At 38.7% G+C, this 576,716-nt stretch overlaps 1 protein-coding gene and 1 pseudogene across 6 annotated transcripts; both read right to left on the bottom strand.

Moving 5' to 3' along the window:
• Positions 1-145,907: 145,907 nt before the first annotated feature.
• Positions 145,908-453,220, bottom strand: Kif16b (kinesin family member 16B). 6 transcript variants are annotated; one of them, XM_026397642.2, is made up of 27 exons: positions 452,949-453,215; positions 419,396-419,465; positions 416,630-416,743; positions 410,762-410,878; positions 408,833-408,930; positions 408,002-408,111; positions 404,605-404,747; positions 402,992-403,160; positions 402,678-402,809; positions 401,399-401,574; positions 395,125-395,190; positions 392,201-392,260; positions 309,179-309,298; positions 308,313-308,364; positions 306,489-306,626; positions 290,249-290,331; positions 288,475-288,563; positions 259,147-259,179; positions 258,756-258,809; positions 255,524-256,864; positions 251,536-251,688; positions 249,339-249,435; positions 248,639-248,689; positions 230,776-230,898; positions 211,206-211,295; positions 191,181-191,264; positions 145,908-147,161 (listed from the first exon to the last, which is right to left on the bottom strand). In XM_026397642.2, the coding sequence occupies exons 1-27, from the start codon at positions 452,993-452,995 to the stop codon at positions 147,003-147,005; spliced, it is 3,969 nt and encodes a 1,322-aa protein (XP_026253427.2). In that variant the 5' UTR covers positions 452,996-453,215; the 3' UTR covers positions 145,908-147,002. The 6 variants fall into 6 exon arrangements, with proteins under 6 accessions (XP_026253427.2, XP_026253428.2, XP_026253430.2 ...); XM_026397643.2 differs by lacking the exon at positions 259,147-259,179; XM_026397645.2 differs by lacking the exons at positions 251,536-251,688; positions 259,147-259,179.
• LOC113189055 (U6 spliceosomal RNA) lies at positions 424,378-424,476 on the bottom strand (annotated as a pseudogene).
• Positions 453,221-576,716: the final 123,496 nt, after the last annotated feature.

The raw sequence follows: 576,716 nt of genomic DNA, 5'->3' as shown, positions 1-576,716 counted from the left end.
GAATTCACCGGAAACACTTCCCACGGTGACATTTATCCACAACATACTGGAGCCAGTTAAAGCATTTGGGGTTGTTTCTTGTAGCCAGAATTTGTTTTTGAGAAGTCTTGAATCTGATATGTCCAGGTCAGTTCTTCTCCCCTGGGACATTTTCAAGGAGGTAAAACAGGTCCCCACCCAACATTGAACAAATAAAATACAGTTACAGAGCCCCTGCCCCCACCAAAGAACAAAAAACGGTAGAAAAAGAAGACGCATTGCTACTAACATTTGTTTGGAAAATCTTCAGGGAGAAGAGACTTAGAGAAAGTATTTTTAAATAAGTCCAGAAAGGGAGTGATAAGAAATGGAAATCAGGAAGCTTGTCTGAGACCAAACTCTTGTCTTTGAGGATGGGTTTTGTGTTCCTGTGGACAGCACCTCCTGCAGTCCACGCAGTGGGCAACCTGTTTCTGGCCAGCTTTGCTGCTTTCTGATTAATCCCCTAAGAAAGGAATATGTCTCCTTGAAACAACTTCACCATTGTTTCCCTTTTTAAGGTTTTATCAAAGCCAACAAAACAAAGCTACTTCTGGTTCATTACATTAAAAGTTATCCGAACAAAAAGGTAAAAAAAAAAAAAAAAAAACCACAGTTCATGGGCTTACATTTATAAGTCTCCCTAAAATGACCCACTTTCTCCAGTGTGCTTTTATCAGTCACTGCTGCCAGCTGGAACTGTTGCCCTACCCAGAAGACAGGCCTCATCTTCTCAGATTCCCTGGGACACAGCCTGAAATTCCAGCGAGAGTGCATACAGTTCTATCCCCATCTCTTCTTAGAAATGCCTTCTAAGTTGGTCTGTGCCTCAGACATGTCTCACCTCTGAATATCAACTGATTTCCCCACAATTTATGAAAATCTTGATTTTTTTCCCTTGTCTGAAAAATCACCACATCTTACATAGTTCTTTGCCTCCTGGGATTTTTATCTCTGGCCATTCCCAGTCAGTTTTCCAGCTATGCTATAAAAATCCCTAGGGTGGGAACCAGATCTTAATTTAGCTGTATAGGTTGATTATTCCTATGACTCTTGCAAAAAGTTGGGTTCCTCAGAAATGCTCAACAAATGTTCCTGTAGTTACAAGATGAAAATATTGAGCGTCAGAGAGTTCAAAAAGTTTGCCCTAAGACAGAAAGTTAATAAAGGTCTGAGCCAGCTTTCAAATCTGTGTTCTTCAACTCAAAATTCTAAGGGTTTTCTTTCATATATAAAGCACCAGATTTATTTTTAGAATTCTCAAAACTCAATGAATTAATACCGAATTGGTTCAGGCAATTTAGCTAAGAAACAATAGTAATATTTGTCTTTTCTTGAACACCTGCTATGTACTGGCACTGTGCAAAATCCCTACAGCTGTTGCCTCCAACTCTCTCAAGAACCATAAATTTCACCTGCTCCAGGCATGAATGGCTTGGCTCCCAGTTCAAAGGATGTTGTTTCCAGGAGTTATAAATTCCTTCTGGGCTCAGTGAGGGACCATTTTATTATACCCATTTTAGAGACTGTCTAAAATGGATTGAAACTCAAAGATAACAATCAGTTCAGGGATAGACACAAGATTAGAAGCAGATAATACATGCTTCTAGAATGAATGATGAGAGGATGTTTTAAAGAGTACCATTGATAATGCTGGCTTACTGCAATTGTCAGTGGGTTGCAGTTGAAGGGGAACAAGACCTCTGGCTTCAAATCTCAACTAGTTGCATAAGCTTGAGCATGTTACTTAACACCCCTGAGCAGCAGGTCTCCCTCTTCTGTAAGTAGAGAAAGATTATGAACAATGTTAAGATTCTATGAATCTTTAAGTGCCTGATTCATAGAACCTGTTCCGTGATTGGTGGCAGTTGTTAAATGGACCCCAGTGTAACAAGGGTTAGACTTAGTGATTGTAAGCTTTACAATGGGGCAAATGCAATATGCATTCTGCAGAAAACTTACTTTAAATTTAGAAATTTAATCTTTTCTTGGGATAGCAATATGTATATATGTATATAGCAATATGTATATAGCAATATGTAGTATTCATGGCAGGGCATGTGGTACAGTATTCATGGCCGTGGCAGGGGCTGCAGCTCCTAGTCAGCCAGGAGATTATTATTGGTAACAATTGATCTTCTGCAACATGCTGTGTGGTGAAACTGGGATGTTCAGTAGACTAGATGTAGTCAATGCACTTTTTATCAAAAAAAAAATATATATATATATATTTAGTTATAGATGAACACAATACTTTTATTTATTTGTTTATTTTTATGTGATGCTGATGATTAAACCCAGGCCACACAAGTGCTATGTAAGTGCTCTATCACTGAGCCACAACCCCAGCCCTAGCTAATGCACTTTTAATAAGACATAGCCCCATCAGCAGCCAGTGCATCTGAAATACTGTTTGTAGACTCCATAAACCTGGGCAAGAGAGATTGTTTGACTGGGCTTAGCATGATCAAAAACCTCCCTCTCTCCTGTCACAATTGTGCTGGTCTCAATGCTCATTAATGGTTCAGGGCAGATGAGCACTCTTGTTGCCAGGTGAGGGATTCTGACTAGTTTCTGTCCACAACCCCTGAGTATCACCACAAGTGCACCAATCCCAGCTCATGTTCCAGCTGCCCTTGCCCTTTTAGTTTCCCAAGGTCACCTGCAAGTACACAAATTCATTCTCATGTAACTAATCTTAAAATATTTTGTTCACTCTGGGAGGTGAAAAAGGACAGAGCCCAACTTTCCAGCCTTCAAATGAGAAAGCAAATATAACTCATTTACTGCTTCTAAACAGCTTCTGTGTAATAACCAAGCCACCTCTAATTAAGTCTAAAATGGTGATCTCCTATGAGCGGTGCCTTATTGATCATATTCCTCTCAGTACTAATCAATCATTCCTGCTGGGATCTCTGCTGCAGGCTGGAGCTGATGAGCCAGGCCTCATAATGCTTCATTGGATGTGTATAAATGCTCAGACTGTAAACAGGGAGGGAGGTTTACTAAGCACAGACGAAGGTTTCTATCAGACATCTTTGATGGACTCCTCTGTGTCCCCAGTGACACCCACGTTGGCAGCCTGGCAAAAATCCTGGTCTGTAGATATAAGGACTCTTTGGGTTCCTGGATTCAAAGGGAAGAAGACTAAAACTAGTTCTTACTCTAATTTCACTGAAGCTGTCAGACTCTGGAGAGTTGGTATCTGACTTATTTGTAGCTGCATAATAAACCTCCCAAAACTTAGTGGCTGAACACAACCACCATTTATTTAGCCAGTAATTCTGGAGGTTGGCACTTTCGGCTGGGCTAAGTTGACTGATTCTTCTGCTTATCTCTACTGGGCTCACTCATGCACATCAAGTCAGCTGTGAAGCCAACTGGCAGTTGGTTGATTTAGGATGATCTCATCTCTTCTCCATGAGTCTGTAATCTTACAGCAGGCTTGCCCTGACTTGTTCAGAAGGCTGCTCAATATGTCTACAGAAACCACAAGACAGACCAAGTGCTAAAGCACTCACCATGATTTGCACTACGAAAAGCAGTAAGGAGATCCCTCAAAAGACTAGGAATGGAACCACCATATTACCCAATTATCCCACTCTTTGGTTTGTAACCAAAAGAACTAAAATCAGCATGCTACAGTGATACATGCATACCAATGTTTATAGCAGCACAATTCACAATAGCCAAGTTATAGAACCAGGCTAGGTGTCCCTCAATAGAAAATTAAAGAAAATGTAGTATATATACAAAATGGAGTTTTATTCAGCCATATAGAATAAATTTATGTCATTTGCTGGTAAATAGATGGAACTAGATAACATAATTATGAGTGAAATAAGCCAGACTCCAAAAGTAAAGGGTCAAACGTTTTATCTTATATGTAGAAGCTAGAGAGAAATAAGGAATATAAAAAAGGGCTGAGGATCTCATCAAAATAAAAGGAAGAACAGTTGAGTACAGGAAGGAGAATTTGGGGTAAGAAGACTGAGGGGATGGAGAGGAACAGCAGAATGAAATTAACCAAACTATCGCATATGCATATATGTACATCTGAATTTCACTTTTATGTAAAACTATACTGCACCAATTAAAAAATAAATAAAAATCATGGTTTGCATCATATTTCCTCTGATCCTGTTGGTCCAAACAAGTCACATGGGGGCTGTGGTTGTAACCCAGTGGTAGAGACCTTGCCTAGCATGTGTGAGGCACTGGGTTCTATCCTTAGCACCACATAAAAATAAATACATAATAAAACAAAGGTATAAACAATACAATAAAAAAGTCAGTGTGAAACTCAGCACCATTGTGCAAGGGAACTACCCAAGGGTGTGGATACAAGGAGGATAGGACAAATAAGGGCTAATCATTTTAACAACCTACTGTAATTATGACCATGATATTCTAGCACAGTCTAAATCTACCCACACTCTTATCATTTTAGGGAACTTTTTAAAGACATGGTCTTCTAGATCCTACTTATCTTTCATTCAAAAATACTATTTGTTGATTGTTTACCATATGCCAAATGTCACTGGAAGCATTTTATTTGTGTTGAATGATCCAAACAATAATCCAAGGTTGCTTCTGTCCCATCAATGTCAGAGCTGGGATTTGAATCAACTTCATCTGAGGCCAAATTTCAGACTCTTGACTATCTATTATAAATCCACTGCTTCCCATAAACTAATAATTAGTTTTTTTATGATTAGACAGGTCCCTTTTCAATTATGAGGCATCAGATAATTCATTAAAACGGTTGGTAATTACTATGCAATAATTGCCCCTGGCATATGTGTCTCCTTCCAAGAGAAGTTTCTTCCCCAAGGGCCAGGGAAGCCCAACAGTGAAGACAATAAAAGGGGCCCACTCTGCCCTTTGGCATCTGCTGGGAGCCATGGAGGCCAGGGCAGCTTTGAGAAACTCTGCTGGCATTCGGTACTGCTAAGGGTCTGCCTGAGGGTGAGGCAGGCACTCTGAAAACAGAAGAGAAGAGAGTCATTTTTTCACTCTTCAAGATACTAAAACCAGAGTCCTAAAGTTTCTCTGCCTCACCATGCCTAGGGGAATGAACTGAATGCTATGGGTTGAATGTGTGCTACAAATTTCATGTGTTGGTGGGCTGGGGCTGTAGCTCAGTGGCAGAGCATTTGCCTTGAATGTGTGAGGCACTGGGTTTGATCCTCAGCACCACATAAAAATAAACAAAATAAAGGCATTCTGTTCATCTACAAATTTCATGTGTTGGAAATTTAATCCTCAAAGTTAGACATCAATGTTATTTGAGAGGTGGGACCTTTGGGAGAGTTGAATCATGACTAATCCATTCTTGGATCAATGGTTATCAGGGGAATGGCTTTATTATAAAAGTGAGTTCTCTCTGGCTCACTTGCTCAGTTTTTCCATCTGATACCATCCACCATAGTATGATGCAGTAAGAAATCCAAGTAGGTGATGGTGCCATGCTCTTGGTCTTCTCAGTGAGCCAAAATAAACTGTGAAGCCTAAATTATTTATTCTGACTCTCAAAAGAAAAATTTTGAGGGATCCCTTTTCCATACCATGATCTGAACTGTAGTTACATACATGCCCATGTATGCAAAACTTCATCAAGCTATATAATTCAAATTACAATACTAAATACTAAGAAAAGAAGAGTGAAGGGAGGCAAAGAATCTCCCTAGAATGGAAATAGATAGCTTGTGAGTGAGAACACTTCCTTGTGCAAAAAGGAAGAGAAAATAGTACTCTCATTTTTTCCAATGGGCTCACCCAAAAAGGCATTTCAATCTTTTTGGGGTCATAGACACTCTTATGGTATAACCTGAATTCGAATTCTCGAACCTACTTCCTCAATGTGTAACTCAAACTAGTTACTGTGCCCAGCCCTCAATTTCCTATATGTAAAATTTAAGTAATAAGGATACCTCAGTGGTTTATTATGAGAATAAAATGCCACAAATGTATGTAAAGTACTTAGAAAAGTACTTTAAAAAAAGTCTTAGCAACTGTTAATTAGAAACTAATATAATGATGGGCTGGGGATGTGGCTCAAGTGGTAGCGCGCTTGCCTGGCATGCGTGCGGCCGGGGTTCGATCCTCAGCACCACATACAGACAAAGATGTTGTGTCTGCCAAAAACTAAATAATAAATATTAAAAATTCTCCCTCTCTCCCTCCTCTCTCTCTCTCTCTCTCTCTCTCTCTCTCTCTCTCTCTCTCTCTCTCTCTCTCCCTTTCTCTCTCTCTCTTTAAAAAAAAACTCTTTAAAAAAAAAAAAGAAACCAATATAATGAAAGGTGTGGGTGCTCTTGCCAGGAACATAAACATTCGCATTCACAGATTTTGAAAAGATCCATAAGAGAGTCGAGCTATTCCTTAAGCCCACTGTGGACCACAGTTCTTGCTGTGAAGGCATCACAAAGGCATGGCACACTTTGGGTAGGCTGTAAAGCCCCAAGAATGCTCAAGGCTAGAACACAGCATCCCTCTTGCCTCATAGACAATAATCAATAGCCTGGAGGGGTCTTCTGCCAGCCAGGTAGAAAAGTACATCTAACTGTATAGCCCCCTATGCTAACTTGTCAGATGATGGGACCCAGGGAAATTTTTAGGCTGAACAGCACCTGCTGTGGGATGAAACCAGTCCTCTGCCTGGAGATTTGTCCTTGTGTGGCAGCTGCCCCAAGTGTGGAGATGTAAGTGGTAGAGCCCACAGCAGTAATGCTGAAACTAGAGCTGCTAGGATAAATGTGCCTCAAATTCATTAATCTCTACTGTCTTTGGGGAGTGTTTGTCATGCTGGAGCACAGATGGTCTCCCTGGAGGTACAATGTTTGTGATAACCAGAAATAGTCATGCACCAAACTGCTGGGGAGACACCAGCTCAGTCTACACCACACAGGTGTAGTGATGTATTCCTTGGTGTGGGTGTTCAGACTTATTCCACACCTGTCTTGGGGAAGGTATGATCAGATGTCTGCTGGTGCCCGTACTGCCAGGAGATGCATGTTTTATGTTCCCTAACACTGGGGACATCATGAGGGAGATGGGGCCTGACTCACAGGAATCTGACTAAGGGCCCGACCTCAGATGCTGTGGAGGGGCTGGAATCAGGGCACCTGCTGTCCAACTGCAGGAGGAACTGGAGGGACTCTTGTAATTTGCCTGTGAATGACAAAATGGTCTCTTGTCTTCTTACTGTTTCTTTAGCAGGCAACCAAACTAGATTCTCTACTGTTTCCTGAAAACTTCGCATCAAGGAGTAGATATCAGACAATACTTATCATCTTAGAATCATTTATTTTTCTGAATAGGGATCATCATTCTTATTCTATCTGGTTTTCAGAATTTTTATGAGTCATTAACTGCTCATGTATCTGCTTCTAAGCTCCTCAAATTGTTGACAGAGTTTATTTCCTGGCGGCTATAAAACAAAATTGTCAGCCAAAGGCTACCCTTGGCTCCTAGAGACCTCCTGACATGCTCTGCCATGTGGTCAGCTCCACAGCCCTGCCATGCTATACAACATGGAAACCTGCCTCATCAAAACTAGAAAAGGAGAAAAAGAGCAAATCTAGCTTGCCAATTATACATTAATAAAGCTAAATAAAATATAACAAAAATTTAAATCCAAAAAAAAACTGAGTTTGATCCCCTAGTACTGAAGAAAGAAAGAAAGAAAGAAAGAAAGAAAACAAAAAAGTCTACAAGTAAGATAGACTTTTATGTAACGTAACATCACAGGGGAGATATCTAATCACTCTGCCATGTCTTATTGGTTAGAAGCAAGTCACAAACAATGACAAAGTTTTTGTAAACCATTGACTGGCACAGGACCTATCCATTTTAAAGAAGAAAGGATTAAACACAAGCATAAATACCAGGAGGCATGAATCATGGAGCCACTTTAAAGTCTGTTCATAACAGAGGACAAAGAAAAGGCTCAACTTGGGGAGCTATAGAGGGGGGGGGGAGAGAGAGAGAAATAGAGATAGATAGATCATGCAATATCCCTGGGACTTTGTAAAGGTCTAACACATTACTGGGAACCTAGATGGTCACATGCATGCATGGTGATGTGTATATTTCCAGAAAAGACATGGAATAGCCTGAAGCCTTCAAAAATTTGATTAAAAATATTAATGTACACATCCAAGAAGCTTAATGAACTCTAAATGGAATAAAATCAAAGAAATCCATAACCTAGATGCAGCATTGTCAAACTGTCAATTATCAAATCCAAGTAGAGAATCTTGGAAACAAGAGATAAGTTATTCATCACGACAAAATATCCCCAATAAGACTAAAAGGTGATTTCTTTCCAGAAACTATGGAAGCCATGAAGCAGTGGGATGTTGTATTAAAAATGCTCTAAGATGGTTGACCAAAAATTTAACATAACAAATCTCTTTCAAATATGAAGGGAAATTAAGACAGTCATAGACAAAACCCTAGGGAATCTATTACTAGGAGACCATCTTACAAGAAATATTAACATAAATTCTTAAGATTGAAATGAAAGAATACGAGATGGTTAACTCAACCAGTCATATGGAGAAATAAAAAAACAGCCAGTACAGTTCACTATTGAAGTAAACATAAAAGACATTGCACATTCAATGTTTTGTGTATAAAACTTTTTCTCTGTCTGATTTTAAAAACAACTGCATGAAAAATAATTGTTACCTGTACTAATGGCAATACAGTTTATAGAGGTGTAATCTGTACCAAAAGAATAGGAAAAACATGAGAGGAGAGATGATGTACATAAAAACAAAGATTTGGTAAACTGTTAAAATTATCTGATACTAATTCAATTTGAGTTATTACAAATTAAAGAAAATATCAAAGAGATTGACAAATTTCTAGAGCCATATAATTTGCCCAAATTGAATCAGGATGATATCCACAATTTAAACAGATCAATTTAAAGTGATGAAATAGCAGATGCCATCAAAAGTCTATCAACCAAGAAAAGTCCAGGACCAGAGGGATACATAGCCGAGTTCTATAAGACCTTTAAAGAGGAATTAATACCAATACTCTTCAATTTATTTCAGGAAATAGAAAAAGAAGCAATACTTCCAAACTCATTCTATGAGGCCAATAACACTCTGATTCCAAAACCAGGCAAAGACACATCAAAAAAGAAAATGTCAGACCAATATCTCTAATGAACATAGATGTAAAAATTCTCAATAAAATTCTGGCAAATCAAATACAAAACATATAAAAAAGATTATGCACCATGATCAAGTGGGATTTATCCCACAGATGCAAGTTTGGTTCAACATATGGAAATCAATAAATGTAATTCATCACATCAATAGACTTAAACATAAGAATTATATGATCATCTCAATAGATGCAGAAAAAGCATTTGACAAAATACAGCACCCCTTTGTGCTCAAAACACTAGAAAAACTAGGGATAACAGGAACATATCTCAATATCATAAAGGCTATCTATGCTAAGTCACAGGCCAACATCATTTTAAATGGAGAAAAATTGAAAGCATTCCCTCTAAAATCTGGAACAAGACAAGGATGCCCTCTCTCACCACTTCTATTTAACATAGTTCTTGAAACACTAGCCACAGCAATTAGACAGATGAAAGAAATTAAAGGGATACACACAGGAAAAGAATAACTCACCCCCATCCCATTTTAGACCTGCTGGTGCTGTCCCACAACCTCCACCAAAGTCCATGTAAGGAACTGCATCCTTAAGGAGTGAAGAAAAGCCATCTTCTGGAAAAAAATAAAATGGAAATTGTAATTAAAAAAAAAAGAACTCAAATTGGCACTATTTGATATGATTCTACACCTAGAAGACCCTAAAAGTTCCATCAGAAAACTTCTAGAACTAGTAAATTAATTCAGCAAAGTAGCAGGATACAAAAATCAACATCCATAAATTAAAGGCATTTCTGTTTTCAGTGACAAAACCTCAGAAAGGGAAACTAGGAAAACTATCCCATTTTTAATAGCCTCAAAAAAAGTAAAATACTTGGGAATCAACAAAACTCAACTCAAAATGGATCAAGAACTTAGGAATAAAACCAGAGACCCTATGTCTAGTAGAAGAAAAAGTAGACCCTAATCTCCATCATGTGGGATTAAGTCCCAACTTCCTTCATAACAACAGACACTAGTATGGCAATATGTAAATCAGTGGATGTGTAACCGATGTGATTCTGCAATCTGTATATGGGGTAAAAATGGGAGTTCATAACCCACTTGAATCAAAGTGTGAAATATGATATGTCAAGAATTATGTAATGTTTTGAACAACCAACCATAAAAATTTAAATTAAAAAAATTCCTGTGGCACAAGAATTAAAATCAAGAATCAATAAATGGGATGGACTCAAACTAAAAAGTTTCTTCTCAGCAAAAGAAACAATCTGTGAGGTGAATAGAGAACCTACATCTTGGGTGCAAATCTTTACCCCTCGCACAACAGATAGAGCACTCATCTTTAGGGTATATAAAGAACTCAAAAAGCTAATCACCAAAAACACAAATAACCCAATCAATAAATGGGCCAAGGACCTAAAGAGACACTTCTTAGAAGATGATATACAATCAATCAAAAAATACATGAAAAAATATTCATCATTTCTCACAATTAGAGATATGCAAATGAAAACCACTCTAAGATTTCATCTCACTCCAGTCAGAATAGCAGCTATTATGAAGACAAACAGCAATAAGTGTCGGCGAGGAAAGCAGTATGGAGATTTCCTGGAAAATTGAGAATGGAACCAACATTTGACCCAGTTGTCCCTCTCCTTGGTATACCCAAAGGACTGGAAAAAAGCATGCTACAGGGACACAGCCACATCAATGTTTATAGCAACACAATTCACAATAGCTAAACTGTGGAGCCAATCTGAATGCTCTTCAATAGATAAATGGATAAAAAAAAATGTGGCACACATATACAAAGGAATATTACTCAGCAATAAAAGAGAATAAAATCATGGCATTTGCAGGTAAATGGATAGAGTTAGAGAAGATAATGCTAAGTGAAATTAGCCAATCCCCAAAAACAAAATGCTGAATATTTTCTCTGATATAAGGAGGCTGATTCATAGAGGGATAGGCAGAGGGAGCATGGGAGGAACAGACAAACTCTAGATAGAGGGATTGGAGGGGAAGGAAGGGGGCATGGGGTTAGAAATGATGGTGGAATGTGATGAACATTATTATCCAAAGTACAGGTATGAAGACACAAATTGGTGTGAATATACTTTGTATACAACCAGAGATATGAAAAATTGTGCTCTATATGTGTAATAAGAATTGTAATGCATTCCATTGTCATATATAAATAATAAAATAAAATAAAACCTCTGAACCATAATAAAAATAAAAATAAATTTTAAAAAGAATTATAATCCATTCCGCTGTCACATATAAATTAAACAAAAATAATTAAAAAAAAATAAAAAAGAAAGAAAGAAATCACAAGAGAAAATAGAAAATGCTTTAAGATGAATGAAAATTAGATGACAACATATTAAAACTTAGGGGATGCTTCTAAAGCTGTGCCTATAGGGAAATTTATATCTTTGAATGTCTATATTGAAAAAGAATATCTAAAATCAATAACCTAAACTTCAACCTTAAGAATTAGCAAAAGAAAAGTAAACTAAACTCAATAAAGCTGAACGAAAGAAATAATAAAGATTAGAGCAGAGACCGTGCATGGTGGCACATGCCTGTAATCCCAGAAGTTTGGGAGGCTGAGGCAGGAGGATCACGAATTCAAAGCCAGACCCAGCAACGGCCAGGCACTACGTAACTCAGGGAGACCCTGTCTCTAAATACAATACAAAAAAAAGGGCTTGGGATATGGCTTAGTGTTCAAGTGCCCTGAGTTCTATCCCCAGTACCAAGAAAAAAAAATTAGAGCAGAAATAAATGAAATGGAATATATAAAATGTTATAGGATATCAATAAAATAAAAGCTAATTATTTGAGAAGATGGAAAAAACTGACAAACTTTTAGTCAAACTATCTAAAAGAACAATTCATATTACCAGAATCAAGAATTAAAGGAAGATGCATTAATACCCACATATCAAAAGTTTAAAAAAAAAAAGGATCGCATAACAATACATTAGAAAACCTAGATGAAATAAACAGATTCCTGGGAAGATACAAACTACTAGAACTGACACAAGAATACATAGAAAATTTGACTAGACCCATAAAAATAAAGAGATTGAACTCCACCCAAAGATAAAGATATGATTTCTATTCAACACTTAAAGAATAATTGACATCAATTTTCTAAAACATCTTCCAAAAATAGGAGACAATACCTCCTAACACATTTTGTAAAGCCTATTCTGATACCAAACCAGACAAAGATGTCATGATAAATGTAAACTGTAGACTCATATACCTGTGAAAATAGATGCAAAAATCCTCAATAAAATCCTAGCAAACAGAATCTGGCAACATTTAAAAATACCATTTATCCCATGAATGCAAGGCTCTATGTCACATGATCAATTCACCAAATTGTATTTCTAACTAGTAGCAATGAACAATCCAAAAACAATTCAATTGATGAAAGCAAAACTAATAATAATAAAATATTTATGAGTAAATTTGCTAAAGGAAGTTCAAGACTTGTACACTGATAATTTAAAGAACATCATTGACATAAAACAAAGAAGACTTAAGTGTTCATGGGTTAGAAGACTTACTATTGCTAAGATGGCAGCTCTCTAAATTGATCTGTGAATTCAATGAAATTTCTGGATACTTACAAAACTTAACAAACTGTCTCCAAAATTATTTGGAAATGCAAAAGACTCACAAAAATAAAAACAATATTGATAAAGAACAAAGTTGGAGTACTTATATTTTCCAATTTCAAAACTTATCATAAAAGTACAGTAATCAAGACTGTACTGTACTAATAAAAAAGTAAAATTGAGATTTGAGGGAAAAAAACTCTTAAATTTATAGTCAGTTGATTTTTGACAAGAATGCTAGGAAAATTTGAAATACTTATATATATCCACATGGAACAGAATAAAATTGGATGACTCATGAGCACCTAATAATGCTCAACATTATTAATCAATAGAGAAATTCAAATAAAAACCACAATATGATATCACTTGTACGCACTATGATAGTTATAATGAAAAAGTCAGCAAATTTAAAATGTTGCCAAGTTTGTGGAGAAATTGGAACCCTCATATGCTTCTGGTGAGCTTGCAAAAAGTTCTGGAAGTTTCTCAAAAGGTTAAAGATGAATTACCACATGACCCAATTCCATTCTTAGGAATGTACTCAAGAAAATTGAGAGCATATGTTCAAACAAAAATTCATATACAAATGTTTACAAAATTATTCATAATCAGATAAGAAGTGGGAACAACCTAAATGTTCATCAGCTGATGAACATTTTGAACATTGTTCTGATATCAAAATGTCACATATTGTATGATTTCACTTTTATGAAATGTCCAAGATTGGAAAGTCAGTCTTTTCCAAGGCTGACTTTCCAATAACAAAGGAGAAATGGGAAGGAGAAAATGGAAGTGACTACTGATAGGTATAGGGTTTCCTTTTGGGATATGAAAATTGTATTAGTCACCTTTTATTGCTGTAAAAATATCTGAGAAAATCAACTTTAAAAAGAGGAAAGTTTCATTTTGGCTCAAAGTCTTGGAGGTCTCAGTCCATGATTGGTTGGTTATTATTTTTGAGAACACATGGCAGAGGAAGCTCATGACTAGACAGAGTTGCCTCATAATGGTGGGGATATGAAAGAGGAATACAGGAAGAATCACGATCCTAATACCCCCCTCAGAAATATTCCCCCAATGACCTAACTTCCTTTCATTAGGCCCCACCTACTAAAGGTTCCACCACTTCCTGATACCATAATGGGCTGGTGAACAAACCTTCAAAACATGAGCCTTTGGGGAATATTCAAGATTCAAAGTATAACAAAAATGTTCTAAAATTAGATAGTATTACCCAATTTGGGGATTAGGCTGATATCATTCTATTGAATAATTCAAAAGGTTAAACTTTATGATATGTGGAAAAAAATGTGGTGAACTAATAAATGGAAAAGGACCTTAAAATATATATGATAATATTAATACACATGCTTATTATTATCATCACAATCTTTTTCTTTCTTAAGTGCCAATTAAATTAAGCACAGTGGTGCATGCCTATAATCCCAGTGACCGGGGGTGGTTGAGGCAGGAGGATCTCAAGTTCACAACCAGCCTCAGCAAATTAGCAAAGCCCTAAGTAACCCTGTCTCAAAATAAAAAATCAAAAGTGGCTGGGTATATGGCTCATTGGCTAAGCACCCCTTGGTTCACTCCTTGGTACAAAAAAAAAAAAAAAAAAAAAAAAAAAAAACTACCCAGGAAACACATACATTTTAAATTGGAGTACTAAATATCATCACTGTTTGGTAGCTCTGGTATAATTAGACAAATATGTTTACCCTATAATCCAGCAATTTTGCTCCTAAATATTTACTACCAAAGAATGGAAGAAATATCTCCACTCTAAGACTTATACAAGAATATTCATATAATCTTAGGAAAAATAGTTCCAAACTGAAAATAATCCAAATGTACAAACAGAGAATTGATAAGGAAGTTGGTCGCTTATTTATGCAGTAGAATATTATTCAGCAACAAACAATTTGCTCACAACAATAAAATTTCATCATAGGAAGTTGGACCTTCATAGTACATACCATACGGGACAGGCCATACTAATTCATGGTTCTAGAAGCCAGAAAGGGGTGATTTCTGGGGGAAAAGAGAAGTAAAAGGAAAGAGGCATGGAGAGTGACTTTCTGGAGTGTAAAAATGTTCTGCCTCTTATTGGAGCCAGTGGGAACGTGATTATATAGGCAAATTCAAATTCATCAACTAAACACTTCTGATCTAACACATTTTATGTAATTTGTGTCTCAAAACTAAAGTGTTATATGATTATAATATATTTTTTTTAAATCTCAGATAATTCTGATATGCCACCACATTTAGGAAATACTGGCTTCACCTAAGAACTGTTTCTCCTTATGATACAGGAAGAGTGTATGTAGGAACTCCTATTTACCAACATTTTTTGAACTTCAAGGCTACAGTGATGGGTTGTCAATAGAATCAGTCTCAACAGCCTAAGGAAGCACTCTCTTAATGAATTAAGTGGTATATTTAATTTGTTTTATAATCACAAATCAGATATCTTCTAAGCCTTTAACTTCAATCAACTGTTTCCTCAGGCCAAAGCCTACTAAATTTTGTGCCTATGTGATTTCTCTAAAATTCCTAATGCAGACAGAGAATATAGTTAAAGACATGATTGATATTGTAGGGAAAACGCTATCATAGTCTCTGTTACAACTATTGTAGGTGCACTTAGAATAGAAGGTGAGGTTTATGTTTTTAAGTTAGCAGAAGAGAATTCCATGCTAATCGGAAGGCCCTTTAATCACTGCAAGAGATGGCTCCCAACAGAGGCTCACAGACAACTTCCCACAGCTACTCCTTGGAAGTAGAAGAGATTGAAAAGCACTACTGATAAAACATACCTCAGAAGTCTGTACACCAAGACAATGTAAAATCAGCTCTGGAACTCAAAGAGATAGCCTTAGTCTAGACCATTGATAAACTTAAGGGAAGAAGATACAACAATCTAGTGAAATGTGAAACATTGACACTGACCCCAAAAGCCATTAGCCAAACACTTTCTTTTTTGGTTTTCCTCCAAGTTAAGAAAGAAACGGAGGGCTGAGGTTGTGGCTCAGTGGTAGATTGCTCACTTAGTATGTGTAAGGCACTGGGTTGGATCCTCAGCACCACATAAAAAAAAAATAAAAATAAAGGTATTGTGTCCATTTTAAAGAAAGAAATGGAAACTGTTCCAGAATGAGTCTTTGGAATTGCAACTACTGAGTGATAGAGATGGATTAAATTTGGAAGGGTGTTAGTCAACTCATTTTTTAATAAAAGTATTAATAACTTCAATTGAGTGTATACTATGGGCAGCAAGCCCTCAACTCTTGCCAGGCAGGCAATGAAAATGGGGTTCCCTTCAGTGGAATGAGCTGGCTGCCAAATAAAAGCTAAGAAAAAATAGAATGATGAAAAAAAAAACACAAGACACAGAAAATATTTTCAGAAAGTAGGGGCGGGATGGGTTGTTAGCCGATCATAGGGATCAAGCTTCTATACTAAAAAGCAAAATGGAGCCTGGGGAACATCAAAGGCCTTCCGTAGAATATTCTTCACCATAAAAGGTTATAGGTGGGCTGTCCAGTTCCCAACGGGTTACGCCCATCTCCAGAGCTACCAAGAGGGATCTTAGTAGAGAGGAGATAAAGGTCATGTGTCTTGGGCAATCTATTGCATGGGAAAGCCACAGATAGTTCCCAAGGTTAAACCTAAAATCTCCCTGGCTACCATACCAAGAGAAGATGTCCAGTAATTCATGAGGGGCTTTCTGCACTCAACAAATGCTAGCTAATATCAGAAGGTGTCTGATGCCACATAATTGGTACTTAGAGCATGTTTCTTTCTTGCACTTTTCTTTCACCCCTTTAATCTTCTATGGTTAAAATGGTCACAGTGTCTTCACAGCTCTTTCCATTAAATGGTAGAATCTATTTCCCGATGACTTGACTCTGGGCTGGCCTTTCAACTTGCTTTGATGACATGTGACTTCTGAGTTTAGACCTCAAGAGGTCTTCGAATGTCTGCTCCTGTCCTTTTGGAATGCTGCTGACATTAAAAAATAATAATAATAAAGTGTCTCTATTGGAGACTTGTGCTCACCAAGTCAGCACTTATATTTCAGACACACGAGGAAAAGAGGAAAATCAGCTTAGCCTTTCTATCACCCGTTGAGCCTCCAGACAACTGTCACAAGAATGACCACAGATAATTCTAGCAGAACTGCTTGAATGAGCATAGTCCAGATGGCTGACCCACAGAAGAATGTTAGTTTAGGCCACTGAATTTGGGGGTGGTTTGTTTTGCAGCAATAGGTAACTGATACACTCTCCTTTCTTATTCAGCACCCAAGTTCCCAGATGATTTGAATTTATTAGAAAGGAGTTGAGAGCTCAAAGTCAGAGGACAATTGGAGAAGCCAGAATTTTCAAATGTTGAGAGGCTCAAATGCTTCCTAGAAATTCCAGTAGGGCTTATTCACTGTAACAATGCATGCATGTTTTTTCTTTCTTATTTTAATAACTGAGTTAGATCCACAGATCAATATCTTCCATCAATAGCTCTGCAACCGCCCATTATTCCAACTAAAAAACAAAATGCAGAAATGAATGGAAAATAGTCCATTGAATTGCACCATATTCACACATGTATATAACAGCAGCTTAAAGAGCAAAATGTTTTTCTTAACACCAAATCTTAACACCACAGAAAATGTGCACTGTGCAATTTTTTATGTTAACCAGTCAAAAACTCAAGCCCAGTTAAGCCAAAATTACTTAGCTGCCTGATCAATAATAATAAAAATCTTATTCATCAAGGATATACTATGTATCAAGTACCATCTAAACATTTTATGTGATTAGTCCTCCCAACTAACTATAAGATGGGAATGCTAGTTTGCCTGTTTTATAGATTAGGAAACTAAGATGGACTTCATTTCACTTATTTCCCAAGCTCTCAGAACTAATCACTGGCTTAAGTTAAATAGAAACAATCACATTTTTTTTTAACTAGAGCTCTCAATCACCTCTAAATGCTTTGGCCTAAAAGTTCAGGATTGAGGATTTTAGGTTATTGGACAATAAAAATAAACTTCAGACTATACCCTTCATAGAAAGAATCAGAAATATACTCAAGGACCCCTCTGCTTCCTGAACCCACCATGAGCTGAGCAGCTTTCCTCCACTGGCTCCTTCCTCAGTGATGTGCATCCTCACCTTGGGCCCAGAGCAATGGAGTTGGGACCTCTGAAATCATGTGCAGGAAGAAGGCCTCCTGATCAACAGGATTAAAATCAGAAAGAAAGATGGCAGGAAAGATAGTTGGCCTTGCCCAGGGCATGGGCAGAGCACTGTTCACACCACCATGAATGACAACTGCAGGTCTCTGAGAGTTCCTAGGGGAAAGTTTATTGTAGAAAGCTCACAGCTTGATTAGCAGATGCCAATTTGATCAGGCAGGCCTGGTATGTGTTTTGATTTGCAGATTCAGTATATTGGGTAATGGGTACATGGATATGGAATAAATGGCTAAATTGGTGCATGAATATGAAACACAAAACTTCCTCTTTGTAATAAAGGTTATATGTCAAAAGAAAGAAAGAAAAAGAAAGAAACCCAAGAACAACCCTTATACACCTATTAAATGTCCAAGCCCAAAGACAATCCCTTTGCTTCATTATACAAATAAGTTATTGGTGTCTTTACCTCTAGTACTCCTGATCTAATTTGAGAGACCTCACAAACTCAGTCTGCAAGCTCACAGGACCCATCCCAAAGATGAGACCAAGTCTACTGGTAGGTACACTAAAGACTGGCTATTTGATGATTTTCTTTGGGTCCTGGCTACTTAAGGACATGAGCTACTTAAGGACATGCTCATCTTCCAGAGCAGTGGTTTTTAATCTTGGTTGACTCACTCTTTACAATCCTTAATTAACCTATTCAACTGACTTATTCTTTATAATTCTTAATTAACCTATTCAACTTTCCACTCCCTGTAATGTCCCAGGTCACAGTCTATGGAAGGGTTGTCCATTAATTGAGAATCTATCTTTGGTGTAATAAGTTCTGCTCTAGCAGGTAAAGAAAAAAAGGTGGTAGAAATCATGGTAATGTTTTTAGACACAGTATGTTCTGGAAGAAGTGAACATTTCCTTCGGAGCAATTATGGGAATTATCCAGTAGTATTCTGTATGATATTGGATAAAACCCATCTCCCTCCATCTTAACCTCTGTATCTATCTATCTATCATCTACATTATATATCTAGTTTGGAAGAACTAGAAAGTCTATATTCTGGTAGAGAAAATGGAAGTCACCACTTTCACTAAGAATTGATTGTCATTCTGTAGATAAGATCCAGAAAATACTATCTGTACCTTCCTCTATTGAGAATCTATTGGCATATATCCTCAAGTTTCAGAAACATTTTGCTCCATAATAAATACAAGTTCTGCACTTAGCCATCCGTAGGCCCATAAATATATCCCATTATGTACAAGCACCAATACAACTTGTACATCCACATACCCAACACATCTGTATTCATTGTGGTAAACACTCAAGTTCTAATTAAAGTGCACCAAATCTTTAGTCAAGACCCATTGCCCTATAGTCATTTCCATGTTCAAGAATCTCCATATGGTAGCCAACATATCTAATGGTGGAGATTTAGGATGCTGCATAGCATTTATGACCACTTGTGAATTCATAAACCAGAGTGTTTTCTCCATCTGTCATCCTATCACACAGTGGCCAAAACAAATAGACATTCTGTAAATATTTATTGAATTAAATGAATCCACATGCAACTGACCTCTTTACAAGTCAAAATCATGCTTCAGATATGAATATTCTGAATAGTGCAATGGCCCTAGATACTTTATGCCAAAACAAATAGACATTCTGTAAATATTTATTGAATTAAATGAATCCACATGCAACTGACCTCTTTACAAGTCAAAATCATGCTTCAGATATGAATATTCTGAATAGTGCAATGGCCCTAGATACTTTATGCCTTCAGGTTCTTATCTACAGTTCCCAGACTCAGTCCCCCACAGATTACTGGATTACTTCAGACTCTGAGCCCCTAATTCATTCTGTAATATCAACAAAGCTTCTTTCTGTGCTTCAGATATGTATGTTTTCATAGAGAAACTTTCTGAGTATAACACCCACCACAAAACATTCATGTCATCCTCTAGTGTCACCCACGTACCCACATGCTCCTACTCCCTCAACACAGGTCAATTGCTTTGTATAGAGTTTACCACTCTATGAACTTTTATCATCTTCATTTAGAAAAGGAATTCAGATGTTAAAGATATTTTCCAAAATGATCCATTAATCTGTGTCAGGATCACCTGTGTTAGGATCAGATCTAGAAACATGGTTTTTTGACTCCCAATCCAGTTATCTTTTTGGCAATATTATAATCACTTTTGATGAATACTTATGAAGTGTTAAAAATTAAAATGTGTGTGTGTGTGTGTGTGTGTGTAGGGGGACGACACATATGGTGGATTCATTTGCTATCTCTCTTTGTATCCTGGAACAACATCATTAACTATGAGTTCTCTTAATATATGGCAACATATAGACTATCTCATAGCAGCAGTTTCTCTTACATAAAGCAAAAAAAAAATGCTTAATCAGTGTTTGACTTAAGTATAGGAAAATAAACAAGGATAACACATAAATAATTCATTTGAGCAAGGAATTTCACTATGGAGACTCTTCCTTCTTATTTCCCTGGCAAATAAAAAGAGATAATATTTATTGACTGTCCTAATATTTGCCAACCAAATTATAAGTGTTTTAGACACATGTATTCATTTTACTTTCAAAATAACCAATGGGGTGGGTGTTTTCATTATCTCTGTTCTACATGTAAGAAACCCAAGGTATGGCATAGACTGTGTACTCAACTGCATAAAAGTAATCCCTCAAATTAGTGATATAATTTGGATTCAAATTTGGCCTAAGTCCAGAGTGGTGTCCTAGGCTGATAATGCTTCATCATGCTATTGAAAATCTAATGTTGAGGAAGATGAATTTTAAGAGATAAGATACATTGTTTCCCCTGGATGTATGGTGCTTTAAAGCTGGTGCTTTAGTCAAATATGATATTTCCAAAGTTTTCTAGCCCTCTAACATGAATCGTGGTGGCTTCCATCTGACAGAGCAGATTGCAATCTCTTCCAGAAATACAGTCTGTAACAGGTTTCTAAGAGAACAAGATAGGAGCTACAGATGCCCCCCATCTTCTTCCTGCTGCCCACTTGGAATAAATTCAATAGGTTCCATCGTATTCCATGAGCTTTTATAGCCTGCACTGTGACTGGGTGTTCATTCTCTCTCAGGAGCAGCTCCAGACACGATTACACAAAACCTACCCATTACTCATTTCCTGCCATTTTCAAGCTTCACTACTGAATCCAAAATTTATTTCTGCTTATTATTTATTAAATATGCTTCTTGGTGACAAAACCAAGGAGAAAAAAAGGATGACATCTTTCTAAAAAGCAAACCTATGGGGAAAGTTAGTGATTAATTTGAGAAATGATTTTTTTTTCAAAATCAACTTAGTAGATCTTTTTCAAACTATTGCTTAGGAATGGTGTGGTAGATTGAAAAACAATGGCCACGATTTTGCAATCCATCAAGGGGATGGAGTTCAATTTTTCCACTCTTTTAATCTGGGTTGTTCATGTGACACAAAAAATCTTAAAATTAAAGACTGCTCCATGTATGTATGATTTTTGCCAAAATGAACCCAACTACTATGCTTAACTATAATGCTAAAAAAAAAAGTGCATTGCATTGAGGTTTGTCTTTGCTGGTTGTACTATAAACTTCAAGAATAGCAAGGGTAAACAAGCCCTTGCTAGCCTGAAGACAATGAGGAGCCACATGGAGGAAAATATCGCTATCCCAGCCAATAGCCACCCCACCGTCAGACATGTGAGTAAGACCATCCTAGATACATCAGCTGTCAGGGATCAACCAGCTGGCCACAGGTGCACAGTGGAACTCAGCAGAGACCAGACCAGATGGCCTAGTCCAAAAGAAATCTCAACTAACCCACAGAATTATGGACCAAGTATAATGTTTGATATTTTTAGTCACTAAAGTTTGGTATGGTTTGTTCCATAGCAAATATGACAAGACATTGTAAGCTAGTTTAAAAAAAAAAAAGCATGACACTTCTAGATTCTGGTTCCACATATAAGAAGCTTGGAAGCCACGATTCCATCCTCATAAAAAGTAAAAAACTGAACAGATTGCCAAATCGACTTCTCTTCTTGAGGTAAGAACACAAAGCTAGTATTCACTAGGAAGTCACAGCTCATGAAGCAGAGACTCAAGGGCAGAAACCACCTCCACAATGCTTGCCAGGGACAGGAAAGTCTGAACTGTAATTGATACACTGCTAGAGGCTCAGCATGAACAAGTCTGAGAGGTGAAAACTCTAGGGGATCTAATCATAAGCAGTCCCCCACATTTTTGTGAGATTTACCTCCAGGAGTTTCACCAGATTCTTATAGTAAGCATCAGAGAAAAATTTCTGCGTGCTTCTAACAAGGCCAGAGGAAAAGGAAAGATTTTGAAATACACCAGAACACTCAGTTATTCTTAACTAAGTCTACTCTAGACATTCCATCAGACCTAAGGGGTGCACGCAGGATGGCGGGTGGGATAAAACCTGAAAAACAAGTTATACCCCAGAGTCATCTGCTCACTAAAAGACCAAGACCTAATTACAGGACTATGGAATATTTCCCCTCCTTCCCCTTTTTACCAACAGTAAAGGCTTATTTACAACAGTTACTTTCACCCAGTATATGATGTCCAGCTATTGAGAAAAAAAAAACTCAGGGTATATTTAAAAGCATAAAACACAGTGTGAAGAGACAAAGCCAGAATCAGACAGAGCAAGGGCGTTGGAACCATCAGGCTGGGAATTCAAAACAGCGATGATTAATATGCTAAGGAGCCTAAAGTAGAAAGTATGCAAGAACAGATGGGCAATGTAAGCAGAGAGATGGAAATCCTAAGGAGAATGAAAAAGAAATATTAGAGATCAAAAATGTTATCCCAGAAATAAGGAATGTCTTCTGTGGGCTTGTTAATAGACTGGATGTGACTAAAGACAATCTCTGAGCTTGAAGACATATCAATAAAAACCTGCAAAACTGAAAAGCAAAGAGAGCAAAGATTGAAGAAAATAGAACAAGATATCCAAGGACAACTACAAAAGGTACATAAAATGAGAATTTTAGAAGGAGAAGAAAGGGAGAAAGAAAGAGAAGGAATATTTGAAGCAGTAATAACTAAAAATTTCCCCAAATTAATGTCAGACACAAAACCACAAATCCAAAAACCTAAGACAACACAAGATATAAGCAAAACAACAACAACAACAACAAACAAACAAAAAAACGATACACCCAAGTTTTAGAGAATCAAAGATACAGGAGCATTTCTGAAAGAAGTGAGAAGATGGGGCTGGGATGGTAGAGCTCTCACCTAGCACATGCAAGGCACTGGGTTCCATCCTCAGCACCACATAAAAATAAATAAATAAAATAAAGGTATATTTTAAAAAGAGAAGAAAACACATTACCTATAGGAGAATAAAAACAGGAGCTATATATTAAACTTATCCTCAGAAATAGTAAAATGATCAGTGGTTGACAGGACTTGAAGTGAAGATGAACAGGTGAATCTCAGAGTACTGTTAGCTCAGTAAAAATACTCTGTATGATATAATATTGTCAGAAACATGTCATTATTCATTTTTCCAAACCCATAGAATATACTATACCAAGAATGAACTATAACATAAGCCATGGGTTTTGGGTGGTAGTGGTGTGTCAACACATAGGTTCATTGACATTCCCAGAGTGGTGACTCTGTTAGAGGATAGTGATAATGGTGGGGAGGCAATCAAGGAGTGTGGACCCATACCAGGGTTATATGGGAAATCTCTACTCTTAAAATTTGTTGTAAACCTATAACTGTTCTTTTTATTTTTTTAAAAAAAGAGGTTTTTATGAAAAAAAGTGAATAGTTCAAATCACTTCAATTTAAAAGACAAAAAAATGAGAAATTAGTGAATTAATTATGTTTCTCTATACCCAGATTTAGTAAATATGCAGATATGTTTTCCAAGGTGATATGATGAAATAATGGGAAATTTCACAAAGCAAGGTTTTCTATAAAAGAACAAGTGGTCTTTTCCTGGAATAAACAGAGTAAAAAAGACCCTACACCCATCCTGTAGATTATCAAAAACATCACCTATGACATTATAGACAACACTACACCTCTGCATTATTCGATCCTTGGACCTTGCCCAGATGAAGAATAGAACTTTTCTGATTAATCACTGAAACATTACTCTGTTTAGTTTTTTTTATCCAAGGATCCCAACTTTACTCACACAATCATTCCACAAATATGTGTCAAAACATTGTGTGTTTAAGCACCATATTTGATGCTAGAGCAATGCCAATCATTGTTCCTACCCTAATAAAACATACGTTCTTTTAATAAAAATGGGCATTTAATAAGTCACAAGTGCCATGCAGGATGATCATGAAAATCCAAATTTAGGGAAGCTGGTTTCATTGGAGAGGATGTGGAAACCTTTGCTTTTTAAAAAATGCTTGATTTGATATCTCAAGGATCTATGGCATTCAGCACAGAATTTGCAAAGGAAATGCTTCTCTGGGCAGAAAGATTAAGGGATGCAAATATTCTACATTGAGAGTGAGTGAACACAAGAGAAGTTTAGAGAGTAGTATCAACCTTCTAACTAACTAAGAAGGGCCCCGGGCTTTAGAAGGACCTATGGGGGCTTTGGGCCAGCAGTGTCTTTCTCCATGAGGAAATAGCTTCTGAATCCAAGAAATGATGCCTACCCAGAGTCCATGCTTTCCTCTTTCTAGGCTGTTCTTCAAGTATAGGATACACAGAATTCCTTCTTCAAAGGATTCCCCACCCTGTTTCCAAGGCCTAAGAGACCTCATTCCCAGGTCAATCATCTGATGTGTCGACCATGCTGATGGAGACAGTACCTGCAGGTCTGAACAATGGAGGGCTGTGGGCAGATGGTTAGATGGGTGAGTGGAATACCTAGTCATGCTAAAGGATCCTTTGGGAAAGAACTCCCTGAGGAGTTTTGGGATTCTAAAAAACAGACTTGACTTTCCAGGTCATTCAGAAAGTGTATTTGCCAAAAAAGAGAAGAAGCTAGATTGACTTATTATTTTTAAATATTTAGGCATCAGTATGTGGACCACTATCTCTACCTTTGCCCAGGGATGCATAAATGTTAGGCAAGTTTACTAAATCGTTACACAGTGGCCAAAGAACACAAAGTTTTTGCAGTCAGGACTTCTCAAACTTTAATGAATGTATGAATTACCTAGAGATCTTACAAAATTGCAGGCACTGATTTTTTACTTCTAACAAGCTCCCAGGAGCTGCCCATGTCCTGGTAGAGGGACCACACTTTAATTAGCAAGGTTTTAGGATGTTTTAAGAAATTCTATTTTATTTTATTTTTCAAAGAACCATTAGAAGTTCTTGAGGGATTTCAAAGGACAGGTTTTCAATTGGAAAAAGAAGACAATAGCTGGAATATGAAATATAGATTTAAAGAAAGAGAAAGGTGACCACATTGGGCAAGAAAGGAGATAAACAGACTTACAGCCATTGGAATGATCTGCAAGATATTCTGAATTGAAGAAGGAAGTGGGAAAACTCCAGGCAGGACAAAGTTCAAAGAAGCGAATGGGTAAATAAATGAATAAATGAATTGCCTGTTATTCTCTCAGCAAAGTTTCAGATTAGCAAAAGTCAGCATCGTTCTACTTGTGTATGATTGCAGAGAATTTATAGGGTTTTTTTTTTCCTGTCCCCTTATAGATTGTTCAAAGCCATTTTTAAACCAAATTACCTTTAACCTTCCTCTTTGCCCTTCCCAGAGAGTTAAATAATGCAAGTGATAGCAGTTACAATTATATCCATCTCAATTCATCTGCATTCCTTCTGCATTTAGTTAGGTCATCTGAGGAGTTTCTTCCTTTAATTAAGTGGTTCTGACTGTCACACACTCCTCTCAGAATGATTTCTCCAGTATCTAAGTGATTAAACAGAACTCTTTTCACTGAACTCTTTGAAGCAGCAATAGAAGGCTGAAAGTCCAACCATCCTGCAGGGAAATGCTCTCTCCCCGGGGGCGCCCTCTCCAGAGCCTTGCTTGCATCCAGGTTGGGCTCTTGGGAATGTTCCCTGACTTCAGAGGGACTTTCACTTTCTTTGAGACATAGGGACAGGATTCAAGGTCCTGCTGGTTTAATCACTCAGCTCTACCAGCTGCAAAATCATGCTGTCTCAGGGGAGCTGGTGCCTCCAGGGAAGGCTGGTTCTCCAGCAGCACATGACATGCCTGGGAGATGATGCTGCAATAGGTTTTCTCCTCTGCAAATCCCACCCACGCTGCCCCCCTTTCTAGTTTTCTGCTGAGACTCACAAAAGGCAGAAGAGGCAATACTTGGAGAAGTTTCCAGCCTAAATTCAGCAGAAGTGTCTTAGCTTTCTCATAAATGTCCAAGGAATTTTTTTTTTTTTAATTCAAGGTGCAACACTCTCAGCCTGCTATATCATTTATTCCCAATCCTCAAACTGTGTAATGGTCCCAAAGATGGCTGGCTTGATTTGCATACATTTTGAGAGCATCTTCATCTTTTCATCTTCATTTATTGTCCTCTCCCATCCTCCTTTCTGCTTTAGGACTCTGTGTTAAATAGTTATATATGTTCATTTCCTGGCTATATCCCATTTCATTGTTCCCTCTCATAAAGCGTAATCCTTTATGAAATCTGCTTCTTTCCTCAACCCTCAGGTCTATCCACTGCCTTCTTCCTCCATAGTCACTGTGTGAAACTGCCTGTCCCAAGCTTAATTTATGGGAGTCTGTTTCTCCCTCATTCATAAAATGTTCATAAAAAGGCATTTTTGTTTTTTTGTTTTTTTGTGCTTCATCTTTAGCATTTGCTTTGCCCGGTCATGGCTACTTTTTTAGACAGTTCCTAGTGCCTGACACTCAAAGGCTTCTAACTTAGTGGGAGTCTATAAGGGCAGAGCATCAAGAATGACAAGGGTCTGACCATGCAGAAGGAGTGCTAGAGGGCTTGTGATTGACTTCTTGGGGAGAAGAGTTCCGTTTAATCACTTGGATACTGGAGAAATCAATCTTGGCCACTTCTTGGGTCCATCCAATCGTGCCGTGTGGGAAGTTTTGCTTACATCTTTCAAACTTTCACCAGAAATTGGAAACCCGAATTTAAAGTAAAATTTTCAGATTTTTATCTTTTGGTTCAATGAAATTAAAAAAAAAATGTATAGCTCAAGCAGCCCAGCTGTAGGCCAATGGTTCAGGCCCTTTGGTTTGTAGTTCTTTTGTGAAGCATCCCACAAACACATTTTCACTCCCAGGTCCTTGGAAACACTGTATTTGTTCACCTGTCACTTCTCACAAGGGCTCTGAATAGTGAAATAAGTAACAATTAAAAGAGTTCAAAATGTTAGAAAGTATCCCCCAACATGTCTTCCATCAGATTAGAATCTGAATAAAGCAGGGCAGCCTTGAGTTCTGTCTCTACTTGCCAAGGCATCTAACAACAAGAAACAACAACCAAAAAATCTGCCTTTAGAAGACTAAAGAATAATATTTACTTTTAGGCTACATTATGCACAAAAGCATTCCCTCAAAGGCATGGGATTCTTCTTAAAACTCATTTTCAGATTTCTCTTTCTGCCCAGAGTCTCTCCCTCAGCATCTGCCAATCACTACCCCACCTTTCTTGCTGTTTCTACATAATCCCAAACATTCAATGCCCTCTTTTGGTACCCCTGGGCTCAGCACATGCATCCACTATCTGGGGGAAAGCAAATCAGCCTTCCTGCCCAGAACTATGGTCAGAAAAATCATCTACCAAGAAATAAGGGTATGATTAGTTAGGTATTCCAATACTTCCCCACACAATAGTATGATTTCTAAAGAATCTGTCACCATCTTGCAAGATCCTACCATCCTTCAAAAGTAGAACTTACAGTCACTCATAGCTCCCCGGGGAATCTTTCTGAACTTGAGCTCATTCTTCAAGCTAGTTTGCTTAATGATTAGTCATCTAATGATTATGTCATCTAATACTTAATCACTCTCTGAATGCTTTCCATCATCTTTTTTTTCTTGTTTGAATCTCTTTGACTTTTTAATAATTTTTCAACAAATTTGCCTGTAGGCACTTTCAAATTATTTTTATATTTTAAGTTGCACTATTCTGTATGTGTGTCCTTGTGGGTGGGGTACCTTTTGACATTTTATGTGCATTTCAATAGTTTAAGGATATTTAGCCAACTTGTCTAAGGGATTTATTTTTGTATTATTAGATTCATTATCAAAAGAGTCTAGATTCTAGCAGATCTCTACATGAAGGGATACACTCTGGAATTTTCTGCATTGCTGAGGCGTAGTCAGTGTCTTGCTGTGTATACCAACTCCCTAAGCCAGCTATGCTCACTAATGCTCTCAGTCTGGCCCCTGCAGCCACAATTATCTCCAAGTTTCTCTTTCTATGGAGGAAACCGGTTGTCTTTTCTAGGCCTTGTAATCTGCATCATCCAAACTCTTCCTGTGATATTTTCATCTATGGTAGGAAATTCTGGGTAAGTATCTTCCAAAGGTCCATGTGTCAAAGACTTGCTTCCCAGGGTACATACTGGGAAGTGGTGGGAGCTTTAGAAGGTGGGACCTAGAAGAACATCCCAATAAGACATCTTTAGAGGGATACTCTTGAAGGGGAATGTGAGACTACAGTCTCTTCCTCTTCCTTTCTGCTTCCTGGCTGTTGTTTGCTCTACCATCTTCTCCTGCCATGAGACGTTGCAAAGCTCTGCCTCCATCACATTTTTGAACTGTAATCTCTAACATTATGATCCAAAATAAACTTTTTTCTTTATAAGCTAATTATCTCAAGTATTTCATTATAGTAACATGAAGCTGACTAACAGTATACATCACAGATTTCAGTAACTGAGGTGGAAATGAAATCTGTGATGTATACTGTTAGTAGTTGGTTGTCTCTGGGAAAGTACTTAGTAGCTGGTTGCCTCTGGGAAAGTACCTAACCTCCTTGAACATCTAGCCTAGAAGTTGCTTTACTTTTAATGCAAAGAGTCTTATTACCCTCATAAGCTCCTGTTACAATAAAAAAAAAATCTATGTAACATGCATGTGCTTAGAGGCATTCAATAAAGAAGGAGGAGGAGAAAGAGGAAAAAGGGGTATCATTATTATTCAACAGAAGACAGCTTCTGAACCACAGACTAGGCAGAAGGACATTTTCTAAGATTTAGGGAAAGCTGCTTATAGCACTGGGCCTTTGACCTTATGCAGGAAATGGAAAACAGCAACAATACCCTTCTTTGACTTCTCTGAAAATTGCCGCCAAAACTATTTTAAAAAATCTGTGAAATGTTACATCTAGCTGAATTAAAACTGTGGGGAAGAAAAATCAACCTTTAATCCTATCATAGTAGCAGGATTCTTTGCTCCTCAGTCCATATCCTCGGAAGTATTTTTGGCAATGGTCTTGCCAGGAAATCCTTTGAATTACTTAGTCCAACTTGTGAGTTCTTTTTCTTTCCTGGTTTCTTCAGTCAACTCCACCACTAACTATCATATTTCCATCTGCACCTGCTTTAGGCCACCCCTTTTATTAGAAGATAATATAATTCAAGAAAGTGTGCAAGGTCAGAAACCTATGAGTCTCCTGCCCTGATGGGATGGAAATTGAAAACAAAAATAGAGACCACTGATGACGAATATTTGAATCTTACGCTGTTTTCAGAGATAATGTACAGCATATGTCTGATAATACAGAGGAAAAATTTGTTAGGGACAGAAGAGATACGTTCATTCTGAGATCTACCAACACCATCTGGTCCCCCAGAAAGGCTTAGAGACAGAACAGCCACAGAGTAAAGCTCCTTCTCCCCACCCACCTTGAAAGCTGAGTCTTTCTCATTTTCCTCTTGAAGGAAGAAGCTCGCCAGGCACAGTGTTGTATGCCTGTAATCCCAGCGGCTCGGGAGGCTGAGGCAAGAGGATCGAGAGTTCAAAGCTAGCCTCAGCAAAAAAAAAAAAAAAAAAAGAGGCGCCAAGCAACTCAGTGAGACCCTATGTCTAAATAAAATTCAAAATAGAGCTGGGGGTGTGACTCAGTGGTCGAGTGCCCCTGAGTTCAATCCCTGGTACCAAAAAAAAAAAAAAAAAAAAAAAAAGAAGAAGAAGAAGAAGAAGGCAATATGTCAATCAATGGAAGGGTAACTGATGTGATACAGCAATTTGTATACGGGGTAAAAGCGGGAGTTCATAATCCACTTGAATCAAACCATGTAATATGATGTATTAAGAACTATGTAATGTTATGAACGACCAATAAAAAAACAAATAAATAAATAAATAAATAAATCTTCCTCAAAAAAAAAAAAAAAAAAAAAGAAGAAGAAGAAGGAAGCTCATTGTCATTCAAATTTATCCCCTTTTCCACTCTGGAGTTTAACTTCTTTCAGAACAAAATTGTCACCTGTGATTGGATATGACCAACAACTGCTAAGTTTATCACAATACCCAGTCCAATTTCCATAAAATCACACTGGTTTCCTAAGCCAGGAGCACCCAAAAGGACTTCTGTAGAGATGGTGCTGCAAGCAAAACTCCTACTCCACTAGAAATGGGTCAGCCCCTTAAGTAGAGAACAGGCAGCTGATGCTTCTCAGTATATGGCTCATGGCAGCAGGTGAGAGGAAACCATCCTGGACAGGGACTAAGGACACATGATCCAGGCTGGACCCTGCCACTAACTAGCTATGTGACCCAGGCTTGATTCTGCCACTAACTAGCCATAAGACCCAGCACAAATTACTCCCTGTTCAATTTCCTCTTTCCCAATGCCAAGGTCTGTGCATGGCAATTCCAAGGTCCCTTCCAGCTTCACAGTTCTCCTCAGTTTTCCCCTAAGCTGCAGCGGGTCAGCAAGATCTACTTCCTAGAACATGTGCACAGAAGCAATGCATTGACCCAAAACCTCTCCTTGATCTTCTGAATCTAAGGGAGATTTTTCCACCTTTCCAAATTGCTCCTTACTCCCATTTTTTCTTTCTTTCTTTTGAGTACAATTTTTCATATTTTTGTATATACAGTATGTTCACACCAATTCATGTCTTAATGCCACAGTCTGGCTGGGCACAAATCACGAGCCACTCGAGCAGGAACAAACTTTATTTTTGAACTCCATTAGCACACTCCCCAGGAACTCTCCCAAACGCCACCCACGAGGCTCCTCCAGGAACACACCACACTCCAACCGGAACTCCCACCACCCGAACTTCACCAACCAACTAGAACTCTTCAGGCATCCCCTCGAGAGCTCAACCGGAACTCAACGGGAACTCCGAGAGAACTCAAAAATCATCATCTTAATGGCTTGCTGGCGTCACCTCTCAACCACTACTTCTGGCAAAAATGCCATGCGTCATCCCGACTCGGCTGTGGCCCTCAACATCTTTATACATGTACTTTGTTTTTTTTCTTTGCATTAAAATTCTTATTACACATATATACCACAATTTTTCATATCTCTGTGTATAAAGTATGTTATCACCCAATTTGTGTCTTCATACATGTACTTTGGATGATGATGTCCATCACATTCCACCATCCTTGCTAATTCCCTGCCCCTCCCTTTCCCTCCCACCCCTCTTCCCTATCTAGAATTCATATATTCCTCCCATGTTCCCCCTCCCTACCCCACTATGAGTCAGCCTCCTTATATCAGAGAAAACATTTGGTATTTGTATTTTTGGGACTGGTTAACTTCGTTTAGCATTATCTTCTCGAACACCATCCATTTACGTGCAAGTGCCATGATTTTATTCTCTTTTATTGCTGATTAAAATTCCATTGTGTATATACGCCACCTTTTTTTATCATTTCATTCACAGAAGGGCATCCAGGTTGGCTCCACAGTTTAGCTATTGTGAATTGTGCTGCTATAAACATTGGTATGGCTGTCCCTGTAGTATGCTGTTTTTAAGTCATTTGGGTATAGACCAAGGAGAGGGATAGCTGGGTCAAATGGTGGTTCCATTCCCAGATTTCCAAGGAATCTCCATACTGCTTTTCATATTGGCTGCACCAATTTGCAGTCCTACCAGCAAGGTATGAGTGTGCCTTTTTCCCCACATCCTCTCCAACACTTATTGTTGTTTGTCTTCATAATAGCTGCCATTCTGATTGGAGTGAGATGATATCTTAGAGTAGTTTTGATTTGCATTTCTCTGATTGCTAGAGATGATGAGCATTTTTTTTTCATCTATTTGTTGATTGATTGTATATCCTCTTCTGAGAATTATTTGTTCAGGTCCTTGGCCCATTTGTTGATTGGGTTATTTGTTTTTTTTGGTGCTTAGCTTTTTGAGTTCATTATATACCCTAGAGATTAGTGCTGTATCTGATGTGTGAGGGGTAAAAATTTGCTCCCAGGATGTAGGCTTTCTGTTTGCCTCAACAGATTGTTTCTTTTGTTGAGGAAAAAAAACTTTTTAGTTTGATTCCATCTCATTTATTGATTCTTGGTTTTAATTCTTGTGCAATAGGAGTCTTATTAAGGAAGTTGGAGCCTAATCCCACATGATGAAGATTAGGACCTACTTTTTCTTCTATTAGACACAAGTCTCTGATTTAATTCCTAGGTCCTTGATCCATTTGAGTTAAGTTTTGTGCATGGTGAGAGACAGGGGTTTAATTTCGTTTTGTTGCATATGGATTTCCAGTTTTCCCAGCACCATTTGTTGAAGAGGCTATGTTTTTCTCCAGTGCATGTTTTTGGCACCTTTATCTAATATAACATAATTGTAATTTTGTGGGTTAGTCTCTGTATCCTCTATTCTGTATCATTGGTCTACTAGTCTGTTTTGATGCCAATACCATACTGTTTTTGTTACTATTGCTCTGTAGTATAATTTAAGGTCTGGTAGAGTGATGTCATCTGCTTCATTCTTCCTGCTAAGGATTACTTTAGCTATTCTGGGTCTTTTATTTTTTCAGATGAATTTCATGATGGCTTTTTCTATTTCTATGAGGAATGCCATTGGGATTCTGATCAGAATTGCATTAAATCTGTATAGTGCTTTTGGTCATTTTGATAATACTAATTCTGCCTATCCAAGAGCAAGGTAGATTTTTCCATCTTCTAAGGTCTTCTTTGATTTCTCTCTTTAGGGTTCTGTAGTTTTCATTATATAGATCTTTCACCTCTTTTGTTAAGTTGATTCCCAAGTATCTTTTTTTTTTTTGAGGTTATTGTGAATGAGGTAATTTTCCTCATTTTCTTCTCAGAGGCTTTGTTACTGATAAACAAAAATGCCTTTGATTTATGGGTGCTGATTTTATATTCTGCCACTTTACTGAATTCATTGACTAGTTCTAGAAGTTGTCTGGTGGAGTTTTTTTGGTATTCTACGTATAGAATCATATCGTCTGCAAATAGTGATAATTTAAGTTCTTCTTTTCCTATACATATCCCTTTGATTTCTTTCATCTGTCTAATTGCTCTGGGCAGTGTTTCAAGAACTATGTTGAATAGAAGTGGTGAGAGAGGGCATCCCTGACTTGTTCCAGATTTTAGAGGGAATGCCTTCAATTTTCCTCTGTTTAGAATGATGTTGGCCTGAGGCTTAGCGTAGATAGCCTTTATGATGTTGAGATATGTTCCTGTTATCCCTAGTTTTTCTATTGTTTTGAACATACAGGGGTGCTGTATTTTGTCAAATGCATTTTCTTCATCTATTGAGATGATCATATGATTCTTATCTGTAAGTCTATTGATGTGATGAATTACATTTATTGATTTCCGAATGTTAAAGTACCCTTGCATCCCTGGGATGAATCCCACTTGATCATGGAGCACAATCTTTTTGATATGTTTTTGTATTCAATTTGCCAGAATTTTATTGAGAATTTTTGCATCTATGTTCATTAGAGATATTGGTCTGAAGTTTTCTTTCTTTGATGTGTCTTTGCCTGGTTTTGAGATCAGGGTGATATTGGCCTCATAGAGTGAGTTTGAAATTACTGCCTTTTTCTATTTCCTGAAATAAATTGAAGAGTATTGGTATTAGTTCTTCTTTAAAGGTCTTGTAGAACTCAGCTGTGTATCCATCTGGTTCTGGGCTTTTCTTGGTTGGTAAGCTTTTAATGGCTTCATCTATTTCCTCACTTGATCTTGCTCTGTTTAAATTGGGTATATCTTCCTGACTCAATCTGGGCAAATCGTATGACTTAAGAAATTTGTTGATGCCTTTAATGTCTTCTACTTTATTGGAGTATAAGATTTCAAAATAATTTCTAATTATCCTCTGTATTTCTGTAGTGTCTGTTATTATATTGCCTTTCTCATCATGTATGCTGGTAATATGAGTTCTCTCTCTCCTTCCCTTCGTTAGCATGGCTAAGGGTCTGTCAATTTTATTTTTTTTTTCAAAGAACTTTCTTTTGAAGAAAGTTTTGTCAATTTTTTCAATTGTTTCTTTTGTTTCAATTTCATTTATTTCAGTTCTAATTTTAATTATTTCTTGCCTTCTACTGCTTTTTGCTGCTGATTTGTTCTTCTTTTTCTAGGGCTTTGAGATGTAGTGTGAGGTCATTTATTTGTTGACCTTTTCTTCTTTTAAGGAATGAACTCCATGCAATGAATTTTTCTCTTACTACTTTCATAGTGTCCCAGAGATTTCAATGTGTTGTGTCTATGTTCTCATTTACCTCTAAGAATTTTTTAATCTCCTCCTTGATGTCTTCTGTGACCCATTGTTCATTCAGTAGCATATGGTTTAGTCTCCAGGGGATGGGGAAATTTTTATTTTTTATTTTTTCATTGATTTCCAATTTCATTTCATTATAATCTAAAAAAAAATGCATAGTAGTATCTATTGGGAGTTGCCCCGGCTCCAAAGACTAACCTCCCCATCTCCCGAGAAGAGCGGTCCAATGGTAAGTCCTGCTGACTCACATAATCCTTACCTACCAATTAGAACCCACCCCATGCCAGCTGCCAAAACCGTCAAATTGTTAAACTGTTGCAACCTTCAGACCACCCCTGGCTCTATAAATATACAGAGCTGCCTCAATAAATGGGCATTTTTCTCCGATGGCAAGCCTTGATCGTTCTTTCAGTATCTCTACATTTTTGTATTTGCTAAGAGTTGCTTTGTGGCATAGTATATAGTCTATTTTAGTGAAGGATCCATGTGCTGCTGAGAAGAAAGTGTATCTGCTTGATGTTGGTTGATATATTCTATAAATGTCAATTAAGTCTAAGTTATTTATTGTGTTATTGAGTTCTATACTTTCTTTATTGAACTTTTGTTTGGAAGATCTGTCCAGTGGTGAGAGAGGTGTATTAAAGTCACCCAAGATTATTATGTTGTGGTCAATTTGATTCTTGAACTTGAGAAGAGTTTCATGAACATGTCTGCACAAATGTTTGGGGCATATATATTTATGATTGTTATGTCTTGTTGGTGTTTGGTTCCCTTGAGCAGTATGTAATGTCCATCTTTATCCCTTTTGATTAATTTTGGCTTGAAGTCTACTTTATTTGATATGAGGATGGAAACCCCTGCTTACTTCCACAGTCCATGTGAGTGGTATGATTTTTTCCCAACTTTCACCTTTAGTCTATGTATGTCTTTTCCTATCAGATGGAGTCTCCTGGAGGCAGCATATTGGGTCTTTTTTTTTTTTCATCCAATCTGCTAGTCTATGTCTTCTGATTGGTGAGTTTAAGCCATTAACATTTAGGGTTACTATTGAGACATGGTTTGTATTTCCAGCCATATTTTTTTTTAATTTTTATTATTTAACTTGACTTGGTTTTCCTCTTTGAGTTTTTCCTTTAGTGTACTACCTCCCTCTGCTGATTTTCATTGTTGTTTTTCAATTCTTCTTCATGAAATATTTTGTCAAGGATTTTTTTAGGGCTGGTTTTCTAGCTATAAATTCTTTTAACTTTTGTTTATTGTGGAATGTTTTAATTTTATCTTTAAATCTAAAGCTTAATTTTGCTGGATACAAGATTCTTGGTTGGCACCCATTATCTTTCAGAGTTTGATATATGTTGTTCCAGGATCTTCTAGCTTTCAGGATCTGTGGTTAAAAATCTCCCATTATCCTAATTGGTTTCCCCCTATATGTAATCTTATTCCTTTTTCTTGTGGCTTTTAAAATTCTCTCCTTATTCTGTATGTTGGGCATTTTCATTATTATGTGCCTTGGTGTGGATCTATTGTGATTTTGTACATTCAGAGTCCAGTAGGCTTCTTGAATTTGGATTTCCAATTCATTCTTCATGTTTGGAAAGTTTTCTGATATTATTTCATTAAATAGATTGTTCATTCCTTTGGTTTGGACCTCTATGCCTTCCTCTATCCCAATAACTCTCAAATTTGGTCTTTTTAATGCTATCCCATATTTCTTGGATGTTCTGCTCATGGTTTCTTATCATTTTCGCTGTGTGATCTATGTTCTTTTCAAGATGATATATTTTATCTTCATTGTCTGATGTCCTATCTTCTAAGTGGTCTACTCTGTTGGTGATGCTTTTATTTGAATTTTTAATTTGGTTTATTATTTTTTTCATTTCAAGGATTACTGTTTTGTTTTCTTTTAGAACCTCTATCTCCCTATTGAGGTGATCTTTTGCTTCTTGGATTTGTTAATGTAGCTCATTGTCAAACTGATCTTTCCCTGACTGTATTTGTTCTCTTATGTCTTCTTTGAGATCCCAAAACATTTTAACTATGTATTGTATATCCTGAAATCGTTCTTTGTCATTTTTTTCCTGCTGTAGCTGTCAATGCTTCTAATGATGTGTTGTCTTGATTGGTTTGTGGTACTTTCTTCCCTTGTCTTTTCATGTTGCTCATGTGTCTTCCTTTCCACATCTGTGGATCTGGTGTGTTATTGTTTTTACCCTATAGATTTGTAGTGCTCTTGTAGGGTTCCAAGATCTCTCCTTAGTGGGGAAGGCCAATGTTAACAGATCCCAATATCAAAAATATATCATCTATGAACAAATTGTTGTTATTAAGACATTTACAATTTAGTCTCAATGTCCAGAAATGTTTGATTCAATTATTATTTAAAATATAATAAGTAGTTTCATAAAAAGGTTTACAGTTTCTGGTGGTGGACAATGAACTGGGGGTCAGGCATAGGACAACAGGTAAGGGGGAAAGATGTGAGGGTATAGAGTTAATATATCTTAGGAAACGTTAAAGAGAAATCTAATGAAGAGAGTTAGTAGTAGGGGAATAGACAGGAAGTAATTTAGGGTAGATAAATACATGGGAAGACAGTAGAGTACATAATACAAACACACATATGTATTTAGAAAAATACAGGATGTAAAAATAGTAAAATTTGGAGGGTGAAAGAAGAAGAAAGAAAAAAAGGAAAGAAAAAAGAGAGAGAAGAAAAAAGATTAAAAAAAAGGGCTTATGCAACTCCTCTATATTATATTATTTAGGTGACTCAGTCCTCAAAGTCCTATTTCATGCAAGGTTCTTGGTTTCATGTATGCTGGGAATGTGAGGGCCAGAGGATAGAAGGGTAAAAGAGAAAGAAAAAGAAGAAAAAAAAATACTCTTAGAGATCCATTTCTTTCCTGCTTCTCTTCTTATGCAGTGGGTGGGGTTGTCTGTTTTAAGCTGGTGTCTCCACCCTCAGGATGGTGTACTTAATCAGGGTGAGAAGACTGGACCTGGTGTAGAGCGTCAGGAAGCGGGGAGTGCCACCCACCAGTCCCAGCAGGGAAATTGCTCCTCACGGGTCTCTTTTTGTGACCACTTGTCTGACTTGAGCCCCCAGTATTGCCTGGAGATTTCCCAGATCCTGGTCTCTCTGTTATGCTCCAGACTTTAGTCCCCTCCCCTCTCTTACTTATTAGATCTCAACTGTGGGACCTCTCACCCCCAGGCTCACAGGAGATGGGTGGCACCCTGGTCCCACTGAACTCCTGTCCAACTGAGAGCTGTTTTTGTGTTGGGTGGTCACTGTGCTGAATTATCGCTGCTCGGTGGGATGGGGCAGGTGGGATTGGAAACCAGGTACCTGCTCAAATGGAGATCTCATCTGACAGCCAGGCCCACCAAAAAATGGTGAGAAAGGTTTTCCAACATGGAATCCGTCTGCTTCCAGTACCGGGGTGTCTAGTTTAGTGGGGGAAGTTGGGCAATGGCCTTGTGCTATGGTTATGTAGCAGCTGAGTGACCTGCGTAGGAGTAGACCGCAGTCTGGAGTTCTGCAGAGGTGCTGATAGGTGATTCTGCTAAGCCACTTGGGCGCCCCTGGGTGAGCTAGATCTGAGGGCTTTGGGTCTGGAGACTGGAGACTTACTCAAATGCAGAGGCTCTGATTTCTGTGTGGGTGGTGACAGCACTGGTGATTTCTGTGAAAATCCGCTGTCTAGGGGTCTTCTCACACTCTCTGAGATGTTATATTCTGTCCAGGTGAGACCTTGTGGAGAAGCTGCCTGACTGCTTTCTTGGTTTCGTGCCACTGAGCATTCAGAAACAGGACCTCCTCTATTATGCCATCTTGGATCTCCTCTTTCACTTTTTCTCATTAAAAAACATCATACGCTTTTTGTAAAAATATTCATACCTACCAATAAGTCAAAGAAAAGAAATGTTACTCATCATTCCAGATTTTCTCAAACTGTAACATATCTGTAGAGATTCTTCATACTATCTGAAACATTTTTCAACTTTATTATACATCAACACATTGTTATCTTTTTATATCATTTGAAAATGTAAGTTTATTGGCTCCAATTGCTGATATATGATTGTGCTATGAGTCAACTTACCAGTTGAGATGATTTTTCTTTTGCTGATGTTTGTACTGCTCTATCCTCTCTTCTTTGAGGGATATATCTGGTTGGTCTATAGTGCACAAATACATAAGTGAGGCATCTTCCCTTACCCTTTCTCAGCAGTTTTTTAAATGACTGCAAAATCTTTGAAACTTCTCCAGTTGAGGGGAAGAATGTAATTCCTTCCCAATCTAGGTTGGATTTATGACTCACTTCTAAATAGAACAATAAGGCAAAAGCACTATTATGTGACTAATAAGGCTAGATCAGAAGAGGCCAGGTAGCTCTCCCTGATTGTCTTAGAAGACTTGCTCTTAGACTGCTTGCTCTCAATATAGACTTTCTTGAAAATCAGATGCCATTCCATACCATGCAGTGAAGCCCAAATCACATGGAGGGTCATGCGTAGGTGCTTGGATTGACAGCCTACCCTTCAGGCCAAGCATCAGGCGTGCGATCCTCCAACCCAGCTGTCACCAAGATATTTAAGTCTCCTCCAGCCCATGGAATCTTCCCAGCTTAGTCCATGAAACAAAGAGTCCTTCACTTTGACATGTTTGAATTCCTGGCTCACAGAATCTGTGAACATGTAAAATTGTTGATTTACACCACCAAATTTAGGATTATGTGGGCAAACTAGTATTGGGGCAGCAATAGTAAGTGGAATATCCTAGACTAAAATAGACTTGATTAGTCAGCATGATGGGCAGCACATTCTAAAGACAGAGTTAGGGAAAAAAAGGGGCGAAATGAACATAACCTATACAGAAAATAAAAATACTGCAATTCAGGGGGTAGCAACCCTCAGAGAATTATTTGTTTTCTGTGTAAAACTATCCATAGCAACATCTTTTATGTTTGAAATAGTAAATCATATTAGTGTTTTTTGAAACAGCAATTCTTGATGCTTAAAATATGACCAAGTTTTTTTTTTTTTTTTAGAAAAGAGGGTCTTACAAAGAAAGAAAATTACAATGAACTAATAAATAAAACTGATTCCAGCATCTTTCTTCAGAGGTGGGATGAGACTTGCTTTAAAAGAGGCAATATTGCCAAGTGGTTCAGGACTAGAGTTTCGAGATCAGATTTATCCGGATTTTAAATATTTCCCTATGATCGCTTCATCAGTTTCAGAAACCTGCCTTCCCTCATCTCAAAACCAGGAAGAAGTTTCACACACACAGTTGCTATGAGGACTAATGACATAATGGATGTGAAGTTCTCAGCATAGTGCCTAGTACAGGGCAGAGCTTGGTCAGCTGCAGTTATTACTGTCTTCCTGTTCCTGTTAATGCTGTTATTAAAGTTCTTCTAGTCTAGTTAGGAATGGAGGATTATTACATATAGGTTGAAAAACCAAAAACAATAAAGACTATGTCATTCCATCTATTACCCAAAGGGCAATTTTATGACACCAGCCCTTGCAGTACAGGAGAGAGTTTATAGAGGAAGGTGTTCATGGATCTACCCTTTTGAGGGTGAGCTGTGCTAGTGCATTGTGTACTCTTAGACTTGAGAAGTTCCCAAGGGATGGCAATGATGGGGGGTGGGAATGGATGGAGCTTGGTGCTGTGCCACAGTCTGGCTGGGCAAACTAATGAGGGGGGTGACAAGGAACTTGTGAAGGTTGATACAGCAGGAGCCGCTTTATTGTCGGACAGCAGAGGTATTTATACTTAACTCACTATACACAGCTTGTTTCAATTAACATCATCCAGATACATCAATCAGTCATCAAGGAATCCTAACCCTAACCCTAACATCTTAATTACACACAGATTAACTCAATTAACATAAACTAGATACAGCAGTCAGTCATTAAGGAATCTCCACACTTAATGGCTTGCTGGCATTACTTCACAAACCACTCCCTCTGGCAAAATTCCAGGCGCCATCTTGACTTGTTTATGGACCCTAACAGTGCTGTGGTTGGGATTCCCATGCTGGGTGGAGCTGAGGTGGGAAAGAGAAAAGAAAGACAAACCATCTGCTGGCACAGAGGACCTGAGCGACCTCCCTCCCCAATGCCTCATGCCAATGTAGAACCCTGAGGCATCTAAGAATTCTAAATGTGAAGCTGCTGTCTTGATGAGGTAGGAGAATAGAACATAATTCACTTAAGAGTTTATTATTCTAATTTATCACTTTGAAATATTTTTACAGAGTATGGGAGCCTTCATTTTTATTCCTGCTGTGGGCCCCACAAATACTAGAAGCAAACCTGATTGTGAAGTTTTCATTATTTACTATAATATCTGGTATTTAAATTCTTATTTGTCTTTAGGGAAAGAGCAAGGAAATTGGCCCAACTTAAAAAATCAGGTGTACAATGAACTCCATGTAACACAAGAGGAGAAATAAATTGTTTGGCATAAAAGTCTCCGATTCAGTTTTACAGAAGGCAATCTTACGGAGATAAAGTTATATCACCTCTGCTGCGGAGACCACCCCGAATTCCAATTAGTATAACTCGTTACTCTTTCTCTTTGCACCCACAGAGCACTTAATTGAAACTTATTTTTTTTTTTCAGAATATATCATGTGTCTGTATTGTCTTCTGAAATACTTTATTTTTTGCAAACACAGATTCTTCAAAGAACAACAGGAGACCTCTCCCCAGGAAAAAAACAGCATGGGCACAACCGGAAATGGGAATATGATTTCAGGGCATCTATGGACTTGAGATTAAGGGCCTGGGCTTGACTGGGCTAGTGAGGGGAGCAGTACTGATTCTACCCTGCACCACCTGAGACTCCATGAGTACCCCAATCAGACCACATGAAAATAAGCATCTATTGTGACATAAGCCATCATGTCTAAACTTGGTGGCTTACAAGAAGGGTAGTCAGGCAAGATACAGTGGCAATGGCTCTGCCCTGCATGCTGCTCACTGCAGAGGGCTGGACCAAGGAAGATGAGCCAGGATGGCTTCACTCACCTGCTCGGGGCTGGTTGGGCTTTTCCTTCTTGCTTTCCCTGTAGTTTCGTAGTCCTTCCCAGCCTCTCTCCACATGAACTCTCCAGCAGGATAAATGACCTCTGCATGGTAGTCTAAGGCTTCCACAGACAGCTTCTGCAGATGTCTTGCTTGCTGATATCCCCTTGGTCTATGCCAGTCACGTGACCCAACCTGGGCCTTTGCAGGAGAGCACTGCACAAAGATTTAAAAATGTCAGTGGGGTACACGGCTTATGGGGACTTCCAAATAGCAGTACACAATATCGCCTTCCTGAGTAAAAGGGGGACAACACAGATAATCACAATCTGTTAAAGATAATCCAAAATGGAGTTGAACTCTACTTTGTTCTTCCTATCATTTAGGCCTCAGAACAAAAATCTTTTTCTCAGGGCAGTTTCTCTAACTAGATAACATCTCCCCTGTTAGACACTGTCCAAGAATTCCATGATTTTGTTCCTCGATGCTTATCACAGCTTGTAAGTGTGAAGTACTGTGATTTTCTATCACTCGGGCTACATCGTCCACTCTTTGAGAACAGGGACTCCAAATGTTCCTCTCACCATGAATCCCAGCTCCTGGCCCAGGAACAGATACATGATAGGCCCAATCAATATTTGAAGGGAGGGACCCTGAGAGAGGAGAAAAGAAAGGAGGAAGAAGGGAAGAGAAAGGATATTCTACATGATCAAAGTTTCAGGAATTCAAGGTATGATTTGAAAACAGTAATATCCACTGACTATTTATTAGTTGTCAGACTTGACAATAAGCTGAATATTGCATTTAATCTCCAACAGCCATGTGAAAGAGTTTATGTTCATTCCACTTTATGGGTGAGGAGGCTGAAGTTTACAGGACTGAGTGATTTTCCTGAAGCTGAAGAACCAGCAAGTGGCAGAGGTGGCATTTGACCCAGAAAAGTCTTATCTCAAAGCTCACACTCTTAGTCGCTCTTAACCACTATCTCACTTCTGAGTACAATTAGTGTTTAGAGGCAGAAGGAGAGTGTGTAAGAATGTAAACTAACTTGAGCATTCTCTCAAGGATTTTCTGAGAAGAGATGTACACAAACTCAAAAGAAAATGAAATGTTTGTTACTTTGTAAAAAAAAAAAGGAAGAAAAAGAAAAAAGAAATTTCAAAAGAATAGTGGAGATCAAGCAGAAAAAATGGAGTAAACAAAATGAAAGCAGAAGGAAGATAATGAGGCAGAAAGGACTGACAGAGAGGGCTTCTTGGGTGGGTGGACCTGCATTTCATTAGGAAGGGGCTGCTTACACCTCCCAGCAGGTGGAAAGAAGGATTAGTTGACCAAAGTATTCAGATTGGCTTTGCAAAAGGCGGCTCCCAAGATGAGTCATAATTTCAAAGCACTATGGATAAAAAAATGTGCAAAAAAGAGAATTTTATAGCAAGGACAAATGTTTATTAATCACAAAACCTGCATATGGGACTTTTAGTTTTCTGTTGCAAAGATAAAATATAATTCTATAGAAAAATTTAAAAGACATGGCTCACACCCACCAGAATAACTAAAATGAAAAAGATATATAATACCAAGTATTAGAATGTAGAACAATGGAACTGTTCTGTTCTCTGTAATACTTCCAGCAATACTCTTTTTGTAGGAATGTAGCCCACTTTGGCAATGAAGCTGAACATATAGGAATATTCTATGATTTAACAAGGTCACTAGTGAGCATATACCCAACAGAAATGCATCCATGTATTCAAGATATGCAACAGAATACTCACAGCGGCACAATTCATAACAAGCTCCAACTGGAAATCATCCAACTGCCCATCAACACAGTAGAGCAGCTAAATAAATCATGGTATATTCACACTCTGGAAAAAATATACAATAATAAGGATGAACAGGGTATAGTTACATACAAGACTATAAGTTGAAGCTCCCAGACATAAACACTTAAAAAAAAAAAAGAAAGAAAGGAGGCAAACTATGCCATTGGAAGTCAAGATGGTGGTTACCCTTGTAGGGAGAGGAAGGAGGAAGACTTCTAAAGTAAATGTGCATTTTTTTTGAATATAGATAATACACTACAATAAAAATTCTCAAAGAAAGTCTGGTATGTTCATAAACAAAATAGACATCTTGAAGAACTCAAAACTCAATAAAAACACAAAGAGTTCAGAAGAGAAGTAACATAAGGCAGGGGAAAAGTCAACAGACTTTATGTAGGAATCTCATAATCATAATCTGTTTAGGGAACACAGAGGGATCATTCTTAGGCTGGAGATCTCAGGAGAGTTCACATTTCTTCTCATAGCATTCAATTTTAAGAAACAGAAAGGTACAAGACTATCATCTTTCTTTGCCCAGATCCTAGCATTGTGCCTTATACATAGCGGGTTTGGAGTAAATGCATGGTGAATGAGTGAAGAATAAAAAGAATTGTATGTTTTCTCCTTTTAAAGTTGTGTATCCAGATGGATTATTCTAGCAATAGATAATGACATCTGGAGAACACGAGTTTATTTGGGAGATACCTCGACCAAGTACTTGTAGGAGTAGGGAAGTGAGACAAGGAAGGGAAGGTACCAACACAGGATGAGTTAATGAGCTGATTCCCCGTATGGTCAACTGGGGCCAATCCCACTGGGGAGCTCATACATGGGATGTCTGTGGGACACAAACTTTTGAAGTAGTTGAGGTATTGATATTGCCGCTTGCGTTTATCCTTAGCTGCAGAAAGACTAACTCTCTGGCATGTACCAAAAGAGTGACAAATGCTTCCAGAAGAATATCAGGACATCAGAAGTTGTAAGAAGAAGAGGGAAAGGTACCCAAAGTATCTGCTACAGGTGACTGTAAAAATTCCTCATTGGAAACATAATTTTGTTTTCCTCCAATGATCAGTATGGGCCAGGAGTGAGGATTATAGAGATAAAAGTAGGGTAAAAATCTCAGTAGGAAACAATACTATGACTCACTTCCTTGGCTGCTTTTTGATGTTTAAATCCCTTCCTCACACTATTTACTCAACAAACACCCTGAAGTATCCCACCTGAGAAGACCTAAGAAAAACAGCAGTTGAATATCAAGTGTCCCATGTCCCTTTTTCCATCTTTCTGGAGTCCCATAATCCTAAATACTTTTCTATGAAAAGGCACATGGCCTGTTTGGTTCATGTTCACACATGACTTACATCATGAGCTGCCAGAGTTTTCAACAATAAGGTATTGTGCAAGTTGGCTCCCTATCTCCAGTTTCCATTCCAGCATCAATTAGAGATTGGAAAGAACACAAGTTTCATTTGGAAAACTCACCCTCCAGAAAAAGTCATTCCGATGCCAACTTTTAAGATCAGTGTTGAGAAGATAGGAGCCTCAGCTATTTTGGAAGCAAAGATGTTCCTGCCCAGCCCTCACCCGACCCCCTCAGTCTCATTAGAATTCTACCCAACCATGGTTGTTATTTCTAATTCCATAATGACAGTAGCGCATTGAAGTAAAATTTTAACAGTTCTTCAGTTAATCATTAAAATTAGCCTATCAGGGTGAAGAGATCTTCCACTGTTTCAGTGCTGTGTAATTTCAGATAATAAGTGAGATGATGAAAAAGGATTTTTAATGCATTATAACTCCACAGAGGCCATTGAAACTGCGTGCCTAGATATTTTGAAATGCCAGTAAGGGCCAAAAACAAAACAAAGCAAAATAAAATCCAGCTCCAAGGAGAGCCCATGTTGATAACGGTTTCCAGAGACAGTATCAGGCCTGGATATGTGGTAGGGAAGGGCTATTCAGAGTTGCTCTTTTAAAACTGCTTCTTATGAAAAAGAAAATCCTTTAACTCCTTTTTGGTTTATGACATGGTGAAATTTATAGCCATTAAAACAAAAAAACCAAGTCTTATTTTTGAAAGATTTATGACTGTGTATATTAAGAAAAAAAGAAAATAACAGTATTAGTAAGATCTATCTGGAGATATTGTTAACTCCTAAGGGGACCTGACTATATTGCCAAAGTACCCATAAGAAGTATTGTTCTTAACTGCAGTGGTGGAGCCCATCAGAGGTGGGTGCATGATAAATTCACAATGAACTGTTCTTTAAAGTAAATATTTTAAGGTGTTTTCTTGGGATCTACAATTTAAACTTTTGTCTGGAAATACTTTGAAATTTACAAAATTTGCAAAATGAGCTGCACCTTTTGAAAAATTGAAGCTGTCTGGTGTAACTGAGAAACTGTGGGTGATAGCTGCAAAACCCATAAGCCACCTTTGTAAAGGCCTTGTCAAGAGCTGCTTTCTGGTCCCAGAGTTGGAGTACCTTGCTCTCTGATGGGAAGGAGGTGGTCCTGAAGGTGTGGTATGCCCTGACATCCTGTTTCCATCTGTCTTCATGCCCTGCTTGTGGGTAACGGAAAACCAGGGCATGTAAACTGTGAGCAGCATCACCTTTATTTCATTTATTCTTTTATATTTAGCCTTTAAATTAGTTGCCCAGCATTCCCCAGTGTCTATAAACCCCAATTATATAGAAGTTTATAAACATTAAATTGGTTCCATAAATAAGATCTGAAAAATATGTGAGATGATACGTGTAAGGTGAGTTCAATATAAGTGGCCTTTCTCAGGTTCCTTCAGCTTTATTGCAATTGGATTCAAGGCTATTCTGATAAGGATTTTAGTTATTGTGTTTTGTTAACCCTAGTTTCTCCCAGACTTCTGAATGTCCTTCTCTTTTAAACAGAACAAAGCTACTTGGTGATGAACTAAAACCCCTTTGGTCTTAGACATTTTTTCACCTTTGGTCCTGACTGCCATGTTGGTTTTCAAGTGACTTTTTGTGGCTGGACATTGATAAAGGCAGGTAGTTGGGGAAAGGACATGAATGATAATATGGTATCAATTCTAGCAATGCCAGTGAAACATGGACCAAAAAATAGATCCAGGATCAAGTCAGGGATTTTTTTGTTGGTCATCTGTGGCAGATTGTGGTTCCAAAGAGAAACTCATCTCTAAGTTCTACCCATAGCTCTCTTATGATGCACTGAATATTCTTCACAATGAGATGTGGGGCCTATATCCCCTTCCCTTGAGTTGGGGTTTATGACGATGGCAGAATGATGTGATGTGACTTCTGTGGGTATAAAAGGCCAGTCAGTATCCGCACAGGACATAGACTTGGAGTCAGCCACCCTGTGAGAAAGTTCAAAATAGGCCACATAAAGACACCACCAGAGGCCCTGAAACTGTACAGAGGGAAAGAGAATTGACAGTGACCCAGTGCTTCAGGGTCTGCAGTTACTGCTTCTGGTACATTCCAACTGCAACAACATGAGAAGGCTGAACCAGAACCATCCAGTCAGATCCTGCCTGAATCCTGGACCCTCAGAAACTATGAAAGATGATAAAATAATTGTCATTGTTTTAATCCATTAATTTGGAATGACTTATTACACATCAGTGCATAAGCATAACACCATTCACATCTTAAAAAACTTGAAAATCCAAATCAAGGAAGAAATAGTTAATTAGATGAAACTCCTACTTATATTATTTTAATGATAGTATAATACATTTTTATATGAATGTGGTTCATCAACCATGAGATTTTGGTTCTTCTGAGCTATTTTATTTGTTTGCAAAGGCTTGGGTTATAAGACCAATTAAAAAAATATATACCTAACGTATGTAATCCAGGTAGACCCAACAAACTCTGGAGTTTGGTCTTGGTGTATAGGGAGGAAATTACAGTTTTCCAGACAGTATTTTTATTGGTTTTTTGAAAAATAAATAACAGTGGAATGCATTACAATTCTTATTACACATATACAGCACAATTTTTCATATCTCTGGTTATATATAAAGTATGTTGACACCAATTCGTGTCTTCATACATACATGTACTTTTGATAATGATGTCTATCACAAGACATTCTTGAACAAGGCAATATGCTATATAGTTCCTTTCAGGCAGAAATTGTCTCAGGTTTTACTAGTCTGACCTTATAATAGAGACTTCATTTAATTAGTCAGATGTACTGGACTCAGTTTGATCTGTATTGTACAAGGTGAAAGAACACAGCTGATTTGTACTGAATTTTGATTTAACATGGAAAGAAATCTTACTGATATTGCTGGTAAAAACACAGTCCTTGAATACAGAGGAGATAACTTCTTGGAAGCCAACTCCTTTTGCATAATATCACATTTTTCAGAGACTTCTTGGCATAAAATGTACCCTACTCAAATAAGCTGTCATGCACATTGAGAAGTGCATGTATCCATTAGCTTTAGCTGTGTAACAAACCATCCAAAAATTTGGTAGCACAAAACAACTATTTAACTTAGTATGCACTGCGGGCCAGTTAAGCCGTCCTTTTGGTCTGGGTTGGCTCATCTCTGCTGGGAGTTCTTATGTGCCTGTGGTCAGCTGGCAGGTTACCTTGTGACTGGATGATTTAGTATGGACTTTTTCACTTGCCTAGCAGTACCTAGGCTGTCAGCCAAATTAACAAGGTGACTTCCAAATTTTGTACTTTGTTTCTTCTTCTTTCATCCTCTAGCAAGCTAACTTGGGTGAGATAATACAAAAGTCTTAATACAGGTGTGAGCAGGACAGCAAACCCCACTTTTCAAGTCTAGTTAAAATTCCATTGGTCCAAAAAAATAATTATATGACTAAGCTCAGATTTGAAGTGTGGAATGGTGATTCAACTTCTGGGTGAGACATAGTCACATTGCGAAGGGATGTACATTCAAAGAGAACAAGAGTCTGGAGCCATTTTATTCAACTGCTATAGGGAGTTGTTCACAGTCATACTGTAAACTTGTAACCAAAAATCTGCCAACAACAGCTTTCATTCATTCACCAGAAGCAGTCAAAAAAACACAAGGAAAAAAAAAAAAAAAACACCTGCTACCCATTCGAGCTCTCTAAAAACTGTTATCTCCCCACACACACAAAAAAAGGAGCCAGAATATTTAGTTCTGGACAGTTAGTTGTAAGACATGGAGCATAATATTTTTTTAAACACATAATGATACTTATTCAATATAACAACTGTGAAATGATTATAAAAGAAGAAGTTAGGGAAAGGCCCATCAGAAATAAGATTGGGGATAAGGTTTCAGCTCTGCAGCTCTCACTGGGCCCTGGGAAAAGCAATGCAGAAAGAAGGGGTAGTTAACTTTCTCCCTCCTAATGAACATTATGAGGACAAATTGTCTGTTCACATGTACCCTTTCGGTGGCCTGGTTAATTTGTTAAGCCCAACTGGACACATAAAGAGATTCTCTTTATCTTCATTAAACCAGATGAGATGAATGGCAACCACGGCATCGTTTCTCTGGCCCAATGGGTTTTGTCAAAGGGTCTGGGAAGCTCTTAAAACCAGATGCCTGTGAACTTGACTGGGTCAGGATTTGTTCATATTTTATAACAAACATTGGCTGCTCCCTCTTCCATTCATAGACTCAGGCAAGCCAAAACTTGTTTCTAAGAACACACAGCAGAGAAAGACACAGGTACTCAGGTACACATGAGCATGCATGTGTGTGCACACACACCCACACACATTTATAAACCAGCACGACAACTTTCATCTCACAAATAAAGGAAAGGATTGGGTGTGGGTGGAGGGTAATGTGGAGGTAAAACGGAAATGAGGAGGACAGAGGAGACTGTGTGGTCTCTTATGCAAATCCATAAGGAGCCATAGTGGTTAAAAGAAAAAGTGGCTAAAAAAAATCCTGATTCTATCATTTTCAAGCTGGGTGATCCTAATCAGGTAATTTATCCTTGCTCAGTATTCTCATCTGTTGAAACAAAATAATAACAAGACTCGTAAGGTTATTGTGAAGGTCAAGTTAATATTTTTGAGTGCTCAGGGTAGTATCTGTCTTACACTAAGCACCACATAATTGTTCTTGAAGGATGGCTGCTAGGGCTGGCATGAAACTGCCAAGGAGTAGCTTTGTGACACTGTGTTTTGGAGCCTGAGTGAAGAAATGTGGCTGAAAATTGGCAGTGGGCCCTCTTCCTGCTCCAACACTGAGTCTTTACCAGCTTTGGAGAGGCCAAGTACTGGAATATGTGAAATAATTCTTCTTCACCAGGGACCTTGAAATGAGAGTAGGGGAAGGGCAAAGGAAGGCATGGAATACTTTCAGGCAGCATCCTCGGCAGAAAAAGAGACACAGTGATGATCATCGATTCTGCAATGACAACAAACAGAGACTTTTTTTTTTGTACATGTGATAGGTCTTTTGTGGACCCCTAGATATAATATACTGGGGGTGACTCCATGATCAGACTCTGGAATCATCAAGAGGTTTCTTCATTCATGTGTCTGGCAAGGTGCTAACTTTCATCTGGGATCTTCTTTTGACTGTGAACTCATGGTGACAGTCAGCTGAGCACCCTATACAGCCCCTCCAGTGCCTGGGATTCCTCACAGCATGGTAGCCTCAGGGTATTTAAAATTCCTCCATGACAAGTCAGTACTCCAAAAGCAAGTAGCCCAACTAGCTGCTTAGAGGGTGTATTGCTATTATGACCTTAATCTCAGGAAGGTCATATGATAGCTTTACTCCTAATATTCAATTGGTTACTAATGAGACAAGCTTGCAAAATTCCAGAGAGAAAGAACATAGGTTGCCTATCTTGATTGGTGAAGTTTCAAAGTTACATTGTAGATAAACATGTGGGAGAAATAATTATAGCCAAAATGCAATCAGCCAAACCTGCTGTCAAGCCAGAATATATTTTATTTGTGTAAACAAATAATTTTTCACTTAAAGTTATTTGAACATTTTATGAGTCTTCTCAAGCTGCCAGAACACAATATCACAGACTGGATGGCTTACATAACAGAAATTTATGTCTTAATTCTGAAGTCTCCAAGTCCAAGATCAAGTTTCTACCAGGGCTAGGTTTCTGGTAAGGGATCTCTTCCTGGTTTGCAGACGTCCACGTCTCACTATGTCCTCACATGGCCTTTCCTGGGTGTATATGGTTGTGACGGGGAGAAAGAGACAAAACTCTCTAATGTTTCTCTTCTTATAAGGACACTAATCCTATCAGATCAGGGCCTCACCCTTAAGACCTCATTTAACCTTAATTAACTTCCTCAAAGATTCATCTCCAAATACAGTCCCATGGGAGGTTAAGCTTTCAACATATGAATTTTGAGGGGACACAAACCTTCAGTCCATGGTTACCCCAAAATCATGTCCTTCTTGTATACAAAATGCATTCATTCCACCCACCCTAACAATCCTCAAAGTCTGATACTAACATCGATTCTGAAGTCCAAAGGGTAGTGTAAGTATCATCTAAATCAGGTATGAGTAGAACTCAAGATACAATTCATCATGAGACAAAATTCCTCTCCAGCTGTGAAGAGGAAACAAGTAAAATGCTTCCAGAACACAGTTACAGATAGGCAAAGGATAGAAATCCTATTCCCAAATGGGTTATGAGTACCTACAAGTCTAAAACCTAGCAAGGTAAATTCAATGGATCTTAACACCTCAAAATAATACCCTTTGGTTTGATTCCCAGGCTTCTAGATCCACTGGCATCAGATGGTTTTCTCAAATTCTGCACTCAGGGAGTGGATGTCATTCCCCTGGGCTCTGCCAATGGAGAGTCCTGTCCCCCAGGGCTCTAGGAATCTCCTCCCAAGACTCCAGCTGGTGACAGCCTGTCCTGTTGAAAAACCAGTGTTAATCCAACACTTTGAAATCAGAGAGGCACTCTCATCATTTCTGTATTACTTTCAGGATCCCTCTTCCCTTTTCTTGAAGAATAGCCCACATTAGCAAGAAAATAGCTATACTGTCCTGTCCTGTAGACTCTCAATCCACCAGCCTTTCTTCATTTCATCCCATCTCCCTTCCTTTCAATTCAAACTGGCCCTGTTTCTGATCACATAGCCCCATTATCTCTTTATCATAGTCAAGCCATCCCCTTGATGTTTTATTCTGAACACACTTTCTTATTTTTAGCAATATGAATAGGCTGAGACTTTTCCATGTCTTTAAATTCTGCTTTCTTCTTGCCAACACTCACTCTCTTCACTATTACTAATGTTTCCTCTAAAAAGATGCAGGCATTTTTTTTTTTCGTTTCTTTTCTTTCTGAGCCATGGCCAGAGTTGCCTTAAACATGAATATTTCTACCAACAATCCTTTAGGACAATGTAGACTTTTCTACCCTATATCTCAAAACTCCTCCAGCCTCTACACATCACCCAATTACAAAGGTGCTTCCACATTTTGGGTATTTCTTACAGTAATATCTTTCTTCATGGTACCAAAATCTTTACTAGTCTTCTCAGGCTGCTGCAACAAAATGTCAGACTGGGTGGATTAAATAAGACTTTCTCATGGTTTTTCAGGCTGGAAATCCCAGGATCAAGGTGCCAGCAGAGTCAATGTCAATGAAAGGCTCTCTCCCTGGCTTGTAGGCAGCTGCACTCTTGCTGTGTGCTCACATAACCTCCTCTCTCTTCTCTCTCTCTCTCTCTTTCTCTCTTTCTCTCTGTGCATGTGTGTGTGTGAAGAATTCTCTGCTGTCTCTTCTTATAAAGGCATTAATTCTATCAGATTCAGGTCCTACCTTTATGACCTTATTTAACCTTAATTACTCTCTCAAAAACAACATCATCAAAAATAAGCATACCGGGGGCTTGGGGTTCCACATATTAATTTTGAGTGGATACTAACATTCAGTCCATAACAAACTTTATCTAGATAGAAAATCTTTCATTTTTCTCTATGGCAATATTATAAAGGACAATCTCAATGTTATACTACCATTATGTGCCTTGGCCTTAAAATAGGAACAGAATTGATCATGTTCTTTGAAGCATAACAATTCTATGTGATGAAAGGGGACAAGAAGGGATGCATTAGTAAAATTCCATGGTTTGCAAGGGGAAAAGAGACTCAATTGGCTCTTATGCCTAGGAAAGATGTTGAGTGGCTTATAGTACTGAAAGGAAAACATGCAAAACTCAGGATCTCAGGGTCTCCAGGACAACCATTATAGAGTCTCAGTCCTGCCAGTGTCTGTTTTCCCTGCCATCTCTCTTCTCTGTTTATCTCTCTCATTCTTGTAGGTTGGACTTGTTATCTATTTTAGACATAGGGCCTTCCATAGGAGAATGGGAAGATAACCCACAATTAGCCCACATGGTAAGATGTAGCTTCTTTCTTCCAATGTGAACATATCAGCTCCAAGGAAGGTCTCTGATTGGCTCTGTTAGGGTCACATGACTTACCTCTCGGACTTACTCTTGCTGGAGATGATGCTTCACACTTAGCCAGGACATCACATACTCATTCTTTGGCAAAGGGGTCAGAATCTGTTGTGTCTCCTGAGGACATTTCTAAACAGTAAACATAAGTGTGTATTCACATGCTTGGACATGAAAATAAACAATAGCCTAAAGGCCTTGAAAAGTCAAAATATTTCTAAAAAATTGCACATACTCTCATCCATTTTGTTTTCCACAGGAATCTTGTTGGGAGACATAGCTGACTATCAAAGCTGTAAGAGCAGAATAGTATTCCTGCTGCAGTGCTGGTAAACACAGCGATCACGTAGGGATGGCTAGAATTCACAGCCAAATAAAGCAGGTGGTTCACAAGCCCTTAAATCCAGGACCTCAAATATTGTAGGGTCCCTTGTCCTTGGGAAAGTCGATTTTGGATGTAACTGCACACTTGTTTTCTAGGGGTACGTGTTACCCTGGCTCCAACTAACTTGTTGCTGGGCTGCTGTAGAAGAACTCCCAGCATCATTCATTGGCAATGAGAGGATGTGGTACTGGGAAATTATGTCAGGGCTAAAATATGCATTTTGGAAGTCTAATGGAATATAAAAATAATTTTCAAAATAGACTTCCAAAATGTTTTCATCATGGTAGATTATTTCCTCACCTGAACAAATCCATTCCGCCTATCCGTCATGATCTTTGCAGTGTGACTTTCCTATCTTCCTACCAAAAAGTGAGTTCTATTTCCCCTTTTCTTGATCCTGGGCTGGCCGTATGATTGGCACTGACCCCCCAAAAAGGCAGAAGAGAGACAGTAGGACTTCTGGGTCTAGACAGGGAGACCATGGAGAGAGGGAAACCCTGTAGAAGGAGAGAGGTCACATGGAGATGAACTGAGGGAGCCTAGCCAAGAGCAGCCCCAAAGCACCAGGTATGTACATGGGACCGTCTTACTTCTTCTAGGTCCAGTTGAGATTTGAAGCCAACACCTCATGGAGTAGAGATGAGCCATCTCCCCATTTCCAGCAGTCCTGCTCAAATCTCTGATCATCAGAAGCATCAGCAATCAAATAGTTATTATTTAAGGTCACTGAGTTCTAGAGTCAACAGGTCAACAGAAAACTCTTCCATCTTTTTATTCCACTTGGAGATCTGAATCCCACAAGTTGAGAGGGCCTGCCAAGATTTGAGGTGTTACAAGGATCATAACATGGTTTGTGTCATTGTCATGGTATACAGAGCATTTCCATCAGCAGATGAAAGCCAAATCTAAATGAATTGCTTGTCTGTAGGACCAGCCCATGCCATTCAAATCCTTCTAGTCTCTGAGGGGTCAATGAGCACCCCTAGCTTCCTGAGAGCTGCTGTGTGCTGTTTTGGCAGTGTGGAGTCTTTTCAACCCTTAGTGATTTTTCTTGCAGTTTGATAAGTGGCTGTTGACAGAAAGATTTTTAAATATAAGATTTGATTTCCAACTAGGTATACCTTTGCAACAAAGTTTCTATTGGATATCCATGGGAGTATTAGGCGGTTTGATTCTGAATCCTAATCATTCCCCATATTAACATCCACATTTTAAAAGTCATCAGTTCCACCCATTGGTCTCCAAGGACCTAGGAGAACTTTTCAGTGGCTTACGCATGTCTTCTCATTATCAGGTGAAAAATAAATCATTTGCCTAGATGCATTTTATGGTTGCCCAATACGCCAGCATAATAAAAGTTTGAATTAGGTAATGTTCCTTTTTATTATCAGAAATGAATTACCTCATGGGGCCAGCAGGTACACAAATGTAGTGTGCCCTTCTCCTAAGTAGAATGCTTTTTAAAATCAGCTTCTGATAAATTCAGAAGGCAAAAACAAAATAACTATATTCCAATAACTATATTCCTTAGTGTTAATGTTATAGGTTTCACTGGGTTCATTGTTGCTCTTCATCTAGTAATAAAAAAAATCATAATTACCATAGCAATCGTGACAAACCATCAGGATAATATTTAATATGAAACATAAATTCTAAATCCTCAATGTTAACTGTGAGCCAAGAAAGGAAATTTTCTGTAGAGTGTGGTGAAATACTAATCATATTCGAGAAAATGTCCATATTTGCTCCCACCAGTCCCCAGAATGATGCTAAAACAGAACATTATGCTAACAAATGTATGTAATAACACCAGCATCCATGTTCACCATAAAAAAAAGAATATCATGGTTTGAGATCTGAGCGGTAGCATATTCCTGTGACTTTGAAAGCTCATGTTTCATTCTCAAATTTTGAACAGAATTTATCACATAATGAATAAATGCTTGCTGTCTACAAAAGATGAGCTCTTGATTATCTCACCATTCAGAGTCCGTGGAATAGGACCAGGAAAATTGGTCCAGTCTTTGTGTTCTTTGTGTTCCTAAAGAGTGAACTGAATCTGCCATTGCTCTTGAACAATACCTAGTATATAATAGGCACTCAGTAAATGCTTGCAATTGAATCAACACTTCTTGCTAACATGGAGCTAATAAAGTATGTGTCTCAATCCTTTTGCTGCTGCTGTAACAAAATACCAAAGACTGAGTAATTTACAAAGAATAGCTAAAGTGTGTGTCTTAGTCCATTTTCTGCCAGTTTAATAAAATACTTGAGACTGGGTAATTTGGACAAGAATAGAAGTTATTGGACTCACACTTATGGAACCTGGGAAGTCCAAGATCATGGTGTTGACATCTGTTCAGTATCTGGTGAAGACCTTCTTGCTATATCATAACATGGCCCAGGGTATCATAGGGCAAGACAAAAGAAACATGCTAGTTTTTGTCTCTCTTCCTATAGAGCCACTGATGCCATCTTAGGAAGCCCCAACCTTATAATCTCATCCAACTTAATTACCTCCCCCAAAGACCTGCCTCCAAATACCATCAACATATGAATTAGGAGATTAAGTTCCCAACACATGAACTTTAGCAGGACCCATTCAAACCCTAGCAGTATGGGAAGTTTTCCTAGAACAGAATCCATAAATTGAATCTGAAATGCTGGGCAGTTTAATCCAATTAAAGAAACAGCAGAAGGACATCCAAACAGAAACAACAGGAAGGAGTCATGGATAATGGAAACAGAAAGCTGTGTCTCTGAAGTTCTTGGGACATTACCTCTGCAGCCGGTGGAGGGCAGAAATGAAGCCATTCAGGAAGGCACCAATCCATTCATGGAGGACTGTGGAGCTTGGGCTTCTCTCTTTGCATTTCCCTCAAAGGAAAATATTGAGGGATTTTCAAACTTGTGTGTGTGTGTGTGTGTGGTGCTGGGGACTGAACCCAGGGACTTGTGCATGCTAAGCAAGCACTCTACCAGCTGAACTATATCCCCAGCCCAATATTGAGGGATTTTAAGAAGGGTCTTGGGTGTATATCTAATTTAGAAAGATAATCCTGACTTTGGTATGGAAATGGACACAAAAGAGGTACAGTCAGAGCAAAGGAGATCACTTCGGGGACCCAGTTGTGGCCATTCGGATGCCTTTTTCTGGCCTGTGCAGGTATACAACACAGGCTGGCCCTGGCACTATTTCAGTCTCAAGGCCACATGAGACTCTCAAGGTCATAGTAGCTTGGCTCCCCAGTTTTTGAGGCATATCAAGTGCTGGGTGCTGTGTTTTATGGGAGCATGTTATTTGGAAGCACGGTGGTCTCCTCCCCTCCCCCATTCCCTTCCCATTCCTCCTGACCATGGGCAGAGCCAGAAGGATGGTTAGTGTGGGTGAAGACAATAAAGTGTCATGATCTCTCTACTGGTTTCAACATTTCTGAGGACAATCCTCCTTCGGGGCTCAGAGTCCTTCTGGTCTTGAGCCAGAATTGGGAGGACAAATCTTAAATGACTGCAGTTGCCAACAAATTGCATTCCACCAACTGGAAATTAAAAAAGACTACTTTATTCCCTGATGATAACCATTAGAAAAGGATCCAAAACCACAGGCATTCAGGTTCACAGACTTTCCCAGACCAAAGCACACCATGAACCCACTTGCGTGCCAGGCATTATTTTCAAGGTGCTTTCAAGAACACTGCGGGTTTTAGAAAAGAAAAGCTCCAACCCTGTACTATTTGGTAAACATCAGAAACCGCTTACCTAATGTGGACCCCTTCTCTGTGGGTCTGTGAAAATAATAAAATGTTTCAGAAGAAATATCCAAGAAATCAAAATTACTCAGAGTAGTTGAGAACAATGTCAGCAAGGACTCACAGACCCTCCGAGTCCAGTTTGCTTGTTCTTTATGGCAAAGGAGCCTAATTGGTTTTCCAGCTCTATCAAAAGCTCAGACAAGGAAACACACTTGCGTGGTAGCAAGAGGGATTAATTTGGACAGAGAAAAAAAAAATTTGCTGATAGGAAAGGTTATTAGGAACTGCACTGGATTATGAAGAGAAAAAAATTGCAAATTCATTCTCAGTGAAAGTCTATTGAGCACCCACTATGTGATAAGCACTGCTCTGTGCTAAGAGGATTAATTGATGAACAAAACAAAAGATCCCTGACCAAGTACAACTTACATTCCAGCATGGGGGCCTCAGGGAAACCAAATCAATGAGGCTTTCGTGCATCTGATCTTAGAGTGAGTGGGTACAAAATGTGGGTATTGTGCAGTCGGGGTACAGGGTAGTGGGAGTACACTGCATTGTGGGTACAGTGCACTGTGGGTACAGTCCAGTGTGGGTACAGTGCATTAAGGCTGACAGGGGGGCTGCAAACTTAGACAAGGGCCGAATATGAAGAAGCTTGTATCCCATGTTTCAGAATCTCTCTGCATCTTGGAGAGAAAAGCAGTCATGGTGGGAAGTGGAGAGGAGGGTTGACCAGATGAGGTGTGTGCTAAAGGAATTCTACTGGCTGCTTGGACAATGACCGGACACAGCAAGGGGCCACATTTGGAATGAGACAAGTGTGAAATGATGAGACCCTCAGCGGAGATCTATAAGAACGGGATTTGTGGCCATTTGGATGGAATCTGTGAGCAGTGAAGTTTCAAAGAGCAATCAGGCTTTGAATGGAGGTGACTGGAGCTCATGCACAGTGATGAAGAGGCACATGAGGAGAGAGGGTGTCAATTCAAGTCCAGTGTCCATTCTGAGTGCCTTCTGAGATATTTGGGAAGCTGTGTCCCACACGTGGGTCTGTCTCCAAGAGAAATGATTTAGAGAGACTCACTTTCAAGATTTTCAGTATGTGCTGTGTGTGACCCTGGGTCAGACTGCATAAGGTTCAGGAGAGCCCTGAATGGGGCTAATGAGATGACACAGCACCAGAAAACACCAGAACCCGCCTTCTCCTAGTGGAATGTGGAAAAGCCAATGAGATTCCAGATTGCTCAATGCCTGCTGTCTAGCTGAGCTAACTTTGTCCTGGGGCAGAACCTCATTTACCACTCAGAATCTCTTAGAAATGCAGTCTTCAGACCTCTCACCTCCAGAATGACTCAAAACTCCTGGGTTCTGATTTTTCTAATGACTGATTCACCAAGGACCTCAGAGAGCTTGAAGAGAGGGCTGAATTCAGCAGGGGCATCCTATCCACAACCCAGATAATCCACCCTGAAAATGATTGGATTGAGCCTTCTTGGCACCCAAGCTTTCAAAGCAGAAGCCTGGCTTTAGGGGCACAGTGGATAACAGAAGCACAATAAAGACTGTACATTCTCCAACCCCCAATCCCCAGTGTTCAGGGTGATGTGATTTATAGCCAGGGCTTCCTGCTCCGTGGTCAGCAGAAGCAGCCACCACACGAAAGTGAGTTCTTCAAGTGACCCTGACCTTCTGGCCACTGCTGGACACCACAGTTGTTTGTACTGCAGAAGGACAGCAGAGCAATGTCAGTCTCCACTGGTGTCTCCAAGGATTGTTAAGAAGCCTTCCTGTGCCCCCTCCCCACCCCACCCCCCAGATGGCTCGACAACCTGTGGTTTTCATCCCCTGTTTCCCGCTGTCACAGTGAGAGACGGTCCCAGGCACGTCGGGAATTCTATCCACAATCATAAACCCACTCGTATTTTTCATGGGTTTCCCATAGGAACCTACAGCATTTTATTTTCCTTTCAGACATATCCACCTAACAGAAGGTAGCCCAAAGCCTCCCAACCCATGAGACTATGACAAACGACTTCACAGTAACCAAGACATGCTGCCATTTGAAAAACCGTGTAAGTCAAATGATAACAGATACCAAAAGACAATATTAAAAATACAGATGAAGCGCATTGGAGGCCATTTTATCCCCCTTCGATGTGATGCTCAGAGTCACAAGTGCAGATAAAATAGTTTAGGGGTCAGCAAACTTTCTACACAGGGGCAGAGGGTACTTTTACTTTTTGGCTTTGTGGGCCAGAAAGTCTCCATCAAAGCTATTCTACCCTGCCACTATAGGACAAAAACGACCATAGGCAATGTCTTAATATATGGGTGTGGCTGTGTTCCTATAAAACTTTATTTACAAAAGTAGGTAGTAGGTCACAAGTGGCTGGCAAGCAATAATTGGCCAAGCAGTGGTTTGTTGAGTACAAAGAGACAGAATGGAATAAAAACGGAAACAAAGCTTTCAGTGACAATAAAATTTAAAGATGAGCAGGGTAGGAATGAAAGCTAGATTACAATGGGTTAATGGGTCATGACTATATGTATATACACACATAAAATATGTGTGTGCGTACACACATGTATAGATATGTAACTGCTGTACCTGTGCATACACATATTTATTTTTAAATATGTATATATACCATGTCATAAATGTGTGTATTTCTATTTATAAATATATACACTTGCTTATAGTTGGATACACTAAATAAGTTCCTTGTTGAAAAAACAATTCTAAATGGAATAATGCATCTCTGACCTGATCTGGGAGTAAGGAATCCTCAGAAGAACATGAAAGTGAAAGGAGAAGGCCTTTGAGTTTGCATCAACCATGAAAAGCACTGAGACCTCCCTTTGTCAGCTGCATGGGGCCCAGAGGAAGGGAGATGAAGCCCCAGCTCAAGCAAAGTGCAGGAGAAAATAGAAGCCCCCCCTCTCCCACTGTGATAATTACATGCCAATCATCTTAGGTATCCCACCACTGAAAGGACTTGAACCTCAGTTTATCCTCACAGAAGAGCTTTATCACAAAGAATTCAGCACAGCAAGGGCAGAAGGACGTGCACTGACAGGGGACAGGAGGATGCTGTTTTTCTGCCCTAGGCTGGGCCTCACAGGAGAGCTTTGTCTCTGGGTTTCTAACAAGTACTATTGTGTGTGTGTGTGTCTGTGAGTGTGTGTACGTATACATATGTGCACATAGACACACATTCTCATAGACACACATTCTACCTACATGACCAGCCTTAAACATTGAAAGCCAACTCCCTCCCCAGCCTCCACCAGAACTAAGAATAAATCCTAAATCCAAATACTATTAGTTTAGCATTATTTAAAATGCTGACAGCTGCTACCTTCTGCTCTAAAACGACTCACTGGTCTGTGATTATAGAACACCGTTTATCTTTGGTGAACAGATTCCAAAGCCTTGGACAAGGGTCAGTCACTCAGGAGATGAGCATGTGTCAGGACATCCCAGGGGAAGTGATCTCCAGCTGCTCATCGCCTCCAGCAGAAACTCTCCAGGGTCAGAAATACCTGTAGTTCAAGAAACCTCAAGAGGTAATTTGACTTAAGTGGTCTCAAGTTGGTAGTGCTCAAGATCCCAGGATAGAACTGATATAAATCTTTTATGGAAAAATTCAACTTCAACCGTGGCCTCAAAGAACTCTCATAGATCACAGATCAAGCTCCAGAAAAAAAAAAAAAAATGGGCAGTTCACAGACATGTTGCCATTGGCAGGAGCAGCAGAGAGCAGAACAGAACCCTGAAGCCTTCAGATGTTCCACAGTGTAAAATAACCATTGTTCACGTTTAAAGAAATGAGAGAAATGTGAACATATGAAAAGGAATCAGGTGCTCTATGGAATGGTTTGAAAAGGAACCAAAGAAAACTTCTCAAAATGAGGAGTACAAGTTGAACATCTCTAATCAGAAAATCTAAAATTCAAAATACTTCAAACTCTGAAACATTTTGAGTAATGACACGAAGCCACAAATAGAAAATTCCACACCTGACCTCATGTGATAGCCACAGTTAAAACACAGACCTACTAAAAATATTGCATAAAATTACCTTCAGGCTATGTGTATAAGGGGTATATGAGATACAAATGAATTTTATGTTTCGATTTGGGTTCCCTACCCAAGATATTTCATAATTTGTATTAAAATATTCCAAAATCCAGGAAAACCCCAAACCACATCTGGTCTCAAGCATTTCAGAAAAGGGACACTGTATAATTGAAAAAAACAAATTAAATGAATTTTTAAAAAGGAATGACATACTTGAAAAAAAAAGAGAATAAGTGAAGAAAATAGGGATTTTTCCATTATTTAGTCAAAAGGTACAAAGGGATGGACCAGATGAAAGGAAGAGGGGTAAGGAGCCAACAGGAGACAGCCTAGATTCGGTCATTAGGTCAGCATGACCCAGTTGGCTACATAGTCTTTTTTAATTTTTGGTTTTAATGAGAAATATGACTTTTTCTGTGAAACCTCTGGATATTTAAATGATGGAAACTAATTCAATTAAAACAGAACAGGTATGCAAGCTTACCATTCGATTTATGACCTCAGCTTTACAGTACTGTTGACAATAAGGAAGAAGTCAAATCCTAGGAGGGGTGAGAGTCAGCCATGGTAAGAGGTCATTTCAGGCCAGGCAGGATGGAGTCCAGAGCATGGACGGGGATGAGTCACAGGCATTGCCAGGAGTTACTTTTCCTCTGAGACCAAAGGAGAGAAGTACACAAAAGGTTGAGTAGATTGGCATATCCCATCCAGCTTGGGAACTTTACTAAGATCCTGATATTCTGTGGACAAACTGCCGTTGGCCACTAGCTCTGGACATTCAAGTCAGGAGTTTCTGTAAAACCAACCCGAACCTCATGGCACAGCACTGAAGATACGCTTTGGAGGGAAGGCTAGATGTGACAAAGCTCAGATAGAAAGAATTGTTGGTGAAAACCTTGGAAATTTGCTTTGTCTTGCTGTGTGGCAAGTTGGCAGAAATTAAATGAATGGAATCTATCCTTAAATATTCACTAAAGGATTCATGGGTAGCAGGACAATGTAGCAAATAAATGGCTTTAGCTTTTCTGATGCTGTTTAATGAAAGAAAACTATCTATAGTTTAAGAATCCAGGAACAAGAAGTTACAAGGAAGGTTACAAAGAAAAAAAAAGGGAAGAAGAAGATATTTTGAAAGTCACTAAAAAGTGTTGAATGGATAAAGAAAATGTGGAATATTACTCAGCCATAAAAAGGAATGGTTTTATGACATTTGCCAGAAAAATAGATGGATCTGAAGATTTTAATGCTAAGCAAAATAAGCTAATCCCCCCAATCCAAAGGTCAAATGTTCTCTCTGATATGTGGATACTAATACACGACAAGGTGTGGTGGGGGATGGGGGTAAAAAATCAATAGAATAGACAAAGGGGAATGAAGGGAAGGGAGAAGAAATAGGATAGGAAAGAAAGTGGAATTAATCTGACATAAATTTCCTATGCACATATATGAATACACCATAGTGAATCTCCATATCATACAAGAGTGGGATCCTAATTAGAATAAGTTATACTCCATGTTTGTATAAATAAGTCAAATTATAGTCTGTTGTTATGTGTAACTAAAAAGAACAAAAAAAAACCAGATAAATAAAAGAAAGATACTAAAATGTGGACAAGTTGATTCTGGGTCTCATGTAAAAAAGGAAAAAAAAAAAGTGACATTGTTCACTGGGTCCTTATGAACTTCCAGACAAGATGGTCTAACAGAACAAACCTAATGGTCTGGATTCAAATCCGCCTCTGCTACTTGGGCAAGAGCCTCTTTTTGCAGACCCAGTCTTTTTGCTGCCTCCTGGAAGGTGGCCAGCCATGAGAGTTCAACAAGGGTGATTGCTCCTTCCAGCCAAGACCTCCCTATTTCTGGGTGTTTAATTTTGGTGCCCATCTCTGCAGCTGCTGACCTCTCTTTCCTGCTATTTCAAAGAACCAACACTCGGTATATAAAGGCTGTGTGCTGTGCCGTCTTAGGATGGGAGTGCATATTTGATCAAGTTCTATGTAAATTCCACCCACCAACAGAGTGAATATTTTCCTTTGCTTTGAAAATACACTTCACCTCTGTCTGTATTTGTGTTTCTACAAGCGGCAAAGCCTTCGTTTATTGTTTTCAATCACCACTTTCTATTCAACCTTTCCCATCCTAAATTCCTTCTTGAAAAAGTAATGTTGCTCCCAACAGATATAGGCCTTTATCAAAAGGAAAAAAAATTTAAATAACTTTTTTTTAATTCCTCGTGTCTGTATGCGAGATGCTTTCAAGAGCATTGCAAGCCAAAGTCTAATCTTTGTCATTTATCTTGAATATTGCGTTGGCTTTGGTTTTGAATCATATTTGACCTGCAAAATCATTAGGAAGCCTTCTCTAACAGCCAAGTATATGGAAGTAGTATTTTTTAACACATTTTAAAAGTGTGTAATATAGGAATCATTTCACTATAATCTCTGTATCATATTGAATTTAAAAATATATAGATTGCCTTCTTTCTACTTCACAAGCTTTGTTTCCTGATTGCCTGGAGGGAAACTTGTTGAGATTTTCTGCGCATAGGAATCATGTAAGGATCATGTTTAAAAATGCAGGTTGGCATAAAGATTCTACTTTTTTTTTTTTTTTTTTTTTTTTTTGGTACCAGGGATTAAACTCAGGGGCAGTTGGCCACATCCCTAGCCCTATTTTGTATTTTATTTAGAGACAGGGTCTCACTGAGTTGCTTAGAGCCTCACTGTTGCTGAGACTGGCTTTGAACTAGCCATGCTCTGTCTCAGCCTCCAGAGCTGTTGGGATTACTGGGGTGCCCCACTGCATCCAGCTAAGATTCTGCATTTCTAACAAACTCCAAGGTGAGGCTGGTGCTGCTGGTCCAAGGACCATATTCTGAGGAACAAAGAGACCAGAGAAGTGGTTCTTATTCTTGGTTCCTCTGATGACTCCCAAAGGGAACTGCAAAAACCCAGTTGTCTAGGTCCACTTCAGAGATTCCAGTGTAACTGAGCTGGAGAGTGACCTGGCTACCAGAAGTATATATGCAGCTGGTACCAAAGTGTAGCTTAGGTAGCAAGGCAGTGGTCTAAGATACACAAACCTGGATTATGAGATCCTGCAGAGAGGGGTCTATGGCTCTGACATCTCTTCCACCTGGAAGGCTTTACATAGAGACAATGATGGAATAAGCTTTGTTAGCAACATGTTTAAAATAAATATGAGTCTGGGAGGTCAGTTTACCAGTCTCCCTTTGGGACCAGCACATTTGAGTCGGTGGCTCCCACAGACACAACTGAGAGAGTCCCATGTGTGTTTTTGATGTCTTATATCTCTGATCTAATTTAAATATCATACCCAAACACTCTGGGAAGAAGATACAGTCTTCTGCATTTTCCAGATAGGAGATCCAAGGCCAAAGTAGATTAAATTTGGGGGTAAGGCTCTGTTTCTGGGAGGGAAGCAGATTCTATCTCTATCATATGAAACAACATAAACACACTAAGTTCTTTGCAAAATCTTAACAATTTATGTTCCTGAAGACTTTGTAGGCAGTATGTGATTCTCAGAGAGCCCTAGAGTATTGTTCCCACCTGTGAAGACAGATACTGTTAGCTATCAAGGTTCTAACATATGTTGAAAGGAAAATAAATACAATTTTTAAAAAATGAAGTATGTTCTCCAGTTCCATCATGCTAAGGGAAATAAGTCAGACTCAGAAAATCAAGAGTCAAATGTTTTTCTCTCAAGTGTGGGATCTAGAGAGAAAAATTTAAAAAGAGAGATATCTCATGCAAATAGAAGGGAGAACAATAGAGAAGCAAAAGGAGATACAGAGGAAGGCAAGAAGGAACAGAATACTAAGGAACAAAATCGGCCAAATTATGTATGGTACATCCTTGATCGAATATACCACAATGAATTCCACTTTTATGCATAATTATAATACACAATTAAAATAATAACAATAATGATAGACAGATTGGAGTCCAGTAGAGTAGGAAAGGGGATCAGAGGAGAGAAGAGCTGGGAAGGAGAGGAGAAGTACTGCAGAATGAGATTGGTCAAACTGTGCCATATGCATGTACAAATAAGTCACAATGAATCACACTTTTATGGACAATTATAGTCTACCAATAAAAACCATTAACAAAAATAAAAGAAATGCATTATGGGCAACAGATTTGACTAAGGACACAGTAGAGAAAGAGCTGTTAGATACAGTGCTTTCCTTGGGCAAAATAAGGCTTCTATTCCCCAGGCTTAGAATTGGTGACAGTGATACTCCTTTGCTGATTCACTTTTAGAAACCTATTTTAGATCTACAGTTACATTTTCCCACATAACAATGTATTGGCAACTCGGGAACTTTTATTATACTGTTGAACTTCTATATGTGAATTATCATTCCCTCCACTTATTTCTATCTGCTGTCTATGACCTCTAGAAAATAATTCATGAGTACTGAATAATGAGATGACCTTGAAAACATCAAATGAACATCCCAGTGTCCAGATCATGCTGGGTAAGAAAGGATTGAGGATTTACTGGTATAGCAAGCTTCCACTGCACACATCCTTATTCCACCACATTGATACATATGTTGATGAAACAAATCACTGTAAAAGGATCATTACCATGGGAAGTCCAGATCCAGAGCTCCTTGTAGGCCAATTTTAACCAGTCGTCACCAGCATGTGAGTGCAGATTGGATTCACAATGTTGGGGTGACTGTCAGCTTGTACTCAAACTTCAGCAAATGCATTCCATGAATTTGGGAGACTCATAGGAAGGTTTTGATACATATTCAGATGTCCCAAAGGGCACTGTCATTGCTCTGCCAAATCCCACTCTTCTCTCACACTGAGCCACTAAGTACTACTGGTTTGCAATGTTGCACCAGGATACCTGCATAAAAGTAGGATCCCATGATGATGTCCAAGAATTTCCTATTGCTGGGTGCATATTTGGCTCCCTGGAGTTTCCATGAATGTCTAGGACAGAAGCTGGGACCAGGCCAGCTACTTGTGCCCCAGTGCGATCCAGTATTTCACTCTCTTTGTCTAGAACCCAGGTACCACGGGGGTGCTGAATACAAACCAAATTTGAGTTCCAGTCAACACGTCTGTTCACAATGTCTACTACCCCACTTCCACATTATCTAAGATTCCTCTTAGACTCCTTGTTTATAATGAGTTTTCTTCCAAGAGATTCCAAACCAATAAATGTCAGCTGGGCTATCCCACCAGTCTATCAGTCACGCCCAAACCTTATGGACATGCTCAATGGATGCAACTGAGACCAAGGCCAAGATCAGTAAAAGCAGAAAAGTGTTCTGCCAGAGATCCAAAACGATAAATGGAAGAAGGACCATTAAGGCCTCTTTTATTTTTTCAAGCCAGTGAGCACAAAATTTCTAGAACAAAAGGAATCTACCATCTTATTATAGATGTTTTTGGGATCACAATTAACTTGCCAAGTGGGGAAACCCAAATCAAATTATTATTCAAAAAAACAAACTGAAAATGAAGGCATTCCCAGATGCTTTTGACAAGGGGCAAATGGGCTACTAAATCAAACATTTCATAAATAAATTAGCAAAACGCATTATGTAACACTAACATTAATGACACACACCAGATTGCCAAGGTTCTTAATCAAATCTTTTCAATCTAAGCCATTATATTGTGAAAGGGTCGCTTCTTACAGACAGCTCATAACACTAAGCAAGTCTCTCCAGTGACGTCCCTGCCATCACCAAATGTTTTCCTTCTGATCTGTCTCCAGGCCTGACATTTTTGCAAATTAAACTGGATTACATTATCCATGATGGCTTAAATTCAATTATCCAAATAACTAACCAGCCAATTCCATGACTAAATTGTACACCTGCTGCCTGAACTTTTTGGGTTTGACAATGTGCTGGTTTCATTTCTATTTAAAAAAAAAATGTAGAAGTAGATCTGGATTTCTCTTGGAAGAGAACCTAGGAATTTGTCTTTCCTTTTAAGAATTATTTTAGGGAGACAAGGTCAGATCCTCATTATAAGAGATTCAAACAAGTTGGAAGTGGTCAGAGGCAAGAGCCGAGTGCCCTTCCCTTTCCCATCCCTATTCTCCCAACGTCCTTCCAGTTGGCTTTCTTGGATGTTTACTTAGGTTTCCAATATTACATAACCTCAAACAAAGCCACAAAAACATCTTTCCCTTTGTGAACTTCTCTAAGGAAGACACATTCTATTTTTAAAAATGCGGTTACATTGCCTTTCCCTATAAGACCTCATAGGCTTATATTCCAACAGGGTGCAAAGGTGCCATTCCCCTTCACACTCATCAAAACTTCATATCATACTTCATGTTATTCATCCTTTTGCTTTTGTCATACGACAGATCAAACCTTTGTTATATCTGATTTCCAGGGTTACCTGAGAGCATATATCTTTTCAGATTTATTAGACCCTCTCCACATAGATTTTAAACTTGTTGTAGGAAGTTAAAACTATTTTTTTAGGATATAAACAAAAAAAATCATAAAATTAACAACTGCCAGCTTATGTGTTAGTAGAAAATTGAATAATGAATGAAGATGGTATCATTGATTTCACTACAAATAATGAACAAAGAATGCAAGACCTATGAGAAATATGGTTTCAAGTTTATATTTGAATAAAAGAATAAGAATAGAGAAGTAGGCCTTAGATTGGGAGGAAGCTCTGAAAGACAGAGAGTAAAGATGTGGAGAGAATGGAATGGTTGGGGCCTTTTGATTACCATATTAATTTTCTGTTGCTGCTATAACAGATTATCTCAAATTTAGTGGCTTACAGCAATGCAAAATTATTGTCTGATTGTTTGTAGGTCTAACCAGGCTAAAGTCAAGTTGTCAGTAGTCTGAATTTCTATCTGTAGTCTCTAGAGGAAGCATTTTATTTTCCTGCTCAATTATACTGTTGGGAGAGTTTAGTTCCCTGTGATAATAGGACTGAGTTTTCCCATTTTCTTTCTGGCTGTAAATGAAGGGCTATTTCCAGCTCCTAGAAGCGGATGCATTCCTTGGTTCGTGGCCACCTTCCTACATCTCCAAAGTCAGCAGTGACCAGTTGAGTTCATCTCACATCACGTCTCTCAGATCCACTCTTTTGCCTCCCTCCTCCTCCTCCTGTAAGCACACATATGATTGGATTTTGCTGATCTGCATAGTCCATGCTGTTCTTTCTGTTTTAAGATCAGCTGATTAACAACCATCCTTCCATTTGCAATCTTAATTTTCTTTTCCTATATAACATAACAGATTCACAGATTTTGGAGGTTTGGGATATATTGTGGGGAGCGGGGAGGCAGATTATTCTGCCTACTGTAATTGGCTTAATGAAATGTTCCTGGAAGCCTCCAAACAATGATATAACACCATGAGATTTGTTGGCTTTTGTCCCTGACTGCTGAGTTAAAAGAAAAAAAAAAAACTTACCTCAAAGCTATGGGGTACTTTGGAAGTCCCTCTGATTCAACAAGTTGCCATATGTAAACGACAGTCTCCTTTTCTGTTTCTCAAGACCCTCTTCTCTAACCTCCAGGTAGTGGAGATCATCCATTTTTTTCACTGTGGTCTTCCAGTGTTCCAAAACCATTCCCTGCTTCAGGAGAAAGTAGAGAACATAGTACTCCCTCAGTCTGTGACATACTTCATCACCTGGGGCCCCAGCAGCCCTCTTCTACTGCTAGGTCTCCCCATATCTGCTTCTTATGAGTCTTAGGAGTCTAGGGAGGAGCTAGGTATATAAGGGTGCTCCTCTCTTCTCTCCTTTGGTGAATGAGGAAACTTGGAAAGATTGACACTGGACAGACCATAGCTCATCACACATGTACAGATGGGTCTGATTCAAATACATGCAAATATATACACTATACACACATGTGTATATGTGTATGAATGTATGAGTGTGTATATATGTATGCATATACATATATAAGAAACAGATACACACATGATGACTCGAATAATCTGATTTTCTTCTAAAGTGTTCAAAACCATATTTTTTCCATTATTTATTCTGAATTGGTCTGCATGGGGTACATATGAAATAATAAAGTCTACACTGCAACATTTAGGTTCAAGAACAAAAGTATCTTTCTCAGGTTCATCAGGACAACTGCAGCCATCTATGCTGGTATGCAATAGTCCCAGTCATATATGTACCATCATGATGTCTTGTCCAAAGATCTTCTACTCTAAAGAGACAGCCTACACCACAGCAAGACACACCTCGGCTGAGATGCTACCCTAGTTACCTTTCTAAAGAGGAGCAAGGAAAAACCCTTAGAAGTAACAAAGTACCCAGGGCTGTGGCTAACTTTGGGCTTCCCAATAAGCATCATCATCCTCCATATGGCATATGTTTCAACATGGGAGGACTGTTGGGACTTTCATTCTGGAGATGAGTCTCAAGGTTAAGGCATCTTGACCAGAAGCCTAACTTGACAGCTGTTCTGCCACATGCGCTGTGATAGAAAGCTAAATGAGAGATGTCTTTAATCCAGTTCAACAAGGAAATGAAGTGAACTCAGACTTTGGGGAAATTGAAGAACCACATAGTCCCTGATGGAGCTTCCAGGTTTACCTACTACAGGTTTACCTACTACTTTGTTTCTGGTTTACCCAGAAACAAAGGAACACTCAACAAGAGGCCATCACTTGTTGAAGGTTGTGCAGCTGGTTCTCATCAAAGCTAGATCATGGGACTCCCAGTGACTCCCTCATCCTCCATAACATGCTGCTGTTTGTCACCCATGGGTTCCTATATTCATTAGAGATGTCACAAAGGAAATGTTAATTTGTTAAATTCTAGCAATCATTCATTAAGTATATGTGTATCAAAACATCACATAGTACATCTTAAATGTGTATGATTTTAAGAAGAAAAAAAATAAGATGGCACATGGAGTACACTCTTTTAGAACCTCTTCTTCCCAAAACTCCATGGGAAGCAACAACAGGGAAATAAGATTATAAAATAATATACTCTTGAAAACAGATGGATTGGTGTTAATTAAACTTAGAAATCTGAATCCTTAGCCAAATATAATCTAAAATATGTCACAGAACTCCCCAAAGGTTTAAGAATTGTTTACACCAAGTACCTTTGGAATGGTGAGGTATTAGTGAAGCAAAGCAAAGAAAAAATAGGTTTAGTATCAGGGTGATACTAGCTTCATAGAAGGAGTTTGGAAGGGTTCCCTTCTTTTCTGTTTCATGGAATAAATAATTTGAGGAATATTGGTGTAAGTTCTTCTTTGAAGATCTGGTAGAACTAGGCTGAGAATCCATCTGGTCCTGGGTTTTTGTTATTGTTGTTGTTGGTAGACTACTGATGGCATCTTCAATTTCATCCCTTGAAAGCAATCTGTTTAAGTTTTCTATGTCCTCTTGATTTAATTTGGGTAGGTCATATGTCTCTAGAAATTTTTCGATGTCTTCAAGATTTTCTGTTTTATTAGAGTATAGATTTTGAAACTAGCTTCTGATTATCGTCTGTATTTCAGTGGTATCTGTGGTGATATTTCCTTATTCATTACAAATTTTAGTAATTTGACTTTTCTCTCTTTTTCTTTATTAGCTTGATTAAGGGTTTATCAATTTTGTTTATATTTTCAAAGAACCAAATTTTTGTTTCATTGATTTTTTTATTTGTTTCAATTTCATTAATTTGGGCTCTGATTTTAATTATTTCCTGTCTTCTACTGCTTTTGGTGTTGATTTGTTCTTCTTTTTCTAGGGCTTTGAGATGTAAAGTTAGATTACTTATTTGGTGATTTCTTATTCTTTTAGTGAATGAAAATCAAGTTAAGAGGCAGTTAGAACACAGATCTTACTTATCTGTACAGCAAAGCCAGTGGCCCTCCCTCACTGCAATTGGAGAATGGCAATTGGGAAGCAAGAGCTAAGGTTTGCAGAAGTTGCATAATAGATGTGATTGCAGAACTGGAAGAGAGTGTGATGAGACCAAGTGTCCAGTGACCATCATTAGTAGTATCAATAATTATTTACCTAAATATTTGTCAGGTGCCAATTCCCAAATTAAGCATAAGATGTAAACCATGAAGATCTACACCAAAGATGACACCAGAAAATTGCATAGATCATCCCCTTTTCTCCTGATGATACTGAATTAATCAAAAAGCAATTACCCTGGTGGGCCTGAGTTAATCAAAGGAATTTTATAAGAAGGTGGAGCATCAGAGAGACACTCCTGCAGGGCTGAGAGAAACCAAGCATCCAAGCTATGAACTATATATGGGGGCACGGGGCAAGGAACTGTAAAGGTCTCTAGGTTCTGAGAGTGGTCCTCAGTTGGTATCTATCAAGGAGGGAACCTGGGAGCTGGGTGGTGGATTGGGGTAGAGCACCTGGACTCAATACCCAGCAGAAGAAGGACAAGGAGAAGGCTTGTCACAAGGAAAGGCATTCTGCCACAAACCAGTGAACCTGGAAACAGACTCTGAGAATTGGTCCCAGTCAACACCTTGACTTCACCCCAATCAACCAGTCTGAGTTGGCTGATTTCTTTACTCAACTCAGATTTTCAAATCATGAGAACTGAGAAAAATGGATTGTTATTGTTTTAAGTCACTAAGTGTATGCTGATCTGTCATAAGGCAGTGGGAAACCAATACTTATGAGAACTAGCAGTAGAAAAAAATAGCCAAAAAAAGAATCAGGCAGATGGAGGGCACAGGGCAAGCCCATCGCTGCTTTAGCAAGAGAGCATTTTTCATCTTATATTCTCCACATTTATCCCCCAGTTCTAATTAGAGAGAACACTGCTACATGTTTGATCTTCCTCACTCAAATGGAAATAGGCTTTGAACATGACTTCTCTCAATGTGGGATGGGAAGATACAGACCAGACTCTCATCCCATGGACTCCTAGGTAGGGTTTGGTTCTATCAAAAGTGATCTTACTGAAGGCAGAATGGTCTGTACAATATGATCCTAAAATAAGAGGGGACAGAAATATGACTCTGAATCAATATCCCAAGACAGGAAACTAAAGACAGAGAATCGTGGAACCCTGACTACAGACTGGGCAAAAGCGAGGAACTAGAATTAGAGTCTGAAAGCAAAGGAGGCCTTGTGCTGTTACTAAGAAGTGCCATGGCATAATGGACACCTTGGTCACCACATGATTGGTGACTAGGTGAGGGGTATACCAGATTGCTTAAGTATAGAGTCACTGTGGGACTTTGCCAAGCTCTGGCACACAGGTTTGGGAAACACCCAAGGCAGGTCTTTATTAGTTCCATGGAAAGCTTTCTACAGGTCAACTTGGAATCTGCAGGTGGGGAAGTATGCCGAGACTTCACACACCACGGCTGGTATCAGTTGGGGGTAGGAAATGCCTCTCTGTCCCCAGAAGCCAATTAGTATAGGTGGGCCTGATTAAGAACATCCAAATGGAGGTCTCTGTGGATCTCCAAAGAGGTCTCCAAAGGAATCATCACAAAGACAATTCATAATCTTGGAAGTATCTCTTGTGATAAGTAAATCCATCCTTTAAAAACAATGAAATAGAAGATGGAAGGAACTTTACTGAGAACCTATCATAACCAAAGAGGACATATGACTATGGAAGGATCCAATATCTATCTTAAACTGTAAGACAAAAGTGACAAAAATAAGACTAAGGTAGAGATCCAACTCCATGCTTTGCAGTGCTACAATCTCAAGAAACTCACTTCACATCTCTGAACTCAACTCTCCTCATCTGTAAAAATGAATATAATGAAGACACCCATGATATCTCTATGAAAATTTGATAAAACCATCATGGAATTGACCATATTACCTAAAGTGATGTACAGATCCAATGCAATCCCCATCAAAATGCTGATGACATTCTTCACAGAACTAGAAAAAAAACAGTCTTAAATTTCATATGGAAGAATAGAAGACCCAGAACAGCTTAAGTAATTCACCGTACCCAATTTTAAGTTATACTGTAGAGATATAATAACAAAAACAGCATGATACTGGCATAAAAATAGGCACAAACTCCAAAAATGGAATAGAAGACTCAGAGACAAACTCCCGCAGATACAGTCATAGATTCTTGACAAAGATGTCAGAAAACGTACATTGGAAAAAAGATGGACTTTTTATCAAATGGTGCTAGAAAAAATTGCATATTCATATATAGAAGAACAAAGCTAGACCCTATCTCTCACCCTGCACAAAAGTCAATAAAAAAAATGGATCAAAGACCTAGTAAATAGACTAGGAACACTGCAGCTGCAAAAATAAACAAATTAAAAAAAAAAAAACACAAGAAAAGGAAAAAAAACACATGGTCAACACTCCAACATATAGGGGCAGGGAATGACTTCCTCAATAGGACTCCTAATGCTCAATAAATACCAAGACTTAAAAAATGGGAGAATGTCATAAAATTAAAAAGTTTCTGTACCACAAAAGAAACAATTAAGAGCATGAAGAAATAACATACCTACCAAAAGGGGGAACATATTTTCCGGTTACTCTTTTAACAGAGGATCCAGGTATACAATGAAATGAAAAAACTGAATGCCAAAAAACCAGCCCCACAAATAACTCAATCAATAAATGGGAAATGATCTAAATAGATACTTGATGCAAATTACCAACAAATATAAGAAAATAAGTTCAACACCTTTAGCAATTAGGGAAATGCAAATCAAAACTTCACAGAGATCTCATCCAGTTAGAACAGCAATCAAGAATCAAATAATAATAAATGCTACAGAGGATGGGGGGGGGAAAGAGTTTCACACTATTGGTGGGATTGTAAGTTAATAAACCGCCATGGAAATCAGTATGGAGACTCCTCAAAAGACTAGGAATGGAACCACCATGTGACCCACTATACCACTCTTCTGTATTTATTTAAAAAAATTAAAATCAGCATACTACAGTGATACATGCATATTAATGTTTAAAGCTGTACAATTCATGGTAGCCTAGTTTAGAACCAATGGATGAATGGATAAAAATATGTGGTATATGTACACAGTGGAGTTTTATTCTGTCATAAAGAACAAAATTATGTCATTTGCAGGAAAATGGATGGAGAACATTATGCCAAGCAAAATAAGCCAGACTCAGAAAGTCAAGGATATGTGTTTTCTCTCATATGTGAAAGCAAGAAAAAAAAAAAAACCCTGGGATTGAGGGATGCTTGCATGGGGCAAGCTCATGAAAATAGGTGACTTGTAGAGAAGAAGAAAGGCACAGGGAACAGAGTAGGGGAGATGTGGGAGAATGAAATTGATTCACTTATGTGCATGTACAAATAGGTCACAATGAATCCCATTATTAGGTATAATTATGAGGCACCAACAACTTTCTTAAAAAGACAATCATGGAGAAATCAGGGCATTGTTATGATAGAGAATGTTTCTATATATTTTCTTGTGGTCTTAGAACCAGCTATTCTTTCCTTTCTATTTTTTTGGACCCATTCCCTAGAATCACCTTGGAAGAAGTTAACAATACTGATTTCTTTTTCTTTCTTTCTTTTTTTTAAATTTTTTTTTTAATCTGCCATCCTAAATCCTCCTCCTCTCCTGGCCCAGAATAAAACATGGCTAGTTTTCCCAGTATCCCACAATAGCCTCTGGGCCTTGTTAAGAAAACTCAATCTACAGAGTAGCCCAGTCTACAGAGTAGATGCAGGAAACATCAAAGCCCAAAGCCCCAACTCTGAAGACAGTGAAAGACAGGCTGTTTTGAAAGGATCGGTTTGCTAGATTGCAGGATGCTTCAAGCATGCTAAACAGGAACCGAACAGCAACAATGAGAGCAAGACTCAGGGCAACAAAAGTGCAACCACTAAACCTTCATGATTTCGGAGCTCAGGACACACAAGTTTATCACTATGGCACTTTTTATGTCCATGGATTTATAATGAACATAGCTGTTTGGAAATCAGTACTATTCATGGCCATCGCTTAGCACATAGTGCTGGCATTTTCAAAGCTGTTATCAAAACTATTTTACCATAAAAACTAAAAGAACCTTTAATAAGTAAAGGAACCTAATCTAAATGCCCCAGTACCACTGCCATTTTCAATAGGCTAAAAATGGCTCTTAGCTGTCAGCTAATGTGCTCTTATTATGGCACCATGGTGAGGTCACTTAGGCTATTTCTTTTTTTTTTTTTTTTTTTTTTTTTCGGGACAGAACTCAATACAGAAATTCCAGTGATTTATTTAGCTCAAGTGTATTAAAATCTTAACTGGCTTCTATACCTTATCTGCCAGTCCAGAGTAATTTTTGCAATATTTCATCTTGGATCCCAGTTTGCTCTCCCTCCCTTTCTCTCTCTCTCTCTCTCTCTCTCTCTCTCTCTCTCTCTCTCTCTCACACACACACACACACACACACACACACACACACATATACACTATTGGAAATAAAAGGAACTCCCTAGGAACCAACTTAGGTATTATTAATATTACTGTTACATAAAATGGTATTATGGATAACAATCACATTACATAATTGTAATACTTTCTATCGTATTTATATTTTATAGAAAATCACCTGTTTTCTATCTTCTGGTAATCACTCTCACCACCTACTGGCACTTTAAGGACCCACTCCTCAGCTTGGAGTCTCCCAGACAACAGCCCTGAGATGAGGATTTGCACAAGAATGATTTATGGGAAAAACACTGAAAAGGATGGGAAAGAGACCTTGATGGGAAGGCAAGCGATTAAAAGGCCTTTCAAGTAAAAGGTGTTTCAATGAACAGGTGACTGAACTGGGCAGCAGGGGCTCAATCCCTCTGGGGAACTCTGGGAGACTGCATAGAATACGCCTTCAAAGGGTGACAGAGCTGAGGTATTTATCTGCCAACTTCTTTTGTCATCGGTTCATGGCTGCTCCATGTAAAGTCCTGTGTACTCTGGCGTGCTCCCCACAAAGACTATCACCAGCAAACGCTCTCAGGTACTGGCAACATTCACAGGGATCGTGGCAGGCAATATGGGCAGGCACCGACAACATGTGTCATGCTATATATGTAAACCTCATCAGCTCCAGAGGCTCCCAAGTGGCCCTTCTACCATTTATCTCCTTCCTAACAGTCCGACCATTCAGCACCTGGAAGATCTCACTGGTTGGCTTCTCTGTAACTTGCCCTTGGGCACCGTCCTTAACAGGGCCAATGCTGGCAAACAGAAGAGGATCCAAGACAGAGAGACTGACAATGAGAGGCGGGGGGTGGGGGGGATTTGAGATTATTTGCACATATATAAGGACAAGCCTTAGAGATGGGACCCGTGTTTAAAAAAGAAATTCATTTCTGTTTCTCTAACAGGGTCCCTTTCATGGAAGGGTCCACTCATGTATTGAGTGTAAACCTTGCAGCTCAACCATTGGAGGCTTATTTTTAAAACTGACTTTTCTTTTCTTTATTCTTCTTCCTCCCCCTCCTAACTGCAGGGAAAACAAGATTAGCATTTTCCCTGTCCTAAAGCTGAGGGGTCTGTTCTTCTATTTACTGTCCACCTGAACATTCCCAGAAAGGAGAAAACAGCTCTCTGAAGGGTAGCGTTCAACATTAATTACATCTACTGATAATATCTAATAGCCCCAGTACTCCCTTTTTAAAAACCCTCTGTTCGCCCTAGCAGTTAGAATGGCAACCTCCATGACATGAGTCTGTTGCTTTTCTCCTTTTGCTAGCAAAGTCATAAAACTGTTTTCTTTTTGTGAAAGCCTTGTCCTTGTTATTGGCATTGGGGACAAAGACCAAGCTTTCCGTATTATTTCCTTATACATGTAGCCTGAAGTTAATTGTATACAATAGTCTTTATAATTTTGTTTTATGATGAGCAACTCTCCACTTGCGGCACCTTGTTGGTATTCTAAAAGTTGGAGGCTTTAGAGCCCTTTGTATTTTGATTTTCAAATTGAGGATGTTCAGCTTTTGCATTCAGTAGTTAATACTGTGGACACTCATGTTCCAGAGCTTGAAACTGGAGCCCAGATCTCCTATTTTCCACCCCAAAGTTATTTCAACAGTGGGTCATGATATTTTCCATGAGCCAAATCTATTAGCCAGATTCTGAAAGGAGTCCCCCCCAAAGGCAGCTCCAAAATGTTTCAAGTTAATTCTAGACCATGTACAACCACCACTCCAAGCCCAGCAGGAGAGGCTGGGTGCTCAGAGAGCCAAACCATGCAGCACAAAATAGGTGGTTGTTTTTGAGAGGAACCTGTCAACATTCTGGGAGGGATCTGCAAGGGCTACGTTCCAGCTTGGCACCCAGAAAGCAATGGCAGAGACACACAGCTTCATTATAATTCCACAGACCACCAGCCAGGGAAGGAGAGCCATGTGGAATTGATTGAACACAAGCAAGGCCCAGAAGATTTTAATTTAAAAACAATTCGATTATAAAAAGAAAAAAAAGAGAGATTTGGAGGGGAAATAATGGTGGAGTGTGCATGGGAACAAAAATGCTTGCATATGTATGACTAAGGAGAGAGACAATGTGAGAGAGAAAAGCATAGAAAGAAATGGAAGGACAGAGAACCAAGTGGAAGAGAGAATGAGAGGACAAATAAAAGGGGTGGGGAAGAAGGAGTGAGATAAATTTTCAGTTGAGATTTTTAGTTCTAAACAATAGAAAATAAGTGGGGTTCATTCAGATGGAAAATGACCTATTGTCAGAATGATTCAGATTATTATCAAAAATATTGTTATTATCAAAAATAACAATAAACAAACCTTAGTAGAATACAGGAATGAGGCACTTAGCCCCCCAGGTCTAGGCAGCAGGAACAAGTGGGCCATCTCTTCAGATGTCCGCACTCGGGACCCACCATTTTCTCTGAGTACCCCACCAAAGATTAAATTCTTAGGAGAAAGATGCTCACCTATTTTGATTCTGTGACCTACCTCTGGTTGAGGGTTTAGGAGAAAGGATATTGACATTCTTACTTAGATGCCACAGAAGGAGGGTAGGGATATTAAGTCAAGAGATTCCAGGCAGGAAAAATGCATTGCTGTTCACCATCCAAAGGGACCCCCAAAGAGAAGGTGGTAGAGGAATTCAAAGGGAGCTAAGAGAGGATCAGTTACAAACCTGGGGAAAACTTAGGAACAGGAAGAGCAACAGATGAATGAAGAGGAAAAAAATGGGTAGAAGGTATGAAAATTACATATGGAAGAGAAGCCACATAAAAGAAGGAAGAAAACCAGCTACTTAGAGGAAGTGAGGAGTCAGATAGGAGGAAGGCAAGGGGAGAAAAGTTGCATAGGATGGAGACTGTACAGCAGGGAATCACTTGGGGCTCACCCATAAACCCATCACTTCCCATACCTGAGAAGTAGATGGTAAGCAGAAGGTGTCCCAGGCCACCATGAGAGATTTGACGTACTCCAGTTGACAAGGACACCCACTAAGTGACTTGGTTTCTGTGATTGATCTGGTTCCTCCTCTGCATAACAAACCACCCAAAACGTAGAAGCTTGAAACAATTTATTAGCACTTCTTATGGTTCTTTGGTTTGACTGGATTCAGCTGAGCCCAGGTTTGATGGGGACTGCATTCATCTGAAGGCTCAACTGGGCTGATATGTTCAAGATGACTCATTAAACACGCTGGCAGATGATGCTGCAGGTCAGGTGGAAACGTCAACTGAAATATAACCATGTGACCTTGGGGTCTCACAGCACGGCAGTTGGGTTCTGAAAGGTAGCAATCCAAGAATGAGCATCTCAGGGGCAGCAGAAGGATACTATCAGACAAGTTAAGGTAAGCTTGGAATAACCATATGTTATTGGTCCAAGTAATCATGGACCTTACCAGGTTCAAAGAAGTGAAAAATAGATTCTTCCTTTTGCTGAGACTTTGGAAAAGTTACACTGCATAAGAGTAGAGTAGGTCAGATGATTCTATAGAAAACATAATCTGCCACAGATATCCAGCCTCTTGACTATGAAAAATGATTTGTCTCTGAATTGTTTTAAGCCTCTCTAAAAAGTTTGCTGCCAATTAAATATGAATTGTGAACTTTCCATCCCATGTGACCTCCCAGAATGTCATCATTTCACCTGCAATTTGGTCAGAGAAAATGCTATCTTTTGCTAGACTCTGTGACATCCTTGTTGAAAGTAGGGTCCAGTTGAGAGCACACCCAATCTGTAGAGAGCTCACATAAGACAGATGTTTGCAGTATCACCCTCTTTTCATTATTCATTCATTCATCCCATCAATATTCTAGTTCCAGGCACCATGGAAAGTGTTCAGGATGCACACATAAAAGGCATAGTCTCTTGTGCTCGAGGGTCGGGCACCATGAGAGAGATTCATTCATATCTTATAGGAGACCTAGGGAATTGAGTTTAAATTCAACAAATAGGCTTAAAATTGCATATTTTCAAAATCACTCTTAAAAAATCCCTTAGGAAGTCATCATTTTGTATACTGTCTTGCAAAAAAACCCAACACAGATGTTTTTCATTCATTGTGGGAAACTGATTGTTGTTTTATTTTTCTAAGCACCAAATAAAATAGCTTCTTTGCATGTATGAGGCACTTTTCTCCTTCCCTTTCTCACTGCTCTCACCCTCTGGACTGAAATGACCTGCTAGTTGGTCCCCCTGCTTCCAGCCTTGCCAGCCTACAGCCAGAGCAATTCTGATTAAGCTGAAGTCAGGTCACTAGATCACTTCGCTCCTCTGTTCAAAATCATCCAACACTCATTTGAGTTGAAATAATATCCAAATGCTTTTCCATGGCCTTACATGATGTGACTTCCATCTATCTCTGCAGCGTAATTTCTCACCATGTTCCCTTTCACTCCTGATACTCCACAGACTGCTTCCTCCTCCGTGCCAAACTCATTAAGGCTTAAGATTTTAAGTTCTCTGCTACTTCTGCCTGGCTCTTCTTTTTTTTCCCCCAATTAGTCCCATTAATCCTTTCACTTCATTTGATTCACTGTTTAAAAAGAATTTGGCAGGAAAACTCTTGCCTGAACACAGTATATAAAAGAGCATCCTCTCTCATTTTCTGTCCTCCTTATCTTACTTTATGCTTCTTCATAACATTTTTTTTCTAACTGAAATTGAGCATCTGACTCCTTCACTGGAATGTAGCCTCTATGAACGCTGGGTTTTCGTCGGCTCTGTATTTTGGTGTAATCCCAACTCCTAGTATAGTTATTGGCACATCTTATTCAATGAATGTGTGTTGAATTAATGATAGGATGGATGGATGGATGGATGGATGGATGGGTGGATGGATGGATGGATGAAATGGGTAGATAGATGGGATGAATGGATAAAAAATGAACATGTACAGGAAACTATAGTGTGCCACTCAGATCACTTTCTCAGGAATGAGGCACCCAGTTCTCTAGCTATCAGAAGTATTAACTTCTAGCTGTCCCTCTGCAGTAATTGCTGTTTACATAGGAGAGCTACCTTGTGCAAGGTTAGAGCCTCTTGCCCGTAGCAGCTTCCTTCTGTTGACTGGTTGACTTGGAGGTGTACAGGTGCATAGGCCTGGCCCCCACCTCCCCGACTCAATCTGGTATAATCTTCAAACCTCAGTGGCCTCATAGCAGAGTTTAATTTCTTGTTATCAAATTCTGCTCTCTTATCTTCTGTAGATGTAGTTCCCAAGATCATTCCCCAGTAAATCTCCTAACTAAAAATTTTTATCCCAGGGTCTATTTTCAGAAGACCTGATCTAAGATGATGCAGTATATTGTATTCACATGAACTTTAGGGTTTTTTATACCATAAGAAGCATATAGGAGCTGAGAAAAACTAAGATGTTTGCAGATTAGCATTTTCCATGTCACTCTCATCCTAACATACCTTCTCACAAGCAGAAATTTTGGCCACATCACATGCTGTTCTTGGCCACATCACATGAACTCTTGCTCCTCTTTCCCCTCAAATCTCCCCATGTCTCCCTTGATTTCTCTCTCCACACAGTTTGTAGAGTACAGCTTGATTATATTAAATGCAGATGACAATATAGTCCAACTGTGCCCACTTTGACCAGGAAAGGTATCTAACCAAAGGTAAATGGACAAGCTTATTGTAGAGTCAAAAAAAAAAAAAGAGACTTCTCCCCAAAAGGAACATGTTAGACTCTGATTACTTGAACTTGGAAACTGCTAGTGGCAGAAAGGTCAGAGGGAACTGAAAAGATGCTCCAAGAGAAGCCAAGAGGCATTGAGTGAGACCAAGACATGAAAAAGCTGAAGCATTAGAAAGCAGAAATACATGACAAGGAAAAAAGTTCCAAAATAGAGCGATAATATAAAGTAGAGGATAAGAAGAACTCAACTTTTAGAAGAGGAAGAACAAAGAAATGAAGAAGAAGAAGAGGAGGAGGAGGAGGAGGAGGAGAAGGAACAGCAGTAAAAAGAGTATAAATATTTAATTACATGATAGATAAGTTGCAGGAATCTAAAGTAGAGCATGTTTACTATAGCTAGTAATGCACATTTGTTCACTTGAAATTTATAAGAGAGCAGATTTTAAGTGTTCATACACAAACAAAAGGTAACTATGAGTGGCAATGGGTGTGTTAATTTGACTGATAATCAGTATGCACATATATGCATATATTCAATCATTACATTGAGAAAAATCAAAGAATTTCATGTAATATTATTTGTAGTAAACAATTACAAGAACTTATCAAGTGGTCCATCAGTAGGGAACCAGTTTTGGTTACATCCATATTACAGGGTGCTAGGAAGTCAATAATAAATCTGCTTTATATGTTCTAAAATGAGCTATTTTAAAATAAAATAAATTACTAAATAATATTTAAAATAAAATTTTAGTTCCTGTTAAAAAATAAAGAAGCAGCAGCAAAAATAGGGGACTCAAATTAACAGGGTGTTAGAGAGAATGTACAATGCTAGGGAATTGGTTGCATAAATCATTTAAAAATAAGTCTAGTCAAAGTGGCTAAACCACTTTGATTCAAAAACAGGTCTATTCTATTCTCATATCCGTAATCAGTCTGATACTTACACCTGTTTTGTCATGGCTGAGGTCTGCTCTGCAATCCTATGTCCTTACCAGCCATCAGAACAAGACAGGGAGTCAAGTGGAGGGCCCAAGCTGAAGTTAGTGTCACAGTTTTGCTCTTGGTTCCAAGTTGAAAGTCCCTGACTGATCCCTGGAGTACTCCCATAGTCCAGCTCTCAAGAGAGTTTGCTCCCTGCCAAACTCCTGGTCTGAGAGAAGGACTGCTGATCAGGCAGATCCCGAGGAAATCAAATGATTGAAAAGAAGAGTCATCTTGTCATCTGCTCTGCTGGGCCATATGGATAAACAGAAACCACCTTGCAGCAACTTTCCTCTTTCCCATAGACCATCCAAACATCCATTTACCTAATCGTGCTTCCTTTATGCACACACACATATATATTTACTACTGTGCCATCTGTGTTAGCACAGTTATGGTCCTGCCAGCATTTCCATAAAAATGACAGTAAATCTTTCTTTTCTGAGGTTCATAAATAGACTACAAAAACTGGGTTTGAGCTGAAACATATTCCCAACCATTTCTAGCCAAGACACTAATAGGTTTTGTTAACAAATTAAACAAATATCAACTTACTTGGCAAGCTAAAACTACAAAAGTTTATGAATTCCAAAGGCAAATATGCATTCATAAAGCATAAAAATAAACTAAATCCCAGCATAACTAAGACTATAGACTTACCCTTAATTTTAATAAGTCTGTAAGCCATTTATTTGATTAATTTAAAATGTTAAAAAAAATCAGGCTAGTACTGTATAATCTGCACATTTTTACTAATTGCATTTGCTAGAGATGTTTTTATAATAAGCTATAGAAATGGACAATGGCTACCTTAGGCCATATGGAAACTCATCAGAAGGATTTGTAGAATCTCACAGTATTGTTGGGAAGGGAGAAGAGGATGCTCAAAAACATGGATGGGAAGCAGGATTGGGGTTGTGGCTCAGTGGTAGAACGCTTGCCTAGCACATGAGAGGCCCTGGGTTTGATCCTCAGCACCACATCAAAATAAATAAATAGAATAAAGGTATTGTGTCCAACTACAACTAAAAAAATAAATTAAAAAATGTATGAGAAGCAGATCCAAAGAGTCTTTGTAACATAAGAGCTACCTTGTCTGGGGTGAAGGCATTCTAACCCTTTCACCCTCTGCATGATTGCAGTCTGAATTCAAAATCCCAGAAAAGGATGTGGCCCCACAGTCAAGACTTAGTCACACAGCTGAACCTTGTTTGTACAATGCTCCTGGAGTTGCCACAGTAGTAAGCATCTCTAGCTGCACAGTTTATCACTGCCAAGAAAGAGAGAAACAGAGAGAGAAAGGAGGGAGAAGGAATAGAGACAAACAGAAAGACAAAGACAGAATGGGTAGCATGAGAAAGAGAGAAAGGAGAGAGAGAGAGAGAGAGAGAGAGAGAGAGAAAGAGAAAACCACATGAACATTCAATACTGGATAATCAGTTGAATAAGCTACCCTACAAATACACAATGAAATATTACACAATCATTAGAAGCTATTATTGGGCAAATATTTAATAGCTGGTGTTGAGTAACAAAGCAGGTTACCAACAATGTGACCAATGTAAGCATATTTTAATAGTAAATAAGTAAATAAATTAATTAATAAGTAAGCATGGATGCCTAGGGAAAAAATCCATGATGGGATTTCAAGTTATTTTTAGCTTCTTGTTTTAGCTAATCTTTGTGATTTAAGTTTTTAAAAATAGATGTATCTTACTTTTGATAAGATGATTTTAAAATGAGTATACTTTACAGGTTTTAAAACCCTACTCGGAACCATTGCACAAAATGTAACAAAGTTGTAGAAGTTGGAGGTACAGAGTAGAACAAAGACTGGAACTCAGAGACTCAGTCTGAAAGTCCTGGCTGTCTTCTTTAATACCTTGGGTGTTCTTATTACCTAAGAAGGGTGGAGTCATCTGGATGTTACTTTTGACAAAGGGGGTAAACACTGGGCACGCAACACTCCTCTTATAAATCAGGCCAGCTTCCTTGCTTGCTATAGCTGTGAGAGCTGCCTTTGAAGGAAGTTGAGCTTAGGCTTTTCCTCCTCTTTTGCAGGAGAGGGTAATTAAAGTGCTATTGGATATTCTGAGTATTGTATTGGAATTGCTGAATGTTATCTTTCACATGCCATTTTGAAGTCATCTCTGTGTCTGAAAGGTCACTACCGCTGGCTAAATAGCATTGATTTCCAGGCATTTATAGATGTACATGACAGCTTCTGAAAGGGGCTTTCATGGATTGAAGAACTGAGGCATTGGTAAATATCTCCTCTGAACAATGTGGGCAGAAATCATTATGAAATAAAATAAGCCTGGAGGCGCGTTTCACTAGCAGATCTGAAATGGAGACACGCTTTCCTGAGATGAAGGCTGTGGCTGCAATATCCTCAAAGCCCACCCACTCGGGCCACAGCTTAGAGGCTGACATGTGGATGACCCGACACCAAGATTGCCATGAGAAATAAGCTCCTGCTTGCAGCTCCTCCCTCCATGTATCCAAGGGACTGGCTAAATAATAGACAAGTAAATTAGACTTAAGGATCTGCAGGGGTGGGACAGAGGCTCAGGGTAGATAGATGCTGCTTTTTGCTGTGAATTCAGAAAGCAGTCAGATTTAATTTCAATGCTTTTAACTTGAGACACTTCAGTTACAGCCTAACATCATTTCAGAAAATCAGGTAAGCCACAAGCCCTAGCATCCAAGACTGCGGTAGAAAGCCCACAGTGGTCTGTCTCATGGTGCCCCATGTATCTTTTTTCAGTGATCAACCCTCTTACACCACAGTCGTGCGTTTGTTGAAAGCTTTGGCTAAGGATGACCTAAAGGATATTGCCCCCATGGAAAAGGCCACACTGAAGAACCAAGCAAGTCAGTCTGCTAATTCTCCAAACTAAATGCCAAAATGCATCAGATGAAATCTGTACTCTAGTGGATGTGACTCCTGCCGACCAACGGTATGGATTTCTCTTGTTTTGCTTTATTCCTAAGTGTTTGGGTTAGGGCAAATTGCAGAATTTTCCCTTGTGCAATGTCAAGTCTTTGATAGGGACAAAAGGAACCTTGGCTTTAGTGTCAGACCTGGATTCCAACACCAGCTTCTCATTTCCAGCCACATCCCCTCAAAAATGTCACTCAAACTAGTGTTTTCTCAAAGTATTTTCCCCCTTGAGGTTCTCTGAGAACCTTTAGGAGCTATGTGGAGTCAAAACTATTTTCATAATCATGCTGATATTATCTTTTTCACTCTCATTTTCTCCTGAGTATAAAGTGAGGATACAGGACAAATGATGCTGCTATCATTCTGATGACTCACAGGATGTGTGTTGATGAATTCTTGTATTTTAAAATTTTTCTGCTTTAGGAAAGAAGAGACCAGAATTTTGAGTGAAATAAAACTCAGAGAGAAAAGTGTCATATGTTTTTTTTTCTCATATGCAGAAGCTAGAAGGAAAAATCAAAACAAACAAACAAGAAAGGGATTCCACGAAATTGGAAAGGAGAGTAGCAGGGAGGAGGAAAGGGAGCATGGGGAGCAAGGAGGAGATAGAGAGGTATTGAGGAGTGACATTCATCATGATTTTATATGTGCAAATACACCATTCTGTATAATTAATACATACCAATAAAATATAGTTGAGGATAAATTCTGCTCTTCTATATATAGCATAGTAGGGTTACTATAGTAAAAAAATTAACCATACTCTTTAAAAAATAATGAAAAACGTTTTGAACAAAAAATAAACAAGATATTCTGCCTTAATTTTTAACATGATAAATATTGGTAGAAGTAATCCACAAAAAACAAAAGCTCTTTTGGATCCTTAATAAGTTTTAAGAGTGTTTTTGAGAACCACTGATCTAAGTTCTGTGCCTCTGTTTCCCGAGGTCATTAAGAGCCTATTGTGAGTATTAAATTAGAGAAAGTACATGGCATTGGGAGCAGTATACCAAAATCCATCCTTCCCTACTCAGATACGGTCTTTGTACCAAGTTGATCTGAGCACTCAACCTGACCCTTAAGGGAATGAGTACAATGTCCACTTAGAAACACCCACTGTCCCCTTGATAATACCTGGCCTTTTGCAGTCTCGGATTTAGTGCTCTGGGGACTTTCTTCATTACAATTTCCTGCCTCAACCTCCTACCCCTGGCTTCTCTGAGAGCCATTTCTGTAAGTAGTGAGGGCACTATACTTTATTATTCAAGTGCTAACTATCTAACAGTCACCAGTAGATCACATTCCTATGGGAAGGAGGCAGGGTCTTTTCTGAAATGAGTAGTCATTTCTGGCATCAACCATTCCAAGATGTGGAGAGGTCTTAGACAGCAACCAGGTCTTGCAGAGGAATGCCTCCGTGTCTCTCTGCATCTCACACCCATGGGCCAGGAGAGTTAGCAGTAGGCATATCTTTGATGGCTCCTAGAAGTGGGACAAAGATGGATCCTGGCACTTGGAGAGAAACGAGGAGTCTGGCAGAAAGGACCTTCAGTTGGCAGTTTTGTGCACTCCTATTAATCCCCAATCCCTCTATATTAAGTTTTCAGGGACTCATGGGTTCTTAAGAAAAATACAACCTGCTACTTGCCCCATCCTGTCATATTTGCAATCCTGACATATCAATTTCCTCTACAAGAGGTCCATTTTGTCATTCTGCGCCAGGAAAAAAATTGAACAAGTCTGGAACCAGAACCCCCCCACACACCCTCAGACATTACTCATTTCCAAATACACCATTCTGTATAATTAATATATAGCAATAAAAAATAGTTAAGAATAAATTCTGGTCTTCTGTGTATAGCATAGTAGGGTTACTATGGAGGCAGTGGAGTCAGAGAGAAACTTTGGTTTCCATAGGTATTTCTTAAGTAAGAATAGCAGGATATGTGATTGAGTCCGGAGGTTGGGAGAGGGAACTGCTGGAGAGAACCAGGGATTCTGCCTTGGAATACTCCTCTATCGAGAGGCCATTCATTGAGACAAGAGTAATGGAAAGGGAGATAGATAGGAAGGGAGGAGGGGGTGCTGTTAGAAATTCAGGTCTGCAGCTCAGGATAGAGGTCAGTGTCAAGGTCACAAGATGGCAGCTGGATTGCACAGGGACTGGGATATTCTGGGAGAGATTTCTGAACCAAGGACAGCAGAGCTTACAGCTGGAACAATGAAGCCAGCAGAAAAGCAGCATCTGTTTGGTAATATTTTCCAGAGTCTCTGTTGTTGATCCTTATTGTCAATTCTTTTCCTGAATGCATATCTGATGCTCTGACTTGATTTCCTTTTTTGGCCTTCAAAGATACCTCCCCACCAAAGCTTAAGTCTCTCCTTCTGCTCTCTGAGCCATCCTTCCAGCGTTGCCCTCCCTGAGTCCACCAGGGAACATTTAACACATCCAAGGCAAATACCCAATGGCTGTTCTTGCCCCTTTGTTCAGCACACATCCTCATTTTTTTTTTTTTTTTTTTTGCTAACTCCCAAGCCCAGCCCAGGAATCCTTTATTCTTCCTTTACTACATAGCTTTATTAGAAACTGAGGGAGCAGTGAGACCACACAGGGAGAGCATACAAACCAGAGGAGACAAGGATCCCAGAAGAATGAGGACAATAAAGAAGCCATTAGCGAATGTGAAAAACCCTTCTTCTAGCATGTGCATTTCCAAGTCCTGTTTTCAAGAGAATTATCTTAAACCGCTAAAGTAGAAAACTGTGTCGTTTTGGTAAATTTACATCAGAGCAGTTCTTTCACCCTCAAAATGAATCAATTCAATGCAGCAAATGTTATTACATTCAAAAGTCAAACATAACAACAGAAACAACAATAACAATAATATCTGCAGCCTGCAAAGAGGTTTGTTTCTGTCTAACAATTATTTGTGCAGATAATCTCATATTCTAAGAATATAGTCCCTTGTAATTCACTATTGACTAAAATGTGTTGCTTAGCCAGTATTTTCTAGGGAGATGAGAAATGATAATAATTGAGGTTGATAGTTTGTTTAGTTCAGATCACTTGCTAGTTTTTGCTAAATGATGAGTCAATCAAGATATATTATAGCAAAGTTTCTTTTTTTACGTGGTATTGAAGAGTCAGAGTTCTGATTTATTTGTCAACTCTGACCTAAGTGAAAATTTGTAAATTCCCTATAATGCTCCTTATCAAGAATCTGCTTGCAATGGATGGAGTAAGTTATACTAGTCAGAATTGGCTAGATGATGCTTCAGTGACAAATAATCCTCAGACTTCAGTGGTTTGAACACAAAGATAGATATACAATGCACATGTGTTGCTTGTTGATGGAGGGGTTTGCTCCACATGTTTTCAGAGACACAAACTAGTACCAATAGCAGGAGTTACATATGTGACATTCTATTCACATTGTAGTAACCCACGATTTACACAACTTGGATTAAATTCAATAGGGAATTGAAAATAGAAAAGTATTTATGAGTGAGTGTAACATTGAACAAAATAGACATATTCTAAGCTTATCAGCAAAATATTCTACATGAAGACAAAAGCAAAGACAGTAATAAAATAAAATGACTCCAGAACACACCTTGAAATTTTGAATTATAGGTTAGAAATACGATATTAGGTGGGGGGAGACCACATAGTAATTCACATCTTTATCAATGAGATTCAATGTGACTTGAATGTGACTTGCCCACAATCACCTAAGCAGTAGTCTTCTCAGTTCTCATCTTGTAATCTTTGAAGTAAAAGCCTACGATAGCTGAATTTTAAAACAATTATAAAGGCATACTCTACATGAAATTATTTTACATGAAAAACCACCAATTACTTCTCCATTGTCTTTGTAAGGGGCTAGTTGCCACTTTTTCCAATGGGAACAAAATCAAATCACCACTCAGAGACTCCATGTGCTCCACTGTAAACCTGAACAATCTAAATAGATAAGCAGCTCCCTGTGGCATTCTCTGTGAGCTTGTCCTTCAAGCAGAGCCTCAGGGTAAAGCCTGAACTTATGCTTGGATAAGATATTTGAAGTCAAGTAGAAAGGTTGGCAAATATTAAAGAGACTTAAGAGAGCCCTATTCACCCTGGAGTTTGCAATAACCATGTGTTCTTAATACTCCAAAGAGGAAATGGGAAGAGATGAGAAATTAATTGCAGACCAAAATATCTTGACCATAAACTCTGCATAATTAATTTCCCTTCTGAGGCTGCTTAATAATCAAAAATAGAAATGTCAAGCTGGTGTACATGTCTTTGTCACAAGACTGATAACTCATGGAATCAAAGATATCTCTAAGAATCAAAAAGAAGCAACAACAATATAATAATATAAATCATGAGAAGAAATAACAGCTCTGTTATGAGATCTGAATAGTCATGGTCGCTCTTTTAATAATGCTTTGATTAAAAAATCAAACTTTTCTGAGTACAGTTATAAACAGCCAATGAGGGATCACCCATTGTCTTCAATGAGGATAAATGTGAATAATCTAGTTGAGAAACAGCCCTATAAGCTCTCAGGGAGTCAAAGGCAAATTAGCAAACTATGACATCTTAGAATGACATCTTAATCCCTCAGCACACTCAAATTTATGATCTCCCCTCTTTCCTTAACTTAGAATGTCATGATTTGCTAATTGGGAAATCATGCTCCAAATGCAATTCTGCTCCAAAATGGTCCCACTGAAGGGCTTTCTTCTAGACCATCTGTTTGATGGGCACTTTGACATAGGCCCTCTGATGGAGCAGCTCATAGTAACTCAACCTCTGAAAGTTAGCAGGCTTTCCTTTGAATGAAGCTGCAATGTGTCCCTTTAAAAATTCTTCTATCATTTGTTCTTAACTTTGTCCCCTAAGAAAAAGCCTTCCTCTTCTTTCACTATTCTTTTAAGTATTTTAAAGTAGTTTTTACATTTACACTCAAATTTTTATAATATGTAAAGTGAGATCCCTAAGAACCTTATGCATGTTTCAAGTGTAGTACTTGGGTAGCCAGACCATGGCTCTGTGGTTTGCTGTCTACAGAGAGTTTGTCCTGGGAGATCGCACATGCTGTCAGATGTTAGAAGTTGACGCTCTACCTGGCAGAGTATGTTTCCTGGAAAAATACATTTGAGAAAGAGAAGGAGCAAATTTGGGGAAGCTGAGACGTTAAGGGTGCAGTTACTGTAGAAGAACTTTAATCTTCTGGATGTTATGAGTAGAAATTTGCCTGCTATAATAAAGATCAATGAGCTTACCACCATGTGGTTTGTTTTGTTAGTTTTTTTTTGGGGGGGTGGGGTGGGGTGGGAGTTGTGTTTGAGGAGATAAGAACACTGACCACAACAGGGAACTACAAATATTATTTCTTGTTTAGATTTTATTTAATAATCATTAAATCAGAAGTCTAAGTAGACCTGAAATGAAGTATGAAAGTATGAAACCCAAGCAACTTTAGCAAACAAGCACCCAAAGATTATAGGATAAAAGAAAAGATTGCTTTCCTCACCTGAAGAGGAGATTAGAGATTAAAACAAAACACAAAATCAAATGTATAAGAGTTACCTGAACTGGCAATTGATCTTCCTGCTGTCTTGCCAAACCTAGACATAAAGCGTTCCATAGATTCTATATTAATCGTACCAAAGACCATATGCTTGCCATCCAACAAATCAATCTGCACAGGATAGATGAAAAACCAGACATCATTTGTGTTGGTCCAATAACTCATATAATTCAGCAAGAATCAGTAAATTTCTTCCATGAATGGACTTGCCACCAGAACCATTATGACAAATGAAGTCTCCACCCTAGCCCATAAATACAGAATAAATCTGTGAAACCATGAAACTTAGAATCAAATCCTTTCACTGAGGTACAAAAAGCAGTGACATTTTCTGCTATCTTTTGGAATTTGGACTGGAAACAGCTTGAAGGAGATATATTGTGGGTAGTGTGGGGTCTCTATCAATGTTAATGTGTTGAATTATGCAAGGGGGTGAACCAAGTCAGAGAGCAAAAGTAAGTGGACAGGAAAGACTAGGTGCTCTGATTGATGGCCCTTGCTTATTTAAAGGAGCAAATCTGAGAGTGCATACATGGAAAACTCCACCAGTATGTTAGTGCATTTCAGGCACATCCCTCACAGGAGTGAAGAATGAATATTATAAATGTACTTTAAAATATACTAGAGTAGAATTGGAAGTTGAAAGTATAGAATATCTTACCCTAGGCATGTTTTACAGAATGCCTTTACTAAATAGCAGCTGCTAATCTAAATTTTGTCCAATCTGCAAGCAAATAAATTAAGGTATGAAAATATTAACCACTCTACATAATCCCTCAGCACACTCAAAATTGTGATCTCCCTTCTTTCCTTAAACATCTTCTAAACATGACTAGGGCCCATGGAAACCATGTTATCCAATCCTCATATCATTCTGACCCCAAGTGTCTGGGGACACTTGTTTTTTGGCTTTTCTCATGGAACATACACAAGGAAATTCAGAATGAAACTCTCCACACACCTATATAACGTTTGATTCTGACTGAATCCCTCCCTGGAACATTCACTTCCACAAACAGGTGGTCTCTCAGCCTGAATATTGTCTTCATCGGGTTATTCTCCCTTTCTTGTCAGGGTGCTATGCGCCTCTAGTAAGCTGAGCCATAAAATTCATTTTTACTGAGATTGAATCCCATTGAACACCCTTTCTAATGAGTCTGAACCATACTTTCATGTTTACTTGCATATCTAGTAATTTGTTATTGTATTCCTAATATCGTGAATATTTTGTTGTTAACAACACTGGATTCTGTCCTGTTTCTCCAAAGAATTTTGTATTTATTGTAATTTTCATGTGTTTGCTTTATTTTAGTAGGCACTTAACTTGTCCATTTTCAAACTCTAGACTCTCTTCTTTCTGAAGTGAGTGTCAGTTCAAACCTCAGATTAGTTCTTTCAATTAATGAAGATGGGATACCTGGATTCTCTCCCAGGCATCCAAGCTTGTGTGGTCAGCAAGAAAATTGGAATGAGTGTATATAAAGAATTTGGGTCTTCCTCCTTCTAGTTCTCATCTTGTCAGGACTCTTTTTTCTCTTTGAAGTGCCTAGAGTAGTCATGAACTTTGTCTTCTAGTTCTTCAAATTAGTAAAACTATAGGTTTTCATCATTTTTAGCCCACTCACACAGTGCTTCATGTGTGGAACCTCTACTCAGGCTAAAGGTGGTATATATGGAACATTCACTCAATGCTGGCCTCCAAATCCTTTCTTTCAAGTGTAGAGCCCAATCCAGTTTTTGCCTACTTTTCTGTGCCTTTAGTATGTGTGTATATATTTATAATTCATGTTATATTACTCATGTTTTTATTCTTCATTTACATTTAGCTTCAAGGCAACCCCAGATTTGAATCTCCACAAGTTAGGCTAGTTGTGTGACTTTGAGACAGTTTTCTAAATTATAAAATGAATGATTCCTATCCTCTAAAATTATTATGAGTAATAAAATTGAATATACCAGTCATTCAATAAAAGTTAGTTTTCTCCCTACTCATCCATAAATGAGCACATATTGACTGCCAAATATTAACTATTGAATCTATCAGGATCTGAGCACATATTGAGCACAACTGATCATATATTGACTATTGAATCTATCAGAATCACATGAGGGGATTTTTGTTTGTTTTACTTATTAATGAAGCATTGCAAGATTTACAGAAGAAATTCCAAAGTCAGTCAGGAATGGAACATGTATGTTTGTGGTATTTTTATGATTTTTCCCCTGGAATATTTCTTAAGACCACTCAATTATTTTGTTAATCAAACTGACAATGATGCACTTTTCTTAGTTCTGCTGAACATATTCAAGAATTTCCTGAACAACATTTATACTTTATGAGTAAGTAATTTGCTGTAGAAGTTCTTATGTCTACTTAAGGATGAAAAATTAGAATAGTATCATAAAACTATCTATAATAGTAATAAACCTATAGGACTGAAATGCAACATCTAGAAATATTGTCAGAAATAATTTGGAGTTTGGAGAATACACACAAAGCTTGTTAACAGGAGACCAAACTAATGTACAATTGATTATAGGAACCAAATTATAAATAGATCTATAATTTCTTACTTTCTTTTGCTTGGAAGACTTTTCATATTATATTCATAACCCCTAATGAATTGCAGTCATGAGCTGTGTACAATACAATGGAGTAATTTCAGAGTTGCTTGGTAGCTGCTGGTCATGAGGGAAATATATAAGGAAGTGCCTGTACCAATAGGAATATTTACAGGAACGGGTTTCTCTCTTAGTCTAGTTCCTTTGAAAGTTCCTTTAGTACTATAGAGAATGCCACCAATAAGTGAATTGGCAGTGCCTTTCAAAGTAAATTAGTGTTCCCTGTGCATTTAATTAAAGTGGACTTCATTTTATCATCCTCAAGGGGAAAATAAAATAACAAAAAAAAATCCTTATGTGTAGACATTGACTCAAATATGTCTCCCACTTGGGTCCTTAGAGTGATCCAGTTGGCTTCAGAGTTCAGAATTTCTGGAATAGCATATAAATTCAGTGTGTTTTTTTTTTCCTCTCTATGGAATGGACATGTCAGCTCTGAGTGGGAATTCATATCCCTGATATGATATGGAACTCACACTTCCTTATAAAGTCCAGCTTGCAAAGCCATCTTGTTAAATTGTAAAAAATATTCATGTGCACCTCAAGCTGATAAACTTGAAAAGGGAGAAGTCCAAACAGGATGTTATCCTAGCTCATCGATGGGCTCAAGTCATTAAACACATCCTCATCAGAAAATACCATCATGAGACTTGTTAGTTCCATAAACATCAAGAGAAATTATTTCATACATGGGCTGAATTACTGCTCTGGTCTGCAGCTGGGCTGACATGGTATACCGCTGATCTCACAATAGCAAGTATTTCAGTCCTGAGGCATTTTATGACCTGACCATGTACTTCCTGCCTGATTCTTTTCACAAGGAGCATAACAAATGACCACAGAACTCCATATACCTCAGTGGATTGCAACTATGACTACCCATTACCCCACCTAGGAAACAATTTTAAAACTGCATGCTTGGGCCTCACTCTCAGAAATTCTAATTTAGTCTGGCGTGGAGCCCAGGTATAACATTATTTAAAAGCACCCAAGGTAATTCTGCCATCAAGGTAGAGAGTCAAGGCAGAGAATCACTGTTCTCTCAAATTCTTCTTTCTCTGTCTGGGGTTGGCAAAAATGAGCCTTTGTATGTTCCAAGAAGGTCTTTTTTTTTTTCCTTGCCTTTTTGGGTTAATTCCTATAAAGACTATTTTTATTTAAATGTAAGAGCATATCCATCACTTTCATATGATCCCATACCTTGACTTTCAGAATGGCAGTGGACAGTGTGTGGACACAGAAATCCAAGGGGCAGAATACTTTAGAGGGGTGTCCAGGCTTACCTCACACCTTCTGCTCAAATCTTTGAGCTGTGCAGATGAGTCAAGATAAATGACAGGGAAAGGGGAAGGTAATGGTGCAGAATAACAGGCATGGGAGGAGGAAATACAGTTATTAAGAATGATCAAGGGAAATATCTCTGGTTATAGAGTTAAACACAGGCTACGGACATTGGGTACCATATCCACTATAGGGACCAAGTGAATAATGGGCCATCTTTAATTTGTTGTTCTTTATTTGTTACAGAGTCATCAATGTCCAGAGGATTTTCTTTCTCCCCTCCCCTCAAGATACCATGCCACTAAGTCTGAATTTCTCTTCATCATTTGCTTATTTATATTCCATACCTATACATAATCTTTACCCCAAAGATTTGGATTGGGTTTCACAGAAGCTCCCTCAGTGATAGTCAAAAATCATGTAATGGGGCTGGGGTTGTAGCTCAGTGGTAGAGTGCTTGCTTAGCACATGTGAGGCACTGGATTTGCACAGCACATAAAAACAAATAAATAAAATAAAGGTATTGTGCCTATCTACAACTACATATATATATATTATATATATAATATATTATATATATAATATATATATATATATATATATATTAATCAGGTAATGCCTTATCCCTGTTGACACTTAAGAAAGCACAACAGCAACACAAATGAGATTCACCTCAAACCCCTCCTAATACTGAGCATCAAATTTACTTCTGACTCTAAGTATATCAGAAATACAGGTTACAGCCAAGTGTTGTTTCTTCAAAGAGGTCTAAAACTGTCCACAGCCTCACAAAATGTCTGTTCTCTCCTTCATGATGATTGTTCTAGTTCAAGTTTCCCATATGAGGTTAAAGAACCACATATTGCACAACACCTGGAACATGAAGCCATTTCAGCCATGGAGCAACCCCTGTTTATACCTCTCCCTTTCTATATCTTACCTGTGAGGGCACCTGACACAGCATAAAGATAATGCAAGTGCAACTCAATGTGAATCCCTGCTTCCTGGCAATAATGTGCCCTACACATAGTAGGTTGGGCTAAATCATTTTTATTTGGAAATCCACAACAAACTTTTGAAGGAGGCAGTTCAGAAATAGTTATCTTTACGTTGCAAATGAAGGAAGTAATACTTATGGAAATTAAATGGCATTTCCAAGTTTCACAGCTGGTAAATATCTAAATCAGAGCTTATGCCCAGATATCAATGAACTCAGAAAGATTTTCTTTCCCTGCATCTGGGGCATGTGAATACTATGGCCATGACTTCTTGTCTCTTTTTACGGTGCCAAGGTCAGGAATTTTACTCAATAATCTCTTCATTGTTTGTGTAACCTTTGCCTCTAATAATCCCCAGCTCAATTCTTGTTATTTGAGATGCAGACACTGAAAATGTTTTGGAACCTTGTAGTCAATGAGGTTGCAAGATGAGAAATGAAGACTGGACGCTTAAAACAAAGGTTCCTGCCACTGCACAGCTGTGTGCCTGGAACCAGTCCCTTACCCTGCCAAGCCTGTTTCCTCAACTATGAAGGAAAGGGACAGAATAGTTTGTCATTATGTCCCCTTTGAGTTCTAAAAGTCTCTAATGACTCCCCTATTGCTATTTTATTCCTAAAATATTAACCTATTTGAGAGAGTATTTCTTAAAACATGGAACTTATATTTTCTATCTTCATAAAGAGACAGTTTCAATTTACTAACTGGAAGCTCCCCTGATGAATGCAAAGTCACCATCTTCAACCACTTTCTGAATTAATCCAGAGTAGAGAGATAAACCTCATCTTAACTCAGAAAAATGACTAACTCGGTGTTGAATCCCTTCTGTATCTTTCAGATGCATCTTCTTTAACCCAGAAACTGCATGGAACCAGAAGACACATTTAATACAACTTTCAATTCAGGATAAGACACGGTCATTGGGGTTCCCATTAACAAAAGAAAACCTGTTTAAAGTCTACAGAGGAGAGCAAGGAACTGTCAAAGTATCATAAAAGAAAGAAGAAAACAGAGGAACAAGAATGAGGTACAGGGCAAGGGGAAGGAAAAGCAAAGGAATAAAAAGGAAAAGGGAAAAGAAAGAGAAATTAAGTTCGTGAAGTGCCTAACCCATGCTGAACAAGTTATCCATGTGGTTGCATTAGGTTCTCACAACATCCCTGTGTAACAGGTTTCGTGTACATTGGGCAGTTGAAGAAAATAAAGCTTGTGGTGAGCTGTGTGGGAAATGGAGGGGTAGACAGATATTTTTTTGGGGGGAGTGGGTACCAGGGGTTGAACTGGGGGTAACTTGACCACTGACCTACATCCCCAGCCCTGTTTTGTATTTTATATAGAGACAGGGTCTCACTGAGTGCTTAGCGCTTTGCTTTTGCTGAAGCTGGCTTTGAACTTGAGATCCTCCTGTCTCAGCCTCCCAATCTGCTGGGATCACAGGTGTGTGCCACTGTGCCTGGCTACACAGATATTTGTTTAATTGATTAAAAAAAAATAAATGACATCAGAAGGCATTATAATTCTTGTTACCCATATAGAGCACAATTTTTCATATCTCTGGTTGTATATAAAGTATGTTCACACCAATTCTTGTCTTCATACATGTACTTTGGATAATGATGTCCATCACATTCCACCATCATTGCTAACCCCCTACCCCCTCCCTTTCCCTCCCACTCCTCTGCCCTATCTAGAGTTTGTCTATCCCTCCCAGGCTCCCCTTCCCTACCCCACTATGAGTCAGTCACCTTATATTATATAACTTCTCGTAGCATTATCTTCTCCAATGCCACCCATTTACCTGCAAATGCCATGATTTTATTCTCTTTTATGGCTGCACAGAGATTTTTTTCAGGCACTGCTTCCAGGAAGAAGGGGCAAGTTGGAGATACAGCAACACAAGAAATTCAGCCCTGGCTTCTTGGTATTCTTCTTTATGCTTTCCCAGGAATGGTCAGATAACAGCAACAGTCAGATAACCCATGTCAATCAAGGAGGGGAGGGGAAGCTGAGGCCACAGTAAAGGGACGACATTGTGGTGAACTAAAGAGGGCTTCCTGCCCTGATGAGAAAAACTTCCCACACTGTGACCAGCTAAATGAGAGATGTCTGCTGGCCAAAGCCAGCCACAGACTGCCAGTTTTTGACCTCTGGTAAATGAAGGCTGGTATAGAGAGGAACTGCACTTCAAATGTGTGCTTTGGCCACGTCGTGCTGCATTTTTCATCGGCAGAGGCCAGGATCAATGTTGTCAAGGTTTATTTTATTTCTGTCCCTGTTCCTAGCCACCCAGTGGAGTCAGCATTTCCAGATCCTGCAAGTACTCCATCATGAACTTGCCCAGGCACTCGTAAGTGACGGGGATGATGGAAACACAACTATTATTTTTTTCAGGACCTTTAGGAGCTGGATTGAGCATAGATAGTTAGGATAAGATATCCAGAAGCCTTTGAGGGATCCTTGTTCTACCCACTTGATTTTATCAGCTTTTTTTGCCACTGTGACCAAACAACCTGACAAGAACAGTTTTAGAGGAGGAAAAGTTTATTTGGTGCTTACAGTTTCAGAGGTCCCAGTCCATAGACAGTCAACTCCCTTGCTCTGGGCCCAAGGTGAGGCTGAGCACCATGGCGGAAGGGTATGGAGGAGGAAAGCAGCTCAGAACATGGCAACAAGGAAGCAGAAAGAGAGTTCTGCTCACCAGAGACAAAACATAAACCCCAAAGGCACAACTCTCGGGACCTGTCTCCTCCTGCCACATCCTACCAGTTAATCCAGGTCCACAGGTTAATCCACTGATCAGGTTAAGGCTCTCATAACCCAATCATTTCACCTCTCAATGTTTTTGCATTGTCTCACACATGAGGTTTAGAGAGACACCTCATATCTAAACCATAATACCATTTATGGTGATCCCTAATGATTCAGGGGTTGGTTCTCCCAGAAATGCTTTTGCTTAAAATTATGATAATCTCTAATAGCTAGATGACACCACCCTTTTGGGTTTGGTCCTCAGCACCTCATAAATAAATAAAGATCTTGTGTCCATCTACAACTTAAAAAAAAAAAGTAATAGCCATGCTTACATTCTACTCTAGCCAAATCCCACAGAAGATTTCAAAATAAGCAGAAAAGAAAATACATAAGCTTAACCTGTTTTATTTCTTTGATATGAAGTGGAAACCATTGGGATAGTTTAAGATGTGTATGGTGGATTGAAATAGAATGTTTCGGAAGATGGCGGCGAAGGGACTGCATCACCCCAGGGCGCCGCGTCGCTAAGTGGGAGAAAGACAATGCAAAACGGCTGAAGGATATCTTTGGGAAGTTCCAGTGAAATTGAGGTGCTCCAGAATCTAGTGGACAGATTTCCATCGTGCGAAGTTTGGCTCTGAGAGCTCCATTTCCCCGCACGGAGGGTCGCATAGCCTGACAGGCGATCGCCCGGAGGCTGGAGTCTGTGGCGCGTGCCGGGGAGCGGCAGGGTGCCGGAGCGGGGGAACAGCGATACGGATCCAGGGGGGCTCCCGCCAGTGGTACATCGGAGCCCATAGTGCTGAGTTCCAGCTTTGAAACAGAGGAGAGAAGCGGCCCAGTTTGGTTCCAGACACCGGTCGGACCACAGTGGAGAACAGCAGCCGCCATTTCGGAGAGATGATGTAATCATCCCCGTGTTCTACTGATCTCAGCCCATTCAACTACGAACAGGTGATATCAGGCTGGTATTTGCCTGCGTCTAGCAGACAGATTTCTTGCTCAGGCTCGGGGCGGGGGTTCTTGTGGAGAATACTCCTAGAGGCTCGTGCCTGGCAAGGTGTGCGCCGGGCACTGAGCAGCTGGATTCTGGTCCCCGGGGCTAACCTGGCCCAGGTCTGAGGAAACTGCGGAGACTGCCGGCGGAGGCCAGCTCCAAGTGGAGCGTGCGGTGAGCTTGGGGCGACTGGGTTCTAACTCCTGGAACAGTTTTGGCCTGGGGCTGGGGAACCCGTGGGGAACCAGCTCCCAGCGGAGAGTGTATCAGATCGGAGAGGCGGGGTTCCGGCTACCTAAGCTGCTTTGGCCCAAGGCTAGGGAAACGGCGGTGACTGCTTCTCAATCAGGGTCCGGCGGGGTGTTGTAGGGGCAGATTGGAGCTTCCTCCTGCGCCCAGAGCAGGCCAAGTGACCCGCCGGCGTGGTACCATGACACCCCAAACGCAGCTGGGGCTGAAGAGAGCAGCCGCCCACGCCTAGAATAGGACCAGCGATTCCGCGGCGCAGTAGCCAAGTAACCTCATTTGGAGTAGGGGCTGTGCGGAGCTGCCATCAGAGCAAGCAGGGCAGGCAGACCTGCCGCCAACTGGCAAGACAGGCCAGGTAGCTTGCCACCGTGGCGGACACGTAAAACCGAGGCAGTCGCGTCACACTGGTTGGAGTGGGGGTGGAGCAGGGTCGCCGCCCGGGTCCGGAGGGGGCTCAGCGACCCATTGGAGAGGTAGTCAGGTACCCCCATTGGGAGTGGGGGCTGTGCAGAACTGCGACCCACCGGCCTAGAGGTCTGCCAGCGCGGTAGACTCGTCACACCAATTGGAGTGGGGGCCCAGCTGAGCCGCCACCCACATCCAGATCAGGACCAACGATCCCAGGGCGCGGTAGTTACATTACCACAATTGGAGTGGGGGCAGAGCAAAGCCACCACCAGTGCCCGCAGCGGGGGCAGACCTGCGACCGATCAGCGGGGTAGACAGACCACCATAATTAGAGGAGGAGCACAGCCAATACCCTCCCAGCAAGGGAGACTTCCCAACTATACAAGGGCAACATAAATAAATAGGGGGTAAATTTCAAAAACACAACAGTGGCACCAAGCAGAAAGAAACGCCAGCAGTATGAAAAGACAAGGAAAGAAAGGACCACAAGTAATGCAGGTCAACTCAACTTTAGAAGAGGTAATAGCTGCAACAGATGGAATGTCAGATAAAGACATCAGGATTTATATGCTTCAGATGATCTGGAGTCTCAAGGAAGACATGAGACAGCAAAATCAGACAATGAAAGATCACATTGACAAACAAATCCAGGAAGTAAAAGATCAATTTCACAGGGAGATAGAGGTAATAAAAAACAAACAAATAGAAATTCTAGAAATGCAGGAAACTATAAACCAACTTAAAAACTCAATTGAGAATACTACCAGCAGAGTAGATCACTTAGAAGAGAGAACATCAGACAATGAAGACAAAGTATTTCAACTGGAAAAGAACATAGACAGCTCAGCAAGTCTGCTAAGAAACCATGAGCAGAATATCCAAGAATTATGGGATAATATCAAAAGACCAAATTTAAGAGTCATTGGGATACAGGAAGGCACAGAGCTCCAAACCAAAGGAATAGAAAGTCTATTCAGTGAAATAATACGAGAAAACTTCCCAGACTTGAAGAATGAGACAGAATCCCAAATCCTAGAAGCCTACAGGACGCCGAATGTGCAAAATCATAAGAGATCCACACCTAGACACATTATAATGAAAATGTCCAACATACAGAATAAGGAGAGAATTTTAAAAGCTGCAAGAGAAAGAAAGCAGATTACATTTAGGGGTAAACCAATCAGGATAACAGCTGATCTCTCAACACAGACTCTGAAAGCTAGAAGATCCTGGAATAACATATTTCAAACACTGAAAGAAAATGGGCTCCAACCAAGAATCGTGTATCCGGCGAAATTAAGCTTCAGATTAGAAGATGAAATTAAAACCTTCCACAATAAACAAAAGTTAAAAGAATTCGCAGCTAGAAAACCATCTCTTCAAAAAATCCTTGGCAAAACATTACAGGAAGAGGAAATGGAAAATAACATTGAAAACCAACAATGGGAGATAGGACAGTAAAGGGGGGAAAGTAGTCAAAGAGGATAACAAATCAGGGTTAGTAACATCAATAAACAAATATGGATAGAAGAACAAACCATATCTCAATAATAACCCTAAATGTTAATGGCTTAAACTCACCAATTAAGAGACACAGGCTAGTAGAATGGATCACAAAACAAGACCCAACAATATGCTGTCTACAGGAGACGCATCTGATAGGAAAAGATATTCATAGACTGAAGGTGAAAGGCTGGGAAAAATCATACCACTCATATGGACTGCGGAAACAAGCAGGAGTGTCCATACTTATATCTAATAAAATAGATTTCAAGCCAAAGTTAATCAAAAGGGACAAAGAAGGACACTTCATACTGCTCAAGGGAACCATACACCAACAAGACATAACAATCATAAATATATATGCCCCAAATAATGGTGCAGCTTTGTTCATCAAGCAAACTCTTCTCAAGTTCAAGAGTCTAATAGACCACCATACAATAATCATGGGAGACTTCAACACACCTCTCTCACCACTGGACAGATCTTCCAAACAAAAGTTAAATAAGGAAACTATAGATCTCAATAACACAATTAACAATCTAGACTTAATTGACATATATAGACTATACCACCCAACATCAAGTAGTTACACTTTTTTCTCAGCAGCACATGGAACCTTCTCAAAAATAGACCATATATTATGTCACAGGGCAACTCTTAGACAATATAAAGGGGTAGAGATAATACCATGCATCTTATCTGATCATAATGGAATGAAACTGAAAATCAATGATAAAAGAAGGAAGGAAAAACCAAGCATCACTTGGAGAATGAACAATAGGTTGCTGAGTGATCAATGGGTTTTAGAAGACATCAAGGAGGAAATTAAAAACTTCCTAGAGTTAAATGAAAACACAGACACAACATATCGGAATCTATGGGACACATTGAAAGCAGTTCTAAGAGGAAAATTCATTGCTTGGAGTTCATTCCTCAAAAAAAGAAAAAACCAACAAATAAATGATCTCATACTTCATCTCAAAATCCTAGAAAAAGAAGAGCAAAACAACAGCAAAAGAAGTAGAAGGCAAGAAATAATTAAAATCAGAGCTGAAATTAATGAAATTGAAACAAAAGAAACAATTGAAAAAATTGACAAAACTAAAAGCTGGTTCTTTGAAAAAATAAATAAAATTGACAGACCCTTAGCCATGCTAACGAAGAGAAGAAGAGAGAGAACCCAAATTACTAGCATACGGGATGAAAAAGGCAATATCACAACAGACACTTCAAATACAGAAGATAATCAGAAATTACTTTGAATCCTTATACTCCAATAAAATAGAAGATAGTGAAGGCATAGATAAATTCCTTGAGTCCTATGATCTGCCCAGATTGAGCCAGGAGGATATAGACAACCTAAACAGACCAATAACAATAGAGGAAATAGAAGAAACCATCAAAAGACTACCAACTAAGAAAAGCCCAGGACCGGATGGGTATACAGCAGAGTTTTACAAAACCTTTAAAGAGGAACTAACACCAATACTTTTCAAGCTATTTCAGGAAATAGAAAAAGAGGGAGAACTTCCAAATTCATTCTACGAGGCCAACATCACCCTGATTCCGAAACCAGACAAAGACACTTCAAAGAAAGAAAACTACAGACCAATATCTCTAATGAACCTTGACGCAAAAATCCTCAATAAAATTCTGGCGAATCAGATTCAAATACATATCAAAAAAATTATACACCATGATCAAGTAGGATTCATCCCTGGGATGCAAGGCTGGTTCAATATACGGAAATCAATAAATGTTATTCACCACATCAATAGACTTAAAAATAAAAACCGGCACCTGCAAGCCACGGGCGGGCGGGTCAGGCCCAGCAACCAGCCAAGGGACTGCAGCTACACGCGCCGGCGGGGAACGCGGACCGGACCCACTAGGACAGGTCCGGCGGCGGACGGCTGAGGGCTAGGCCCGTCCCCTCCCCCAGTGTCTGCAGGTAGGAGGGACTGAGAACAGCAGCAGAGCCAGCCCAAAGCCTGCTGAGGGGCGGAACCGGCCCCTCCCCCAGTGCCTGCAAGCGAGGCGCACCTGCAAGCCACGGGCTGGCGGGTCAGGCCCAGCAACCAGCCAAGGGACTGCAGCTACACGCGCCGGCGGGGAACGCGGACCGGACCCACTAGGACAGGTCCGGCGGCGGACGGCTGAGGGCTAGGCCCGTCCCCTCCCCCAGTGTCTGCAGGTAGGAGGGACTGAGAACAGCAGCAGAGCCAGCCCAAAGCCTGCTGAGGGGCGGAACCGGCCCCTCCCCCAGTGCCTGCAAGCGAGGCGCACCTGCAAGCCACGGGCGGGCGGGTCAGGCCCAGCAACCAGCCAAGGGACTGCAGCTACACGCGCCGGCGGGGAACGCGGACCGGACCCACTAGGACAGGTCCGGCGGCGGACGGCTGAGGGCTAGGCCCGTCCCCTCCCCCAGTGTCTGCAGGTAGGAGGGACTGAGAACAGCAGCAGAGCCGGCCCAAAGCCTGCTGAGGGGCGGAACCGGCCCCTCCCCCAGTGCCTGCAAGCGAGGCGCACCTGCAAGCCACGGGCGGGCGGGTCAGGCCCAGCAACCAGCCAAGGGACTGCAGCTACACGTGCCGGCGGAGAACGCGGACCGGACCCACTAGGACAGGTCCGGCGGCGGACGGCTGAGGGCTAGGCCCGTCCCCTCCCCCAGTGTCTGCAGGTAGGCGGGACTGTGAACAGGAGCAGAGCGGGCCCAAAGCCTGCTGAGGGGCGGAACCGGCCTCTCCCCCAGTGCCTGCAAGCGAGGCGAACCTGCAACCCATCGGGAGGTTAGGCCCAGCAACTTATGGAGTGACACAGGTGCCCCTGGCGCCTGCTGGGTAGGTAGACCTTTGACCGACCAGCAAAGCAGACCTAGGGCCTGCCAGCATGGTAGACGGATCACACTAATTGGAGGAGGATCACAGCCACTACCTGCCCTGCAAGGGTGATTTTTCAACTATACAAGAGCAATATAAATAAATAGAGGGGGAAAATATCAAAGACACAACAATTTCACCAAGCAGGAAGAAACGCCAGCAGTATGAAACGACAAGGAAAGAAAGGACCACAGGCAATGCAGGTCAACTCAACTTTAGAAGAGGTAATAGCTGCAACAGATGGAATGTCAGATAGAGAGCTCAGGACATACATGCTTCAGATGATCTGGAGTCTCAAGGAAGACATGAGACAGCAAAATCAGACAATGAAAGATCACATTGACAAACAAATCCAGGAAGTTAAAGATCAATTTCACAGGGAGATAGAGGTAATAAAAAACAAACAAATAGAAATACTAGGAATGCAGGAAACAATAAACCAACTTAAAAACTCAATTGAGAATACTACCAGCAGAGTGGATCACTTAGAAGATAGAACATCAGATAATGAAGACAGAGTATTTCAACTTGAAAAGAACATAGATAGCTCAGCAAGTCTACTAAGAAACCATGAGCAGAACATTCAAGAGCTATGGGATAATATCAAAAGACCTAACTTAAGAGTCATTGGGATACAGGAAGGCACAGAGCTCCAAACCAAAGGATTAAGCAATCTATTCAGTGAAATAATACAAGAAAACTTCCCAGACTTGAAGAATGAGACAGAATCCCAAATCCTAGAAGCCTACAGGACGCCGAATGTGCAAAATCATAAGAGATCCACACCAAGACACATTATAATGAAGATGTCCAACATACAGAACAAGGAGAGAATTTTAAAAGCTACAAGGGAAAGGAAGCAGATTACATTTAGGGGTAAACCAATCAGAATAACAGCTGATCTCTCAACACAGACTCTAAAAGCTAGAAGATCCTGGAATAACATATTTCAAACGCTTAAAGAAAATGGATTCCAACCAAGAATCTTGTATCCGGCGAAATTAAGCTTCAGGTTAGAAGATGAAATTAAAACCTTCCACGATAAACAAAAGTTAAAAGAATTCGCAGCTAGAAAACCATCTCTTCAAAAAATCCTTGGCAAAACATTACAGGAAGAGGAAATGGAAAATAACATTGATAACCAACAATGGGAGATAGGACAGTAAAGGGGGGAAAGTAGTCAAAGAGGATAACAAATCAGGTTTAGTAACATCAACAAACAAATATGGATAGAAGAACAAACCATATCTCAATAATAACCCTAAATGTTAATGGCTTAAACTCACCAATTAAGAGACACAGGCTAGTAGAATGGATCACAAAACAAGACCCAACAATATGCTGTCTACAGGAGACGCATTTGATAGGAAAAGATGTACATAGACTGAAGGTGAAAGGTTGGGAAAAATCATATCACTCATATGGACCACGGAAACAAGCAGGAGTGTCCATACTCATATCTAATAAAATAGATTTCAAGCCAAAGCTAATCAAAAGGGATAAAGAAGGACACTTCATACTGCTCAAGGGAACCATACACCAACAAGACATAACAATCATAAATATATATGCCCCAAATAATGGAGCAGCCATGTTCATCAAGCAAACTCTTCTCAAGTTCAAGAGTCTAATAGACCACCATACAGTAATCATGGGAGACTTCAACACACCTCTCTCACCACTGGACAGATCTTCCAAACAAAAGTTAAATAAGGAAACTATAGAACTCAATAACACAATTAACAACCTAGACTTAATTGACATATATAGACTATACCACCCAACATCAAGTAGCTACACTTTTTTCTCAGCAGCACATGGAACCTTCTCAAAAATAGACCATATACTATGTCACAGGGCAACTCTTAGACAATACAAAGAGGTAGAGATAATACCATGCATCTTGTCTGATCATAATGGAATGAAACTGAAAATCAATGATAAAAGAAGAAAGGAAAAATCAAACATCACCTGGAGAATGAACAATAGGTTGCTGAGTGATCAATGGGTTTTAGAAGACATCAAGGAGGAAATTAAAAAATTCCTAGAGTTAAATGAAAACACAGACACAACATATCGGAATCTATGGGACACATTGAAAGCAGTTCTAAGAGGAAAATTCATTGCTTGGAGTTCATTCCTCAAAAAAAGAAAAAACCAACAAATAAATGATCTCATACTTCATCTCAAAATCCTAGAAAAAGAAGAGCAAAACAACAGCAAAAGAAGTAGAAGGCAAGAAATAATTAAAATCAGAGCTGAAATTAATGAAATTGAAACAAAAGAAACAATTGAAAAAATTGACAAAACTAAAAGCTGGTTCTTTGAAAAAATAAATAAAATTGACAGACCCTTAGCCATGCTAACGAAGAGAAGAAGAGAGAGAACCCAAATTACTAGCATACGGGATGAAAAAGGCAATATCACAACAGACACTTCAGAAATACAGAAGATAATCAGAAACTACTTTGAATCCTTATACTCCAATAAAATAGAAGATAGTGAAGGCATAGATAAATTCCTTGAGTCTTATGATCTGCCTAGATTGAGCCAGGAGGATATAGACAACCTAAACAGACCAATAACAATAGAGGAAATAGAAGAAACCATCAAAAGACTACCAACTAAGAAAAGCCCAGGACCGGATGGATATACAGCAGAGTTTTACAAAACCTTTAAAGAGGAACTAACACCAATACTTTTCAAGCTATTTCAGGAAATAGAAAAGGAGGGAGAACTTCCAAATTCGTTCTACGAGGCCAACATCACCCTGATTCCGAAACCAGACAAAGACACTTCAAAGAAAGAAAACTACAGACCAATATCTCTAATGAACCTTGATGCAAAAATCCTCAATAAAATTCTGGCGAATCGGATTCAAATACATATCAAAAAAATTATACACCATGATCAAGTAGGATTCATCCCTGGTATGCAAGGTTGGTTCAATATACGGAAAACAATAAATGTTATCCACCACATCAATAGACTTAAAAATAAGAACCATATGATCATATCGATAGATGCAGAAAAAGCTTTCGACAAAGTACAGCATCCCTTTATGTTCAAAACTCTAGAAAAATTAGGGATAACTGGATCATACCTCAACATTGTAAAAGCAATCTATGATAAGCCACAGGCCAGCATCATTCTGAATGGAGAAAAATTGAAGGCATTCCCTCTAAGATCTGGTACAAGACAGGGATGCCCTCTCTCACCACTTCTGTTCAACATAGTCCTCGAAATACTGGCCAGAGCAATTAGGCAGACGAAAGAAATTAAAGGCATAAAAATAGGAAAAGAAGAACTTAAATTATCACTATTTGCAGATGATATGATTCTATACCTAGCAGACCCAAAAGGGTCTACAAAGAAGCTATTAGAGCTAATAAATGAATTCAGCAAAGTGGCAGGATATAAGATCAACACGCATAAATCAAAGGCATTCCTGTATATCAGCGACAGAGCCTCTGAAACGGAAATGAGGACAACTACTCCATTCACAATATCCCCCCAAAAAATAAAATACTTGGGAATCAACCTAACAAAAGAGGTGAAAGATTTATACAATGAAAATTACAGAACCCTAAAGAAAGACATAGAAGAAGACCTTAGAAGATGGAAAAATATACCCTGCTCATGGATAGGCAGAACTAACATCATCAAAATGGCGATATTACCAAAAGTCCTATATAAGTTCAATGCAATGCCAATCAAAATCCCAACAGCATATCTTGTAGAAATCGATAAAAGAATCATGAAATTCATATGGAACAATAAGAGACCCAGAATAGCAAAAACAATACTAAGCAGGAAGTGTGAATCAGGCGGTATAGCGATACCAGACTTCAAACTATACTACAGAGCAATAGTAACAAAAACAGCATGGTACTGGTACCAAAACAGGCGGGTGGACCAATGGTACAGAATAGAGGACACAGTAACCAAACCACAAAACTACAACTATCTTATTTTTGATAAAGGGGCTAAAAGCATGCAATGGAGGAAGGATAGCATCTTCAACAAATGGTGCTGGGAAAACTGGAAATCCATTTGTACCAAAATGAATCTGAATCCCTATCTCTCGCCGTGCACAAAAGTTAACTCAAAATGGATCAAGGAGCTTGATATTAAATCAGAGACATGGCATCTGATAGAAGAAAAAGTTGGTTATGATCTACACGCGGTGGGATCGGGCTCCAAATTCCTCAATGGGACACCCATAGCGCTAGAGTTAACAAATAGAATCAACAAATGGGACTTACTCAAACTAAAAAGTTTTTTCTCAGCAAAAGAAACAATAAGAGAGATAAACAGGGAGCCTACATCCTGGGAACAAATCTTTACTCCACACACTTCAGATAGAGCCCTAATAACCAGAATATACAAAGAACTCAAAAAATTAGACAATAAGATTACAAATAACCCAATCAATAAATGGGCCAAGGACCTGAACAGACACTTCTCAGAGGAGGACATACAATCAATCAACAAGTACATGAAAAAATGCTCACCATCGCTAGTAGTCAGAGAAATGCAAATCAAAACTACCCTAAGATACCATCTCACTCCAGTAAGACTGGCAGCCATTAGGAAGTCAAACAACAATAAGTGCTGGAGAGGATGCGGGGAAAAGGGTACTCTTGTTCATTGCTGGTGGGACTGCAAATTGGTGCAGCCAATTTGGAAAGCAGTATGGAGATTTCTTGGAAAGCTGGGAATGGAACCACCATTTGACCCAGCTATTCCCCTTCTCGGTCTATTCCCTAAAGCCCTAACAAGAGCATGCTACAGGGACACTGCTACATCGATGTTCATAGCAGCTCAATTCACGATAGCAAGACTGTGGAACCAGCCTAGATGCCCTTCAATAGATGAATGGATAAAAAAAATGTGGCATTTATATACTATGGAGTATTACTCTGCATTAAAAAATGACAAAATCATAGAATTTGGAGGGAAATGGATGGCATTAGAGCAGATTATGCTAAGTGAAGCTAGTCAATCTTTAAAAAACAAATTCCAAATGACTCCTTTGATATAAGGAGAGTGAACAAGGACAGGGTAGGGACGAAGAGCTTGAGAAGAAGATTTACATTAAACAGGGATGAGAGGTGGGAGGGAAAGGGAGTGAGAAGGGAAAGTGCATGGAAATGGAAGGCGATCCTCAGGGTTATAAAAAATGTCTTATAAGAGGAAAGGAGGGGTAAGACAAGATAATACAAATGGAAGAAATGATTTACAGTAGAAGGGGTAGAGAGAGAAAAGGGGAGGGGAGGGGAGGCGAGGGGAGGGGAGGGGGGTTAGTAGAGAATAGGACAGACAGCAGAATACATCAGACACTAGAAAGGCAATATGTCAATCAATGGAAGGGAAACTGATGTGATACAGCAATTTGTATACGGGGTAAAAGCGGGAGTTCATAATCCATGTGAATCAACCATGTAATATGATGTATTAAGAACTATGTAATGTTATGAACGACCAATAAAAAAAAAAAATAAAAAAAAAAAAAAATAAAATAAAATAAAATAAAAACCATATGATCATCTCCATAGATGCAGAAAAAGCATTCGACAAAGTACAGCATCCCTTTATGTTCAAAACTCTAGAAAAATTAGGGATAACAGGATCATACCTCAACATTGTAAAAGCAATCTATGATAAGCCACAGGCCAGCATCATTCTGAATGGAGAAAAATTGAAGGCATTCCCTCTAAGATCTGGTACAAGACAGGGATGCCCTCTCTCACCACTTCTGTTCAACATAGTCCTCGAAACACTGGCCAGAGCAATTAGACAGACGAAAGAAATTAAAGGCATAAAAATAGGAAAAGAAGAACTTAAATTATCACTATTTGCAGATGATATGATTCTATACCTAGCAGACCCAAAAGGGTCTACAAAGAAGCTATTAGAGCTAATAAATGAATTCAGCAAAGTGGCCGGATATAAGATCAACACGCATAAATCAAAGGCATTCCTGTATATCAGCGACAAATCCTCTGAAACGGAAATGAGGACAACTACTCCATTCACAATATCCCCCCCAAAAATAAAATACTTGGGAATCAACCTAACAAAAGAGGTGAAAGATTTATACAATGAAAATTACAGAACACTAAAGAAAGATATAGAAGAAGACCTTAGAAGATGGAAAAATATACCCTGCTCATGGATAGGCAGAACCAACATCATCAAAATGGCGATATTACCAAAAGTTCTCTATAAGTTCAATGCAATGCCAATCAAAATCCCAACAGCATTTCTTGTAGAAATAGATAAAAGAATCATGAAATTCATATGGAATAATAAAAGACCCAGAATAGCAAAAACTATGCTAAGCAGGAAGTGTGAATCAGGCGGTATAGCGATACCAGACTTCAAACTATACTACAGAGCAATAGTTACAAAAACAGCATGGTACTGGTACCAAAACAGGCGGGTGGACCAATGGTACAGAATAGAGGACACAGTAACCAATCCACAAAACTACAACTATCTTATATTTGATAAAGGGGCTAAAAGCATGCAATGGAGGAAGGATAGCATCTTCAACAAATGGTGCTGGGAAAACTGGAAATTCATTTGCATCAAAAAGAAGCTGAATCCCTATCTCTCGCCATGCACAAAAGTTAACTCAAAATGGATCAAGGAGCTTGATATTAAATCAGAGACACGGCATCTGATAGAAAAAAAAGTTGGTTATGATCTACATACTGTGGGATCGGGCCCCAAATTCCTCAATAGGACACCCATAGCGCAAGAGTTAACAACTAGAATCAACAAATGGGACTTACTCAAACTAAAAAGTTTCTTCTCAGCAAAAGAAACAATAAGAGAGATAAACAGGGAGCCTACATCCTGGGAACAAATCTTTACTCCACACACTTCAGATAGAGCCCTAATAACCAGAATATACAAAGAACTCAAAAACTTAGACAATAAGATTACAAATAACCCAATCAATAAATGGGCCAAGGACCTGAACAGACACTTCTCAGAGGAGGACATGCAATCAATCAATAAGTACATGAAAAAATGCTCACCATCTCTAGCAGTCAGAGAAATGCAAATCAAAACTACCCTAAGATACCATCTCACTCCAGTAAGATTAGCAGCCATTAGGAAGTCAAACAACAATAAGTGCTGGAGAGGATGCGGGGAAAAGGGCACTCTTGTTCATTGCTGGTGGGACTGCAAACTGGTGCAGCCAATTTGGAAAGCAGTATGGAGATTTCTTGGAAAGCTGGGAATGGAACCACCATTTGACCCAGCTATTCCCCTTCTCGGTCTATTCCCTAAAGACCTAATAAGAGCATGCTACAGGGACACTGCTACATCAATGTTCATAGCAGCACAATTCACGATAGCAAGATTGTGGAATCAGCCTAGATGCCCTTCAATAGATGAATGGATAAAAAAAATGTGGCATTTATACACAATGGAGTATTACTCTGCATTAAAAAATGACAAAATCATAGAATTTGGAGGGAAATGGATGGCATTAGAGCAGATTATGCTAAGTGAAGCTAGCCAATCTTTAAAAAACAAATACCAAATGACCCCTTTGATATAAGGGGAGTAAACAAGGACAGGGTAGGGACGAAGAGCTTGAGAAGAAGATGTACATTAAACAGGGATGAGAGGTGGGAGGGAAAGGGAGGGAGAAGGGAAATCGCATGGAAATGGAAGGTGATCCTCAGGATTATACATAAGGACATATAAGAGGAAAGGAGGGTTAAGACAAGATAATACAACTCGAAGAAATGATTTACAGTAGAAGGGGTAGAGAGAGAAAAGGGGAGGGGAGGGGAGGGGAGGGGAGGGGGGATAGTAGAGAATAGGACAGACAGCAGAATACATCAGACACTAGAAAGGCAATTTGTCAATCAATGGAAGGGTAACTGATGTGATTCAGCAATCTGTATACGGGGTATAATTGGGAGTTCATAACCCACTTGAATCAAATTGTGAAATATGATGTATTAAGAACTATGTAATGTTTTGAACGACCAACAATAAAAAAAAAAAAGATGTGTATGGTGTGTGTACGCAGAGAAGGAGACTTCTAAAGAATACAAGCCAACCATCTAATAAAAGCCCACCTCTTTGCTGAAAAAAAAAAATTCTAGGCACCCAAGAATCCTGGAGGCCCTTTCTCCAAATTTAAACAGAGTAGTAACTATCAATCCACCTAGAGATATCGTTTATGAATCATTAACTCGTGATACATACATGAGTGCATTTATGTATTCTTATAATCATCAGCAATTCAGGGTTGAGGAAAGAGACCTTTGAGTGTCCTTTGGAGTGATGCCAGTTTTCTTTATCCCAACTGCACAGCTAATGCTCAGAGCATTAATTTTAAGACCTGGACGACAAGACCAATTGGGCAAATACAGAAAATGAATTTGAGTTACCCTCACACCAACAAGAGCCCCACCTCACCAAGAAATTCCTGCTTAAACATTAACTATTAGTCTATAAATCTAAAGATGACATAACCTCACTGGAATATAAAAACTCAAAGTCATGTCTCCATGTTTTGTGCTGTCGGTGTTGAACAAGATGTGGAAGGCACCATTGTATGAGAAAATGGAGTTTTCATACTACTGGTCTTGGCTTCACCTCCTCCTGATTACAGGCATAAAATAAGAACTATTTTGTGAGTGGGCAGAGTTTGCTAGACTTCAAGAATATATTGATATGTCAGCTATATTTCATATGATCTCCTGACCAACTATTTCCTCTTTCCTAATATAAGAAAAACCCACTTGTAATTAGGCTGGTAATTGAGACATAAGTTTTTGCTAAAATGTCAATGTGATCCTCGAATACCCACTATGTACCAAAACTTACATCAGGTCCTACACATGTATCCACAGTTTCTCAGGCACCTGCGGTCAGTGCTTGAGCCATATCACAGCTCCCCAAATCCATCTTCCCCTAGGACTAATTAGTTACTTCACAGACAGATAGCCATAATAAGGACCACAACCGTGGTTGCTGGACCTCTAGCTACCAAAGGAAACAGACACAAAGCAATGACCCCTCCCTGTGATATTTCCCCCATGGCCAGCACCATGGAATGGAAGATACTTTGAGCACAGAAGAAACCGCATATCACCTACAAGATGGGTGCTCTTCAGGGTAATTTCTTTTTTTTTTTTTTTTTAATTTTTTTTTTTTTAAGGAGAGAGAGAGAGAGAGAGAGAGAGAGAGAGAGAGAGAGAGAGAATTTTTAATATTTATTTTTTAGTTCTTGGCGGACACAACATCTTTGTTGGTATGTGGTGCTGAGGATCGAACCCGGGCCGCACGCATGCCAGGCGAGCGCGCTACCGCTTGAGCCACATCCCCAGCCCTCTTCAGGGTAATTTCAATGAGGCAGATCCATTAACCGTTGGATATAAAGTAGAGCAGAACCTGAGTGGAATGCTCAGGTTTCGTTCTTCTCAATAGTCAAGTCAATTCCATTCTTCTCAATAGTTATTGCTAAAGTGTCTGTGACTCGGCCAATGCTTGGTCCTGTGGACAAGAAACTCCTAAAAGGGAACAAAAATATGATACTAAACATGAGTTTTTTCCTCTACATTTTTTCCTACACAAACTATCCCTCCTTGGAAATGGGCTCTGTGGAGGACAAAAGGAAGATGGATTTCTGGAGCCAGAGAGGACTGGTTGTGAATCCCATCTCAGTCACTTAATCTGAGTGACCTTGGATAAGTAGGTGACTTCATCTCACTGTGTTCTTCAGTTGTCTGATTTACAAATCAGGGTTGATGTCTTAAGGCAGGTTTCCTAAGAGCAGATTCCACAATGAAGATTTGTATTATTAAGGAAAGTGCTCCCAGGGAAAACTGGAAATTGAGTGGGAAAAGTAGGAAGGAAAGGTGGAGAAAACAAAGCCAGTGTGGGACCTCAAGCAAAAGTTCAGAAAAGGGTAGCTTCAGCCTAATGCTGCAAAGGAACTCTGGACTAGAAATTATGCTTGAGTTGGCACTAATCAAAGGAATGGGAGCTTTTAAATCTCTGTATCTAGTTAGTCCTTGGCTAAGGGCCTTGGGAAAAGAGAGAGGATGTAAATTCTGAGGTCCTTCCGGCTCTTCAAAGCAAACACTACTAACCCAAGTGAAATCCAAGAGTCATCCACAGGTGCTTCTAGTTGGAAGCAAGAGCACACCCAAACCTGCAGGTGCATGAAATGGGTGAAAAGGAATTCCTAATGATCTGTGTGGACACCAACACGTTTCACCAAAACTAGCAATACCTCTCTTGCTGCACCATTATTAACATCTATGCACGGACATAGTGCCTGACACATAACAGGCATTTGATTTAAAAAATATGCGTTAGTGCTATTCTTGTTGTTACACAAAGTTGCTCTTAAAATTTCCCAAAAGATAGTCTAGCTACACTCTCAGCTGGAGGGCTTGAGGGCTCTTCTTGGTGACACATGCTGTATTTTGCCCACCACGTTAGCATTCAAAGGCCGATTTCACATCATGAGCTTTCTCTAGTTGGAACCACGTTTGTTTCCCAGTCTCAGAACCACTGTCCTTTTTGGACCCTTTCCGAGGGTCAACAAGTCCCCATTTTCTGCAGAGTGGGACATTCTTTAGAGAGGTGGATAGCAGTCAACTCAGACTTGAGAGCTGACCACTCTCCCAGAAATGCCACTGGGCTTCCAGCTGGACTTTCCAGGCTTAAATCCTCCTCTCTCATTAAACAAACTCTTGGCCTTTTCAAGTTTTGCCTATTCATCTCCCTCCCCTAAGGGCAAGGGATTCCTTGGAATGACCCACAGTCCACAAAAGGGCTTTTTTCCCCTTTGTATCTGAGATCTCACCCCAAGAGAATTTGTGCAGCATCTTCCTCTGTAGGGAGCCTAGGACACCCACAGAAACAATGTAGCCTGGGCTTTATTTAATTAATCTTCCTTAACAATCAGCCTTTTCCATGTGCTTGCCAGGGGAGCTCATCTATGAAGGGGCCTCCCCTCTGTGACTAATCCTCTATGTTAAAAGATTGTGCTTTGCTCCAAATCTACCTTTTATATACATCCATTCACAAGAGCTGCATTTTCTCACAATGCCTGACGAGCCCCCTTGGCCACACTACTCTGGAGCTTCATTTTGTGGACTGCCATCATCCCTGAAATTAATCTAAAAGAGGCCTCTTTTACAAGAGTGGCAGCAAATATCCGATTCAATTTACTTTCACCCAAGATTTCCCAGGAGTCATGCCGAATGAGATAATCAATGATGATTATAGGGCCTGGCCTGCCTCACTGAGCCAGTGTGTTAAAAGGAGGGGGAATTTCTGCTTCGGTGCTCACCCAAGTCAGGTGCTAATTCAGGCAGATCCATTATTTTTTCTCAGCGGCTCTAAACCATATGTGCTGCAATAATCATGCTGGGTAGGTAGAGATGATCAGTCCTCCTACCTAAGAAAAGAGAATTCATTTTTGTTTCTCCTCCCATCCCAGAACAACAACAACAAAAATGTACACAGCATCTGGCGCAAAAATGAGTAGGCTGTTCAAACCAAGGATATCGAAGAGATTTAATTTAGATGAGCTAAACTTTCCTTGTCTCAGCTGGACAGTCTAGTCAATGCCTCTGCTATTAATTCAATCAAAAGAAAGTATTAAATTACTTGTTGCTGCCATCTTAATCCTGAGATGACTGTTTTCTTCTTGACGGATCATTCTGAAAGAATACAAAGTCCAGGGAAGGAAAGCAGAGGCACATGACTGAGGAGCTAAAGATGTCCTTTAGACTCCCCACACGTCTTCCTGTCCTCACCTCTCTTTCTGGCTTCTGCTAGTCTTGTAACAACTGTTTTTGGAGGTAGGGATGTTCTTGGGTTATACACATTTTTTTTTTAACAAAAGCTGTCACTAAAAATGGAAAACACTAGGTATATTAGTTACCTATTGCTATGCAACAAATTACCCCAAAACTTAGCAACTGGAAAGGACAAGTGTGTATGATCTCATCATTTCTGCAAGTTAGGAATCCAGGAGCATCTCAGATGTGTGAGTCTGGCTGAATCACACCTCTCATGGGGTTGTCAGGGTAGCAGAATGCATTGTTGGAGGAAGACCAGCCTCTGAGCTCACACACTCACTCACAAGGCTGGAGGTAGGCCTTAGCTCCCAAGCTCACTGTTGTCAACTTTCCCACAAGGGCTGACTTACAACCCAGCAGCTGAATTCTCTTAGAGAGTAGAGAGAATTCGCAAAAGAGAGTAGGAAAGAGCACTCAAGATGGAAGCCACAGCTTTTTTAAGACCTAATATCCAAAGTGACACCACATCATTTCTGCTGTATTCTATTGGTTAGAAACAAATCAAAAAATCCCACCTACACTCAAGGGAAGATCACACAGGCATGAATACCAGGAGGCCAGGTTATTATAGAGACAATCTTAGAGATGACTGTAACAGATGAGAGACCTGCTCTGCTGGAGAGATCATCTGAGCATGAAAACAGAGTAGTGTTGTTCTGTTTGATGCAGATTTGAGGCAACTCCAGTGGAGATTTCATTTTAAGGATGCAAAGAGTGTTGTCTATAACTTCAGGGAAGAAGGAAGGAGTATTTTCATGTATACAAAATTGATCTGGATTCTTAACACCAGAATCAGAGCTATAAGCAGGTTTCTCCTTCCGAAAAATTTCACCAAGGGAAATTAGCTAAGGATGTACATGTTGGACTAGGTGCTGGCTAGATACAATGCATACATCACTATCAAACCCAGGAACTATAGGTAGGGATCCAAAAAGGCCAGTACGTAGAGGAGAAGAGAGATACAACCTAGGATATCGAGAAATGAGTGGCGATCAAGGATTTGAACAGGGAATTGATAAATGCTGAAGAAACTGGGATGAAAGACCATGGGGAGGAAGTTTCAGCCACCCTAACTGATCCCAGCCCCAACTCCATCTCCCAGCTGAATCAGGGCTCCCATTTGAGACCAAAAGAAGAATCACACTGCAGGCCACAGAAATATAGTAAATCTTTGTCAAGGTCAAGATGAGTGTTACCCAAAGGTCTATTTTTTAAAACATGGTCTCCATGGAGGAAACATTGGGAGATAGTTGAGCCTTTGAAAAGTACGACCTTGTGGCTAGTCCTTAGGTCATTTGGTATGAGGCCTGGGAGGGGGTTATAAGACCCTGGTCTCTTCCTCTTCCTGTCTCTCCCTGCTTCCTGACTGATAAAGTAAGTAGTCTGCTCTGCCATGCACCCTGCCAAGAAATGCGGCCTCTCCAGAGGCCAACAGAAATGGGGCCACTCAATTATAAGCTGGAGTCTCCAATTTGTGAGCCAAAATCAATCTTTTATCTTTATACATTAATTGCCTCAGGTAATTCATTATAATGATGGAAATTTGACTAAGTCAATCATTTTTAAACCATTAAGTTTTGGAATGGTTTGTTTATTCTACTATATTTAATTGACATATAATTGGTACCTGGAAGTGAGTGCTGGGCTGATGTTAAAAACAAAAAACCCTAAAATGTGTGACATAGGCTTGTGACGGGGCATGGGCAGAAGTTAAGAGAGCCCAGAAGAAGCTATTAGTAGATCCTGGAAATATTTTGAAGAAACTGCAGTTAGATTCTGGAAAAGGGTGGATTTAAGTGATGATTGAGGGACAATTGGCAATTACTTTTGCCTAAAGTAAATTGAAAGAGATAAAATGTATGATGACCTTGTGGATCTGGTTGAGGAGATGAGGCAGAATTCTGAAGATGGTGATTGGTTTTTTTCGTATCTGAGTATGATAAGGTATGAGAAGAAGGTATGAGAAGAACTAAAGAAGGAACTCGTAATAGGCAGAATTTAAAGAAAATACAGAAAGCCTAGTACGTGCTAAATTGACAAATAACATTTGTATTTGTCAAATGTTTTTTTCAACATTTCTAATCTTTTTCTTATAGGCAAAAGTGTCTCAGAAGAAAAAAAGTGACTCTAAAATCATAATTGAATCAAGAGTATGTACTTGATCCTACAAAAAATTGAGTGGCATTTAATAGAACTTCTCAACTGCACAAAAGGGCAAAAGAATTTTAAGAGCCTCAACCTATAACACTTCAAACTCCATCCAAGTAGAGAGAACTAGTTGAAATATAATTGTGGATGTGACTTTTTAAAAAAATAATTATGATGTGGTACATAGAAAACCTAAACATTTTTAAAGGAATTGTAGCAACTTAAAGAAAACAAACAAAAACAGGACTTTGGCTCCCACACCTACAAGTAGGAAGGAGGCTAAAAAAAAAAAAAAAAAAAACATAGACTATCTCTTATGGAACAAAAATAAATAAATTCAATGGGTAAATCCAAGAGCTTAGAAGGTGACTTTAAAAGCCAAGCAAAAGGACTGATTAGGGAATAGAGCCAATCAAGAAATATTCCATGCCTCAGGAGTAGAGAGCTCTGATAACATATTCTGTCTAGATTTTGGGATTTCTATGCACCAGTGACTGCTAGGTGCCTCTATTTTCCCCCCTTTGGCTGTTACTTCCTCTGGTCCTGTCCCCTGAATTTTAGAAGCTTTGCATTCACGTGTTTCTGAATCAAGAGTAGCTGTGCATCTGGGAGGCTTCATCTGCATCCAAACCAGTTGCAGATCACAAGCTCCAGGATTCTGAGCCTGATGCTATAACTGGGTAAGACATTTGAAGGCCAGGAAGGATTAATTTTGCATTTAATGAGTATTAACAACTGTGGACAGAGGGGAACTGTGGTAAGTTACGTATGGCCACAGAATCTTGGCAGCAACTCTCACCAGGAGGTGGAGTCTAGCCTGGCCTTTGAGTCTAGACTGGGCTGGTAACTTATTTTGCCGAGTGGAACATCAAGAAGCCAAACTATATGAGTCCCCATGTCTAGTCTTCCAGGTGCCTTGCAGCTTCCCCCATTATCTTCTTTGAGTGTATACTGACCTTGGTATAATAAAGTGGATCCATGAGGAGAACAGAATATACACAAAGAAACATCAGGTTGTCCTAGCTAAAAAGTACAACTGCCAAACAGATGGGGAAGGCCATCAGGAACCTTCCGGCCTCACTGACTCTCCAGTTGGATACAGTCCCATGGGTGAGCTCAGACAAAACTGGCAGATGATCAGCTCAGACAACTCAATGAATTATGAGAAGTGATAAACTGCTGTTGTTATAAGCTACTAAGTGAAGAGGTGATTTGTTACACAGTAGAGTTAACTGGTATACCCTCATTATCACCAGAACAGTCAGACAGACAGACAGACTCAGGGAGGCAATCCTGTGGTCCCAAGAGGCCCCCAAGTCAGAAAACAACACCTGCCCAGTGCCTGTTGTTCTCTCTCTCTCTCTCTCTCTCTCTCTCTCTCTCTCACTCTCTCTCTGTCACATAAGAACTTAAAAAGCAGCTGGTATTTTTTTATTCCAGAGGCATCTGGACGCTGTGAAAATGGCTGAATTAACCACAGACAATTCTTTGATTTAAAGTGGCTATTCTAATAAATCATGAGCCCCAATTCCTCAAATCAGGACTTCCTAAGAACTAGGGGAAATTGAAATCATGCAGGACCAGTGGATGATGCTTGGTACAGGGCTATAGTCTTGTAAGTTCACCCACTCAGATTGCCCTCACGGGAAACTGCTTTCACTTCATCAGCAGGTGAGCAGACTGGATGAACCTGGTGACTCACGTGTTCTGGGATGCCATCAGGCTATCCTTCTGTCTGCCAAGAGGGGTGTGCTGTCTGGACAATATGGTTATCACAAATAAATCCTTCTCTATATTTCCCTGGGATCAAGACTACCCCATGAATCAGTATGCAGCGTGAAAATCCACTGAGATGTGAGGGACAGCTCTGTCACCCTGCTCGGCTGCCTGGTAAAATTCCACTAGCTTGTCAAGATCCAGCCCCAGCACTGCCAACTCTGGGAGAACATCACTTGCTTTAATTCCACTCCCCCGTGTGGTGGAATAATAACTCCACAGACTGCATCCTTAACAGTGTTGTGAATCATGGCTATACTGCCTGGGGGCTGTCTGTGCCTCCATCCCACCGACTTGGGGTCACTTCAGGAGAACAAATTCTGTTGTAATCTTGGTGCACCTAGTGTGCACCTGACACATGGAAAACAGTGGGTGAAGAGCTGCTGAATGCATCCATTCAGCAAATATTTATCAAATTCCTACTTTGTGCCAAGTACTTGTTCTGATATCACAGCAGGGAACAAAATACACCAATTTCTGTCTTCAGGGATCTTAATTTCCACTCGGAGGAGATAAACAATAAACAGAAAGTAATAAGTAAAATATACAGTTTATGAGATCACAAATGCTATGGAGAAAAATAAAACAGGAGAGGAAAAATGAGGAGGAGCTGTTTTAATAGAAGCTTAAATTTGAGTGAAGATTTAAAGACAGAAGGATTTAGCAAAGTGAGACTGAGAGAAGAGTGCTCCAGCACAGGAAACAGGCAGTGCAGAGTCCTGGGGTCAGGATGTGTCTGGTTTATTTGGGGCAAGAGCAAGAACTTCAGAGTCGCTATAGCCATATGAGCTAGGGTGCTCCTGTTAGAAGATGGGGTGAAACTGGTAATGGGCGTGGGTGCTGTTTGTGCAGGGATATGCAGAACAAAGGCAGGATTTACTCTGAGACAGAAGTCACTATAAGAATTTTGAGCAGAGGAGTGACATGGAGTTTTAAAGGATAAATTTCACTATTAAATTCAGTAAAAAAAAAAAAAGGATGATAGAGAGGTACAAGTGGAAGGAATTAGAAGGCAATCAGAATAACCTACATGAGAGATGATGGTGGTATGGACCAGGGATGGCAGGGAAGGTGGTGGAGAGTAGTCAGGTCTGTGGAGAGGTCAAGAGGCCATGTTTGGATGTGTGGAGTTGGATGTTTCTGTCAGCTGGAATGTGGAGGAGACAGTGGGATATTTGATTCTGGAATCCTTTGAGGAAATGTGAGCCAGAGACATAAATTTGAAGGAACTAATAAACTTGAGCACCTTATTTTATTCTTGATTTTTATCTCCTCAACAGTAAATTGAGGTGGAGGGAGAAGAGATTAGGTGAGATATTAGAACAAACGATTATCTACAGTTCTTTCCTGTGCGAACACCAGTCATTTATCTAAAAGACAACTCAATGTCCCACGTGCTCCTGTCTTTGGCATTCTGCCTTTGCTGGCCTCTCCACTTCTGATTCCATTTTTCAGGCTTGTGCAAGATGTCACTCTTTCAAACAGAGAGCCCAGATGTAGCAGGAGAGCAGCTGGTGGTGATGGATGCACTGAACGGCTCTTAGGTACCCCAGGCTTCTGGCTAAAGAGACAGCTCAGTAGGCAAAGGGAGGTACAATTGTTCCATCACCAGAAGGCAGATGAGAGACAGCAGTGGTGCAAAGGGCAGGCCCCTTGTAGAGGAAGCTGGTGCTGCCCAGTGGGCAGAAGCACAAAGGACTTTATTCTTTCCCATACCAAGCAGGAGGCTCTTTGCAGGATTGCCTTAAAAATATGTGTCCTGCTTAACCCAGAACAGTCTATTGAGGTCTTTTGTTCCAGTGTATTAACAGCCTCTCCGTATACTCTCAAAATCACCCTAGTTTGAAAGATTTATTTCCTGGTAACCATTTTATAAGCTTACCTCTTAACATTTTTTTTTTTTACCCCCTGAAGAGTCCTCGCATAGTCTTTCCCAGATGACCCAGAACTTTCTGACTATTGAACATTTATGAATTAATTCGCTTTCCATGAGCCAAGGAAACATAGCAAAACCTCTAAATTCTCTTCTCATTGCTGCCCCCAATTCCCAACTCACTGGAGAGCAAGGGATGGGATTCAGGCAATGATGTGCATATATGACTCTCCAAGAATCAGTGGGGTCATTGTAACTCTCTAGACTATGGTCTCACCTTTCCTGAGCCCAGCTCTCTTAAGAACCTTGTAGCTGACAGAATAATTGTTTCAGGTCACCTACACAGTGAGGACATAGATCCACACTCTTAGTACTATATCCATTCATATCATTATCATTGTTCCGTATGCAACAGACCCTTAGAAACTTCCTCTGTGCACAACATTTATGGGGGATGCAGGAAAGATTCACACAGAACCCTGCTCTTTGGTCTAGTCCAAAACAAACATTTGCAGATATCACCATGACTTGATATAAAAAGTTAGACCAAAAAAAAAAAAAAAAGATCTAGTTGGTCACAAGGCAATCTAATAATATAAAACCCTTCTGTGCTTTAAGCCAACATTGTGTGTATTGATTATTCACTCCACAAACATTTTTCGAGTGTTATTTATTGAGTACTAGCCACTTGACCCACTTCATCTCATTTAATCTTCAAGGCCATACTCTGAGGTCAATATTGCTATTTCAGCTTGGTAGATGAGAAGCCTCAGGCTCAGAGAAGTTAGATGACTCACTGAAGGTCGCATGGATGCAGAACAAGGGTTGGAATCAAGGTCTATTTCATGTTCTTTCCAGATGCCATCTATGTGTGTGGCACTGCGGAAGCCTTCTGAAGGCCTCAACTCTGCTAAATGGGAGAATCGTCTCCTCAGAACACATTGCTGGGATCTTGTAGAAGGACGCACATCCACTTCATCTCTGGCTGAAAGTCAAACTGGCACTAGGGCGAGAGGAGTGAGGCATGAACCTCGGGCACAAGATCCAAGAGGGCACCAGAAAATTTAATAAGCAAGAAAAATCATATTTTAATGCCTTGTTTTAAAAAATCATCAAATAATAAGTTTGCGTTCTTTGACCAATATAACTCCATTTCTCCATCCCCCAATAAACTTGTAGATACAAAATGGAAAACTTCTAGAGAGCTAATGAATAGCTCAGTGCTCGTAATTAATAATAAAGTGTACTTGAAATTTGTTAAGAGTATGGATCTTCCGTATTCTCATCACATGCATACACACACACATACAAAAGGTAATTCTGAGGTGATGGATGCGTTAATTAGCTTGATTGTAATAATCATTTCACAATATAGATTCATACATACAAATTTTTATTTTTGAATTATACCTTTATATAAAAAAGAAATAAAGTTGGCAAATGACAGCCCTTAGGCCAGCTGCCTGGGCTTGTAAATTAAGGCTTTATGACATTTCCCATGTCAATGCAGGTCACATCCACTAGTCCCAGGTAACTGGTTTCACTTTCAGAAAAGACAGCTATCTTTGCCTTTTAAGCCTGGAGGACAGAATGCTTGTCTGTAAATAAAGGCCACATGCAAATTAAGTTTCTGGACAATCACAAAGGGTGACACCAGGAGGCAGATTGCTCTTCAACTTCTCCTCAGAGCCAGAACAACCCTAATGTAATTTTTGAATGTGAATAGGAAACCAGCAGCCAGTGGTGGGGAGAGCTTGGGGAAAGGGACCAAGAGGTGAAGGACAGCACAAGGTGACTAGTCCTGATTCCCTGGAGAGATCTAGGCCTGCTACTTCTCCACCCATAAGTGTGATGTGAGCTGTGGCTGTTTTTATCGTGCATACCGTCCAGCCGCCTGGGCTCCACCGTACACAGGCAGTGGGACTCCCGTGCTGATGTTGAGCAATTATTAATGGAGAAAGAGAGTGCCGGGGCCCCCAACAGCCATTTTTAACTGTGGACATTATTGCTCAATTTTGAGCTGCACCCGGGGACTCATAAGAGGAAGACATAATGCTTGTTTGTGGAACTTTTATAGCTAATTGACATTTTTTCAGTGCTCCCCCGACAGCTGTAGTTACTCCTGATTGGAAGGGCCATGAAAAGCATCAAGTTGGGCACTGTCTCCAGATGGGGCCATATTTCTGATATACCACCGGAAAAAAAAAAGAAAAAAAAAAGAATAAATAAAAAGCCGTCAAAATAAACACACTCAGAAGTGATAAAGAGGACGTGCCGAAGTGATTGGCAAAAGCAGCTTTCTGTGTTCAAAAATAACGGATGCTGTTTTCATACTCATTGAGGATGTTTTATTACCTGTAGCTATCAGAATTCCTCCTTTTTGGGTAACATTTTCCTCCTTCTACACCTGTTCTTTGCTCTACAGAGAAAGGGGAAACATGGAAGGAAGCACATTTCTCCTTTTCTAGTCAATGTGCCTCTTCTCATTCGGAGGCTCCTCAGACCTCTGTTGTTGGTGCTAGCAGCAGAAACCAATACTTCTCTTTTCCTGGCTGCTCAAAGTCAAGTTCATCAGACAAACATGAGTTGAATCTTACTGAGAAATCAAATGAATGCTAGAAATTTCACTTTCATCTCTGGAAATATTCACATACAGCTTATCCAGGATTAGTAACTAGGATTGCCCAAGATACACCAACAGAAGAGGGGAATCCTTGGTATTAATGCTAGTTTGGGTTTGTAGAGACTGAGTATATATATATAGATCAATTTACTGTCATTGGCTCCATCCTAATTTTCTTGACTTCAAAAAGCTGCCTGTGCATTGAGTTCATTGAAGTACATTATTTTCAGGATAGTACAATATTCCAGATGGTTGGCCATCTATACCGATCAATTATTCTGGTTGTATGGACGAATATATCACATCTCGCCTATATCCAGGTTTTCTAACCCATATGTTTCTTGATTGAAAACATATCCCATGACAAGTCTAAAAAATCATAAAATGGCTACATTTGGATGGCCATATTTCATACCCAATGTCTACATATCAAAAAACTTATGCATTTAGCTCACAGAAAAGTCTGTCAGGAATTTGCTCAATTCCAGACCTATTTTCACTGCTTTATAGAAAATTTGAATGAATTTTGAGATTAGAGATCCAAGCCAAGAGGAAGAAGGGCTTCTATAAGCAAGCATAGTGATGTCAGAGAGATGGCAGAGAACCATAGCCTAGTAGCAATGAAAAATATTTTTTATTCAAAATAATTAGATGAGAGTGCTCAGTGAGCCCTGTACACAAAGGAACTCAATACAAATGCCAGAGCCCACAAGTCCTGTGGACATCAATATAAAATGCCACTCGGTCAAAGGAATGTCCCTGAGATATCCAGGAAGAAATTGTGATTTCTGGAGCTGTTTAAAAAGCATAAAATGACACCTTTTAGAAAATTTTATAAATCAAACTATTTGTTCTTATTATAATTAGTGGAGAGTAATTAAAGGACAAATCCTCTGTAGGAGGCAGGTCTTTTGGGGTCTCAGATAAGAATCCCCATTCAAATTACTTAAGCAAACAAGGGAATGCATTAACTCCCCAAGTGAAACTTCGGATTTGATCTGGGTTCAGATCCGTGGTCCAATGATGTCATCAAGGCTGTCCACTTTTTGCCCTGCTTTCCTCTGAAATTTTCTTTCATTCAGTCAGTTTAGCAACTCAAGGACAAAAGAAAGCTTATTTGTCTCCACGGTTTCAGTGTAAGTCCTGGGGAAGAGTTCTTATTGGCCTAAATTAGATCATGTGCCATCCCTAACCAATCACAATGCCCCGATTGTACATTCCTAAATAATGAACCCACCTGGGAAAGAAAGGAAGATGGGTCTCAATTCCTGTCTCATTCTTAAAGAAACAGGACAGTAAACACAGAAGACACATTAAAGAAACAGAAGACACCATGTGCCTGGAATGCCCCTTTCGGTTCCTAGGAACCTATTCAAGTCAAGGAATACAGAGAGCAGGCTCAGGCCAGAATGTCTCCATGCCACTGTTTCTGTAGCCTAACTTATAAAACCCCTCTCTCTCTTTCGGGACTGTTGTGGAACTGAGGGTACTGTATAAAGGATACGTGCCACTCATCCAGATGGCTGCCTCTGGACAAAATGCCATGAGGAATAGGAGGCATTCCCTTCTGGGGTAATGTTATGAGGCACAAGAGGTGCTACTTGGTGAAACACCATGGGGATGGGGGTGTCCTGTCCAGCTACCACCACTGCACTCTCCAGTAAAGTCTCCTGTCCAGCCTGTCACCACTGGATCTTCTCCAAATGTTTCCCTATAAACTTTATGTCTACCCTCCATCTTTGGGGGTGTCTTCCTTGGTCTCCCAGCAACCCATCCCACTGCCCGGGGTGTGGACATCACAGCTCCATTGCCACATGGGCTGAGCAGAGGTGGTGTGGACACTCAGAGGCAAGTCTGGAAGCTGATAGAAGAAGAAGGATAGAATGCCATACTGGTAAAAATGATTGATATTTAGCAGATATGAAAGTACGAATTTCTAGAAATGACTCAGTGTGTGAGACTTTAGAGACACAGACTCTGACATGGAGAATTAAGTGCAGGTGGATTCTTGCAGAAAGCTCTTGGCACAGCCTTGGGGATGAAGGAAAGCTGGACTGCGCAGAGGGAGGACTTGGGCTTTGTCCAGATGCAACAGCTTCAGCCCATCCCAGAAAGATCCCCTGAAACTGGCACAGCCCCTCCAAGTTACCCCGAGCTGAAGCAGAGGGCCAGACTTTTGCACCTTCTGCATTGACCCGTTAAAACCAGGGCAGCCTGAATGCACCAAGGTCAGGAAAGGGAGTAGGTAGCAACTGTGGACCAGATGAGCCGTGCAGTACTCTGGAGCCCTTTGTGTTGAATTTATGGAGAAAAGAAATAACTATCACTTACTGAGCACATATTATGTGCTAGTTCCATTCTGGGTTCTTCTATTGCACATGGGAGTCTATGAGTATAAAAGGGTGAGAATGAAGAGTCTCTGTAATTAATATTCCATAATTAAGAAAAGTATGAGAAACTTAAATGGTGGTTTGGGGATTTTGCCTTAAGAAATTCTCTCCAAATTTGGGTTACAGAACCCATATTAATAGCAAAGGGAAGAGAGACATGAGACTTCTATTAAACCAGTTCAAGGACAAGAAAAAGAGCTGTCCTTTCAATGTGAGCCCCAGGGGCAAGTAAAAATGTGTTTCTGAAAGTGTGTCGAGGGAAAATCAATTCCCAAGAAGAGGGAGGAAATTAAGGAAAAGTCTTTTAAACAGTGTAATCACAGAATTAGCCTAATTTGTGAAAGTTTCTTTTAAAAATGAGAATCACAAAAAAGAATCCAGAAAATTGGATATAAAGAAAGGGAAGGAAAAAATAAAAAAAAATAAAATAAAAAATAAGGTGTGAGGGTTCTATACAAAGACCAGTGAGATGAATACGGCAGGAGAAACCAGTTTTATGTACAAATGGTTTCTAAAGTCCTCTTGTTTCCCTTGCTTATCTTTTCTTAGAAGGGTTATTAGCCTGAAGTTCATAACTGAGCTGAAGTCTCTGGATGCCTGAAAACTGAATATAAATTGTGTATGTGGCCTCACCACATGTACATTTTTCTGGGGAGAGAATCTGTTGATTACAGCAGATCATTAAAAGTGACCATAATTCCACAAGTGTTTCAAAATCAATATTCCAACCCCCAAAAAGTGACTGTAGTGGGTGAGTAGTTTTAACAGAAAAAGAAAAAAGGATTTAGTAATATTTTATTTTCTTTCTGAGTAGATTTCTCATTTTCATGATTCCAATATTAAAAATATATAAAGAACGTTCTGTGAAAATTTTCCCTCTGGCCCCGCCCCCTGTCCTCCACATAGTGAATACACACACACACACACACACACACACACACACACACACACACACACATCATTTATGGGTATATATGTATACTCACATGTATACATATATATGTTATATATACATACTTATATATGTATGTGTATTTTTAACCAAAGAGTAGTGTGCTATGTCTATAATATCAACTTTGATTTATTTTTTCACTTAATATATGCTGTACTAGGTATTCAAGGGTGAGTAGTAGAATATGTTATCACAAAACATGCCAGTTTGACATAAGCATTTTTTTTGTGTTAAAAGCACTTGGAAGAGGCTGGGATTGTGGTTCAGTGGTAGGGCGCCTGCCTAGCATGTGCGAGGCACTGGGTTTAATTCTCAGCACCACATACAAATAAATAAAATTAAAGGTCCATTGGCAACTAAAAAATATTTTTTAAAAAAGCACTTTGGAAGTAGAAGATATAGGAAGGGCATTTGTATCTTCCTTTCCTTTCTGGAACCCTGAGATGAAATTGCTTTGCCAGGATAAAAGAAATATTCTTGGATGGGAAATGATACCTGAGAGAATTCTATATGAATGCACCTTGTTAAAACAATGCCAGTCTTGCTGTAGTTCCCCACATGGTTGAGTTACTGTTCCACAATTGCCTCTCTTCGTTGTATGTGATATAAAATCATTTCAGTGTTGCCACCTCATTGGGTGTTCATTTCCTTATGAGGCTCCCATGTCACATAAACCTTATGTAAATCTGTATGCTTTTCTCCTGTTGATCTGTCTTATATCAATTTAAGTCTCATCCGGCTGAAAACCCTAAGAGAGAAGAGTTACCATTTTGCCTTCTTTACAACATAAAGGTCTTCCTCGTTATTTCTTAGTATTTCTATTCATGGATGTGCCATAATTTATTTAACCAGTAACTCAATGATAAACAACTTGCTTATATAAAAATATTTTACTTATATTGACTTCATTGCATAAACTTTATTGTGCATAAGTTTATACATGTGAAAATATCTATAAGAAAAATTATTTAGCTGGGCATGATGATATATGCCTATAATCCCAGTTACTACAGGGACTGTGGCAGGAAGATCCAAGTTCAAGGCCAGACTTAGTAATTTACTGAGATCCTGTCTCAAGAAATAAAAAAGGCTGGGATGTAGCTCAGTGGTAAAGTGACCCTGGGTTCTATCCTTTTGTTTTTACAAAACAAAACAAAAAAACAAATAACAACAACAACAACAAAATCCCGGGGGTAAGTGTTTAAGTAGCAATCAGGTTAAATTAGATGCATTTCTAAATATTTCAATCTCATGACCTACATTTGTAGACCCAGATTCATAGCATTGGTAAGGACTCCAATAATGGTACGCACAGTCCCTGAAGGAACAGTGTGCATCCACACAGTGGCTGTCAACGGAGGGCGCCTGTCTTGTCAGGAGATCTCCTTCTGAATTTTTAATTAGTTAATTTCAAATAGTGTGTTTTACCCAGAGGAAGTCATTAAAGCTGTATGAAGCAAAAGAAAACAAGTCCAGGCTATGGCTAGTTATGGCAGGACTGACATATGTGGTCATTATGTCCAAGTTCCCGCAGGAGGATGAACAAACAGAGACATTCTCCTGGCTTCTGCCTTAGCTCACTGCTATCTGCCTTTGCAGCACACAAAGCTCAGGAGCCACTAAGCAGGGATGCTACCTAGGTGGACCTGGTGAGCAAAGGCCAGGCCAACAGAAAGGGGGAGAGGGCAGAATACATTTCGAGGAAGCATATACTATGCATATTTCCTCACGCATGTTATATTTAACCTCCAAAGCAGATCTGAGAGCCCCTCATAAGCAAGGAACCAAATCTACATGGTATGAACAGCTCTACAAAATACAGAATCAAAACAGGTACCTAGGGCTGGGGATATAGCTCAGCTGGTAGAGTGCATACTTTGTGTGCCCAAGGCCCTGGGTTCCATCCCCAGCAAATAACAACAACAAAAAAACCCATGGGTTCCTAATCCTTTCTGAACACCCCCTTGAGTAGATGACTTCAGAATGAAGGTCACATGACACAGCCATCTAGATTATGTGACAGTTCATCAGAATCTAAGGTGAAAACTCCATTGTCACGTATCAGGAATATTTTTCCAGCAAAACACAGAAATATTTTCACTGAGAGGTATATGAATATTATCTAAAAACTCTGTCACTTCTTGTCCAGAGTATTTTTGATGCAAAACAGAAATTTTTTTTCCAAAAGAGGTATGAATGTTACCAAAAGACTATGCCACTCTAGTCAGGTTTTAACAACTACAGAAATTGCATCAAACTTGAGCGAAAAAGAGTTCTGATTTCAGAGACTTTTAGGGTTGGAATCATGAATTAGAAATCATGGACCTTATTTTTTTCCCTTTCTATGTCATTTCCCATCATCCTTTCTTCTTTGATTCCTTCCTCATTCTCTTCCTTCCCTCAGTCCTTTAGTTCATCCACGTCTTATTTACATGAGTATGTTCTGTGAGATAATAATAGGTCTTCTTTTTATTAACAATCACTTCTTCTCCCATCTCAAAGAAGTCAACAAACAAAAAGATTCCATGATCATATCATTTGTGAAAAATTTGGAAAAAAAATTTCTTGACTGCAACAACTATATACAAAATTTCAATGTCATAAAATGCCTTGCAAATTTCTGAAAAAGGAGATGTGATATGTATTAGACTGTGGGCACCCATAGTGGGCTTTTGAAGACAGTGCCCCTCTTTCTTAAACCATCCATGACGCAAGTTCCCCATGATCCTTCCTTATCCCTTCTCCATATCTAGAACCTCAGGGTTAATCTCATATATTAACTTGGGAAAAATTAGCTGAACCCTCTAAGGATCTCTGCTATAATGTTGAAAACTGATCCTTAAATTTATCTAAAAAGATGTCATATTTTAGGAATCTTTTCCTGCTAATATGATCAAATTCTTAATCATTTATAATAAAGTAGAAGTTCTTTATTAAAGGAAAAATGAATTCTTTATCCACATCTATTTTACATTTTATGCATCACAAATGACTAATCATTTTAAAAACTGGCATGTGGCATTTCCTTAAGCGATTTATCACCACATTTAAGGAAGACATGAAGCTCTAATAACACATGCTAGTTGGAAAATACAGATTCATTCTGTGTTTTGTAAGTCATATATTTAAATCAACAATACTGAAGCTTGTCATCAATTGTGGGTCCATATTTTTGGAACTATGTGAGACATATAGATGTGTAGATACACACATATATAAAGCCTATGGAAACTTTTTATGAACATAACTAAAGAAAATCATCAGAAAGTATAGAAAACAGAATGTGTTTTTGGTTTGGCTTTTACATATAGTAATGGCTATAAAAATAACACATTGAACACACCACAGAAATTCCAAAAATAGAATTTTACCATGATCTAAATAGTAGCTCAGTGTTCCAAGATGGCAAAATCAGGAACTGTCAGATATCCTACAGTCCTGATTTGAAGAGGCACCCTTCACCTCTGCTGCATACTATTGGTCAAAGCAAGCCTCTAGGTGAACCCAGATATATGATGAAAGAATGGCAAATCATACTCTCAGAGTGCAGATAGGACAAGAGGAATTGTTCTGGCTATGTATGGAAAATATCTATGGGTATGAAACATTTAAAGGCATTTAGATGGTAAAGTCCCCCAGAGAGACTACACCAGTGACATTCCCACAGAGTGAGTCAGAGTATCTGTTCTTCAATGTGCTCTCTAGTTGGTTACCAGAAATCTCTTTAAGACTTTAAAGATATATGGTGTCCCAAATGAGAGACCAATGGTGTCTTAATTTTAATTATTTAATTTCTAGTAAAGTAAGCATGAGTGGCATATCCATTGGCCACTTAAAATTTAATTGGTACTAATTGTATGTTTGTATCCTTTGTCATTGTAAAACTTAAGGAATTTTAAAAAGCTATTTAAAAATGGACTGGTACTCTTTTGTTAATTTCAGAGAGCTGTTTACATATAAGTTAATTCTTTATCATATGTTGCAATTTGTTTCCAGTTTGTGTCTTATGTTGTTTCTGATGTAAAACATCATCTGCATTCTTGCATACCAACATCCTTGTCACTTTTAGGCCCATCTAGTCTAGATTCTTCTGTGTACGCTACCCCTCAGGTATGCTTAGGGTGAGTTGCTTGACTGACCAGCACCCTGGGGAGTATCTAAAAATGTCAGTTTATGAAGCTCACTTAAGGGAATGTGGGGTGACTCGGCTTACCATGGGCTCCATTTCTGAAGTCAAAACTTCCCAATAATCATGTTAGATACATTTACCATTCGGATTGGATCAGATTGAATCTATGAAAAGGAAGTACAATTTAGGGTGTCTCAGCAGTTATCACAACAAAAGGGATTGTTCATCATCCTGTAAGGAGTCAAGGTAAGCCTGTGGCTGAGTCCCTGGAGTGGCCCATTGCTATTTTCATCCAAGCTTACAGAGCTGAACCTGGAGACCATCAGCTTTCTGTTTCCAGATTCAGTGTCTAGCCCAGCACCTCAGAAGAACAGTGTTCACTGTCCCATAGAGAAGGCAGGTCTCGCAGCATTTTTCTAGACCTGAAGCAAATTGATCAGTGGCTTAAGGGACCTGGGAGGTCTGAAGGGCAATTCTGTCTTCTGTGATGTGTTTTACATGGTGAGGTGACAGTCTCCAGTTAGCCAATCAAATGCGAACCTAACCTAGGTGCTGTTATGAAGGCTTTTGTTGTCGTTGTTTGTTGTTGTTTTTAATGTAATTAAGAACTTCTAATCATCACTTGACTCCAAGTCAGGGAAATTGGCTTGGAGAATTTTTGTGGGCCTGACTGATGCCATTGGAAAACCTTAAAAGGAGGACCAAGGTTTGAGAGAGACGGGGATGGAGAGAGAGAGAGAGAGAGAGAGAGAGAGAGAGAGAGAGAGAGAGAGAGAGAGATTGATTCAGTTGGCAGCTTTGATACCTACCCATGCTCTTCTCTTCCTTGATGCTCTCTGATGGATTTCAGATTTGCTTAGCCACACCACGGCTGGGGTCATCTCCCCACTGCTTCTGAAGTGGAAGAACATTAACCCTGAAGACTTAGCTTTACCATACAGCTTCTAACTCTGTCCTCTTTGGGACATGACTTTCAGCTCCTGAAATCACGCCAGTGGCCAGGATTTCTTAGCACATCACTTGGGGATTCCATGGATCTTGATTTAAATTGTGTCCCTGGATGGAACAGCAGAGAGAATACCAAGGAGAAAGGGAAGGGGCTAGCCAGAAGCCTCCTGGGGAAGTGGAGAAGGACTGATGGACTCACTTGTCTATCGGAGGGAGGGTCATATGAGATGCAGCTGGAAGAGTCAGTAGTTAAACTTGGGAACTGGGAAGAGCTTGCACCCAGCATCCCGGGGCGTATTTTCCCTTGCCCTGCATCTGTTTTGTCGTTTGAGAACCTAGACCATTTCTCATTCCACACAAACCTCTGGCTGAGAATCCCCTCCTGAGTCTGAGCCTCTGCCAAACCACACCCTCGTCTCCCTCCAAAATCTGATTTCATGCTCCAGTGTGCCGTGACGGTCCCTGGGCTGGGCCCATCTGGCTGCAGTTTGCAGTTTCCAGACTTCCTAGAAGCCCAACTGTCTCCCTTCCGTGTCCTACAGACATGCACACGCATCCGGTGCATCTGGAATGTCTGTGAGCCTCTAGTTGTAAATCTGTCTTTCTCTATTTGCTAGAATAGGAAATAGCAAATGCATTTAGGAGACTGGAAGCTGCTCCCTCCCCTTGGGGGTGGCATGTCCAGTCTGATCCTACTGCCTCAAGAAGGGTCAGCTGCTCAAATCTTCACTTTTCCTTTCCTCTCAAACACTGCCAGGGAGTTAGGCCAGATCGCTTTTACTTCAACTTTGCTGTGGAATCATATTTGATACCCATTCCATAAAATCTTCAGACCCTTGCAGATGCCCAGCTGAGATGCCTGTCACTTGCTGTACCCTAAATTTTCCCACTTCTTCCTCTTTGTACACTCTAGTCTGCCTCGAAGCAGCAGCCTGGGGGATTCTCTCAAAATATTAAATCAATCACCACTACCCCTCACCACCCCCCAAAACCACTCACCAACTCCATTAAATAACCAGTGAGCATACCCAGCACTGCGCTTGGGGAGCAGAGAGGAACAAGAAGAATATGACCCTGTCCTCCTAGATTTCACACCTGGGAGGGGGTGAGCCAAGAAAACAAAGTAGAACAGAGGGTTTTTAAATGTCATGGTATTTCTTTCTGAGTTCTAGAGGAAGTCCAGCCTCTAACCCCAGGCTTTTCTGACTTGGCCCTGGAAATCCCAGCTTTTCCCCTTCCCTCCATGCAGCCCCGCCACCTGGTCCCCTGGTGTCCCTCACACAGGGAGGCCATTCTGATGGCTTCAACCTCTGGAGCTCAGAACACCTGGCAAGACCCTCTCTGTCACTTTCCTGTTGCATCATTAAGACCTCTTCCTAGGATCTTGTAGGAGTTGGAAGAAATCCTTCCCAAACCCTTCTTTTTCTAAGACTCACTCTGATGTAATCCAAGTCAATAATCTTTTACCATGAGATGGTGGAAACACTTTAGACACTCATAGAGATGGGCAGGGAAAGGAACAGGAAGAGAGGGGAGAGAGGGAGGATGGGAGCCTGATGGGAGAGGGAAGAGAGCTCCGGGAGTTGGCACGCTGGATGAACTCACTGCTGTAGTTGATGTGGGCAATGGAGGCAGCCTGGTGTCCCCAGATGTGGAGGGGGATCCCCCAACTGGGGCCAAGCTCTCTCTTGCCCACCTTTCCCACGACTGGCTTGGCTGAAAAGGACCTTGGAAATAGTTTATGCATTTGAGAAGCTTAAGCTTAAATGCCTTCATGGTTAATTTATTTTTGCCTTTGCTTTTCTCCTAGGATGTCATGCTGGGATGTAGGAGGAGGGTTTCAGGAAGAAGCATTCCCCAAATTTCAAAAGATACTTTCTCCGGTTCACAATTGTCCAATATTAGGGTGCAAAGATGGCGCTTAGGGCTGTTCTTTTGTGTGCCCTCTCTGTCTTTCCTGCTTTCAGAGAAGGAAAGACTTAAACTTAACTAGTAGAGGGTGAATTAGAGACCTGTCAACAGGGTGGTGGAAGAAGATGAACCTAACAATGACACAAATTTTCTGAATCATCTGCATATCGCCATTCCCTCTTCCCTGAGTGGGTGATGGCCAGTTACATAAATCAAAATATGTTTTGCTCTATTCAGACTTCTTTGTCTGAAAAACCTCATTTTAGATGAGTTTCCTTGAATTTAGAGGTATGGTTTTGGCTTGTCTCCACTGAGAAAACTTTGACAGTGTTTCTCAGATGACTGACAGACTATTACAACACCTGGCTCCTGGCACATTCACTAGGAACAGGATGAAGCTTTTTTTGTGATCAGATGTATGTATTCTCAACTGCTGGTTACCCCACCCCCCAACTGATGGGCAGTCATTGATACCAGGAAAGGGAATGAAAACAAATGCAGTTCTTTGAGTTTCTTGAATGCATCCATTTCAAGAGGAAGACAGACAATCACTAGCCCAGCTATTGTGGCTGAACAGAGGGGTGAGATGAAATGAAATGTTCATTTCACTTTAGCACGGATGGTCCTTGGATGGTTCAATTTATGATCTTTCAACTTTATAATTGTACAAAACCAATATTCATTCAGTAGAAACCATATTCTGAATTTTGATCTTTCCCCAGGCAAGCAATAGGTAGCTCAGCTGTCAACCAGCCACGTGACCATGAGGAGAAACAAGGGATTCTCTACAGTGGACTGGGTGGCCAAGCCAGGATGTTTGGTAGGTTGGGTGTATTAAATGCACTTTTAACTTATATTTTCAATTTACAATGGGTTTACTGGAATATAACCCCATTGAAAGACGGGGTGCCTTTATTTTAGATGTTTAAGCCAGAGGGTGTTTCTATGTCATCAGAATAATTTCTTGGGATACTGGAGTCTTTGGTCAGTTCTCTTTTAGAACTCCTCCATTACTGGCTCCCTCACTTCTTTGGGTCTACTACCTCCTCACACCGCTGAGCACAGAAACTCAAATAAGAAGACAGCTCTTGTATTCCATGATTAAGCAGAACTGTTCTGCACATTAGAAAAGTAGAAAGACCTGTCAGAAACTAGGAAAAGCAAGACCAAGAGTACATCTCCCATGTCTTCTCATGGGACATCAATTACCTTCAGGAAATAGCTATTCTCAAGTTCTCAGGCTGAGAACAATCAGGAAAGCAGCCACTGCAGTCGCTGAAGGTCAGTGTCATGGCTTAGTGCCAGGCTTGTCATGGCTGATCCTGCATCTCATGGGAATAACCACTGGGAAGTAATTTCTCAGGTGAGTAGCACTTCAAATCACCTGAGCAGAAGAGATGAACCTGCTTACCTTGAATTCTGTGGGAAACAGAAACAATGTCAATGAAGATTAGGAAGGGTACTATTGCCAACCTCAAAAAGAGTACAAGAAACTATTGCCTTAAATAAACAGCACGTAGTCTCTGGGACCACAAAGCCAGGACTTTAAATTTTACTCACCTGACGAATGCTCTAGAAATTGTCCTCAGGGACAATCTAGAGTGTAGCTATGCCAGCCAAGGCCATGGAATTAGAGTGAATCTTCCCAAATCCATTTTCTTAGTCACCAAAGCAATTTTCTTGGTCATTGAGGGAGGAAAAGAGAGACATAGAGGGGGTAAAAAAAAAAAAACCCAACTATTATTTTGACTCAGGAATGGGTGTCTAGGAATGCCTGGATTTCTTGTCTTTTTAAAGCAATCTTTGAACACTTTTTACCTTCTCGGGAAACTTATCCTGTGGCAAAGACTGGGTGGAGCAGGAGATATCCATGGCATTTCCCAGGTGATTGGCATCACACTGCTCAGGTACACACATGGTCATGGATACTTCTTCCAGAAAAGGATACATTCTCTTGAGCCACTGTTGTGGTGTGAACTGATGAATACCATCAATAAGAGTGTAAGTTATAGGTTATAGACTAGTAAAAAATATAGGTCATAGATATAAGATTTTGATAAGTGAGATAAGACAATTATAAAGCAGGAACTGTCATAAACAGGTCTAAGACTCCATTTTGCTGTCTTCTGTAAAAAAGAAAAAAAAACTGTTACAAGATCTGTTTCTGAGAAACTGAAATGAAAGCTGTTTTCTTTTAAAAATTGTCTTTCTGTACTTTGTACCCCACAAATTGTACCCTACTCAGGATGCATCGGTGGTCATGGTGAGCTACATCCTGGGTTTGAATGCCCTTGTGGGCCTACGTGACTTTGAAGTAGATTCACCCTGGCCCAAATTCAAGATATGACTGTCTAGCACCTGCTTGAACCCAGACTGTGGTCAACTGAACTGCAAAACTAATGCTTTTTTTTTTTCTTCTGTTCATTGCTTGCTTGTTGACTGGAAAATTCCAGTCCTGCCTAGAGCCCACAGGTACCACTTATTAATGTTTTAATCTTATGATTGGCTAGCTTACATGACAATAAGCAAGTCACTGAGTTGTGCTTTTTGTGCTTATATTCTCTTTGGATGGATCAGGAAGCTGCTGTCCTCCCGCAGAGCTTGAGTCTCTGTGGTGGGTGACAGTCCCTGGCCAGATAAATAAAGCTCTTTTTTGATTTGAAATTCAGACTTAGAGTGCTGAAGACTGTTGGAGGATGAAACACGATGGTGGGCCACTGGTGGCAGGATGATTGTGGTTTTCTGGAAAACTAACAGGGCACCTACCATCCCTGAGACTGTCAGTGAGGAGTCCTGCCTAGCTCGCTGAGGTCGTAGTCCAAGAGTAAGAGGATGGTGCATGGAGATAGTGCAGATTTAGATGCAGAGAACAGAGGTCCTGTGGATTAACTCTCAGGCCATGGTGTTCATGACTCAGCAGGTGACATAGACAGGAACTTCAGAATGTCCAGTGATGGGTTGTGGTGGGAGTTAGGGGGAAACCATAGCTTTTGGATTCAGATCAATATTGAAGTTGACCAATAGTTGATGAGTGTTAGGTCCAGGTTTCTCTGAAGCAAAAGCTCAGTGTGCCAATCAGTAAGCCCTTCCCTCCTGGCTTCAAGCCCAGCCTTCTCTGTTCTGCTCTGGGATGCTGGGACTGAAACCTGCAAACCTTAATTCTGCTTTGCCAGCTGCTCCCTGTTAGGCTCTGCCAAGACAGGGCATTAGAGGGACACCTCAGGGCTGGAGGAAGGAAAAGAGAATTGATCCTATTTGTTCTCTGTTCCTGTCAGCATCAATCCCAGGAACACTTCTGTTTGCGTCCTTTTCCTGATGAGATGACTTCCTGTTCTCGTCAGTATCACCTCATCCTCACTCTTCCTCCCCACATTGGCAGCAGCCCTTGCTAGAAGCAGCAGCTGGATCTAGTCTGTAGTTTTTCCAGTATTGACCGATAAACTTCATTGTGCCCTGGTGCTCAGAGAGGCAGCAGCCCCTTCCCAGGGCAGCCCCCCAGGACCCTCTTTCAGCTGAGACACCGATGCCAGCAGCCAGTACCCCCCTTCTCCTTGGGGTCTAGTTTTAGCACTTTAGGGGCTTTTAGTCTTAGTAATTCCAACCTTCTTCCCACATGTTCCCCCATCTCTAAGGGAGACAGCTGCTTCCTTTAGTTACTACCTCTGTGACACTTTTGAGTTTCCTTTTATTTTTTCTTTTTTGGCTAATTGTAATTATTTCAAATTCTTTTTGTGAAATCACTGGTGTGATTCCTGTCTCCTGTTTCTCCAGGACTGACGTAGTCATTATTTTCCTCTAATCCAGGTCATGGGGGGGGGGGCCTGGATTTAACACTGGACACTGAAACTTAGGTCCCAATTAGCTGTCACTTGAGTGAGTCACAACTTCCTTCAAGCTGTTTTACCTTTAACAGATCATTTTACATCAGCGATGGAGATGGTAACCCCATGCAGAGTGTAGCATGCAGATGTGCTAGGTGCAGCCTGGTGCCTGTGTGGGTGTTTCATAACACAATCTGAATTTCCTTCAGTGGCACGTGTGTTTGCCATTCACATTTGTACTCTGTCTAGCCCCTGAGTGGATCCTGGATGCAGGTGTTTCCAAGGCTCTTTCTAGTTCTGACACCCTTTAGTTTCCGGCCAGATACAGGGCTGTCCTGCTCATGACTTTTGGTTTTTCTGGGAGCTTGGAGGCTGTCCTATTAGATAGTACAAGTGACATCATCTCTGCCTAGTCACAGAAACAGAAAACAAATACCAGAAATGCTGCTGTCCTGAGCCATTCAGACTCCCTAATGTTGTGTTCTTTGGGATCAGCTTGGGGTCTAGCCCATTCCACATCTGCAATGGTGGCTGCCTTTCTGGAAGGTTTGCAGAAATAGATAAAGATTTTCCCTCAGCACTGAAGACTGTTGGAGGATGAAACACGATGGTGGGCCACTGGTGGCAGGATGACTGTGGTTTTCTGGAAAAGTATCAGGGCACCTGCCATCCCTGAGACTGTCAGTGAGGAGTCCTGCCTAGCTCGGTGAGGTCATAGTCCATGAGTAAGAGGATGGTGCATGGAGATAGTGAGGCACTTTACCTGATTGTGAAAACTAGCATCACATGCAGCTGGAAAGATCTAAAGGGCCCACCTCCTCCTGCCTCTGGCTTTTCACTTGAATAGATTTGTACCTGGGCAAGAGTTACTTAGAGAGACTGCTCTTGAGGAGTCCCCATCTCCATTAAAATCAACTCTTGCTTTAGCATACAAATATCCTTCCTGATTCCAAAAAGGAGTTTGAGCCAGAAGAACACATGTGGTCATCTTCAGCATCAAGGGTAAGGTGCCTGGGTTTGGCTGTTTGGGAGACACTGGGACCACTATGTACAACGTGTCTTCCTCTATCCTGCTGCTCCTTGCCACCTGATATTTGTCCTGGCTCCTGGGTCTTCTTATTTTCGTGGGAGACTGTCATTGGTACAGCCGTAGCCAGTGGTGGTCTATCCTCTATTGGTGATGCTGTCGTTGGAGGGGACCAACAATGACGTCTCTGTTTGCATCAAATATCAAAGGTAGTTCACTCAGTGGCCCAGTGAATTTATGCATAAAGCCCAGTAGTCCTTTTGACTGACAGCATTGAATTCACACAAATTGGACCATACTGAAAGCTTCTGAAGACCTTAGGTAAGGTATCAACCTACAAGTCCCTGTGGTCAATAGAATCTGATAAAATTCACTGAACCATATTCTCAGGGTGGCTAAGAGGCTTTGGTATTTATTATAGCAAAGGGACTTCCCTGTCAACCCCCCAAAATAGATTGAACAACCCATTTCTGATGGATATATATATATATATATATATATATATATATATAGTAATTTATAGGATAGCCTACTTAATTACAAATAAACAATCTTTTAGTTGAGGCCCAGAAAGTGCAGAGACAGTTTAATTCCTGGACACCCCTGATTAAGCAGGACATAATGTTCCTTGGCAATTGCTGCTTTCACAGCAGAGATCTGTGACAGCTAGGCCTGTGTGGGGCTCCCTGCTCCTCTGTTCACAAAGCAAGGATTAGGTAGGAGCCCCCAAACATGACACACTTTATTTGGGCTTGCTGACTACTGGAGTACATAAGTTGGGCACCCCACAGTGGACATCTGAGGGTCCAGGAGACCATGCTTGTCTCAGGTAAGAGTTTCTGAATTCTTAGAAGCCTAGACACACAAAAGGTCCAAGCACAGGAGAGTCAGTCTCCAGATGGCACAAGGCAGCATCGGTCTCTTATTTGGTTAACATTTAAAGGATGAGTAGTGTATGCTTAGCACTTAGCCCTGTGCCAGGACAGAGAAGATGCTCATGTGTATGGGTTGAATGGACGAGGCTTATGGGGCACCAGTGATGAGCCTTCTGCTAACAACAAGAACAAAGGAGAACACAGCTGGCTTTCTATGCATTCTGCCTGTCACACTCTCTTGGTGAGGTCCTTGATACCAAGCATGTGACCAGGGGAGCTGCAACAATGGCCAGTTGGATCTGACCCTTCACTACTTCTATAGTGGGAAGGAGGCTGGGGAGGTGGCCATGACATGAATTTGTATAGGTGACTTCAAGTAGGATAAGTACCATCCATACTTTATGAACTTGCTGAGGTCAACTTCAAATAACTTCTTCAACTTGTTGTGCTTGTCCCTCTCTCCAGCTCTGAAGGGTCTGGTGGGTGTGGAAGGTTTGGGAGGAGAATGGCAAACTGTGCCACTAACTACAAGATGGGGACCAGGTGGGAGGTGTGCAGTAGTGCCTGCCTAGCTGGCACGAGTGTTTTCTGGCCAGAGCCATATGCATGCATAATAGGTCCAACAGATAGCAAGCTCTTAAAATAAGTGCTGCGGGAACACTCCATGCCCCAACCCCTGAAGGGAGTGATGTGCTCTTTGATCAGGATTTCTTCACATGTGGTTGTACTGGAGACCTGTAGGCATGGAAAACGCTTTAAAGACCTAACTATAACTTTCCCCATTCATTTGTAAAGGATAAATAGCTAGAATTTTAATTACTTTGCAACTGAAAGTTTATAGCCATTGTGGATCAATTTTTCTTACAATACATGCCAAAAAAAAAAAAAAAAGAAAGAGAAACAAAAAGATAAGCCAGGCATGGTGGCACGTGTGTGTGTGTTTGTGTGTGTGTGTGTGTGTGTGTGTGTGTGTGTGTGTGTGTAATCCTAGGAGGCTGAGGCAGGATGATCACAAGTTCAAGACCAGCCTCAGCAACTTAGTGAGACCCTGTGTCTCAAAATTAAAACCAACCAACCAACCAAACAAACAAACAAAAAAAGGGTGCTGGAGGGTGTGGCTCAGCGGTTAAGCATCCTGGGTTCAATCCCCAGTACCCAAAATAAAAAAAGAAAATTGATTTACGATGGAGGCACGCCACCCTCCCCTTTGCCATGGCTTCTGGCTTTTATTTTTAGAGGAGCTAATGAGAGTTTAGACATCAACTCAAGTGCAAATCAAACAACAACAACAAACAACTCTTAATCACCACAAACTGGTGCTATTGTTCACTGTGATTCTTTCTTCTGAAGATAGTCCAGGCAGCTTTGAGGGAGCAGCTGCAGCCTGCCCTCCTGCCCTCCTCCTTTCCTTCCTCTCTTCCTGCAGAAAGAAGAGTAAGGAATGATGGAGTCTCAGGAATCACAACCCCGCAGGCTGTTCTTCAGCGAGACACTCTCAGGCACAGCTCTAAGTGCTACTGGAAAAACACAAACACTTCTGCAAACATTCACAGTGCATAAGGATTTGTGACACTTTGAGAAAAATAACTCTGCTTTCAAGAAGTTGAGGTTGTTTGACTATGTGTTTCACGTATTGTTTTTTCTTTTAGGTTTAAATTCTGGAGAAACACGTCTCTCTTTCCAGAGACTTGCCTTAAATGTTACCAGTTTTGTAAACTGACCCTGTGGGATTTTTACATTTCCCTTTATTCAGTTTTCCACTTTGTACCTCGTGTACTTCCCACCTGCAATGCACAACTTCTTGCAAACACATCTACTTCTGTCTCTGAAAGGGAGATTCTGCCCTTTCAGCAATAGGAATGGTATAAAACCAAGAAGTTGAATCCCAAATTTCCACAAAAGTCAGAGAGACCTTTGGATAAATATCTTATTATTCCATTTTCAAATAAAGGGTACCAAATTAGTATAGTCCAAGAAAGTACATTTTGTCAAGCATGTACTATAATCCTATAATCCCAGCGACTCAGGAGGATGAGGCAGGAGGATCACAAGTTTGAGGCCAGCCTCAGCAACTAACTGAAGTCCCAAGCAACTTTGCAAGACAGACCCTGCCTCAAAATAAAAAATAATAAAAAAAAAAAGGGCTGGGGACGTGGCCCAGTGGTTAAGCAATCGCCCCTGGGTTCAATCTCTGGTACCAAAAAACTAAACCAAACCAAAACAAACCCCAAAACAGAAGTACATTTTGTATTTAGTCCTTTTGTAAAAGACACAGAATAGAGAGCCTGCTAGAGAGACATGGGATAGCCTTAGGAGACAGTACCAGAGCCCAGTGGCAGAGTTCCATAGTGGTTAAGTTCACAAAAGTGCTATCTGAAGGCTGCAAGGATGAACTTACATCCTTGAACCCTCCCAGTTCCGTCAACTGCTTTTCTGTCCTTCCTACCATTTTTAGAGTTTAACAGGATAATGAACCACCAAATAAATAATCATTCTGAAGGTAACAACCTGGTCATTAGCAACATCAACATTCTAACTCCCAGGTATTGTTCTAAGGAACCATTTGAAATACGATGCTTTGTAAATTTATAATACTGGGTAGGTGTTTTTCAACTTGGAAATCCCTGTTTGCAAAATTCAAAACTATACTACAAAATCCCTTTCCATCTAAGAAATTGCTATCTGAAAAAGCAGTTTCAATAGAAAAAAGAAAAAGTCAATAACAAGGCTCTCTTATTATACACGGAAAGAGTCTGTCGTTAAAAAGGTGGGATATACACACCTTAATTTGTCAAGAATGAGCCTCCCTAGATTAATGGTCTTTGTTTCCCTACAACATAAGTCACTGCCATGACATCTGAAATAAAATTGAAGCGGTTATTTTGTCATAGTTATTGTACCTGAATTTCCTTACTCTCCTTTCATTTAAATTGGGGCAGGGGGACCTTTACGATAAAGTCTCATCTGAGCCACTCCTTCAAATATGTGTTGATATGGGAGAGGTCTCCTGGGGCATACGTGTTCAACTATCAACCAATGACCCCTTTAGGCAACTTTTGTAAAAATTACTGTACCTGAGAACCTAATACTACTGTTTGGAGCGGAGATAACTGAGTATATCTTTGCTCATGTTATGCTTAAGTTGCTACCCACAATCTCTTTAAGAGGATGAGGTTTGCATTTTGGCAGGCTTGGAAGAATAGGAGTATGACCCACATCACAATGGAACAATGTTCTCCATCTCTCACAGGTGGGTAGAGGAAATAGGGTCATGTGACTTGGGACTGTGAGAGATGTGTCCAGAAAAAAGAGAGAATCTTCTTTTAAAAGTTGAACCCAGGACACCAGTCAATGTGCTCCAATTCCAAAAATGGGAAATGTAGCTCCCGACAGCTCCCCAGAGGGGGCCTGTATCTTTGAGTTCATGTGATATTGTAATCTGTGGAAGCTTTTGGTTGCTTCTGCCCAGATTCAGATGAATATGCTGTCTAGAGCTCTGAGTGGAAGCCAAAATTGAGCAGAACTAGCTTGAATTTGCATAAAAATGTAAATGTGTATTAAAATGTAAATTTGAAGTGACCTTGGGACCAGCTACCCTGTTCATTATCTTCAAAGTATCTCCACACTGTGCACCAGAGAATCTCCTAGATGCTAGTCATTGGTGAGCCAACATGACTTGGTTATTCCCTATTACCTGCCAAAATTGATCACAGGGTTAAATTTGAATATAATTCAGAAATAGCAAGGTCCGAGTGGGAACTGGACTGAAGGTTACTATATTACTTGTGATTTTAAATAAGATTGGTGCAAGACTTAGGAGGGAATGATAACGCTGATTAAAAAAAGAATTCTGTTCAAGCGCCTTCGATTCATCCAACTGACTACAAGAGCCTAAGTTGATAGCTTGTCAATCTGAATTGCCTAAAGGGGTCAGGTTGGTATTACTGATATTTGAGGCACTCTGAAAGTACAGTAATGCAATACACAATTGCTAATTTTCATTTACTCCTTTAAATTAGTCCAAATAAAGAAAGTTTCAATTTTGTCATCCTAACTCACCCATCTTATCTTTATTTCAGAAGGAATTTATTTGTTTAGATGTGACTTTTCACTTGCTTTTCAACTTTCCCTCATGTTTTATTCAGACTCATTGCCTCTAAGATTGGAAGTATGCATCTCACATTTATACACTAGGAACTATAATTGGCCCTACTGAAATTGTTTATTCCTCTGCTGCAACCATGGGCCAAAATGGTATCTAGAGGTCATTCAATGCATAGGCTGGCATCGATTTCAGATGCAGAGACCAAGGTCCAGAGAAGTAAAAGGACACATTTATGGTTTCACTGGCTTTATCCAGAGATAGCCAGCACTAGAACTCCAGACACAATTGTGATTTACTTCAGGTGAGGACTGGAACATAGGATCTTATGATTACTGCATTTCTTACAAATGCATGTCTATTTTTTCTTTCCAAATGTCCTGGGTGATTTCAACAAAATACTTGCCACAAGCCCAGCCACCAAAACAGGCCCAAAAGGGCAAAAGATAGATTATCTGGTCAGTCGAAGAAAACCATTGACTCAGCAACTGATGGGCAGATTTAGTGCTTGGCTCCTTTTAAATAACTGACTTACGGTTAATTATTATCTCCCTAGCTTTTATCTTTAATCTTTAGTTTTAAATTCTTGGTAGTAATTGCTCCTAAACCTATGTGTATAATGCAGACAGAAGCAAGTCCTTCTGAGCAATTAAAAAAAAAAGTCCTCATTTTTTTTCACACTAAACTATGATTTTTAATTAGTGCAATAATAGTTCCTCCTGATGGGGATAATTGCATCTTTAAGCATATTTGAGGTTGGAGAGCTCTGTTGTGCAGGCATATTCTAAAAGACTGAATGTAAATATGTTTTGTTCACCATTCATTTGTGACTTCAATCACTATTATAACTGCATCTTTTGCAATAAAAATGCTAAATTATACATTATATATCTTTCCAAGCACATTAGACCAATTTTTAAACAGCCCAGTAAGAATGAGCATGTCACAAACTTAAAACCAAAGTGTAGATATTATCACTTCATTTAATATTGAGAGCAATTCAATTTAAATTCTGGAAAAGCAAATACCTTTAATAAAGTTGGTGTGAATGATTATATAGTTTGATATAACTATTGTACAGGAGTGTGTACACATATAAATCTATAGATAGAATTATGTACATTTCAATATATACCACATATATATTTTAATTTTGCCACTCATATTTTTCTCTTTAGTAAAACAAAGCGATTTTACTGTACAAGGATGTGCAATGCTACATTAAGTCCTGAGTAATTTAAGGGGTTAGTAATAAAGTACTCTAAATTCTAGTCTTCAGCTAAAGATCCAGTAGATACTGTAACAAAAATGTGAACAAAATAATATTTAAAAATATGCATCCAGTTTTGCACTTATTTTGTGCTTAGCAGAAAAAGCTTGAGAATGCACAGCAGCCATTGAGATTTGGGATAATGTCCTCAAACATTCAAGGTTAAACAGTGTCCTGTTTGTAGGGATTTATAGAAATTTTAAGTGATGTCACCTACATCCAATTTGTCAAGCATGGAAGATTCTAGTCATGATTGGACCAAAAATTCCCTTTACAGAATATGAAATTCTATGTAAACATCAGTGTTCAGGTATTGTATAAAATTTCTGATCCAAATGAGGAAAAAGAAAAGGAAAAAAAATACAGTAAAATAATTTAAAATGCTTTTCTTGGGATATAGTCAGTCACACGGAAATGATATAAAAAAATCAGAGTATATTTTGGTGATGGATGAAACCAGAGGAAAGTCATTTAGGAGTGGTCTGGCAAGCCACCCACTCTGGGAGGTCCCAGGTTGGCTTGGCTCAGGGAGCTCAAGTTAAAGAAGCCACATTCATCCTGCCACGGGGGATGGATGCTGCTGCGCAATAAGGAGGAAGCACTATGGGAAAAGGCCACATTCAACTGCAGTGGAACAGTAACAGCTGCCTGTCAGGGTCACCATCAGCAGGCAAAGCGTCCCATTCCCAAACTGAGGCACTAGGTATGATGACGTGAGGCGTTCAGGTTGGCTGCTGCACGTCTGCCTTGGGCGGAGGGAGGCAGCCGGGATCCAGCCTTGCATCAGAGCGGGCTTCAACAAGAAGGCACTGCGTTGGTGGTTCCTTTGTCATCCTGGCTCTACCCCGTCCCATGGCTGCTGTAGTCAAAGACTCCTTTCTTGAAGAATGGTGAGAACTCACAAATGGTGTGTTTTGAAAGGGTCAGTCCCACTTTGTTGATGTGTAGGGGTGATGTTGCAGATTGGAGCATCACGCTGAAAAAGTCCCTGAGGTATTTCTGAGGAAGAGACAAGAGTTAAGAACATGGTCAAGATATCTCTGGGTAGAGTCAAGGAGAGGAGAAGCAATGTCTAGAAACAACTTCATGTCTACCTGGATGCATATGTTTATTTCATAAATCAGACCTAGTGGTGGGGTAGGGGGACTCCGAGGAACACCAGCATCCAAGGAAGATCCTCGAAGCCCTCAGCATCAGACCAAGAGAAAACAGATTGTGATATCCATAAACACAATAAAACGTTTCTTTGGTTCAAGGCTCTATCTGATTCATAGCAATGCCACCAGGTCTATCTGCAGACAACACTCAGAGGAATGCAACAGTGCCTGGCCCTGGGGATCTGCTGTGCAGCAACAGTGTCATTAGTTAGTATCCTATTTCTAACCCCCTCACCCCAGTTACTCATGAAATAGACAATTAAAAGGAAAAAAAAAAAAAAAAGAAAGGGCTGCCCATCTGTGCAGTTGAATGTCTGGCTTATTGGCGTTTTTAAATTGCACAATCTGTATCTGCTTTGAAGCCTTCTTATAATGTAAAGGGGAAAAAACAGAACAGGAGGATCAGCTCTAAGCACTGATATTTACAAATCATTTTGTAAATCCAATAATCGTCAAGAAAAGGAAATTCTTTTTTTTTATTTTTTTATTATTGGTCTTTCAAAATATTACATAGTTCTTAATACATCATATTACACGGTTTGGTTCAAGTGGGTTATGAACTCCCAATTTTACCCCGTATACAGATTGCTGAATCACATCAGTTACCCTTCCATTGATTGACATATTGCCTTTCTAGTGTCTGATGTATTCTGCTGTCTGTCCTATTTTCTATTATCCCCCATCCCCTCCCCTCCCCTCCCCTTTTCTCTCTCTACCCCTTCTACTGTAAATCATTTCTTCCATTTGTATTATCTTGTCTTACCCCTCCTTTCCACTTACATGTCATTTTGTATAACCCTGGGGATCGCCTTCCATTTCCATGCAATTCCCCTTCTCACTCCCTTTCCCTCCCACCTCTCATCCCTGTTTAATGTAAATCTTCTTCTCAAGCTCTTCGTCCCTACCCTGTCCTTGTTGACTCCCCTTATATCAAAGGAGTCATTTGGTATTTGTTTTTTAAAGATTGACTAGCTTCACTTAGCATAATCTGCTCTAATGCCATCCATTTCCCTCCAAATTCTATGATTTTGTCATTTTTTAATGCAGAGTAATACTCCATAGTGTATAAATGCCACATTTTTTTTATCCATTTATCTATTGAAGGGCATCTAGGCTGATTCCACAGTCTTGCTATCGTGAATTGAGCTGCTATGAACATCGATGTAGCAGTGTCCCTGTAGCATGCTCTTATTAGGTCTTTAGGGAATAGACCGAGAAGGGGAATAGCTGGGTCAAATGGTGGTTCCATTCCCAGCTTTCCAAGAAATCTCCATACTGCTTTCCAAATTGGCTGCACCAGTTTGCAGTCCCACCAGCAATGAACAAGAGTGCCCTTTTCCCCGCATCCTCTCCAGCACTTATTGTTGTTTGACTTCCTAATGGCTGCCAATCTTACCGGAGTGAGATGGTATCTTAGGGTGGTTTTGATTTGCATTTCTCTGACTGCTAGAGATGGTGAGCATTTTTTCATGTATTTATTGATTGATTGTATGTCCTCCTCGGAGAAGTGTCTGTTCAGGTCCTTGGCCCATTTATTGATTGGGTTATTTGTTATCTTATTGTCTAATTTTTTGAGTTCTTTGTATATTCTGGTTATTAGGGCTCTATCTGAAGTGTGTGGAGTAAAGATTTGTTCCCAGGATGTAGGCTCCCTGTTTATCTCTCTTATTGTATCTTTTGCTGAGAAAAAACTTTTTAGTTTGAGTAAGTCCCATTTGTTGATTCTAGTTGTTAACTCTTGCGCTATGGGTGTCCTATTGAGGAATTTGGAGCCCGATCCCACAGCATGTAGATCATAACCAACTTTTTCTTCTATCAGATACCGTGTCTCTGATTTAATATCAAGCTCCTTGATCCATTTTGGGTTAACTTTTGTGCATGGCGAGAGATAGGGATTCAGATTCATTTTGATGCAAATGGATTTCCAGTTTTCCCAGCACCACTTGTTGAAGATGCTATCCTTCCTCCATTGCATGCTTTTAGCCCCTTTATCAAATATAAGATAGTTGTAGTTTTGTGGATTGGTTACTGTGTCCTCTATTCTGTACCATGGGTCCACCCGCCTGTTTTGGTATCAGTACCATGCTGTTTTGGTCACTATTGCTCTGTAATATAGTTTGAAGTCTGGTATCGCTATACCGCCTGATTCACACTTTCTGCTTAGCATAGTTTTTGCTATTCTGGGTCTTTTATTATTCCATATGAATTTCATGATTCTTTTATCAATTTCTACAAGATATGCTGTTGGGATTTTGATTGGCATTGCATTGAACTTATAGAGAACTTTTGGTAATATCGCCATTTTGATGATGTTAGTTCTGCCTATCCATGAGCAGGGTATATTTTTCCATCTTCTCAGGTCTTCTTCTATATCTTTCTTTAGGGTTCTGTAATTTTCATTGTATAAATCTTTCACCTCTTTTGTTAGGTTGATTCCCAAGTATTTTATTTTGTTGGGGGATATTGTGAATGGAGTAGTTGTCCTCATTTCCTTTTCAGAGGATTTGTCGCTGATATACAGGAATGCCTTTGATTTATGCGTGTTGATCTTATATCCTGCCACTTTGCTGAATTCATTTATTAGCTCTAATAGCTTCTTTGTAGACCCTTTTGGGTCTGCTAGGTATAGAATCATATCATCTGCAAATAGTGATAATTTAAGTTCTTCTTTTCCTATTTTTATGCCTTTAATTTCTTTCGTTTGTCTAATTGCTCTGGTCAGTGTTTCGAGGACTATGTTGAACAGAAGTGGTGAGAGAGGGCATCCCTGTCTTGTACCAGATCTTAGAGGGAATGCCTTCAATTTTTCTCCATTCAGAATGATGCTGGCCTGTGGCTTATCATAGATTGCTTTTACAATGTTGAGGTATGATCCAGTTATCCCTAATTTTTCTAGAGTTTTGAACATAAAGGGATGCTGTACTTTGTCGAATGCTTTTTCTGCATCAATCGAGATGATCATATGGTTCTTATTTTTAAGTCTATTGATGTGGTGAATAACATTTATTTATTTCCGTATATTGAATCAGCCTTGCATCCCAGGGATGAATCCTACTTGATCATGGTGTATAATTTTTTTGATATGTATTTGAATCTGATTCACCAGAATTTTATTGAGGATTTTTGCGTCAAGGTTCATTAGAGATATTGGTCTGTAGTTTTCTTTCTTTGAAGTGTCTTTGTCTGGTTTCGGAATCAGGGTGATGTTGGCCTCGTAGAATGAATTTGGAAGTTCTCCCTCTTTTTCTATTTCCTGAAATAGCTTGAAAAGTATTGGTGTTAGTTCCTCTTTAAAGGTTTTGTAAAACTCTGCTGTATACCCATCCGGTCCTGGGCTTTTCTTAGTTGGTAATCTTTTGATGGTTTCTTCTATTTCCTCTATTGTTATTGGTCTGTTTAGATTGTCTATATCCTCCTGCCTCAATCTGGGCAGATTATATGACTTAAGAAAATTATCTATGCCTTCACTATCTTCTATTTTATTGGAGTATAATGATTCAAAGTAATTTCTGATTATCTTCTGTATTTCTGAAGTGTCTGTTGTGATATTGCCTTTTTCATCCCGTATGCTAGTAATTTGGGTTCTCTCTCTTCTTCTCTTCGTTAGCATGGCTAAGGGTCTGTCAATTTTATTTATTTTTTCAAAGAACCAACTTTTAGTTTTGTCAATTTTTTCAATTGTTTCTTTTGTTTCAATTTCATTAATTTCAGCTCTGATTTTAATTATTTCTTGCCTTCTACTTCTTTTGCTGTTGTTTTGCTCTTCTTTTTCTAGGATTTTGAGATGAAGTATGAGATCATTTATTTGTTGGTTTTTTCTTTTTTTGAGGAATGAACTCCAAGCAATGAATTTTCCTCTTAGAACTGCTTTCAATGTGTCCCATAGATTCCGATATGTTGTGTCTGTGTTTTCATTTAACTCTAGGAAGTTTTTAATTTCCTCCTTGATGTCTTCTAAAACCCATTGATCATTCAGCAACCTATTGTTCATTCTCCAAGTGATGCTTGATTTTTCCTTCCTTCCTTTATCATTGATTTTCAGTTTCATTCCATTATGATCAGATAAGATGCATGGTATTATCTCTACCCCTTTATATTGTCTAAGAGTTGCCCTGTGACATAATATATGGTCTATTTTTGAGAAGGTTCCATGAGCTGCTGAGAAAAAAGTGTAACTACTTGATGTTGGGTGGTATAGTCTATATATGTCAATTAGGTCTAGGTTGTTAATTGTGTTATTGAGTTCTATAGTTTCCTTATTTAACTTTTGTTTGGAAGATCTGTCCAGAGGTGAGAGAGGTGTGTTGAAGTCTCCCATGATTATTGTATGGTGGTCTATTAGACTCTTGAACTTGAGAAGAGTTTGCTTGATGAACAAAGCTGCACCATTATTTGGGGCATATATATTTATGATTGTTATGTCTTGTTGGTGTATGGTTCCCTTGAGCAGTATGAAGTGTCCTTCTTTATCCCTTTTGATTAACTTTGTCTTGAAATCTATTTTATTAGATATGAGTGGAAATTCTTACTAAGGTGAACAGCTCAAGACCTCTTGCTCTTGCCCTCCCCTACTGCAGGTGATTGTCACATTATCTGCCTTTCTTGGCACCAAGGAAGCAAAGCAAAGCATTGAAGAGTAGGCTCTAAAATGTTTAGGGTAAAATCAGACATGGGTGCTGAAGGGATATATTAAAGAGAAGTGGATACATGAGACTAGTTGATGTATTTATATCTGGCAAATCTCATCTATAACAGAAAATGGGTGGAGAGAAGAGTTTAGACCTAAACCTTGTTTAGAAAACAAACTTAGAAATTAACCATAATTCTGGACTATAATGAAAATTTTGTTGTCTAAGAAACACGACCTAATCCTTGAGCAGTCATTTCCAACTAGGGGCAATTCTGCCTCACAGGGGACATCAGACAATGTTGGGAGACATTTCTGATGGTCATACTTGTGTGTTGCATGATACATCTAGTGGGTGAAGGTCAGGAATGCTGCTAACAACCTAAAACCCACAGGACAGTCCCTAGAACAAATAATTTTCTGGCCCCAAATGTCAACAGTACCTCAGCTGAGAAAACTTGCCCTAGAGAAAGTAGAATTCAGCTGTATCTATGGATTGCCCACCTGGAATCAAAGAATTTCTGAAGGAAATCACTCAGCTCAAGGAAAGTTTATTAGCTCTTTCTTAGAAATAATACAAGAATTACAAGTAACATTTGTTTAACTTAGGTTTCTACAGATCTTCTAATGTCTAATTTTTTATATTTTATAGAAGTAAAACTGATATACAATATACTGCATTTTTTTTTTTTTTTTGCGATGCTAGGGGTGGAACCCAAGGCTCATGCATGCTAGGTAAATGCTCCTACCGAGCGATGTCCCCAGACTTGAAACTGCATATTCTTTAAATATGTAATTTGATGAGTATTGTTACAAGTAAAAAAATAATACCACAAACCAAGAAAATGAACATTTGCATCACCCCCAGAAGTTTCCCAAGTCACTTTATTTTATGTGGTCATCATACACTGCCTAGAATTACACATCCTTCTTATAACAGCTATTTTCTAGAGAGGAGGCTGTAGCTAGGAGACATGAGAAAGGCTAGTAATCAAGAAGAGACCTGGAAGTAAGTGCTCTTCACTCAGACCTGGTTTACTGGCTCATTATTCCTAACATACTAGTCTCAAAGTACCCTTTCTAGAAGGATCCTGAAACTGACATAAGGTAGAGGTGAGAAGTGCCAAAACCAACTGCTGAAGAATGAACATCTATCTTAATCTTGGTAGCTATTAGCACCAGAGAGACAAAAGGAAATTTGACTTCAACTTTCCTAGGAGAGGGACCCTGAGAATATCCACTTGTAGGGAACTCTGACTTCTATCAGACATGGTTAACAGCAAATACTGTAGACTATACTTGAGCAACCAAAGCTTGTTGAAATCTATGTGGATACTTGATTGTTTTTGGCAAACCAAGAGTGAAATGCTACAGAATAGGATGAGGAGTTCTTCCCTTGTGCAAGGAGCTGTGACTCTTCCACAATTTAATGAGGAATGGAGAGAGACTTCTTCTTGCATAGGCATTGTCTCTGTAGCTCTTGGGTGGCTCCTGCTTCAGATACCCCAGGCTTTGCATTAACATGCAAACTAATGTTTACCACAAACTTGCCTTGGAGATGAACTCTGTCAGACAAGGAGGCAATTTAAATCTGGGAACAGATGTTGTATCAACATTTGTCATAATTAGTTCACAAAGTAGAGTCCCTTTAAAGGGCCAATAACGCCTGAAGGGTATAATGAGAAGTAAAAGTTAAAAATATAAATAAAAGTAAAAGAGAAGTATGGGAGACACCTTACCAAACACAGTCTGGCCATTAAAAGAGTACTATAAATCAACTGCAGGTAATGCCTTTCTCTTTAAATAAACTCATTAGCATGGCTTGATGAAAACTCCAGCTAGAAAGATCTGATTTGACCACTTCCAAACATTACAAAAGAGTTTTTCTCTGCAAAACAAATCTCTTGCTAGCATGAGTTTCAGGCAGCTTGGTTTCCTTTATGTGAGCTGCTTCCCAGGTGCAGAGAAAGCATTTGTCTAAAAAATAATCTCTGCAGTGACTCCATTTTGCTCCCAGGTCTGGAGGACCAGGCATGACCTTTGCTAGCTGTGTCCAGAGACAGCCACATGCTGGAGTGAGCTGAGCACATTCTGGTGAACCACTGAACCAAGGGACAGAAGATGGTGCTAAAATTTCAGAAGGTTCTTGAGGTCACAGACAGTGTCTCATTCTTTGCAGTCTCTGATCATCCATGGCACACTGCCAAGCTTAGGAAAAATGCTGAGAAGAAACCTTGATGATTGATTTCGATGAGTTAATTTTTTTTTAAGTTGAAATACATAGATGGAAAACAGCTCACATCATGAGGGTAAAGGCCTAATGATTTTTCACAAAATGAACATACCTATGTGATCGGCATCTAGGTATAAGTAAAATTATTTCTCCAGCCCCAAGGCAGCCCTCCTCATACTCTTCTTCCATTTATAGTCCTCTCTCCAGGATAACCACTATCCCAATTTCTAGCAGCACAGGCTAGTTCTGCCAGTTTTTGAACATTACATTAATAGAATATACAAGATATACTTTTCCCCCCGGCATGAATTTATTTTTTAATTGGTACAATATTGTTATACATGAAAGTGGGATTCATTGTATATAGTCACACATGCACATAGCATAGTTTGGTCACTTTCATTCTGCAGATCTATCTTCCCCTTTCCCATTCCCTTCTCCTCTTTCCCTCCTCCCTCTCCCTTGATCCCTTTACTTCACTGTTCTCCCTTCTATTTTCATGAGATCCCCCTTTTAAAAAAATTCTTTATTTCTCTCTAGCTTCTGCATATGAGAGAAAACATTTGACACATACAGTATATGATGAATGCCACATTTGTGAGACTAATCCACACAACTTGTGTGTAGTTGGGTTGTTCAGAAACCTTGCTTGGAGAGTATTCCATATGTGGACGTACCAACTGCTCAACTTTAATACAGGGACATACAACAGTGACAGTTTGGTCTTTCTGTCTGACCTCTGCTTCAATAATGAAACCCACTTTCACCTATTACTGGTGTCTGGTGAGTCACATTTATCACTATCCTAATATCCTCATTTCTCATTAGGGTTTGAGGCTCAATTTAAGATCAGTCAGTGTTCTAAATCCTGGCTATTGTATATATTTAAATATAGTATAATTATATAAAAAATACTAACTCAAATTTAATTAGTGATTTTTGTTGATTTTTGTTTTCCACAGCTATAGCTAAAGGAAGAAACGAAAAGTTCTCCTGTCAATTCTACCCCTTTTTTGTGGATCCTAAGAATTCTAGTTCTCCCTAGCAAGTGAGAATTATGTCTAGGAACTGAGCTGCATCCTCAGGGTAGCATACTTTATAAAAGAGAACTGCAAAAATTGAAGGACATTAGGAGTTCAACTGACTTACTAGGAGTCAAATGACTTATCAGGGTCAGAAATGGCAAGGTAGGAAAAGGATTTGTAAAATCCATTCCCCAATTGCTACATCTCACTTTTGTTTTTCAGTTGTAGTTGAACACATACCTTTATTTTATTTATTTATTTTTATGTGGTGCTGAGGATCCAACCCAGTGCCTCACACACGCTAGGCGAGTGCTCTATGGCTGAGCCACTACCCCAGTCCTGTATCTCACTTTTGTTGGGTTGGCATCCTTCCCTTCCCCCTCCCCTTTTCATGGTGGCTGTGGGCGGGGACTTTCCACCTGGCTGAGGACACCCGAAATGGCCACTCAGAAGCTCACATGGGCAACAGACCCCAAACACTGTGGTTTAGCTGGCTGAAGCAATCACCCTGTCAACTCACATCAGCCCTGACCGACCTGCGCCAGACATGATGTCCCTAAACTCAGCTCTGCCAACCTGCTGTCAGCAGTTGCCATTTAGATGGCCTAGGCCTTCCTGCCTCCAGATTCCCTCATTAGAATTGCTCTTGCCTTTCCTGCCTGCGACTTCCCCGGCCTTCACTCTTTTGCAGACAGGTGAACCTTACCTGGGAGCTCCCCCCAATAAACCTTCTTTGGGTTCCTTATTCTTTTTTTTTTAAGTATTTATTTATTTTTTTAGGTGTAGATGGACACAACACAATGCCTTTATTTTTATGTGGTGCTGAGGATTGAACCTGGGTCCCGCCAGTGCTAGGTGAGCGCTCTACCGCTGAGCCACAATCCCAGCCCCTGGGTGCCTTATTCTTTTTGCTTTGTTCCTGATCTCATGTGCCCTTTCTTCTTTACAGCTTTCACAGAACATTTTTTCCATTATAAAAAGAAATAAAAGCAGGCATAATTAAATCTCTGTAGCCTGTTAGGGATCACAGAAGGCCTGCAACTTCAGACTACCCTGGTGGTGGGTGATGGCATCACAGCCCATTCTCTGTTAAATGCCCAGTCTTGAGGCCACTCAGAACAGCAATGGAAACCTTGTACAAGGGCAGAATAAGCAAGGGTCTGGTGAGGACCTGAGAATGAGTGATCAAAGGAAAGGGAAGAGGTCCAGAGTAAGGAAGCCACAGAGACAGGAGGGGCATCTGGGGGACAAAAGAGGAAGAGGTGGGATGGAGGAGAGAACAAAAGAGGTGGGAGAGTAAAGGAGGAGAGCATGACAAATGGCCACGATTTATTTGTTTACAAGTTGGAAAAAAAAAGACTTAAGAACAAAAGAAATATATCAGACACATTTATCCAGGTTATTTACTTTTCGCTATTTGGACCAACATTAAAGTATAAAGAAGGCATTTTCTTATCAGTGCTTTAAGAAAATCAAATGCTCAGTATCCTAAAGGTCCTGAGTTTTATAAGCTGAAGAGCCAGGACTCAAGGCCAAATCTCCCAACTCCAGAGCCTGATCTGATCCACCAAGCTGCTGAGTCCCTCCTCTGTTCAACAGCACTATCTCTCATGGAGCAAGTCTGCCTACTTGGGGCATCTCAGCTATATGGGTCATATACCTGCCTTTCCCAGGCTGATGGTGCTCCCATGGTGACAAGTGGGTACTGGGCTCTGTGGAGTTAACATTCCACAGAGACTTGGGGAAAGAGGTGAGACCCTATACTCTTCTACACAGGGTCATCACCATTCTGTTAATGTACTGATATGTTAGTGCCCTGGTGAGCACTGGCCATTTCCTGACTGTCCTGTATCCACTTTTCCTTCCAAAAAAGCATCCAGGTCTCCTTCTGAATCAGGGTAAATGGCTGGTGAATTTTTTCAAGTTGTTATTCTGGGATAGCAAACAGCTAATGAAGCTACCACTTAGAGTCTGCTAAAACCAAGAGACCTTAGGGACAAGGTACTTCCGAATGCATAGCATTGTCATGGAGCATTTTCTTTCTTTTCTCTCTCTCTCTCTCTCTCTCTCTCTCTGTGTGTGTGTGTGTGTGTGTGTGTGTGTGTGTGTGTGTGTGTGTTGAGGGGGTACTGGGAATTAAACCCAGGACACTCTGCCACTAAGCTGCATCCCTTAAACCAGCTCTTTTTTCATTTAGAGAAAGGGTCTTACTAAGTTGCTGAGACTGGTCTCAAACCTAAAATTCCCCTACCTCAGCAACCTAAGTCACACTGGGAGGCTGTGCTTATATGTACCATAGTGCCTGGCCTTGGAGTATTTTCAAGAATGAAAGAAATTCAGAGACCTCAGTGGAAATCTTGAGAGCTTTAAGACAGCCAGTGATCTCTGTCCATTCCCGAGCCTTAGAGTTAATGAACACATTTTCTTACAATGGCTATAGTCCTTTATTTACAATAAAGCTCACTGCTGATGCTCCTCAAAGGATGGGCAGGTGGCAGACACATCGTGAATCAGAAGAAGCTATCCATGTACAATTAAGCTCCTCCAAGATTGGTCTGTTGTTGCATCAGGTCTATTGCCTCATATGAAGGCACCTGCCCATGGTACTCTTCCCTAGAAAGAGGCTGATCCTGGGAGGTCTTTTGGAATAACATTTAAGATTGGGGCAGCATTCCCAGTCAAGCCTTAGGAGGGAAGGCTCCTTCCCCAAACCCTCCGGAGGCTGATGTGGGAAAACAAATTTGAGACCAGCCTCAGCAACTTAGTAAGACCCTTTCTCTAAATTAAAAAAAAAAAATAGAAAAAAGGGCCAATCCAAAATTCTACCGCCATTTGAAAATATAACTAAACATTACTAATCTTTTGAACCCAAACATAGGTTAATATAGTCCACTGGCTGTGTTAATGAGTTTGAAAGGCAAAACACAATCCCTCTAGCAATACAGGGTAATCCAGCAATAATTTTTTATTTTCATTTTTTCCTGGATGCATTATATTGATTAGGTCTTCCAAGCGAAAGTTCTAGAATGTGCTGCTACATGCTATTTTATTTTAGAAATTCTTGATGAAGTTCATTATATTAACATGATCATGTGTGACCTACAAATTTTAGTCTGAGCTCTGGCTGAAAAGAAATACACTGGGAATTATTGGAAAATTGGGCAAAATCTGGACTTTACACAGTCTGCTAGGATTTCCTTTTTAACTCTAGATCTTCTGGATGGAATCTAAGTCTGGTCACAGGTACCAACCACAGGTTCTATGTCCACCCTGGCAAAACCTCTGATATCAGCAGGGTATTTCATGGTGGGCTCCTTCTTACAGTTATTCCCTTTTAGGTATATATAAAATTGGAAAGAATAGAAGGAGTTTTAGTCACCCTTTTCACTGCTATGACCAAAAGCCCTGACAAGAACAATTTCAGAGGAAGAAAATTTATTTGGGGCTCAGGTTTCAGAGGTCTCAATTAATAGTCAGGCAGAAAGGGAGAGGGAGAGATGCTCATCAGGGACAAAATATAAACCCCAAAGGCACACCTCAGTGACCTCCCTTCTGCCTACAATACCACGTAGTTAATTCATTCAAGTGGAGTAACGCACTGATTAGGTTAAGAATCATTCTACCTCTAAGATTTCTTGCATTGTCTCATACATGAGCTTTTGGGGCACATCACAACCAAATCATAAAAGAAGGCTTGACACTAGGGGAAGAGGGGAGAGGAATGGAGTCCAATACAGCAAAAAAAGGGAGCAAGGAAGCAAGAGCTGCATGTGTAGGGATCTTCATTTGTAGGGATGTGTAGGGTAGCACAGGATTGAAGCAGAACACAGAGAGCCTTGAATCTGGATGGCTAGTAGGTACTTTGTAAGAAGTGTTTTTTTCTTTTCTTAGTTCATATGCACAGTGACCCTAAGATAGCCAGGGAGGAGGAGGGCCTGAATGAGTAGCTTTTATTTACAGATGAGGAAACTGAGATGCCAAGAGGCAGTGACTTAGCAAAGGTCAATAGTCATTAGAGACTGACAAAGTAATGGGTTCTTCAAATCTGGGAGAAAGTGAATTTTTCAAGATTTAAGCCCTTACGCCTGAAATGTAATGGGGTTTTTCCTCAGGACTGTCAATACCACACTCAGGTAGGCTCCTAGAATTTTCCTTGAATTTCAATCAGCTGCTATGTATGTATGCACACGTATGAAAATAAGAATTAGGGCCTTCAGAAGCATTTTAAAGACCTCAGCCTCCTTATCTATTGGCTCCCTCCCCTTGATTTTAATTAGCAGTAGGATAAAGTCATGATCATTTCATGTTATTAAAGTTTCTGTTTTAATAAGCCTCGTTTCTATAACTGTGGCCAACTGCTTATTTCATGTGCAATATATCACCCCGGCTGTGTCATTCTAATGATTTCCCCAGCCATCTCACTATTGTGGAACTTTCTACTTTTTATAAGATTTTAACATAAATCCATAATTTAATTTAAAGTTGTGGAAATTATTAAAATTGAAATTTTCTTTAAAAATGTAATGGGGCATTATCTGCCTTTGCGTTGTGACATATTAACAGGGAAGAGAGTTCGGTGGCATTCCTCATTCCCAGAAATCATTAACCACTGTGGCAGCTTAAAGACAAGCATCAGTCTTATAAAACTTAGAGGTTTCATTTACCTTGCAGCCTTTGGAAAATCCATCGACTGATGAGTTCTGAAGATTCAGCAGGACTGAATGTAGATACCTTGGGATGTTTCTAGAACTGAGAGGGATCTGGTCATCACTGGCCATATGTCATGGATCGAACCCATGTGGTCAGTATGATTCACTCAGCAGTCAAGTCTTCCCAGTTCTAAACTCCCATAAATCCGGGACTGAAATCCTCTTACTAACTTTTTAAAAATCATAAAATTTGGCTGCATTGCATCAAATATGTCAGGCTATTTCTCAACATGTCCCCAAATGATCTCCACACACCAATGAAAGTAAGACAGTTTGATGAAGGCAATCCAAGTATCCAGCACAGTTACTGCACACCTAGTTGTTCTCCATGAAGCAGTGTGCCAGGTGCAAGGGCTTGAATACACACACACACACACAACTTGTCCTCACAGGCACATGTGCTGGCCCTTACAATTCATTGTTCAGGATCATTCCTTGTTCGTTCCTGTGCGTGCTTTGCTCCCATCTTCTAATCCAATGTATTTTTTAGTGATTGGCTCAAGGTTGCTTTTTATTGACTTCTTTCCCTTGACTTCATTCATGCATCCAACAAACTCTTTTTGAAAGTTTTTCACATGCCTGAACTGGGCTAGGTGCTGGGATTCAAGTGAGTAAGACTCAGTTTTGTCCTGAGTAAAAGTTTTGCCCTCAGTTAAAGTCCTGTTAGAGGGATAGGCAGGTAAAGCAATAATTAAAATATGGCCAGAAGAAAACAGGAAGGAGAAGCTTTTGGAGCACTTAAGAATGGAACCCGCCTAGTCCTAGGAACTGGTATAAAACTTGAAGGGTAAGGATTCAGCAGGTGAATAAACTGGAGAAGATACAGAAGACAGTTCCAGGCAGGGAGGAGAACAACTACGAAGCCTAGAGGTGGGGAATCAGAGCTCTAGAGTACTGACAACAACCTAGCATGAATGGACTGGCCAACTGGCATGGCCTGTTCAGCTTGGGGGACGCACTCTGGACCTGGGACTGTTCCCTGGGTTAGCATTCCACCAGTCCTTATGCTGGGGTCCCATGTACTATGCGCTGGAATCTCTCTTCTCTTTGATCCATGGAGCTCTGCTGGCTGCCATGTAAAGTGATGTTGATGATGCCAGAGAACTCCTAAGAGCCTCAAAATACCTGCTAATTCCCAACTTCTTCCTTCTCTACCATCTGTCTGAAGGTACCCTGCGCCACTGTACAACTTCATATGACACTCCCTGGGTTTCTTGCAGCATGATACTTGCACACTTTTTTCCACCTTTACTGGTTTACATCACCTTTTCCATGAAACTCAGGATAGTCTATGTATGTATTTGTAGGCTAAAACACAAACTAAAGCTATTTTTTAATTCCTTATATGACAAAAGAGAAACTTCCTGCTTTGCTCCACCCTGATTTCCTGGGATAGGCCTCCCTGAGGTGGTAGGCACTCTTTACCTAGTGCAGGGCAGGTGACTTTCACAGCAGGTTTTATTCTCTGCCCAGTAACATCTAATTCCTGAGTGCCTCTCTTCTCCCAGAGAGCCTGGCTATCTCAACTTTGACAGCTGTCTGGAGGAGAGGCATCTTCTTAGACTGAGACTAAACACTGTTCAGTGACTAGCAGTTACCAAGAACAGAGTGCCCAGTGTGTAGAGGGTACCAGCACAGGCCCTAGGGAGCAGTGAGGCATGACTTCCAGCCAGGGTAGCAGGTACTAGGAGAACAGGCCCACTTGGTCTCTATACACAGTTAAAGGATGCTCCAGCAGTATTCACAGATAGTATGAAAACAGGCGGCAGGGTAGATAGGACCTGTGACCTTCTATTAGTTTTCTCTAGCTGCATAAAAATAATCACAAACAGTGGCTTGAAATATATTCATAGTTCTGCCAGTCAAAAGTTCTGGCACAATGTGGCTGGGCTCTCTGCTGAAGCTTTCATCCAGTGATATTGAGGTGTTTTGCCATGTCAGAGTTACTGACATAGGTTGAGCTCTTGTCTGGAGGCTCTGGGGAAGAATTGCTTCCAAACTCATTCAGGTTGCTGGCCAAATACAGCTCTTTGAGATTGTAGAACTGAGGTTCCCATTTGAGGCCCCATTGCTGTCAGTTAGGGACTGCTCCAGCTCCAAGACCACCCATGTTCCAGGACTGTGTCTACTTTCTGAAACTAGAAATCATATTCCCCTCATGCTTCAAATCTCTGCTGTCTTCTGCTACAGGCCAGAGAAGACTCTGCTTTTAAAGGGCTTTGGAATGATCTCCCTTTTGTCATGTCACAGAGTAATCACAGGAGTGTATCTCATCAGACTCACAGGTTCTGTGAGTCTCAGTCAAGTAGGGAGAACTACACAAGGGTGAGGGTCATTGTGAATCTCCCCAGCATAGGCATGCAGTTTCCCCACCCTTGGTCTACGTTGTAACTGGAATATAAGACACATGGCAGAAAGGTCACAGCAGAGCAGGTAGTACCTGGAAGAGAAACTACTCAAGAGAGCCCATTCACATTTGTTGGATGGGTCCGCAGCATGTGTACCCTCTCATCTCCCACATTTGTGTCACACACCTGTGGTACAGTGTGTTCAGTGTGAAGTATTCAATAGAAGCATTGTCTGGTGGTGAAAAGATGGATGTGTCTGCATCATCTAATCCTTTGCCATAGGTTACTGTAATGAACAGCACAGCTCCATACTATAGTTGTAAAGTACAAATGCCTTCTAATGCTTGAGTTCTGAGCACAGAGCATACACTAATATTTGTTTTTAAAATTGACTTAAAATTTATTTTTCTTTTTCTGGTTGAAAAGTTTCACATACACATATACACACAAGTACAAAGAAAAAAGTTTAATGTGTGTGTGTACGCATGTGTGTACATTCACTATAGTGAAAAGTCTCCCTTTCTTTTTCTTTTTTTGAGAGAGAGGGAGAGAGAGGGAGGGAGGGGGAGAGGGAGGGAGGGAGGGAGGGGGAGAGGGAGGGAGGGAGGGAGGGGGAGAGGGAGGGAGGGAGGGAGGGAGGGAGGGAGGGAGAGAGAGAGAGAGAGAGAGAGAGGGAGGGAGGAGAGAGAGAGAGGAGAGAGGAGAGAGAGGAGAGAGAGGAGAGAGAGGAGAGAGAGGAGAGGAGAGGAGAGGAGAGGAGAGGAGAGGAGAGGAGAGAGAGAGAGAGAGAGAGAGAGAGAGAGAGAGAGAGAGAGAGAGAGAGAGAGAATTTTTTAATATTTATTTTTTAGTTTTTTTGGTGGACACAACATCTTTTTTATTTTTATGTGGTGCTGAGGATGGAACCCAGTGTCCCGCGCATGCCAGGTGAGCGCGATACTGCTTGAGCCACATCCCCAGCCCCAAAGTCTCCCTTTCAACTAACCTCTACCTTCTAAAATCTCCTCTAGGATCCCCCAAATTTTACCATTATTTACTCTTTTTTTTAATGGGTGTTTTCCAGAGCATTTTATATCTATATAAGCAAATATAAATATAGCTGCCTCCACTTCAACTTACACAAATAGGGATATAAAAGAGATGCTCTTCTGAACTTTATCTTATTCATTTAACAGTTTATACAAAAGAAAATTCTCCACAAGTTCATAAAAAAGTTATTTATTCTGAAAGTGATTTTCTAGCTCATTATTAATGGACAGGTAGGCTATTCCAATCCCTGTGGCAGTTCTATAAGATCGTAAACCATAAAAGGGAGAGGATTTTTCACTACTTTATCCAAAGGATGCATACTAAACATTCAACATGGTGTGTGGCACATAGTAGGTACTCAGTAAGTTTACCAAATGAAAGACTGAAGGATGGAGAATATTAAAAATAACATTTTGATAAATAAGATTTTATCTTGGCAAGTAGGTCACTAAACCTACAGGGTAAATTCTTAAAGTGAATTTTTCGGTTGAAGGGTATATGTGTTTTTAAGATTTTGATTAATATCGCCTAATTATTCTCCATAGTCCCTGTATCTATTTATAATCTCTCCAGCAATGTTGGAGAGGAGGTAGTCAACATTTCTGTTTGACCATACTTAAGAGTTTGAAAAAAAATCTTTGGAAGATCATCCAATCCTTTTTCCTGTCCTCATAAAATCAGCAATATTGTAGCTGAGGAATCTTAGCTAGATCCTTTGATTCTTTAACAAAGGAAGGAACTGCAGAAGGTAGGTTGGATTAGAAATCTATATATCCTTAAATATCCAGACATATTTCTGAAACATTTATCCATGTCTCTGTGAAGGATCATGTCCAGTTGAGTTTCCAAATGCCAAGAATTCCCGGATACACTTCAAAATAATCTTAGTCTGAAAGTGGAATCCATTTTTGGGCAATATAAACTTTCAAATATGGGGAACAAGGTCAAGGAGAGGTAAAGGTGGCCCTAAAGGAAGTTGGTTGGGGAAGTGGTATGTCTAAGGGTTTGTTACGCTAGTGACCCCAATTACCCATGCTTCCTGGGACTCACAACCTTGTGTGTGGCTCTCTCCCTTGAATTTAGGTGAAGCCTATAGCCTACTTTAGATAGCAGAATGCACCAGAGGTAATGCTTTGAGTGAAGAAGCCAACCTGGGTTGGATGCTCCAATACTCTGGCTGAGTACCATCCTTATTTGAAGCAGGATTGGAATGTAGGCACATAAGTGGTCTGACTGGGTAAGAGCTGGAGTGGATCAAATATCCAGCTGATTTGAGAACCACTCAGAATCATAGGCAATAAAATGGCGGTCATTTTGAGTCACTAATTTGTGAGGTATTTTATAACACAAGGGTAGATAACCAAAATATATAGGGTTGGGAGTAAGGCAGGAAGATGAGGGAATAAATGAAATCAGTCAAGGTGGAATGAAAAGAAGTTTCTTTGGTTTTTATTTATAATTTATGACTAGACATAAATTAATGTCCTATTCTACTTCATGCCAATATCTTCCAATCCTTTCAGTATTTCTAATGAATAATTCTGTTTTAGCAGATACTTCTTTTCTACCAGCTACTTTTACTATCCTAGGTTTTAAAGTAAATACTTGAAATAAGTAGTCCTCATTTGAAATACAGCATTTATTTCTTGATGTCATGGAGAAGTCTGAGAGCTCCCAGTTAAAATTCATCAGGGTGAAAATGTTAGTCTGTGATTACAGAATCAGAACTATTCATTACAGCTATTCGGAGAACCTTCTTTATGAGTTTGATGACATAAGCATATTGTATTGAATTATTATGGTACTGCATCAATTGGATTCATAAATTTAATATACTCAGTCTGGTTCACACATTCTAATAAAACCCAGCAAGCTTTAAACATTTTATAAGGGATGTGTGTTTAAAGTCCATGTGATATTCAATTTTTACAGGTTGACATTCTTGCTTGGAGTATTAAATAGCTTTGATGATCATGATGACCCAGTGGGTGGCAGAAAACCCACTAACAGACCAGCCACATTAGAGAGACAAAACCTGCTTGAACATAGAAGCTGACTTATCTCCTCTCCAGAGCAAATTCAAAGCCATCCCATTTTCCCAGCTCATAGAGGGGAAGAGTGGGATTCCATTTATTTGTACCTGTGAGCCAGGAGTGAGGACATGTGACAGCTGTATGGGAAGAGGCTGCGGGCTTTCTGGGATATTCCCATGAATGCCACTTTACTTCACTTGATTGAAAGAGAGAAAAAAAAAGGTGGGGGAGGATGCATGGGAGGAGTCCAGTTCCCAGTGCTCATTGTAAGTCTTTAATTTGTTGCTGTGTTTGGTTCTAGGTGAAGGAAAGGTTAACAGGCTCAACTTAGGTGTATAATAACTCAACAAGGGCGGTACTGAGGAGAGGGCCAAAAAGAGAGCCCTGGGGCCTCACCCTGGCCTGTCTGGACTCTGGTTTCACAGTGTGAGCAAGCTCCTTGGACACTCAGCCCTGTGCAGCCACCGCTAGGCAGGGAATGTTATAGCACACCTGTCTGGCGTCAGCCCTAACTCCTCTGCATCTCAGTTTTCTCATCTGATTATAGTATCTTCTTCTCAAGATTAGAAAATTAAATGAACTGCTCTTTGTGAAGTGCTTGGCATAGGGTCCAACTCACAGTACTTAGGTAATAAGTATCTACATTATTATCTGTAATCTATGTTGCATTGTCCTTGGGGAGCTAAGAGGCAGATGTTCATCTTCTCCTCTTTCAGACGTTTAAAACACATGGAATTAAAATGTGAAATATATGACTTAAATGTTTTCCCCTCCAAAGAATAGAAGAAGACAGTAAGAAATTGGATTTTTTCCCCTCCAAATCTCCTTATATTGGATAGCGGCAGACCCTTTATTTCAAGAGTTGCTTTAGAGCAACCAAGAGTTAACATTTGTTTTCAAAATGGGAAACTACATTTAAAAATAAATTGAAAATCTAAATCATACCAGGTAAATAAATTATCCCCCCAAAGTTGGTTTTAGGACAAATTTTAGATATAGATATTCTGAAAAACTATATATTTGGGGAACTATAAAATGCAAAACCTACTATTGTTTTTTATTTCCAAGCTCATGGCTCCTTCTAGCCATTCTTCAGAATTTCTGACATTCTAAGATCTAGTGACTGCTCCAAATGACCAATTTGACTGAAACAGACTTTCAAGTGAGAATCTTGTCCTGTGGTACCTCTTGGCTACAATGTACTTAAACTTAAAATAATCAGGCACTAAAAGACTTGTCACTGAATCATTTGCTGGCATCTCAATCTCCCTTTTGGTGGAGCCACAGACAGACATGGATGCAGCTAACTTATCAGGAATACTGGATGACTTGATCCCGCCTCTCCCTGAGCTGTGACTGTGGTTGAACAGAACAAGCCTTCCCTTTAATATCTGACCTAAGGTAGTCTGTATATTGATGGCAAATTCCATTTGGTTAAAATTCAGCTGGCCTTGGCTATCTGAATAACACTGAGTTCCTGAATTCAGGGCAAGGGGGCAAGTTTGGAGACTGGGGTGGGTTGGGGGGAAGACCTGTTGCCCTCTTTTTTGTTCTTTGGACCAGGGGTGCCTGTTGATCCCTGTGGAATTATTTGCCTTGAAGATTACCCTCCTGCTTTGGGGTTATTCTTCAGTGTTAGGCACTGCTCTATGTCCCTGGGGAAGCCATGGACAAGCCCCAGGTGTGCACAGGACTAAGGCACTCAGTGGTGGGCCCATGACCCCACCCAACAGAGAGGATTAGTCAGGGGTCAGGATTATCTGCACCAATGATCCCCTTCAATGGGGACAATGACTGAGGCCTGGCCATGTCAGGGAAGACAGCAGCAGGGAGAAAGGCAGTTCAACTTCTCAAAGGCAACATGTCTAACTCTAAGAAGGATGAGATGAGGTGTGAATTTCACACAGGAAAATGCAAATAAAAACTCCTTTTCTAAACAGATATTATGTAGAGAATCATAGAGAATTATGAAGCTAAATTCAAAAATACAAATTGCTAATGCATGTATATCCAGTATGGTATGATGCTCTTAAAAGACACCATTCATTAAATGACTATGTACACAATGGCTGTGAGGTCATGCTAACAAGGCTCGATAATGAGTGGCCCCTCCTCAGGACCTTACCTTGTAGAGTACTTCACGTTCATAATATCTTCTTTTTCCTGACCAAGGGAAGGTTACTGAATTACTCCAAGAAAGAAGTATACTGAGTCATGATTTATGCTTTCAAATCAAACTTTGGAAACTCTTTAAAACTGTTCTGGCCATGTCTTAAAATTTGAGAAGGTGATTAAACATGTGTTTACTCAAACATACATGTTTGGCCCTGTTAAACACTGAAGCGAAACCCAAATCTGTGTAAGCATCCATTTTTCAGTCATCAAAACCTTGAAGACCGGTATCTGTTTTCATCTGCAATGTGGTGAAAGTAGTGCCAGAAAAGTTGGAAAGAAGCAATGGGTGAAAGTGGATAGAAAGAAGAGTCCAAATCAAAGGTAAATAAATCTAACCAGTTGGAGAATCTTGGAAAAGGCTATTGGGCTTTTAATCTAAAACATAATGGAATAACTGGGGCTATGTTGACACCCACAGTTTTTGCCACATGAAAATTGCCCTTCAAAGCAAGAAATGTCAGTGTGCGTTAACTAAACTATTTCTTGAATGTGGCTTAGATTATTTCAAATAAAAAACTCTGAATAAGTACAATTTTGTGAACTGGAAAATAAACACTATAAATAGAAAAGGAAAGGTGAACATACACTAAGATGCGTAAGCACTTCAGATTCTGGAGCTTTTAAGAGCAGAAGCAGCCCTCCTGTTGCCACAGCATTTAATCAAAGAGCTCTGAATTTCAAGCCCTTCAATCCACTGGGGCTGTGTTTCCAGCTGGCTAAAAATCCATTGAGAAAAACGCAATGGTTTCATTTTCTACCATTTTCAACTCTGATTACCAAGTGCTTTTTTGACTCCAACATCAGTTTCTTAATTTTACTTATAAATAATATGAAACAGGTGATCTCAATTACAAAATAGATTAGGTAAAGCTTTAATTTTTTTAAAAAAATGGTTGCCTAGAATGAAAATTATATATGTAAATGTATTTCAGGGAATTGCTGGGTACAGAAATAAATCTATTTAAAATTGGGTGGGAACTTCACACAGGCAAACAATAAAGCAAAAAGTTGCGTGGAATTGGAACAAAGTGATGTCCTTATCCATTTGTTTCCCCCTAAATATTATCTCAAAGGGCTGCAACATATGCTGAGATAAATTAACATTATGAAACTTAAGTGACACACACAGAAAAAAAGTGATTGTTAGAGGAAAAATAGCTAACTAAATTCTAAAATAAAAACACAATTTACAAAAGCAACAAAGGATAGTATGAGGTTCACCAGCAAAGGCCACGGCAAGCACCTTTTATCTACGGAAAATACAATTTATTTGGGAAACAAATCTAAATAAATGGAACTTAGGGGAACTGAAGCATCTGAAAGAAGCTTAATGCAAATTGGATCGGGCTTCATAAAAGAAAAAGGATGATTCCCAAATGCTGATATAAATAGTGAGCAGAGAATTTAGTGGAGCTGGGACAGAGACTGTGGCTCTTAAAATACATGAATTTTTGCAAGGAGAATTCTGAATGTGTCTGTTGGGCTGTTGCAACAAAGAAAATATATTAAGAGGACTGCACTGACAGTAATATAAATAAATAAATAAATAAATAAATAAAACTGACTATTTCAGAAAGCAAGAAGTTTGGCTTTTGAGTTTATAATAGCACTAGAGGATGCAAAAGTAATAACTAGAAGCTTAAAACACACAAGAAAAAATAAGGAGGACCAGATTTTAAACTGTTGAGAGAGAGAGAGAGAGAGAGAGAGAGAGAGAGAGAGAGAGAGAGAGAAAGAAGAGAGGAGAGGAGAGGAGAGGAGAGGAGAGGAGAGGAGATATAGGGAAAGGGCAAGAGATGGAAAATAGAATAGACAGAAAATAGGAAGCCCAGACTAGGAGGTTCAATACTGAAAATATGGAATTCCAGAAACAAACCACAGAAACAACCTTGAGAGGAAATCATCAGCAAAGTCTCCCACAAATGAAGGCTATAATGAAGGATTATAAGGGAGACTGAGCATCATGGGATATAAGAGCCCATGGAGGTCCCACAGAATTGATGGGGTGCTTACAAAGTAGATTTCTGAAAGTTTAGAACATTGAGGACAGAAATAAGCTCCTACATAGAAGCCTTCAAAGCTTCTGGTTAGAGAGAGAAAAAGAATATGGCATACAGAAAGGATCAAAAATCAAAATGGCTCTGAATTGCTTAACAGCAGTAACTGTGTTAGAAAATGACTGGAGCAATTCCTTTGAAATTCAGAAAGAAAATGGTTCCAACTAACATTTTACATTTAGCCAGTGAGTAGATAAATAAAGACATTTTCAGACACCTTGCTAGAAATTTCCCTCTTACACATCCTTTCTCAGAAAGCCACTAGAGATGAGTTCATGGAAATGAGGGAGAAAACCAAGAAAGAGGAAGGAATGGGGTAGAAGGCTGAGCAGGGAATGGCGAGAGACTCAGTGGGGGCTACAAGTGCACACCACAACTGTCCATGGTCAAGGGAAAATAACACACAAGGCCTGTCAGCCTATGGATGGGACTTGGGTTATTGGTGGGTAGGAGGACCTCCGCTTTGGTCATAAAGAGGCATCCCTTGCTTTCAGTGCCTGCTAACCACACTGGCAAGCCAGGACAAGACAGGGAACAAGGCCTCTCACTCTTGGCTTCAGTTGCTGTTTTTTCCCCAGTGCTATCACATTTTGTCTTCAGTATCCAATTATATGATGAGGACTTTTTGATTCACAGCAAGCTTACTTGTTTTCCAAAGAATAAACAATCATTTTAAGGGATTTAAAATGCAAGTTTTATTGCAATTTTAGGTGGTAAGAACTTGGGTGAATGTGGCCGATACACTAAGCCTAAGCAAATCCATCATCAAAATGACTTCAAAGCCTCTGGAGAATATAAAGAGAAGCCCATAAGCTCCAAGATTGCCCACTCTCTTAGCTATTACCTGCCAGGCCAGTCTATGGCAGCTCCAGGAGGCGACAGGCATAAGATGGCTGCCAGCTCTGAGGTTTTGGGGGGACAAGGCTACACTACCTTCATTTTCAGAACTTATTTTATGTTTTTACAACACAAATGGACTCATATTTTACCTCATTGCAGTAATTGTATAATTATATGCAATATTTAATTATATCTATAGTTGACATCTATACACACCTATAGACAGGTATAATCTATATTCATATACCTTTATAACTATGATTATACCTATGTTTATATCTATGTAATATAATTTCTAGATAATTACATTTTTATATCTATATAATTATATTTTGTTACAATATGCTTGATCTTTTTTATATTTATTTTTTAGTTGTACCTTTATTTTATTCATTCATTTTTATGTGGTGCTGAGGATTGAACCCAGGGCCTCGTATGTTCTAGGTGAGCACTGTACCACTGAGCCCCAGCCCCAGCCCAATATGCTTGATCTTATATCACAATAAATAATACATCATTATACATCTTCCCTCCCAGTGAATATTTATCAGATACTGACTATATTTAAACAACTCAATTAGGGGGCTCTAAATGACATTTTGGTCATTTGATGGTGCCAGGAAAGGACTAAGAACCTCACTGGTGGGTGGGCCATCCATTTATCTACACATAGGATGGTATGTGTACCGAGAAAAAAAGAAATAGGTTCTGGCAGAATTGAGCAACTATGGCTGAATCAACAGAATGTCACTGGAAATGAATGGAGTAAGCATGATACTATCATATATATGATTCAAAAAGGGTCTCAGATTCTGAAAAAAATTTAACATACCTCAGGCATTGCTGGAAGGTGGCCAATGTTTTTTCCATCATCAGTGATTGCACCTCACATCCAGCTATTCTTTCCCCTACTTTTCAGCTGTTTTTCCATCTGACACTTCTCCTGGGGCCCAGGAGCTAATTAAGCGCTTCAGTTTAAAAGACCTTCCCTTCTCACCCCTGTCGTGCCACAGCAGGAATGTGGGATGTAAGGCACAGCAGAGTGAGAAAATATTAAAAGGGTATTTAATTAAGCAGAGTAAGCACTAAGGTCAACAGCAACTGGAAGCTAACATCCATCTTTGAGCAAGGAGGCGAGCCACCTTCAGGTGTGGGCCACAGGGAAGCAAGGTAGCCCAGGATGCTCCTTTTGTCTACCCGACTTGTGATATCTACTGCTTCAGAGGCAATGAAACATTTAATAAAAGAAAACAAATAGCAATGTCTCCCTCTATTTAGGAGGAGAGTAGGAATAACCTCCCTGCTGTTTAACACTACAATGCTCAGGCTTCATTTCATTTTGCTTTTAAAATTAAGCAGGGAAATGAAAAATATTCTACACTGAACTCATAAAGAGATCATACACAGCTCTTAGTCTGCCATCTTGAGCTCCTCTGTGTTACTTTCATCTAATGCTACTTCCATAAATAGGAAAGAGTTGGAGAATCCCTATCATGTTTTTGCCAAGCCCCAAACACCTTGTAAATGAGCGAGGGAGCTGGGGAGATGACAGATGTTACCGATTTAACACTAGGGCTGCACACGAGGTGGGATTGTAATTGGGATTGATATTAGAATATCAAAAACCCAACAAATGGAAAGATTACCACTGCAGTTCTATCTGGGGTGAAAAGAAATAGATTCTATGATGGTTAATTTTATGTGCCAACTTGATGGAGTGCCTGTGTATTTGGTCAAACACTATTCTGGGCATGTTCATAAGGATGTTTCTGAATCTGAATAACATTTGAAATCAGACTGCCTTCCTCAATTATCTTCCAGTTAATTGGGTCTCATCTACTCAGGCTGAGGTCTGAATAGGACAAAATGGCTCACTATCCCTGCAGTAAAGGGAGCACTTCCTGTCTGACTGCCTTGAATTGGGACACCAGTCTTTTCCTGACCTCAGAATGGAACTGAAATACTGGGTCTCCTTGGGTCTTGAGCCTCTCGGCTTTTAACATATACTATACTCTCCTGGTGCTCAGACCTTTAGACTGGGACTGGTAGTGTATCATCTGCTCTGGATCTCCAACTTCTGACTGCAGATATGGGGATTTCTCAGTCTCCATAACTATGTCTATGTATCCATTCATTTTTTTGTTTTGTTTTGTTATTTTTCCAGAACTCCGACTAAGAGAGTTTCCAAACCACAATTAGTGAAGTGGTAAAAAGCACTATTTCAATACTATGGGATTAATGGAGAAATATAAAATTCATAAATGCATTTAATACTAGATTTCACTGTTTTGCTAAGATTCATGTGCAGGGTCTTGGGCATCCACTCCAATTTCATGACTGTTCCCTAGGTCTCATTCAACTGAGTGACAAACCATCTCTTTTAGACTTTTCTTGTCTAAGCTGCCTCTACATCCTTGCTCAGGCCAAAATCATGTCTTACCTGGAAGACAAGTAATAGTACAGACATTGCTCTTCCTGCTTCCAGTCTCCCCTGCTCCCACCATCCTCCCCACAGGAAGACCTCACCCTCTAATCCTTGCTTTTAACTTTCCTTTGGCTCTTCAGTGGCCTCTGGAACAGGCCAAAGTCAGGGAGATGGCTTGTGAGATCTGGGTCTTCCTTTCACGTCTACCCTCACCCACCAACCTCATCTTCTCAGAGTAGATTCAGATTCTTTGATCTCACCCTAGTCATGAGGAATCAGAATATACTAGAATAAAGCCCAAGATTCTGTATTTTACAAAAGTTGCTCAAGATAATTTCAAATATTGGTCAGTTTTGGAAACCATGCTTTGGGAATCATACCCACTAATCTTATGAAAAAAGTCTGTGACTATTGCTACAGTTATGACAATGTCTTAAAGTTACTTATTGAGTTGTCTCTGCTCTGAGAGGACTGTGAGTTCTCTGAAGACATGGTCCATATGATTGATTTCAGGCAGGACAGGCTCAGTGCAGGCATGGAAGAAGTTCTGAGCATGAACAGTGACAGTAATAGTCGCTAGCATGTTTTAATAAAGACAGCAAAGACCCCAGCAGAGAGAGACCACTATCATCAGGTGCTTCCTGTGAAATGCAATGGGAAGTACAGCACCATCTGTAAAATGCTCCTGCCAAGAAGTCAGACTGGAACCTGATCAAGCCTCTGGTTTAAAGAAATGCAGGATTAGAGGAACACAGGGATGGGCTGAGCAAAACCCCAAACATGAGGAGTTTAACAGATGAATAACAAAGTGTCAACAATATATAAATGGTGAGAAAAACAGGGAGGGGACTCCTGAGAGATAAATCAACTAATGCCATGTGGATATAGTTTAGGTCTTAGTTCAGACATGTCTATTTTTAAAAAATGAGAAAATTGGTGTGGCCTACCACTGACTTGTTTACACTGAGAGATTAATTTGGTATGTGTGTGTGCATGTACATGAGGTAATATTGTGCTTCTATTGTTTTTTTTTTAAAGAGTCCCCAAGAATAGAGAAACAACATATTAAAATTTGTGGGACCATATGAAGGCAGTTCTTCTTTTTCTTCTTCTTTTTTTTGTACCAGGGATTGAACCCAGGAGCACTTAACTACTGAGTCACATCACCAGCCCTTTTTATTGTTTGTATGAGACAGGGTAGACAGGGTATCACTAAATTGCTTAAGACCTTTCTAAGTTGCTGAGGCTGGCTTTAAACTTGCAATCCTTCTGCCTTAGCCTCCCAAGCCGCTGGGATTACAGGCATGCTCCACATTGCCTGGCAAGAAGGCGGTTGTAAGAGGAAAGTTTATAACATTGATTTCCTTCATTAAAAAATTAAAATATCCCAAATAAATCATCTAATGTTACACCCCAAGGCCTTAGAGGAAGAAGAACAAATTAATTCTAAACTCAGTAGATGACTGGAAATAATTAAGAATAGGGCCAAAATTAATAAAATTGATAATTAAAAAAATATAAAGGATCAATACAACAAAGAGTTGGTTCTTCAAAAAGATAAATATAAGATTGATACATTCTTAGCTAATTAACCAAAAGAAAGAGAGAAAAGACCCAAATATATTAGAGATGAAAAAGGAGCTATCACGACAGACACTTCTGAAATGCAGTAGATCATTAGAAACTACTTTGAAAATTTATACTCCAATAAACTGGAAAATTTAGAAAACACTGAAAAATTTCTAGAATATATGTCTTACCTGAAAGATAAGTAATAGCCCAGACACTGCTCTTCCAGCCTCCAGTCTCCTCTGCTCCCACATTCTCTCCACAGGAAGACCTCACCCTTCCACTCCTTGCTTTTAACATTCCTTTGGTTCTTCACTGGCCTCTGGATCAGGTCCAAAGTCTAGGCCAAACTTAATTAGAAAGATATAGAAAACCTAAACAGACCAATCTCAAGTAATGAAACTGCAATAACAATTAAGTCTTCCAACAAAGAAAAGCCCAAGGCCAGATGAATTCTCAGCAGAGTTCTACCAGACCTTTGAAGAAGAACTAACACAGTCTTTCTCAAATTATTGGGTGAAATTGAAAGGAAAGGAACACTCCCAAATGCATTCTACAAAGCCAGAATAACCTTGATGCCAAAACCAAACAAAGGCACATCAAGTAAAAAAAATAATAGAAAAATGTCCCTGTTGAACAGAGATGCAAAAATCCTTAATAAAATCTTAGCAAACTGGATAAACAGTTGTAAAAGTTCAAAAATACATCAAGAAGATAATAAATCATGATCAAGTGGGTTTCACCCCAGAGATGCAAAGTCAGTTCAACATATATAAATTAATAAATGTAATTCACCAAGTAAATAGAATTAAGGATGAGAGAATCATATGATCATCTCAACAGATAAAGAAAGGCCTTTGATAAAATCCAGCACACATTCGTGTTAAAACTAGGGGCAAAAGGAACTTATCTAAACATTATAAAAGCTATGTATGACAAACCAAAAGCCAACATCCTTGGAAAAATGGAGAAAACCTAAAAGCATTTCCTCTAAAATCAGGAACAAGAACAGGATGTCCATTCTCACCACTCTTATTCAATATATTCTTAAAATTCTAGCTAGAGAAATCAGGCAAGAGAAAGAAATTAAAAGGATATAAATAGGAAAAGAAGCAGTCAAATTATCCCTGTTTTCCTCCACCAGAAGATTTCTAGAGCTGATAAATGAATTCAGAAAAGTAGCAGGAAACAAGGTCAACATTCATAAATCAAAAGATTTCCTATATTCGGGTAATAAATCTGCTGAGAAAGAAATTAGGAAAACTATTCCATTCACAATAACCTAAAAAAATGCATCCTAAAATACTTGTAGATGAAATGATTACAATGCCTGCTATTTGTGTTAAAATAACTCTGTGTGTGTGTGTGTGTGTGTGTGTGTGTGTGTGTGTCTGTCTGTTGGTCTGCCTGCCTGCCTGCCTGTCAAGAGATATAAATGAAAAAAAGATTTGACACATTCTGATTAAAGTTACAGGCTGGGTGAAGGGGAAGGATACAATGGGGTTTATTACATTGCACTTTCTGGTTTTGCATAATTTTTATATGTTGCCATAAAAAGTAAAGAAAAAATGTGTAGGCTACTTGTTTCTGTAACAGGGTACCTGAAAGTCCCTTTAGTCCAATGAAGCTTGGAAGGTTGGAAAGGTTGTATAATATAGTAGAGATCTATTGGGCAGCAGGAATACATTCTTTGATTCTAAGAACTGTTTTAGCAACCAATATTACCACATTTAACATTCTCAGGTAAAGGCAATGTCTGTTTCAAGCCAGAAAGAGTTGCTAAGAATTGCCAAAGAAAGTCACTCTTGTACTAAAAGAACTGAAGCAATGTCCTTAAATGAAGATGGTTCTCTTATTTATGGGAAAATTCAAGTATATTTGGATGTTAAAATTAATATGCTCCTGAGTCTACATACTGACAAATTATTTTAACTTTTATGTCTGATAAGAGTAAGGGAAATCTAGTTTTAGTGCTGTAAAAATTTAAAAAGTAGAGGCAGGAGCAAAATACACTGAGATTTCTTAAATGACCCTTGAAGAAAACATTTCTGCCAATTATACTGACGGTGCAAATAAGTGTAATAATAGGTCCCTTAGAATATCCTAAATGATATTACAAGACAGAAGAACATGAAGGTCCTCTGAAAACATCAAAGTGGAAAAAGTCCTTTTAGTAATAAATGAAAATGACAAGGGAAAAGAACTTTTAAACTATTTATCCAGTTATATCAGCATTCTACCTGGCTTTCACCTCATTCATGGTTATGCGTGATTATAATACATTTCTTTGGAGCTGGGGTTGTAGCTCAGTGGTAGAGCACTTGCCTAGCAAGTGTGAGGCACTGGGTTCGATCCTCAGCACCACATAAAAATAAAGAAATAAAGGTACTGTTGTCCATCTACAACTAAAAAAAAAAGTGTGTGTGTGTTTTTTTTAAATAATACATTTCCTTTTCAACTTCTGAGTTCAAATGTTTTAATTTGAAAAGGCAGTCCACTGGTTGGGCACTTCATTAACTTCTAGACTCTGAAAAGTATTAATTCACATAGATGTTGAACTTGAGTCTGGGTAGAATGAGTGAATACAAACGTTGCTTGGTAAAAGACAGATACACTGTGACTCTCAAATTTCAGAGTAATGAGGGAGTCACTCTAATGAAATATAAACTATTACGCATTAGCAGTGGAAAAACATGTATGAAGTATAACTTGTTTATAAGATGACTGCTTTCCTTCCAACAACAGCTTAACATGATACTTTCAAGAAAAATGACTAATAGGCTTAAGTCCTTCCACCCGTCCACTCACCTCTCCATCATCATTCCCTTCTTTTTTTTAGCAAAGTAATAAGACAATTAAAAAACTAGATGAAGGATAGAAGTGAAGAGGGAATGAAGGGATAAAAGGAAGAATGGAAAGAGATTAGAAATGCATGATGATTTGTACATATAGGCTTATTTTAGGTCCACAGAAAAACTGAACAGAAGGGATGTAGATTTTCTATATACCTACATGCCTTTGACCCATAAATACATTCTAAATCCCACACCATTGGGTACATTGGTTGTATTTGTTCGAATCAATGAGCCTACATTGATATATCATTAACACCCCCAAATCCTCTGTTCTCTGCCATTCATTCTTTCCCATCCCTGGAAACCCACTAATCCTTAGTCTCCACAGTTTGCCTTTTCAGAATGCCATATAGTTAAAATCATATAATATGTGAGCTTTTCAGACTGGCTTATTTCACTTATATACATTTAAGTTTCCTCTATGCTTCATAGCTTCATAGCTCATTTCTTTTTAGTGTAGAATGATATTTAGTTGTCTAGCATGAAATATCATTTTAATTTAAAAAATTTTTAATTAAAAAAATTTTTTCCACCTACATAAGGACATTTTGTTTACTTCCACAATTTGGCAATTACAAATAAATCAGTCATAAACATTCATATGCAGGTTTTTGAGTGAATATAAGTTTTTGATGTCTTTGGGTAAATACCAAGGATTGAGACCACTGGATTATATGGTAAGAGTATGTTTAGTTTTGTTAGAATTTGCCAATTTCTTTCAAAGTACCTTTCTATGTTGCCTTTCAACCAGCACTGAATCAAAGTCCTTGTTGTGTCACACCCTCATCAGTTTTTGTTGTCATGATTGTTCTGGCTTTTGGCCATTCTAATAGGTATATAGTGGTAACTTATGCAATCTGTGATTCCTAGCGATATATAATAAGCATCTTTTTGTTTGCCATCTGTATATGTTCTTTGATAAGGTGCTGGTTCAGATCTTTTGCCTATTTTTAAATCAGGTTGTGTTCTTCTTTTTGAGTTTAGAAAGATCTTTTATATTTTTGGGTAACAGTCCTTAATCAGATATGCCTTTTACAAATGTTTGTCTAGTTTGTGGTCTGTGTTCTCATTTTCCAGAACGTATCTGTCATAGAGTAGGGGTTTTTAATTTTAATGAGGCCTATCAATTATTTCTGTATAGTCCAGGCCTTCCGTGCTTCATCTAAAATGTCACAGCTATACACTTATTCTCTTATGTTATCTTTTAGGAGTTCTAGAGTTTTTCATTTTATGTTTAAGTCCATGATACATTTTAAGTTAATTTTTGTGAAAGATATAAGGGCTGCACCTAGATTCATTGTTTTGTATGTGCATGCACATGCTCTTACCAGTGCATGTGTGATTCCAACATCATTGGTTGAAAAGAGTAGTTTACTGCCTTTGTTCTTCTATCAAACATCAGCGGATTATGTAAGTCTATTTTGGGGCTCTCTATTCTGCTGCACTGATCTCTCTGTCTACTCTCTCACCAATCAAGATAAACAGTGTCTTGATTAATATAGCTTTAGAATAAATCCTGAAGTTGGACAGTATCAGTTTTCTGACTTAATTCTTTTCCTTCAATATTGTGTTGGCTAGATTAGGTATTTTGCTTCTCTATATTAACTTTAAAATCAGTTTAATAATATCCACAAGATAACTTGATGAGAGTCTGGAACAGAGTTGAATCTGTAGTTGATTTATGAACATATTAACAATGTTGAGTCTTCTCATCCATGAATATAGAATATCACTCCATAGATTTATTTTTTGATTACTTTCATCAGAGTTCTTTAAAAATAGTTTTTTAGTTGTCAACAGACTTTTATTTTTATTTATTTATATGTGGCACTGAGAACTGAACCCAGTGCCTCATACATGCAAGGCAAGTGTTCTACCCTGAGCCACAACCCCAGCCCTCATCAGAGTTTTATAGTTTTCCTCATATAGAGCATGTATATATTTTGTTAGCTTTGGAGGTAATGTGTTATTAATTTCAAATTCCACTTGTTTACTGCAGATATATAGAAAAGTTACTGGCTTCTGTATATTGAACTTATATCCCACAACCTTGTTATGATTATATCACTTTTAGGAGTTTGTTTTTTAATCAATTCTTTCAGACTTTTTACATAAACAATCTATTACCTGTGAGCAAACACAATTTTAAGATTTCCTTTCAATTGGTATATGTTTTATTCTTTTTCATGCTTTATTGCATTAGCTAGGACTTAAAGTATAATTTTTTAAGTTATTATATGACAACTACAATGCAGTTTAAAAAATAGTCATTGTTTCTAATATTTGTTATTATGTATCAGACACCTACCAATTATTTTACTTGAGTTTTTCATTAACAACTATATGAGGTGGGTACTCTTATTTTTCACATTTTATCATGAGGAAAGTCATTCATTAAGTAACTTGTCCAAGACACTCAGTCAGTAAATAACAGAGCAAGGATCAACAACCAGGATTGAAAGATTGTGTTGCCTTTAACCTTTATCTTGTATCAATTATACTTTATCTTGTGTATGCCTTTAACCTTTATCTTATATCAATTGAGGATATATTATATGCTATGTTTTCTATTAGTACTTTTTCATACTATTCTTTCTTGATTACCTTGACAACTCTGAAAGGTAATTGTTTTTATCCTTGTTTAGCATTGGGAACAAGAAAGTTCAGGGTGGTCAGTAACCTGCCCAATTATATACTGTAGTGTGAGAGAATTAGCATTCAAACCTAAGTTTAAGTATATGCTCTCATTTTAAATATTTTGTTAGAACGAATATATGTCATGTGCTATTTTTAATACAGGTTTAAGTGGCCATTCAAAACACAGTAACTGAGGACCTGTTAAGGACCAGATACTGTTCTAGACAATGAGGAAGTAAAGGTAAACAAGGCAGTTGGAATTTGTCCTTACCAAATTATCTTCTAGTAAAATGTGCCCTCACATAAAAACATAAATACTTTAAAAAAGAAGGACAATCAATCAATAAACATGTGCTAAGTGCTGTAGTAAAGAAACTGGGGAATCTGGTGGGGACTTCGGGGATAAGGACTGCTTCTACTTGATGGTTAGAAAAGGCTTTTTCTTAGGAGAAGATATCTGAGCTGAGGGAGATAGTTCAAGCTCCTAGATGTTCTGGCTGACTTAAATTACAACCAGTAAAGAAACAAAGCTCCTGATTGCCAGCTTAGAGTTTTAGAGTGGGAGCCCAAAGATGAAGAGCAACTTTCCATTTATACATAAGTATATCTTATGTCCCTGAGCTATTAGTCATTATGCCAGTACAGAAAGCCATTTTACAATGGAGAAGGAGAAAAATAGCAGGATAAAACTATTTGATGACAGTGTGGTGAGTCTTCCCTTTCCTCCTGTTGGCCTACATCTGGGTTTGGAAGTTGTTATTCTCCTTGGAAATATTTATTTTAATTTTGCTACCCTCTAAACCAGTGACTACTCATGGAAAATGAAATGGGATTTTTCCCTTCAGTTGGAGACTCCTACTAATGGATGAGATCATAAAATCACAACTCAATGTGATAAGATTTTCATTGTATAAAATGATTTCTTGACATTTAGTAGCCCCAGGATTATACAATTTACAGCTTTTCTGATTCTGTGAAGAACCTTTTTTTTTTTTTTATGAAATAGCCCCAAATTCCAGCTCAATCTCTTCTAACACTTCAGCAGCACTTAAAACTCTTTGAAAATGCTTTGCTACTGATGATTGTAGTAATAGACTAATAACAGAAAATAGTCCCTGCTAATGTGAATAAGCAGATAATCAGAAGAAAAGCCCAAAACAAAAGAGAAAGAAAGTGGTTCTTTCTATGGAGTGTTTCTTTAATCGTGGACTATGTTTGATAATAGTTCTATTATTATACATTTTGCAAGATGAGTAGAGAATAGATGGAAAGAATGTTAAATTAAGCATGGAATTGCTAAGTATCTTTTTGATAGCTAAATGAATGAGGAAACTAAGAAAACCTGAGGAATTCTGCCTCCCAAAATTTACTTTGAAACTGAAAGGCTCATTGTATAAAAACATCTAAGCCAAACAATTCTATTGTTGGAAATTCAAGGTTTGAGGGTAAAATGAAACTAAAGCAGAATGAGAAAGTGTTGTTAAGAGAAACTAGACTGTGTTGCAAGTACCATTATCCAAAAAGTGAACCTTGACTGTGGAGTGTAGTGGGGATAGATCAATACTGACAGCCATTTCTAATACCTATATTTAGCAAATAAAGCATTTGAACTACTGAGACTTCCATGGACCATAAAAACATCTGAAGAATACTAATAATCCCATTCCACAGACATGCCTGAATACAGTCAAAAACACAAATATTGTACAGATCATGAATATAATCAAATATATCTTCTTCCACGCTAATAAGGATAAGTACCACTTTTTGTCATATTTAAAACTTTACCCTGTTCCTGCTTCCCAAGTAAGAATTATTAATATACTAATCACAGAATGACCCCAGCATTCAATCCAGAGCAAAGGCCTACTTTCTTGCACAATGTACCAAATCACCTAGGACACACTCAAATCCTCCTGCAACTTTTTAACAGTTTTTTTTACTGAGATGCACCTATGGTTCCTATGGTCCCCCTAGAAATCTTCAAAGATTCCATGACTCTTTATGAACAAAAGTCCTAGGAAGCATTTGAATATGATAGATAGAGCAATTACAGGATGGATTCTGCAAAAACAGGCTCCAAAAATTGTTGGTCAGATACTATTTGTGGGAGTAGCTAATACAAGTTCATCAATAAGAGATCAAATTTATGTTCCTCCACTTATTTTATTTTCCTTTGTTGCAGGAAGTCAATAAATCTAACATTATTTTAAAAATAAGTATATTCCTGAGGTCTTTGACTGAAAAGCATTGACATTTATCTATTTTCCTCACATGCAGAAGCCCAGGGGATATACTAGGTCATCTGGGGACTCCACAGAAGGTAGCCTTGCAGTCAATAACCCTGTAGATATGCAAAGAAAACTAGCTATACACCACTGTTGAACCTGGAAATTGTTGAAGCCATGCAAATCTGGAGGAATTGTGTCCTTTTCATATGATGCTATGCCTCTCATTTTTTTTTTTCCACATTGTACAATAGCTTCACCATGATCAAATCCTTCAAAGGAGCAGAACCAGGACTGAAGACTAGGATCTGCTCCCAGGCTCACACTCTTAGCTATCACATTACTTCTGGCCTATCTAACAGTGCTTCAGCAAATGAGGTGAAAATGGAAAAGAGAAAAGAGGTGGCTTTGGGCTGTTGTCTGCTCTTGTACTTTGAAAATAAACTTCCTAGACATTTTTCAGGTTTTTACTTCCAAAGGTAAATGGATTATTCTGGAAAGCTTTATGGTTTTAGAGGATTTCATATGTTTTCCTTAATTACAGTTATTCCCTAAAATGACAGACTATTAGGATGATTAGTAGAATGTTTTCAAGTAGATAATGTTCTCTGAAATTAGTAACCCAAAATGCACCTCTCATCAATGAACAAAAATAAAACAAAACAAAACAACAACAAAAAAAAAACCCTCATTAATTTGGAGGCTAATTTGGGCAGACTGAATGGAATGGCAGTGAAGCTTAATTAACATTGTGGAGATAATCTTAAAAGGTGGTGTTTTTGCAAAACAGATGATTTTTTTTTTTTAAACAGAAAGATCCAACCCATTTAACACTTACAGGAGATTAGTCAAGAGAAGGGGCTTGTTCTAGAACACACTTGATTGTGAGCTAAGGTTTTGCCACATACTAGCTATGGGACCTTTATCTTCTCTAAGACACAACTTCCTTACTTGTAAAGTGGACAGAACTCTACCTCATCATTTGCTTGTGAAAGGTAAATGGCCTGATATTATAAGTATTTTCACTCGTGCTTTGCCCTTAGTAAATACCAAGTAAGTATGAGAAAGCAGGTATTATATACATGTATATAAAATTGTTGATATTTCACCATTTCTGAATTTTAGCAATTGCAGTTTCTTAACATTCAGCTTAACAGTTATTGTTATCTACCTTCAAATACAGATCAAAATAACCTATCAGGCAGAGACTGAGTGTGTTAGGTCCCTGTTACCTACACTGCTTTGTCTGCTGACATGTGCCCTGGATGATAGCCATGGACAGAAGGAATGTGCAGAGCCTGGGAGGCACAGCACATGTGGTGTGAGCATAATCCTCCAATGTCTGAAGACAGGGTCTGCCCTCAAAGTGCACAGTCACTCTGAATTGGCCAAGAAGGCAATCTGAGGTCCATGCAAGCTAGAAATCTTCAAAGATTCCATGACTCTTTAGGAACAAAAGTCCTAGGAAGCATTTGAATATGATAGATAGAGAAATTACAGGATGGATTCTGCAAAAACAGGCTTCAAAAATTGTTGGTCAGATACTATTTGTGGGAGTAGCTAATACAAGTTCATCAATAAGAGACCAAACTTATGTTCCTCCACTTACCATTAACACATTCCCACCCCTACTTTTTTTTTTTTATTGTTGGTCATTCAAAACATTACATAGTTCTTAATACATCATATTTCACAATTTGATTCAAGTGGGTTATGAACTCCCAATTATACCCCGTATAAAGATTGCTGAATCACATCAGTTACCCTTCCATTGATTGACAAATTGCCTTTCTAGTGTCTGATGTATTCTGCTGTCTGTCCTATTCTCTACTATCCCCCCTCCCCTCCCCTCCCCTCCCCTCCCCTCCCCTCCCCTTTTCTCTCTCTACCCCTTCTACTGTAAATCATTTCTTCAAGTTGTATTATCTTGTCTTACCCCTCCTTTCCTCTTATATGTCTTTATGTATAATCCTGAGGATCGCCTTCCATTTCCATGCGATTTCCCTTCTCCCTCCCTTTCCCTCCCACCTCTCATCCCTGTTTAATGTACATCTTCTTCTCAAGCTCTTCGTCCCTACCCTGTCCTTGTTTACTCCCCTTATATCAAAGGGGTCATTTGGTATTTGTTTTTTAAAGATTGGCTAGCTTCACTTAGCATAATCTGCTCTAATGCCATCCATTTCCCTCCAAATTCTATGATTTTGTCATTTTTTAATGCAGAGTAATATTCCATTGTGTATAAATGCCACATTTTTTTTTATCCATTCATCTATTGAAGGGCATCTAGGCTGATTCCACAATCTTGCTATCGTGAATTGTGCTGCTATGAACATTGATGTAGCAGTGTCCCTGTAGCATGCTCTTATTAGGTCTTTAGGGAATAGACCGAGAAGGGGAATAGCTGGGTCAAATGGTGGTTCCATTCCCAGCTTTCCAAGAAATCTCCATACTGCTTTCCAAATTGGCTGCACCATTTTACAGTCCCACCAGCAATGAACAAGAGTGCCCTTTTCCCCGCATCCTCTCCAGCACTTATTGTTGTTTGACTTCCTAATGGCTGCCAATCTTACTGGAGTGAGATGGTATCTTAGGGTAGTTTTGATTTGCATTTCTCTGACTGCTAGAGATGGTGAGCATTTTTTCATGTACTTATTGATTGATTGCATGTCCTCCTCTGAGAAGTGTCTGTTCAGGTCCTTGGCCCATTTATTGATTGGGTTATTTGTAATCTTATTGTCTAATTTTTTGAGTTCTTTGTATATTCTGGTTATTAGGGCTCTATCTGAAGTGTGTGGAGTAAAGATTTGTTCCCAGGATGTAGGCTCCCTGTTTATCTCTCTTATTGTTTCTTTTGCTGAGAAGAAACTTTTTAGTTTGAGTAAGTCCCATTTGTTGATTCTAGTTGTTAACTCTTGCGCTATGGGTGTCCTATTGAGGAATTTGGGGCCCGATCCCACAGTATGTAGATCATAACCAACTTTTTTTTCTATCAGATGCCGTGTCTCTGATTTAATATCAAGCTCCTTGATCCATTTTGAGTTAACTTTTGTGCATGGCGAGAGATAGGGATTCAGCTTCTTTTTGATGCAAATGGATTTCCAGTTTTCCCAGCACCATTTGTTGAAGATGCTATCCTTCCTCCATTGCATGCTTTTAGCCCCTTTATCAAATATAAGATAGTTGTAGTTTTGTGGATTGGTTACTGTGTCCTCTATTCTGTACCATTGGTCCACCCGCCTGTTTTGGTACCAGTACCATGCTGTTTTTGTAACTATTGCTCTGTAGTGTAGTTTGAAGTCTGGTATCGCTATACCGCCTGATTCACACTTCCTGCTTAGCATTGTTTTTGCTATTCTGGGTCTTTTATTATTCCATATGAATTTCATGATTCTTTTATCTATTTCTACAAGAAATGCTGTTGGGATTTTGATTGGCATTGCATTGAACTTATAGAGAACTTTTGGTAATATCGCCATTTTGATGATGTTGGTTCTGCCTATCCATGAGCAGGGTATATTTTTCCATCTTCTAAGGTCTTCTTCTATATCTTTCTTTAGTGTTCTGTAATTTTCATTGTATAAATCTTTCACCTCTTTTGTTAGGTTGATTCCCAAGTATTTTATTTTTGGGGGGGATATTGTGAATGGAGTAGTTTTCCTCATTTCCTTTTCAGAGGATTTGTCGCTGATATACAGGAATGCCTTTGATTTATGCGTGTTGATCTTATATCCGGCCACTTTGCTGAATTCATTTATTAGCTCTAATAGCTTCTTTGTAGACCCTTTTGGGTCTGCTAGGTATAGAATCATATCATCTGCAAATAGTGATAATTTAAGTTCTTCTTTTCCTATTTTTATGCCTTTAATTTCTTTCGTCTGTCTAATTGCTCTGGCCAGTGTTTCGAGGACTATGTTGAACAGAAGTGGTGAGAGAGGGCATCCCTGTCTTGTACCAGATCTTAGAGGGAATGCCTTCAATTTTTCTCCATTCAGAATGATGCTGGCCTGTGGCTTATCATAGATTGCTTTTACAATGTTGAGGTATGATCCTGTTATCCCTAATTTTTCTAGAGTTTTGAACATAAAGGGATGCTGTACTTTGTCGAGTGCTTTTTCTACATCTATCGAGATGATCATATGGTTTTTATTTTTAAGTCTGTTGATGTGGTGAATAACATTTATTGATTTCCGTATATTGAACCAGCCTTGCATCCCAGGGATGAATCCTACTTGATCATGGTGTATAATTTTTTTGATATGTATTTGAATCCAATTCGCCAGAATTTTATTGAGGATTTTTGCGTCAAGGTTCATTAGAGAAATTGGTCTGTAGTTTTCTTTCTTTGAAGTGTCTTTGTCTGGTTTCGGAATCAGGGTGATGTTGGCCTCGTAGAATGAATTTGGAAGTTCTCCCTCTTTTTCTATTTCCTGAAATAGCTTGAAAAGTATTGGTGTTAGTTCCTCTTTAAAGGTTTTGTAAAACTCTGCTGTATACCCATCCGGTCCTGGGCTTTTCTTAGTTGGTAGTCTTTTAATGGTTTCTTCTATTTCCTCTATTGTTATTGGTCTGTTTAGGTTGTCAATATCCTCCTGACTCAATCTGGGCAGATCATAAGACTTAAGGAATTTATCTATGCCTTCACTATCTTCTATTTTATTGGAGTATAAGGATTCAAAATAATTTCTGATTATCTTCTGTATTTCTGAAGTGTCTGTTGTGATATTGCCTTTTTTTATCCCGTATGCTAGTAATTTGGGTTCTCTCTCTTCTTCTCTTTGTTAGCATGGCTAAGGGTCTGTCAATTTTATTTATTTTTTCAAAGAACCAGCTTTTAGTTTTGTCAATTTTTTCAATTGTTTCTTTTGTTTCAATTTCATTAATTTCAGCTCTGATTTTAATTATTTCTTGCCTTCTACTTCTTTTGCTGTTGTTTTGCTCTTCTTTTTCTAGGATTTTGAGATGAAGTATGAGATCATTTATTTGTTGGTTTTTTCTTTTTTTGAGGAATGAACTCCAAGCAATGAATTTTCCTCTTAGAACTGCTTTCAATGTGTCCCATAGATTCCGATATGTTGTGTCTGTGTTTTCATTTAACTCTAGGAAGTTTTTAATTTCCTCCTTAATGTCTTCTAAAACCCATTGATCACTCAGCAACCTATTGTTCATTCTCCAAGTGATGCTTGATTTTTCCTTCCTTCTTTTATCATTGGTTTTCAGTTTCATTCCATTATGATCAGATAAGATGCATGGTATTATCTCTACCCCTTTATATTGTCTAAGAGTTGCCCTGTGACATAATATATGGTCTATTTTTGAGAAGGTTCCATGTGCTGCTGAGAAAAAAGTGTAACTACTTGATGTTGGGTGGTATAGTCTATATATGTCAATTAAGTCTAGATTGTTAATTGTGTTATTGAGATCTATAGTTTCCTTATTTAACTTTTGTTTGGAAGATCTGTCCAGTGGTGAGCCACCCCTACTTTTGATGGTGCAATATGTTAAATGTCTCACTTCTGGGCCTCTGCACCATCACCACTACCACTAGACACACAACTAATATTCCTCTCTACAATGCAAGAAAATTAGTTTCTAAAGCGTTTTATGATATAGATTTTTGGTCCTGACCATCATTTTAGAAAATAATTATTTTAACATATTTAACATTTATCATTTGATTTATTTTTTTAATTTTTTTTAGAGAGAGGAGAGAGAGGAGAGAGAGAGAGAGAGAGAGAGAGAGAGAGAGAGAGAGAGAGAGAGAGAGAATTTTCAATATTTATTTTTTAGTTTTTGGCGGACACAATATCTTTGTTTGTATGTGGTGCTGAGGATCAAACCCGGGCCGCACGCATGCCAGGCGAGCGCGCTACCGCTTGAGCCGTATCCCCAGCCCAAACATTTATCATTTGAAAAGGGTCAATATAATAGTGTCTTTACACTTAATGTGGCCACATTTCATACCTTTTTTCTGATAAACTCAAAAACATAAGGTCCAAATCTTGGAATTATTTTAATAACAAGGAAGATCAAAACACAATTAAATACTTGCTTAAAACACCACTTTACACAGATCCATAAGGGTGACAAGGCTTATAAAGTTTTACTTCTGGACTTTAATAATATTTCAGATAATTTCTTTTAAGTAAACATCACGTATATTAGCTCGTGCAGATGTGTCCTACTCAGATTCACCTTTCTACATGAGTTTATATTATACCTCCAGATAAAATACCATATAGGAATTTAAGCATGGTTTTAGAGGGAAAAAATGTTTCTGTTATATTTGTATTCTTTAAAAATATCTCGCCTTGTCTCCAGCATATATTAAGAATTATCTAAATGTGTGGTAAGTTATATAAGAAGTTCAGGGAAAACAGCTATGTTAGTTTTCACATAAAAATACCCTAAGTCAAGCAGTGACTTCTGATACTAGAAGATCAAAAGAAAAGTCACAATAGTTATAGGAAATTAATGCAAGAATCTCAGATTAATTTTCCATTAAAGTGAAGAATTATGCTTGCTTCTTGAAAAGAAGATAATGTTCTAAGATTAGCATTCAATATTAGGTGAAATGCACTTCTCTTTAGGTGTGGAATTCTTTCTATACAGGATAACACAAGTAAGTAACAGTCACAGGTGACCAAAGGGGGTGTTAGTACTTATGCAGTACTATTTTTTGGATAAGTGCCTATATATATTTTTTAAATTTTTTAGTTGTAATTGAACACAATACCTTTATTTTATTTTATTTATTTATTTTATGTGGTGCTGAGGATTGAACCCAGTGCCCTGCACATGCTAGGCAAGAGCTCTACCACTGAGCCCCAGCCTCAGCCCCTAGTGCCTATATTTTAAAGACTTCCTGTCCAGTTTGGACTATGGGGAGGTAGTAGAACCTTTAAGATGTGGAGTCTAATAAGAGGAAGTTGGTCATTGGAGGAGTGCTCTTGAAGGGACTACTGAAACCAGGGCCCTTTCCCACTTCTCTCTTTGCCATGAGGTAAACACCTTTCTTTACCATGTGTTCCCTCCATCATGCACCACTTTACAACAGGGCCAAATGACAATGGACTGAAGCCTCTAAAACTGTGAGCCAAAATGAACCTTTCCTCTTTTTATATCTATTATCTCAAGTATTCTCTTATAGTATGGGAAGCTGATTAACACAAAGACATTAACATAATGTTAAGCAACATTTGATGACTTAATGATGTTAAGTGATGACATAGGAGATGCCAAAGGCACAATTGTGGGCTCTATCCAAAAGTACCAAGAATCAAAGACTACCCTGAACTTTGCTCTGATTCTGGCAGTTGGAATGGAAAACCAAGGGTCACCAAGTGCTACACTTGTAAATGTGCTGCCTACAAAACAATCTATTGTGGCACAACTTGGCACCATGTGAGTTTAATCAGAGCACTGAGAAGCTACACCTGACAATAATCTACTTTCTCTTAATGTATAAAAATAAGCTATTACTTTCCATGTTCCCTTAATGATAGGGCTATGTGAGAGAGGCAGGTCATAGTTAGGTAAAGAAAACTCACTTGAAGTCTTCTTAGTTGGTCAGCCAAGTCTAGAAATTAGAATGCCCCATCTGTCACCCAACTGCAACTGCATGAGGGAACCCAAGCACCCAAGTGAGAAACTGCCTTGGTACAATCAGCTCCTGAGAAAATAATAAATTCTGTTTAAAGCTACTGAAAAAAAATAAAAACTAGTTCTAGAGTTATTTTTAAAATCTGTTTGTGATACAATGAAACCTTTGACAAAACTCAATCAGGCAGGTTATCAAAATAATTTTTTTCTAGAGGTCAAACTCTTCACTTGGGCTTAAGAGTCATGACATTAGATGATGCTTTTTAGAAGTGTGTAAACCTTCCAAAACTCAGTTCTGAAGTTTTGAGGTCTCTTCAAATGTATAACTCCACAGTCTTACTCAAATGCCTATAAGCAAGGCCATACTTGTACTTCCTTAGATCAGTTCTGTATTGTGGGTCTCAAAATCCTGGAATGTCCCCTAAGGACAGACGATTATCAGTCTTCAACTTTTCCAAGTTCCTTATTTTCCCCTCACTGGAACCTCCAGCTTCTAGATATTTTCCTAATCCTTTGGTACATTGGCAGTAGTGGAAACCATGGTCAGCCATTTTTACCCAGGTGTCATTAGAAGAATCAACCTAATTTTTATGTAGCACTTCACAATTCAGAAAGGGCTCTTGCAAACCCTTCCTTGTTGATTTCATTTATAACACTGTAGGTCTTAGATTCCTCTTAAAGTAGTAGTGAAGGGAACTTTGAGAGGCCCCCTGAAAGCATGCAGACACAAAATTTTTGTAAGATATTTGTACTTTTGTCTCCTATCTGCTTAAATAGCACAATGGCCAGGGAGTAACCAATAATTGAGGACTATCTGAGACCATATCTCAGTGAAAACAGTTGGTCGATGCCTTGGCACAAAGACTCAGATTCCAGCCAAATAAGCAATTATGTCCCCCCCAAAAACAAATTAAACGAAGCAATCAACAATGTGTATTGTCAGTAAGGCAGTCAGAAAAACAACAGTTGTGTTAAATTGAGTTCTTATATGCAGTTGGCTTGAAAGATTAAGTTATAATAAGTCCAAAGAAGCCTAACTATAACTAAATTAGGAATGCATTTTTTTGCTTCCAACTGTCTTGAGAAAGTAACAATGATGCAATACTATAAATCTTCAGTTAATTAATTCCAAATTTTCTGCAGCAAGCTTTGCACCTCATCCTATATTACATACCATCTGTCTATGGTGAATATTTAGTTCTCACTAACATCCTGCTTTCCTACTCTCAGTATAAATGTATCTTTTAAAAATCAGAAAAAATTTTCTGCTAGACCAGAGAGGGATAAGGACTTGTATTTCAAATAAACTGATAATAGTGGCTTTATAATCGATTGCTGCCATCTCCTGTGTTAACAAAGCAGCACCTTCATAAGCGTGAACATAAACAAAACTGTTTAACAGGAATAATTCTTACCAATCAGAAGGCAAATTTTCTACACACAGAGAGGAAAAAAATGCTTAATTCTCTTACCTCTAAATGACTTCGTCTCTCAGCAATCACACGTTCATCTTTGTTTCCAAATAGTTTCTTTGGGGGGAATTCAAGGGCAGCAAGCTGAAATACATATTTTACAAGAGCTGTGTTAATATTAAACCTAGGATCTTTGGGCTATCATTAAGTTATTATTTGGAATCTCTATCATGGGGAAACGAGAAAGAGGCTGAAAGGTTAAAGATGGTGGGTCTTGCATCAGTTTGCCACCAACCATGTGACTTTAGACAGACATTGCAACCTTGGGTCAGATTTCCCAATGGTCAAACGAGTGGTGGAACCTGATTTTTAATACTGTCTCATATCATGTATCAGACTCTGTGCCATATGGTGTTCTGCAATTTTTGTTTTTTAGAATACAAGTTTGTTCTTTCGCTCCTCTTCTTTACTTTTGTGTTGAGATGAGAATTTGAAAACTCAACCTACACACTACCAGAACATTTTGTAAAATAGCTCTGAGATGACTGCTAAGGTTCTCTAAACATTCTTTACTGTATTTTTTCAGTTGCTATTGCAAATGAAGACTGCCCATGTGAAAAGAGGGCTTCTTGTGGAAGCTTTCACCTTATTTTCCCAAAAGTGAAGGTTCGGAATTAGTTTTAACCTGGTATTGAAATTTCAGTCATTTTTCTTATGCTTTTATTCTGGAAGGTATAAAAATCATAAGAAGAAGATAAGTTTTATTATAAGCTCCCAGGCTAGAAAGGACTCTATAATCTGGTCAGAAACTGCCCTACCTGCTTTGGCAGAATGAATGTTAAACAGAAAAAACTGCTCTGTTGATGGAATTCACCATTTCCTTCCCTTCTCACCTTGTTGAATCCAGACAAATTGAAGCCAATGAAGCATTATTAAGAAAAAAATGAACATTTCTCTCACAGTGTAGGGCACAACATGACACCAAATTCCTATTTTATACTATGCAAATATATAAGTTGATTTATATTTATATGGCCACAGCAGGAGTAAAAAATTAAGGATTAGCACCTGCATATGTAAGATTTAAAAAACATAGTACATTAAAATATACTAGACATACAGAAAAGTACATATATAATAAGAGGACAAATTGATGAATTTTCAAGATCTCGATACACTATGTAGCTAGCAGCCAAGTGAAGAAATGAAACACTGCCCTCTCCCCAGGAACCACAGGTACTCCTTCCAGTCACTCCTTCCCACCTCTGCAAAGTCAATGCTAGACTGACTGACTTCCAACAGCATAGTTTGATTCTTCGTATTTTTGAATTTCATGTAAATGGCATCATGTAATATGAAGTCCTTGGTGTCTACCTCCTTTTGCTCAAGATTCTGTTTGTGAGATTCATCTGTCATGTTATGTGTGGTGATAAATGCTCATTCTCATTGCTGTACAGTGAACCTTCTAAAACTTATTTGCTCATTCTATTGTTATTGAGATCTTTGTTCATTTCCAGGTTTTGTCTCTTATGTACTGTGCTGCTGGTAACAGTTTCCCAGAGGTCTCCTGATGGAATGAATCTATCTATATCTATATCTATATCTATATCTATCTATCTATCTATCTATCTATCTATCTATCTATCTATCTCCCATCTACTTCTGTTGGTTATACTCTTAGGAGTAGAAATGATACTGGGCCATATAGTACACATGTGTTCATCCATATTTGTAAATTTTGAATGGTTTGTTCCAAATTGTTTTGTTTCGTTAATTAACTGACAATTCCTTTCAGAAGTGACTGAGAGATTCAGTTGCTCCAGGTCCTCACCAGGGCTTTTTAACTACTGTCTTTTCCATCTTAGCATTTCTGGTGGGTATGGAGCAATTTCAATTATGGTTCACATTTGCATTTCTTTGATAACTACTGATGCTGAACATCTTTTCATATACTCATTGACCATCTTGTTAGTCACTTTGGGAAAGTGTCCATTCAAATCTTTTGCCCATTTTAAAATTAGGTGTCTGCCTTTTCTTTAGTAATTCTCTGTGTCACATTCTTTTTTGCTTTTTAAAATTTTTATTTGTTCTTTTTAAGATATACATGAGAGTAGAGTGTATTTTGACATATTATATATACATGGAGTTAACTTAGTCTAATTAGGATCCCATTCTTGTGGTTGTATATGATGTGGAGTTTCACTGTGGTGTATTCATATACGAATATAGTAAAAACAGGGAATGAATTGGATATAACTTTTCACACTCTTAGAGGTGCCCTTGATAACTTTTTCAAAGTCAGTTGTCAGTTGGGCTAATGTTTGCTCCTTTCATACTCCAGTGCTTTTTATTTTTGTCTTGTTTTGGTACTATGGATTGAACACAGGGCTGCTTTACCACTGAGTTACATTCCTAGCCCTTTTTATATTTTATTTTGGGACAGGGTTTTTCTAAGTTTCCTGAGCTGGTCTTGAACTTGTCATGTTCTTGCACTGCTGGAATTACAGGAGTGTGCCACTGTGCTTGGCCTCCAGTGCTTTTTCTACCAAAACAGAGGAACATTGGAATAGGTGATGCTAACACTAAGGGATGGAATTCCTCTCCTCCTTTTCTCACCAATGTTCTGATTTTGTTGGAACTCTTGATCACTGCCTAGCAGCCACCTATTCATATTGCTGGTTTAGAACACTTAAAGAAGAGTTGCTTTCTTTAATCTTTATCCTAGATCTCCAAAGCCTTCACACCAGCTTCTATACATTGCAGATATCCTTTATCTCATTGTCATTAAAGACAATGAAAAAAGAGTCAGCCCTGATCTATTCTTCATCTTGACTTTGCAACCCACAGGTAATTTTAAAATCAGTTTCAGATAAAATGCAAATTCACTGGCACTGAGATAAGACAGACTCAGTTTGAATCTCAGCTTGACCAACTAGCTAATTAACTGTATTTCTCTGAACCTGAGTACTCTGTTAAAACACACACACACACACACACACACACACACACACACACACACACACCAAATCTGACGGGTTTCTGTGAAGATTTAGTACAGAGTGGTGAACAGACCTTACCCATATTATTAGTTGTCAGAGATGGGTAACAACTAAGAAAGCATTATGCCTGTGTGCCCTTACTCCCTCTCTCCATCCACTGGGCTGGTAAGGTAGCTTTGAGGAGCAGAGGGTTTTCTAGAAACTGGCCTTATTGGCACAAACACTTTTCCTCATGTTGTTGTTCAGAGATTACAGGTACATCAGGGCTCAACTTCTGAGCTTCATCCAGACTCAATTTCATCTTATACAAATGTGCTCCCCCCTAACGCTGGGATGCTGAAAGCTTGGCAAGCATACTTTTGCAGTTGATTGTTTTGTAATCTTTTATGTGGCTGATGAGGTGAATTATTTTGTGAGTAGAAATGGATGGTCACATTCATGGACTCAATCAGAGATGGTGCATTGAGAATTTCAGGCATATGAACCAGGTAAAGAGCAACCATTCGAATTTCCTTGAGTGTACTCCCTGGATGGAGGTTAATATTTTGTCTATAAATAACAAACATATGAAACAACCATGTATACAACAAACATGTATATGAAGGTATCTACAGTGTATAGAAACTGCTGATGTGAAGACTTTGGAGATCTAAGATAAAGATTAAAGAAAACTTTTCTTCAAGTGTACTACACCAGAAATGGCTTAGTGCACTTAAACATACCAAGTGACTAGCAGATGGGTAGCATGTACAGCATGGATATGAATGTACGGCTGCTAGGCAGTGATCAACAGTTTCAACAAGAGCTGCCAATGGAGAACACTGTACCCCAACAAGGGAGCAGGAGAACCACAGGGGCTGGCAATAGCAGTGAGCAATGGCAGGAAGAGAGAAGGATCTAGAGATGAGCTCACTGGAGGCCCATCCTAGGACATACAAACCAAGTTAGCTCCAATCATGTTACTCCTCTCTAACTTAAATATAAAAATAATGATACCTCTCCTTATATGTAGTTAAAGGGAGGAAGGAAAAAAATAGAAGCAGAAGTTCTACGTGATTTAGGATAGAAATGCAAGCTGCTGGACCCACATCCTATTAGTGGGGTTGGGACAAGAACAAACTGAAGCAAAGTCAAATCCATGATGCAAAATATATAGAAAAGAAATGTCTCCATTAAAATAACTATGTTTATGACAGAAATAGCTTTCTAGTTGCAGCACGAGAGAATATATTCCCTCTGACAGTGTGGAAACTACCTACATTTCTCCCTTTCTGAGAACTTACCAGTGATGTTTAGGTCTTCCTATCTATTAATTTAGGTTGGGTGAGATAAAATTTCCAGTTCTCTTAGTTAAAAAGTATTGGGTATAAAGCATTTCATCTAAGTATGCCTTGATTAATATTTTGACACTTTAAAGTGACTACTGGGGGTCACTTAAATTTCCATCAACTGTATTTTCTGCTAAGCAAAAGTATTCTCATTTGTTGGGTTGCTGAATAACTATATCTAAATAAATTTATTTCAAAAGAATACTATTCCCTCCCATATCTATAATTTTACTTCCCATAGTTTCAGTTATCCTCAGTCTGAAAATATTAAATGGAAAATACCAGAAATAATTAATAATTTTTTAAGTTTCATACTACTCTGAGTAGTATGATAAAATCTCACTTCTTCCTGCCCAAGCTATGAATCATCCCTTTGATAAGTGTATCCACACTGTATATGCTACCCATCTGCTAGTCACTTTGCAACTATCTTGACTGTTACTAAATCAATTGTTCCAGTATTGCTTGTATTCATGTAACCCTTATTTTACTTAATAAAAGCCTAAAAGCACTAGAGTAGTGATGCTGGCAATTCAGATATACTAAAAAAAAAAAAAAACTATAAAGTTCTTTCTTTAAATAAAAAATTAAAAATTCTTAACAAGAAAAAAAAAGTGTATAGTGAGATTGTAAGATTAACACTTTAAAAGTATGTGAGAGAGATGGAGGGAGAGGGAGAGAGAATAGGTGAGAAAGTAAGAGCGAGAACACACATAAACACAATAATTTAACTTTTATTACAGTATATCACTCTAATTGTTCTATTTTATTATGTTATTATTATTAATCTCTCACTGTGCTTAAAAGTTAAACCTCATCAGGGCTGGGGATGTGGCTCAAGCGGTAGCGCGTTTGCCTGGCATGCGCGGGGTGCTGAGTTCGGTCCTCAGCACCACATAAAAATAAAGAGGTTGTGTCTACCGAAAACTAAAAATAAATAAATATTAAAAAATTATCTCTCTCTCTCTCTCTCTTAAAAAAAAAGTTAAACTTCATCATAAGTATGTATATATAGGTGTCAGTACTATTTGTGGTTTCAAGCAACCATGGGGATCTGGAAACATGTCCCCCAAGTGTTACAGGGGACAATTAATACTTGCTGACACAGAACATTTATAGTCATATTCCTGATCCCGTCCTCCAGCAGAAAAAAGAGACAGTCATCTTTACTTGGATTGGCTTTCTTGTTGCAAATAAATAAGCAACTAAAAAAAAAATGGGGAAAGACAGAGGGCCCTGGTGCCGACCTGCAGTCTAACTAGAGTGGGAAGAAGGAGAACAGAAGCAGGAACTGATGTTTCATTCTGAAAATGACAATAACACAGTAAAAATCCTGTGAGAAGCCCAGGGAAGAAAAGAGGCCTAGACTCTGGCCTTCTACAAGTGCAAAGGTATTGCTTCATTTGTTTTAAAATGGAACAGCAAAAGCAACCCTCTGTGGATTTCATTTATGAATTTTGAATTAATTAAACTACTTAAAATGTTTTAAAAATAAACAATTTATCCAGATAAAAAAGCAATTGGCCAGGACAAATAATTATGCCTGGAAGACCAAACAAAAAAATTTCCATTTGTTGAACATTCTGCTGTCTGAAATTCAACATTTCCAACAAATTAAGACTATATGAGAGAAGTTTATACAGGGAGTCATCCTGAATTATCCTTGATGCCTCCACTCATGTCCCACAAACATTGTCATCTTTTGTTTACTTGTTTTGGTTTCTCACATTAAATATTCTAAACAAAATCAGCAATATTATCTGTACCTTTTCATTTCTTCTCAAGTACTTTGTATTTACACATTTTCACTTTTATTGCCTCATTTTTCTAATCTAGCAGAAATTATAGATTTGATTTTCATGAGAAGTACTGTTAGGAACAATCTGTAGGTGGAGAGACTTCTCTTTGATTTCCCTTGTAACCTGTGAAAAAGGAAATACAGTGTCCTATATATCAAAATATTAAAGTCCCTGAAGTTCTATAGTCTTCTCAGGCATTCCAACTACACTGGGATCACTCTGTCTTTGACTTCACATGATCATTCTGGGAATCTACCTATGTTGTCTCCTTCTTCCAAAACCATAAGCCTCATCTAATCATGAGAAAACATCAGACAAATCTCAAATGGGGACATTCTGTAAAATACTGATCAGTTACCATCAACAGTGTCAAAACCATTTAAAAAAAAAGTATGAGAAACTGTCACAATCAGGAGTGTCATGAGAAGAGATAAGTAAATGTAATGTAATATTGTGGATGGGATCCTAGAACAGAAAAAGAACATTCAGTGAAAACTAAGGAAATATGAATTAAGTGAAGACTATGGCTAATAATTATGTACCAGAATTGGTTCATCAGTTATTTTAAAGGTACTCTACTAATGGTAAAATATGTTAATAATATATATTAATTACATGTTAATAATTAATAATTAATAAAACTCTGCACTATTCTCATCTTTTCACTGTAGTCTAAAACTATTCTAAAGTGGGATTTCTGGTTTCTGAACATATATGTAAGGAACTTGGAAGTCATCACTCCTATTCTTACAGCATGAAAAAAGCTGAACCAAACTGAAAATCAACAACTCTTCTCACATCCAGGAAAGAAGTGAAGTCACAGGGCAAGCTACTGACTCAAACTGGACAGACAGATGGTGGATACAGAGAATTACAACTTATCTGGCACAGAAACCCATAGCTGGAGTCAATATTGGTAGAAACACTTTGAATTGTAATTCAGGAATTGCTGGAGGCTCAGGATAGACTTGTATGAATACTAAAAATGGCTGAGGGGGTGGATAATTTTAGGGGGCAGGTCTCCACACTTTTGTGAGTTTTAACTCCAGTAACTACCATCAGGTTCTCACTGTGCAGATGGGAGAAAAATCCATATAGCATATGGCAGGAGGCAGAAAATGCCGTTTGTCAATATTACCAAGAGTTCTGTACCAGAACCTAACCATCTTGGGTTTTACCAGAGTGCAGCTGATAGTGTGTGTGTGGGGGGGATGGCCAATAAGATTTACCAGATTGTGGTGGGGCGAGAGGCCCAACTCAAGCTCACCAAAGACTTAGACTTAACACAGTAATTTAGAGTACTCCTCCCACTACACATATATTACTGTCACAACAATAGGGATGCCGTGTGACAGAGGATCCAAACTGAAAGAACTGCAAGTCTCAGACTTTATGTAAGGAGCCTCCAAGAAAGCCCAAGACCACAGAGGAGACAAAAGCAAAACACCAGAGGAAAGTTCAGCACCTGAAACCACAGCTACAAATAGTAAGCACAGCCTATACCCATCAGACAAACAAAACCTCACACTAAAGGCCAATCTACAATTCCTTTTCCCAATACATCATGCCAAGTTTTCAACACAAAATATTACATGCCTACACTTAAAGGCAAAAAAGCATGTTTTGCTTAAAGATAAAACACAGTCTAAAGTTATTTTAAAATAAAAAAAAAAACTAACTGAAAAAATATTGGTACTTTTGTACTCTGTCCCCCTCATCATCTATCCCCAACAAAAAGTGAGTCAGCAAAACTCAAGAAAGAAATGGAGAGACAAAAACATTAGTGAAATGAAAGCCCTAGCAGAAGGAACAAAATCAATTAGCAAAATAAAAACACAGGATAGCATAAATATACAACTGAGAAAATAATAATACAAAATGAAATGTTCTAAGAAACAAAAAATGTGACCCCAGAAATTTACAACTAACTAAACTGTCTTTCAAGTATACATGCCAGGAGAGACATTCTCAAACAGACAGGAACTCTTAATATACATCAAATGACCAAAATTATCCAATCAAGAAACTTCACAGTATGAAGATCTCAGGAATGAGGAAACCATCGTACAGTAAATACTGCTTCTATTTAAACTCACACTAAGAGGTAATTATGTATAATTTATTCAAAAAAGGATGAGAATTCTATATATTTTTGACAATATAAAAATAATGACTTTAAAAAATGGGAGGTAGGAGTAAATAAAGCTAATCTTATCTCTGTCAAAATAGTCATGATTATGAAATATTAAATACATCATCTGAAAACCAGTGGCTTTATAATTTTTAAAATGTTTTTATAATTTTTTTTTCTTAAAGTCATACACATTTTAGAGGACATATCTTGTAGTGGAGAAACTTTAATTTGAAGTTCAGCAAATTCTATGGTTTTACTTCATTTTCTTTCACTCTGTTAAATTCAAGTAAAATTAAATTTAATGTCTATACTTAAAAATAGCATATCTAAAATGAACACAATGTTTTAAGGTCATTTTATTCTTTTCCCCTATTCTTCTATCATTTTAGATCCTTTTTATCAATTTATGTATCCAACCTTTTATCTGTGCCTATTCATTTTCTAGATGAATACTTAAAATAATGTTCATTAAATGGTAACATTAATTATATTTAGAGAATGACTTTGGGTAATCTGCTGCTTTCTTCTTGTATTTCCTTGTATTATGTGAAATTTTTATAAATGAGCATGCATCACTTTTATAGAAACAGTAAAAAGTGATTATTCTTTTCCCAAATTTAATGGAACAGTTAAATTAACACCATATGTCTTTTTCTTTTAATAACCTGCGATTTGGGGCAATCGGATTTCAAGTCTCAACAAATAGCTGGTTGAACCATGTTGGGCAATGTGTAAAACCTCTCTAGTTTCTAGTTTCATCATCTGTCAAAGGGAAGAAACTGAACTGAGATGTTTTAAAAGTCTCCTTTCAGCTCTGAAATTCTGCAACTTGGATTCTGATGATTAAAATCTCTCAATGCTATGTTACAAGTAGCACTTTAGCTACTGTGGAGATATTTTACCTATTATCTTGGTTGTGCTGTATGGCTTTTGAGGAGTGTATCTTACTTCCTGCAAAATCTCCATATACTCATTTGAAGCAATGTTCAGATGTGTGCAGGGAAAATGGAGTTTAATATAATAACAAAACAGGTTACTTTTCAAGAAGTTATAGAACAGAAAAAGGACAGGCACAAAGGGGATGCAGTATTCATGAGAAAAACCTCCAAAATGGCCTCTTTTCCTGCTGTAGTCATTATCCTTAGAGCAGGAGTGGGAAATGATGCAAAGACGCTTGAGTTCTTATGGGAAAACTGTATACTAGCGTTAAAAGTGATGACTGAAGTCAAATAAATGGGATATTTGTGGGAGATATCATAAACCTAGAGAGTACTAGAAGAAATTTTAACAACAGCCCTATGGCCTACTTTGCATAATTATGAAATTTGATTATGCAGAATAAAACACAGGAAACAAACAAATGAGGATTAAAATAGCACTTTTTTTTTGCTCTAATAGAAACATAATGACAAACTTGCTCTGCAATTCAGTAAATAAAACATATTCTAGAGACAAAAGGGCTGAAATAACAGCCATTGGAAAAATGAAGTCAGTAATTTTGAAAGTAATTAATGAAAGCAAACTTTCATTTCTTATGAAATTTGTATTTCTCTTCTTCAATACATGTAGAACCTAAAAACTCAAGTGATTCACTTCTAAGTTTTATGTTGAAAAATAGATATGAAGAACTAGCAAGAGAGTAAGATAATCAATTAGTTACTTTAAACTAATGCAACCATTTTATATATTATTTGTGAATCCCAGGTTTAGAAAAATGGAAGCACTGAGAATCCATTTATCTAACAAGTTCAGTAGCTACACGTGCATTTATGCTTTTCAGAAATACTTTCACCATATCCTCTGTAATATTTCTTAATGATCCCGGAAACAGTGATATTTTCATCTACAAGTTGTTTCTTCTCTGATTCCCAGTGAACTGACATAGTCATCAAGTCTCCTGACTTCAATGTTTATTACATTAAAAGAAGTTTGCTGCCATTAAGAAGGCAAATTAAATATAATTGGAAAGTTTGCTTTCATTAAAAGCTTTTCTCTCTTAGCCAAGTTCACTTTTTAGTTTAGCTAGACCCTATATTAAGTCCAGGTGGTCTTGAAGGCAACAGACTGCACAGGTTTCAATAAATGGCAATGTCATTACTTTGGATACAAATAACAGCAGTCATAAATATAGAAAAGAAATTAAAATGAGGAACAAAAGCCTTGCTTATCTTCTAAGATTTTTAACAATTAAGTAGCTAAAACTGGATTATAAATCACTGGAAAAAGAAAGATTGAGAACTAATAAAGTTGTGGAGTCTTTACTAATAAAAGAAAAATATCTGACTTCTGTTAACACTTGATAAAAGTGTAGTTTATTGCCATTCCTGATTTACTAGTCATTTTCTTTACTCCAGTGATACATGGCTACTTAACTACTACTCAAGTTTTACAGAGGGGAGAAAAAATTTTAACATGGCACTCTAATTGGTCACATCAGCTATAACCTGTCTTTTGCAAGTAAATATACCTTCTTATAACTGGCAGTTTTTGAAACATCTGCACACTGCAAGTTTGTGGCTTTAAATTTCAGCCACTCCAGCTTCTGAGAAATGAAAATAATGAAAACTCATCAAAAGGCTGCCATAATTCTCACAGCTGACTAGATGGAAGCATTTTTGACTACTCAAAATTAATAGCAGCTCCCAAGGCCTTAAAAGAACAGCTGTCACTGAGAAATATACTCACAAACAATAAGCAATTCTCTTCTAAGTTTGATTTGTTAGTGGCATGAAGCAGCAATTGTTTGGGACAACCTAGATGGGTCATTAAGAAGCAATGAGTTACCTTTTTACCATCAGAGGTCTAAAGCCCACATGGCATAATACTTATGAGCCACCTGCTCTGTGCCTCTCCTAGGACTTGTCACATACTACATTGTTCTGAAGTATGTGTTGTATGAAGGAGCAATGTAGAAATTTTTGTTGGTGGTACAGGGAAATCAACAATTAAAATTAGAACACATCATTAATGCAAGCTGCTGTCCTCTTCTCAAAGAAGTACTAAAATCAAGTACCCTGGAATCATCCTAGGTATAAAATCATACTTGGAAATGTAGTTAGGATTGCATCAATTTCCAGTTATATTTGTATAAAGATTGTATCTTTTCCACATGAAGTTCTCATTCTTCCCAAAGCCAGTGTCAATTTCATTCAGGCATGAGCCAGTGAAAATAGATCTGAGAACATTCATGTATGCGGCAACAATTTTTGAAAGAACATCCAGATCTGTGAATATTAAATATTGCAATTTTAAGAATATGAAGTTGAACCAACTCAAAGGCTTATATTTTCCATCTCTTAGTATGATGCTAATTGTCTCTTTCAGGAACTGAGGCATGCCAGGAACTTGTCATTGTAATGACATTGAATAGAAGAAACAAAATTTCTAGTAGTCTAGTTAGCATCCATGGGGACTTGCTATGTAACTGATTTTTATAGGGAATGAATTTTCTCATTTTTTATTTCATCTAGAGCATTCTGTAAATTTCCCCTTGTAGAACGAATACTGTCATGAAGAGGAACACTGTCAGACAAGGAACAAGGAATCAGGAGACAGGAATCTTGCCCACTCTTAGGTCTTGAACAAAACTCTCTCTAGGTGTTTGGTCCCTCTTGTCTAACATGAAAACCTGGACTACACATTAAGTCATTATGGTCCCTTGGCAGGTGGACATTTTATACTGTGGGTTCTAAGCCTGTTGCTGTACAAGTTTCCTTACTTGCTGCAAAGAAGAATGTGATAAAAGTCTACATCTGTGGTAACTGAAGAGACATTTCTTCTTCATTGTTCAGGTCTGAATGAGTCTGTTATTAATGTTGACAATATTCAAGATTATCTGTCTCTAGATATCACTTCTTTAATTTAATGATCTATAATAATGAAAAATCAACTAAAGTTCACAAGGTGAATGCAAAAGAAAGGACAGGAAATATCTAATCAGTGGTCCACTGAGCATCCTTTGGGTGATGCTTTTCCCCAAATACATGGTCCTGAGACCCACCTCAGGTTTATTAAAGCAGAATTTCCTAGTTGAGGGCTTGAGTTGACATATTTTGGAAAGGCTTCCAAGGTAATTCGATGTTCTTTGCTCCTCCACCTATCCTTGAAAGTAGTGATTTAAATGCTGTTTATCTACTGGGTGGAGAAAATAGTATAATACAAACCACAAAGTGAAAAACCTGGGTCCCTGATAACATACCAGGTCAGAATGCTGTGGCCTTCTATTTTTGGCTATATAGCTATTTGCTATTAAAAAATTCAAAGAAGCTGAGGGCTTGGTGTGAATAAATTTATCTAAGGCTTAACGGATGCTCCCTGTGGCTACGGTTGGTAGCGTTATAATTTGGGTGGTGAGCAGATTTGTAATTTTTATATTAAATTTGGAATGCTGGTTATAAAACAGTCTAAAATGCATTTCAATGAAAGATGGAAAATAGCTATCAAAGACAAATATGAAGCCAGTAGCCAGCTTTTTTTTTCTTGACTGCATTGGGGAAATCATTTGGAGAACATAGAAGGTGATAAATGGTTTCATCAGCACAAACTGAAAGTCCACATACAAATTAAATAACCTCTTGCCTAATTATTTCCTTCCCTCCCACTGGTATTTACTGGGCACCCAGAGAATGCTAGCTGCGAGACAGAACAATTGCTGTAACACAGTAATCTTCCATTTTCACTCGAAGGCTCTCAAAATATTTCTCTCACTCAGATTTGTAAGGAGAAGAAGGAAGCCCCTTTAGGGATGTATCTGATTGAGGCTGATTGTGTCTGACACTTGGGTACTCTAGTGACTCTGATTTTTTTCACAAATTGTGATGACTTAGTTATGATATAGGCAAGCAGCATGGACTATTCAAAGAAACATATACTCTCACCAGGCACGGACATTATACTCTCACCTTAGCACTTGTTTTGACCACATTTTGGTAGATAAAATGCCCCATTTTCATTGTTCATTCTTTGACCTCTAAGCGGACCAACACAAAATTGCTTCCAAATCACTTCTAGCTAAGAACATTATAAAAAAAGTCTTCAATGATTAATTCTAAATAACCCCTTTCATTCTGAGAAGATTCTCCTGAGAAATTAGGCACTGGTCTTTGTGTATTCCTGCAACTATAACAAAATACCTTAGATGGGGTAATTTGTATACAAAAGAACTTTATTGCTCCCAGTTCTTGAGGGTGAAAAGTCCAAGATCAAGGGTAAAGCAGATTGGGTACCTGGCACCTTCCATGTCCTCACATGATGGTAGAGGCACCTTGTGTTAGGGCACTAATCCCTTTGATTAGGGCTTCACCCTCAGAATAATCACCCCCTAAAGACCTCATTTTAATACCAACAAATTCAGAATTAGATTTCAGATATGAATTTTTGAGACACATAAACATTCAGTTCATAGTAATTTCCATGAGGCTGTAACACTCAGAAAGGAGAACTCCTTGTTAAATGTACTAAAATAAAGTCCTTTCAAAAATTAGCATTGCTGAACTTCTGAGAATCAGTAGCTCTTTCAATGACTCTTTGACTTTCCTGTCCCAAGTCATACTACTTTCTTAAAAACATTCAGAGCCTATACGACCGTAAAGGGACACTAGGTCTTTACTATTTATTTTAATGGTTAAAAAAGGGATGTGGTTTTCAAAGCTTTCCTTTTTCTTTTCAACTTCTAGATGGACTAGGTTTCTGTCTGGAGGACTCCCAGACACTGTGATCTGGATTCACCAGTAAACCTCATGGACACTAGACATAAATAGTAACTCTACCTCCTCCTCAGAGAAACAAAAAGGGAACACTTAACAGGGTTTTGTTTCTGAGAACCATAACTTGATTGATATTTAAAAGGCTTATGCTCACTTTAATAAAGTAAAAAAATACATAGTTTCCATATAGAAAGAAGAACACTATAGAAATGGTCAGCATGATAAAATTTCAAAGACATGCTAATCTAGCAGATGCTGCACAATACTTGATAGTTGATTTCAATAATTTATTTTATCTGAGACTCTTACAATCTTTTACAAACTGGCTGTGGCATTATCATTTTACAGATGCGGAATTTGGAAACACAGGATTTAATTCGATTAAGATTCCACATGAGGTCAATGAAAGGCAGCAGAGAATGAAAACCAGAAGGAGCTATTGTCTTGCATAATACATGTCAGTATATCAAGAAAACAAATTAATTTGAAACAAAAGGGGAAGCCTATTTGAAATCTGAAAGAAACTGCTAAGGTCAAAATAAATGAATAAGTAAAAATAAATCAACAATTTTAACCAGCCAGAATAATGTTGCATTCCCAGTGGGAAGAACTTGGCCCACTCATACAAGCACACCTGAAAACAGAAAACGAGCATGCACTTGCAAACGAGCTAAGACCATGAGCAGCTAATTTGGTCTTCTGTATAGAGGGCAAAGAACTTAGTTTTCTTTTTTCCTTCATAACATTTTGTTACTATACAATAAAAAGCATATGACAGTTTTCTGCTTTTTCCCTGCCCTCCATGCCTCACTTGTAGGTTGATAGAAGCCTAGAAGCCTGAGGTCTTGCCTTCCAAATCATTCATTCACTTTGCTTGTAATAACCCTAAGTTCCTTCTATTTTCTTCAGAGACATATATTATGTGATCGACATCTCCTCACAGTTTTAACTGGCCTGCCACCCAAGTGTACATAAAGTGTCCCTGAGGGGTCTTCAGTTGACTAACACATTTTATGGAAAAAATTTTAGCAAACATGAATCACAGGAATGTGAGAAAACAGGGAAATCAGAAGACTCAGTTGAATGGTGGCTAAGAAATTCTTAAAACCTTCTCCCAAGGGTGATGACCTTTAGGGCTCTCAGCCTACCCAACTCCTGTGTATTCATTCCTGAGCTTGGATTTTCATAAATTAAGTCTTTCAGGACATTTGAGCAATCGGTTTTTTTCCTCCCCCACAGAGAAATTTTCAAATCAGAAGACATGTAAGCATGTTCAAGAATGTTCAGAGAAGTTGTCCTAACAGCAAAAATCGGAAACTACCCAAATGTCTAGCAAGAGGATTCTGGAAACTTGATAAGGTGAAAATGCCAATTTTGTTACTAGGCAATACTGTTCATGGAAAAGATTATCTCCCCACCACCTCTGCTTCTGGACAGGGAGAATGAGAGCTAGATGGTGGGAAGCCTAGCTGAAGGTGAGATGACTGATAATTCCATGTGCTTCTTGTAGAGGCTGCAAATTCTGCCAGTGGAGTTGTCACACTCCACTGGTAATAGTGCTGGTTCTCTGTGGCATGGGGAAACTAGAGAGGTTCTTGCACCTGCCCAGGTGGGTCTCATCTCCATGCACCTAAGCTATTACTAGGGAGAGATGGGATGAAGGCTCCTGGACAACTCTGTAGAATGCTGCAGAATGCTGGGAGACCCTCACCAAGCCTCTGCCCTATTGGCAAGCAGTGGTCCCTGTTCTGTATCCTTTCCAGGCACCTTCATGCAAAGTATGGCTTATAGAAAGCGTGTGCTTCTGAATTTATAGTTGGATCCAGGAAGACCTTCTGGGAAGTGCTGCAAATGGTATCTCTGAGGGCTAGATTAAGGCTCACTTTCACAGTCCCTAGATATATCTTTGAATAATGTCAATCTTTTATCATGAACATGTAGTCTATTTAGAAAAAAAAAAAGATTAGAGAAAGAAAAAGAAAAAGAATCTCCATAAAAGGAACTGTCACATCAAACTATTTTAGAGTATATCCTCCAGGAGAGAACATGGCTAAACTCCAGAAGAAAATGTGAAAGAACAGGATATAATTTTAGATAAAGTTGCAAAAGATTATAAGCTGTGACAAAAACTAAAGTTTTAAGGTGACAAAAGATTCTCTACCTTGGTGTGCATATTACAAATTCTTTGTATTTTGAATTTCACTGTGCTCTTCAGTATTTTTCCAACTTGATCTAAAACTTGAACCTTGTATGACTAGGAAAATTTAATACATATCATTTTTAAAAAACACATTATCATCAAACATTTTGTTTCTCTTGGTATGAAGAGAGTAAGATTAGTTCTCTACTTGCACAGAAATAATGAGCATGATCTGGTGAAGGAGCTAGGTAAAGAAATGATGTTCCCACCTGGCTATCAAAAAGTTGTCTGTGGGAGGAAATTTTCAGGATCCTTCTGTATCAACCCTTTGGCTTTCCTGAAGAGGTTATGTCTTTAACAAGTCAAGTGATTTCTAGGATGTTTTCAGGCCAAGTAGGCTATTTGAAAGTAGCTGATTACTTCAAGATTAACATTACATAATGACAGCAATAATACTTGACAAATTCCCAATAAGCACATTATTGATTTCAAATCCCAACATACACTTAGCAAGCAAGATAATATGAATCTGAGCTGCACAAAAGAAACTCCAAATTTACAGAACAATATATGGATGATATTCAATTTTGTATTTCAACTTCCTTTTGAAAATGTTGAATCACAATGTTCTTCTCCTTTGAAATGTTTCATCTAGATCTAGAATAACATGCTACTGTGTTTTAATAGATCATGTGCATTTTAAAACCAAATTTTAATATCATTGTTGGTTTAGAAATGGGAAATGGAGTCAAACTGGTTTCAAAACTGGCTTCTACTCATGGTTATGTGCCATGAAGCATATTATTCACATCTCTCACTCTCAGCTGGTAAATACCCCTACATTCACAGTACTATCAAGAGCACCATGAGATGCTAAGCACAATACTAGGCACAGGATAAGCACTCAGGAAAGGGTGAGGAAATGGGTCGCAGTTGTGGCAACTGAAAGGCAAGACACCATCAGCAGTTTCTCAAGGGCTTAAACCAGCATGCCTTCTTTCAACACACAGTGTATTTTAGGAGCTTACTACATAGTTTCAAATCACTGATCATCTATCTCTTCTCTCTGAAATAATATGCACATGTGTGTCTCACAGTTCTTTTATATAACTAACTTTTTAAGTCCTTCTAATAAAGTTAATTAAGTTACAAACTTGAATTCCACATGAAAATGCAATTTTCATTCTTGGTTACCCTTTCAATTCTCAGTATGTCTTCAGGAAAAGGGACTTCTGTTAGCAGAAGTTATGAGTATAATGGTTTTAACACTGAAACTTGGCTAAAAATTGAGACAAAAATAAAAGAATTTTTCTCACTTATTGGTGATCTAAACCATGACTTCTGAGAGATCGTTCATAATATTCTCTTTAATCTATAGGCATACATCATTCATTTTCCTTCGTACTTCCAAATGAGTGTTTAAAATCAAATTCAATATCTAAAACAGACTTGTAGATGTAAGCTCTCAACTATCCCAACAATCTGTGTCTATACGGCCAATAAAATGGTCTTTTAAAAGTAAAAATTGGATAACTTTCTTACTTGAACACTTTGCAGTGGATTGATAGGTCTCTACCTAGCCCTCTGTCTCATTCCTACTACCACTCTTGCCACTTTTCACAGGCGTTTTAGTCCTAAACACACAAAACTTGCCCTTGCCACCATGAGCCTTTGTATTTGCTGCTATTTCTACTTAAAATGCGTCTGCCTCTAGATTTCATGCTTGCTTCATCTCAACATTCAGGTTTCAGCTCAAACCTCACTTATTCAGAAAGGCCTGCATGGCCTGTTGCCTCAAAATTGCCCACTGTCCAGCTCTTATACCACATAATTAGACCCTGTTTCATTTTCTATAAGGCACTTAATATTATTTGAAATTGCCTTATTTGTTTATTCTCTTTACTTCATGAGAGGGCAGAATGTGGCTGTCTTGTTCACATCTGTATACAAAGTTTATAGTTGCTCTTGTTGTGAGTAATAAATGAAGCCATTTTAATTTTCTTCATTTGATGGTCACTTCATTTTTTAAAGTATGTTTGTAATACACATTTTCCCCCTTGAGAAAATTTTACATGTAATAATCTCTTCATTAATTTTTTCTGGTATCAAGAAATCTCTTTGATTTTCAGATTCACATCATTCTTAATCCCATGTAAGTTTTCTTCTATTATATCTTCAAAGATTGCTTGTGTTATATTTATTTAGTTTTCTTTAAAAACACTAATTAGAGAAGTATACTGATGCTTTTCAAACTCTTTTGAATATTTCAATTCATACTGAAACTAGAATGCCATCTTGTCAAAGAGCCCAAACTGAAAAGAAATTATACTAAAGTGCTCAACAACTTCTGCTCCATCACCCTGACATTTGTCATGGAAGGCAAGCAACTTACTTAAATTGGCAACTACAATATGGAATGTTTAATTGTCAAGTATTAGTGATTATGTTTCCTTATTTTGAGGCTCTTTCCATATGATTTTAAGATATATAAAAGAAGAGATTTTTATTTTTATCCACTACTATTTTACTGAAATCTAGAAAAGTGTGTTTATATGGGATAGGTTAAACTAATATTAGATATGGTATGAATATAATCATGGGATGAGTGGGAGTGTATGTGTGTGTGTATGTGTAAAATATACACATCCTTTTTTTTCTTTTTCTACCTATTACTCTGGGAATTCAGTGATGTTAATACAATGTGCAAAAACTATACATTATTAAAGAACTGATGTAGTAACTCATAGCCAGCTAGTTAATAAGCTGCAAAGTTCACTTTCAGAAAAAAGCTGCTCTTTACATTTAATATGTATATAATATTTCTACTTTTTATTGTTAATATTAGTTTGAGACGTGGAGGGTAAATTATAGAAATGAACTCATAATTTGAATTTTATGTGTTTACTGCTGGAACTGAAGCCTCTTGGGAACACTAAACTGTAATTCCTACCTGAAACTTCTTCAATTTTATCAGAATACTAACTAGTGTGAAAGCTGAATAACAGAATTTAAAACACAACTCAATTTTACCTGAACTTAAGGTTCTTCTACACATCAAGGAACCTTTATTTATAGGTATTTCTCTTTGTATTCTAAGTCAGATAAAAAAGGGCAGAAGCCATAATGTTAAGGAAATATTATTTAATATGAACCAAATTAGGGACAAAAGTTTGACTAATTTATTTTTAGGATGTCATAAACTATAAAAATAGTGCTGAAAATCAATAGTGAAAACAGGCTAATTAGACAGTGATTATTCATTGATTTGCAGACAGTTAAGCCCAAATTTTCAAAGAGATATACATATACAGACTTCCTATAGTTGAAGTAAAATCATTTTCATCCTTATCATTAGGAAAACACAAATCCATTCTAGGAATGCTTTTCTTTGCTTGAAATTATTTCAAAAGCTAATATTTCTCTAGAAAGAAAAAGATTACTTATGTATCAATACACCCTGGCATCTGGTCTCATACATAAAATACTTTCTTGTTTCTAGATAAATTCATATTGCTTGCTATCTGTCCCCCTTCTCCATATTTGAAGGCAAAATAATGCTCATGTCTCAGTTTCTCACTGAGTGGACATCTAAGCATGGATGTAGTTTTCTTTAAGAGACAAAATGGAAAAATCTATACTAATTTATTACTATTTCATTTTAATAGGTTTTATAGTTGAGAAGTTACAAATTGATTAAAAAATTTATTTAAAATTATCATAAAATTTATGAAAAAGATGAAGTTAATTTATTACCATTTTCTAAATCTTGTACTCATAAAACCTTTAAACAATGTAGAATATAAATAAAAAAACAAAAACTAAAAAGATATATTTGATAGATGAGTAATTAAAATAAAACTTGGTGATACAAGCTAATACTGAGAGAGAGAGAGAGAGATGGGGGACATTGCTAATGCAATCAGCTCATTTACTTTATGAAATGAATGTTCTTAATTGGAGATAATAATTTCATAACTTACCTCTGCATACTTTAATTTCAATGTTTTATGCATTTCTCGAAAACGACTGTAACGCCTGAATACAGTCCATGTCTCATCTAGGACAGTAATCTATTAACCAGGCAAACAAAAATGAATCAGCATTAATTAGAAGAAAAAGTAAAAATTTAAAAACATAATTTAAAAATTAAATTAAAAGTGATTAGCATGTAAAATTTATCTAGAATTAAAAACATTAATCTAGTTGCATAAATAGAACTTATAAATAATAATTGCACTCTATTAAATGTGCATCTTTGGATCCCAAATATGGGTACAAGCAGCACGTGGCAGATGCCCCAGAGGGGCCAATGGTCACTTATTAATCAGTTACAAAAACTGTCCTTTAATTTTCCACTTGGGTTGGAGAGAGAAAATCCCACAGGATGACATTTTTGGTACAGTAGTGTGCCCATACAAAATTTGTCACCAGAGTCTACTACAGTATACAGGAGGAGAAAAAAGCTAGAGAAGGAGACTCAGAGAAAAGAGGAGGGAGAAGAGGCAGGAGGAGGAAAAGGAGAGAAGACAAAGTGGTAGACAGGAGTGGGAAGAGGACAAATAGAAAGAATATTATTACTGCATCTCTGTGATTATTCATTTAAATGTACAATATATTTTGCCTTCTTTAGAGGAAAAATTATCAATCCAGCCCTTAGCTACCTGACTAGGGTGAAATCTCTGTAGCAAATCAACTCATCATAGTAAGAGAGAGGCTGGCAGACGACATTGTCCTTTATAAAAAGACCTAAAGCATAGGCTAATGAATCTTGAATTCCTAACTCCATTTCCCACCATTCTGAGTTCCTGACCTATGTACCCAACCTGGAAGACACTCTTCTTCGGATGTTTCCAAGTTGCCATATTTGACATATTCTCCTATCTCAATTCTGGTGTTGTCCATCTCAACACATTTCACTACCATTTACCACTCCATGCCAGCCAAATGGGGATGCTGAAGCCAACCCAGAATACCATTCTCTTAACTTAGCCAATTTAAACAAGTGCTAGGTAGTGCTCCTTTTACTTCCTAAGAATTTCTTGGAGCTCTACCCTTCTATCCTTTGCCATCACTAGCATCTTATTCTAGGCTATTGGATCTCATGTAAATTTTGCAAGAGTCCCTCCCGATGTCTACATCTACATTTGCCCCTTCCAATCCCTTCTCTGAACAACTATCAGGGGATCTTTTTTTCCACTTCCTTCCTTAAGAACACTTAATAGCTTCACTCTACTCCTAGAAAAGACCTAATTTTTTTTAAACCTGTTCTGACTACCTATAGCACACTCACTTTAGGGGTCTCTCTCCTCAGGTGTTTACACTCCTGCTACACTCCCTGAATGCACACTGTCTCCCACCTCAGGGCATTTTAATTGGTTGTGTCCCTGTATGGGAAATCTTAACATGCGTATCAGAGAAGTGCCCTTCTTAAAGACAATAGTTCAGCTGAATTCTCCTGCATGTAAATCCCAGGGGCATCATAGGAAAAGAAAAGCAATAAGAGGAGAATACACAGGCAGGTAGTTTTATGAGAAGGATCAAGTTTTGAGTCCCAGTCCTTCTTTGGTTCACTCTTCCCAAAGTCTTAAATGAGATGATTTGGGGGTCATATGAGAATGTACATTTTTTTATATTCATCATTCTGATTCTGTATTCATTTGCTTTAAAATAATGTTTTGATTGTGGCAGGTTTTTATGAGTTCCTTGAAAAAGTTATTTTCATAAGGAAAAAAAAAAAAGGTGAACATATTCCCGTAAATTAGTAAGTAAACACATGAGTACAGGTGCTCTGCAGCTGTGGTAAGTTTTCAAGGACTGGTAGGTCTTGGGAAACATGGCTCTTGGCAGCAAAGCTGGTTGCCCTTCCTCTTCAGTTCCCTCCTCAATAGACCCACAGAGTCATGGCCAGCACAACAACTGGGATGGGAACTTTCTCAGGACCAGAGCACAGCAATGCACAGTTTTAGCTGGACACAAACTAGGGATCCAAAAGAGACCTGGAGGTTGCAGGGGCCTTCTACCTTCCCATGTTGCTGGTGTTCTCCCTGCAGCCAGGAAAACCCTAAGAAAACCCTCAATTGTACCCTGGGAGGATAAAGATTCAGGATAGCTCCCAGGTAAGACCAAGCTGTATTGTGACGGGATTGCAAACAAAGTTACCGGGAGAAATGTAGGATTCTTACATGACCCAGACTCTGATGTCCCCTGCTCCCTAGCCTTCTTCTGAAATCTTTCCATTGTATTACTTGGACTCATGGTTAATCATCCGCAAAATACCTTAGATACTCAGCCTCTGCTGTGAATACCCCCTTCAATTTCGCTTTAACTGAAAGCTGGCTCTTCCCCAAGGAACCACTTACCCACTAGCCCTCTCAAATAGAAGCAATCAAAAGAATATTTCCACAAGCACCCTTGACCAGGTCTGCTCATTTATCACCATCTGTTCTGTACTTCATTTTTCTCCTGTTACCAGGCAGAAGATGTACTAATGCTCCTAGTTAAGGTCGACCCTGTGGAACACTGGACTCCAACCCTTTTGCCCTCTGAAAAGCATAGCAATTAAAATAACTTAACCATTTTCTTTTCTCTTCATTACACAAACATGTTTCCTCTCTATTCCATTATTCCCATAAACATCTAAACAAGTTATTATTTCTATCATTTAAACTTTCTATCTTGATCTTCCTCTTCCTTCCTGTCATCAATACATTTTGTCCTTTCCATTAAAACAAAACTCCTTTAGAAATATTTATTCATGTCACCATCTCCTTTTTTTTTTCATTATCACTTGGGTCCACTGCAATCTACTCACCATTCCACCCAAATTATTCTTACCAAGGTCATCAGTGATCTCCATATTGTAATGTCCCCTGGTTAATTCTTGGTCTTGATCTTACTTGACCTATGGGGAGGGCTTAACATAGCTAATACCTCTCTTCTAAAATCTTTTTCACTTGGCTTCCAGGTTGCTACACTCTCTTCTTATCCTATTTTTCTTTGCTGGGATTTCTCATCTCCCTGACCTCTAAACATCAAAGAGTCATAGAGTTTAATCCTGGAACATGTTTTATTTTCTACGTGCACTTCCTCCTTTGGTGATCTCATTCATCTCATAACCTTAAATTTACAGGCTATGACTCCCTGGATACTCATATCTCTCCCCTGAACCCAGACTCATATATCCTACTGCCTACTTAGATGTCTTATATGTGCTTCAAACTTAACATGGTACACTTATCAAAATCAATCTTACTGAAATCCAATTCCCTTCCTTGTATCAGTAAATGAAAATACCATTCTTCTGCTTATTCAACCCCCAAACATAGCATTGTCCTAAATGTTCCTCTTTCTCACACCTCATACTGTCAGCAAATCCTTTCTGCCAATATGAGACTCTGGCTCTTTCTTACCACCATTACCATCTTTAAGCACCATCATCTTTGGCTCAATTCTTTTTAGCAGCCTCCCTGTTGATTCCCTTGCTCATGCTGTTGTCTCCCTTCCCACTGTTTCCTCATTCTTTTCTCAATACAGTCAATAAAGTAACCAAAGTGATCTCATTAAAAATTCAATATGATGAAGCCATTTCTTTGTTTGAATGAGACACCTTCTCAGGGTTCCATATCACTCAGGCACAAGTTCAAGTCACTGACCTAAAAGGATCTTTTCCTGACCTCATCTCCATCTTCCTACTCTCTCTGAAATCCTTGCTTATTCTAGAATACATCAAACATACAGCAAATATGACCTCAGAGACTTTGTGTGTGCTTTGCTCTTTCTGGAATGTTCTTTCCCAAGTTTTCATATGACTAGTTCCCTTAGTTCCTTCAAGTCTTTGCTCAAAAGTCACTTTCTTAGTGATGCTTTTCTGAGCTATCCTATCTCAAATTGCAACCCCCTTTTCCCATTTCACACCACTTTATTCTCTTCTCTAATTTCTTCTTGTATTTAGCACTTCTGATTACCAAACATGGTCTAGGTTTACTAAAATATCTTGATTTTTGGTTCTCCTCCCCACTAGAATGTAAGTTTCAGGACAGGTAGCTTTTTATCTGTTGGTCACTGCTCCTTAGAAGAGTATGTGACACATAACTGGCATTCTGAATGAATAGTCGAAAGATGGAGCCCCATGATGGACTTTTCTTAAATATACTTCCATTCTTAGTGACTTGAAATAGAAATGTTCCCCACCACACACTTTTAGCAGAAAAGGCCTTAAAATGACGTTGAACAAAATTAGGGCAAGGTAAACTGCACACCTGTCCTGTGGGGCTTTAACCTCTTTGCTGCTATCACTGCTCATTAACATTGAACGATTTTTTAAAAATCTCTTGATTACTGAAATGGCATTTCAAACCTACCTCACAATATTGGGAATCATTCTTCTTTCCTATGGTAGTCGTAGGATAGTTCCTTTACAAAGGACACCAATTTCTGTAACAAACCACGCATGCCAAATACTAGGAAGGACGGGATGCAGCTAAGTGACTGAATAACATTGAGGCTTTATAAGAAGATAAGACAGCAAGAAGAAGATAAAAACTACCCTTCCTAAGTAAGGGTGCCCCCACAAAGCATCCAATACACCCCTTTCTGCTTTCTTGATAGTAGCCTCCAGTGCTTACAATAGTAGATGAGATGCTTCCATTGTCTGTTGTAGAGCTGGGAGGAGAAAGAAAAAGATGGCCCAAGGGTGAGAGGGCTAAGCCCATATGAAGCTTTGTAATGTATGTATTCCTTTGAACTGGGCTTAATGAAGTCAGGAAAGGTGCAGAGTGGTCTGTTGTACATATGAGCTCAAGGAATCCTGCCTTTATTGAATTGGAAAGGAAACTCTCTGGAACCATCAATATGATGAATGTAGTAAGTTCTCAAAAATATTGAACGATAAAGATCATTACAGGTGTATTATGGTTAATGACAGATTTTGCCTTGTATCTTACTTAGTTTAATAACTTCACATACACATCTCAATGTCTTCTGTCCTCAATATTTCAGTTCACTGTCTGAAACAGTGGTTCTCCAAGAGGGATACCAACAAGCAGCATCTGCTTCAATCAGGAACTTCTTAGAAATGCATATTCAGAAGTCTTACTCACATTTACTGAATCAGAGGTTTTGAGCAGGAGCTAAACAATTTGCATTTTAAAAATTTCCTATCAGGGGTTCTGATGAAGGTTAAAATCTGAGCATCCTTGCTGAAATTCACTGCAAATGTGGCTGCTCCAAAATTAGATAGCCATGTTCCAACAACCTCTCAAGTCCAAACCCTTAGCAAGGCATTTGGAGCCTTTTCTAGGCTGACCCCAGCTCCCAGTGCATTAAAAATCTCACACTCCAGACACCTTGTCAACACAGAATACAGCATATCTGTAGGTCTTTTGAATATCTCCCCAAGGCATACATCCCTTTCTGCAAGGGGAGGGTGGCTGTCCAGCCTTCAGGGCAGGGTTCACCCCCCAATTCCTGTCTCAGCAGTATCCCAGCTCCTCCTCCTTCCTTTCTGGAAGAATCAATTATTCCCTGCTCTGTGGTTCCTTAGCACTTAATTCACTTGATGATAAGAACACACATCATGAATATTGTTATGGTCTAGATATGAGGTGTTCCCTGAAAGCTGATGTGTGAGGCAATGCAAGAAAATTTAGAGGGGAAATGACTGGGTTATGAGAACCTAAATCACTGATTCCCTAATATGGATTAAATGAACAGGAACAGTAGGCAGGTAAGGTGTGGTTGGTAGAAATCGGTCACTACGGGCATGCATCTGGGGGGTTTATATTTTGTCCCTGGTGAATAGAACTCTCTGCTTCTTGTTTCCACCCCCCTGTACTCTGCCTCACCTCAGGCCTAGAGCAATGAACTTGGCCTAGAGCAATGAACTTTCACCTGTCTATGGATTAAAACCTCTGACCCATGAGTGCCAAATAAACTTTTCCTCCTCTAAAATTGTTCTTATTGGGTCTTTTGGTCAAGTAGCAAAAAAAGCTGACTAAAACAGACATTAATTATATAATTAATATTGCACTAAATAATTTACATATCAAAGTTAATTATATGTCTTTCTACCTTACAAGATTTTAAGACTCCTAAGGGAATAAATCCTCTGTCTTTGGTAGTAATTGGCAAGGTGTTGGGGTGTGTGAATTCTCATTGTAGAGATAAACCTATACTGAGAACCTACTATGGAACTTAAGATTATTTTGCTTTTGAAATCAGATAAGAATTCAGGATTGGTTCAGATCATTCAAAGTGAAGAATGCGGGGGCTGCCGAAGTCTCAGTTGCAGATGCTCTGTTCTGGTAATCTCTTAAAAGTACATTGTTGTGTTTTTGTTTTTGTTTTTTTTTCTTTTTTCTAAGAATATGGTGTATTCTCAATAGATTTGTAACACAAATTTACAGTGAAGCATAAAGAGATTTCCAAAGTCTTCACCTGAGAATTTCACTTGAGATTTTCACTTGGATTCAGGTTAAATACAGTATGAGAAAGTCTCAAGCTTCCTACTTTATATACTGAAGTCTTCCCTTGTCTATCAGCATATAAACAAGATGAGAACAATGATGATAAATGAAGATCATTAGCAATCATCTCAGAAATGGAAAGTAAGGGAAATACAATTTCTCTGTAGGAAAATGGTCAAAATCCCATCTCTATCACTGAAAGTTTGGAAGAAATTGTCTAATACTGATCTAATAGGTTTAAAAAGTTTCTTCAAACTTTTGCAAAATAAACTTTTATGCAATGATACAACTATAAACATATTTGAGGAAACATGAAATATATTCCAAATGTATGTATCTGTATAGTAACAATCATCAATGCATAAGATTGAACTAAAAGCTCCTCAGACATGGAAAATGAAAACTAATACTCTCCAAACTCTCCCCAAAGTAGGGGAGGTAAGACGATTTATGGGGTGTGGATAGGCTGAAACTTCTATTTACATTTATCTCAGTCTTTTTCTTTATTTCTATTTCTGAAAATGTATTACAATAAATAATAGGTACAATTAGTGAATGTTTGCTTTCTAAGCACATAAAAATATATTGGCTGTGCCTTATCAGTAAAGTTATGGCTGCAAAAAGTTAAGTTCATGAAGTCCCCATTATTTTCAAGATGTCAGAATCCAATTTATTAATTCTACTAACTCTTTTATGCAGCAACATAACTTTAAATGTGTTTGGAGAAACAAAATATATTCAGAATGTATGGATCTCTATGATAACATGCATTAGTGCATTAGGTTTATTAAAATCTCTTCAGACAACTGTTGGAAATGGAACTAAGTCTGGTGTGATAAATGAAGCCAACATCCCATTAAGCACAGCAATATCCCATAGAGATGACAGCCTGCCATAGATTACTCCCAGTTTTGATCTATCTCCAAGATCACCAAATCTGTCATCAAGGACCAACTGCACCAATGCTGTCTGATTTCCAGTGTGTACACATATCCTATGGATCCGGAGTCTGCTGGTGTCTCTAGTGAAGTCTCCCAGGTTTCTTCTTTCCTTTTAGTTTGGACACTCATGGGACTTAGGATGGACTCTGGACCATTCTTCCTGCCCTTGGAGTGAGAGCACCTCAAAATTCCTTCTGAAGGAGCCCATCAGAAAAATCTCCCAAGTCAGGCAGCCTATGGAGTACCCTGGCCTCCATTGGGAGGCCCAGCACTGCAGACAACCCCTAAGGCAGGCAAGATGCAGTTTCATGAAATGTAAGCTATTTGACTCAGCACAGTTATACCTTGAAAATTCTTTCAGATTCTCTGTGTGATGAGCATTTAAAAAATGTTCTAGATTCTCAGTCATCACAATGATCTTGTTTTACTGGAACAATTAAGGTCCCCAAGACCAACTCCCTGAGAATCCTTTTAGGACCTTCCCAAATGCTGCTGTTATGACATTCACTCTCCTTTCTTCAAAACCTTTCTATCTCCACTTAACTTCCTTATTTATTTCAACCTGAGAGTCCCTAAGGTTATCCTCAAACTCTATTACTTCCTGATGTCAACATATCACTTATACTTTTCTGCCCTTAGTGTTCTCATGACCCTAGAAGTTTCTCTCATCTCCACTCAATGAAATCTAGCAATTCATCTTAAAGAAACAAAAATGTCTATCTTTTTAGTTTGTTCTTAGTTATACATAACCGTATAATGTTTTTTGACATATTATACATATAAAGAGTACAACTCCCCATTCTTTTGGTTGTACATGATGTGGAATTACATTTGTCATGTATTCATATATACATATAAGAAAGTAATGTCTGATTCATTCTACTATCTTTTCCTATTCCCAGTTACCCTCTATAAGCCTACTTGTTCTATGCTGTTTGATTTTTCTGCATGTGATTCTCTTCCCTGAATCAGCTATTCCTTGAATGAAGTAATTATTGATTTACTCTGTTCCTCAGTATATTAATATATCTAATATGGTCTTTTAAAAAATTACAAGCATCACATAAATATGTGCTAAATAATAAATGAATAATAGAGACAAGGGAGCTCAAGGTCTCTTTTCAGTAAACAAACATTTTAAAACTACATTTTCTAATTCCTTTTCTCTCTTGAACTATGTGCAGCAGAATGACCTGCATTTTTGTCCTTTTCTGACTTAATCTATAACTGTTTAAAGTTTTTAGCAAGTAGGCATTGGGGGAGATAAGGAAGAGGGCAAAGAATTGTGGAGCAAAGCATTTATCAAATTCCTTTTGTAGAGAACATTGTGTTGATTTAGAAGAAACACTGTGATAAATGATTTGGGGATAAGAATGGGTGCAGATGAGTATGAGGCTCATAAATGACACAACAAGAAACAAAAGGTAGTCTCTAAATTGACTTTAAGAGCATGGATTTTATTAACCTAGACTTTCCTGTTCCAGAGAACCATGGTCCTTTAGGTACACCGCTTGGAAATGAGAGCCAGGCCAAAGGGGCTGGAGCTGAATTCTCCCGCTTAGTAAGGCACAGTTGGGGCTCCCAGAAATATCTAGGAAGGATAAATTAAAAAGCTGGTACTATGGGAGGACACAACTGTCTAATGGGATATTTTAAGTTATTTGCTCAGACATGTGCAATGTATATCCCCTCTCACTCCTCAAGGGAAACTTCAGGAATGTTCACTTATTTTTCTTTCTGGTGAATCAAGAGGAGGGCTGTGCTTTGTTAGCTAGGTAGACACAAAGGAAAAGAGACTGTGACATCAGCCATCCAAGGGTTCTGAAGACAAGGGAATAACTGCCATCTGGATCATTCCACCAGCTGTATAACTAATTGCTGAACTGAGAAGGCATCCTCTCTCTACTGCAGTGGGTCCTACCAGCTAGGAGCATAACCAGTTGCAGAAATTCTGTCTCAGGCAACTCAGGGAAGAGGCTGGTCCCAAAGATGGTGTACTGTACAAGCAAAGATGAAGCTAATTGCAACCCTAATTGTTTCCCCTTTCTGTTGGTAACAGGAGTGGGAAAACAATGGAGCTTGTAGAATAATAAAGCTCTATACAAATAGAAGCCCTATATAAATAAAAGATTCTTCAGTCATATTGTCCACGAAAATCTAGATTTTCTTTCTGTGCAGACACTTGACAGACATGTATAGAACATGTTTCAGAGCATTGGGCTAGTGAACCTGGTCTGAATCTGTGTGCTATGAAGAAATGAGCTCAATGGCTGAGTACTAAATTAACACCCATATTCTGGACAGCTATGAAGTGGTCCTAAATCAAATAATACTGTGTTACTTTGGCTAAATTACCTTCTATCTGGCCTTTTGAACCCAGCCTTCTGCAATAACCAGAAATAATGACTTCTTCATGCTAGAATTTCAAAGAATTTCAGCATCTTCAAAATAGGAGATAATACTGCTTATTTTTGTACACTTACTTTACAGGGTAGACTGAAGATAAATTTGCCAGAATGTATAAAGGCCCTGAAACTCTGAGAAGATGAAGGCCTTTCAAATTTATGATCATTACTGATAAAGTACTTCTCCCTCTAACACCTCTGTGAAGCAGGTGAGGAGTAGGGGGAATTATTCTACTTTAAAATTGTGAGAAATGGCAAGAATAACAGCCTAAGCGTTTTTCCTTTAAATTATGTAAATACTGAGAAAAAAAGCAATGGATGTAAACTCTCCATCAGTCATCACTGGAGAATGAAATAATGAAAAGCTCTGAATCAACACAAACTTGGATCTTGGCTTTATCCCAGTCACTTATTAGCTATGTTATTTGGCTAAATTACTAGATTCCTTCAGGTCTCAACTTTTTCATATTTAAAATGGACTCATGAACTTAACCTGCATATGAATCAAAAAAGTATGAAGCAACTAGGAAAGTGCTAGATGCTTGGAAATGGTAACTCCTGGCTCTGAGATCATGTTCCTAAATAAAGATATCAGATTATGCACCATTGAAAGATGAGGGTTCTCATATACATCAACTGCAAAAGGAGGAGTTTCACAAACGATTTTGTGATTTATTTTAAAACATTTTATTCTAGGAAGAGATGTAAAACTTCAAAAATTCTGAAGTCAAGGGAGACAGAATAAACATACTCATATAGAAAACCAAGTGAAATGGAAAATTCAAAGTACAGCCATAAGCTAATGACTACTTTCTGTCTGTGCTTGTGACTCAATCTCATTTCTTCTTAGTCATTTCTCTTAGAGGCAGCATTTACTTTGTGAAGATAAACATGAATGTCTAAGTAAAAGCAATATAAAAAATTAGTTAGTTTGGGTGAAAACCAGGGAAGGGAAAAACCACATTCTTCCTCATTTTTCAGTAAAAGACAAAGTACTTAAAGAAATGAGAAGGGTGCTTAATAAACAAAATCTTTTAGATTTTAGAATAAAATGTGATCCCTCAAGTTCTAATGTAAGTTCTTTCGTTTGATTTTTATGTTTAAAAACAGCATGCAGACTAAATATTTGAATCTGGATGGGCCACAGCATCTGCAGCACACCATTTGTCTCAGCTATGCTAATACACATGCAGGGAGGTAATCTATCAGGTTACTAATAAGCACAGATTCAGATGCCAGCACACTACTCTTTCTGAACATTTATATTCTATCAAGTTGGGAATAAATCTTTCTCAAAGATATATGTGTGTACAATTTATCTAATAGACTGGAATGGCTCTTATTTCTGTTCTGCCAAATAAAGAGAAATTTCTCTCACTGTAAATGTGATTACTGCAACTCCCAAACTGCAAATTTCCTGGCCATTTCTTCTTCATGATTCCTGGCAGGTCAATCCACCATCAAATGCTGCAGGTCTGTCAAAGTCTTAACAATAGCCCCTTTTGACAAAGTAACTGTGACTTGGTCAAAATTCAAGATAAAAAGTTAAAACAGGGGGTTGAGGCTGTAGTTGCAGTGGTAGAGTGCTTTCTTAGCATGTGTGAGGCACTGGATTTAATTAAAATAAAGGCATACTGTCCATCTGCAACTACAAAAAAAAAAAAAAGTTAACACACACAAAAATAACAGCCAATCTTGCAAAGAGACAAGGATTTGAAAATGGCTACTACATCTAGTGCAACACTAAAACATGTCCTCAAATTCTAAAAACAATGCAGAAAGTATTTCTATTTGGAAAGTACATTTAAAAAAAGAAGGGGGCATTTGGGACCTGGATCTACTTAATAGCTGTGTGACCTTAGGCAAGTCACTCATAATTTCCTAATTATGAAATATAAATAATACTCCCATTTTGGTGCATTTTTCCATATTTGTGGCAATGTCTAGTAAAATGCCTGACGCATAGAATGTGCTTGACAGATGTTAGTTCCTTTCCTTCAGGAGGGGATCCAAACAACTGCACACAGAAATCAGCCAAGAACAAACTCAGCGAGGCTCAGTAAGTAAAAGGTAACATGAAACACAGTGTGCTATTATATTATTTGAGAATATCCAATTGTGCTGTGGAGGATGGATGAAACTCTTATGAAGGGCCAAATATGGTCACTAAATAAGCATAATGGGGCCAAATATGGTCACTAAATAAGCAAAATTTATAGGACATATCAGAATAGATAAGAAGTGAGCAGGAAGCTTGTGAGACACAACGAAATTCATAAAGTCCACTAAATTAAAGGCTGCTGGTTGTTAACCTACAAGACATATATGGAAGATAGATGAATTTACCAAAAAATGTGATATGATGGAACAGACAAAAATGCTACTCTGAGACAGAAAGGGAGGAAAGTTCTAGGTCATGATATGTCCCCTCTGGATTGACAGTTGTGTCACTCCTGAATTGACCACCCTTAGTGATAACTATTCTGCCTTATTAATGTTCTACTGGAGAAGTGCAGATAAAAACCAGGGCTGTCCACGGCATGCCACTGGCCAGATGTATCTATACCTTGTCCCCCATGGAGAGAGCACTAAATCTGGGGAACCTGTCTCTGCCATGGCTTCTTGCTCAAAAGTCTGGTCCTTGTAAGCAGATATCCCTGGGAAAGGCTGAGGTAGCAAAGAGAGACAGGATAGGTGAACACCGTGTGACCAGGGGTAAGGTAGAATGCTCTGTCAGCCAATCCCTTTTTCCTTGTTCTAAGGGTGTTTAAACTGACTTAATAAACCATGAACAGAGATGGCATTTGGTCTGCGAGCCTTTCTGCATTGTGTGGGTGAACTTTTTCACATCCACAGGGGCTACCAGCTCAAGGTAACTTATTCCATGACGGGGGTCCTGAGGTCTATGGAGAAATAGGGAGCACAAACTGCAACTTCAAGAGAGCTTCTGTCCTTATAAGAATGTCAGCCTTGGTTTCCATGTTTTCCGACTTTTGACAGAAACTTGGCAGATCTGGATTTTTATGTCAAGTCTCTCATGTTTAAATGCTGACATCTCATGCAAAATTTCAAAAATCTCTCTAGGCCAAATAAAAAATATCTTCTGCCATATTTGTTCCTGCTACCTTAAGTCAATACAGTTCTTCAACTGTGTCATACCCTGGCCCTGTGGTCCTTGTCATGTGATCCTCAATTGCAAAAGTAAAATTCTAATTTGAACTGGCACCCTTCAGATTTGCAATTTACCCCAACTCACTTTCAATCGTTTCGGTTCAGGGAGGGCTCAGCAGATGTGAGACCTCTCTTAGCTAAGCATCTCCCAGCTATAGGGCTGGACAGACTGATTGGAAGGGAGGGCTCACAAATCTAAAGTCACATGACTGAAAGAAAAATGACTGCCACTGACAGGGATTCTCTGTAATTGTCTACAGATGGTCTACACATTTGGCTGGAATACTTCCCGGAGGTCATATTTCCTCACTGTCATTCATTATCCATGTCATCGCTGCTTCTCCCCACTTCTCAGGCCACCAATCAGAGCAAAATGAGGGGGGCAAGAGGAGTCTGCTCCTATGGTGACTTTAGAATCAGATGATTAGGATTAGAGAAGGTTTTGGGTTGGATATTGTGTGTTTGAGGTAAATTGTGTGTGTGTGGACCTGTAACCCTTCTGGCCTGAAAGTGGACCAAAGTGACACCGGTAAAAGAGCTTACCTCAGGCTGAGAAAAGGCAGGGGCCCACACTTTCCTGATCAACACGAGGAGTGTGAACACATTGTTCTAGATGAGATTAGAACATGGGCCTATATATGCAAGGAGACAGAGAATGTCCAGGTGCCTAGGATAATATGCAAAGAGTGGACAGTGAGCCTAGAGGTGCACCTCTCTGTGAACAAGAGCCAAAACAAAACTAAATTAACCTATGGATGCCGAAGACTGCCCAGAGCGAGGGTGTTTGTGTGCCAGTGAGCTGGAAGGTAAAGCTGAGAAGGTAGAAGGGGAGGCAGGAGAAAGAAAGTTGGGAGGGACCAGCGTCCTTGGACCCGACACAATCCAGAAGCTCCATGCACCCATATTCTTACTACATGACAAAGAGCCAGCCGCCACGCCATGAGCAGAGCAATGGGCAATCAGTGACTGATGGAATCCACAGATACACATGGAGCCCAGGAGCTTGCAGGGGGGCTGTTCACAAAGGGTACTCAGTCACTTAATCACCCCTGAAGCTCTGAGCAGGCCAAGCCTAGTAAGAACAACAGGCTCACATGAGTCACATTGCTGAGCAATCTGTCCTGGGTGACCATTACCAGTCAAGCGCTGTGCAGGCTGGGATTCAGTGCTATGCAATACTGACAAAGGCAGGTTATGCTTCCAGGAGAAGACTGGTGATAAACACAACAATGACAGGAAAAAACAGGACTGTGAGCTGTGACAGGGCTGCTAAGGGAGCACACTGGGTGATGGATGGAGAATGGGGGACATTACTGCATATGTCACCACTCCAGAAAGGGGATGGGAAGACACTATTTTGTAAAGATCACCTTTTTTATAGAAATAGAAACTCTCAAGAAACAAAATATAAAAATCACACCAGCATTGGCTTATTTCTTTATACTACCATGTTGATATGTAAATTAAAATGCAAGGAATTTAAAACAATGTCATATTTCTACAACAAATGAGTATGACAACCTCTGTTGACCTTAACTACAGATTTCCCTGGCTGGTGTTTTGTATCATGTTGAAATGTAATTTAAAAATTAAATTTTATCCACTCTAGTCCTAGCTAACTGAAAATGGCAAGAATAATGCATTGTAACTGATTTCATGTATCAATCACCAAAAAGTTTAGAAGAGGGAGTTTTAAGATGACAGCTGTCATCAATGAGAGGTATTACTGTGGCAGCTGCAGTTTAGGAAAAACACATATTTTACAGATATATGCTACTGACCAGCAGGTGACATTCAGCAATATTCAGTGCCAAAATGTCCTCAGCTCAGAGAAGCCAGACAGGCCCTTCTTCAGCTTCCTGCCTCATCTCTGACACCTGTTGGCAGGAGGTGCATTTCTTTATGTATATGGGGACAGAGTCCCAGAAGGATGTGCTATTAGGATTTACTGGAAGAGTTAACTCCAAGGAAATAGGAACTGACATGATCTGGGGGGTTCCTAGGCATAGCTCCTCCAGGGTTCAGTAAAATAAAGGGAAGGACAACTTTCTGCATCAGCAGGAAAGAACATTACAAAAAAAACACCAACAAAAGAAAGAATTGCAACAAATTGGGATATTTCCATACAGTGGGATGCTCTCCAGATAGAAAAAGAAAAATGATCACTGTACTAATTGAATGGATGAACCTCTAAAACATCACGTCCAGTGAAAGCAGCTAGATGTAGAAGACTACTGCTGTGAAAGGCCACATTCTGGCAGGCTGGATCAGGTAGAGTGAACCTGTAGCTGCAAAGAGTACATCAGTGCTTGCCTGAAGGCTGCATAAGGGTGTTAACTGCAAAGGGGCACGAGAAACTCTAGAGTGCCTGAAATATCCTAAACTTAGATGGCGCAGGTTCCACGGTATGCACATTTCACTGAACATAAATGATGCTTCAATGGAGTAGTTTTACAAAGTTAAATGAGACTGAACAATAGTAACCTATGTACTTATCTATCTAAAAGTTAATAAAAGAAAGCTGTTGTTAGTCCACCGAAATAAAGCAAATAAAAAAGACAGTCTTTTTGAATTAAACATGGTTTAATGAAAAGTTTCGTTATTCTCATCTTAAAGATCAGTGACCAGAACCCCCTCAGAACCCATCAGGGATGAGAAGATGAGTATTTGTGAATGCCTGTTGTCTTACTGCCCTCCCCTGTGCCTGACCTGGAACATCTCCCTAATAAGCTCATGACTACTTCATTCCACAATGAACAAAGCAATGAAAAGTACCAAATTAGAAATTAAAATGAAAATGGCCAACGAAGAAAAAGACTGGTAAATACTGGGGCTAAGGGATGTAGCTTAGTGATGAAGCGCTTGCCTAGCATGTGCAAGGTCCTGGCTTAGATCCTCAGCACCACAAAATAGTCCAATCTAGGAAAGGGTGAATAGAAAAGGATAGGAAGCAGAAGGGATGCAGTGGGCTCAGGGAAAGCTGACAGAAAGAGAACACCAGCAGCCACTCCTCTGCATGCTTCAAGCATTTCACATACATAAACTCACATTCCTCACACCAACCCAGCTGGGAGGGTTTTATTATCCCCATTTTACAGATGAGGCATAGTGAGTCCTCTCTGTTTTATACCTATCTTCTTCCCAGATTCTCTAGGGCCTGCCAATTCAGTGAGTGAAGGCTCATACTGGGTGGGCCCTTGTATGTTCACACAGGGGTTTCTAAGTGAACTGGCAGTGACCACCAGCAAGCCATGCAGTGATCAAGGGTCTCACATCAGCAAGGCAACAGACCCCTGTCCCACTGGTCACAGAAGGCACAGTGGTTCACAGTGGGCACTCAGAACCCCAGACAGCCTTGAAGCTCATTAGGGAAGGGTGATGACATACATAAAACTGACTTTTAAAAAAGAAGCAACAAAGATTGTTCTAAAGTATAAAGTACAATAATATAAAATATCTATGAACATTAATATCAGATTTTCCTTACAAAAGCCTAAAACTGTTGAGTCTATTTTCAAATAATACTTTTTACCTTTCAAATAATACTTTTTCTAAATGCCATTAACTCAACAAGAAAGAATTACTAGTATCCAAAATATCACCCATAATGAGACTGTCTATTCTAGAAAACATGTTCTATACATGGTATATCTAAATAATGGATGGAAAAAGTTTGCAAACATTTTTTAAATAAAAAACAATTAAAATGATTTTAACATAAGATATTAACAGTAAAAATTTATGAAAAAAATACTCATACAGTTGTTTCTTCAAAACTGTTTATAGTATTTCATAGTGCTTCCTATATGGAGGTACAAAACTGCATGTCCACAGAACCACTAGAATCTCAACGAAGGATGTCTAAAGTTTCAGTAACAGGTACAAGATAGCTGCAGTTCTATTTCAATAATGACAATGGATGAATTGATTACCTGTGGGTTTTCTTTTATGCTTTCTTTAATTTTAAGTTCAGAATGCTAAGGGAGAATAAGATACTCCCCCCACCAAAAAAAAAAAAAAAAAAAAACTTCAGACATAATTGCACATCAAAAGTCACTGAGGGGATAGCAAGTGTTAAATCTTACACATTCTCTAAACTTTTTTGTTTCTATTAAATTTTAATAACAAATATTTATACAGCACTTAGTAGGTAGGCACTATTTCAAGTACTTTCATATGTAAGATTACATACTCCCCACTCACCCCAGCCTAGTGGGTTTTACTGTTCCCATTTAACAGATGAAGCAAAGCTAGGTTAAATGACTTGTTGAGATTACCTGGAGGATACAAGGCAGGATACTGGCACACCCAACCATTCTAACAGCTGCACTTTTCCTGAAGCAAGTCTGCACTTGCTCTGGGGAGGGATAGTATATTCACATGTTTGTTTCTAATAACTAAACCCTGATACCTCAGTGACAGGCTGTCCCCATGAGAGTGAAGGCTCTGCTCAAGTGCATGTGTAGACATTAGGAGACCAGCCCCACTGGGAGAACTAGAAATTCTCCAGGCTAATGCTAACAGTCCAGCCTTCATGCCAATGATTATAATACCTAGGATGTGTACAAAAGGAAGTAGAAGGATAGCATACTTTCAGAACTGGCTTTGGTAAGTTCAAGAAAGCAGAACTCTTTGGATTTGGATCTTATGTATTTTAAAGTATAAGCCTAGACTCTGAAAGGCCCCATATGGTTTTCTGTATTTGGTTTCTCTAACTTGCTTTGACAATAGCATCATCACAATTTTGGTCAGATTTGCACAACACCTGTGATAGTATTTACTCCTAATATTTATTTAAATCAACTCAGTTATTTTAAACATATATTAGTATTCAAGTTATATACATGAGGTCAATCTAATAGTTATATTTTATCCACTAGAACAACATAAATATGCGTGTCAAATAAAATTCTTACATGTTTTCATAGGTATTAGTTCTATGTTTTGGACAATTCTATAATTCTGGGATGGTGAAAGCCAGTCTTTATCCCCAATCCAAAAATTTGGAAATAATACAAACACCCTCAAAAACTGTCTATTAAAATTTAAATATATAAAACTGTCATTATATATGAAATATATATTCATACATATACATATATACATCATCACATATAAGTACAAATGGAACTCCACATAGATATACACATATAGAAAGGTTGAGAACAAATGTAAAGGAACTGTGTAGAAATGAGGCATTTATTAGGTTAGGGACAATAAAAAGTAATGGACCAAGAACATGGCATAATATTTATGGTTTCTCAAATAAAAACCCACAACATTAGATCAATAAAGCTAAAAAAATTACATAGGCATCATGCCTTCTCAACAAAAATCTTGAATATATAAATTACTGTCCAGTTGCATTTTTTTAAAAAGGAAAACTCAGTTTGTGGAAATACATATCTAAAAACCCGATTAATAAGAAGTTATACTGTTTCTTCAGATGCCTACCTAAAAGGAGGGATCCCCCAGAGTCCAGGGGCTCCTGAAGTCCATCAGGAAATGGGGGAGTGAGAAGGGGCTGACTCAGGATCCCTCCTCCCTCCCTGTCAGAAGCTCCAGGATTATCAGCTTTACAATCCTTCCTTAGGATATTCTCTAAAGAAAGGTAAGATATGATTGGAGACCACTAGTGCTGTCTGGTTTCCTCATTTTATCCATGGGAAAACTGAGTCTCAGTGGGGTAAAAAGACTGAGGGTCACTCGGCAAACAGTGGCAGACTCAGGCTCTATAGAACTTGGTGACCAGATTCTGAGTCTGCTGTTTACCTGAACAAAACTACCTCCAAGGACATCCTTATGTATCCATATATCAGTGACCCTAGGGGACTTCATTATATTGATACCTTTGTTTATCCTTGAAAATGAAGAAGTGTGATTTATCTTTAATTCACTGAGGAGGGGATGGTGGCCAGCAACAATTAATGAAGTGTTATGAGTCAATGGAAATAAATTAGAAATAAGATGAAGTCATTATTTTGGAAAGCATGATGTAAGGAAACAGGCACATCTCTTCTTTAAAAATATAAATCAAAGCACACCTGAGATAGATTGGGAACACCTCTTAATTAAAATCAGGAAACAACAATAAAAATAGGAGCAGTAATAATGACAATAGCTATAATTTGTGGTTTATTATGTACCAGTCACCAGACCCAACATTTTACATGTACTGATAGCCCTATAATATAAATATTATTATTCCTATAATAAGCCCATGGATAGTGTGAATGTTCTGGTTTGCCCAGACCTGTGGAGTATAGTACTTTCAGGGCTGATACCAGGGAAGTCCTGGGTACCCTGGAATGGGCGATCGTCCTACTTATGAGACAGGTAGGAGGCAGAAACTCCCTTGTCTATGTGATGCCCCACTGACATGACCTTCTATAGGAAACCTTACCTCCTTATGCCACAATCTATAGAGTTTCTCAGACTGGTTTAAAGGGTGTGACTAATATCTTACAAAACAAGATATTTACATGAGCTTCATTTTACATAAAAGACAGAGAAAGCATTGTACAGCTTCCGACCTCCATTCCTCCAGAAGAGTAGAGAAGGGACTCTTACCTTGACCTCAAACTCGAAGTGCTCATCCTTTCCTTGCCCACAGAGGACATAGCGTGGAATACTAATCTTAATTGGGTCCTTGAGGTCATCTGGATTTGCTCCCAAAGAGCGGGAAACCATTCGCTATCAAAGAAACATCAGATAGAGAGAACAAAGAGAAACCAACATCACTCTGCTGCAAATACCCTGCTGGGGCAGGAGGGAGAAAATGTGTTTCAAGTAGAGAAAAGAGCATCAAACCAGTAGTTTATTTAGAAAAGGGATGGTTTCCTTTGAAAGAGAAATGCAAAGCCTCTCTTGTAACAAAAGACCATTTTTTTAGGTATACCATTCCAAGAAGTTAGGGCAAAAGCACTTCAAAATGTTGTTTGTCTTTGAAGTTACTTCCAATTTATAAGAACAAGTGAAAACAGGAACAGATTATATATCCCGACTTAAAAAAAAAAATCAGTATACACCAGATTCTTTTCTAAAAAGTTTTGATTATCTGACAAACTTTTTTTCTTCATTACCAAACTGCTGTATTTAAAGCCTCAAAAGCTGGAGATTTTATTCAAATTTATTTTATCTTTAACTTCTTGCCATTTTTATAAGGTACTGCAGTGTGGAAAGCTTTTAAAACACAATGAAAATAAATCCCAAGTATTTTCTTTAGGCTTCATTTGATAAATAACTGACTTGGCTTTGACAAAATGTTATTTTTTTTAAAATGTTAAATTGGTCTTTTTAAAACTGTTTTTTAACCTAAATTTTATTATATTTTAAATTGCTATACTATAGTTATACATAAAGGTAAAATCCATTGTGATATGTTCATACATAGACAGGGCATCATTTGATTAATTTCATTCTGCTGTGCCTTCTCTTTCTCATCCCTCCTCCCCCTTCCCTTCTTTCTTCTTCCTCTACTACACTGTTCTTCCTTCTATTTTTATGATATATCCCCTTTTTTGTTAATTCCTTACTTATCTCTAGTTTCCACATATAAGAAAAAATATTCAAATCTTGACTTCTGAATCTTGGCTTATCTCATTCAGCATGATGTTCTTTAGTTCCAATCATTTACCAGTAAGTGACAGAATACATCAGACACTAGAAAGGCAATCTGTCAATCAATGGAAGGGTAACTGATGTGATACAGCAATCTGTATACGGGGTAAAATTGGGAGTTCATAACCCACTTGAATCAAATTGTGAAATATGATGTATTAAGAACTATGTAATGTTTTGAACGACCAACAATAAAAAAAAATAAAATAAAAAAAGCTAAAAAAAAATAAAGTATACAATTTAAAAAAGAAAAAAAAATGAATGAGAAAAACTCCATTGTGCACATATACCACATTTTCTTTATCCAATTATCTATTTAAGAAAACTTAGTTTGATTTCATAAATTACTTACTATAGATTGTGCTGATACAAACATTCATATTCAGGCATCATAATAATCTGCTGATTTTAATTCTTTTGAATAAACACAAAGGAGAGCAATAGCTGGATCATATAGTGAGTCAATTCCTAATCTTTTGAAGAATCTCCATACAGCTTTCCAAAGTAGATGTAGTAATTTGCAATCCCACCAACAACATATAAGTGAACCTTTTACCCCACATCCTCACCAGAATTAATTATTTATACTTCTGATGACAGCCATTCTACCTGAAATGAGATGGAACCTCTGTATTTTCGATTTGCATTTCCCTGATTGCTAAGGATTTTGAACATTTATCATATATTTGTTGGCCATTTGCATTTCTTCTTCTGAGAAATATCTTTTTAGTTCATTTGCCCATTTTTTGATTGTTTTTAATGTTGATTTCTATTTACATATATATTTTGGATGTTAATCTTTTTTTGGGAAAGTAGCTGGCAAAGATTTTTCTTCCATCCGAGAGGCTCTTTCAGAAATTTTAAAAATTTGAAGCCATCTCACTTATTGATTCTTGATTTCATAAGCATTAGAATTCTTATTAAGGAAGTTGGTCCCTGTGCCACTATGTTGATTGTTGACCCTATGTTTTCTTATACAGATGCTGTGTTTCTGGTATAACTCATAGGTATTTGATCCACTTTGATTTTTGAGCAGGGTGAGAGACAGAGATCTAGTTTCATTTTTCCACATATGGATATCCAGTTTTCTCCACACCAATTGTTAAAAATGCTATTTTTTCTCCAATGTATGTTTTTGGCACCTTTCCCAAGGATCAGATGACTATACTTATGTGCAATTGTCTGTGTGTCTTTTATTCTATTGCACTGTTCTTTGTGTCTGTTTTGATGTCAACACCATGATATTTTTATAACTATAGTTCTATGCTATAATTTGAGGATCAGGTATTGTGATGTTCCAGTCTAACTCTTAGTGCTCAGAATTGCTTAAGCTGTTCTGGGTCTTTTATTCTTCCATATGAATTTTAGAATTATTTTTCCAGTTTCATGAAGAATGTTACTGCTATTTTTATGAAGATTGCATTGAATCTGTAAACTGCTTTTGGTAATACAGCCATTTTCACAACATTAATTCTGCCTATTCCAGAAATGGTAGGTATTTCCATCTTCTAATGTCTTCTTCAATTTCTTTCTTCAGCATTCTATAATATTCATTGTAGAGATCTTTTACCTCCTTGGTTAGATTTATTCCCAAGTATGTGTATGTATATATATATATATGTATGTATGTATATATTCATTCATTCACTCACTCACTCATTCATTGAGGCTATTGTGAATGGAACTCTAGTGAAAGCAGCCTATTAAAACGCCTCATAGTCAACAGTGGGAGAAAGATTAAATATAGGAAACATAAAAAAGCAAATAAATAAAATGCCCCCCCAAAATGTGTAACTCCTCAACAACTGAATCCTTAAATATCAAAGGGGAAGAAATGTTAAAGAATTCAAAATATTGATGGTTAAAATGATCAAGGGAGTACAAGAAAATATAAGAAGTGAACTAACAGAAAATACAGGAAGTAGAAGATCATTCCAAGAAGAAATAGATATTATGAAAAAGAACTAGATATCCTGGAAATAAAAGAATCAATCAATAAAAATAAACTTCAATGGAAAGTGTCACATTAGACCACGGAAAAGACAGATTTTTTTTAGACCTTAACGTCAAGGTATGCAATCTTAAAAATCAAGTAAGCAATAAAAATAAGAAATCATGACCAGAATACTCAGGAAATATGGGACAACATGAAGAGACTGAATCTCAGGATCACTGGCATCGAGGAAGGAAGTGAGAAATAAACTAAGAGCATGCATAATTTTTCAGTGAAATAATATCAGAAAAATTTTTAAACCTTGTGAATGAGATGGACATCCAAACTCATGATATATTAAGAATCTCAAATGACAAGATCAAAAAATCTTCTCCAAAATACGTTATAAATAAAATATCTAATAAAAAAAAAACAAGGATAGAATTTTAAGAGCTGCAAGAGAAAAAATGGCAGGTCACATTCACAGGCAAAGCAATATGAATCATTCATTGCTAACCTCTTAGCCCAGGATTTAAGAGGCAGGGAGATTTGGAATATATATACCAAGCTCTGAAAGATTGCCAACCAATATTGCTTTATTCAGCAAAGATATCCTTCAGAATTGAAGATGAAATAGAAAACTCCCTTGACAAATTGTTTTGTTTAACAAGTACATGTTTAACCATCTACTTTTTTATGTATATAATTTTTTCTTTTAATTTATTTATTGGTTGATATTAGTATAACATTAGGATTCATTTTGACATAATCATAAATACATGGAATATAATTTGCTCCAATTCAGTCCTCAGTACTTACCCTTATCCTCCCCTTCCTCTCTCCTACTGTTCCTTTCCTCTGCTCAACTGACATTCTGCAATTTACTTAATTTTTTATAAAAATTAGTGTCTTGTGGATATGCATAATGGTAAGACTCACTATAGTATATTCATATAAGTACATAGGAAAGTTAGGTCAGATTCATTGTGTAGTTTTTTCCCTTATCCCATCACTCCTACCTTTCCCTCAATCCCATTTTTCAATTCCTGTGGTCTTTGATTAACCATCTACTTTTTATTTTTAATTACATATTGGTCATTTAACTAACTACCATTCGATTTTATAAATCATGCTTTGATGACCATCTTTGTAAATGCTTTAATTAGTGCATTATAATTACACATAGTGGTGGGACTGGTTGTAAACATATTCATATATGCAATAATTTCTGTAAGACATTCCCCAGTTCTTCCTTCCTCCCCTTCTCAGTTCTCCTTCCTCTACTTTTCTTCTATACACACAAACACACACACACGTGTGTATGTATTCTATTGGTATATTATGATTTTGGTAAATTTTATTTCCCTATTTTTCCCCTTTGTCTCCCTTCCCCTTTGTCTATTTTAGTGATCTCCATTCTACTTTGATGATAAATATTTATGGTCTGGGTGGTGAGAAGTCATAAGGGTCTGAGGAAGAAACATTATAAAAACATAAATCTTCAAAATGAGTTCTCTTGAATGTGAACAGGAAGAAATCTCTGAACAACCCTCATTTCTTGCACTAACCTGGGGCTTTATAAAATATAAGAAAATATGTTTTTGAAGCAGTATCAGTAATAAAATAATCAAAATCATATAGTTGACTGTTATGGAACAATTACTGTACCCATAAACTAAAGTTTATATGTATCAGCTTATTTAATCCTCATGATCTTCCTGTGAGGTACTAATGGCTATTACCCTTATTTATTAAATGAGAAGCCCAAGACTGCATGGTGAGGTCACCTGATGAAGGTAAGTGCCAAGATTTGAACTTGTTTCAACCAGAGCCCATTTTTTGTCACAAAACTGACTTCTGCAATATGAAATTTAAAAATAGAAATAACAAACAATTCAGACACAGAGAATTTAAGAACTGCACAATCTCTGTATGATTATGCAGTAAAAAGAAAACAGTGGATAATCAGCCCTCTTTCTCCCAGGAAGAAAAAAGCCCTGAGTCCCCAGACAAGTGTTAACATGGAAGGCCCCCACCTAGCTACAGTTGTGAAAGCTCAGACCTCTATCTGCATAAGATGGACAATTTGGTTCAGAGTGTTGATTTCAATCAAACTAATGGTGTAAACATTTTGGCATTATGTGAAGTGACCAAAGTCTTTTAGAGCATCTTAATATTTTTCCCAGTGGCTAGTCACCCATAAGAACCACTACTGATCAAAATGGTGGTTGAAGACCAAAGTATAAATTATTAAAGGATTTCTCCATATGAGCATTGTTAAAGTCCTTTCCATTCAACTTCAATGTATTTCCAAATTACTTTAAGCATAGGTTTTTCTTGAAACATGGCACATGTTTATGTATTTAAAGGTAAAAAAGGGAGAGAAATAATTTAGTGGTTTTATTTATAGGAACACATTTAATGTTAAGAAATGTCTTTGACCTACAAATGCCATGGTTTAGCCAGGAAGTTTTTGCTCTGCTTCTTAATCCCTGGATCCCTTCTATGTCTTGCTTAATAATATATTTTTAAAGTAGGAGAATGTCCTTAGAATGCAATCCTAGTTCTGAGATTTGGACTGGGAAGAAGAGTCACTGACCCCTCTGTACTTCAGTTCCTTATCTACGTTAAGAAGCATGATATTTATCAAAATCCAAGGGCATGACACAGATCCAACCATGAACAAGATAGGTGTCCTGCTCTGTGGGACTTAAAGTTGAAGGCAGATTCTGACAAGTTAACTGACAATAATATCAAGATTATAAAGCTTTGGTGGGGAAAATAGGAGAGTGATAAAATATGTACATTGTTATCTAAATATTGTAAATTTTACTAATTAACAGTTGCAGACAAAACTTCAGAGGCATAGTCTGTAAGCTGCAATGAAAACTTAATCTTTACTTTCCAAATTCCTATGTTCACCTCTAGAATAAGCAATTAAACATTACCATCTTCTACTTAAGAAGCATGAATCGAGCAGGGCACCATATCACAGGCCTTTAATCCCAGTGGCTCAGAAGGCTGAGACAGGAGCTTGCAAGTTCAAAGTCAGCCTCAGCAACTCAGTGAGGCCCTAAGCAACCTAATGAGACCCTGTCTGTAAATAAAATATAAAATATAAAAAGATCTGGGGATGTGGCTCAGGTGTTGAGTGCCCCTGGGTTCAATCTCTGGTACAAAGGAAAAAAAAGGCACCAACTATACATCACATGGAAAATGTGTATTCACATTGAATATAAAATGACTTTTGCAAAACATTTGCAATTTCTAAGACCTTCAGTTTCCCTCAACTCCATTAAGTTGTAAATGAAGATTTAATGTTTCCATTCTAGATAGATTCTACTCTAAACATAGAATTTGCTACCTCAACTTTTTTTATAAGTGAATTTCCAAAATGGAAAAATAAAAAAATAAATCTTCAGCTAAAGCTGCAACTGATGGTCTGGTTACTACATGGGTATTTTATGAATGGAAAAGTTCTCTGAAAATGCATGCTATGAAATCAATCCCTAATGAAAAGACAGTAGCCTAAGGCTCTGGCTCATACGTTGTCTATAACCCCACCACCACCAAAAACACAAAAACAAAAAAACCTGCCTTGGACAATTTCACTAGGCATATTAATTGAACAAGAGTCAGTTAATGGGAATGACCGGATCTACTAACTTCAATCCAGGACAGACCTTTACACACCAGCACCAGCATGCATACCTCAATGAATGGTTCTAGCTAGACTGGTCACTAGAACCCATCAGGATTAGATGGGGAAGTGTAGCATATTCCTTGCTGAGGAAATATTCCTGTTCTCATTACTCAGCATGCTGAAGACCAGAAAAATTGCCAGAGCCTCTGCTATCATCCTTGACTACAGGTTAGCTCAATTTCACTGATTTCCTATGAACTAAATATTAACAAGTATACAGAAACCAACTCCATCAAAAATGAACAGCTGAAATATAAGGCAGAGATCTGAAGATATTTGAGCAAAATTATAATATGGAGAAAAATTTAAAAGTATGAGTTTCCATCAAATCATTGCTGCAGTGTAACTTTAAAAATTATTTTATGAAGCCAATTTCAGGAGAAATGTAGAATTCTTAGAAAACAGTGTAAAAGGTTCTTGATGTCCTACTAAACTATGTTTATAATGGACAGGAAGGAAAAGGAACATAAATGTCTCTGAAATTTATTCTTGATTTGAAAGTGGCTATATTTTTAATATCTTTAGTTTTACACTAGACATGTAAATATGAGCTGTACCACATTACACCCCATTGTTTATGGGAGCTTTTAAATATCTGTGACATTCTTTATTTTAGAATCAGTCAATTTTCCTACATGCAGCAAAGAAGATTCTTTGACTCTGAGGGGGAAGCTGGTAACGTCGAATACTAGGAGAAGGTGAAGAAACAAGAAAGGCTGTCCGTGTGGGAAGCACTCTGCGAAGCAGATCTGGCATTGATAAATTTGTAAGATGTTACAAGCAATTTTAAGTGCACTATGAAATGGTTATATTTAGAAATAGGAGGGGTACCCAACATAAGAAATACCTTTTAAAATTAAATACGAAGAAATGTTTTTATAAGAACTTTTAAGCAATAAAGTCCTGTGTCAACAAATGTACTGTTGTTTTTTTTTTATTTTTTATTTTTATTTTTTAGTTTTTGGCAGACATAACATCTTTGTTTGTATGTGGTGCTGAGGATCGAACCCGGGCCATACGCATGCCAGGCGAGCGCGCTAAGCTGGAGCCACATCCCCAGGCCCTGTTGTTGTTTTTGGTTGTGTTGTTTCATTGTGGATCAAACACTGTAGTCAGATCCTTAACTCCAAGAAATAAGCAAAACATGGGGTACATTGTAATTATTCAGATTAGAATTTTCCTTTCCCATTCAGGATGTCTCCTTCAAAAGCGATCAATTGAGGAAATGAACAGGAAGTGGATTTAATATCTACTTAGATCACGGTCAGCTCGGCAGAGAGCATGGAACATTTCAGTCCTACAGGGAGTCATCAACAGTTCCCCCTAAACACTCTAATTATGTACCAGATGGTTAAATTCAGTTCATCCTTTGACCATGAAAAGGTCAGACTCAAGAACTGCCATCTAATCACCTTGAGCCTATATTCAAGCTTTACTTCTAAAATACAGACAAACCAATTTTTTTAAATTTTCTTTTTAAAAATCATATTTAACAAAATAACTGATTCGCAGCATAATGTTATTCCCACCGTAGCACATGTGTCTAATTACCCCCTTTTTTCAACCACACATGACACAGTGATAGTTTGTTAGAACTCATGCATCAAGTACTTATTATACTCCAACAGTTGGAAATGGGGATTTGGATGGTAAGGGCAGTGACAGTAGGATCTCAAATGTGAGCCATGTTATGAGAAAGAGAATAAAGATAACCTATATGAGTGAGTACAAATTATGAGTGTGTCCTATAGCCAAGATATGTTCATATTAATTTCCCAAAGAAGCCTATCTGTGCTATAAAGGGTGTTGTCTTAATAGTATGCTATCTCTGAAGGCTTAGTACATACATGTCTTGGATTTGGCCAAGACATGTGCCCCACATGCTAGCTCCAGGTACATCTTCTTCATCCTTGTCAGGGACAGCAATTAACAGACTGGCATGAACAATGCTAATACCTTACTCACATCAGAAAACATAAATATAAGTTTTCAAATACAGGATTAATTCTTTAATTTTGATATACTCTTATGGATAAATTACCCAGAAAATGTTAATCTGTGTTAGACAGAAATGGTTATGGAACACCTTGAGCTTAGCTGATATGCAATCCATGATTCTTACTAGAATTGGTTATTTCTTCTATACAGATATGAGTTGACTAATATTGTTTCAAGGTATGAAAATACTGGGTAATCTGAGGAATGTTTCAACTTTAAACTATGAAAAATTGCACTATTTTGTGATGTCTAAATCACACAAGACTAGTTCCATTAATAAGGTCATCATCTCGGGATAACTCATAAATGAACAGTTATTAAAAAGGTTAGTAAATATCTGGTCTAGTACATCTGACCAATAACATGGCAAAAATTGTTAGATGGCTTTCATCATCAAATGTCTTAAGTTTGAAATCCTGAGGAGGGAAAATCAGATGTCCCCTTTCTAGATCTATTTTATGTCTTTAATCATGAAAAGTGCCACTCATCTTCACTAGTTTTAGTTCCAAACTGCATTAAATTCTAAGGTCCAGGAGAAAATAAAAAGTGGGAGGGGTGGGGGCACTTTCCTTTATCAGTTTTCTGCAGAGGATATTATTTAAATTTCCATCTAAAGGAGCAACATTGAGCACGTGAGGTTATCCTGTATCATATTCACATTATGCTTGTGTCCATACTTTTCTTTTATAGGAGCTAAAAATACAGAAACAAAGGTATATGAGGCCCATACACGGAAACAATGGAATTGAAAAGAAACTTGTAAAGCAATCCTTAAAAACAAGAATAACAATAATAACAAAACTCAAGCACAAAAAAATCTTTAATGTCTACATATTATAAGGGGAAAAAACAGATAAGAATCAACATAGCTAACACTGCTAACATAAACAAAAAAATAAAATACAAAACACAAAAAGTTTGCCCTCGAGAATAACAGTGACTAAGAGGTGATTTTGGCATTGTGGAAAAAATATATGCTCTGGAATAAGAAGGTGTCATGGTTTAGATATTAGGGTCACCTAAAAGCTCATGTGTGACAATGCAATAATATTAAGAGATGAAATGATTCCAGGAAGTTGAGTTTAGGAATAAAAAGGTACAATATATAGGCAAAACTCTGCACTTAGTAAATTACAATATACATAATAGTTGGAATTATTTTCATAGTAGTAATGCTTACATCTTCAACAACAGATTTTAACCAAATAAGGGCAGTGGATTAATTTACAATAGAATCTCTTTCCTTTTCATCACCTGGATTGTTCAGTTCCATTTCTTAAAAAGGAAGTTTTAACAAATTGCAAAGGTGCATCCTTAACACAACTTTAGACAGCAATGGTTTGGAAACTATTGTGCAAAGAACAGTGGGGACTAAGGGCATTAAAGAGAAGGAAGAAAAAATTAGCAGAAGCAGAGAGAGGATTATCCTAAGGGTTGTGATGTAATATAACATATAGAATAGACTGGCTTTATTTGTTACAGAAGGTGCTTTGGCTAGACAAGACTGTGAGGATGTATAGCAGTATAAGGAGATTACAGAAAGAACAGCCTAGCAATAAGAGCAGTCTGCCATGAATAAACTCAATCAGTGGTAGGAAGTGATCAGCCCATTCATGGAGATATTCAAGCATAGACTGAATTAGAAAACAGTTGAACCAGGTAACTTTAAAGGTCCTAGAACATATGTTCTTCCCAATTTCTGAATGTTTCCAATAGGAAGAAATCGGATAAGTTTTAAGTTTTTTGAGCCTTAACTTCAAAAAAGCTTTGGGAACTTTGACATAAAGCATCGATGGCAGACTAAATTTCTGGTCGTAATTCGTTTCTTCTCATAGTGGTAACATCCATAGTCTTGCCAGAGCTTCTTAATGGATAGACTATACTTCCTTGTTTTTTGACTTTGGGTTCTGTTAGTAATTCATGTTGGCCAACAGGAAGTTAGTAGACAATGATGCCAGCCAGCAGAGGATTTCACGGCTACCCTTTTATACTTCTTTCATATTATGATGGCTACTGTTCCCTCAGCACAAATCCCCAAATGAGACAAATGGGGAAGAACACCCTCACTGAGCTGAAGATGACTTTTATCCTACAGCAGAGCCACTTTCATCTATTTGCAAACCAGCAGTGGAAAAAAAAAAAAAAACTTTTTGGTATGGAACTTAGTGTTGGATTGCTGTTTGTTACTTGGCAATAGTTGACTGATAAAACATTTGTTACAAAAGAAGTTTTGAGGAACAAGGTGTCTAAGTTACATACTGGAGACTGTTCAACTTCATTAACAAAATGACCTCATCAAAAAATGGCCCATTCAATAAGACTGCCCAGCTATCAAAAAAGCATGAATAAACTTAATTAAAATCTTTTTATCATACAAAGATTTAAATTGTCTGGGAAAAAGAACGTAATTAAAATTGCTGTAATTATTACTGCTGGAATACTTAAGTGTTCTCTTCCAACAGGAAGCATGCACATTTTTAAAGAAACGAGATTGGGGAGATAAACTGTTTTGAAATGTTTTTTCAACAGAGTCTAAATACATTCACCCTGCCTGTGAGACAGGCACCTGTGAGCAAAATGGGTTTTAATCAAATTTAGATGAAATAACCATTTTAAAAGTACTCAAAGAGATATTTGTCTAGAACGTATCAACAAGTCCCACAATGCAAATGTTTATGCCTATATTACAATAATGCAAGTGCCACACAACCAAGTATATATGAACCTATTACTTCCTGATTCAGAAACTCCTAACAACTGAGATGCTATATTATCAAATACCTAGAGTTATACCTGCTCTACTACAGAGAGTGTCTTGGGTACAGAACTCCTGAACAATGAGCCAGAAGGAGGTTGTTATGGCTGACGTCATGGTAGATAATGGTAAAAACAACTCCACTATTTTCTACAGGCATTATAACAATCTTAATACCTACTTCACAGATAGTAAATCAAACTCATTCCCAAGGACCATATTTTATCTCAAGGTACAGAGTATGCCTAGCTGAGAGATGTAACACATAAAATTTGAATGCTGTAGGTTGCTTCTATTATGTAGTGAGATTCCCACTGTAGTCTACTTTGATCATAAAGCAGACTGGAAAAGCCATAATGATTAACACAAACTTATGCAATGCTCATATTTGCTCTATGTTCCAGCTATGAGAAATAATAAAGACCTTTATTTTTAACATGGTAGAATTATGGTTTTGTACCTATGAGGACAAGCAAGTCTGGTTTGTTTAATATTTAACACTCTTTGTAAAAATAATGTATTACTCTATATTGCTACCTTTTTTCAATTTTTAGCCCTATGCTGGCATTTTAAATTCTACTCTCTAGTCTTAATGATCATTAATTCTGGTTTTCTTATCAGGGATGTATAAGAAAATATGGAATGGGACACTTTAAGACAAAGTAATGGAAAATAAATTAGTTGAGAAAAGTGAAAGAATACATGAAAATAAATTAGTAGAAATAGTTTTGATATTAATAGGCATCCTGGTGATTTTAAGAATTTTTTCCAAGACCAAAAAAGATTTACCTTGTTTAGTCAGGTTTTATGTTGCTGTGAACAAAATACCTGACAAAAACAACCTAGAGTCAGAAAAAGTTTATGTGGAGCTCAGTTTCTGGGGTCTCAGTCCACAGACTGCAGACTCCATTGCTCTGGGTCCAAGATGAGGCAGAACATCATGGCAGAAGGACCCGGTGAAAGGAAGTTGCTCAGCTCATGGTAAAGCCAGGAAGCAGAAGGGGGAGGATAGAAGAGGTCACAGGGAAATTGTCACCTTCTAGGGCATACCTCAGGGACCCACTTATATTCCACCAGCTTACAATTACCATCCAGCCAGTCCATTCAAGCAAGAAAGGAATGGTTAGGTTATAGCTTTCATAATCTAATCACTTCACCTCTGAATATTTCTGCATTAACAGAAGGTTTGGGGGGACACCTCATAGCCAAACCATAACACCTCTATGTAGAGTTAAAAGCCTTCAGGTATGAGGCAATAAGGTATGCATGTATGAAAGAGAGGTGCTTTGGAAATGACAATAATCCACCTAAAAACAGGAGAATTCAATTGACTCAAAATCAAAAAGCCTCCATTGGTCTAGAGCAAACAAAGCTATAGCACCAGTCTGTGGATCATAGCATATTCTCCAACCAAGTGCCTGTGTTCTCCTCTTCACTTCCCTAGAGACTAGAGGAGAAAAAATAGGTGAAAATGTAGAATCAGCTCAATAACTTGTCATTAGCTCTGATGATGGAAGGAGGGAAGCTATGCACTTCCTGGTCTCAGAATATGGTAAGTTTCAGAGTGGGTTAAATTTTGGGACTGTCCCTGTCATCAATTAGTAACAGGAATGAAGAAGGGGTACATTTCTGGTGCACATTTCCCAAAGATTTGACCAGAATATAAAATGTTCCTTGCGTGCCAGGGCTAAAATGAGCAGGTGAGTAAAATCACTGATTCACTCAACTGTGCACCACACTGCAGAGTAGCTATCATGGCTGAGCATGATCCCAGCTGAGAATGGAAGTAGACTGGATGGATCAAAAGAGGCAGAGCTCCTCCCTTCTGAGATTCTGGAATTTAGCAGGGGCATGAGAACAATGGCCAAGCAACTAGGCCCAGATGAAATAAAAAATAAATATAGGAGGTGTTATCCCTGGTTGCTCACAGTACTACTGAATCCTATAGACAGAAAGGGTGGGTAAGAAGAGAGAGAGATCTTGTAGGGGAGAGCTAGGAGCCTCTGAGAGAGGATGCTGACCACTGACCTGCTTAGTGGAAAGAAGATCCTCCTCAGGCAGGTAAGAATGTGAACTTGCTTCAGACCGGCAGAACACCTCTTTCAAATACAAATGATGGGTTTGGTGTGAGGCAAGAGGGAGAAAAGCCAGGGAAAAGTGCTGAATGCACTTTGGAGGCAACCATATGTTTATTTGACAAGACAGTAGAAAGAAGCCATTAGAAAAAGCTAGACTTTAAGATGACAAGTCTTTCTAGGACAGAAATACAGAAATTCAGAGAAAGAACTAGAATGTGATGGAAGTTGGGGTTGGAGACTAGGAGAAGAGTACTAAAAACTACAGACAAGTCAGGAGCTGAAATCACATTGGTTGAAAGAGAATAGTCAAGAAGGACGAAAGGAGGCAAGAAAAGGCAATTAGTTGGGGAAGACAACAGTGTAGGACAGGCACTGCTGGCTCCACTCCATGTACCGCAGTGATGAGAGGACATGTGAAATCTGGGTCCTTACAGGAAGCGTGGTGTAGCACTAATGTGTTCTGCCACATCACTGTCCTAATCACAGCTGGAATGGAGGATGCCAATGAAGGTCACTGCCAGACTGGGCACTTTTTCAGGCAGTGCAAATTAGCCTGCTAGAAGTTAGCAGGCCTAGACAGATTCCAGTGCACCAGACTATAAATCAACACGAAGCCAAACAATCAGAAATGCTTTAATCATCTGACAAATAATGAGGTGGATGCAAATTTGCAAGCCTGAGTTTCAAGAAAATGAAGCAGGTGGTCATAAAGATATTTTATCAGTCCTCTGCAATCAGGTATTTTCATTTTATAGCAGATATTTCAAATATTTACATTTAACTTCGGAGGTCTGCTTTTTCCCAATTCCAATTTGATTAGCTACACCAAGATATTTGTATTCCCTTGATTGTTTTCCCTTTTATTAAATGTTTCTTTTATTAAAGATCTCAGAAAATGTACTGCATCTTTAAAAGTCTCCTTCCTAGAGTCTTGTCAAATGTGAGATTAGCCAAAGAGCTTCATCTTGAGAATTGAAAGTCAGTTTCCAGACTTCAGGTGCCCCATGCTGACTATCCTGGAGATGCAATGGGTTCATAAACAACTGGACACCTGGGCCTTCTTGAAAGGGTGCAGAAGGGCTATTTCCTGAAACTGATGAATGCCTAAGTTTCTGCAAGAAGACAAGTTCTACTGTTAATAAATTTTTCTTCTCTGGAACAACAACACACCTGAATTCACTTAAAGCACAGCATCTGATCACATCAAATTGTGTACGTGGAGGAAGTGTGTTCAGAGATGGTGTATGTGGATAAAACACACGATCTTCCCTCATAAGCACAATGTGGGTATTCAGAAGGACAAGTGACTGACACTGGTCATTGCTAGGCTCGCCCTCAACCCTGACCGTTGTGTAGAGCAGTAATTGAACCTCTGCCAGAGAAAGGATATTGACTCCCACATTTCCATGAAGAAAGTAAACCATGTCAACCAAGGTAGTCTGGAATTTGGATGACAAATGGACTCCATTTGCTAAAACTAAATCAGGGATTTCTGCTTTCCAATCCAGAGAAAGCTGAACTAGATCTTGTTGGAGTAGAGGATGATTCGCAAAGGCAGCAGCTTCAGACTTTGACATCAGGACACACAGGAGGTCACGGCATAACTGTTGAGAGAGGTTTTTGTTGTAACTAAACACAGTGAGCAGAAGGGCCTCCGTGGATCCCAGAAATCGAATGCTCTGCCCACCAAAGCCAATCTGAATTTCTTGTAGTCCAGAAAGAGGCAGAACATGAAAGATGTCCATTGAGCCTTTGTGCTTATCTGACAGAACCAAAGAGTATAAAGTTGACTGAAGGAGGAGCAAACATGCTGGCTGGGGGTCAGGTTCTATGCAGTTAGCCACAGCAAGCCAGTAAACGCCTTTGATGTCCTTCACATCACCTATAGGTTCTGGCAGAGAACACGTCACAACCTCAAGAAAGTCTTTTAAAGAGTATTCTTGAAATGTCAGCATTTGGAGTGGGAATTGCACAAGGGTCTGCTTAAATGCAGAGCTCTTTCTAGCATCTTCAAAGTCAAGGCAGAAAACTGAACTTGACGAGGAACCTGGTAAAGCTGCAGATGTGAAGGTGGAGGCCCTGTAAGGCTCTGGGCTCTTTTCTGGCCTCAGACTCCGTGCCTCTTTGTTGCTGCTGCTGCTGCCAACCTGAGCTTCAGGAAAACAATGAGATCCGGATGGTACCACACGTGACTTCAAAAGCATGTCCAGGGGCAAGTGCTTCAGAAATGGCAAGCTTCTGATGAATGTTGTCACATGGGAGGTGAGCCCACTTGGGTCACACAGAGTCCCCACATGCTTGGCTTGGTGAATCATCTTTGTGCCAGTCTGTAGCAGGTGACTGCTAGTATCTTTATAAAGAGCTGAGAACTTGTTGTAAAAATATCCCAACCTGTTGTTTCCTTCTGTCCTAATATTTATCAGCGATGACGGAGAGCTATTCTTTTCAGCAGATAACTCTTTCTCATCTTGCTGTTCACAGCAAAACCCAGGGGCCGTTGTGCTCTGAGAAGCACTCCCAGATGTGCTCTCTTCATGAGAAACACTTTCAGAGAGGACAAAGCAGAGCACCCTGCTTTGCCTGGCCTGCTTGCTTCTGCTATTTATAGATACTTGTTGGGACTTCTGTTGCAGCAATGTCCAGCTGGACTCAATTTCCAAGTTGTATTCATCTTTGTGAGTCATCAGCTCACTGAAATTATCTGACTTACTCTGAAAATCTTCTCCATCATTGGTTACGTTTTCCTTAAGGAAAAAGATTTCAGGTAGATGAAAACATTTTGGTTCAAGATGGCCAGAGTACTCAGGACAACAATATTTGTAACCACTGTCCTGCAGTTCCTTGGGTACTAAGGACTGATCCCTTCTTTCTTGTGATGTTGAGGAGGAAGCTCTAGAGCCTAAGATGCTCTGTTGCATGGGATGACTCCAGTGACTGCTCTGATCCTCCTCCCTCCTCTCTTCTCTAATGAAGCTAGAAGTACCAGTGGCATCTTTGGGCAGAAGTGGGACAAGATATTGGGTGGGCCAAAACCGATTTTTCTGTTCAAGATGTCAAAAAAAAAAGTTGAAATGGGGATGTGGCACCATTTCTGTGATTCTTTTGCACATGATGATTCCTGTAGTCATTAGTTTCATTGAGTGTATTAATTCAGAGTTTAAGTAGAAAGCCTAAGCTAGCTGTATTGATTGGTACGATTTAAGAATAGATGATCTGATTTATACATAGCTCATTAATTTCCATATAAATTGCCAAGTATTTTGATACAAGCACATTGTATAGGATTGATTCACAGTATCCATTTGTTGGTCTAACATTTCATTTTCTCTAAAGCAAATCCTAAGACCTTTATTCAGTGTTTAAAAGGTCATTTATAGTTATGAAAATAAATGCAAGACCATATGTCCAAAATATAAAAATATTAGGGCATACTTAATTAGAATTAGAGGGCAAGGCCAAAAGAAATTCACAAGTATTCCAACTCAGGTCTGATTTCTCTTTTTGGTTCATTTCATGAGAATCTTGTGTCCTCTCTGGCTAAGTCAGCATCACCATGGAAGGCTTACAGCACACTTGCTCTGTGTCAGGCACGACAGAAACAAAGAAATAAAAGGCTGCACCTGGGGTAACCTGCTAAGGGAATGGGTATTCAGAGGAGGATAATATCACTCCTCAATGCTGGCAGGAGAGGGTGGCCAGGGCCACATTAACCCTCTTGCTCCCCATTCAGTAATGCATGTAAATCTTTGGCAGAGAGATTTCTACCACCTAGCAGGGTTTTTTGTTGTTGTTGTTGTTGTTGTTGCTGTTGTTGTTGTTTGTTTTTATGGGAAAATGTGAAGGACATTCCCTTTCCGGAAAGAAAATACAAGTAAAATCTTACAAATTGTATGCCCCCCAAAATTGTTAGTTTGATAATCAACCAGAGAAATAAGCTAATTAACCAAGAGTATTTCCTTTATGCTGTTGCCAACTCACAGTCTACAAAATGAACAGGGTTTTTAAAACGTTAAAAAGTACTCAGTTTCATTTCCAAACCCCATATCTGATCCCGATTATATAATTCTGTCTTTTAAATGCAGACCAAGGAAAAGGATACTGTTACAAATGAAAAACTGGGCAAAGCTCCACCAAACCAGCGTGCTGTTCAAGAAAGTCAAAGCAGTTTTCAACCTGCAGGATTCCGTTTAATTCTAAGTCCATATAATAGCTTGCCTTCCCTATTAGCCATTAATCTCACTGGGACTTCAAAATTCTAATTATGCAACTAAACATTAAGAAAATTTAATCACACAAGCATGCCATAATTTAAGGCGACCCTATCAATCTGAAAAATCATTACCTACCTCATATTTTAGCTTACGTTGAATGGTGCCATTGTGAAGTTTCTCATTATCCTGAAAATAAATAAAAAGCCCTCTATATTAAATTATAGCATGTTCATAGAGGAGAAAAAAACTGATTTGATTAGACATATTTATGGGAATAAAATTCTATAGAAACATACTTGTCATTCAACAATGATAACCCTTTTACAGAATTTACATTCCCAAGATAAACATGACTATTGATCGATCTGTCTGAAAAAGAACTGAACCTAAACAGTTCAATGATCTTAAAGTTCTAATATTGAAAGCAAGATTTCCTTAGGATATTTCTTAATTTGCAGGTTAGAAATGAATTGTCTTTATTTTGATAAAAATCATCTGTTGCAAATACTTTTTCTTCTCAAGGGGAAAATATATTTGTTCTTGAATAGTTTACAAAGTAAATTAAATATTTATTGAAATAGGTTGCATTTGAGAGAAAACAGAAAAATGTTACATCTAGGATGTTTATAAATCAAAGAATTAGAAAACTTTATATTCACTTAATAAGGGTTTTCTCAGAATCACAAAATTGCCAACTAAAATACTTGAATTAAAAAGATTTGTAAACTGTTAAGCCCCATCCAAGCAGTATTAGTACTTTTATTTTTGAATATTCAACATCTGAATTTTCACTTTGAGAAATGAATGACCATGTAACTTAGTTCCTTCAGCTTACCTTCATCATATCTGCAGATGTGTTGCTGGCATGACCAATAGCACGATGCAAATCCTGAAGACGTCTTTGGACCTCTTCTTCAATGTAAGCATTGATCCTGAAAGCCATGGAGTCAAGACAAATATAAATGCTTCTAACCACACAAGGTTGCTATATCTTTCTTTCCAATAGGGAGCTTTTCAATAGGGAGCTTTCCCATTCTAACTGCCAAACAAAAAAATCAATTTGAGACCTCACACAGTTTTCTTCTTTCCAGGAAATCTAGAGCCATATGTTCACTGTTTATTTTTTTTCCCCCAAATGAGAAAGAACTGGACAAATAACAGAGCATTGAGTCTGGAAAGGAGACTAAGTGACCCCATCCAAGTCTTCTGATTTCCTTAGCGGAAACCTGCTGCAGAATGGGGGAAAAAAAAAAATCACAGTCCCTGACTTTAGGGACTCTGTTGTCTCAGATCTGTTCCTAAGGCAGAACAGTGGGTTTCCTCACCCAGAACAGACTGACACAAATGATAATTATTTCTCAAGCACAAGGACACTTATAAGGATTACAAAAAACAAACAAAACAAAAAACAAAAAAAAAGAGGTCACAAGATCTATACTTGTTTATTATTCAGCATCTATGTGTAAGATAGCAATGCTTGACATTCTTGCATTATTTCTGGTCAGTCTTATCTCTCCAGATGGGTTATCTAGAGCTGCCAGTAAGGTACCTTAAAGGTTTCACCTCCCCAAAACCCCCAAACAGGGCCAAGTCAGAGAAGAAGCCACAAACAGTTGACCTTTGAAGAAGTTGTCAAGTCCTATCTGGTGTCCCATAGAATGTAAGTGAAGTTGTATTATTACTTAATACAACCATTAGCCTTAACCATCCTAGTGGATGCCAGCTCGATCTTTGGTCTGCATTGAAGTCATTGAAGCACCAGAGAGAGTAGGAAATTTCAGCCACACCAAAGGTCTTTCCAGTTGCTCCGTTATAGGCTCATCTCCTCCAATGCTACAGACTTTGATTAGAAGGAATTTTTTAAAAAAAATTAGCTGGTTTCGGCTGGACCTAGTGGTGTACACCTATAATCCCAGTGTCTTGGGAGGCTAAGGCAGGAGGTCACATGTTCAAGGTTAACCTCAGAGACTTTGTGAGACTTTGTTTCAAAATTAAAAAAAAAAAATTAAATGATTCCCATATTTACATCTTGGCACATATGCCAAATAAATTTACCTGATTTATGTTTCTAAATATATGCAAAATCCTGTCAATATTTCTGTACTACCGCTCAACCGAGAAATAATTTTCTGAAATGCTGGACAAGAAGATTAATATTTTAGATAGAATGGCCTAAATAAAGTACAATATTACCTTTCAGTATTGAAAACAAAATCATGTGCAACTGAACATGAGCCAAGGGTATTCACAAATTATCTCCCCTGATCATCAATAAAATTTGAAACTAGTCCCAAGAGGCAAATGGGGGACAGACCTAGACAAAAGGAGCTACAGAGACTCATGTCATTCTGACTACATTTTGATATCAAAATACTTATTTCCTAATCCAGGCCTCAGAACTGCCCAGTTTGAAGTGTCCCCATGATACAGATGGGGAGGAGGAAAATTATCGCTACTTTCTTTAAGGCAAAGAATGATTAAGTTGATTTATCTGAGAGCTCCATGCCACAGAGCAATTCACAATGCCACCTACATTGAAAATCATTTTATTACAGTAACATCAGATATATATTTATTATATTCATGGTCATTCTGAATATACTAGTACAGTTTTTATAATAAACTCCATCTAAGTATAATCAATACTTATATAAAGTAACAGCCAGCACAAGGTTCTTCTCAGTGTAATTCAATTAATTCTGTTTTTGTGCTTTTCATCATGGCCTTGCATCACTCTGGTTCTGGATGATCTGGTTTTCCTGCACCTTTCAATTCCACCTTCTCACACAAACCATCTGCATCAAGATACCTTGGATTTGGCTGACTTGGTTCTCAGGTGCCGATTTAAGTTCAAATGACACTCCATCCCTGTCCCCATCATCAGGCATCAGCTGACAAGACAGAGAACTTCTCAGGCATGGGTATTACTGTAGCCTTTGATAGATCCCTCTACATGCAAACTGGCCAATGCTGGTATGTTCACCACTAAATTAAATAAAATCAAATCATTGCATCAGTTTAATATTGAGTACCTGGCATCCATTAGGGGAGCCAGGTGAGATTTTTCAGTACTGGGTAGCAAGTTGAAAGAAGCAGCCTTCCTCTCCAGGGTCCCATGGTCACCTCTTTGAACACTGTCTCCCTCACAAATCTTCTGCTTCAGTTGCTGGATTTCATGTTCTAACCTACAAAGATGGGAATCACATGAATTTGTTCATTAACAGAATTTCTGGAACACATTCCCTTTGTAAAGCATTGTTTTAAAAACCCCAGGGTATTCAGACAAAAACTCTACATACAAAGAGCTTTACTTTCTAGTAAAGGTGCTACACACTTATAAGACAAGGTATGAGGTAAAAATAAGTCATAAGAAAGATCGAAGACAAATGCTGCCACAGGGATTCAAAAGTTGAAGAATCTGACCAATAAGGGTAAAGATAACTTGTACTACCTTCCAAGCTCATCCTTGGAAATAGCTGTAAAGAATTCTGATTCCCTAATTCCTGCTTCAATAAGAGTTGGTTGTGGAGTACATAAGAAATTCTGTTGAATACTTCTCTTGACAAAGAAATTTATGCTTCAAAGAGCTTTCAGAAACCACCAATCTAGAAGGAAATTCATGGTCAGGCAGTTCTAAGTTGTCTTAAAAAGACAGGGATAATATGGGCATCTGGAGTGATGGTGGAAGATGTTCCAGGTGCATATAAAGCAACACAAATGAAGGAGCTATGCCATGAAAACCAACCACTTTTGTGAGGACAGAAGAAGAGGGGAGATAAAGAAGAGAAGACAAATCTAGGAAAGCAGATTGAGTTCCATGACAAACTAAAATAACTATGAATCTTGGTTATTTTAATAACAACCAGAAAATTATCTCCAGTGAAAAGTGATACTTCTAATATGAGGTCAACTATGTTTACAGCCATCCTCCCACTGATCTGGCCATGCTTGAATCCAGGGCCATCAGGCTAGACTAGGGCCAAGCTGGCCAATAAATCTGGCCCCAGGGAGCATAAGACCCAGTCACTATATGAAGGTGGGCAAGTTATTTCAATCTAGATCTCAATTTCTTTATGAACCAAATAGGAGTCAATTGATCTTTCATTTCATTCAGCTCCAAAAATAAAATGCTGACACACCAAAGTGCTGCCAGCCCTCTGAATCTAAATTTCAGTAGATAAGAGGGCAAGAAAGCTAAGAGATGACTGGGAAATAGATCCATTACCATTTTGCGTGACACAAGTCCTATGTGACACAAGTCCTCAGTGGCTACATAAGCAAAGCAGGTTCAATTTCCCCATCTGTTAACTGGAAATGAAGGTACTCTCTTCCACGAAAGAGTAAACGACAATGCACATATGGCATTAAAACACAGTCTGCGTTAACACAGGATTATTCTTTCTGGCTGGCATCATGAGTTATATTTATCATTATGAAAGGACTCTGATAAAAATATGTGATTGAATATGGGTACTGACAGTTTTCTTCTGTTGTCCCTGCTATGGTGGCAAGAGGGTTTTTCTAGTGGGGCTGCATGATACATGTTATTAGGGCTGTCAGAATTAGCAGGTGGTAGAAAAGAAGACAGTGAAATAAATTAAACCTTGTTCATAAAGTACTGAGAAGCCAATGGGAAAGCCAAGCTCAGTGTTCCGTTGTCCAATCTGATCCCACATGAATTTAATATTTCACACTTGTGGAATTTCACAAGAGGCCAAGTCAAGCTGCACAGATAATCCTGACTTAGTCATGAGAACCCACAGAGAAAATAAACACAATGGAAACACCCACAGCAAACTCCAGGGACAGTACAGACAAAGCACAGAATCCAGAATTCACTGGCCCGAATTAGATCTTAGCAAAGTCTATTTCACCAAAACTCATGATGCTCAGGGCCTCCTTTGTGTGGCTTCTGAAGGAATGTTGATGCTAGGAAATCCTTCCATAAAAATCACAATCTTACGTTCACTCTTATAGAGAAGTAACACTAAATCGCTGGTTGACAAAGTCAGTAACATCAAGCTAAAAGCTCACGATGCATTCTTATTGCAAACTGAAGGACACAAATTGAGAGCGTGCCCTCCACTACTTCAAATTTCCTGAGGCAGGAGCTTTGTCCAGCAATTTCATTTACATAGCACACCTGTAATCATTTTCTTAAACCTCTGACCTATTTCTCTGAAATAATAAGCTTTTTTATTGTTATTTTGTTGCTGTTTTGCCTGAAGGGATTACCAGAGAGCTATTATAAATATGATCCACAGTATAAGCCAATCATTTGGATGGAAGTTGTTTTGACCTTTTCAGGCTACAGTAACATTTTTGAGTAGATCTAACTTTGTCATCAGCATGTGACCCCATGCCTTTGTCAAATGAAAGCTGAAGTCTTAAGGTAGTAGACTGCTTCAGTTGGAGCCCCTCTCAGAAGGTGGCCATGGGTGGGAGAGGGCAGGTCCAGGCCCTCTAACCTGGGCTTTGGTTAAGGTCTCAACTGCTCAAAGGGTTTGGAGCTAAAAGAAAATACACAGACCTCTGATCTCAACCAACCCCTTGTATAGGTCAGGACACTGAGGCCCAAAGATGAAGGACATTGCCCAATGTCATCAATGTCACCCAGGCAGGAAAGGGCTGGGCCAGGGTATGATGTCTCCTTATAAGCCTCCAAACCAGGTGCCACTGGCCCCTCTGAGAATCTTAGCATCATCTGTACAGAATTCGTGTGTCTATTAATTTTAAGAACCTATTGTCTGATAAGCATAGAGACAGGAAACAGGCACAGAAAAATAAATATTATTTAAAAAATTTCTAGTTTCCTAATTCTATCTTTTACAACACCAAAAACAGTAGTATATCACCAAGAATGCTTGAATATTACACTGTGTTCAAAATCAGCTGGAGAGTTTTGTTTGGTATGGTTGTTTTTTAATATAGAGTCCTTGATTCTCTTCTCAAATATTTGAATCATGAGTAGTAGCAGTATTGGAATTTAGTTCTTCTCAGGTTGTGGGAATCAGTACATTAGATGTAATGCAGGAATTTTAGGAATGACGCTTTATTGTAACAAGTGCTAGCTCTAGAAGACGTGATGACATTACTGAGGAAGGGCAGGTGTGGGAGCAGGGAAGGACATGAGGGAGGAAAGCAAAGAAGAGGGAGAGGAGGAAAAGAGAAGGAACAAGGGGAGGAAGGGGAAGAAAAGTGGGAAGGAAGGAGGAATGCAGGGAGGAAAGAAAGAGGGTAGAAGAAGGGACAGAGGAGGCAAAAGAAGGGAATGAAAGGGAGAGAAGACAGAAGGGGAGGAAGGAAGGAAAAACAGAGAAAGAGAGGGAGGGGCAGGGAGGGAGAAGTAAAAGGGGAATCAAGGCAGAAGTTTTCTTTGAGCAGTTGAGACCTTAACCAAAGCCCAGGAGCAATGAGCAAGGACTTTAATTATGATTTTTTTAACTTTAGGTCTATTGTTCCAAAACCAGGATCCTACAGAAATGAAAGAATGTTTAAGGATACTTTTCTCAGGTTTGATAAAAATAAGTATTTGCCCATGTATCAGAGAATATGTTTAATAATGCTAAGTGAAGTTAGCCAATCCTAAAAAAACAAATGCCGAATGTTTTCTCTGATATGAGGTAACTGACTCATAGTGGGGTAGGGACAGGGAGCATGGGGAGGAATAGAGGAACTCTAGACAGGGCAGAGGGGTGGGAGGAAAAGGGAGGGGGCATGGGGTTAGCAATGATGGTGGAATGTGATGGACATCATTATCCAAAGTACATGTATAAAGACCAAATTGGTGTGAATATACTTTGTATACAACCAGAGATATGAAAAATTGTGCTCTATATGTGTAATAACAATTATAATACATTCCACCTGTCATTTATTTTTTAAAAAATCAATAAAAATTTTTTTAAAAAAGAAATTATTATATAAAAAAATCATTAAAAAAAAGACAGAAACTCCATGAGGAATAGAAAATGAGCATGATTTGGTTCCTATTGTAATCCATGTTCTCCCTACTCTCACCTCTCCTGGTCCTTCTCCAGGACCTCCTGCTGAGCTTCCAGGACATTGGTGCTACTGTTGAGACTAGCAAGCTTCTGCCTCTGCTCTTCTGTCTCCAGGCCCAGGGTAGAGCGCCTCTGCAGAGCAGAGTGCCTTCTCTCCAGTCTGGCCACTGCACGCTCCAGTGCCTCTCTCTGCTGCTTCTCCCGTGATTCTAGAATCTCCTTTTCCTTCTTCCTCACTTTTTCTTCCTGTCGTGCCACATTGGCAGTGAATTCAAAGGTGGCCTGGAGCTGCTGCAGCTGGCTTGCACTGGCTCGGTATTGCGCGAGCTGCTCTTCTTTTTCTTCCATTTCTTTTTCTACTTGATAAAGAGTGTTGTCTAAGCCCAGAGGACCTCTGTCAAGGATTTCAAGCGCTCTCTGCTTTTCTTCCATCAGAGCTGGCAGATGAGTTTGCAGGAGGTATTGTAGCTGGCGTTCTTTACATTGCAGCCTGTACTCTACTGGCTTTATTTTCTCTAAATCTCCAGCCACATGTGAGACACTTGTGACACTAGCATCATTTTTTGCTAACCACTTAGATTGCTCCTCATTTTCACATTTTAAGCGCTGGAGGGTTTCCTGCTCTGCTAGGACTTCTTTTCTCAGGAGGTCTTTCTGCTGGACCAGGTCTTTCTCCAAGTTAGCTAGTTTGACAAGCTGCCTTTTCTTGAACTCCAAGAAATGTAGGTGAGCTTTTTCCAGATGCTCACCATCTTCCTCCTCCCCTCCTGCCCTGGCCTCCCTGGCCCGCAGGAGGGCTTCCCTGATGTCTTCCAGGTCCCTCTTCTCCTCCTCTGCCCGTTGGACCTCACTGCATCGCAACAATGGAACCATCTCTTGTTTCTCTCGCAGCTGCTCCTCCAAGTGGGTAACAAGCAACACCTGCTCCTTCTCCTGCTCCTCCAGTCTCCTTTTCTCCAGTTCCAGCTTGGCGCGCTGTTCATCTTTTTCCCGCTGGAGACGGTCCAGCTCTTGGAATATCTGAATCTTCTCGGCCTGCTCACTGTTGTTGAGTTCTTGGAGCCTCCGGAGCTCCTCTTTGACACGCAGAAAGCTTTCTTCCTCTTGTCTCTTCTTCTGCAGCTCAATTTCCTGCTGCTCTCTCAGCCGTTCCTCCTCAAACTTTTCCTTCTCTGCTAGCAAATCCTTGAGCTTGTTCTCAATGTGGAAGCTGCGGCGTTTGAGACTCTCCTCCTGCTTGCGGATTTGGCGCTGCACGATTTCTGTCTCTTTGCGCTGGGTCTCCACCTCCTGCTGCATCCTCTCCAGCTCCGCCTTGTCTGACTTCTGCTTTTCCTCCATTTCTTCTATGAGTTTCCTACAATGCAGACATTAACCGATCATTATTTGATCACTATGTTAAATGTTGTTCTAACTTTTCCCTAACTGGAATGTTCTAAAAATGCATACGCAACACAAAGCCAAATTCTTCATTAAAATAAAAGAGGAGAAAGTGTCCTTCTTTCAAATTTTCAACAGCATGTCATCTGTCCAACATATCTGCCTAGTCTCCTGAAGTAGCCTCTGATATAATTTCTTTGTAGAGCTTAGAATCATAATGTGTTATGCATGATATAATTTTAAAAGCCCCCTGAGCTCAAAGAGAAAGAACCATGTCCAATTTAAATTTAAATGTGAATAATTTTATTCAGCCCAATGACTAAAACTTAAGACATTCAGTAACAAGATGACATTAAAATACTCATGCTGTCTTTAACTCTTGGAATTCGAATATCAAAGTAGAGATAATAATTCATTTTTTCAGCTCAAATAACTACTTGCTACATAGTACTTAATCACTAGTTTAGGTAAACAGTAATCATCAAATGGCCCCAAATATTTGCTTATTAATGCATAACACTGAAAATAACTGGAGTCTCCATTAGAATGCTGAAATTTTAGGGGTTACATGTGTGTTTTCTCTTAGAATACAAAATCCTCACTGGGTGCTAAATCAGATTTTAGGCATTGGCTTTGGCCTCCAAAGCAATGATACAGAATAAGATTGTGTATACATGGGCCTGATTCTTGTCTCACCAAACATCTTCCCTCTATGTTTCTGGAAACTAAACTGATTCATTTGTAACATTTACAATCCAGATTCTAGAAAATAAATGTCTAGTTTGAAGATTCCCTATGGCCTTAGCTTCTACTCCAATATTTATCCACTTCTTCGGTTGTTAAATAGGATGGTTAAAAAATAGAGAGAAAATAAAGTTTTATCAACAAAGACTATTTCAGAGCATATAAACAACTTACCAAATCAATCAAATAGCCAAAAACACACATCCCTGGCCACATCCCACCAAAGAAAAGTGAGCAAAACAGGCAAATTATAGATGGGAAAATACATACAGACAAACAATATAAGGAAAAGTGTGCATAAAATGGAGAAGTAATAAGAAATTTTTGATCTTGCATTCATTCTCTTTGATTCTTTTGGCTTTTTAAAAACTCAAGGAAGACTATTGAGAGAAGACATGTTTTTGAGTTAAGCTGAAACAAATATATATTTTGTGCACTAACCTGGTATATCAAATCTGCTTTCTGACTCTACTCCCCCTTTCTTACAAGTATTTGAAGATAAACTGCTTAAAAAACTAGAGCAGGGAGGAAGAGCAGGAGGAAAAGATTAACATTAAACAGAGACATGAGGTGGGAGGGAAAGGGAGAGAAAAGGGAAATTGCATGGAAATGGAAGGAGACCCTCATTGTTATACAAAATTACATATAAGAGGTTGTGAGGGGAATCGGAAAATAAACAAGGAGAGAAATGAATTACAGTAGATGGGGTAGAGAGAGAAGACGGGAGGGGAGGGAAGGGGGGATAGTTGAGGATAGGAAAGGTAGCAGAATACAACAGTCACTAATGTGGCATTATGTAAAAATGTGGATGTGTAACCGATGTGATTCTGCAATCTGTATTTGGGGTAAAAATGGGAGTTCATGACCCACTTGAATCAAATGTATGAAATATGATATGTCAAGAGCTTTGTAATGTTTTGAACAACCAATAAAAAAAAGAATGGAATAAAATCATAAGTTAAAAAAAACTAAACATGAAGTAAACTCAAACAGTTTAAAAGAAACCACCTACAGCCATTATACATGTAAAGGACAAACAGCAAGAGAGAGGGCAGAAGCAGACACATAGAAAGTCAGTGCAGGCAGCAAACACAGGAGTAGAACTCAAACCCAACATGCCTTACCTTTTACTTTCTAATTTTTCAAGTTCTTCACGCTGTTGTCGCTCAAATTCAAGTCTAATAACATCAAATAAAAATAAAGTCACTTTTCTGAAAGTGCTTTTCTCTCTCTTTATACATTTACATAATACAAAGCATCAGTTTTCCAAGTATTATTTTTAATTACCATGGATTAGCAAGTTTAAAACACATTCTTTGGTCTATGACTATGATTAGAAATTAGACGTACTTTTGGGTGCTTGAACACAGACTAAAGAGAACAGATTTGACTTAAAGAAAAACAAATGAAGCACCTCTGAATTTTGAAAAGAAAGAATTAAATGTAACTTGTAAATGATAAGCATGTCTACCCAACTAAGTCACTGATGAGTATGTAAAAATGGAGAATCTCTACCTTAGACAGATGGGTCCTTTTATGGGGAAAAGACTGCCAGGGAAGTAGAGAGAGAGAAAGCACAGATATCAATTAAGAAAATTTAGCAGGAGGAAACATCAGGAGAAAAGCAGTAAGTCACTTATAAAGACAAAAGCCATGCACAAATTGAAATGCCTTCTTATAAATATTCCACTTTCCAACAATTTTAAAAAGTGAAACACTCCAAAAAGTTCCCTGTTCTGTTTTGTTCACTTCTCATGCTAATAATAGTACTCATAATAACTGAGTAACAATAATCATTGTTAACAGCAGTTGTATTTTTATTGTTTCATAGATTGTTACAGTACATATAGGTTCATCAAGATCCTCCTATAATTAATGGTTACATGACAGAGGATTTACTGGAGATTAGGAGCTTGTGACAAAAATTCACAGTGTGGTAGAAAAACAAAATTGTGTTCCTTGGATGACGTGTAAATCCAGATTGGCAATAGAGTTACTTTTATAATGATCAAACATTTCAAATAGATCTCTTTCCAATTTAATTTGGGCTGTTTTTGAATGTAAGATATGTGGTTGCTTTTGTAAGCAGGAGTTATCTATGATGTAGCAGGTGTTGTGCTGGTTTATATATTGAGTCCCTTTGTCTTCCCAGGAAACATTAAGGGAGGAGAATATCGCCATTTTACAGAAGAAGAATCCAAAGCTCATATATGTTAAAGAACATGTCCAAAGTTGTAGTGGTAATATGTGGGGAGCCAAGATTTGAACCCATAACACCATGCTTCCAAAACACCCTCTATTGACTCATTTTAAGAGAAGTGTTTTATTTTATGGTATAAAATAAATACACTAGCTAGGCACAGTGGCACAAGCCTATAATCCCGGCAACTCAGGAGACAGAAGCAAGAGAATCTCAAGTTTGAAGCCTCAGCAATTTAGTGAGACATTAAGTAACTTAGTGAGACCCTGTCTGAAAATAAAAAATAAGAAGGGGTAGGTATATAGATCAGGTGTCTGTAAACTGCCCTTGAGTTCAATCTCTAGTACCAAAAACAAATAAAAGAATGAAAAAAATATTAAAACCTTCTTTGAAACTTGGTAGAGTTACATTTATCCTACTGTCACATGATGATAATCTGCAGCTTACTATAAATATTGCCATACAAAAGAAGTCAGTCACATAAATATGAAACATTTTCCATCCATGGAGCCCAGTCTAAATTTCATTATGTTACATAGGTACAAGGCTTCATTAAAATTAAAATATGATCATTCTCTTTTATTGAACAACAAACAGAACCTTGGTCAACATTTTCAGTTTAGTATGTATAGACATAGTTACCAAGCAAAAATGTCTTAATGAACAAAATACTTTTAAAACCCAGAGAATTACCCTAATACAATTACCTTTATTCTCAATTTTTATTTTCTGTGAATAATAGCCCATCAGTACACACTGCTTTGACAATGTCACATGTAGGTGGCACTAAGCAAATGTTACCTTGAGAGACGAAAGTGTGGATGAAAACCTCCCATCTGAGGATTATTTCCAAGATGCAGGTACTATGATTGACACTCAGCATGCACCGCCCTCATTTTGTTTTCTCAACCTTGGAAGGTTGATGCATTTATCACCCTTATTTTACAAAGCAGGAAACTGAGGCTTAGCGGATATGATGAGTAGAGTCCAAGTTTGCTAGTAAATCAGTGCTGCAAACCACTACCACTCTTGCTAAGAAGCAGCATGGCCTCAAGGACTCAAGGAGGTCATAAAAATCTGAGTTATAATAGCTAACGTGACATTTTAACTGAGCCCCTACTTGGAAATTTTAGGCAATGTGGAAAGCCAGAGCGTACAGCAGTCTGTAAAAGAGATACAGCCTCTGGCCTGGTCTGTGACAGTCTGTGTGTCATACGCAGAGACAAAACTGATCCCAGAATTTAGTGGGACCTAGAGTCAAGGCAAGCTCCCTACTTCTAGGTATTACCTGTGCCATTCTTTCTCTTTCATGATCTGGGAACTCAAGAAATTCTCAATAAAACCAGATCTTGGTTTGCTGAGGGAGAAGTGGAAAGAAATGGAGCTGAACAAAACAACAGAAGCCAATCAGGAAAGGACACTGAAAGTTATATTAAAGATTTTGAACTTAACCCTAAGGATGGCAGCAGAAAAATATCTTGGAAAAGGGTTGTTGAAGAACACATACACTGGTTGTTTTGTAGAGAACACATGGAAGGGGAGCAATATGTGAATTCATGAGACAAATGAAGAAACCTGTAGTAACTTAATAAATTAGGAGACTTCTAGGAAGGCAGGATCCACTATTTATAATAAGGGATATCCAACTGGAATAAAGAAATGAACATATCTTTTGATATGCAGGAGGTTAAGCTGACAAAATTCAGTAACTGGTTGAATTTTGGTAGGGGTGGTGACAAGAAAAAAAGAGTAAAAGATGAGCCTCAGGTTAGTGGCCTGGATTCAGAAAGTGTAGAAAGGAGGAACATAACCACCTGAGCTAAAGGGTCAGCAAGTCTGAATACAAATTCCAGTGGTTGTGAGACCACACATGAGTTACTTAATCTTGGATGTTTCATTTTCTTAGAAGTTAAATGAAAGAACAGACCCTACCTAAGAGGGTTGTGGCCAGGATCAAGTGAGAGGACACATGGAAAATATCTGTTGGCACCTGTGCATGTTAGGTGTTCTGTGTCACCATCATGCTACAGTCTACTCTCGATGTTACAGTGAACTAAGGTAGGAAGGAGAACTGGGGAAGGAGGCAGTGTGTGTTGGGGGAGGAGGGAACTGTAGTATGAGCAGTAGTTATGCTAGTACTTAGGGTAGATGAACCCAGGACAGTTGTTAATGCCCATTGAAGCTACCAACCAATTCCCTCCACAGTTAGCACTGCTCTGAGTATTTAAGACTTAATTCCCACAATGACCCTACTCTGTCTTCTGGAAGATAAGCACAGTTTCACATATGTTCAATCCAACAATTCCTAAGGGTCATCCAAATTGAGATGTCCAGTAGGCAATGGAAGACCAACAAAGACAGCTCCTCAGGCCCTTATTAAGGATGGGGATAAAGATTTTGAATTTGCCAGAGTGGGCTAGCAACAGAAGCCACAAGAGGGAGTGAGGTTACCCAGAACACACAGCAGAATGAGAATAAAGAGGCTTAGTGCAATGTCAGAAAGACCACTTATACACACACACACACACACACACACACACACACACACACACTGTAGTGATGGGCAGAGAAGGCTGGGTCCTCTAATGAGGCTAGAGGTAAGCAGTCAGACACACCCAGACATCAGGAAAGAGGAGGTCCATGAGAACACACAGAAGAGGGTACTTCCAAAAAGAAAAGGAATCAGTGGTATTAAATGATTCAGGAATGTCAAGTACAAAAGAACCCAAGGAGCACCCCTTGAACTTAGCAACATGGAGGTCACTGGTAATCTTGAAGCAACCTTTGTCAGGTTTAGGGCAGACTGAAGTGGGCTGAGAAATGAGGTGGAAGAATATGGAGGCTGTGAGTATATATGCGGTAGAGAGTTTTCTCAGTGATTTTGCTTGTAAAAAGGATGTAGTAATTTTAGGAAGATGGATGTTCATTTTAACAGATGAAAGAAACTTGTGTCTGTTTGATCCTGGAATAAACAAGCCATAAGCGGGGTGGGGAGGAGGGAGAGGAAGAGACAGAGAATGGGTGGAAAAAACTGGGAGGAAGCAGAAAATATCTGATGGTTAAAGGTTTCCAAAATAAGAATAATAATGACTATGGGCAAGGGATTTGGAATTAGTTTGGTTCAGATAAAATCTTGGCTCATATGTGACTGTGGGAAAATCTCTCAACCTTTCTAAACTTGTTTTCTCACCTACAGATGGACTAAGAGGGAGGATCCAAGGAGGAAACACATAAACACTAAGATGTTAAAAAATATTAACTATTAATTCCATAGGATTCAGAGTACAGATAAGAAAGTTACCATGAGAAGGAAAAGGGGGTGTTCTGCCACTGGGACAGGAAGGGAGGGATACAAGATAAATGTAAAGCAGAAATGGGATTTGAGGGTGTTGTTCTCTTAGGAAGTCTGTACTCTCTGTGCAGTTAGAAACAAGGTCCTAAAAGTGAAGAGACATAGTGGTGGAGTTAGAGGTGTAAAGGTCAAGGACACTATTTATAATAGGTGATAGGGCAGTAGGTAAGGGAACTGATATCAAAAACTGAAGGAAAACAGGGCTGGCTGGGCATCAGTCAAGCTTTGAGATATGGGGGAGAAAGTTCAATGGTCCCAGAAGTGGGACACAGGAAAGTATAGAACAGAAGAACCATCTGAGCTATTGGGAAGAGGGTGGCCCAATTGTTGGCAGAAGAACTTGATTCGATATTAATCAGGAAATATTAAATGAGGTCAAGACTTAAAGGAAAGAGTAGGAAATCAAAGACATATCCAGAATAAGTACTATCTAAGAAAAATGTTGCAGGATGGGTAATCCATACACAATCATCCAAGATAACAGCAGGACATAGAAAAAGACAGTGAAAGACTTTGAAGGAAGTATCTGGAAGGGGAGCAGATGACAGGTGTAAGGAGAGGCAAAGAGTGGGACAGGCAGATGCCACACAGATGAGAAGTGCTCCACAGGGCAGAGGAAGCAGCTGGGAGCACCTGGGAGGAGGACCTTAGAGTCTCTGGTTGATGAAGTCACTGGCTTTCCTTAAAGAACACTTTCATTTCAGAACACTTGCCTGGGAATAGAAAGGGTGATAGAGTCTTGGATTCAAGGCAACTGCCAACCTCAGATGCTTGAGCCTGCAGCTTATGGCCCCTCATGAAGGGTAAAATCTATTGAAATGCAACATCCAGAGTTCAGAAATCAGATAGAAATTCCCATTTTAATTCTTAATGAAGAAGTATGACTTCATTTCTGAGACCTGTTTCTGAATAGGGAAGAATTTGGTTGTTTTCAACTGAAAGCAGTATGCCTTTGGTAAACAATGAGTAACATTTCCTGAAAAAGAGAATAACAATTAAAAGATACTTAGTCTTAACTTAAAACAAGTTCACAAACAGTATGAGGAGAAAGTCATAATTATAAAGTTAGGGGTTGTATTTTAAATATGAGGGGATATGAGCTGTGGCAGATATAAGTATTACATATTTACTAATTATACTTTAAAATAACCCATTAAATTATTTCAAACAGCACACCACAGTAGATTGTAAAATGTAAAAGTGTCAGTATCGAAAAAGTATATAAATTATAATTGTATTCAAATGTGACTTCTTTAAAAATAAGTATAATTCACTATCTTTTCTGGAATTAACATGGCCCCAAATGCTAATTTCCCAAATGGTATAATTAAAAGGAAAACAACAAAAAGATAAAACTTTTGTAGCTGTTTGAAGCATTTTAAAATGACAGAAGTGTACATATTGTGTTAGGTCCAACAAAAAAGCTCAGCATACAACCTATTTTTATCAGAAATACTCTCTTCTTTTCATTAAAAGACATCTAGCATTTTTAGGTATAACTGCACATCTTGCAATTTACATTCCTGTTATCATTGGCAATAGAAAAAACAAGGGGGGCGGGTAGGAATGTCTCAGCTCACACCATTACACTGAAAGTGAGATTGTGATTAGGAAGGAAGGAAGGAAGGAAGGAAGGAAGGAAGGAAGGAAGGAAGGAAGGAAGGAAGGAAGGAAGGAAGGAAAGAGAAATGTAAATGAACTAAAACCATAAATATTTGCAACCTTGTGGTGTCCTGATGGTGGTTAATTTGGTGCCTCTGATACCATTTCACTTTCTAAAAATAGAAAGGTGACTCCCCAAGTCCAGCCAGCACTTCATTGAGGATGGATAGGGTAAGTAATGGAGCTGAGCCCCAGCACATCAGGCCTGGAATGGAGATCTCAGCTGGCAACAGAGAAGAGCTGAAGCAGTCATAGTGGTAAAGTCCCCTGCATGAACGTTTTACTCTATTTTCTCAGCAGATATTTATCAGGTAAGGAAAAATTCTTGGTCAGTGGATAGACTTGGATTTTCATTAGGGACTTTTAGGTTACAGCCAATGCAGGATAGATTTCATGGGTATACAACATGTGCAGTTTGTGACTGAGCTATATGGGTCCACTACACTTGATTCTCTGCTGCTGCCATCTTGTAATTCTTAGTAATGGTGGAGCCAGAGGCTCCATGTTTTCATTATGTAGCTGTTTCTGACCACACACATGCTTTCTCTGAAAGAACTATGGGCCTCCAGCCTGGAATGCTTGGTGGGACTCCTCAGTTAAGATTCTGATAAGGAATTAGAAAAAGTCTAGAATGCAATGGAAGATGGTTTATCTTTCCCTGATCCTTCACTGGGTCTAGGTTCTTAACACAGTGGATTCTACAATAGTTTAGGCCAAGATCACTGACCTTCTCAACACCCTATAACCCCTCAGAAACTTTCATTCAGTCTCAAATCATCTTACAATTGGGAAAATCCTAAGGAGACTGAGACATCTTAAAGATTAAAGAAAAAAGTTTGGATTTCGGTGCTGGTGTTTGTGCTGGTGCTATCCAGTCTGACGTTGAGAAGCTGACATTCTATAAATGATCCAAAAGCTAAATAACAAGGCAGATACTCATCAGGGTAAGCTTAGGGAAACTGATCAAAGAAAGCACCTGGCCATTCATTCAGTTGTTGATTCTTTATGGAAAGGCCTTACAGTCCTTCTTCTGGGTATCAGCTCTCATGTTAACTTTCACTAGCAAGCTAAGAATAGCTGCTTTGCAAAGATGACTACAATTTCTATACCACTCACTCTAAATCACCCTTTCAAACCACAGCCAGGTTATTTTCCATGTCACATGTCAGGATATACAACAAGAAACTGCTGATAACTACAAATCAGAGAATGAGTATCAAGATGTAGGGGGAGAGGAAGAGTTTTCAAAATGCAACTTAATATAGAAGTTTGTGAAATTAAATCCTTCTTAGCTAAAAATTGATAGTTTATAACATAAAAATCAAAGGTACTCTGGGAATAGTTTTCTAATGACCTTTCAATTTCCTACTCTAGAAAGTACTAACACTTGCCAAAGAGCTAGTCTTAAGTGTTTTATATTTCAAATGAAAAGTACCCAAAGAAACAATGATTGCTTTAAAAAAAAACAGTAAAATTTGATACCATAAGCGTTTTCATTGAGTCTGTTTTCAATCTATTTCTTATAATAGTGGTATCTCGCTCTAATAAAACAATCAGAACGGACATTCAGAGATATTTCCAATAAAGTCCTAATATCACAGGCACTTTGAACTGGATGGGAACTCGAGATCACACACTCAGCTCAGTACACATCCCTATCTTCTACCCGCTCCCTTCTATTTTCCAGGCCAGGAGACTGAGCCCCACGTAATATCAGAGAGAAGTCTAAGGTAACTTTCTTGTTAGAAGAACTAAGAATAGAAAAGCTCATCTCCACCTCCACTTTAACATCTATCCTAGAATTCTTTCTCACCTCCTCTACCAAATCATTGTATTTTCTATCCCAGAAAGAGCCTTCCATATATTAAAAATAATTCATCTTTCTTAAATATATGATTTCACTGGATGGACCAGATGAATGTGCCATAGACAATATTCCTGACATTTCATCCAGCCATGTATTTTGTGTGTCCAACAAACCTTTATCAAACTCCTACTAGATACAAAGCAGGACTCTGGGGAGAACACAAAATGGAAAAAGTGCCTTTGGACACTCTTATGAGAGTAACTGTAAGTGAAAGAAAACATGACATACATGAATCACAAAAGGTGATGTTCCTAAAAGGCATAACTTTCAATGGAGGATGGGTTACAGCTTTAGGATGAGAGGAGGCCTCATAGAGGAGGTGTTAGCTGATGTGGGCCTTAAAAAATGGACAGAATTATAATGGGCACTGTACACTGAATTGAGAGCAAAAGTATAGAAGAAAAATAAAGGAAGACAAATGAGAGATACAACGAAGGAATCAGTATAAAACCTCATTTGTCTACTTCTGAGATTAAACAAAGGAAGTAATGAGTAATGCAACTGGGAATTTGGACTCTAAGCAGAATGTTCAAGCTAAGTTCAAGCTAAGTCTCAGGGGCAAGCTTCCCTTCTACTGCCCTGTGCAGACCTCTGTCACGGCTCTGGGAAGGACACTCAGGAACTGCTGTATCACTCACCCATTAATTCACTTGTTCAATATGCCATTCCAGGCACTGTTCTAGGAACTGTGAATTCAACAAAAGAAACTAATTCTTTGCACTCATAAACCTTTTATTTGGTTGAGGGACAGTTAAGTAACAAATAATGAATATATTATGTCATAGGTGCTATGAAAATATAAAGCTAGAAAAGAGGGTATGGGGAAAAGAGAACATGCAGGAGAGAGATGCACAAAGAAGGGTCATTAGGATGCATCTGTAGCCACCATGAGAGGGGAATCAGGCAAAAACCAGAAGAAGATACATGAGGCTCACTCGGATCCCAGTAGCACAAATACAGTGAAAGCAGTGAAAAATAGCAGAGGGGGGATATAGGAAAACAACTGAGGTCAAGATGGAACTAGAGCCTTACAGGTCACTGAAGGTGGGAGCTGTCTTCACCTCCACCAGGGCTCCTTGAGGACAGAGCCCCTTCCATACCTTGGGTGACTATGTGTGCTGAGGGCCATCTGCAAGGCACAGAGTAGGTGTTCTACCAATGTCTGCCACAGATAGAGCTCTAAAGTCAGTGGTATGAACTTCAGAGCCAGAAACCCAATCACAAGGAGTCACAGAAGACCTGAGAGGAGGAGATGGTACCAGCCAAGGCAGGCCTCCTTTTGCCTTGAGAAATAACGAATTGTAACACTCCTAATCCCCTCATGATGAAAACAATTCACTGCAGCAAATTTAGAAAAAACAGGTAATTAAAACAGTCCTATACCAGGATTGTTCCATCTTGGTATCAGCCTTAAGCCTTGACAGTCATATATATCCATACACAGCCGAAAGCCTACAATAAAATTTACTTAGTCATCATTTCCTCCTAAAATATGCCTGGGACAAATTCCCATATCATTAACTATTACTGTATGACATAGTTTAATATCATAAAATTCTATAATATAGATATACCAAGATTTATGGACAGAGTCTCATGGAGATGGACACAGCCAACCACTCTGATAAAAGTTTGGTTAGTTTAAGAAAGAAAAAGCAGTGCACATTCATAGGCAGCTGAAAAAAAGAGAGGAAAGAAGTCTGAAAATGTAAAAAGACTTCATATATGCCACAGTTCTTCTGTGGTGACAATACATCACAGAAGCTTTATAAGTCTGCTTTACATATTTGTACGCCTTTGACACTGCACCAAGAAAGACAACATGCCAACACACCTAACCAGACACTGCTAGAAAGGTGGGTCTCTGTCTCTCCCACAGGGCTGACAGCAGACTGGAAGTATTCTCTGCTCTGTGTGTGTATTCCCATTCCCAGATCCCCGTGGCCATGCCTTTAACCTCAGCCCTAAGGTCTTCAACTCAATGGCTCATGCCTTTCTTCCCTTATTGTCTCCTGACATTTCTGCCTTCAGTCCTCCCCCATGCTTTGATTTAAGCAACAACTGCCATCAAATAAAGAATTCTGGGTGTGGATTTAACTGACAAAATATGAAAGTAGGAGATTTATATAAGAGGATTAATAGCAATATTATCAACAACTTAGATGGCAAAAAAAGCTGAAATAGTTTTGATGTGTTCCTAATAATAAAGCAAAATTTAAATAAATTATGACATAAAGACAGAATGAAGAATCATTGCCAGTGGCCTGGGACAAAGTTTATGATAATGTTAACAGAAAAAAAAGCAGAAGACAGGCTTGTATTCCTAACATGACCTCAAAACTTTTTAAATACTCTATATGATGTGCGATGTATAATTAAATAGACATACTTTAAAATATAAGCAAATAGGGGCTGGGGCTGGGCTTCAGTGGTAGCGCACGTGCCTGGTATTTGTGAAGTACTGGGTTCGATTCTCAGCACCACGTATTAAAAAAATAAAGATCTATCAGCAACTAAAAATTATTTTAAAATATATAAGCAAATATTACCAATGCAAACCAATGATTATTTCTTGGTGGAAGAATTATAAACATTTGTGATTACTTATTCATTTCTGAGTGTTTTACTTTTTTGGTAATAGCATTTCCTTTTATAATGAGAAAAAAATCACTTGCATTTTTAAAATCTACTCTGATTGTAGTAAGCACTTCACATCTATTTTGCTTCTAATAAACTATAGCACATTTCTATTTATTTCAAACAATGATGACAATTAACCTTCATAGGTCATAAGATATAAGGGGTTGCTGACAGTGACCAAACATTTGAGGTCACTGAGTCGGGAAATTGTTATTCAAGGTTGGAATTATGGTCTCTGATAGAAGGATGGGGATGGACATGCCTCACTGGGGAACAATTGACACATTCACATGTTCAGGAAAGAATTACTCCTCAAACACCTACTTGGAAGAGAAAAAGCAAACCTTTTCACCTATCATTACATGCATAGATCAGGAACAGACACATAGTTGTACCAACAGACACAATTACCAACTGTTTTAATGGTAACAAGGAAAGATGAAGAATGGTATGAGTGAACAGTCAAGATGAATTTTGGATTGGGGTTGGTAAATCCTTTTTGAGGAAGTGACATTTAAACTCAGACCTTAGAAACTAATGTAGGAGTATGCCATGTGAAAGGCTCATGGATAACTGAACAAGTGTTCCGAGAGAAGGAAAAGGCATATGCAAAGACCTTGGAACAGGAATGAATGTGTACAATGGAACCCTTGACAGAATCAGCAACAGGCTCTAATCAAATGAGTTAACAAGGAACAGAGAGTTGGTGACATGTAATCAAGTTAATCTGTTACTTCAAAGAATAACCATGGTGTCATATAGGACTAATAGGGAATTCACTGTCTTCCATCCTTGCCCACAGCAACCATCCATTTGCTCAGGTGACCTTCAAAACTGACTTTGGACAGTTCGAATATAAAATGAATGAAGCACAAATGCAGCCCACTCCTCAGAAAAGGCAATTATAAGTAACCAAATAAAGATAAAAGTGTTCTTTGAATTGAACAGCTCATCTTTTTGCCTACTTTGGAAATAGAAAGCACATGGTGCTCATCATTTAAAGTGGCTCACAGTGGAGTAATACTCAGGACAAGGAAGAAAAACAACAACAACAAAAAACAGCCAAGTCAGTAATTAACACTAATTTCAGTTAATGGAGGAAGAAACCCACTTCTTTCAGTTGCTTTCACCACAAGTTCCCTGAGACTGTATCTTAACAAGCCATTTAAGACAATCTATAGCAATTGTAAAGTTAGTAAATGGTCCATAAAATATGAGACAACTGAGACCAAAAACTGGAGAAGAAACCAGCATTTCAGCAACCTAAACTAGAAAAAAAATTGTAAGGCCCAATAAAATAAACCAACAGAGACAAACATAGTAAATATATATCAGCTAAAACTCAGGCTAACCACCAATTATCAGCTAACATAAATATTGCCAACAACATGTATAAAACTTCCATGCTTAAGGCCCGTGAGGAAAAAGAAAAAAGATAAAACAATTTACAAAGTAGTAGAAAGCAAGAGAGAAGTGTGGGTAGCAGCGTATACTGAGCTTACAAGAGAATGTTATCTTTCCTCTCAAAACATGCAGGAGGGACCATTTGAAAGCAAAAAGTTTGTTAAGAATATTTCCAGCTATGATCAAATTCTGTTTCTGAAATTTCTCTCATATTGCTGTGAAGGGGAAAAAGAAATGCCTCTTAGTTCACATTAGATTTCTATTAAGTTCCAGGTAGGATGCTGGGCACTCAGCAAACAACAAACTAGATTCTTTTGTCTGTTTTCTAGAAACTTACAGTCATCTACAATGAAGCCAAAGCTCAAAACAATGAAGGGTGCAACCCTGTTATTGATGTCTTCTTATTTTCTCCCTAATGTGATGTATTTGTCCTCTCAGATTAATGAAAGGATGGAGAACAGGAAGAAGAAAAGGAAAATGGGGAAGGAGGTGATAAGGAAGAAACAAGGATAGAGTGAGAGATGGGAGGGAAAATTAAACTTTTTTTTTTTTTTAATGAGTATGGCCAGCTGGTGAGAAACTATTAGTACCATCTTGGTGCCTTGGGCTTTTTGAATCTGAATCCTAGAATAATTGGTTCAGAATCAAGTTCCTTCTAGCTTTACATTCTAGGACTCTGCTTCAGTTCTTGAACAGGAAGCAGCAGGAATGTTGGTTCCAAGCTTATACAGCATTCTGCAACATCAGGTAACTCAGCACAGAAGAATCATGCCCAGGGAATGTTTCTGAAGAGAACCACTGCTGCAGGAACCCTCAATTCTATTTCTTGGGAATGAGCTTAGAACTTTGCAACATTTTGTGGGTTGAGGGGGGCATCACATATAGCATCAATGGGGATGTGTTCAAGTACCATGTACAATAATATGCATCAAGAACATTAAAAACACATACATTTCTGACCTAGAAAGTCCACTTCCATTCTTCTTTACAAATCTCTTCATCCCAATAGCCCATGATAGCAGAAAACTAGAAGACAAAATGCCTACCAAAAGCAGCAAAGTTCAGTAAGATATGAAATAGCCACACAATGGAACATCCTAAGGATGTTGAATTGTTATAGACAGTTATGATAAAATGATATAGAAGAAAAAGAAGGCCTTAATCTTCATCATGTGGGGCTAGGCCCCAACTTCCTTAATAAGACAACTATAGCACAAGAATTAAAACCAAGAATCAACAAATGGGATGGATTCAAACTAAAAAGCTTTTTTCTCAGCAAAAGAAATAATCTGTGAGATGAACAGGGAGCCTACATCCTGGGAACAAATTTTTACCCCTCACACATCAGATAGAGCTCTAATCTCTAGGGTACATAAGGAGCTCAACAAGCACCAAAAAACTAAATAATCCCATCAATAAATGGGCCAAGGACCTGAACAGACACTTCTCAGAAGAAGATATACAATCAATCAACAAATATACGAAAAAAAATGCTTATCATCTCTAGCAATCAGAGAAATGCAAATCAAAACTACTCTAAGATACCATCTCACCCCAGTAAGAATGGCAGCCATTATGAAGACAAACAACAAGTGTTGGCGACCATGTGGGGAAAAAGGTACACTATATACATTGCTGGTGGGACTGCAAATCAGTGCAGCCAATTTGGAAAGCAGTATGGCGATTCCTTGAAAATCTGGGAATGGAACCACCATTTGACCCAGTGTTGAGAGCCACAGCCAAAGGGGCCCCAGCAAACTTCCAGCTGCCAGCAAACTTCCAGCTGCCGGCTGATGATTGGCTCACAGCAGGCCCAGCAACATCTAGCTGATTGGCTCCTCTGCAGTGATGTTCATTGGGCTGTTTCCCCGCCCTTCAGACTGCCAGCTGATGATTGGCTCACAGCGGCCCCAGCAACATCTAGCTGATTGGCTCCTCTGCAGTGATGTTCATTGGGATGTTTCCCTGCCCTTTCAGACCACGGAGCTGCTCATTGGGGGACTTCTTTGGCTCTGCCCACACGACCCAGCCAATCGGCCTCAAGAGCAGGAGGATATTGGGAGGTGGTGAGGCTTGTGTGGGGTGAGAGGCTTGTGGGAAGCCGGTGGTGGCAGTTGGGCTCTGAGGGTTTTTTCCTGAGGAGCTGTTTTGTTTGGCGTTTGTAGTTCTAAAAAAAAAAGTTAGTTTCTTTTGACAAGTGGCTCCTGAATTGTGCCCAGCCAGACTGCAGCATTTGGTGGCTCGCGCGGGGAGCGACTGAGGGTAAGTAAACTGCTCACCCCTGAGGGCAGAGCGAGAGGATGGATAGCCATTCTAAGTTTCCTCTTTTGTTTTTCTTCATTTTTGTTTTAAGTTGCCTGTCCCTGGAGATGAGTGAGACGGAATAAAAAACGCTCATTTCGTCTGAGGAACAGATAGGGAGAAAGGACGGATGCACATGTCAGGAGGATAGAAAAATTATAATGAATTTTTGTTGTTCCATTTTTATTTCATTCTGTCTCGGTTTTGTTTGGCGTCATCTTGTTGGGTTATATTATAGTAGAAATACGGGATCAGAAATTAGTAAAAAACAAACCGAAAGACTGTTAAGTAAATTGTTAGAGGAAGGAGGCATCTCAGTAAAATCAAGAATAGTCAGGGCATACGTTGATACAATACAAAAATTTAGCCCATGGCTTTTTAAGGAGGAGTTGTTAAATATATCACAGTGGGACCATCATGGTGAAGATTTAAAAAGAATAGAAAAGAACAACCCAGGGACTCTGCCAGTTGGCACATTGACATTGCGGGCATTGGTATCTGGTTTGCTTAGTCCAAAGCCTTCAGTTCAGACAAAGGTAGAGGAAGGAGAAGACATAAAGATTCAAGTAAAAGAGAAGGTCTCTCAAGTTAGTCAGACAGAGGAAAAGATTCAAGTAAAAGAGAAGGTCTTTCGAACTAGTCAGAGGAAGAAAGTGTAAAGCAGAAAAAGCCATCAGGGGAAAAGTTACAACAGGAGACTGCTAATAACACCTTTCTATCAGAGAGCGTAAGTGTCCAATCAACAGCACCACCTCCATATGCTAGGAGGCTCCCAACCCCCGCAGTTGATAGTTGGGATCCTGAGACAGGATCTCAAGTATTAACGTGCCCTATATTTGAGGTAGGAGGGCAGCAAATTTACCAGGGTTTAAATTTCAAAACAGTGAAGGAGCTAAAAGAGGCTGTAACAACCTATGGTCCTCAAGCACCCTTCACTGTAAGCTTGGTAGAATCCATTAACAACTTGAACATGACGTCAGCAGATTGGGCTAATATGTGTAAATCTGTGCTAAATGGAGGTCAATAACTGTTATGGAAGGTTGCCAATGAGGAATTTTGCAAGGAGACGGCTAGGTGAAATGCAGCAGCTGGTTATCCTCAGAGAAATCTAGATATGTTGTTAGGAAAGGGACCTTATGAGGATCAGCAGCAACAAATTGCATATGATCCTGGCGTATACTCACAAATTGCTGTAGAGGCGATTAGGGCATGGAAGACTTTACAAGGACATGGAGGTTTACAAGGTCAATTATCTAAGGTAATACAAGGAGCTAATGAACCTTACACTGAATTTGTAGATAGGCTTATTCAAACAGCTACCAGAATTTTGGGGAATACAGAACAAGCAATGCCATTAATAAAACAACTGGCTTATGACCAAGCGAATCGTTGGTGCAGAGATATCATTAGACCATGGAAACAGGAAGATTTAAACACATATATTAAATTATGTAGAGACATTAATGAACAAGAGCAAGTCATGGCAGCTGCAGTAAAACAGGCTTTAGATGCCAGAGACATTAATGAACAAGGGCAAATCGTGGCAGCTGCAGTAAAACAGGCTTTATATGTCAGGCCAAGAACATGCTACAATTGTCAACAAACAGGACATTTAAAAAGGAATTGCTCCATAGGAGGAGGGTTTAACAAAACTAGGTATCAAAAGAGTAGAATACTGGGTATTTGCCCACGATGCCGTAGAGGGAGACATTGGGCTAATGAATGCCGTTCTCAAACCACCATAGAGGGTACTCCATTACATTGGGCTAATGAATGCAGTTCTCAAACCACCATAGAGGGTACTCCATTATCAAAAAACGAACAAGGACAATGTGTTTATGCACAATATTGAGGACAAAGGCATCGGGCTCCATTGCCAAAAAATGGACAGGGGGCCCCAAACCACAAATATACGGAGCACTGGAGGAACCCAGCAACCCCATCAGGGTAGTGCCCAGGACACATTGTCCATCAGGTCCCTCATCAGACAAACCAGAGGGAGTGCAGGGTTGGACATCTGTGCCTCCTCCAGATCAGTACTAACTCCAGAGACGGGAGTTCAAATCATTCCCACAGGGATAAAAGGAACTCTTCCCAAAGGAACAGTAGGCTTATTATTGGGACGAAGCTCTTCTACTCTAAAAGGACTTATGATAAGTCCTGGGGTAATTGATCCCGATTATGAAGGTGAAATAAAAATTATAGCCAGTTCTCCAAAGGGTATATCAGTAATTTCACCAGGAGATAGAATAACACAGTTACTAATAATATCAAGCCTACATGATAAATTTTCCAGTCGTGCTGTAGAAAGAGGTTCCAAGGGATTAGGCTCCACAGGTGTAGATTGGGCTATGCTTTCTTTAAATTTAGATTCTCGCCCCATGCTAAAACTTAAATATTCAAGGACATGAATTTAATGGGCTACTGGATACAGGTGCAGACCTTAGCATCATGTCTCGTCAAGAATGGCCAAAACATTGGCCATTACAACAAGCCATTCAAACGCTTCGAGACCTAGGAGTGGCGACTAATCCCCATAGAAGTGCAATGGTATTAGATTGGAAAGATCCTGAAGGATGTGAAGGAACTATACAGCCATATGTATTGGATCATCTTCCTGTAAATTTATGGGGACGAGATGTCCTAGATCAATTAGGTTTGACATTAACAAATAACATCAACCAAAATGCACCCACTATTATGACTAGACAAGGTTTTAGGAAAGGAAAAAGATTAGAAAAACAAGAACAAGGTATAGCAGCACCAATACAAATAGATCAAGGAACAGACAGACATGGGTTGGATTTTCAGAAAGGGCCACTGAGACAATAAAAATTACTTGGAAATCAGAAAGACCAGTATGGGTTCCTCAGTGGCCCCTGACTAAAGAAAAGATACAAGCAGCCCATGACCTGGCCAAACAACAATTAGCGGAAGGACATATACAACATTCTGTATCTCCCCATAATACTCCCATTTTTGTCATCAAAAAGAAATCTGGTAAATGGAGATTATTGCAAGATTTAAGAGCCATTAATAATGAGATGGTTATTATGGGACCTGCTCAATTGGGGATTCCTCAATTGTCTGCTTTGCCAAAAACTTGGTATGTTTTAGTTATAGATATTAAAGATTGTTTTTTTTTCAATTCCAATTCATCCTAAGGATAGTCAACGTTTTGCATTTACTATCCCTGCACTGAATCATGAAGGTCCTGATCAGAGATATGAATGGAAAGTACTCCCTCAAGGGATGGCTAACAGCCCAACTATGTGTCAAATTTATGTTAACAAAGTAATCCAGTCACTTAGAAATCAAAATCCTGAACTACAAATATTTCACTATATGGATGATGTATTATTAGCACACAAAGCTAAAAACACATTGCTAGAATGTTATGCCACACTTACAAACTTATTAAAAAATTATAATCTAGAGATAGCAATAGATAAAGTACAATTAAATTTTCCAATTAATTATTTAGGAGTTCTATTATCCTCAACCATGGTCTGTCCACCAAAAATTCAAATACGAGTAGATCAACTCAAATCACTTAACGACTTTCAAAAGTTATTAGGAGACATAAATTGGATAAGGCCTTATCTAGGTATACCAACAGGAGAATTGGGACCTTTATTTGATATCCTAAAAGGTCCATCAGATCCAAATTCACCCCGAATGTTAACGCCTGAAGCAAGAAAGGCATTAAAAATCATTGAAACATATATAGAAAATATGCATTTGGATAGAATTATTTTATTATTTATTGTACTACCAACAAAAAATATTCCTACAGGAGTATTTTGGCAAGAAGGTCCATTATTATAGATACATTTATCTTATTCTCCTAACACTATTCTTACTAGGTATCCTGAAGCTGTAGGACAATTAATACTCAAAGGAATAAAAGCAGCATAGGGAGTGTTTGGAATTTCTCCCAATAAAATTATTACTCAAATGGTGGTTTGACCCTTCCTCTTCTCAGACTATACCCAAAGGATCTAAAAACAGCATACTACAGGGACACAGCCACATCAATGTTTATAGCAGCACAATTCACAATAGCTAAACTATGGAGCCAACCTAGATGTCTTTCAGTGGATGAATGGATAAAAAAAAATGTGGCATTTATACACAATGGAATATTACTTATCACTAAAAAAGAATAAGATCATGGCATCTGCAGGGAAATGAATGGCATTAGAGCAAATTATGCTAAGTAAAGTTAGCCAATCCCCAAAAAAACAAATGCCAAATGTTTTCTCTGATATAAGGGGGGTGACTCAAAGTGGGGTAGGGAGGGAGAGCATGGGAGAAAAATTACCTCTAGATAGGAAATAGGGGTAGGAGGGAAAGGGAGGGAGAAGGGAAATAGCTAGGATGGTGGAAGGAGAGGGTCATCATTATACAAAATACATGTATGAAGATGTGAATTTGGTGTCAACATACTTTATATACAAACAGAGATATGATAAATGGTGGTATAAAGGTGTATTAAGAATTATATGCAAAAAAATAAGAGAGCTCATAATTTGGTGTGAACATACTTTATATACAGAGTTACGGATAATGATGAATGTAATGCACTCCACTATTGTCATGTATGTAAGAAATAAAAAAAATAGTTATGAAAGAAAAATAAATATTAAAGGCCCCAAATTCTTAGAAGTCCAGTATAAACACATCTTGGTAAAAAGGGTAAAATGCAAATATTCATATTTACATAGCATATAAACATATCAGCATCTATCTAAATATCTATAAATATCTATAAATAAATAGTGGAATAGCCAGGGGTATAGGTTAGAAAATACAGCACTATCTTAACTCTGCAGTAATTTCTTTTTGCTTTCTTGTGATTTCTAATTTGCTCATGATGGACACATTAAAGTTAATAATCCCTCATCCACCCTCTTCCCCTGACCACTGGTGACTACAGACCATCTTCAAAACTGAGGTCCTTCCATGGTTGCCAACGTCAGTGTTGGTCCTGATGCCATCCAAACCTGACCTCAGGCAGTGACACTCTTTGGACAAAGCTCCCTAGGCAGCTTACCAAATATAGGTCTGACCCTGACTTCTGATATATTTTTTTTCATCTAACAAGGCTTGAGACCTAGGTGTTTCTTCTCTTCAGAATTTAATTATTCAAATTTATCCATTTAAATGGGCTCACTACTGGTTATTGCTTAGAGGAGGCTAATGTGCCAGTAAAATATCTTTTATTTTCAAGACTGAAATGAACTTGGAATGTATCTAATTTTGCTTCAAGCACTTTCAAGAAGCTGTGAAAGCTTCCACACCCTGCCAAATTAGCTGCCTGTTTGCAGTCTCAGAGCAAGGCAGAGGAGGCCCGAGCAGTCAGCTTAGTTTCTTCTTAAAGATGCTGTGCCAGCTGAGAAAGAATGTTTCCCCTGCAGGGAAATTATTTGCTGGCAAAGACCCTGGCTTGGCACTTCTCCAAAGTGGAGCTAACTCCCAAAGGAAGCCACCAGGCTGCTTTGCCCCATCCAAAGATTCTCTGGCACTAAGTACCACGCATGTGTGTGTACAAATAGGTTTTCAGGCAGCTTGAGATACAGGCCAGCAGTAAGTTCTAAAACTATGTTAGAAACGATATGCCCAACTTTATATGCCCAGCTGGAAGGAAAAAATATTCTTGGGTAGCAAGGACTTCACTTCAAATCTTACTGTTTCAGAGTATATATTTTTTAAGACATGGGTAACTTGGAAAATTAATAGGTTTCTTGTTGAACAAAGAAAAAATGTTGCTTTGAAGAAAAGTTGAATTTTACTGGATATAATAATTTGCAAACCAGCTATAATTCTTTTGGAGAGCTTTGCTCTGGAAAGAATCCAATTTTTTTTTATTTCATTGTAAAAAAATAAATACTTGGGCCTACAAAACAGCAAAGAAACCAAGAGATATGTTGATCTGTAATCATCAAGATAACCACCAAACATATAGGAAGTACTCATAAAGATGGGTGAGTACATGACCAATCTGAAGTATGAGGCACTTGGAGACTAATAAGCAGACACATCCTTTGGACTGAGGGGTCATCTGCTGGCCAAAACCTACAGAAGAAGGAATATGTAAGTGCCCACTAAATGAGAATCTCTCTTTGTGCACAATTCAAAGATGTAATAAGGTGCTGTCCCCACCTTCAAGAAACCTACAACAATTAAATGCACAAGTATGCATTAAATGAATTTGGAAAGAGTTATAATAAAGCATTGTTCTTGTTTAGATATGAGGTGTCCCCCCAAAGCTCCAAAGTAATGAAGGAATATTTTGACATGAAATTACTATATTGTGAGAGAGGTAACCTTATCAGTCTCCCTCAGTGTGAATGGACTTACTGGGTGGGTAACTCTAGGGAGACAGAATGTGGTTGAAATAGGTGGAAAAATGGGGTATGCCCTGGAAGGGTACATCTTCCATGTGGCCCATTTCTCTTTCTCTGCTTCCTGGCTGCCATGAGCTGAGAAGCTTTCTTCCATTGTTCTTTCAGCCATATACTACACCATATATATTACTCTTGGGCCCAGAGTAATATAACCAATTGCTCATGGACTGAACCTCTAAAACCATAAGCCCAGAATAAACGTTTCTACTTCCAACTTGTTGTCATCAGGTATTTTGGTCATAGTGATGAAAATTTGACTAACACAGGTATGTACAGATGCCCACTAAAGAATAAAGAGGAAGCATTTAGCTCAAACTGAGTATGCAGCACAGAAAGCTTTCTGAGGATGCAATTCCTATATTCAACTTAAATGATGAAAACTAGCCAAAGAAAGAGGATGTAAGGGTTTTGTAGATGGGTTTATAGACACAGAATCCTGGAGAGAGATGCAAAAGGTCTTTTACTCATTTAAACCAAAGGAGCAAGTTCAAGGTAGAAAGTGACAGAAGACCATGTTGGAGAACAAAATGAAAGATGATGACACTGGGACTTTTCACCCTGTAGAGACTAAGGGGCTAGGCCAGATGCTGGGAAGAGAAAGGAGTCAGAATGAAGGGCTAAGGAGGCATAGTGAGTTCCACCTTTAGGTTCAAGTTGGAAGAAAATTCCAGAGGCAGTCCATGAGCCTTCCAGAGAAGCCAGAAATCACTGAGAGATCAAAGACAGATAGAACCCTGGAATATGTGCCACTACTCCTCAGGAATGGTCCATATGGATCATTTAACAACAACAACAAATTATCCTACATGTTCTTCCACAGCAATGAGCAGTAAAATTATCAAGTGTGAAAAGGCCCCATAGATCTGCTCAGGATGGAAGTAAGGACAGCAAAAGGAAAAGAATTAGAAAGATAGTCCCCTTGTGGAGTCAATTTGGCAAAAAAAGAAAAAAAAAAAGAATTCCCAAGGAATAGAGTGGGTAATGACTGCTCTCAAATGATAGAAAAGAAGGCTGGTGCTCAGAAACCTGGGGAAAGAAGAGACCTGTGAAAACTCAAGGAGACCTAGCATCTTTAGAAAAAAGTAGGCAGGAGGGCTTAACACCAAGGACGAGGAGAGGGAAGTGGAGGGGGATGTATGTCCGAATGTTGGGGTTTAGAGGGATAAGGGAGAGCTAACATTCAATAAGCATCAACTTTTTTCTATGTAATAATTAAGTAAAGACCAGAAGCTAATTTGAGTGAAGGAGGGAATCTTAAAAGCAGCCCTGAACCAAGACTGTTATAACAAAATGTGCCCCATCAATTCCTTGAATTCCTGTTTGTTAAAACTGGTTGTAGAGCTGGGTGTGGTAATGCGCACCTGTAATTCCAGCAGCTCAGGAAGCTGAGGCAGGAGTTTAAAGGCAGCCTCAGCAAAAGTGAGACACTAAGCAACTCAGTGAGACCCTGTCTCTAAATAAAATACAAAATAGAAGAGACTCCAAACCCTGCATTTATCACCAGGGCATGTCATTGGTGATTTAAGAAAGTGAAATGTGGAGGACTGTGTGAAGACCTGGTGCCCTCTGAGATGAACCAGCATAGTGAGAAGCAGAGCTTAATGGAACAGGTTGAACTGAACAGCTTCTTCTACTTCAAAGACCCCCAGAGTAATTAAAGTTTGGCATGTGCAAAGACATTGTCATTGCTGTCCTGATTTCTGACAGAATTTATTTACATGGGTCTTTCCTCCATACTGAATTATGCTGGAAGGTGACTAAGTCTATCTTCTTCAGTCAAGCCCCAGCACAAGGTTGGACAAATGACAGGTCCTTCAACACCAGCAGCATGACTCAGGTAAAAGTGGTAGAGCAATGACCATCTATGGTACTCAAACTGCATTCATCCTGCAAGCCAAGGAAGAATGTTTCTGAGAGGCCACACAGAGACCTTTTCCCACAGAGTGCCTGATTGCTAACAGAATATTCGAATGCATTGGCACTTACAGGAGGAAGTTCAAGGGCCCAGTTCTTCAAGGTTGTTCTCATTACCTTTTTTTAGAAATACCTTTATTTATTTATTTTTTATGTGGTGCTGAGGATCGAACCCTGGGCCTTGCACGTTCTAGGCAAGTGCTCTACCACCACTAAGCCACAACCCTAACCTATTCTCATTATCTTTCATGTCTCCTCATAACCTGTTCCTACTTTTTCATATTTGTTTTTCAGCTAAATAGCATGTACCATTCAATCAATTATTTAAGGCCAAAACTGGAAGTCAATGATCTTTTGTTTCATTATGTGCCATACTCAACAAATCATCCAGGACCCATGACTGCTTGCCCTACAGCCTACCCTTATCCTAGGTTCTGTTCTTTGCTGCCTCAGTTCAAGCCTTCACTTCCAGCATCCTTGATGGTGCTCCTCCAGTGGCCTTATCACTCACCCATCAGAAAAACTCTTTCCATGCAAAGTTGCTCGTGCTACCCCTTGTCTATAAACACATCCTGGAACCCTCCCATTGACTGGGTTTTAAATATACAAATGGACTGGCTGAAATAATCCAAAAATCCACCCATATTAGATTTACATTCATAAGATATTTACTCTACTTAGTGGAGGAACTGGATTTTGAGATAGTCTTTCTAAATTTCTAAACACTATTTCAAAATTGGACATTCTTCAGAAAATAAAAGGAAAAAAAAGATTGAAGAAAAACCACAATAAGATACCAACACAGATCTATTAGGGTGGCTTTTTATAAAAAAAAAAAAAAACAGAAAATTATAATAGTTGGTAAAGATGTGGAAAAACTGGAACCCTTAGGCACTGTTAGTGAAAATGTAAAATGGTGCAGCTGCTATAGAAAATTGTATGATAGTTTCCTGAAAAATTAAAAAGAGAAATATCATATGATCCAACAATTCCACTTTTGAGCATAAGTTCAAAAGAACTGAAAACAAAGACTCAAGTAGATATTTATACATGCATGTTCACATCAGTATTACAATAGCCCAAAGCAGGATATCAAAAGATGTCTATCAAAAGATGAAGGGATAAACAAAATGTGCATACATATAATAGAATATTATTTGGCCATAAAAGAGAAGGAAATTGTGACATGTCGATGTGGATCGGACAAATACCACATAGTTCCACTCTTATGAAGTACCTAACATTGTCAAAGTCATGAAGACAAAAGGTAGAACAATGGCTATCAGCAGCTGCATTAGGAGGGAATGAAAGTTTTAATTTAACTGGCACAGAGTTCCATTTGCAAGATAATAACTGTCCTAGTCACTGGTTGCACAGTAATATCAATGTACATAACACTGAAGTACTATACACTTAAAAATGGTTACAAGGGTAAACTTGATATTAAATGCATTCTACCACAACTAAAAATAACGTGAAGAAATTAGTTACCAAATGCACCTGAGTAGACAGAAAATGATTCTGTTGTGTTTTGGACAATGTATTTTAATCATTATCACAGATTCTGAGCATGCTTCAAAAATAATCTAACCAGAACTTATAAAAATAGTTCACATACACAATATCATGTACATGCCCGAGGAGCCTTAGCTGCACTTTCCCTTCTACTTCTAATTCATACTGCCCAAATGCAAAGGCACGTTTTCCCTAAAGTAGCTCTGTTCACTTATCAAAGCAAACTACAAATATCAGTGCTTAGCCTTCAGAGTTTCCCTCAGCTAATGCATCACCCCATGGATTCTTCTTAACTTCTCCTAACCTCAACAAGTCTTTCCCAGCATTCATCTGAAATATTCATGCAATTTTCCTCACCCAGAATATCTTCTCTCCAGTCTACCTCTCCTGTATGGGTCCAGCATAGGACTCACTTCACTTGTGAATCTTGGAGACAATTCTCCAGCAGAACTGAGGAAACTGATTTTGGGTCCACAAGGGGTGAGTATCCAGGGTTAAGTGTCTTCTTTTCGTTTTCCAAGAAAGACATTATTATAGACTTGGAACATCTTTATGTCCTCAACCATGGAGAAAAAGGCACCAGACCACAGGATTTAGAGCCCCTTTTACTTAAGGCTCTCTATAACTCTGCCAACCCCCTCCATGGTGCACCCTACTCTTGACAAGGTTTTCCAGTAATTTACCACAGGCTAGGTATTGCTATACCATTGAGAATGAGCTGAACAAGACTGAAATTAGAGAAGATGTTGTAATAGAAAACATTACCTGGCTTCCACAAACATTGAGGACAAATAGGTTCTTGGGACTTAGGCTTATCACACAGATTCCATGATGGAATTATGGAGGTAATGTTGATATCAATAAGGATTCCTACTGGAAACCAGATAGCCTCTGGCTTTCTATGAAACCCACTTCATCATGGCATGGCTACCCAAAGTGAACATGGAACTGGGAGGAGAACCCTTTCCTAGGCACTTCCACTTAGATCATTTCCTTCCCACCAGACTTCCAAGAGAACAGGCCTCTAACTCAATTGTTGGGCCCTGAATCATATGCTATCTTGCTTTCATTTTGAATGGCTTCACATGCATACGTCCATCTTCCCAGGCACAGGGAATACTTTAAACTGTCAGCATAAAATAGAACCTCAATAAACACATGCTGATTTCTTGAAGCATCTAAGTTCTACATTCCCATCTTGAGAAAGGAGCCCACTCTTGTTTCCAAGCAGCTTATTAGCTGAATTTAAACAACTATTTAGCTAGAGCCCAAATGCTATCCATATTTCTTTCAATGTTCTTCTAGTTTACTGCATGGTGCTTAAGTTTAGGTTGAGGATATTTATGCCAGTAACATCAGAAAAAGGCATAAACAGCATGACTATCGCTTTAATTCTGCTTTGTTTTGCAAGGTTGCTGGAGCTGACAACTTCACAACAAGGTGTCTGCTTCCCATAAATCAGAGTAGGCAATTTTTCTCCAATTATATTTTAATTCATGGATAATCATTCTCCACAGCAGGTGGCAAGTAGAAGGGGGCTGGAAGCCAGGGAGAAAGAAGGTATGATAAAGTATTAAATAATTTTTATTTGAATTTGTACCAGCAAGTATTGTAGGAATAGCAGAGATAAAATGCATCTGGTAACAGAACCCAGGTGAACAGAATGCATTAAGTGAATATTGGATGCATCCAGAATCATCTCCTCAGCCAAATGTAGTTCAGTCTAAAACAGATCGTTTCTCACTTAGATTCTCTGATTGCCTAATTCTTCATTTCATCATAAAGCCCTCCTTCCACCTTTTGCTTGGGGATTCTGAACATGAACTTGAGATTGTTCTAAGAACTGCACTGTCATCTAGGACTTGATCTACACCACAAAAAAAATGCTTTCCTTTACCTAATGTGTCTTGTTCCAGTATTTGGAACACCCATGTACAGAGAAATTAATTAAACAAACCTTAAAAGGACCCATATGTCTTACTAAAATTGTACTCCTAATCTGTTTGCCAAATTTTTATTAACCACATTATGTGACAGACACTTTAAAGTACAGAAATGAGTAAGACACAAGATCTCGCACTCAAAAAGCTTCCGACTAATAGGAAAATCACTTACACAAGCAGAATTCTTATCCAATTGCCAGCTCCAGCCCATCCTCCCTGCCTGCTCCATCTCAGGACAGCATGCACCACCTGCCCTGGTGGTTTATACCTATACCTGGATATCACCTTTGATTTTGTGATCTCATGTTGCTCTATCCTGATGGCTAAACTCTGATCCAAGGCACCATTATCTTTCATTTGGCTTAAGGAAACAGCTTTCCATTTGATCTCCCACTTGTATACTACATTCTCTAAGAGATATACACTCTAATTTTTATAGTAAATACACCTTCAGGCTACTCCCTTGATTAAATCTCTCCAGGGACAGTGCCCTTAGAAAACTGACTCCTTCCAATAGCCTAATGGCCCTTCATTAGCTGGCGCTTGACTACCCCGCAACCTCACCTTGTACCTCTCTTCTTGCTTATTAAATCCCACTTACTCAGACCCTCTTTCCCCTTCTTACTTCAAAGTCACTGTACTCGCCTTCTTCTCTGCCTTGAACATTCTCCATTTCCTTCTTACTTTTATAATTATCATCTCACTTTACTCAGGTCTTAGATCAAATGTCCTGGAAGGAGTGAGAACCTTTGAGCATATGGCTTAGCTCTGTGAGAAATGTCCATTCCTCAGGAAGCCTTCCCTGACCACTCCACAAACACTGCTCCAGGACATTCCATTTCATTTTACTTTCAGTATTTTTTTTTCAATTATCTGTTGTTTCTATTCTCTGACTAGCATGGAAACTGGTCTTGCCAGTACCACTGTCTTAGAATCACACTTGGTTCCCAGGAGGCACTCTGAAAAGGGTTTGCTGACATATGAATGGACATTACAAAGAAGAATGAAATGAGAAATAAACAAGGAAAGAAATGAATTACAGTAGATGGGGTAGAGAGAGAAGATGGGAGGGGAGGGGAGGGAGGATAGTAGAGGATAGGAAAGGTAGCAGAATACAACAGTTACTAATAGGGCATTATGTAAAAATGTGGATGTGTAACCGATGTGATTCTGCAATCTGTAATTGGGGTAAAAATGGGAGTTCATAACCCACTTGAATCTAATGTATGAAATATGATATGTCAAGAGCTTTGTAATGTTTTGAACATCCAATAAAAAAAAGAAGAATAAAATGAGGACAACAGAAACGCAGCAAGGTAGCATAATAAGGGGCATTTATTTCGGCTGGGAGGAGAAAAGTTGGGAAAGACTTCCAGAGGAGAAATCATTTGTATGGTGCCTTGGAGGATGAGTAGGTAGCAAAAAAAAAAAAAAAAAAAAAAAAGCATCTCAGGCTCTGAAACATATGGAGGGAGGTACTGAGAGAGTTACACAGATGATGAACCACCTCAATGGCAAGGTGTCAAAACTTTATTATTCAGTCAAGAAAAGACCTGAGGATGAAACTGGTACACTCCAAAATGCCTTTTATAAATACTAAGAAAAACTGCTTGAATATAAAAACAAATAACAAAAAATGCCATTACTTTTAAGAAGACTATATATTCTTCTGCATTATGGGGAGGGAAAAGGACTTCAATCCCATGTGTAAATGAAAAAGGAGGAGCTCAAGACACAGTGAGCCTGTGTCTCAGATGAAAGGCTGAGTACAGAATACTTATTGGTTTTCAAAGCATAAATAGCCACATTTCCAGATGGTTTCAAGTTAAAAGTTGTCACTGCTGCTTAGGATAAGAAAGGTGGGATGTGGACTTCAGGATTAACTGGATCTTGGGCTCAGTAATCACACTTCATATCACAGAACAATCTGATTAGAAAAACAGTATTTAAGAGAAGGGAACATACTATTTAAACTGAAAATAACCTAAAGACCTGTATACTTTATTAAATAACATACACAAATGAATGATTCAATCCTAGTCACTGTTTTATCAACAGGAAGTTGCTAAAACCATTGTAAGGGAATTAAGAACCTATGACAAAATATGATTTCTGTGCCCTACCCCCTTTATTTTGGTGATGCTAGGTCTTGAACCCAAGATCTTGTGTATGCTTGGCAAGATCTCTACCACTGAACTCCATCCCCAGTTCATAAAATATACTTTGTGAAGTATTGACTATTCAATTGGGCTGAGAGTTCTCACATCTCAGGGGTCTCATTAATAGGATTTATCTCAGAAAAGAATTGTTTAATAAGCCAAACTTTCCTCATAACACATGGCACAAGATAGAGAGGATGAATGATAAAGACAAAGGCAGATACAAGGGAGTGAACTGCTTGTGCTTCTACAAGTCTGCAGACACACTGTTGGACCAGTTGGCTTTTTTTTATTTCTCCTTTAGCAAGGCGTAGGATCTGGGCATCAGCCTATAAAAGGAGAAACCCAGAACTATGATCAAAGGTCTCTCCTGTGCTGCTGACAAAATTCCTTGTAGGTATTTGCTTTCCACAAACCAGAGTGCGGACCCAATCTGAAGAAATGAGGACCTTTGAGCATATGGCTTAGCTCTGTGAGAAATGCTGAGTCAGAGGGTAAGAGGCCAGGGAATTGGGCCCCAACCATAGTAAGTGGTAATGTGCTGCTGGAGTTAGAGACACCTGGATGCATACACCATAGCTCTAAATGAAAGTATGAGTGAACAAATGTATGCAAATTTCCCCAAATGTCACAGGAAAATAGCTGGCAAAAGAGAATGGATACAAGGTGCTTAATACAGTGGCTGGATGTAGTAAACACTAAACAATCAACAGTTCTAAAAGATGTTGTTCTTGTCAGTTGTATATACTTATTAATTCTATTATTTTATGTGAAGTTCTCTGGGGAAGAAAGGTAAAATCATGGAGCCTCACAAAACTGGAAAAACCCTAAAAGTCCCTTCATCCAGTTTCCTGTTTTCAGGTATTTTTGTCATTACTGACTGTCACTTTCCTGATAAAGTCACCAGGAACTTGAGCAAATAGGCTGACCACTCAAGTCACCATTAACGCCCTTTAAAATAGTCTTGTTTGTGTTCTCCATGATCCCCTAGTGTTTGAAAGTATTTCCTGGGCACTATATTAGATGCCCTAAGAGTTAAGGCTGCCTCTGTTATTACAAATAACTTACAAAACAAGATGAAAGTGTATAAGCCAAAGGGATCATGTGCTGAGTAATCAAAGTGCCAACTGTAAAATATTAGACAGTTATGAAAATGATAATAAAGCTCATAACAACCCTTGCTAATGCATATTGTGTTGTTAAGCAAAAAGTTAGAAAACATAATTCTATTTATGTTGTAATTATAGCTAAGTAAAAGTATGTATGTATATATGTATATATATATATATATATATATATATATATATATATATATATATATAGCAAGGGCTAGGAAGCAACTTGAAAAATGACTACAGCTAATGTGCTAAGGAGGTGCTGTTGCAGAAGTTTAAGTTTCATCTCGTGACTATAATGGAGCTGGCAAGGTGAACACCACAGCAGAGACAATCACAGGGAAGGAAGCTGTCCACTTACCCAGGGTTATACAGCATGACTGCGGACAGGTTCTCACAGGACTTTGAGAGGTCGGTCATGGACAAGCTGAAGGAGGACAGAAGGCCACTCTAAGAGCAGACACAGGGCAGAGTGGTTACCTTAGCAAGGAAGAGATGGCCAGTGCTGTGGACTCACTGCTTCCAACTTGTAAGAGACAATGAGATGCACATGCTCCTGTTGGCATGCACAACAACTGGTCTATCTGAGGACAGCAGATCCGGAACCTTCAGGCCCAAGTTTAACCTCAAACTAAATCCTGAGTGAGAAGTACACAGGAGCCTGACATTCCAGTATAGGGGACATTCACCAGGAATTGCACAACCCAGATGGTCTCCTTTGAAAATTTTTAAAGTTAAAGTGGAGGAAAGAGGTCACAACCTCTTTGCCATCCTTCTCCCAGGCAGGCAGCATCACCCATTATTAGTGGCACTCACAATTACAGAATGATAAAGACCAGGGAGGCAGAGGTAAGGAAAAACCAAAAAGGTTTCTTTCCTCTGTTTCTCTAAGTTTATACCAAAAGAATCCTCAAGAGTGACTCTAGACTGAAACAGAAAAGAGGACTCAGGAGTGGGGCTATGGCTTAGTGGTGGAGCACTTGCCTAGCATGTATGAGGCACTGGGTTTGATTCTCAGCACCACATATAAATAAAATAAGTAAATAAATAAAGATCCATCAATAACTAAAAAGAAATTTAAAAAAAAAAAAAAGAAAGAAAGAAAAGAGGTTTCAGTGGCCAGACCAGAAACCTGGGGAAGGCTGGGGTCTATAGCTCTGTCCTCCATTCCCATCTTTGGTGAGTGCAAGTCCAGGCAGTCCTTCTAGAAGAAGGCTGAGATGAGAGGCTATGTAACTTGATGGTTGAGGCAAAGGCCTCAGACTTCTTAAAAGAGGTTTAACATCAAGCAAACATATGGTCACAAATTTTAAAAAAATGTTTACTCATGATATGAGCAGAAATCTCAAAGAAAAGTGCTTTCAAAAGAAATCATGAGGTGGCCTCAGAGCAAGTTAGAGAAAGTAAATCTCAGACCAGTTTTTCCGCTCAGTTCTCTGTAACATGGGCACAATAACATTTGCTGTGTAGATAAAGTAAAAGAATATACCCAGGATGTAAGCATAGTTCCTGGCTTAGAAATGTTGGCTGGGGTCTTTACTGTTTTCATCATTCGAAGGACCAGCCATGACATCCCTAGCAGATTTCCTTCCCTCCCATCTCTTCTCTTCTTTCTTAGGTCCTCAGCTCACACCCCCAACCCCATTCAGCAATTAAAGCACCCTCTGGATGGCCCTATCTAAGTAAGTCAAAGTCCCTCCCCATTGTCCTAAACTCCTTCCTGCTCTACTTCACACCTCAGTTAAAAACCTAATTTACTGTGGCTGATTTGGGATTTGATGAAAGGGATTCCAATATTGGGTTAATTTCTAAGACAGATGTGATAAGTGGAAGTCATTCTTCATTAATACAAAATGATACCCAGTTCCTTCGGGGGAGGGGGGGAATGGGGGAGGCTGAAGAGAAAGAGCTGTAAAGAGCAGGTTCTCTTTGTCAGCCTGGATTCCACTTGCTTGGTCTCCTGCTCCAACACCCCATTATCTGCCTGGAAGCCAACAGTCTAGAGTCTGTCCAGGCTATAGAACTTTTTCTCAAGAGGTTCTGTATTTCAGAAAATTAAACTGTTGGAACTACAGTGAACACCTACACTCCCATGCCAGGTCAGAGGCTCCCTCCTAGAGACTTTACACCCTCACCTTTCTCTTCTCCCGGAGCTTGGCAGCTTCCTTCGGATGGTTAAAGCGAAACATATTGGTCCTTCCCAAGAGTATCACAGCACCTGAAAACACACAAAAACACTGATGCATTTATAGTAAGCAATGTGGTCAGCTGCAAGAAATGTAATTTTCAATGTACTATAAAATAATCAGGGAAAGTATTAGTCACCAAAGTCCACTGACACAAGTAAGTTTATTTATATGTGTGTGTGTGTGTGTGTGTGTGTGTGTGTGTGGTATTGGAGATTTAACCCAGGGGCACTCCACCACTGAGCTATATATACCCCTAACCCTTCTTTACTTTTAAGACAATGTGTTGCTAAATTATTGAGGCTCACCTCCAATTTGGATCCTTCCACCTCAACTTCCCAAGTCTCTGAGATTATAGGTGTGTGCCACCTTGCCAGGCGCACATGTTAATTTTAAACCAGGAAAAACTTTATTTTTACAGGTGGATATCTAAATACTTATAATAACCAAGGCAAAAGTGACAAATGTAAGCATTACAACCTATGATAAGATTTTAAATTTAATATATAGACAATTCCACTTTTGATAGTTTGAAGCAGAACAAAAAAACAGTTCTTAAAAGAGGTTTAACATCAAGCAAACATATGGTCACAAATTTTAAAAAAATGTTTACTCATGATATGAGCAGAAATCTCGAAGAAAAGTGCTTTCAAAAGAAATCATAGGCAGAGTACAGGCAACTATTACTAACATCTCCCTCAGAATTTGGTTTGTATGGTCTATTTTCAAGGGAACACACTATTTTCCATCAAAACCCCAGTAAAATTTAGGTGGCCACATTAGACACTCAAGAAAAATTCCTTTTGACAACTAGAGTCCTCCTTATTTAGAAAACAACTGCTCAGCAAGCAAAAAAATTTAAGGAAAATGCACAAGGATAAAAAGTTATAGGTGAGCATGCGGGTGGATTTCAACTTGATCACGAAAAAACCCTTTCTTTTCTTTTTTGTGGGGAGGAGGGGAGTACTAGGGATTAATATCAAGGGCACTCAACTACTGAGCTACATCCCCAGCCCTATTTTTGTATTTTATTTATAGACAGGGTCTCACTGAGTTGCGTAGTGGCTCACTGTTGCTGAGGCTGGCTTTGAACTTTTGATCCTATTGCCTCAGCCTCCCAAGCTGCTGGGATTACAGGTATGTGTCACTGAGTGAGAGACAAGCAAAAACCCTTTCTAAAGTAAGGACTGTTCAATGTAGCAAAGGAGTCATACAGGGTAGTGAGCTCCATGTCACTGGAGGTGTTTAAGAGAAGTGATCCTGCAGAAGACATTTACAATCCTATTTGGTCCCATCCATGCCTGCATGTCCATAACACCTCAGAACATACCCCATGTTCAAACTAGTCTTGGGGGGGCGGGACTTATTTGTGAAGACCAGATACATATAATAAAGAAAGTCAACCATGAAGGATGATGAGTGTGAGTGTGTGGTTATGTGTGTAACATCAAAGTGACATGTGCAGACTAGAGTAGCTGGTAACAGACCTCAGTACCAAGAACCTAAGCTGAATCTCACTAGATAACCAGAGGCCAAGAGGAGGTGTTCCCTGTGAGGTAATAGCAGAGACAGGCTGAACCTTAGACTGGAAGATGGCCTGCTATGCTGGGGACAGCAGAGAAAGCCAAATCCACCCAAAGCACAGGATGTTTGAAATGACAGCAAGAATCGACATTGGATAGAAGAAGCAGAACAGACTATGTATACCACAGGTGCCAAGACAAGAGTTTTCACCAGAAGTCAAGAACTGATTGATAGCAATAAAACTCAGTCTATAGATGAGCTTTGTGTATCCCCTATAAGATTTCAAAGTCAAACTATTAATTGTCCAAGTTAAAAACTTGGGATTTCACATAAAACTGTGTGTTTCTTTTAGCACTCCTAGGCAAATTAGAAGACACAGTGGAGCTTGGCTGTCACTGCACAGAAAACTCTGTGGGCTGCTGGTGGCTGTCTCCTTTGGACAAAACACATAACCAGTCTCTTGCTTGGGTCGTGTCTTTATCGGGACCCTGCAGGTGATATCATACCCCCAGATATATATTCTGGAGCTTCAGCCAGTGTTGTCTCTCTACCTATTTAATGTACTGTCATACTCTGTATGTCTCAAAGAAGTTTCAAATCCAGTATAGTTAAAACCCAGCTGGTTCAGACCATAATCACCTAAGCTAACTGAAAGACTGGTTGTAGTTGTGGTCATTATTTAACAGAAATGGAGTCAGTATGAAAAGGAGAAGGTAGTTTTAGGAGATCCAGAAGGGCAGCAGTGGGTAGCATCCGTTCTACAATATACTTACCTCTTCATGCAAAATCACATTTGTATGTTTTCTAATAATGGAAAGGGATCATTAATATTATTAAGAAAGGTGTTTCCCATGCCTTTCACAACTAAGACTAGGTGCTATGGGCGGCAAATAAGTCAAAAGTGAAGCAATGATGTCTCAGGTATATGTATCTTTAATGTTCTTCAGATACATTAGAGATTAATAATGTAATCATATTCCAGGTGTTAATTACATCTAATCCAATTCCTTTTTTTTCCCTGTTAATCAAATGCCCAGCCATGCAAGTTGAAAATTGCTAAAATATGTTAATGGAAAAATAAAATAGCATTTCAGAGGCATATTTCAAATCGCTTTAAATCATTGAAAATAACCTTGCCACCCATGTTATTTGCATGAAATACACATAAAAAACCCTTTAAGGAGTTATAAAAGAAAGCAAAACTACCCATGACAATTCATTATTTCCATCTAAATAATGTGTGTCAATTGTATGGCATGCAAAAGGGGCTCCATTATGAATGGCTTCCTTCTCTTTCCTCCACTGTACATTTTTACTCAACAAACACTTGAATTTTAAAATGTGCTTCATTTTTACATGATGCTGGATTCATTTAATCAGTAAATACCTGATGAATGCTTATTGTATGCTAGTCATGGTGCTAAATATTACAAATACAGAGGTAAACAAATCAGAAAATGCCTTGCCCTTGTGGAGCTTAAGTAAAAAATAGGAGAGAGGGATAAATAATCAGATAATTGCATAAATGAATGCAAAACAGCAGCTGAAGAAAAGAAAATATGCTCAGGGATCCAGCAGCAAAAGAGGAGGGGGTTTACTTTAAGGGAGGCTGGGGAAGGATTCCCTGAAAGAAGCAGTGCTCTGAGGATGAGTTGAGGAGAGGGGCATGTGCAAAGGTCCTATGACGGTAAAAAGAAATGATAATGATGAGTGATTAGAAGATAGTCAGATGGCTGTGGCAGAGGGAATAAGGGACATCACTGTGTAAGATAAGGCTTGAGAGAGAAAAAGGGAGACAGTGGAGCACCTCAAACCTTTCAGGATATATAAAGTCTCTTTTGCCCTATGTAGTTGCAATAGAAAGACACTGTAATGGCACATGATTATGTTCGAGTTTTGGAAAATTCTTGCAATTGACTGAAGAATGACCAAAGTGCATGAGAGTAATGTGAACCGAAAAGCTAGGTGACTCTCAGGTTAAAGTGGATGGTACCTCAGGACTGGGTGACAGCAAAGAAGACAAGTAAACAAATCTGAAAGATATTTAGGAGACAAAATCATCAGGATTCAATGATGGGCTAGATACAGAGAGGAGAAGGGAGGTGAGGAAGCCGGATCCTGGGTTTTGGACCACATTGCTGGCTGGATGGGGCACCATCTACTGAGACCAGGAATATTGAAAAAGGACCAAGACTTGATTGGGAAAAGAGTCATGAGTTTGGCTTGAGACATAATGAATTTGAGCTGCCTTTAGCAAATGAAAATATGGATCTGAGGCCCTAAAAGAAAGGCCTATCCTATCTACCTACCTACCCACCTGTTAATTATTTACCAAACACCCGTACATGTATGTATGTGCACATTTTTATAAGCATATATACACATATACAAAGATATTAGATATATTAGTGTAAAAGCCTAGTGTGTGTGTGCGTGTGCGCGCGCGCGCGCGCGCATGTGTGTGTATGTATTTGAGAATTCTTTCTAAGAAACAAAGTCACAGATATGAGAACGTTATTCAAGGAGAAAAGAGGGAGGTAGAAGAAAAGAGGACCTAAGATCACACTTGAAGGATGTGGATTTAATGGCCAAGTAGAGAAGGATGAATGTGCAAAAGAAAAGGGAAGAGCCATCAGATAGAGAGAAGGAAACTCTCAGGAGCCAAAGGAAGAAGTGGCTAATGGTTCAGAGTGCTTCTGAAAGGTGGTGTGGTGGCCTTAGTTGGTAGTAGCAAAAAGCCAGAACAAAGGGACTGAGGGGTGAGAGGTAAGGGGTGCAGATCTACCAAGTGCACACAACTCACTGAGAAGTCATAGACAGAAAGATGGAGTTGGTAGTAGTCAGGATTCCCATGGAAAAATGTACCCTGTTCATGGATAGGCAGAACTAACATCATCAAAATGGCGATATTACCCAAAGTTCTCTACAGATTTAATGCGATGCCAATCAAAATCCCAACGGCATTTCTTGTAGAAATAGATAAAGCAATCATGAAATTCATATGGAAAAACAAAAGACCCAGAATAGCAAAAGTAATTCTAAGCAGGAAGTGTGAATCTGGAGGTATAGCAATACCAGAGTTCAAACTGTACTACAAAGCAATAGTAACAAAAACAGCATGGTACTGGTACCAAAACAGGCGGGTGGACCAATGGTACAGAATAGAGGACACAGAGACTAATCTACAAAGTTACAACTATCTTATATTTGATAAAGGGGCTAAAAACATGCAATGGAGGAAGGATAGCATCTTCAACAAATGGTGCTGGGAAAATTGGAAATCCATATGCAACAAAATGAAATTGAATCCCTTTCTCTCGCCAGCCACAAAAGTTAACTCAAAATGGATCAAGGAGCTAGATATCAAATCAGAGACACTGCGTCTGATAGAAGAAAAAGTTGGCTACGATCTACATATTGTGGGGTCGGGCTTCAAATTCCTTAATAGGACTCCCATAGCCCAAGAGTTAACAACAAGAATAAACAAATGGGACTTACTTAAACTAAAAAGTTTTTTCTCAGCAAGAGAAACAATAAAAGAGGTAAATAGAGAGCCTACATCCTGGGAACAAATTTTTACCCCTCACACATCAGATAGAGCCCTAATATCCAGAATATACAAAGAACTCAAAAAATTAAACAATAAGATAACAAATAACCCAATCAACAAATGGGCCAAGGACCTGAACAGACACTGCTCAGAGGAGGACATACAATCAATCAACAAGTACATGAAAAACTGCTCACCATCTTTAGCAATCAGAGAAATGCAAATCAAAACCACCCTAAGATACCATCTCACTCCAGTAAGATTGGCAGCCATTATGAAGTCAAACAACAATAAGTGTTGGCGAGGTTGTGGGGAAAAGGGTACACTTGTACACTGCTGGTGGGACTGCAAAATGGTGAGGCCAATTTGGAAAGCAGTATGGAGATTTCTTGGAAAGCTGGGAATGGATCCACCATTTGACCCAGCTATCGCCCTTCTCGGACTATTCCCTGAGGACCTTAAAAGAGCGCACTATAGGGATACGGCCACATCAATGATTATAGCGGCACAATTCACAATAGCTAGACTGTGGAACCAACCTAGATGCCCTTCAATAGATAAATGGATAAAAAATATGTGGCATCTATATACAATGGAGTATTATGCAGCACTAAGAAATGACAAAATCATAGAATTTGCAGGGAAATGGATGGCATTAGAGCAGATTATGCTAAGTGAAGCTAGCCAAGCCCTAAAAAACAAATGCCAAATGTCTTCTTTGATATAAAGAGAGCAACTAAGAACAGAACAGGAAGGAAGAGCATGAGGAAAAGACTAACAGTAAACAAAGACGAATGGGGGGAGAGAAAGGGAGAGAGAAGGGAAAGCATATGGAAATGGTAGGAGACCTTCAATGATACACAAAATTATAAGAGGTTATAAGGGGCAAGGGGGAGGGGGGAAAAAGGGAGAGAATTGAACAACAGCAGAGGAGGCAGAGAGGGAAGATGAGAGGGGAGGGGAGGAGGGATAGTAGGGGATAGGAAAGGTAGCAGAATACATCAGTCACTAATATGCCATTATGTAAAAATGTGAGTATGTAACAGATGTGATTCTGCAATCTGTATTTGGGGTAGAAATGGGAGTTCAAAACCCAATTGAGTCAAATGTATGAAAGATGATTTATCATGAGCTCTGTAATGTTTTGAACAATCAATAAAAAAAAAGAAAATTCCTGAGTATACTTAAAAAACAATAAGTGAGCTGAAAGAAGCAGATGAATAAACGAATGAATGAATGAAAGGACAAATTAATGAGAATGACTAGTGGTATACAATTGCTGCATGAGACCCAGAACATGTGTCTGGCCAAGGACAAGTCACTCCTTAACTTCTCTAGAATTCATCAATCTGAATAACTCCTAAGGTTCCTTCTAGGTCTTAAATTCTTTTTAACTATGAACTGCTTCTTGCTCTGAGATTAATGTGATTAATCATAGCAGATGGACTTTTTGTGATACACTTAATTTGTAATTTTGAAAGCGTATCTAAACCACTTTGAAATATATGATGGCTTCTTTGAGATTACTTCAGAGCTTGTTAAATACCTGAAGACAGACAAATTCCAGATGGTCTTAAAAGTGAATGAAGAGAAAACGACACTGTAAAAGGAAAATGACATTTCTAAAAAAAGAAAGAAAAGCTGAATTTATATTTCTGTGAATAAGAATCACTTAATGCTGGTTTCACATGAGATTTTCTTATTTTAATATTTTAAGCAAGCAAAAAAAGTATGTAAATATTTCCTGAGATTTCTAAGGAGTGTAGAGTAATAACTAATGTCACCATTAATTACTCTCCTCCTTAAATTTTAGATGAGATTTTCTAATTCTGTTACTGCACAAATACATACCCTTTTTTCTACTAAATTTTGTCACAGAATATTTTGAATGATGTATGAAACACGTCATTCTGGGTTATAACTGATATACACCTGAAACACTTGGAATCCCTAAAGGCATGTAATGGAGGCCACTGCAGCAAGAAAAATGGGTGGCATTTTGTAATTCTGCTTCAGGGCACCTCATTCTGTATTTTAATTACTTAAGAAAACATTCTCGGCACACACACAGAGACAAGAGATGACACATCTAAAGTATGCTTGGTGAAAGAGAAGTTTTCATTTTATATGTGACAGTTGGAGAAGCCAGACTTTCTAGAGGAACATGGACTTTTCTAAAATGTCGCTGAAGGACAGGTCAGGGTAAGGGAGGATGGGTTAAGTTGTTAGTCAACTGCCTGATTCTAGTAAAAAGAAATTGCTTTTTGTGTAATGACTTTCTTCCAAGTGTCTTTAAAAATTTTTATATTGAAATACATTATGATGATGGCATCACTTGGGAATCCTGATAGTGTAATTTCTAATAACATATTACAATACATAGAACAAATTATAGAATATACTCTGTGATTTCCAGATACTTACAGCACTAACTTTGTTATTTAAGATACCTGAATTATAGTACTCTTTTTCCCTATTTCAAAAATCTGAAACTAGATGGGGAAGATTAAGATCTGATATGGTGCTTGCAATGGGTAAGAAAACTGCATGTAAATACCCAGTGATTCAAACAGGACACACAGTGTGGAATTGGGAGGTGTGGGAATGGATGACGGGCATTCTGCATCAGTCTGATACTGCAGCAGGCATCACTATGGAACCATGCCATCAGATCATGAGTTGGCATCTGTGAAGGGTGTAAATGCACAATAACACCTTACCCAAAAGCCACATAAGCCTTCCCTTGTCACCTTCCCTTCAATATTTACAATTCAAATATGGATCTACAATTGCTTGCATTGGATAAATCACTTTGACTCCTGTTTATTCTTGGTAAAGTGAAAATTGCCACAAACTTATATTCTGAGACTCTGGAGGAGAAAGAAAATTGATTTTCAATCTTTGCCACTTATGTTTCTAGCCAAATAATCAATCCATCAAGAATTACATGATGAACTGTGCACAAGCTGAGTGTAGAGCTTTATGAAACTTCAAGATGCTCCAATCCTGTTCTCAGAGAAAATTTTCGATGTGTGCATGGGTGAACAGGGCTTGAATTTTTTTTTTCTTCTTAAAAACTCATGGGACATGTCTCCTGTCCTTATCCTGTGGAAAGTGTATGAAATAATTAAGAGGGCAATTCAAAACAGTGATGATAACAAGGGAAAGATTCCACAGACCTGATGGAAAGCATTACAATAACTGGTTACATTATTAATGACTTTTTTTCCATTGGCCCCTAGTAGTCTACATTTTTGTTACAAACAACCCTTTTAACTCACTTTAGGAACAATCTCAACTACTCATTTCTAGCCTTCCACACACTCCAAGCTTTCAACAGCTGTTCCTTCCAAAATAGTTTTTACAAGATGGCCTCCATTGACTGTCATCCCTAAGCTCTGACAGTTTCTTACCTTTCACTATTGCTCATCTACAAGCTACCCACTGGGCTACACAAATGCTATACTGTTCTTCACCTCTTGGCCTATGTTACTCCTTTACTGAAAGGGGAGCACTGACTCCCTTTGGTCTTCCACAGAAAATTCAATACACTTGCGTGTGAGGCCCCATCCTTGGATTCCCACTGCTTCTACTCCTCACGTTGCCCCTTTCCAGTCTCTAGACATTTCTTCACTACCCTCTTTAGTTGCAGTATATCTGTCAATTTTTCACCATATGCCATTATGATAAATGCATTCTTTCACTTTAGAATTTAGCTTGGTGCAAAGTTCTCCCTTTTCACAAGTCTAAAGCCACCAGGAAGAGTTTTGGTTCTGTGTAAAATGGAACAAGCACATTGCCCTGTCTCTCCCACTGAATGCATTATATCCTGAATATAATGTGTGCAGCAATTATTTGAGGGCCCTGGAAAGTAAATAGTAGCAGGAAGATTGAAGAACAAAAGAATGTGAAGCACCATTGAACTGGTAGTGAATTTTTTTTTTAATCCTCCAGTGTTTCTTGGCTTGATTTAAGGGAAAAAAACTCAGAAGTGGTTATTAGTGCAAAATGAAAATTCCATTAGAAGCCCTTTAGCTCGGATTAGAAGAGCAGGCAGAGGGTTGGTCCCTTGGGAGAAAGACCCAGGGAACTGGAAAGTTATTTGGGAAATAGTTAAAAGGGAACTGTTCAAGGAAAGTGATTTTAGAGTTATTCATGAACTGCACTTACCACCAGTAGTACACACATAGATCTGATCCTTGACAGTACAATGAAACTTTGAGAAATGAACTAAGAGACCACTGTTTAGGTCCCACCCTATACTCGTTGCTATTGGAACTACACTGCAAAGACTTAGAAAATTAAATCAATGTTGAACCCAATGCCACAACCCGCACAGGCTGACTACAACTCCTGGCCTGGATCAACCAGGTTAAGACCCAGAATCTCTGAACTTAATATTCATAAAAACCATTATTATTACTCAGTGAAGGACGATTCAGGAAAATCTCAACTAGTATGGCAAAATACAATCAATGAAAAGTAATGATAAGATGACAAAGATGTTGGGATTATTTGATAAAGACTTCAGATTAGCTATTATAAAAGTGTTCCAACAAATGCTCTAACACTCTTGAAACAAATGGAAAGATAAAAAGTTTAATTAAAAAAAATGATTAAAAGAAGTCAAATATTTCAACCAAAAAATACAACCAAAAAAAAAAAAAACCTCATTGAATAGGCTCAAAGCAGAAAAGAAGTGACAGAGAAAAAGTCCATAACTTGAAGACAGATTAACTGAAAGCCTAATCTGAAAATCAAAACGCAAAAAAAAAATACCAAAAAATAAAAATATGTAAACAGAGCCTCATGGATCTGTGGGACAATGCAAAAATATCTAAATTTAATGTTACGGGAGACCCAGAATGAGAGGAAAAAAGTTTATTTAACCAGGCTGAATACTTTCTAAATCTGGAAAATGACATACAAATTTAAGAATTCCAGAAGTTCAGCAAACTTCAAACAGGTAAATGCTAAGCAATCCATGCTAAGACATATTATAAAGCCACCTTAGAGAATTGAGGCTGAAAGTGTAATTTAAAAAAGGAGCAGAAAGATCAAAGAAAAAAAAAAGAAAATGTATGAAATGAGAAGAAAGGGGTAAAAGAGATTGACAAATGGCTGTCTCATGTGCTGAAGTCTGGGGCACTAGGAAACTGGTCTCAGTATGATTAGCTCTGGTCAGTTGTTATCACACTCAAGCAAACACCAGTATCACATACAGACTTAAAAAAACAGTTCATGTGGGCCTCATACTTAGGTTTTCTAATTTTAGGATGGGGCTTGGAAATATGCATTTCTAACAAACTCCCAGGTAATGTTGATGTTGTTGATCTGGAGTCACACTTTCAGAATCACTAGCTTTGGGCTCAATCTTTAATAGCTAGGGCTTTGACATTCAAAAATGTCTGTTGACTCAGCCCCTAGGTCTCTAATTTGGTGAAGATATATCTGATGAGTGGTCAGGGACAAGCACAGTTGTGTCCACTGGGGAGTAGACACTAATATCCGCTGGCTTTTAAAACATGTACAAGGTCTCTTTTACTAACTAGATACCTTGACTGAACCTGTATTTCCTTTTCTAGTTCCCCTAAAATTCTTTTTAAATTTGTCACTGAACAACTCACAGCAGCCCTCCAGCAGATGAAAATTTTATCAAAGGCTCCTCAGCTCCACTCCACAGACAATCACCTGTTCCCTCTTTCAGAGTACTTGAATAGATGCAAATATATTTTGGCACTCAAGCATAACACATTCAAATGCACCTAAGTGTGAATTTCCCAGATGCAGTTTCTGTAGCACTTCTAAAAGGAGAGATGAATGTTCAATGGATCTGACAAACCAGCAAGAAAACCAAAGGAATCACTGATATGAATGGGAAAATTAATTTCATTTAACAACTATCAGCTTTAAAATTACATTATCATAGAAGAAAAAAACAATTAAGAGGAAATAGTTCCTAAAATTGTAGGACAAATGCTGAAATATCTTTTGAATTGCAAAGCAGTTGATTGTAGTGTGTGTGTGTGGAGAGAGAGAGAGAGAGAGAGAGAGAGAGAGAGAGACACACACACAACACGAACAACCTATCAAGAAGAGCTCCAGGTCTATGGACAAGATACCAAGATATATCATGGTTAAATTCAAACACCTTCTTCTTTGCATGGAATTATTCTATGGAATAATAGTATGGTTTCATGGGAGTGAGGTGAACTAAGCTTTTGAGAATCAAATCAATCAGAGAGCATAGTAAGATGAAATGTTATATATCCTATGCACCCAAAAGAGACAAGGAGAAAACCCATATGCAAGGTTTTGTTTTGTTTTTTGTTTATTTGGTTTTGGTACTAGGCAACTGAAGTCAGAGATGCTTTACCACTGAGCCACATCCCCAGCTCTTTTTTATTTTGAGACAGGGTCTCACTAAATTGCGGAGAGCTTTGCTAAATTGCTGCAGCTGAATTGCTAAATTGTGATCCTCCTGCCTCAGCCTCTGGAATTGCTGGGATTACAGTCATGTACCACTGTACCCAGCCCGGTTTTGGATAATGGGGACTCTGTTATGATTTGGATGTGAGATGTCCCCCAAAAGCTCACATATGAGACAATGCAAGAAGTTTCAGAGGACAAATGATTGGGTTGTAAGACTTTTAACCCAATCAGTGAATTAATCACCTGATAGAGATTAACTGAGTGGTAACTGAAGTGGTAGTGTATGGCTGAAAGAGGTGGAAATTGGGGGTGTGACTCTAGGGTATATATTTGTGTCTGGCAAGTGGAGACCTCTCTTTCTGCTTCCTGATAACCATGTGAGCTATCTCCCTCTGCCAAACTCTTCCACCCCATGATGTTCTTCCTCACTCCCAGCCTCGAGGAATGGAGTCAGTCTTCTATGGACTAAGACCTCTGAAACCATGAGCCCTCAAATTTTTTCTCCTCTACAGTTGTTCTTGTCAGGTCTTTTAATCAAAGCAGTGAAAAAGCTGACTAAAACAGACACCACCCCAAATCACACTCATAGCACTAACAAATGCTCTTTTTTATTGACAATGGTACCAAATGAAAAAAAATTACTGTAATTTAATGTGGGGGAAATAGTTTATGCCATTTTAAAGAAGGCAGTTAACTGACTCAGGTAAAAACTTGCCCTAATAGTGACAGTGTGCTAAATTTAGATAAACTATTAGTTGGCATTCATGTGTGGTAAGTGATTTAGATAAAAAATTGGTAATTACTACTTGTGTTCTTTAATAGGACACCCTAAGTAATACATTTCCAAATGAAAACAACTTACTAATGAAAAGATGCATCTCAATACAAAATCATCACAAAACTGGAAACTCATAGTGAAAAAGTAGGATGCTATTGGTAATGCCATATGAACCAAGAATCTAATCAATTGTGAAGCTCCCATGGTTATAACTGATTGTGCCTTGGGTTAACATTCATCTGAATTTTTGTTTCTAATATTTTTCTTCTACAAAAAAGGAAATATTCCTTGAATCTGTTTCAAAATTTTTTTCTCTCATTATGCTTTTCATGAATCCAATCAATGGGCCAGAAATCAGTGAGGTCCATTCTGAGCACCAAGAGACAATGGGTCAGGAAGGGTCCCAAGCCAATAAGCACTCCAGTAAACCAGAAACTGGGGTTAGGGCAACAAATGTGGGAGACCAGGATTATTTGGACTTCAAGAATCTAGGGCTGTAGTTATATATAACCCATGCCTGGCTTGGATGGCAAGAGATGAAATAGCATATACATATTAAGTTCCACAGGGATAAAGCACATAGTGATAATGAAAATCTGCTGTGACTTTTTGGTGCAGTGTTCTGCTCCAAAATAGCAGCTACACAGCTATTCAAAGATTCATCTTCAAGAGGCTGGGCTGTCATCTGTTAATCCAGAAGACCTGACTTTGCAGAAATCACCTAAATGAGAGCGGGAAAGCTCAGAAACACTATACAGAATTTACTTTAAAAAAATTGCTTCATGGGTAAGAGCCAAGATAGTTTTCTGAGTTTAAAATTACTACTGTGATTAATCCTACTCCCTATTTGTTATGTTTTAATGATTTCAAACCCTGCCTGATCAAACCCCCTCCTTCCTCACCAATGGTTAAACACTATTCTGAAGTAGGTGTATATCATTTACACTCACATCTTTTTATTTCTGCCAAATATTTTCATAACCATGAGCAATAAAGCATATCATTTTGTCATAAAAATACGTTCTAACAAAGGTTAGATAGAGAAGTCTAATCTTAATTTCTGAAAGCTATAGATGTTTTACCTGGATAGGATCTTTCACAGTTAAAGCTTGTGTAAGTTAAAAAAAAAAAAAAAAAAAAAAAAAAAAGTTACCATTTGCTCCTTTCAAGCATTGTCTTGAATCACAAAGTCATCTTGCATTACACTGCCCTAGGACTTGTTAATGGCATTTATACTCAGTGCAGAGCATTTTAACACCTTCAAACAAAGCATTTTTATGTCAATTTCCTTAACAGTAACACTGAGGAAGCTGCTCAGCAGCACATCAGAATGCTAGAGTAACTCAAGCCCATCAGATCTGAAAATCATTGCATCACGGTAATAAAACACTTAAGAGCATGCCCCAGGGAAAGACAAATCCGACAATTAAATGTTCAATGCCAATTGGTACTACCACTTTCTTAGCACAAGTCATATTTGCAATGTTAAGATCAAAAAATTATTTCACTAACCAGAATAAGCATATTCTTAAATAGTTTTTCCAATTAGTTACAAGTTTAAAGCAAATAAATAAATAAAAATACCACATGGGAGATAAATTATTACTCTTCCAAGGTACGATTTACAAGAGAATTAGAAAAATAATCATATCTATGTAAGCAATTTCTTCAAATTAAATAAACTAGTAATCCTTTTTTATGGGCATGGGGAAAGTAGAGGATAACCCCCAAATTAAATGGCAAATTCTAGGCAGTGTCCATATTAAACAATCTCTAAAAGGAACCAGGGTTCCTTGGAGAACTGGTAGATTCCAGAAAAGTACAAGATGAGCCTGGAATATCTTTGTCAGAAAGTAAGCAAGTGCTCACAGATACATAAGGAAAAGATAAAAGAACCCAGGAGCCAGCTTGAAGAAGTTCTCACTGGCCAACCCTGGACAATTTGAACAATGAAATAAATAATGGTAAAATAGACCAAAGCCTACTAAATAAAATAGCAAGCTCTGTGAATAAATAAGTGTCAAAGAGAAAGCTTTTTTTAAATGATACTAGGGATTGAACCCAGAGGCCCTTTTACACTGAGCTACATCCCAACCCTACTCCCACTTTATTTTAAAACAGGGTCTCACTAAGTTATTCAGGGGCTTACAAAATTAAAGATGCTGGCCTGGAACTTGTGCTTTTCCTGCCTCAGCTTCCTGACTTGCTGCCACATTGTCCAGCTGAGAAAACTTACTTTTATAATAAAAAGCTAATAGATACAAAACAGAAGAAATGATAAAATAAGACAGCCATGTTTGGGGAACCAACAGAATAATAATTAATTCAGAAAAAAAGTTGAATTGTAAAACCAGTGAATGAAACTATTATGCAGGACAGAACATTTACAATATCAAAGTACCTTCCCAATATACTTATTAATAAAAAGTGGGGAAAGAATTTCACAGTGTAGAAAGCTGGCCAGCTCCATCTTAACCAAGGGACCAAAGTGAGCATCCCCAGCAATGGACAAATGGAAATCATGTAATGGGACAGGAGAAAAACACATAATTTTTCTCATTGTCCTATAAAAATGCATAAAAATAGCATAATCATGAGACAACATCAGATAAATCCTACATTTATGTAGGGGGTCACTGTACAACCTATCTGACCTGCCCTTTTCAAAATTTCCAAAGCCATAAAAGTCCAAGAAAGACCAAGGAACTACTCTGGACTGAAAGAGACTAGAGAGCTATGGAAACAAAATGCAAAACACAATGCTGGGAAGGATGCTGGACCAATAAATGACAAATGGCAAAATGTGAATGGGGTATGATAATCAGACAGTGTTGGTATCAGTGTTAATTTCCTAAATTGGATGGTTATATTTTCATTACACAGGCAAATGTCAATGTTTAAAAAAAAAAAAAAAAATATATATATATATATATATATATATATATATATATATATATATACACACACACAGACACACACACACATATGTATATACATATACACACACACACACACACACACACACACTTGCTTAAGTATTCAAAGGTGCTAGGGTGTTGCTATAGTTTGGATCTTGAATGTTTCCCAAAGGTCCACGTGTTGAAGGCTTAGTCTCCAGCGTGGTACAAATGGGAGGTGGTGAACCTTTAAGAGGTGGGAGGTCTTCAGATAATCTACGGATATACCCTTGAAGGGAACTTAGGCTCTTCTCTCTTCCTCTCATGCTTCCAGGCTATAAAAGGTGAGTGGTTTTGCTCTGCCACATGCTCCTACCATGATGTACTCCCTCACTATAGGCCCAAAGACATAAGGCCAATTGGTCATGGACTGGAACCTCTACAACTCTGAGCAAAAATAAAGCTTTCTCTTTATAAGTTGCTTATCTCAGGTATTTGTTATAGTGATGAAAAGCTGACTGACACAGTCACCATTTACTTTCAATTAATTCTGTAATTAAAATGTTCTATACCATTCTTATACCTTTTCTATAATATTGAAATTATTTCAAAAGAAAAAAAAGGTATATGTATGCTATAATTATAGCTATTTAAAAATAGAACATAAATAATGAAAATAAAATTATCAAAAGAAACCACAGTGGTAAAGTACTAAATTGAATGGGTACTATTTAACTTTTGAAATTTGTTTATTGTCATATTTCCATAACAGTAATAACTTTTAAGACAATTACACATATGTTCATGTTTAATTCAACAAGACAACAGATATTATAAAGAAGCCCTCCAGCAAAACAGAAGAAAATAGCATAATGCAGCCAACAGTCTTCACCCTATGCATACCTAAGTAGTAATTAATTTTAGTATGCACATGCTCCTCCACTGCCTAATTAACTTCCTTTCTTGAACAATATGTACAAAGAACTCTGAAAACCAAAAAACAGATACCTTGATTTAGATGTGTGGCCTCCGTAATTTGAACACCATTCACGGAGCACTGAGACCCACTCAGGGGTATGAGAGTCACGGTCCCCCCAACATTTTCAAAGACACAGTGCTCACTCTCTAAGTCAAGGCCATGAAGAACTAAGTTGGAAAAACAAAGGATAAAGGTTAACTTTTTAAAAATTTTGCTTTTGATATATATGACAATGATTTCCAACCATTAACTTATTTTTTATTTTAAATAATCTTCCTTTTCCAAGAAAGTTTTGTAAAGTAGACATTTATGTTTAGTGGGGGAAAAAAAACAACTAAAATTTAGGAGTCCAGGGTATTAACTAATAGAAATGGAGACATACTCTAATTGTTACCTTGAAAGGTCTGCCCTCATCTGTATAAGGAAACAAGTTCCTAGATGTTAACTTTCTTTTTCTTTCTTGAGGAGAAAATAGTAGAATAACCTGTTTTAACTGAATTGAACTGTTCTGTTGGATAATAAATTAATTTCTTTTATCAGCCACCTAAAGAAGGGCAGAAGGGCTCTGTGGGTCTAGGACTACTTATGAATTCCATAATTACAGATAATGCATTCCAGGAACAGAAACCACAGGTGAACTGGGCATGGCATGGATCTCTGGAAGCTCAAGAAGATACCAGAAGCCATACTGAGATGCCTATCACCAAAACTGTGCAAATCTTAGACCACACAGAGCATGCAGTTGCTAAGGTTTATGTAATTATGTATCACTATCCTGTGTTCTTCTTGTCTGAGGAATGGCCATCCGCAATATGAATGCCTGTCAAAAATAAACATACATGCTTTTAGGGAAAGTTCCTGGCAAGGTTTTAGGAGTACAGACCATGCACTTTCTACTCTCTCCACAGAATATACTACTCAACTTCTCTGGTCACAGAAAATGTATTCTTATCACTTATCATCATTAATAATTACCCTAAATGTCAAACACATAGTTCAACCAAGAGGCCTGAGTCAAGGTCTACTCAAAAACACTTAATCTTGGGGACCTGTGGAATTGGTTTTTAGCTATTCCAGGCTCAAAGTAAGTAGTAAATACACATAGGAATATGCTAGGCCTGCCCTAATAGTTTATGCTTTTCAAGAAATCAGGTCCATCTCATTTATTAATTCTTGATTTTATTTCCTGCACTTTAGGAGTCTTGTTAAGGAAATCAGGGCCTAATCCAACGTGATGAAGATGGGCCTACTTTTTCCTCAGTTAGACGCAGGGTCTCTGGTCTAATTCCTAAGTTCCTGATCCACTTTGAGTTGAGTTTTGTGCATGGAGAGAGACAGGGGTTTAGTTTCATTTTGCTGCATATGAATTTCCAGTTCTCCCTGTCTCTCACAATGCACAAAACTCTAATTCAAAGTGGATCAGGAACTTAGGAATTTGTTGAAGAGACTATCTTTTCTCCAATGCATGTTTTTGGTGCCTTTGCCTAGTATGAGATAACTGTATTTATGTGTCTATATCCTTCCTTGAAAAGGACTTAGATCTTTTATCTGTGTCTGTTAGTATATTTTCATTAACTGCTATCCCCCTGGGATAAGTATAAATGGATTTAAATAAATTTAAAAGAGTAGAAAATATATGTAGGATGACAGAAAGGTTTCATAGCTCCATTTATTTACTAAATTAATTGTTCTATGTTATTCATCTGAGTTGTGATCAAAATTACAGATACATATTATGACCAATATTGTATTTGTTCTTTTTTATAATTACTACAACATCAGTCACTCAAAAGAAGGTTCTTAATTAAATATGATTTTTAAAAAATCATTGAGAAGAGATAATAAAGTATTACCAATATCCTGCTCTGTTGAAGCATCTTCTCTACCAACGTATGTCTGACCTTCCTGGGAAGAAAAGTCAAAGAACACTTATTAGTGAAAATAAGAGAAGGGTTTGTCCACTTTCCATTTAAGCCCAGGCAACCTGATGAACAATGCTGGGGTAGGCCTCAGTGCAATCATGGCTCAGTCTCTGCAACAATACTGCAGTGGGGGATCCAGAAAATGATAACTTAGCAATGGTTAGGCTTTCATCTTGGCATGTATCAATAATTTGCTAGCATCAGCAATTTCATCAATGTTCCTGATCTAGGGAGCTTCTCCTCCAGAGTCCAGGGGGTTTCTTTGCATCTAAAGATATGGTACATGAGAAGGCCACAAAACTCCAGTACAGTACCATTCTCCTAAAGAGGGCATTAAATTCAAGATCACAGAGACAGCCATTGATTCTGACATGGAACTCTGCCATTCAGACATGATTAACCTCCTTGGAACCAAGTCCAACAATGGGCCACACAATTTTATAATTACAACTAGGAACCAGAAAACTGTATATAAAACAAACTCCAATTATAGGAGCTTGTAACTTTTCTTCCTCTTTCTACCTTTTTGTTCCTCACTTCCCTGTTCCTGACTCTCTAAAGCAGAAGCCAAAATGAATGACTCATCATTTAACTTCAGAACTACATAAACATGGGAACTTCAAGTACCAGAGAATCCCAGTGAACTGCTGAAATTCCCCAAAGGGCTCAAGAACTTGTTGTATATTCTTTAATTTAATAGCTGTATTCATGGCCATAAAGCATTATAATAAACCTTGTTAGCATCTAAAGGGAAAACTGGAAGCAAAATGAGAATGTTCCACTTAAGCAGTTTCTACCTTCAAGTGATATAAGATGATTCCAGTACTCAGAAGGTCATCATCAATGCCAATCAAATGAGGCAGTTCAGAATCCAAAACAACTCCAATCCCCTCCTTCCTAAGAGCTAGAGTTTGTTCCTGAAATCGGGAGAAAAGGAAAAGGTTACTTTGGTGAAAGAGAACATCATATTTCATATTCCTTACATTGTTAATTGATGTCTTATTTCTTATTAAAAAACTGCAAGAAAAATGGACTTTAAACTTCATGTTGAAATCCTGGCAGGTGGTAAGCAAAGTGAACCTGAAATATATAAATAAAAAGCTCAATTTAAAATTAATTAGGCTTATAACGTGATATATAACTTTTCAAGGGCAATCTCACAGCCCATTTTCCTGAGGAAAGATTTCAGGATCACCCTGAAAGATTACTACAAAGTAATCTTTCTTCCTTCTTCAGAACCTTTGCATCACTTAAATTCTGGAAGTTTCCTTAACTGCATGTTTCTCTCTCTAGTTACTATGGTGAACTATGTGTATTCTTGAAAGCAACCCTTGCCTGTGCATTAGGTATCCCTGTACCACAGGTGACCTCAGTCTCCTGAATCAGCAACTTCTCCCACCTACTGGATCATTCTCGCACACATACAAATCTGCTATAGCTCTCCCACCAACAACCACTATCCTGATCACCTCCCTTGGCCCTACCTCTCCCTCTAACTACCACCAATTTCTCCATGCCCTATGAGAGAAAATCACCGGTCAAATTTCCTTACACATGTGGCTCTCCAAGTTCTTCCCACTCTCTCTTTTGAACCCAGGAGGTGGTTTTAGACCTCTACCTACACTGACGCCCTTTATCTCATCCTGACTCTTGACTCTAGCTGCCATCCACATACTGGACTCTCAAAACTGCCAAGGAAGATCTCTCCCTTAGATTCTATACTTATGTATGTGTATCTCCTATTCAATACATCTGTGGGGATTTCAAACAGGCAGCTCAAACTTAACACATTAAGAAATACAACACAAACCTGTAGACTACCACATCTCAGTAAATGCCGACCTTGAACCAAAAACCAGGGCTTTACTTTGCTTTCTTTCTTTCTCTAAACCCTATGTCTACAGTATTGATTCCTACTTGCAAAATATGCTTCATATCTAGTAATACCAAACCACCCGCACCACTTCACCCTGGCCCAAATCATCATATTTCATCTGCATTACTGCAACAACCCAGGCCATCACTTATACCCCTTGTAATATATGCATAACCCAGGAGCCAAAGAGATAACAAAGCAGGTTACTCTTTTGCTCAGATCCCTTAAATCACCTCCAGTTTCACTGAGATACAAGCCCAAGTTTTCATAATGTTTTACAAGCTCAAATGCTCTCATCACTCCCTAACCTGCATTTGTCTTCCATCACTGCCCTTCCCCACCTTGCTCACTCCTATCTAGGAGCCATGATACTTTGCTGCTCCTCAAATTTGCCAGCCTGCCCCATCTTAAGGCTTGAATCACACTTTTACTTCTGCTCTTTTGACTACAGTTTCTTTTGTCATTGCTATCCCTCTCTTCCCTGAGAGCAGGGTCTCTTAATCTCCACAAAATTGACATTTATAATTTTTTTTATTCTCGTGTACTAGTGGATATTTAGCAGAATCAATCCCTGGCCACTATCCACTAAATGCTAGTAACAAACCACCCTCCCCCAAAGTGGTGACAACCAAAAACCAGACATTGCCAAATGTCCCCCTGGGGAACAAAATCGGCCCCAGTTGAAAAGTGCTTCCTTAGATACATACATAATTTGACCCATCACTACCTTCAGGTCTCTGCTCAAAGACACCTTACCTATTTCCCCATACAAAACAGCAAGTACCCACCTTCCACATGCTGATTTGTATCTCTTCTTAGCAATTATTACACATGTAGAAACTCCTCAACTAATATTTGCCAAATGAATGAGTTGATAGATCCATGGAATTCAGAGAATTTACTAGTGTGACTCAGGGAAAGGGCCACATCTTAATATCAAACCCAACTGGCCCAAAATAAAAGATTTCCAAAATCAGGTTTTTAGGGAAGTCCAAGTTGGGAAGAAGACACATTCCAGAGACCAAAGGTAAAATTTCAGTCTTGATGTTGAACTCTGATGAATTCAGACTGAGTCATACCTAAGAGCATAACAGTGTGCTCAGTGACTATGGAACAAAAAGGAGCATGTTCCAAGCTATCAACCAGGGCTTCTGGTCATGCACATTTCTGGTGAACCTCTCCCCGGCCACCCACCATAGGACAACAATGACCAAGGCTCATCTCTATATCTCAGAACTGCACAAAACATAATTGCTATTCCTTACATTCCTGGCATAAAATAACATATTTTGGTGTCATTTAAATATTCAAACAACATGCAATCTGCCATTCCTTCGGTAAAAGAGTCAGAATTTCTCAAGCCAGTATCAAAGCAAAACTCAAATCTTGCAGACAAGGGAGCTCCTATGAGATTCTAGGAGTGGGCAGTGAAGAGAGAAAGGGTCCTCAGGCCTTTCTCTCTACAGATATTTAAGTCTCAAATGCACACCCACAGACCTGGAGTCAATAGAATGAAGGCAATGAAATGAAGTGGCAAAAAAAAAAAAAAAAAGATGGTTTAAAAAAAATACACACATAAAAAGCACCACTTGAAAGAAAGCAATTTAATTTAACAACCATTAAATAGATACAGAGAAAATGACCACTGCATAACTTAGATTCAAGAAAAGGAAATGAAGCGTATCATTGTTCTTCAATTACTTCTCTTATCAGCCAGCTCTCATTCCATGGCTCAGAAGCTCAGGATCAGAGGTCAGAGACTTCAGTAACCTTGATTTACTATCCTGAGGCCTCTGCAAATCTTGGCTAAAATGAGCACTCTACATAAAACAACCCCTACTCCTACCTCTCAGACATCAGTAGAATTCATGCTTTTCTTCCTGCCCATGAAATTCAAGCAAAAGTGGGAAGTACGTGATTTCTTTTTCAAAGATATATATTATAGTAGAGAATTTAATCACACAGCTCCATTTCATGAAACAATGCCCCTATTGGAAGGTCTGGTCTCTCTGAACTTCTAGAATAGTGCACGCAAGCTAAGTAGCCCCATGGCAATGAATTCTTTCAGGCTTCTAAGTCCATATAAAAAGGAGAGTGATTATTCTCATAAGTCCAGAGGCATATGTATTTTCCTTCTGAAAAAAAAAGTGGACAATAAACCATCCCTTTCCCCCCCCATAAAAAAAGGCAATATTTTAAACTATAACAGTTCCTACTCAAACTAGACAAAATGCCTTGGACTACATCCAAGTTTAGTTTAATGTTCTAAAAAAAAAAAAACAGTGCAGCCTGCAGCAGGGCCCGGAGAGCCAGGCCAACTGATTCGCGTGGCCTGCCCTGCGGCTACAGAAGGCGTGGCGCCTCAGTGAAGCCATTAATTGGCAAGCAGGGAGGTTAGGGAAGGCCATTAGGTGGAATCCCACCAGCCAAGCCCACACGGACCCTTGGGCCGAGCACGGGTTCTCAGAAGGGGAAGGAAGCGGTACAGTCCCATCCCCCACAGCGGACACCCCGCCGAGGCAGTCAGCGGCTAGCATCCGGGAAAGCTGAAGGATACACCGCCACTCTCCTTCAGAGTGCGACATCAAAACAGGTCGGTGTCATTCAGCTCACCCCCCAGACAGCGGGAATTCGCATAAAATCTCTCCTAGGCTTGCCGGGAGAGGGAGTATCAAGCTGAGCCTCCATACAGGCCAGGGGGAAACCAGAGACACCTGACCTCCAACCCCTCCTCCCAGTAGCAGCCAAAAGGAAACCTGGCTAGCCAGCGCTGGGGGAGGGGCAAGCAGAAAAAATCAAAGTGATAGAGTGCCAGGGATCCCAGCAGCCTGCAGCAGGGCCCGGAGAGCCAGGCCAACTGATTCGCGTGGCCTGCCCTGCGGCTACAGAAGGCGTGGCGCCTCAGTGAAGCCATTAATTGGCAAGCAGGGAGGTTAGGGAAGGCCATTAGGTGGAATCCCACCAGCCAAGCCCACACGGACCCTTGGGCCGAGCACGGGTTCTCAGAAGGGGAAGGAAGCGGTACAGTCCCATCCCCCACAGCGGACACCCCGCCGAGGCAGTCAGCGGCCAGCATCCGGGAAAGCTGAAGGATACACCGCCACTCTCCTTCAGAGTGCGACATCAAAACAGGTCGGTGTCATTCAGCTCACCCCCCAGACAGCGGGAATTCGCATAAAATCTCTCCTAGGCTTGCCGGGAGAGGGAGTATCAAGCTGAGCCTCCATACAGGCCAGGGGGAAACCAGAGACACCTGACCTCCAACCCCTCCTCCCAGTAGCAGCCAAAAGGAAACCTGGCTAGCCAGCGCTGGGGGAGGGGCAAGCAGAAAAAATCAAAGTGATAGAGTGCCAGGGATCCCAGCAGCCTGCAGCAGGGCCCGGAGAGCCAGGCCAACTGATTCGCGTGGCCTGCCCTGCGGCTACAGAAGGCGTGGCGCCTCAGTGAAGCCATTAATTGGCAAGCAGGGAGGTTAGGGAAGGCCATTAGGTGGAATCCCACCAGCCAAGCCCACACGGACCCTTGGGCCGAGCACGGGTTCTCAGAAGGGGAAGGAAGCGGTACAGTCCCATCCCCCACAGCGGACACCCCGCCGAGGCAGTCAGCGGCCAGCATCCGGGAAAGCTGAAGGATACACCGCCACTCTCCTTCAGAGTGCGACATCAAAACAGGTCGGTGTCATTCAGCTCACCCCCCAGACAGCGGGAATTCGCATAAAATCTCTCCTAGGCTTGCCGGGAGAGGGAGTATCAAGCTGAACCTCCATACAGTCTAGGGGGAAACCAGAGACACCTGACCTCCAACCCCTCCTCCCAGTAGCAGCCAAAAGGAAACCTGGCTAGCCAGCGCTGGGGGAGGGGCAAGCAGAAAAAATCAAAGTGATAGAGTGCCAGGGATCCCAGCAGCCTGCAGCAGGGCCCGGAGAGCCAGGCCAACTGATTCGCGTGGCCTGCCCTGCGGCTACAGAAGGCGTGGCGCCTCAGTGAAGCCATTAATTGGCAAGCAGGGAGGTTAGGGAAGGCCATTAGGTGGAATCCCACCAGCCAAGCCCACACGGACCCTTGGGCCGAGCACGGGTTCTCAGAAGGGGAAGGAAGCGGTACAGTCCCATCCCCCACAGCGGACACCCCGCCGAGGCAGTCAGCGGCCAGCATCCGGGAAAGCTGAAGGATACACCACCACTCTCCTTCAGAGTGCGACATCAAAACAGGTCGGTGTCATTCAGCTCACACCCCAGACAGCGGGAATTCGCATAAAATCTCTCCTAGGCTTGCCGGGAGAGGGAGTATCAAGCTGAACCTCCATACAGGCTAGGGGGAAACCAGAGACACCTGACCTCCAACCCCTCCTCCCAGTAGCAGCCAAAAGGAAACCTGGCTAGCCAGCGCTGGGGGAGGGGCAAGCAGAAAAAATCAAAGTGATAGAGTGCCAGGGATCCCAGCAGCCTGCAGCAGGGCCCGGAGAGCCAGGCCAACTGATTCGCGTGGCCTGCCCTGCGGCTACAGAAGGCGTGGCGCCTCAGTGAAGCCATTAATTGGCAAGCAGGGAGGTTAGGGAAGGCCATTAGGTGGAATCCCACCAGCCAAGCCCACACGGACCCTTGGGCCGAGCACGGGTTCTCAGAAGGGGAAGGAAGCGGTACAGTCCCATCCCCCACAGCGGACACCCCGCCGAGGCAGTCAGCGGCCAGCATCCGGGAAAGCTGAAGGATACACCGCCACTCTCCTTCAGAGTGCGACATCAAAACAGGTCGGTGTCATTCAGCTCACCCCCCAGACAGCGGGAATTCGCATAAAATCTCTCCTAGGCTTGCCGGGAGAGGGAGTATCAAGCTGAACCTCCATACAGTCTAGGGGGAAACCAGAGACACCTGACCTCCAACCCCTCCTCCCAGTAGCAGCCAAAAGGAAACCTGGCTAGCCAGCGCTGGGGGAGGGGCAAGCAGAAAAAATCAAAGTGATAGAGTGCCAGGGATCCCAGCAGCCTGCAGCAGGGCCCGGAGAGCCAGGCCAACTGATTCGCGTGGCCTGCCCTGCGGCTACAGAAGGCGTGGCGCCTCAGTGAAGCCATTAATTGGCAAGCAGGGAGGTTAGGGAAGGCCATTAGGTGGAATCCCACCAACCAAGCCCACACGGACCCTTGGGCCGAGCACGGGTTCTCAGAAGGGGAAGGAAGCGGTACAGTCCCATCCCCCACAGCGGACACCCCACCGAGGCAGTCAGCGGCCAGCATCCGGGAAAGCTGAAGGATACACCGCCACTCTCCTTCAGAGTGCGACATCAAAACAGGTCGGTGTCATTCAGCTCACCCCCCAGACAGCGGGAATTCGCATAAAATCTCTCCTAGGCTTGCCGGGAGAGGGAGTATCAAGCTGAGCCTCCATACAGGCCAGGGGGAAACCAGAGACACCTGACCTCCAACCCCTCCTCCCAGTAGCAGCCAAAAGGAAACCTGGCTAGCCAGCGCTGGGGGAGGGGCAAGCAGAAAAAATCAAAGTGATAGAGTGCCAGGGATCCCAGCAGCCTGTAGCAGGGCCCCGGAGATCCAGGCCAACTGATTCGCGTGGCCTGCCCTGCGGCTACAGAAGGCGTGGCGCCTCAGTGAAGCCATTAATTGGCAAGCAGGGAGGTTAGGGAAGGCCATTAGGTGGAATCCCACCAGCCAAGCCCACACGGACCCTTGGGCCGAGCACGGGTTCTCAGAAGGGGAAGGAAGCGGTACAGTCCCATCCCCCACAGCGGACACCCCACCGAGGCAGTCAGCGGCCAGCATCCGGGAAAGCTGAAGGATACACCGCCACTCTCCTTCAGAGTGCAACATCAAAACAGCGGACACTCCATCCAGGCAGTCAGTGGACACCATCCGGGAAAGCTGAAGAATACACCACCACTCTCCAACAGCTTGCAACATCAAAACAGCCAGCAGCAGGACCCCGGAGATCCAGGCCAACTGATTCGCGCGGCCTGCCCCGCAGCTACAGAAGGCGTGGCGCCTCAGAGAAGCCATTAATTAGCAAGCAGGGAGGTTAGGGACTGCCATTAGGTGGAATCCCGCCAGCCAAGCCCACCGCCCACGCCCGGAACAGGCCCAGCGATCTGCCAGCATTGTAGTCACGACACCCCAATTGGAATAGGGACAGAGCAGAGCCGCCTTCCACTCCCGGAACAGGCCCAGAGAGCCGCCAGCGTGGTAGACACGTCACCCCAATTGGAGTAGGGGCACAGCCGCCGCCTGCACCTGCAAGGGAGACTTTTCAAGTATACAAGAGCAACATAAATAAATAGGGGGTAAATTTCAAAACACAACAGTTGCACCAAGCAGAAAGAAACGCGAGCAGTATGAAAAGACAAGGAAAGAAAGGTCCACAAGCAATGCAGGTCAACTCAACTTTAGAAGAGGTAATAGCTGCAACAGATGGAATATCAGATAAAGAGTTCAGGATATATATGCTTCAGATGATCTGGAGTCTCAAGGAAGACATGAGACAGCAAAATCAGACAATGAAAGATCACATTGACAAACAAATCCAGGAAGTAAAAGATCAATTTCACAGGGAGATAGAGGTAATAAAAAACAAACAAATTGAAATTCTAGAAATGCAGGAAACAATAAACCAACTTAAAAACTCAATTGAGAATACTACCAGCAGAGTAGATCACTTAGAAGAGAGAACATCAGACAATGAAGACAAAGTATTTCAACTGGAAAAGAACATAGACAGCTCAGCAAGTCTGCTAAGAAACCATGAGCAGAACATCCAAGAATTATGGGACAATATCAAAAGACCAAATTTAAGAGTCATTGGGATACAGGAAGGCACAGAGCTCCATTCCAAAGGAATAAACAGTCTATTCAGTGAAATAATACGAGAAAACTTCCCAGAATTGAAGATTGAGACAGAATCCCAAATCCTAGAAGCCTACAGGACGCCGAATGTGCAAAATCATAAGAGATCCACACCTAGACACATTATAATGAAGATGTCCAACATACAGAATAAGGAGAGAATTTTAAAAGCTGCAAGAGAAAGAAAGCAGATTACATTTAGGGGTAAACCAATCAGGATAACAGCTGATCTCTCAACACAGACTCTGAAAGCTAGAAGATCCTGGAATAACATATTTCAAACACTGAAAGACAATGGGCTCCAACCAAGAATCGTGTATCCGGCGAAATTAAGCTTCAGGTTAGAAGATGAAATTAAAACCTTCCACAATAAACAAAAGTTAAAAGAATTCGCAGCTAGAAAACCATCTCTTCAAAAAATCCTTGGCAAAACATTACAGGAAGAGGAAATGGAAAACAACATTGAAAACCAACAATGGGAGGTAGGACAGTAAAGGGGGGAAAGTAGTCAAAGAGGATAACAAATCAGGTTTAGTAACATCAATAAACAAATATGGATAGAAGAACAAACCATATCTCAATAATAACCCTAAATGTTAATGGCTTAAACTCACCAATTAAGAGACATAGGCTAGTAGAATGGATCAAAAAACAAGACCCAACAATATGCTGTCTACAGGAGACGCATTTGATAGGAAAAGATATACATAGACTGAAGGTGAAAGGTTGGGAAAAATCATATCACTCATATGGACCGCGGAAACAAGCAGGAGTGTCCATACTCATATCTAATAAAATAGATTTCAAGCCAAAGCTAATCAAAAGGGATATAGAAGGACACTTCATACTGCTCAAGGGAACCATACACCAACAAGACATAACAATCATAAATATATATGCCCCAAATAATGGTGCAGCTGTATTCATCAAGCAAACTCTTCTCAAGTTCAAGAGTCTAATAGACCAACATACAATAATCATGGGAGACTTCAACACACCTCTCTCACCACTGGACAGATCTTCCAAACAAAAGTTAAATAAGGAAACTATAGAACTCAATAACACAATTAACAACCTAGACTTAATTGACATATACAGACTATACCACCCAACATCAAGTAGCTACACTTTTTTCTCAGCAGCACATGGAACCTTCTCAAAAATAGACCATATACTATGTCACAGGGCAACTCTTAGACAATACAAAGGGGTAGAGATAATACCATGCATCTTATCTGATCATAATGGAATGAAACTGAAAATCAATGATAAAAGAAGAAAGGAAAAAGCAAGCATCACCTGGAGAATGAACAATAGGTTGCTGAGTGATCAATGGGTTTTAGAAGACATCAAGGAGGAAATTAAAAAATTCCTAGAGTTAAATGAAAACACAGACACAACATATCGGAATCTATGGGACACATTGAAAGCAGTTCTAAGAGGAAAATTCATTGCTTGGAGTTCATTCCTCAAAAAAAGAAAAAACCAACAAATAAATGATCTCATACTTCATCTCAAAATCCTAGAAAAAGAAGAGCAAAACAACAGCAAAAGAAGTAGAAGGCAAGAAATAATTAAAATCAGAGCTGAAATTAATGAAATTGAAACAAAAGAAACAATTGAAAAAATTGACAAAACTAAAAGCTGGTTCTTTGAAAAAATAAATAAAATTGACAGACCCTTAGCCATGCTAACGAAGAGAAGAAGAGAGAGAACCCAAATTACTAGCATACGGGATGAAAAAGACAATATCACAACAGACACTTCAGAAATACAGAAGATAATCAGAAATTACTTTGAATCCTTATACTCCAATAAAATAGAAGATAGTGAAGGCATAGATAAATTCCTTGAGTCCTATGATCTGCCCAGAGTGAGCCAGGAGGATATAGACAACCTAAACAGACCAATAACAATAGAGGAAATAGAAGAAACCATCAAAAGACTACCAACTAAGAAAAGCCCAGGACCGGATGGGTATACAGCAGAGTTTTACAAAACCTTTAAAGAGGAACTAACACCAATACTTTTCAAGCTATTTCAGGAAATAGAAAAAGAGGGAGAACTTCCAAATTCATTCTACGAGGCCAACATCACCCTGATTCCGAAACCAGACAAAGACACATCAAGGAAGGAAAACTACAGACCAATATCTCTAATGAACCTTGACGCAAAAATCCTCAATAAAATTCTGGCGAATCGGATTCAAATACATATCAAAAAAATTATACATCATGATCAAGTAGGATTCATCCCTGGGATGCAAGGCTGGTTTAATATACGGAAATCAATAAATGTTATTCACCACATCAATAGACTTAAAAATAAGAACCATATGATCATCTCAATAGATGCAGAAAAAGCATTTGACAAAGTACAGCATCCCTTTATGTTCAAAACGCTAGAAAAATTAGGGATAACAGGATCATACCTCAACATTGTAAAAGCAATATATGATAAGCCACAGGCCAGCATCATTCTGAATGGAGAAAAATTGAAGGCATTCCCTCTAAGATCTGGTACAAGACAGGGATGCCCTCTCTCACCACTTCTGTTCAACATAGTCCTCGAAACACTGGCCAGAGCAATTAGACAGTCAAAAGAAATTAAAGGCATAAAAATAGGAAAAGAAGAACTTAAATTATCACTATTTGCAGATGATATGATTCTATACCTAGCAGACCCAAAAGGGTCTACAAAGAAGCTATTAGAGCTAATAAATGAATTCAGCAAAGTGGCAGGATATAAGATCAACACGCATAAATCAAAGGCGTTCCTGTATATGAGCGACAAATCCTCTGAAACGGAAATGAGGACAACTACTCCATTCACAATATCCCCCCAAAAAATAAAATACTTGGGAATCAACCTAACAAAAGAGGTGAAAGATTTATACAATGAAAATTACAGAACCCTAAAGAAAGACATAGAAGAAGACCTTAGAAGATGGAAAAACATACCCTGCTCATGGATAGGCAGAACTAACATCATCAAAATGGCGATATTACCAAAAGTTCTCTATAAGTTCAATGCAATGCCAATCAAAATCCCAACAGCATATCTTGTAGAAATAGATAAAAGAATCATGAAATTCATATGGAATAATAAAAGACCCAGAATAGCAAAAACAATACTAAGCAGGAAGTGTGAATCAGGCGGTATAGCGATACCAGACTTCAAACTATACTACAGAGCAATAGTAACAAAAACAGCATGGTACTGGTACCAAAACAGGCGGGTGGACCAATGGTACAGAATAGAGGACACAGCAACCAATCCACAAAACTACAACTATCTTATTTTTGATAAAGGGGCTAAAAGCATGCAATGGAGGAAGGATAGCATCTTCAACAAATGGTGCTGGGAAAACTGGAAATCCATTTGCACCAAAATGAATCTGAATCCCTATCTCTCGCCGTGCACAAAAGTTAACTCAAAATGGATCAAGGAGCTTGATATTAAATCAGAGACACGGCATCTGATAGAAGAAAAAGTTGGTTATGATCTACACGCTGTGGGATCGGGCTCCAAATTCCTCAATAGGACACCCATAGCGCTAGAGTTAACAAATAGAATCAACAAATGGGACTTACTCAAACTAAAAAGTTTTTTCTCAGCAAAAGAAACAATAAGAGAGATAAATAGGGAGCCTACATCCTGGGAACAAATCTTTACTCCACACACTTCAGATAGAGCCCTAATAACCAGAATATACAAAGAACTCAAAAAATTAGACAATAAGATAACAAATAACCCAATCAATAAATGGGCCAAGGACCTGAACAGACACTTCTCAGAGGAGGACATACAATCAATCAACAAGTACATGAAAAAATGCTCACCATCGCTAGCAGTCAGAGAAATGCAAATCAAAACTACCCTAAGATACCATCTCACTCCAGTAAGACTGGCAGCCATTAGGAAGTCAAACAACAATAAGTGCTGGAGAGGATGCGGGGAAAAGGGCACTCTTGTTCATTGCTGGTGGGACTGCAAATTGGTGCAGCCAATTTGGAAAGCAGTATGGAGATTTCTCGGAAAGCTGGGAATGGAACCACCATTTGACCCAGCTATTCCCCTTCTCGGTCTATTCCCTAAAGCCCTAACAAGAGCATGCTACAGGGACACTGCTACATCGATGTTCATAGCAGCTCAATTCACGATAGCAAGACGGTGGAACCAGCCTAGATGCCCTTCAATAGATGAATGGATAAAAAAAATGTGGCATTTATACACTATGGAGTATTACTCTGCATTAAAAAATGACAAAATTATAGAATTTGGAGGGAAATGGATGGCATTAGAGCAGATTATGCTAAGTGAAGCTAGTCAATCTTTAAAAAACAAATACCAAATGACTCCTTTGATATAAGGGGTGTAAACAAGGACAGGGTAGGGACGAAGAGCTTGAGAAGAATATTTACAGTAAACAGGGATGAGAGGTGGGAGGGAAAGGGAGTGAGAAGGGAAATTGCATGGAAATGGAAGGCGATCCTCAGGGTTATACAAAATGTCATATAAGAGGTAAGGAGGGGTAAGTCAAGAGAATACAAATGGAAGACATGATTTACAGTAGAAGGGGTAGAGAGAGAAAAGGGGAGGGGAGGGGAGGGGAGGGGAGGGGGGATAGTAGACAATAGGACAGACAGCAGAATACATCAGACACTAGAAAGGCAATATGTCAATCAATGGAAGGGTAACTGATGTGATACAGCAATTTGTATACGGGGTAAAAGCGGGAGTTCATAATCCACTTGAATCAAACCGTGTAATATGATGTATTAAGAACTATGTAATGTTATGAACGACCAATAAAAAAAAAAAAAAAAAAAAAAAAAAAAATAAAATGCAACCATGAAAATAAAAAAAAAAAAAAAAAAAAAAAAAAAAAAAAAAAAAAACCACTGAAAAACACTATTTTTCTTCCTTGATGTAAGTTTCATAGACTTTGAAAAGCACTGCAAATCCATAACTCTGGAGCCATTAGGTCAAAAGCATTATTTTTTCTGACCAATCCCCAATGTGATACACACACAAAAACACATAAAGCACATACTCACACACTCTTCCAGACATATAATAGGTAAAACATGAATTAAGAGAAAATTTTTCAAGATTGAGAATGGGGGCAGATGAATTTATGATTAATGCTGCCCTAAAGCTCTATGACATTCAAGCTGCATTCAACTACAAGATATTATAAAAGTGTCACCTCATAAAACTGAGAATGAAGGTTTAAATCATTGCTCAAGTGAAAAAGTAATTTCAGACAAAAATATCTATCACGTATAAAATATTTATTGAGTGGCATCTACTGTTGTACATAATTTATGAAACACCTCTTGGATAAGACGGAATACTTAGCATAGTAGAGCTGGCCACCGTCCCCAACTCCTGGCATGCTGGGTACCAAAGAAAGAAACAAAGAAAGAAAATACGTGGAATTGCACATATCTTGCAATGAGACAAAGCTTTCAGTAACCAAAATTAATTGAATAAAAAAAGACACTATAGACTGATTAGAAGTGTCAAAACATAAATATTATGTTCATTACATTAGTAAATAATATACTCATCCTGGAGCACGGTGGCACACACCTGTAATCCCAGCAACTTAGGAGGCTAAGGCAGGAGGATTACAAGTTCAAGGCCAGCCTCAGTAATGTAGCAAAACCCTCAGCAACTTAGTGAGACCCTGTCTCAAAAAATAAAAAGGACTGGGGATGTAGCTCAGTGGTTAAATGCCTCTGGGTTAGATTCCCAATATACCTCGCCCCACCCCCCCAAAAAAAACACCTTTCCTTCTACCTCCAGACACTTATTCAGTTAAAATACCCCTGAATTTAAAACACTTGTCCAATTCACAATAGCTAGACTGTGGAACCAACCCAGATGCCCTTCAATAGATGAATGGACTAAAAAAACGTGGCATTTATACACAATGGAATATAACAAAATCATGACATTTGCAAGGAAATGGATAGCATTAGAGCAAATTATGCTAAGTGAAGCTAGCCAATCCCTAAAAAAACAAATGCAGAATGTCTTCTTTGACATAAGGGGGGCAACTCAAAACAGAGCAGGGAGGAAGAGCATGAGAAGATTACCATTAAATAGGGATGAGAGGTGCATGGGAATGGGAGAGAGAAGGGGAATTGCAGGGAAGATGGTAGGAGACCCTCATTATTATGCAAAATTACATATAAGATGGTGTGAGGGGGAAGAAAAAAAAGAGAGAGAAATGTGTCACGGTAGATTGGGTAGAAAGAAGACAGGGGAGGGGAGGGGAGGGGAGGGGAGGGGGGGGCGTTGGTAGGGTAGCAGAATACAATAGACACTAGTATGGCCCTATGTATAAACGTAGCTGTATAACCAATGTGCTCCTGCAATCTGTACATGTGGAAAAATAAGATTACATACCCCATTTGAATCAAATATATGATATGTCAAGATCATTGTAATGTTTTGAGCAATAAAAAAAATTTTAAAAAATAAAATAAAACACTTGTCCAGTGCTGGGGCCGACACAAAATCACCTATGCTGCATTCTGGGGGCTGTGGTGAGTTGCAAACAGGGCTGCCTAGATTCTGGGGGTAATCTGACTCACTAGGAGAATCCTTTGTAACCACCATAACTAAGCGTTTTAGTCATCTTTTGTGCCACTGTGACCAATATGCTTAATAAGAACAGCATAGTGGAGAAAAAGTTTATTTTGCCTCACTGTTTCCAGTCCATGCTTGGTCAATTCCATTGCTCTGGGCCCAGAGTGAGGCAGAACATCATGGTGGAAGGGTATGGTAGAGGAAAGCAGCCCAGGCCATGGCAACCAGGAAGTAGAGAAATTTCTGCTTACCAAGAAAAAAAAAAATATAAACCCCCAGTGACCTACTTTCTCCAGCCACACCCTAGCAGCTTATAATTACTGCCGAATTAATCCATCAATGCATTAATTCACCAATTAGTTTACACCTTTCATGATCTAATCATTTCACCTCTAATAGTCTTGTGCTGTCTCACACATGAGCTTTTAGGGGACACCTCATATTTAAACAATAACACTGACTATTATTGCATTGAGCAGGATTCTACCTGCTCAATTATTCTTTTAATCAGAACTATATCATTAGTATCTAGCACTGTTGCCTTACAAAACTCAATGACTTTCTTGAATAAATGAGTAAGTGAAAACTAACTGGGTTGGGCATGTAGCTTAGTGGAAGAATGTATGTTTAGCATGCATAAGGTCTGGGGTTCTATTCCCCAAACCAAAAAAAAAAAAAAAAAAAAAAAACTCATCAAGATAAAAACCTATCTTATATATTTATTTTTTCCTTTTGGGAAGCCCACCTTAGAGCTAAATTTGAGTTGAAAAAACTAGGGAAACATTGGCAATGAGTCTGCTCTGCTTTAATTAAGAAAACTCTAAAAGTGGAAATTATATTTCCTCACACTGAGTATGTTTGGTGAATACAGCTGCTGCAGGCATACAGTAATCATTGAATAGGTACTATTTACTTGGTACTATTATGAGTGATTTTTAAGTGTAAATTTTTTTTTTAGTACAAACACCCAGAAATTCAATGTTGGAATCTTTCTGTGGAAATTTATGCTATGGCAAATTATATATTGCACTAACTAGCAATGACTCACATCTATAAAGTGCATTTAACTTCTGCAACCCTGAGCAAAAATCACTTAGCAAAAGTGGGGGAGGAGTCACAAGTGGGTTAAATCAGCACCCAGCATGATGACCAGAGGGAGAGAAAATATCAAGCAGACAGGAAGACTTCTATAAAAAATACAATTATCCTGTAGCAGAGCTACTTTTAAATTAAGTAAAAATTGCATGTGATTTTATTGAAATTTAACAGATGGCAAAGAAACTCAAATATTTGTCATATTTCAATGAAATGTTTCTTTTTCACAAGCTATTCACTGTGTATACAAATTGTTCACTCGAGTTTTGATTTTAAGCACCATTACCCAAGTTTGCACCTGTTTGGGAGTATTTGCCTCCTTTGACACCTGAATGACATCACAGCTGTGTCAACATGGAGCCACATGTTGGGTCATATTTCCTTTCCCTTGAGATGTTGAAGACATGGCTCTGTGGATTCACAAATTGAATACTACTTAAGGAAATATTAAGCTAGTCTGACTTTTAGTCTATGACAGATAATTTGGTTTTCTGCCTGGGTGTTTAAAGAATTTTTCCTTTATCCTTGAAATTCAACAGCTTGGTTCAGATAGATCTGTGTTGAACATTTTGTACTCTACATTTTCCTGGAAAACAACATTTTCTCCTTATCTGCAGATTGAGTTCTTTTATTTACTCTTTCATTTCACAAAGTTGTCTTATTTTATTTTCCATATTCTGTTTCATTTGTTGACTGTCTACTTTAGTAACACCAATTACTCTTCTATTATGCTTTGTCCTTTATATCTTTTAGCTTCTGATTGCTCTAATATCTTGATCATTTCATTTGTGTTCACTGACATTATACAGCATTTACTCTCTTAATAACTTGATTTTCAGTGGCATCTACTCTTTTCCTTCCATGTTCCTTATTTATTAGTCCTGTAATGATGTTGTTTCGGACCTCAAAATCTTTCTTTAGTCTGCAATCTGCCTTTTTTCATCTCATTCTGCTTTTTATTATCATCTTGCTTTGTTTATTGAATTCATGTTTCTCATTAACTTGTTCCATGGAATAAAACAATTGTAAGGAACTACTATCCTTTAAGATCTGTTTTCATGGAGATTAGAATCTTCTGTCTTTTACATGCTGTATTTCCTTTCTCTCTCCCTCCCTCTCTCTCTTTCTTTTTCTCAGTCTATCCATTCACCCATGGCTACAGTTAGGTTTATTATGGTACTGCTTCTTTTCTTTACCTTGCAGATGCTTAGATGTATCTTTCCAGAAAATCCCATATGCTCTAACACAGGAACCTTGTCCAGTCGCAAAGGATCTTTCACAGTTAGAAGGCTGAGTAAGTCTGAGTTCCACCCACTTTTCTCTAGCCAGATGCAACAACAGAGAGCTAGGGGATTTCAACTAAGGAACTGTAAAGCCTTTATTTCAGTATCTGGGCTCTGCCCTCTTTTACCAAAAGTTGTTAAATACCCTGACCAGGTACCCTCCTCCTACTTGGGAAGAGAGAGGGAAGCAAGTCCACAAGCTTCCCTCTGTTTCACCAGGCCTTGCTTCAAGAGAGCATCAATTCTGCCTTTCACTTTGTCCCAGATCCACCATCAGTCACTGATATTCCTTCTCAATATGAATAGGAAAATCAAATTGTTCCTCCCAAGATTAAGGACGCTAAGGAAGGTTTTAGAATCCCCCCAGACTCAGCTTATGAGGTGCAGGCTTAGAAGCATCACATCTAAATCTCCCCTTTCCCTCAGTGGCCAGCACATGACCTTCCTCATCTGCTTCCTCTTAATGATTTCATAGTCACTGCTGCAGGCCTATATGTTCGTTTTGCTACTTATTACTATTTACTCCTTTCCTTGAATATCTATGATGTTGCCTCCAATGCCTCTTTAGCACTGAAGTCAAGAATAGTATCTTCAACAAGCTACAAAAAAGGAGGGAAATGGGGGAGCTTGAGATGTGGGATATTTCTTAAGCAAAAACCTAGAGGCTGGAAACATGAGCATAAACACAAAGAACCACTGGACATCCAGTTGAACTGATAAACCTGGAAACATGGTATGGAAAGCCAGGCAGATGGGTTACTACTTGATTCAAAGACTGGAAAACTACTGAGACTTCTGAAAATGGAAGTTGGCTGAGTCGTCAGAAGATGAATCTGACAAAGATGTGTAGGATGAATAGGAATAAAGGGAGAGGGGAAATGGTATTAGAAAGGAAACAGAGCTTAAGAGGCACTGCAAGTAGATGGACTGTGTGACAAACAGTTTAGAATGACTGACCTTAAGAAAAGGCATTTTCAACTGTTTTATTCCTCTTAATGAGAAATATGGAAATTGGAAAGTTGCAAGAAAATCTGATATACATGCAAAAGAGATTTATTGCTAGGGGAAAAAAAAACCCTGACATTTCCTTGCAATACTTTCCATGTAGCTCAGTAAGTAGACAGTGTGTTTTTAAAGAAAAAAACACACTAATTTGACTGGAAATTGTTGTCTAGTAACTTACTTTTAAAAAATAATATACAAATGCTTTTCTTGTCACAAGAAAAAAAATTAGCCTGAAATCTTAAAAGCATATTACAAGCTGGCATTTTCCCAAACACTATTGTTTCTTATGTATTATTTTTTACATAGAAAGACTTTTATCTCCTAAGAGAAATGAAATAGTTGCCAAAATTACTGAGACTGAGAAGTCAATGAAGCAATCAACTGCCTCGACTATGAAAGTGCTTTCTACATGAAATCTGAGCAAGCCATAATGAAAAGAGATAGAGTGCCCTTCATAATCCTGCAGGAAGTAACTTTTTAATTTTTGATATGTCCCCAAAGAGAATGATGGAGTGAATACAAATAGCATTTGCAGGCATGTTCTATGTCCCTGTAAAGCTGATAGAGAAGAATCCTTCACTTGAGAATCCCCCCAGACTTAGCTTATAAGGTTCAGGCTTAGAAGCATTGCATCCAAATCTTCAAATGAAGATTCTTCAAGTAAAGGCTTTGTTAATTATACCATTTGAATCATAATCATGTTTTAAAATAAAGAAGAAGAAATATAACAGTTTATGAAAGTTAAGAACAAATGCACCAGGGATTAGCCTGTATTAAAACTAGGCTCTTGGAAGGAAAAGGCCCAGGTGGGAAGGCAGATAGCAATCCATGTGCTGAAAAAGAGAACAAGAATCAAGTGGGTCAACCTGGAGTCACCCTTTACCTCTCTCTCAGTCTCAAATCACACAACCAGACCATCAGTGAGTCAGACTGGCTCCATTTGCATGATGTGGCCTGAATTACCCACAACTTCCTGTCTCTACTGATGGTCTCAGCTAGCTCCCTCTTCTACCTGGAATCTCTACTGATCTTTCTGCTTCTTCTCTTGTTATCCTACAATCTATTCACTATATGGCAGCCAGAGGCATCTTTTCAAAACCTCAAGAGACCAGGGGTAAAACCCTATAGTGGTTTCCCAATGCATTTAGAATTAAGATGGCCTCCACATCTCACTTAATTTTTCCCCACCCACCCCTCCGACCTCATCCTCCCTCCACATGCCTTACAATACTCCAGACACAGAGGCTCCTCATTCATATTGTGAAGCCCCCCTCCAAGTGTAGTTCTGTTTACCTGGGCGATTCCCCTTGACCCCAGCTGCCCGTGGCTTGTCCTTCTTGTTAATCTGCCCTTTTCACACACACTGCCTCTTCTCTTAGGGATCAGAGACACCAGTGAGAGAGACAAATGAGATCCTTACTCAGATGATGTTTACCTCCTTTGCAGGCACACTCTATATTCTACATGGCTCACTATTTTCAGAGCACTCAAGGCTATCAAAATTATCTCATACAATGATTTACTGTCTGTCTGCCCCTCCAGAAAGCAAACAGTGGGTCTAGATCAACATTTCAACCCAGGGAAGACCGATTAGGATGTGGTCAGTGAGGAACAAACCACAGAACAGTCTCTGTTTCAGTAAGTGGCCAAGACTGTCTCTATCAGTCCTGTTTTTATTCTCCTTGCCAGGCAAAAGCAGCTCTTAAACCCCAAAACAATAATTAAAATAGCCAAAGTTAGAATCTAATAAGGGAAACTTGCTTAAATGTTAACATTTGATTCTCAATGACCAGCATCCCAATTTAATATGTCTAGAAAAATGTGTAGCTAGCATTGCTAAGTTGATATAGGATCAGCACCAACTGTATCATAGAAATTGAACTAGGAATGCAAAAGGCTTGCTTTTTCTATAGCTTTGAAACAACTCATAATTATCATGCCTATGGTAAAAAGAAGCACATTTGACAGAAGGTAACTAAGATTCACAAGGGCAAAACTGGGAAGAGAATGATCTGGCTCCCACCTACCCTATGGTACTAACAAATCAAAATTCCTGGTGTACTGGAAGTCAGCCCCCAACCAGTAAATATAATTAATATTGTCCTTTTAATGAACAGAAACTCTTGGGGCAGTTAAATTTCCACTAGAGTTCTCACTGCAAAAACATCATTCTTTATTTAAACACTACACGCTAACTGTTGGCATGCAGTTCAGAGAAGATGCTGTGTAGATCTTTTTGATGAAACAGTCCTCTTTGCTGAGCAAATCATCCAGATGTCGGTATTTAAATTATGCAAAATACATAATACCAATTAAAGAAATTATGTGTGAAAATATGCAGGAGCAAATTTCCTCACATTAATATTTAACTAGACATTTTTAGTAGAGCAAGATCTTATGATCACAAGTACTTTAGTATATTTGACCTAAATGGAAGCTGAAAATATCTAGAAGGATTCATCAGACAGTTCTACAAGGGCATTTCCTATGTAGTAGAAATTTTACCATATAGACAGTAAATGAAAGATTCTTTTAAGTGGAATGTTGTATCCCAGAAGGCATCAGTATAACAATGGCCTTTAACTCTGGTCTAAAAGCTGACCTGCTCTTATTTCTCACCTACCAAAATATGCAAGCTCATCTCTATTTCCCAGCCTTTGCTCCAGGGAAAAAAGTAGCTCTCCTGTTCCCAATCTGACCTTTCCTTCCCCTCCCTCAGGAAACAGTTGGACTCTGTTCTGATCCACTGAGGCCCTTTCCTCTGCAATGACCACAGCTTCTGGCCTAATTACTTGGATCTTAGTTATACATAAACCAGTGACTTTATGTTCATACCTCACTAGTTTCTTCTGCTAGACCAGTGGATTATCCAAGGAGCTTTCAAAAAGTACTATGCCAAAGCCCATCCCTGATCCTTTAAATGAGTACGTCAAGGAAAGGGACTGGGGAAAAGTTGTTTTTTGTTTTTGTTTTGCTTTAAACTCCCAGGTATTCTGCATCCAGGATTGAGCCATAAGTCTGTATTCTCCAAACAACCAACATGTCTATTCTGCTGTGTGCATTTTGTGATTCCTCAAAAGGACAAATAATGGGACATAACTCCCTCATTCCTCAGTTGGCCTCTTCTATGATTCACTTGACCAATGGCTAAAGAGCATCTGCTAATTGTCAGCTACTAAATTAGGGATATATTGGTGTGTGAAACACACACACTCCTACAGGTTATCTATACCTACAACTTTAGATCTGGATCTATATCTACTTATATGTAAAGATACACCCATATTATATCAACATATCTATAGGTATATCTAGGCATCAATGTAGTAATCTTTAAATAGACTTATCTATGTTTACTGAGTTAGCTTTACATTGCTGTGACCAAAAATACCTGACAAGACCAACTTAGAAAAGGAAAGGTTTATTCTGGCTCATGATTTCAGAGGTTCATTCCATGGACAACTCTATTACTCTGGGCCCAGGGTGAGGCAGAACATCATGGCAGAAGGTTGTGGTAGAGGAGGTAGGTCACTGGGCAGAGGAAGCGTCCTAGAAGTGTTCATATTCCTTGCAGCCCCTACACACACACACACACACACACACACACACACACACACATCTCTCTCTCTCCTCTTCTTCTCCTCTCCTCTCCTCTCCTCTCCTCTCCTCTCCTCTCCTCTCCCCCTTCCACTCTCTACTTCATGGCCAACATGACACAAACAGCTTTCCTCCACTGCTGCCCTTGCTGCCCTTCTACCATGGCATTCTGTATCACTTCAGGTCAAAAGCAGTAGTGCACCAACCATGGACTGAACTTCTGAAACTGTGAGCCAAAATAAACTTTTTCTCCTTTAAGTTGGTCATGTCAGGTGTTTTGGTCACACTGATGAAAACCTAACACACACAGAAATTGGCCCTGAGAAGTGAGGGCGTGACCATGAATAAACTGTCATTCAGAAATCCCTAGATCTGGACGGCAGGGGGAGTTTGGAAAAGTTCGGAGATACAGGTTAGAGAAGCCTTAGAATGTTGTAAAGAGAACTTAATGGGCAATTCTGGTGGGAGCACAGAAAAGCAGAAGGCTAATGGGAGTGCAGGCAGTAAAGACTGTGCTCATGAAGTTTCAGAGGGAAACAGGGACTCTATTGGAAACTGGACTGGACGGCATTCATGTTATATTGTGGTTAAAAAAAAAAAAAAAAAAACTTGCCTGCATTATGCCCATGGCCTGAGACTATATGAGGACAAATTTAAAGGTGATAAATTAATCTGGTAGAGGAAATTTCAAGGTAGCACAGCATTCAGGCACGGTGTGGATATTATGAGAATAAGGAGCAAACAGGAGAGAGAAAAATTTGAAAAGCTTGCAATTTGACCAGAAAAGTGCATGCATGCAAAACTGGGGCCGAGAAAGGTATGGTTGTTGAAGAAATTACTACCACTAAAGAGAAGTTAAGTACTTTGTACAGAGGCTATAGGAAAAATAACTTGAGAGCATCTCAGGAATCAGCAAGACCACACCCTCTGCAGGATCAAAGGAATAAAAGTGAAAACTCACTTAAGAGACCACGGAGGCACCCTGCCGCAGTCCAGCTGTAGTAAAATAACCTGGGGGTGACGAGCAACTTGTGAACATTGATACAGCAGGAGTGGGAGCCGTTTATTGTAGGACAGGAGGGGTATATATACATTACACACAGCTTATCTTAATTAACATAAACTAGATACAGCAGTCAACACAATAAGTGGTTTGTGTTACTTCACAAACCACTCCCTCTGGCAAAATGCCAGGTGCCATCCTGACTTGTTTACAGACTCTAACAGCACTCTGCTTACACAGGTTACCCAGAAAGTTGATTCCTCAAGATTCAAATCACCATGCTCAACCACCCAGGCAATCAGAGGCTGCTGCAGCCATGGTCCAAGGGAGCCCAGGAATGCATGAACAGGGTATATATTATATATATACATACATATGTATATATATGTGTGTATATATATATATATATATATATATACAGAAATTTTCAGAGGTAGAATGATTAGACTATGAGAGCTATAATTTAATTGGTCCATCTTAGTTTGAATAGACTAACTGGGTGGTAACTGCAGGCAGGTGGGGCATGGTTAGAGGAGGTGGGTCATTGGGCCATGCCCTGGAAGGGTTCATCTTCCCTGCAGTCCCCTCTCTCTACTTCCCAGCCACCATGAGGTAAGCAGATTTCCTTCACAATCCCACCTTCTGAAGTGAGGTTCTGCCTCACCTTGGGCCCAGACAATGGAGTCAGCTAACCATGGATTGAACCTCTGAAACTATGAGACCAAAATAAATATTTCCTACTACTCTAAATTGTTCTCCTTCAGCATTTTGGTCATAGAAAACATAGCATATCTATCAATGTTATAGACTGCAGATATTATCATTAACATCCATCTCTTGTTATCTTTCATTAGCATAAATAATCAGAATTACCAAAAAACAAACATAAACCCTGAAATCTACAGCCAGTATTTTGGTTCATCCAAAAAGCTAAGGTCCAGGTATATGACCATTTCAAATACTATTTAATTCAACAAAATCCTAAGTCATGCGGAATTTGGATAGACTCCATAGCTATGGCAAAATTCAGCTCCACTGGGCGAACCTAGACACTAGCAGACTGCCAATGTCTAGTTATAGATTGCATGTCCTTGCCCCTGAATTTCACTTAATAATTCAGTGAAGCACACCAGGAAATAAAATGGAGTGCCATAGGAACACTGGGAGGTGTCTGTTTCCAAACTGTCGTAAGAAAAGCTATTGCTTTCTTCCTTTGGGCAATATAATAAATTAGCTTGATGTCCACTCTTCAGGGGACTCAGTACCATTAGATCCACCCTACAAAGGCAGAAGCCAAAGTCAGATGGCAATTCCAGTGTCCAGGATCCCAATTACCCCACAGATTAATATTTGGAAAGGTCTATAACCAGTAAGAAAAAGGGGGCTCAGTCTAATTGCCCAGAAATGTTACAGATGAAAAGCACACTGTTGGATTTCAGAGTAGTACTGTAGAGCAGGTAAACTACCAAGGCCCATCGAGTTTTAGACATAAGGCAACTGAGACTTTAAAGGAATAACATCATCTTCTGAAACCATGAGCTACTCAGGTGGTTGCTAAACTCAGAACAGTTCTTCTAAGTCCACGCTGCCACACTTCTTCATGCTGTCCCTATAGCCCACACATAAAAGCTCATACATTCTCATGTGCTACACCTATACTTATAACCATCCACATCTGAAAATCTGAGTTATTGTCTTTTTTGCTGGGGGTGGGAAGGCAGTGCTAGGAATGAACACAGGGTCTTGTACACAGTAGTCAAGCAGTCTGCACTGAGCTACAAATATAGCTATGAATTCTTTATGTCTTCTATGTATACCACAAATAAAAGGGAATGTTAAAAGGTAAAGAAACACCACTTAAATATCAATAAGCTCTGAGGTATCACTATAATTTCCATGTTTAAAGCAAAGTTTTAAATCATGACACACAAAAATGTTAAACTTGTTTCAGATGATTAAATATAGGAAATCATGTCTCTGTTTGACTTAATATAGTTAGGATAGAATGTGGCATATATGAAAAGGCACATGTCATGTTCTTCAAAAATGATTTTTGATAACAAATAACAATACAACTTAAAAGCATCCATCAAATTGCATAAAAAAGATCTCAATTTCTGTTAAAAGTCTATGCATGCATGCATATAAATGATTCACATACATATATGCATGTTATTAGTCTGTTTGGACTACTATAACAAAATACCAGAAATGGGGTGTTTTAAACAACAGACATTTAGTTTTCATAGTTCTAGAGGCTGGGAAGTCTAAGATCAAGGTGCTGACACGGTGGGTTTCAATCGGTGGCCTCACTCTGGGCATACAGGAGGCCATCATTTACCGGGTACTCATATGGCCTTTCTATGATGTTTGTGCAGAGAGGGATCTCTCTCTTCCTCTTCTAAGATTACCTGTTCTCCTGATTTGGGCCCCCTCCTTAGGACCTCACTTAACCTCAATTACCTCTGAAAGGCCCTATCTCCAAATGCAGTCACATTGGATGTTAAAGCTTCAGCATATGAATTTTGGAGGGAAACAATTCAATGCAGAACATGTGTGAGTGTATTTACATGTTACATGTTAATATACAGATAAGTATTTAATTTTTATAATGCATTTACATATAGGATATATTAGAAATACTATAAATAAATATGAGAAAGAAGAGAGGAGATGAGACAGACTGAGCTTGAGCAGATATTCCAGAAAATACTTCAAAACAGAATCAGAGGTTATCTCTGGCTAAGGTTTCCTTTTATAGTTTTTTCACATTCCAAATTTCTTACGACAAACATACTTGTAACCAAAATAATACAGTGCAATAGAGATTTGAAAAATAAAGGAGCATATTTCCATATAAAATTCTTTAAACTTATTTTACTTAATGTATTTTCATTCGTTTTACTTAAAATATGTTTTACTTAACCTTAAGTCTAATTTCAAGGCTGAATTTTTTTTAACTATCTACACATGACAATACATATTGTATGTTATACAAAATGTGGAAGCTAGAACTCTAAAATGATGAAATTAAAAAAAAGGCAAACATGCATTAGCCAAAATTAATGACCAGATCGCTAAAGCACTCAATTAAGAAAATCTTCAGGTATCTGGAAGCAAAGGAATTTTCGGCCGCCTTTTATTAACAGAAATCACACTTAAAAGACCCATTTATGTTTTCAGGAAAAATCTACCAGACATCAGAAACACACTTGTGAAAATAAAATTTTAAATTCTATACATGAAGTCCTAACATTGCCTTGGCATGATGCTATGACATCACTACATCAGGGTGCCTAGCTCTACTAATTATGCAGGAAACAAACAAATAATAAAGCAAAGATCCTCCAGTTTTTTTGCAATCTGCTATTTAATCATTTTTACATATAATGGAAGGCAGGGGAGAAAACAATATTAGGAGACCTCCTTGAACAGGAAAAAGGGGAGTGGAAGAATGGAGGTTAATTCCTCAATTTGGTGATTTCATTTGTTTCTGGGCCACTTAAGCCAGGATCCTTAACTGAAGCAAATTTAGGAAAAAAGGTGGAAGGGATGAAAAAGGAAGAAAATGGAAAGAGACTGACTTCCAGTTTCTCACAGTTTGCTTCTAAAAGGGGTATGTCCCATGGTGAGGCATCCTGGTAAGGAAAGACCATCCCCTGATGAATGGACTCCTTGCTTCTCATTAGTTAATCTGCTTCTTAAGAGAAAGCCAGAGCATAACCCCACTTATACTTCTAACCAAATATCCAACCCAATCATTAAAAATTAATTAGTATAATGAATCAAATTGTTTGAAAAGCTGCTTACACGATGAATAGGGATGGTATGTCAGGAACTCATATCTGTAGAAAAGAGAGTTTCTGCCCCAGCTATACAGTAAGCAAAGGTGATGAAGGAAAGACCAGTACCGTGCAGAAGCCCAAGTTGGGCACTTGATTGATGACTAAGTACACTGTCCTCTATGAACCCACTCAGTTAATACTTTTGAAAACTGTCTGCCGCTCAAGTCCTATGCCTTTGAGAGTTCATGTCACTTATATCACAGCACAACCCTTTAATATGAATATCAACCCCCAACAATCCCAAATGACCCAGAAAATAAATGCATATTTTGGTTGTGAAAATATTCTTGTGGTCAATCATATTTTACAAAAGTATTCCCGTAAGTGATACTTTATACTTAAAAACATGATTAATAAACCCTTGGCAAAATAAATTGTGCAGTAAATCAAAAGGGCACATTCACTCTGATTATGCAGGAAAGGATGTTTCAAAGTCCAAATACAATTTTGAATGCTGACTACACAAGGCCCTAGAAGTTTATTAAAATAAGAAACATAATCCATTTTCAAAAGAGAAATTACATTTGAAAGCTTTTTAAAAGTACAGCCTATGTGGCTAAAGTTATAGAACTTGTCAAGGAGACATGAAATTCAAATAAAACATAAATTGTGTTTGCTGATCTGATCCATTAATAGTCAAGTTTACAGATAAAAGATGCACATGCAACATTTTTCAATCACACACTTCATTCCTTTTGGCTAACAAATGCAGTTTAAGTCACTTACCTAACCATCTAACTTCCCACAACCACAACCAGCCAAGAGTCAAAAGGAAGCAAGCTCTTTCCTAAGCCATCAAACACCCAAGAGGTAATGGGGACACAGCTCAGTGGTACAGCACCTGCTTAGCATGCAGGGGAAACTGAGTTCAATGTCCCTGGCACCAGAAAAAAAAATCTGAAAAACCTATTTACATATTGTAAACAAAATACAATCTCGCACTTTGGAAAGTTGTTTAGCAGTGTCATCCATAGTTAAATAATATCTATACCACGTGACCCAGCAATTCCACTCCTAGGACACATGGCAGATGTGGGCTAACCACAGCCACAAGCCAACTCAGGTTGGCTGAATATGTTCATACACATTTTAATATGGGAGTTAAAAAAGAAAAAAAAGAATGCTACTTCATGATTATGTAAACTTAGAAAATTCTAATTTCAATATACATAAGTAAAGTTTTATCGGAATATGTGTTTCATCTTCCTTCATTTATGTATTGTCTGTGGCTTTTAGGAGAGGGGCTTTTTTTGTTTCTTTTACTACCACTGCAGAGCAGCTGCGACATAGGTGGTCTGGACCAAGAAAAAGAAACCAGGGGCTGAGGTTGTGGCTCAACGGCAGAGCACTTGCCTAGCACATGTGAAGCCCTGGGTTTGATCCTCAGCACCACATAAAAATAAATAAATAAGATAAAGGTATTGTGTCCAACTACACCTAAAAAATAAATATTAAAAAAGGAGGAGGAACCATTTACTGTCTACCTCTTTGTAGAAGCAGTTAGCCAACCTCCACACTATACACAGATGTGTTCACTGACAGATAAGCTCAAAAGCAGTGCTATTTAAAACAAAAACAAATCCCTGCTGTAAACTACTTAGATGTCCATTAAGAGTTTACAATGGGTAAATTGCTGTGTATTTACCTAGTGGAATAATATATGATCTGCTCTTTGTATGCATGTGTTCTACATCTGCAAATTCAACTAAATTCAGGTCAAAAATATTCAAGAAAAAAAATCCAGAAACTTCCAAAATGCAAAAATAGAATTTGTAGCAAGCAGAGTACTGCACTGAGTCCACACAAATGAAGTGACATGTAGGTGAACCCTGCTGTAGGCTCCCACAACTTCTTTGATCCTCAGTCTCTCTTCAGTGCTACTTTAAGCATTGTTCATCTTGTATCTCAAGTACTATGTATATATAGTCAAGCCTATGATGGTTGTATCTGTACTGAGCATGAACAGATTTTTTTACCTTGCCATTATTCGCTAAACAATATAGAATATCAACGATTTATACAGCATGTGTAAGTATTATACATAACCTGGAGCTGATTTAAAGTACACAAGAGATATGTGCCTTCTTGGCACAACACCTGGCACAGGTACCATTTAATCCATGTTCACGGCTGCTTCTCTGAATATTCAAGAGAGACTTAGGAACAAAATGCAGGGCAATAATAGGAAATTTGGCACTGAAGAAAGTACTAATTATGACTTCAAAATATCCCTGTATATGGGCATAAAATTTACCAAAGTTTCCTAATAATGATAGCCTGGGTCAATATGGAATAGTCGAGGTACCCTGACACTACAGTAAATCTCACTCATCACTCTTGGAAGTTTGTAGTTTTGGGTTTTAAATACTTATCTAGACCAAGAGGGATCCTTCTCCAGAGGTGTCCACCAAAGGCCAGAGCATTTTCCATGCTTGCCAAAGTATCATCTTTATTCCTGATAATTATTTCACTATTCATATTAACATGAAGAAGAAACCCAGCCACGACAAGTACAAAGGTACTTGTTCTGCTACAATGTGTTTCAAATCATGAATATGTGTGTTGTCTATTTTCTGAAACATTTCTACTCCAAATGGGTAGTATGTGTTTCTTTGTTCTAAGGGAAAAAAATTCTAATAACAACAAAAAAGAATCTTATGGCAAATGCTTGATTCACAATAGCATCGGATAATGAGGGCTCTGCAGAGCCAGAAGGCAATTCCTTTTACTGATGTTACACTACCACTGATTATCCATTCTGCGTACTGTTAGGTAAAAAACCAAAGCACATATAAATAGAAAACTGTATTAGTTTTGTTGGGACATAGAAAATGATCACACAAATAGTGGCTTAAAACAATACAAACTTATTATCTTACAGTTTCCATGGGTCAGGAGTCTAGAAATAAGTTACCTATGTTCTCTACTCAGCGTTTTATGGTACTATATCAAGGTGTGAGCCAGGACTGCAATCTCATCTGAGGCTTAGGGTTCTATTTAAAGTTCGTTCAAGTCATTGGCAGAATTCAGTTCCTTATGGTTGTAGGACTGAAGCTCCCCCACATTTTTCTTTTTTGTCAGCTATCTGCTAGGAAACACTCTTAGCTCCTTAGCCTGTAGGTGACAGACAATGGCCCTCACAAATGGGAGTTTATTTCTTCAGAGTCAGCAAGAGATTTTCTAGCTTCTATGGCAGAGTCTCATATAACATAGCCCAATAGGGTGACACCCAATCATCATGAAGGGGAGGGATGCTATAGGGATGTGAAAAGAAGAGGACAGGAATCTGAAGATCATCTTAGATCTCTGCCTGACATAAAAATGAATAAAGTTTCATTTACTTCTTGAAGATACTGGTTTTTGTTGTTGTTCTTATTTTTGTTTTAGGCCCAAAGGATTGAACCCAGGTGCACTTATCCATTGAGCCACATATTCAGTCCATTTTATTTTAAGACAGGGTCTCACTAAATTGCTTAGGGCTTCACTAAGTTACTGAGGCTGGCTTTGAATCTGTGATCCTCCTGCCTCAGCCTCCTGAGCTGCTAGGATTACAAGTATCACCAACTGTGTTGGGCTTTGAAAGTATTTTCAACTTTAAAACTATTATTTTTTTTCCTGTGATACTTAAAATCTGAAGTTTCATAGTATTAATGTTAGCAAAAACTAAAGAAACATTTTTCTACAAAGTTTTCTTTCTAAAAACAAAAATGTACAATGTACACGCACACACACACAAACACATACACATCAGTTGCAGTGAAGCTAACATATGAAGAAATATTATTCAGTTGCAGGAAAAGATTAAGCCCTCATTTGTATCATGTCTATTCTAAAAACACCCCTTTCCCTCTAAAAACAGTCCTTCCCTCTTTCCTTCCATTTTTCATTTAGGAATATACTCTGAAAAGTGTAGAGGCAGTGTAATCTATTCATCAAAAAGCTTGTCCTTACCACTCCCTCAACTTTTCCTTGTGTACTAGATTAATAAAGACATTAGCCTGGCCAGGAAAGAGCAAGAGATATGCTCTTTTCATTCATTTTATGCATAAATTTATGTAAAAGTAGACAATTATGCAGAAGATACAACAACAACCCATAATATTCATCAATCAAAGAAAGGATGACTTCCTTGGTTTTGCTTTATAATGTGCTTAGCAAAAATGAAGAAGAAAAAAATGTTTACCAAAATCAGATGAATTCCATGATAGCTAAGTGAGGTCACAATCATACCTATGTCCCTCTGCAACCATTGGTCTAGCACACACAGTAGCCATTTCATCAATATTTGTTTGACTGATGAATACTGTGGGCTCTTATAAAACTGACAAATAACATGAGTAGGACCAGAGGCACAGGCTCAGTCTAAACATCTCTTTATGAAAAATAGCTCTTCTGTTCTAATTTTGGTACTTTTGTGGTTGTTTTGAGCAAGGACAATATAGCAATGTCCAACCTTAATGAGGACCAATATTTAATACAGACACAAAGATTGAATAAATGTCCTTGTGCCATGTTCTGTTTTGGACAGTGGTTCTCTTCCCAGAACAGTTCTGCATTTGGAAACTACTGGGTGTCAGGACATTTCAGTCTTTGTGGATAGGGATCACATATTGGGCAGGTCAGGAAAAGCAGGGTCTCACATTCTATTGTGTGGACTGAATCCAGGGCTCTGCTCATGGCGTGTGACCTTAGATGAGTTCTTAATCTTGCTCTATCACAGTTTTTATAAATTAAGGACAACAGTACTTATCTCAGGACACTTTCAAGCTCAGTGCCCTTCAGAACAGTGCCAGGAACCAAGAAAGAGCTTGGTGATGGTTGTATATCTATATCTTCATCACTGTAACACACAATATTTCTTGTCAGGGCCAAACTGCCTTGGAAAAATCAACTTATTTCTCTTGAATTGGAGCCATCCTCTTGGAGAAGCCTTGTCTAGCCATAGACACAAGCCCAAAGATTTAATGCTGATGACTTTTTAAAACTATGAACAGGTTGTATAACTTAAAATAATCTTTTGAATTGGGGATACATTCAGATACAACAAAATTCAAAATAAAAGGGAGTTTACAACAACAGTACTTTCTCCTATTCACATGCTCCAGGCCCCTCCTTCTTTGAAGCTCTCGTGGCTCATTTCAAAGATATAGGCACAAATGCAAAAATATTTATACGTTTTTGTATTTTTATATTACGTACACAAATATTAGTACTTCTGGGTAACATTCTATGCCTTGCTTGTCTCTATTTTAAAATATTTCTGGAGCTCATTCCATATCAGGATATACAATTATGCCTCAGGTTATACAGTTAACACAAATTTCCATTTTGGGATTACGCCCTAATTTCTTTTAAACTAACCCTATCCATGGGCATTTAAGTCACTCAGAATCTTTCAATCCCTAATTCTTGCCAAATATGCTGAGGTAAATTACACTGCATATATGCTGACCCTTTCAGCAAGGGTTGAGGGAAAGAACAGCCATTCCTCACTGAGTATCACTTACACATCAGGGACAATGCAAAACCTCCTGGGGGCTTAGACTCTAAACAACTAAGTTCTATATTAACTAAAGTTTACACATTCCTGTCTCCAGGAAGAGAGTTATTCATCATAGGTGTATTTATTATAGATTTTTTGAAGAAAAGGGACATAACAATACAGATGCTCCTTGAATTATAGTGGGGTTATATCCCAATAAATGCATCATATGTTGAAAATACCCTAAATCACTTTTTAGTTTGAGTAAGTCCCATTTGTTGATTCTAGTTATTAACTCTTGTGCTATGGGTGTCCTATTGAGGAATTTGGAGCCCGACACCACAGGATGTAGATCATAACCAACTTTTTCTTCTATCAGCTGCCGTGTCTCTGATTTGATATCAAGCTCCTTGATCCATTTTGAGTTAATTTTTGTGCATGGCGAGAAAAAGGGATTCAGTTTCATTTTGATGCATATGGATTTCCAGTTTTCCCAGCACCATTTGTTGAAGATGCTATCCTTCCTCCATTGCATGCTTTTAGCCCCTTTATCAAATATAAGATAGTTGTAGTTTTGTGGATTGGTTTCTGTGTCTTCTATTCTGTACCATTGGTCCACCCGCCTGTTTTGGTACCAGTACCATGCTGTTTTTGTTACTATTGCTCTGTAGTATAGTTTGAGGTCTGGTATCGCTATACCGCCTGATTCACACTTCCTGCTTAGCATTGTTTTTGCTATTCTGGGTCTTTTATTTTTCCATATGAATTTCATGATTGCTTTATCTATTTCTACAAGAAATGCCGTTGGGATTTTGATTGGCATTGCATTAAACCTATAGAGAACTTTTGGTAATATTGCCATTTTGATGATGTTAGTTCTGCCTATCCATGAACAGGGTATATTTTTCCATCTTCTAAGATCTTCTTCTATTTCTCTCTTTAGGGTTCTGTAGTTTTCATTGTATAAGTCTTTCACCTCTTTTGTTAGGTTGATTCCCAAGTATTTTATTTTTTTTTTTTTGAGGATATTGTGAATGGAGTGGTTGTCCTCATTTCCATTTCAGAGGATTTGTAGCTGATATACAGGAATGCCTTTGATTTATGCATATTGATTTTATATCCTGCCACTTTGCTGAATTCATTTATTAGCTCTAATAGTTCCTTTGTAGACCATTTTGGGTCTGCTAGGTATAGAATCATGTCATCTGCAAATAGTGATAATTTAAGTTCTTCTTTTCCTATTTTTATGCCTTTAATTTTTTTCGTCTAATTGCTCTGGCCAGTGTTTCGAGAACTATGTTGAACAGAAGTGGTGAGAGAGGGCATCCCTGTCTTGTTCCAGATTTTAGAGGGAATGCCTTCAATTTTTCTCCATTCAGAATGATACTAGCCTGAGGCTTAGCATAGATTGCTTTTACAATGTTGAGGTATGTTCCTGTTATCCCTAGTTTTTCTAGAGTTTTGAACATAAAGGGATGCTGTACTTTGTCGAATGCTTTTTCTGCATCTATCGAGATGATCATTTTCTCAGCAAAAGAAACAATAAGAGGTAAATAGGGAGCCTACATCCTGGGAACAAATCTTTACTCCTCACACTTCAGATAGAGCCCTAATATCCAGAGTATACAAAGAACTCAAAAAATTAGACAATAAGATAACAAATAACCCAATCAACAAATGGGCCAAGGACCTGAACAGACACTGCTCAGAGGAGGACATACAATCAATCAACAAGTACATGAAAAAATGCTCTCCATCGCTAGCAGTCAGAGAAATGCAAATCAAAACCACCCTAAGATACCATCTCACTCCAGTAAGATTGGCAGCCATTATGAAGTCAAACAACAACAAACGCTGGCGAGGATGTGGGGAAAAGGGTACACTTGTTCATTGTTGGTGGGACTGCAAATTGGTGCAGCCAATTTGGAAAGCAGTATGGAGATTTCTTGGAAAGCTGGGAATGGAACCACCATTTGACCCAGCTATTCCCCTTCTCGGTCTATTCCCTAAAGACCTAAAAAGAGCATGCTACAGGGACACTGCTACATCGATGTTCATAGCAGCACAATTCACAATAGCAAGACTGTGGAACCAACCTAGATGCCCTTCAATAGACGAATGGATAAAAAAAAATGTGGCATTTATACACAATGGAGTATTACTCTGCATTAAAAAATGACAAAATCATAGAATTTGGAGGGAAATGGATGGCATTAGAGCAGATTATGCTAAGTGAAGCTAGCCAATCCCTAAAAAACAAATGCCAAATGTCTTCTTTGATATAAGGAGAGTAACTAAGAACAGAGTAGGGACGAAGAGCATGAGAAGAAGATTAACATTAAACAGGGATGAGAGGTGGGAGGGAAAGGGAGAGAGAAGGGAAATTGCATGGAAATGGAAGGAGACTCTCAGGGTTATACAAAATTACATACAAGAGGAAGTGAGGGGAAAGGGAAAAATAATACAAGGGGGAGAAATGAATTACAGTAGAGGGGGGTAAAGAGAGAAGAGGGGAGGGGAGGGGAGGGGAGGGGAGGGGAGGGGAGGGGAGGGGAGGGGGGATAGTAGAGGATAGGAAAGGCAGCAGAATACAACAGACTCTAGCATGGCAATATGTAAATCAATGGAAGTGTAACTGATGTGATTCTGCAATCTGTATACGGGGTAAAAATGGGAGTTCATAACCCACTTGAATCAAAGTGTGAAATATGATATGTCAAGAACTATGTAATGTTTTGAACAACCAACAATAAAAAATAAAAGAAAAGAAAAAAGAAAAAAAAGAAAATACCCTAAATCAAAAATACACTGAATGCACTCAACCTACAGAACATTCTAGTGTAATAGTATAATAACCTGTAGAATGTTGGTTGTTTTTCTAGCTGACTAAGAGCTGCAGCTCATGACTGATGCCCAGCACCCAAGAGAGTACTGTACAGAAGAGTACTAGCCTGGAAAAGGTCAAAATTCGAAATTCAAGTACAGGTTCTACTGAATGTGCAATGCTTTTGCACCATTGCACAGTCAAAAAAAATCATAAATAGAATCACCAGATGTCAGAGACTATCTGTATATGAGCACATACATTTATTCATTCTTATGTATACTCCCCCGCAAAAAAAATCTATAATAAATGTACATGAGATAGTTAATAGTCCATAAACCAGAACCCTGGAAAGAGAGGAGGTTTTGGCCTCAGTAATAATTACATGTATGAGCATATGTATTTATTTATTCACTCACACTTATATTTATGTAGATACATACATACACATTTTTTAAAACTCTGAAGTCATTCCAATAAAGGACTCTGTAAGAACTAATTTAATCACACTTTCAAGTAAGTGATTTGAATAACAAACAAAAGTCACAAGTGGCTTAGAATTCTAAGTGCTCTCAAATGTCCTGAGCCTTGGAGACTCTTTTCTGAAAATGTGAATTTAAATGTTCCCTTCATGTTTTTTGTCCAAGTCTGTACTTTTAGAAGGAGGACATGGGTCAGGTCCTGTTTCACACAATCCCACAACAATGTAACTCAGAGTACAGTCTGTAAGCCATTTGTTACCATTCCATAATTGGTATGAATTAAACAGAAATGTTCAGAAATTTTAAGAGTAATAAGGCAGGGTAATTTTAAGAGCATTGAATCTACTTTCATATATCTCCTCTTTCTCTTTTTTTTTAGTAATTCATTTCATTTTTATTGTATTCTATAGAAAGTCAGCATGAAAAGGATTAAAATTTGAAAAATAAAACGAAACTTGCATTTCACCATGGATAATGAAGGCAAGCTCCTCTTCCTGTAGGATTTTGTCAGAATGGACAGCCCGTGAAGCTTGCTGTTGCTGCCTTGATTTCTCCAGCACCCCATAAAGAGGTTGAGCGATAAGGCAGTGAAAAGAAGGTTGTCATCTTTAATAAGAACAAAATTTAACTTTATGCATCAATTAAACCACTAGAAAAACGATCAGGAAAGCTAAAAATCCATGTCTTGGTTAAAAGGTAAATTCTGAAGTTTGGAAGAAACCATAAAGGAAATTCCATTGTGTTTTCAATAATAGCAATGTCGTATATAAAATGATTTCAACTGCGACAGCCCTGTGGTCATTATCAACCCACCAGATCAGAGTTAGTTTTTACTTTAATTAATCTAATGAACCGGTTGTCTGGCTTCAGCAGACATTTTTTAAATGTCACTGCATACCTCGGGGCCGCAACTGAACTGGTGGCGTGCTCTCCTGCACCATCTTGATTCCATTAACTCTTGCCCACGGTGACATTTTATGTCTACATCCTCATATGCCCTGATAATGTAGCCAATTTGTGTTTTATTAACCCAATTAAAATACAGAAATGTTAGGTAACGGAAATCTACAAAATCAGAACAATTTCTTAAAATAGACTATACATTTTTTTTTAAAGAGGAGAATATAGCTGCCAGACTTTGGTTACCTAAACAATCCATGGATGCCAAATACTAGACAAGGAAAATGCTAATCTAATTATAAGAGAACAAACTATCTAAATCCTAAATATTGTATTAATTTGGGCTTAAGCATCTGTAAGAACACTAGGTAGAACTTCTAAAAGCTGTGCAGACTGAACAATAAGGGCCCCTACATAAAACCTGCAGGCAAAACTTGAGAAAAATATTAGGACTCAAAATAAAGTAAAATAAAATAAATCAAACTCTATACTGGATCCGATCCATCCATAGTTCATTACCTCTTCTAAACAAGAACCGTAACTTTTCTAAATTAGTCTTCCTCCTACAGAGCACAGGGCAGGTACTTGAACATGAAACAAATACTTCCTTTAAAATTAAGTGAGCATTTTTTAAATCCTTCAAATCTTAGGCCAGACTTTAAAACAGGAAAAGAGGAAAAAGCTTAATATATCTCTTTAGGAGCTTATCTGATTTACCATAGATATGAGACACTTAGAACATCTTTTCATTTTAAGTTCCTTTTCTTCTAAAAAAATTTTTTATTATGATCTAAAAATTCTACTTTTAAATTAGATAGTCAAAGAATGTTGCAGATAAGGAACAAATCACAGTGACTCATTATTCTGATATGGAAAAAAAACATTCTGGTGTTTTCTTTTTTTTTTCATTCCAGTGTTTTCAATTGACTTCTTTCCTTCCTCCAAATCCACTGATCCTGGGGAGAGGGGTGAAGGGGTTCTAGTAGGTGACCTTTGATTTCATTAGAAAATGAAAAAGTGTGATAGATAGGAAAGGTCTAGTAAAAAATATCCAGCCCAAATTAAAAACTCTAATAAAATGTTCTGGTTTTTAATGGCAACCGCAAAATCAATAGCAGCTGTTCTACCTTTATTTCTGATTGAAATGCTAACTAAAAAAAAAAAAATGCAAACCAATAATTATCTGGGACTTAGAAATCTAGGATTACTGGGCAAGATCCTAAGAGATACTTCTATCAATAAAACCATGGACAAGTAGTTGTTCGAGAAATACAGCAAGGTCAGAAATAAGGTAAACTTGTGACCATGCCTCTCCACATCCCCATTGCCAATTATTGGTAGGAAGAAACTCCTTTCTGAAGTAGATGAGACAATCTCACCACCATAACTCAACCATCCCCAAAGATACCTCCCTTTTTCCATTAATTTTCACTCAGTCATCAACACAGGAGGGTAGAGGAACAGGACATGATGCACTGTGTTGGCACATGGAGGAGATAACAGAAAGGGACAGAAAGAGAACAAAAGCTAACCATGTAGTGTCCTATAAGGAAGGAGTTTCTCATACTGCATTTATACCAAGTTTTAAAAAACGTAGATGCTTCCATGTATTATGAATAAATCTTCCTTTAAATAAACCCACAAACATATACTCTCTTCAAAAAGACAAACCACACTGGACAAATGACTGGAAGATAAAAGAATTTGACAAAGGGCAGTCCACATAGACTAGTCCTTAAGCTTTTATATGGTCTGGTAAAGATTTCTCATAGCAGAAAAGTAGATAGTGCCAGGAACTAAAGAAAATACCCAAACCTGGACAATCTGCTCCTTATCTAGTTGAAAGCAAACATCAAACCAAAGCAATACAGTAATGACATCAATAAACACCCAGCAGCGTCAGTAACAACAAACAACACTAGCAAACAACATAGACAAGCAACAGCAGTCTACAGCAAGAGCCAACAGGGACTCTCCTGGCAAAAAGATTTTGCTAAACAAAATATGAGAAACAGTACACTTGAAATGTCAGAAATGAACATTTGATACACCAGAAATAAAATGTTTGACTCCATTCTCTTTATAATAAGAAAGAGAAGCTAATCCAAGAAAATAGGAGCTTACGAAAAAAGAGAAAAAAAAGAGGGGGGAGAAAGATGAAACATCTGAATTGTGACTATATACTCAGAATTTACATTCTAGATTAGAGGAAAAGACAAAATCTACACTCGAAATAATCAAACAGGTAAAATCTAAAACAAGTGTGAGATGCAGCCATAGAATGCAAAGTGTCAAGAATAATTAGATTAAAAGAGTGTAGAAATGACATACAAAGGAAGGAAAATGGATGAGCAAGGAGAGAGAATAAATGAAAGAGAAGTTGCAATCAGAGAGTCAATGGGAACAAGCTGAAGACGCCAGGATCTAACAAAGAAAAGGCTCTCTGAATAGGAAGGCAATAAAAGACAAAGAATCCTGCTGAAAATTCTGAATTTCAAAAATAAACTTAAAAATCCAAGTTATCAGAACAAAAAGGAAAAAAAAAAAAATATATATATATATATGAATGATACATAAGGAAAAATTTTTCTTGGCAGTCTCAAACTCCTGAATATAATGAGTGACTTTCAGTGTTTTGAGGGTTAAAAGACCAAGAATAATTCTATACTCAAACGATTTTTCATTTGGAAAAATAATAAAAGCACCAAAAAGTTCTGCAAACTTATTCTGAAAAATATTATTGAGATGATAAGTAGAAAATAATCTAAACAAAGACTGCAAGAAAAAAGGGTGGGGCATAAGGGGTTATGATCTAATCCAAGTGGGAGTGAGCTTTGCAACCAGTTCAATGAAGAGTGTTCTCATAATTCACAAAAGTCAAACTGTGGAACCAAGTCTAGGTATCTGTCAATGGTTGAATGGATACAGAAAATTTGGTATATATACACAATGGAGTTTTATCCAGCCATAAAAAAATGAAATTATGTCATTTGCAGGAAAATGGATGAAACTTGACAACATTATGTTAAGTGAAAAAGACAAACTCAGAAGGTCAAGGGTCATACGGTTTTTCTCACATGTAGAAAGGTAAAAAGAGATGAAAAATGGGGGCATGGGGTCTTATGAAAAAAGGGTGATCAATAGACAGAACAGGGACTTGGGGAGGGAGGATGACAGGGAAAGGGGAAATACTGTGGAATGACATTGGTCAAATTATATTGTTATTTCATGTGCATATACAAATATGTAACAACAAATTCCACCATTATGTACAACAACAATGCACCAGTAAAAATATGGGTGGGGGGATGAAGAATACTCTCAAATGTTGTAGGAAAAAAGACTTTATAGAACTGAATACATAGGTCAAAACAGTTAACAGAACTAAGTTGATGTGATTTGCTTCAATACACATTTATTGAATATTTCTATAACCAAGATACCATGAGACATGCAGTAAACCAGAAACATATTTTTAGTGAGAGTTACTAAGAAATTGAACAGCAGAAATACTAGAAGAAAATTTGAAAAATTAAGGGAGAAAAGAAAAGAAAGATAGTATCTATCTTTGAGAAAGAAAGCTATACAAATTTATATTCTATGGGCAGGCTCAGCCAAGACGCAGGAAGGACAAACGTATTTTTTTTTCTCTTTCTTTTTTTCTTTTTTTTTTTAACTTTAAAAGTAATCCAGTCTACTTCAGTATTACCCCATGGTAAAATTTACAAGAGTCTGAGTTTTAACCTCTTGCTATTTTCCAGATCTTTGCTAATTTAGATCCCAACTCTCTCCCACAACCAAAAAAAAAAAAAAAAAAAAAATACCAAGCTAGAAGAGACATATATATGTACACACCTCAGTACTGGTCTTTACTTGAGATTGAATTCATCACAATAGAAATAAACTTTACCAACTCTACCATTAAACATTTACACGGAGTCCAAAGACCTACGAGGTGCCCTTCCAGCTTAAATATCAAAATGTCAGATTACAGATTCAGGGTTGGTAAAGTTCTGCTGGAAAAGACTTTCAAGCATGAGGCAGACAAAGGAGGATGGGAAAGTCAAAGATCTGACAACTCTAACCACTTTCCCAAACAGGCACACGTGAGCATACTCAAGGCATACAAATACACTCATCTCCTTGCCTGCCCAATAGGCCTGTGCCTGGGGTCAAGTTCTTTCATGCACCACTGTAACACTCTTCTCCCTGTCTGGTTGTATTGTAATTACATGCTATTTCCCTTCCTGATCTGTGAGTTCTCTGAGAACAGGGACAGCTTCTCTATCAGGTTTGAAAGGCACATGGTATAAGGTATATGCTCAACAAACAATGTTGAACTGAACTGAGCTCTAAACATGAGCACATGACATTTAGAAACATTTTCCTATTTAAAATACATACTTTGATGACAGGAATTCAAGACTAAAGAGACTTGAAAGTGCCACTTTTTGAAGAGAAAGGAATAGTAAAATGATGGGAGCAGGTTCTATCTTACCAGAGATAAGTACGATTTGTTTTAAGTGACAGGTAACCTGAGGATGTGAATAAAAGCAGTGCTGCATAGATGACAGCATTACCTTCTGCCCTTCTTTCACATTTTCAGGCAGGTTTGGATCAAACTATCTCAACGTTGCTTCCATATTATATAGAAAATAAGCTTGTCAGCACCTATTCTGCAAGCTGCCTTCCAAATTCACAGAGAATATATATCTAAAAAATACAAATGAGAAAGATTAAAATAGAGCAAGTCATTTAGCATTGCATGTGGCTAATGTCTTTAGGGAAAACATTTCTATAATTGTAACTTCCTTATTTGGCCTTCTGATGGGAGACATTTATAGCACCAAATGTAAGATGCTGCTTGACTTGGGAGACATAAAAACACATTTCATAGAATAATGAGGGACAAGGAGAAAAAATAAAGCTCCTCTAGCTACTTGGAAAGTTTATGAAGCATACAAACTACACTTCTCTTAATATTTAAATTTTCACTAATGGTGATCCCTGATAAATCATAAATGGCCCAAAAGAGCTCTCCTAAGTAATTTCAAGATTTTTTTTTCCTTTGGATCAGTAGGCCATTTACATTAAACTGAAATAATTACTACCATGTTAAAAAATAAATAAATCACTATTTCCCAAAATATTTTAGTAAATTACTTTTAAGCTCTATCTTATGAACTTAGCAAATAGAAGTGAGGAAAGAAGTAATTATTAAATAAATAATGTAATCATGCTCACCATATCCAGTTGTACTGGACTCATTGTACATTAAACATACACAATATCTGCAGAAAGGGACCAATTTTTTTCATTCATACCTTGGTTTCATCTATATTACTATTCATTATTTTTAAACTAAGCTCATGTTTCTCTCTTTCAAAAGGAACTTGGGGCTCTGTCCAGTTTCTGGAAGAATGGAACTTCCCAGACATGAATCTTCCTACTTCTAAAAACCACAAATAGGAACAAGAATAAACAGAACCTCTTTGGATGTTCTGGATGTTTATTTCAAATAATATGAGTTCAGGGCACAGGTAGCAATGACTATGCATGGGGAGGGTACAACAGGGAAGAATGGGGGAAGGAGGGGAGTGAGGGGCATCATTACTAGGGGACAGAAAAGAGCAATGACTATTCACCATTAGGAGGAGTGGGCCAGGCTCAGTAGGAGCTTCTCTGGGCAATCTAAAAAGGAAAAGTACAAAAGGAGGAGCACTGAGAGAGGCAGAGAGGAGAAGCCTAGAAGATGGTAGGAAAGCAGAACATTGTGCAAAGAAACTGTCCATGCCAGAAACAAGAGAAGAAGGTACATGCAGCCCGCTGAGGAACCAGGAAGGCTGCCCTGAGTTCTCCACCCTCACAGGACTCTCCTGCTAGTGATAATTGACAACACCAACAATTTAATGACCAAAAAGGCAGGTAAACTGCCAAGTCCACTATAAGAGAAAATAATAATAATTACTATTTCTCAGCAGAAAATTAATCATAAAAAAAAGAGCTACCAAGCTAAAAAGTTGCAATAAAATATTACAAAAATTCAAAGACTTGGTTAGATAACAGAAGGAAGGGAGAAGAAAATGCACAGAATTCAGGAAGAATAAAAAGATATTAAAAACAAGAGTAAAGGGATCACAGCTCACCTGAGGATGGCCTTCTCACTTCCATGCAGCCTGTGGCACTGGGTACTCCAAGGCCAAGCTAGACTTGACTATGTGGCACCCAAGCTGACCTACTACCCAGCTAACCCTTCCTCTACCCCTGCAGAGCTCCTAACTCTGTGGGCTATACAGGGAGAAGGGCCTGGGCAAGCAGAGAAGCTAGCTAAGCTAGCTAGCTGCAGTCAGGGCATGATAAATCTCCCCTGTCCTTTCCAGAATTTTATAAGAAGAAACTTCTGGACTCCTTTTGGACTCCACCTACGTTTTGGCCCTAGAAAAGTTGGGGGTTCCTGGCTGGAGGAAGGAATACTGGGTCTTGAAAATTGAGGGAAAGAATTGGTCCCTGACAATTTCCTATCCCAACACTCAAAGTGTTTTCTTTTCAGGTAAGACAGGAGAGAAGATGACTGTGCTTACTCTTTTTGGAGTACTAGGGATGGAACTCAGGGCCTCATGCACACTAGGGTAGCTTCTCTACCATTGAGCTATACCCCAAGCCCTGTGCTTGCTTTTACAGATTTTTTTTTTAAACTAAAAAAAAAAAAAAAAAAAAAAAAAAAAATTGGAGGTTTTGTCATGTTGTCCAGGCTGGCCTCAGTTTCACTGTTCTTTTTTGACACCCTGCACAGCATACTCTGATCATGGTTCAAGGGCATACGGGTTCAAGAGACATAGTGGTGCCTTGCTCCCCTCCTCACAAGTGGGCTGCCTGAGGGCTTTCTGTATATGATCATGAATATAAACATAGAAATCTACAAATTTGAAATAAATAAATCTATTATCTCATAATGCTAACACATAAAATTCAAAAGGACTTCTTTTGGCTTGGTAATGACACTCAAAAAAAAGTCCCAAATGGACTAAATTGATTTCTTTCTTTTTGTTCCCAACACCCTCCCTTCATCCCATTTATTTCTAAGTTTTTGTTCCTTAAAGTCTGATTGTTCAAATTCCTAGCTCTCTCCTGCCCTAGCCTCAGTCCTTTAAGACTACAGACTGCAAGACCCAGGTGCTGTACCTGCTACCCCTAAGGGCTGGCTTGGGAGCCTGATGCCAGATGCTTAGGGTTTTTAATTTTACTTTTTGCCTCCAGGGGAATGCTGTTAGGGCCTTACCAGAGCTGGGGAGCACATCCCTTAGACTCAGATGGATTTTCCATTTCCTTCTGATAGCCTTTCCTGTGAATGGTGTGGGACATAGAGACAGGGAAGGGACAGTTAGAGAGTGAGACAAAAGGGGGCAGACCTTATCTCAAGCTCTTGATCTTGGGCTTCATTTGTAATAAAAGTGGAAACCCAGCACAAAAAAATAGGGGAGGGGGAAGAGGGTAAAATACAAGGAAAACAGACCCTAGAGAGCATAGTGAAGGATAGAAAGAAACAAGAAGAACTTTGAAAATAAAACAGGACAAAAGTGATGAACATAACAACAAGTCAAAGGAAAAAGAACTAAATATAACCTACATGAAAATAAGAAAATTAAAACAATGGGGAAGATCAAATATTTGGGGCCTAATACAATCAAACTTCTCTGAAATAAAGCAATACTTCCACCAGGGGCCAGCAAACTAAAACCCACTGGCCAAATCCAGCTCCATCCATTTACATATGTATCACCTAGGGCTATTTTCATAGAGCAAAAACAGAAGTGAGAAGATCTGACAGAAATCACAAAAGCCCACAGGCACAAAACATTTCTACTCTGAGTTTACTGATCCTTGCTCTAAACTGTAAATTGGAAGGTACAACAAATCCTGGAAACACAAAACACAGACTAGGGAAAGTGGTGGACATTGAAGATGAAAGGACCCTTTGTTCAGTTGGGCAAAAATACCAAGCCACTTACACAAGAAAGCAAATGAGTTTGGTAAGCAAGAGTGACATCAACATTCCATCCCAGAAAGTGATGGAGCAGTACCTATAAAGAAAGGAAGAAAGAACCAGAAGTATGCATGCTTTAAGCAGTATCTTACCCTGAGCCCTTCCTTAGCAGGGTGCAAGCTCTATCTAACCAAGAACCCCAGAGAGGAGGTCTGACGGAGACCTTTAAGTATATTTCACTGCAGAATCAAGACTCCAATCAAGGAGTTGAAGGAGTTGAACAATCCCCCCCCAAAAAAACTAGAGAGAGATGGCCCAATACCATGTGAATGAAGTACATGGCTGCAACAGCACAGTCATGCTCACAGGGAACAGCTCAGAAAAGTTGGAATGGAACCACCATTTGACTCAGCTATACCACTCCTTAATCTATACCCAAAGGACTTAAAATCAGCATACTATAGTGACATAGCCACACCAATGTTTACAGCAGCTCAATTCACAATAGCTAAACTGTGGAACCAACTAATGCCCATTAAGATGAATGGATAAAGAAACTGTGGTATATATACATGCTGAGAGCCACAGCTGAGTCTGTATGGCCCCTGGCATTTTGCCAAAGGTATTGGTTGACAGGCAAGGCATTACCATTTACATTTGAGTTCTCGTGCTACTTTGGAGTTCTCATGGGGATTCCCGGGGATTTCCCGAGAGTTCCCATTGGTTGGGGACGTGCAGGAGGAGGGATTTCAGGAGGAGATATTTCCGGTTGCTGGTTCCTGGAGGAGCCGAGTGGTGGTCGGCAGATTTCCCAAGAGCATGTGTGAAGTGTGCTGGTAGAGTTTAAAAATAAAGTTTGTTCCTGCTTCAGGGGCTCGTGATTTGTGCCCAGCCAGACTGCGGCATATACACAATGGATTATTACTCAGAATTAAAAGAGAATAAAATTATGGCATTTGCAGATAAATGGATTGAGTTGGAGAATATTATACTAAGCAAAGTAAGCCAATCCCCAAAAACTAAAGGCAGAATGTTTTCTCGGATTAATGGATGCTGCCTCTATGATGGAGTCAGGGGAAGAAGGGAGACTTTGGATTGGACAAAGGGAAGGGTGGGGAGGTATTATGAGGATAGCAAAGATGTACATGTATGACTGCATGAATAGTGCATCTCTACACCATGTACAATCAGAGAATTGAAATGTTGCACTCCATATGTATATGATAAATTGAAATGCATTCTTCGGTCATGTACATTTTAATTAGAACAAATAAAAATTTTTTTAAAAAGAAGCATCACATGATTAAAATGGCAGTTGAAGAGGAGGAGAGGAATCTGGAAGAAATTATAAGTTAATTTCATTGCTGTTCAATTTACAAAGCCAGTAGATACAGAATAAGCTAAAAGAACTGAGAAGTTTTTGTGAATCTACTGTCATAAAATTTACTAACACAAAAATATAGACCTCTGTAAACACAGGGAATACAAAAACCATTACTAAACAAACTATATTAAGAAAAAATCAAAATATGCAAACATACAAGTACATATATAAGCAATGCATAAGGTAACATCATAGAACTAAACCAATCATATTAGTCAATATATACAAAAAGTCTTAACTCAATAATTTTCATATTAATAAAGGGAAATCCTTTTCCACGTAAAGAGCCATATAACACAAAATTAATCAGAAAGAATCAAAATAGGTTAGGGTCAATGGTATTCAAGAAAAATAGAAACCAAAAGAGTACATGAGTCTGTATTTTAACAGTAAATACAGTAGAATTAAATAATGTAGACAAGTGACAGAGATGAGTGAACAAACAAAAGGGAAAGCCTAAAATTTCAGAAATAGGGCTGGGGATGTGACGTGGCTCAGTGAGGCCCTGGGTTCAATTCCTGGAACACACACAAAAAGTTCAAAAACATAGCTAACTACATGTGAGAACTGAACAAACGGATGGTATCTCAAAACAGTAAATAAAAATTAATTTGCAGGCAGGAAACATAGGTTCATTTATAGATAGAAAATTTTTAAAAATCCCAACACATAGACAAGATAGTATTTGAGGGGATAGATAAGTCAATTACCCTAATTTCATCACTATCCATTGTATACATATATCAAATTATCATACCACATCCCCTAAATAAATACAAATATTATACCAATTAAAAATAAAATTTAAAAAAGAAAAAGAAAACAATTTATAAATAGATGTGGCATAACAATGGATAGCCATTTTGAAAAAGATAAAATAGACTCCATATTTTATATAGGATTAACTTTAAGTGGAATAAAGATTTGAATCTAAAATATAAATAATGCCATAAAAAGTGTATGCCTTCATAACCACAAAGTAGAGAGTGTGTAACTATGATTCAAACTCCCAAAGCCATCAAAGAAAATATTAAATAACTTTTAAATGTACTGGTAGCTGGGCATGGCGGTACACATCTGTAATCCCAGCTACTCAGAAAGCTGAAGCAGGAGGATTGCAAGTGCAAGACCAGTCTCAGTAATTTAGTAAACCCTGCCTCAAAGTAAAATTAAATAGAGCTGAGGATGTAGCTCAGTGGTAGAACACTCCTGGGTTCAATCACTAGTACTAAAAAAAATAAAGAAATCCAAAAACTATTGTGTGACTATATTACATTTTAATATACATAAACACAAATCTATAAATATAAACTTCTACATCACTATGTATACAGACACATCCCCCAAAGACAAAAATGAAAACACAAAAATTGAGGGGAAAAAACTGCAATATATACTATAGACAAAGGGGTCAATATATGAAGGGCTCTAAATATTTGGGGAAAGGGGAGCAACCAAAAAGCAAATGAAATCGTAAAATTTATGGAAACAAATCATTCACAGAAAAGGAAATATAATTAATTTGTCCTTAAATAAAAATTATTCTAATTTCACTTATTATCAGAGAAACTTAAGTCAAAAATACCATGATCCATTTCTAATCTATCAGACCAACCAAATTTTACAGTTTGACCACACTATTGAGAGACTGAAAAAAGCAAAATCATATAACTCCCGTGGAAAGAAATTTGGTGGCATCTTTCTAAATTAAGATTTATTTATCCTTGACTCAGCAGTCTCACTTTTGGAATTCTATCCTGTGAATTTTCAGGGCAAATGTGAAAGAACTTTCACACAGAAGTTTTTCAGTTACTCCTCAAGATTCTGAGTGTCAGAAAAAAAGACTTAGACTTAAAAAAAATCAAACTAAATGCAAACACTATATTTAATGGCTTAAAAGCAATGAGCAACCCACTGTACAGAAGTAAGTCTCTAGGTCCTTCCTCACTAACAGGAACCAGAACTCCCTAAAGAAATATCTGATTCCAACTCTCAGAAGAGATTCAACACATGCCTTGGACACCTTATTCTGACAGAAAGCAAGAAAGTTTTCAAAGATTTATAAGGTTGTATACTGACATAGATTGAAAATAGCCATGAGACATTTGTGAGAGTTGTATGTCAAAGAACAACGATGTCTATAATTGACTGAAAAACAGTGAATCTAAGGAAATTTCATGATTCTGCCATAATAATCAAGAAGGAAAAAGCCAAAGGGGAGTGAAAAAAACGTATCCATCATCATTTGAAATGGCTGCAAAACCAACTCCTTACTTTTAAAACTATAAAGGGGAAAAATTAGCTATTTACCCTGTCTCTTAAGGGGATCAAAATACACCCTGGTGATAAGGTGAAGCTCAACTTTAAAAAATAATGCAGATCAATACAAGAATAAGGTATGATATAATCAGAAAATCATCATTCTGAAATTTCTAATAATATAATGATTCAGGAAGGAATTAATTATTGTCAAAAAAAATAAATAGCACATGGGCTCTAAAGTGACAACACATACTCTTTACTACTTATACTCTGTTACCCAACAAGACGTATCACATAATAAAGACAAACATAGAAAAATAAAATAAAAAGTAGCAAAAACGAAACAAAAGGACAATGGGTTAAATTAAGAAGTAAGGACAGACTACAAACTGGCTCCCAGAAGTTCCATATATGCATCTGCTTAGGGTGGGGAAACCTTTGACTCTAAGTGTACCCACCAATGTAAACAAGGAACTTGCCTGACTACCTGATTCCCAGTCTATAAGTTCAAAAGGAACCCTTTCTTCACCACAGTAGCCACAAATATTTTATGTATTTCACAAATACCCAGAGAATCGCCCCAGTCGGTTCTCCCAGTACAGTGACTTTCCTTGACAGTCCTTGACAACTCCTCCAATTATACAGGACAACCTGCTTTCTAGCACACATCATACAATGTCCTTCAATAAAGGTTAACAGTATTTTTCCAAAAGTTAGATCAAGAAAAGTATTTCTATGCAGAGATAATATGATCCAGTCCAGACATATAATTCTGATGATCTGGCTTAATCTAGAGAAAAGACTTCTGAGTATATAGAATCCAACTCACCACATTTCACTCACATAAACACTTGGCAGAATCACAGTTCCTATGGGGCCCCAATTTGGAATACATAACTCTTCAATACTTAAATTCTAAAATTCAACATGACATTAATGTCTTTAGAGTATATTGCTTTTCTGTCTTTGAAACAAAATGCAAACATAAAAGGTCTTCAGTGATCCTGCTACAACAGTCCCACTTCTTATTTCTTTTAAGGCTCATGAGTATGTGCATGTGCACATGTGTGCACAAACTTTTTGTTCTAAAACATTGGGTGCTCTCTAACCAACATGGAATGGATGGAATATAAGACATCCCCCCCAGCCCCAAAGAGGAAGTAAACAGGCACTAAAAAAGATCACTAGCATCATAATGGCTAAAATATAAGTAATTTTGCCTAATCCACATTAGTAGTAAATAGCGCATACGACTGGACCTAAATGATCTGACTTTGGAGACCATAATACAACGGTACTCCTGGTTAATTCTCAATAGCACACACTCCACACTCCACACAACACATTTTTTTCCCCACATCTGGCTTGAGGAAGAATGTTAAGATGTAATCTGAATCCACTTGCCATGTTTAGTGAGCTATGAATTCTGCACAGCAGTCAATGCTCATGCAGGACAGCAAGACCTGCCTCCCCACACAGCTTTAGATTACAGGGGAGAGGACTGTACTTCCAAAGCCTCAACATAAGAACAAATCTATGATCCCTGAAGAGCCCATTACACATCAAAACAAGGCACAGAAATACAAGTCATAATAACCTTTTCCTCCTCCTTTTCTCTGACTACTATTATTTACAGGCTAGCCCTAGCAAGAGAAATAAGGAGTACCAGGTTAGAATCCCAGCAATCTTTCAACTCTTGCTGAGGACAATGATAAACAACACTTTGAGTACATGTTCTGAGAGACCTTGGTAAAAGTCCACTTTAGAGATGCACTATGTTTCCTTTTGTGTGGGAATTAAAAAAAAAAAATAAGGAAAATGTGCTGGTAGCCCATGATTTCTACATAAAATGAGTGGCTCATTGACAAATCAGACAGTATATATATTCCAAAAATGATAGATAAAATATAATGTTGTACATTATATATTTCTATGATCAACATCCCTGCCCAAAAAACATACTAGGTATTGTTTAGCTAATAATGAAAGTTCAGTGGTTAACTATGCTTGAATGACATTATAAACTCATGACATAATGTCATTTCTGTTCCAGGAGATGTTACACAGTGTGTGTTGTTGGAGAAGGGAGTAGTATGGATAATTCCTGCCTTATAAAGCATTCACCTGCCTCACCCATGCGTGGTTTGTAATCCCATCATCAATAGCAAAACAGGTCATATGTGAATGCTGTCTAGCCCTTCTCTTAGGTACAGAATGAAGCTGACTATGAAATAATACCTTGAAAGGTCTCTGCCTCATGGAATCTTAAAGATTTGAGGCTCAATGTGTTTACAAAGAATCACAGTAAGGCCTCCCCAGGATAAGGAGTTCACCCTTGACATCAACAAGGACTTGAAACAGGACATCACAATAATCAAGGACAGCTTTGCCACCTAGCTATGCCGGCACACTGGTACAAGATCACAGAAGAAAAGAAAGAAGCAAAATCCTTTTATTCTTGTGGGATGAAAAAGAAAAACTAACCTGCACTACCCAAGTAAAGCACAACCAAGAAAAAACTTCAGAATCAGTATTTTAGGAGATAGGAGAAATGGGATAGTTTTCTTTTGGCTTCATGAGGCCCTTCTACTTTAATCAATCAAGAAATCCATTAAAGATTCTGCCACAACTCAGATCAAAATGGTGTAGTTTTGCTGTGATCCACTTTACTGCCAAAATGCAGCTGCTGCGAGAGCAATCCACGAAGGCACTGATGGCTGCTGAAGATGAATATCAATTAAAGAAAATGACAGATGCAGCATAAACAACTGCCCAAATGAGCAAGTTCTGGCAAAGAAACAAAGATGCCAGAAAAATTAATACAGTCACTCTATATACAGAGAAAATGTTAAATTAGGAAGAGTTTTGCCAACTCACTTTCTATCAAACACTGGCTTTTGTCACCTAGGCAAATGCTTACCCAAAAACGGGCATGAAAATAAAGGCAATCATTAAGAAATCAAATCTCATTTTAAAAGTCAAACAGGAAGCTGCTGCTAAAATCCTGTCCTGACAACATTTCTGGTATCAATTTTTGATTAATGGTCTGATGTATATGGATAGAAGATGTATTTTTTCCAGAAAGCTCTTTCTTTATGAATAAACGTGTCTTAATATTCCAAAAATGGTATGCAACTTTTAAAAACATGATATTTAACAAAAATGTCAAGTTTGAGCCAAGATTAAATTCAGAAACCAGCATACATTATATCAAATTTTTGAAAAGCAAAGGAAAGAGTAAGGAAATCCACATAAAAATATGCACATGTGCATAAACACACACACACACACACACACACACACACACACACACACACATACACACACACTTCCTATCTCTCTACTAGCCATTGTGCCAGAAAGCCAAAGAGATTAATGAGATGATTTCTGGAAAGTACTTAAACTGTTCAGAAGAAAGGTGCTATATAAATGGAAGGTATTAGTGTTCTTATTCTAAAAGGCATTTTCATTCACTACAGGATGAAACATAATATAACTAATATCCAGTCTGCTTACTTTTAACAATGAAAATTAATAAAATCAGAAGTCTTTTTAGAACTTACATTGAGCAAACACGAATTCCCATTCACCAACTCTAATGTTTATATTATTATCATTTTTTAAACAAGTGCCTGGAGTCATAATTTCTTGCCAAACTAATTCAATATAAATTTAACTACAGGTATACTGATATTTCTGATTTTTGAGAAGTATGCCCTCACCATTAAGACAATCATCCACAAACATTTATTGACTAATACAGAGAAACATGAAATGTTGCCCCAACCTCAATAAGCTTGCAATTGGAGGGAGATGACACATGGATAAAATATAAAAACTATGCATTAATTGTAGCTTAGTGATTGAGCACTTGCCTCAAATGTATGAGGCACTGGGTTCAATCCTCAGCACCACATAAAATAAATAAGTAAAACAAAGATATTGTATCCACCTACAACTAAAAAAATATAATAAAAATAAAATATCATATTCAACCAACACTGTAGCTGGGGGAGTCAATGGGTGTTCTCTAAAAAATTTTCCCAAAAGCCTAAGCCCAAGCTTTTTCTACAACATAATTACAGGAGCTGGGACTGGGGCTCAGTGGTAGCACGCTCACCTAACAATGGGTTTCAATCCTCAATACCACATTAAAATAAAAATAAAGGTATTGTGTCTACCTACAACTAAAAAATATATTTTAAAATGTACATTCAAGGGAAGTGTTCCTAAAAGTAGTAGCACACCTTCTTGGGCTCTTAAGTCGAGCACAGTGTCATCAATCCCTGAATCCAAAAGTAATCAATGCAACCTCCAAAGGCCCAAGTGTAGCAAAAGTTACTGCCTATCTTTGGTGGGACCTCTTAAGGCAGCCTTCATCCTAAACCAAAGAGTCAACAAATGTTTGAATTTTTTAAATTATTCTCCCTCTTTTAAAATTAGCACATTGTCACTTATCCCCAATATCTTGGGCCTGTTCCTCACAGCTCCTAGCCTACTTATGATTTGATTTTTGCTAATCTCCCATAGGCTCAGAAACAAAAAATCCTATCTTAAGACTTATGCACTAGAGGGTCTCTTCCACAAGTTCCTAAAACATGCCAGTACCTTTCAATCTTTCTTTGGCTTTTGACTTGTGCTCAAAGGGCTGGCTCTGTTTTAATGCTCCATTATTTTCTAGGTCAAAGTTTTCAAAGGCATATGTGTCTTATACTACTGGCAAATATCTACTTTAAAAGAATAATGGAGAATTAAGTTGGGGAAGATAAGTAATATTGGGGAAAAAAGAGTATCTGTCCAAATGACATACATTTTCCACATGTTTAAATTTATAGTATTTGCTATGAATCCAGACAAAATAAGACTGAAGTGACCCGTAGCTGCATACAACCTAGTAATGTACTTTTAAGATAACAAGGAAATGCCACAAGAAGCACAAATAAAAATTAAATGCAGCCTGGCTTCAAAGCAATAAAATCAGGTTGATCTAAGATTTCTCCTCAGCACTAGATGGGGAGGAGAGTGATGGGGTGAGGGGGGAACAGAATGAGAACAGAATGGAACATGTCTAAGCTTTAACAAAAACATCCTAAGCCCTAAAGACATTTAAACTGTCAAAGACAAAACTCAAGGTCATCTTGGAATGATAACTCTATCCCTCCAAGATACATTAAATGAAGAAGAGAAACAGTAGCCACAGTCCAATGAACTCATGGTAAGCAACATAAATCAGAAAAAAAGAATGGAGTTCATTAATCCAAATACAGTCTAGATACAAATGGAAACAATTAAAAAGTAGACTTAAAAAAAAGATAGAGTATATTGTAATCATAAATCAATAACCCAGAAATAAATTCCCAAATGTATCTAAAACTTACAGAAATTTAAAATATATATTTACTTTTAATCATAAACTGCTATAAAATCTAAAAAATATAAATATTTCTATCAAAATGTATAGGATGCTGCTGAATTCATACTCAAAGCAAAATGCATAACCTTAAGTCACTTTTCATTTTTATAGCAAAGACCTAAAATAAAAATTTGGGTTTATTTTAAACCTATTTGAGATAAAAATATGAATATGCAAAATAGGTAATAAAATATATTTTAATACTAATAATATATCTTTTCTTTGAGTAGTAGCTTTCCAATCTTCTCCTCCTTCAATCCAGTTAGAATAAAGAACCCAGACTCCTCATGAAACCCAATAGCTCTACTTTTCCTTGGAAAAAGAAATTAATTAATAGGAAAAAAATAAAATCACAACTCTACTTAAAATAAGCCCCCTTTACATATCACTCCACATGAAAAGAGTAAACACACATAGCTACATTGAGCATAGTAAAGCCAAACTAAAGATGGTTTATAATTTCCACATCAAAAAGGCAAGAATATCAATGACTGAAAACCACAATTAACTCAAGACCACATTGAGGTAACAGAGAAAGACATAAGAGTCCTTCCTAAAAGTGAGTTTTCTTATTGGAATACTGAATAATAGTCAATATTTTCCAGGATGGGACTTAATTAGGGTAAGCATGTCACTGGGAGTGTGCTGTTGGAAGAGTTTATCTTTTCTCTGTCTTCTTCCCCTCTCTCTCTTTCTGTTTTCCAGCTGCTGTGAGCTGAGCAGATTTCCTCTGTGAGGCCCTTCCCCCATGATATTCTGCCTTATCTCAGAACTGGAACTAAAAGAAAATATTAATTATGGGTAGTCTGAAGGGAATTAATTTCCTGATATTCAACTTCCACATGTACACTTTTGTAAAATGTATCTGAGAAGGCATCTGCAAGGCTTCAACCCTTACCTCAACCGGTTTCTTATTTCACGCTTCTTTGTTTCCATTTTACAAGAGAAATGGAAGAGGAGAACATATCTGCTACCCATAAATATTTCATGGTACACTCGTGATGCCAAACAAAGTGAAAATCTGAATATATGGTAAACTAAGCCTCCCTAATTAAGGCATATGACAGGACTTGTCTTTCCCTTCTTCTAAGCATTTCCATTGAAAACTAATGTGGTAGTAAAATCCGGAATTTTGATCTCTGTGGGGAAGCTCTGAATTTAAATGTATCAGATTCCCTTGAGAACAATGCACACAGAGACAACCACAAGACATAAAGTTATTATCAACCACAAGAAGATAAAGTTTACTTCAAGTTGGCAAAGTCAGAGGAAGGCACTGTACCTAGCTTTCAAGTATTTTAGCATTAGAAAACAGAAATGGCAGAGATGCCAGAAAAATAATTCTTAGCAAATTTGTTTGAATTGAAAAGTGAAGTCAGATGTTCTCAAACAAAACACCTGATTTTCCTAGCTGAAATGACAGTAATTAATTCTACAATTCCACACATACATGCAAACACACACACACACACACACACACACACACACGCACTCACTCACTCCCCTCTTCTCTCCCTCCCTCCCTCGCCTCCAAAAAGAAAAGAAAATCAAAAAGAAAAAAAAAATCCATAAAATTCATGGTATAAAAATGCATTCCCAACCTTTCCAGAATACATGCTTTAAAGTGAAAAAGCAACAGGTATGATCAATAGTCTTCTGATAAGTCCAGGTAAAGCCTTTTTGGTCAACTTCCCAGAAAGTTTAAAGTATTTAATGATTAGGTAACGAAGCCTGTTTTGGGGGTGAGGATTGGGGAGTAGGGTCAGATGGTTTTCAATTCTTGGCTTTCAACAAAACTGAAGGACAAAATCTCAAGTTGCCAATACACAGAGTGAATAATTTTTGATGGAAGATTACTATGTGGCTTTTAGTTCATGACATAAAGACATTTCAAAAGAACTGAGGGATATTACTAAAGCAGCTCTTTATATCCCAACAACTCAATTACTTGAAAAGGTCTACAAAGGGTAATTCTGGGCCCCTCTTTCAATGTCCCTGGAAACAGGCATACATAGTTTCATGATCTAACTGAAGGAAAAGCCCCCATACATTTTGTCAAATGATACTCTTATAACAGCATATTTAAGGTTCAATAATTAGTTATCAAAATGTATAAAACATATGCTGCTTTGATATAGTGTGTGCCACTAATAATTATAATGATAATGCACTATGGAAGGAAGTTTTTAAATAATTAGAGCCTCATGGTTATAAGAAATATTTTAAATACATTTAAATTTATTTGCATGTTTTTATTGCAAGGGATTATAATAAAGATCAAAGAAAAACTTACAAGCATAAAATTATATTAAACTAGGATAAAAAATTGTGAGGCAAATTGGATATACAAGTTCGAAGAGAAAAGAGAATGATGTAAAATTTCCAACAGTTGGCTGGGCACAGGAATGTAATGCCTACAATCCCAGAGACTAAGGAGGCTGAGGCAAGGGTATTATAAGTTCAAGACCAGCCTCAGCAACTTAGTAAGACCCTATCTAAAACTAAAAAGGGATATGGCTCAGTTGTTAAGCACCTGTGAGCTCAATCTCAGTACTGATAAATAAGTAAATAAATAAAATTCCAACAATTTAAAGAGACAGTATTGATGTATTTTTGTACTATAATGGTAAACACCAAACCTCTATGAATTTGGATTCTAATATACAAAAAAAGAGTGACATTTTATTTTAAATGACATAATATTTAAAAATATTAACATGTAAAACCCACCAAAAATCCCATCTTTGTGCAAACATTAAATGTGTAAAGAATATATTCTGACACCAACTTATACATGTTCAAGGAGTTGCACAGCTTTGCAAAACTCCTTCAGCCAATATTCAAGAAGTTTGAAGGCCTTGCCCTCTAATTCCTACCATAAATGCATCTTAAGACAGGCATGCAGTTCAAGTTCTAGATTCAATTGTTTTTCTGGGGTACCCTGGCACCAACTGTGAAGTTCTTCTCCAGATGAACTGAGTGCCAAATGCCCTTGTTTATTCTTTCATACTTGTGTCCCAATTGTCTAAAAGTGTTGGTTTTCAAAATGAAATAAAATGCCATTTGCCAAGGGTCAGAGATTAATTCCTTGCTCTCTGAGAACCTATTCAAGCTGAATATTTATCAGACACAGGAGATCAGATAGGCTGAACTTTGGACTACATGAAGAGAGGCCAGAAGTTGAGTTCTAACTACCATGAATTCTGGGAATGACCTTTGCTTAAATCATTGAACTGTCAGATGCTTCATGCAGGTTCCCATCTATTGAAAAATAAATGTGAAAGAGATAAGAACTCTTGCCCTATTGCAAAAGAGGCCTCAAGAGGATTAATACATGCCTGGAAAAGCATTTCCAGCTCCTAAAAGAAAGAAATGCTTAACATTGGGGCAATAAAGAATTTTTAGTCGTCATTTATTCTAATGTATTCTCTGCCTCTAGATAAAAGCTGAACAAACCAATTCCACACAGGGCTAGGGGCTACAATGGTATTTAATTATAATGAATGGGAAGTCAAGAGGTTCTTTAAAATAAAAAACGGCTCTTTGCTAATGCAGTTTAGATCCACAGTCTCTCAAATCCTGGGAGGTGGTCGGATGATCTCAGTCCATCATGCAGGCCCTGCCCTTCAACAGTGAAACATTTTGCACCCCTCTGAAATATTGTGTGCAGACAGTGCAATGGTCCCCTGCACTACTCATTAACTCATCTTAACATGTTGTTTTAAAGCATGCAGCAGTAGTTATTTATATTCTTATCGTAAGTACACAGTATATGCAAAATCTCTACATGAATTAGTTTCAATAAGTCAACAACTAAAGAGGACAGAAAAAAAATCACTTCTAGAATCTCCAGCAAGATTCTAAGACATACATTTATGTACACTCACAACACTCAATCACATCACATATTAAATTCTACATAGCAAGGCTGAAGAAGGCAGTTCTACTTCTCTCACTTAAAAATTAATAAATAAATAAAAATTTCTAACTGGAATTCCTAATGGAAAAAAAAAAAGTCATTCTTTCTTTACTTCTCTTTTCCTCTTGAACTTAATGAATTTATTTAACAAGAGCTCAATGAGGACCAAGTGCTTGCCTTTCTTGCTCTTCATGCCCAGTTTCTCAGGCCTGCCTGGCACATAGTAGGCACAATAATTTTCTGCTAAACAAAAGGACCTAAGAGGATATTTCACCACCATATCTTTCAGAAGTGCAAGGCAGGAAAAGCAGTTATTTCACAATTTTTTTAAAAAATTAAATTTTAAGTGAGGTTTATTTAGCTTATTTATGTGTAAATAAATATTATAATGGATTTAAAATTACTCAGCACAGATGAGTATTTGAATGAGAATCCATGCCTGGGGGACTGGGGTTGTGGCTCAAAGGTAGAGCACTCTCCTATCAAGGTGGGAGGTGCCGAGTTCATCCTTAGCAACACATAAAAATAAATAAATAAAGGTATTGTGTCCATCTCAAAGAAAAAAGAAAAGAACTATTGCAAGGTTAAAGAGAGAGCGGGACAGAGGGAGGGAGAAAGAAAAGAAAAAATAACTTGAGACTTGAATTCCAGTTTCCAGTCCAGAGTACAAGACAATTAACAATTGTCACTCCATTCTAATAAGTAAAAAGCTGAACACAATGAGGGATCAACAACTCTGCTTGGATCTGTCAGAGAAGTGAGGTTATAGGGCATACTGCTGCCCCAAAATTAGAGAGACAGGTGCACACAAAGAAACACAGCTTCCTGGAACAGAAGCCCACTAGCAAAAATCACTGGGGAACCCAGTACAAAGGTAGGAAAACCTAAATGGTATCTGCTGCAGGAAGTTTGGTGTGGACAAGTCTCTTAAAATCCTCTGGAGGTGATGGAAAACTGTACGTACTTTTTTGAGTTTTATCTTCAATAGTCATACCAGATTCTTAAAGTAAAGATGGAAAAAAAATTTCCTCACACTTCCTACAAGAGAGAGAAAACTGAAATATTTTCAAATATTTTCACCAAGCATTCTGTTTTTGCTAACAACGCATGCCCATGGAGAATCTCTTTTACCAGGGGTTTTCTCAGATCCTGTCCTACCTGAGTTAGGATAACAACTCAACACCATCTGCCTCCAGCATTTTGTTCCACCCAAAGGGGAAGGAGGAACTGAGAAGCATTTTTAAGGTTCATGGACCAGAGCACAAGCTCACCACAAGACTGAGACCTAATCACAGGACGATTCCCTCCCACACCCTACCATCACACTACAAAAGGCCTCTTACCCACTGCAATAGATGGTTGCCTCTTGGTTTCCATACCAATAACAGTAACAACAATAATAATGTAAGTGCATTAAAAGGCAAAAAACACAGTTTGAAGAGAGAAAACAATCATCAGAGTCATGAATATATATATGATGGGAATGTTGGAATTATCAGAGTAGGAAATTTTTTTAATTGATTAATATGATAACAGTATTCATGCAAAAGGTAGACAACAGGCAAGAAAAAATGTATCATGCAAGTAAAAAGATAAATTCTGAGAAAGAATCAAAGAGAAATGTAACACTGTCACCGAAATGAAGATTGCCTTAGATATCTCATTAGTAGACTGGACACAGCTGAGAAAAGAATCTCTGTGCTTAAAATCAATAAAAATTCCCCAAACTGAAAAACAAAGATAACAAAGACTGGTGGTGAGGGAGGAAAAGAAAAGAATATCCAAGAATGGGAAAGACAATTGCAAAAGGTGTTAACATATGTATAATGAAAATAGAAGGAGAAAAAAGAGAGAAAGAAACAGAGGCAGTATTCAAAACAATAATGACTGACAATTTCTTCCAGATTAATGTCAAACACCAAACTACAAGAACAGGAAGCTAAGAGCAGGCTGAATGTCAAGAAACTACACCTGGACGAATAATATGCAAACTTCAGAAAATCAATGATACAGAAAAACTCTCAAAAGAAGTCAAAGGGGAAAATACCCTACCTGTAGAGGAAGAAAGAATTACATCAGACTACTCAGAAAGCATGCAAGAAAGGAGAGTGGAGTGAAATGTACAGGGTTGAGAGAAAAATCCCACCAACCCAGAATTCAATTCCCTGGAAATTATCCTCCAACACGGAAGGAAAACAAAGACTTTCTCAGACAAACAAAACTTCAGGGATTTGTAGCCAGTAGACCTGCCTTAAAATAAATGTCAAACGTTCTCCAGAAAAAAAAAAAAAAAAAGAGAATTACATGGATGAGAAACTTGGATCTACATAAAGAAAGGAAAATTACTGAAAAGGAATAAATGAAGATAAAACATTTTTATCTTCCTCATTCTTATTTGAGGTAATAGAAACTAGTTTGTTCAAATTAACGGCAATAATATGTGTTCAATCATACTTGTGCACACAGGCCTATGTGTGTGTATATATGTGTGTGTGTGTGTGTGTGTGTGTGTACAGGTAAAATAAGTGACAGCAATGATATCAAGGACAGAAGGGAGGAATTAGGAATATTTTGCTTTAAAGTACTCACGCTACCCATGAAACAGTATAGGGTTATTTGAAAAGAGACTTAGATTAGCTATGAATGCATACTGTGAACTCTCAGGCAACTAAAAAAGAGGTATAATGGATACACTAAGGAAAAAAATGAAATCATATAAAATGCTCAGCTAAAACTACAAAAGTCAGGAAAAGATGGAAGATATAAACAGGAAGAAATATGGCAACAAATAGAAAACAGCAACAAATACGATAGATATTAATCCATCTATATCAATAATCACTTTAAACATCAGTGATTTAAACATGCCAATGAAAAGACAGATCATCAGAATGGGTCCAAAAAAAGAAAAAGATCCAACTAACTGTGTATATAAGAAAAGGACTTCAAATATAAAGATAAATTTAGATAGAAAGCAGAAGAATGGGGAGGGAGAAGTATATACCACAGTAACACAAATTAAAAGAAAGTGGGAGCAGCAACTTTAATTTCAGAAAAAATAGACTTCAGAGCAAGAGACAAAGAGGAACATACACCAAAAGGCAAACGGTCATCTCTGTTTATGGCATAACAACATAAAGTCAAAATATGTGAGGCAAAACTTGATAGAACTGAAGAACTAACAGACGAACCCATGTCACGGGTTGAATGTGGTTTATCCCCCACAGGCCATGTGCTGGAAGGCTGGTCCACAGTGTGGTGGTGTTCAGATGTGGAACCCTCTCAGAAGAGGGCTCTAATGGAAGGTGATTAGGTCACTAGTGGTATAGCCCTTGAAAAGGATTAATGTAGTTCTCAGAGAATCCCAGTTAGTTCTCAGTAAGCAAGATGTTATAAAAAGAGCAAGGCTGACCACTGAATGTCTCCTGCTTCCTGTCTCACCAGGTGACTGTTCTCTGTCTCTGGCACACACTCCTACAATAATACCATCACAATGTTGTGACATGGTCAGAAGATTCTCAACAGAGGCCAAACAAATGTGGCTACTTGATCTTGAACATTCAGCCTCTAAGGCCATAAGCCTAAGTATAAGACTCTTTTTCTAAAAAAACCCCCTTTCATTTTTCCTAAATAAGCCCAGTGTCTGTTATAGCAAGAGCAAAACAGAATAAGACAGCTCACTATTAGAGTTGGAAACTTCCAACACGTTTCTATGAGAAATGGACATACCCAACAAGCAGAAAATCTGTAAGGACAAAGTTGAAATCAACAGCAAAATCAATCAACAGAATATAATTGAGTCTAGTTATACACTGCTTCATCCAGTAACAACAGATTACACATTCTCCTCAAGGTCACTTGAAACATTCACCATAATAGGTTATAGTCTGCATCATAAAAGACGCTTTAACAAGTTTTAAAAAAAGAAATCATATAATCTCTTCTCTCAGACCTCAATAAAATTAAACTAGAAATCAACAACAGAAAAATAGCCAGAACATCTCCAAATCATACTAGATTAAAAAACATATTTCTAAGAAACATAGATTAGAAAAGAAATCTCAATTTTTAAACATTTTGAAATAAATGAAAATGAAAATGCAATTTATCAAAATCTATGGAATGCAACAAAAGCAGTACCTAGAGGAAAATTTATATCATCCTAGACATATATTAGGGGGAAAAAAAAGAAAAATCATAAGTTAATCACTTAAGTTTCCACCTTAGGAAACTAGAAAAAATGCATTAACTGCCAAACAAAATATAAATTTAAAAAAAAATTAAAACTACAGTAGAAATCAATATAATTGAAAACAGGAACTCAAATGAGAAAAATCAACAAAACCAAAAGTTGGTTCTTCAACAATATCAATATAAAATCAATAAATGTCTAGCCAGGTTACCTAAAGGGAAGGAGGTTATCTAGAGAGAGGAAGGGAAGGAGGGAGGGAAACGAGAGAGAAAGAGGGAGAGATAAAAAGAAACAGAGAGAAGACACCAATTGCTAATACAAAAATCAATCACACAACTATGCACAAGTAAATCAGGGGCCCATTTGACCCAGCTACTGAGGTCAGATAACCCTCAGTAACTATTCCCATTCAGACTTCACTGTGAGACAGCTGAGTATGGCTGGCTTATCTATTATACTTATAAACTTTCTATATTAATTCTTATTTTCATTCACTAAATTTTGCTAATTATATCTTATGAAAATCTGTGATGATACAAACTCTGGAGGTAATGACATTATTTACTTAGTTTCTTGGTTACATATAGTTCAACATAATTGGGATCATTCAACAAATATCAAAATTCAAACTTCTATGCTTTGTTTAACATTACCATGAACCCAAGTGTAAAAAAAAAATGTATCAGCACAGCTTCTATCAACTACTGACATTTGATCTTCTAGGGCAGGGATGTGCAAACTAATGGTCAGAAGGTCAAATTTAGCACTCTGCCTTACTTTTTTTTAAATAAACTTTTACTGACACAGCCATGCTCATTTGTTTATGTCCCCTCCTTTCTGTGGTCTCCCTACACATGGTCTGAAGTAATTGAAACAGATCCTGTCATATTTATTATTTAATCCTTAGCAGAAAAGATTTGCCAATCCCCCTTGCAGGCACTGTACTGAGCAACTGATACAGATTACCTTTTTACACAGTGCGGTAGAAATAATTATAACCCATTTAGGGGGAGGACACTGAGGTTATGCAGATCAAATGACAAGCAGTCAAGCTGAGCTTTGACACCAAATTCACTGGTTCCAGGGTGAACACCACACTGTGCTAGGTATGAGCTGGGGGAAAACATGATTTTAATTTTACATAACTTCACTAGTACAAAGATAAAGGGCTTAAGCTCATCCTAGAAACACAGATACCCACACTCTCTGAGGAAAAGTTTCCTGAATTCCATGATTATCAGTGACATCAGTGTACTAACAACATCCCCACAAGGGCATCATGCTGTTTGTCCCTATCCCCCTGCAGATCAGGTCCTACCCTTGCGAGTGGCTGCGACCAGTCAGCCAACTTTTCACTCTGCTCCTGCCCTGCCTACCTAGTCTATGTGCATTATCATGCCAATCCCCTCCCTAAATACTGGCTCTTTAACTCAGAGCATATTATTCATTCTCTGAGTTAAACAGACTTTGGTGGGACAACCTTAGAGTCTAACCACAATGCATATGAATACTCTAGAGTATAAAAACAAGAGCCAAGTTCGAGAAACTGAACAGTCATTTTTAGAATGTCACTATATTTTAAGACAACAGGTTTCTTTAGAAGAAAATTTCTCCATTTTAATAATTGCCAAAGACCAAAAGACCAAAAAGCACTTTTGTTCTAAGGAATCAATTCAAGATACAAGTTTTCTTAAGTTCTGAACACCACAACTGAAAAACACATTTGGCTTAGGACCAACTAGAAATCCTCAGAACATAATCAAGTCTGAGACAAGTGAACCCCTCCATCCATCCATCTTAAAACCACAAAGCACAAGAGTGTATTAAAAGTTCTCTCGACTTTCTATAACAAGTCTGTTAATTTGATTTAACCCAATGTTTCCCAGACTTATTTAAAAGAGAATATCTCCTCCCTTCCCCCCCCCCTCTGTGTATGTGTGTGTACCACATTTATATAGGAATAGCTCATCAATAAAAATTTCCTGAGTGACAAGCCCTGAACTAAGAACTGGAACTAGAGAAGATACATATTAAACACATAATAGAAAATTATAAAATAAATAGCATTATCCTGCAAAGAAAAATACAAGGCCAAAGAGAAAACATTCTGGAAAATGCTGCTATGGTAGATGGACACTGAACTAGGAATCAGAGCATTATATTCTGATCTCAGCTTGGACATTAACTCTATGTAATCCTAAAGAGCCTTCAGCAAAAGATACACTTAGATTTCCCAATATGACATGACAAGGTTGGATAAGATCAGCTCTAAGATTCCATCCATTTTGAATATTCTGTCATTAATTCAATGTGAAATGAGAAATGAATAAGAAATTTCAATATACTACTTAGACACTTCAAAAGAAATACTGATGGCTCAGATAATGAAACTAAACGGGAAAAATGTCTTCAGAATATATGTCCAGAATTTAAATTAGCTCAGTATTTTTCTGAAGCAATAATGAAGCAATAAGAACTTTAATGGGAAATTTAGGTCTGCCATGATCTGATCCATTTTCTTTCCCTAGCCTTGGCACTTTTATCCCTGAACTCCCATGCTACAAGCTCACTCAATTTCCCCCAAAGCCCCTATTCTCCAAGGTAATGGGTTCTTCTGAGCTCAGGCCACTAGGAAGCCTTTCTTATCCAACCCAGGATTCCCAACATCAACTTAGTTCTAAGACTACCCTCAAAGCCGACCCTTCTCTGAACCCTTCCTGATATCCTCATCCATCTTCTGAAGACATGATCTATTGACCAAACCCTTCTTTGTATCTCCACCAATCATACATTGACTTCTAGCTGACCTTCTCACTTACTGGCTGTGTAACATGTTTCTTACCTACTCTAACCTCCATTTCCTACAAAAGAACAATGAATGTCCACATCACAGGATTATTATGAGATTCCAATGAACTATTACATGGAAAATGCTTAGAACAATCACTGGCCACAGCAAGGGCTTATGGTCAGAACAGTCTCCTGCTTTTATTTCTTTCCTTATGAACAGAAACTTGGTTTTGTTAGAGATATAAACATACCCAGGTGAAAAAAACATCATGTGGCATACTTCTGCAAAGAACAGAGACCCAGGGCTGGGGTTGTATCTCAGTGGTACAGCACCTGCCTCACATATATGAGGCACTGGATTCCATCCTCAGCACCACATAAAAATAAATAAAGATTGTATCCATCTACAACTTAAAAAAAGAAAGAAAGAAAGAATAGAGACCCAAGTTGTTGAGAAGAGCTTATCAGAGGAGTATGGTCAACTAATATATGCCGCATTGCCCTTCCTCATTCCTTCTGACATATCTCAGATGTGACGATGTGGTTGCAAAGACTTTCAAAACCAAAGGGAAAGTCCAAGAGAATTACACAGACGTTAGCTCTGACAGATATGAACAACTAACCCCATGCCAACAGCAGCCAATCTCTGTATTCTCATTCAGTGTCAGGGAGCCTCTTCACTAGGTGGCATAACCTACAGCCACGTGTACTCCCTGATCCAGTTAACTCCTATTAACTTAGCACCAATGACAACATACTTCATTATCTATTTACAAGTTTGGTTTCTCCACCAGTTGGAAAGTGTCATATTCATGTTCACACAACACCTCTCACAGGCAAGTGCTTGATAAAAGTTAACTGAACAACTGAAGTGACATCAATGGTCATCGTAGTTTGTTTCCAGTCCTTTTATAAGAGACAAACATTACTTTGTTGTTTCAAGATTTTTCTTTTTCCCTCTCAGATTAAAGTGAGTATTCTTTACAGTAATGAGATATTTATAAAGTGCCACAGACAGCCTAAAACTAAAGTTATTTCTCTAACAAGCCCTCACAGAAGAGCAGCTGTCAATGCTTCCACAGGCAACTCTTATTTCTAACAACCCAATGAAGTGGCACTAGTATCCCCCTTCACAGATGAGGAAACTGAAGCTCAGAGAGGTTAAAGGAGTCACTCAAGGTCATACAGCCAGCATCTGGTAGAGCTAGGACTGGATTGCATACACTTGGGTTCCAGAGTCCATGCCTTAACTGTTATTCTCTGCTACCTCTCAGTCACTATGGCAGCCCCTTCTTCCTAATTCCATATAAACAAGGAAAAATCTGGAGGAAATCTGAACTGAAAATCTGTAAAGATTCTTGACTCCAACGATCAGCTGAAACCAAGGAAGAGAATTCTATATTCACTATCCCAAAAGCCGTGGTTACTTTGCTAGACTGGACATTGTTAAATGAATGCATAATGAATGATCACAGAAAGAGAAGGAATTGTCCATTTTAATTATTTTAAAAATATTCTGAAGATGAGGGGAGGTAGAGATAAAAGAAGATATGTCATACAAAAAAAAGTCTTTTAAGTGGCAGATATAAGTAAATAACAAAGGAAGCTTTCTAATCGAAGCTAATCAAAATGGCCACCCAAGACTCAGACTGGGAAAACCTCTTAGCTCTAAGTATTAGCCAGGTATTCTTCTCTCAAAGCAACCTTAGAAAACTACTTAAAAGGATGAGAAAAGAACCTCCAGGAATGTGAAGATGAATTTACATCTTCTGCAGCAATTCTCAAGATACATAGCTACACAGGACAACATTCCATCTGAATAATTATCTATACTTAATTCTTCACAATTTATCTCTTACACATATACAGCATAAGGAAAACACTAGGAACCAGTCCCAGATCCACTTAGCAATATCCGTCATGCTCTTTCAAACAACTTCACTACCAAGGACCCTGAAATTAAATATAGGCTGGGCTTGTTTCCCCTAACTACAGTGACATCTAGTGCTGAGAAACAAAAACACACCCTGTAACATAACATTTATCCCATTACCAGCACAGGGAATGCATAGTGTAAAATAGGAATATGCATTACTCTTCAAATAAATGACCTTTTCCATAATTTGGATTGCCCATTGTCTGTCAACTGTCTTCTAATCCAAAATTTAAATACTGCATAATATTAACCCATTGAGAAAATATACTTGTTTGGTTGAGGTGAAGAAGTCATTTTGTTCTTCAATGTTTTTATTTATTTTAAATGCAACTGCAGCTTTACTTATTAACAGCAGACAGAGATGTTAGGAGACTCTGCAGACATTAAAAAACTTCCTATTAAATTTAACAAAAAGCATTCTGGATTGATGTAATAATTTTATAAATACAAGCCATTTATTCAAAACCAACTTTCAAATTTTCTCAAGGAGAATAATTTAAATGCAAATGAAGCCCATTATAGAATGGCTTCTGATTTAGATATATCTTATCTTCAAATTCTTCATATTAAACTATATTCTAAAAGATGCAGGCTAGCCATATCCTCCTCATCAAAGTGATGTGCCGTTTTGGTTTGAAGAATATAAGTGTTTAGATACCATTCTTAAATAATTAAAGAGTGCTGGATTGGGAGTGAGAAAATGGGACCCAGCCCTATTTCTACCTCTAAAACTTCAAGATCACATTACTTATGTTCTTGTGGCTTCAATTTCTCATTTAAAAAAAAAAAAGTTTGGGGAATATGGGAAATGGGAGAAGAGATTAGTCAAGATTCTTTCTTGTGCCCCCTAATCTAACATTCTAAATTTTATGAAAAAGATGCTTTAAGTATTGCCTGTCATTTATTTAAATCATACACAGTATCACAGCACTTTCAGGATGATATTGCAAAATAGATAAAACTCAGGCAACAAACCAGGTCTGAACTCAGTGTGGAATATGCAAAGATGTCTTGAAGACATTTAGAAGCTGACTCCTGACCTGGATCCAAAACATATTAAGTTGTATCCACTCTGAACTGTACTTTCTGAACTAGTAAGAACTGTCTAAAGCCTTTTAATAAAGATATTGAGATATCATACTATGTAAGCGAGCTCTAGTGCTGAATCATGATATTCATCAACATTCTAGGTAAGTGAAGTTTTGCTGACAGAATAAATCTTTGTTTAGGTTATAGGAAATGTGTGTCAAAAAAGATTTTCTAAAATGAGGAAAGAGCTCTAAGTAATTTAAAATACACATGGAGTTTTTCTACTATAATTATGGATATTACTCTTATTTTGCAGAAACAACTTCAAATATGTCCAAAAAGACACAACTAAGGCTTAGAGGCTACATCAAAAATGAGAGAAGAGGGAAGAGCAAAATCAGCAGAATGCTCAAAGAAAAAAAGGAAGGAAGTGAAAAGATGAACCCAAAGACCCACCACATTGGGGATGACTCCATCCAAATCACTGAACTGGTACCCCAGAAGGTCCCACTGAGCATTTGTGAGAAGCTGGTGACTGTGTGAGTGACAGCTCTTCAAAATGACTGAGGTGACACCTTTATATGTAACCAGCATGAAATAAGCAGAGAAAGCCAGAGGGGTGCTCAGTGACCCAGCAACTGAGGACATTAAGCACTGGGAAAACTGAAAGGAAGTCTTTGGGAAATAATGTAAGTTTTATTCACACCATCAAGAAATTCAAAACAGAACCACAATGAGATACCCCTAGACATTCACCAAAATGGCTAAAAGAAAAAAGATAAAGAGCCACAAATGTTGGTGAGGATGAGGAACAACTGGGCCTCATGGGAGGTGTGACAGTGACTGATATAACTACTCTAGAAAACTATTTTCAATATAAAAAAAAAAGCTGAACATACACCCACTCCAAGATCCAGAATCTAAGCATATACATAATAGAAATGTGCATACATTTGCCAAAAGACATGTATCAGAAGGCTCAGAGCAACACTAACTTCTCAATTAAAAAAAAAAGTAAAAAAAAAAAAAAAAACAGGGAACAGCCAAAATACAAAGAGGAAAATGAATAAATGAATAAACAAACTGTGATAGACCCACAGCATATAATACTAGACAACTATGCAAAGATATGGGTGGATCTCAGACATAATGTTGAACAAATGAAGCCGGTCCACAAAAATATACATTCTGTATGGTCCGTGTGTATAAAGGTCAAAAGCAGGATAAACAAAGCTAGAAGTCAGGCTACACAACTCCTTTGGAGGGAAGAGGATAACACAAGGTTACATGGCAGGGGCTCTGAGGGACTAATAATGTTTGCTGGTTGCTGGATATATGGATGTGTTTAGTTCATGAAAATCCACCAACAATACACGTGTAATTTGACAATGAAACACACACACACACACACACACACACACATATATATATGTATAGGTATGTGTGTGTGTGTGTGTATGTATGTATGTATGTATATATATATATATATAAAATACATAACACATAAATGCCCAGACTAAACAAAGGCTCCAAGCAGACATTTGAAAAGAAAAGTGGGCCTAAAATGAAAGCCCAGTGGCAAAGGACAAAAAAAGGAGCCTTCAATGAAGACCACTCAAGACAGAGAAAAGAGGCAGAGTCCCTATAACAAAGATAAGAGCCTACAAGATAAATCTATACACTACCCTGGGAAACCCAAAGTCTTTCAGAGATAGAAGGAATCCTCAGAGCTCACCTAGACCAGGCCACCCCATTTACAATAGAATAAACTAAGACCAAGAAAGAGAGGACTTAACTTGGGCAAAGTCATACAATTAATCAGTGATAGATCCAGGTGTAAAAGCAGACCAGCTCAGTTAATAAGACTTAAATAATTATAAAAAAGAGTCATGATATCTCAAATAAATGAATTGTGCTACCATTCAGAATGTATGAGAACTCAAGAAAAGGCAAGCTTTTGTCCATTTCATTCAAATGAGAAAGGCTCTGAAACAACAACACAATGCAGGTGATATCCACAGGGTGGAGAAGGGGACTGCAGAAGATGGGGGGGAGGGAAGCAATTGTACAGACATTTGGGAATATAGCACATGGCAGATGACACAAAGCAAAACTGTCACTGTTTTACTGTTCTCTACAGGCAGCACTCAATATAGGCAGCACTCAATAACACTTTGCAGAACTGGGCCATTTTTCCTTGTCCAAGAACACATTTCATATCTTTCTTTTATACAAACCATCATTGCAGAAAAGGGCTCTAGAACAATTAACTGCAAGTAAGTTTCATATGAAGTAGAAAATCACCTATAAAAGTAGACAAGAATACACAACTGGCTGGATACATTTCAGGGGGGAAAAAAGTTCCAAAGATGTCCAGAGATGACATTAATATAAGAACAAATGTTAATAACATTAGAAAAATGAAATGACATCCAGGGACATAACCATAATACTTTGCTTAAGAAATAGGCTAGAAACAAGCCAAGACAAAAGAAGACTAAGCCCAACCATACTGGAAAGCCATGATTAAATAAAGAGCATTACAAAACACAAAGGGAGATCTGAGCCACTATTTCATGGAAAGTAAATCTTGTCTTGACATTTACGGAGAAAACAGCAGATGGGGCTTCCACAGTGGCCATCTTCTATGTTGGTTTTTAAATACTGATAAACAACCAAATTCACTACAAATAAACGATCACTTTTAAGACCACTTTTTTGCCATCCACCTTTATAAGATAAAAAAGCAAAAATGACCAAACAAAAGTCAGTGCATTTGAAAATAAAAACAAAACAAAAAAAATGGAAGAGAGTAATTAAAGAGAAGTCAGTCTCAAACAATAAGAGCCAGAGAGAAAAGATGTGGTCACAATCTGACAATCTGAGACCTCAAAATAGGTTCCAATGCCGACCTCACCTCATCCGTCCTTTACTGTGTACCTCCTGGGCCTCAGTTCCTTGTCTGTAAAGTTGAAAAACTAAGACTACCATCTTCACAATGCTGTTGCATGGAATAACAAAGGAAATCCATACACTAATAAAAACTGTGCTGTGTACATACAGTGCCCAAATACACGAAATGAAGTTAATGCTGTGAGAAAACGGAGTTTGCATTTTAATTTATTGGATTAAAATTGAAAATTATGCTACTGAAAAACTTTTAAATACATTTGCAACAAACTTAGTATAGGAATTATTTTTCAGATATAAATTTTATAAAATCAAAATATATATCAAATGTATCTGATGCAACTTTAACATCTAAATTGAAAAGAGCTGTAAATGCAAAATTCAGGCCAGTTAACAAAGACTTTTTAGGGGAAAAAAATGTAAAATACTTCATGACTAATTTCTTTACTAAGTATATATCAAACTGGTAATTTTTTCATATATTAGGGTAAATAAATACATTATTAAAATTAGTCTGCTATTTCTTTTACCTTTTTAATATGGCTTCTACCAAATTTGAAATTGTGTATATTGCTTGTATTATACTTCTATTAGACATTGCTGGCTTGGAACAATGACCAACATGTAATAAGAGTGCAGTGATTTATTATCAGCTATTACTCCTATTAATATTATTATTACTAATTGCTGAATGCAAGGCAATTTGGAGAGCTAAAACAGAACACATCTCTACCTTCTGCAACTCAGAGTCTAGTGGTAAAAGGACATATAACAGTTTTACAGGGCCTAATGTAAATATCTAGCTGTGTAATAAGAAGACTTATAAAGAAAAAAAAATCCATGAAAGTATAGTAAACCTCTGAAAACCTCTGAAACTACCATTCTAAAAATCTGAAAAAAAAAATCAGAATTTATGTTAATCACATCACCCAGTTGGGTAAGATCTAGATTAAAATGACACATACACGTATATACATATACGAATGAGACACCAACTTAGAATGAAGGTGAAGTCTGTAGCTTGTGGATGGGTGGTTTGCTCTTGGCTGGGCCAAGACCTGATCTACTAGGGTATCTTGCCTTGTTCCCATGTAAACACGTGCAAAAACTCATGAGCTGCACACATCATATTTGCACATTTTGTGTATTTTAAACCTCAATAAAAAAGTAAACTCAGCTGGGCATGGTGGCATATGCTTCTATCCCAGCAAGACAGGAGGCTGAGGCAGAAGGATTGTTAGTTCAAAGACAGCATCAGCAATTAAGTGAGGCCCTAAGCAACTTAGCAAGACCCTATCTCAAAATTAAATATAAAAAGGCATAGGGATGTGGCTAAGTGGTTAAGTACACCTAGATTCAATCCCTGGTATTAAAAAAAAAAAAGGTTTTTTTTAAGTTCCTATAAACAAATCACTATATTTTTAAAAAGTGAATTGATTCAGCTGAAATTTCATTTCCAATGGCATCACTGGATGGCTCCAAATGATTGCATCAGTATACGACTTAGGGGAGTGGGACAGTGCAAGAAGTTATGTAGGCATTTTAATTTTTTAATTTTTTTTTGAGAGAGAGAGAGAAAGAGAGACAGAGAGAGAGAATTTTTAATATTTATTTTTTAGTTTTCGGCAGACACAACATCTTTGTTTGTATGTGGTGCTGAGGATCGAACCCGGGCCACACGCATGCAGGCGACGTGCTACCCCTTGACCCACATCCCCAGCCCAATATAGGCATTTTATTCTAAGAGCCTGGGCCTATGCAATAAATACAAGACAGGTGCTTTAAAGATGATCTTCCACATACTTTAGAGCTTATTCCCCCAACTCTTGTGAGACGCAGGGCAGTTGTTTAAAAAGAGAGTTTCCATGAATCAGCAGTGAAAGTGAAACAACTGTTTTTGTTTGTTTGTTTTTTAAAGAGCCCTAAGTGATTCCAAGTGGAAACTACTTCTGCAAGAAAAATCAACTTCTTATTACATGGCAAATAACCAATTTATCAGTTGTTTGGGATGAGAATCTGGACTTAGCAACTTAAAGAAGCACAATAGCAAATGCTGTAGCTGGATGTCAGTCTGCTGGTAATACCAGTATAATTTTTACTTTAATGACAGGAGCAAGGAAGGCTTAAATATAATTCATTAATATAGACAGACTTTAGAAGAAAACAACCATCTTCAGTGATATGTGTGTTGTTCAGTTTCTTTCAAGGAGATATCAAAGCCACTTGAAACTAACTCCCACCATCTATATGACATAGACAACTTGCTCAGGAAGGTTGCTTTTAGCTGGCAAAGCTGACACTATAAAGTACTAGAGAAAATGATAGAGATTTATAGCTAACTCCCTTTTGCAAGTATCAAGAATATTCTGGTAATAAATATCCACAAGCAACCTAGGTCCATATTTCTTTTCTCAGCAGATGGCTACTTGCTAATTATACTGTCTTACAGATACATACTTCTTAAAACCATCACTTTTGCAAAGAGACTTAGAGCTCTGTTGCTTGGAGTTAAGGGAAAATGCTGCCATCCTTAAATAATGCAAAGGCAAAATCAACCAGGATGCTTAGGAAAAGTAATCTCTTAAAACCTGCTGTTGTGATATGAATGCAGGGCAGTGCCAACTTGCTGCTCATAGTAACTGTTGCTAGGTAGGCTGGAATAGGAAACATCAACCTAAAGGGGTCACCTGGAAAGTAAGCCAAATTCAAAACTATATATGAAAGGCTGTCGAAAAGAACACACCCATATTCAGAGCTCATTTTAAATCACATAATTAATCCAAAGGATAAAAAAGAAATGTGTTTAAATACATGGAATTCTTTGTGTGACATCTTTCAATTATAACACCAGAAGAGGCAGGTTTCTCAAGGAATGTTCATACCACAGCACAGATATTAAATTGACCCTTTCAAACAATTTTCCAGCTGAACATAGGATTCCTATGTCAAAAAGGTAGCATTCAAATATATTTTAATTTGCATCTCTTGTTTGCCTTGAATGTATTTTACACTATAGTTCATTACCAGATTTAGTATCTACTGTGGAAAATATGACAGTTTCAAGAAGATCCACACACACTCTGTCCAACCCAGTACACACCAGCTATAGTGAATGGGTCATGTACCAAAACAAGGTTTCATATACATATTTTTTCTGCCCAACTGGGAAGACAGATATCAAAAATGGATGATATTACTACTATACTCCCAATGCTAAGTACTAACATTTTTCTCAATATTTTGCATGTACTCCTTTCTTATCTTATGTAATAGGTACAATTACAGTCTGCACCTTCCAGTAAGAGTCTGAGAAACTAAAAGGTCGATGTGACCAAGGTTAAAAAATTATAAATGATGAATCCAGAATAATACACAAGCAAAAATCACTAGCATAGGAAGGCTGAGAACCTTCTTACTCCCAAGCTCACTGATACTCCACTACCACCCACTCTTCTCCAAACTCATACTCTTAGAAATAATCCAAGGTGAGTTAAATGTGCACCTGGGTGACATGAACAATAAACCTATCTGTACCATGAAATGGCTGCTTTTTAAGCTTCTTTGCCAGCAAAACCAAGTTCCTATAATTTAGCACCCAGTGAGTACAGGTGTACAAAAAGCACACTTCCATGACCAGGTAATCTTTTCCTCCCTGACTGTGACAATAAATATGCAGTAAGAGCCCTTCAGCACACATGCCTCACTGTGAAAGATCAAAAGAAAAATCCCTTATGTATTCAGAATAATTTATTGCAGAGTACCAACATTTAACAGGGTGCATTTGACTTATTTCTGAGCCTTTTGCTCCAGAAACGTTATTCAAAAGGAAGAACCAGCATACACTTGGAATACCTTTATTTATGAGCAATTCCTGCAAGGTGAGAACTGCTATGGAAAATATGGTAGGCCTGCCATTATTAACAACATCAGAACTGGTTCTATAAGTAGCTCAGCATGGCCTCTGACCCTACCAAGTGCTATAGTGCTGACAGCCATCTCCCCTGTTAATTATCAAGTCCCAGTTGCAGAAAACAATGAACTTTGTTTATTACATTGCCTTTCATCTTAAAAAACAGTTGCAAGAACAGAACTTTAGAAAAGGGAGAACATACATTTTGGTAGAAATTAACAGCCAGAGTTGAACTTTAATGAGAGGTTGACAAATTAACAGCTGCATACTATAGAAAGTGCAGTAACATTCTTTTTTTTCTTGCCTTAAGATCAAGAAAGAGCCAATGAGATAGTATGTGTGAAGGCACTAAAAAAAAGATAAAGCGCCTTGCACAGGAGAGCAGGGGGGTATTGTCAATGACTTTTGTTGAGAGAGATACAAGGTCATCCACACTAGTCTGCAGATTAAAGTCATGTGTATTACATCCCCTCCACAAATCCTCCCTCCTTTTAATACTCTCATCTATAGATGACAGGAGCACACACTCAACACACATAGTTGAAAACCTCTGGTATGGATGAAACGGTCAAGAGATAAGGAGAATAGAGGGGGTAAAAAGATACTTATGGGAGATTTCTTTTGCAAAAATGGCAAGAATCCCCTCCCACCTTACTCTGGTTTTAGTCATAGGACTAACTTTAGGCAATGAGATATTAGCAAATGAGATGGAGTAAGAACTTAAAAAGTATTTAGACATAGACTTATCCTCTCTTGCAGTTCTTAGGACCCTGAGACCACCAGGTCAAACCTGTGGATGAGAAACATAAGGCCAAATCATCCCCAGTCGACAATGAGCCAACCAACAGCCATGTGAGTGAAGCCATCTGGAACCATCCAACTCCAGGGAAAGAAGGAGGGCATCAGAAAGCTGCTGAGCAAGCCTAGACCACAATGTCATAAAAAATAACAACAACCTGTTTAAAGCCATTAGGTTTTAGGGCCATTTGTTAGGCAGCAAGTCTTCAAACTTGTCCTTAAACTTCTCAGAAATAGGAGGACACTACTGACTTCAACAATTATTCACTGAACACTTTTTATTTAAGAAGTATACAAGACATATACAAGTATACAAGACAGTAGAATTTATGAGACATAAAAATATAAGCAAAACATAGGTCCTGATCCCAAGGAGTTTACAATCTAATGGAGAAAATAACAAGCATGGGACAGCTATAACACAACATGAAGGGGCCTTCCCGCCACTCTTCAGGAATGCCTGTCTTTCACATTACATATATGAACCCATTCCCCAAAAACTTCTCTAGTACTATACAGGGACTTTATAACCAACCAACCACCAGTGTTCATATTTTCTGAGTGAGCACTGAATAAAACAAAACTTGTGTCTTCATGGAGTTTATATGCTAGTGGCTATAAATCTATAAAATGTTTAGTATGGTAAAGGGACTTTTCAGAGTGGTTTGTGTGTGTGTGTGTGTGTATGCATGTGTGCATGCACAGGTATACACATTTGTACCTAACATTTGTTTAGCCTAAATTATCTTTTTACGTAAACCAAAATTAAAAAAAAAAAAACTGGAACTGAAAATAAGACTTACTGATTTGATAAACTCTGAGGTCTCAAACTCCAAAGAATATGGTAGCTGAACTACATTGTTTTATTTAATAAATTATTTTAGGCCTGTTCTATTAAAAATTAGAAGATGAGAGAAGAAACAAGACAACAGAAGACTATGAGAGTTTAAAAAAAAAAAAAACAATAGTGGGGAAATGTCTTTTAGCATTAGAATGTAATCTCCACAAGGACAGGGACTTTTTACTTTGCTCATCAGGTATACTCAGTAACTAGAACAATGTATAATAAGTAAGATGTTCCTGATAAACATGTGCCCAAGGAAGGAGAGGGGAGTAAGGAAAGAAAGAAGGGATGGAGAAAAGTTTACAGAAATTCAGCAATAGGAAGTTAATGAGTTCCTAAAGGCACAACTTACACATGGCCTGCACTAATAAGCAGGTGCTGAACTAGAATGAATGAAAACCAAAGGAGAAAGAACACTGACTAACATAATTCCCACTGCAACCAATCTCTGTGTGACTGAAAGCTTGCAAAGTTAAAGCACTGTCTTCATGTAGACGAATGAACTTCATGTAGACGAATGAACCACACAATCCTGTGAGGCCTAACAATGCTTTCGCCAATGACAGACTGTACACGTGAAAGTGGCCGCATTATCCTGCAGTGATGTTCCATCATAGTTTGTGCTATGATGCTAGCACAATGTTGAAAGGACTTAGCCACGTGGTTCTCAGAACGTGTACCTGTCATTATGTCACACATAGTTATACTTTGCATTTTTGAAATGGCAAAAACCATATATAAGCAATACATATGACTGCCTGAGGTCAAAATTTTCAATCAACAAATGCACAAACAGTTATTGATGACAAAACTTATAACCCATGGCAGAAAGAGCTGCCTCATCCTAGATCCAAAATGTGGGGGAAACCGATAATCATTAACAAATTATTACCAGAGACCTATCCCCAGATTCAATTCTTAAACCAAAGAGAGCTCAAGATTAACAATATTTAAAAGGGAGATATCACACACACACACACACACACACACACACACACACACACACATACACACACAAATGTTGTCTTCCCCAGGCTTTGTTTGTAGATTTTCCAGAACCAGAAGATTCAAAGCCTGGGGCAGCAGGGATCCTGAGGACCACAGGAAACTTGTTCTACAAACCTAACCCATCATGAGCCTGCTGAGCAACAGCCCCAGTTATTAGTGCTGCTTCCAAATCCATTACATTCCCCAATACACGTCCTCTCCACAAAATGGAAAACTGCAGACAGCCAGGGAAAAAAATCTTTTATAGGTTGCCATAATCTTCCACAGACAAAAAGTTCAGCTGATTGATTCTCTCATAAAACAGAAATAAGTTGGTTGATAGCATGCCTCTCCATGAAATTTAAACTCAGAAAATCTTAAGCCAGGAAAGGATTCCAATTTCATTTTATTATAGTTCTTGTTAGTTAAAACATTCTGAAAGAGTAAAAGGTTCTTTTCCATCAATGTGTTATCCATCCCTGCCGTAGACTTGTAGTACTCTGCCTTTCTATTTCTCCAGAGAAGGAATACCAAGATGCCAGAGTAATTTAAATCTAAATCATTTGCATTAGGATCCCATCATGATGTGATTTCACAGATGCTCTGTCCTCCAAATTCAGTTCAACACACACTAGTTGTTTACTGTGTGTAAGATATGTAATAATTGCATATAATTAAAATCTGAAGGAAACAGCTTCAATTCAACTTACACTCATCCAAGTAGCTCACTTTCCAAGGAAATCTTCTCCCTGGATGTCTATGGCTTATGGTGTCTGTGTGTCATCCCTCCCTGATACAGTCAAAAGCCCTGTGCAGGGCAATAAAAACACACAAAAAGACCAGACAGATGCTGGAGCAATCCAAGGCTATGTTTTCAGCAAGAAAAGAGACCCTGTTTATTAAAGTGAGAAGAACAACCAAAGCTGGAGGGATTCAAAATGAGAGCACTCATGGGGCCACAAGCACTACAATGCAGTTCTGCTCTGGACAGACACTCATAGGGACCATTTTCCCTTCAGCCACACCATCTGTCAGGTGGCTGCCAGCTTTATGCTACAGTCCTAACCGTCTGTGATTTATTTTGAAGCACAGAGCTCAAGGAGTTCTTTGGAAGTCAGATAACACACCTTGGGCATTTTTCTTTAACCATCTATAAAACACTGGAACAGAGAAAATGAAATGTGTACAAAGCAGATAAACCAGAAAGAGGAATAAATGTGGCAGTAGAATAAGAGATAGTGGGAATAGAGAAAGAATTTTGGAATTCTTCCTTTTAAGGATCATTTAAAAAATTCATCAGCAATAAAACATCAAGATTTGTAAAAAAGTCAAGCTGAAAGGTATGTGGGAGGGGTGCTGAGCAGTCTCTTCATACGTCAATTCCTACAGTAAGCAATCAGAACAACATCATGACTATGCCAAACGAGAACCAAGGCAAAGGCCCTGGAAGCCAAGGCTTATAGAAGTTGGATTTATCACAACATTAACTTCCATGTCCCAAGAGAGTCACCACAGTGGAAGACAAATTCAACCATGAGGGAAGTCACTCTGGGACAGCATGCTAAGAAGACCAGAAAGACTGACACAAAAAGAGAAGAAGAGCATGTGAACACACCAGAGGGCTAGCAGCACAGTCAAGAGAGCAGATGTGGAGCACCACAGGCATCAGACAAGGTCTCACGAAATTGAAACCATTCCGTATTTAAACCTAAGGGACTTCAAAACAGGGAACTAGATGCTCAGCTATAGAAAGAGCTGGAAAGCATTCTGGGACAAAGAGGCCACACACACACACACACACACACACACACACAACAGAGAGTGAGTACCACCACCAGATAAGGGTCAAAGAAAGAAAATGTTTCTGGAGATCAGGTCTAAGTCATCAGGCAGAACTGTAAGCGCCACAATCACTCCTTGCTGGCAGGAACTAGGGCCATGGAGAAGAGAGGCACCTGACACTGAAGATTGTGTATGAGGCCAGAGGGGAGGGATCTGGTTGTTTTCTCCAATCTCCCAAAGGGAGATTCATAGGACCCTAAGAAAGGGCAGCCCATAAGAGTCAGCCCCCACAGCACAGGGCAGAGCAAAAGAAGGGGAAGAATGGCTCTACCTTTCCCAGGGACATCTGAGTTAGCACTCAAACCTGAAGTTACAGACACATCACCTGGAGATCTTTCTGAAATGCAGATTCTGCCCCAGGAAGTTTAGAGTGGGGACCCAGAGTTTGCATTTCTAAACAGCTCCAAGGTAATATTTAAGGCTGCTGATCCAGAAGCCACACTTTGAACAGACAAGGATCTAACTGATGTATGTGAAGAACAGTGCTATTATCAAAAGGAATTTAACATTATGGTTAAATTGAGAGAATTATGTCTCTCAAGAATAAAAATATGCAGTCATATATGAAATTTTCAAATATAAATGAGAACAATGGGATAGTGTATACAGAAGCATCACTAGGGCAGAAATGTTCCCCATACAATAACTTCATGGTGTGTTGCCCACAAGGTCACCAGATCTGTAGAGTTCAAGGTTGTTGTTAGGGCTGAATTGTTTCAGCCCAAAATACATGGTGAAGCTCTAAATCCTAGTACCTCAAAATGTAACTGTATTTAAAGACTGGACCTATAATAAGTTAAAATTAATTGACTAAGATGATTAAGTTGAAATGAGGCCATTAGGGTGAGTCCTAATCCAGAGTGACTGTTGCCATTATAAGAGGTGATTAGGATACACAGAAGGAGACTGGGATGCAGACACACAGAGCAGGTCACGTGAGGACATGAGGAGGTAGCTATCTGCAGGCCAAGGAGAAGCCGCCTCAGGAGAAACCAACCATGCCAATGTCTTGATCTTGGACTTCTAGCCGCCAGATCAGTGAGCAAATGAATTTCTGATGTTTAAGCCATATAGTCTATGGTATTTTGTTATGGCAGTCTGAGCAGATTAATACAATTTACTTTTTGTTTACTGCTACTGTTTAATAAAACTGTAAATTTCCAATGTGTGCCTGCTAAGTTTGAAGCAGAGCCATAGAAGCTGGCTCAGAGAATGATGAAGAGATGCAGTCCAGGGCCAGCTCCTGCTCTTCTTTTCTGTTATGGATGTGTTGGCAGCAAGCGGGAGAAACCAATACTGCCTAACTCAAATGATGATGAGCACTATGCCAGATATAAAAGCAGATGCCATAAAAGTACAGAAGAAAGCAAAATTTATCCTGAGAAGCAAGGGAGAGGAGAGAAGGGGTGATCAATGGGCCTCGAGGTAGATTCTGACAGAAGCACAAAAAGGCAAAAGCATCCCTATTGACAAAGCAACACCAGCAAAAGCTAAGGGACTCCAAGAAATCCAATTCCCGACTGCACTCAGCAACCAGCATGTCACCCAGCAGGTTGAGATGAAGGGAGAACCATGACAGGACTATTCAGATGAAACTGAACAGGAGACACCTGCCTTTAACATCCAACAAGGGAACACGAACTTCAGAAAATGAAGATTAATGAAAATGAGGAAGGTGAATTACAGGGATAGAAAGGGAGGAGATGTTGAGCACAGTAAGAGAACTCTCCCTCATTACCTATTGGCCTAAGACCTGCCTCTTTAAGTAAAATACATGTTCTGCTGTCAACTACTTTCAAAATAATGCTGAAGATTTTATCATCTCTTACCCTGCTAACTTGGATATAACAAAGAGGTTGCCATCCACCATGATTTACAAGCTGGGAACCAAGGTATATGACATTTATAGATGAATGATACAGCTCAGTGAATCAGAAAGGAAATAGCCTAAGATCCAAGTTCTGAGTTCTGTAGATCAAAGCTCAGGTTCCAGCTTCTATCATCATGTTGCTCTTCTAAAACAGTCAGCACCTTTTGTCAGAGCACACATGCACCTAGAGGTCTGTCACTGTCCCTCCACCCTCATGCAACAAGACTTTGGATTTTACTTATCTAGATCAAGAGAAATCACAGATTGGATGTAGAAAGAAGGGAACAAAAATACTCCTGACTTGAGCACCTAAGAGCTAAGGATACAGTGATGTCCAGGCAAATTTAAGGGACTTTAAAGAGGAATTCAGATTTAAGGGTGTCTTCACCCAACACACTGAGTTTAGACTCCTCCCCCTACATGGGGGGAGGGAAGATCCCTATGTTTCTAAAGCTACTGCAAATGATACATGTTAAATCTCAAGACTCATAACTGAAACAGGCAATGTAAATATACAGTAAAGATCATTGCCACTGATTTGAGATGAATTTCATGCAGTACTATGTATTATGATGAAACACAGCAGAAATACAGGAGAGGATTACACAAGCCAAACAGATATATACCCATGGAATTGCAATCAATTCCAAAGAAAGTTTTCAATGAAAGCATTCAAATTCTCCTCTTCTTCACTCCATCCTGCATGTACAGTCTTTCAATAAGAAATGAAGACAACCCTTAAACTACCAAAGATGAGCAGAAACGACTATAGATTTAAAGCACAAATACCAGCAGAGAAATCTAAAACAAGCTTGCAAGGTTGAGAGAAGGAAAAATCAGGAAATAGCATTTGCCTTCCTCCTAACCTTTCACACATAACATGTATCATATTTTTCCTTCTCATCTGAAAAATATTTTAAAAAATAAATATAATTAGATTTAGGAAAAATTGGATTGGAATTAAAGGAAGATTTAGCTTCTGGCCCAGAATCACCTTATGAGGAAAAAAAAAAAAAAAAAGCCTAAGAAAAAGTTCAGAGGTTTCACCATTGTAACTTTCAAAATAAAATTTTGCAGGGCCATTATAAAACCCAGTATATTACTACAGTAAATGGGAATGTAGTTCAGTGGTAGAGCACTTGCCTAGCTTTGCAAGGCCCTGGGTTTGAGTTCTAGCAACACACACACACACACACAGAAAAAAGAAAGAAAACCCTATAGTGTCAAAGGAGACACTGAAGCAGCAGCAGCAGATCAAGCTTATATCTTTCAATTTCTTGCTACAGTGCTTCTGGTGTTACTGGGCACTGCATACAACAGTGACTTTTCAAATAGCTGACTAGTGATAATTTCTTTCTTCCTTAAATGGAGATATTATTCCTCCCTCCTTGGCAAATTTTCTGGGAAAACATACATTATACCATGAAAGTTCAAAGAACTGGGGCTTCAGGAGCTACAACACAATCTCTTAAGAGTAGATGTAACTTATCAAAAAAATATTGTACCTCTTTAAAAGTGTTTATTCCATACATAGCTATTCTGAAATGTGAATGAAGTCTTTGTTTGGTTTCACGCACTAAAATCTCTCAACAAACCTGGGCTGGGGTGTAAATCAGTAAATCAGAGGACTTTCCTAACACAGGCAAGGCCCAAAAGCCCAGGGTTGATACCCAGGGCCATGTACATATATACATAAATACATACATATAATCTAAAAAAGGAAATGTTGCAGAAGTACAGTATACATCTTCTGTACAAAATAGTACAACATTCTTATCATAATAAGGAGAAAGAAGGAAATTTGAATGTGAAAATTCTTACTTGGTACAGTGCTTCCTGAAACTGATAAGAAAATTACCAGGATCATCACAACCTGCTACCATTTGGAATTTGGGCACAACCTCTGACCTCATGAAAAACACTCTTATTATCCCCGATTCCCAAGATCTTTATGAAGTATAATGCTGGCTCTGCTCTTTGAGACAATTGTTAGATACAGACAGAACTTAATTTCTAATCCAGACTGTCAAAAGTCTGCCTCCATGAACCAGTGATTGGATGCGCCATTTTGATGTGATGGGGATCCAAGTTAGGGTTCTGCCCAGACAGTCAGTTAAGCCTCATCTATCTAGACTTGCCAACATTAGATGAAGGTTTAACTCTTGAGATAGTCCTACTTCAACAGACCTCAAAACAAAGAAACAAATGAACAAAAAACTCAGATTCAACAGCCTCTGAACTGCCTTCCCTTGTGCTAAAGTCAGACAGATGCCATCAATGCACAAAATTTTAACCTGAACTTCAAACCTGGTGTTACTGGCCCTCAATACGTGTCAGAGATTTTATACCCAAGTCAGCAAAAATACAAAAACATAAAGAAACCAGTATTTTGAAGCACCAACCATGAAAAGTGGAGGCCTCTAAGAATTTTCACAGTAAGTCCTGCTAGAAATGCATATCATCACACAGTCTAGTCCTTGAGACACATGAAAAACATTTTGATAAGACATTACTAGTTTAGAAATTTCTGAAATTTAGTCATAATACACGCAAACATATTCTACAATACTGTTAAGGAAAGTATATTTTTAATTTAATATATTGACTTTGGCAAAAGCAGAAAAAAAAATGTGAATGCCCCTAAAGAATAAAAAGAGTCAAGTAAAAGTAAATATCTTAAATATCAACATAATCTGTGCATGTTAAAACATACAGCTTTAATGTCTAATAAACTACTTACTTTCCCAATTCTTCAAAATCAAACAGTCAAACATAGTCACTAATTGGCTCCACTGACTTTACTCTAAGCAAAGCACACAACTGCCATGTATGAAAAGGGGGGTAAAAAAAAAGGTTTACATACTTAAGCCAACACAGTAAGACTAAAACATCTTTTTATAGTCCTTACTTTCAAAATATTTTGGGTTTCATTCCACTTATTGGTCCATTCCTTGGTCAATTCTTGAACCTAAAAAGAAAGTGGTTATTTTTAATAATTAATAAGATTTTCTTATAGAAAGCTTCCAAATTCTTAGAACTTATGCAAATATAAAGTATTATTTTTTAAATGAGCTAGCAATTTCTACAAAAGCTATATCACCAAATATAAGTCAAACAAGCTGATCTCATCCTACAACCTACATTTTGGCAAAGGAAAAAACTGACAGAAATTGTTAATCAAGTTGCCTAGAATTTTACAACAGTCTTTCCTGGCACATTAACTAAAGCTGTTTCTGTGGATTATTAACCAAAATCACAAGTTCAAGGATGACAATGTCCCATTAAATGGGTTAAGTTTTCCTGACTATACTTTGGGTCCTAAGAAATAGTGATTTACTTTTCTTTCTAATTAGATGTAGTGATTAAATCACCTTGGATGTTGCATTTTCTTTTAGGAGATAATGTGCTTTTGTAGCTAATTAATGGGGTTTAAAAATCTCATTCTATCTTATAAAAAAAAAGGTGGTACTTTAATTGGCTCTATTAGTGAAAGAAAAGATCTTTTGATAAAAAGCAGCTTCTTTCCACTCTGCTATAACTTTGGGAAGAAAACATTCCCATTGTTGATCATGGAGAAATTGTTTTTCAAAATTAGTGGACATTTCCTACTAGTTCCAGAAAAAATTTCAGATGATCCTAATGATTAATTCATTAGGAAGGAAAAAGTGATACCTGAATTGAGTGGTGGAGGAAAAAAAAAAATGAATAAAAAATGTGTTCTGTGAATAGGAATAGACCTAGGATAAAAGAGAGCCTTTGGAAAGGGGAGTCATCCTCTTGGGACCTCTTCCTTTCTGTGCCAATGTCACTCCTGCCTCCCCTACTTCCTCCCAGAGGCAGACACCTCACTACATAAACCTCCTGGTCTTCCCACCAGTGAGCCACCCCACTTAACCAGGACACATGGACCCATAAAATACATCTGCCTTCACTCTCACTGCTAAAACGAGTGAGGGTGTAAGCAGCCATGAAGTACTACTTGGAAAGGGTATTCCTGTCAGCAAACTTAAGGAAAGAAAATGTGGTGCTGACAAGAACTGGAGGATCAGGAGTGATGGTTTATCCAAGAAGAAAACCAAACCTCACCCACATACACTCAATCATTCAGAGGCCATTCATTTTACTCCTTAATTTACTTCAAGTAAGACTGTGGGTGTTACATTTTTTAAAATAATGTTTCTTCTTTTACTAGTTATTGGTGACAAACTCTACCATCTTCTTGGTGAAAAACAAAAGAAACAGAAGTAGAAGAATCTTTCTAGTTTCACTTTTTGCTCATCCCTAAAGCTACGAAAAGGCAATGTTGATTTGTCTGATCCTTCACTGATACCAACCTCAGATTCACAACAGTAATAAAAACCATGAAGGTTTTGGGGTATTTTGTTTTGAAAAAAAACTTTCAGAGAGGAATATTCTTGGTATCCTCTTCCTACAAAAAAGGAATAGCCTAATATGTTGAGTTTACTAATTTATACTAACCAGAGTTTCTCACTGGCAATTAACCTGAGAACACAAAGCATTCAAAACAAATGATTCTGCATTTCACCAACAGATATATTCTCACTGCAGAAAAGCAAACCAAGCAATCCTTTCCAAATTCAATCAAGTAATTCTAGCCTTAAAAAAAAAAGTTTTAAAACATGGCTTGGAATTATCTTTTCATTATATTTAAATCAAATAGTCATTTAAAACATTAATAAAAAATGCAAATGTGTGATATCACCACTAACAATGTGATCAGGTGATGAGATTTATAGCCAAGCAGATGGCAAACAATTAAAAAAGGTCAGCAAAAAACTTGACAAAGGCTTCAAAAATGTTACGAACAACATAGGCAGTCATTTCTGTCACAGCATGTGTAATGCATTCAAATTAAAATGTTTATTGCTTTCTATTAGCTTACCAGGTATTCTAGAAAACTATAATTGAGAGACAATTTAAGACTCTATCCAGACATTTCATAGCATTCAAAATTAGAACCTGAAGCACTAAAATACACATTTTCATGAGAAAAAATAGGGATTAAAAAATAATGTTTTTACTACTGCTATTATCAGCTTATTAACCAACATAATTACCCAGGGAAGTGTCAACAAGTTTCTAAGTACAACCCAATTTATATCTTCCATATTGTGTATTCTTGAGTTTTTACCAACAGAATCCAATTATTTTTCTCAGTCTGTTTTAATCATTCAGCACTAGGAAGAAAATCCATTCCAAAGATTGTTCTTAATGTCTGTTTCTCTTTTCCCAGAGGGTATTATTTAAAAAAAAAAAAAAAGCATAGAACAAGGTCAGCCATGAAACTGGTTTCCAAAAAGCACCAGCCCATAAGTGTTGGCTGCAGCCTGCCTCGCCCCTGAGAGCCACTCTCTCTTCTGGTCACTCACTGCAACACCCTCCCTGCTTCAACTCTCAGCCAGCTTAACTAAACATGTGCTGGACATCCAGTGGAAACAAAGTAAAGAAATGACCAAAAGCAAAGCAGTGCCCATTGTGAAGCTGAGAAGACCACTGCTGTTTCATCTATTTCATGAATGTTGAGCTCCGCCTCCCTCCACCAGGGACTCCTGCCTGTTCAGATGGCCTGAGTGGTCTTACTGCTTTGTCAGGAGGGCCAGCATGTGCATTTAATCTCAGCTGACCATCATGTGCCACAGAAATCCTATTTACTAAATCATAGAGAAAAGTATGCAATACATAAAAAGGCAACTATTGTGCATCTTTAAAAATGATCACAGGATTGGGGTTGGGGAAATACAGTGTAATGAAGAAGGAAAGTAAGTACTAGAAAGCATGGACTTAAAAAATATAGCGTAAGTTATCACTTACTCTTGCTTCATTCTGCTGAAGTTTTTCCTCCATACTTAAAGCTGTAGGGGAGTCTAAGAGGGCAATCTAAAATTTAAACCACAAAAGACATCAGCAGTTAATAAACATCAGTAACATGCTAGAAGAATTATTCCAAGAATATAGTAAATGATCAAAAACTTCCTCAAAAAACATGAGATATTAGTAAAAAGTAATGCCATACCTCCTCCTCCTCAAAAAAAAAGTGTCATTTACCACCAAAACTCTAATCCAGGGGATACATATCTCATAATAACCAAAGTCATGGCACCCTGGAAAATGTGTATTTGCAATACAAAGCAAAAGTGCAACAGAAACATTTTACCAAAATAAAACACAATCCAAATTCCTAGATTTTAAGGATTTGTCTGTTTGACATGCAAAATACAAAATTCAAAAAGAAAGATGCCAAAGTTTTGTTCAACCACAAGCTCCTGAGGTCCATGCATGTTGAAATATGCAATAAAAACTCATTTATTTTCACTGCTAAATAGTATTCAATGTATGCCATGGCTACACTACAGTCTCTAGCCATTTCCTTATCTGTGTTGCAGAAGTGTGAAGATTGACAATGAGAATGATAAACACCAAAATCAGGTAAGAACTGGGGAGGGACAGACAGACATGAGAGAAAAACAGAAGCAGGCTAGGGCTTCATCTGAGCTCCTAACATGTCAGCTGTGACCTGAGTATTAGGAACACAGAGCTCCCTATCCTATATATCTTCCTCACTTCTTAAGATGTGACAGGAAGAAAACAGAAAGGGAGTTTCCTGCCCCACCCATCCACAATCACTTTTCTCAATTTAGTATAAACACCTACTGTTTATTCTGATTATATGAAAGCCTGTATTTGTTGTGTTTGTTTATTACAGGGATTGAACCTAGGGGCACTTTACCACTGAGCCATATCCCCAGCCTGCTTTTATTTTTATTTTGAGACACTGTCTGGCTAAGTTGCTTAGGGTCTTGCTAAGTTGCTGAGGCTGGCTTTGAACTTTCGATCCTCCTACCTCAGCATCCTGAGTCGCTAGGATTACAGATATGTGCCACTGTACCCAGCATTTTTTAACAATTTCAATTCCATTTTATAGTTTTCTATTGTATGGACATTCTATAACTTAAGTAAGTACCCTCTTATTAATATAAATTCAGTTTTTTCTAATCTTTTGCTTTATCAGCAATGCTCTACAATAACTACCTTATACAAACCACCTAAGGTATACGTGGTTGTATCACCACAAGAAATTCCTAGAAAAGGGAATCTGTGAGTCATCTATATGTATGATTTTTTTTTTTTGGGGGGGGGGGAGGGATACTAGGGATTGAACTCAGGGGTGCTTTACCACTGAGCCCTTTTTATTTTTTGAGACATGGTATCACTAAATTACTGAGGCTGGCCTTGAACTTGGGGTTCTCTTGCTTCAGCCTCCTCAGTCACTGGAATTATAGACATGTGCCAATAGGCCTGGCTATATGAATCTTCAATTGGGAAGCTGTCCTCTTCAGAGTCTCCAGCATGGTTTTCATGACTATTTACTTTTCAATTTCTATTCAAACAAACAAAAACACCCACAAGGGGCTGGGGATGTGGCTCCAGCGGTAGCGCACTTGCCTGGCATGCGCTGGGCGCTGGGTTCGATCCTCACCACCACATAAAAATAAAATAAAAAGATGTTGTGTCCCCGAAAACTAAAAAATAAATATTAAAAATTCTCTCTCTTTAAAAAAAAAAAAAAAAACACCCAAAAGGAGGCCTCAGTGTAACAAGACTACTGTGGGCCACACTTGGCATCTGTGTACTCAACAGAAAGCAGAACTGGCCAGCCGGGGAGCCGAGGTGTTGATCTTGGTGAGCTAGATCCTTAAATCCTTAAGCGCTACAGAGCTATCCAGCAGCAGTTATCTTTGACCCTCTGAACTACTTGCTTACATGTGAAGGGTGGTCATTTCATATGGACATGTGTGGGGCCCACAGTGGTTTAAAAATCACGCACCACAGGACCCAGCATTCCTTGTGACAAAGTCTGAGGTACATCCTCCAGGGTCCTGGCAAGGGACACACCCAGTTACAGGAGTCACTGCCCCCAGGGAAATCTAAAGCTATGATTTCTCAGCTGGCATTTATATGTTATTCTAATCCTGAAAAAATTCCCTAACATGGGGTCTTTATAATTAGAGATATTCCCATATTATAAAGCTAGGATCCCACTTTAATCAGATTGAAGAGAATGAGGCCAGAAAGTTAACCTATTAGTCAAATTTGTCCTCCAAATTTGAATGAAACAGAAGCTTTATTATCATGTTACTACAAAGTGTCAGTTGCACCTAGCAGGTTGTCTTACACACAGAAGGTACTTCATTAAATACTTTTCATTTAAGAAATGAATTGAAATTATTACCAAGCCTGTTTTGTTTATATAGGGTTGACAATTTTTTTAAAAATTAGCCCTTTATAAAATGGCAAATTTTGCAGAATCCACCATTGGACTTTTTTATCTATAACTAAAGCTGAAACATTACTAATTCATTATCAGCTTAGTAAATAATCACTAACTGAGCGATATGCCTCAAAGGCTATTATGACCAAAAGCTCTTTTTAGAAAATATGTATTTCCAACTTTTTTTACAAATTTTGAAGCATGTATAAAGGAAGACCTACTTAAGTTCTTTCAAAAGAAAAACTAACAAAGATAAACCACTGTCAATTCTTCTATGCAAGGTGTCTATGTTCAGGATTAAATAATATTTAGATTAAATTCATGTGTTATTAAACAGAGTGATGCTATCTCAAAAATACAGCAATATTGCCTCCCTCAACAGCATAATTAAGCACCTCTTGCCTCCCACTCTTGCCAATACACTATACAATCAACTGCACTATTGTATTTTGAACATATGTTTTGTAGGTTTCAGGAAACCATTGGAAACTTTTTTTTTTCCTGTTAACTGTGCTCACATTCTTTCTTAAATTTTCTGTTAGGTTGTGGTTGTTTTTATTCTTTTCTAGATGTTCATTTCATAATAAGGAAATCAGTCTTATGTTGAATGAGCTGCAACATTTTTTCCTGGTTTGCATCACATGGATTAGAGGAAATCTTCATGCTATTATGTATATAAGCATCTTCTTTTGTCTACCTGAGCTCTCACAGCATGAGAAGAGTTCAAACTTTCTGTGGCAAATATGTTATTTCCAATAGTTTCATTGTTTTTTTCCTTTATGAAAGTTGACGTCATATATCATTTTATTTGAGAACTTGTCATGACAAAGTGATCTTTTTTTAAGCTCATATATTCTCTTTCTCATTGCTTTCTTTCTCCTTGAATTAACTGGTAGGCCCTTGCCTGTATTCTATTCTATTCTATTCTATTCAGCCACTGGGGATCCCAGGGGTGTTTTATCACTAAGCCACATCCCAATCCCTTTTTACTTTTTATTTGAGACAGGGTCTCACTAAATTTTTTAGGGCCTCACTAAGTTGCTGAGGCTGGCTTTAAACTTGTGATCCTCCTACCTCAGCCTCCTAAGTCACTGGGATTACAGGCATGTGCTACCACACCCAGCCCTTTGCCTGTTCTTATATCAACAGATAACTGAGTTCTGCTTTGTAACCCTATCTCAGATGTATCAATCTTAAAAGTTCTACATAATGATACTTCTATTATTTAAAATTTATCATTGGCTCCAGCTACAAAAATGAGCAATTTGTTGTTCTTCCATCTTCTCTTTCCCACCAACTTTTTGCTGTTTAACTTTTGTTGTTTATTTCATTGTTATACTGTTTAATTTACTTGTCTCCCAATATATACAAGAGAGATGAGGGAGTCAAGAGACACTCTGTCTCTGCCAAATTCAAAGCAGAAATATGTGAAAATATGTCTCAATGTAATAAAAGAGAACAAAAACTTCATAAAAAAAAAGGATATCCCAATATCCACTTTCATTACTAATCATCTGAGAAGTGCAAAGGTAAAATCATTCTGTGACACTGGTATATATCTATCAGAATGGTTGCAATGAAAAATGACAATAACAAATGTTGGCAAGATCTATAGCAATTAAAACTGCCATTTTCATACATTTATGGTGGAGAATAAATTAGCATAAACATTTTTAAAAACTGTTTGGCAGTTTCTACGTAACAACTAAAACTGAACATATGTACACCTTCTAGTGTAGTAGGTGAAGCAAATACAATACATCCAGAACATATTATTTTATAAAATTATACTTTTAAAACTGATACATGACATTTGCAATAGTGAATACACAAAATTATTAAAAGCAGAAACTAATTTTTATTTAGCTGCGCTTAAATAAATAACCATAGAACAGAATTTTGATTTCAGTAATATTCTGAAATATTGAACCATAGTAGTAGCACTTGAAATAGAATACTGTACAAATAGAACAATGTCCTCAGAAAGATTCATAGATATTTTTAATGAGTATTTAAGTACACCTGCTTATGTTTTTAAATAATATAATTTAATTATTTTAGGGTAAGCCTGGATTGTCTCACAATAATTTATAGCTTCAGAGTATAATAAATAACTTTTAATTGGACTCCCATTCCCAATGTAATTTATATCAAAGAATTCATCTTCAATGTGATGTAAAATAGACCATTCCATCCATTCCATACTCAGCCTCAAAACAACAGTAACAAAAATACTCCCTCAAGTACATCAGTAGTTGGTGGGTGGGGTAGGGCATGAAATGTAAGGCACCACTTCAGCATGTCAAAACCTCTCAAGACATTCCTTAGAAAATGTGTGAATGTTTTAAAAAATTAAACTTTTTCTGTTTGTGTAAAAAGGATGATCTCTCCTTTTTTCCTTCATTGTCTTAAATGTTTAAGTACAAGAAGTTACACCTAGAATTTTTCAAATACTTCCTTGACATACAGTACTTTGATCCTATCAAATAATCTTTAAATGCTTACTTGAGAGGAATAATGCTTTTAAAACATTGAAAAGGGATCCCAGTAACAAAGTATATGTGGCTCAGGTTGTAAGTTTTTACATCACACGCAGCTGTACCATTGATTCTGACAACTTCCTTTCACACACGAAGCTCACATCACAAAGTAAAATGTGTGTGGAGATATTTGTAAGCACAATGAATGATTCCTATCTGGTTAATCAGGTGGGATAGGGCTGTCAGGTGTGTTTCAGGACACAGGAAGCTCGGTGAGCTTTTCCATCCTGGCAGTATTTTCATGAATCAAGCTATGTATGGGATGTCAAGAGCTTCAAGTGCTATATGTTCCTACATGGAAAACACTGCTCTGGAAACCACTTTGCAGTTAAAGAAAAATATTTCTTTTAATGATGTACTGAAGACACACATTCAGGGGTTAAGAAAATGGGATGAAATGTATCTTTATTTCTAACTCCAGTATAACTTGTTCTTGATTTTCTTTCAAGGGTGGCCTTTCTTCCCAGCAGTATCTAAGCCCACGTGAACTTAACTCACTATTCATCACAGAATGTAACTCTGGGGTTTTTTTTGGTTTTTTTTTTTTTTTTTTTTTTTTTTTTGGTGGTTCAGGGGATTGAAGCCAGGGCCTTGTGCATGCAAGGCAAGCACTCTAACAACTGAGCTATGTCCCCAGCCCACAGAATGTAACTCTGTATGTGTGTGCTTTGCAGACTCTAAGAAAGTTTGCTATAAAAATAAAAAAGGGATAAGGCTTCTTCACTAGAAACCCAAAAGATCCTGAAGTGAGCCCATTTCAATAATCAATAAAGACCCCAGGGACAGCAATACAGCCAGGTGACAGGTATAATGTCACACGTGTCAGTGAATCACTATATCCACCTCTGTGACGGGTGATAAGAAACAGAGATTCCAAAAAGGTGTTCAAACAAGTCTTTCATTCTGCTAAAATACATTTTAAAGTCATAAAATGCATGGGTAGAATTTTAAATATTACTCTAAGCATCTCAATTTCTTTCCACTAATGGAGATTATGCCGCTAATCCTATTGCATGCTAAATTTCCATCCATAATTGATAACTATTAGATAGTTAATCATTTCAGGTTTAGTGCATAAAATCTCACATATGAAGCACATAATGAATGCAAAGGCCAATAGGAGGTTGATGTAAAGGAGAGACTGGCTAACTCATTCGAAGCTTTACTTAGCACTTATTTACTCAAATCAATACTATGAGATAATTGTCTCATTAAGATCTAGAAATAGATGCCATTACTCAAAGAAAATTATCCATAAATCTCAGAAAAACCCAACCTGATTCCCTTGAGCAAGCAGTGTTTTCAGTCTGGCTATTTCAGCTCGCAGCTCACGGATGAGTTTGACGTTGGCATCCTCATTAATGGTAGGCTTGTTGATGATGTTTTTGGCTCTATTTGCATATCGAAGAGTACTTAGGGTTTCTCCATAATTGACATCAGCCGGTGAAATAGCTGTGAAGAATGAATTCAAAAAATAATTTATCTAGCACTCCATGTTTCATTTAACACAAAGTTGGTTTGTAATTTAAAAGTCAGATTAACCCCAGGTCATTGGATAGACTAAATATTCATTGCCATAGTAATGAATATTAAAAATTATCTAAGATTTTATAGGAAAGGGTGTTCACCACACCAAATTAAATGTCATTTTGCTCTTCTCAAGTCTAGAATCAGCCATCTAACCAACTTTAAAATAGGATGAGACATCCCAGCATAGTTAAGGCAGTGGAAAATATAAAAAGAGGATTTCAACACTCTTTGAACTTCTCAAAATTAAGCAGGAATTAAAACACTTTAAATATTTCTGGCCAAGCCAACCATGTGGAAAAATCTACTAGAGCATGATAATTTTTTAAATGATTCAATAGACTAGTTAATTCTTTCTTTCTGGAAACTTTGGTTAATCCCAACCCACCCCCACCAAACCTTAAAGTCAGGATGACTGTGAAATTCATGTAGTTATACACCCAGGTAAGATCCCTTGCCTCTGCAGTTAATGCTTGGCAATTGGTAGGGTAAGGGACATATGAAGGGAAAAGGAAGGAGAGAAAGAGGAAGGGGGAGAAGAAAATGACTATTCCCTCTTTCTCTTTTTTTCTTTATTCTGCTTCTTTCAGTTAATCAGCCAAAATAAGTTTCTTTATTGTTATCATTATTTGTTATATGTATTAGAATTTTTCTCTCAATTTCCAATTTCAAATGTTGCATCTACTGCTTTAAATAGAAACACAAGGTTGGGTTATTTTTTCCATTGTAAAAAAATGATTTTATTCTGTAAGTTAGTGAAGTTAAAAGTTTCTGCCTTGTATTATAAGCAAAGAAAAACTAAGAGTTTCTGCATGATATCCCAACTTCTATAACATAGCCAGGCTATATAACAGTTAATACTGTAAGATTACATATTAGATACAGTAGGTAAATTTCAAGATTGATAAACCATTACTTTTTTAAGATATAAAAGATATTACACCCTAATGAGACATTTCCAACGTAAATATTTACAGTTCATTCACAGAAAATACTGAATGTTTAGAAAAACAACTGAAAACTCTTACTGGCAATCATGATGGTTTTAGAGTTTCCTCCAAGGCTATCTTTCAACAACCAAGTCAAAACAGAATCCCTGTAAGGCACAAAAACTTGCTTCTTCTTTACAAGAGAGTTTGCTGCATCCTGAGATAAATCAGCTATAGGGAGGAAGGAAAGAAGGACAAAGAAAGGATAATTACTAAAATATTTTTTCCTCTAATTTTGCTTCAAAAACCCTTGAGGATGTTGCCTCTGTTTGCAAGAAAAACATAAAGCATAGCTGCTTTGTGCTAATACAGCACCACAAGGAAAAAGAGGCAAATGGTGAGCATAAACTTACCTAAGGCAGAAATGACGTTTCCCAGAGTCACGAGAGATTTGTTAATATTTCCCCCTTCTTTGAGCCTGACCCCAGTGGCACCGGTGGCATCTGCACGCTCGCTTCCAGCAAGATCAACTAAGTGGATCTTACTCACGGTTTCACATGGCATTTCAGAATCAAATTTTGCCTGGAGTCAAATATGAAAGTAAAATTGGAGAGATACAAAGGGGCCTGATGTTTGTGATACAAATTCTAATTATTTCCACTTCTCACTGCAACCTCTCAGGGTAAATCTTTTTTCATTTTGTTGTCTTATTGGGATTACAAAAACTTCCAAAATCCAATTCCATATACAAGAAGTCTACCATATGTGATTCTTTAGCTTGCTGGAACCATCTCATTGCTCAAATCATTGTCATTCTCAACAGAGCCCCACTGAATCAGAGTGTGGCAGAATATGAAAGTAGGCCCATTCTCCTCTATAATCTGCAGCATGTCAAGCACAAAAGCTCTCCAAAATAAGACAAATGTACACAATTATGTAAAAAATAATTTGATCATTATCTGATAAAACATTTTCACAATTTTTAATGTGAAATGTTAATACTATATCCCTTGTTTAATTTTACCAAAATTTAATCTTTCCAAAGACTTTTAATTTATGCTTTACATTTTGAACCAAAAGGCAAAACTAAACTTTTGATAAAAATGTAAACCCCTTAAAAACTACAGACAACCATAACCCTAACTAATCAGAAATCAGGAGAAAAACTAGTAAACTATTATAAATCAAAGCAAGGGTCTAAGGAAAGATAAAGGTGAGCAGAAAGGAAAGAGAGTTATTCTGACTAACCTTAGAGAATCTTTTCATTTGCTACTCTCTGATCTCCTTCATTAATAAAATGCTGCCTTTGTTTCTGACATGTTGGTGAAGACATCACCAAATTCCTAACATATTCTTAAGCCCTAAGAGAACACTGCATTTTTTGATTCAAGTGTTCTGCTGGGCTCAGTTTTAAACTATATACATTTGATCCTTTCCCCATGTTCAAGGAGCTCTACATCACTTGATCATAATGACTCTTATATTAGTACTTACAAATGTTCGCTGTCCTTTAATATCATTCTAATAATCATAATCAACACTGTAGGGTGAGCACCATGGAGTGATAATGCACTGCACTCACTCACCTTGGCCTCCAGCTGGTCTGGCTCTGGCTCATAATTCATTATCTCCCACACAGCTCAAAACAACAACAAAAACTTTTCCTTAATTCAGGAAAGAGCAAGGTGTTCTTTTTTTGTTTTGTTTTTGGGAATGCTCGTGTGTGTGTGTGTGTGTGTGTGTGTGTGTGTGTGTGTGTGTGTTTCTTTTTTCTTTTTAAGTCTAGAACATGATGGAAGCCTACAAATATTTCTTAAGGGTACACAACAGGACATTGAAAATTACTGTGATTGTAACCACAGAGAAACTCGGTGCACAGCACATGTTCAACTTTAATTAACCAGAAAATGACAGCCACCTTTGCTAGCTGCTGTTCCTGGTTCAACAATGATCAGTCCTCAGCTGGTGCTAATCAGCAAGTAAAGTCCTCAGGGATGGAGCCAGCAGGCCCCACAGCTGCCCTTACCTGAGTGAACTTGATGGTGAAGATGGCATGAGACCTGCTACTGACATCATTCATCCCAGTTGCTGCTGTGGTACGATTGATATTTCCTGCATCCATAAGTTCTTCCACATCACCATAATTCTGTACTAAATGTTTGGATAAATCTGGGGGAAAAAAAGAGGGAGGTAAAGAAATCCCATTATATAGTAACTGAAAAAATTTCCTTCTATGAAATAATGCATGTCAACAAATCTGCTGAGCTATCCGAAGACCTTACCAGTTTCTACAGTTTGGTGGCATATAATGCACTCAGGAGCTGGACAAGTTGGTTAGTCTCACTGGGCCTCAATTACCCCATCTTATATTGTGTACCTATTACATAGGGTATTTAGGATGTTGGCTACTGACATAAATCTCTTAGCATTAGTAATAGCACAAAGAACAAAAATGTAAAAGCACTGTATTCACATAAAATCTGGGCATTTTAAAGCATTTAAAATATATATGTGTACATATATATTTTTGAAGGGAGGGGGAACATTCATATACTTCCAACTCCTCTGTTGTAGCTCCTTCCTTTTCTGTCAGGCAAACAAATATTATCAGTACTTCCATACCCTTCTAGAAACAGCTCATATGTGTATAGGCAATTGTGTGTGTGTGTGTAGGCAAGTGTGTGTATGTGTGTATGTGTGTGTGCGTGTGTGTGTGTGTAAATAAACCCACTTTCCCACTTCATACAAATGGGAGCATACTTGGCTTGGGGTGTAGCTCATTGGTGGCCCTGGCACTTGGCATGCAAGAGGCCTGTGTTTAATTCAGAGAAAGCCACACAAAAAAAGAAAGAAAATTGTATACCATAATATTATTTTTCACCCTGCTTGTCTTAATGTAATGAAAATATATTAAAGAATATTCTGAGGCTGGAGTTATAGCTAAGTAATAGTGTGCTTGCCTAGCATGTAAGAGGCTCTGGATTCAATCCCCAGCACCTCAGAAACAATGCATATCAAACATTATTTTGCAACCTGCATTTTTTTTAATGCAATGATACATAAAGAATAGTCTGAGGCTGGGGGTGCATCTCAGTGATGGAGTGCCTGTCTAGCGTGTGCATGACCCTACCATTGAAAAAAAACAAAAGCAATATTCTGTATCAGTTAAGGAGATTTCTCATTCATTTTTAAGGATTCAGAGCTTTCACTGAAGTATGTACTGTAACCAATTTAACCAATCTCCTATTGAGACTATAGAGGTTGTTTACATATTGTGTTCAATTACAAGTAATGTGACTACAAATAATCTCATACATAGGTCTTTTCAAATGTGTGGGAATGTTTCCACAAAATAAATTCTTAGAGATGGAATTGCTACAACAAAGGGCATTTGAAATTTTGATACATTTTGCAAAATTGTCCTTCACAAAGGGCAATTTACACATAACAGTGGCAATGTATAAAAAGGCTGTCTTCCAATACCCTCCCAATGCTCTTATCAGACTCATTTACAGCTGCCAAAGATGGGTGACAAATATCATCCCAAAGTATTTTTATTTTACTTTCTTCTATCATGAGTGAGGGTGAGCATTCTTTCTTGCTATTTAAAAAGCACCAGTATTTCCATTTCTATGAACAATCTGTTTATATTCTTTTACTTGATTGTCCTTATTGACCTTTAAGCGCTTTTCATATATTAGGAAAATTAATGCTTTATCTGAAATCTGAATTAAAAATATTTCCCCATTTTGTAATTTAGCTTTTTCCTGTGTTTACAGTGTCTCTGATTGTTTTTTACTTTTTACCATTTCAAATTTGACAAATTTGTTTTATGGTTTCTGGATTTTTCAAATTTTTAAATGCCTTCCCTTTCCAAGTTTCTGAAAAAAAATTAATTGATGGTGTCTTGTAGTTATTATATTATTTTTACATATAAATCTTTGATCCATTTACCATTTATCCTGCTGTAAAATCTGAAGTATGACACTAGTTTACTTTTTCTCCTCCCAGAAAACTTAATAATCCATACTCCTCCAATGTTTGTATATTTGTTAAAAACTAAATTCCCAGAGCTGGAGATGTAGCTGAGTGGTGAAGTGTTTTGCCTGGCATGCATAAGGTCCTGTGTTCAATGTCCAACATGTGTGCACACCTTCACACTCAAAAAAAAAAAAAAAAACTAAATCCCCATAGGTATCTACATCAGGATACAGGATACCCTTTTTGATCACCAAATCTTCATATACCAGTTTTATATGTTTTAACATTTAATAATGCAATTAAAAGAAAACATAAGGACATAAAACATAAAAACATAAGTTAAAAACTATCAACCATAATAGCTATCTACCATGCTATCATAAACCTCATGGTTGCATATATTACTGTGGGAATGGAAGGCAAAAGTGCAAATAAAAATTTAATATAATTCAGATGGGGTCCTTATGGTATACCTGATATCTTTGTCACTTCCCCTGGGGATTAAACCCAGGGACACTTAACCACTGAGCCACATCTCCAGCCCTATATTATATTTCATTTAGAGATAGGATCTTAATGAGTTGCTTAGCACCTTGCTTTTGCTGAGGCTGGCTTTGAACTTGCAATCCTCCTCCCTCAGCCTCCCAAGCCACTGGAATTACAGGAGTGTGCCACTGTGTCTGGCCACCTGATATCTTGAGGTTAAAATAAAAAAGGTAACCCAAAATAGGTATATCTTTAAACCCAAAAACAGATCCCAGTCTGGCCTCCAATGCAGCACACATGAAAAATTAAATCTAAACAAAAAAGCTTGTCTCCCTCTATGTGCAATGCCTGTAGACCAGCCAAGACTCAGCTTTCTTATGCTGAGTGAGATTAGCTTCTTTACAAGGATGGCCTAAAAGCCAGCCAATTTTTTTTTTTTTAAAAAAGAAGCCAAGGCCAGTTTCTTCCCCGTCATTCTGCAGTATTTCCCACAAGTGACTGTGCCATACTAGTGTATCTCAACACAGATGCTGAGTGCCACACACAGGAATCCTGTTAAAGCTCTTCTTAACAAACAGTAGGTCTCACAATATCTTTCTTGCCATAAAACATCACTAGAATCAGTAAAGGTACACTGCTAAAATGCCACACTATGGAAAGATACAGGATATAGGCTTGTTTATCTAGCCTAAGAACACTGGAAAACAAATTCTGAGAGATTGTTTTAAGCCAAAGGAAATCTATTGGCAAGCCTCAGGAAATCAGTAAACATCTTGTGAAGTATGAATTCATTAGATGAACATTGTGTAATGACAGCTCATATCATTTTTACTATAATAAAATTCCAAAAGTAAACAAATTCTTAATTTTCACTATTACGCTAATTTTTTTCTTCAAAAGCTTTATTTTTACACAAATCCTCAGGAAGGACAGGGATGCAAAATATTCATTCTTACCCTCAACATAAGGTCCTTCTTTTGGATGCTCACGAACTCTTAAATTGAAGGTTTTAGATGACTTCCGTCTAAGTAGATCTCTTACACGTTCATTATAAATTTCTAAGTAGCTAAAATTTTTAAACAAAATGGAATTCAAAAATGATTTCAGGCACTGACAACAATAACAAGACTCATAATAACAGCAACTTCAACTTATGAAAGGTAATTGTATCATATACAATGCTAAGCACTTTATTTGACTATTTCATTTAATCCCTAAAATAGCTCAGTAATAGGAACTTCTATTATCCCCATTTTATAGGTTAAACAAAGGAGATCTAGAGTGATTTAAATAACTTTTCCAAAGCCCCAATACCACCAAAGAGGGCCAAACAGCCATGAGAAATACAAGTGACATATCTGCCCTCAAAACCACTGAAGAGACAAGCTCCTAAACAGGTTTAATTTCAAAGAGGAAAAGCACCAGGGCCACCAGGTTTATTTATAGGTTAGATTTAGAGTGATTTGGCCAACATGAAGAATAACACAAACCTTACTCAGCCAAAAGAATGAGGAAAGTAATTGGGTATATTCGTAAAAGTCAAAGGCTAACTCCATTTGAGATAAACATCAAATGCTATAGTTTTCAACTGAGCTATGTTATTTCTGATCCAAACTGTACCCAAGAAAGTCATTGAAAAGCTAGTGTTTTCAGCTTTATTCACAACCACTGTAAGTACAGGAGAGGAAAAAGCATACTCTTTCCCTAAGAAAGGCTAGTACTTCAGCACAAACCAAGCAGCCCTGGCTCCAACCAAGCTCTCACTTGCTCACGCCATCAAACCCTACCTGACTTCAGTCCGAAAAGATGCTTCATCCCATCTGGTGGTTTCATTTATCCGGCTGAAGAGCCCTTCACAGATCCGAGGTATTAAGCCCAAATCACCCTGCAATGAGAAGGAAAAATGTCACAGCTGTCATTTGAAATAAAAATAACTGACAACTGAATTTGCATTTTGCTGGAATGGAACTGGACTCCAAGGGCCTGCATGCCAACCCCAGCCGGCCACCCAAGGACCCTAGACACGATTTACCCTCGGCAGGACTGCTTATTCTCTGAAATGAGAGCATTGGAACCTTCTATTTCTACATTCTGATACTTGGAAAATATGTGATTATTAGAAGTGAACCAGTTAAATCATAGCTTGCAAAGATATGGAAACTTATTCTCTATAAAACAAGACTATGTCCAACTGCAAAATAAATGTTAAAAATATCTAAATGATACAGAAAGAGAAATATACATCAGGAAGAAAAGAAACACTAAGAAAGCTTTAGTAAGTCCTCAAGATTATTACTAGCTGTCTTAAAACATAGATAAGAGAACCATATTAAAACATGTAATTTATGTCTCATTTTGATGCAATGGCCTCCCTAGAAAAGATTTAATACATCATATCACTTTGCAATATGGGTATCATATTCAATAATCATGTTTTGGTCAGCATTAATCTGGTAAGCATCACAATGGTACAAGACAAGGCAAAATGTTCTCATGGAGTCCCAAACAACACCACTCCTCGTGATTAGCGTGGTACTTTTTTTTTTAAATAAACTATCATACCCTAAATATAGAAAGAACACCCAAGAAGTACTTACCTGTAAGGTCAGAGAAAAATACCTATCATTTATGAGCACTAGCTTCTAGGAATCAACAAAATTCATACACGGGTTTTTTCTCCCCAAAGGCATAGTAGGGAAGCAGGAAAAAAGAAGTGATAAGAAAAAGTAAATGCAAAATTCTTCAAATATTGTTTGCAGCTCTCATTTGTTCTGCTTTACTTGTCAGCATTTAGGATGCATAGCACGACATGTACATCATTCTACTTTAAAAGAGAAGCCTGAGTTTAAGATGTCACTCTACGTGCACTGAAGTAAGTTCATCTGGGAAGCCCTGCTCTCCTCCAACACACTACTTCCATGAACCACCAAACCTTTAGCACTGAGGACACCACCACTCCTGCTGGCAGGAAGCCCTCAAGTTCTGCCAGAATCTCTACATCTAGAACACGTAACAGGTTTGGCAGTCACTGAATAGTGCTTTTGCTGTGACATAAGAAAACACATGCAAACACTGTCTAAATTTGGAGAAAATATAGAACAAGATAAAATTCCAACAATCCTGTCAACTTTTCATTCCTTCATAGTTTGGAGCAAGTGTAACATTAATATCTGTTAATTTACATAGATAAACTAACGAACTATATAAACTATGTTGATTCCCATATAAAGTACACTACCCTTATAAACTATATGTAGACTATGTAACTCTAACTTTTTTAATGTATTTACTGGATTTATGAAATACCTTTCCATCAAAAAGTTAGATTTATTTTTTACGTTTTTTACTTGAGGGAAAATGTTCTGAATAATTTTAAAAAGAACAGACTTCAGTATTTTTATTCAAACTTTTGTGTTGGCAGAAAAGGAGAATAAATTACTTGTGGGCCCAGCATATTTTCTTGATAAGATTATAAGGCCTTTAAAAACAGAAAATGAACTGGGACTTGCATCCATTATTCATACTTATATACTTAAAACTATTTCTAATTTAAAATCTCTCAAAGGAAATTTAGTCCAACTTATTACTGACTTTTATCTTATTACACAAGAATAATCAGAACATGAAAAGCATCTTAGTACAGATCAAGTAGATAAAAAGATAATTCTATCAGTTCAGAGGAAGATAAGAAATTCCTTCCCATGCAAACAACGTACAGAATTTCCCATCATAGTGTATGACTTTCCAGATCCAGTTTGTCCATATGCAAAGACACAAGCATTATAACCTTCAAATGCAGATTTCACCACATCTGTGCCAAGGGTTTTGAAAACCTGCAAGACAAAAAAAAAAAAAAAAAAAAAAAAAAAACAGACACACACAAAACACAAAAGATACAATTACCATGGATTTTAATAAAAACCCCTGCAGTGCTGACAATGTTCTTGAATGCTACTTTCATCTCTTAAGGATTATACCATACAAATAAATCACTGCAGGACTGTTAACAACAGAATATGTATGTACCCTAATTTTTAATCAAAAGTAAACTTTTAAGCAAGCAAAAAGCAACCCCATCCTCTTTCCTACTTAATCAAAGTAAACAAGCCAAAGTGATAATCATGTCTAGAAGCAAAAAAGATTTTAAAAGCATGATGATTTACCATTCATAAATATATGTTTATAAAGCTATTCATTCTATCAGAACTTCTAGAAATGAATATTCAAAACCTGAAGGTCACAGTAGCAATAAATTATTGCCTGAACCATGCTAAATCCAAGTCCTCATTTTTAAGGGTCCAGGTTCACAGAGATAAATCTCTGGAGGTTTTCCTGAAACTGAGTGATAGACTGGTATAAATGAGGCCAGGATGGCTGGATTCCCTCATGACAAAGTCCAGATGCTTTCTCCTGTTGGATATCTGCCCAGGACGGAGAGGGTGGTAGACAACCTGTGTGGGGATGGGGGTCATACCTACAATGGTCTGAGTCCGTGTCCATGCACCACATAATTGCAATTTGGAGAGTAAAAGAAGATGAAGTACAAATAATTCAGGAAGACAACTAATGTAAATTAGACAAACCAAGAAGTGAAGGATTCTAGTTATATCCAGCTGGGAAGGGGTGAACCAAAGCTTTAGTGTTACTTCCTGTCTTCTAAGCCCAATACACTAAGGGCACATCTAATTTTTCCCTGCTTCAAACATAGGAACATCAACAACTAAAAGATGTCAGTTATCTTCACAGCACCATAAAATGATGAAGAATTCCTAGGTGGAATCTCCACAGTCCAAAGTGGGAACCTTACCCACTTTCTGAGTTAATTTCCTGCAGAAATGACCAGGCCTGTGAGTGATGTCGATTAGCCAAAAAACAAGAGACCCAATTAGATTAACCACAAAGTCATCTCCAACTACTACCAAAGGGCTGAGAGCAATATATCCTAACTATGCTACACCTGAGAATCACCTAGGACACTTCAAAGAGTTCCACAGGCCAGGCTGGTGACCCAGCTTAATGAAATGCAATCTAAGGGCTGTAAACCCAGGAATCAGTGTCTTATAATGCTCCCCAGGTGATTTCAAAATAAGCAAAACAGGTAAACCTGGCCATCTTCATCTCAAATCCACATTAGTAGTAGTAGTAGTAGTAGGACCAGGAATTGAACTCAGGGATGCTTAACTACTGAGCTACATCCCCAGCCCTTTATATTTTTTATTTTGAGACAGGGCCTTGCTAAGTTACTTAGGGCCTCATTAAGTTACTGAAGCTGGCTTTGCACTTGTGATCCTTCTGCCTTAACCTCCTGAGCCACCATGCCTGGTTCATATCAAAATTTTTAAAAATCCTATTAATAACACCTTCCATCCCTGGACAAAATGAAAATATAGCCAACTGAACTTCGGCTTTCTCTAGACATCTTCCTCCCAGCATCTTGTTTGGACTTTGTTTCCTCGTTCTCAAGGAGGTGAAAGATTTACAAACTACCACTTCAATTGAGTCATTTCCACAGATGGCCAAGGTCATTCCTTCTGAGTTAATTTCTACTCATTTCAGCTTTACAACCTGATATTTTCTGACCTTATTCTCAAATTCTGATGCTGTACTCAATTTCCAATTATAACAGTGGCTCACTGGGCACTTTCTATACAATTTCATGTGTTCATGTATTAATCCTCATGAAATTACTACAGGGTGAGTGGCATTACCAGACCTCAAATGAGGAAGGTGAAAGGGAGGGTTAGGGAAGTGAGCACCTGCCAGTGGGTGGCCAAGCTGGGACCTCACCCAGGTCTTTCAGACTCCAAAGGTTTTATGGTTATATGTCCTCTTCCCAAACCCTCTAAATTGACAATGAAGTCCTAGACCCCTCTGGAAGCACTCCTCCTCAAACTTCTGTTAAGAAGCAAGACCCATAATCCTAGGGAGACTAAAGGCTCCAAACCATCAGTCTGAGATTCATTTTCATCACTACACTTGAGTAAAAACTCTAAAATATTTCTCCAATTTCTTCCTTCTAAACAAAAAAGAAAAATGAGGCAAGATCATTTCACTGGATAGGGACACCTTACAAAAAGTTCTCAGAGGATAGAAGATGGATCTTCTCTTACAGTTTGGTCTGGGGCTAAAACAATGTCATACTTATATCAAATCCAAATGTTACCACAATGAAGTTCTTCCCTAGGATTAAAATTCATACCCACCATTTTGTTATTACTTTTATTAGAAAGCTAACCCAAATGGTTATCTGAGGTATATGTGCATGAGTGCTTGAGTTTGAGACTAGTGGACATGATACCAAAAGGGGTCTAGAAATTGCAGTTCTGGAGGTGTAGAGATCAGGCCAGACTCATTCTCGGTTTCAGGTAACCCACCCACAGCCAGCTGAGACCTGAGAAGCAGCAAGCACTACCTGCATCTCGAGAGGTCTTACAAGGAAACACCATCAGGCTCCCACCAAAGAAAAATCTAAAAATCTGCTACAGATGGGAAGGGAAGGTCAGCTTTAATAGACTGAGCATTCCACTGGCAGCAAAACTCTGCCAAAGTCCCTCACCTGGCCCAGGTTACCTCAAATCCACCTAGCTGCATATGGAAGCACAGACTAGACTTCACAGCTGATTTCCAGTGTAATCCAAGGCATCACAGGGCCTTGCTGGAGGAGAATTGCCCACAAGAGGGCGCTGCTAAAACAAAGACTCTCCCATCCTGCCTGCCCACCGGGAGATCTTTTAAGTTTCAGGTTTCTCCAGGGTTGAATTAAGGAAGGGTTGTATGAGATCAAAGGCTCATTTTGGAGTTTTGAAGAACCATTAAGAAAATTAAACTTTATTTAATATTTTACTAATGTTTTTAATTTACATGACTATAAATTTTAATTGCTCTTTTTTTCTGATTCTAAAATAATGGTCATCTTACCTGGTATTTGTTTAATGTCAATGGTCATCTTACCCAGCATTCATTTAACATCAAGGGAAACTTGACTTGAGCTCTGGTAATAGGCATGATATATTTTCACAATACAGTTTTACATTCAACTGATTAAAGAGAGAGAAAGTAAGCATCATGTTAATTTGAGTCCTTCCCTGATTATAGCAGGGACAGCTCACCTAGATAGTCTAAAACGTCAGCACGAAAACTTTAGTCAATATTTAAAACTGAAGCCCTTTTTAGTAACAACAGGTGTTAAAATTAGGAATGAAGGGCATTCTCCTTAACAGAGTATTTTTTTGGATTTTTTTATTTTTATTATAATTTTTTATTTATTTTAATTAGTTACACATGACAGTACAATGATCTTGACATATCATAAATTTGAATCAGATGGGATATAATTTCTCATTTTTTTGAGTGTACAGGTTGTAGAATCACATTGGTCATGCAGTCACATGTATACACACAGCAATAATAATGTCTATTTTATTCTGCTGTCCTTCCTTCCCATCCTTTCCCCTCCCCTCCCCTCCCATCACTTCTCTCTACCCAATCTAATGTGATACGCTTTTTTCCCCCTCACACCTTCAAACATGTATTCTGTATAACGATGAAGGTCTCCTTCCATCTTCCATGCAATTCCCCTTCTCCCTCCCTTTCCCTCCCACCTCTCTTCCCTATCTAGAGGCAATCTTCTTCTCATGCTCTTCCTCCCTACCCCATTTTGAGTCACCCCCCTGATATCAGAGAAGACATTTGGCATTTGTTTTGGGGGGATTGGCTAAATTCACTTAGCATAATCTGCTCTAATGCCATCCATTTCCCTGCAAATGCCATGATCTTGTTATTTTTTAGTTATGAGTAATATTCCATTGTGTATAAATGCCACATTTTTTTTATCCATTCATCCATTGAAGGGCATCTAGGTTGGCTCCACAGTCTAGCTATTGTGAATTTTGCTGCTAAAAACATTGATGTGGCTGTGTCCCTTAACAGAGTATTTTAAAGATAAATCTCACCAGGCAAGGTAGCACACACCCATAATCCCAGTAGCTCAGGAGGCTAAGGCAGAGGTTCAAAGTTACAGTAGTTCAGGAGGCTAAGTCTAAATTCAAAGACAGCCTCAGCAAAGTGCTAAGCAACTCAGTGAGACCCTGTCTCTAAATAAAATACAAAATAGGGCTGGGGATATGACTCAGTGGTCGAGTGCCCCCTAAATTTAATCCCTAGTATCCAAAAAAAAAAGGATAGATATCTTCCTGAATCTATTACAGCTTATTGACATGAGGTTCTACTACACAATGTTTTAACAAATGTACCTCAAAGCTCTTTTAGTTTTGTAATTGAATGGAACAATCTCAGGTTACTCACCTAAATACCCGGAAGTATTTGGGAAGACATGCTGCACGTATACCTAAAGCACTGAAGTTACCTTTACCTGTTGAAAGAGTTTCATAATCTTGAACTCTTTCTAAACTCCAGGCATTTATTTTTAGCCTCCAGAAGAGCTAATCTTTTACCTGCTTCCCTAATCTTAACTCTTATAAAGCCCAGGAAATGTCATCTGTTCCGTAAATTAACCACCATCTGTAAACCAGTTCACTGGGTCAGCAAATATTTACTTACTGTGCCAGGTCCTGCTGTCACACAATGCTCTATTTTTCTATCCCCAGGCTTTCCCCCAGCACAGCCCTCTGTCCACAGGACTTCAAATTCAGAATAAATGGGGAAAATCTAGCAGCTCAATAAACAAGTTTAAAAAAGAGGACCTTTGAGGCTCTTCACTCATCCTGTTTTGAAGAGATTCTAGAGATCACCACACTAAACTGGTTTTTCCATTAACAAATTCCCTTTTACCGGCCCCTTTATTCCCATTCCTATAATAAAGCCTAAGTCTAGATTCCAATATCTATAACATTCTCTCTCTCACCAGACTATCTACCAACACTGACTAAACCCAGTGTTAACCAGTCACCTTGACACTAAGGTCATCTCCTCTCACTCACCCACTCTCATTTATTTGGCCAACATACCGTCCTATCCACTTGTCCTCTAGAACATGCCACTCAATTCCTTCCATACCCTAAGAGTTTCCAGTGGCTTCTCCACACCCTGTACAGGAGCCCCAGGTTCTCAACTCTGCTACTATTCAAAGTCAATTAAGTCTATGAACTTGAGCAAGTTACTCAAGACTCTAAGACAAAGAAAAATGGAGTTAAAATTTACCTCATTTGATTCTAATGATGATTAAACAAGACAGCACACATAACACCAGAGTGTCTGACACCAATGCAAACTTGAGCAACATCAGTTCATCTTTTCTCTCCCAGACCTCTTTCACGCAGGCATCTCCTCTCTCTCTAATGGTTCCTATTCTCATCACTCTTGTCCCTTTCTGTTTTGCCCTGATGTTTGATTTCACACCTTGTAGATAGTCATTCCTGTCCTCCAACTTCAATCCTTACCTTGCCTCAGAAAACCAAATCTCCACAAATCACTTATAAACCAACTACATTTTTCAAATGTTAAGGTGCATGCAAATCACTGAGAACCTTACTAAAAAAAAAAGTAAAGATTTTTTTAGGCAAGGCATGTTTTTCTTTATATAAAATTTTTTTAAAAAATAAATATCTTGAAATATAACATCATACCATTTCTTGTGAAATGTAATCTGGACTCTTCGTATCAGCAGAATAAAAAGAAAAGTCATAGGTGAAGGTCTTGATCCGTTCTCTTCCTGAGTCCCCAGTCCCTCCTTCTGGTATCTAGAAAAGAAGATAATAATAATGATAAACAACAATAATAATTAAAAGAATAATAACAATGAAACGATAAAGAGTACTGTCATTTAACAAGTGACCCAAATTAGGAAGAAAAAAAATCTGTTCCTAAAATGATCACTATATTTTCATATTTATACCCTAAGAAGCATTTAATTACTTCTGGTCTCCCTAAAAAAAATTGAATAAATTAAAACTTAAATACAACCTCAATTCCCCACCCCATGATCTGAGTTCTCTGTGATATCTGCAGCTATTATTCTTGTGTTTTTATGATTAACCTACATGAATGAACCCAATGCTCCAGTCAGACTCTGTTTTTACATCTTCAATGATTTTTACTATTCCCTCCACCAGAGTTCACCCCAAAGCTGGGCTTTGCACAACCCCAGGGAATGCTAGTCATACAGACTATGATGGGACTGGTACCCCTAGAGTTGTGCAATTTGGTGGCTCCTTGAAAACTCCAGGTCTGATGTCTCCTCTTCCATGAAGCTTTCTTAATGTGCTCTATACAGAAATAATTTCTCTCACCTCTGAAAAGCAAACCTCTCATAAGACATATCATGTTGTGCGTTTAAAACAGATGTATGCATATCTCTTGTCTACCATGTTATATACTTAAATTGAACCCTGTTGTGAGCCATCCATGGGCTGTGTGAGCTATGCACATTTGAACGTATGAGGGGACTGATCTGGTGTTACACAGCCTCTTGGGCTGTGTGGTGCATGTATGCCTTTTCTCTTGCTCTGCTGTGATCCTACACAGCACCTGAGATGGATGTGACTTGCCAAGATGTCAGTCAATCTGCTGACCACAAGACATCACCAAGCAAGACTCCACCCTTCAAAACCCAATCCCTTGCATTATTTGGGTGGAATTTTCTATTGAATGTCTTTCTCCTAAATAAATAGAGGGGTTCCGGTTGTGCTCTCTCTCTTGCCTCTTGCCTCCCTTGCTCCCATTGCTTCCAGCATGGGAGCTGACACCTGAGGTCGTAGAGCCATCCCTGACCTCCCAAAAAGATATTTCTGTGTTTGAGTAATTTTTAGTTGCCAGGCCAGCCAGCTGGTGACAGAACCCAAAAGTCATATTTTAAAATCTCCAGGGGAGGGAGAAGGGTGGGAAGGAAGAGGGGGGATCATGAACTGAAATCAATTTCCATGCATGTAATAAGTTTGTCGGGATGAACCCACTGCTATGTATAACCATAAAGCTCTAATAAAATAAAAAAACAAATAAATAAATAACAAAAATCTTCATATGTCCCAAAAGTCTCACATACTTTATTGGACATACTCTAAATAACTTCACTAAGCACCATACTTTTCAAAATGATTCACATATTACGAAGAAACAAGTGCTAAAACACTAACAATTAAAGTAATAACATAATAAAACATTAAAAATCCAGGCATCCATTCTGGTTATTCAAACACTGGAGGAAGAAATGTTTGTAAAACACAAAAAGCAACAGGATACATAAAGAAAGGAGGCGCACCCGAGGCCAGGGTCTTTTACCAAAGCACTGAGAACACAAACACGAAGCAAAGCACAGGTCCCTAACAGCAGGGAGTAGATGAGTGATGATGGGTACAGAACCAATAATAAAAAAATAATAATAATAAAATTTTTTAAAAAAAGCTGAGAGAGGGAGGGAGGGCTTAGTATATGCTAGAAAGGGCCAGGACACAAGAGAACTGTGCTAAGTGAGGGAAAAAAAAAAACATTCCAGCAGAGAATGCCTAGGGCAAAGGGACCCAGAGTCCCAAGGAAGCCTATCAGTTATCCAGTGCACTGCCTGACTGAGGACAGGAGAATCCCCAGCTTCCATCACTGGAGATCAAGTTGCACGACTCTAAAAATGGATCTAATAGTGTTCAATTCCTTGGACCACAAATTAATAGAAATGCATTCCTTAGACATGACCTGGAGACTTATCTGTACTTGGCCACAGAGCAGCAGAACTCAGAAAACCAAATCTGTCTGTTAATGACAAATATCAAAGGTGAAACCCATAAAGCACATTATTTCCTTATTATTAAGTCCACACCCTTGCTTTCACTCTAAGTAAAGTGCTCTCTGGATCCTCAACAAATGGTAAAAGAAACAAACAGTATATTTTAAGGACAAAAGAAAGAATTCATCATTGGAGAAACTTGCTTTTTTTCTGTATGTTTTTTTCTAGAAAGTAATGCAAGTATTGTTTTTTAATCTTTCATCTCCCAAGTTTTGAATAATAGCATCAGTTCTTCTTCAAGGATTACAAAACATGATATTCTTCATTAAAAATGTTAACAAATCTAAGGGTTAAACTTCCTCAGTACTGCACAGTCTACAGCTTTACTACAAGTTCTCAGGATGAAAAGACCTGGCCTTGCTCCATACCCCGAAGCTTGAGGATCAGAGCATTTGATCTCTTCCAGATCAAATGAAACAGGGCATGGGGGAGGAAACGGCCATCCACTCTTCTGCTTCAGGGCCAAGCCCCAGCCTACAGCATGCTGACGTGGCCACCTGACCTGAGAAAGGAGAGTGCAGAAATGACAGACATGTTGTACTGACCCACAAGCGAGCCCCACTGCAGTGTAAACATGAGCCTTCTAGAACTGGAGCAGGGCAAAGTCACTACTTGCCTTCAAGTTTGTGATTGTTGTTTTGCTTTTCTCCATTTGAATAATGAACTTGGCCTCCAAGTCCTTTTCCCTGCAACACAAATAATAACAATATTGGTCAAGAAAAGAAAAGTTCATTTTTAAAAATTGTTTCATTAACTTTGTCCAGGCAGGGATTTGTTTTTAAATAGCATCTGAAAAGCAATCCTTCATAGCATTACTATCAAATCCTTATTAATACTATAAGACATGAAGACACACACAAGAGTGCTACTATGTCTAATGATGTGTTATCAAAAATCTATAAGAACTTCTGTGAAGATTTTAATGACACAGAGAGAGAGAAAGAGAGAGAGAGAGAGAGAGAGAGAGAGAGAGAGAGAGAGAGAATGAATATGAAATGACAGAAACCATGAAGCACCAAGCCTCATGAAAAAAAAAAAAAAAAAAAAAAGCCCTACCAACCCAGGTACAAAGAAAAAGATACTTTATCCCTCCGCCCAGGATAAAAACTAAGATATAAACTACAGCAGTCACAACCAGGTACTGGGTACAGCCCCCTCCTCTCACCATCTTTTCACATTCTTTAAAATTTCATTTCCTAGAAAACAGCAGAACAAGAAGTGAAGTAATTGCTACAATTACAATTCTCCAGAATCAATGACCATACATCTATACAGTGGAGTATTATGCCACTCAAAAGGAATGAGGAAGATGTCAACATGCTGATATCGTGCAGTGGCCAAGATACACGGTTATGAGGAGAACGAAAGGTGGAGAAAAGCACACAGATGGTCCTTGGTTTACGATGGCTTTACTTCCCATTGTTGGACCATACAACAGCATGAAAGCAATACACTTTCAATGGAAACCATAATTTGCGATTTTAATTGTGGCCCTTTCCTGGGCTAGCAATATGTGGCCCAAACCTCTGGCAATGCTGAGTAGCAGCAGCAAGCTGCAGCTCCCAGGCAGCCACTCAATCATTATGAGAGTAAAAACCACATAAAAATAAAAAAGATGACTTAAGTATTTTTCAAAAGGCTATCTATGGAGAAAGAAGAAACTGGAGTATAATGATGAGAACACACATCATCTTCTTTTTGTGGTCTTCGCTTCTCCCCCAAGGCCCCTAAGTATCAGGGTGACTTCCAGGTCCACGTAACACTCCATCAAACAGCCTTACCCTTCCTGCCCTACTCAACATTCAAGTACCTAGTCCTGTCCAAACTAACACCTACAGACCTTGAACACATCTCCCCATTCTGCAGCCACTGTCCCAGTCAAGTCACCACCACCACTTTCTAGTCTTATCCCCTCCCACCTACACTCTATTCTCTGCTGCCAGAGGGAGCCTTCCAAAATACACATCTCACCATGAAGCATCTGCTTTAAAACCCATCAAGGACTTCTCAGAAACTACAGGATAAGACCAACTCTTATGATCATACCCTGACTCAAATTGTCATTTTAACACTATATCCTGCCTCACCCCCTTTCTCTGGCCAACTCCCAGCCATTCCTCTGGGCTGGGTTAAGACTTCACATACTCTGAACAGCCTTCACCAAGCACTCTGCTTTATCCTTAGTTAGATGGCCCTTCTGCTCATCTCACCCCTGGACTGTGAACTTAAAAGCGAGGACTCTCAGCCTGTTGAGTTCACACCCTACACCCTTTGGCACAGTGCCTGCAACTCTGACATGGTCATAAATTGATTTCTGCTTGTGCTGGATTAACTGAATTATTAAATGAATGGCTCTTACCCCAGCCTACTCAGCAATGCTCATCCTCTACTACAGGGATCTCCCTACTGGCTCCCTCCCACTCTTGGTTCTTGCCATTCCACACACTACGATATCTTCCTATCCACATCCTCAAGCAAGGCTTGCCTCAGGCTCAACGAGGCTCGCCTCCTCCTAATAAACCTTCAGAAATATCCCTCCTACCCCTACCTACCTAGCTCATCCCACTTATGAGGGTTTCATCTTTAATTATATCATCTCTCCAATTCATCCAGAAAACAAGAACCCAGCTTCCTTCACATCCACACCTGATTCCACCGAGCACAAGGACAATGCTCACAACCAGTCCTGAGAGCAATGACTTTTAATCCTTCAGCAGAGAACTGTAGAATACCGGGCTCTGAGAGTTCCATGGCCTCAGGTCAATTTCCTCTGACATTTAAGAAACATGAGAAATAAATCTTGACATTTTTCTTATATTGAGGAAAATAAATAATCCTAAAATATTATTTGAACATTGACTTAATAATAGAGCAAAATGAACTATGTCTCTCCCTGGCCACTTTGGTGAATTGGGTTTCTCAACCGAAAAGTCAATTATGGTCCCTTCATATAAATAAGTAATTTATTTGAAAGGCCTGGAAACTAGATCATAAGATGTTACAAATGAGCCTGCTGGAGTAAGGATACTGAGTTATAGATCAATATTGGAGGGTTTCAGGGAGGAAAGGACAGGAAAAGATTTAAAATATCCAATCAGGAAAAGAGATAAATTATGTCAGCTCTCAGATATGTGAGTAGGGAAATGTTTATTAGGAAAAAAAACACTATGTTAATCTAAATATTTCAAAAATGTTTTTTAATTATTCAGCAATTCAAATTGATCCCACCCATTCAGCTAATGGTTTTTGGTCACTCCATGAAGCACAGCTAAACTGGCAACGCTGGGCTCTCCAAAGTGAGCCATTAGTTTATTTCTCCCAAGTCCTGAAACAAACCAGCATTCTTCTATTCACCTTAAAAGTTAATATACTATGAACCAATATTTAACTGCCTCCAGTTTGGTGGCAAGACACTCAATAGCAATAATAAAATAAAAAACTATATTTTTAAATCAAGAGCTCCACTGGTAACAATATGGAAAGCAGCCCAAGCAATATTATAAGTGGGAGAAAGATGAAGTGGAAAAACAGCATGTCAATGGTGATTAAGTTTTCAGCTCAATAAAAGTATAAACAAAGCCAAAAGAATATGCACATCTATGCCTCTGAACATTTCTGAAACGATAAATGGAAAGTCATTTGCAGTTGTAACCTCTGGAGAGAGAGAGTGCAAAAGCAGGACCTCGGGGGATAAGAAAATAAACATTTCAGTGTTAGAAATACTTTAGCATAATTTGATAGTGCTTTTATAATTAAAATGAGTCATTTAACAATAAAACACCAGCAGCTCCTCAAGCTCTAGGACAAGTCCATGGGACACTCCTCACCTGACAGCCCACCCAGAGCCCTACAGAGGACAAGGCCCCTCTGGCCTTGCACTTCCATCCTACCCCACCCCCAGGTCCTTGGTCATTCTCTGGCATTGCCTAGTTTTGCCCCTGCCCTTCTCTACCACTCTACATTCCCACCAGGCAAAATGATACCCAAGATTCAAAACCATCCCCAAGTTCCTTTCTCAGAGAACACTTCTGATCCCTTAGGCTCAAAAAATGACTCAGTTTCTCAGCTCTACTCTATGACACTTCTTTTTATTTTTTTAAGAGTTCCAGATGAAACACAGAATGCCCAATTAAACTGAATTTCAAATAATCACCAAACAATTTCTTTGTATAAGTCTGTCCTAAATATTGCATATTACATACTCACACTTCATTTTTGCCTACTAACTCAGACATCATCACCACCTCTCAAAGCCTGTGCACTCATCAGGACCTTCGCAGTTGGATGCACATATATTCACCTCCTACCCAAGCCCAAACTGCATGTGAGTGACACTTCAATACCATGTAGTAGTGGAGGTTTCAGAAAAATGTGTCACCTTTATCTCAAAGTCTGGCATCAAACTTTCAGGGAGAATCACTATATTCCCTGAAGCCCTTTCTTCCTAATGCTACACCTTGTCCTTTCTGGCTGATCCTCAGCACTTGAAACAAGATTATCAAGAGAAGTTAGTACACAACCAGGGACCATTGACTACTCTTAGTTGCTCTCCATGAAATCATAAAAGCCTTCAGCTTAACTTCTGAGAAAAACCCAGGGGAAAGTATACTGAAAAAATAAATCCTGAAGTGGGTTTTTCAAGCAATCACCCTGACTTCATTTCAGTTTCTCAGAACAGGCCTCGCCTCACCACACCACACCGTGGTCAGTTAGGTCAGGAGCACCAGAACCAACATCCTAATACCAACCTTGGGTGGCAGCTGGTAAGAAGTTGGAACTGCCTCCACTCCATTGCCTATGGGGTGTCACCATGGAAGAGTCCAGGCCAACAGTGCTACCATAGCTCACAGACACTATGAATGGCCTGCTGAATGAAATCCTCAGCTGACCCCTGCCACAGCAGAAGGGAGCTAATAAGGTGAGACTTTTATCACCTTACCAGGCCTGGGGAGGGTGTTATAAACCTAAAAGATTAGGCAAAGAGCCAACTGGTACCAGTTATAGGTTGGGATCTGAAGAAAAGCCTCAATCTGAGGAAGTCTGGCATGCAAAGTATTCATTAGGGTGTGCCCTTGGGAAAACCCCTGGGAAAAGGTGGAGACAGAAAAAGGCAGGGCAGAGGAAGAAGCAGAACTGAGACATAGACCCAACAACAGCCTCAGCCAACTTCATGGACAGTTCTGGAGGGGAATGGCCCTTCAGAATGGCCCCAAGTGGGAACAATATGGCTGTTCTTTATACCCCTGCAATGAACAGTCAGGGACTAGGCACTGCCTGGAAAAGGGCACACCACAGACCAGACCATCCTTGAGGGGCTGACAGCTGAAAGCTGTGCTAACATCACTGCAGAGGCTGGACAATAAGACCTCAAAAAGGAGAATCTGAACAGCAAACAGTACCTACCACACGGATTCCTCTTAGAAATACCATATAAGCTTGGATTCTACTCAAACTTGGGCGTCATCTGCCCTAATTGGAATGCAAATTTCTAGGGACAATTAGTTTATAATTAAACAAAAAACATCCTCTACAGGCAGCTAGCCATCTTTACCTATTATCATACTGGGACTAGACATTTTATTTCATCATCAGTATTATTAAAATATGAAACATTCACGAATTTGCATGTAGTCCTTGCACAGTGATCATGCTGATCTCTGTTTCATTTCATTTAGTACATGGGCTTCCAAAACCAGCACTGTTTATTTTTTTTTTAATTGACAAATAAAAATAATATATGCTTCAAAAAAAAAGAAGAAAAAGAAAAGAAACACTATAGATGAATATGTGATATAGCATCAACAACTCCCCAGCAAAAACTACCAAGCTGGGGCTACTGAGCAAGGAGGCAAATGGTTTTTTCTTCTTCTTCTTTTGGTTGAAGAAAGAATAGCCTAAGAATCAGAATTGTCTCAATATAAAATGCAACTGCCTTGAGATGTGCAGAATCATCACTGAAGAGATTTAGTCAGAGGCTAGACAATTCCTTATCTGGAACACTGTATAGACAGATTTATATATTCATTCATTTACAAATATTTACTGAGTGCCTTCACAAGCCAGATAATACTCTTGGTATAGGGATAAAGAGGCAAACCATACAAAGGCTCAGTTCTCATGTACTCTGCATTTCGGTGAGACATTGGGGAAAATAATAATAATAAAAGCAATAATACAATGTCATTTTAGATAATAATAAGGGCTACAAGGATATAAGAATGGGTGCCTTGGAATAGGACTGACAGGTAAAGGGAGGCAAGCAGCCAGAAAAGAAGTCTGAAAGGGGGTGATATGTGAACAAAGACTTGAATAGACAGAAGCCAGGGGAAGGGCATTCCAGGTAAAGACAATGGCAAGGAGCCAGCCAGAGACTTTGGGGAAAGGATAAGGAGACCATAGTAAGTATAGAAGAAAGGCAAAAATGGAAAAGCCTTAAGGCAGAAGCCAATCATGTCAGATCTTCCAGACTTTGGCTAAAATGGCTAAGATTTTGAAATTGAAATGTGATGAGGCCACTGCACAGAAAGGCTTTGCATATAGGAAAACAGCAAAAATCACATTTACATTTTTTTAAATACCACTCTAACAGCTCTGTATAGACTCTAAAGGGATGAGTATAGAGCAAGGAGATCACAGCTACACATACAAGCGATGCTGGCCCAAAACTAGAGAACACAGATGTACTCAAGACAACTGGGCCACTTCTGTGATGCCCTAGACCTGATGACCAATAGCCAGAATCATCTGGAGAGCTTCAACCCAGACCTAACAAATAGAACTCTCTAACATAGGGATTCAGGAGTACGTTTAACCATCTAAAAAGATTCTAATGATTCAGTAGGTTTGGGAACCACTGCAGTGATTAATCTGCAGTGCTTCCCTGAAGAATTGGGATTTTATAAAGCTTAACTGCCTCTCAGCTCCTTCTGAGATGGTATTTCAGTAGACAGTGGTCTCAACCACTCTTCTGAATAAAGCTCAATGCCCCTAACCCCAATTTCAGAACAAAATTTCACAACAGCGCTATGTCTTTTGGGTTCTCACTTTTGACTTCCAGCTGGGGCTTCTCTTCCTAGAGCAGGAAAGTTCTTTTAAAGAAGGTACACAACTATAACCTCTCTAAAGACCAAGAGAGAAGTCAATTTGTTACATGTAACAGATGCCTTTCTCAGGTCATGAGAACTTAATTCTGACATGGAACCCTGGTCCTAGTTGAAAAGAACTGATAGACAGTTAAAGAACTTCATATGTTACACCTAAAATTAAAAAGAATTAAATTTTGCTGCTCAAGGTTAAAGATGATATTTTAACAGGGAACTCTGGATACTCTACAGGGAAGAAAACTGGGGGTCAAGATGGTAAAGGGTTTGAGAGTCAAGATGAAGTTCAGGGAAATGGAGCATGTGAAAAGAAATGGACTCAGAAGAGAGTAAGAGACTCAGCCTATGACCTCAACTTACAGAGAGTCACTGAAGCCCAGGAAAGTTGCATGACTTACTCACAGTTGTTCCTATGGAGTAAGAGTTGCAAAAGGTCACAAGAATTAAGCAACTTCAAAGCCATAAAGAACTACTGAGGATAAAGCTAGTGCCCCTCACCTGACTCAACTACATCATCCTGAAGGTAGGAGTTACAGCTCCCACAGGAACATAGTGGGCCAGTCAGTAATTAAAGGCATCACAGGAAGATTACTCCAACAGGCCAAGTCATCAAATGTATTAGGCCCTGGATGGGGAAACATGAAGCCCATGTAGCCTCATCTTCTACCACAAAGCCAGCAGCATCCAAGGTCCCCACATTCCTCACTATTCCTTCTTGTTAGCCTCATGAAGACCTGCCTCTGGCCTTGCTCACTCTGGTCCTCCTGCCTGGAATGTACCTTTATCCTCCAATTGACTTATACTTCAAAGCCTATAAATGTGTCTTCTTCTCCAGAAAGACATCCCAGATCCCTCCCTGCCACTATCTTTTGTGTGACAGTCCACAACACCCCACAGCAATTACTTTAGACCTGCTGACTATGGGGAAGCTATATGGTTGTCTTCCATTCTTTATTTACCAGGTATAGGAGTTTAGGAGCTTCCTAGATAAAGCCTAGTATTTTACACATCTCACGATACCAAGCACTATTCTGATGTAAAGGAAGCACTGGGATGAATGTATTTTGGTCGTTTTCTCTTATTCAGCCATATGCACTAGACACGGTCCAAAATATTAATATCTGACTCTTGAAAGACAGACCACATTCATGTAACTTTTGTTACCACATACTGTTATAACTATTCTACTTTATTATTGGTTACTGTTGTTAATCCTTACTGTTTCAAATTTATAAGTTCAACTTTATGATGGGTATGTATGCATACAAAAAAAATAGCATATATAGGGTATGGTACCATTCTTGATTTCAAACATCCACTGGCTTCTGGGAATATATGTCCCATGAATACAGGGGAGATGGCTATATCTGGTAAATAAAGAATGAATGAAATACTCATACTGAAAACAGGAGACTTTTCTTGAACTCAGGCACTTAAGCTAATGCTTTCAAAGTTTAGTGTCCTTTTAAATTTTTTAAATAAAGACACATTCTCCCCATAAGCATCAGATAACTTGGCAGATGTTAATTCCATAAGAAACAAAGCTCTTGTCTCTTCCTGCAGATTCACAGCTTTGACCTTGACTCCAGGACCAAGTCATAGGGGATTCTGTCTCCTCTGGGCTCACAAGAAAAACAAGGAAGCGCATATGCCCATACTACTCTGATATGCTTCCCCCAAACATACAAGCATCAACTCATTTCAAAAAGTGGAAGCTCAAAAGAGATAGTACAGATTTCAATACTTGAAGTACAAGAACACTGATTTCCAGTGTTCAGATATTAAATCAACTATTCAATGCCCCGAGACATCCTAGTGTAGTGCTGCAGTGCCATGAAACACAAAGAAATGTGTCTTCTCAGTCTTCATCCACACCATCACTACAACCTTCCTCCAGATTTATCTCTATTTTAGAAAAATGTTCTTAGTGACAGCTTTTGGGGAAAAAATACAATAACTGGCCTGTAAAAAGGAGACTGATTCCTTTTACAACATCACCTCCTAAATATACCAGTTAGGGGAGAGGCCCTGGTATAAATTCAAACTGAACTGAGGGACTTTTTCTTCAAAAGACTTTACTGCCAGTCACGGGGGAAGAGATGAGATCTTGGTTTCCTGTAACTTTTCCCTCCAGCACAGCACCTAACATCTATGTTGCCAAGCACAGAGGTTTAACAATGGAGGAAGAGGGAAGGGCAATAGGTTTAGGGTTGAAACCTTAACTCTTAGCAGCTTTGGGACTTTGAGTACAATATATAACTTAGCTGGCCTTGGTTTTCTCATCTGTATAATGTTCTTAAATAACACCTATTACACACAGCTTTCTCAAAAAGTACTCATTGCACAGCAGTGCTGTGGTTAATAAACTAGCCAATGGGGCTGGGGATATGGCTCAAGCGGTAGCGTGCTTGCCTGGCATGAGTGTGGCCCGGGTTCGATCCTCAGCACCACATACAAACAAAGATGTTGTGTCCGCCGATAACTAAAAAATAAATATTAAAAATTCTCTCTCTCTCTCTCTCTCTCTCTCTCTCTCTCTTTCTCTCTCTCTCTAAAAAATAAAAAATTAAAAAAATAAACTAGCCAATGTACACTTTTGCTAAAAGATGTGATAGAAGAAAGCAGGCAACAGGAAGCCAGGCACAGAGCAGATATTCAACCAATGCATTCATTTCCATCACGAAATCAAGACCCAACCATTTATCCAACCAATGTCGATTGTGTCACTACTGTGTGCCAGTACTGTCTGAAGCAGTGGGGGTATACCAGTGGACAAAACCAACCAAAAGCCCTGTCCTCAGGGAGCTCACAGGCCAACAGAGACATTCATTTTAACATGACCTTTCAAAAATAGGTAGAAATGGGAGGGAAGCCAGAGAAAACACTTGTCAAAGTTTTTAGCCAAAGCCCTCATTAATGAAGAACCATTATATAGCTGATCTTATGAAGATCTTTCCAAGTTTTGTTTATGAAATGTCGTCTTCATCCACATAATCCTGAGGGCACAGTTCAAAAAAAAGATTATCAGAAACAAAAAGATTCTTTATTTTTAAATACTTGTGAATTATGTCTGGTTGTTCTAAGTACATGCTGACTGTCCAATCTAAGGACACATGATGCATACTACATCCTTCCGTCACTTTCCCAGGGCTCACTCACATATTAAATTAGAGAGAGCCACTGCAGCCAGAGGCAGGAATAGGTTGATAGACAAACACATATGTCTCTTCTTTATGAGACTCTGTGAGAATACAGAGGCATATAGTCATGGCCAGTGCCCTTTGATGGTCCATGATTACTCCATATGGATGAAACAAAAGGCTGGATGAACCTATGAACTAGCTTTTGGGCATGGGAGGTCAGACCAAGGAGAGACCTGGCTTCTATTGGCTTCCAAGTGAACAAAGTTGGACCAAAAAGGAAGTCCAAACACATTTTTTATATTAAGAAGGGTAGGTCATCAGACCTTTCCTTTATAGGATATTCTTTGAACACTGAAATGAACCCACTGCCTTCCTCAGTGCCTGATGGAGCACTGCTTAACAAAGACCAGCTCCTTGCCCTCTCCAGCTCAGCTTACAATCCTTTCAGATTATACCAGTCAGACAGGGAATAGCAGTTCTCGCCAGAGATTTCAGAGGAGATTGCTCAACATAATAGCAAAGAAAAAAAAAAAAAGCTGGAGAAGCCACACTCCGCTCATACTCATGTTCATCTAGCCCTCACCTGAGAAACATCAGGACATTACTAAAGGAGAGCCTATTGCTGCTAACCATTACCCAGGGCTACCTGATATCATAGAGCAATGCAGATCCAGTTGCTTGCGCAGTAAACCAAACCTCAGCAAGGACTCCAACCCAAGAATTCTCCAACTCTGCTACACACAGGAACTTCTTGGGTGCTCTAAAAGCCCTGATGCCCAGGCTGCACCTCAAACCAACTAAGTCTGACTCTGAGATGGGAAGCAGGCATCTTCTGGGAAGGCTGCATTCCAGTGTCCTGTCCTGTGTTTCCCTCCTTGTCCTTTAAGTGTTTCAGAAAGACCAAACTGTAGATCACTCTACAATCAGATGTCACTACCAAAGCCCATAGGAGAAAATTCACTGTGATATAGGCTTGCACAAAATCAAAGGAGAGAGAGAAAGAAGGACCGAGCCTGCAAAGAACAAGCTTCACAGAAAGTGCAGGGCAAGCTTCAGAACCCCAAGACCCAGTTCCAGTTTCCAAATCTCTAATTGACCAGCACTTTGACAACCTAATCAGCCTGTCTACCTACCCCTAAATTGACAGCAAGTCTTGCCTAATTCTACCACTAACCTGACCATCATGGGCAATGAATGACCAATCTTCCACATAGCAAACAGTTGCCCAGCATAACCAGCTGGTAACCAGCATGGTTCATGAAACCATCTTCCCGAGCTGTATCTTGGAGAAGGCCCAGATTCTTGGCTGTTAACTGCTCCCTAGAAATACCAATGTCTGGATCTTTGTGGCAACCAGGACAAGATCAGTTTTTCTACACATCCCATGAAAGGCTGCTTGTCTCTCAACAGAGGAAAAACAAAGACCACACAGAGAAACCTCACCAAAATACTGAAAATGCTAATATTGTAGGAGTGCATAAGGGATAATGACAAAAAGTAAATAAAAAGTTTAAATGAGAGGCATTTTAAAATATTCATTCTAAACCAGAAGTTTCAAAATGGCACCCCAGGACTAGGACCAATGCTTTAAAATGTCTGTAATTAGTTGACAATATTTTAAAAGTCAGGTTTTACACAGAACCTGGATTTCTGATCTCTCTCAAAACACTGGTAACAAGCATGGCTAGGATATGGCCCTCCTGTGTCCATGTTCCAAAGGAGATTGGGGGGAGGGGGAAGGAGTTGTACAGTGTCTTCCCAAAAGGAGTGCTCAGATCCCCAAGGCAACCTAGCCCACTCTGTTCTCCCAGTCCGGTACTCCAGACATGAGAGTGGGGGCCTCTACAGGAAACCCAGAGACAAGAGAAGGGACTATGCCTCTAATGGTAAGACACTTTCTTAAATGACTAACTGGCAGCATCTCTAAAGGATCTGACTGTGGTTCCTTGAGACCATCACCATGCACTAGCTGGTGGATTTTATTCTTTTCTCCCATCCATGGTGCCTGTAAGGGACAGAGAGCAATGACAACACAGGCTGATGTGATAAAAAACAATCAAGCTGCTTTTTACAAGATAAAATACGATATAACCCAGTTGGAGCCAATAAGTTCAGATTTTCTAATTTCTTATTTAGGGTTTATTAAAGAAGCCACCAGGGAAGGGGTGTTCTCTTTCTCTCTCATTTCCTTCTGCCTTTTCAGTGTGAGCTGTATCTCCCTAACTTTCACTCCATCTGACTCTGTGACAGTATTTTCACCTTCTGATGCCATCTAGGTGTTTAATGTCTGAAGAAGGAAGCTGCCAATCCCCTGGGGCTATAAATCTGAAACAATATTATCAGGTTCTGAACACTCAACAATTCACCCCAGATTCCTGGCAATTGAATATACTACCACAACTTACAGGTAGAAATAAAAGAAATAACCTGTCATCAAGCCAGAATGGCCTGAGGTAAGAAAGCCCTTTGATATCACCAGTGTTTTTTCCAATAAAACAGAGACCAACAGTACAACAGGTCTGGCCTCATTTCTGTGGCTCAGCTGACCAAATAGTCCTTGCCCAACAGAGCAAGACCCTAGGACACCATATCAGGGCAAAGGAAGTCAGTCTCAAGTTGCACCTGGCCAAACAGCTACACCTGGCCAAACAGCTACACCTCTACTAAGTGGACCTCATTTCAAAGGCAGGCAGGGGCTGGAGCTAACATAATGTGTGGCGCTCATCGACTGAGGCCAAGAGGCCTCATCTTGAGATAACAGGATGACATCAGATGCACAGCCCCACTTCTGTTGACTCAAGTCCTCAATTCTCAAGTATCACCTTCCAGTCTTTTATGATTAATCATGCCTTTTCATTCAGCCTCCTTTCTCCTGCAAACCGACACTTCCTCTGAGCTCCCCTCATGTTTCAGCATTCCACTTCCTTTGCATTTTCTAAGCTTGACAACCCCAGTTGAGCCCTTCTAATAGGAAGCTCTCCAACACAAAGAGGTCCTTAGCTTCCTTCAGTTACACAGAAAAAGGACTTAAGAACAAGCAGAGAAAATCACATCATGCTGAAGACATACAGAGGAATCAAATGGCTGGTATCAGCCTCGCAAGTGCAATATTAATGTGCAACCAAAATGAACTTCTTTCAAGTCCTCGAATAAGGCCTCTGGACCTCCCCCAAACTGTCCCTCTACCACTCATGCTTTTTGGCTCAACCCCACTTTTGCTCTCAGCTGATATGTCTCCCTCCATGATCCTTCCCTGATGCTGCAAGTCTCAGACCCCAATTCCATGTTTCCACAAGACCTAGACAACAAAAGCTAGGCCTTCCTGGCTCATAGTCCACTGTACCCCTGACAGCAGCACAGCAGTTTTTAAAGGTTTTGGAGGGCTCTCCAACATCAAAACTATTTTCATACTGATACCTGGACACTCTTTTCCTTTTTCACTCTTATCTTGCTAATGGCAAAGAAATATGTGCCTACGTTTTCCTGTGATTTATTTTAATTTTTAATATGATAAACACAAATTTACCACAAAGCCAAAGTTCTTCAGGGTCCATAATTTTTGAGAGTTTAAGGGATCTCAAAATCAAAACTTTGAGATCTGCTATACTTACACATACCCAGCAATGTATTTAAATACTTTGTGAATGATAAATCAATCCATCAATCAATCAGTCAATGGTAGATGGAACTTCTTTCTAGCAATTTTTATGAAAGTCACTTCTTATGAAAAAGAGAAAGAAAGAAAAGATTCCCAGGAATCAGTCCATTCTCTCTTGGCCAAGAAGGGAAAGACACAAAGTTGGGGAACAACATGTGAGAAAGAGCCAGGACCACCACTGTCCAGATTTCACACTGTCTGCAGCTTGTCTTGGTGTAATGAATTCTATACTCTGGATTGCTTAGAAATTGGCCAAGACCATTTTACCCAGCCAGCACCTCCAGACACTTTGGAGTTGTCATCCATTCCTCTACCTCAACTTCCTTCTTGGCAGTCACTATTAATTCGACCCCTTAATTCTCTCTGGAACCCTTCAGGATGTAGCTTAGAGGTCCCTTCCTGCAGGCAGACTTCCTGGCTCCTTCTCCCCAGTCTGGATCAGGTCCCTCTGGTATAGGTTCTTAACAGAAGTGTTTGTGGTTGTTGTTATTGTTGTTGCTTTTCTATGATGTCAATCTCCCTAACTAGATTGGAAGCTCCAGAAGAACTAGAAAGTGACTGGTCTTGCTAACCATGATATCTGAGCACCCACCACAAACAGGTGAGCTATGATAAAGGAGTTAATAAATGATATGTACATGTTGGGGTGTTTAGTTTGGTAGATAGATGACTGATGGGATTTGAGTGGTTAGGCAGTTGACTGGCTGGGTGAATGGTTGAGTAAATGGGTGGGTGGGGGCAAGAAATGGATATATAGATGACTGAATGAATGAGTTGGGCAAATGGTAAGGAGTGGATGGGTGAGTAGATTCATTCTGATGACAGTGTTCTAGTTCAGAACTGTCTTTGCTCAGTTTTATATCATAGGCCTCACACATGCCTCTGGAAGCTGGTGGTCTCACTCCCAGGTTTTACATTATACAAATCTCATTGTGCTACACCTATTTGCAAAGTGGCTCCTGCTACCTAAAGAATCAGCTTACAGTTAAATAATTTTTAGAAGAATGAACAGGAACAATAATAAGGTCCAAAGTGCACAACTGGTAAAATACTCTGGAACTTTGCAGCTCTCCACTTTCCTCTTACCACCCACCTTGAAGTTCTAGCATTTAAGAATACCTTGCATTTCTCTAACCACAGGCCAGTTTAGAGCCTCTGAATGTGTCCTTAGTCATAGGCATACTCTAGGATGTTTCTCTTGCCCTCAGAAGGAGCCACTAAACAACTCCCCACCCCCACACTGCCATGCCTTGAAAGCAACATTACTTCCTAGAGAACTTGTGAGGCTTTCTTTGTTTCTGTTGTTTCAACAAGATCATGAGCTACTTAAGAAACAGAAATCATGCTCTTATTCATCCCTGGCCAAAGAAAAGACTCAGTGAATATTCAATGGCTGCAAGATGACAAAGTCACCAAGAGAACACTGTTCTTCATCATGCTAGGCCTATTTGGACCTCAAAGCTCAACTTCCCCCATAACATGATGTATGCAGGCTTAGGCTAATACTGATCTTCCTTTTTCCAAAAACTCACTGTTCCATATCATCTACACAGCAGAACTGAGTACTTGGTGAGAAGTGGACTCTGTCCATTCTTTATTGTATTATGTAAGATTCTAGTCCACATAACCATAGTACTCATGAAAATCCTAAGAGACAAGACAAAATTATAATAGTTAACAGTGACTGTGACTACTCTGTTCAAGCACTTCACAGTCATTAATTCCTTAAGCCCTCACTATAACCCTATAAATAAGGTATTAGTATCCTCTTTGCACAGATGAAGCAAGATGAGATCAGAAGATCAATAACACATATAAAATTATGTAAGTGGTTGGTACCAATGACAGAACAAAACTTTAGAACCACCTGATGACCTTTCCTTTTCCATTCAGGCCTATATCACATCCTTCCCTGTGCATGAGCATGGTGAAAAAGTTTGAGATCACAGGGCAGTGAGATTCCCAAAGAAACTTTACTGATTTAATCAGGCTGCAGTCCAAAGGCCAAAAGTAGTAGTTTCCCACAGGCAAAAAGCATTTAATGTCTGCTAAATGGATGAATAAATAAACAAATAGATAAGAAACAGCAAATCAATAACTACAAACATGCTTCAAAGGCTAAGAAAATGTATCAGGTTTATCCAGTACTGATTAATGATAGCTGTTCCTCAAAAATCAAAGTAGACTACAAGGAAATAGGGGAAAGATGGCACAAGGAAAACAACCACAAAATTTTGACTCTTCAAAATCAAAAGAGAAAGGAATTCCAGCCAAGATCAAATCAAAGAAAATCAAATCAATATCACGAGCACTTGATGTGTCAGGAAAAGAAAAATAAATCCTTCCCACTGATTCATCAATTCATTTATCAGTCATCAGAAAATCTGAAAACTATTTGTTAGTAGAAGTTCAGTATAAGTTACACTGGAATTACACTGGTGGAAAGCCAGCCTTTAGAGTGTTCCTACTTCTCTCCTTTACCATCCTCCTCCTCCTCCTAACACAGGGCACTGACCTCATCAGACACTGATAACATCAGCCCACATCTCCCCAGCTCACCTTCAGTGGTTGTCCACTGCCAACAGAATAAAAGCTGTTGTTCTCAGTGCCAAATGGAATTTACAGGTCACTTAGGTTGAAGCTCTTTCCTGACACCCTAGTTTGGTGATCAGCCCAGCAAAAACTAAGCTCTGCCAAGTGGCGTCACATCTTGCCTCCCCAACAAGACGCATCCCCCGCTGCTCCTCTACTCAACCCTTCTGGTCACTGGCTCTCTGGTCTAAGCTTCCTGAGGGCAGAAATCCATTCCATAATCTGTGCCTAATACGACACTCTGCACTTTGTTTGGTCAATAAATGCTTGCTTAGAGAATTGTCGTATGAATGATCATGATCATACACATTCACGCCTCTTGCTCAAATCATCCTGTGTCCACTCTTTTGAGTTTTTTTGTTTTGTTTTGTTTGTTTGTTTTTGTTTTGTTTTTTGATATTGCACTCAGGGGCACTCAACCACTAAGCCACATCTCCAGCCCTTTTATATTTTAATTAAGAGACAGGGTCTCACTGAGTTGCTTAGCACCTCACTTTTTTTGAGGATGGCTTTGAACTTGCAATCCTCCTGCCTCAGCCTCCAAAGCTACTGGAATTACAGGCATGTGCCACCACATCCGGCTCTGTGTCCATTCTCACCCCCTTAAGAGTCCATTACCCACCAGCAGCCAAAGTGACCTTTTGACAACATAAGTTAGATGAGTGCACCCATGTTTATACCCCTCCAATGGCCCTAACATTACTTATAATAAAATCTAAGACCTTTCCATGGGTTATTAGGACCTACATGACCCACCACATGCCCCTCCTCATTGCACTCAGGACTTATGAGCCTCCTAGTATCCACTGAATATTCATGTATACTGCTACCACAGGGTCTTTGCAATTGCTGTCACTTCTGCCTAGAACATTCTTCCCACATACTCCCACAAACTCACCACCTTACCTCTTTCATCAGTATCACCTACACAAGGTCCTTCCCTGACCACTGTTACCTATGGTTATCCACCTTTTTAATGTGCTTTATTTTCCTTAGAGAACTCTGACCACCTGCCACTATATTATAATCCTTTGTTTACTCACTAGGCCTATGCTGTCCAGCATGGCAGTTATTAGCCACATGTAGCTCTGAACATTTGAACTGTGGCTAGTCCAAACTGAGTTGTACCATAAGTATAAAACATATACCAGATTTCAAAGGCAGAGAAAAAAAGAAATGTAAAATATTTCATTAATACTTTCATATTGATTACATGTTAAAATTACATTTTTTTAAATACTGGCTTACATTAAATAAAGTTAATTTCATCCACTTTTTTTTCTCTTTTTTAATGTGGCCACCAAAAAAAACTAAATTAGATTTGTGCCTTACATTGCAATTCTACAGCCGGGCACGGTGGCTCACGCCTGTTAATTCCAGAGGCTCCCAAGGTTGAGACAAGAGGATTGCAAGTACAAAGCCAGCCTCAGCAATGGCAATGTACTAAGCAACTCAATGAGACCCAGTCTCTAAGTAAAATACAAAATAGGGCTGAGATATGGCTCAGTGGTTGAGTGACCCTGAGTTCAATCCCCAGTACCTCCTTCAAAAAAAAGTACTACAATTCTACAGACTGGTATTTTACAGAAATAAGCTCCCCAGGGGCAGTCACTTTATCTGTCCTTTTCACCAATTAATCTCCAAACTCTAAACAGAACCCTATACACAGAGATGCTCATTACAGATTGGATAACTGAAAGATCCTCTTCTTGCTATGAATCTTCCCATCTTACAAGATCTAAGTTAAGCAACGTTCCTTCTAGAAGCCTCTTGGGATTGTCCAACTTGACACTTAACCTCAGGACCTAGGACAAGGGCCAGAACATTTGGACACTCAACTAGTCCATTAACTCAGCAAACGCTAGTTGAGCATCCACCACAATTGGTTGTTCTTATGTGTCATCTACCTCATTTAATTGTCACAGTAACATAGGAGGAGGAAGAAAGGGGTAGACTATCAGACTTGTGTTTTAAAAGGAGGATCTGAGGCCAAGAGAAGTGAAACAATATACCCAATAAGCAATACACAAAATGAGCAAGTGGCAGACACAGAATGCAAATCCATGTCTTCCAGCTTCAGCCCTTGGCACCTGGCCCTCCACCCAAGGGCCAGGCTGGCAGCTGGCAGACAGCATCACACCCACAGAGATGATCTGGTTGGCCTACATAGTAGACTGTTTGCTTGTTTGTTTTAGCTATAATCTTTGCCAAAATCTGAGATTTTAGGGTTTTTAACAGTCCAGGTTTCCATTTTCATTCAATACTTGAACACCTGCTACACGCCAAGTACAACAAACATAATCCAAGAACAAGAAGAAATGGTTCCAATGCTCATAGAGGGGTTCAGACAATAAAGCATCAAGTAATGAAAATATATAAGATACCAAATTGTGATAAGTACTATAAAGAGAAAAGATAGAAACAGGGGATAGAAAATGCCAGGGGTAGGGGATGTCATCATCAATGGGTTAACTGAGGAAGCCCACACTAAGGAGGTGACATTTGGATAAAATTCTAAGCAGGGAAAGGGCAAGATGTGTAGACATCTAGGAAAGAAAGACCTCCAGCAGACAGAATGGCAAATGCAGAGGTCGCGAACGACACCACAGGTTGGAACAGAGAAACACTATTTTTCCAGACACAGAGTACAGAAAAAATGGATACCTTCCCTTTAATGGTATAGAACTGCAGCTGGAAAGTGATTCCCAGTCAGTAATTACAGTTCCCAGCCTTCCCTGCATCCAAGCATAGCCATGTGACTAGGTCCCACCAATGGAAGGTAAGCATTAGGGAAGTATGTCTCCTCCATTAGCACAAAAAAGTGGGTGTGTCCTATCTACCTCCTCACCCTCTTCCACTGGCTAGACAGAGATGACAGTGAGGCTCCAGAAGACGGAAAAAGACACCTGCTGACTGGGAAAAACAACAGTTGTGTGCTTACCAGAGCAAAAAATAAACTTCTTTGGTTTCTCTAGTTCTAAGCCACTAAAACTAAATTTGTAACAAAAGGTCTGCCATGCCCTCTTACTTCGCCAATTCTGAGGCTGAGACTCTCCTGCCATTTATCCTTTCCTCTGTGCTCAAAGCTTCTAATAAGGAATTACTCCAGGCATTGAGTTTGTGGCTTCTGTACTACAACTGGACTAATTCTGCCTGAATCCAATCCTTGACACAGGGCTGAGACCTGTCTTCTCACACTCACTCTGAACTCTAACCCTTTCCACCCATCAAGGATTAATCTCCACATGTCTTTTTCATTTGATTCATGAGACTGAATAATTAATTCCTCACTGGTGTTAACAGCTCAAAATGTCTATATATACTCCAATAAAGAAGGTGTAATTCCTCAATCCTTTGAATGCGCAGAGATATTCTGGGAGAAATATAACATTACATCAATGTAGGCAAAGTTGGCCTATATTGGCCTAATAGCAAAAAAAGTTTAATTAAGAATGACAACTAAATGCACTGTGGGATCTTAGACTAAATCCTGGAGCAGATAAAAGGCATTATTAGGGCAATTTAAAAAATCTAAATAAAGTCTATACATAAGTCAATAATATCATGTCAATGTTACTCTCCTAGCTTTAATCATTTTACTATAGTAACAGAAGATAATCATATTTGGGGAAGTTAGGCAAAAGGTAGAATAAAACTCTACTATTTTTAAAACTTGTAAATGTTTCAGAACAAAAAGTTAAAAACTTTCAAAAAGAAGATGACAACAACATGATAACTGAAAGAAAGGCATCTTAGTTAAATCATCTCACATGCACACCAGGTGTACTGACAGTTTTCTCACAATTGCCCTTCTATTTGATGAAGTAGAGATGGCTCATGAAAACATTAGCTTTGGGAAAAGGAAGAAAACAGACAAAAATCCACTTTCAAAAGCTTTATCTCCACAATTTTTTTTTTTCACTTTTGAGCTAGTCTTCATAACCTTGAATCACTGTCTTCAAAGTTCCCTGAAGAATTTTGTTTGTTTGTTTGGTATTGGGGGATAGAACCAAGGGGCATTTTACCACCAAGCTACACACCCATCCCTTTTTATTTTTTATTTGAGACATGGTATCCCTAAGTTGCTGAGGCTGGCCTCCAACTTTCAATCCTCCTGCCTCAGCGTCCTGAGTCACTTGCATATGCAGTACCAATGCCTGGCCCTGAAGAACTTTTGTAAGTCTCACTTCTATGGAGCTCACCAAGACCCCAAGTAGAATCACTGTGATTACTTAGACTCTGTTAATAAGACCCAGAAAATAAGAATCAGCAGAGGCAACCAGGTGAGACATCACAAGCCATCTCATAGTGGGTTCTAAACACATACTCTAAAAAATTTAAAATTCTCATTCTAAGCTTGATTAATCCTGTTTGTGATCTCAAGCAATCTCCTCCAACATCACCTACCCCCCGCCACTCTGCTTCCCAGAGGAAAGAAATGACATTCACTCTATACCACCCTAATTTTAGTGTCTCTCTTATTTTCAAAAATCAAATTTCCCCAACTTGTCTGGATAACAAATTCACTACACCAGTGTTTTTCAACTGCAGATCATAAAATCAATTTAGAGCATAACAACCACATTTTTTAAAAAATATAAAATAGTAGAAAGTAGAAAATATCAATGTGCATTGACCTGGTAAATGTCTTGCTGCTTCTATACACAGTTCTGTACAGCCTTCCAAAACACAAAACTCCTGCATTTCCAATAATATGACAAATCTTTTTTCACTAAATAAGAGGGGGCAAATATCTTAAATGAATCTTATATTCACAATGACTTTTATTAGAAAATCTGAGATGTATTTCCATGGGGGGCAAATCCTGTGGCAAACTGATGTCAGAAACTTTTCCTGCAAAAGGATCCTTCACTGAGATACTTAATTAATGAGAAAAAAATAAAACACTGCAGTGCATAAAATAAGCAGATGCCACCTTAACAAAGTAATCAAGGTCACTGTCACCTGTAATAAGATTGTGGCTCAGTGGTAGAACACTAACATAGCATGTGTGAGGCACTGGGTTCAATTCTCAACACCACATATAAATATATAAATAAAATAAAGGTCCATCAATGTCTAAAAATTTAAGAAAAAAAAAAAAAGAAACTAACATGCTGGTTTCATGTCACTCACTTCCCAAACCATATCTAGGACACAAAATCACTTATCTGGTATTCTTGCCAAAACTGTATAACCTCAATTTAATCATGATAAAACATCAGAGAAATCCAAAATGAGGATCATGAAAAAAATCAACTGACCAGTTCTCATCAAAAATCAAGATCATGAAAAATAAGGAAATACTAAAAAATTGTGACATACCAGAAGATACCAAGAGACACATCAACTAAATAAAATGATCCTGGACCAGAAAAAGGACAATAATGGGAACTTGTGAAATCTAAATAAAGTTTAATTTTTAAAAAAAAAATTATACCACTATTAATTTCTTGATTTTGTACCACTATTAATTTCTTGATTTTGGACCCTGTGCCATGTAAAACATTAATATTAGGGGAAGATGAGTAAAGGGTATATAGAACTTTGCATCATTTTTGCAACTTAAGTCTAAAATTATTTCAAAATAATAAAAAAGTTTTAAACACTTTTTCTGAGGCAAGGTATTCTATCACATAAATATATAAATAAACACAGCAGAGTATTGTACCTCCAATTCTCTAACTCAAGAGATAAACATAACAGAGCATTGGGTGTGTAATGTACATGTAATAAACTTAACACAGGGAAAGAGCTGAAGCTGTCATTCTTTACCCAGGTTCCTCACCAGCCTCTTCCATCTCTCCCTTCTTCTTGTATCTAACAGGAGGACTAGTAGGATTCCCTATTCCCCTCATAGGCAATAATGTGAGGCATACTAGTGCTGAGGCTATGGATTCCTAGTTTCTTGCAAACATCCACACAAAGTGCAAGGTATACAGAGGGTAGGAGAGAGGCAGTTATTGAGGCAACAAATGTTTCCTGAATGCCTATGTTCTTCCAGACACTGGCTAGGCCCTGGGAAAACAGCCACGAACAAGACCCATGCAGTTACTGGCTCTCATGGGAGTTAACATAAAGGAGGAACAGGCAAACAAAACTACATACGTGATGCACACATGTATAAATTCAGATAATGATAAATGCTACAAAGCCAAAAAGCCAGACTAATCTGATACAGACTTCTTGGAAGAAGTGACATTTGAGTCACGACCTGGTCTTTCTCTGATCCTGTTTCCTCATCTATAAACCAGAGCTAATGATCGTCACCCTTGCAGTAGCTAATTTTAAGAATAAAATTAGAGGGTTGCGGTTGTGGCTCAGCAGTAGAACACTCGCCTAGCACGTGTGAGGCCCTGGGTTCAATCCTCAGCACCACATAAAAATAAATAAAATAAAGGTATTGTGTCCAACTACAACTAAAAAATAAATATTAAACAAAAGAATAAAATTAGTTAATGACCACATGGGATTTAGAATTTCTAGTAAGTGAATGAGTAGCCAGAAATAATTATTAATGACCAAAATTACTTATCAAGACCATTACACTGAAAGCACTAACATTCTCAATTTATTATAAAGTATATAGAGCCCACTGATATTTATTCAAACATCTTTGAATAAATTGCTAAATGCAGAAACAGCTATTTTCCTCCACTGGGCAGCAAAGGTGAATAATGAGTATATGGGGAGATGGAGAGAGCGGGGAACACAAATGCCCACACCAGAGCCAGTAAGAATGATGGAGCTTCCCAGGAGGCCCTCTTTGGCAGTTGCCTTCTTGGTGCCTGACAAGATGAAGAGGCCCAAGTCCAAGGGGGCCAGCAGGGACCTCCCCTGAAGAATTGACTCCATCTTTTCATAAGTGGAGATAACAAAAACATGGAAACAAACTGGAGGCTCTCAGTCCTCAGTATGGGGCCAGGTATTAACAAAACACCATCACAGCTTCCCTTGAGTTGCAAGTTTAATTATAATTAACACATTTTCTTTCACAAAAAAAAAAAAAAAAAAAAAAACTTTGGTAATATTGCATCCCACTTCTAAACCTGTGAACAATAAAAAACTATTGAACTGATTTAGAAAAATAATCATGAAATAAGAGTATATAAAGTAAAACAATTTTAGATCAAAGGGCTTTATATTATGCAATTGGATATCTCAAATAACCTTGCAATAGTGGTCCACTTCATGCTCTGAATACAGCCCTTGCTGCTCGCTGCTCTGCCACTGCAACTTAGTTTTTAAATGGACATTTCTTTCTCTTCCTCTGTCCCTACTCCTCCCTAATCTCTCCCCTTCCCTAATCTCAAGGAAAACAGAGCTACCTTTCTTCCCCATTTTAAGCAGATTTATCTGTCCTTGAGTACACACCCACCATAGAAACTAAGTTATCCAGACTTTAGGGATGGTACCAGAAGATCTCAGAAATGGACTAACTCCCAAATTAACAAGTGAATTACAATTCCAACAAAGAACCTGTGGAATGTAGCCTTTGAATTACCTCTTTAAAAGACCCCTGTTCCTGCTCATGGGCAGAATCAGGGCCTCTGGGACAGGAGACCCCTGTGTTTCTCCTTTGCTAGCAAAGCAATAAAACTTCTTTTTCCTTTTTCTCAAAACCATGTTCTTGTTATTGGATTGGCATAGGGACAAGGACTCAGCTTTCGGTAACAAATTCTCCTGATGGAAAGACACGCATGGATTTATCTCTCTCCCTCTGGAGCACTTGCTTGCTAGCATTCTCTCTCCCCCTATTTCTCTCTCTCTCTCTCTCTCTCTCTCTCTCTCTCTCTCTCTCTCTCTCTCTCTCCACCTTTGTAGCAAAGCAACAGAAGTTTAATCTCAGATTATGTTTAGTAAGCACTCTAAGTAATCAAAGAGCTTTTTTAAAATGCTATATGTTATATTCATAATATTTATACCTTGAATATTGTGCACACTAAAGATATTTTAAATAAAAAATAAACAAGCCATTTATTTCACATTATTTTCAAAGTTCATCTAAAAGAAAGAAAAAATTTCCACATGCTCTGAACTCTAGGAGTCAGAAGAGCAACAGCCCTCCTGATGGAAGCCCACCCAAACCATCAGAGCTCTCACTCCCCACGGGAGAAATTCCCTTTTCTCTATCCAGCCAACCCCTACTTCCCTCCCTTGTCCCTTCAGCCTCCTTTCTCCAACCCCTAACTCCCTACCTGCTCTTTCTTTGTTAAAACAAAAAGACAGACAAAACACCTGTCCTCTGCCAAGCCTGGGTTTGCAAAGCCCAGGTGAGCATGGGATCTGAGCCAGACTGTGTGCCTCCAACAAGGAATAAAGGAGTTTGAAAAGATGTCATTACAGGAGCCAAATTCTGCCCAGGTAAACAGGATCTAGGCTCTCTCCTTCCTTTCATCTCACCATTAATGGGAAGGGCAATCAACAGGTGCCACCTCCATGCCCTAGTGGCTCACACACATCCCCCAGCCTCCTGCAGTTATGGCAGCACCTCCCATAGCTCATTTTGAATAGTCCCCTCCAGAGCCATTTAGCCTAATCTGGTGGCCTAACCCAGCCAGCTGGGCTCAGGCCTTGACCTGCAGAGCCTCCAACACCAGGTGAGCTCTCTCCTTCCAGAGCCTGGAACCCAGGCAAAGCATGACAGTCTACTCTCTTGCTTCCCCATCCACCCACCCTCGAATGCTCAGTCCTCCACCCTTGCCTCCTTAATTGTGGCTGTCAGTAACAACAGTGATGGAAAGAAACAGTAACAGCAATGGTTCACTGATGGTACACACATGGAGGTGTGCTGAAGCTATATATACTACTTCACCTTATCTCCCCAATAACATATGCAGCAGTATTTTACAATAATTCTCAAATGTGACCTCAGAACCCTTTTACACTCTTAAAAATTACTGAGGAGCCCAATGAGTTTTTATTAAATCAATCATATCCAGTGAAAATTACCATATTAGAAATTAAAACTGAGAAATGTTTTAAAAAAAAATGCACAGCCCACAGCCACAAAACATCAGTAGACATCATAGTTAAAGTATATGGAAAACACTGTATACTGATTACACAGTACTGCTATCCCCTTGCTCTCATTTACTGTGGTCTTCTGGAAGACAACATTCACTTCCATCACAGCTGTCACCATCTTCAAGTTGGGACAGAGTTCAGGAACCCCATGAAAAGCAGCATTATGAGGACAGTAAAAACTCTTGAATAAAAAAGGCACATAACACCTTAGTACTACTGTGCAAACAGTTTTGACTTTATGAACCCCCTACAAGAGTCTCAACAATTCACAGCTGTCCCTGGAACATACCTGGGAGCACTGCTGTTTTATATAACAAGCAAGTAAACCTTACAGAGTAACAGCAACTACCCAGGTCCCTCAGCCAGCTACTGAAGAGCTCTGGTCTCGACCCTGGTTACACAGTATTGCTATCCCCTTGCTCTCATCTATTGTGGTCTTCTGAAAGACAACATTCACTTCCTTCAAGTTCGGACAGTCAGGAACCCCCATGAAAAGCAGCATTATGTAGATAGTAAAAACTCTTGAGTGGGAGAAGAGATAGTCAGGGCCCCCACCCAACTCCTCACCCCACCAAAAAGGGCAAATGTACTCCTGGACCTTAACTAACAGCCTGTTAGCTATTAAAAGCATGGCATGTGCTTTTCTCTGCCCTCCCACCTGCACTCATGGCTTGTTAGTTATTAAAAAGCATGATATGTGCCTTTCCCCACCCTTTCAACTCTCAGTCTTATCAGCTGCAACAACCAGGTGCATCGTAAAGGCCAGGATTCCCCTGCCATGACTCCCCAAGGACAATCAACATAAAAGATAAAACTGTTGGGGAGTCACCAAAACAGCAAACTCCCAGAACCCTTAACTTGTTACATGATTTGTGTTTTCTTCCAGCCTCCCACCTATCTAGTCTCTCAACAGCTACAGGAACTCAAACTACAGTGTAAAGATGTTTATGCAGGATGCAGCATCAATATGAGAGATGAACAATTGGTGCCAGGATACAGCAATACTACCCTGACCCTCAAGGTTGAAACACTGACTGAGGAAAAGAAAAACGTCTTTTGAAATGCACCTGAATGTATTAACATTTTAAACTCTAGCCCAGTCCTACCACCCTTTCATTGGAATAAAAATAGATCTCCCTCTTTGTCCCAGACAGCCAGCTTGACACTCTCTTGGTCAGTGCTGTGTCTCCCTTCTGCTCCAGCAAGAAGTCTCAATAAGAATCTTGCTCCTGGAAAGAGGAAAGGGAGAGTAGTGGGGGTGAGGAACAGGAATTGAAATCAAATTTCATGCATGTATGATTTTGTCAAAATGAACCCAACTACTATGTATGACTGTAATGCTCTAATAACAATAAGAGACTTGCTCCTGAAACAATTGTGCTTTATCTTATTCCTCTGATGAAAAAATCCACCCAGCCACTAACATAATGACCTCCAAATGTGCATTTGCAGAGCTGATGATTCACCCAGGTGGGTTATCTCACCTCCTAATCCCTGGATCTCCCATCAGCATCCTGAACCAACTCAAGTGGCCATCATGTACCCTCATCCACACTAGCCAGCTCTGTGCCCAGCATTACCACCTTTGGGAAAAGTCAGTCTTCCACTTGAGTATATATTGTTCCTACATAAACAAGGGGATGTAAATACACTGTTTGAAAGTAGTCATCTATGGATCATGGAATTAAGAGTGACTTGAAATTTGATTTCATTGGTACGATCTTACATATAACACATCTTTTATAAGCATGTGTTATTTTCATAATAAAAATAGGTTTTGCTTGTAAATTTTGTTCTTTGATGCTGCCTTTCCTTTCACTACTCCACCTTAGTCCAGAATCAGATCATCATGGGCCATATTTCAGCTCTTTATGGTCACCAGGCACTTAGGCATCCTGAACTCTGTGACACAAATAGTCAGGAAAGTCAAGGGCATGTATAAAATGTATAAAAAGTACTTTGCTCAGCACTTGGCAAACAGTAAATACGTGTTCATTGTTGCTGTGCTGTTATTTCCATTAGATGAAACTTCAGAAAACACCAATTTTTATTGTGAAATAACACATGCTTATAAAAGATGTGTTATGTGAAGACTGTATCAAAGAAATCAAATTGCAAGTCACTTTTAATTCCATGATCCATAGATAACTACTTTCAACAATGTATTTGCACCCTCTTGTTTGTGTAGGAACAATATATGCTATATTGAAACCATCAGTAGATTCTGATATTTATTTATATAACTTTTACTTTGGGACCAGGCACTGTCAGAAATGTTACTTATTCCATCACATCTCAGCCCAATGAGGAGAGTTTTGTGAAGACCACCATTTTACAGATGAAGAAACTGAGGCACACAACTAAAGTGCCAGGTCATGAAGCTAGGAGTGGCAGGGTTGGCATTCATCAAGTCCTGTTTAACCATACTGCCCAGAATTTTCCACAGTCGTAGGAATGTTCTGTATGTAGGCTGTTTAACATGTGGTTACAGAGCATTTGAAGTGCCTAGTGCACCTGAGTAACTGAAATTTTGATTTAAAGTTCATGTGGCCAATAGCTATATACTAGTAGTGAGCACAGGACTTTAGAGAAGAAAAACCCAAACCCCCGTGTTTAACAAAGAAAAGCCCCTCTCAACTAATTCTACAAAAACTTTCAACTGCTCTTTAAAATTACTAATAGACTAACTTTGTTCTTACCTCCCAGTCATCCCCTATCCTCCCCTCATCAAGTCTTATACCTCATGGAAGGACTTTAAAGAGTTAGAATAAGGTAAGACAGACCTGGGTTTAAATCCTGACTCTATATGGTCCCAGTGTGTGACTTTGGGCAGGCTGGTTCACTCTGAGTCTTTGTTCCTCATCTGTACAATGGGCTGGCAATATCAACTTCCAAAAAGCATCCCCAAGTACTTACCAATTATGTATCAGAAAATGGTCTGACAATACCCACTCAGGACACCATTCAAACTCCACCCTCTTGTCCGGAACATCCAGGAGAGTGCTTCCCCCAGGCTCTAGAGTCCCCTAGAGAATTCATCACATCCCACCAAGTAACTGATGTGGCAGTGCCTTCAGGACCACTAAACCAGCATTTTCCTGAGGCCAAAGGCTCCTGTCATCTGTGAAACCAGTCAACTGTGAATCCTGAGGCCAGAAGTACCCACACAAAGGGCCCTAAAGGGAACTGGAGCAGGCCCAGCCCAGCACTATTACCTGAGAGTTCAGTCTCTCCTTCATAAAATGAGGATTAAAAAACCCTCTGTCAAGTTATTTGGCAGGAGAAGAAATGCAGTTGCCAAGCCAGAGAGATGAGCATGGGACCTGGAAGGCAAGCATCTCCACAGATCCCTTCCCATCCTTAACACAAGAGTTTCTGTCATCATCACAGAACCCTGGCACTAACCAGGAACTAGTTTCTCTTTGCTACCACCTTGTTCTTACACTGGAAAGACTTTACCATCTGGGTCTTTGTTCCTCATCTGTACAATGAGCTGGCAATGCCAATTTCCAGAAAGTATTAAGGATACTGATCCCAGTCAGAATACCAGTGGCATTTTTTACTTTCTCTTTTGAACTTGAGAAACATGACATTAAATTCTACCTGAGAGGTTAATCAAGAAGAAAGGCTGAGAACAGGCAGAAAAGGGAAAGAATTAGGTGAATTCTGCCTTAGATGAGAAAACAGTCACAAAGGTGGCCCACTGCCAGTCCTTGATAAATATTTTTTGGTAAAACATTTTTTAATATTTGTTTTTGAATAAAGGTACAGTCATTAAACTATAAAAATAATAATAGTAATAGCTAATTTTTAATTATTTGTTTATTTGTTTATTTATTTACTTATTTTGGTGGTGGGGGTGGTGGTGCTGGGAATGAAGCCCAGGGCCTCAACCATGCTAAGCAAACACTCTACTACAAGCCATATCCCTGGTCCAACAAGAAATCTCTGTAGCCTCTGCTAGATTCAAGGTACTATATGGAGAGCTTGATCCTCAAGTATTCCCTCATTTGAATCTCACACTGCATTTTTTTTTTCACATTATCAACTGCAATGCATAGCTCCAACCTGAAATCTATTTAGTGATCTACAAACAGCATTTGTTAATGAAACAACAGAGTAAGGTGGAATAGCAAGAATGAATTGCATATAATTCATGTACACCTCATGGGTCCTTTTTCCTCTCTCTAAGATGTACAATTCAAAATGTATTTTCTCATTCAAAAACATGTAGGGAGGAAACCTCGTCTTTATAACTTAGAAAGCTATATGTAACTACTATCACCATTTGATTAAAAAAAAACTAAGATTTAAAACAATTAAGTCTCTTGCTCAAATTTACCCAGTTCATAAATAACAGGTAAAATTTTAGCCCAGGCACTCTGTCTTAAGACCCTAACCCTTTCAACATTGGCAGACCAATGGGGTGGAAGAGATGGCTCTGGAGGATCACCTAGGTTTTTCCATAAGAAAACAAGGAAGTAAGACCAATTAGTTACCAAATTATTATTTTATTGTCTCTTCAGAGGAAAATAAATTAAACGTATAAAAATGCAAAAATTGAACCAATTTTTTAAAAAAGACTAGACATAAATAAGAACATAGAAGAAGTCACAAAAAAATGTGTATAATAATATACAAATTGCTAAATTTCTGCCCCCAAAATTATGAACACAATTAAGTTTCTGCTAAAGATTTACTCATTTGAAAAGCATAGTTGTGACTTTGGACAAGTTAACTGTGTCTGAATGGTTGTGCCCCCTAAAATTCCAATGTTGAAACCTAGCCCACACTGAGATAATATTAAGTGGTGGTGCCTTTTCGTGGTGACTGGGTCCTGAAGGCAGGGCCCTTGTGAATAAAATTAGTATCCTCCCAGAGACTTTTTTTTACCCCTCCCACCAGGTGAGGACACAGCAACAAGATACCCTAACAAGATACCTTGCCTGCCTGACCCTTATCTTGGTCTTGCCAGCCTCCAGAACCATGAGAAATGTTTGCCGTTTTCAAGCTACCCAATTTATGGTATTTTTTATAGCCACCCAAAATGACTAAGCAGCTATGTTTCCCACTCTGTAAAATGGCATAACAATAAGTCTCCACCTGCTCAAAGCATTGCAAAGATTAGATTCTGTACCTGATACTACTGTCAGAGAGTCAGGCAGAGAGCAAACTCTCAATAAAGGTGGCTGCTATTATGCCTATGCAAGATAATTGCTCCTTTGCATCTGGAATGACTACTTCTGCTACATAAGCCATAAGGCAGTATAAACAAATAAACTCATCAAATCTTGGCTGGAACCATGCACTCCTGTTCCACACAAGGACAGATTACTATAAAGGCTCCTAACTCAAAAACTCGGTATCCTACCATTTTGCCCCCATTCATAAGATTTTGGCTACAACAGCATCCACACTGAGCTCCAGGCCCCTTTAATCTTGTTGGTTGCCACCCCCTGACCTGAGGCTCCACTACTCTAAAAATTACCATCAAAAAAAAAATTTTAACAACTTCCACTAATGGAAAACCAACAGGAAGTTCTTTCTCCAGAACCAATGGCTCTTTTTAGGTAACTTTTAAAAATTACATAAACAAGTTGTTAATTATTCATTATAAAAGTATGCATGAGTAATGTGAAAATTCAAACAGTAACAAAGAAAAAAAAACTTTCCATCTTTACCTAACATATTCTTCATCAGGCCTCCTCTTTAGAGGTACCACTGTTATGTTTCTTATGAATTGTCCCACACAGCTATAGTTGTGTGTGTGTGTATGTACATACACACAACTTTAAGCCGCTGTACTATGTGTGTATGACATCTTGCTTTTCTCAATTCCCTATCTTAGAGAGCTTGAAAGATCAATGTTTTTTCTAAGTGCTGCATACAGCGTTCCACCATAGGATTTAGACCTTAATTTCAAGAAATTCCCCACATTTTTACATTCACGTCATTTATGGTTTTGTTGTTACAAGCAAGCTTCCTTATATATTCAGCTTGGTAGGTAGGAATATAATCTCCATAATAATTCTTAGAAATGAAATCCCCAGATTAAAGGGTCCAATTTCTAATCTTGACAATTACTATCAATTTTTCCAACATGAAAGTTTCAGAGATTTTGACCCTCTATCATTATCAATTTGAAGATGTCTGTTTTGCCCTTCCTTTACCAGCATTGGTTCATATCTGCCAAGCACACTAGAAAAAAAATTTTTTGTTTATCACCATTATAACTTGCACATCTTTTTTTATGAATTAGGTCAAGTATTTTTTGAATGACCACCTATATATCTCTTTCGACTTTACTGCCAAATTCTGGATCTTTGACTCTCCCTGAAACTCTCTTTGGAAGGTTACCAGTATCCTCGTCTCTAATACTGAGGACCTTATCTTACTGTCATATCATCTTGGTAACACTTGACACCAAACATAGCCATCTTCAGGGGACCCTTCTCCCTTCCCACCATGACAGCCTGCTGGGCTGGTTGTCCTCTATCTGCTGTAAGCCACTCTTCTCCCTGGAATCCTAAGAAGAGTTATACCCCAATGTCCAATTCCTGGCTCCCTTTCTTTCTCACCTAACATTAAAACTGTTGCCTATATGCAAAATATCTCCCAATGACAATCCTGGTCTAAGACCTAAAACCAAATTTCCAACCTTCTGCTGAACACTTCTAGCAGAGATGAATCTCCTCCTTCAATATACACATAGCACTTTTCAGTGACACTTAACTATACTTCGTGTAACTCAACATATCCAAGATAGAAAGCATCAACTTCACCATCCATTCCCCAAATCTTATTCACCTCTTTGAGCATCAAAACTCAGTTAATGACTCTACATTTTTCCTCTAAACCTTCCTTCTGATCCGTAGAGCTGCCAATCCTGTCAATTATGTCAGTTACCTATCTTGGTATCTCTATCCCACCTTCCCATTTCCCCTCTAACCTAGTCAACTGCTTCCTTCTGTCATGCCCCAATTTTGATGCCACCAACTGCCTGTTGAGCAAAAACGTCATTTCAATCTACCTCCACAAAGCACACAGTTTCTGGGCTTGTTTCCTGCCAGTGATCTATGAACCTGGACTTAAGGTATACATTGTCAAGGCACAGCATCTTTGCCAGAAGGCCCAGTTTTTTTAGAGTCATATCAATATACAATCCCTCCCTCACCAGACAGGGAACTCCTAGAAGACACTCATCAGACATTCATTCACCTTGTATTCTGAAAAGCACACAGCACAATGCTGTGTATTTGGTAGGTGCTTAATAAATGCTTCCTAAATTATTTAATATAGTTTTCTAGTGTGTTTCATATTATTCCAAAGAAGAAAAAGAACAAACAACTAACACATGAAAATCCTATTTTTAAATCATTTAAATGACTTTGGGGTCTGTTTATTTTGTATGACTGGATATAAAAAGAAACATAAATGTTCTCTTATGGTTTAAGAAAAGTCAAACTCTTCCCTAAACAGCTTTAGAAGTAAGTAACCTGAAAAAAATCACACATACTCCCTCCAAAAATAAATAAATAAAACAAAAAACTCACCCTGATTTCTAAAAATACTTATTTTCAATGGTTCCAAATCAGAAAAATGACTTCCTACTCAACAATGGAGAAAATAGATTCAGGTAAGTCAAGAAGTTTGGAAATCTCCTGATTTTATGATCTTCTGATGCCCTAATCAGCTGTCAGAATGACCAAACATTGACCTCTAGAAGTTGTTAGTATGACTAAAAGGGAGAGGCCATATGGTAAGTCAAATGTCCAACAACCCAGTTTAGAAATTAATAAAAACAAATTGCTTTGTGTGAAACGTGCCTAACAATTTGCAGTACATCCCATTTAAGTATACTTCATTCTTTCAAGTTAAACCAATTTAAAAAGTAACTTTTCCAAAGTATCTTTCTTAACAGGTTATTAAAAGGTCATTGAAAAGCAAACACAGGTTCCTTTTCCGTGAATGAAAAGTGAAATAATTCTGAAAAGCATTACTTAGTAGAAACATAAAACAAGATTAAATTCTACACGTGTTCACAATTCTTGCTCTCAGCATTATTTCAAACAAGGGCAAAGTGTCCTTGACTTTTTTCCCAGGAGTCAAAACTTTAGTCAAAGTTTTCCTATCCCCTCCTTTCAGCCGAGGTTAAGAACTGCTAAGTTATTATTTATAAGTTAGGGTTCACATTCCGAAACTCTAAATCATCTCTAAGACATTAAAAAAGTAGCGTGGTTAATAGTTACAGAACTTCTGAGTGGTCACAAATGAGGGCTGCGCCTGACATCTCACGGTGCCCCCTCACCATTCCCATGTTCCCCCCAAGTATCTCCGTGGAAGTGATACCTTGATGCTTTTAAAGGGGAAACGAGCAAACTTCCCCAAGTTATTGGGTTGGGGACAGTTTATAGGAAATCTTCTTCCTGGCCTCTTGAACTCTTTACCCTTAGGGATTCCCTCCAGGACAGAGTGAAAAGGGCAGCAAAACACGAAGTTTTCCAGGCCCCCAGAGGCCCCGGCCTGGATCAGGTGGGCCGGGAGCTTGCCCCTAACACTTAAATTCACGATGGCCTCTCAGGAGAGCTAGAGAACAGCTTCCCCTAGGTGGGGGTAAGGCAAGGGTGGGGGACGAGCTGTCCCACTCACCTGCGATTCATGGGCCGGACTCTCACGGCCACCTTGACAGATGCCATTGCTCATCCCAGCCCGGCTCGGCCCGGCCCGGGTCGGACCCGCGGGGATTCCCACCAGGCCAGCGCCTCGCGGCCGCCGGCGACTCTACCACTGAACCCGCGGCCCCCGCCCACTTCCCACTCGCCCCCGCCTCTCGGCTCCGGGCCGGACCTGGAGTCGCGCGGCGGCCCCACCTGCCAGGCCACTGAGCATGCCCAGAGCGGCTCCGGCCCGGAAAATCCGAGAACCGGGGTTTGGAGGCGGCGCGGAGGGGGCGGAGCCAGAATGCTTAGGCTGAGATGGGGCGGGGCCAGGATACCCAGGGGCGTGGCAAATCGCCGGTTGCAGCCCTGCTGGCTGCAGCAGGGAAGTTTCTAAGAGTGATCATTCGCGGATAATTGCAAGAGAAAAACTCATCTTCACCCCTGAAAAACTCGGGAGGAGTCGATCACTGCCATCTAGGGTCACAATCCTGGAGACCGATTAACAAAAACAGAATTTTCAACCATTAACAAAGACCTGGCTTTACCAGCAGTGCATGAATTACAGCCCATCCGTTTTACAGAGGAACAAACGGAAATTATTTCAGAGAAGATGATGGTCAGTTTGTTAGCGGTGAACTCTAAGTCTTTCTCTGCTGACTCTAAAAATGTCCAAGCATGTGTTTTGGACCCCTCAATTTCGGGTACCAAGAAAATAAAAAGAGTATGAGATGTTTTAAATGCAGGAGGGAATGTTGTATTGGCTGAAATCAGATCTCAGTAAAAGTGCTTGCATTTATGTTAGTTAGCAATTTTGGTTTAAATCATAAAGGAGTTAGGAGAACCACCTTTATCTTTTTAAAGGTCAAGACTTCCAGTGTAAGTAAGCTTCCATCTAACTCCCCTCTATTGTAAAATGAAATCCATTCATTTAGTCATGCATGCATGTATTCTTTTACACAAACCCAAAAGACCACCAGTGAACCGCAGGGTCACCTGCTGGTCACATTAATCAAGGCATGACCTGTCTTCCTCTTGCTGTCCCTTTCAAGTTAGATGGGCACCAACAGCCCAGCCCTTCCTATCACTAAGAGATGGCAACTGGTAAGTCCACTAAATGCCCTGCCACTCCCTTAAAGCCAGTACCTGCGATGTGCGGGTCAACCTTGGCCTCTACATCCCTAACTGGGGCACAAAGGGAGGTTCTGCCCTCACACACTACATGTCCCCACTGGTATTTCACATTCCTACAGCATCCAGGAGTTGGCCAGCACTGGCCATTGTTCAAATAATGGGAGCCCCTCAAGAAGTGGTAGCAGGGATACTGGTAGTGAGCCCCAGCTCCAACACTATCTCGAGGCTTTTGCCTCATCTAAAAATCAGGAACTCCGTGGGCTTAATTAATGCAGTAAGTGAAATTATATGCCTCCAAACCCACAACCCACGGAGACAACGAATTCCATCATCTTCCCTAGAATTCTACAGCTAGACTAGAATCATAATAGCGTCTCCTTTGTTTCTAGAACCTTGTAAACCCTGAGCTTTCTTCCTAGCTGGCACTGAGCCGGGTGCAGATTCAACCAATGGGCGGCGGAAAAACTCAGAGTGCTGGTATCTGGAGCAGTAGAGTGGACCGGGCATGCGTAGTAACAGCCGGTTGGTTAGAGACGCCGGGGGCGAGCCAGCGCGGCTTCCTAGCTGCCCTGGGTAGGGGCGGGGCCGCCTTATATGGGAGCTGATTGAGGACAAACTTCGTGGCCGCCGACGCCCCCCCCCCACACACACACAAACATATGCGCACACTTGCTCGGCGGTAGCTATTGTGCTCCTGCTGGGGACAAGGCCCCAGGTGTTGGCACCCAGTTTGCAGAATACTCGAGAGTCCTACACTCGCATAGCCCGCCCGACTCTTAAAGAAACCAGTATTAAACTTTTCACAAGGCGTTCTAAGTTACTTATGAAAGCGATTTTTTCTATCTGGGTTTTGGTTTAGTTTGGTTTTGATTAATTGTTTAGGAGGTTCTGTTCGTATATTTGTTAATTTATTTCAAAAGGCCCGCACATGTTTAAAACTCCCCGCTCTTCCGTGACATTGCCAATTAACGCAAAAGAGAACGTCGTGGCCGGACCTCCCACTGCACACCTGCAGCCTTTGAACAGAGGCACTGAGGTTTCTTCTCACCGCAGTCCTGTAAGAACAGGCACTGATTTAACAGAATCTCTCACTGTTACAGAGTCAAATACGTTTCTGAAATGGAAGATTATAAGATAAGGGGTTTGCTCATCTTCTCAAACTTTAATGCGCATACTTTCCCGTGCTTTGTAAACTTGAATGCTTACACAAATCACCCAAAAATCTTACAAAATTGCAAATTCTAATTCGGTGGGTCTAGGGTAATGTTTGAGATGCTGCATTTCCAACCATTTCCGGGAGCGTGTATGCAGCCGATCCATGACCCACGCTTTGAGGAGCAAGGGAGTGCATGATCGCTGGCAATTTTGTGTGGAAACTTGAAAATACTGTCAATGAAAAACTCACCTAGGTTTTAAATCAGGGGCCCAAAAGGTCGGTGGATGTCATTCAGGGTTCCATATCATTTATGTATTGTTGAACGAATTGCCCAAAATTAAGCGATTTAAAAATCATTCGTTCTTTCTCACATTTGGAGATTGCTCATCTCACATGGCTGGGGGGTTGGGCTCAGTTGGGGGGATTCATATTCATAAAGATTAGACCAGGTTTTTTTTCTGTAGAATTATTTTGCCTTCCAAGAGGGCACATCCAGCGCTTGAGCCTATGTAGGAATCAGATTATTCTGTCCCCTAGGGCAGAGGCAGTCACACAGCCAATCCAGTGCCAGTGTGGGAGGGGATTCCCACCCGGAGGGCATTGAGACTCAGAAGAGACAAAAGTAGCAGATCTATCATAAGGTCGAAGAACTTGCACAAGGAGAAAAAATTACATCTTTAATAGCCCCTAAGTAAAGTGCATTAGTTTTAGTAACACCTAAGACTTTAATGCCACTAGAAGTCACAGATATTTGTGTTAGAACTGATGCAACTCCTTGAAGTAGTTCTTAACACTTACTACTGAACTGTGAAGTTGTGTTAGTTGCTATAATACTGCCACTAGAATTTGCTATTTAATAAAAACACATATATGATTCTCATAAATTCAGTTTCCAATATTTTGTTAGCTGTATTTCAGTACTAGTTGATTTTCCTTTTAATCTTATGTGTTTTAAGCATTAAAAAATATTCTAAAACTTGCATTCACTAAACAATACAAAGGGTCCATGACATCAAAAGGCTAAAACCCATAATTTAAAAATTCAATTAAAGGCAATGGCAGAGTGGCAGAGACCTGTAATCCCAGTGACTCTGGAGCCAGCAGGATGATGGCAAACTTAAGAGACCCTCAGCAATTTAGACCCTGTCTCAAAAGTTCAATGGAAAGAGAGACAGAGAGAGAGAGAGAGGAATTCTAATGAAGGCAAAGGGTATTTTCTATTTTAAAAAAAAAAAGTTGAATTGTGATGGAAAGGAGAAAAAGAGAAGATTTTGAGACCTAAGACTAGAGCATTAAATTTGTCACAAATAAGGTAGAGTGAGGGGTGGGGTACATTCATGTGTATGCATTGGTTCTCTTTTGACATAATTTATTTTGATTTTCATTTATTGTTGAAATTTTCTTCCAGATGTTTAGCAATCTCTTTATTGCCAAAAAGTTGTAATATAAAGTCCTTGAATCTTAGCTTCTTCATTTCCAAGTGAGATAGCACTGCAAGATTGTTCATTCCACCTCAAAACATTTGAATCATCTACAAATAATGTTATCAAAAGAAAAATACTATGTCCCCATCAGTAATGCTTTGTTTTCTTCATAGCCCCTGAAGAATAAAATGTATTTTCTCTCTCACAAACTTGACTTTTTAGAAATCTTGACAAACAGCACACTGGTACATTTAAATTGGGACTTAGGATACAGCTGACATCTCATAAACCCATCAGTTTTCCTATGTGCTAGAAGTACTGACCATAAACATTATTCACACAGTACACTTAACATCTCCTTATGGAGTGTCTTGTATCAAGGGACTTCAGTTGGATTTAGGAGATACTCAGTGAGCCAATAAACAAAAACAAGTGTTCTACCAGTTTTCAAACAAATGACTCTGTTGTGGTTTGGATATAAAGTGTTCCCCTTAAAGCTCCTGTGTTAATGCAGAAATGTTAATAAAGCAGTGAAATGATTTTGTTTATGAAAGCTGTAACTTTATCAGTGGATTAATCTATTAGATGGATTAATAATTTGAAAGTACTACTATACTAAGTGATAGCTATACACAGGGTGTATAAGGGTGTGACTGGAGGAAGTCAGTGTGCCTTTAGGGTTTATATTTCATCCTTATCCCACACTCACTTTCTTCTTTCTCTCTCTCTCTCTCTCTCTCTCTCTCTCTCTCTCTCTCTCTCTCTCTCTCTCTCTCTCTCTCTCTCCTTCCGGGCTATCATGAGTAAAGCAGCTCTTCCCTGCCACACTCTTATACCATGATATTCTGCCTGACCTCCTGCCCAGAGCGATGAAGTCTGTCAACCATGGACAGAACCTCTAAAACCATGAACCCAAAATAAACTTTTCTTCCTCTAAATTGTTCTGGTCAGGTATTTGGGGTCATAGTGACACAGGCTGACTAACACAGTATTAGAGACAGAAATCATAGATAACAAAACCAAATCAAGTACCCTGTTCATTCTCTAAGTCATAAAACTCAAAGGTATATTGAGAATCTTCTAACATACTAAACATTAAAAGCAAAGATAATTTGAAAAGTATACTTTGGAGCCTGAGAGAAAACCTAAGCTCCAAAGTAACTATAAAAATAATCTTACTTAGCAATTTTAGTAAAGCTATAAGCAGGTAGCCATGAATGCCAGCTTTCTTTTACAGCAAAGTGAATGAAAAAATCAGAGCAGATTGAATTTAATAGAAACTATTACCCTAAATCATAGTCATTTTATATTCTAAGATGAAAAAGATTATTTTCAATTGCATATCTATGGTCACAAATAGTTCAGAATTGATGGACTTTATAAAGTCTGTGGCAGCCTTTCAACTTCTTAAGAGGGAAAAATCAGATTTGGTTGAAAAGATAGGGAAAAATCTCATGGATTCATTAATTTTGGAGCTGTGCCTTCTAGGAGGGACAGAATTCAAACTGCCAAGAGGAGGGTGAGGAAATGACTTTAGAAACAGAGGAAATACCTTGAAAAAATGCCCAGTTAGGAAAGCATATTCTACTTTTAGAATAGTGAGAAAGCCTCTTCACCTGAAGCAGAGTATGAAGAGTTTAAAAATAATTATAGGGACTGGGGGTGAAGCTCAGTAGTAGAACATTTGCCTAGCATGCACAAGGACCCAGGTTCAATCCCCAGCACCACACACACACACACACACACAAAAAAAAAAAAAAAAAAAAAAAATATATATATATATATATATATATATATATACACACACACACACACACACACACACACACACACACACACAGTTATAAGTTTCCCCCTGCCTTGTAATCTTTGCACTGTCACTCTGCAGATCCTCTCAATTGGACATGGAATCTGTCTCTCCACCTCTTCAATATGTCTGGCCCTGTACTTTGCTTTGGCCCACAGAATGCAGCAGAATTGACTTCATGTTATTTCCAAGACTTTGCCTCAAGAGATCAAATGCTTCCAAACACCCACTCTAGGAACCCAGCTGTTGTCAAATGAGCCAGCCCCTGCCAGACTGCTGAATGATGGTATGCATGACCCAGTCAAATCCAGCATAACAACCAATAACCAGCCAACCACCAAACTTGTGAGTAGGGCCACCTTCTACCAGCTAGCCCATGCAACTCATCAGGAGATCACATACCTGAGTGAGGGCAGCCCAGAATGATTAAGGTTGTCCAGACCAACAGAACTACAAAGGCGATGTGTAAACTTAAGAACAAAAACATGGATGGTTGCTGTTTAAACAAGGTATATGTGTGTATTGCTTGAATCTTTCTCATCTCATATAATGAGAAAAAATAATTCAGGGGCCTTTTTAATCATATAGAGCTGTGAGTGACATAATAACATCTGTCATCTGGGCCCCTGCTCAAGGGTCTTTAGAGTTGAGAGTTGAAAGAGTCTTTATAGTCTTTACAATGTGACTTTTCCCCATCTTCTGTGGAACCTGAATCAATGAAGTAGATTCACAGATGCATGTATGCTCTCTCAACACATGATCAGCATTTCCACCTCCAAATTTGGGCTCCAACTGTGTATCCAGCAAAATGCCTTCTCTCCTCTCCTCCATGCAGTTCTTTCTTTGACTCCTCTCTTCCCTAGTCCTCCTCAACTGCACCAACTAAGGCGATGGTTTCCTCATCTAAATGCTCTGCAGCATGGTTACCACTGCTCATTTGTGGCTCATCAGAACATTTTAAAACTTGGTTTCCTTTTTCTCTCACAATAAGATTACAAAAGAACAAGTCTCTCAGTTCTTTATTCTCCTACTAATGCCAGTTGGTAAATATTTAACTTGACAATTAGCGAAACCAACAAACTCATTACACTATTCTGTTCTCTGTGTGGCCAGTATATAAATATGAATTTCTACATGATGATTTCTGGCCTATTTTGTCTCTTTTTATTCCTTAAACCAAGCCATAACATAGAGGTTATGCCATTTGTTACTGTCAAGCTTAATTAAGCTCATTATAATTCATTAACCCTTGTGCTTGCTTTGTAATTAACATTGATTAACACAAACAAGTACAAAATAGGCCATCAGCACTTTCCAGAAGTGCTGATTCCAATTGTATTGGTAATTCAATACAGTATAGAAGATGGCAGGATAGTAATTTGTGCTCTCTTTACATAAGAAGATAAATGCTATGGTATAAAACTAAGCCAAGAAACAAAATATTTTATTCATCCTTTTCACTGGATTAAATCTTTACCCTTTTAACCCACCCTATGCCTGTTCAAACCTTTGGTAACATTACTGAAGGTACAGTTTCAAGTAACTTGCTTAATTGCATTTCTAGAACAAAAAAAGAGGAAGTGTTTCAAAACTGACAGATGGATGATAGAAAGTCCCGTCACAGCAAAGCAGCCCCTAAGGCTCATGACAGACAAACACAGGGCCAAGATCTCATTCTGTAGTTCTGGGATAAAGTCCAGGACTTGATGGCAACAGGTTAAACTGTGGAGAAGCTCCATGATGAGTGCCCCAGAGACACTGACTCTAAAACACTGAGTGACTAACCTAGAATTAAATTCCATCTGCCCAATCACGGATCCTCCCTAAAAAAAAAAAAAAAAAAATTCTGTATACCAAATTGTGTTTGGGTTCCCTTTGCCCCTGACCTCAGACATGGTGCATGTTCTGAAATCCATGTTGAACAGAAACCCTTGTGCTCACATGTGAATGTGATAGATTGCCAATAGGGCATTGGCACACATCTGAACTTCCGCATGTTTCCAGAAAGAAAGCTGGAATGCTTAGGAGCCGCAGCAATTTTTATTCTGTATAAAATAAGTAAGTGGGACTCTGCCCTAGTGCACTCCAGGGAAGGATTAACAGAATTCATATCATCCAAATCAATTGACCCTGTGCGCATGAGTTGATAATGAGGTCATGGAGTTCTTAGAGTCACTGTTTCTGCCCCAGAAAGTATGCTAAAAATCGTTCAAATGCCAGAAAGGAGTTTTACTATAGTAAACACAAAGTTATTACTGAAATACAATTCACAAAAGCCAAACTATGGAATCAGGCTAGGTGTCCATCAACAGATGGGATAAAGAAAATGTGGTATATATATACACAATGGAGTTTTATGCAGCTATAATGAAGAATGAAGTAATGTCAGTTGCAGGAAAATGGATGGAACTTGAGACCTTTATGTTAAGCAAAATAATTCAAACTCAGAAGGTCAAGGATTGCATGTGTTCTCTCATATGTGGAAGCTAGAGAGGAAAAAGGAAAAGAAAGAGGAGGGCTGGGGTCAGGGAGCACTCACGAAAATTGAAGGGAGATGAACAGAGTAGAGGAAAGGGACCCGAGGAAGGGAGGATGGGATGGAAAGAAGAAATACTAGGGAAAGGTATTGGCCAAATTCTATTGTTATATTGTGTGTATGTACGAATACGTAACAAAAAACCTGTCGTTATGTACAACTATAATACACCAACAAAAATATGAGGAAAACATTGTTGATGAGCGATTTGTAATGCTCATGAAGACCCCTGAGATAGTAAAATTTATATTTACACGTGCAACTCACAAAAAAAGATAATTGCCAGGTGAAAAATATGGAAAAATTGCCCAAGGCTATATAGCTTCTAAATATTACAGTCTGAACTTAGATATCAGTGTCCTCCAAATTCCAACCTCCTTCTTTAACTCTCCTCCTCGGCAGAGATGTGTTGGAGAAATTGCTAGAAATGGAAAAGAAGCTCTCATAAGCAGAAGCAAAACTGAATTAAGAGATAGAAAAAAAATACACATTTATTCAAAGGGTCAGCCTTAAACTGGATTGTGATTTTGGTGATATTTGTCTTGGATGTCCATAGTGTTCCTTCCTGCCATTATCAACACTATCAAGCACTATACTCAGGGTCTCATATTATTTCCAACAGGATTGTAGGGAGTCACTTAATCCTAATCCTTTTTTCCCAACATCCATCTCTCTCTCTTTCTCTGTAACATATAAACTACAATAACTGGGGTGCATAAATATATGAATATAAAATGTACAACTGAATAAATTGTTTCATATGTATATACTATCTTTGTCTCTTTTGTTGCTATAACAGAGTATCCAAGACTAGATCATGCGCAAAAAAAAATAAAGATTTATTTTGGCTTACAGTTCTGGAGGGTCCAAAAACACGAAGTCAGCATCTACCTAGCTTTTAGTAAGGTCATCGCATTGCTTCAGCTCATGACAAAAATCCGAAGGGCAAAAAGCATTTCAAAAGAAACAAAATAGAAGGGGATCATAAAAATAATCTGTTAACAATCCCCTCTGAAGGTAATCATTCCAGTCCTACCAGAGGGAGAATTCACTCTTTTAAGACAACATTAGTCTATTCATGAGTGCTCTGCCCCCATAACCCAAACACCTTCCACTAGGCCCCCACTCCCAGAACTGCCACATTGAAGAATTAGGCCTCAACATGTGTGGGTGGGGAATAAGACATATTCAAACCATAATAATAACCATGTGTTATGGTTTGGATATGAGCTCCCTCCAAATGTTCCTGTGTTCATGCAGGAATATTCAGAGGTGAGGAGATTGGGCTGTGAGATCTATACCGTAATTAGTCCACCCTAATTTGAGTGGACTGACTTGGTGGTAAGGGCTAGTAGGTGAGATGGCTGGAGGAGGTGAGGCACTGGGGGCATTACTTGGCAGGTTGCATTTTCACTGTGGTCCCTCCTCCTTCTTCTGGCTGTCTGCTTCAGCTGCCAAGAATAGAATAGCTTCTTTCCACCATATCTTTCTGCCATGATGCTCTGCCTCATCTTTAGTCTAGAGTAATGAAATTGTCTGTCTATGGATGGAGACCTCTGAAACCATGTGCCTAAATAAAATTTTCCTCCTCTAAGTTGTTCTTGTCAGGTATTTTGGTCAGTGATGAAAATCTGACCCATACACCATGTAACCACTTAGATAAGATTCAGAATATTTTTGCCATTTAAGACATCTCCCTCCAGATACAGGGTTTTCAATTTAAAGTCAGGCATATGGAGGTATCATACAGTAATAGTCATCGTTTTTAGTTTACAGTTCAATAAATTTTGGCAAATGCAGACAGGTGTATATCTCACAACAATCAAGATATACAATGGTACTGTCACCCTCCAAATTCCCATGTGCATTTTTGTTTCTTTGGGACCCCAGAATAAAACTGACTTTATTCAGAGATGACATCATCATCTATGTAGAAAAACTGAAAGAATTGCAAAAAACTCCTGGAACTAAAAAACAACTATAATATGTTTGTAGGATACAGAGCTAATATACAAATTTGAACACTTTCCTATATACCAGAGGTGAAGAAATAGAATTTTTGAAATTTATAAGCACAATACCATTTACATTAGGACCCCCCAAAATGAAGTACTTAGGTATAACTCTAACAAATTGTGCTTAAGATCTACATGAGGAAAACTATGAAACTATGATGAAAGAAATCAAAGAAGAATTAAATAAATGGAGAGAAAATCCATGTTTGTAGATAGGAAATCTCAATATTTTCAAAATTTCAGTTCTTCCAAATATGATGGTTATATTTAATGCAAACCCTATCAAAATCTCAAGAGTTATTTTGCAAATACCAACAAACTGATTCTAACATTTTTCTGGAGAGGCAAAATATCTAGAGAATATGACATTGAAGAATTAGAGCAAAATTGGAGGACTGATACTACTAGTCCATGTGTACATCATAGGAGATCTTTCCCTGTAACTAACCTCTGGCAATCACTAATCTGCTTTGTGTTCCTATAATTTATCTTTTCTAGAACATCATATAAATAGAATCACATAGTATGTGGTCTTTGGAGTTTGGTACTATGTAATACATCTAAGATTCATCTGTGTTACTGATTGGTTTTTAATTATAGCACAGACTGTTTATCCATTCACCAGTTAAAGGACATTTAAGCTGTTTTTAATTTTTGGCAATTGTGAATAAAGCCACAGTAAATGTTCACATACAGGGTTTTGTATGAGTCTAAGTTTTTATTTCTTTGGGGTAAAAACCTAGAAAGCAGAATTACTTGGTCTATGCTAAATGCATGTTTAACTATATATATATATATATACATTTTTTTTTTAAAAAAAAGCAAAACCATTCCCCCAAAATACACTGTTTTGCATTCTCACCAGCAGCGGGTAAGAGTTTTAGTTGTTCTTTATTTTTACCAGCACTTGGCATTGCTCGTGTTTCTTACCCATTTTACTATATGCATAGCACAGATTTTTGAAGCTAACAACATGTTCATACAGTTTATTGCTGTCTACAAAGACTTAAATTTGATCTTCAACATCCATTTATGAGAGCAACTTGGCTCTCTAATTGAGCAGTTGATATTAATGATTCTAACTGGAGTTACTTTCACTCATTCAGTCCAACTTTGATTAGTGTTTTTATATCTCTAGCAGCATCTATGCCAATTTCCTTTGCACATTTATTAAAGGCAAAACTCCTCAACCTTACTTGGTGCCACCCCACAGATTACACCTGAAGATTATAACTCTTCACTTCCTTTTGTAGTCTTAAAAACACTCAAGAACTTTCCTGGAATCATTCTTATTTAAATGTGTTTTCTGTCCCTAAAAAAGGACATATCACTCCAGCTTCTACTTTTAAGAACGGATCTGTTGGGGTGAGAAGTGGGGAAGAATAGGGGAAGTACTGGGGAGTGATATTGACCAAATTATGTTGTTATGTTGCATGTATGTACAAATAAGTAACAACAAACCCCACTGTTATGTAAAAGTATAATATTCTCAGGCTGAAAGATGGGAGGGGGCAGAAATGCTTTACTGCAGTAAACAAATTGTCATACTCAGAGGCTTACTAGAGAATTCAGCCACTTTCCTTCTTTGCCCTCCATATGCAAACAACTATGCATTGTGATTCTCTGCTGATTTTTCTGTTTGGGGCAGAAGCACACATGGTCTGAACCTGGTCTTCTTGAATTCTTCCTCCTGACTTATGGCTTCTCTCTGGATCTCACTGCTAATGCCTTATTCATTTGCATATCTCTCCCATCAGCTGGTTCCAATAGAGGGTTATTAGCAATGACTGGAGACCTGTGCGACCTCCTATACAATACTTGTGCCCTCCCTGGGTACTCCCCCACCAGCTATTGTCTTCTTTCTGCCTCATGAATAAACGAAGAAACATACTGGACAACTCAGCATTTTAAAAAAAACTTATTTATTTTAAATAGATAATACATGCACAAAGAACAAATTCAAAAGGTGCAAAAGGGCAGAGAGCTGAAAGTCTCTTTCCATTCCCTTCCCCAGTTCCCCAGCTCCTTTCCTTGGCCCTCCCAGGAAGAGATATTGATACACTTACAAACATACAGTCAATATATTTTTATTCTTTGCACAAATGGTAACACGCAATTATGCCTTTTTGAAAATTGCTTGTTTCAAATAAAATATATATCATGTAAAGGATGCCATCTCCATATGCCTGAATATACTACTAAAATGCTTCAGAAGATTTAATTCATTCTTTTTGAGTATTACAATGTTCACTGTTGTGTGTACACTGTGATTTATTTTACCAAAACCTCTTTCAAAGTATCTAAAATAATCACTTAGTGACTTAAACAAGGTAGAAGTCTATTTCATGTAAAAGATGAGCAGAGTTAGGTGATACAGTGCTGGTATGGATAGCAACAGTCTCAGAAACTGAAGATTCTTCTAGCTCATTTTTCCTCTTTTTCTTTTCTTTTTTAGTTGTCGATGGACCTTTATTTTATATATATTGCTAAGGAGTGAATCTAGGGCCTCACACATGTTAGGCAAGCATTCTACCACTGAGCTCCATCCCAGTCCCCTTTCCTCTGTTTTGAGTTTATTGATTTTTCCTTGTGTTTGGAGATAGCTGCTTAAGCTTCGGCTTTGATTCTGCATACCAGCCTCCCAAAATATCAACATATTTCCTCTCAAAAAAGATTCCCTGCAGGTTTCAGTTATATCCTATTTTCCAAATCATACAACAGATAATGAGAAATGTTGTCACAATATTAAAAATTTGAGATGGAAGAAGGGCGAGAATGGGCATTGAAGTAAAACAAGCAGTTTCTGCCCCAGAATTATTGCCAGTCTTTTGCTCTAACCTACAATGCTGAAGTAGGTTGTCTTTGAGAATGTTTCTATTCATACTCTGTGGGGAGGTCTGCAGAATTTCTGGGTCACAGGTATATGCATTTTAACTTTCATAGATATTACCAGTTGCTACCCTTTGACAAGATACCAGTTCACATCCTAACCATTCTATAAAAGTGCATTTTCCCACATCCTTACTAGTCCTAAGTGCATTTGCACTTTTTGGTCTTTATCAATACGACAGTTGAAATCTGTCATTCCAAATTGTCTTGTTTGAACTTACAGGACTTTATCTTATTTTTGGTGAAGTCCAGTTTTTTTTTTTTTTTTCCAAATGTCTAAAAAACCAATTGTATTTCCTTATCTCTGAAATTATTGTTCACTGGATTATTATGACTCTGCAGAAATAGTTTATAAATTGGGGAAAATAGTATTTTCAGTAGTATGCATTATAATTTTTTTTTCACAATTTTGGCTTTGTCTATTGTGATTTTATTTCCCTGCAGATTTCTATTTCTTGATTTTTGTTTTCAATCTGGGGTCTCACTGTGTTGCTCAGGTTGGTCCCAAACCTATAGGCTCAAGTGATCCTCCTGCCTCGATGTGTGAAGTCCCTGGGACTCTCACAGGCGCACACCACCATGCCCAGCAAGAATTCTGTGTTTTGTTTTGTTTTTTTTTTTTTTTAAGTTCCTTATTTCCCATCTCTCAAAGCTCACTGAATTAGTTGTTTTTTGGTGATGAGTAAAAAAAAAATCCCATATTTCAGCCAAATTATCCAACTCTTCCTTTGGACCTGGGTGGGGCTGGGTCTGCAGCTGCATCAGGTATAAAAACCAGGGGGGCAAGCAGTCACAAGAGCTGGTGGATTAGCCACAAAGGTCTTCACCTTCTCAGCAGGTGGGAAGATGGAATCAATTTCCAAAGACAAAGGACAGAGTACTGATAGTCAAATGGGTAACTGACTGGCAGACACACCCTGACAACATGGGTGGACACCCTTCAAGCAGTGAGAATACAGTGTGCTCTGTGACACCAAGCGCTCTGGCTACAGATGCTGCCATGTCAGTCATACCAAATGATCAGCCCAAAGGAGAAGGAGAAAGGGAACATATCAGCATGTTTAGGAGTGTGGCTTTGCCAGTTTTTGCTTTGTCTCAAGAGCTTAATCAGCTGCATGTCACTCAGGATTTCAATGGTGAATTTTTTTTTTTATGTAGTTGAATTTATCCCTCTTTAAAAATCACTTCTGGGTTTCATGACATTTTTAGGAAGGTGCTTCCCATACCAAAACTATAAAATAAATTATCTCATGATTTTCTTTTTCACAGCAATAATAATTACAAGGAGCCAACAATTTGATTTATTTTAACATGACTTCTGGTTATCCTGGCCCCACATAATCATCCATCTTCCACCACTAAGTTAATATGTTGGCTGCATCTTAAAAAGTAGGCACAGGGGGAGAAAAGAGGCAGCAGTTCTTTTTCATTTAAAATGAGCACCTCTTAATTCCACTTTCTATTTGATATATACTGACTAGTACTGATGTTATTCATTGCACTTTGGAGTTACTTATGGCAGTGTATCCAATTTGCCAGTGAGGAGAATTAAGCACTGAGAGATTCAAACATTGACTTATCTGATCATAGCTTAGATACTGAATCATAAAATGCTCAACCACAGGGAGTTGTCAAGGATGGAATTCAGCCTTTGAGGGTTGCTATGGGCTGGTTGTGCCCCCCCACAAATTCATATGTTGATGTCCTAAACCCCACCCCCCAGTACTTCAGAATGCAACTGTATTTAGAGATAGCCTCTTTAAAGAGGTGATTAAGTTTGAAGAAGACTGTAGGTCCTAATCCAGTGTGACTGGTGTCCTAAGAAGAAATTGGGACACTGACACATATAGAAAGAACATGTGGAGTCATGGAGGAGGCAGCCATCAGCAAGCCAAGCTGAGACCTCGGAGGACACCAATCCTGCTGACACCTTCAGTTCAGGCCAAAGCCTTCAGAACTATGAAACAATAAATTTCTATTATTTAAATTACTCAGTCTGTAATGCTTTGTTTTGGCAGCTCTAGCAAACAAATACAGAGGCGCATGCAACTGAATCAACTAGAAATCTTTGGTTGTAAGTCTTAATAATCTAGTCAAGTACACTGTTTTAGGTCACAGTCCCCGGACTCTGCTGCAAGGAGAGCTACGTGCAATGGGTATATTGAAAGAGCTCATGTGCAATGGGTATTTTGAAAGAGCTCACAGAAGCAATATCTGTAGGGGAGAAAAGGAAACCATTCATGTTAATTTATGAATAATTGCAGTGGAAGGCTTGGTTGATCATAGAGGAGTTCAGAGCTGGAATGACACTTCCAGGTTATTATAGGTTGAAGCAAAGAAGGCAGGTACCCTCTCGGTATTCTCAGGAAGAGGGTCTAAACTTAAACAAGGAAGCTCTGTGTGACTGAGGGCAATTGCTGAGAGGGACTCAGCTGTGAGCCATCAGCAGCCAACTCCTCTGGCAGCAGGGTAATGAGTATGTCTGTCTTAGAGAGGAGATCTGAACACATCTACCTGAGCAGAAGGGAATCTATTGGAAGAAGATGAGGGAAACTCACAGCATGGAGGAACATTCTGAAGGAATAGGCCTCAGGAAGGACATGGCCCGGGACATGGGGAGTAAGAAGACAGAAAACAACAGGACAGTTTCTCTAGGCAACAACCACTGAAATGAATCATCGCCAACCACTGATACATCACTCCTATCAAGAATCAGATTCCAAGAGAGAGAGACCACTTGACCTGACTTCGGTTTCCTGCCTGCTCTTTGGATAGAGGTAGAACTAGCCCCATGATTGACAGTCCTGGAAGGTTATACAATGTGGGCAGAGGGTGGCTCCTGAAGGGCCAGTTGATGCATCATTGCTAGAAAAAAGGAGATGGACAGCAGGCAGGCAAAACCAACATGTGTCCTTGGGCCCTCTAAGTTGGAGTCTCAGATTGGGTATCCTTGGGTGAGTAGTCTGAACTCATAAAACTTTAGACACTTCATCTGTACAGTAAGAATATTACCTACCTCCTAGAATTCATCAGGCTTAAATGCTATATCTATATCTGTCTATATGTATGTTTGTATATATGTGAATACATATATATTATGTATTCACAAATTAGGCACATATTCATGTATTTGCACACATATATGATGTACATGACATATATATATATATACATATACATATGCATATATAAAATGAGAGCTACCCCTTATTTGATTTGAATCTACAACTTAGACCCTCAGCAAATTATTTTGTATAATTTTATCTGTGTGCCTTTTGCTTCCCCACCTCTTCCTTGAGAGCACTTGAGCAACATTTTATTATTATTTTTTAATGTGCTAATATGCAAACTCTAGATCTGAAAAACCCTCTTAGAGATGTTCTTAATTTTTATAAAGAAAACAGTAGGGGTACAAAGATTCACAATTTTATATTCCTCATGTTAGATGAGGGGATGTGTAAGATTTTGCATTTAGAAACTAAATAAATAAACAAACAAACAAGAATTAGTCATTAACGGAATGAGAAAACCAAATAACGATGAGTTTTTCTTACACATCATCTCTCAGAGGGTCTATACAAGCAGAGCCTTCTCAGGATTTGTCGACATCAGATTGTCCAAGTCAAGGGCAACATGAGAGCAGGATTGCTAGGTGTCAGAACACTGAAGTTTCCCTGACAAAACTCCAGATGCTAATGAAAATCCAGAGTGGGCACACGGTCCCCATTTCTTTCTTTGCTGGTCATAGAGAGAGACATTCATCATGAAACCGAGCAAAACTTGAATGGAGAAGGGGGAGGTAAAGAAAAGGGGTTGGGATTTTCTCTGATCCATCTATTTTTGAAAAGAGATCTAATTCCAGCAACCAAGTGTAAACTTCATTCCCCCACACAGCCACTAAGAGGGATGGCTGGTGCGGACGCTTCTCAGGTTGCAAATGTTTCCTCTCTGGGGTCGCAAAAATAGCTGATACATCCATTTCCCTGAAATAAATGCCATCATAGAGGTCTTCTTGTAGCTGTCAGAGGTTATGAGCAGCACTGATGGAGTGGGGTAATGACATTGCGAAGTGATTGAAAGGGTTTAGAATGTGATTTCCTATTTGGTTCAGACAAAATAAAACCATTATCTGTGCTTCATCTTTTTTAAAGAGATTGTTTCCCGAGCTCTTTCGTGCTTGAAGCCTGTTGCAGCTCCAAGGAACAATATTAGCCTGTCACAATTATAGATCAGTTCATCACCATAGTCAGCCTCCAATCTCCTTGAACTCTTTCCAGAGGAAATGACTTTTCTGGGTCTATCTTATTCCTGGTATGTTGCCTTTCAAAAAGATGCTGCTGCAGTCATCTATTTAGTTGTGGAGACCTGCCTGCCATTATGGACCCAGGTAGACATTCATTTCCAGGTAGACACCCATGAGAAACCAACCCCCCTACTAGTCATGGTTAAGCAGAAATTAGAGACTTAGTCACATGGATATTGGGGCAAGTGATTGCTTAAATGGGTTATGGATATACTTAATGTTGAAGGAGTTAGAGTTCTCCAGCACCTTCATATCTGTCACTAGGGCATGCTGGGCTCCATGGGATCAAGTGGCCAATCCTGCCTCTTCTCACACTTTTACCCCCTGGTAACCCAGGAAGCCAGGTGTTATATGTCTTGACCCCAGTCCACACTTTACTCAAACAGAGAAGTACCTCTCTCATTTTCAGGTGCCTGATTACTAGTTCTGCACTTCAAGGGTTGTTTTTTTCCCATTCCAGGATTTTCTAAGCACAAGGCTTCATCCCAGCTTCCCACACCTGCACACAAGCAGTAGAAAATCCTATGGCCCTGTGCTTCTCCCAGAATCAATATTAATTCTCCTCCATAGGCGGGTGCAAATGTACACAACCATCAGCTTGTCCATTAGTATGTTTTTTTTTTTATTGTGGCCAAATACAACATAAAATTTACCATTAATCTGTTTATTTATTTATTATTGGTGTACTATAATTATACAAGGTGGTGGGATTCATCCATTTAACCATTTCAAATGTACAATTTAGTGGCATTTAAGTACATTCGCATTATTATACAACATCACCACTATCCACCTCAACAACTTTTGCTTCTTCCCGGGCTAAAATTCTGTACTCACTGAACACTAAACACTCCTACCTATCCCCTTAGAAAGCACAATTCCATTTTCTGTCTCTGTGAATTTAACTATTCTAAGGAATCTCAAATAAGTGGAATCATGCAGTGCTTGTCTCTTTGCTTATTTCATTCACTGTAATACCTCCAAAGTTTATCTATGTTGCAACATGTGTGAGAAATTTATTACTTTCTAAGGTTGAATAATATTCCTTGTGAGTATATACCACATTCTCTTTATCCATTTATCCCATTACTCAGTTGGTGGGCATTTGGGTTGTTTCCACTTTTTGGCTCTTGTGAACACTGTTGCTGGGATCATGGATGAACATACATCTGTTCAAGTCCCTGCTTTCAGATCTAATTGTGTATATAACTAGATTTGGTATTACTGCATCATATCATAATTCAACTTAATTTTTTGAGGAATCACCATACTGTTTTCCATAGTGGCTGCATCATTTCACATTTCTACCAGCAGTACACAAGGATTCCAATTTCTCCACATCCTACCAAGATTGTTATTTTTTTTCTTTTTTAAAATATAATCACCCTAACAGATTCCATTGTTGTTTTTAAATGTATTGATTACTGTTCATTTACAAAGCTGCTATGAAGAAGGGAAAGAGAAGGAGTATGCAAAGAAAACTAATGAGAAGAGGTCACTGAATACTGAATCAAGAAATTGAGGAGATAGCAACCACCATTACCATAATCTGCACCGCTTTTGATCTGATGGAATGGACACTCCAACATTCCTTATTTGTAGAATATGTCTTACATTTTCTCAAGTTGCAATAGGCTCAGGCTATTGTCATCCTCTTATTATATTAGCTTCCTAAAACTTATATTTATTAATAATAAGATCATTAAAACAGGCTTATGATCATCTGGAAAAAAATATTTGCAATACCTAAAAGTGACAAAGGATTGATGTGTAATCCCCACGAAGTGCCTAAAAACAATAGGAAAAGAATCAAGAAATCTAAGAGAAAAACAGGTAAAGAATAAGCATATGCAGCTAACAGATGGAGAAAATTGAATTGTATAAAAAGAAAAACAAAAAAAAAAATTTAAATGCACTAAAAGAAATCAGAACAGTAACAAAATAAGGAATCCCAATGTTCCCCTAAGAATAACAAAACTTTAAAAGGGTAATTCTTTTTTTGAAAGTTAAGTTTGGGGAAGTTGGGGTGTTCCACGAGCTTCCGTGCAGTGCTGTCAGAAATGTAAACTCTTACCAGTTATTCTGTAAAGTAAACTGATGTTTCATCAATCTAAATGTATTTTAGTCAAAAGAAGCAAAAATTCTTGAATATCCCAGATAAATTCTTGGACAGATCTGCAGGAAAGTGTGAATGATCTTCGTTACAACTTTGTGGTGCCAGAGTTTGGAGAGAAACACTTTAGTGTCCATCACAATAGGACAAGATCCATGAAATTGGTGGATGTAGCATAACATATAATGAAACAGGAGCAATGGATTAAAGATGCCTTAAGCAGCCTAGAGATATGGTTAAACAAAATGTTAAGAGATATGGTTAAACAAAATGTTAAGGAACAACAACAAAAACAATAACTAGGAAATAGCTATATATCATATATATGTATATATATGTATATATATGTGATATATATATATCACATTTACTTTAATGACATTTGTATACATTAAAAACTCACATAGATAAAAAAAATAGCACCAAGATTTTAGAGGAGATATGCATATTATGGATGTATATTCACACATTAGAATGGGTTCTTGGGAGTGGGAAATGAGAATGGTTATGAAAATGAGGAAAAAAGAAGAAAGAAAATAAAATGAGAGGGGACTTACAGTAGACTGCTACGGATAGCATGTTGATGATAATGACAATAATAAACTAATAAATATGGTTAACTCATATTTACTTACCTGAGGGTCAATCAAAGAGTAAAAAAAGAAAAAACCCAAATGAAGAGCCAATGATCAACAGATGAGCTGCTCACTTCTCTTTCTTTCTTACATCATTATATCTTTATTTGTATCTATATTCTACAACCCAAAACATTTCAGCATAGATAGCAAGCAGTTCTACTTAATAAAAATGAAAGCTTTCATTATATTTAATCATGAAAGAATGAATACTCTCCTCCAGGACAAGGGAAGTCTGTTCTCACCACTTTTATTTAAAGTGGATTTACATATTAAAGCCAGAGAAGTTAGGCAAGACAAAGAAATGCAAGGCAGTGTGATTAGAGTAAACTGTTTTCAGAAGACATGATCTTGTCTGTAGAAAATTCTAAGTAATCCACTAAAAATAATTAAAAACAATACATGAGTTGAGCAGAGTTGTAGGATATTAGATTAATAATCAAAGTCAATTTCATTTGTATACACCAACAAAGAACAACCCGAAAAAAAAGTTATGAAAACAATTTCAGTTATAAAAACATCAGAAAGAATAAAATACTTGGGAATAAATGTAACAAAGTTCAAAACTTATACTCTGAAAACTACGAAACATTTTTGAAAGAAATTAAAGAGGATCTAAATGAATGGACCTATATTCCATTTATAGAAAGAAAAGTAATAGATGAAAATATAGATGATATAATATAAAGATAATGTGGAAATACTGTCAAACTGCTCTACAGATTTAACATAGTCCTTATTAAAATCCCAGCTGGCTTTCTTGTAGAAATGGCCAACCTGAACCTAGAATTCATGGAAATTTGAAGGATCCAGAAAGCCACAACAATTTTAAAGAATAGAGGACTCACACTTGCCATTTTCAAAACTGTCTACAAAACTATAATAATTAAGTCAGTGTAATACTGTCATACAGATAGATAAACGAAGCCATGGAATAGAATTGAAAATCTGCAAATAAATTCTTGTATTTATTTATTTTCAGCAATAAGGTCAAGACAATTAATGAGGGAAAAAAATCTTTTCAATGAATAGTGTTTGAAAAGTTGATTATGCAAATGAATGGAGCTGGACTCTTTCCTTAGACTCATGCAAAATTAACTCCAAATGAATCATAGTCCTGAACATTAAAGATAACAATTTTTAAATTCCTTGGAAAGAAATAATAGCAATTTTAGTGGTGTTAGGTTAGATGATACTTTTTTTTTAAGATAAAATACCAAAACACAAGTGACAAAAGAAAAAGTAAATAAATTGGATTTAATCAAAATTTAAGATTTCTGTGCTTTAAAATATGTCATTTAAAAAAATATGCCACTAGGAAAGTGAGATAACTACACATCATACCCGTCAGAATGAGAAAATAATTTCAAATATTTACAAATTATGTCTGTAAAGAAACTCAGCTAATAAATTCAACAACAAAAAGTTGAATACCCTAATTAAGGAAGTTGGGCCCTAATCCCACACGATGAAGATTAGGACCCACTTTTTCTTCTATTAGACGCAGAGTCTCTGTTTAAACAATTTCTAGGTCCTTGATCCATTTTGAGTTAAGTTTTGTGCATGGTGAGAAATACGGTTTAATTTCATTTTGTTGCATATGGATTTCCAGTTTTCCCAGCACCATTTGCTGAAAAGGCTATCTTTTCTCCAGTGCATGTTTTTGGCACCTTTGTCTAATATAATTGTAGTTTTGTGAGTTAGTCTCTGTATCCTCTATTCTGTACCATTGGTCTACCAGTCTGTTTTGGTGCCAATATCATGCTGTTTTTGTTACTATTGCTCTGTAGTATAGTTTAAGTTCTGATATAGCAATGCCACCTGCTTCACTCTTTTTGCTATTTATTTTTCCAGATGAATTTCATGTTTGCTTTTTCTATTTTTATGAGGAATGCTATTGGGATTTTGATCGGAATTGCATTAAATCTGTATAGTGCTTTTGGTAGTATGGTCATTTTGATAATATTAATTTTGCCTATCCAAGAGCAAGTTAGATCTTTCCATCTTCTAAGGTCTTCTTTGATTTCTCTCTTTAGGGTTCTATAGTTTTCATTGTATAGATCTTTCATCTCTTTCGTTAAGTTGATTCACAAGTATCTTTTTTTTTTTTTAGGTTATTGTGAATGGGGTAGTTTTCCCCATTTCCTTTTCAGAGGATTTGTCACTGATAAACCAAGAATCAATAAATGGGATGGAATCAAACTAAAAAGCTTCTTTTCAGCAAAAGAAACAATCTGTGAGCCTACATCCTGGGAGAAAATTTTTACCCCTCACACATCAGATAGAGCTCTAATCTCTAGGGTATATAAGGAGCTCAACAAGTTAAGCACCAAAAAACTAAATAATCCCATCAATAAATGGGCCAAGGACCTGAACAGACACTTCTCAGAAGTGGATATACAATCAATCAACAAATATATGAAAAAATGCTCATCTTCTGTAGCAATCAGAGAAATGCAGATCAAAACTACTCTAAGATATCATCTCACTCCAGTCAGAATGGCAGCTATTATGAAGACAAACAATGTTGGGGATGCAAATCAAGTCAAGATGGCACCTGGCAGTTTGCCAGGAGGAGTGGTTTGTGAAGCAATGCCAGTGAGCCATTAAGATGGTGAGGATTCCTTATTGGCTGACTGCTGTATCCAGATGATGTTAATTGAGTCAAGCTGTGTGTGGTCAGTTGGGTATATATGCCTCTGCTGTCCCGCAATAAAGCGGCTCCTGCTACCTTGGGTGCCCGCTCAGTTCCCGCTGAGTTTCCCTGCAATAAAGCAGTTCCCATTTCAACCTTCAAGTCACTTGTCACCTCCCGGTTATTGTGCTCAGCCAGACTGCAGCACAACAATAAGTGTTGGCGAGGATGTGGGGAAAAGGTGCATTCATACATTGCTGGTGGGACTGCAAATTGGTGCAGCCAATATGGAAAGCAGTATGGAGATTCCTTGGAAATCTGGGAATGGAACCACCATTTGATCCAGCTATCCCTCTCTTTGGACTATACCCAAAGGACTTAAAAACAGCATACTACAGGGACATAGCCACATCAATACTTATAGCAGCCCAATTTACAATAGCTAAACTGTGGAGCCAACCTAGATGCTCTTCAGTTATTGTGTTATATGCCACCTAAAAATATGTGGCATATAACACAATGGAGTTTTACTCAGCAATAAAAGAGAATAAAATCATGACATTTGCAGGTAAATGGATGCTGTTCGAGAAGATAATGCTAAGTGAAGTTAGGCAATCCCAAAAAAACAATTGCCAAATGTTTTCTCTGATATAAGGAGGCTGACTCATAGTGGGGTAGAGAGGGGGAGCATGGGAGGAATATATGAATTCTAGATAGGGCAGAGGGGTGGGAGGGAAAGGGAGGGGCAGGGGATTAGCAAGGAATGTGATGGATATCATTATCCAAAGTACACATACGAAGACACGAATTGGGTGTCAACATACTTTATATACAAACAGAGATATGAAAATTTGTGGTATATATCTGTAATAAGAATAAGAAAAGAATGGGAAGTTATACTCCATGTATGTATAATATGTCAAAATACATTTTATTGTCATGTATAACTATAAAGAACAAATAAAAAAAATTTTAAAAAAGTTGAATACCCCATTAAAAACAATTGTGTCTTTTAAGAAGATACACAAACGTCCCATAAGTACATGAAAAGGTATTCAACATCACTGTCTCAGGGAAATGCAAATGAAAACCACAATGAGATACCACCCACAAAGATGGCTATAATAAAATCATTCACAATAATAAGTGTTGACAAGGACATAGGAAACTTGAGAACTTTTATTCATTGAAAATTTTGGAAACTAGTTTGGCAGTTCCCCAAAATGTTAAACACAGAGTTATCATATGATCCAGGAATTCTACTTCTATTTGTGAATCCACGAGATACGAATATATATATCCACCCAAACACACACAAATATCTAGAGCAGCATTATTTGATAATAGTCTCCAAAGTGGAAATAACCCAAATGTCCATAATTGATGAAAGGATAAAATGTCATATATCCAGACAATGAAACAGTACTCAGTAATAAAAAGAAAAGATATACTAGCCCATAGTAGAATCGGAATAAACCTTGAAAAGAATATACTGAGGGAAAGAGGCCAGTGACAAAAGGTCATCTGTGATTCTATTCATGTGAAATGTACATAGTTAAATCAATGGAGACTGTAAGCAGATTCATGATTTTTGGGGGGTTAACAGAAGAAAAAAGGGAGTGGCCAGCAATAGGTGCAAAGTTTCTTTCTGGAGTGGTGAAAATGTCCTAAAATATGTAGTAATAAAGAATGTAGAGTTCTATTAATACACTGAAGTTCATTTAATTGTGCATGTTGAATTACTAAATTGTATGGTATATGAGGTATATGAATTATATCTCAATAAGGCTGCTAAAAAAACCCATAAAACACCTTTTTTTTTTCTTTTTAACATGTCCCTGTTTGTCTTCTTATTCTAAGAGTTATAATTGGATAGGAAGAGAAGGCTAATTCAGTGCTTTTTAAGATAAATTCCAAATTCATTGCTTCAAATGATCAGTCCCTTAAGGGTGAAGTGACACTCCCAATAAATATGGAAATAAACATTTTTCTCCTTCTGCTGCACAGCATGAACACACTGACTGCTATGTAAAAGAGGAAGAAAATTCCAATAATGTTTGGCTAAAATAGACAGTAATATTAAACAGCATGAGAAAAAGATTCAGAGCATTGGGTCTGAACACATACTGAAAGGCCCTTCAAATTAGTCATCAGACTTGGCGCTAACACTAGTCACTTCAATGAGAGTAAAGAGAGAATACAGTGGAGGCAGAGGAAGAAGCTCTTTTACATGCAACTTTGGGAGGGAATTATCCCCTGACTGAGAACATAGAGCAGCAGGAACCCATCATCAGACCCTGCTGCCTATCAACTTAACTGCAGTACACCCTCAAAGACTGGATCCATTATCCACAGCAGACTTTAGTTATCTCCACCAAGATAACAAAAGAATCCTTTGTTCTATTTCTTGGATCAAAGAAAGCAATCTGTTATGCCTTATGTTGCATATGAAATTGCTCAAGTCCAAATCATTAGCCGTGTCATTCATTTACAGGAGCCATTTTCACCAGTTAATGTCCAATGAATATCTACATGGAGTGTCCTTTTATCAGGCTGGTGTTGAGCGTAGTTATCCAACACATTTCATAATTAACATACTGGCCTTTGTAGAAGAATTCCCTTTATAGTGGTGATACGTTTGCCCAATTTGGTCTACAGTAAATAAGTAAGCATGTGGGGACACAGATCTGTGTATTTTACTAAAGAGAGATCAAACAACGTGTACTTAATAAGTTGGAAAGAAAAAGTACAGAATGGACTGGAACAATAGACTTCCAAAAATAGAAATGAAATGATGCAAGACATAACAAGCATACTGTTGAGGTACTATGTTCCCTTATATCCCAGGGCCCTTTGCTAAGAAGACGAGGATTTGTTTACAGAAGTTCAACATGGTAGGTGTACAACATTATTTGTAGGATTAAAAAAAGCTTAATATAATTTAGTATGGTTTCATATAATAAATTGACAAGTTTATTTTTCTTAGCCTGAAGAATTTCCAATTTTCATCTTTGGCATCATGTTATCTGGCTGAGAAGTCTCTGGGCTAATCACAAATACAAACAAAGCTGAAATTATTCAGCCTATCTGCTTTTGTGGTTTTGTGACAAAAGCCTAGGGTGAAGATCGAGGAGTATCCTGTAATATCCCAATAGACACAAATAAAATAAACTGCATGGAAAAATGCCTGCATTTTTTAAATGATTTAAATACTGTCAAATAATCTGAAAACAATTAAGTTCTCATTTATTTTTAAAATCTGAAGTCGGTCCACTCTGTGTGTATAATCAGTATCAAAATATGGGTAACTTATTCATATGACCATCACGTAGACCAGATAATGTAAGACAAAGCACAATAGAAAAAAAAAAAAGTAAGTCCTTTCTAGAAAGCAACCAAGCTAGAATAGACCCTGGATACATAGCACAGTCAATTCTCTATATGTATGATTTCCTACAGATCTCAGCTACCCAGAAAGGCCACTATGCTTCAGTACTGCAATGGCACGAAGTTCTCTTGCTGGACCTCTTCAGTCTGTTCCTCTCCTTGCACAATGAATCACAAGAAGATGTGGGGAGGTGGAAGAGGAGAAAACATTCAGAAAGCAAATCATGGCTTTCTGCTTCCTAGACAATGCCAAGATGACACTAAGACAGAAATGAGACATGAGGGAAGGTTGGACCTCAAGTTTAATATGACCAGATTAATATGGCTGATGAAGATGGGCAGTTCATCACTTCAAATTGTATTCAAAACAAATAAAAAATGTTATTCTATATATGTGCCAGTTAGCTTTGCATGGTTGTGGCCAAAATATCTGACAGGAACAACTCAGAAAAGGAAAAGGTTCATTTGGGCTCACAGTTTCGGAGTTTTAGTCCACGGTCCCGTGACTCCCTGTAGGCTTAAAGCTAAAGTGAAGCATAATGATCAAAGGAAATGAAGTGGTAGGAGAGAGCTGCTCAGCTCATCGCAGGCAGCCTAGAAGCAGAGAGAGGGTAAGGGGCCATGGGGTAGTGGCCCCTTCCAGGATATGCTCCCAGTGACCCACCTCCTCCAATTATGCCCCACCTGCCTACAGTTACTACCCATTCAATCCATCTAAACTAGGATGGATTGATTAGCTTACAGCTCTCATAATCTAATCATTCCACCTCTGAATACTCCTGCATTAACACAGGAGTTTGGGGGGTTATTTCATAGCCAAACTGTAACAATAGATTTAAGTAATTCTCCCCTGAATACATGCACACTAAGAGAACTTTCTGAGGCAATGATCACTGCTTTCATCTTCCACGTTGCTTGGGGAGTGGTATGGGTGACAGCTGAACAATTTCAACACGTTGGGATGGGTGCTAAGGTAACTGGATAATTATATTGGAATTCAAAGAAATCAAATGCTTCCAATTCATCTTTGAGATTCATGCCTGTCTATTGAAGGAGTACCTGATTTGGCTGGAGGAAACAGTGTTTAATTCCCAAGTGTTAAGAAGTGGCAAATGGAACAGTCAGCCAACCTTGCTTAAAGCATCTTGGGTGCATTGCAAAATAAAAACATACTGGTTTTCTGATTTTTCCAATATCTTCCAGGATTTGTTTGTTGGCAAGAATTCACATTATCAGGAGAAGGGAATTCAATGCACCATAAATTAGCCTACAGAGGTTCAATTTCCATTTCAGTAAATGCTAATCACAAAGGTGAAGGCAGTTCAGATTTATCCCTGAACTCTTATTGTTAATGAGCACTGAGAATGAATGTCTCAGACTCCATAATTGCAGGAAAGTACTAACACCAAACCTGAAACATGGCTGAAGTCTGGAGTAGGGACACCCTGAGAGGCTCCAAGATACACAGAGATGAGGAAAAGGGATGTATCCTTCTGAGGTCCAGATCTACGTACACATATGGAAGCCTAGGGGCCTCCCATCAATTGCTCTACCTAGTCACTTGAGTTAAGTAGAGAAGGGAGCTTCCAAAATCATGACAAAGGCTTTTTCAGGATAAGCCCTTCAATCTCATGGTCAAAAGAGATGGTCTATTGGATATGGTTCATTGTGTTGTCTTCAAGTTCTATTTTAAAAAAAAAGTTTTTAAAATCTATCGTAAGAAAAATCTGTCGCTATGCAAAATTTCAACATTTGGGGATATTATAATTTAAATATGAGGTGTTCCCCAAAAGTTTATGTGTATGACAATACAGGAATGATCAGAGGTAAAATGATTAGATTATGAGAACTGTAACCTAAATGGTGGATTAATCCACTTGAACGAATAAACTGGGTGGTAATTGTAGGCAGGTACAGTGTGATTGGAGGAAAAAAGTCACTGGGGGGTATGCCTTGGGGTTTATATTCTGTCCCTGTTACCTTATGTGCTCTTCTCTCTCTCTCTCTCTCTCTCTCTCTCTCTCTCTCTCTCTGTGTGTGTGTGTGTGTGTGTGTGTGTGCTCGCATGCGTGCAATTCCTGGCTGCCACTTTCTAAGCTGCTTTCCTCTGCCATGCCCTTCTGCCATGATGATCTGCTTAACCTTGGAGCCAGAGGTATGGAGGTGGCCAACCATGAATTGAACCTCTGAAACCCGGAGCCAAAATAAACTTTCTTTCTCTAAGTTCTTGCCAGGTGTTTTGGTCACAGTGACAAAAAGCTAACTAACACAAGGGAGGAGAGGCAAATGGAGACATGGACTTTGCTGCAATATTTATTTGCAACTTCCTCTGAATATTCAATTATTTCAAAGTAAATATTGCAAAAAATTGTTGGTGAATTTGGCATAAAGCAAAACTAATATAACAATTATAAGAAATGAATCTTCCTTCATTTAAAAGTGTACATCCTGGACAGTATTTGTCTTGGGTGTGTTTTACCTTAGATAATGTTTTAATGCAACCATCCTCATAACATTGCCTTCTCATGTATATAGTAATTCATTTACTTTCTGAATTCCTTCCTTCACTGAAGATTGATCAAGTACCTAGTATAAGCCAGGGTATTGCTGTAGGTGCTGGGTATAGAATGTTTAGTGAACACACCTAAGATTCTTTTTCCTCGTAGTTCTTATAGTTTACTAGGAAAGATTCTAACAAATCTAAAAAAAAAAATTCACAATTGTCATTGTGATGAATACTCTGAAAGGGAGGCACACGGTGAGATAATAAGAGCTTTCTCTGGACTTCTTACATGGACTAAATGAGATTCCATATGTGAAATGCTTTTAAACCCATTAAGTTTTTGGCAAATGCTGGTAGTCATTAATATTTGATGCAAACATGGAAATTAGTTTTCTTTTCAATTTAGTCATTCAAAAAGTGCCCCAATTATAGAATTTTTTAAGGAATCTCATCCCTCTATTTGGCTGGATGTACTTTTTCCCTACCCTATGCCCTGGAAAATTTAGATACCACCTGCCCACCCTCATAGGCACATATGTGCAGCCTTCTCCAACCCCAATCCACACAGCCTGAAACATAGAAGTGAAAAACTGGCTTTGGATTCTCTGAGCAGCTGGCTTCCTTTAGAGATTATTTCAGGACAGTTGGGAAGGCTGCTTTTCTGGATGGCCTACTAGCATGGCATTGGGGAGAATCCAAGTGCTTTTAAGGAATTGCCAAATTTAATTTTCAAAAAGTAGTGCATCTTCTAATGCCAGTGTCTAGCCTCAAAACTGACCCACGTCCCTGTCCCCCAAATCCCTTGGGATTCTCAGTGTGGCCAGAGGCATTCACATGTCAATCATAGAGACAATTTTCAACAAAACTTAAGCTGAGACACATGGGACAAATATGTGGGCTGTCACACAGAGACTCAGAATTTGAAGAATGCAGCAGAAAAAGACACACATCTCTCAGGGGACTTGGAGCTACCTGGTCATCAGATAAGAACCACAGGGTGAAATAATCTTGGAGATGAGCAACTTCTTATTGGGGGAGGGGTAGTTGAAAATGGATGTGAAATTCATGCCATAAATGGAGATATAGGAAGAAAAAAAAAGATGGAGTGGTAGTGGGATCATGAGTTTCATCCCAATAAGCTTGAAATGCTGGACCCTATCTGGTAGAAATGTCTAGAAGATAGGCTGGCAATTTGAGAAGGGACAGAGATAAGAGACCATCAGAACAGAAAAGGCTGTCAAAGTAATTGAAATAGTCAAACCAGTTGGTGCCAATAAGATTCCAACTCTGCTACTCCTCCCAGTTCACTTCTTGTGTGGCAGACTGAACTGTCACCACATCCTTTCTCCCTGCCTCTCCATACAGATCATGCACATTTCTGACCTCCACAGGATCCATTTGCCTATTGTGTCTGATACAGAAATAGATATGCAACCTGTTACAGTGATCATAGACATGGTACTGAATCCACCTGGCCCATTTCCCCATCTGGAAAAGGCAATAATAGTAACTCCTGCCTCATAGTGTCATTGGGAGTATTCAAGTCTTTAACATATGTCAGCTAGTGCTTAACAAATGTGTATTGTTAGCACCTGGGAAGCAGCAAGAGATGAGATATGGACAAAGGAAAGGTGATTGACTACTTTCATACGAATGTTACATAAAAGTAGGAGATTGGAAAACACCCACACCTGATTCACTCCTCCCCCACAGGGCAGACACACACCACAGCCTAGCCTCTGGCTCAGGACTGCCCCTTCTTAACAGCAGACCACTGAGGGAAGTCAAGTCCAGCGGGAGGTCAAGCCCTGAGGTCCAGATCCACCCACACCGGCCTGTGTGGGTCCCAGGCTCTCAGTAGGCTGGGTCCACCCCTCCCCCCATGGGGCAGACATCCACCAGAAACTAGCTTCTGGTAAAGGACTGCCCCTTCCAACCAGCAGACCACTGAGGGGGGTCAAGCCCAGCAGCCCAGATCCACCAACACCAACTTGCACAGGACCCAGATACAGGATGCAGTAGCATTCATTGAGGGACACTAGCAGGGTCTGGAAGCCCAACATCAAGTTGAGGTATAGACAACATGCATGGGTACTATAAAAATATAGGGAAGAAACTGTAATATCTCAAGAATTAAAATCAAGAATCAATAAATGGGATGGACTCAAACTAAAAAGCTTCTTCTCAGCAAAAGAAACAATCTGTGAGGTGAATAGAGAGCCTACATCTTGGGAGCAAATCTTTACCCCTCACACATCAGATAGAGCACTAATCTCTAGGGTATATAAAGAACTAAAAAAGCTAAGCACCAAAATAAATAAATAAATAAATAAATAAATAAATAACCCAATCAATAAATGGGTCAAGAGCCTGAACAGACACTTCTCAGATGATAATATACAATCAACAAATACATGAAACAAGGCTCATCATCACTAGCAATTAGAGAAGTGCAAATCAAAACCACTCTAAGATTTCATTTCATTCCAGTCAGAATGGCAGCTATTATGAAGACAAACAACAATAAGTGTTGGTGAGGATGTGGGGGAAAAGGTACACTTATACATTGCTGGTGGGACTGCAAATTAGTGCAGCCAATATGGAAAGCAGTATGGAGATTTCTTGGAAAATTGGGAATGGAACCACCATTTGACCCAGCTATCCCTCTCCTCAGTCTATACCCAAAGGACTTAAAAACAGCATATTATAGGGACACAGCCACATCAATGTTTATAGCAGCAAAATTTACAATAGCTAAACTGTGGAACCAACCTAGATGCCCTTCAATAGATGAATGGATAAAAAAATGTGGCATATATACACAATGGAATATTATTCATCAATAAAAGAGAATACAATCATGGAATTTGCAGGTAAATTGATGGCATTTGAGAAGATAATGCTAAGTGGAGTTAGTCAATCTCAAAAAACCAAGTGCTGAATGTTTTCTTTAATATAAGGAGGCTGATTCATAGTGGGTTAGGGAGAGGGAGCATGGGAGGAATAGATGAACTCTAGATAGGGCAGAGGGTTTGGAGGAGAAGGGAGGGGTCATGGGTTTAGAAATGATGGTGGAATGTGATGATCATTATTATCCAAAGTACATGAATGAAGACACGAATTGGTGTGAATATACTTTGTATACAACCAGAGATATGAAAAATTGTGCTCTATATGTGTAATAAGAATTGTAATGTATTCTGCTGTCATATATAAAAATAGTAGAAGATTGTTTAGATTGTAACTGTTGACTAATAAAATTCATGATACCTCAAATTCAAAACCAAAAGCAGGACTCTTGTATATACCTATATATTTATATAAGCATGTAAGTATGTGAACATACACACATATGTACACCTATACATATGCCTGAATTCTTTAGGAAGACATCAATTTAGCTGTTTTTCTTTAGAGCACATCTTGTAATTACAATTTTCTGCTCTTTTGTGGGATTATTTAAGTTGATCTTTCCACTGGATTATAACCTCCATGAGGGTATAGGACATGTGAGTGCTCGCACTCATCATGAACCTATTGCCTAGCACATAGTGGGAGTTCAATGATGGTGTGGTGACTGGATTCATGGTGAATGGATGGAGAGGATGGTCATGAGAGAGCAGCTTTAGAATTTTGGCTACAAAGAAAGTCTTCTCTAGATAAATATTATTCCATCATTAAATAACTTCAGGAAAATAGTGGATTTGCTTACTTAACTAATTCCCTAATTGACTTCTAATATTCCTAAAATTTGAAGACTAAAACGTGTCATGAATAAATGAGAACAGATTTCTAGAACATAAATTTTTTAAAAGAATTAAGCTAACAGTAATTTCTCCATAACTGTGTTCCTTTCCAATTTTATGCTTGAACCAATTTCTTATGTGTTAGTCTGTTTTCTATTATTATTATGAAATATCCCAGGCTTGGTAACTTTATAAGGAATAAAGGTTATTTAGCTTACACTTCTGGAGATTCAAGGACATTGCTTTGGCATCAATTCAGTCCTTAGTGAGGTTGTCAAGGCAGATGACATCTCAATGGCAAGTACATTTGAAAAGGAGGGATCACATTGCTAGAAAGGAAGTCAAAGAGGCTGGGGAGTAGTGAAATTTATTCTTTTTTAACAACCTTCTCACAAGAACTAACTCAGTCCCATAAGAACTACCTTATTCTCTTCTGAGGTCAAGTCCTCAATGACCTAAAGACTTTTCACTAGGCCATACCTCCACACTACACAAATCATCAAACTGGGGACCAACTTTCCAATATACACTCCTTTGGGGGACAACCTACCTTCCAAATATAGTACCTTGAAAGGGGGTATTAAAGTTGACCACTTGACCAGCGAGTATAATTAATGACAATTGTGTACTTGTCATTGGACTAGCATTGCACAAAGAAGGCAAGATGTGTGTCCCCAAAGGAGGTATAATAGTCTAAGAGGTACAGATATGTTTTGAAAATTAGTAAAAACTGACATTTATTGAATTCTGTTTCAAACAGTGTTCCAAGCAATTTTCAAGGCTGATCTCTTTTGAATCTCACAACATTCATACCACTCTGAAATAGATACAAATTGTCACTATTTTATGTGAGACAAGTTGAGGCACAGAGAAGCTGTTTCTACCCCAGCATCACATGGCAGTCTCTGCTGTTTATCACCACTCTCTGTTCCCTTTAAGTGCAGTAGCTGAAAATGAGAGCTGGAAGCATGTTTAGAAATTAAGTGCACAGAGTTTGGCTCATATTTTTTTTCTAGAAATTGAAATAATTTTATATTTGCCCTTAGACATCACACAGTCACCTTAGAAGTTTTGAAAGCAAGTAATTTTGGAGAAATTTTGAGAACAGAATGGAATATTGGCCTAGGAATTTTATGTTTTCATTTTTTTCTGATTTGATCAATTGTCAGATGCACCTCTGTAAATCTCAGAGTCCAAAGACTGAAGAAACTGGTGTTCTGACGCCCATGGTCAGAAACAGAAGGGCATCTCACTCACTCCAGAGGAGGGGAAAGGATCATTCTTACTTTTGCCTTCTTCACTTTCTCATTTTCTATTTGTGTCTCCAGCTGATTGGATGGTACTCACCCATACTAAGTGGATCCTCCCCTCACATGGGGAGCACGTCTCCTCTGGAAATACCCCCACAGACACCCAGGAACAGTGTTTTACCAGTCAATTAAACAGCTCTCAATCCAGTTGAGTTGACATCCACAATTGACCAACAGACCCTGCTGGGGCATACATACTTGAAGATGTCTGGCTCTAAGTGAGAATGAAACTTGCACTTTGTGGTCTGGGTTTGCTTTTAGATAGTGTTTTGGTGTTCTAGTCTACAAGTTTCCCCAGTAAGTACAACCAAGAGGTGCTGGGTACATGCAATGTCTCCAAGACTGTGGCTTAGTCCATGGTAGTTATATACCTCTACAACTCAGTGGTCCATGTCCTGTAGGTGTCCGGTGCTATGGAGCAGATTATTTTTAATGCTTGAAATTATACAGAATATTTAACACACTGGGTATGTTAGGTTTGGCTGCAGTAACAAACATTCCCCATATTTCAGCAATCTAATCCAACAAATTCTTTTTCTCATTCCCCTAAGGTCTAATATGTGTCAGTAGAAGGTTTCTGCTTCTTGTGGTCACTTAGGGATCTAAGTTGATGGAGGACCCACCTCAACATATACAGTTGTCTATTGTTATTCATGAAGAATGGATAAAAGACTCTCATAGATTCCCAAATCCACATATGTTCAACTTACACACATCCTCCTTTATACTTTAAATCATCTGTAGATTACTTATATTATTTATACTCAAAACAATTAATACAATATGAATTCTATGTCATCAGTTGTTATGGGAATGATTATAATTATAGGGAATAATGACAAGAAAAAAAGTTTATATATGATCAGAAACAGATGCAACTTTTGAAAGTTATTTTCCACTTATGGTTGGTTGAATCCAGAGGTATAGAATCTGCAGATAAAGAAAGCTGACTAGATTTTTAATTGCTGGGATAAGAAAAATGAAGTATGATAAATCACACATCAGTTCTTTAAATATCTACCAGAAGTGACATATCACTTTCACTTAAATTTTATTGGCCAAAGATGGTCACAGGGCCACAGCTGATTTCACAGGATGCACAAGTTTGGCCTCCCATATGATGAAAAGGAAGAATGTCCATTCAAGGTGCATGTATCCTTTTGTCCCTGTTGAAATGCAAATATTCTTGGGACAGGGACTCTACATTATCAATTAGCCATGGTTATTGATATGTTTATTATAACACATTTTTCTTGAGAATAAGTCTTGATGTGATTAGGAAACTATTCTTGGAGAATAGACAGGACATGAGGTTGACTGAAGTCACAGACAGATGAGGTGGGATTATCAGAGACCCTTTACCCAGAAGGAAGCCTAGGATTTTAACTGAAAAGAGAAATTTCAGGTTAGCAGGGAAGAGACTAAGGCTTTTGAAATTATCTAGAGGAAATTCTATCACTAAGTAGCTAGAACTTCTTGGACAAAATCTTCTATTTCTCAGGCCATTGGCTCCTAGTTTATGTTCTGAGGCTACTATAGGATGCTATTTCTAAGTCAGAGGCTACTCTACTAACATATAAAGCAACAAGACTGTCACAGACATGGGAAAGAAGAAAGAAATAGAGACAGAGACACACAGAGAATCAAGGCAAAGCATTAGATTGGATGCCTATAAATAGAATATCAGTGTATGTTTTAGAGGCAGGCAGACGGTATCTCCTAACCCTCCTGGTTTACCACATTTGGGGATGTGTGTACTGGGGATTGAATTGAAGGTTGCTTAATCCGGAGCCACAACCCTAGCCCTTTTTATTTTGAGACAGTGTCTCACTAAGTTGCTTGGGCTGGCCTTGAACCTGCAATCCTCCTGCCTCATCCTCCCAAATTGCTGGGATTACAGGTATATGCTACCAAGACTATCTTGGCTTACCACTTTCTACAAGGCTCTCAGTACTACAGTACTACTAATGTCTTTTCAAATGGCAGTCTAGGTCTCAAAACATTTCTGCTGTCAATTTCAGAAAGAACAATTCTTCATTCTCACTGGGGAGAGAGAAGAGTCAGCTCTCCTTTACATTTAGAGCTGCCCTTGAAAATGTGAGCTTATTAACCTCTGCATGGGCCAGGGAGAGAATAAGGGGCTTCCTGGACAAAGCTTAGCCAAGAGAGACTCTGAGGGTAGGTTTTATTAGTAATATAACTTCTTCCTCCAGAAATTTTATGGTGAGCTGTCAGCAGCATAGACTTAGCAGCAGAAGCTGACCGACTGCTTGGTATCTAAAGGCCTTGATTTGAAAGCATATTCTCTGCAGGGTCTTGATGTATTTTTAAGAAGACAGGCAGAAATTACTTATTCCTCCTGGTATATGATTTCTCATTTTTCTTCCAGCAGAAATGGGGAATGGATTGCTCTGGGATTTGCCGGCTTCTTGAGCATTCGGGAGGGTGGCAGTTAGAATGACAGTAATGACTTAGGTCTCCTTAGAGGGTGGTCCTTTCATTACTGGGCCAGCCTGAGCTCCAGCTCATCGTCATTCACACTCTGCCACTCGGCTTGCTCCACTTCCCACTCTGTTCATCACAGCTGGAAGCCCTGGAGGCTCCAGCAGCTGTACGTCCTGCAAGCTGGCTTGTCTCTTGCTAGGACATCCTAACAACCACACCTGCCACCTTCCCCAAATGGGACACAGGCTGGAGGAAGCCCTAAAGAGTTTCTTTTCCCTTTTTTCCTCTACACACACACACACACACACACATACACACAGGCATACTTGCATGTCCACATATACATACACACGGACATACAAGAGAACTTGCATTTAAAAGAACACTGGAGGCAGTTTGAGAAATGAATAGAGTTTTAAGGAGAGAGGTGTGGAAATAGAGAGAGCCAGCCCCATTTACTTAAATTTGGTGAGGAGCCAAGGGTATTAGCTAATTACAGGTACCAGGACTGCAGAGAAAAGGAAAGGACTGATCTTTATAATCCATACAAAAGACCTGTCTCTGTTACATTGTCCTAAAGTTAATAAATGTCAGAGTGACTATCTACTGCTGCATGCTGCAGTGGGGAAGAATTCCACAAATGTCATGTTGAGCAAAAGACAGCAGACACAAACAAATACCATATGCACTTATATTAAACTTCATGTAAAAAAAAAAAAAGAAAAGAAGAGATGGGGAAGGCAAGAGTCACGATAGTATTGACTGGAAAGAGCGATGCCAGGGGTTTCTGGAAGCTGGTCATGTAGGAGCATTAAATTTGTGAAAATTTATCATTTTTCTGCTCAAAATAACAAACACCAAAATCTGATCATGTCACTCCCTGTCTTCAAGGAGTTTCTTGGCTGGTCGTGGTCTAGATGACAGATTCTAAATACTCAGCTCAATTGTCCCTCCTCCATGAAGGCTTTCTTAGCTCATCCTTTACAACATAGACTATCTCGTGGTAACAAGTCTGATCTGTGTGTTCTCCCATTGAATCATGAGAATTTATAGGGCAGCAATTGGGCCCTTTTGGGGGGTCTTGGTGCATAACATAGTACCAGACGTATAGTACTCACAGTCCATTTGATAAACAGATATATGAATGAATAAATGAGTGAGTGAGTGACTTCTCAGTCACTCCTCATCAGAGCCCAGGCCATGAGAGGTGTGTTAGGACTATGCTTCCTGTGTTCATGACCCACCACTACCTGACACCCACCACTCACCCTACTTTGGCCTCTGGTGCCTACTATTCCACTGAGAGATCTCTGGCTTACTTAGATCAATACCAGTCTTCTAAAGTTCAATCCAGTGTACTTTTCTCAAACTTTATTGTGAGTGAGCTCTGAGACATTTGATATTATTGAGCACTTTCTCATCTTTTAAAAACTTCATCCTCTACTGACTTCTCAGATAATAGTCTCTTTGCTCTCCTCCTACCTCCCTGAATATTCTTCCCCAGGCTTATTGACGGCTCCTGGTTCACTGCCTCCACACATTGAAGTCTGATTCAAGTTCTCCTTTCACTCTGTTCACAATCTCTACATATTGATTTTCCTCATCTCTGGGATGCCAAGTTGCAATATCCCACTAAAAAGATCTTCTTGAACCCCACAGACATTGCAAGACCCCATATCTGACTCTAAATTTACTATTTTTTCCTCTCCCCAACCTGGGCCTCTTTCTTAAAATCTTAGTTTTGGGGAACAACGTCAATGTCTACCTCTTCTTTCAAGCCATGAACCTGTTGTGATCTTTGGTGCTTCCCTGTGTCTCACCACTGCTAACAAATCAGCTCCACATCCTGTAGATGTTTCCTGTTTAATATTATCCTTAACATGTTACTTCTTCTTCATCCTCATTACTATCACCTTAGTTCTGGCTTTTGCTATTGAGTCCTCACAGTTTTGCAATATTCTTTCAATTACTATCTCCATATCTAGTCTTCCATCCTTTTGATCCATCCTTCACCCTAGTCTAGAAGTATCTTCTTAATAATACTGGTCAGATCATATCACTTGTTTGCTTTAAACCTACATCGTCATTCCAAAGTTTTAAAAAATGAACTATAAAATATGAACTATGAAGGCCTTCTACAATCTGGCCTGACCTGTGATTTCCTCTCCAGTCTTAACTCTTGCCATATTCAACTTTGCTCTTTATATTTGAGAAATTACTTCTGTTAACCAATCAGGATGTTTGGTACCTTTGCCTTTTCTCTGAATGGTCCACCTCTGTCTAAGATGGCATTCTACGAGCTACTTATCCAGTCTTGGTCTCTACGCCAGACCCCTGCCTACCCTGTTTTTCTAACATGCCCTGGACTCACCTTTTCAGTAATGCTTCACAAGCCTCCATTCCATGGGTAAACCTGGTTTGCCTCCTTTGACCCTCACTGTCCCTTTTGGCACCACCAATTGTATTGTATAGTTCCACATTCATAATTCCCCTCTAAGCCTTAGTGGCCACAGTCATGTCTTATTTGTGCCTTTGTGTGTGCAGTGACCAGCCAAGGGCACTCAATGAAATGTGAAATGTTAATGACTCAGGAACTTGCTCTCTGTGGTTTTCATTGAGGAAGAAAAAGCATGGAGTGGCCCAAAGTCTGAAGGAGCAAACCATAAATGTGTCAATATGATGTATGCAATGGGGAATCATTGTTTTTGCCTGCCTCTGGGGAACCAATCTCCTTCCATTGCAGAGTATTGCTGAGCTCTCAGGAAGGGATGATTCAGACCTTTGAAAATGAAACTTGAATCAGTCTCACAATGACCAAAAGTGTTTCCTTCAGTCTGGAGTTCCAAAACCATTCTGATTCCTGTCCTATTGAAACATTGCTGGTCAGATTCTCTGGCTATCTCATGGAGGTCCAAATCCTTCTCATAAATTTCATTTGTCTATTTCAATGAGCTGGAGTTGGCTTCTCTTAATTGCGCTTAAAGGACATTTATAGATATAACAATGCAAGTCATCATAATCTTAATTTCTGCCTTGAGTCCTTCCCCAGTTGCTGCCTTCCCCCAAAGTCCTATCTATCTCAGGTGAGGTTCTACCTTAGCCATCTTGGGTGATTTTCCTATTGGCTCCCTTTCCCCCTGAATACCTGCTTCTTGTTATCCCTATTTCCATTACCCATCAGGTTGTGGTTGTAATAAGGGAGCTGTTGGCACAGCAGAGATTTTGGTCATTTGAAAATAGATTACTATTTCTTGTAGTCTGATTTGGCAGGAGTGAACAGGAAAAGAAGACTGGTGATAGGGTTGGAATTAGGGAATGGATGAAATTAAATGAGGCCAGAAGTGTATAAAAATGTGTAAAGTATTCAAAGTATGAAAACTTGTAAACTACCATCTGGAGCCAAGGTTGATTCTCTTAAGAACTTTCCTTGGAGGGCACTCTGGCTATTTGTTTTAATTTTATCAAAAGTGGGAAGATTAACTGGACATTTATCAGATGGACAAAGAACACCCCCAGCTCCTGAGTAGGTGTCTTCCAAAAGTTTGTTTGTAAAGAAGTTGCATGAAACTCAAAATGTTTTTCTATATAGAAGCAATATCATAAATTATGGCCATGAAGGATCAAGTCAAGCCAATTCATGTGGAGCCCTGATTCCCTGGTTGCCCTGTGAATCTTGCTGTACCCTGTAGGGGGAGCCCAAGATTCAGACAGGCAGTGGAAAGGTAGAAGGGATGTGAAGTCTGGCCAAGTTACCCCCTCAGTGGTTGGAAGAATGGAGATGCAAGTAGAATCAAGAGAGTCAGGGACACCAGAAGGGGGATGAGTCCTGATGATATCACTTGAGCATCTGTATCTATCTGTGCCTTCGGTCCTCACCAACTAAGAAATTCATGATTATGCAATTCCAGCAAAATAGCCTCTTTTACAAAATCTTCCATAGCACAACAACCATAAGCATCATAAGTTACACCTCTCTCTCTCTCTCTCTCTCTCTCTCTCTCTCTCTCTCTCTCTCTCTCTTTAGAATTCCAATGGAACTAATTTACCTGTAACTCCCAACTTAAATCTTAAAATTAATAGTTAGGTAACTTAATCATTGTAATCAGATGCCACCATGAAACAAAAGTGAATGAAATACAGTCACCATTCTTAGCTCACAGTCTTATAGGAAACAGAAAACAAATATAGCTGGTTGATGAAGGAATTGAAGGACAGAGAAGTAAAATAGCCTTCCCAATGACACATAGTAATCCTTGGAGTTTGTATTCAAACCCAGGCAATCTTATTTTAGAGTCTAGCAAATTTAACCATTACTCATACCTCCTCTCTCTGAACTATGCATGATATTATTAAAGGATCAGTGGATTTCCTCTTGAAAAATGCCATTAGTTGGAGAAACATTTCCCAATGGCACACAAAAACCTAAGATGAGAGTGTAGACAGGAGAGGGCTTGTTTTTACCCAAAAATCTGTCTTTCATTGGCCTGAAGCTACATAGTGGTTCCTGGAGACCATTGTTTGTTCTGCAGGCTCAAATAACACAATTCAAGCAAATGTGCATGTTCAACTCCTGCTTTGCCTTAGTCAAGTTTGGCTGGCAGTGCAGTGGGACCGTTTGCATTTGTGATGTGCTCTCCAGCATTTTCCACCCCAGCATGGCTCCCAGAGGAACTGGGAGAAGCCCCAGCTGTTATCTCTGGATTCCTCCAGTTGCTGCCACAGCAGCAGTCATTTAAAATTTCATCACATCTCCAACATTTTCAATATACTCACTCCTGCCAACCTTGGAGTGTGTCATCTTCAGACTTAATGCAATAGAGACTGTAGATGCTAGCAAGCGGTGCAGAGAGGGAAACCATGCTGAGAATTTCAGGCTGGCAGAAACTTGGGGTCAAACTTTATCTTACAACCTCATTTCCTAAGCTGGGAAGAAAGAAGCCTAGCCTAAAGCAAAGCTTTCCTCCAAGCTGGGCCATTTCTCTATTGCCTTGACCTCAATTTTTTAAAAAATTAAGATACCATCCTTTATGGAGTGCCACTTGACCTTTTACAGACTCAAGCAGCCAATTCATTGATTTCACGCTATAAAAACTGGTTCTTTGCTGTTTCAACATCAACTTGCTCTTGACTATACTGTTGCTACTCAAAGTGTGGCCAATGCCTGACAACAGCAACACCCTGTCAGCTTATTAGAAATGTAAGCTTTCAACTTCAATTTCATATCACTGTATCGGAATCTGAAACTGAAGAAAATTCCCAAGTGATGCACATTTAAGTTTGAGAAACACAGATATAGATCAGTGGTTCTGGTTTACATTTATGTTATTACTATGACTGACAACAGCAACAATAACTGACATAAAATGAGCATTACAAAGTGCTGGCTCCTGAGTGTTTGGCACATATTAACTTCTTTAATATTTGTGATATCTAATGGGTAAGTCTGTGTTATGGTTTAGATATGAGGTGTCCCCCAAATGGGTACAATGCAAGAGTACTCAGAAGTGAAATGTGTGTGAGACAATGCAAGAATGCTCAGAGGTGAAATGATTGGGCTATGAGCACCTTAACTTAATACATGCATTAATCTTCTGATAGGGATTAACTGGGTGGTAACTGTAGGCTGTTAGGGTATGGCTGGAAGAGATGGTTCATTGGGGACATTCCTTTGGAGTACATATTTTGTGTGTGGTGAGGGGAGGTCTGTCTCTCTTTTTGCTTCCTGGTGTGATGTCCTGAACTTCTTTCCTCCACCATGCCCTTCTGCCATGATGTTCTGCCTTGCCTCAGACCCAGAGCAATGGAGTTGGCCCTTGTGAACTGAGATCTCTGAAACTGTAGCACCAAATAAACTTTTCCTCCTCTAAAATTATTCTTGCCAGTTCTTTCAGTCACAATGATGAAAAAGCTGACTAAAACATGCTGTTAGACCCTTTTTTCAGAAGTGGACACTGAAGCAAGGGAGTTAGCCTGTTCATTGGTGGGGAAGGGATGATTTGAGCCCAGAGAATCTGACTCCAGAACATATACTCTTCACCATCACACTGTACTTTTATAAATAACTGAATAACTGAGATATAGGGCTGTTGACAAGTTGACAAACACCACCCAAAGTTACATGGTTTTATCTTCTACACCATATGTGCTGTCTGCAAGGAATAGAATGCATCCAGATGTTTGCTATCCAAGGTATGATGGTGAGCATAGGGATTCTAGGTGGAGGACAGAGGTGCTGAAGGGGTTCAAGGAGTCGTAGTGTTGGATGAAGGAGAAGTGAATAATTAAGAGCCTGCTAAATAAGTGAGTAATTAAGGGAGCAGCGGTGCACACCTGTCATTCCAGCAGCTTGGGAGTTTGAGACAGGAGTATTCCAAGTTCAAATCTAGCTTCAGTAACTTAGCAAGGCCCTAAGCAACTTAGTGAGATCCTGTCTCAAAAAAAAAAAAAGTGCTAGAAATGTGGCTCAGTGGTTAAGCACCCCTGGGTTTAATCCCAGACACCAAAGAATCCTGGGTGGTAGGAGCTATATCCAGTGCACCATTGGCTGTAACCCAGGCATTGACCACCATGATGGATATATAGTAGGCATCCTATGTGTTCATACGTGGAGTGACTATTACAGGCTAGCATTGCAGGGAGAATTCTCTTGGAAACCAACTAAACCCCATTATTTGTAGCAAACATGGTTGGTTACCTTTCCACCTTACTTCCTTCGTATCCATGCTGTTCTGACTTCCCTCTCATCTGACCCACCTCCTCACTGCCCTGAGCCTGCCAGACCTTTCCATGAAACCACAGAAGCACCACTCTTGGTAAACAAAGGATCATCCAGGAATGCTCCCCCCACTTCTGGCTTCCATGAACCCTACTTGTCTCTCCCACTTGACAGCCATTATCTGAATGTTCCCAGATGATTGTGTCTCCCTTTTGTCTAACTTTAGTACTTGGGTGTATAGGTGATCTTTTCTTCCTTCTCATACCACTCCACACTCTTAGAAAAGCCTTTCTATTCTCCAAGATGCCACCTCCTTCTTCTTCTGGAGCATAGTACCAGTATGTTTCACTCAACCCTCTCATGCCTGTTTACTCTCCACTCGAGCAGTACAAGTACTCAAACAAAAGTATAAATTAAAATGCTACATTATCTTAGGATAAAAATCTATCTTCTTACTTTGGATATAGGATTGAGATTTGCACCCTCATCTCTTCACAGTCCTACCCTCTTTTCATGCTGTTGCCATTCTATGCTCCAGCCATTCTAAACTACCTAGAACAGTTCACAATTTGCATCTCTTTGTATCACAATTCCCTACTTATTATTCATGATTCAACCAAATATTGTCTTCCTTAGTAAGTATCCTCTGATCCCCATCTCTTACCCCTTATCCTTGATATATACACCCAGAGAACCAGGTTTCTCCCCACCATACTGCTAATAGCAGTGTTTATAATTACCTGTTGCACCTCTGCTCTCTGCTTATACATAGGGCAAGGAAGTCTTTGTTCCTCATGCTGATTCCATGAACTGTCCACTATTCAGAGATGGGAAAGGATAAAGAGCCAGTTGTCTTCAGTGAGTTTACTTCTTACCACTCATGGCCTCTCCTAGTTTCAAGGAAGGTGGAAACGTGCTTTATAAGAGACATACTGCGATGCCGAACAAAGTGGAGATGTTCTTTACAAGGAAAAGGAGAGAATGGACATTGGGAAGCAAAATTTTTGATATCTGACACATCCCAGAATCTGCAGAACTTAACAGAAGGCCTAGCCAAACATAGGACTCAATAAATATAGATCAGATGAATGAATGAGTTACAACAGAGAAACAGAAAAAAAAAAAGACATCAGAAACAGACAGGTAGTGGTGGTGGGGATAGTAATTGAACTAATCTATGCCTTAAAAGTGAAGGGAGACCCCTCTCCATGTACTCTTTCTGGGCCTTCCCCTTGATCTTTATGCTCTCATCTCTCCAAGGCCTCTTCTTCCTTAGGCCTTTGATGCCTACCTGGTGCCCATTTATGGGGATTTTATGGAAGCTCAAACCAGCCTTATCTTCCCCAAATGCTCTAGGCTGTAAGATAATCCTTCTCTAGGCTGGAAATTTTCCCCATTCAGATAAGTGTTTAAAGTGAAACCAATTCTACTATGCAAATGTTTGAAAATTCACAAGTACAAAAAAGATGAAAAGCAAAGTGCTATGGATTGGACATGAGGTGTCCCTTGAAAAGTTTAGATGTTAGACAATGTGGGCATGCTCAGAGGCAGCCTGGTTATATTATGAGAGCTGTAATCTAATCAGTGGATTAATTCACTTGATGCATCAATAATTCGAATGGACTACGGTGTGGTAATTGTAGGCTAGTGGAACTTGGCTAGAGGAAGTAGGTCACTGGGAGTGTGCCTTAGGGGGATTATTTCTTATCCCTGGTTCTTTGTGTATGTGTTTTCTTCCTCTCCTTCCTAGATGCCTTGAACTGAGCAGCTTTTCTCTGCTGTACTCTTCTGCCTTATGTTCTACCTCATTTCAACCCAGAACAATGGAGTTGGTTGACCATAGACTGAACCTCTGAAACTATGAGCTGCAAATAAACTTCCTTCCTCTAAGTTGTTCTTGTCAGATATTTTTGTCACAGCAACAAAGAACTAGCACACAAAGCCTTCTATAATCCAGCACAGACCATTCTCAATATTTTTCTTTGTCTGTATATTTTCCCTACACATTTGGAATACATACTCTGGGCTATCTTGTAATTTCTTGAATCACTCTGTCAGACATTTTCTCATGTTAGCAAACAAATGTTTGCTATAGTTTTTGTATTGCTACCTTGCATTTGTTGTCATGTTTTCTTTATACTTGATCATCCCTTTCTATCTACAACTCTGCAAATCAGACCTCAGGGCTCAGATTCAGTATGTTAGCTTGGGTCCTATGATAAGCAGATGCCAAAATGGAATGAGAAGTGCAAGAGACTTAATGGGAGAAATGCTTGTTAAGGGTAAACAGAAGGAACAAGAATAGGCAGGGAGAATCTTCAGAGCAGATGCAGGCCTGGACCCTGTGAAAGAGAAAGGGAGGGAAAAGGATTGGTAGAAGGGGCCTTAGGCTGCAGTGCCACTCTGAGAAAGTTACAGCCAGGCCCATGGGGAGCCTCAGAGTAAGGATTGCCCTTTAAGAGAGTTCTGATGTGACTGGCCTGGCTTTAAGAACCCCACCATGTTTAATCATTTGCTGGCAGCCACCTGGAGGGTGCAGTGTCTCAGTACGAAGCTTGCTGTGACTCTGAAGTTGAATCAGTTGGAGGCTCTTATCCACTGACATTCCTCTCAACAGATTCTCTTAGAATCTGCATGGATGCCTTATGCATTCTTATAGAATATGCAAATGGAACATAATCTAATTAGTTTAAAATAAGGGGTTAGCTATCCTGTGCCCAGAGACTAAGCTTTTCTACAAGGGCAAATGTTGAGAAATCATCCCCACACATTGGCCCTTTCTGGCAGCAGTCAAGGGTTATATTAGTTTTATAGTGTTGACTATGGATGAGCTATTTATCTTTGTTGATGACAAAGGAAGGACATCCAAGTAAACATAAGCAGTAATTAGGAGATAAGTAAGTCCACAGTGCATTGGATAAAAAATCATGTGCTTGCTCAGAACAATAATTCTTAGAGGAGTGCAGCAGTGCATTCTGGGTCTCTCATGACACCCATCAATCTGACAGTCTGTATCGATCTCTAAAGATTGACTGTGACTATTTGAAACATACCTATGCTGGTCAGCACTGCCTGGTGGAGAAAGTCCATTTTAACTGTTTCAGTACACTTTGGCTTTTCTTCTAATCTATGAATTGAAAACTCATATTTTACAAAACTCAGTCTAGAAGCTGAGCTTTGTAGGAAATTTTGATGCATTTGATTTCTTACAGAAATAATCTTAGGAGAGAGAATGAGGAAAGCTGGATAAAGCAGATGAAGAAACTGAGCTAGGATATGGCCATGACTGGAGTCATGCTTTAAAACATGAATTGTAGTACAAAGTTGGTCCCACCTTGAGGTAAAGAGGTCAGCCTTGTGCACATCTGTGTTAGGCAGGGGCTGACTTTTATGGGAAAGACACATAATCTCCCAGGGAGGCAATTCCCATTAGAGTGAGAACAATTGTCTGTAAAAGGGGAAAGTTTTGAACTGGGGTTCACATAGAAAGTGGAGGATGGAGCACTGGACCAGGCTACAGCCAACATCTTCTTAAACATATTTGAATCAGGCATATTAATAGTTAATTTTTTAAGGAGTGAGGGGACAGTGGCAAATGGAGACTTCATGGGACCACCTAGAACTCAGCCTGAGCCAATTATGGTTGGGTCAGCTTTGCTAGGTCATCTAGTATTTTGAGAGGAGCTAGAAGTCTGGATTTTTATGTGAAATGTCCAATTTTTAAAATTGGCAAATACTGGAAAGACCAAATAAAACCTTCACATGGGTCTCCTGTGCACCACCTCTGTGTATCTTCCTGCTCAGCAAGCTGAAGAGCTTTCTTAACTGGCTTGCTTCATATCATGCTAGAGAGCTGGATGTGAACACAGGGTAAAACCTTGCATTTGTTGAGTTCTGGATTGTGGACTCAACCAACAGTGAATAAAAAAAATAATCAGAAAAAATTTGCATCTGTACTGACCATGTACTGACTTATTGTCCTTGTCATATTTCTTAAGCAATATAATGTAACAACTATTTACACAGCATTTACATTTTACTAGGTATTGTAAGTAGTCTACAGATGATGTAAGAATATATGGGAGGATGTGTGTTGGTTATAAGCAAATACGACCGCATTTTACATAAGGGACTTGAGTATCCATGGGTTTTGTTATGCACAAGGGTCCTGGAACCAATCCTCTGAGGATCCAAAGGAAAAACTAACTGCACATTGAATATGCTAGAATTCAATTCTGATACAAGTGGCAGAAAACCAAAAATAACAACTGTTTAAAAGAAGACAGAAGTCTTTTCTTCTTCAGCATAAATGAAACCTGGAGATAAGCTACCCAGCCTTGGTAGGGCAGCTCCATAATCTTCAGGGACTCAGGCTGTTTCTGTTTTGTTGCTCTGTCATTTTTGAAGCATGGCTTGCTTCCTGTGATCTAAAACTGTGCTCTCCCATGTAGTAGCCATGGTGCTCTGTGGAAATGCAGCTAGTCCTAACTGAGAATTGCTGTATTAAAGCCACATCAAATTTTAAAGATTTATAAAAAAAAAAAGATATTACTAAAAGTTAATTTGCCTATTTTTATTTTTTTAATGAGGCTACTAGAAAATTTAAAATTCAATGTCTTCATTTGTGGCTTGGGCCATATTTCTTTTTTTCCCCTTTTATTTGTTCTTTTTAGATATACAGATAGTAGAGTGTATTTTGACATCTTATGCATACATGGAGTGTAACTTATTCTAAATAAGATCCCATTCTTGTGTGGTTGAACATGATGTGGAGTTTCATTGGTTGTGTATTCATATATGAACATATGAAAATTATGTCCAATTCATTCCACTGTCTTTTCTATTCCCCTCTCCTCTCCCTTTCCTTCATTCCCTTCATTTCTATTGGGTAGTGCTGCTCTTAGATAATAGCTCAAGCTCCATCGATCACTCCCATCCAGATTCTGGATAACAAAAAGGAGAAAGTTCAAAGAAGAGCAAGAACCTGTCTTTTTTCCCTACATTTTTTTACTGGCATGTTTTAGTTGTACATGCACGCAATATAACAATATTATTTGGTTAATATAATTTTCCAGCACTTTCTCTTTCCCTCTCCTCCACCCATCCTCTGCTCCTTTTTCTCTATTCTACTGATCTCCCTTTGATTTTCATGAGATTCTCCCCACATCCCACTTTTTTCTGTTTCCTCTTTAGCTTCCACATGAGAGAAAACATTTGACTTGAATTTCTGAGTTTGGCTTAATTCACTTAGCATGATATTCTCAAGTTCTGCTCATTTTCCTGCAAATGACATAATTACATTTTCCCTCATGGCTCAATAAATCTCCATTTATTGAAGTTGTTGTATACATACAACATTTTCTTTATCTGTTCATCCATTGATAGACACCTAGTCTGGTTTCATAGTTTGGCTATTGTGAGTTGAAGCCTTTTAAGAATGTTTCTTGAAAGTTGTATGTAGTGTTTTTATCTATATCTTATTGGTTAGAACTTAATCACATAGCCACATTGAAGAGCAAAGAAGGTTGAGACATGTCGTACACATTTGGTCCCAGCTTATGTTTCCCATTTATTGTCTACTTTCAATCTGCATGGATTTGCTTATTCATTAACTCTCACACACTGGCCTACACTTACTCCTTATGTATTTATTAGTCCTTATTGTGTGCTGACCTGGTGCCACTCACTCAGTATTCAGGGGTAACTCAGCGTCCTAATACTCAAGGAATTTCCCGTTAAATTGTCTTGGGCAATACTGTGAAATGAGTGAGAGCAACAATTATTACAGGGGATAAGATGGATTTCTATAGCAGTAATAAAGACTGGACTAGTAGATTTTTGCTTGGGGAAACCAGAAAATACTCATCAAGGATATGTGGAAGGTGGACAAAGTTTTAATTTGATGTGTTGGAAGACATTTAAAAAGGGAATGGCACGAATAAAGCCTTGGCATTATATTACAGCATGGCCCATTTCAGAAATGTCAAGTGTCTGGTAAATTGACAGTCTATGTCCAACAGGAAGAGGTGCTGGTGGTAGCTGGGGATTGAGGATGTAGGCAGGAACTGAACCAACTTACAGTACCAGTTATTGGCAGCTCGTTCTGCACCTGTGTATGGCAAGATGGAAATAATGAAGAATTACCAACCTCCTCTTCCCCTACGAGCAGGCTTCATTCAACCAATGATTGAAAGGAATTAGTGAATAAAGCATCCAGATCTTTTGCCTCTCATTGGACATAACTCTGAGACACTTCTACCTTGTCTTGTGGAGTTCCCTGAGTCTAAATAATCACTTGCTTAGCAAGTCCCCATCCTCTCCTTTTTATGTTTTATTTTTTTGGTTTTCATCTCTGCCCTCATTCTCTTTTCCCTTTATGAGTATTTTCTGGGATCAACTCCCAAATACATTTCTTGCACTAGAATTCCACCTCCAGATTGGTTTCTGGAGAAACAATACAAAAACCAATCAAGTGTGTGATTTTGAGTAAAAGTAATGTTGATTAAAAAATATAGGGACCCATTGTTTTGAATCAGGCTTCTCTTTAAATCCTGAGAGACCAAACTAAAACTCAAAATGGTCTCACTCACACTAGAGTTTCCTATCACCATATTGAATCTAACCAATTTTCTGACCTTCCAAGAAACCAAGAGAAATGAGAGATAACAGCCCAATTTCCAAGAAAGACTAGTTTCGAGATAATAAATTTCCTGCTGTCTTACCCCTTATACAAGAGAAGTAACCTAATAGAAACTGAAGTTAGTCAATCAGTGATAGTTCTATTTCTTGTTCTGTCTCCCTGTCCCCATCTTATAAGGAAAGTAACTTTGAAATAATGAATTTGCTTTTTGTTCTTAATTTGTCCTTTCTTCAGTTTCTCCCTGTCTAACCAACCTCTCCTGTTCAGCCCATGGAAACACTCATTCCATCTTATAGAATGAAGTGTTGCCCAATTCTAGAATAGAAAATAAAGTCAAGTAAGGTCTTTAAATTGTAATTTTGTCTTTTCACAGTAAGTTTACCGTAGTGGGATGATTATTTACTGACAGCATTAGCAAGAAAGCTCTTCAAATCAAGGACTTAGTCTCTTTTACCCTCCGCCTCTAGTTCATAAAAGGTACACAACACACATGTGTTACATAGCTAAATAATGATAACTTTAAGGCTAAATATTAGAAACCCTGTACAGGGACTTTCTTACCAGTTGACTTTCTTGCAAACTCCTCTGCTGCCCTCCTTCAGGCTGTCTGTCCCACCCGAAGATTGTACTTGTCTTTCTTTCTCTTCCATCTTTTCCCAGACTCTCCAAATTTCTCCCACTTAATGTGCAAAACTATCTACCCAGATCTCTGTTCATTTGCCTTAACTTGGTCCTATCATAAGTTTTCCTCACTTTAATATTTACAAACAACTGTTTGTAATATTCCTCACTGTTAGTCAGAAGCCTCAAGGTATTTTTCCAAATAAAGACCAGTTTCAGAACTGGCTTGATGGTACATGCCTGTAATTCTAGCAACTCAGGTGGCTGAGGCAGGAAGATCTAAAGTTTGAGACCAACCTTAGCAACTTAACAAAGCCCTAAGCAACTTAGTGAGAACCTGCCTCAAAATAAAAAATAAAAGAATGGGGATGTGGCTCAGTGGTAAAGTGTCCCTGGGTTAAGTCTCCAGTACAAAAACAAACAAACAAACAAACAAATAAACAAGCAAACAAAATAGAACTTCTGTTATAGAGGTTGTCTTAAAATTGGGTATGTTTCCCTAATCTTGGAGTGAGTTAGGGAAAGCAGATGGAAAAAGGTGAAATAGCTTTGGCCTGTACATTTAACTTTTGTGTATATATAATTGTCCTTTCTAGAAAAAACAAAACAAAACAAAACAAACAACAACAAAATAAAAAAATTAAAAAAAAAAACCAGAAACTACACTAATGGACAGTTGTTTTGATTCTGAGTATAAACTGACGCATAATGAAACAACAGAAAAGTAGCTTTTTTTTTTAGCAATTAGAATCTAACCAAAATAATTTTCTGTTTTATCAAATGTTACTTAGGATCAAAAAGCTGATTGTTAGTGTAATTCTAAGGGCAGACACCTGGGTGCTTGATAAAACTCCTCAGAACACTTGTCAGGCAGCAAGGAGTCCAGTTGTTTGTGAACATTCTCTCCCTGCCTACAGATGGTTCAAAGGCGGCTTCACCTCTAATTTTGAGATTTTAAATGAATGTTTTTCAACACATATTTCAAAGGTAAGTTTCCAAGTTGAGTTATGGATATTCTCATAACAGAAGACACTATGGTCAAGGACACTGACAATTGTGTTAGAATAAAAATTTGGGGACTTGTTTTGGGAAGTTTAAAGGTTGATTGGTGTTTTGCAATTATAATTATGATATATTCTATCTTTTGAAGTGCAAAAGATTAGACACATTTTGTCACCTGAGCTCAATTCCCCTTAGGATAAGCCAAAGGGGGTGAGCATGGGTGTCATCATTTATAGCTTTCTGTCTGCTTAGAATTGAGCCAAATAAATCATACTCTTTTATTTAAAAAAAAAATTGGGGGTGTGTAGGGCATGTTCAACTTTAATTGATTAGTGCATTATAAATCTACAAAAGATTAAACTATAATTTGCAGTAATTCATATGAAATGAAAGATAGCACGCCTCAGAGAACCGGCAGTATTGGACACTCTTTGGGAAATGAAGTTCTAAATACAGGAATACTACATAGTCATTGAGAATTATGCAAGTGGACTTATACATGATGTCTTAGACAGCTGGCTACCTATGAAATATTAGGTAGGAACAAAAATTGTTCAATGATATGTACAAATTATATTTTTTTGGAAAACTAGCAGGTGGCTGAGTTTAAATATGTGAAAAAAATTATGCCTGATAGACATAAAAAGGGGTTGGGGGCTTGTCAATTATAGTAGACCTGTGTCCCCCTCAGGGAGGGTCAATGTGTATGGGGAGTTAATTTTGTTGTTTGTAAATATTAAAGTGAGAAAGCTATGAATGATTTTTCTTAACTTTGCATAAGTTTTCTGTATTTTTTAAAAATATAAATATATCTCAGACATTCACAATGTTCACATCTGGTGGAACTCCTTGCTCACTATACCCTAAAGCTTCTGTTGACATTAAGAATTTAGGTGAATTGAAAAAAAAAATGTGTACCTCATGCTGGAGCTGTATTGTTATGAGGAATGTTTGTCTGTCACTTAAATTTGACCATTAGTGTTAGTTTCCTGGAAGGAAAAAAGTGTACCTCTTTCAGCTTTCCAATTTCAGGTGAGAATGTTGACTGCAGATAAATATGTAAGGGAATAATGAAGAATAGGTGCTCATAGTTGACATCTAATTGCTACAGAGCTTAGGGAGTAGAAAATTGAGAATGTCTATAAGGAATTTCTCCCTTCTTCTCCCACCTCACTACCTCACATCAACTGAAATGGAGCAATTGGTTGGTTTTCTTTTTCAACTGTTCCAGGGAGATGTTTTAATAACTCTTTGTTGGCAAGCTCTTAGTACCACCAATATATTTTCCCCATCAGCCAATTTTGTCTCCATTGTTTGTAGAACCGTTTGCCATGTCTTTCAAGAAATAGGGAAACTCTTTGTGGTTAAATAAGAAGGAGATAATGCTGGGTGACCAATGCTGTGAAAACAGGAGTAAGAAAGACTTAGCGATACCAGTGAGTTGTGAATATAATCCTGTTTTAGATTTGAGACAAAATTGGCAGCAGGCACCCTGTGACAGACCTTCACTCCCTTTCTTCTCTTTCTACTTTGGGTTGCCTGGTTGCTGAATCTTAGCCCATGACAGTGAGGGACTGCTCTGAATTTGAAGGTGTTGAGTGGGTGGGGGAAGTGTGTTAGTTTGAGTTGGGTTCTCTGGAAGCAAAAGCTGAGATAAAGTGTCGATGGCCCAGTAGGATCGTGGTAAGTGAGATAGGAAGGAAGAAAGTCAATCCAAGGTGTGTTAAAGATCAAGTTACTTTTCCACATGCAACTGGGGCTCAGTTCAACTGGGAACAGCTGGCAGACCTAGACTTCAGAGTTGATAGATGGAAGAGGGAAAACTGAGGCACGTAATCCTCCAACTTTCATTTCTCTTTTGCTGAAGGCTGCTTCTGGGGTGTCTCCCTAGCACTGCTTGTCAGTCCTGTGAGTGGACTGAGCATACCAGATGGGTCCTTAGAGCATCCTAGGTGCTTGGAGCTCATACCTGGAAAGGTAAGTGCCAAGTGGATATGGATAGAGTTTGGGCAGCATCTTTGACAGGTCAAGTGTATAAGAGTGTGTTGGTTTTATTTGGTGCCCATGATTGGACCAAACCACCTTCCTATTAACATTGGAATAGAGCGCAGGAGAAGAGGGTGAAAATAAAATGAAGAACAGAGAAAGAAACCAAAGACAGGTGGAAAAAGAGTGAAGAAAAAAGGGGTGGGAGGGGAAAAGGAAGAATATTAGGTGAAGTGTGCTCCACTTGGTAGATGGTATCAGCAAAATGACTTTGTACCATAGGCCAATTGTCTTGTCAACACTGGTGCTCATTTACACAATAATAAAACACAGGTAGGGCTGATCAAGGAGGAGTGTAGACAATGCTTACTCTAAAAATGACTGCTGCCACTTAAAAATAATTAGGCCTCCTGATGGTTGTTTCACAAAGATTAATTTAAATTTTAATTTATTAATTGTGATTTTCACAAGAAACCTGCAATGTAATATTTTTGTTCCATTTTGCAGATGAGCACATCAAGGCATGGAGAAATTAAGTGATTTGGAAATCACCACTTGTTAAGCATAAAGACTAGCTCCCAAATCCATGTTCTTTCCCTATGGGATGTTACATTACTCAGAATCATCCAGTAGAGAAACTTCTAAAACTAAACTTGGAGTAAGCCCAGAGATTGGCTGAGCATCCTCAACATTAAATATTACTACTCCACACAGTTTGGGGATTCAGTGAAGGCCATGTGGTAGAACCCCAGTGGTATCCAGTTTGATTGGAAGGCAATTGATTTCCACTGGGGATGGTGAACAAGGTCCTGTGTGAATGTAAGAGGGGTTACTAAAGCCAGAAGATATGTTGACCACAAGGTAGAAAGTCAGCAAAACCAAACCAGAGCAGAAGCTGAATAATGGAATCAAATAAACACATTTTATCAAGACTGTTACACGAATATCTGCACCCGTAATAAGCAAAATGTTACTGGACTTTTTATCTTTGTTCTGAAATAAGATCTGCACTTTTTAGACTTTGTTTCTTTCTTTTTCTTTTCTTTCTTTCTTTTTTTTTTTTTTCTGGAACTGCAGAAGACCCAGGAGTGACCTGACTACTCAGGAGCCAAGACAAATTTGGCAAAATGTCTTTGGCTAACAACTCTATGTAGGACTCCTTCCAGGCAACTCAAATGGTCTAATTTTGCTCATCTCAGAGTGACACGAAGACATTAGGAGACTGCATAGAGTACTTTATTTCCCTGGGAAGAGAGCCAGTGTCCTGGTGTCACAATGAGCGATGATGTGCTAACTCTACCAGGAGGAGATTACTTCCTCTGGGAAACAGTCCTGTATCTGATCCCAATATCTAACCTAATCCATCCTCCAAGACCCCTGCTTAGCTTGCTTAATTTTACTTTCTTTTTACTTAGTTTCAGCTCCACTCCTTAAAACCAGGGACTTGCCTAGATGAGTTATTCAATTCCCAACAAATCCTTACCAAATGAATGAGTGAGTATGGTTTATGCTTCTGCCAGTTATTAAGTTCTCAGTCCCAAATCCACCTAAGTTTGTTTGTACTGCTAAAACTGCTATAATTCCAGATGCTATATCCAGCTTTGGTACTCACTACATTTGTTAACATGGACTTCAGTTTCTTTTTCTGTAAAATGGGGACAATAAAAAACCTTAAAAGGTTGTCGTAAAAATCAAATGAGTTACTACAGGACAAGTACCTTAATGTGAATTATCATTGCTATTATTTTTCTCAGTGCTGGATTGCGATTCTTGGTTATTTGATAACCAAATTTTCAGAAAAATAAAGTTGAAAGGTCACACTTCATACTCCAACGACTAGATCTGGAAGCTGGTCAGTTTGCGTCTTTCATCTTCTCAAATCATCGCACCACAGTTATTTTTAGAATCTATTCCATATATAATGCAATGCCTACCCTCATTTTGCAAAAGTCCAATTTTAAAGACAGCATTTGAACTTCAGTGATTAAAGAAAGCTTTTGAATTGTTATAGATTCCCATCTCCATCTAAACAATATGTTTTTAATAGGAACACAGCTTGTGATTTATACTAGCTCACTTTGATCTGCAATGCGGTCGGCATCATCAACATTAAGATGAAATTACCCTGCAATCACAAACAGGGAGCTCATACTTGTAGTAATTGCACAAAGAAAACCTCATTATTCTGCAATACACACTTCAAAACAAACATACAACCCTTTCTCCCTCTAGTGGCCCATTTAAAAATCAACCTCAAGAATCACGAAAGCCAACCTGGCTTATTAAGATCCAGGGAAGAACAAAATAGAGAGTTTACACAAGACTTGGGGGATTCATAATATTTGTTTATTATTGATTGTGATAAAATTTCGCCTTTTATTTATATAAAATGATATTGCTGTCAGGTTAACAGGCTGGAAAGCAGCCACAGAAGTTTTGTGATTTATCCTCACTTGGCACTTTATTTTTTATTAAAAACAATAAACGCAAGTCTAAAAATACTGGTAGTCAGGGATTCTGATTCCTGACTGCCTCTTAGAAAAATGAAACCACTCTACCCTACCCTCTGGCCTTGTGCTTTACATATTTGGAAGCATTAGAGCTGAATAATGATGTCTTACTGCTGTGGATTAAATGGTTTTCCTAACCCCAAATTTATCCCCACCTGGAACCTCAGAATGTAACCTTATTTGAATACAGAGTCTTGGCAAAGTTGAAGTCATACCAGATTAGGTGTTCCCTAAATCCAATAACGATGTGCTTATATGACAAGGGAAGGACACACAGGGAGACAAAAAGGAAGGGAAGAAGTCCACGTGGGAATGAAGACAGAGACCTAGGAGGCTAGATTCTGAATCTCCAGAAGGAACTGACTCTGCCAACCCCTTTATTTTGGACTCCTGACTTCTTGAACCAGGAGAAAATAAATTTATTTTGTTTTAAACTACACACTTTGGCTGAGGACATAGCTCAGTGGCAGTGCACTTGCCTAGCATGTGCAAGGCCCTGGGTTTGATCCCCAGCACCACAAGAAAAAAAAATTCTCTAAATCACTCACTTTGTGGTAATTTGTAATAGTAGTCCTAGAAAACAACTATACATCAAGATGACTCTCCACAATCATGGTAATTTTATGTGAATTAACTCATTTCTTTCTCACCATATAGCACTGAGATAGATGCTATTATATATATCCATCTTACAGATGAGCATAACTCAGTTTCAGAGAAGATGAATAACTTGCCTGAAGATATAACTTGATGATATTTAGGTGTGGCTGCCATGGGATCTTTCATACTTTCTAAGTGCCTGAGATTGTTACACCTTTTCTCTGCATAAGTTGTTTGTTAGTTTTGAATTTTACTTTATTGCTAGGTGCGGTGGTGCATGCCTGTAATCCCAGCGACGCAGAAGACTGAGGTAGGAGGATTGCAAGTTTTAGGCCAGCCTCAGCAACTTAGTGAGACCCTGTCTCAAAATAAAAAATAAAACGGTCTGGGGATGTAGCTCAGCAGTAAAGTACTTGAAAAAAAAATTACTTTATTGAAGAATAAGCTACGTACAATAAACTACACAAACCTTAAATATACCATTTAATGATTTTTTTTTACATGTGTAAATGCCCATGTGACACCCCCAGAAGACCTGCCGTGACTTTTCCCACAAGATGTGGTTTGAGACATTTTAACATTAAAATATTATAGAAGATAATATAGGTTCTTCACAAAACTTTAAAAAATTATGAAGCTGTAATTTCTCTCATACATTGTATCTTACTCATATACCCAGAGTTAATCATTGTTAATGGGTGGAAAGCATGTCCTTCTAAATATTTTCTATGTTATATTTGTACTTACATATCTGATTCATCCATAATTCTTATATAAACATGTTTTTGTACATATGAGTGTATGCACACAGGTACAAAAATATGTATGTACATGCACATACTTTTTTGACATGTAAGTTTATTTAATGGAAATTTTATATAACACATGAACCTTTATAAGGAAATGAAGATATGGTCAGACAAAGGAGGTATGATCTAATAGTAATAACCTGAGGGGAGATTTAACTTGACCTTTTTGCTCTGATTCTTCTCTGTGTTCCTCTGTCTTCTTTTTTTTTTTTAAAGAGAGAGTGAGAGAGGAGAGAGAGAGAGAGGGAGAGAGAGAATTTTTAATATTTATTTTTCAGTTCTCGGCGGACACAACATCTTTGTTTGTATGTGGTGCTGAGGATCGAACCCAGGCCGCACGCATGCCAGGCGAGCGCGCTACCGCTTGAGCCACATCCCCAGCCCCTCCTCTGTCTTCTGATATCAAGATATTCTGCCACAGACTTGGGAGGATACCTGTCCCATGAGAGCTTTATGACCTGCTTCAGGGGAGAGAGTGGGGGAAGGTGAGTGTGATCTTCCTCTTCTGTTATTTTCTCATATTATAGGGTAGTGTGTCCCAAACGCCTTAAAGTTGCTTGTGTGTTTGAGTCCCCTGTGTGTATGATGGCTGAGCATGCAGGAGCATGTTGTCCTGCAGAGGTCTGCTGCCCTTCTGTCACACAGTCAGGATGCAGCAGTGAGGAAGTATGGTGTGGACACTGAACTGTAGGCCCTAAGCTGACTGAATACTTCTGTGCTATTTAGGGATAAGGGGTTGGAAATATTCTTTCTCTGAAACCTTCAAGAGCCTCTTTTTCTAAATGTAGACTGCTCCAAAATGAGGAAGGTGTGTGTATGTGTGCATGCATACTTTTTCTGATGTGGTATAATTTTTAAATATCTTCCTGAAGCTTACTATTTTTTTTCACCCAATAAAAAGTCATGCCATTCTTTAGATTTCCAATTCATGTTGGTCTACCTGGAGAGACCACTTTGACCATTATCAATCATTTCTACTTTAGTGTGAAATAAGCTTCCGAATGAAGATAGGCTTGAGTATCTGTGAAAAGTGGAGCACGTATTCCCACTGAGCTTTCTCCACTCCATTCCACCCTCTCACAGCCACACTGCTAGAGACGCAAAAAGGAAAGACTACATTTACCAGACTCCCCTGCATCTTGAGGGTCCATGTTTCTTCCCAGCAGTCATCCACTGGTTTGGAAAGCAGTAATGAGATAGACACTCTTCATCTGCTCCTTCACACCCCCTTGTGTTTGTGCGGGCCCATGTAGTCATGGCAGATGGTGACTTGCCTGCGGAGGCTTCAGGCTCTCAGAGAAATCCATTTATCAGGACTGACTAAGGCCAAGGTGATGTATTTCTGGAGCTAATGTGACAGTGGCTTCCTGTCCCTTGGGTCATTGTTGAGCCTTTGTGGCCCAAGAGCCAGGAATAGGGTCTGAGACTTCTTGTCTGGAACTGGGGCAGCAGCTGCTTTGAGAGGCCTGTTCCAGGGTGGGTCTGGAAGCTTTTCCCTAAAATTCTGCCTACAGTCCTGCAGCTGTCTTCCCTTTCCTTTTGAAATAGGGTGGCTTCTGCCATCGCAATGAAACCACTACTGAATTGGGATGAAAATGAGGAAGGACAGACAAGGGCAAAGACTGGAAAGTTGAGACAACATCTCTGAATTATTTACATCCACTAATGAAAATGAGTCATTTCAATTAATTAATTGATAATTAAATGAATAATAAGTAACAGAGGAAGATCTTAAACATTTCTATTTGACTTTCTTTGTTTTGGTTTTGGTGGTGGGGATTGAACCCAATCCCCAGCCCTCTACCTGACTTTTAATATTGTCTTAAAAATTCTACTTTAATTTGGATGGTTTATGCCCTGGGAGTACATAGTGCTGATAGGAAATCACCAACTCACACTTGGAACATGTGACATCTTCTCTTCTAACACTCACCGAACTTTTTCCTGGCTGAAGGGGACCAAAATCATCCCTTGCACTAAGCTCTAAGCTCAATGAAAATGTAGCAACATTTTCAATAAACATGGTGTGCTAGCCAATTTTCCATTGCTGTGACAAAATACCTGAGAAAACTCAACTTAAGGGAGGAAATATTTATTTTGGTTCATGGTTCAGTCCCTGGTCCCTTAATTTGGGGCTGCTGGTGAGGCAGAACATCATGGCAGGATGTACATGGTGGATAAGTTTCTCACTTCATAGAGGCTGGGAAGGAGAGAGGGAGGGAGGGAGAGAAAGGGAGGGAGGGAGGGAGAGAGAGGGAGGGAGGGAGAGGGAAAGAAAGGGGCTGGGGACAAGAACATATACTTCAAGGGCACACCCCAAATAACCTACTCCCTCCAACTAGGCTCCACCTCCTAAAATTACCACCACCTCCAATAGCCCATTAAATTATGAATCCATTGATGGATTACTGACATCAGAGTGCTAGTGATCCAGTCTCTTCCCAGAGACTCCACCTCTTAATACTGCTTTACTGGGGACTGAACTGTCAACACATGAGCTTTTGGGGAACATTTCAGATCCAAATCTTAACTAACACATAGTATGCCAGGCTTGGCCTAAATTAGACCAGTGATTGGTTAGTGATGAGTTAGTGTGTGTCTGTTGTCCTAAACAGACTTCATGAAAGGCATTAATTTGGAAGTTTTGTTCCATGGTGCTTGCTGCCCAGTGACTGGATATTTTGAAGGACTAAAGGCAGAGAGTTGCCTTGTTGTGACCAGAGTCATGGTTCTGATCTCTGCTGGCTTTATTCATTTGGAAGAGTGACCACTACTCCTGGACTGACCCTGCTAGAGCAAGGCCTTGTAGGAAGTCTATGCACCATGATATGTCCATGGCAGATTATGCAGGATTTGGACATTCTGTTTTTCCCTTTCTTGTAAGGATGCCCTGAATACTTGGGATGTCTTTGATATTCCCTGTACCCCTCTGTACATGCCATTGTTGGCATGCACATAACTCCCTACTTCCTACTTACACATCTTGGACTCTTCCCCAAGGGCTTTTTATTTTGTTTTGTTTTTGGCTCTAGGGGCAGTCTCAGCCTCTATGCAGGGTCAGGTGGAAAGTGCTAGGCAGTTAATGCCCCAGGAGTAGCCCCCAGGCAATAAATACCCCAGTTTTCTTATTCTTTAAATGCAGCATCTCCCAGTGTATGTTCAATACAATCTCCCAGAGCTCACTAGTAGTTTTAAACTCTACTTGACCATGTCTTTAAGCTGCTCATTAACCCTTGTACCCTGAATTGACAGCTATAGTATCCCTGAAAGTAAGGCTTTCAGATCACTGATGCATGCTTCACTAATGTCCTCTGAAATTCGTCACTGTGTTGGTTCTGCATCTGTACTTCCCATTGACTGTTCCCTGCCAACCCCTCGGTGCAGCAGGCACGGTAAGACAGGTTCATGTTTGCGAATTACTGTGAGCTCTGCTGATTTTGGTCCAAGGTCTCCCTAACCACTTTGACAAAATTTTCTTGGAAATGCAATGCAACCTGGGACTTTCCCTACTTGACCCTTCTTACTTTTTTCTCCTCCACAGAGTAAGACTTGTGGCTCCATCTGAACAGCTCTCATATTTCCAGCTCTCACGTTTTTTACATTTCCCTTCAAATTTCTTGCATGAAAATCCTGTCTTTCTCACAGAAGTCTCCAAACATAGCTTCCTTCCCTTCTGGTCTCATTCTTCCCTTTTCAAATTGATTCTTCCTGCCTTCACCTTCAAAATACCCAAACAGCTTTGTCTTGGAGTTAGCTTCTATGTGATCCCATATTCCTAGGCTTTTCTATTTAAGAGTAAGCCCAGGTTGACCAGTAATGCAATTCCTATACCTTAGAAGCCCAGCCCAGGCTTCTGTTGGGAAAACCCACATTTTGATGATCTTCATATAAAACTTTTTATATTTTTATTCAGAAACAATAAAAATAAGAGCAGCCTGAGTTCTAATGTTGTAGTGTTTCCTATGGCCTGAACTTCAGATACAAATCATATGTTATAGTCATCTTCTCACATGAATTGAATATCAACCAATATCATCAGTAGTAGACTTGCAAATTATTCTTTTCTATGTTACTTCAAACAGACTGAATAACAATAATCCATTGTCAATATTTGCCTTGCATGAGATTCATTCTCAAGGAGCAGAAAAGTAAATATTTTCTACATGGGACAGGCCCAGAGCTATTAAGATTTTTAACAAGTCTCAAGAGACTCATGATTATGTCCCCACTTTAAATGTTCATAGAACCCTGGTCTAGTTACAGACCTTATATCAAAGTGGCCAAAATAGGAGTTGGTTTAATTGCATTATGTTATTTACTGTTGACATTGAATTTCTTTTTATACTACACCTGTGTGTTTGTTAAAATCCCTCATACTTTAAATAAACTAAAACATAGTCAGCAGGAGTATTAATCTTGCATGGTATATAAATTTCTAAATAGAAGAGGATCTTAAGTTTATGAGAAAAATGGTATTTATGAAGATATTATCTGATATTAAGTATGTAATTTTGCAGCTATTTTTAATTCTCAAGCATTTAGCTTTCCTAATTTAGAGAAATCATAATGTGATTCATTTTCTTATGCAAGAATCAATGTAACTGTGAGTGAAAACACAGGTCTTAACATGGCAGATTTTTCTCTGTAAATTGGCCACATGGTTCACCTAACTGGCTTTTCCATGGTGAAAAGGCTGTATCCTCAAGGATCAGGAATATTCATTCCATTAGAGTGGACAGTTAAGGGAGTGTATGTGCATGCCTGTGTCTGTGTTTGGGGGTGTGGTCTTTCTCCCATTTTTTGTCAAGAGGGCTGAGATCTAGAGAATTATAATAACTTCTTGAAATACTCCCCAGTTCCATTTGTTCCTTGGTTCACTGTGGGCTTACAACCTTTAACTTCCTTTCTTCTAGCCTCCGTATTCTGTGCTGTGACCTAATTGCACTATTCAGTACTGTTTTTACTTCCTGAAGAAAGTCCATTTCCATGGCAGGAACAAGTCCTTTAGAGAAGAGCTAAAGGCTGAGGATCACTGATGGTTTGATCTCCAATGCCATATGTCTGTCTGAGCTGGGTAGACATCACAGAGTAAGAGTTAGAACTTCATCCTTTGTCAAAATGTTTATAAATATAAATAAATGTGTAGTTTTATAAAGGCATCGAACAGAGGTTATTATTGAGAAGTAATCCTAATATGTTTTCTTAAAATTCTGTGGGATGTTTGAATTGAAATGTATCTTAGAGTTATTAGCTCTTATGTTTATTAATGAGGATACTGAAGAGTTTTTGGAATTTGTCAGGAGGATGAATTTTTTTTCTCTGAACTTCAAACTTTGGGACCTGAATCTTATGAGTTAAACTGACAAAAGACAGAACAATAGGACAAAATTACAACTTTTATTGATGTTAATATTTTTACTCAGAAGCTTGACAGAAGAGAAGTGAATATTCAAAAAATCAGTTACATGTGGGGGCGTATATACCATTTTAACAAAGGACAATAAATTGTGCAGAAGTGACTAAACAAAGGAAAGAGGATTTGGGATTCTTAGGTTAATAGACTATGGGAAAGTGACTAGAAAATATGTGAAACTAATAGAAAATAAGGATTATCTTAATAAGAACTCTATGCTGATTTATCCTGGTATCACTCATCTCTGGTGAAGAGCTTTAGTCCCCTCTTCCTGGTACAGAGGATCACTTATCTCAAAGGAAAGTTCATCTTTTGCATTTAGGCAGATGTAAGACAAGTTTTTTTTCCCCTATATCTATTGTTTCCCAGCTGTCTTCAACTCAAAATAACCTTATGTCAATGTGGCATAGTTTGGGGTGGCATGTTCTAAGAATAGGTTATTTTTTATCATTACCCATTAAATTATCACACACAGAAAATTTTATTCAAACCTCAGAATTGAGAAGCAAAGGGGAAAATTCACTCAACTTGAGAGCACAAGAAACAAAAATCAGAATGTATTAGGGGGTTCTTTAGTAAAAACTACGAAAGAGAAATCAGAAATTTCAAATGTCCAGATTAAAAGGCTGAAAACCTTTCCTTCAACTTGTCAATTTTAAAGATGAAGAAATAGAGTTATAGAAAGGTTAAATGATTTGTCCATAGTGACCCAAATAGATAGATAGAATAGCCAATTGTAGGGCTAGATCTCATTATCCATATATCTCAGTTAGGGGAGTCTTCCAGCTACAAAGATCAGAAATTGCATCTCAAAAATGGCTTATTTGGCAAGGAGATAACCTCTCAAAATTAAGTGTCCCTGAAGAGCGGCACCAGGCTTGATTAACTCAGTGGTTCCACAAGGTCATTAAGGATCAACATTCTACCTCTTCTCAGCTACCTGAATTTTCGCAAATCTTTAAGTTAACTCCTTTGTGGTTCTTAAATGACTCCCTTTGTTTCAGGTGTTGTTTGTAAATATGTAACTGTTCAATGAAAAGAAATTGGTGCATTTATTTTGAATTTATTTCCTTTTGTTAGTAAAAGACTAACAAAGACTCCTATGGACTTCTCTCAGACATTAGCTAGGATTATGTCAATCACCAACAAAGAGGTTTCACTCCTTCCTATTTCCTTGGGCAAGAGAATATGTCACCTGCCATGTGTGTATAATCTTACAAAGGGGGCCAATGCCTGGTGAAGAGTAAATACAGGAAGTATTTTCTTTTTTTTAAAAAAGTAGTATTTAAATTGAAACAATTTTCCTCTTTTTTTTTTTTTTTTTTTTAGAGAGAGAGAGAGAGAGAGAGAGAATTTTTTAATATTTATTTTTTAGTTTTTTCTGCAGACACAACATCTTTGTTTGTATGTGGTGCTGAGGATCGAACCCGGGCCGCATGCATGCCAGGTGAGCACGCTACCGCTTGAGCCACATCCCCAGCCCAGGAAGTGTTTTCATAATGAACCAACACAGTGAGTCTGGAACCTAACACCCAAGACTTTTTGGGATCCAAAGTAGGCTTACTCCATAATCTGGGAATGTTCAATACAGGCAACTGGAAATTAAGAACAATGTTTTGGACGAAGAGGCTGAGATGTTTTTTAAATTAAGAGCTCAAGACTGTACCTAGACTCTCATCAAGAAGGCACCAACTTCATAATCAATTAAAGATAAACTGTATTCTTGGCGAACTCGAGCAGGAGCTGTTTGTGGCTGATAATAATACAAATTGAAAGTGAGAAAGCAAACATTCTTCCAGTCTCCACCCATATGATGACAGGTGGATATCCTGCCTTACCTGCCCCAATTTTATTCCTGGAAAGAGACCGTCGATAGAAAAGTTCACCAGCTAGACTGCCATGAACAGGACCAATGATCACACAAAACTGCCTATCTCCTTTTATTCTAGAAACTCTGCCTCCCGGAAACACCTGCAAGTGACCCTTTAATGATTGCTTTATCTTTTCAACTCTCTTTATTCTGGGGAAAAGGTTCCTTATACACAGAACTTTGAATATTGAAGTAGTATCTCATCCACTGAGAGCGTATGCACTGGCATTATTCTGACACATGCAGACTAGTTTTTGATGGGTTGGGTTGTGTACTAGTCCTTCTGATCAGAAATGGAAGAAGAAATAACGTAATCATGGATGTTCACAGATGAGGCCAAGACCACAAGCTCATATTGTCCACTCCAAGGGACAGTGCCTCAGGAGGCCCTGTCTAGACAAGCATCCTGACGATCAAAAAACCAGCTCACTCCTCTCCCTTTCTTTCCCCTATTGCTTGGTTATCACTGTACCTCTGGGCAAGGCTCTGTGAGCTGATATATATCAAAACTGAGGAAGCTGCTCATGGGGAATTTTCCAAATTTTCTCCTACCATACCCCCTGTGTAGTCCTGCTGCCCCATCTTCATTCAGACTCTCAATTCCCCAGCCTTCCCCTTGGGCTGTGCAGACACAAAGATTGATGAATGCACTGGGCTGCAGGGAGCTCCACAGAGTTCTGGCCTCCTGGAGGACATCAATTTGGCTCCCCTTTTCCCCTTTAGTGGTAATTGAATGTCAGGATAACAGATGGAGGGGAGGCAGAATGAACCAAGTTCAGCAAGTGGGGCAAAGACTGGAGGAAGGAAGGGTTAAAATGTCAGTTCTGAGACTTAAATTTTTAGGTTCATTTGGTGTTTGTTTTTCTAAAAGAGTTTGGAGGGAATTTGGCAAGTAAAAAAAAATGCAAGTATATCTTAATTTCTTAACAATAGTTACTAAAATTTCTCTTTGTAGGATGTGACATAGACCTGTCCAAGGAGAGATCTCCATGACTGACAATGAGAAACCAGAAAACATTTTGAGACAGTGATTAAATCATTTGCGCAGACATTTATTCACCATCAGGTCACTTGAACTTGTCCTCAAATACTAAAATACTTGTACTAACTACATTACCAGATTGGACTTTGGTTAATTGCATCTTCTCTACCTCTACCTCCTTCCACATGAAGCACCCTTTCTTTTAGGAAATAATCCATGTCTTCATTGAGTTTCAGGTAAAGATGAGTCCATCCATTCCTGGCTTTAGCCATGATCAGATGATTTAATACTAGAAATCTGAGTACAAATCTGCAAAGAAGGTGGTCCAGCAATGGGAAAAGGATCATTACTTTATTCTGAAATTAATGTTTGACCACTTAGAAAAGAAAACCCCTCTTTCCTCTTGCTACCTGTAAGGTTAAAAGCCTGAAAATACTGTGAGCAACCTGAGATTTATGTCAATATAAAGAAAAGCAGAAATGTGCCACGAAGACAGAGGAAGAGGGCATGATGATGGTATTTGAGCTGTGGAATCCAGCCATGCCTGTCATCCTGTTATGAGAGTTAGTAGGTCCAGTTGGAGGACTCTCATTTATAAAAGAGAGAATTCTAATGCAGTCAAGTTATATCAGCTTTAACTTCAGATATTATCCCAATTAAATCCATTACTTGTCCTCTCTAGGCCCTCTATGCTTCTGGATGAATCTAAGCCAATATAATGCTCTGCTATAGTCTTCAAAGAATATGCTTTTCTGCTACACTGTCCAAAGAGTAACTAACTATTCACCTTTGTTTTTAGAGACTGTTATTTTTAAACTTCTCATTGAAATGATATAAAATTTAGTGAAAAAATTTGCAGAGTTAATATAAAGAATTCTTGTGTTCCCTTCATTGGTTTCTCAAAGTACTGACACATTATTAATTTTTAGATGAAGCATGAATACTAGGAAATTAATATTGATAATATGTTAGGTAATCTATACACCTTGTTTAAATTTTACCAACTGTTGCACTAATATTCTGTTCTTGGTCAAGTTTCCAATTTAGGATTATAAGCTGCATTTGATTGGTTTTTTTTCTCTTTAAATGTATCTTAATCTGAACCATTCACCAATCTTTGTTTTTCATGGTCTTGATACTTTTGAAGAGGACTGGTGAGTTATTTTACAGAATTTCCTTCAATCTAAATTTTCTGAATGTTTCTTTATGATAAATTCAAATTGTGTATTGGTGGCAAGAATGGAACAGAAGTACAAGCTGTGGTGGTGTACACCTATAATTCTAGTGACTAAGGAGGCTGAGGTAGGGAGATTGCAAATTTGAGGCCAGCATCAGCAATTTAGGGAGGCCCTAAGCAAATTAGTGAGATCCTGTTTCAAAATAAAAAATAAAAAGGGCTAAGTATGTGGCTCAGAGGTCAAGTGCCCTGGGTTAAATCCTAAGGCAAAAAAAAAATGGCATTGAAGCCATATTATATGTTAGTGCTTCATATAAGGAAGCACATGATGTTGTAGGAAAGGAATCAGCAGATATTTTTCTTTTTTGTAAAAGACTGGATAGTACATATTCTGGGCCCCAAACACAGTCTCTGAGACATTACTTTTTTTTCTTTAATGTTTGTGTGTGTGTGTGTGTGTGTGTGTGTATGTATTAATAATATCTTGAAATTATAAAACCATTCTTAGCTCCTGGCTATACACAAATGGGCTGAAGATTCGACCTTGCCCTTGGGCCAAAGGACCCCAGTTATACAGGGACGCTTTGAAAATATGTTGGGTAATAGCAGCCTCCTTTTCAATAACCCCTCCCTACAAACTTGGGAGTAAAACATTTAGATCATGTACTACCTTTTTGGAAAAAACAGAACCACAGAACAATTTGTGTGTGTGTGTGTGTGTGTGTGTGTGTGTGTGTGTGTGTGTGTAAAGATTTATTTTCAGGATTTGGCTCATGTGATCATGGTGGTTGTCCACAAATCTAAAACCTGTAGGGTAGACTGTCACACTGGAGATCCAGGTAAGAATGGAAATCTATCTGCTGGCTGAATTTCCTCGTGATAGGGCAAAATCAGTCCTTTGTTTTATCCAGGCCTTCAGCTAATTGGATAAGGACCACCCACCATATGAAGGGCAATATACTTTACTGATTTAAATATTAATCTCATCCAAAAACACTCTCGGAGAACATCTGGAATAATATTTGACTAAATATCTGAGAACTGTGGCCTAGCCAAGTTGACACATAATCTTACTATCACAAGACCCTATCAAAACTTGTAGGACTGTACACAATTAAGTCATCATTAATTTCCCAATCTCCCAGCACCTTCCTACTTGATAATTGTGCTCTGTTTAGATCAGTAGGTCTCAAAGTTTCTTGTGAATAACATTCATCTGGAGGGCTTTTGGAAACCAAACTTAGGGCCCCATACCCAGAACTTCTGTTTCAGTAGGTCTGGGATGGGACCCAAGAGTGTACGATTCCAAAAATGTCTCACCCCATGTTGATGCTGCTGGTTTGGAATTTTGGAGAACAAATGTTATAGACATTCTGGTATTCTTTCTGAATAAACAAGCAAAGCTCCCTTGCAATTCAGGTTGCTCATCTGGATGTCCTTCTGCCAGGATGAATCTTTCTCTGGGTATCTGCTTATAATTGGCTGTTGTTAAATGCTTAAGGACTGATGCTGGTGGAGAGGACAATGTCCTGGTTCATAGCATTTTTTGGATTCTTTTGTGCCATTCCTCCTTCCTGATTTTTGTCCTGTATAAATATATAAAAATATACATTTTTACTTATTGATATATGCTTTCCTGCATTTAATATTTCCCTTACAATATTTATTTTTAATTTTTCTCCTACCTAATTTTGAGCTACCAATGGATGTCCCTGAACATGAACTTGAGAAGACATGCCCCTACTGGTTCTCAGGAATCAATGTAAGCTAGCTCAGTGCACTACTATTTTGGTGATACTTTTGCATATCTGCTCACTTCCTTTGGGAAGGCTTCACAGACCACCTGATCAAATAGCCCAACTCTTCCCCAACCAGTCTCTCTTATTTTAGTTCATTGCATCTATTTCCAGCTAGAATAGGTTTCCATTTTTAAGTTTTTATTGTCCCAGGTATTAAGTAGAAATCTTTTTAAAAGGCAGACTTTTTTTTTTTTTTTTTTAAGTCTCATTCCATGTTGTATCCTTGATGCCTACAAGGATACTTGGCACAGAACAGGTGATCAATATTGATTTGTTGAATGTATGAACAAAGGCAGGAATTGATCTGTGCATTTGTTCATTGTCTGTCTCCTGCGTATACCACTGGTACTTCCATGAGGGCGAAGATTCTGTCTGGCTTTGTTCACCATTGTTCCTTCATCCCTGGCATATAACAAATATGAAATGAATAATTTTTAATGACTTAATGTATTGAGTTGTGGTGATGATAAGATGAGAGAGTGTATTTAAAAGTACTAAGGAAGTAGGAAATGGTGATACAAATATAAAAGGGACTGCGTACCTATCCAGCCTCTAACTGTACAGGCAGGGTGTATAGAGAGTGCAGACAGGAAAGATCCTGGAACATTTCTCTGATTTTAAGAATCCATTAGCCAACTCACACTTTAAGTTGAATTTTTGTCTCAAGGTTTGAAGCACAAGACTTTCTTTTTCCTTTTCTTTCTTTCTTTCTCTCTCTCTTTTTTTTCTTTTTGGCAATACTGGGGCTCTAACCCAGGACCTTGTGCACACCAGGCAAGCTGAATTACGCCTCTAGCCCATCATGATTACTTGTTTTGGTGTTATTTTTCAGGAAATTACAGTTGAAGAAGCTATGACCTTCATACAAATTATGAGAGTATAAGATTGGCAGGGCTGAAGGCCTCCAAAGAAGTGCATGTGACAAATATTCGGAGCTAAATATAATCCAAGAAGCTCAAACTTGGTAAAGAATTTCAAGAATCAAGAGCAAATACCCAGTTCTTTCTACCCCTTTATAAGTTGGCTTGTCAGATGGTGCCCCTGAAAAAGCAAAGCTGTTCAGGGGACCTGGTAGGTGTCAGCCCAAGAAATATGGGCAACTCATCTGCATATCTTTTAGTGACCTTCCAGAATGACAGCCAACCCACCAACGCTTCCCTGTTTGCAAATGATAGAGATCTTATTTCTGGGGACGGCAGGATTGATGTGGCAGCCGCAATGCCATTAGACCTGGAAGATTCTCTGTTCTCATTACTGTCTCCTGGCAACATAGCACCAGATGCCGCTGTGAATATTAACGATCCTCATTCATGTAACCTTTAGTGACTTCTCCCAATATGCACAGGCTGCAACCAGAGACGGCTGCTATCTGCTTCTGTAGTCTCCATCTCAGTAAATCTTTCCTTCTCCTCCCCTTTTGAGAAAAGAATCATTAATGAAATTTTTATCTAAGGACAGGATTTCTACTTCTCTATGGAGATGCTTACTTTCCAAGTCACACCCTATTTTCTAATAAAGATAATGGCATTCCCATCCTGCTGGGGCTCATCTGTGATCACTTTTGTTGATTTTATCTCCTGCTTGGAATATATAATTTGTCTAATATCTTCACTTTCTTACATGTGGGGTTTAAAAACAAACATGGAATTGGGCAAAAGGAGAAATCAAATATTACCAAAATCTCAGTGGGTTTCATACTTCTTATCAACTTCCAACAACCTTAAAGATGGAGTCATGTAATAACAGGTCACTCCAGATTCTGAAGTCTAGTTCTTTGACTTCTTGTGCTAACACATACCCTTGGAAAGGGAAGATGTATTAAATTGTTTCATACTTCTTATCAACTTCCAACAACCTTAAAGATGGAGTCATGTAATAACAGGTCACTCCAGATTCTGAAGTCTAGTTCTTTGACTTCTTGTGCTAACACATACCCTTGGAAAGGGAAGATGTATTAAATTGTTTCAAGCTGGGATGTAGAGTTCCTTAAGCTTTTTGTCTTATTTCTTTAGGTCTCTTAGACATTAGCCAGAGGTTATTCTTGAGGGCAATTGATGCACTGCAGGTAGCAGAATCTTCCCATCTAGGTCCATCCTGAAGCCTGGCTGTGTTTACTTGTGGGATCCTGGGAAAGTTGCTTAATTTTGCTGAACTTCAGTTTCATGCCTATAAATGCAGATACAGGCACCTACTGCACCCAGGTTGTTGAAAAATTAAATGACATAATATATATGACATGCTTGGCCCAGTGTCTGGCACATAGTGAGAACTCAGTAAATGGTAGGTTGTTAAAATAAACAGCCCTTAACACAACAGACCTCCTGGTATAGGCTTGGCTTACTTTGATTTAAGAAGTGGCCATGTGACTTGTTTCCAACAATGGTATGTCAGCATATGGGACTGAGTAGAGGCTTGATAAGGGATATTCTTTGCAGTCCTACCTCTGGGAATGTTGCTGCCACTATGTGAAGAAGCCTAGTCTATCCTCCTGGAGAATGAAAGGCCACACGGAAAGAAACCCTGCAAACTCAGAAGCTGAATAAAGCTGCATGAGTGAGCTCTTACCTAGCATGCACTCATCTGGGGCAGCAAAACTCCAAGGTCAACCACACAATCTTGAGAAATACAATTTTCATTTTAGCTATTAAGATTTGGAGACATTTATTATGCAGCAAAGACTACACTGATGCTGGTGGCTTTTGTAATTCTCATCTTATTTAAACCACACAATAATCCTGTGAGAAGGGTGCTGTCTCTCCCACTTGACTGACAATTAAGTGGACACTCAAGGATATCAGGTGGGTATCTCTCTGATTGTCCAGATGCTTAAAGTAGCTGTTGAAGAAGTACAAGATGCAAAGTCTTAGGGGAGAGAAACTTTTCACTTAGAATCCTATGTTGGATCTCTTGATATTCGTAAGGTTCTCTAATGTACAGTCAGGAAAGCATGACTGAGCCAAGGAAAGGAGCTTACACACCAACCCAGCTCTCCTCTCCTCCTTAAAGGAAGAGACTGGCTACAGTTTCTCATCTGATGCTGCTGTCCCTGTTGGTGGCTTTGTGGATGTACTGGTGTCACCTCCTAGATCAATAGAGGAATAGAGTCTTCTAGAAACTGCTGCTCTTGAAAGCTTAGATGCAGGGCAATCTTTCTGGTGTCCCCTTAACCCCTTAAGGACTGATTTTGTCCCTCAGTGGAGTAAGTTACTATACAGCTTCTAAATTTCAAGAATTAAACAAACAAACAAACAAAAAACCCATTACTTTAACTTAAACTTGTAGATTTTAAAAGTCTCCTAGAAAATTCAGGTGTCCTCAAAAGAACAGTGTATCAATCCAGTTAATTGCTCATTGTGAAATAGAACACAAGGCAGATTTATATTGGAGGGTGTCTAACATTGATGATCTTAGGTCAATACTATCCAATAGAAATATACCATTAGCCACAGATGTAATTTTAAGTTTTCTAGTAGCTGCATTAAAATGAAGTTAAAAAAAAAAAAAAGAAAAAACAGAGTGGGGGATACAGCTCAGTAGTAGAGCTCTTGCCTAGCATGCACTCATCTGGGTTCAGTCCCTAGCATGGAAAAACAAAAGAATTAAAGTAAAACAGGTGAAATTAATTTCAATATTTTTATTTAAACTGATTTCAAACACTTAATTTCAATGCATAGTCAATTGTTAACAGTTATTAATGAGGCCAGGCACAGTGGTGCATGCCTATAATCCCAGGGTCTCTGGAGACTGAGGCAGAAGGATTGCAAGTTTAAAGTCAGTCTGTACAACTTAGCAAGGCCTTAAGCAACTTAGTGAGACACTGTCTCCAAGTAAAAAATAAAAAGGCCTGTGGATCTGGCTCAGTGGGTAAGAGGGTTAAATCTCTGGTACAAAATATATATATTAATGAATTATTTTACATACAAATTTTCCCAATCTAGTATGCATTTTGCATTAACAGAACAATTTAGTCTAGGTTCACCACACAGGGCTAGTGGCTACTCTGTTGGGCAGCACAGGTGTAGAGACTCAGTTCACTGGACTGTAAAGTGGAGACAATAATACTGTCCTTGTAGTACGCTGTGACACCCAATGAAATCACAGGTGAAAGTTCTGTGTCATCATACAGGACCACAGAGGTGTGCCAAAAGTCTTTGCACAATTTTAAACTTTAATAACTTACATTATTCAGAAGCATAAATGCTACAATTTTATTAAACATAGAATTTGAAAATGTTTTAAGGGCTGGGGATGTGGCTCGGGCAGTAGGGCGCTCACCTGGCATGCGTTCGGCCCGGGTTCGATCCTCAGCACCATATACAAACAAGGATGTTGTGTCTGCCGAAAACTAAAAAAATAAATATTAAAAATTCTCTCTCGCTCTCAAAAAGAATTTTAAAAAAGAAAATGTTTTAAGTTTGCTTTATACATATTTACTTTCATAAATTTAAAATAATACTTTTTAAATTTAATTATGATTTTTTTCTATGCTAGGGCTTGAACTCAAGGCCTCAGGTACTCTATCACTGGACTATATCCCCAGGCCTAATTTAATTTTTTATGTGCAGCAGTTTCTAAGATGTCACTCACAAGTCCTCTTTTTTGGCCATATCATCATTAAATCTAATGCAATAGACTGTTTCAGTGTGGAAATCATATCAAACTGTCATGTATGTTTTGGACACTCACTGAACAGCAACTGATGAAAATTTATAACATTAAAAAATTGACTAGAGTGACACAGCACAGATATTTAAATTTAATGAGAACTTGTTACTATTAAAAATTTTTAATTCACCTTTCAAATGTTATTTGTTGTAATCTTATAGTATTTAAAGTTTAAATTTGCACTAGCCTTCTGGATACCATATTTATGTTACCATCATGTGGTAAAAATTACTTTGCACCCATCAATTCTAGCCTGTCACCAAAGAATTATCCTCAAAAGGGCTGTGCTACAGAGGTTGTTATACCAGCACTGAGGGTCAAGAAATCTATGATGATGGACAGGCCTCATATGACCTGGAGAATGACTCACCCCAATTTGTCCACAAGAATAAGGCCATTCCATCCACCTCAGAGAACTGGTAGTCATTTTTCTTGTTCTGTTTAAGAGCTAAACTGCTTTGTATTTTTCTGGAGATATTGAGGGGAAAGTCTCTGCAACTCTGCACAGTGATCTGGGATAGTATAATGAACTGCCATGTCTTAAAGCATAGAGTAGAATTGGTAATAGTGAAAAACTTACCAGGAATACCTGAATAACTTGGTTTTAAAGTCAGAAGTCTCCCTAACTTTTGAAGACTATGATCATGATTAACATAAATCCATTCAACTAACTTTGCATTTACTGAGAAAGGAGCCATTTCTGAGAGAGAAATGGGAGAGCACATGACTTTATCTATGGAGTGTGGCTAGATTTCAGCTCCAATACAACTTTCTGATTGGATGGCCTCATAGACAACCTCTGCAGCTCTACATGGTGGTCTTAGCTACTGTCTATTCACATAGTTTCTCAAGATAAAAATGGCACAAGGAGTGAAACAGCCATCTAACTGACTCATGGACCAGTTTGGATAGGTTATGGTCCATTGGCTGTGATATGGCCCATTACCTGCCTTTAAAAAATAATCAAATAAAATATTAACATTTTTAAAATTTTTAGTTGTTGATAGACCTTTATTTTATTTATTTGTATGTGATGCTGAGACGCGAACCCAGTGCCTCATGTATGCCAAGCAAGTGTGCTACCACAGAGCCCCAGCCCCAGCCCCAGCCCAAATATTCACCTTTTAAGGAAGAGAATACAAAAAGACTCCAAATGTCTTTGGTGTTGTTTAGAATCAATGGAAATGAACTTCTGAATTCTGCCACCCTGCTAAAAGACATTTTATTTTATTAATATGCTTTGCCCTTTCCCCACAGCAACTGAATATAACACAAGCCACAAGACCAAATTACATTTATTCCCAATAATTTAAAACTGGTGCTTGATCCAAGAGAACCCAGAAAGGAAGAAATGATTTTTTTTGCCACAGTCTAAATAAATTTGACTCTTCCCATGTGGGGCCATGGCCCTTCAGACCAAAAGAGTACACATATTTACCCAATGAATGAAGAAATAACACTGAAATTATGTCTAGTTCATTCTCTCTGGCTTCTAATCTTCTTTGATTAGAGATTAAACAATTCCCAAAGAATGGAAAAAATGAGAAGATACACATTCCCCATGTGTTTGAGCAGATGGCATATGGAAACTCAATGAACTGATGATAAAAATACATACCCATAATATTGACACTTATTGGTGTAAAGAGAATTCTAAAAATCTAATTGGCCTTGATGATGAAGAGACAATCATTTGCCTTCATTATTCTAAATGAAAATGGAAACAGAACTTGTTCCCTAGTTTCAGAAAGAATTTCAGAACTACCCAGACTCTTCCTATAATTGCACCGTTACTTTTAGTGAAAATGACAGGTCAGGCAATCTTCATTTTCTTATGCCACTTCTGAAATAGTAAATACTGACTTTTCTTTTTCTCTGTCAGATACACACACAAATAGGCACCTTTCAGTGTGTCATAATTTAATGTAACAGTTCCTTTCAGCCTAATCCTCTACTTCATAGCCTGTGGTCATAATCTGGATTCAACCAGAGACATGAGTAGAGAAGAGATGCTTTTTCATCTAACCTCGCTTTCAAGAGTTCAGAGAAATCCCAATTTCAGCTGTGGAGTGCAGCAGACTCCACTGGTCACTTGCCCATATCCTATTGCACTATTTCTTGCTGATGAGGGCTTTTTTCTTACAAGATCACTACTCTGTTTGATGACCTTCTCTCATCTTATGATTGAATCAATCCAGAAATATCATCAGGATCATGACTTAGTTGGTAATGGATAACAGTTAGAGGATGAGTACTCTAGCTTCCTCACCCCTTGAGTGGGAAAACTTTCAGGCATATTCTAGACTATCTCTTTCTCCTTGCGGACTGCAGAGATGGGTTGCTAGGTAAAACAGAGGCTGTCCAATGATAATTTTTTAGTTACATGTATCTTAAATATTGGACAGAACAGTTTTATACTAAAAATTATGTGTTGCTCATCAAAAATTCAAATTTAACACGGCATCCTATATTTGTATTTGCTACAATGACAACCATATTCCAGAAAGATTAAGCCCCAGTTGCCCAGGGTGATCTATTGATATTGCAGCTTGTTTTGTTGTCTTTCCCTATATAATTTCTTCTACTGATGGTTCCTGAGATTCGCTTCTACCGTAGATCAGGTTCTCTAGAAGATGAGCCTGAGCTGGGGATTCTCACACAAGTGATTTATCGGGGAAGTACTCTTAGGAGAAAGTCATAAGAATGTAAGAGAAGCAGGATAGGTCAGAGAAAGGAGTTGAGCAAGGATGTAGTTTCAGAAAACTGATTTCAGCCTGCTCCCATGGGGAGCTCTGTGGTATGACTGACATCACAAAGTTGCCACTTCTTAAGTTTGAAGAGACTGACCTTTGCCCCATCCTTCCTACTCTATCCATTATTCAATTACTGGCTGAGGTCTACCTAGATGGGTGCAAGGTAGAGGGGTAGGGGCAAGGCACCAACAACCTACTGTAACACCCTCAAACAACTTGACTTCATTCTCTCATCATGGGGTTTGTTTCTGGGAAAGTTGAACACTGAACTACTGGTAAAATCTTTGATGTGTCCTTAATTACTTTAGAAGTAGTCATTCTTTGAGGACTAAATTCTATAAATTCCTTGAGGGCTGGGACTGCAAGTTGCAATGCTTCATACATGGCCAACAAATACTTGGTAAAGTAAACTGTATATAGAAGCAAAAAGGCAAAACTGAGACAGCTATAGTATAAACATGAATAAAATTTGTAAGATTAATTAGTACATAGTGAAATTTAATAAATTAGGTAGTCTATTAGATTATTCATTTTTTAAAATTCAATGAACAAAACCACTGCAATCATGTCTTCAAAATACCTTGGAACTAGTCCCAACCTTGTTAGACCCTTAGTGAATAAATAAAATACAGGAACTCATAGAGTCCTGCTGAGTGTCATTGAAACTCAGATAGCAGTAGCTAAGAGACAGAAGTTGAGGGATGATGAAAGATATACTCTCCCAAAATGTTTCCCCTAGTGGTCTCTCCTTTATGGGTAAGCAGCTAACTATATCAAATAAATATGTGGCACTGTTGGAACCCTTGGTGAGGGCCAGAAGGCTCAGTTTTCAAAGTTGCCATTGCTTAGATCTGAAGATGCTACCTCTCTGAAAGAAGTCACCTGCCTAACTGATAATGCTTGTGGGCACCAAATCTTTCAGTGATGGATATCGGAAGAGGAGAGACAACATCTGGGACATTGTAGCACCAAGTGTTGAGGCACTCAGTTTGAGCAGGGACAATGCAATCCAGGTCTTGTAGAGAGAGTTTCAGAAGGCAAAAGACACAGGAAAAAAAACCTTAAACTTGATGGAGTTCTGTCAGCACCAAATTGGGTCAGACACAAAAGAGAATGATCAGAGGTCCAGACATGGGAACCACAGTGGGAGCCTATACAGGGTGCCCTTTAGTCCATAATGCCTCTGTTAGAAGGCAGATTTGGTTCTAGAGTCATTTCATCCATCACCTTGGGTACTAAAAGAATAGAGGCAGAATTACAGAAAAAGTTTCCTTTTCAAAGAAAAAGTTTCCGAATATTTGATGCAAGATCAGGGTGGGAGTGCGTGTGAACATTCAGCCAAAGCCTCATCAATCAGAGGCAGTAGGCAAGCTTTGAGGTCAGGGACATGAGAAGGATGGTTGAAACAGGAACAAGGGAGCATTATAGAGAAAACTAATGGAAAACTCTTTAACAGTGCCCACGAACACTAAAGATTTGAATACTCTATCATAGACCAATTCCATTCTTCCTATCTATTCAACAGAAATGTGTGTGTGTTTTCAGTAAAAGTTATACATGGAAGGCCATAGCAGCATTATTCATGATAACTCCAAGCTGAAACACGTTTATCACACTAGAATGGACTATTGTGGTATATGCACATGATAGAATACTAGTTAACAACAGAAATATATTGTTAAAAGTAACAATGTGAATGAACCTCAAAAGCAAAATGTTGAGTGAAGAACTCTAGGCACCAAAAAGTACATACTCGTGTTAGTGTTAGTTAGCTTTCTGTTACTGTAACAAATACCTAAGATAAATCAATTTGTTAAAAGAGATTTGTTTTTGTTCACAAGTTTGGAGGTTGTGGTCCAAATGGTTGGCCATGTGCTTTGGGGCCTGTGGAGAGGCAGCACATCATGGCAGAAAGCACATAATGGAGCAACACCTTTCACCTGGTATCTAGGAAAGAAAGAAAAAGAAGAAGACAAAGAGATCAGGTCCCATAATCCCCTTTGATGGCACATCCCCAATGACTGGAAAACCTCCCACTAGGCCCTACTGCTTAAAGATTCCACCATGTCCTCATAGCATCATGGGCTGGGACCAAAACTTTAACACATAAACCTTTGGGAGATATTTTAGATCCAAACTGTAGGAGTACTTTAGGATTCTTTTGATAATAACTATAAACATAGGCAAAACTAATCTCAACTGTTAAAGATTGGAAGAGTAGTAATCTTGGCTAGGAAGGGGTTATTGACTGAAAGTAGATACAAGGGAGCTTCTGGTAAACTGGTGATGGTCTATTTTTGACCTGGTTGCTGGTTACATCATACATCTATGGGTTCAGTTTGTGAAAATTACTCAAGCACATACACTTAAGATTTATTCTATATGTATTTGATTCTTCATGAAAACATCTAAAAGATAGAAAGAAACACTATTGAATAGAGAAGACAAGATTCAATTATGTCTTAACTTTGTCAAAGTCACCTCCTTATGTCATTGTTTTCTATAGAACATGAAAAGGGGGAATGAAAGAATGAACATAGGTAGAACAGTCCTTGACTTTCAGAGTGCGACTGGGCATAGTCAGCTTGCTCTGTCTTACCTTGCCCTCCAACAGATATCTCCACAATTTCATTCCTAACAGGTCATTGTAACGTAGGTCTTGTGTAGTTTCAGTGATAATCACTGGAAAATTGCACAAGTGGAAATGTAGAGTCTTGAGACAGCTCCCAAAGCACCAGCAACAGGGTTCCTAGACCTTTACAGTGCAATTACCATGTATGCTAACGAACTTACTTCTTACTATCCATAATTTTCTTCAGATTGTCTACTCCATTGTAATTTCTGCAAAATGTGACTCAGTAAGACTTCCTTGGCCTTAATTCTATTATGTAAAATGAGTGTTCCAATTTTCTTCATTCAAATTCCAAGCTCAACTTTTCATGACATGCTCGTGCAGATTGGAGGTTGCATTGGATCCAATGGCTTCTCTTGGAATCATCAAACATGGTGCTGGTGACTGAGGTCACATGATAGAAATCATTTGACTACTTCAGAGGTAAGGGGCTATGGACAGATTTTTTCTGAAAGAGAATGGTATCCCAGTACACAGATTTACCACTTTTCCATCCTCCCTTCTTCCTTTAGTCCCCAAAGTCAAATTCCCATTCACTTGGTGTAAACTTATTTTTTACCAGTTTCCAAGCTTTGCCTCCTTTCTGATTTCAGTATAGTCAGGTGTCAAATTTCCATCCTAGACTGTGATAAAATGAGTTCTTAAAATTCCCAGAGTATCCTGGACCTTTCTTTAGGTCATGAGTTTCTACCTCCTGTTTAGCCCAATAATTTGTCAAGTCTGTTTAGCAGTAGCAACAATGGTTGGTTCATGGGTATTTTCATTCATTTCCTCTGCTGCCCACCTTCTGACAGCAAATCCAGCAAACAAGAAAATGGCCAAATGATGGCAGACTGGTGTGAGCCGAGCAGAAGTAGAAGCCTGAATAATAAGCCTTTGAATAGCAATAACGAAACCTGACTGAATCAGAGGCTTCCTGAGCAGACTAGAAGGAAAGCAAGGGTTGGCTGGGAGCATGGATGCTTTCCATGGGGAGACGCCACAGGATTCACTGGCTTTGGCAGGATTATAAAGGCTCTAGTTTCACTTGAATAAACTCTTCTTGAACACCGTCTCCAGTGTATTTCCACAATTCTGTTTTCTTAGAGTGTTCAGAATTCATTCCTTTTTGGTTTTCCTGTTGCTCAAAGCAAGGAGGAACCCAAGGGATGGAGCTTCTCAATGCAAAATAAACACAATTCTTTTTGGACCAGCTAAGCCAGAAGAAAAAGAGGACAAAGAATGAATAAGACACAAAGCTAAAGCACACCAAATTGTTGTGAATGCTCTCTTGTTCCTCTCTTGGCCTTGGTTGAGAGAGTGAATGAACATATCATATTTACTTTCAGCTGCCAAAAGTCCATCTTTATCTTTACTTATGCATTTTATTCTAGTTTTGCTTTTAAAAGCTTTCCCATCTGAAATCATGGTCCTTGTCTTTCATTGTTTGTAATCTCAGTGATGACCTAATAAACTTTTGTAGACAAAGGTGCCAATGACAGATGATGCTATAAAAGGTTCCTTCACTTTCAGCATCTTGGACGTTGCCAATTTATATAAATGAATGACCTCAACCTTCCAATCCAAGCTAAGACCACTCTAGTGATTCAGATGCTCTGGACAAAGCTCACTAAAGATATACCCATCAGCCACAGCTGGGATTCAGACCTCAACCAATCTCTGAGCACGCATGCTCCCGCCAGAAGTCGGAGTATCTTCCCTTCACCATAGTGAATGTCTGAGGACTGACTTTAATTTCATCTTGTTTGCCTCATGAATCCATTGAATGCTAATGTCTGGAATCTTCCAGTGCAGCACAACTGTTCCTTAGCCAGTTTTGAACAAGGATGGGCAGACAGGCTGTTATTAGCTATATACCACTGTAGGAGATGAAAAACTTCCATTATCTTCCTAGGCATTGGGCCTGGGAAGTAAACTGACATAAGACAGACTAATGAGAGAAAAACAAACACATTTTAAACATTTTTATGTGCACATGGGAAGGAAAATGAACACCCAAAGAAGCAATTGGGACCAAGAACTTATACCCTTTTTAAACAAAGAAATGGATCAATTTGTAGAGAAATGACAAGACAAAGGGGTTTACCTTGGGGTAGTAACTTGTGGGAAAGCAACTAAAAAATATACAAGAGAACCAATGGATGAGAAGGTTTATTTTAGTAAGTTTGTTTATAGAAATCCATTTTGTCTTGGACTCCCACTCTCTGGTGATAAGAATGTCTTTCTCTTTCTGCTTCAGGGAGGGTACCTTTCTCATAGGTAGAAATGTGGGGAGTTAGTCCTTCTTCTACCTTGTGTTTCTCAAGTTCCTCCAGTTCAAAATATGCCAAAGCAATATATTTTGAAGTTGCATGTTCTGAACCCATTCACCACCAGGAGCAGGTGGTTGATTTTGCTGTGTTGGCAAAATGTAGTTGGAGTGGCCCAGCCTCCATAGTATGTGCCATGTGCTTCAAATTCCAACAAATGTGGAATTCACTGGTGATTCAATTGTCAGTTAAGGAGAGATTCATCTGCCCTCATAGAGCTCATCGATTCGATATAAAATCTATCTAAAACTCATGCTGTGAGGGGAAGCATTAGCACTGAGATTCCAGAATGGAGAGGACTGTTGTTCTCTTGGAGGTCAAAGTTGCCTTCTTGCACTAGTGGAAACTGATCTGAAATCTTCACAGAAAGAAGGGTTAATAGAGGATATTGGTGGAAACAGCGTGTAAGCAGAAAGAACTAGAAGCTTTTCAAGAAGCTGAAGGAAACCACAACTGGTTGGTGCATCTAGAGAAAAGAGTCCTACCAGGGAGAGACTTTCTTTCAGGCATCATAAAGTCTGGCCTTTCTCATAAATGCATTGGGGTTTCACTAAATGGAGAAATACAGGGGACAGGGAAGTTTCAGATGTATGCAATGGGATGTAACATGGAAAAAGAGGAACTAAAGAAAGAGGAAGCAGATAGGAGAAAATGCTCCCACAAAACAGAAATCTCAAGGAGTGAACTGGAAGGATGGCACATTTTCTGGGTTCATGGTGGCCTCCTGGGCTGCATTATGGCAGTGAGTGTTAACCATGTCTGCTTGGTGATGTCCATTTAGCAGATGTAAATCTCCTCCGAGATTAGAGGGATCTTGGGTTGTGGGCTTGAGAGCCAGATCTGGGAAGAGATAAAAAGTGGCATCAGGAAGTGAAAGATCCCAAAGAAGCTAGAAAAAAGGGAACTAGGAATGGGATCCATCTGTTTGACTAGAAGCAGCTAGGAACATTTAATATTTTCTTATTTTTTAAACATTATCTATTTCCATGCAAACTCTATTTTTGATTTATATTCTCTCTCTCTCTCTCTCTCTCTCTCTCTCTCTCTCTCTCTCTCTCTCTTTCGACCTGAGTAATGATTTTTTAAAATGATTTTGGAAATAATATTGAACTTAAAAATGTTGGAAAAGTAGAAATGTTTCAAGGAATATCCATATGCCTTTTACTCAGATTTACCTATTATTAAAATTTGATCCTTTTTTTTTTGTCCTTTGCTCACTCTAGGTAGGCAGTAAATAGATACACAGATAGATAAATAGGTTTTTTTTTCCTCTGAACCATTCGAAGTAAACTGCCTATACCACGTTCCTTTACTCCTAAACAGTCCAGAGTGTATCTTCTAAGAATAGAAATATTGTCTTCTGTAACCACAATAGAGTTATTAACTTGTGAACTTACATGGATGTAGAACTTTTTTTTTAGATTTTATTTTATTTTTTTTTTATTGGTTGTTCAAAACATTACAAAGCTCTTGACATATCATATTTCATACATTAGATTCAAGTGGGTTATGAACTCCCATTTTTACCCCAAATACAGATTGCAGAATCACATAGGTTACACAACCGCATTTTTATATAATGCCATATTAGTAACTGTTGTATTCTGCTACCTTTCCTATCTTCTACTATCCCCCCTTCCCTCCCCTCCCATCTTCTCTCTCTATCCCATCTACTGTAATTCATTTCTCTCCTTGTTTTTTTTTCCCCATTCCCCTCACAACCTCTTATATGTAATTCAACTGTTGACAAATATGGGTATTGATTGTAGAACTTTAATCTACAATCAATACCCATATTTGTCAACAGTTGACTCAGTAACTTTCTTTATAGCACTAGTTTTTCCCCCTAGTGCAAGGTCCAATCAAAAGTTAAATATTGCATTTTGTTGTCCTGTTTCATTGGACTCCATTAGTCTGGGTAATTTTCACATATTTTTGCTATTATTTTTAGTGTTTCAGTGTTTTCCCAGTTTTCTTTCTATTTTGTTCAATTATTGGAGCAAAGTGTATGAGTATCTTTTGTCAGATAGTCTATCATATTTTTCTCTCATATGTTACATGTTTCTGTCACATGTACTGTTCAACTGCATCTATTTCACCACACATTTTACGGCAGTGGGTGTTAACCACGTCTGCTTGGTGATGTCCATTTAGCAGATGTGAAGTGCAGTGTTACCTCACTCTTATTCTGGTCTGCATTTTCTTCCACACAAGAACGTTTTTCCTCAGTCTGTTACTGGATTCCCTCTTTTGTGAATCTCTTCTACATGAGATTTGGTCTTGAGAACAGGAACTGGGTTTTGTCTTTTGATTTCATTGCTACCTAACCATCTAGCCAAGTGTTATGGAGTAAGTGTTCTTGAAATAAGTATTTTTAGAAACTATTTTAAAGTTTTTTTTAAATAAAGGATAATAGGTGTAGGAAAGACTGCAGAGGCTTTTGTGAATAAAAAATAAAGTCCCCAAACCAGAAACATTTTCCAAGTAATCAAACCTCAACTGATCTGATCAGCTGATGTGAGTTGGTAAATTTGTAAGCAAAATGGTAGAAAACAGAGAACTCACAAATTTATAGAAGTGTTATATATACACATAAAGATTTTTCTTTTAGTAAAAGAATTTTCAGTAGATTCTTTCCCAATAGATTTTTTTTCTTTACCTCTTTCTTCAAATTTCATAAAACTCATTTCCTCAGGATCCTTGAAAAGGATTATAAAAGAAAATCAAGATTACATGATTAGAGATTGGAAAAGGGGCTTACCGTAAACAACTTCTTTTGTGATAAGTGAGGAATACTTATTGAATAAATGCTACTTTAATTCACAGTATTCCAGGAAAATGAAATTTGAATGACATAAAATCAGCATCTCTAGGATGAAAGCTACTTCTCTTGGAATTAGACCACAAAGGATGTTCTACAAGCTTTCTTAGCCCCACAACTCACATCCCTGCTCAGTTTCCTCTTGCAGAAGGTTTTTATTTATTTATTTTGGCTGTTTGTTTTTAAAATGCATTTGTACAAACAAAAAGGAGGGAGATAATAAGTGATAACATGCTTGTATTGTGGGCTTTTATTTCTGTAAGACTGAGTCAAAGGGTACAAGAATTTAAATTTTAATAAATGTTCTAAACATTTTTTTTACTTTTCCCCAAATTCATGGCAATTTATTGTTTTATCATACTTTTTATTAGAGTTTCTGTTTCACCATACTCTTTCCAGAGGTGTATGCTTTAAATTATTTTATTTGATAGAATAAAAATACATTCTAAATATTGCTTTAATATTATTGATAAATTTGTTAAATACTAACTAATAAGGGTGCTAAAATTAAGCAAAACACATCATGATCATTCTATCTTGTGTAAGGTAAACTACTTTTCTGATGTACAAATATTTCAACATAATAGTGTGCCTAGGATCACCAAATCAAATGCCATTTACAAAATTAGAAAATAAGGAAAACAAACATGTAGGCAATTTCAGCATGAGATGGGATTACTGACTGCTGCTACTCCAGGTGATAGAGATGCAACAGAGACAGGTGGCATATCTCTAATTAGTAATTAAGGGTGAGTCAGACATTCAAGGTCAATTTGAAACTATCAATCATACTTAAAGCTATTTATCAAGTACCATCCAGATATTCAAGTCTATGTGGTACATAGGGTCAAGATAAAAAGATGTCAACTGAGGAGATGAGTTCATGTCACTGATAAATGTAATCAACTATTGGCTTTATTTTTTATTACTTTAGTAATTTCAGCAGCAAAAATAAAAAATGGCCAAGGGATGTTGGCTTATTAAAACAATGTCAGTGAGTTTATTAATAAGTACCAGCTGAGTCTCCAAGTCACCAGGAAAGTATGCTCTTTACAATCTTAGAACATATAAATTGCTTGTTTATATTTTATTGATTTTGCAAATGCATCATGAATTATTTGTTTATAAACTTAAATGTCTTCTTATTTAAACAGTTAGCAGTATTTGAATATATTAAAATGAGATTCTTTGTATCAAGTTTCCAGAAAAATGGAACAAAACAACAGATGCCAAATTCTCCCACATTTCACAGAGATTTTCTAGGTCATCAATACAAATGAACTGGTTGGTGATTCAACCAACACCCACCTCTTGGGTATAAAAGGGACATAGCTTTTTTTTTTTTTTCTATTTTCCTTTCACCAACACTTTGGAGAAAGGAAATGGGCTGCCTACCCTCATCTCTAGCCTGTGAGGGGGTGTTGAGGGGGATCCTCTGAGAACTTGAAATTCGTCTTTTGGATTTAGAGGGTAATGAGCATATGAACTATGAATTTAAAGCCCCACTTCTGACCACATCTCTCTAGCAATTCATGAGAGCTGCCCCTTCTCCTCACATTATCATCATCTACTCTTACAGTTGTCTGGTTTACAAATCCATACTACCTCTTCAAGTCTGGGACGGTGGGTGACAGAGCCCATATCTCACTAATAATATCTAGACATAGGATCTATTAGGCTTGACTAATCTGAATACATCCAATGCTAGCAAGGGTGTGAACAGCAAAATCATTGGGAGAATCAGTTACAGACAAAAATCCCTAAGACAGAGAATAAGAACCACTCGTATTCATGACTCAATGCCACACTGATATCACTAGAGGGTGAAACTATTACTCTGCTTCCCTAATGCTGGATGGTTGAGTTGCTGGACAGAAACCCTAGACCTCATTTGTACAAAAACCTCTGTATAAGATCCAGTCCACAGTGATGGCCTTGATAGGCACCAGGGAAAGTGTAAGCATCCATACTAACAAGGTGATTGATGGCCCTTGTTTGGCCCCTTAGATAATAAGGCACTTTGTCTTCTACATCTACCCCAGTGAAATATGTATGTGCACGAATTCACAGGGAAGATTTACCTAGCTAGACTAAACATTCTTTAATGTATTGAATAGTGCAATCAAAAAAGTCTTTTGAAAAGACTACCTCTGGTCAGTTCCCATTCACTATGTCAAAGGCAATAGAACGATGGTGACTGCTTATCATTTCACTGTAAGTCTTGAGCCTCACAATTCTGACAGACAAGCCATGTCCCACACTGAGAAGGCTCCAGGATGAAGGTGGAAGTGGAAGCTTTCATCTTGGTAGAAAATTGCTCTAGTGGCTATGTCAGCAAATAAGCAAACTTAAGGGGTAGAGAGCATGCTTTCTGTGGACAGAGGGTATTCACTGAAGTGACTCTCCTGGGGTTATTGCAGAGAGAGTGACCATCTTGGGGTCTTTAGTTGGTCACTAAGTAGATTTACTGGCAGAGGTACAGCTAGACATGGTTCCAGGTGTAGCTTCAGATGCAGAAGTTAAGAAGGGGTTCACAAGGGGCCAGTTGAAGAGAGGTAGGCTCAAATAGAGAGCTGCATCTTGTGCCCCAAGTGGAGGGACCTCTGAGGAACTCATGAATGTACCTCTCCAGACATGAAGTCAACTTTGGAACTCTACCCAGGCCCCACAACAAGGATGCTATTTTGGTCAGCTTTTTCTGCCCCTGTGACTAAAGGATCTGACCAGAACAACTATAGAGGAGGAAGAGATTATTTGAGGGCTCACAGATTTCAGAGATCTAGGTATATAGAAGGCTGACTCCATTTCTCCGGGCTGGAGGCAAGGCTGAATGTGGTGGAAAAGTGTGGCAGAGGGAAGCAGCTCAAATTAAGAGGATCAGAAAGCAGAGAGAAATTCAGCACAGATACAAATAAATACACTAAAGCCACTCCCTAATTCCCACCTCCTCCAGCCACACCCCATCACTTCAGTTACTACTCAGCTAATCCCTATCAGGGGATTAAATCACTAATTGGGTTAAGACTCCTACAACCCCAATAATTTCTCCTCTGAACCCTCTTGCATTGTCTCACACGTGAGCTTTTGGGGTACACCTCATATCCTAACCATAACACTGTCTTCGGACAAGGCAGGGAAGGAAGACCTCTATTTTCCAAGACAAATTTTCCTGAGCCCATCTCTCCTGAGTGGCTAGTAGGCTGGAGGTGGAGGATGGAGACCAAAGTATAAAGTGGAGAAGGTTTGGCTATATCCTGCTGTTCCCACCACAAGGGCAATTTTAAATGAAGTTCAGAGTTTTGATCATCACACCGGATTAAGAACTTTATTGTACAGACAATTTGAATCCCCAAATCCTGCCTTTTCTTTATATTCTCAGTAACCCCCAAGATATAACAGATCATTTATTCAGGCAAATAATTACAGGCAAAGACTCAGATGTGAGAAAACCCACACAGGAGCATATATAATAATTTTGGTCATCACATCTGTTCTATATACTTGTTTTTCTATTAAATTGTGATCTTTTTACTTTTTAAAAAGTGCATTAATATCACTTAGATGGGAAGATATTTGTTTTGTTCTTGCCATACATGTACATCTTTAAGAGATTATATGTTATATGGAAGAATTAATCATGCTAATTACATTAAAAAGCATGTTGAGAGGCTATAATTGATTTTGAAGGGCATATTGACAAAAGGGGAAAATACCCACTTATCTAAATTTTTATAAATGTAATGTGAAAGTTAAAGTATCTGTGGATACATGTTATACATACATGTGAGTGTGCACACGGGCACACCCAATACATTATTGACAAAGTCACCCCTAAATTTAGGGGTTAAAAAGTTATATATAGTGCCTCCCTCTCTACCCTCAGTAAATAAGCAAAAATAAAGAAGACAATGGTCATTACTGACAACTAAATTGGTGGCTGAAAAGATAAGGTACAAAATGAAAAGCTTTCTCCTAAAACAGAAAGAGCAGCACAGAAATATAAAATCACGAGGAGAAAAAAAAAAAAAAAGATTTGGAGGCCTGATCTGGGACCTAAGTGAGACAAATAGGCATTCCAGATGGAGAATAAAGAACAGATGGAAGCAAGTTAATCACACTCATAATTGAAAACTTGGCGTGTTTGACAAAGGACTTGGTTTGCTGATAAAAGTATTCACAGCGTTCCCAATGTGATTAATGAAAAAAGACACACGTTAGCACGCCCTGATAAGATTATGAATTAAGGATAAACAGTAAAATGCTCCTTTTCCAAGAGGATAAAAAAAGATATCATTTGCACCAAAGGGTGGCTTCATTCCCATTACCAGCCAAATTCATATTGCCTGTTTCTGGAAGTCTCAAGATGTTCAAGAGAATCTGGATTCTCTTAGGCTTCATGCTGGTATGGTAGAGTGAAGATGACTATAAGATTCTTTGCCATTCTATTAAGAGGTGGAATATATTTTCCTTCCCCTAGAATCTAGACCAGCCCAATGCCTGCTCAATAGAACCTGAGAAAAGTGATACCATTCCAGCTCCAGGCCTGGTTTGTAGGAAGACTAGGTGTTTCTCTTTCCTGCCTATTAGATGCTTGTGCATTGGATACTTGTTTTTGGCACTCAGCTGCCATGCTGTGAGGAAGCCCAAGCCTCAGAGACAGGCGGTGAGTGGGCTTTTCTGTTGATGGCTTAACTGAGTTTAGTGGTCAGAAGCAGAATCCTCTTTAGTGGACTGTAAGGAAAAATTCTAGAATATATAGACTTTAATAATCCATCAAACTTCACTCCCTTGGCCAACATCAGTGGGCTCCCTTAAAAGAGGTATTTAATAGACCATAGGAAGAGAATCACTTCCCCTTCCAGGGATTATATATAGTTTTTGTTGCTATTGTTTTCTGGTGTGCCTCTGGAGACCTTGTGACAGTATTTAATCTTTTCCATTGCCAAGAATTAAATTATGCCTGGGTACCATAAAATGTAGTTTGGGGACAAGCAGCCAACAGATGTCCATGATTATCTAAGATGAAGAAGATTGTTGACCTATGAGGACATGGAATGTCAGGGGTTATGTGAGGTGGATGACTGCATGAAGATGGTTAACATATGAGATCCAAAACCAAAACAGAAACAAACTCAAAACTTCCCCAAATAGGACATGGACTCTACTGCATTTCCTGTATTCTGATGCTTCAATATCTGGAGTCTTGCTGATCCTCAGAGGGACTGCCCCTCCCAGAGTTAGCAAATGACCTCCTGCTAGAGCCCCTTTAAAATGCAAACCAACTCATCCTCTATCAGGTTCTCACACTCCAGGCCACTATCCAACTGGCACTGATCACACCAGGTACCAGACAATCAGAGACAGCCTCCATGTCCCAGAGCCACCTAAAATTGCCTATCCTAAACCCATTTAAATCTAATCTTGATGTTTTTTTTTTTTTTTTGAATGCCTCCCGCCACCCCCACCATGTCTCCTCCTCTTGGGAATTGTAACTAGCAAACTGTCTTTTCAATGGCAACTTTCTACTGATCTGTTGGCCTTACTATACCTCAATTTTCTATTAATAGGCTATATTTTAAGGCAAGTGACCTCAGACTTCATTTCCCTCTAGATATTGAAAGATCTGTATCTTAGTCATAATGTAGATGGGGCAGCTCGGTTACTGCCCATTTTATTACCATCTAGCATGCTGCAGGTGACCTGTGGCAGATTATAGGTTTCAAAGACATTCTACAGCACTCTCTTTCACCCCACATTATCTTCTTGTAAAGTGTTCTTATACTCCTTTCACTTGTTTCCCTCCTGTGAATCTTGTGTTTATGGCAGAAGTGATTTGATGTCTTCTCAGACAGTTAACTTGTTCACCTTGCCCAACTAGTGTCTCTGGGATTCTGGCTCCTTCCAGCTTGAATGCTGCCCTCATCCACACATCCTTGAGGGTTTTCAAAGAAGAAGTGGCAGAACAAATGTGGAGAAGGCCACCAGATTCTTAACCACCTAGGCAGAATCCTTGGCTGAAACTTGTTACATGGACCCACTAGCTGCAAAGGGGTCTGAGAAATGTAGTTCCTGGCTGGGTAAATCTCACAGTATAATATTCTATAAAAGAAACCGGACACAAAATTGTACATCTGGTATGTTTCCATTTATATAAAATACAAAATAGATGAAACTATTCTGTTAGGAGTTCAGGTCATTTACTCTTAGGTGAGGAAGTAACTAGAAGGGACGTGTGGAAACTTTTTGGTCTCTAATGTTATTTTTCTTGAGCTGGTTTCTGTGAACAGGGTGTACTCATTTTGTTAAAATTTCCTGGGCTGTATACTTCTGATTTATGTGCCTGTCTGTTTGTGTACTATACTTCATTTAAAATGTTTATACTAAAATAAAGTGACACTAGATAGCTTGTTTGGAAAATGGAGAGAAAAATTAACTCCTAAACTCACTTTTAACTCTTTTTCCAAGGATAGAATAAAGTACTTTATATCTCTTAAACTCAGTTTTCCTATGTGAAACAAAAATTTTAAAAATAATTACTTTGCTTTGGCTTTTTTGAGGAATGTGATGCAGTAAAAAACTGTTTAGACATGTACTAGAGCTACCATGTATGTGTGTGTGTGTGTGTGTGTGTGTGTGTGTGTGTGTGTGGTTTCTAAAGGCTCCTAGACAGAAAGGGAAGTGAGGAAAGGAAGAGGATTCAAGGCAAGTTGCTTTGCAGAATCTTGACTTTGAGTAACATGAATTAAATTAAGATTATGTAAGAGTGCTTATAACGTGAGAAAAACCCATAGTACATAGAAATAACCACCATAATATAATATAATATAATATAATATAATATAATATAATATAATAGATGCTACTGTATATCATATTTGCATTTAACTGATGTGAATTCAACTATCCATATTTGGCCAATGCACACACATTGTCTCCCTGGTTCCCCTTTCTTCCTCTCTGTTTCCTAGCCACAATGAGCTGAGCCACTCCTCCACTGCACCCTTCCACATGCACACACCCCTCCTGAAGGAAGTAGGGATTAAAAGAAGTGAATTGTTGCATCATCAGTTCCTCATATCCACTTTGCTCTCTTGTGAGATCTCCAAGCAACAGCTATAATTTTACCTTTTAAAGAAACAAATATTTTCATACCATGCAGCCACAGCCCCTAAGTGCTTGCCAAAAACTATATCTCAATCACTGAACAACTGTATTTCAATTAGGTGGCAGTAGTCAAATGGGTATCCTTGTTGGGTGCATACATTAAAACTTGCAGAATTGGTAGATGAGAGAGTTTCTTTCGATAGAAACTTTCCAGTCTTTAAGTGAAGAGGAATTGCAAAATTGAAATATCACCTTTTTTCAGCTGCTAATGAACTAATGGATCTTGGCATTACACTTCAATGGCTGCTAACATCACAAGAAGAGGCAACTAGACATGACTTTTCCTGACAGAAGAATCAAACACTACCTGTGAAGTGTGCCTGCCAAAAAAAATCAAACTTATCTAAGATCAAGCCTCTAGTTCAAAAAAACACAATTTACATGATATACAAGGAGCAAAGGGATATTTTAAATTACACCACAGGGATGAAATCAACAAAATTCAGAAAATGACAAGCTCTCTGCATGGGCAAACAACCTAGTTTCTTCAAGAAATAAATTGCAAAGAAACAAAAAGAGTGAATTTGACTTTTATAGTTTGGATAGGAGGAGTATCCCCCAAAGCTCCTGTGCTAATTCAGAGGTGAAAGGATTAGATGAGAACCGTGACCTAATAAGTTTATTCTAGCGTGAATGGACTAACTGGGAGGTAACTGTAGGCAGGCATGGCTGGAGGAGGTGGGTCCTTAGGGGTGTGCCTTGGGGATTACATATCTTGTCTCCCTGGCTCCCCTTTCTCCCTCTCTGCTTCCTGGCCACCATGAGCTGAGCCACTCGTCCACTATACCCTTCCACCCAGATATTCTGCCTCACCTTGGGCCCAGAGCAATGGAGTCAGCTGACGCAGACTAAATCTCTGAAACTGTAAGCCAAAATAAATTTTCCTCCTCTAAAGTACTCTTGTCAGGTAATTTGGTCACAGTGACAAAAAGATGACTGACACACAGAAAATGAAGGGGAAACACAGAGTAAAAGAAAATTCAAAGACATATCAATAAACCATGTTATTATTTGGATCCTATTTTTTTTGACTGACACACAATATTTGTACATAAGGTATAATGTGATGTTTTGATTCATGTGTATATTGGATAAGGGTCAACTCAGGATAACCAGCATATCTATTATTTTAAAGTCTTATCATTTATGGTGAATACATTAAAAATTCTCACTTCTGTTTTAATATTCATAATGCATTATTGTTAATTGTCTTCACTCCACTATGCCATAGGATACTAGCACTTATTTTTCCTATCAAACATTGTATCCACTGACCAGTCCCTCACCACCTCCTCCTCTGTGCAATTCCTGGACTCTGAAAACCACTATTCCACTCTCAGCTTCTATGAGATCAACTTTCTTATTCCAATTATGAGTGAGATCATGAGATGTTTGTCTTCTTGTAAAAAATATACTTATGAGATCATTGGAACTCTGAACATTGCTTAGATATTTGAGGATGTTAAATAATAGTTCTCTTGAGGTTTGAAAAAGTATCAGGGTTATATTAAATGATCCTAGTCTTCTAAAGATATGAAATATTTACGGATGAATGGTATGTCAGACATATATCAGAATGGCATGTCATGTGAAATAATGCCAGAGATTTGTTTCAAAAGTATTCAGGAAGAGAGAAAATGGATGAAATAATGAGTAGGAATGAATGTGGTTGATGGCTGTTGGGTGATGGGTATCCAGGACTGTGGTTCATTATTCATTATTCTCTTCTGTTGCTTTTGTATTGGTTCATAATTCCCTGTTGTTTTTTTAAAGGAAAAGGAGAAGGAGGAGAGAAGAAAGAGAATAAAAGGAGTAAAAGAAGAAAAAGAAAAGGACCTCAAATGGTTTATATGATAATATCTGGGAAGATAGTATCACACATATTTAGAACTGCCATATTACCCATGCTCCTTTTACCAAAGATAGTATTGACACAGTTACAGGTAACACTGAGTTAAAAGTGATTCAGAATGAGTCTATGAATGTGAAGATGTTTTAAGAATACCTTAAATGATTTTTCCTAGGTATTTCCCTTTTCTAATGTAGATGAACAATAGATGATTTAAAAATATATGCTAACATGAATCTCATTCATTTAAGAGGGGTAAAAAATTCAATAAGGAAAAAATTTCTCTTTCATTAGGATAAAAGTTCTAACTAATAAGAATGCATTATGGCTGAGTGGGAATTGGTGGTTGTTGTAGTCAGCTTTTTCACTGCTGTGACGAAAAGACCTGACACGAGAACAAGGTAGATAGAGGAGAAAAAGGTTATTTAGGGCTCACAGCTTCAGAGCTCTCAGTCCATAGCCTGCCAAACTCAAATGAGGGTGTGAAAGAGGAAAGCAGCTCAGGACTTGGCAACAGGGAAACAAGGAGTTCTGCTCACCAGGGACAAAACCTATACCCCAAAGGCATACTCCCAGTGACCCTCCTCCTCCAGCCACACCCTACCTGTCTACAATTACCACTAAGTTAATCCATTCAAGGAGATTCATACACAGATGAGGTTTAGGCTCTAGAACCCAATCATTTCACCTCTGAACTTTCTTGCATTGTCTTTCACCGGAGCTTTTGGGAGATACCTCATACTTAAACCATAATAGTGGTATTTTCTCTTTCCTTCTCTCTTTTCCTTTCTTGCTTCCTCTATTCCTCTTTTTTTTTTTTTTTTTCTGCACTGGGCATTGAACCCAAGGGCCTCATATCTGTTAGGCAAGTGCTCTACCACTGAGCTATACCCTATCTTTTCAGTATGAAAAATCTCAGATCAGATATTTATGTAAGGAAAGTGCCATTCAGTCAGTAACTCCTCCACACAACCAAAACAACAACAACAACAAATGGATAATGATAGTCATATTTTGCCTTTCTGACATTTTCTAGGAAAACTCTAAGATTACAGAGTAATGGAGAAAACTTCATCTTTTCTCTCCACCAGTAAGACCATTTAACACAGTTAAACAACTACACAACTACAGATAAAAAGTTTGGCTAAAACCAACCATAAAAATTTTTTTAAAATTCAAAATAGTAGTGTGTCTTATCATGGAGAACTTTTTAGTTTCAACGAAATATAAAACTTCATCTAATGGTCAAGTTAGCTTCCAGGATTTGTGCAAATGCAGGATAGAAGGAAACAAAACTGGACTTACTGGATGATTAACAATGTTCCTGTGCTAGGCTTAGTAGTAATTTCATAGTTTTTAAGGGATTTTTTTTTCTGGTTATGGATGTGAGCAAAGCAAGGGTTTTGTTTCAGGTGCAGGCTGGCTTAGCCTGAGGGAGCTCTGTGCACCTGGCAGAGTCAGACCCTGAAGCTGGAGGGCTGGCCTTGTAAAACTTAAATTAACCATGAACATTTTGTTATGGGCTAAACTGTGTCACCCCCATCCCCATTCATATGTTGAAACCCTAGCTCTCAGTACCTCATGATTGTATTTGAAGGGAAGAGTAACTAACCTGGATAATTAGGAAAAATATTTATTTTTAGTGTTATGTCCATAATAACCTGGATAATTAGGAAAAATATTTATTTTTAGTGTTATGTCCATAATTTATCTTTAAAGAAAAAGAAAATAAAAGCATTGCTTTCTTCAAGTTTGTTCTGTAATGCTAACTCTGAAATTATAAGAGGGTCTGCGTTAAGCAATTCTTCCTTCTCAGAACAAGATCCATAGTAGGGATTAATTGTTAGAGGTGCTGGGGTTATACAGGCCAAAGCTAGGGCATATGCCTGTAATCCCAGCAAATCGGGAGGTTGAGGCAGGAGGACCACAAGTTTGAGGCCAGCCTCAGCAATTTAGAGAGACCTTGTCTCAAAATGAAATAGAACTGGCTGGTGTGAAGCTCAGTGTTAAAGTGCCCCAGGTTCAATCCCCAGTACCACAATAAACAAACAAGCACCAAGTAAGTAAAGGTGTTGGCTGCACTCCTTGAAGGATTCTTCACAAAGTCATTTAATCTCTGAATACCTGACATTCTTCCTTAACTAAAGTGAAGAGGACATTCTTTGTTAAGTGCTGAACTGAGCTCTCCACAAAATTCATATATTGAAGTCCTAAACCCCAGTACCTTGGAAAGTCATTGAATCTTTGAAGAGGTAACTAAATTAAAATGAAGTCCTTGGGCTGAGCCCTAATCCAATATGATGGCATTTTTATCTAAACACACACACACAGAAGAAAGACCATATGGAGATATGGGGAGAAGACAACCATATACAAGCCAAGAAGGGAGGCCTCAGAATGAATCCAACCTTACCAACACTTTGGCCTCCAGAACTGTAAGAAAAAAAATTTTCTGTTGGTTAATTCAGCCTGTCTGTGGTATTTTGTTACATCAGCCTTTGCAAACTCATACATCCTTGATCAAGGAAAATTCTCCAGAAAAGGAGTAGCTGTGATATCACATTAATTCACAACAACTGGGGGAAGGATACCCTGTTGGAAGGAATCCACTCTCTAAGATTACAGAGTAATGGCAAGGGATTTCTTAGGTGCTCCATTAGAAGCCAACATTGATTTAGCTTCTACTATGGGCCATCCTAAGAGGACACAGAAGGGAAGATGGGGATGCATTACTTAATTGCCAGGATTCTAGCTCAATGTTTTCCTATTTTTCCAAAAGCATAAATGAAAAAAAAAATAGATGAAGCAGGGGAGGGGAAGGAAAGTGTGGTTTGTTTCTCTTAATTAGAAGCATAGCAGGACCAGTTGCGAAGACAGGGACATCACAATCTGCTATCTCTCTTCAGAGTTCCAAGTGAAGCATGAATCACATTTTAGGACAGACTGCCTTTCCTCATTACCATAATCTACTCTATTCACTAATGTTTTTTCCAGATTTTTTACTCTTGCATGCTGGGTAAGAAATTGTAAAGAAAGCTAATTAAATTAGTGTTGAAGTTTATCAAGCTGACTTTAATCTCCCTATCACATTCTGTACTTAATAAGGTGAAGGAAAGGTTATTGATTGGAAAACTTCTGCAGGATACTTTACAAGCAGGCTAGCAAAATGTAATTTTTCTTAATCAAAAGTTGGCTACTTCAAGCTAGGCATGGTGGCATACATCTTGGAGGTGGGCCAGCGGAGAGGGCTGAAGTAGAAGGATCCCAAATTAGAGGCCAGCCTTCGTAATTTAGTGGGACCCTGACTCAAAAAAAAAAAAAAAAAAAAAGGATTGAGGAAGTAGTGTTTCTGAGTTCAATCCCCAGTTACCACCCTCCCCAACTCCTCCCCTAAAAAAAAAGATTGGTTACCTCAAATCTGCAATGTGATTTTCATTAGTGAAACAGAACTCGCTCTTTCAAGTATTTATTCCATCTTACTTTCCGTGAGCTATATTACATTCCTACTAAGCAGGAAAAAGTTCTTCCATAATCTGGGTAGCATACTTTCAGGTAAGATCAGATAAATCTTGGTGTGATGAGGAATTGTTGGTAGCCATCCATGAACTACATGTTAGGACCTTTTTGGCACTGTAGCAATTGAGTGGGGAAGTCTGGTATTGGGAACTTCCCATTGCAATCCCACAGGGTAAGACTGCCCAAATATATGTGAATTCCCCCTCAGCTCTGCTCAAAAAGATCCCATACAGCACCAGAGAAGAGGTATCTGATGTGGTCACACAGCCTCTCTGAGATGGGTGGAACCTGCCAAGATGCCAATCAACCTGTTGACTGCAAGACATCATGAAGCAAGGCTCCAACCCTGAAACCTTATCCCTGCTTTTGATGTACCCCCTTAAATAAACCAAGGGAGCCATTTCCTAACTGTTCAGCTCCAGTTTCTGTATGGGCTGGACCTGTCTTTTAAAACTATTTTTCTGACTCTGTGTCTTATTGCTTCACTAATTATTCTGATTTATCTTCTCTGGTGGATTATACCCTCCTGGGAAGGAAGAAGAACTCCAGTGAGGCACTGGTCACCTCCCAATAAGGAAGCCCCCATCACCCTTATATATACAGGTTATGATAAAAGAGAAAGTAGTTATGCTGCCTGAGTATGGAAGAATGCCAAATGACCACATTAAATGGAGTTGAAATACTATGTGTGAATAAAACGAGGCAGAATTCTCAGATCTTTACTTTGTTCAAAGGCAATCTACAGTCAAGCAAATGAAAAGTTTATGGATTCCTAAGCTTATCTTCAGGCTTGTACCTAATTTTGTGTTCATAGATGTTTTATATTCCTTTTTTTCTAAACTGGATGCATAAATGGAATCATCTCCAGGCTTCAATAACCTGGAACAGCAACACACAGAGTATAATTTTGACCAGAAAAATTACTTTGGGTAGGATATTTAGGCCAGTTCCCATGAGGCATCACAGTGACAGCCTAAAAGAGAAAATATTCAGTAAATTGACCTGTTGTTTGAATATATGAGATAAACATCTTTCATTTAAAATTTCCCAAAGTGACAATTGTGTAGGGCCTCCTATCAGCTGTCCAGCTGATTCATGTAATGGCTCTATTTGGGCAGCCATGTAGAGACAGCACTCCATGAAATAATTTTATGATGACTTCATCTATCTGTTGATCAGTGTTTCCAATTGGAGTCAATTTTGCCTTCCAAGGGATATTTGGCAATATATTGTGTTATTGTTTGGATTTGGAATGCCCCCAAAGGCTCATGTGTTAAAGGTTTGGTTCCCAGCTGTTGGTGCTATTGTGAAGGAGTAGAAAATTTAGGAAATGGAGCCAAGTTGTTGGAACTAGGTAACTGGGGGCGTACATTTGAAAGCTATATTTTGTCCCTACTTTTGTGAATTTTGGTCACCATGGGATGAACAGTTCTCCAACATACCCTTCTACCATGATGTACTGTCTCACCACAAGCCCAAAAACAATAGAGCCAACTGACCATTGTGAACCAAAGTAAATCTTTTCTCCTATAAGTTGATTTTCTCAGGTATTTTGTCACAGCAATGGAAAGCCGACTAACACAGCTGGAGACATTTTGATCATCATAATGTAGGATATGCTACTGGTATTTAATAGGTAGAGTCTAGATTTGATTAAAAAGTCCTACAATATATATGACAGCCTCCTCCTCCTAAAGAATTATTGCTTCCAAATGTCAGTTATGCCATATCTGCAAATTTCTACAGACAGTCAAAGTTAAGATTCTGCTATTAGGGTCAACAGAGTTCTTCCATCTACTAGATCTTGAAGCCTCAATTTCCTCATCTGAAAACAGAGAAAATATGAGTATCTATCTCATAGAGTTGTTAAGAGGATTATGTGATGTAACAGAGGTAAGTTGCTTAGCACAGTGCCTAGCAAATTATAAATGCTCATGAAGGGCTAACCATTACTACTATTATAATATTTATAACCTACTATTTTATATACTTTGAATAATAATGTCTTCACTTCTTTCTAAGGATTAACCTCTTAAGTACTCCCTTTATCTAAAATAAGAAGAAGGAACTTGGTCATTGGTATTTAAACTTGGCTTAATAAAGTCAAGGAATTGAGTGGTAATATCTCTTATCTTCCTTCCCTAGACTTGTCATGGTTGGGGTATGGGGTTGCCAGTAAATGGAGATAGGTATGCCCACCTATAATTCAGATAAATCAACTCAGCTTTTATCTGTTTTACTATTACTTTGAGTAAGGAATTTTAAAAATTATTGAATTAAAAAGTTCATTCCAACTAAAACATTTTATAATTATGTGATAATTTAAAATAGTTTCAACATTGAATGCCTGAATAAATAATCGGAAGCATTGGAGTAACACATAGTCTATGACGGATATTTTTTTCCTGGGACTTTACCAGGGTTTTATTTGAAGCATAATCAGTTCAGGCAGCAAAAGATTTCATTAAAATTGAATCTGAAGTGGGTGTTCTTAATCTGGATTTTCCCACTCTTGGCCAAAATCGTGTCCACCTGGTCCATGTATCTGTGCATGAACACATGCAGTGCATCATTGACATGAAGATTTATTGTCTGGAGTGAGAAATGTGTACCTTGGATTGAACAAACGTATGCCATTTGTGTTGGCTTTGTGTTTCCATGACTAAAATATCTGACAAGAACAGCTTAGAGGAGGAAAAGTTTATTTGAGGTTCCTGGTTCTTAGTCCATAGACAACCAAGTCCATTGCTCTGGTTCTGAGGCGAGGCAGAACATCATGGAGGAAGAGTCCAGCAGAGGAAAGCAGCTTATTTCATGGTGGCCAGAGGAAGATATAGAATGGGGAAGAGATCGCCAGGAAGATACACCCTTCCAGGGCAAGGCCCCAGGCACCCACCTCCTCCATCTATGCCCCAACTGCCTACAGTTACCACTCGGTCTGTTCAAACTAGGATGGGCTGATTCCAGCTCTCAAAATACAATCATTGTACCACTGAACATTCCTGCACTAACACAGAAGATTTGGCGGGACACCTCGTATCCAAACAGTAACAGCCACTAACCAGAAAGGTCCTCCAGTGGGTCCTGATACTCATTTTCAGTCTTTCACCAGATGGAAAAAAGATACACTTTTGGACTGAGCAAAAGAGGTCCATGCAGACCTCTGAAATAGGTTCTGAGCTTTTTGGGCAAGAAATTTTAGGTTGCCAAGGCCTACGTGGCCACACAAGTTCTCTGGGTAGGCATGTCCTCCAAGGACTGTACATGCCCCCTCTGTAGAGAGAGGGCAAACTTGGGAAAGGGTCAGAACAGAACCCTCTGAAGCCTAGGTTGAGGGCAATTCTCTAGCATTTCCCCTGATGCTTTAGCCTCATAGTTCTGGTGTATTTTGGAATGTCTGCATTGTACTGCCTACTGTCCATGTTGGGGCTGTGCCCGTGACTCCAGGAAGTACTAAGCCTGCAGAAGTTGGTGTCTGCACATCTGCTTCTTTTTTATAGTGATAACTATTCTGTTCTAGGGGCGGCATCTTCTCAGTGTACATACAGCATTCTAAAGAACTCCCTGCTGGAAACAAATCTTTTCTGACTGAAGACTGAACAGTAAAAGAGCTGTACATTTGTGCAGAAGCTGAGATTTCCTGCACCCAATATTAAATACTTTTCCAGAAACACTTTCTTAGAGTGTCCTGATAAGTGGCCCAATGCACTATGCCTCTAGGTGTCCAGCTTTTTGTGTCTGTGGGACCAGGGCAAGAATAAAAATAGGAGCCCTCAGCATATGGCCTCCCTCCTCTTCTTACCCCCATTCCACCTCTCATAGCAAGGTACCTTATGCATATACACGTGGACTTCCTGTTCTTTCAGTTCAAATCCCATTCATATTCTCCACAGTAACCCCTTGGCCTCTCTTTGGACCTAGGGGTATATAACCTGGCATGGTTATACTTGAGAGGAAAGACCAAGAGAAGAGGTCCATACAATCATGCTGACCTCTGAAATAGGTTCAGAGCTATTTGGGCAAGAAATTTTAGGTTGCCAAGGCCTAAACGGACACCCTAGTTCTCTGGGTAGACATGTCCTCCAAGGACTGTATATGCCCACTCTGTAGAGAGAGGGCAAACCTGGGAAAGGGCCTGAAAAGAACCCTCTGAAGCCTAGGTTGAGGGCAAGGTATTCCTCTTGCCTGGGTCCAAGGATGGTACTCACTCCAAAATAATGAGATTACATTTTATCTATGTTCGGCTTCCTATTTAGTCATTTATAATATTACCATAAGATCCCTATAAATATCTGGTATAGCTCTAACTTGTTCTCTTTTAAGAATGTAAAACCTGCTATGGTGTATGTGATGATTAATTTTATGTCTCAACTAGATTGGGTCAAGAGGTACCCAGATATTTGGTTAAGATTTTTTCTAAGAGTGTATCTGTGAGCGTGTTTCTGGATGAGATTAACATTTGAATCTGTAGACTGAGTAAAGCAGATTTCCCTCTCCAGTGTGGGAGGGCCTCACCCGTTCTGTTACAGACTTGAATAGAATGGAACGGAGGAGTAAGGGAGAATTAATTCTGACTAGGATATTGGTCTTCTCTTGCTCTCAAGCTAAGACTTATGCTATCATCTTTCCTGATCCTCAGAACTTTGTATTTGGACTGGAACTTATGCCATGGATTTTTCTGGTTCTCAGGCCTTCAGATAGAAACTATAGCACTGCTTTTCTGGCTCTTCAACTTGCAGATGGCAAATTTTGAGACTTGTTAGCCTCCATAATTGCATAAGCCAATTTCTTATTGTCTGTCTATCTATCTGTCTATCTATATAGCCATCATTCATCTTATTTGTTGTTTTCCTAGAGAACCCTAATACAACATGAATGTGTCATAATTTAACTAGCTCTTTCTCTAATAGCACATATTGACTTTGTGTCTGTGTTCTAACTATGAACAATGCTGCTATAAAGACATTTTTACATATCATGGTGATATTTCTATGGCATGTATTTCCAGGAATGGAACTGCTACATCAAGAATATATAATTTAAACCCTAATGGATCCTGCCAGATGAATAACAGACATATGAAAAGATGCTAAATATGCTAATCATTGGGGAAATGCAAATTAACTTAACAGCAAAACAGCACACCCATCAGATTGGAAAATTGTAAAAAACAACAACAAAAAAACTATGCTGTCAATATAACTCCAGGGCAAAGCACAGCCTCCTGTATTGCTGATGGAAATATGACATGCACCAGCCTTCCTGGAAGGCAGTTTAAAGCTTATTTATAGGGTCACAAAAATAAAACAGAAGTTCCTCATCTTTTCATATTTCTTTCCACTTCTGCACACTAATACATACCCGGTGACACTATGAACTCACTCCCTTTTAGATTATCCCCTCCCCTCACAGGGAGTAGAACAGGAAGGCTGAAGAGTTATGGATCTTGTGTGCCTTCACTTGGGCTCTTAGAACCCCATCTCCTAGCTGTGGCTGATGTTGTTAATCTTGGACACAGGTTGTGAAATGAAAGTGAGGAGCTATTGAGGAATGAATGGAGAGCCACATGTAAGCACCAGGGAAAGCCCTCTTTTCCTTGATTTAGTAAGTTTTCCATTTAGAGGTCCCTAACTCAGACTATATATCCAAAGTTCCCATCCAGAAATGCAGAAAACCTATCATTCTTTTACACAGGATTTTCTCCAGCTGACTAAGAAATTTTTAGACATGATTTAAAGGTATCTCATGTCAGCAAAACAGGCTGCTGGGAGCCTTGGCCACCCCCACCTTTGGAGACACTATTGATTTTCAGCATGGTTGATAAAACAGAGATAAAAGGCCCAATTTCTCTTTTTATGATAGATATGACCAATTAGCTATAAATGTCAAGTATCCACAACTTAATTAATTCCAGTTCATTTAACTACTGTAATTAGATTTCTTTCCCCCCAAACAAAGCAACGGTCTGTTTTAGAAGGTCATAGACTAATAGTGCAGTGAACTAGCCTGAAAGACCTGCACTTTGGATGAAAAGTTGATGGTGATGCTCGTGGGGGAAATAGACCACACAAAATGAAAAATAATTGGCAGGCTGATTAATAGAGTTGATTTGAAATGTATACATAATGTATCTTTGATTAATAGCACCAATGAGCACTTGAAATTAAACATGCAAAATTTGTAGATTTTTCTTGATCATGAGAAGATTTAAAAAAATCTGACTGGAGTTTGGGTCAGCTAGATGAACAAGAAGCCAGAATTCCAATTAGTGAAAAATGTCTCTTTTGTTTAAGAAAAGCAAGTTAAATAGGCACTTTCTATTACATAAATCAAGTATTCCAGGCACAATGTGAGAAGGGAGAGATTAAATCAAGGAGGGGTTCATTTGTTTATCCTAAAAAAAATAAAAAGCTTTAAAAAGTTTGAAGAGGTTGGTAGGGACTGTTGGTGGCAGGAGAGGAGTTTGGGGTGATAATATAAAAGGGGTAAAAGAAGGAGAGACCCAAACCATGTGGATGGTGGCAGGGAGAATCTGCAGCAAATGGGAGAACTTCCTCAAGGAGGGAGTGTGAAACTTTAAACTTAAAAATGGAAATGGCTGTTATCAGATTTTAATTTATTATCTGTACTTCTTTTTGTCACCCTTTCCCCCAAGAGTTTGGTAAGTCTTGAAAATGAAACTGTCTTGTGACAGTGGTGTTTGGGAGGTGAGAGAAGGAATAGGCTCTATCTAGCGTGGATTGAAGTCATTCAGAAAGAAGATGGCGGCCATGGGAGCCAGGAGGAACTGGGTGGAGCAGGAAAAGCAGCTGGATCAGTAGAAAGAATACCTGTGAACAGCTCTCAGAGTACTGTACTGTTGGTACAGGGGATGGGACATGAGATTTTTATTGACTCCTTCCCTTTATTTAACAGTTTTCAGAGTGGTAAATTGGTTCTCCTGCAGACTCCAGTGGGTAGACGTTCAAACCTGTAAACTCATGTATTATTTAATTATTTTCTTAAATTATTATGAACACATGTATTTAGACACATGTGTTAGATCCCCCCCCCTTTTTGCAGTTATCATCATTATTACTTCAGATTGTTCCATCTGTGGGCCCAAGGGAGCTTCCTCAAGATGGGTAGGCTAGTGATAATATAAAGAAAAAGGGTATCCCCAGAAAGCTAGAAGTCTTGAGATTAGTAAGGCAGCAGGGTTATCTTATTTTTCTGAAAGCTGAAATTCTTCCAGCTGTTTCTTCCTGTCTCTTCCTTTTCCATCTCTCTTATTTTAAAACTACACCACTTAGCCTTAATTCAAGCGTTTTATCAACTTAAAGAAAATTCATGACTCAATTTCCCTTGTGTATATTTATAAAGTGCCTACCACAGTACCAGGCTATGTGAGGCAATGCTTCTTTCTCCAGTGTCTGCGGTTTTGACTCCCAGTTTTGGACATATTACGTTGTTTGTGAAGGAAATCACGGTGGTGACATTCTTAACCTGGAGTGGACTGTAACATTCAAAATGGGAGTTAGTATATCAGATTAAATTGGGGAAGTGTCAACAGTAAAAGCTACTGTAAAAGGCAATCAATCTTCAACAGTTGGGGTAAGCTTTCTCCCTAGAATGGCTTGTTGTGATTGATGTATAAGGGAACTTTGTCCTTGCTGGGAGTTTCTGAGCATAGGTTGTTAAGTTCATGGCCATAACCAGAGTGGGCAAATGGAGATGTCACTGTTGATGGCCTGGCTGACTATGTTATAACTATGATTAAAATGGTAAAAGCTGAGTAGAATTTCATCCCCTGCACTCATAGATGTTCATAAATGTAGCTACTCAGACTGGATTCTGAGATATCAACATGTGTCATATTTTGAGTTCCATAGAAGACTTCCTACAAACTCTTCTTGGATTTGGGGGAAAGGCATCAGTCTGTCATGGTACTCACATCTATCATGTCCCATATGATCAAGGGCCAACAAGTCTTTCTGAGGCAACAAGTCCTTCTGAGGGGCTGCTGTCTTTGGCAGGATCAATTCAAAGCAATGGAATATTAATATTTCCAGACTATGACTGATCACAGGTCATTGAAATCTTAGAAAATGAAACCAAGGATAAGGGAGGAGCTACTATATTGGTTTTAGCATTTGTTTATTATGTGGACGTAGGTTGGGTTTGCTCTGAAGTCAATTTAAATTTTGAAGGCAAGTAGTTTATTAGGGAGATGATTCTAGGAAGCACTGATATGAGGGTGTGAAGTGAGATAAGGAAGGAAAGGAAACCTATACAAGACATATTAATGAGCAGTTTAGTTCTGTGAGCTACTGGGTCTCCTTCCCACTGAGGAAACTCTGTGAAGCTGTGCCTCAGCATTGTCACACACAGAGTCAGAAGAAGCTGGGTGTTTATCCATTGATACCCATCCATGGAGGGCTGAGGATTGTTCCTTGGGTGCTTCAGCAGTCCAGTCTTCCCATTCTCTTCTGTGTGGGATCTGAGCTTGCTTCTGCAGCCTGAGAAGGTTCCAGGAAGAGGATAATGGGTACTTGTTGTAAAGAAGCCACTGTGGTAAATGGGCATGTGTGAATGGCGATTCTGTTATCAACATATTAGCTAATATCTCTAAGCCATGGTGTCCTCACATGAAAAGTGGAGATAATATGAGCTACTTGTCAGGGCTCTTATGAGGGTTAAAAAAGCTAGCATGAAAGGGAAATGTTGGGTGCTACTTCTTTCTTTCATTCTTCCTTTCTTCCATATTTTCATGTAAATACTCCATAGTTATCACAGCAAATAATCAAGCAGACAAGCTTTCTGTGTTAGAGAATTGGTGGTAGGAGAAGCTTGGGTGTGTGCAGCGAGCCGGTCGACAGCAGGCCCAGTGGTGTTGATGAATAGTAATAAGAGCATCAGGTGCAGTATTGTCTCCTCATCCACGGGGACACTTCAATATATTCACACACAAAGATAAGATTTCTTCAGTTTCTTCCCTGTTTTCCCCAATGGCACCCTTTTAGTGTAATATTCAATGTGTTTCAAAAGTGAAATCGTTGCCTAGCATTTTAAAATAGAATTTTTGCTTTGGGATTAGGCAGCAGAATATGAATAGTTTTTATCTATATATCTCCTTCCATTCTTCAACCAAGTACTTTCTGTCAGTAACTCGACATATTCCACACTTCCTTTTGGGAAGGGAAAACATTTCATCCATGTGTGAAATGGCTGATGTTCTTTGTGCTTCCTTCATTTTCTAGTCAGAGAAATCAAGACTCAAAATACATTTCTGGTTAACAATATATGAACCCATTCCTAGAAAATCCAAGTTCCAGTTTCACCTACTTCAATCCTAATGAAACTGTACTATCCAAGCCCTCATAAAAGAAATAATTGCACTCTGGTTTCAACCTGGGCTGTGGCAAATGGATTATAGATGGCTCTGAGTCTTCTCTTGGCCAGGAAGTAAGGCAGAGCAGTTTGAACGCACTTGTGGGCAGATAGGAGTCTTAGTCTGTTTTCTGTTGCAATAACTGGATGACACACACTGGGTAATTTATAAATAATTAAGATTCTCTCAGTTCACAGTTTTAAAGACTGAGAGTTGCAAGGTTGTAGGTCCTCATCTGCTGAAACACTCTGCTGGTAGGGACTTCTTGCAGAGCCCCAAGTCCAGGGCACCACATGGCAAGATAACACACTTGCTAGAGAGAACTTACTTCTATAACAAAGTCATTCCCTCAACAACCCATTAGTTCATAAATGAATTAATCCATTCATAAGGGTTCTCATGATCCAATCACCCCTCACCAAGGGTCCCACCTCTCAAATACTATTATCACATGACTTGGGGATTAAGACTCCAACATATGAAATTTGGAGCACACATTCAAACCATAGTAGTGGGGATCTGTGCTATATCCTTTTTTTCTGTTCTATTTTTATTTAATTCCATGTTCACATAAATATGTGTCTATAATATATATATATGTGTGTGTGTATATATATATATATATATATATATATAAGATATCTCATGTGTGTGTGTGTGTGTGTGTATGCAAGAGAGAGATGAATATTTGGTGTAAGACCAAAATAACAGCCCCAAATTTCTATGGCTTTTACACCAACTGTTTTATTCAGCTTTTTTTTTTTTTTTTTTTTTTTTTTTTTGCTGTTGTGACTAAAAGACCTGACCAGCACAATTGTAGACAAGAAAAGGTTTGTTCAGGGGCTCAAAATTTCAGTGGTCTCTGCCCATAGACAGCAGCTTCATTCCTCAGGGCTTGAGGTGAGGCAGGACAAACATGGTGGAAGAGTGTAACAGAGGGAAGCAGCTCTCAAGATGATCAGAAAGCAAAGAGAGAGGTCTCCACTTGCTGGATACAAATATGAACCTAAAGCCACACCCCAATTCTCACCTCCTCCAGCTACACTCTACCACTTCAGTTACCACTCAGTTAATTCCTATCAGGGGATTGATACAATGATTGGGTTAAGACTTTTATAACCCAATCATTTCTCCTCTGAGCCTTCTTACATTGAGCTTCTCAGGACACCTCACATCCAAACCATAACACCAACAAGGTTGATTTCTTGTTCCTTCTCATGTTTATCAAGAGTCAATCAGATGGAGAATGAACTGGTCTGTGTAGTTCTCCTTATAGGACCTAGGATGATCCACAGCCATTACTTAATATATTGCCATTAACTATAGAAAAATAAAGAGAGAGCCTGGAATGACTTTCCACAGATGATTTAATGTTCAGCCTGGAAGTGACTTACATTATTTGTGCTCCCAGATCATGGACCAAAATTGGTCATACATTCCCAATCAGCCAGAAGAACTCTAGGGAATGCAATGCTAGTGCATTCTGGGTATTCCGATAATACCCAGAAAAGAAGGAGAACTGGAATTTATGGTGAGTCACAGTAATGACTATTACAACTTAAGGTTAGATACTTTAGAATCCTTGTTAATTTTCTGTTTCTATATAGAAATGCCCTTACTTCAAAGACATATTGTCATCATATCCAAAATATAAAACTTCAATGACTTATAGCTAGATCAGCACTGTCCATGAAACTTCCAGTGGTAATGGAAATAAGTCAGTCATGTTCTTCCTTGAGTTCATATCAGCCAGGTTAATGCATAGGTTTCTTTTTATCCAATGAATTTGTGAGCTTCTTTTTAAGTTTAGAAACTTGTCTTTCTCTGTGACTTCCTCAGTGCCCCAAATTATTATCTATTATCCCAGTTTTCCTGAGACTAGTGGCTACCCAAATGCAGAATGTTCAGTATCAAAACCTGGACATCTCCAGGCAAACTGGGAAAGTTGGTCACCAAGATGCCCAGCACAAGGTTGAGTTCATGGTTTGTCCTCAATCAAATATTAAAGTACCAAAGCTGTGTTTCAATTGCAGCCCTCACCATACACATCTGAGAACTGTGGCCACACCATAAATGATTAAATCCATGATAAAATACAGTGTAATAAATTTATATATACTTTCTTATGTCCAAATAGCATACTAAACAAGTGGATTTTGGAGGAACTGTGTGATGCCTGCACCTCTCTCTTTTTATATTTCCACATTCAGTTTTCTTATTTCAAAGTCAAAAGTAAAAGGAAATTATGTATTGCTGATCTTGGATATAACAGATATTGTTAAAAGCATGTGCATAAACCCATCCCCCCGCACACACACACAATTAGATGATGGACCATTGACTTAAGATAGCTATTCTAAAGCTCAAATGTTTATTTTAAAACTTTTTGATGGTCTCTCCCTCACTCCTTGAAACATAACCTTCTAACTCTCTGGGGAACGTGGCCAAGCTCTTGCTGTGTGGATTTTCCAAGTCTCTACTCTTACAAGTGGTGCCAGAGCTTTGATTCTGATCTGTGGATTTGAAGCGGGGGAAGGGGCACTCATTCTTTATTGTGCCTTGAGCCTCTGAATGCCTCAGTCACTACAGCACATTGATTTTCTCAACTTCTTCAAATGAGAAACTGCCTTTTGAATAGTAATAAGGTAGCTCTTTACACACCCACTGAATACAATCTCCGTCTGCATCTGTGTGCAGAATTGCAATGTTTTGAGTGTTTCTCATTATTGCAGGGAGCGTCATCATATTTCATATCAATGTTACCTGCTAAACTTCACAATGGCCTCAGATTGTGCATATGTTACCCAATAACTGTGTTTTTGAAAAGCTGGGGTGGGGGTTAAATTAATTTATGCAGATTAAATGCTTGTGGCCACATATCTGTTTGGATAATGTGGAGAAGAGCTCATGCAAGGTAAAGAGAGATCAATCCAAGGGAGTCCCTTCCATGGCCCAATATCTGAGATTCTGTGAGTCTAGGGCTCTCTTCATTGTATATTTTACTGATGGATAACTTTAGAGTTTGTTTTTGTTTTTGTTTTGTACCAGGGATTGAACCCAGAGGCACTTAACCACTGATCCACATCCCCAGCCTGTTTTTATGTTTTATTTTGAGAAATTTTCCTAAATTGCTTAGGGCCTTGCTGAGTTGCTGAGGCTGGCTTTGAACTTGAAATCCTCCTACCTCAGCCTCCTAAACTGCTGAGATTAAACATGGGTGCCACCATGCCTGTCGAGTTTTTTTGTTTGTTTGTTTGTTTTTACTTTCACCCCTAAGTGATATCCTAAAACCTGAGCTTCCAGACTTATTCCCATGACATTTTCCAGAAGACTGCAGTTAGCAATGTGTCATTCATGCATGCAGGATAGCTGACAGAAAAAGAAATAGCTTGCTTGCTATGGAATTGGTAGTGACTAGGAACATAACTGTGGAGATGGAAAAGATAATGAAAAGATGGTTAGGGCATCTTTGGGCCTAAGTCACACTGAGGTGCAATCAGAGTGGAATTTTTTTTATTATTATTTTTAAGAGAAGTAGACAAGTTCACTAAACATGAGGCATTTACCCCAAGGGAACAAGAATTCTTCACATCCATCTTTTTCAAGAACATCTTTCCCCTACCTCCAATTTTCCAATATTTCCAGCATACTTCTGTGTTTGGTTTCAGAATCTTATGAATAAACCCACCTCTGGTCCAAAGCCCCACCCCTAATCTTGCAGGAGTGTGGGACAGAATTACAAAGGGAAATCCACAAACCATATCAAATAACATGTTACAGCATCCTTCCTTGATAAATATAACTTCATGTGAAGGTATGATACCAGGTTCCAGAGAGTGGAATTTTCAAGCAAAATGAATCTAAGAAGTATAGAATTGAATTGAGAAATCAGATTGGGACTCACTTAAGAGGATGTTAAGTCCTCAGTTTGGCATTTAAGCACTTGCAATCATGACTTATACCTTTCTTTGAGGTCAGTGGATTCCCAGGCTATACCAAAAGCTAAATGATCCAGAATCTTTGAGGTAGGACCTAGGCATCAGGAATTGGGAATACTCTAGGTAATGCCTAGACTAGGGCTCTCTGCGTGATACCACACTGCCTCTCCATGCACACCTGAGGAAATGCTATAGCTCTATGTATAACTCAGCCAGCTGCTCAGAAGAAATCAGACTAACAGGAGCCTGTGAGAGCTTGGTGATGGTCTGTGCACTGCCTCTTAAATTTCTCTGCCTAGCAGAGGCATTGTGTAATTCCCAATAGAATAAAGGCCACTTGCTATAAATCCCAGGGCACTGAGAAAAAGCCTGGGAGGAATGCTTTTTTACCACCACAATTTTTGGTCTGTTGTAAAGTACTTTAATTGCTACTCAGTGTAGGATTTTCCTGTATATTTTTGTAGCATAGTGAAGATTAACAAGGAGCAAGGGGCTGAATCCCAGCACCTTTGGTCTGGTGGGGATAGGGCAGAGCAGAAGCCTTGATCTTTCAGAGATGGATTTACAGAAATGTGAACTGAAGACACAGCAGGAGGTCTTCAAAATAACTCTCAAAGAAGCTTCTTTGATGAGCCAGGGCAAGTCAGCAGCTTCTGCACCGTGCATTCCTGTTCATAAATCACCAGGATTTGCAGGCGCTGCAAGATATCTCCCACTATGCAATTTAAAAAGTGTTCTTGCTGCAGTAGCATTAAAGATCTACTACCAGTTGTTTTGCTCAGGTGCCTTGAATCTTAAGAGACAATTTTGTTTTTGTTGTTAATAATTGGGTACTCACAAGTTTAAAAAAAAATCTTGCATGGTCTGAAAAGAATCTTGGGAAAGTCATTTTCCATGAAGAATATACCCAGGAAAGCACTGAAGACTGAAACACATACTTTAACCTTCAAAATCAAGATTTGGACCCTTGCTATTCAAAGTGCAGTTGATCCATGGGCATCACCTGAAAGCATTGTTAAAATGCAGAATTTGGGACCAGTGTAGTGGTGTACACCTGCAATTCCAGCAACTTGGAGACTGAGGCAGAGAATTGCAAGTTCGAGTCCAGCCTCAGAAATGTATTGCGGTCCTAAGCAACTCAGTGAGAACCTCTGTCAAAATAAAATAAAATAAATAGGGCTGGGGATGTATCAGTTATAAAGTGTCCCTAGGTTCAATCCTCAGCAAAAAGAAAAAAAAATTCACCCCAGACTCAATGAATCTTTTGCATTTTAACAAGCTCCTCAGTGATTCGACTGTGCAGCTGAAGATGAAACTGTCTGGAATCTAGGAAAAGAATGTGAGAAGCTGTTCTTGTGAAAGACACCACACCATCTTCCTTTCTTTAAATTAGAGGTGATTTTTCTCTCATTCCTCAGATCTAGATGGGTACCATGTCCTGCTGTTTTTTCATTCAAATCAAATCTCTCATTTGTCTCATGATGTTGTTCAGAATTTCCTGACATCTGACATCCGGGTGGTTACTGCAGCAGCCTCTATCTCCCCTTCAGGTTACTTCTGAATAAATCCTTTCCTTACCTCTGCCCCACAATGACTCCCTTTCCCCCGTCATCTCAACTGTGCATTTCTCTGTCTGACTCCAAGGCTGTTCGGCACCTGGCTTGGATGACCTGTCCAAGCCAATTTCCCACCGTTTTGCCTGTGTGTCTCTCTGGCTTTTCACCAAGCCACAGGAAGCTGGCCCAGCCCTGCCTCTGGGCTCCTGGAAAATCATTTCCTTTCCATCTTCCCTCTGCCTCTCCAAACCTTCTTTATATTTCAAGGCTACATTCCTTTGCTCTGATACATAAAATCAAATGCCTCCAGCACTTAGGATTTTAATCACTTGATAATTAATTGCACGTCTTCTCAAACTGGTCACCAATTTTCATGGACCTAGGACTGAACCGAGTATGGAACTCTCAAACAGGAATGAATGTAGCCTGAAGATGAACCCAGCTCCTCTGCTCAGAACAGGCCTGGTCTTCTCCTGACTCCCCAAAGGCAACAAGATTGGTGCTGTCCCATGACCACATATAAGATGATCTTTGATACCCAGGACTCAGGTCAGGCAGGGTGGTTTACCTCTTTCTTCAGACTAGGGGCCCTTGGGTTCAGTTCTGTAGCCTCTCTGGGGTCGCACTGTCAATACACCCAGCAGGCAGATCCTGGTGCTACCTAGGTGCTAGAAGGAGGCGGTGGCGAAGATGGGTGAGAGGGGGCAGACCAGGAAGTATTAATACCAGGAAGCTACCCTGTGTTGCTGGTGTTCTATGAACCAGACACTGATTCTACATGTTTTATGTATGATTTCTTATTTTTTAAGGTTGCTACTGAAAAATAAAACAGATTCAGAAAATCTAACAAAGCTAATCATGAATTATTATAAGGCAAATGCTCTTGTAAACGTTAGCCAGAAACAGGACCTCATTAGTCATCCTGAACCCTCTTGATCAGGACCTCCTACTTCCTTTCCCTTTTCCCAAATAAAACCTTATTTTGACTTTTTTTATTTTGGAAATGGCTCTGCCATGCTTCCCAGGCTAACCCCAAACTCGTGGGTTCAAGTTATCCTCCTACCTCAGCCCCCCAGATCACTGGGACTACAGGAATGCACCATGGTGTCTGGCTTATTTTGACTTTTGTGTATCCTGGGGATGGAATCCAGGGCCTTATGCATGCTAGGTAAGCACTGAGCTATATCTCCTGCCCTTTTAATTTTATTTTAAGTTTCCCTGGCTGGCCTCAAACTTTTGATTCTGTTACTTCAGCTTCCCAAGTAGCTGGGATTATAGGTGTATACCACCATACCTAGCTAATTTTCATTTTTATTTTATTTATTTTTTTGCTGTGGTAAAACTCATATAACAGAATTTACCATCTTAACCATTACTATTGTAAAGTTTAATGACATTAAATACATTCACATTGTGTGCCACCACCACTACTATCCATCTCCAAAACTTTTTCATCATTCAAAAATGAAGTTCCAGCTGGGGATGTGGCTCAAGTGGTAGCGCATTCACCTGGCATATGTGAGGCACTGGGTTCGATTCTCAGTACTGCATAAAAATAAAATAAAGTAACTTTTTTAAAAAATGAAGTTCCATACCCATTAGATGATAGCTTCCCATGTCTTCTCCTACCATCAGCCTCTGGTAACCATCATTTTGTTCCCTATCAATAAATTTGACTAGCATTGATACCTCATATAAGTGGAATTATTCAGTATTTATTATTTGAGCATGTCTTTGAAGTTCATCCATGTTGTAACATGTGTCAGAATTTCCTTTATCAGGCTGCATAATATACCATTGTATGTATATTTCACATCTGGCTTAGATATTCATCTATTGACAGATATTTGGGTTGCTTTTAGTTTGGAACTATTATGAATAATGCTGACAGTCAGCTATGAGTACTGGGACATGGTGGCATCATGACAGTAGATTGTAGACTTCTCAAAGTTTATCGTTTACTGTTCACTAACTTTGGTCTGTAGGTCCAGTGGGTTCAGTTAACTGTGTTCTCAGATCACAGGACAGATGTATGTGTGAGTCCTTTGTTTTCTTTTATTTCCACTTTCACTTCCATTCATCTTTCCTTAATTGCTAGCATTATCCCTGAAAGTAGCTAAAACAGAGATAAATTCAGTTATCAAAGTCAAGGCAATGATATTCATCCCGACTTAAAATAAATGGCCTCTTTCAGTGTTGGTTAGTTGTTATCTGAAATCATTCTTTCCTTGAGCCAACTGGAGCATGCACTCCAAACCAGACACCATTCTAGAAACTCGGGAATTTTCAGGGAGAGAGGTAGACATGACCCTTGCTCCCACAGACATGTGCCATAGTAGAGCTCTATGATGGAATTATAAACAGATGTACAAGCAGGATAAATTCAGAAAGAAATTTAGAAGAGAAGTTAGAAGAGGGAAAAAATAAAACAGGAGGTTGTGACTGGGCTAAGATAGAGGTAACTTTAGAGGACATGATCAGAAAAAACAAAACAAAACAAAACAAAAAAACTCCCCCAGATGATTGATAAAAAGGAACCATCATGGTTGAGCCAAATAAAGAAGAGTTGAAGCAGAATATTGGCAAGTGCAAAGATCCTGTGGTAAGGAAAGGGACCTGCTCAAGGAACAAAGAGGTTGTCCTGACTGAAACAGGCTGAATAGATGCTGGAAATTGATGTTGATAAGGGTGACATGAAAGTGGTGAGGAATGGGCAGTTAATTATTCCAACTCAAAATTTTTTTTATGACCATGAGTTTTCAAAAACAATGCTTTTATTTGGCAATGAGTTTTTTTAAAAAAAAAAAAAAAACACTTCATTTATGGGCAGAATGAAATGGGAAGTAACATTTCAAGTAGATTTCCCCTCTACTTTCTTTTTTTTTTTTTTAAAGACAGAGTGAGAGAGGAGAGAGAAAGAGAGAATTTTTAATATTTATTTTCTAGTTCTCAGCGGACACAACATCTTTGTTGGTATGTGGTGCTGAGGATCGAACCCGGGCCGCACGCATGCCAGGCGAGCGCTCTACGGCTTGAGCCACATCCCCAGCCCTTCCCCTCTACTTTCTTTAGGAAAATTAATGCTGTTCAGAATTGTTGTTATGGTAAAATTTTTAAAAAATTAAAAAGCCCAGGTCAGTGTGCTTTGCCTTGGACTGAGAAGGAGCTGCTATCTATGCTGAATATGCAGGCAGTTGAGCACCCTGTCGATTGAGTGACCTTCCATCTAAATGTGTGTTCTCTTTTGAGGGCTTGCTCCATGTCTAATTTAATGTCATTTAGCATTTTACTCCTTGATTCAAAAAACAGCATATTTGACAGGATTCATACCCCATAAAAATATTTGTGATTAAAGCCACTTCATTTGGACACAACCTCACTTTTGTGGTACTCCTGCCATAAATACTTAATGACTCTCATCCTGAGAAAACACCAGACAAACTCATTTCAAAGGACAACCAGCCTGCGCTTTTCAAAATGTCAAAGTCACGAAGAACAAAGAAAGACTGAGGAACAGTTCCTAGATTAAAGGGGAATAAAGAGAAATGTCAACCATAGGCAATATTTGATCTGGTGCTATCGTTTAGATCTAAATATCATCCAAAAGCCCATGTACTAAGGGCTTGGTCCCAGGGTGGAACTGTTGGGAGGGTGTGGAACCTCTTAAGAGGTGGATCTTAGTTCATTGTTGGCACTCTCTTAAGAGGGATTGGGGAACACCAGTCCCCTTCACATTGATTTCCTGCTTTCTGTCCATGATGAGATGACATCACATTTCACTCCACCATGTGTTCTCACCAGGATGTGCTGTCTCATTACAGGCCCAAAACAACAAGGTTTATTGATCATGGACTGAAAGTTCCAAAGCGAAATAAACCTTTTCTCTTTATACATTGATTAGATCACATATTTGTTATAATAGAAAGTTGATTATTACAGCGATTTGGGAGGTTGAGGCAGAAGGATCGCAAGTGTGAGTCCAGCATGGGCAATTTAGCAAGACCCTATATCAAAATAAAAAATAAGAAGGGCTGTGGATGTAGCTCTGTGGTAGAGTGCCCCTGGGTTCAATTTTCAGAGATGAAGAGAGACAAAGAGAATAGGGAGGGGGGCTGAATTTATTCATTTTTATTAGGAACTCACCCCCACAATAGCCCACTCCTAAATTAACAACACTAGTCCAGAGCCCACACAACCAAATCACCTCTTGAAGGTCCTACCTCTTCATGCCACCAAAATGAAAGTTAAGTTTCACCATGAGTCTTAGAGGGGACATTCAAATCATACCATTTGCCAAAAATACCTCTTGTTTTCCAACCTGATTATGTGTTCTTAAATTCAGTCACACATTGCTTAACAACAGGATATGTTCTGGGAAATGGCTTCGTTAGGCAATTTCATGATTGTGCAAACATCATAGAATATATTTACACAAACCTGGATAGCATAACCTATTACACACCTAAACAATGTGGTCTAGGCATGATGAACAAACGACATGAGAACAAATCAAGCACAAGAGAAGATGAAGCCATCAAGTGATTGGGTAAACACAGAGACGGTAAACTTGTTCGTAAGTAAAAGGAGTATACACTAAAATGGTGATAAAAAGTATACTCCAGTAAGTACATAAATGACATAGCTGCTTGTTATCATTATCAAGTATTATGTAGCATAATCACATGTGCTATGCTTTCATATGAGTAGCAGTGTAGTAGTTTGTTTACACCAACATCAAAACAAACATGTGACTAAGGAGTTGCACTTTGATATTACAACAACTACAATGTTAGGTAATAGGAATTTTCAGCTTCATTATAATCTCATGGGACCATCATCACGTACACAGTCTGCCATTGACCAAAATGCTATTCCGTGGTGCATTTCTAAGTGTATACCTCTTACAATTTCTAAGATTTTGCAATGGAGTGGGAGAAGTCACTGACTAGCCTCAGGGGCCTATGTCTTTCTGAATAGACTTGAAAACTGTTTTAAGTTTTGTCCTCCAAAAGTACAGGAAATAGCGTTGCATTTATTTATTACAAAAAGTTATCTTTATATTCTATCAGGGTTATATTTCAGTCCTTGAAAGCGTATTGCATTATAGAGACGCTTTTGTTAAAAGAGAAAGCTTTGAAGGATGCCAAGGGTTATCTTGGCAAAAATCCATAGTAAACAACAGAGCTGGAGTCTAGGAGATCACAATATACAGCCTCCTGGATAGATGACCCTGACCCTGGAAGAGGAGGCCCAGTCTGCATCTGGCAACTGTGTGTGTGTGTGTGTGTGTGTGTGTGTGTGTGTGTGTGTTTATGTGTGCATGTGCCTTTAATAGGAAAGTTTTACTTGCAGTTTCATGTTAGTAAGTGGACAGTGATCGGCTAGAACTTTAAATAAATTAGGAAATAGTGTAATGAGAACTTGTATCTATCCCATGAGGAAGCTTCTCTTAGGGGGAAAAAACCAACAGATAAACTATAATTCTGCCTTTTCTTCCAGAAAACAGCAAATTCAGTATTAAGTTTCTGTTCTGTGGTATAAAGTTTACATTTTAAAAAGCCACTGATCATTTACTATACAGCAATGTGCTCTCCCTGCGAACTTGCTTTGTCTATGCTGAGCATTCATTCTCAGATTCACCAGTTTAACTGTGTTTTGCTTTATAATCGATCACCCCGTCTATCAAAGTCAGGGAAGGAAAGAATCTGTGGTCCTTTTGCAATCTACCAAGCCACATTTTAATCAGTTCTATTAATCAGTTTATTCATACACATTAAAAAAGATTCCATGGACATGCGACATTTTACTAACCACCAGTCTGCCTCAACAAGGTCAAAATTAATGTAGCAAGGAGAACAACATGGAAAGGAAAGAAGATAAAGCCCATAGCCAATTATTTCATCTCTTAACAGTAAATCTGGTCATCTGGTCAAAGAATTAGTGATCGAGTGGAAGGTTTGAGAGAAGATGAAAGTTCTTTAGGAATTAAATATCTAAAGTCCAAATCTGGGAATACTTAGAGCTCATTTTCTCAGAAAAGAAATTCTTGTACTTTGCTAGGTTCAAAGAATATTTTGGTAAATTCTTCCAGATAAAGCTCTTTGCTTTTATCTGTCTTATGTCCAATTTTTTTCCTACTAATAATAAAGCAATAAGAAGGAACTCAGAGATCATCCAATGCTTTCATTTTGAAATTTAAAACATCTAACATCCAAGCTAAATTTTTCACCCCGAATCACATTGCTACGAAACAGCAAACAATGTCTAGAACTCAGTTTTCCCAGAAGTTCATAGAATGTCACATTTCAGTGATCGATAAACATTACTTGAATGAATTAAATGAAGTCGAACTGCTTTTCTACACTGATTAGCAGAGAAATATGTTTACTTGAAGATGATAACAGTGTATTTCTGGGGAAAGTGGAAAACAGAGGAGGCTGTACTTACAGCCAAAGGTACTTTCTGTACCTTTAGCAAGAAATTGGTTTGATTTGGTTTGGTGGCAGGAGGGGAAAAGCAAGGGACTTGGTTCTGGCGCTGAAAGTTTTTGTTCTCCGGGAGGCAAATCAGAGGTTCTATTCTGTTTAAAGATGGCAGTAAATAAATAGATCTTTGTCCACCACCTGGCATCACTGATCTGTAAGGATTAAGGCCCCGAAACTGCACTGTCTAAGGTTGAGCCTAGAACTGGCCCCATCTCTCCCAGCAGAAGGGAAACAAATCCACCCATGCAGTCCTTTCATCTACATATGCATGCTCCATCCCATCTCCCAGTAACACAGTGAGAGGAGGAGAGAGGCAGGGAGGAAAACAGCTTTATCATGTTCACCTTAGAAAACCAGCATTTGGATAATCAGCAGGTAATCAGAGTTTTTTTGTTTTTTTTTTTTTCATTCATTGACTTTCCATTCAAGGTCTGTCATTATTTTGTCCTGTATTTTGGCTGGGATTTTTTTCTGAAGACAAAAGATGAAAAGCATCAAATCCATATTACACTGTGGGATTTCTTCCATTTGGCATAAATAAGCAATGAGGACAATAACAAAGCATTTAAATAATAAAGAAAAAAGTCCTTGTCATTTTCCTTAATTCACAGTAGTACTACTAAATTCAATGCAAGATATTTTATTGATTAACTCAGTGAAGTAGGCACTAGAAATTAGTCTTTCAGGGGGAAAGAATCTGATTTAGGGAAAATTATATTCAAGAGATTCATGTTCATTTTAAACCTCAAAGGGTGACTGATAATGAAAAATTGAGGCCTTAAGCTTCTGATTAAAATTGATTTAGGAATGGCCTTAGCCAAAGCCAAGGAAATGCAGAAATCCTCATTATCTCTCTCATGTGGTTGTTCCCCAATTAATTAATTAACCCTAATTGTTCCACATAATCCTCCTGCGGTGGAGGAAACTGGTGGAGTTACTTTCATCTTAATGAGAAGGAACTTGAGGCAATGGGGTGTGAAATGATTTCTTAGGACAGAGGGAGTCCATGCTGGAACTCAGGACAGGTTGCAGAAGGCTGGGAAGCATCCTGTCCTGCACACAGAAAGGCTTCTCACAGATCAGCAGGTGGCTGCTGTTTCATTTTTATTGTTTTTAATTGATATGCCATAATTGTACCTATTTGTGGAGCTGATTGTGACATCTCAATACATGTACACATCATCTAACAAGCAGATCAAGGTAATTGGCACATCCATCATCACAAACACTTAAAAATTTCTGTATGCTGATAACCTTCAGAATCATTTTGTTAGTCAGCTTTTTGTCACCGTGAGCAAAACACCTGACTAGAACAACTTAGAGGAGGAAAAGTTTGTTTTGGGCTTGTGGATTCAGAGGTCTCAGTTCATGGCCTGCCGACTCAATTGCTGTGGGTCTGAGATAAGGCAGAACATCATGGCAGAAGGGCATGGAGGAGCAAAGCTGCTCAGCTCATGGCCTCTGGGAAGCAGAGGGAGTAAGCAAAGAATCTCTAAAGGCATGTTCCCAGTGACCTACTTCCTCCAGCCACAATCTACCTGTTTACAGTTATCACCCAGGACAGTAGTACTTTCAAATTATTAATCTATCAAATGAACTAATCCACCGATTAGGTTACAACTCTCATAATCTAATCATTTCACCTCTGCATTGTCTCACACATGTGCTCTTGGGAAACACCTCATGCAAACCATAGCACCTATCTACTTGGTATTTCAAAATATAGTTAATTATTGTCAACCAGAGTTACTCTACAGGTTTACAGTTTACAGCTATTCCTCCTTCCAACTGCACCCTTGTACCCATTAATAATCTTCTCTCCATCCACCCATCCCCAACTCTTCCCAGATCCTGGTAACCACTACTCTATTCTCTACTGCTAGGAAGTCAACGTTTTAGCTTCCACACACAAACAAGAACATGTGGTATTTGTCTTTCTGTGCCCCAAGTCAGTCTTTTCAACTTAAGGCAGGAGGAAGTTAGACTGCACCAAATTATCTGCTGGTTTTTGAGACAAACAGCCATGATGCCATGTTAGAACCATATTTCCAAATATTGAATATTTGCAAAGGGTTTCAAAGGAAGAGAAAACCATGAAGACACACACATGCACAGACTGATCTTTATCTTCCTATGAATGACTGTATCGAGCTGTTTATTTCCTTGCCTTCTAAAGGAATCTAAAAAATTAAAGTTCAAAACATTTTCAAAGCATTATGCAGGCAAGGTATTGAGATTGCTCAGCCACATTCACAAACACTCTCAACATTTTTAAATGGTTCTTCCAAGCTGTCTTGAGGGATTGAACTAAATGAATGTTTTGGTAAATATAATACACTACTGGGTCCTAAAGCTCTTTATTTTGAGATTAAGGAGACCAAGAGAAAATATACTCAGAATAAATTCGGAAAACTGGAAGGAATAGGTGCTCTTAATAAGTTGGCTGATAGAGCGTAAAATCCCATCCAAAGAGCAGGAGCAACAGGGCTCTGCACTGTTATCCTCATTCAAATTCATGGAGGAATAAATCAACAGCATTTGAAGTGCCTGAGAGCAAGTGTGAACGTGACAAGCCCTGAAGGAATCATCGAAGGCATGAAGTCAGCTCTGTGTGGCAGGGTTGTTGAAATCCAGTTTACTTAGTTTTGATCCATTCAGAGGAGAGGAATGCGCGCGCGCGCACACACACACACACACACACACACACACACACACACTTTAAACAGATTTTTTTTTTTTTTCAGAATTTTTGTCAGATACTCGGGCACTTGGCTGCCACTGCTTCTGTTGGTCCACACAAGCCATCACGGTACTGTAGCTGGTGAACTGTTGGGTTGCAAACAACATGGGCAGATTGCTTCGGTGGTGTTGTCCTCCACTGTACCCCATGAGTTCTCAGGGTTTAGACCTTGAAATCTTCCCCCTTTTTGTAAGTATGATGTTGCTGGGCGAAAGAAAGCTTTCAGCTCCAGTTTAGAGGTATAAAGTTAAAACCCGGCGACACTGGTAAGGAATACAACTGTCCTTCCAGCTGAATTGTGCATACTCCTCCCCCGGAAATTCATATGTTGAAGCCCTAATGCCCCATGCCTCAGAATGTGTCTGTTTGGGGAGATAAAGTTTTAAAGAGGTAATTAAGTTACCGTGAGGAACTTGGGGTGGGCTCAAATCCAATCTGACAGGTGTCCTTACAAGAAGAGGTGATTAGACACACAGAGGGAGCTCAAGGGAACTGCATCTGAAGGCAAGGCTCTGTGAGAACACTACAAAAAGGTGGCCACCTGCAAGCTAAGGAGAGAGGCCTCAGAAGAAAACAGACCCGCTGACACCTAGCCTCCCAAACTATGAGAACTATGAGAAACTAAACTGTGAGAAAATAATTTCTGTTGTTCAAACCATCCATTCTGTGATATTTTGTTATAGCAGCACCAGCAAGTTAATACATGTTTCTGACCCTGCCTGCTGTTTAGCATACATTTAGAATTGAATAGACTTCTTATATCTATGTAACAGGAGTTCAAAAATATTTGGGGAATGAATAAATGGCTATTCCTCTCCTTCATAGTCTCCTTATTTTCTAAATGAGGCATAGTCATCCTACCATCACAGGGTTGGAGTTGGAAGAGACCATAAAGAATTTAGAATGTTAGCAGGCAAATGGTAAACTCCATTAAATAGTTTGTTCTTACGATTTATACTATGAAGCTTTATAATAGTTTTCATTTTTTGGTGGTTTTATAGGCAGCAATCCTTTAACAAGGCAGTGAGACATTTTCTTGAGTGCTGTATTTTACTTCATGCTGTTCCAAAAGGCCCTGGGCTATTCTTCTCTAATGTACTGAACTGGTTTGCCCATCAGAAAATCTCAGAAATCAGAATGGATGAAGTTGCTCCTATTGCATCCGGCTCATTCTTTAATGGCTGGATTAGGTTGTTTTACAATTAGTCAGGGATGGGAGTGGAGGGTGGAAGGAGAGAACTGCTATTCTTTACCTTCCCCTGTCTCTCCCTCTTGGAATCCCTGTTAATGCATTTGACTCAGAGCCAGCAGGACTTGGACTTGGATGTACTTCAGACTGAGAAGGAGAGAGGCCAAGTTTCCACAACGAAGTTTTAAGTACAGTGAGCAAGAGAATATTCGTGAATTTTGTCTTAACAACTCTTCTGCTATGGACCAGATTTTACCTCTTGGCTTAAAAATTGCCTTAGTTTCATGTGATAACCCTTAGCTATTCCCCTTTTCCTCAGAAATAATCTTCCATGGTATAAGACCCCAAGTAAAGGGCACAGGGCCAACTTTTCTGCTCTCTATATTTCATGATTATGAAGCCAGCCTGCTGCATGCTCCATTAATCTCTCAAACCATTCTCTCAGACTTGGGTTGTGCTGAAGGTGTTTCCAATTTTAACCTGTGTGCCTTCTTCGAGACTTTGTTATCAAACTATCCCGGAGTGCCCCAAGGCCATTTGGTGTCCCTTGTGTCTGTTCCATTTCCTCACTGCATTATTATTAATTTGGGGTTTTCTTGTTGATCATATATGCATTTGCCCATATCTTACGTCCCCTATAGGTCGGGAGCTTGTGGAGAGCTTGCTGGGTATTTGTTGTGCTTCCTGTAACCTGTACCCATATATGAGTAGAGAGTGCTTCATGACGAAATGATGGAATGGGAGCAACTGGTCCCCTGTCCATCTCCACCTTCCATCCTGTCTGTAGTACTTTTTTCTTTATTTCCTCTCTTAGAGTATTTTTTCCTGAGTAGTGTAGTACATCAAAACTGACAATTATGCCATTGAATGGGAAGGCAGATAATAAGAATGTTTAAAAATTTTTAATTTTGAAATGCTGTGCACCATCAGAAATAGCAAACCTGGCAGGCTTAGCTATTAGGAGTGAGGAACACACCACGAAAAGGATGTGTGAGTTCACAGCAGTGGCTGTACAAGGGAAAGTTAAAACAGAAACCAGTGAAAAAAAGAGAAATACAGGCATTTTTCCCAACCAGCTATCACCCTGAAAGCAAAGGGTACCAGCCTATAGAGTTGTGAACAGGGTCAGGAAAAAAATGAATGCAGAAGAAATACAGTAAGTACACCAGCCTTCTGGCCTTTCACTCTGTAAAAGATGCTCTGCCCTGAAACCCACTGATTGCCCCCAGGACTTGAAACACACAGGTGATTGTGAGCTCCAGAACAGAGGGCCGGCTTCCCCAAAACCCCTTTCTAGGCAACTGGAACTTCCTCCAATGGACTAACATCTTTTTTTTTTTAAATGTGATTTTATTAGAATCTTCAAACCATAGAATATTAGAGCTGTGAGTTTGGAGATTTTCTTGAGAGTCTAAAATCCCCTTTTTCAAGTGCCCAGTAACACAAGGTGATATGAAAATGGGTTATTGCCTACATATAATATGTAGAGCTTATTTATCTTGTATTTGTTTTCAAGTAAGCTTTTTATTAAGGTACAACATACTCAGATGAAAATGCACAAACCATGAGCATACATCTCACTTGTTTCACAAAGTGAAGACATTGAACCAGGTAACTAGAACTCAGATTACAAACAGAAAATTCGCAGCACCTTAGAACCCCTCACTGTGCATCCTTCCCCTCCCCAGCTAGGGTAACAGCTATTGTGATTTCTAATAGGACAGACCAATTTCACCTGTTTTCAATCTTACATAAATGATACATACAGTAAGATTTATTTTATGCTTTGCTCCTGTCACTCAACAATATGTCTGTGAGATTCATTCATGTTGTTTGCATGTGAAAATAGTTTGTACATTTCTGTTGTTGTCATATAATATTCCATTGGATGAATCCACTACAACATTCAATTTCTTTATCCATTATATTGTTATGGATCTATGGGTAGTTTCCAGTTTGGGTTTATCATGCATATTGCCTTGAACATTCTAGTGAATTTTTGTTGTTGTTTTAATATATACGTATGATTTCTGTTTAATATATATCTCAGAGTGGGGTTCCTGGGTCACAAAATATGCATATGTGAAACTTTAATAGGAAGTTCAAACAGTTTTACAGTGGTTGGACAAATCAGTGGTGCACACCTGAAATTCCCATGACTCAGAAGGCTGAGGCAAGACCATCTCAAGTTTGAGGCCAGCCTCAGCAACTTAGTGAGACCCTGTCTCAAAAACAAAAAGAAAGAATTGGGGGTATATTAACAGTGTCACTGGGTTTAATCCCTAGTACCCCCATCCCCACCACTGCTGAAAGAAACTCCAGGAAAAAAATATGGGCCAAGGACCAAGCTCAAAGAACTCAACATGGGACACAAATAGGCCACAATTAAGTACTGAAATGTTTGGCAGTAATGTGAAATGTTGGCTTAATGTGTGTGAAATGTTGGTGCTAACTGTTAAATACAAACAGTCCCTAAGTACAGAGAAGAGAGTGATGGCAGAACATAGGTGCTGGGGGTCGGGGAAGCTTCAGAAAAGAAATGAAACTGCTGCTGGGCCTCTAAGGGTAAGATGTTTGCAGGTGGAAAAATCTAGAAGAATATGTCATAGCA

Source organism: Urocitellus parryii, chromosome 6 (genome assembly GCF_045843805.1).
Source record: "Urocitellus parryii isolate mUroPar1 chromosome 6, mUroPar1.hap1, whole genome shotgun sequence".
Classification (NCBI taxonomy): domain Eukaryota; kingdom Metazoa; phylum Chordata; class Mammalia; order Rodentia; family Sciuridae; genus Urocitellus; species Urocitellus parryii.
This window is presented reverse-complemented; position numbering and strand designations above follow the sequence as displayed.

Excerpts from the sequence above, each read along its gene's own strand:
- Kif16b (XM_077799621.1), bottom strand. The coding sequence starts at position 452,995 with ATGGCATCTGTCAAGGTGGCCGTGAGAGTCCGGCCCATGAATCGCAG. Across the intron at positions 408,112-408,832 it reads TCTTTTCGGACTGAAGTCAG|CTACTTAGAAATTTATAATG; the intron begins GTAGGGTTTGAT and ends TAAAAATTTTAG. Across the intron at positions 404,748-408,001 it reads AGAAGGACCTTATGTTGAGG|ATTTATCCAAACATTTAGTA; the intron begins GTAAGAATGAAT and ends TTTTTCCCCCAG.